This window comes from Caloenas nicobarica, chromosome 20 (assembly GCF_036013445.1).
Source record: "Caloenas nicobarica isolate bCalNic1 chromosome 20, bCalNic1.hap1, whole genome shotgun sequence".
Taxonomy (NCBI): Eukaryota; Metazoa; Chordata; class Aves; order Columbiformes; family Columbidae; genus Caloenas; species Caloenas nicobarica.
Genome location: NC_088264.1, coordinates 7197576 through 7761245, shown reverse-complemented (window position 1 = coordinate 7761245; position 563670 = coordinate 7197576). Strand labels below are relative to the sequence as shown.

General features: G+C 49.1%; 21 protein-coding genes across 39 annotated transcripts in view; 10 read left to right on the top strand and 11 right to left on the bottom strand.

Annotated features, from left to right (window-relative positions):
• Nucleotides 1–64926, bottom strand: part of TEDC1 (tubulin epsilon and delta complex 1) — a 71409-nt gene extending 6483 nt beyond the window's left edge. Inside the window, exons 1-8 of the mRNA XM_065648914.1 lie at nt 64662–64926; nt 62536–63029; nt 61588–61666; nt 55113–55315; nt 41596–41766; nt 35854–35952; nt 15404–15490; nt 12137–12349 (exon numbers count right to left, since the gene is read on the bottom strand). Of these exons, the coding sequence (XP_065504986.1) occupies nt 12137–12349; nt 15404–15490; nt 35854–35952; nt 41596–41766; nt 55113–55315; nt 61588–61666; nt 62536–63029; nt 64662–64926 (1611 nt within the window). The remainder of the gene's footprint in view (nt 1–12136; nt 12350–15403; nt 15491–35853; nt 35953–41595; nt 41767–55112; nt 55316–61587; nt 61667–62535; nt 63030–64661) is intronic.
• Nucleotides 64927–71028: 6102 nt separating this feature from the next.
• On the bottom strand, nt 71029–75032 carry CRIP1 (cysteine rich protein 1). The gene is made up of 5 exons (XM_065649102.1): nt 74940–75032; nt 72083–72177; nt 71907–71964; nt 71729–71776; nt 71029–71374 (listed from the first exon to the last, which is right to left on the bottom strand). The coding sequence occupies exons 1-4, from the start codon at nt 74977–74979 to the stop codon at nt 71736–71738; spliced, it is 234 nt and encodes a 77-aa protein (XP_065505174.1). The 5' UTR covers nt 74980–75032; the 3' UTR covers nt 71029–71374; nt 71729–71735.
• Nucleotides 75033–83849: 8817 nt separating this feature from the next.
• On the bottom strand, nt 83850–98536 carry CRIP2 (cysteine rich protein 2). The gene is made up of 8 exons (XM_065648996.1): nt 98414–98536; nt 88773–88867; nt 86847–86904; nt 86259–86399; nt 86025–86093; nt 85480–85574; nt 85149–85206; nt 83850–85028 (listed from the first exon to the last, which is right to left on the bottom strand). Exons 1-8 carry the CDS (start codon nt 98454–98456, stop codon nt 84961–84963), a joined length of 627 nt encoding a protein of 208 aa, XP_065505068.1. The 5' UTR covers nt 98457–98536; the 3' UTR covers nt 83850–84960.
• Nucleotides 98537–108160: 9624 nt separating this feature from the next.
• MTA1 (metastasis associated 1) lies at nt 108161–188756 on the bottom strand. Of its 4 annotated transcripts, XM_065648987.1 has the most exons (21): nt 188676–188756; nt 170496–170563; nt 167992–168085; nt 160198–160324; nt 159961–160024; nt 154143–154260; nt 152461–152563; nt 149281–149380; nt 147777–147965; nt 146627–146701; nt 140934–140992; nt 133762–133877; nt 132759–132910; nt 130895–131084; nt 130424–130513; nt 128468–128620; nt 127431–127466; nt 121227–121238; nt 116312–116343; nt 113344–113495; nt 108161–109846 (listed from the first exon to the last, which is right to left on the bottom strand). In XM_065648987.1, the coding sequence occupies exons 1-21, from the start codon at nt 188701–188703 to the stop codon at nt 109708–109710; spliced, it is 2097 nt and encodes a 698-aa protein (XP_065505059.1). In that variant the 5' UTR covers nt 188704–188756; the 3' UTR covers nt 108161–109707. The 4 variants fall into 4 exon arrangements, with proteins under 4 accessions (XP_065505059.1, XP_065505060.1, XP_065505061.1 ...); XM_065648988.1 differs by lacking the exon at nt 121227–121238; XM_065648989.1 differs by lacking the exons at nt 116312–116343; nt 121227–121238 and having other exon boundaries at nt 109761–109846.
• Nucleotides 188757–193039: 4283 nt separating this feature from the next.
• PACS2 (phosphofurin acidic cluster sorting protein 2) lies at nt 193040–261984 on the bottom strand. Of its 7 annotated transcripts, none has more exons than XM_065648882.1 (24): nt 261831–261984; nt 237391–237478; nt 234275–234364; nt 230790–230915; nt 228630–228792; nt 227502–227575; nt 226662–226742; nt 224315–224374; nt 222907–223064; nt 222300–222390; nt 221709–221786; nt 220823–220944; nt 219936–220071; nt 219108–219212; nt 217488–217594; nt 216627–216781; nt 214420–214530; nt 212282–212390; nt 205674–205716; nt 202004–202046; nt 201002–201137; nt 199812–200038; nt 198662–198775; nt 193040–197731 (listed from the first exon to the last, which is right to left on the bottom strand). In XM_065648882.1, the coding sequence occupies exons 1-24, from the start codon at nt 261956–261958 to the stop codon at nt 197613–197615; spliced, it is 2664 nt and encodes an 887-aa protein (XP_065504954.1). In that variant the 5' UTR covers nt 261959–261984; the 3' UTR covers nt 193040–197612. The 7 variants fall into 7 exon arrangements, with proteins under 7 accessions (XP_065504954.1, XP_065504950.1, XP_065504948.1 ...); XM_065648878.1 differs by having other exon boundaries at nt 219936–220068; nt 261831–261968; XM_065648876.1 differs by having other exon boundaries at nt 221709–221783; nt 261831–261968.
• Nucleotides 261985–262288: 304 nt separating this feature from the next.
• SEC22B (SEC22 homolog B, vesicle trafficking protein) lies at nt 262289–270288 on the top strand. The gene is made up of 5 exons (XM_065649054.1): nt 262289–262439; nt 262784–262893; nt 267249–267409; nt 267747–267893; nt 268282–270288. Exons 1-5 carry the CDS (start codon nt 262365–262367, stop codon nt 268434–268436), a joined length of 648 nt encoding a protein of 215 aa, XP_065505126.1. The 5' UTR covers nt 262289–262364; the 3' UTR covers nt 268437–270288.
• Nucleotides 270289–277280: 6992 nt separating this feature from the next.
• Nucleotides 277281–363321, top strand: NOTCH2 (notch receptor 2). 4 transcript variants are annotated; one of them, XM_065649147.1, is made up of 33 exons: nt 277281–277382; nt 286446–286527; nt 296774–297033; nt 297669–298004; nt 304767–304889; nt 319358–319591; nt 320411–320566; nt 321694–321882; nt 322975–323088; nt 324265–324378; nt 327537–327770; nt 328247–328357; nt 330028–330220; nt 331744–331889; nt 332417–332536; nt 332645–332797; nt 335585–335813; nt 338238–338439; nt 340999–341152; nt 342146–342330; nt 343187–343319; nt 345098–345343; nt 347277–347389; nt 347918–348447; nt 349223–349570; nt 349815–349957; nt 350799–351009; nt 351637–351733; nt 352209–352377; nt 357334–357635; nt 357986–358133; nt 358627–358724; nt 359628–363321. In XM_065649147.1, the coding sequence occupies exons 1-33, from the start codon at nt 277301–277303 to the stop codon at nt 360966–360968; spliced, it is 7296 nt and encodes a 2431-aa protein (XP_065505219.1). In that variant the 5' UTR covers nt 277281–277300; the 3' UTR covers nt 360969–363321. The 4 variants fall into 4 exon arrangements, with proteins under 4 accessions (XP_065505219.1, XP_065505220.1, XP_065505221.1 ...); XM_065649148.1 differs by lacking the exons at nt 331744–331889; nt 332417–332536; nt 332645–332797; ... (15 more) ...; nt 358627–358724; nt 359628–363321 and adding an exon at nt 329467–329629 and having other exon boundaries at nt 330028–330129; XM_065649149.1 differs by lacking the exons at nt 328247–328357; nt 330028–330220; nt 331744–331889; ... (17 more) ...; nt 358627–358724; nt 359628–363321 and adding an exon at nt 326045–326085 and having other exon boundaries at nt 327537–327764.
• Nucleotides 363322–366743: 3422 nt separating this feature from the next.
• REG4 (regenerating family member 4) lies at nt 366744–367688 on the top strand. The gene is made up of 5 exons (XM_065648910.1): nt 366744–366807; nt 366950–367047; nt 367127–367264; nt 367336–367441; nt 367615–367688. The coding sequence occupies exons 1-5, from the start codon at nt 366744–366746 to the stop codon at nt 367686–367688; spliced, it is 480 nt and encodes a 159-aa protein (XP_065504982.1).
• A 948-nt stretch (nt 367689–368636) lies between these two features.
• On the top strand, nt 368637–372106 carry HMGCS2 (3-hydroxy-3-methylglutaryl-CoA synthase 2). The gene is made up of 9 exons (XM_065649071.1): nt 368637–368773; nt 369016–369455; nt 369731–369856; nt 370160–370324; nt 370396–370564; nt 370650–370820; nt 371398–371504; nt 371596–371721; nt 371803–372106. The coding sequence occupies exons 1-9, from the start codon at nt 368637–368639 to the stop codon at nt 371907–371909; spliced, it is 1548 nt and encodes a 515-aa protein (XP_065505143.1). The 3' UTR covers nt 371910–372106.
• Nucleotides 372107–372677: 571 nt separating this feature from the next.
• PHGDH (phosphoglycerate dehydrogenase) lies at nt 372678–376358 on the bottom strand. Its single transcript, XM_065649151.1, has 12 exons — nt 376098–376358; nt 375686–375837; nt 375441–375506; nt 375306–375360; nt 375126–375224; nt 374890–375022; nt 374654–374802; nt 374288–374440; nt 374045–374177; nt 373626–373753; nt 373234–373462; nt 372678–372963 (listed from the first exon to the last, which is right to left on the bottom strand). Exons 1-12 carry the CDS (start codon nt 376233–376235, stop codon nt 372809–372811), a joined length of 1590 nt encoding a protein of 529 aa, XP_065505223.1. The 5' UTR covers nt 376236–376358; the 3' UTR covers nt 372678–372808.
• Nucleotides 376359–379196: 2838 nt separating this feature from the next.
• On the top strand, nt 379197–383992 carry LOC135996729 (uncharacterized). Its single transcript, XM_065648909.1, has 5 exons — nt 379197–379472; nt 383003–383145; nt 383256–383311; nt 383542–383732; nt 383915–383992. The coding sequence occupies exons 1-5, from the start codon at nt 379197–379199 to the stop codon at nt 383990–383992; spliced, it is 744 nt and encodes a 247-aa protein (XP_065504981.1).
• On the top strand, nt 383993–413188 carry NBPF8 (NBPF member 8). 4 transcript variants are annotated; one of them, XM_065649041.1, is made up of 41 exons: nt 383993–384276; nt 384730–384806; nt 385575–385698; nt 385772–385926; nt 386197–386311; nt 391927–392046; nt 393580–393699; nt 393955–394047; nt 394161–394376; nt 394906–395064; nt 395437–395550; nt 395779–395916; nt 396230–396409; nt 396688–396882; nt 397686–397829; nt 398892–398970; nt 399508–399596; nt 399779–399895; nt 400325–400462; nt 400796–400908; nt 401705–401832; nt 405701–405789; nt 405904–406064; nt 406166–406481; nt 406556–406724; nt 406861–406977; nt 407062–407536; nt 407748–407983; nt 408204–408255; nt 408469–408686; nt 409014–409208; nt 409746–409967; nt 410129–410260; nt 410400–410519; nt 410599–410776; nt 410860–410984; nt 411227–411328; nt 411510–412072; nt 412143–412281; nt 412408–412454; nt 412697–413188. In XM_065649041.1, exons 1-41 carry the CDS (start codon nt 384136–384138, stop codon nt 412727–412729), a joined length of 6444 nt encoding a protein of 2147 aa, XP_065505113.1. In that variant the 5' UTR covers nt 383993–384135; the 3' UTR covers nt 412730–413188. The 4 variants fall into 4 exon arrangements, with proteins under 4 accessions (XP_065505113.1, XP_065505110.1, XP_065505111.1 ...); XM_065649040.1 differs by lacking the exons at nt 383993–384276; nt 384730–384806; nt 385575–385698; nt 385772–385926; nt 386197–386311 and adding an exon at nt 387283–388691 and having other exon boundaries at nt 411510–411685; nt 411935–412072; XM_065649038.1 differs by lacking the exons at nt 383993–384276; nt 384730–384806; nt 385575–385698; nt 385772–385926; nt 386197–386311 and adding an exon at nt 387281–388691.
• Nucleotides 413189–413408: 220 nt separating this feature from the next.
• Nucleotides 413409–421075, bottom strand: PRKAB2 (protein kinase AMP-activated non-catalytic subunit beta 2). Of its 3 annotated transcripts, XM_065649047.1 has the most exons (9): nt 421012–421075; nt 419589–419679; nt 418476–418653; nt 418080–418246; nt 417084–417177; nt 416439–416559; nt 415071–415204; nt 414740–414808; nt 413409–414284 (listed from the first exon to the last, which is right to left on the bottom strand). In XM_065649047.1, the coding sequence occupies exons 3-9, from the start codon at nt 418635–418637 to the stop codon at nt 414207–414209; spliced, it is 825 nt and encodes a 274-aa protein (XP_065505119.1). In that variant the 5' UTR covers nt 418638–418653; nt 419589–419679; nt 421012–421075; the 3' UTR covers nt 413409–414206. The 3 variants fall into 3 exon arrangements, with proteins under 3 accessions (XP_065505119.1, XP_065505118.1, XP_065505120.1); XM_065649046.1 differs by lacking the exon at nt 421012–421075 and having other exon boundaries at nt 419589–419741; XM_065649048.1 differs by lacking the exon at nt 421012–421075 and having other exon boundaries at nt 416445–416559; nt 419589–419741.
• Nucleotides 421076–421870: 795 nt separating this feature from the next.
• Nucleotides 421871–425971, bottom strand: LOC135996801 (flavin-containing monooxygenase 5-like). The gene is made up of 8 exons (XM_065649052.1): nt 425819–425971; nt 424646–424834; nt 424407–424569; nt 423822–423964; nt 423368–423567; nt 422943–423292; nt 422461–422548; nt 421871–422378 (listed from the first exon to the last, which is right to left on the bottom strand). The coding sequence occupies exons 1-8, from the start codon at nt 425951–425953 to the stop codon at nt 422021–422023; spliced, it is 1626 nt and encodes a 541-aa protein (XP_065505124.1). The 5' UTR covers nt 425954–425971; the 3' UTR covers nt 421871–422020.
• A 665-nt stretch (nt 425972–426636) lies between these two features.
• LOC135996796 (flavin-containing monooxygenase 5-like) lies at nt 426637–430862 on the bottom strand. Of its 2 annotated transcripts, none has more exons than XM_065649044.1 (9): nt 430776–430862; nt 430207–430389; nt 429805–429993; nt 429566–429728; nt 429181–429323; nt 428743–428942; nt 428027–428376; nt 427624–427696; nt 426637–427379 (listed from the first exon to the last, which is right to left on the bottom strand). In XM_065649044.1, the coding sequence occupies exons 2-9, from the start codon at nt 430336–430338 to the stop codon at nt 427034–427036; spliced, it is 1596 nt and encodes a 531-aa protein (XP_065505116.1). In that variant the 5' UTR covers nt 430339–430389; nt 430776–430862; the 3' UTR covers nt 426637–427033. The 2 variants fall into 2 exon arrangements, with proteins under 2 accessions (XP_065505116.1, XP_065505114.1); XM_065649042.1 differs by having other exon boundaries at nt 430207–430364; nt 430776–430843.
• A 1933-nt stretch (nt 430863–432795) lies between these two features.
• PLPP6 (phospholipid phosphatase 6) lies at nt 432796–436584 on the bottom strand. Its single transcript, XM_065649050.1, has 3 exons — nt 436465–436584; nt 435943–436361; nt 432796–434345 (listed from the first exon to the last, which is right to left on the bottom strand). Exons 2-3 carry the CDS (start codon nt 436343–436345, stop codon nt 433975–433977), a joined length of 774 nt encoding a protein of 257 aa, XP_065505122.1. The 5' UTR covers nt 436346–436361; nt 436465–436584; the 3' UTR covers nt 432796–433974.
• A 342-nt stretch (nt 436585–436926) lies between these two features.
• FAM78B (family with sequence similarity 78 member B) lies at nt 436927–443658 on the top strand. The gene is made up of 2 exons (XM_065649049.1): nt 436927–437202; nt 439179–443658. The coding sequence occupies exons 1-2, from the start codon at nt 436940–436942 to the stop codon at nt 439699–439701; spliced, it is 786 nt and encodes a 261-aa protein (XP_065505121.1). The 5' UTR covers nt 436927–436939; the 3' UTR covers nt 439702–443658.
• Nucleotides 443659–445751: 2093 nt separating this feature from the next.
• Nucleotides 445752–450100, bottom strand: PRDX6 (peroxiredoxin 6). The gene is made up of 5 exons (XM_065648908.1): nt 450081–450100; nt 449293–449449; nt 447329–447475; nt 446605–446751; nt 445752–445883 (listed from the first exon to the last, which is right to left on the bottom strand). The coding sequence occupies exons 1-5, from the start codon at nt 450098–450100 to the stop codon at nt 445752–445754; spliced, it is 603 nt and encodes a 200-aa protein (XP_065504980.1).
• Nucleotides 450101–450867: 767 nt separating this feature from the next.
• TADA1 (transcriptional adaptor 1) lies at nt 450868–467969 on the top strand. The gene is given in 10 exon segments (XM_065649045.1): nt 450868–450969; nt 450972–451145; nt 451148–451266; nt 451487–451578; nt 453191–453256; nt 458322–458419; nt 463707–463916; nt 464839–464990; nt 466022–466184; nt 467169–467969. Coding segments are annotated over 10 exon segments (1305 nt in total). The 5' UTR covers nt 450868–450891; the 3' UTR covers nt 467322–467969.
• A 22471-nt stretch (nt 467970–490440) lies between these two features.
• Nucleotides 490441–496292, top strand: TNFSF4 (TNF superfamily member 4). The gene is made up of 3 exons (XM_065649161.1): nt 490441–490638; nt 494254–494290; nt 495931–496292. Exons 1-3 carry the CDS (start codon nt 490441–490443, stop codon nt 496290–496292), a joined length of 597 nt encoding a protein of 198 aa, XP_065505233.1.
• A 21686-nt stretch (nt 496293–517978) lies between these two features.
• LOC135996727 (uncharacterized) lies at nt 517979–522462 on the top strand. The gene is made up of 4 exons (XM_065648907.1): nt 517979–518030; nt 518391–518560; nt 520862–520892; nt 522092–522462. Exons 1-4 carry the CDS (start codon nt 517979–517981, stop codon nt 522460–522462), a joined length of 624 nt encoding a protein of 207 aa, XP_065504979.1.
• Nucleotides 522463–563670: the final 41208 nt, after the last annotated feature.

Here is a 563670-nt window from a genome sequence, read left to right as displayed (position 1 = left end):
TGGATGCAATATCCAAGCCACCAAGTCATACTGCCTTTGCTATCAGGGCATAATCACCAAACACTGTTCATAAACTCATCTAGTTTCCCTGAAAACACCAAACAGCATTTGACTTGCAGAATTTTCTAAAGGAAGCTCATTTCCAAGCTTTGTTTCGAAGCTATCATGTCTAAGATGGTCCCCTGTACCTGGGGAGTTGAAAAGGGTGAAGCGAAATATTACACGCTTGGAAATATACGATTAATGATGGGTCAGACGACAGAAATAGAGAAGACGTGCCAAGCCAGCCGGTGCACAGCCCTAGCACGTCACGAGATCCCAAACACGGGCACCAAGAGGCTTCCCCAGGTTGAGGAGCTGCCCAGAGCTCTCAGTCTCCCATCCACACTGAGCAGACCCTCATTCAACAGATGAGCACCAATTAAAAAGATCTATAAGTAAAAAATGAAAGTGGGATAAGCACGGAGGTATTGGCATCGCTCCGAGGCTGCCGGCAAGGATGCCGCACAGAAATCCTGACAGCTGAGCGCTGGAAACCAGGCGCTGCAAATTAAGGCTGGTTTAGGAGCTTTCAGTTTCCAGACTGGACTCCAGATCAGTCCAAGGACTGAACCCTGCAAACACCTGCCTTTAATTAGGACAAGCCTGAATAACACTTTACAAATTATCAGTATTTATACTTTTTGCTGTCTTACAGCTTATATTTAGTGTTTCTTCTACCACCATCCCCTTCCACCCCCTGAGAAAAACCTTGCAGAACTGCAATCCCAGCTGACAGTCTATCTGGGATACAGAAAACAGGATAGAGAAGGATTTGCAGACTTCTTTTCAGAAAGCCCTCCTTGTCAGCACTGAAAAAAACAGCACCCAGTACAAAAGGAAAGAGAGCAAAAGGAAATAATAAGCAAAAGTGTTGATAACATAGAAGAGGGAAGAGCAGAGTCCACTATAAGCATAGCAGAAAGATCTGTAAGTATTAAATAGAAGTGGAATGCAATAAAAATAGTCACAGGGATCCCACAGTTCCCACCCAAAACCTCTTTGTGCTTCTCTACAAGAATCCCCTGGCTGTACAATCCGCTTTGTGCACCTTGCAGCACACAGAGCTGCGCTGAAAACACGCACCGAGGTCTGGCTGCGAAAGAAGACGCCCAAGCAGAGTTCGCCTGGAGCATCATTAGAGACAGCAAGAACTGTCTAAAGGCATAAAAATAAAACCATTTTCATGCATAAGTAGGGTAGGGGCTTTACACTTCTTTAACAATAAACAAACAATAATTTGGCTAGGGGGCCCGTTTCATTTAACAAAAATGTTTGTCCTTTTTTTTTTTTTAACAATCATGGTTAAGTGTACAACAAATGCTTTCCTTCCTCAGCTATAAACAATGACCCATTCAGCCCCAGAGAAGCAGAGAAAGGCACCATTTCAAGGGATGCCATGAATGCGTAAGTGATAGAAAATCAAATCCCGCAGCTCCTGCTTCTGCGAAAAAATACAGAGCAAGGGGGACAGGGCCGTGCAAAGCCTGTGAAGTTCAAACATTTGCTGAACAGTGATTTCCAAGAAAATCAGACCCCCCAACCTTCAGAAAAACATCTAAAGGCATTTCCTGCTTATACAAAAAAAAACCCCAAGTTAAAGCAAAAGCAATATCTGCAATCACCTGTTCTGGAAACACTACAACACTGAGTAAGCAGGTGTTTTACTATAAAAAATTTACCTTACTCTAATTTCAAATTCATGTCTTACAGTAACTTGCCCAAATGTAATTTCAAACCTCTAAGAAACTTACAGAGTTAGTACTGAAGCTCTATAACACTTGTCTCATTGAATCAAGCTTCTTTGCTGCAAGCTTGCAAGGTTTTTAATTTTCTGTAGCAATTCCTACACACTGAAGAGTAACCAGTTAAAACGCCAGAAACCATAATTTTCTATTTTAATAGCTGAACACTTCCCACACTGCCCTGTGTAAATGAGGTTTCTTTCTTCTTGTGAGATCCTTGACTGTACACAAAGAGACTTGATATTCTTCTGAAATAGCCCATTTAATACCAATGCTTATGCACTTACAGATTTAAAGTCATAATAAACTGTTCGATTAGTCTAAACTACTGGAAAGCACAGGGTACAGTACCTCATCTAGTAATTTCTGCAATGTTCTACTACATTTTGGTAAGCTACAGGGTCTCTTATATTTTTGGTTTTTGAAACACAGGCTCCAGCATGTCAAGAAACTCCCCTATCACTGTGTTATCTCAGCATTGAAATACATTTCTGGTTATATATATGCCCCTTTTTCAGTGAGCTCCACCTCACCTACCAGGTCGTCTTATACCATATTTCATCTAAAGTCCTATACCCTCAAAACTCCACTTCTGTCTAAGAACTTGCAAAACATGATCTGGCTATAACTTTGCCTTGGTTAAATGACACTCTTCTCACCTCTCAAAAAGACAGACCAAATAATTCCTTTATCACCCCTCCTGTAATGCTTTCCAACCTTTCAACCATTTCCCAATTGCGATGGTGGTACAGGTGGGGCCAACACATTTCATTAAGCTCTGAATTGTGATCTGTATCTTACCCTTATCTGTCATTTAATGACCAGTAGCAGATAGCAACACGTAGTTGCCAATAACCAAACAACTTTTCCATCACCCAATACCTTGTATTTCATAAGGCCATGAAAGGGAAAGGTTTGCACATATCCAAAACCTGATGCTGTAGGCAGATCAAACTCATTTGAGGTCCATGCATGGGTGTTTCTTACTAAAACCAAACCCCAGCAACAGTAAGAAACTCAAATAATTTCTTTGGGCTTAACAATTTTAACTGCCAAAGCAAAATCTCACCTTAATATAATTACTAATTTCTAACACTCATCTTTGGTTCAGCACGAGGAAAAAATCTCAGGCCTTTGGAATTGGTGGCAAATAAATGAAAGGGGTGATCCCGAAGTAATATTAATGGGGGCATTATTTGTGCCATAAACTATGAAGACATTTTAGAAAGGTGGTAAAGCTGAGCTACAGCAACTGACAGAAGATGTAATTATACAAGCAGCTGCATTCCAAATTTTGCCCAAATTTGCAATTTCCTGCAATTAGAGCGGAATGTATGCCTCTCCATCTTATGCATTTTAAGCAAGACATCCGCTGTTCAAATGCTAGCTCCCAGGCCAACCTATTGTCAGTCCAAAATCAATTAACAGGGAAGCCACACAGAGGACACGTACCTATTTTATCCAGGAGCAGAAGGCCATCTTTTAACCGGGGGAGGAGTCCTCTGAGGAGAAACTAAAAATGCAGTTTTTAATATCAGGAACGCATGCAGCTGCACCCACCCAGAACAGCTACCAGGGCCTGGCAGGGCGCTGCTGCTTTGTGCTCCCTTTTATTATACACTGAATACTGCAAAGCACTTCATCAGCCTCGAGAAGGGCATCCAAACTGCGCTTCAATGGAAAGCTTTAAGATGGTGAGGAAGCACAGTAACAGGAGGTTAAAAGTTAATTAAAGCATTTGAATGAGAGAATTTCATACACAGGAGTGATCTGATCTTGTCTGAATGGGCACCATATTTTTGTTGGTTTGGTTTGGTTGAGGGTTTTCTGCTTTGGTTTTTTTTTTTAAGTTAATCAAATGGATCTGTATTTAGACTCACGTATCTAAGTACCACATTGATAGGAGTCTGAAAAGTCAGTTTAGCTAAAGATAAAGGATACAGGATTAAGGAAACAGGAAAAGAACAACATTAAGATTTTTCAGGGTCTTTACCAGAAAAATGCAAAATATACCTCCAAAAACCAATACGAAACACAAAACCAACAACTGATAAGAGCACTGCCTGTTTGCTGAGCCTACAAATACCCATCGCACAGGCAAAGCAAAAGAGAAATTAATCCTCTTAGGCCCAGAAGCAGCTGAACCATGTGAGCGCTGCGCGGTGAGCCCGAGGACGGGCGGGCAGAGCTGCCGAAAGCAGGGGCTCCGGGGGCCCTGCCACCCGCCGCGCTGCACCCTGCCCCGCCAGCGATGCAGGGAGGCGGCTGCTCCGAGGGCAGCCTGGGGTTGGATCGCCAAAGGAGATCTCGCAGCAACTCGGAACCAGCCAGGGAGAAATCTTAAAATAATAAAAGGTCTTCGAAGAAATCAGCAATTTCTGCATCACCCCTGTTGAGCTCAAGAGGATGCCAGCACAAGAGGAGCAGAGGTGAAGCATCAGCAGAGACACACGACAAGACGGCCAGAATCACTGTGCTCTGGAGCCAGGAGCTCATCTAAACCTCCCCAGCTGCTTCCCGAGGAGATTCCCAAGCCCACCAGCCGCTACAGTCCTGCTGCTCTCGGGAGGGTGGGACAGGTCCAGGCAGCAGCACAAACTGGCAGATTCTTTACAACCCACCACAAGTTCGCCGTGTGGAAGTCCCACACGCCACACAATTCTGAATGCGCACCACGGGGAATAGGAGATACACACCTGTTTCCCTCTCCAAATTATAAATCTTCAGCATTTTACAGTAGTAACAAAAATTCCATTCTAACAGCCTGGCCTCATAGAACACACTTCTTTTTAACTACAGTGTTATCTCTAGACTTCTCAAAATCCTTGAATTCAATTAGAAGACACACAAACTAATGCAGTAATAGGCAAATATATGAAATGAAAAGTAGAGTATGTCACTGTAAGTAATTTAGACACTTGCAAAAAGGCTGCAGCGCTACTTTAAAAAGACCCTGACAACTACAAATTACAAAAGAAGGCAACAGACAAGAATTGCTTCATATAATAAATCGCGCAGTTATTTTTCAATTTGTTCTTCCCAACTTTTATCTTGGGCAGCAGAGACAAACACTGACGACAGAAGATATCATCTCAGATCTAAGTGACTTGGAGAGGCTTGGAGGGACCCACTTTGTTTTAAGCAGAGCTTTGTCGCTGCACAACATGAAAGTAGCCACTTCAGAAACAGAGTGCTGCTGGTGACTTGTACTTCTCTATATTATCCTGCTTTGGGAGAAGAGGCTGTGAAACAAAATACAGCAATGTAGTCCCAGTATATATATGGCCAAAGAAAGGAATGTTTCTATAAACTACACTCAGGAGTTTCTCGCGATAGCTCGCAGTTTGGGTGGTATCAGCTGCAGGTGGACATGAAGCTGCATGAACGGCCACCCTGACTTCTGCAGCACAGGCCGGATCCTACAGCCAACCTGCAAAGGGAAAAATCAAACCGCTCTCTTATGGTTCTGAGAGAGCTGATAAGATGAAGAGTTAAAAGCTCTGAGCTCAGAAGTGTACTAAAGCTTTATTTAGATGCATTTCTGGCTGGGAAGAAGACACGTGACAATATTAAATGACAGATTCACTTTTATGACAGCTCTTCTACAAGCACAAGGGACAAGGACACAGAAACGAGTTGGATATTTTTTTCTCTTATGATCAAGTACCCTCTATTTCAGGACAGACGAGCGAGAGAACAAGGCCAAGGTTTTAAGAAAAAAAGGAAACTTAAACTTAAGCTCTGAATGCAGGAATGCAAACAGGTTTCTTCCCCAAAGCACCTCTGTAAACTCACCTAAAAGCCAAGCAGCGCTGCAAAGTACACAACCATTGTAACTCCTGCTGACAGAGAAGGAACGATCCTGACATCTGCCTGGAGCAGTAAAGCAAGCCAGATAACCTCCTGGAAGTTACTGTCCCCAAAACCCGCTCTGAAAGGTTCAGTAAAACACACTAATAATGTTTCGAGTAGAGCTGCTGTAATATACAGCCACTGGCTGTGGTGTTTAATACAGCCCCTGTCAGCCAGAATTCACGAGGTCCCCAGGACACTGCCCTTGTGCAGGACGACGTTTGGTGCACTGGCTCAGCCTCGACTCCAGAAATGCAGCAACCTGGTGGTCACAGGTACCTCAAATCCCCGTCAGCCCCCAGCTTTTCACATTCAAAAGACAAAGGGGGTGCTGGGACCGGCGATCTGATCCACCTTGCGCATCTGAGCCCTGCAGGCATCCCCAGTCTTCATCCATGTTTTATGGTGTGTTTGAACTCTGAGAACGTAAAGTACTACACTTATTTCTTAAAAATGCACTAAAACATTTACAGTGGCTACAAAACACGTTCACTGGAATGAGTTTTTTTACAGTTTATTGTTAAATAAAGCTCATCTAAAATTTATTGGAATATAATTCTTGAGCTGCATTTACTACATGTTTCATTGCCTTGGTCAGTATCCAACATCTTGGCAAATAATGCAAGTAAAATATTAACAGTGGTTATTGATTATACTTTAACTGATCCTGTCACCTGAGCAAACATTCTGCATTTTGGCAAGGATGGGAAAACAGCATCTTTCGGGAAGCAAGAAGAACTTTCACCCATGCTTACTTCAAACCCCAGAGTTCTGCATAAAAAACAGGAGACAGCACATAAGTTTTTAAATGTTTCTCTCTTCCCTAAGGAGCTGGAGCCTTTTGGAATATATAAGCCCCACGAAAAATGTCAGGCTGGGTAATTTATTTTCAGTTACAGTTTTTGTGTGTGTTTGAAATCGGTTTGCTGATTTAGCAACTGGTACATACAGTCTCTCTGTCTCTCTCACAGTTCAGCACTCATTCAGCAATCTGCACAGCAAGTTACATCTGCAAACCAAGAATAAATACTTATCTTTTCCATCTCTTTGTACGCTGCAAGCTTAACATTGACTATTCAAGTCTGACCAAGCTGCCTGAGTTCTCAGAAGCCAGCAAGATTCTTTCAAAAATCTCCCAGCCCTGCTTATCCGCAGTAACTTTCCACGTGCATGCCAGCCTTAAACCAGGCTACCGAGGGGCTTCAGGTCTAATGCAAATGTTAGATCGTGCTGTTAAGAGGAGAAACCATGCACGTGGCCACGGCTTCTCTCCTCCCTCCAAGAACAGAGAGGACACGCTGTGCTCCAGAACAGCCGCCTGGATCTCCACTGCAGTCTCCACGGGCACGTACAGGGAGCAGGCAGTCTCAGCTCTCCTGCGAGGAGTGGTGATAAATGAGTGACAAATAAACAAGTACAGGAAAACACAAGAGCAAAAAGAGAATACAAACATTAGGATGTTACTTCCTACTGTCTACGGCAGATCCGTGCTTTCTAATAACCTAAAACTACCTGCTAATACCATGGCAATTCCATCAGCATCAAATTTAATCCTACATTTAACCAAATAAGAACTACACATAAAAGCCATTAGCCTTGTCCCTCCTTGCCATCCTCCCGTCCATGTCCTCCTTTGCTCCCTGTGATGGATGTCCCTGCTGATCTCCCAGGGTTTCCTCCCCCTACCCAGGCATCTGGGCCCAGCCAACCATGCGCTACCAAAAGCTGCTCCTGTGGCCTTGCTAGTTCTTCAATTTCTTTTTGCATGAAAAGCTCCACTGACAGCTGCCTGGTACTCCAGATGGAGGTTTGCAAATACCAAGTGGAACACAGAAACGCTCTGGGACTGAGGAAGGGAATGTGCTGACTGAGGAAATCTGCCGGCGCTGAACCATCCCCTACCGCTCCTCCCCTTCCTGCGCCCCAGACAGCCCGGATAATTAACTGCTCGCTACGCTAACATCTTCGTATTAGCAGAAAGCCCAGAGAAATAGAATAAACAGCAGAAACAGCAAAGATGCAAGAAAAAAAAGAGCTTTGGACAAGCCTTCAGAGAGCTCTCCAGCCAGAGCCCAGCTGTCTCTTTGCCCTAAGCCCTGGGTTTAGGGCAGCAGAAACACAAGCTGGTCCTGCGCCGATGGAGGAGGAATGCGGCACACCGGGAGCCAGCCCGAGCCCCCGTGTTGCCCCTCGCATTCGCAAAGTGGAGAAAATAATGAGACGTTGTATTTCCCTCGCTCACGTACATACACTGCACGTGCCTTTATTTTCACGCGGGTTCGTCACATACGCAGCGCAGCCACCCAGCAGTGGTGCGGGCTACCAGAGCACCCGCAGCTCCTCATCCCCTCCTCCAGTGCAGCACAAGTATTACAGAAAAACTTTGGAACTGCACTTGTTTGAGTAGATAAAATGCAACTCAATCTCAGTAAGAAAAAACAACAAAAAAACCCCAAGCAAAACTAGAAGGATGTAGGACTGTGTTTCAGCATCAGTCTCTGGAGTTGCTTCCCTACTTCAAATGGCAAAGTCTTAAATCAAAGTGCATCAAAAACCATTCAGTCTTCTATAAATGTAAGATCCTTGAGAAAAAGCCCTCCTTTTATTAGACTCTCCAAGGTCTCCAGCAGTGTACTGTGATGAGCTGGCGGTGGCAAAAAGTTCCAGTAAATCACAAGACTCTTGGGATGGAGTGAAAGCCTCTCCGCGTTCCAAACCCCACCATCCCCACCTGACGAGTGTCCCAAGGTCAGTGGGACAAAACAAACCATCCCTCTCCCACACAGCCCCTCCCCAATGCACTGGGAATCCAAACCCATCTCTTCCGAAAAGGACTCTAACACGGAGGGAGCACGTTCAAGCTCGGCTTAATGGCTCAAAGTCTTTTTTCCGGTTTGCTTTTAAATGCTGGTGAGCACATGGATCCCAAGAGACAATATCCCAAGTCTCAACAAAAGCTCAGTATGGTGTAAGCATTTATGCGGTTAAAACTGAAACAATCATCGTTTGCAGTCAAAATACTCTGCATTCCAGCCAAATGTTTAAAGCAGGGTGAAATAAAATCCCCCCTCAAACAGAGGAGTAGATAACATGAAATATTCAGAAATGAAAAAGCAAGCAAACAAACAAGTTCTCTTCTGGAATTAGCAGTTTTCATCTTTTACAGTTAAGTTTATTTCCAAGAGGAGAAACGTTTTTAAAGCTTAACCATTTCACTCAACTTTTTCATGATTTACAAATCCCCAAAATGTCACGAAAAGTGACGATTATTTGCCCAGTACTGCATGGAAAAGAACAAAGCTAACAGTAAGAAAGCCCCGTATTCAGGTCACACCTCTGGCATATGCCTCTTCTCCTCCAAGATACTGAACACGGCGCTGCCTAGAGATGGATATCAGTTAAAATGCCATATTAATCAGGGTTTCACAAATCACCCAAATCCCATAGCGACATTCAGATGCCTTCTAGTGAATGTCCCTGAACAGGGAAACGGTTTCACGGTCATTCCAAGCACATAACCAAAGAAAAAGCTGGGTGCACGCAGAAACAAACCAAAGAAAAGAAAGAAAATAAGTTATTTAATTTTGAAAGATTTAAGATCGATAAATTTTAACTACCAGAATCACAGTGCACAAATGATCAAACTTGCAACAAATAGACACATTGCCCCTGAGATCACATCCTGAATAATGAGCTTGTGTTTAGTGGTACGAACCAGACATCCTGGCATCCAGTTTTAGCTGACGTTTTACCACTTCACGTGACGCAGCCTCACGTCGACCTGGGCTGTCCCTGTCCCTCCCAGAGCGGCCCCACGCCGGCGGAGCAGCACGGGCCCCGCAAAGCCATCCAGCCGCCTCCGCTCCGCGTCCTGCGTCCTGCTCCCTGCTCAACGGGGAAAGGCAGCCACGCGGGCAGGTTGCTTGTGCTGAGAACCTTTCCAGGGACTGTGTCAAATGCCATTAGTAAATGCGATCAAGAGATGTCAGTCCAACCTCCCCTGCCCACATGCTCGCTGGTCCCCTTCAAAGAGCTCCCACAGGTTTTACATTCATGATTCCTCTCTGCGCAATCTCAGCTGTCTCTTCCCCAGTGTATCACATTTAACCATGTGCCCTCGATTCTGTTCTTCAGAACAGTTTCTGCTCAGTTGCCTGGCACAGACACCAGGCCTACTGCTAACGACAGACATAATTACTCTGTGGATTACCATGTTTTTCGTGAAGTACAAGGTAGAGGGCACAAGAGCTACGATAAACCGCACTGTCCCTCAGCTGGGCACGCTTGTGAGCGCCACGATAATTTCCAGATGACTCAGTATCACAAGATACAAAGTTAGAGATAATGACCACTTTAGCTACCACTGTATCTTCTCTTTGTTAGACTAAAAAAATAATGTAGAAGGCAAGATTTGATAAGCTTATTTCTCCAGGGAAAAGACTGAAGGGGGCAGAACGAAGCAACCGATAGCGGAGCCTGCATTCAGCAAGCAGCCCGGCGGTGGGGGAGAGAGACTGGCTACGGGCAGAAAGCATCACATAAGCAGAGAACAAAGGAAGGGTTGATATAAAGAGGACTGATGGAGAGTCATCTGACCCCCAGCATTCCAAAAAATGCTCTTGTGTAGCATTACGAAACAATTCTGTTCCAGGGCATGTAGAAGAGGAGGTACTTGCGATAAACCATCCCTTTAACAACACACTTAAGATGCACTCTGTTTGTTACCCACAGTCATAAACTCATATGGCATTCACCGTATCGCAGAAACACTGGAACTTGACCGGCCATCGTTCAAATCCAATCAGTGCATCTATTTCAAAGTACAATGAAGAACTCATCATTTAATCTTTTTGGATTTCATTTCCAAATTTAAGCATAAAAAAATTCAGTGTGATTATTATATAATATTTAAGAGCATATATATTGTTATATATGAGTCAGAGCATATCTTGCTTTAGAAGGCATGCATTGGAAATTTTATTTTTAGAATTCAAGGTCAGAGTTGTTCTGCAACAGTCATGTCTGTTTTGCCATAAAAGCAACGAAATCTGATGACCCTACAGACCTGCCTAGTCCAGTACCCCATCACTGGCAGTGATCCACAGTAAGTGCCTATGAAGACTATAAGAAAAAGGCAAATACATGGAGACACTTCCTCAGAATATTCCTCCAGCCTGCAATGATTTGCACTCCTGCAGCTTCCTAAGTTTGTAATTCATATCTGTATATTTGATAGTCTTTGATGGATTACATCTTCCAAGCATGTGTCCAACAGATTTCGAATCCATATACATTGCTTATATCCACAGTGCCCTGTAGGAAGAAGTTCTGTTCTCTGTGGGAAGCAGCAGCTCCTGGTGCCTGTCCCTATCCAACCGATCCTAATTAGTTCCTTATCCTTACAGTAGCAGAGAGCGATTAGCCCTCCACAGACTTTTTCCATGTCAGACCCTTTTGAACTCTTGGGCAAATACCTCTTGATCTGACAACCTGGCACTTTTCATTTTGTCAGCTGATCTATAATCCTGTCTACCAACATTTCAATCCAAAAAAAAAAAAAAAAAAAGAAAGAAAAAAGGCAGAAAAACCCTTCTCCTGTATTAACAGACACAAAATAGCGACATAGCATTTTTGTTACTGCTCTATCTGCTCCAACTATTTCTTTCACTTTTTTTCCATCCACAGGTTCCACAGATTCTCTGTATCCTTCTTTCCTCTCGATGCCTGGCCAAAATTACTAGTTTTCCACCTGCATCTTCTTCATATCTTATCCTTGTGCCAGCATGTTAATATTCAGATTCACCTTCTACACCTACATTAACAGCTCCTTTATTCATGTCCCACCACCCGCTTCGGGCGCTCCCCAGTGTCTCCCCACCCCTATGTCAGGAATACCGTGTACGCTTCCTTCGTTCCACCTGCTTTCCTCCGCACCCAGCCTCCCACAGCCAGTCTGTTCTTCCACCCAATCTTGTGCTTAGTCCCTTCTCTCACTTCACACATTTCAAACCTTCCTTATTCCTTCCCCCATCAGACGTTTCAAAGACTACTAACTCAGTGAAAGATGACAAGCTCTAGTCTCTCCCACCCTCCTTTCCCTGCAAATACCCATCTTTATTTTTCTTACTAAAACCAGGACAAACCATTACTGATGCTTTCAACCTGCAGCCTCTGTCCCCTCCAGGGGCTGCCATGATTTTCTCCTCTTCTCTTTTCTCCTCTGCAACCCCTCTCCTTTGATGCCTTCCCTTCCAAAAGAACGCTTATTTTGTTTCAGCATGCTGCCTCTCTGGGACAGATGCCTTCTTTGTGTTTGAAAGAGCACCCGGGATGCTGTGGGCATAAACAGACGAGTAACTGTAGATCTGACATCGAGATTGCAGCAAGGGTGACACAGAGCAGCAGCGGGGAGGCCGCCCTAGGATGGGAGGTAGCAAGATAGCTAAAAACATAGCATCTTAAAAGTCGCTAATGATCAAGAATGCCACCCAAAGCCTTACCTTCTCACACCACGCAGCCTTCCGGTGCGTCACAAGCTTCTGCAGTTGGTCACGGAGAGTCATGAGATCTCTGGATAATCTGTCAATGTGCTCGGTCAGACTGCCAGCCCAGGGGCAGCACGAGGTCACCTCTGGCAGCCCACTTCTCTCCACATGAGCATCCTGGGACTCGCACGGATTTCCCTCTTCAGCCATATTATCTAACACAGTTTCCTAAAGGAAAACAATAAAAATTACTTTTCAGCAGTACTCAAGTGGTTTTTCACACACACATCTTCCTGGTAATTTGTAACTAGGAATTGAGTGCTGCCATCTCAGTACACAGTTGCTCCACAATTTCGGAGTTATTTTAAGAGATAACCTCCTCAGTTCACAGTAACATATTTCTAAGTTAACAGCAAACTTATGTTGCTGACCTAGCTTATTTTAGAAAGCATTATATACCGTGAACTACTCTCAACTGCTCTAAAGCATAAAGTAACACTCATGGGACAGCGACCCCCAGTACTGCAGAAGCTCTCGATATGCCTGTTGCCCTCAAACTCTGAGGCTAGATCCACTTCTATAGCTTTTTGTAAGCAAGTGATGACCAGGATGGAGAATGTGCTTACGCTTGTGCCCGGGTAAAGCTCCGTGAGCTGAGGAACCCCAAGACATCCCTGCTCCAGGCTGGTCAAAAGCTCTATCAGCTCTGCTTGACCACAACCACCTCGCTGGTTTTACAAGTGATTCTGCAACTGCCCTCTGAGATAGTAACCATCATTTGAAATACTCAAAAAAATACCAAACAACTTCCGAGCCCTTGAAATGCACGTACCTACGCACCGTGGTGCACGGATTATGTAAAGACACACAGTTTTCAAGCCAGGGCAGCAGAGCATAACTAAAGGACCTAGGCCTCCTCACTCAAGAGTATTAAGCATTTATTTCCATATTGTTATCAAGAAGACAATAGTTAATAATAGGATTCATAACAAGCAAGGTCATAATCTCTTATAAGGACGTAACTTGCATTCAAAATTATCTTTAGAAATTGGAGAAGTGACAGCGGTTGAACAGCACGGCCTACGCACGGGCAAGGAAAAACCAAACGCATAATTACTGGTGCGGCAGCAACGCTGCGGGAAGAGATGTCAGAAAACCAGAAGCCACCAATGTCACACTATTAAAGTCAAGTACCATTTCAGAAAGTACAAACACAAGTCTCTGTGACAGAGGAGTGCTGACTGTAACACTGATATATGGGTGAGGCACCCGATGTTAAACAAAGACAAATGAGAAGGAAAGTCCCATATGAGAGCAGCAACAACCATTAGAAGTTTGAAGGAATGGCCTACAAGGAAACATTAAGAGAACCAATTTTGTTTAGCCTAGAAAGAGGGACTGGGAATGCAGCGACATGCTGGCAGCCTTCACTTGCATGAAACATTGCTATAAAGAGGATGGGAATATTCTCTCCCCCGCCTTCTCTGCAGGCAGGTTAAAACTCTGCCTTAATTCGCATCCAGAGGTTTTTAGGCTCATACAAGAAAAAACTTTGTAAGATAGCTAAGAATGGCACAGGCACCCTACAAAACCTCCTTTCTCTTCGAGCATCAGCATTGCTGACTGGGACAAGGCAGCGCTGGGACCGCCAGCTCATGCTGACCAAAGGCCCAGCTCACGACGCCCCAGACATCTGGGCACCAACGGCCTAACAAAGCGCGTGGAAATGAGACAAAGCTGGCTTGGGCTTGTCTTGGTGCGGTTCTTTGTCTGCTTGTTTCTGGGGGGGGCGTTTGGTTTGACTTGCGTTTTTTGTTTGTTTGGATTTTAGGTTTTTGTTTGTTTGGGGGCTTTGTTTTGGTTTTTGTTTGTTTTGTTTTGGTGTGTGTTTGGTTTGGTTTTGGTTTGTTTTGGTTTGGGGGTTATGATTGTTTTGGTTTCTTTTTTGACTGTTTTGGTTTGGGTTCTTTGGTTTGAGTGTTTTGTTTGAAATTCACTAAATGACAGACTTTTAAGGTAACACGACTGCAGCCACCCCAGATGCCGTAGTTCTGCCATGCGCTGTCATGGAGACCTGGCAGTGGCTATGCAAGAATCACCCGTCCATCAGATCAATACAAAACACAGGTCAACTGGAAAGAGAAAACTTCTGTATCCCCCAAACATATCTCATTCCCATACACCCTACAGCATCTAGGAACAACCACCATCAGCAGCAAAACAAAAGAAAAACATAAAATTGACATCCAGCCTGTTGAACAATTTTAAAAGATATGCTGGTCAGGGTTTTTTGCAAGTATTTATTTAGAACTCCAGGAAACACACACACGAACACTCACAATGTTCCCCACATTGTTGAACATGTCAGAGGTAAATGTTTGGGTGGATATAACTGGAAGCACGACAGCATTTCAGTGTATTTTGCCTGTTTGAAGCCAGGCTTACGCTAGTGTTGATGCTTTCCAAATAACCAGAGGATGGTAGGCACGCAAAGCAAACCCCATGATACAGTCATGCCAATGGGAATGGCTCTGCATTCAAAGTACTCTTCAAGACAGGTGAGGTAATTTTACCCTCCTGTGCCTTGCTTTTAGTGTAGAACAAGGTATATGGGCAATTAACAGTCAGCTCACTGATTCTCAAAATTTTGTAAACTCATACAGCTGATGTGGTGCTCTAAAGAATTATTTTCAGCAACTGCGAGTGGGCAAAAGTTGTAGAGAAAAGTGAGATGGATGGTACCATTTACACTCACTTGAGAAATCGTAAGATGCATAGAGAAAGGCTTATTGATTTTCTCATGATCATTCAACACAGTTCAAGGGGAAATCGGCAGTTTCAACATATTATTTGGCTGGGAAAAATGAAGTTGTTTTCAATATCAGCTGCTTGCAAGTGTAGTTGTACTCAAGTCTGTAATAAAGCTTAGAGGCCCTTTTCTGAAGTCCATTTAATTTTAATAAAATGTATGATTGCTATGCTTAAAAAAGATTAAAGAACTGAAGATCAGACATTTTCATTTGTGTTAACTGTATGAAATTCTGCCACTCTGCCCTGCAATTCCTCAGCTTAGCTGGGCCAGTCTTACTCGAGAAAACAGAGGGATGAAGGAGAACTAAGGAAACAGCCCTCGTTTTACCAAAGGCATTGTGCCTTCTTCTCAAGTGCTGTTGAACAGTTGGTTTGCAGCATTTATTTCTGTGGGAAGGGACCTCTGGAAATGGTCAGCTATTTGTTAGAGTCAAGAAAACTGCACACTTTGAAATTAGTTTGATTCATTACCATCCACTGCCAATAGACTGGTTCCAGTTGCTTCCACTCCAAAAAGGCTTCTAGTTGCATGGTTTCAGACTCCAGAAGCTGTACCAGCTAGAATGAAGGAGACACAAGGAAGAAAATCAGGTAACACTGGTCACTTGTGCACTAAATGAGATGTGTGTGTGGTCTCAATTACAAAAAGAGTGGTGGTGGTGGTACATGAGACAACACTGAGTTATTTTAAAAGAACATTGTAAAATCAGCTGCAGAAACATGATGTGATTTATTCCTCACCCCAAATGTACAAACACTCCCAGCTTTTACATAAATAAACATGAGTTTCCATTATGTTTTGAGGGATCGAAGACCAGCTATCCTGATATATTAAGGCCTAGATGCATGACCATCTTCAAATCTGCTACGCTTCTTGACTACCAAAATAAGCCATGTTTCTCCAAGAGTATTTTTTTTTTAATCTATCCATCCACTCACATTTATCAAGGCTGTAAGGTCTAAACGCCTTCTCTTCCAGGCCATGTACAGTCTTCTCTTAGCTAAAACGTACACAGCTGTCTTTGACCAGGTCTCCTCATATTCAACAGCAATGACCCCAACTGCGATGTACAGGTACCTCCACTCATCCAACGTGTCTCCTTCCCATGCTGCTCCCACTCCTGGAGAAAGCTCAGAACTCCAGTATCTATTCCTCTCTGCTTCCTCCCTCCAAACCTTTCATTCCTTATTCAGATCACTCACACTGAGATGATCTCTGATGCTCTGAAATAGCATGGAAGAAATCCCTTCAAAAATGTTATGTATTTTATAAATTGTCTGATCTGCTGCATGAGGAATCCTCCCTTTACCTGAGAGCACTTGAAGGAGAGAGGTTATGTTCTAGCTATATGAATTATAAATTTTTCATAAATATATATGTAACACACATTTGTGCACACACATATATGGAGAGACAGTAAAACAAAAGGTCTTGGAAAGAATTATAGATGAACAAATTAGGTATAAATCAGGGCTTACCAGCTTTAACAGTTTCAGTACTGGCCATATATTTGAAATGAACGATTTTAACACCAATCTGACACGAAAGGCAACTTTTTAAGATGACACAGCAGCGGTATATGGTCTCAAAGAGAAGGATAAGGACCAGATCAGTACCAGTTAAACCCACTCAATACAGACAACCATCCTCTGCTAGCTTTATTTGATTTAGTTACTTACTACATAACATATAATTTAAGTAACTGCAAAGCCTGAGTTGACTTTGCAATTTTATTCTGCAGATACAACTTGAAGATAAAGAAATCAAAGAAAGGAAGGCATTTTGTGAGAGTAACTGCTGGAAATTATAAGCAGTTTGCTCTAAACCACTGCTGGATCCAAAATACAATTATTACACATTTATTTGCACAACTGACACTTGGCATTATGCTCAATGACTCTGCTAGTTTCAAGCTCAGCTGGTATATGAAAGGTAGAAGAATGAGTTTGCCTCCTTTTTTCTTTTCTCCTTTTTTTATAGGTATATCTACAGCACAAATGGGCTACATTATGCGATCTGAGGCTGACAAAGCCCAAGCAAAATGTTGATTAAATATTCAGGCAAGAGCTAAGTTACTGGATTTTAAAGTAGCTTTATAATGTGGTCATGAGCTGCATGTGATGGCAGTATGAATATGCCTTGTGACAGCTAAAGAGGGCTGAAGGTCGGAATGCGGAGCTTTTCATTTTAGGCCTTCAAAAAAAAAATCCTAGTAAAAACATAGTCATCATTTTCAGTTTTAGTCTCACTAGAAAAGCTCCTGAATGTCAAAAAAAGTCATGTGTCACTTGATTTCACACCACAACTGAAAGGAAATGGTTCTGAAACTTCACCAAACCTGCAGATGATCTATAGGAGTTAACAGACCTTAACATCAAAACTTTCTGAGCAGTCTCTTAAGCTCAAGCCTTGGATTTGGGGTTTTTTGTGTTGCCTTTTTTTTTTTTTTTTTAACTGCTCCATTAGTGATGCAAACTTGAACAGCTCATTTGGAAGCATTCATCTGATTCGCCTACTTAGGGCATGCTCACCTTCCACTAAGGTATTGCCAACCTTGGAAATCTCAGCCCAGCAACTGCACACGCGATTGTTTCAGCCATAAATCAGTAACGGGATGGCGACACCGCTCATCCGAGGAGGACAGTTTTGAGCCTGGCTGGAACGCACCGTGACGGCGTTGGGCAGCCTGCGATACCCACCATTGTAGTTTCTGCCCTGGGGGAGCGCCGGTGCTGTTTGCTCCTGGATGGCCGTATCCTCTGCCATCCTTTGTAGGGGCCTTGCAAGACTCTGATGTTATTGCAGCACAGAGAATAAAGCAGAGCACAATAAAAACTAATGTACTACAAATATCCTTGAGATACCTTAGCAAAAACCATAAAAACAAATAAATGTTCAAGGCAGGGATGAGGACAACAGATTTTATGTCTGCGTGCCATGAATTTGGTGACAAGGACAGTGTCTACATGACGCAGGGCTGACAGGCTTTCAGACATACCTGCACTTGGCAAATGACCAGCTATCTACACCAGCCAACTTCTGTCACCCAATCTCACCCTTTACTCCAGCTGCCCAGAGAGGTGGTGGATGAACCATCCCTGGAGACGTCCCAGGCCAGGCTGGACGGGGCTCTGAGCAGCCTGAGCTGGTGCAGATGTCCCTGCTCATGGCAGGGGGGCACTGGATGAGCTTTGAAGGTCCCCTCCAAACCAAACCGTTCTGCGATTCTGATTTAACTAACTACACATTCTGTGACTTTGAGGTCAACAGCGTACTTTTCCTTAGGTCACTCACCGCAGTCACACCACAGCTGGTATTTCAGCTGTATTTGCAATTGAGGAAACCAAACCCCAAATCGTACCTCTGCATTTTCCCCAAATACACTACCTTTTCTTGTTCATTTAGTACCACCAACAGTTCACAAAGAGATGCTTTTACATGTGATGAGCAGCTCTACTTCTGCTGCTACATAAACCTCCCAAAACGTAAGACAAATTCACAAGCTGCAACTAAAGCTGCCTGCTCATTTTCATTGTCCTAAGGACCCAGATGTTGTCATGCCTCCTAATGAAATTTAAAGACTAATATCTGCAGAATAGCATTAATCTTGTCCCATGAACAAAGCGAAGCAGCAAGTCAAAAATGTGCCTCACATGGACATATGAGGGATGCTTAGGGATAACGTATGAAAACTGGTTTTGCCTCCACACAAAATTAAGACTATGAAATCCATTTCTTTCATTCTTCTGGAGGAAGTTATTGCTCTAAAATACTTACACTGAGAGAAAAAGTAATGACAAATTCAAATTGCTAATCTCTGTGGAGAAGTAATTCCATAATGAATGCTGAGAGCAAACACTTTGCAATAACAGCTTCTCTAAACCGTTGCACCAGTGATGGTTTCTTTACAAACGACTCGCAAGTAACAGCTTTGCTATAGATGCTAAACTGTGCTTAACTGAGCTGTCCTGGAGCAGGCTGCCAGGAAACCTTGGAATGATGCGCAAGAATGCGAACGCTGTAAAGAACAAGCCTCGTGTCCTCTGATGTGTGGCTGTGATCTCCAAAGCCAAACGTCCAGCATCCAGCGCAGCTCACGGACCTCAGCAAGCTTTGGGAACATCAGCTGCAGAAGTCCTAGGTGACAGCACCTTCTGGGTGGTTTCGGATACTCAACAAGAGGCCAAAGTTGAGTCGCCTTTGGTATCCACAAATCTAACTCGCATCAAAATCATTACGTAGACATATTTGCAATTAATTTTTCCGTTGAGATATTAATTTTTTTCATGTTATTTACTAGCATATTGCTAAAATCATTGATGCCTGTAGACCGTTACAGAAATCAATATTTAATAATTTGCAGCATAATGCACCCTTTTCATAGGCTCAGTTCCAGAGGGCTCCCTGCAACAAGTATTTAATCTCTGATGCCCACAGGTCATAATTCAACTACCATATCACTGGCACAAGTATTTTTCATCATAAATTGGTCTACCTAAATATTCAGAAAATCATCCTATTGTTAGACAGACCAAAAAAACCCAGTCTTTCAGCAATAAATTATGTTTCTTGGCTCAGAGTCAAAACGCTGCTGATTTATCACCTATTCACGTACGGCTGTAGACAGAAAACTGCACTGGACTCCAGATCACTGCAAATCTCACTCCAAACACCAACGTCTCCGAAGTACGACTCCAGGCTCAAGACAGGGTTGGCTTAGCATGAAAGCTTATATGGAGAAAGTATCAAGAAACTATTTCGTACGTTTATTTGTTTAATAGGAGATGGCTTTATTTGACTTGAATTCTGGTCATCTGAATACCAGTTCTGAATATCTAACAACTGCAGGAGAGAAGGTAAGTGGACAAGTTCCTTCCAAAAAATGGAAAGAAAGGGGTAAACACTCATGAAAAAGATAACACAATTTACATTACCAGAAGTAAACCATAACTAGGATTAAACCTCTACAGACCTAAACAAGCATCAGACAAAATAAACAAATGACAATACAGCTTCACCTCTGCTACCAATACAAAACTCTCTTAGCAAAAAAACCAAGCAAACCTTGACGAAGGAGAGCCTCTCAGCAGGCAGGCTGATAGGTGTATGAAATTTGGTTTAAAATGGCACATACTGCCCAAATTGCACTTTAGCAGGGCTAAATTTTGAGACTCCTTCACAAAAACAAACCAACCACAGAGAAAATCTTGATTTCATAAACATCTCAGGCTGGAACAAAAGACCCAACGCTGTAGGTGGACACACTCAGCGCTCCACCATTCAGTTCCACATTGTGATTTCTTCAGAAGCAAAGCTGGTTTAAGCCGTTCCCATATACCCCTTGAAGGCTAAAGCAAAAATAAATGGGCCTGAAAACTAGAAAGTCATGCTGGAGTGGTGTGAAGTACAAGCAGCTGAAGAGCACAAACCAACAGAGCAATAAGCAGCCTCTGGCCACAAGGCAAATAAAGATCTACTTGAGCCACTTCTCTGCCTGTGAAATAGCGCTGAGGGTCGCAAGAGAGCAGGAGAAACACCGCAGCCCGAATGTCACAGGGTGGAGAAGCTTTGGGTGGACAACTGCCATTCCAGATGCTTGGAAACATGCATTAACTCCTACACCTAGAACAAGAAATATGATTTTTCCACTTGCCAACATCAGTTTTGTACCACCGCAACTGGAACTTCAGTTGAGCTGTCTCAGTTTCACATTGCTGAGAACAGGGAATCAAACCACTAGTTAAAAACCTCAGTGACAAAGATCATCATTGTAAAACATTATTGCTATTTGTGGAGAGATTTAGAAAACAGCTGTTTAAAATGAAACTGAAAGAAAATGTAATTTAAAGCAAACAAAATGAGGCGTTTGGCACATAAAAATTGTACTACGGCTTTCGCATTGATGAGCAATGAACTGGGATGTAATAACGATGACATTCACTTGCAGAGGAACAGGTCAATGAATGGACCACTTGGCATTCTTCCCTGGGGAAATGGCACATATTAAAAACAGAAAAAAGAGAGCAGGAAAAAGAAGACTGAAGTGCAAGTTTTACACTTGAACAGCCAAGATGAAGATGAATGAGAATAGAAAAGGTACGTTTTCTTGCCCAAAGGTAGCACTGATTTAGAGTACCTAACTTGACATACCTCAAGAGCCAAATTTTCAGGCAGTACTAAGTACCTTCACCCGAATATATGCTCAGTTAAAGCACATCCAGTAGGTACCAAAAATCACAGTTTACTTTAGAGAAATCTCATCCAAACGATTTCAAAGGAGAGCACTAAATTGTACACAGTACTGCCTGACAGCTGTTCATATTGTACTGCCAACCAGAACCTCCATGTAGCTGATGTCAAAAAAAGACCATTATTCATCTGCTTTTATTCAGACTGTTTCTGTACACAGAACAAAGCACTATCCATAGACGGTTTTTTTCTTACCCCCTTTATACTTGCCTATTTTTGTATATTTTCAGACTACAAAAATGCACATATAAATCAACAGGAACAAGCCATTTCTGATTTGCTTTTTAAACTCAGATGAGTTCAGAATCGATGCCACACTTCTGAACAGTTCCAACATCCTGGTTTCTGTGTTTCCACACTGGATGTTACTACACCATGAAAAAGTGTTAGTCGTAGAAGCATTTCCTTTTCCTTTGTGTGTGTGTGTTACGAGTACTAACTTCAGCAGGGGAACTAACCCTTTAGGTTTTACCCTCCCCCTTTAATTATCACATCCATTCTTGCCACCAGCTTATTATATCCACCTACTGTGTCCTTCCCTGACATCCTTAGCCTGCATCTGGCAGCGAACAGACAAAACCAGTATCCTTGTACAAAGCCAAAGAAATGCTTTTTAAAAAAAAAAAAATCAGCCTGTATTGCAAAGACCTACAAAGTCAAGGGGTTGGCTTTTTTCCTTCCTTTGAGCTTTAGTATTTTCTCTTCGAAATACAGGGCTATGTAGCACGGTTGTGCACAAGCGATGTCTCGCCCTCCTGTGGGGGCTTTTCCGTACAGGTTCATCTCTTCTCGACCGAGCTCACCACGGGCTGCCAGCCCCAGAGGCCACAAAGGGCTCCCAAGCCGCCTCTTCCCTCCCCATCTGCTCCCTGCGAGAAGAGGGGCTGGGAGGTTCAAGTTCAGCGCGTTTCCTGTGCGGCCCAGCTCACAGGTCCCTGCCACCTCCCCGTCACCGGCTTCGCCTACCGGGCTGCAAGGACCAGGCGGGGTAAGCAGTGACATCCAGTTCTGCTTCAAGGGACAGCTCGTCAGGGACAGAGCTACAGAGCGTCACCTGCACCCCCGGGCACCAGCGGGTGTTCACCCTCACTAAGGCTGGCTTGTACAGCATCCACCACAACACAAACACAACCTCTAAGCGCTAAAGAAATGTTAATGTTAAATAAAATCTAGCTCTCACCCAAAGACAGAAAAAGAAACACAAAGAACGGCTTCCACCATTGGAGATCCAACAGCACGCAGAATTATCACAGATGTTAATGTTAGTTAAACAACGAATTTAAGAAGTTATTCAATATGCAGCTTAGTCAAAGCGTGCCAACTTGATATGAATAGTTTCTCCCAGTCTAGCTCTTCTTTGACAAGCCATCATAGCCTATCAATGCATGCAGGTATTTTCACACATTTTAAAATACATATTATTGACTAGAGAAACTACTAATTTAAAGGCTGCTACAGTCTCCCTTATGTGAATTCATTTCTCCTGCTAGTCCCTTAACACGGTCCTTTAAATTAAGTGACAAACATATTTAAAAACAACCACAAATCTGAGACCACTTGCAAAGCATGAGTAACAGCTGATTTTATGTATCTATTTCCTTCACTATTAAAAAAAAAAAATCCAAAAATACCTGCCAGTGGAGCCGAGTTAACGTTATGGGCCAATTGCGCACAGAGTTTAATTTTACAAGGCTATTTAAAAAAAGCTTTACCAGTCTCCTCCCAATCTGAGCTGCATTCTCACCTTTAAAAACAGATTTCAGTTCAGTTCAGCTTTCCAGAAACAGTTCAGTTGTGACCAAAGCCATTACAACATATGAATTTAACTGGAGTTTGCTTCCTTAACTAGCATGAGGCTGGAGAATGCAGTGATCCTGTTTTGCTTGACTTTCTGGATGGCTTAAGTGTCTTTTTGATGCAGTGGTAAATGCAGGACTACAGAGGTCCCAGTGAGGGATCACAAGACCATCACAGCTCCAGGGCACTTCAGGATCAGCCTTCATCAACAGCCAGATTTTGGCACCAGCCTGAAGCCCCTTTTCTGTTAGAAGCTGATAACTGGTTTCTCTTTTGGATGAAAACAACAACAGTAATGGCTCCACAAGCAAAGATGCTCTGCACTCTCTAGTGGCTACTGTTAGCTTCGAGGCACAATTCCAAAGACAGGTTATGAGTTTTAAAGCTCCTCACCTTCAGATTGTTTCCTGAGATATAATTTGTTCCTTCAGGGCCCAATGAGCCAATTAAGATGCACAAGGCTGGACCAGCGAGACCCTTTCAGACTCCATCACCAAAGAATGGCAGCAAGTAAGAACTCTCACTCTGAAGGTGAAGAGGCAGCACGACCAGAGTATTTTCACATGAACGTGGAGACAAGACACATCTCGCACCACACAAGCCGCTGCACATCAGCCTCAGCTGACCCAGCTGATAAATGAGAATTTCATCATGCAGCTTACAGACACCAGATATGACGCTGGTACAAACTTTGCCGTAGCAAGAGACAGAGCCTGCCTGGCCTCCCTGCGCAGCCCAAAGCGCCACCCCAGCTGGGGCCGCCTGCTCCATCACTGGCTTTGGTACAGCGCTTCCACCACAAAAAATGATCCAGTGCCAACTGATGACAAAGCACCTCAGCTTTCTCTCTCCAGCTTATTAATTCCAGCTGCATCATCTCAGGTGGAATTATATTATAGTATGTCACTGTCATTGTCACTGTCACAGCATTCAAATCACGTTAAGCGCGGCATAAAACAAGCAAAAGCAGCAGTGAAACTCAGTATCATCCTATCAGTATTTCTGTCACTGGCAATCACAACCAAGTGTTCGTACCAGTCAAGCCACATAGCGCAGTTCCTACTTCAGCGCAGTACCTATCTACTGTGTTCCAGAGATACCTTCCTTGCTTGTGGTGTAGGAGATGAAGATATTGTCGCTACACAGCCCAGCAATTTATAGAGTCTGTGATGAACCACTGCATCGTTTTTCAAGGACCAAGAACTCCACATGCTTGGTCAATAAAATGTACTAAGTAATAACTCATCCCCAAAAAATGGTGATGGCAACTCCAGAACTGCAGCTCTATTAACTCCCTTTTTTTTGTGCGGTAAGTTTAGCTGAAAGCAGTATTAGTGACAAATTGCAGCCTGGGGAAATTTTCAGATCAAGGTAATAATGCCATGAGGTAGAATGATTTGCTTTAGCGTTGCTATATAATGCTGCCAGTTCTTCCAATGGGACACTAATTGCAGCCACAGGCCACCTTGCTTAAAAAATATCTAAAGAAATATTTTAGCACTAAAGCTGTCTGGAGTAATAAAAAAAATGAAGCATCCTTCCCAAGAAGGGGCACTGGTAAAGTGAAATCGGGTACAGTACAGGGTTCAACAACTAAATGATTCACGACGAGCTAGTGCTTGTCAGCTGAAGCGGCTGGTCTTGTGCCAACACCAGCAGCCACCCAGCAGAACCACGGAGGTGGGAAGGGGCCTCTGGAGGTCTCTAATCCAACCTCCTGCTGAAAAGCAAGGTGCTCAGGGCTCTGTCTAGCAAGTGCTGAACACCAACAACTGAGAAACCACTCCTCCAGGATCTGGTTCCAGAGTTTGACCCCCCTCATGGCAATCTTTTCCCCTTATATCTGGCCAGAACTTCTCATGCTCCATCTCACGTCTATCGTCCCTTCTCCTGTCCCAGTGCACCTCTAAGGAGAGCCTGGCGCATGCTCTAGCCCCAGCCACCTCAGTGGCCTTACTGGACTTGCTCCTGTGTGCCACTGTCCTTGTGCTGGGGACCCCAAACCAGACACCTACCACTCAGCCTCGCGAGCGCAGGGCAGGACAGGATCCCCCTTCGCCCCGCCAGCTGTGCTCCTGCTACCACAGCCCGGGACGCAGCCAGCTTTGCTGCCTGGGCACGCGGCTGGCTCCTGGGCGACTTCTTGTCCACCTGGACCCCCAGGCGTTGTGTTTGGTTTGTGGTTTTTTTTTTTTTTTGCAAAGCTGCTTATTAAGCAGTCAGCTCCCAGCCTGTTCCGTTGCAAGGGGTTACTCCGTCCCAGACACAGGTCTTTGCACCAGCCCTTACTGAGCTTCCAGAGGCTCCTCTCGGCTCATTTCCCCAGCCTGTCTCGGTCCCCCTGCACAGCAGCACTGCCCTCCAGCGCCTTCGCTGCGATGCCCAGGTTGGTATTGCCCGCGCGCTGGCTGGTGCTGTGCTCCATCCCAGCATTCGCGCCAGGAATAAGACATTAAACAGTACTGGCCAAAAAGCTGGCCCCAGAGGGATGCCACTAACAATCAGACACCAACTTGAGTTCAGTGTCCCAAACCATTTTTCACCCACATTATCACTCACCCACCCTATCTCTAACCAACTCAGCTATAAGGAGGTAAGGATTTTCCTGGAGTGATACATAAACACCCACACATGCTCTGTCCCTCTGCCCTTCTCAAAGCTCTTTAATTCCATGTCCCTGTCTCTCTCTGGGAAGGGATACCCCACACTGCTTTGGATGGGAACTACCAGCAGGATCTGAGGGGGCTGCAGGGTGGAAAGTGCCTGTCCCAGAGCAGACAGAACCAAATCAGCTGGTAATAGCAGGCAGCAGATGAGCAGAAAACCATCTGACGCCGCAAACAGTTGCAGGGAAGGAGAAACAGAGGAGATTGTTTTGATCATATTCATTCTTTGAGATTTAAAGCAGGTTAGCTCCTGCAGAGGCTCCTTTCTTTCTTTCTACAGCACAAGGAACAGTCACTCCATACATTTCTAGCCTCTTCAGCCTCTGTAAATTAACTCTCCTGTGGGTACCCATTGATCCCTTCTCCTGACACCAACCCCAAACTTCCACCCTGGCCTCCAGCTGCTTCCTGGCTCTGGGTAATCCTCGTCCATCTTCCAGGCAGGATCTGGAATCAAGCCCCACTGCTTCTGGAGCGGGGTAAAAGCTCCAGAAGCAGCACAACAGGGACAGCCAGGGAAGTCAGGAGAGGAATTCCTCACCCAAGATAACTGGTCTGCTGCCTGCCCCAAGAGGAGACCATACAAAGCATCCAGAGGCAAGTCATTTTTATTTAACTTTTTTTTCTGGAGTCATCCCTTCTAAAATTGACTTGAATCTGCCTTAGAAATATCAATGTACGTTATCTTGCACAATGTAAATTGCTCTTGCCCCTACCGTGCCCAGCCTGCCAGAGCCTTTCACTTTTTGAGAAGGATCAGGAACCCAGCTACAAGTAGACACTGTCTAAAAGCAGCTCTGAAGTCATTTGACCTCTGTAATTCTTTCTGATTTTACACGGCTGGCAAGGGTTGCATCTGCTCTGCCTCATTTTTGCAAATGAGTACCCGGTCCACTGTTGTCAACAGGTTTTAATAACTACTACAGCAAACCGTGTTTTATGTGATAAATGTCAGCAAATGAACTGAAAACCAATTGCCTACAGTATTTCAGAAGGAAAATGACATGGCAGCCACCCCCTCCTTCTGTAGAGTGAATCATTAAAAAGAGGCAGAAATAAAATTCTTTGTTTCTGCCACACAGCACAGGGTGGGCAGCACATGCTGTCACTGACAGTTCCTTTGCTTTCTTAGTGCTTATTCTTTCCTTGCGATGAAACATGAGAAGGAAAAAATGATATCTGAATCACTGAGAGGTTTTTTTATTTCATTTTTAAATTGTTTTCACAGTAGCCGCTCTCCTGCTCTACAGGGAATACATAACAACAACCAAATCACCCCATTTGTAGGACAGTATTCGCTGCTGCTGCAGTAATTTTAAGGAGGAGTTCCCATGTACACAGCCAGAAGAAACAAAATACAACAGCTTTTTCCAATTTCAGTAGCCTTCAATGTACCCAGCTTCAAACCAACAGAGCCTTCTCCCAGAAAAACAACAATAAGTAGTAAGTATTCAGGATTTTAAAGGTGGTCTGGGCAGTCCTGCTAAGAGGACCGAAATGCTTTAATGTATTGTGCGAACACCCTCACGCACCAGGAAAACGTGGGTTTCTTTCCCGGTACAGCTCACGCTCTCTGCAGGCTCAAACTCTGCCCATCCCAGGGAAGCAGATTTCACCGTGCACAGCCCCACAGAACAAACACGCTCTGCTCCTGACACTGCACCACCAAAACCCCAAACTAGAGATACCTAGAGAAAAAAAAATAAAGCTTTCAACCAACATAACCCACGAGGGTTTAAAGCCAGCTCCTGCTCCGTCGTTCAGCTTACCCGTACCAGAGGAGGGGCGGGGGCTCGGGCAGGGCTCTCGGCCAGGGGCCCACACCCAGCTCAGAGCAGGCACTGCTGTGCTCCTCACCTTGCTCCTCGCACATCTGTACAGCACAGGCGCTGCATTTCCTTTGAGCCCACAGGCGACCTTCAGACCAAATCCATCCGCACAGCCTCCACTCTTTCTTATTGGAACAACCACCATCAAAAAAATCAAGTGCTCCGGATCACTCAGCTCCCTCGAGCTTTCCTGCGTGAGCCTCCAGGCCTCCTGCATTTAGGTGCTGCAGCCCCATATATAATTCAGTACGTTATCAGATCTGCTCTCCTTTGCAATATTAATATGTCAGCTCCCATGTTAGTTCTCACCAATCTGACTACCATGCATGTAAAATGTCTAAAGTAACTGTGGCTGGAACAAAAACACGAAACATTAAGTAATTTAACAGGCTTTGACTGGCAGTGCTGTTCAGAGCACATGGCAGTAAGTATGTTTCACACTTTTAATGCACAATCCAGCAAGATAACTGCTAAGGTTGGAAACTGAAGCATTCAAAGTTTAAAAGGGCCAGAATTGGAGCTGCCTAAACAACACCAGATTTGACCATCCCATGTGCATAAGGTCTAGAATTATGTGACCAAAATATTTCCCTTCATAATCTGTCTCACCGAGGGCACGGAATGGCTGGTGCTCACTCCACAAGCTATTCCTTTTCCTTTCCAATTGCATATTATTCTACCTGTTCTTCAGAGGGAAGCCATGGACTTATTTGCCATACATCATTCAAATCCCATTCCGAAGACAGAATTTTCATTTTCCACATAAACAAGTTATCTTTCCTAATGACCCACGTGAGATGAGATGATAGTATTATTGTCATTTCACAAATGTGAAATGAAAGCAAAGAGATGAAAGTAAAACGCTTCCATTTTTCTTTTTTGATGCCTTAACTGAGACTTCTGAGACGCGATTTTTAGAGAATTTAAAAATTACTTCATGGATCTATCTACTCAGCACAACTCAACAACTTGTAGAGATGCTTTAGGTCAGCTCCAGTGGAAGAAACCAGGTAGGTGATCCAGGTTGCATTAACACACACCGTTCTAGCAGCTCTGGGAGCCAGGCTAACCCTCCAGCAGAGCAGCGTGCTGCCAGGACCTGCTGCACCGTCGGGGTCACGTCTGCCATTCCCAGATGATGCTGCCTGCTCCACTGCCACCCCTGAGGGGCTCCGAGCAGACGTCCCACCAAGTGCAGGAGCAGCCAGGAACACTCAGCAGTTCCACAGATCAGACCCCTGAGCATCAAATTGGATGCGCAACCCCTCAGCAGCCCAGCACGGGAAGTCTAGTTTAAGTAATTTGCCGCAGGGGACTTAAGAAGGCAAAGGAGCACTGCAGCTCTCCAGGATAAAGCTCCAGCTCCTGAGTTCACTGAGCAAAGAGGCTCCTCGCTGTCCATCCTGCCCCTCTGCTCTGCTCCCAGCCTGCAGCTCCATTCCCTGTGCTCTTCAGCCTTGGAATGGTTTAGTAAAAGCATGTTAAAGACAGCAAGAGAGAAAAATCTGAATACTTTAAAAGGGCAAAGCATTTGCTATTTTTATTCAAAGTGCTGTTGTGAGCATAATTATGCAAATTCAAAAAACTTGTCATAATTGACCTTTTCAAAACATGCGTGTCCATGAGTATAACATACAATTCATTGGTGAACTCTGAAATTTATTAAAGGTCAGCAGTTCTAGAACTTCTCACTTCATTAAAAAAAACTTACTTAAGATGCACTTAGCAGCAATCATCAATGAAAGACAAACTTGCTTCAAAACAGGTAAAATTTTTGATGCATTGAGTTAGAAAAACCTGTACCTTCACAGAAGTTCTGTAACAGGAAAACAATTGTTCTTGCCACAGAATCTATCAGCTTACTTGTTCTGAAAATTCAACAATGCCAGAATCTAAAGATTCTGGTCACCTGAAGCCCTGTAACTAGATTTAGAAAACAGTCAGGAGTCACTACTGATTCAAACCCAAGTTTATTCTGGCACTGTGTAGAGTAAGTCTAAAATCTCATTGAGTTTAGATCCTTTGGAGCTTGGACTGTCTCTTCTGTCCTATTGCTCCAAGAACTGTGTCACAGACCTTCATGTTCCTTTGGGGAAGACTGATCTCCACCTTTGCAATCTCATTGACAGCAACACAGTCTCTCCTCACCTGGAAAACTGGTCCACGCTACAATCTTCCTACAATAAGCTCTCACAGAGCCTGGTGTAACACCGAGCAAAGTTAATCTCCATGAAGAGTTCTGTGGAGTCGAGGCTGGCCAGGGAGGGATTTCAGACAGAACATGCACAGGAAAAAACGAAAACCAAAAAACACCACCAAAACAAAAAATCCCACGTTTTCACAAATACTCACAAGCCCTGATGCAATTAGTCTTTAAGTTTATGCTGTATTGGTTTTAATGCAGGGTCCACTTGAGAAATTTCAATTATTTTTTTCTTTTAAATAAACTGAAACATGATGACAAACAGGCAAAGCAGTCCTTAATTAGAATGGTAGTTACCACATGAAATAACGATGCTGTTCCATGATAGAAATGACAGCACCATGGCTTTTACCAAGGGAATGAAGCAACGAACATAAAAAAAGCTGAGGGCCAGATCAAACAGAATTATTTGCCAGAGCATCACAGAAGATAATGAATCTACAACAGTTTATACCAATGAAGGCAGCTTGCCCTTGAAGCTCAAGGTTATTTTTTCAGAAAAGAACAAATATTTTTTTGTGGAATTTGCATGCAGTACAAGCCTTTGCTTCCTGAATTAATCTTCTCCACAGCAGCATCATGGACTATAGCAGGAATGTGATTTTTTTTTTTTTCCATTGGTACCTATACTCTGAGGAATGTGCTGGTTCAACTGCTTCTTGTACAACAGATGGAAAGGCACCATAAAATATCAGATGGCCCCCTAGCAGACTCTCTGAAATTCAAATAAGGCTACATACCCTTCACCCTGCCATACAAGACCGTAACAGGGTTGATTACAGAAATACTACACACTAACACAGGTCTGTGTCAAATCAGTAAGGTGACACAGTGTCAAGCTTAGCAGCAGGGTTTTAGCTGTTTATTTTCATTTAGCGCCTGCCTGCAGTGTCTGTCACCACCCAGAACGTTACATGAAGTCCCAAACAACCAGCACAAGGACACCATAGCCCGGCACACGGCAGCTGGAATCACCCTGCCATAGTTATTCCATTTTCATCCAAGACAGCCAGCAACTTCAGATCCATTTCTGGAGATAATGCAATACCATGGCAATTATTCAATAATCAGCTCAGTAACTTGTGTTAGATAACAAACTTCGGTTTTGCTGCTCTGCCTCCACGTATGTTCCAGGTGGTGGTATGGACCGAAACAGACCAAAAACTCTCACGTGGTCTTTGTGCACTGGATATAGAGGTCAATCTTACCATTTAACATGCCTGTGCAGGTAAAATACTTCAGCAGAACGGGACTTTATGCAAGAGGTGCATAAGCCCCCACGTGCATGCACACGATGCAAACTGAAGACTCAGATTTCATGCTAGGTAACCAGTAAATGCATGTTGAACGTTTTTTAAAATTCAAAGCCTATCAGTTCCAAATGCTCCCAATCTGAATGTACTTGGTCTGAAAAGAACAGGAGCTCTTTAGTGCTTTGCATGAATTCAAACCATGGGCTATTACTCACAGAGAATAAACCCGTTGTGTCACCCATCTGTAAGAGCCATCTGGGACAGATGTTTTAAATGGGAACTGCCACAAGATTTAGGGTCCAAAAATCAACTTATCTTACAACTTGATAATTTCCCCTTTAAATGTCCCAATAACAAATTATGAAGTCCCATCTGACTGAAGGAAGCAATACACACACTATACATCGGCTTCTTTCCTCAATCCATGAACAGTCCAGAGAGCAGATCCATGCTATGCCCACACCATCCCACCCAACCCCTGCTGCTCGGAGAGCTAAACCTCCCCTGAATTTTTTATGGGCATGGAACTGACCACACATTTCGTATGCGAGGTCAGACAATTTGCTTGCTACCAAGGACCTTAGTTCCCTAAACCAAATAAATCCCCGTTAAAAAGTGTTAATGAACAAGTATAAATATTTTTCACAAAATTCGGAAACAAAATTATTAGCTATTCACACTGAAGTTTTATGAATTTCTTGCATGTCCATCTGGCAGACAGCTGCATTATTTATTTGCTGTCATAGTCAGGAAATTGACCTACTGGCATTTAAAGGTGTCATCTTTACTCATTGCAATTTCAATGACCACTCCAGCACTGCCAGGATTGTACCAATGACCCGACTTCCAACTACAACTTTTAATCTCTGCTAATCACAAAAGCGGCAAGATTGAATTCCACATATAAAGCAGTAGATGAAGACACACAAGAAGCTAAAGGATTAGGCTGCTTTGCTTCAAAGTTCGTTGATCTCTATATGGTAACAATTTGATGAGAAAGTTAAGTTAATGACTCTGAAGTGCAACATAGATTGTTTTAGGCTCAAGGTAAAACATCAGAACTGTTGACACTGCAATGTAGAATTAAGGTAAATGGGCTTCACAGACAAGAACGGGATTATATTACGCTCACGGTGATGAAAAACTACACAATTGTCACAACCACGATCCTCACAGTCACAAGAGGAACGTGACCGCATCCTCAGAGATGGACCGTAGTGCCCTGGAAAGTTTGGGGCAGGCGTTGCGTACCCTCTGCCACATCTTCTGTACGCTTTTGCAACACTCTGCAAGCCAGGGAGCGCTCAAAAAGACGTGACGCAACCTTGGGAAAGGAAGGACATACATGTAGAGGTCAAGAGCTGACATGAGCGCGTGTACTTCAGCTGGCAGTGGAACACCAGCTGAAATAACATCCCCTCCCATCACTGACAGCCCTGGGCGGCACAGGAACCAACCAGAGCCACGACTGCAGCTCACAACCACACACACGTAACCACAGCCAAGCCAAACTGCAGGAAAAGCTGGAGTTTAAATCATGCCTCACCAGAGAAAAACATAATTAAAACTATTACGCTTGGAAAACTTCCAGCGCTATGAATCTGACAAAGACATTTATGATGATAAAAGAATAATAATGTCCAGTAAAATCCCTGTACGTAAAAGCAGTAAAAGAGTTTTATGGTCAGAAATCCAGGCGAAGAACATTTTAAACAAGTTAAACAAGTTAACGTGCAACTTTTCCGTTTCATAAGCTGAAGTTTAACTTCACAGCTCTCTGTATCCTATCACACTCTTACTGTCAGACTAAACATCTCTTATTTTATTAAGAGGTCAGAGCAACTTATCTCATGGGATATTTTTGATGGAAATGAACTCTCAGCTTCAATAAAACCAGCCCAGTGTAATTTCTGTGACGGCTAATTTTTTGACACTTCAATCCACTTTGCATTTCCATCCTTTGAAGGACGCCTAACATGAGGAGAAATTCATAGCGGCATCCACCAACAGGGGTGCAGTACAGTAAGACATAATATTGACATGCTTGCTCTTTTTATTGATCCATGCAGCAGGTTGTTATTTGAGGTAATGTTAACAGAAATGCCACATTACTTAAAGAGAAAAAATTATTTCACAGTTTTTGGAAAACACATTTGGCAGAGTGCTGCCATCTGCACCAATATTTGAAAACCAAGCTATTCAAATATGCATAATTTACTTAAATCTTATCACGATATTTGAAAATTAGAGGCTTTTAATTGTATTTTGCAAAGAAGCATCACTTTGCATATTGAGTATTATATCCGTCTGGAAAACTGACACTGAAACAGCCTTGCCTTTTCAAGCCCATACCACCTTGTTACATTGGGCTCTTCATACATACCCAGCATATGACTTCTGGAAGCTGCTTTTGGAAAACAAGGGTAAGGGGAGACGAAAGCTATAAAGACTGCTCAAATTATGGCAACAAGAATTTTAAGTTCCTCAGAAATACATACACTGAAGTGTTCTGATGATTTCTTGCAATTTTCCCTGTTTATTTTAGGCATAAGAGAGCAGCTCAGAGGAAACTCCTTTTCTTGAATAGGTTTGAGAGCTTCCCAAGGTTAAGAATTCCACAGCTGATTAGGCTGACAAACAATTCCAATTTTGGACCAGTCCAAGCAGCAAGTGACAAAAGAATTTCCAACACACATGCACTGGAGCTTGTTTGTGATTGCACCTGTCAGAGCCCAGAAACTGGAGATGGAACCTCTGGCCACCCACAGTTCATTTGAAGAAAAGATCTTCTGCCCCCTGCCTCTGTCCCTCCCAGTGATCACCCTTGTTTTGAAGGGGTGTCCCTTGTTATATGTATTTGCTGTTTAAGCCGAGGAAAGGTGCAACAAAGACCCCACAGCTTTTAAGTACGGAACATAGCTGCCCACTAAGCCTCCTTGACTACAGCACTTGACCGAACCACGGTGTTTAAAACAAAAAGATTCCTTCCATTTTATCCTGAGCCTCCACTGAACAGCACACCTGAAGCAGACATCCAGAAAAAGGGGTCTGCATGCAAGAAAGCAAGCTCCTGGAACGATTCATTAACAGCACAATCAAAGCCAAATAGGCTTTATTAGAGTATCATTATGCTTTACTGTAAAAGATCAGTGACCTATCCAGAGTAAGACTTTGGAAAAAGGTAGTTGTAAAGTCCTTCTACACAGCTTGGAAGTTTCTAGTACCAGCCCACCAGACCTTTCTGGACATTTGCTAAGCTCTGGAGGACTACAAAGCGTAGGCTTCAGAGGACTGTGCTGCTGTGTGCTCTGAGCTGCTAAGCAAACCATAGGAGGGGGACTGTGAAGCCAAAATGAAAAAGAAATCTCAAGCTGACTCAGCCCTTTGCTCTAGAAAAACAGTAATTTTCTAGGAAAATGTTCGAAACAGCTGAACCATATCAAGAGGCTGGATGTGAACCGTTCATCCAAGGAATGCCCGCTAACGAAAGATTAATGTGCACTTTACTTTAAGGGCTTTGAACATAAGACTATCTCCAATCCTCAAATCTACTTATCTGAATTTCTTTGTGCGCGGTATTCACAATGCCCACTTCTGTTCTTAAGGTAGCAGCAGAAAGAATATCTTCTTTGAGTAAACAGACACGGACAGTCTGCAGAAATTTGCCAAATATTGATTTTGTTAGGGCTGAGCTTAAAGTTTCAATCTTGTTTCAGTTTCACACAGAATGAATTTTTACAAACTGATTTGTAAAACAAATGTATTATATTGTATTAAAACAAGTGAATTGTACTACTTCAAATAATAAACTGAAACATCCATGATAGGAGTATTTGAGAGCACCAGAAATACACACTTAAGGGTAAAACAGCACCCTAAGAAAAATGATGCTGTCCTAGGAGGTCCTGTCTGAACACTTCTCCCAAGTAGCAAGTGATAAGACAAGAGGAAATGGCCTCAAGTTGCACCAGGGGAGGTTCAGATTGGATATTGGGAAAAATTTCTTCACGGAAGGGGTTGTCAGGCATTGGAACAGGCTGCCCAGGGAAGTGGTTGAGTCACCATCCCTGGAGGTGTTTAAAAGATGTGTTGATGAGGTTCTTAGGGACATGGTTTAGTGCCAGAGTTAGGTTATGGTTGTACTCAATCTTGAGGGTCTCTTCCGACCAAAATGATTCTATGATTTCATGATAACACATAAGGCAACACTGTTTTACTGTGAAGATGACTGAGCATGGAGCAGGTGACCCAGAGAAGCTGTGGAGTCTTGGAGATACCCAAAAGCCATCTGGCCATGGTTACGGGCAGCCAGCTCTAGGTGACTGTGCTTGAGCAGGGGGAGTGGACTAGCTGACCTCCAGAGGTCCCTTCCAACCTCAACCACTCTGCGCTTCTAAAATATTTCTCAAAATAAAGCCTCTTACTATCATCCAAAAAGGTTGCCAACTTGTATAGTCTCTGGAACTAATGAATGCTAGCATCAGGTTTGCTTTGGCTTTCCTGGACAGATAAATCAGGTCTCTCCATGTTCTCACTGACGAGCTGCTCAGGCAAGGCCACAGAGAGAAGCTCTGCCTGCCGGCCCCAGGCATGGTTACTGGTAGCACACAACAGCAGTCGGCCAACTGATCTACAATATTTTATTCTACAAGCCCTTCTTCAGTGGCACTTTCATTCAAGTCTCTCTCCGCTCCCTGTCTACCAGTTTGCACAAAAGTTAGCCTAACACCTTTATGTCTATGTTCTATCAAACTGGAAGAAACCATTTGGTGAATACAAGTGAAGAAACTGACAATTCAATATATAAGGCGTTACTTCTGTTGGAAACGAAGTTAAAAAAATGTTAGAAGTAGTGTAGTCTTCTGCTGAACAATGTCTGTGTAAAGCCTACTAAGCATTCAAGAATTACAGGAGAAGCGTTACCTGCTTGTAGTTCTCCGGTTGTCTAACGAGATCTGTTTCTGTGACAGAAAAATGTCCAAGAGTCTGGTCCATATGAGAGCCACTAGTGAATAAATGGATCTGGAACAGATCAAATTAAAAGAGATTTGTCAGTACAAGGACCAGATCATTAACAACATCATTAGCTACCATCTAACAGCTGCATGGATTAGAATGGTGATGAGAACCAGTGATTACAAGTGGTTTTTAGTTTCTTCCTTCAAAGCAGAAAAACACTACGTAGTTACAGTAAGTTCCTTTTTTACTGCTATATATTGTTGGCTTTCACCTTGTCCCAGCTGCACTGGTGATGGTATCATCAATTACTTAACGAAGAAGCCTCCCAAGTTAGACAAGGGAACAATAAAAAGCAATTCCTCCTATTCAGAGCTGATCCCTTTGTTACTGTAATAACTGCAGCTGCCAAACAAGATAGCAGCGCACATTTGTCAGACAATCGCTCATATTTCATTAATATTTCTGCCAGAAGACAGAGAATGTTTCCTGCGTTTCTTCCTTTATTCTAATATGAACTTTATCATACACTTGGGTATTGACAACTATTTTAAAGTTGACAGGCACTGGGTAATTATCAACCCTTCCGTGAAACTTCAGAATATTTTAGCGTTCTTTTCCCAAAACTCACTTCTGGTGACAACCATCTGTCACATGTACAGAGCTATGAGGGTTTAAAAATAAAAGAGCACCTCCCCGCACAATGTTCTTCCTTTCTACTTGCCACTCCTCTCCCTGCTGCATTCTTGCATAACTCCGGCTGCCAAACCTTTGCGCCTCCAGCACCAGGGGTGGATTTCAGCCCCTCTTTTGAAGAGCGTTGCTGCAGCAGCATCACTGGCTAAAACCCAAGATAAATACTCTAAAGGTGTTCACAACAGAGGAATAAGGTGTCCCTCTGCAACCAGACGATATTGGAATAATTCAGTATTTGTAACTGAAATAGAGAAGATGAGAAGGAGGCTTGTTCATAGCTCACACGCACTCGCACAACAGGAAGAAATTCTGCTGCATTAAAGAATGTGCTGTTGAGATCTAACGGCAAATTTGCTTTAGGAAAAAATAAAGGTTTTCAAACCAAATCTCTCAAGACAAAGATATAATTAACCAATGTAGTAATTTACAGAGCAACGTGGTAGATTCTTCATGCCAAGAAGCAGATGTATCCAACAATTGCAGTTTAGCTCACTCATAAATTACTGAAAATGAGGTAATCACCAAGCACCAGTCTCTGTCCTCTGTTATTCAGAGATCAAGACTTTTTTCCGTGTCCTTTTCTCTTTTACTACAACAGATACGTACATATGACCAATCCACTGTAATATGTATTATTTTCTACTGTTTATCTTAGAGGAGGCATAAGAAACCACTCCGTTCATAGGAAATATTTCCCAGTGCTGCTCTGCATTCTTACTGACAGAATATAACTCTTGCTCTTACAGATTCCAAGCGTATTACAACCATTATAGTAATTTTACCATGATCTGATAATGCCAATTATGTTGCACTCTGTTAATGTCATTTTATTCCTACTAACCTATACACACAGTCCACAATCAGAGGTTCACCTTCTTAACAAAATTCACTTCTGAATCCGATCTAACTCTCCTCTATTTCAGGTGTAATTTCTGCCCCAGTCTTTTAGTGGATGGAGGACAGCTGAAAATACCCACACAAAATCCATCAGCTTTGCAGAAACTCCCTTGTTCCTCTACTTCTTTCCACATGCTGATTGCGGCAAAGTGCATGTAACAGACCCAAAAAGCAGTGCCAGTTTCGAAATATACAGGTTCCTAACTGCAAGGCTTCTCATTCACATTTTTTTAAGGCAAAATGGTAATTCAAAGCCTAACTAAAAACAGCTGCTCTCCCCTATGAATTCAAGAGGGATCAAAACCCAGACAGACAGATATTCCTCTGGCACTTGACAGAAAGAGGAAGAAACAGAATAGAAGAAACCAAGAGGCGTGCCTTAAAACGGTAATTTATCCTTGACACTTCCATATATTTGAAGGTATATCAGGTAAATATGTACCACCGGGAATTCCAAGGGAATTATAACGGTATTACTGTATCAGACTTTAAAAGCAGGCCAACCTGTCTATGCTGAGAAGCCGTTATGATGTTATTCAACAGCTCGTAGCCTCAGGCTGCAAAATTCCTCCGCAACAGAGCGGTTAAGATTTCCCCGAGGAAGCCTTCCTCCTAGCGCAGGACACGTGTGTGACTGTGAGCTTCAACACGCCTTCTGGGAGCTGAAGGCACTGCAGAGCAGCTCTTCAGAAGAACCAGCAAAGAGGAACAGCCACTCAGACCACCTAACAAGCAATTCCCAACACACAAATGGCTCCAGGGAGGCTTCCCTCTCCAGTAACCTACGCTGCTTACTGCACAACTTCACACCATCGACCTGAAGTGGCTGTGGGCAGGACAGAGTAGACAGGGGCCCCAGCAATCAGTTTCCTTTATCATTTGTGTACTTGAGAGAAAGAACAACCGTTTATTTTTGTGTGTTTCCCCCTCATATTTCTCTCCTACTGCTCCCTCACCCTTTCTTCAGGCAATACAGTACTATTTTATTAAGACAGGAGTCATTGGTTATAACCTGAAAGTACATGGCCCTGATCACCCAAGCAACTCAGAATTTGTTCACAAAAATCGTAGAAACAGAAAAGAGCTTTGGAGGTCTTTAGTCCTGCCTCCTGCTCTAACAACGACTATCGCCAACATCAGTTTGTGCCTTCATCTATGTGAGCCTTGGAAACCGCCGAGGATGGAGGTTCAGCATCTCTGGTGACCTGCTCCAACGCTGCCCACCATCCCAGAGACGCTTCTACTAATACACCTGAACCTGCCAAGCAATAATCAGTGGCCCCTTCCCCTTTGTTTTCTGGCACTGTGGAGAAGACCATGGATCCATCTTTGTAACTGCCATCCTTGTAACTACCCATTAAACAGCTGAAGGCAGCCACCAGGTGACCCCTCCTTCAGCCTCCTCTCCACCAGAGCAAACAAGCCCAACTCCCTCAACCTCTTCCTGGAGGTCATGCCCACCTTAGCTAGTCCTTGACTATCTTGGGAGCCTCTCGCTGGATCCTCTATGTACAATTCTTACTTCCAGTAGCAATAACCATGCTAAAAAAATACAGAGTAGAAAAGCAGTCATCTCCTGAATAAGAACATATTTTCCAAGTGTGATGTGTTTTTCTCAGAAAGGCCCAAATAGAGAATAGGGTATTTTAGAGCGTGTGAGTCACAGAACGAAATCTGTGGAAGTGCCGCCACTACTTGGCAAAAATTATAGCTCATGATCAGCAGTAAATAAGACTGTTCCACAGTTGAAATACGTAACCTGTTAAGTTATTAAACAGAGCGAGTAAAAGCCATAATTATCATTTTGCAGAGAAAGTCCTCTGTAAATCTGTCAGCATAATTAAAAAACATAACACTCATTAGCCTTTTGCACACTGTGTTTGTGGTTTATATGAGAAAAGGAGCAGCTCATATAGAGGTCATATTGGATCAGCTCAGTCTTCTAACACATAGACTAGTTTGAGAGTTTCAAAATTAATGCAGTAGCACAGACAATTTCTCTATGAAGAGAGTCAGGAAATATCAATTATTGTTTATGCAGCTCTTACATGGTATAAGTATGTTATATTTTGTGTTATATTAATGTGGCACTGTAATGAAGTCCCTTCCAAAGTCACTTCTACCTTTCAATTTTCCTGCTTTTAATTTGGACTAAAATATAAATCAGAGCACTGCACTTTATTACAGCTTTGAACAGAACTCCCACAGTTGCATATATGCATTTGAGTATACATAATATCAGTGTGTGATCACGCACAGAGGAGCTGAGCTCCATTCTATCCTCCTCTGTATACATCCGTGATGGCAGCCCTCTACATACCCTGCAGAACACAGTCTGATCGTCAGAATCATCACCAGCACCGCATATTGCTGGCAGTTTAGTCCAGTGATGACTGCTGGAGAAGGCAGTAATGGCAGCTTTGGGAAACTGGATAAGCAGAGAAATATTCTCTCTCCTGATTATTCTTCCAGACTCTGGAAATCATGGTCCAGAGAACTGCAACATAACTAATTGTCTCTTATATTTGTCTGACTGTAACAGTCCTAACTTTAGCAAACATTTTTCCTCAGATAGCCACAGAGGAAAAAAAAGTCCAAGTTTATTTCGAGGTACAATCCCCACAGGAGGTCATCATCTCTCCGTCAACAAGTTTAGCACGTTGTCCAAGCAGCACATCTCTCCATCATTTCAGTGCCTGATTTGGGCCACTGAGAGTATCTGTTTATACTAGAGGCTCCAGGTTCAACCTGCTCTTAATTCTTCCTTGGTCTCATTAACTGCACGCAGAGGTATTGAAGCTGCCTAATGATTTGTTACTGCCAAGTACTACCTAAATCAGAGCACTGATGATGAGTTATGGGGCTATTTGCTGCACCAACTATAAAAATCAATATATCTTAAACAGAGGTAGCTTATCAAGGTGGAGAAGATGCCAATCATTTCATTTGAGTTTTACATCACTAAGCCACCTCTCCCAATAGCATCTCTGTCTGTAATTTCAGTGCAAAAGCCAATGACTGCACCTGTACTTAAGGTGAATTGCTATGTTCGTTTCCAGATCAGTGGGCAATGAGAAGCAAAAGGTTATTTTGGATGCTGCACCCACAGCACCTGATCTTTCCCTAGGGCTGTCAATCAGACATCTTTCCTAGCAATCAATTCATGTAAAGAACAAAATGTAACCTCATCATAGTTTTCAGCATTGCTCTGTCAGTCACAGGATTAAAACCAAGAAGGCATCTTCATTCAAAACCCCCTTGTTCCAATTCCGACAACTTTCTGATAAATGTTGTTCTTTGAGGAGAAATGTCTCAAAACTGTTCTTAGTCTCAAAAAGGTTTTCTGTGAAGGTTCTGGGTACAATACGAACTGGCTCCATACAAGTTACCTGAAGAGATACGAATGGAGAAAGGGGGCCTAGGGAAAAGATCACTGAATAACTTTTAGGACTATCTTTAGAATCATTCTTTTTAAATTTGTCTCTGCAGTCACCATCACTGTCAACTTCAGGACTGCAGGCTGTTTCCACCCTAAGCAGACATAATGCTCCCAGAGGTCTGTTATTTTCAGACGGTCATATAAACATCATTCATAAATGGGAACAGAACTGGAATCTCAGCAATGCAGAGACCACTATTGATTCCCGATTTAAAAGAAGGTAGATTTTGTGTTCTGCTCAGATGTTCCCTGGTACTTCAGAAAGGGAAACTGCATCTTATTTTGCTGCTATTACTTTCAACATCCATGCTCAATATTTTGAATCCACATTTCAGAAGAACGTATAGTTCTGAATCACTACTTCTTGTCTGTGAGACCAGAATGCTCTATCTTGCCTTTAACAGGCATTTTCTGAGAAAAATGGAGACAGCCTATGTTAGCAGAAGTGACTAATGTGCCAGCCTGCAAGAGAGACTTTTATACAACAATTATAACCTTACAAACACTCACGGTTCTGCCCCACTGGGGAAAGGTGGGGCCATTTATATTTAAAGTAACCCACTCTAATCCACAGAAAATGCAGAAGTAGCAAACAAGAATAATTTGTACATTTAGCACTGGCTGACAAGGCTTTTAAATAATAAACAACGCCATAGTGAGTTAGAAGAATCATTTACCTTGTGCAAAAGTTTGCATTGTTCTTGGTGCTGAGCATGCAAACTCCGCCATTGGAACCTCAGCCTGCCATTTAACCACTGAAGGTAGCGAACATCTACTCTGTCTTCTGGCCCGTATTCAGGTACTATTTCAGTCAGACCTTTCTGGCTGTTAAGCAGATCATCTTCACACTAAAAGCAGAAGAGAAGACCGAAATGTTTTAGGTTAGCTTCAACACCTCCAAATCATTCAGTAGTGAAGAACACACAAGACAAATAAACCAAAGATGAAAAAAATCCCCCAAAAAGGAAGTAAGTTCCAGCTGTAGAGAGAAATTGTAATCTTTTAGGATACAGAACTGGGAACAGCCTAAACAAGTACCAAAGTCTAGAATAAATATCAGCTTCTCAGCTATGACGTGGTGAGCTGTCTCCTCTCCCATCTTTCATTTTCCGTACCCGGGAAGACACAGTGTTCCTGACACAGCAAGCATGTTCTTTGCCCAGATGGGAAAAATCACATTTTGACTAGATTCTAATAAGCCAAAGAACATAAAAAACAAATTTAGCTTCTCCATTGTCATCCTCAAAGTGCTGCAGGCTCTATGTGGTGGCCCTATTTTGTAAATTAATACCTTATATAGGGACAAAGCTGTGGGCCTCTGCTTATCCATCTATTTTCTTTTCTCCATCCAGCATCTCCCTTCTTGCAGGATAGAGGAAAAGAAACAGTCATCCAGCTGACACTGGCCAGGAGCCCACAGAGGCACTCCCAGCTAAAGTTGCACCTTCTGTCTTGCCTTGTTTTGCCTTTCTCAAGATTAATTTGGAAGGACGAAGGGAGAAGCAAAGAGTTTCCTTTCGTTCATCTTGTCTCACTTCCCTTCTGCTGCAGGAAAAAAAAAAAAAAAAAAAATCACACCAAAAACCACACAACAATGACCTTCATCTTCTGGATGAAATTTCTGCTTGGCCAGTGGCATAAAGCAAGCACGACATTTCTGTCCAGCTCTGCCCTGAGGAACATGAAGGGAATTTCGCTTCCTCCAGCCTCTTGCACAAAGACATCATTCACATTTACAACCAGATTTCTCCCTCCGTTTTCAGCTAAGACTCCGGCAGATTGCAAATTAAAAGGGAAGGAAGACATGGGTTATTTTACTTCTGATGCCAGTAACACCACTTAACGTAATGCTGAGCTGCCAACTTCACCCAGTCTATAGAAACTACATACAATAAACACAAGCCATAATTCCAAATTTTTTACTACAGCATATCATAAGAAGTAGAAATAACACAGAACTGTGAAGGCCTCATTATTCAGAATGGGGGGTCACCAGCTAATAAAGTATCTTCCAGTTGTTGGACTCTCAAGACATTTCAAGTAGGCTTTTTAAATTTCCACTTTAAACATGACTGTTTTCAAGAAAACACTTAAGCAGATATTTGGACCCATAGACCATGATGGTATTTAAACACATGTGCGTCCCTGCTTCACAGACTTCCATGTTCAATAAAACCTTATAAAGATTCAGTTGGCAGGCAAAGCTTGAATGTAATTCCAATTTGGATCCTGAACTAAAAATGCAAACTGTAAAACAAAGAGAGTTTAGTCTTCCCTTAAGCTCAGATTTCAGCACAAGTGTATCTATAACTGTGACCATACAACCCCCTAATGCTTGTTTTAACCTAAATATCACCTCAGTTGACAGGGCCTCTAATACAATGAGTGCTCATATTATTTATAAGCACAAAAATGCTGTTCTGGTCACATAACAAAATGTATCAAGATTACAGGTTTTTTCCCTTTGCTCTGTGGTTCAGATAAATGCATGCTATAAATCACAGGGGCACGGGGTTGGTAAAGGGCTTTTCCTTTTAAAGGCACAAATTCATCTTTAAAAAAAAAAAAAAGGACAGTATCTCCTTTATGCCAATTACAATGTCACTCTTTTCTCTTTTTCCTCAGATGCCTTCAGCTCCTTGACCCTAAATCAAAAGGCACTGTGTCCTAGGGCGATACAGTCCTAACCTGCATGGTTCAGATGGTCTTGCCCCTACCAGGAGAGGCTTCTGGACTATGAAACCATACAGATATGATTACCAAGTTGTCCCTAAACATGATGAGCCAAGCAATTGGATATTAGTCACTCCGGCAGAGAAAACACATGTGTAAACAACATTAAAACACTTCACATAAGCAGCCAGAGAGTCGCAAGGCCAAAGACAGATTTGGGATTCCCAGGCTGAAATCTGCATTTTCTATAATGTACAGTGCAACTTCCCTGGTTAGAGGTTTCAGAACGGCACAAATACCGCTCTCCTGGGGGTTCGTTTTCAGGAAGGAATGGCATTAGACTCGACTGCTTTGGCAGTACAGTGACAAACACCACGCAGAGCTAATCTTATTGTAGCAACCTCTCTTATTAATATTAAAATAAGGAAGCCAGCCAATGCATTTTTAACAGGATCTCTCCATTATTTATTTCACAGGCTGCACAAAAAATTTACTTTTGCTACGAAATACTTAGCCTGGCATAAAGTAAACAAGGTAAAAAAAAAAAAGAGGTCTTGCATATTATACCATGACCTCAATTTCTAATCCCATCTTTATAATCTAAGACTATTTACTGTTCTCCCAGTGGGAGGAAAAAAAAAAAAAAAAAAATCACTAAAATACCAGCCCAAGCAAGAGCCTTTGCTTCAAATACCACCGTGAATTTATCTAATCTATGCAGCAATACAGCTACACACCTACATTCACTTCCGAGATACACAAGTGCATATTATTTAGTGAAAGTTATAAAGAGAGAAGCCAAGGCAACTACTCGGTGCTCTCAACGTCCTCCCCGCGCTTGGAATGCTCCCACCAGCTCTGGAAGAGAACATTTCACAGCCACTTACCAGAAAAGCTTTGTGCTTGTAAACTGTTTGCTGAAATTAATGTTTCTCTTTGATTCTGTTTCAGAGAAGGACTCCAGCTACAGGATGCGGGCACAGGCTTGCAGATCAAAAGCCACATGAACATGTATCAATACCCTCAGTGCAGTGACAGAGTCTTTTCCCGTTCCACGGGTGATACCTGAGCTGGTCTTGCCTAACTGGACGATGTGGACCCGTCAGAGCACCTGTGCTTAGCGTCCTCAGGCAGAAGCTATAACAGAGTGAAGCCCCTCAACTCCACTCCCACTGTCACTCGCCCCAAACAAACTCTTCTGTCCTAAAAGCTCCAGGGACTGCTGTTGGGAGACCTTGATATCCATTCATTGGCAAGATTCAGAAAAGCAAGCACAAGCCTGATGAAGGTGACACGCATATATTTACATCACCTCTCTTCAAGTTAAGTCCTGAACTATCATCCTGTCCACTCTTAGAACTTAAACCCAGCTCTCCTGTGGTAAAAACTACAGACAAATAACCAGCTAAGCCCCATAATAAATACACATCATCATGCATCACCATCCCAACTAAGGTAGCTCAAGCTACAAAACCTACCCCAAGCTCATAAATACATCTCTGCTTAGTTAGAGCTAAACTCCATTTATGTCCTAAGAGCATATATTTAAAACTTTTGCAAGGCTGCCTAGAATTCAGTCTCTAACAAACACCACAGGAGTTTTGCCCTAAACATTTAACCCCAGGCTATTTCAAGTCCAATTGTTATGAAAACAAAAGATGCTAGACCACTCTCAAAATGTGTGAATGGACTTGTGCTTAGACAAAGTGCAAAAAAAGCCAACACAGATAACTCAGATTCACAAAACAATGAACTGAAAAAAGCCATCAAATATAAAACTACTTAGAGGAAAAGAATAAGGGGTGGGAAAAACAGAGGGTGTGAAAAAAGACATGGTGATATATTGATTTACATTCCCATTCCATACATCTGAGCAAACAACTTGCATGCAATGTGCTTAGAGAGAAATTAAAGATTAATAAGTTTCAACTTTTATAGCAGAAATAAAGCTTTTCTTTTTGGTTTTAAATACAAAGCAATCCCATGTTATTGGAAATTGGAGAGCAGTTCTGCCAACAGTGGATGGAGATAAATTAAACAAGGACTTCATTATATAAATAGTTTGTCAAAGAACAACACAAGCACCAATGTGTTTGTAGACATGTGAGAAGGGAGTGTTTTTGCACTACTTGCTCCATTTGAGGATTTCAGTGACCTGGTACAGGGCTGATTTGCTCTGTTCATACACTTTGAATTAAACAAACTCCAAAAACTGTTTTAAAACCAAATTCCTTGCAGATTCAGTGAAGATCTTACAATATGCCAGAAACAGTACTGCAAAGAAAACCCTTTGCTGGGCAACTTCATCACACTTGCACACTTTCTGTACTTTCCCAATTCATATAGCTATCTTAACGATTATAAATTCTTAACATAATAAGAGGGCACATCTACTGTGCCCTGTACACACAGTGGAAATGAAGAAGAGGCCCTTGCTGCCTGCACTGCTGTGAAAGCAAGGCAATGGCAGGGCTGGTTCCCCGAGAGATGCTCTTGTGTGACTACAAGCTGCCACCTTTTGGTAAAGGACAGACCCCGGCCACCAGCGGCTCCATCCCCAGCAAGCTGCGGCTTTTCCCGGACACCTTCCAAACCCCTGCAAAGATAAGCTCTCTGCTTCTATATCTGGACAGGCAGCAAACAGCCTGCTGATCTGCCCATGGAGAAGCAGCCCCATGGGGACACAGATAACCCTTTTAACCCGTGGATATATGCATTAAGTCAACTCCCCGACATCAATCCTTCAGCAGAGCAAAATAAAGCCACTGCCAGTTGAAAGCCCCAGTGCACCCTCCCAGACCACTCCTCACTCTCACCTGAGTTAACCTGGGTCCAGACAAACTATTTTCTCTCAGGTACTACTCAAATCTTAAAAACACTTATGCACACAGCCTGTTTTCACCAAGGTGGGAAGAAGCATCCCTAGATCGCTCACTGCAGGACTCGGAAAAGGTAAAGCGATTACATGAATCAAGCCAATAAAGTGCTTCTGCAGCTTTTGCTGAGCACCCGTTCTGAACTGCTCATAATTCAGACAACAGTTTCAATGTGACATAACATATGTTAACCTGTGTAATTACAGGCCTTTAAATGGAGCATAATTTTTTTAAAAGTTAAACACCATATCCAGAAATAATAGTACCAGACATACTTTCCTAATTAATACAGCCATGCAAGGCGGGGAAAATGTGAGAAGGAACACTTTAAAGCAAAAAGGACAGCGCTATTTTTATTAACAGCACGATCAACAACACTAATTGGATTTCCTCCTAGACAAGGTACGATCCAGATTAGACGTATGCATGCAAAGATAGATGGTGTAAGAACCCACTCCCACACGATGCACATACCAATTATATGTCCAGATATTTGCACAGAATATGCTTTCCACAAACATATGTGCTCACAGTGTAGAAGTTATGCTCATAGCATATTCAGCAATTAAAAAAAGTAAAATCCTGTGTTTCTGCAAGGCCTTTTAGCTTTTCAATTTGAATGCCGTTTGTAAAAATTACTACTCACAACAGCACTCCCCAGAGCTCTGCTAGTATCTGATTGGCAAAGAGTGAAAAAGAGAAGGTGCTGAGGGAAGACAGAACATGCAAACACAGCTCCTACCCATTCCTGCCTTGTTCAAACAAGCCTGTCTGGCAATAGCTACAGGCCTGAGGCACTAGAGCAAATCAGTCCCTCACCCCATCCCTCCTCGCTCCTTCAGGAGGTTACTTAAGAGCTCTGCAACAGAGCAAAAGCACTCTGCCTGGAGCAGAGCGCAGCAGCGTTGCCTGCTCTTTGGAGCTGCGAGGCTGGGGGTACCACTTTTAAAACAACATTCAAATCCCAAAGCTCTCTGTACCATGTGTTCAGACAAAACATGGAAACCAAATATACTACAACGAATGTATGGCAGGGTAGATCTTTAACAGAGCACTGCATTTTACAGGGCTCAAGAAATGCTATATAAATAATGCCTTGCATGGCATTTGCTGTGCCTGCAGCCGCCAGCCCTGCTTGCCCACATCCCTTTTGCTTCACTGTGGCAAACTGCTGGATGGGGGGAACCACTGAAGAGAGAGCAATGCAGCATGCTACATCAGCAGCACATCTGGAGCAAGGGGTCACGGGAGAAGAAACAACAACTGCCTTCCTTCCAGGAGAGGAGAGGCAGAGCATAGAATCACAGAATTGTTTTGGTTGGAAAAGACCTTTAAGACCATTGAGTCCAACCATGCCCTCCTTTGCAGGCTCCTTTTATCCTTCTGAGGAAAAAGGGCTTTATTTCAAGAGACCCTCCAATGAGAGTTAAACCCTGATCACTTAAGCTGGGACACCAAAAGCAGAGGATGTGCTTATTTAAATCAAAAGGCCATAGAGCAAAGACAATCAGAAGGTACCGAAGGTACTGGCTGGTCCCTGCCACTGGAGGGCAGGAGAGGCACTAAAACATCTTAAATCAGCTGGTTTCCCCAACAGACAAGGAATGAGCTCCCCACAGAAGATTTCAGCAAAGCAGGGAACACCATCATGACCATGCCGAGCCTTACTACGAGCACGCCAGTCCTCATCCATCTTCCTCTCCAGTCCTCATCTTCCTCTCCAGTCCTCATCCATCATCCTCTCCAGTCCTCATCTTCCGCCCCTCACGTGAATGCTCAGGTGACTCCAGTGCCTGTTGGCAACACCCCACCCCTAACACATCAGCTGCAACCTCAGGTTCAAGAAATTTTGCATTTGCTTGAAATTCAGACATTACTCAGAGAGAGAGCAGAGCCGATAAATTATAAGCCTTTCTGATCATTTCAGACACCTCTTTCAGAGCATTTTACCTTGATATGCTGTCTAAAAAAAACCACCACCTTCTTAAAAGTGTATTCACTGTGTCAGACAAAAAAACACGTTAACTACACAGTGCACCACAGGAAAGCGTTTTTCATTGGTAAAAGGGTTCCATGACAAGTCTAAAGCATGGAATTAAAAAAAAAAAACAAAACCACAAAAAAGCCACGACAAAGCAAACAAAAAAACCCACCATAACAAAAAAACCACCACAGAAGGAACAGCATGTACATACGCACATGCAGAATGACAGGGAGACCATTTCAGCTATCACCTGTAACTTGCACTTTAATACAAAAGAAAAAAAAAAAGTGCATTTCAAGAGTCCAAACTGAAATGTGCTCCAGCTCTTGTATGGCAAAAACATCTTCCTAATTTAATCACTTCTGACCACAAAATACGTTTAAGCCTCCAAGCAATATCAGTAACTAAGGAGATAAAAATTAACACTTTGGGTTCAATACTTATCTATTCAGGAAATGGCTTTAAAAAGTACGAAAGGCAGAAAACCAACACACAAGCGTTTTTCTCCCTTAGTTTCTGGTACAAGCCTTTCCAGGGTGGGTAGCGGTGCATCCAGAGGGCTGCAATAGACCTGCGAGCCGTGCCGGAGCCCAGTGAGCGGCCAGGGGTGGCCCTGGCGCTGCCCCGGCAGAGGCCACGCGGAGCGGGGTGCAGGACACCCCAAAGCCAGCAGGCTGCCCCAAAGCCAGCAGGCTGCCCCAGCAAAAATGGGCAAAAACGCGGTGAGGGAAATTCTGCAGCAGAAACTTTAGGCATCCTGTGCCCTAGGTTTCAGGGACAGCTTCTTCAAAAAAATGTTCCTTAGCAGCTACTGGATATAGCAACAATGGCAGCCAAAAAAGGGCAAAAAGATAAATGGTGGGAGTTACTAGGAAGACAGGAGGACAAAGATAACAGGAGTGTAAGCACAGGGAATAAGGGAGGGAAATCAAAAAATGAAAGCTGACAGATTAATACAGCCCATAAAGATCTGGAAAGTAATTATGCTTCTGAGTCGGTATCGATAGGTTAATAAAATTCCCTTCTGTGGCCCCACTGGAATTGGTAAAGAAGGGAGGAAAAAAAAATTATATTTACTGACAGTAGTGCCAAAGGTTTCCTGGTTTTCTGCTGAGGGGAACATTAAGCTTTGCTGCTACGTTAACACTTTCCTCTAATAACATGGTTTATGGAACAGCAGTTGATGGTCAAGATTTCTATAAGAGCAAGGCATTTCAACAACAAGATTAGACCAAGCATAAGCCTTACACTATATTGGAAATAGCCAAGGAGCCAAACTAGACTGTGACAAACAAAAGATAATCAAACTGCAAACCTAAGAGTCAGAAGGCACGTTTAATTTCATTTTTCCCCACCGGAAGTAACTGGTTCTGAGTTCACTTTGGCATGCTAGAGAGACACGCGTGAATTCCAACTGTAATAGCCATAATAGCTCTATTTGTTGATTACTATAAATTCACAAAAGGGGAAAGGAATCCCATTTCCGTCAGAGGGCGAGAGGCAGGCAAGGGAATTAGTGGAACCAAGAACTAGTGTTTGCACAACACATCCTGGTGATAATGAAGGATATCACATCACTGTCCCCACCTAAAAAACTCAACAGCCTCCACACATAATTAAATTATGGGGAACACATAGATTAATTTCAGCTGTAGAAATAATACCAGTACAGGCAGTATTCCTCCCTGGAAACAGAAGGAATACATGCTCACAGAGTACTGCTATTATCCGCATAAAAACCACCATAGATTTGGAGAAAGCTGTGATGATATCATTAAAATTTAAAAAGCAAGGCAAAAAAAAAAAAATCAAATACTGAATGTGCTAAAAAGGTGGGTTTATATCAAACAATTATTTGCTTCTCAGAGAGAGAGAAGATGAGAACTCCCCAGGTCTACCTTACAGGTTCAGTGAAGGACAGTGTTTCACCTGCCGGTGTTCAGATGTGTTTTGTACTCCAGGATTTTCCTGTGTAAATAGGAATCAATGAACAGCACTTGAGAATAATCTGCCTGTACATGATCACCAAAGCAACAATTCACAGCAGTGCATATTTGAGATAGAAATCCACAAGGGATGTAAAAAGCCTTTGAAGACAATGTCCATCAATTAATCAGCCGGTGCTTTAAGGCAATAACAACAGGCAAGAATTCCCAAGTAGACACTTCCATAAATCGATGTGAACCTCCAACTCAGACTGTACTTAAGTGTTTATAGATCTAATAGAATTAGTGCTTACTTTTTTAAAGAGTTGACCAATGCAAGGTTTGAACTTTCATTTACTGCCTGTGGAATCACCAACCTGCTGACAGATGAGCACAGTAAATTCAGAGAAGGGACTTACACTATAGCAGCCAGGTACTAAAGTTTGTCATGCACCATCGATCCCCTTGTGCCTCTCCGGTTCCTCCTGCACAGCAACACAGGTTCCAGTCTGTTCTTTTAACCACCTTCCCCCTCAGTTTATAAACTTCACACGCTGGAAGCGAGCCGTGGGTGGGAGGCTGGAGAAGGCAGCGGCTCCTGCAGTCCTGCTCCCTGGGACGCCCTGCAGCAGGCACGCAGCACCCTGCCTCGAAGACACACTGCAGCACTGCCCTCCCCAAAAAAGAAAACACGAGCTGGAGTCCACACAAACCAAGGCGCCCTGAAGGATCTTCTTACCTAACACACAAAAGCAGTCAACCCATATAATCATCCTAGGCTACTATAGGCCATACATGTCCTTACCAACAACTACCTCAAGATTATTTTTTTTAATTACATTAGCCACATTAGACCCTACCTCCTACCACCTTAACTCGTTCATCATGCTTTCACCACTCTTTAGTTTATAATTTTAGGAATCGCTTAACTTTTGACTCTGAAGATGTAGGTACATGTAAAACTAAGCTTGCAGAAGCCTTCCCTGGCTCAAGATCTTCAGATTACGAATTCCCTGCAGTGGCTCAGCTCCATGTCCATCATGTGTCATGAATGCCCTTGTCCCTCTATAAATAACCAGCCCAAAATCCTTTACGGCTGATGGAAGTGTTCAATTTGCAGGGGAAGAAAACTGTGTTGCTAAGGAACTGCAAAGAAACAAAGGCCAGAGAGTGGTAATCTGAAATGAAATGAAAGGAATTAATTTAATTGGCCCTTGATACGTTGGGTATTTGGCATATTATCAGCAATGTAGCAGGCTGTAGGCTTTGTTTCAAACTTAGGCTGAAAGAACAGTCAGAACATGATTGCACCCTTAATTTAGGGATTAGCTGCGTTCTCTCTTCTTCATCCAAACCCTGTCCACTTTCGTGGATTTCAGACAAAATTTTAAAAGCAAACCATGCGCATATCAGTTTGAACTACAGCTATGCCTACGGTTCTTGAGAGTCCCTTTTTTTAGATGAAGACAAAGGGTAAGGATTTTCTTCACATTTAGTCTCACTAGTAGACCAACAGATGTGTTTGCCAGAAAGCACTGGCTTTCATGTTTTGCTGATTTTGGCAGAGATCTCAGCAACGCCCAGAACCAAATACTGTTTCACGGATTTTTGTTTTGCAACATTTTCATTTCAGGAAAATATTTTCAACTGTTTATATATTTTTTTTAAAGACTCCATGTGATGGAAGATCTTTCAAGCTCTTTCTCAGCTGAGAATTTCAGTTGTTTTAAAGAGTATTTCCTTTCCTTTTTTTGACATAGATCTTTCTCTAGTGAAGCTTTTTTCTTCTTCCTTTTTCTTTCAATTTACTTAAACAGAAGAGAGTTACAACTGCAGAGACTAAATCCCTGGCATGTTTAGCAAATCACAGAATCACAGAATCACAGAATGTTAGGGATTGGAAGGGACCTCAAAAGATCATCTAGTCCAATCCCCCTGCCAGAGCAGGAAAACTTAGGTGAGGTTACACAGGAAGGCGTCCAGGCGGGTTTTGAATGTCTCCAGAGAAGGAGAATCCACAACCCCCCTGGGCAGCCTGTTCCAGTGCTCTGTCACCCTCACTGAGAAGAAGTTTCTTCTCACATTTAAGTGGAACCTCTTGTGTTCCAGCTTGAACCCATTACCCCTTGTCTTACTGTTGGTTGTCACTGAGAAGAGCCTAGCTCCATCCTCGTGACACCCACCCTTTATATATTTATAAACATTAATGAGGTCACCCCTCAGTCTCCTCTTCTGCAAGCTAAAGAGACCCAGCTCCCTCAGCCTTTCCTCATAAGGGAGATGCTCCACTCCCTTAATCATCTTTGTGGCCCTGCGCTGGACTCTCTCCAGCAGTTCCCTGTCCTTCTTGAACTGAGGGGCCCAGAACTGGACACAATATTCCAGATGAGGTCTCACCAGGGCAGAGTAGAGGGGAAGGAGAACCTCTCTGGACCTACTAACCACCCCCCTTCTAATACACCCCAGGATGCCATTGGCCTTCTTGGCCACAAGGGCACAGTGCTGGCTCATGGTCATCCTGCTGTCCACCAGGACCCCCAGGTCTCTTTCCCCTACACTGCTCTCTAATAGGTCATTCCCCAACCTGTACTGGAACCTGGGGTTGTTCCTGCCCAGATGCAAGACTCTACATTTCCCCTTGTTATATTTCATTAAATTTTTCCCCGCCCAACTCTCTAGCCTGTCCAGATCTCGCTGGATGGCAGCACAGCCTTCTGGCGTGTCAGCCACTCCTCCCAGCTTGGTGTCATCAGCAAACTTGCTGATAGTACACTCAATTCCCTCATCCAAGTCATTGATGAATATATTGAACAGTATTGGTCCCAGCCTTTACAATTTGTTACACATCTTCCAACACTCAGCTTAAGTATCACAAATACCTGGTATTTAATATTCCCAGAGTCAAAATTCTAGTACTTCAATTGTTCAAGCTGTATCTTAACTCACAAGACGTCAGGTATCAAACTGACAACCTCGCCTTCTTTCTTTCTTGCTGTGATTTTAGGAGCTATATTGTTGAACACCGTCTGACTCATGAGTAGACTTTGCCACATGAAAGTATCCCATAAAATAACTATCAAATAACAATAACAAAACTATCACGCTTTCATGCAACAAACAACAGGCTTTCATGAGCGGTTTACAAGGAACTGACTTAGTAACCAAATGAGGTGTGTGTCCCACCTATCTTCTCCTTCTCACCCACCACTACCTCCTTATGCCCTTAACTGCGCTTTTCTAGATCTTAACCTGGTTAGGTCTTACTGGTTGAATTAATTGGGTTTGTAATGCCTAGTTGACAAAGAAAAGACCTCTCCCTGAAAATTCTGTTTGTTTTAACTTTCTTGTGATGTCGAATCACAAAACACACTAGTTATGCTGTAATTACATTTTTTTTTCCCCCCCATGAACATCTGTTTTTATTATCATAGGATCATAACGTAGTTTGGGTTGGAAGGGACCTTCAAAGCTCATCTAGCCCAACCCCCATGCAATAAGCAGGGACATCTTCAGCTAGATCAGGTTGATGAACACCATACAAGAAATGTTGCCATTAATACAATGAGCTTTACCTACACATGCTAACTCCAGCTCCCAGTCTAGAAAATTTTTGTCTAGCCAATTGAAAACAAAATTCCAGACTTGTAAACCTTTCCAAACACTGTTTTGGACAGTTATTGGATAAAAACATTAAACATGTATTCCATGCTTTTTGAGAAACACAGGTAGAGCACGTTAGAACTGCAGTGAAAGGCACAGCAACAAATTTCTCAGTGTGCCTCTGTGTGGCCATCAGAGATAACATTGTATTACCACAGTTCTTTAATGTCTTTTTGGAAAATGCAAAACTTAAGACTTCCAGAGGAAATAACGTAGGTGCTGCCTTATTTCCTGAATTCATGTAACTGCTACAATTCACTCATCACTCTTTTGAAATAAGAATTGAGGAGACACACACACACAAAAAATCTGCTACCACACAAGAAAAGCAACAAAAAGGTAAGAGAAGTTTACAGTACAAAGTTGTTCAGAAGTGTGTTTTTCCTGAAGTCTCAAGGCACCCTTCACATCACGGGAGGGCCCCACCACTCACAGCCTCTTGTGCTCCCTCTTCTGTGCAGCAAACAACTGTAGTGTAGCATGAGTGGTCTGTTTCCTTAAAATACTGTTAATAATGTTACAAAGGTGACTCTTCTCTTTGACTTGTTTTCCATTTGTACAAGTGTTTTCCTTCCAAAGGCACTATCGTAGCGTTCCAGACTCTCACTTTCCTGCTCTGCTGTCCCCAGGAAAGATTCTAGAGCCTACGGTCTAAATGAGCACATATGCATGGCCATAAAGATCACAAGGTCCTAGACATCACGAGATATCAGTAGGAGTGTTTCTGACCTACAATGTCCTCTGCCAAAACATGAGGCGATTCCGCGAGCCTGTCACTTTGAACCAAACAGACCAGTAACTAATGTCTGACCAGATGAACATGACTTGGAACAAACTTAGAACCATCTAGAGAGGCCTCGGCCACACTAACGCATTGTACTGATCAGTTTAAATTCAGCCTATGTTATCTGATGGTTTATTTGCAACAGACAGGATGTAAACATCATCATCTCTCCTGAGGTTCTCACTCTACACTCCTATACAGTAACACACGCACATGATCTTAAATGCAAGGAATGGATTTGAAAAGCAGCATTACCAAACATTACTAGATTGTGGGGTTTTTTTTTGCTCACCGTGCACACAGAGGTTTCATCCCCAGTCTTTACTCTGTTCCGAGCCAAAAGCTGCTCCAAGAGGCTGAGTCTGTGCAGCAGCCAGGAAAACGCCAGCAGCAGCTCCCGACTACCCGCTGAGCCGTCGGACGGGAGCCGATAGAGTTCTGGCCTGCCATAGCCATGGTACCACAGTGCTGACTTCACAAACCTAATCTGGTTATCTGAAAAAAAGAAAATAATTAGGAATAACACACTGCACTACTCAATGCATTTAGCCATTCAGTTCCAGAAACTCCTGCTTCCTCTGAGAGCAAGATTTTTCATCAAGCCTAAGATTAGTGGAAGACAGCGAAGACTAGAGTCTTCATCAATAACCGATAAAGGACAGGAGGAAAGGGTAAAAGCCTTCCTTATGCTGCCCCATTCTGATCTACAGGAACTATTGCCAAGGGAAATGAAGAAATCCAAAACTGAGAGGCCAGTAATGGTTTCTTGGAGACTAACAAAGGCAAAAAAGGTAAATAGCCATCCCCACTATAACAGGACTCCAACTCGCCAGTTCATTTTTTATGAGCCACTAAGAATGCTATGAATTAGTAAACACTCAGAGTCACTTTACTCCTGAATGAAACTGGAATGTAGAGATAGGAGTTTCACAGCCTGCTGCAAATCTCTGGGCACCAGTGAGCAGGCAGAGATAATTCAAGCCACCACACCGCACACAGACTGCATGGACTATTTAATTCTCAGGAATGCTCTGATCTGTATTGCTTCACCCCAGCAAATGTTACCTGACAGCTACAAGACAGGTACAACAGAATTGTAAAATACTGAGGAAAACCGTTCTGACCTGTAATCCTCAGCTCTGTGCTAAGTCAAAACTATAAGAAAGAACATAATAAGGGGGCACAATGATTAGCAATACATACTGGGGAAGAACCAATGGTTGTAAAAGGAAGTCCTGTTCAGAAAGCTACTGGAGTTCTCCAAAGGCAGTAACAAGCAAGTGATTAAGGAAGATTCCACCCATGCAGAACATTCAGATATCGCAGAGGGATTCAACTAGCACAACAAAACTTAGGCACTGCGGTGGGGGGAGAGGGAAGGCCCTTGAATCGATGACAAGCATCTAGCAGACAAGAACCAGAGAGTAGGAACAAATGGTGGTTGCACATGTGGGCTCTGTACTAAACAGCTGCTGTTCAACCAACTCAAAATTACACACAGACAATGTGATAGTGACAGAAAGTTTGGTGCTGATGTGATATTACTCAGTAGTTAAGGAATGTGGGCTGAGAGTTACACAGGCTCGAGAAGAACTGGATTTACAGAACAGGAGTTCGTGGAAGCTTACGAAATACAAAGATACCCACCCTGGTTTGGGAAGTCTGAGATGTAAATTACTGGAGGCTGAAAGAACGCCCCCCGAAAGCATCCTTCTATATTTGCTCTTTCCTTTCCCCTGGGCATTCATTTTAACATCTGCCACAGCTGGAGGGAGCTAGAGGAACCTTCGGCTTGATCCAGCTTAGGCATTCTTACAAAGTAAGGAAGAAAGCTGCTCCCCTCTTCCAGTATAATGCTTCAGTATCTCTGTAAGGTTTCATAAAAACGGTACACACTCACACACAAAAATAACAGGAAGTACAAACCTCACACAATCCAAGATTGTCCCTGCTGTCCTTAATTAACATACCAATTCACCGTGTTACATACTCATTTGACTGCTCCTTGCCACTTGTGGTAAAAACATCCCTTAGCATTGACACACGTCGTCGTCTTTCTTTGTCTGGCATCAACTGCTGAAGCTCAAAAACCACATAATGACCAACTTCAAAACAAAAACCAAGAAAAAAATCCTGATGCTCTCAAAAGGAATTTGTTAATTACAAGAGTCTCTCACAGTGAAGAGTGGCTGATGTAACTTGATTTGCAAAATGCTAAAGGAGTCTTATCCACCAAAAGGAACACAAAACCAAGACACAGGGAGGAGCTACAAGCTGGCCTATGCTACCAACCCCATAGGAGCAGCGCATTGCTACAGCTCTGCTGAGGCTGGAAGGAGCTGGCAGGCATAAAGAGCCATCAAACCCTTTGCACGTTGACGAACCAGAGGAAGGTATATTGTTTGTGCTGTTTGACCAGCTTTAGGATTTCGGGAAACATGAGTGCAGATCCTTAGGGACATGCCTACTTTCAGAGTGCTCCTCAGTCCAAATACACGTATAATAAACTGTTATACACATGACTACACATCCTCAGCAGTAGGGAATACATGATTGGCCATGTGAAAGCTACAAATGGATTCCTGACAAAGACATTAACCATGAGTGAAGAACAAAAAACAAGATCAGGAGTGCGATTAAGCAGGTGACACAATGGTGCAGAGCTACTAATTTTTTGCAGGACTAGTGTTTTGCGTAGCAGAGCTTCTGCAGACATATATGACAGTTGGACAACTGTTTTTAAGTCTAGCTTGTTTCCACATTATAGACACAAAAAGAAAACACAAACACCTAAAACACTTTGTGCCTTTTGCAGAACCTGTGAATGTAAAAACAAGCAGCTTCCCTTCACGATGCCAGGGTGGTAGAAATGCCTATGGTTTGCTGAAAATCTTGCTGCAGAGATGCACTCCAATCACTCATGCACAGAAGGAACACTCAGATATTCGAGATTTTATTTTGATCGCTCTTGAACATTCTCACATGAGCTAGGTTTTCATGTTGCCCTTTCATTTTCTTTGTGCATTTGTCAAGAAAGGAACTGCCATAACAGGTAAAGGTAGAAACACTTCAAAAGGAACGAAGATCCTTTTTCAAAGCAAACAAGCATCACATGCTGCCATCTGCAGTTCAGGGAGCTCCCCAAAAAAATCACATATCAAAGCGAAGGAACAGAGAGCAAGCCAGGTGGTGTTCTCCTTTATCATCATTTCCCTGTTCTGATGTGCCAGTCAGGACCAGATCCACCAAGGCAATTCACCACCTGAATTTCTGTGTTGCTCTGGTGCTTTATCTTCCCTTATTTCCTCTCTCCCTCTACAACACATTGCCCTCACACAAGAGGCTACGACTGGTTTATCAGGCAGGAATTGTGGGTGAACAGTCAAAATACAGATCTTGAACTGGGTCTCAAAGAGCCTTTCCATGACCTTAGAGAGGTCACTTAGTTTTCCTTATCTCTCTGTAGAGATGCTTACAAGGAAACAGTGCTCAAATAAATGGCAGTGGAGGCTATATGAGTCCCCAAAACCAAGATGGATTCCTCCAAAATGTGCAGCCAAGACAGAGAAAATACATCACTCCAATAGCAGGTAACACCATTCACTCAAACACCTTCTCTTTGACAGCATCTTCTTATGGCATTTCATTAGGATTAGGCAATTTATAGAGAAAGACCCACACAGTCCTGCCAACTAATCCCCTTCTGCATGCACATTATTTTTAAAAGTACGTTCAGCAGGTAAGACCAAGCACTGGGTGAACCTCGGGGTTCAGCTCTCTTAAAACTATACTCAAGCTGTGCTCTTCTGCCTTATGAATCCTGCAGAATATTTTCAGTGAATTACAGCATGATGTTCAAATAAGGGTTATGCATTAGCCTGGCAGGCTAGGATGGAAAGGAACTAAATCAAATACAAGAACAGACACAGATACATTATTTCCTGCACTCAGGCAAGAAACACCTGCATAGGTAGTGGTATTATGGGAAACTACTGCTGCAGAAGAACATTTTCTGCTTCATTTGTCAAACAAACAAAAATATATTGCAGCTCCAGCCCCCTTTCCTATGCAATAAAAAACGAATTTAGGCTCCAGAAAAGAAACATTTCCTCCAGCTCTCTAAATACATATTGCACTGCTATCTGGTGGGGCTGTTAGGATGTTAATGAAGTCCATCAGCTCTCAGCCTCTGTGAGGGAAGAGCAGCACAAAACCACTGATCATGACTTCATCAGTAAGGTTATGCCTGGAGAACCATTGCACAGCTCGCTTTGCCTCGTACTCCACTGATGAGAGACACATTGTTCTGACACATCTAAAGGGCTGGAGTGTATTAACAGCTTTGCACCAAAGTTTACAGTAAGTGGTTTTTACTGCGTGAAGAAAAAATTCTTCCGAAATGAGAAACCAAAAGAGCCATTTGCAGAATTTTATAACCACTGACCGGTAGGCTCCAGTGAGGTTTCTGGTTTCTTTTTGCAAGAATGCAATAGTTCCTATATTTTCAAACTTCAAACTCTATGGGTGTTTTTTTATATGTAATTTTTCAAATATTTTGTTTTCTGCTAGCTAGGCAAAAACATATATCAACCATTTAAAAACATGATGCAGAAAGTTTTTCTAAACAAAATCACATACAGCCATAACAAGGGAATGACTAATAGCTGTTCTAGTCAAAGCAAAGTTTAATCTCCTCTAAAATTCAATTATATAACAAAAGCAGATAAAAAATTGACTAACGAAAACCAGTAACTCAAAACAGAAATACATACTGGGGTGAAACTTTGAAAGTCACTTGACAAAAGGTTTTCCCAGATTAAGGAAAAGTTTTCTGGAAAAATCCGTCCTTTTCCATGGGCAAAATCTGTAAAAGTATTCTGTCCTTGCAACACGCTGCTTTCTCCTAAGCACCTCACAACTGCAAATGGCCCAACATCTGGCACGTAGTCCTTGAAATGCAGGTCTCGCTCTACAGAGTAGTGAGAAGAACCACTGTGACCCCAACAACACAGGTAGACTACAGTCCAAAGCTCAGCGTTTTCCTTTGGAAAAGCTTTTAGCCTAAAAAAGAGAAAGGTTGCGATGGCCATTCGAGTATGACGTCTCTTTTCCAGAAAGCTGTTCCTGTACACACAGTAATCCTCACACTGAAGGAGTCTTCACAGCCTTCCTCTGGGATCTGGCAACTGCTGCTCTCCTTGTTTTAGCTACAATAATTAAGAGGCTGTACAAAAACAGCAAAGAAAGGAAAGCCTGGTGCATGGACTAAAGCACTAGACATGGATTGGAGGAATCCATTTCAATTCCTTGTGGTGCTACAGGATCCTGTCCAAACCTGAGAAAGTTATTTAGTCCCTATGCCCAAGGTTTCCACTTTATTTCCATGAAATAAATAACTGAAAGACCATAAGTGCTCCAGACCAGGGACAGAGAAGAGAGGCAGTAAAATATTGATTGTGCTCACAGCAGACAACTCATTGACTTGGCCAAGCAAAGGTAATTAGTGTAATCTGAAAAACTGTACAGCTCTCTGACCAGAGTTTCAGCTTTAATCACTGAGAACAATCAAGTTTCTTGAAAATCAGCTCAGCAGTTCTGGGCAGAAACACACATTCCTGCCTCACGATCTACCAGCAGGGGCTGAGCGTGCTCTCTGTAGAGCCACCAGCCTGCCACATGCACAGGGAAATCCCGTCTCCAAACACTACAAGTAATTAATAAGGGAGCAGCCGGGATTCAATGAGGCTGCACTTGTGCAGGACCACCTCCACAAAGCTGTAGGAGACAGCCAATAAATTGAATTACAATACACAGCAGACTGGGGATAAGCAAAAACAGCCAAATGAAAAATAGCAGTCCTGTGAGTAACACAGAGCCATGCTGATTTCCTGCCCAGCTCCTGGGAAAACTATGCTTGTTTTGCTCCATGTTCCTTGAGAGATTCTGTCCACAATGCTTAGCCTTTTTTAACTCCATTTACAGAGCCATTAGATTCCCAGCTCTTCAGGGGATAAAACAGTGTTGTTTAGGTTTTTTTGCCTTCAAGGGCAAAAGTGGATTTTAAGTGGTTTTGGTCTGAGGAGACCTCTATCCATTTCCTCTGACGCTGAACGGGCTCTAGACAGACATCTTTCAAGAGGGAAGTCTGGGGGGTACTCCTGTACTTGGAATAACATACATTTAAGAAGTGACTTAGTGCTCTGCCACTGTGAGAAGCCAACATGCATCCATCTTCTCTCTGGAACAGTGGCTCTGACCATAGAGATATTCACGGTCCCTCTAAAATATTCACACACACTTTACTTTTTGTTTTGTTTAGAACTTCAATCCAAAACAATGCCTCTGTGGTTCATATGCTATAATTCACAGCCCTGACATAGGACTTGATAGAAAATTAACCACAGAATCATGCATCATAAGCGGAATGGGGAAAGAATCAAAGGAAAAACAAATCTATTTCTGTAACTATCTTTGCAGATGCTGAGAATGTACAAGATCATTGTAGAGATTTACCTGCAGTAAAATGTCAAAGGGAAGCAAGAACCCCTAGCAGACAAAAACATCCCAGTTTCCTGGACAAACCAAGCCAAAGAGGAGCAAACCTGCCTGCACACCTGTGATGCAACAGTAAGTTGGTGGCACAGGTACTCAAAATGGAGCATTCCTGACAGGGAGCAAGAAGCAAAATAAAAAGTGCCACAAAACCAGTCCCAGTACTTCCCTGGGACAGACAGAAACTGCACAGTCTGACAGACTGACCAGGTTACCTATGTCATCAGATTCCGCCCACTTGCCTCCATGGATTTGCTTCAGAAGAGCATAAAGCAACCTCCAGAAATCCAGGCTCTGCAAAAGAAAGAAAGGGATAGTGGGAGATCAGCAAGAAAAATATCTGCCATGTAATTAGTGTTAATTAGCCAATTAGACCCATACCTGAGCATCAGCTGTTCCATGCAAGAGCAAACCTGCGTCCTGCCGACACTGTCAAATCAGGCAGGTTCACATATCAGCTGCCTTATGAATGCCACCTACAGCAAGGTGTGCTCAGAAAGACAAGGGCCAATAATGCTGGCTGTACTGCAAAACTCAGCACTTTTTCTTTGAGGAACACACACACACACAGGAGCGTGGCTTCCAAAACATCCGCTGTGATAGAACCACATATGGCACAACTTGCCTGTAGACCAACAAGCACCTGAAGTATCAAAAACTTGACAAACAAGAGGCAGCACGCAATGGGTTGGATCTGGATATCACTTCTTGGCCGCGCTGACAAACTGAAACACTGATTCTTACAGCTGGAATTTCAGTCAGCATTCATAAAATGCTTAAAATAACTGAGCAAGTGGAGCGCCCTGTGCGTGAGCTGGAAGCCTCACAAGCACCACCCTGTAAAGCCCCGGGCTGGTGTACAGGGCAGCAAACCTCAGGTGACACTACAGAGGTGTCCAATGATGTATGGAGTTTCCAGTTAAAACCACGATAAGACAAATCGCTTCCAAGAGCAGCGAGTGTGCTGAGTCCAGAGCGCGGGGCCCACGCAGAACCCCCACCCGGCCCCACGCCGCTGTCCCTGTCACAGTGTCCCCCCACAGAGATCCCTGCCGGCCCACAGAGGCGTCCCCCGACCGGCTGTCCCGTCCCCGTGCCCCCGGGGCTGCGGAGGAACAGCGGGGGCCGCCGGCAAAGGGTGTCCCGGGGCGGCCCGCGCTCACCGCCTGCGGCCGGTCGAACCTGGCGCGGCGGAGGGTGTCGGGGGCGGGCCGGGCACGGGGCGGCAGGGCCCGGCACAGCGCTCCGACGGCGGCCGGCAGCGCCCGGCCCGGCTGCGGCTGCGGCTGCTGCTCCCGGGGCTGCCGCCGCATAGCGCTCCGCCGCTTCCCGCCGCTTCCCGCCTCTGCCGGCGCGCAGCGGGCGCATGCGCAGAGCGGCGGCGCGGCCCCACGCTTCCGCTGAGCCCGGCCGCTGCAGCGCCCCCTGGCCACTGGGAGGAAGCACTGCAGCGGCGGCTCCTGCGCCGCGTGGGGGCGACACGCGTGTGACACCGCCCGGAGCTGTGACACCAACCGGAGCCGTGACACCAACCGGAGCTGTGACACCGCCCCGAGCCGTGACACCGCCCCGAGCCGTGACACTGCCCCGGGGCTTTCTCTCTGCCTTCTCACGGCCGACTGATCCCCCCGTGATTTCTCGTGCCCGCGGTCCCGCCCTAAGGCGGGGCACCCGCTCCTTGCCCGCCCGGGGCAGTGCCCCGCAGCGCAGGGCACAGCACGCGTGCACGTCACCTCTCGCTGCCCACGCGAGGCAAGGCAGGCTCACCCTGAGCCACAGCCACATCTCCCACCCAGCCAAAAACCTTCAGCGAGCCTTCCCCCACCCTCCCTGCCTGAAAGAATCATCATAAACCCCATTTTGGCTTTTCTACAAATACGGCTCTGCTGCTGTCAGGACAAGAAATCGTTTCTCGGGTGATGGGAGAGCGCAGGGGTTTGGCAGCACGGGATCAGCTCCAATCCTGCTTCCTGCCTTCCCCTCTGTTCAGCAGTGTGTGATGGAGGCAGCTCGGGTCTCCAGGCGCATAAGATCTTAATTGAAGCAATCCCAGGGATTAATCCTTGGGGAGGCAAGAGGGGAGAAACAGTTCTGCCATTTGGGAGACAGCTTGAGTCACTGAGAGAAAAAGTCCACCTCTTGGCTGGGGTTTGCATGGCCGAAACCTGGCCTTGAGACATATTCCCACTGCGGGCAGCACAGAGGGACAACGACCAGTGGACACCAGGGAGACTGGTCCCCTCCGCCAGCACAGCGGGGATCCTCCTGAACCAGGGATGCCTCTGCCTATGCTCAAAACCTCCACTGATGGCTTACTGGCCAACTAACCAGATCATAACCCATTTAATGTGCTATCTATGGATCTAGCATTATGCTTTTCCCTTTTATTTCTAGCATCTGAACACCATGAAACAACATGTGAAATTCCTTCCAGCGACAGAATGGCCTCTTACAGCCAAATGGCTGCTCGCAATGAGGAGAGAAATAATGTTGGTCCAATGAGACTTTCAGCAAAGCCCGCTCGCTAGCGTGAACTGTGTTTGCCCCCTTTCCCTCTGGTTGCTGCCTCTGCTGCCTCCCACCCCGAGCCGAACGCTGCATTGGTGTTCTATGGATCTCGCACAATGCTCTCCCAGTCCCACGGATCCTGGCTCCTGCTCCAGCCAGCCCTGAAAGGACCCCTGGGTGTGAGTTATCCAGGCTTAAGGATTTTTAAAATATCTCCTCTAGCAGCTGTTGTCTCACATCCTCCTTCTTTCCTAATGGCCTGGAAAGCATTTTCCTTATCCCTTGTCCAGCTCCAGCTCAGCAATCTCCATCCACTTCTTCGCTCTCCTTCCTAACAGGTTTGGCACCTCCACACAGTTCCTTGCCTTTGGTTCCCAATGGCCCATAAAGTCCTTTTTCATTGCCCAAAGCCTTATCGGACCTGGATAATCCTCTGCTGTCTTTGGCATCCTTCTCGACGTTCCATACCTTGCTGCTATCGGGTGCTGTCTGGTCCCTCCATGACACATCGCTTGTCTATTTTCCGGTCCCTGCTGCAGTCTCCGGGCAGGAGGACCTTCAGCTGGAGCCAATTTCCTGTGTTTTCGTGACCACTCCATAAACCCTGCTCAGAGACACCCCTGTCCCCACACACATTCCTCTGTCTAGGCCTTTTCTCCCCAGGGCAGCTGCTGAGACAAGGGCTCTCCTGCAGCACCCGGTGCACGCACCAGCAGGTGGTCCTGCCCATCGCCTCCCTCTCTGGCCTCCTATCCCCCAGCCAACACGCCAACCCCCGTACAGCGAGCATCATCCTCCAGCACAGGGGCAGCAGCTGGAACGCAAACCACCCCAGCACACCAGAAGCCCGCCAGCCGCCTCTCCATCCCGCCAGCCAGACCAGCCCCACGGCGTCCCGGAGCCAGGCTGGCTGCCCTCCTGGCCAGCGGCCCCTGGTCCCCGACGCCCCAGCGCGCAGCCCGCGGGTGCGGCTGACACGAGCCGCCTGGCGCTGTGGAGGGCTGGCGCCCGGCCACGGGCAAGTCGGACGCCAGGCAGCACGTCATGGTGCAACAGGGCCCCTGTCCTGGCACACGAGACCCCACTTATCTGCTCTGCTGGCTGTCTGGGTGATTTTCCCAGGGTGGGAGAAGCCGAAGGGAAGGCGATGGTTTCCTGCTGCTGGGCCTTGTGCTGTGCACAGACAAAGGAGGTGACGGTGTGACGGACCCGGCGTGCTGTCCCAGCAGGGGTGGCAGGGCCCCTGCCCTGCTGCATCCCGGCCACCCTCACCTCCCCAGTTCCAAACCCACTGACAGATGCAAACGAGCAATGATTGTCTGACGTCAGCACACCATTCTGATGTCACCGTGTGTATGTGTGAGGTCCCAGGAGACCAGTGGAAGCCTCCAAAAGCTCAGCTTGACCTGCCTGGCTGTTCCTCTCAGCCCACAGCTCTGTGCCGGCACTCAGGCATTTTTGAGAGGAGCCGAGCTGTGGGTTGATAATGCAGTGGGAGCAGCCGTGGGGACCACCATGGGAAGGGAAGCTCCAGCTGGGCTCTGAGCGGCCAGTGATGCTCCTGGGGACAGGCCACCAGGCTTCGCCCTGTCTTGGTTCCCCGGGTTCACGTGACGCTGTGCAGCCGGCCGTTTTTCTCAGGATATGTCGGCCGGGGTGATTTCCTCCCCGGGTGACTCAGCCGGGGCCGAGGGCGCCTGTTTGCACCCGCTCCATGGCAACCCACCGCACAGACAGCCCCGCTGTTTGCGGCCGTTGCCAGCAATGACAGCCGCGTCCCATTGCCTCACACAGATTGTATGCGATAACGGCCACCTCTGCTCGCCCCGGCAGCAGCACGGCTTCCTGATGTCACCTCGGCCCAGCCCTGCCGAGGGGAAGACGTGAGCTCTCCTCCTGGGAAAACATCCCCTTTGGTCTTTTATTTTTATTATTTTTTTAATGCTTTTATCCCCATGAAGGCGCAGGCAGGAGCCAGCCCGCCTCCCAGCCAGGCGCCCGGGCTGTGCATCGGTGCTTCCCACGCGCCGCCGCCAGCGCCGGGCAGCTGGAGCTCCTCTCCTCTCTCCTCACACGAGCAGCAGCTGAGCAGCCATCGGAGCAGAGACCCGCTGCTCTCCTTGCCCATGCAAGGGAGGCTTTGGGTGGCCGTAGCATTTCACACCCCGAGCAGATCAGTCAGGCTGCACGGTTTCCTATTGCAAAGGTTCCCAGCTCCTTCCCAACACCCTCCCGGCCCTGTTATGCATGCACTCTCTCCCCTCCCCGCGACACCGGGTTAATCAAAGCGGGAAAAGTCACACCCTGGCAACAGGGCGAACATCATGATGGCAGGAAGGAGCATCTCCTTGCCAGAGAGCAATGAGCTGCCTCCTGACACCATCCTCACCAGTGGGTGCCAGGGGTGCTGACGTTGCTGGGATGGCCAGCACACATTTAATACGCCAGGTTGCATCACACAACGCTTACAGATCATGAGGTCCTGGAGAAGGACCATAATGGTTACACGAATACTCTAGTGCAGGTTTTCCTCGACACGGCCTGCAGCAGGCCTGTGTGTGGGCTGTAGCTCCGAAGTTCAAGGTCAGCTCCCAGCAGTTGGATGCTTACTGTAGGCGTTGGCGTTTCAGGTCCTCTGATGCACGGTCTGCACTTTCAGCATGGTAACTGACTTGGGAAGGATTAGAAAAAAAGATCTGAGATCTTGCAATTCTCTGTTCTCAGGAGTTTCACCCTTTCGTCTTTACTTACACAGCCAAGTTGACATTCCTCTGCACTGAGGGAAACTCCCTCTGCCCTCTTCATCCCTGAGCCTTTAACCCAAGACTCACTGAACACAGAGACTTCAGTGGGAAGATCTTGTACCTTCCCCCTTGGAAACTCTCCCTGTTTCCTGGAAAAAACACAGGTGGAGTAAAAGCAAAATGCAGCTCTAGCACTGGATGCCAACTTTTCTGCTCAGTCTCCTTGCTGGGGAAAGCCACCCAGGACCTGGCAAAGATCCCCAAGTCTCTTCACGCCCCACTCCTCTCCAACATTGGATCGTCAGCGCTGGGAACAAGGTGATGGTGGAACAGCCCATCCCCTCCTCTCCTTGATCACTGATTAGACCTCAGTCTCCAGTACCATGATTCATGGTCTCAGCTGCTTCTCGTTACACCCCTGACCCTCTCCCTTACTCAGAGCCACTCTGCCTGCAGCATCTTCAGCTGCCGCAGTATTTGTTGGGGATGTTGTTCCCCACCAGGAATGAGGCTTGACTCCCTCTTTGCCACCTCTGCAAAGCTGTTTCCGCTGGTGGGACGGGGGTTCCCCAACCCGCAGCGGTTGCAGAGCTGGGCTGGGAAGTCCCAGCTCGATGCATGATCTTGCAGAGCTCCTGCTGCCCAACAACAGCTGCACAATCCCTCTTGCCATTGCCCAGATAAAAAGACAGGTTTCTGAGGTGTTTGAAGATGTGCAAACATTTTCTTGACCTAAAAGACAGCCGAGCGCTTTGAGCTTAACACAAATCAGCCTTAAAAATATCTGAAGCAGTGTTGAGACACAAAATCACCGCACCAGAGGTGCCACATCAGTGCCTCGTCAGAGCCGGCTGGGGAGGGTCAGTGGCCCTGCCGGCCTGTCAGCAAAGCAGCATTGAACCTGACCCCTCTCCAGCTCCAGATGTGAGCTGCAGCTGGCTGCCACGGCCACGCTGGCAGGACATGGCCCTGTCCCCACGCTGCGGCTGCTGCTTTCGCTAAGGACAGCCCTGCGGAGCGATGCTGAGGGCAGAACTCTGCTGTGAGGCTTCCAGCCTAAGCCGTCCCCCTCGCCAGCTGTGGGCTCAGGGACACATCTGTCCCCTGCTTCGGATTAATGTCTGTCCCATCTGTGCTGGGAGGAAGATGCAGGGCCAGGCAACCCACACCCACCCCTCCTGCCTGCGTTTTGCCTCCACCAGGGGCTGAAGCAACACCCCCACCTCTTACAGATCAGCTGAAGGACCCCTTTCTGTCCCTCTCTCCTTTGTTCTTCTGTACAGAAAGCCGCAGAGCCAGGGTGGGGAACAGCAACAGTTTCGTTTCTGAATCTATCCTGTTTCCTGTCCTTTGCCAAAACCTCTTCTGCTTCCCTATCCAGGGCGTTGGGGCTCACCCGCACCCAGCCCTCAGAGAAACGGGTGATGTTTGTTTTTTTTGTCACAGCAATTAAATGTTTATAGCAACCAAGGCTCAGCAAGCCACAAACTTCACTGATCTCAGACCAAGCTTCCGGAATAATGGCAGAGGAAGCACAGCCTCTTCCTCCAGGGTCAGCAACGGTGGTTTTGGGTCACCAAAGCAGGGCACCTTCAGGCTGGGCATCAGCAGGCTGGAGATCACCCGACATCTTCTGCTGTCCCAGATGGGCACCTGGGGGCTGGGGCTGTGCCCTGACCCCACCTGTGATGGCAGCGACATCCCCGTGGCTGCTGGCTGGTGACCAGGCGGGACATGGGGGGTGCCAGCCACCTCCCCAGGGTCTGCGCTCTGCCTCGAGCGGTGGGAGCAGCTGGTAGGGCACACCGAGCCAGCATCCCTTAGCTGCTCCCCCCACAAAGCCGGGATTTGCCCTGAGCATCCTGCTTTCACCATTACCCCTGTTGCAGGAGCGGCACAGCCGGGGCGTTGCCGCACTGCGAGGGAAGGGATGGTCCCTGCCTGTCCCCAGCTCCCAGGGGGCTCAGGACCAAGAGCACCGCAGGTGAGCGGTGCTGGAAGCCACGCTGCTGCCTGTCTGCGTGGCTCATGCTCCAAGCCACACAGATTTACTGTTCAATGGAGAAAAGATGGTGTCTGCTGACAGCCCACCTCCTCACTGCCGAGCCGCGCTGTGCATCGGAGGAGAGCGCTGGGCTCAGGCGCAGATTTCCTATCCAAATGCAATACAGCTGTTTCTGCTTCCTCTCCAAAGACTGAAGCAAGTTTTAAACAATCAGTTTATCATGTATTTTCTTTGACTAAGGCTCCTTGCGGATGTGACCCACTCCTGAACTGCCCAACCTCACGGCATCAAGGCTGCAGCAGGCAGGGAGCGTGACTTGTACAAGCACAGAACTTGGAGGGGAGGATCCTGACAGCAAGTCCCGGGGCTCAACGCCGTCTCCGTGAGAGTGCCTGTTGTAGGGTGGGCAGAGAAACAGAACAGCCTGAAGGAGCTTTTTGCACTGGGAATTGCACAGACCTTGCACAGTTTCTACATCCCTCCCTGCACCCAGGGCAGGCACAGCCATCTGCATCCACCACTGTACTCTGCAAATCTGTGACAGGGATGGAAGCAAACGGCAGCCACGGGCAGCACACTGCAAACAGCAACACACTGCCTCCTGCCCCAGCTGCGGCCGCCACCCGCAAAAAGGGCTTTCAGCTGAAGGGCTGGGTCACCCCCACCTCTCCCCAAGCAGCACTTGCTTTTCCATATCTCTTACTGGTTCCTTGCTCATCCCTTCTAGCCTGGCCCCTTGCATCTAGAATCAGCAGCTCCTGAAAAGTTTGGGTGCCAAGCCCTGCTGGGAAAGACCAGGACCCCGATTCACAGGTCCCTTTCCCAGCTGGACACACTTATGCAAGCCCAGAGGATGACAAGGCTTGTGTTTGCCATTATTTTTAATGCTGAGGGTAAACCCTATCTCACTGGCATGCTCAAGGCTGCTGAGATTTATCACTAGTTTGCTTTGAACCCAGGTTTACAGAGGAAAGCCGTGTCCCAGTGCCCCAGGCGCCGGCTGGGTGCCAGCCACGGTGCGGAGCAGGACCAAGCCGCGGGTGCTGGCGTCCCTGGGAGGCTGCTGGCAAGGGCAGCGGGGGGAGCGGGAGGGCAAGGGGCCCTACTACACCTGGCTGGCTGTGAAGTGTGGTGGTGGCCAAACAGCAATAGCCAGGGTTTGCCTTTGACGCAGACACCACATTTGTTGTGTTAACCGGGTGGGTGGCGAGGCAGCGCCGCCTGGTCGAGTTTGTCCCACTGAAGTGTGCTTAGTGGGTGCAGAGCCTTTTGGCATCAAGCGTGTGGGAAGTTTTAAGATGCTTATCAGGTCAAGCTGCTTTTGGCACCAAAGATTTTGACATTAGTCATGTACCTGACCCCTGAGGGTTTTGGCCAAGCCCCAAGAAGGCTTGTGTGACAGTAAGACGTGGAGCAGTCTCTAAGGAAACGCACGCAGAAACCACAGACAAAAATATCCAAGAGCGTTGTGAAGTGTATCTGAATATGTAAATGAGGTGCTTCAGGTTAGGGAAAGATATGATTAGGAAACCATTTTAGAAACATCCTACAAGTCAACATCTTCTGCATCTGTCAGTGCTGTTCTTCCAGTGGGACAAAGAGGCTGAAACACGAAAGAGCAGAGCACCTGTGAGCCAGCTCTTGCTTTGTAATACTGCACATTTGCTTTCCGTACTGCGGGAGGCTGGCTCTTCCTCGCCCGTAACCTCCACCTTATTTGGCCTTTTCATACGGCTGCTCAGAGCGAAAGCAGCAAACACCAGGTTTTCCTGATGTGACACCTCCCTGTCCCAGCTGAGGGCTGCAAAGCGCCATCTCAGATCCAGGAGCAAAGACCTCAGTGCTGCCCATGGTTATGGCTTTCCAGCAGGCACTGCCAGGGGCTGAGACACGGCCAGGAGGCTGTTTGGTGCTGGAGAGGCTGTGGGTCAGCAGTCTCAAACCCACGTCCAGCAGCACTGCATGCCTCTGCTTTAATCCCGTCACAGCTGCAGGCAACAAGAGGTGGCTCATGGCGAGAGCCACCGTGCTCTCGGCTTCTGCAAACGCCATGACACAGACCCAGTGAGGCTGTGGGTGAGGTAGGACCTTCCCCCTGAGCCCAGGAAGACCAAGTCCCCAGGTAGGCAGCAGCACAACACCCACCACCCCTTTCCCGTGGGGGTCACCCAGCCCTGGTGCCTGCAGCGCCCCGGGGCTGCTGCTGCCCCGCATGGCTCGGGCAGCCCCTGGGCTGGGCAGCCACGGGCAGGACCTGTGCACAGCAAGAGCAGAAGCACATGGAGCCATCACACGGTGTGTGGCTCGATCCTGAGGCCATCTGGGGTCCTTAAGCAAGTGGACTTCATGAACAAGTCCCACAGCACCCCTCTTACAGAGCACACAGCCGCTACATGGGCGAAGCTTCTCTCAGGCTGGGTTTATTAAAGACTGAGAATACAACTGTGGGCCCAGCCACAAGAACCGGGTGCCAAAAGCAGGGCTGGGTTTTGGCTGGAAGGGTGTGGTCTTTTCTCCAGGCGGCCTCCAGCGATACTGGCCAAATTTCCTATCCGGCAGGGCGTCCCAACGCCCCCACCCCGGCAGCGCTCCATCTGGAGCAGAGCCCCTCTCCACACCAGCCTCAGCCTTGGTTACTTATTGATTTGAACGTGCTAGTCTAGTACAGAGTGAATTAAAAACAAAAATGCATGTCTGTTGCCGTGCGTTGGTGCTGTCTTCAGGCTGTACTGGGAACCGTCAGACCTGGAGAGGGATGGAAGAGAGGGATGGATGAAATCAGGCTGGGCTGGGAGCAGAGATGTCCCAGGGACAGCGGTGCTCCGGGACAGACCCCGTCTTTGCTGACAGGCCACAAAGCGAAAGGCTTTTGTGTCTGCTGCTGGAGCTAAGGGGGTGCTGACGGTCACTGGGGGCTGGTGGAGAGGAGGAGCTGGCACCAGCAGGTTGCTCCCGAGCACCGGTGCGAGGGCTGGGAGTCACGGCCAGCCCCGGGAGATGCCGCGGCTCGCCTGCCTTCCCCGCTTGCTTGAGGAGGGACAGTCCCAGCCAGCCTGGCCAGATGGAGGCAGGAGGGGAACACCGAGGGAAGGCACCAACCTGAGGTTTACTTGAACGTGTGGCTCTCAGCTCCCCCCCGGCCGAATCCTGGAAGAGACAGAGCGGGGTCAGCATTGCTGCGGGGCGGTGAACGCACTGAGGGATGCACAGCACCGAGAAACGGGAGCCCTGAGCCGCTTTCTCCTCCCTCCCACAGCCCTGGCCACAGTGACCCTACCTTTGGGCCCGAACAAAGCGGCATAGCAGGGGTGGTTGCAGTACGGTTTGCCATCGTGCTGCAGGGAAAGAGAAAGCATCAGCCCTGACTGCCCTCCAGCCCCATCCCTGCCCATCCCACCCCTCCTGCAGTCGCTGGCTGCAGGGGACAGGGACCTCCTGGGCAGCAAACCTCACCTCTGCATGGCCTCCAGACGTCAGGGTCTTGTTACACTTCTCGCATCTCAAGCAGGGCCGGTGCCAGTCCTTCCCCAGAGAAGTCACCTTCTCGGCTGCCGTGGAAAGGAGACGGGTTAGTTCAGGCACTGAACAGGTGCAACAAGTCAGTTTCAGCAGGTTGATCTCCTTGCCACCAGCCCTAGGGAGGATGTTTTGGGGCATTTTCTCAAGTCTATTTGTCCAGGACAGAGAGCACCATGTTTCAAATCCAAGTGCTCACTGTGCACACACTTTGCTGAACACATCCAGACACCCAGATCTGAAACAGCAGTGCCGTGCCCAGGGTGAACATCGCTGCATCCTTGCAGACGGACTGACTTCTATCTGTCTTCCAAAGATTTTGGGACCTCCCCCCTTCTAACATCAGCCTGCAAGGGGATGAATTTCTTCCCAGCCAGCTGGAGCCCAAGCGATCACTAGAGTTGGCAGGAGTGAATGGGGGATGCTTGCAGGGGCCGGGGAGGCAAAGCCACCACTGTGCCCTACTAGCACAAACCAGTCCCCTCCAGCCACCAGCACTCTGCCCACCACTCTGATGCTGCATGCACCACGGCAAGCCCGAGCGGGGCTGGAGCTTGGCTGGGGCGCAGGCAGCGGCGGGGGGACAACGTGCTGTTTGCCGGAGCCAGGATGTGTTTACGGAGAGAGCAGGGAACACAAAGTGGCTTTTAATTGCAGCACAGCAGGAGAGGAGGGTATTTTCTGCAGATACGTATGCTCCACATATTAGCAGATGCGCTCCTGGGGACTTATTAAGTGATAAAGCAGAGCTTTCCACAGGAACTCCATCAGAGCCAGGTCCAAGCATTCTCCCCATGCCTGCAAAAGGAGGTCAAGCAATGGGACCGAGCCACTGCTGGCAGCCTGTGCCCCGGGGGACCCTCAGCAGCTTGAAGCACCTCTTCTTTGGAGACCAAATATGCTCACAACAGCTTACGCAAGGAGCCAAGCCGGCGGCTGCAGAGGTGGGAGTGCGGGCAGTGCTCAAATGTCACGAGGCAGCCCTGCTGCCATCCACCAGCGGCACAAAGAGCCTCCTGTGCCCACAGCCCAGCAGGAGCCAGTGTCCTCCCCCTCAGGGGCCCCAGGAGTCCATGCCTGGCCCATGGCGGGGTACTCCCATCATGGGGGCTCTGGAAGGAGCTCAGCCTCCCCACCTCTTGCACAATCATTTGCACCAACACTCGGGCAGGAGCTCTGCCAAGGCTTGCTGCAGCAGGACCCCCCAGCTTTCGGCCATGCAGCTGAGATTGCCCTGGAAATCTGGTGGCAGCCCTGTAGACCCCATCCCCAGTCTCTTGGCATTATCTCCTCCTCACCCCTGCTCTCTACAGACATGATTTGGCCAAAAGCAGCCCAAGGCACACCTGAGCAGGACTGCTAAGCTCTGAGAACCCTGGGGTGTGCTGGAGCTGGGCTTGCTCTGCCTCCACCACCAGTACTCCTTATCTCCAGGGACACAAATCACAAAGCAAGCTTGATCCTCCAGCAGCTTTTGAACCTTCCTTGGCATCAACAGAGACAGTTTTCTAAGAGCAGCCTGATAAGCTCAGGGCCAAACTCCTCCTTGGTCAAACAACACCATCGCACCACCTCCATGGCCTCACCTGCAGGCACAGCAAACCCAGCTCACCCTCACTGGGGTCGAAGCAGATCCACAGGGGAAGGCAATTACTGACACCAGCACCTTGGTAGCTCCTTGTATCAAGACATGGGTAAAAGAGGTGCCCCAGAACCCTCAGTCACAAGAGCCCCAAACCATATTGTGCCAAAACCCCACCTCAAAGCCTTGCTTCAAGTGCTGAGTTCAAGTTTAGGCAAAGCGATGTCCCCCAAGCGAGGGAGCCATGGCCGCCGCACCCCTCCAGGCAGCCCCCACGCCAGCCCCAGCACGTCTCCCCAGGGTGGGCATCACTAACAGGCATGGTTGTTTCACAGAGAGACCAGCCCCCGTGTTTGAGCCTCCAAATTCCTTGGCAAAGCACAGGTAGAAGTTGGGGCACACACACAAGCAGAGCAGAAATAAGGGAGAGAGAGCAGAAGTCAGTGTTGGCACTCAGGTCCCAGATCCCTCAGCTCTAGTGAATTTAAAAGTAAGGAGTGAGTATAAGCTGCTACAGCAAACCCCCAGCTAAACCAGGAAAGTGGGGATGTCTGACAGCCACTACCAGCAGGGCAAGAGGCTCAAACACCGCCAAATATCTATGGGCAGGACAGCAGGACCACGGCACCAGAAGGAGCAAGAACCTGGAACTCCAGGGTCCTGGTTTGGGGTAAGGACACCTGCCTGAAGCCCAGCAGCAGACAGCAGCCAGACAAGGCTTGTGGCTAGCCTGCAACGGTGGCTTAAAAATAACACCCAAGGGTTGCTATCTCGCTTTGCTAAACCACACAGGACAACATGTGGGCAATACACTCACCCAGGAACATGAGTGTGGGTGCAGCGGGCTGCACCAGCGGGGCCTTTGGGCTCCAAATTGGCACAGGGCTGAGCTCCCTCGCCGTGCCATGGTCCCGGCTGTAGGGTGGGGTACCCGCTGCAGCCCACACCCTGCAGCGAGGCACCTCCTTGGGTGCATTCACAGGGTCACCCACCCTAGCAACCCTGGGGACCCACAGCACAGGAGTGTACAACTTTGAGGCACCCCATGAATTCGCATTGCTGGGGTGCACAGGGACCTGTAAGCATCAGGGTGTCTCAGGGACCCAAACGCCAGCGGGGTGCAGCATCGGGGCACCCCAGCATGAGCAGCCTGACAGTCCTGAGGTCCCCGCAGAGTGGGGGCGTCCGGGGGGGGGAGCAGGAAGCCCTTACCGAAGTAGACCTCCTTCTGGCAGCGGGGGCACTTGGGCATGGTCCCGGCTCGGCTCGGGCGCCGCTCGCACCGGTCTGGGATGCTCCGCGCCGGCCCCGCCGGAGTCACTGCCCGGCCGCCCCGCCCCGCCCCGCCCAGATGTGCGGCCCCGCCCGCAGCTGGAGGCACCCACCCGGGGCACAGCCCGGCAGGGGCTCTGCACCCCTTGGCCCCTGCAATCCCTCCACCTGCTCTTCCTCACCCCCGGCACCCCTTTCACCCTTTGCACTCCCATGCCCTTTGCATCCTGCAGCCCTACACCAGTTGCCCCCTTGCACCCTATACCCTTTACACCCCTATACCGCTTGCACCCCACACCCCCTGCACATCCCACAGTCTGCAGCCCAGCCCCCTCTGCACCCCGAGTCGATGCACCCTGGCTCCCTGCCTACACTTGTGCTGCGCGGGTGGCTGAGAACCCCGCTCCAAGTGGGCTGGAGGTGTGATTGGCATTTGTCAATTAACCACATTCCCAGATAAAGATTCATGGGGCACTGACCACCAGGGCTCACCACCTCCAAGTACAAATCTGTTTCGCCCAAGGGAGTGTAAATGTTGACCCTCGGGCAGCATCTCCTGCCCGTGGGGAGGTTTGGGGTACGAGATGGAGCAGGAGGGAGCTATAGGGCTGTAACCCCCCCTCTTGCAGGGCCTCGGGAATGGTGTGGGTGTGGGACATGGCTCCAGTCACCGTGGAGAGACAGCACAGCTGCATCACTGACTGTTGTCATTTTATTAGGAGGGAGGACTTGCTGTTCCTTTGTGCTTGGCTGTGAAGGAAATGAAAACCCTATCCAAAGGTCTGTTTTGTATGAAACAATCCTCCCCAGGGCATGTTGCTGTGCTGCAAAGGTCATGAGGGCTTGTGAAACCCAGCGCCAGGACGCCTAGTGTCTGCCTCCCGAAATGCAGGGCACCCCTTGCCTGCACAAACAGGGCACTGTTGACACTGGAGCCCACCTGTGGGTGCAGGAGGAGAGGCGGCAAGCTGTGCCTGGAGGCAAAGTTCATGGTTCAGCTGGAAATGCTTTATAACGCAGCCTGGCTCCAGCCTCCCTTCCCAGCAGGAGCCCTCGTCTTGCCGATGCTCTCCGCTGCTGCCTGTGGTCCCACGCTCACCCCACTTGCCAGCAGCCCCACCGCGGGCTGGGGAGCCCCTCTAGCATGCTGCTGCCAGGGCACGGCTGGGCTCAGCAGCCCACGCTGGCAGGGGCATCGCTGGGAAACCTGCTCCCCACTAAGGCGTGAGTCATGCTGAGACAGTGTCTTACAGCACGGGTGGAAGGAGGTGTCCTGCAACGGCTGCTGCCTCCACTCTGCATCCTCCCCATCCTTCCCACCCCAAATCACCACAAATATGCAAGCACCATATTTCAGCCATGCCATGTCCTCCTGCACTGAACCGCAGCATCCTTTGAGCACCAGCTGCATTGCCCTGGCCAGAACCTCCTCCTTGCTCAATACTGGGTGCAGCTGGCACCCTGATGAAATACAGGGGACAGGGCATGCCTTCTCTCCTCTCTGGTAGCCCTGCTTCCCCTCGCATGTGCTGCTAGGCTGCTTTGAGGCCGCTGCCCAGCTAGGACAGCCATCTCCAGCTGCGCTCCCTTTTAAGGCAGATTTTGTGCCGGCGGGCAGCTGAAAATTGGCCCCTCACAGGTCTCCTCTGACTGGTCTAGCCCCGGTGGCTGGTCCCCATGGACCGCTCCGCCTGGCTCCTACTGCAGCAGGAACACTCCTGTCCCAGCCAGCGCAGCCCATGCCCCTGCGTGGCACTGCACGCTGGCTGACCCGAAGCCCAGCCACCCCAGCCCCTCGGTTCCCCCCCCGTGCACTTACTGGAAACTGTTCAGACAACAGAGCGGGCACAAAAACGGCAGCAGCTCTCACAAAGCAGGCACCGCTGAGCCGCACACTGCTCTCTGCCAGCCCTGCCCACACGGGGCTTTATGCCTGGCAGCTGCCCCCCCCAGCCCCTGTTTTGGCCCGGTCAGCCCTGCTGCAGGCATGCACCCACCCCGGGCCACCCCAGCCTGCTTCATGAAGGAGTGAGCCCAAGCGTGGTGTCCTCACATGGTGCAATTGTACAGGAATTACAGTGAGCCAGTGCCAGGGAGAAGGATGCTGAGGGTCAGCAGCCCGTTTCTACACCTTGCCAGGGCTGTGCATGCATCCTGCTCATCGCCGCAACCCCGCGCACATCCCGTCGATCGGTGGGCACGCACCGCAGCAGGGCAGCACAGCAAAGCTGTGTATCAGAGGGGCCCTGGCAGGGAGCAAGAAGGGCTGCAGGTGTTCCCGGAGCACAGCAGCACCTCGGGAGCCTGCGGGATGTGACCTCTTACTCGCTTTACAGGGAGCGAGACCATAAACACTCCTAATGCCGCTGTGTGAAACCCATCAGCATGCTGCGGCAGGGCAATAAACTGAGCCCCCGCCAACCTGTGCTCAGGGGAGGTGGCTGGGAACACTGCGGCAGCCCAACATTTGAGGTCACCCCTCCTTCTATTATTCAGGGTCCCCCCAGGAGCCAAAGCCATGCTGCAACCATTGTGAGCCATTTCAGAGCAGCAGTGAGCAGCAGCCAGCTCGTCCCTCTTCAGTAGGACACTGCCCACGGTGCCATGCCCAGGGGCATGGGCAAGGGCAGGTAGCGGGCAAGCTCTGGTGCTGGGCAGAGATGTCTCCAAGGAGCAGCAGAAGAGGAGCAAGGGTGGTGTCTTCAGCGAAGCCAGGTCCCAATCTGAGCACTGCTTCGAAGCCAGGTTTGTAGCCTGCCAGGGAAACAACCCAGCCAACACCACCAGAGAACAGCCTCCTCAGCAAACCACAGAGTTATCTTATCTGGAGACCTTGCTCCAGCTAATTTAACCATTAGAGAAGAGCATGCCTCAGCTGTCTGTGCCCTCTGATAGGAATCTGTGGGTGAGGCTCCATCTCAGAGCATCAGGCGCCAGCCCTCCCTGATGGCATAGCAGCAACCCTCAGAATAACCTGGGCTGTCCCGTTTGTTTGTTTGGGTGGCGTTGTTATGGTCAGGGTCCCCTTGCCAGCCCCTGAGCAAGAGTCAGCAGCAGCTCCCCAGGTCCATCTGCGCCACATTTTGTGCAAGGTCCTTGCAGCCCCCACGGGTTTTCTGAGAGTTTCCTGAGCTCTTTGGGCAGGGTTGGACGGCAAGAGCTCCCAGGCATGCCGGAGCTGTGGGCACGCGCTGCCTGCCCAAATACCTCCTCGAGCAACTTGGTCCCCGGTAATTACCAGAGTAATGACTGGAAAAGTCATGGGCATTTTTGCAGGCAGGGCGGGTAACATAAGCTGATTTGGGTTTGTTTTGCTAACACAGCAAGAAAAAACAGTTATTTCCGCATAGCGAACCAGCACATCTGCCAGGGTGGCAGCTCCCAGCTCGCCTCCTGCCCCCCCTCGCTGGAGCAGGCAGGGGCTCCCACGCTTCCCACTTCACGGACCCCCAAGTGCTCTTGCACAGAGAGGAGCTGATGCATTGCTGAAGGGACAACCCAGGGGCTGGTGGCACCCTGTTCCAAGGGTTAGGACATATCATGGAATCGTTCCCCCAGCCTCACATCCTCCCGAGCTGGGTCCCTGCGGAAAACGTGACTGAGCAAAGCCCCGGGGTGGCAGCAGGGCGCTGGGCTGGGGGCGCACGGGGCAGCGGAGGGCTGGGGGCACGGCCGGTGTTTCCCCAGCGCTCGCACAATGGCGAGTGCTGCAAAATCGCCTTCCCTGGCCATATTTCAGCCCACACTTGCACAAGTCAAGAGCCCGCTCAGCCAAAATGATTTGTTGCAAAATACACCCTACCCCCTCTCAGCACGGGATTCTAATTTGACAAGAAAATTATAGGGTGACGTAAAAAAAAGCCCAGCAGAGGCAGGGGGAGCTGCCAGACACATGATCCCATCAAAAGGCCCATGAGATGCCGGCGCCGTGGCTCTGCCAAGTGGCACAGGGTACCCCATGGCGGGGGGTGGCGCCCCCCCCACCCACTCGCCTTCCATCACCTCCGGATTTGCACATGGCTAATCCCATTACCGGCCGACCGGGAAAACAACAGCATGAAGGCGGCTGTCAGGACAAATTACACCCTAAGGAAAAACTCTGGGGTACGTCTTCATAAAGCTGACAGGCAGCCAACAGCCAGGAGTAATTGGGAACAGGACGGCAGTGGCAAAGGCAGCGTGGGAGCGGGGGGCTGGGGGAAGGGGCTCGGGAAGGGCCCCGGGGGGGTGGTGGCAGGTGATCCCAGCACCCCCGCCAGCACGCTGCCGCTGGTGCTGTAAAGCCCCAGATGGTTCGATCCTGCGAAACACACTCGCTGCCATGCCCAAATCTGTGCTCGCTGCCCTCCCGGACACGGTGCAGAGTCCGTCCCGCCGTGGGCACGGGCAATCACACGGCTGTTTCTAACAGAAACGGTAAAAACATTTCCAGCCGGGGCAAGGCAACAGTCACTCGTCAGGTCAGCTCTCAGCCTCAAGAGCCAGGGCGTGAATGATTATCATGTGGTTAATATTACGCTGTGTGAGCAATAACAAACACAGTAGCCCCAGGGCAGCTTGCGCTGGCGAGGCACTGACGCACGGCACGGGGACACGGTGGGGACAGGGTGAGGGGATGGGGCTGCTTGTGCATGGCCACGCCGGGGATGTGTCTGGGATTTCCAGCCATGGGACAGAAGGGTGCGGTTGCCCTCACCCACCTCTCCAAGTCCCAGCTACATGGAAAATCTCCTCCGATTTCATCCAGGCACCGTTCCCTCAGTATCCCCACGTACAGTCTGGCCAAAGCCTCCACTGCCATCTGCTCTTTTCTGCAAGCTTTCCATGAGCGGCAGCCCAAGGAAACCTCCTGGCTAAATCCTGCCGGGGGAGGGTTTGGTGCATTTTCCTGGCACAGCCCCAGCTGTTTCTGTTGTGGCTATCGAATCCAGCCAGGATCGTGGAGGAAGTAACGCCCGCTGCTTTGGGAAGCCACCCAGCACCCATGAGGCATCTCCTCTGCCTGCCAGGGAGACGCGCATCCCTGCCGGGGGCTGGTGGGGAGGGCGGGCAGCACTCAGGGGATGCTGGCAGGGGACCAGTGCCAGGGGCCACCTCCCCAGCCCTGCCCTGGGACACTTGCCTGGCAGCACCGTTTGCCCTGGGCTGGGTCCAGGCTGTTGACACAACACCTTTTATTCCTGGTTAAAATTTCACTGGGGGTGAGGCAAAGGGGTGCAGGGGTGTTTGCTCTCTCTGCCAGCACACTGCTCAGCGTGGTCACGCTGTGGTGGTGACGCAGGGAGGGGAGCTGCTCCGCTCCACCTTGCCCAAGCAAAACAGAGGGTCAGGAAAGAGCAAGAGAGAGGAGGGCAAGAGGAGGAGCCGCAGGTTTGCATGCCCATTAGCAGCACACACCTCTGTCCCACCAGCACAGGTATTGCCCAACCAGCAAGCCGTGCCAGGGCACTCCAGGAGCCCCCAGGATGGTTCCCTGGCTCCTCACCCCACCTGGAAACCAGCTGGTGATATAAAATCTGCTGCAGGGCCCAGCCTGCATCCTGTGGGGGAAATTCCTCACAGACACCCCCAGGCAGCAACAAGCGGGGAGGTGCTGGGCGATGGAGCCGCACCACTGACTTCAGGGAGCATCGGAGCCAGTTCTTGACCCTCGTAGAAGCAAGCTGTGCTTACTGGGTTGCTTTTAATATCTCTTCTTAAATCACATCTTGCAGCACTTCATCCCTTTTGGCTCCTATTTGTTGACTTCCCAGAAAATGCTTTAAATTTATCTTGCTTGGCTGCCCAGCTGTGCTGCTCCGGCCCCCGTCACGCCGGAGCTGTGCTGTCAGCCGCAGCCGTGCTCCCTGCATTTCGGGAGCCCCTCCACACCGCGGTGGTTGCACCTCCCTTCCCTACACGGACTACCTCAGATGTTATAGCACAGGGCTGCCCTCATTGCTCTTATCCCCACCAAAGTCCCTCCCTGGTGTTTTCCATGTGTGCAGCCTGGTGTGCCCCCCTGGGACCAGTCTGTACGCTCACCGGTCCCTCTTCTGGGTCACTAATGACAGCGCGAGCGATGCAGCCCTATTTCTGGTGTCACAGGCGCCCTCAGCCTTCCGTTGAGAAACACCACAGGGTGACAAGCCTGCTCCTCCCGAAGCTCAGGGATACCCAGGCTGGCACCCGTCACCCAGACCACCCTCACAACAGGTTGACCAGCGGTGCATCGTGGCAGCTGGTGGGGTCCCTGCCCTGTGCCCAGCGATGAGCTGCAAGGCACAGCTCCATGCTGAGCTCTGCTGGCTCCCAGGAAAGCTGGGAGCCACCAAGGGTAATCGCCTGGGACGAGTTCACAGGGCTTGGGGGGTTTCCAAGCAAAGCTGCATCCATTTTGTTCTCTATTTTCCTCCATACCCTAGAGAGCATGTCTGTAATCATAATCACCAGAGCCCTTCAACTTTTTTATCCCACTAGCAAGTCCGAGCTGAAAAAAATAAATAAAATACTCGACATCCCCAGGGGAAAGGATGTTTTCCAAGTAAAGGGGCATTTTCAGCACATGTAGGTCTCCCAAAAATAAATACAAAAATGCACCAAGAATTAGAGGCCAGAGCTGCCTTCCTGAGCAAAGTGCTGCTCTGCTGCAGCAGTGCCCGTGGTGCCCTGGTCCCCACATCAACCCGAGGGTGTCAGGACAGCCCCAACCCCTTGGCACACGCATGGATAACCCCACGTGGGATCCCAGTGCTCTGCTACGTCCTCCAGCTTCCTGCCCTTAACACCCACCTGCTGTAGCTGGGTGTCACCTTCTGCCGTGACAGCTGCCCAGCTCACCCCTGCACTGGGGAGGGGGGCAGTGAAGAGATGTCACTCACCTGGAGCCCGAGCAGCTGGGTTGTTGCCTTTGGGGCAGCAGGGAGCTGTGATGGATGCAGGCTTCCTGGCACCGCCTCATGCAGCAGAGATGAATTTTGTCTATTTTTAATTTCATTGCATTCCCCCAGTAAATCTCCCATGGGGAAAAGAAAACGTAAGCAAAAAAAAGAAAGGAGAAAAAAAAAAGCCAGCCCCAAACTAAAATAAAATGCTCTGTTTGATGGCTGCCTCCTGGGAGCAGGCAGCAGCCAGGATGCTATACCTGCCCTGCCCTATATTGCTTCGCAACCAGAACTAACCCAGGTACCAGCCATCAGGACATGCCCTCCCATCCTACCACCCCAAACTGCCTCCCTCCTCATCTCAAGACCCCTGGCTTAACTATCCCCAGCAGTCCTGCATCAGCGTTCCCCAGCCCGCCCTGGGCCTCAGCTGAGGCCCCGGGTGCGCCCAGGTCCGCAGCAGCGAGCATCCCCCCGGGCTGGTGCCCGCGCTGAGGATGCTGCAGGGCCAGGCGGGTGCTGGGGAGGGTGAACCCTCCTTGAGCCGCAGGCAGGGTGGTGGGGAGGAAAATCAGCCATGCAGTCCACCGGGGAAACTCCCTGCTGTAGGGATTGCTGCAGGCTAGCCAAAAAGGTTGGCATATTAAGCTTGTTAATTAATTACAGTAAATAAATGTTGCAACGAGAGCTGGATTCATGCCAAGGCCTTCACCAGCAGCTGTGCCAGGCCATGAACAGGTGATGGGGACGCCTCATTCAGTACTGTTCCTGCAGCATGGGGCAAACTTGGCAAAATTTGGCAATGAGGGCTTGGCTCTGCTGCCCGTCAGGGAAGTAGTCAGCAGAGCGACACTGCTCTGATTTATGTAGCAGCCTTGGCCCCTAAAGCATCAGAGGGGTCAAGTCTCTATAGAAACCCCACCAAAACACAAACACACACACACACAGCCTGTTCCCCAGCCCAGGAACCACGCTGCCAAGCCCTCTGTGCTTGGGAAAAGTCTGCGTGTCGCTAGGATGACTAGTGGGAGAGGGAAAACCAGCTGCTCCCACACCTGCTGCCCGAGCCCGGGGGATGCCGCTGTGGCTCGGACTCTCCCCACGGGCAGCACCAGCGCTCCTGTTCTGCAGCGCCCGCTGCGCGGTGGTGGAGCAGCTCCAAGGCTGAGGCCGCTATAAGGATGCAAGACGTCACAGGGGCACCGGGTCCCTGTTTTCCCCATCAAACACAGCCAGCAGGGTGCCTGTGTCCCCAGGGGGGCACAGCCAGCAGGCAGCTCAACAGGGCTCTTGCACAAACCTGCTGGAAGGGACAAGTCGGAGCAAGCGCTTCCCAGAGCCTGTGTTTGCCTTGGCAGCCCCAGGTTCTGTGCCTTGCTTTCCAGACACCGAGCTCCTAGGGGGAACAGCTGGCCATCTAAAACCAGGCCTGGCAGCGGGGCTGGTATCTGGCCAGGGACACGGGAATTCCCAGGGGTTGAGGGGGTGGGTCTATGCCCCCCACACTGCGTTCCTGTCTCGCTGCTGGGCTGGGCTTTCCCACCAGCAGCCCTGCTCAGGCGCTGTGGCTACTCAGCAAGCCCAGGCTGGGGGGAACAGTGTCACTTGCTATGTAACATCCCTCTGCTAGTTTTCCAGCCTGCAAAGCCGGGGAACATCCCATCCATCCCATCCCATCCATCCCATCCCATCCATCCATCCCGTCCCATCCATCCCGTCCCAGCTGCAGAGCCAGCACAGCCTCCTACAAGCCCATCCTGCTCTCAACCCAGGCAGCAGCCATGCCTTGTGCTGCACCAAGAGCAGCTCTGGCCTGGGTATCTTGGGCTTGGCTGGGGCTGAGGCTGCTCTGTCTTGCCCCAGGGGGAGCCAGCTGGGGCAGGACAATCGCGGCAGGGTCCCCACCCTGTCCTGGGACCGGAGGGATCCTGTGGAGCACACACAGCTTCTCCTGTCTCGCCACTCAGAGCTGAGCTGCACAACACATCTCTGAAAACCTTTATTGTCAGCAAATAACAAAAGTCAGCCCCGCAGCGGCGCAGGGAGCCCAGAGAGAGCGGGGGTGCTGGCACCCCAGGGCTCACTGCCCCGGCAGGTCCCCTGCACCAACCCCTCCCCAGCCTCCTGGGCAGCAGTGGGGCTGGGCGTGCACAGGGGGGACGGGTGAGACTGGGGGGCACGTGTCATTCTCCAAAGCAAGGGGCACATTTACAACTGCTTATAAATAAACAACAACAATGAGAAACCTCTGGCTCTGGGAAGCAGGCAGGCGTCCCGCTGCAGAGCCGCCAGCCCAATGTGCTCTGTCCTCCGCAGGTGGGGAGCAGCCAACTCCCCCGGGGCTGCAGATGCTGGGTGCCCCCCCAGCACAGGCTCTGCTGCCATGGGGGACCAGGCTGTGGGGGACCACCAACCCAAACCTGCCAGCAGAGCAGGCTGGGCACCTGCCCAGGTGCACGTACAAGGATGTCCTGGGGGTGCAAGGATGGGGATGCAGGGAGGTGCCAGAGCCTGCAACCCCAGCATCAGCTGGGGTCAACCATGAGCCCTGGGGAGAGTGAGAGCCAGGGCATGGAGCCTGGGAAGGGCCAGGAGAAGGGCAGCACTGCCAGATGTGCCAGAGCCCTCAGGGGACCCACAAGTCCCCAGTGGGTGGTGAGGAACAGGGCTGGGTGCCCATTGGGCTCAGCAGCCTGCGCCTTCCGTGTGAGGGGCAGCAGGGAGCACGCTCCCATGGTGGGACTCCTGCCACCACCTTCCCCCTGCTCTCAGCCCTTTGGGTGCCACCCGCTGTCCCCTGCACATGGTGACATCCCCACACTCGCCCCTTTGCCTCCCGTGCTCGGGGGGTTGGTGAGAGGGCCGCAGAGGGCAGAGCACATTGGGAACCACCAGAGACACCTTTTACCTTTGCCTTTAAACACTGAAGCTTATAGTAGAGACTATGATATATAACCCGGGGTGCAGGGCTGTCCTGCCCGGAGTAGGGACAGCAGAGAGAGCACAGCTCCGTGGCCAGCCTGGCGAGGGTCTGCTCCGGCTGTGAGCAGGAGGTTAGTACGGGGGCACAGAGCGGGCGGTGGGCAGGGGGTCACCGTCTAGGGCTGGTTCTTCGCCTCGGGGTCTTTGTCGTAGATGTAGCTTCCCACAGCTCCGGTGTTGACGCCTGCACAGGGGGAGATGCAGGAGGGTGAGCACCCAGGCGGGAAGGTGGCACGCTCCAGGGAGAGGTCCCCTCTGGGCAGTGGCATCAGCATGGATGGGGCTTGTGCCCCCGGGCACTCACCTTTTGGCCCGAAGAGGATCCCATAGCAGGGCTTGTGGCAGTACGGCTGTCCATCGTGCTGTGCAGGAAAGAGAGAGAAGCACGTCACCAGGGGGGCTGGGGAAAGGCCAGTCCCCAGGACACGTCCCCCCAGCTGGGCACCTCTCCTGCTCTGCTCAGCCCCTGCAGACACCCCTGGGCTGCGGGAGCTGCTCCTGCCAGCCCTGTCCTGCTCTCTTGCAAAGGCAGGGGCTGCCCAACCGCTGCGGCATGGCACAGCTCAGCCAGGAGATGCCATGCCAGCATCGCCTACGCGTGCTGCCCACGGCTCTCGGGGCTGGGACATCCTTACCTCGGCGTGGCCCCCCGGGGTCAGCGTCTTGCTGCAGCGCTCGCAGCGTAGGCAGGGACGGTGCCAGTCCTTCCCCAGAGAAGTCACCTTCTCAGCTGGAGTGGGGACAAGGAGAGAAGGTCACACTGGCCTCTCTGCCCACATATCAAGAGAAGCAAGCCCCTGGCTGAAGGAAGAAGCCTGCAGGCCACCAAAACAGCGGGAGCACCCCCTGGCGACATCACCTCTGCCCCTGTGCACCCACCCACCCCTCTGCTGCCTCACAGAAGTTGCCCAAGGACAGCTATTAAGCCCACGCCACCCAGCCGGGAGGTGACAGCAGGGGACGCAATGCAGATGAAGCCTGAGGCTACCCAGCCCCAGCCCAGGAGCTCCTCCAGGAGGACCCATCCCTGCAGGCTGCTCGGGCACGTTACCCTGTGCCCCTAGTCCCACCTTCAAGCTGAACATCCCCCCAGCCTGCCCCAGGGGTCCTGTACAGAGACCAAATGCCACAGGCATGTGCCACCCTGGGACATGCACCCACTGCCCACTTGCCACCTTACCAAAGTAGACTCTCTTGCCACAGCGTGGGCACATGTTGGGCTCCCCGGTGAAGGTGGTGACACTGGAGGCTGGAAGAAGAGTGGGTGGAGGAAGCAGAGGGACATCTCAGCCAGGACACACAGATGCAGAGGACCCCCCGCACACACCCTGCACCCCACACCATCACCAAATGCTCTGGACCAGCTGAACGCCACGGCTGAGGTCCAGGCTGCCCATCCCGCCCTGCCCCGCACCTTTGCTGGGTCCCTTGGGAGGCGCAGCGTTCACCTTCCTCTCCTCCACCTTCACCGGGTGCTCGATGGGTCCCGGAGCGGTTTGCCCCTCGATCTGCGGCTGCTCATAGATGTAGGATCCAGCGCCACCAATGTTCACCCCTGCAGTGGGGCACAGAGAGGCTGTGGTGGCCTGGGAGCGCTCGGGGTCCCCATCCTCCCCCCAGCCCCGCTGAGCCACGGGTCACCGCAAACACCGCTGCGCCTCAGCCCTCGCTTGCTTTCTCCTGACTCAGGCTCTCTCCAGCCACAGCTGGGATGGGAGAGTGACTCCACCTTCTGTCTGAATGTGAATTTCGTTTTTAAATACAAAAAAAAAAAGACAACTGTCAGGATAGACCCATCCCTCCAGCAGATCTCTTCTCCCTTGGCACAAGTGGGGTGGGAGGGTCAGGACTGCAAAGCGCTGGCTTTGATGCTCAGCACATGCCAGCCTGACTCCTGGGGTGCTTTTGGGGCCACAGCTCCCCACCAGCAGGGATGGGGGGACCTGGCCCCTCCTGCAGCCCTGGGCATGGCCGCACAGGCACAGGGGGAGCATGGACGTACCTTTGGGGCCAAAGAGCGTGGCGTAGCAGGGCTTGTGGCAGAAGGGCTTCCCATCGTGCTGGGGAGAGAGGGGAGTGTTAGGATGCTGAGCAGCGACCACGGTTCCCTGGCGATCACTTCCATCCCCACGGGTGTTCAGAGACCACCATGGCAATGCCTACACCCCAAAATGCACCGGCTTGCCGGTCCAGCGGCAGCAGCCCAACCCAACCTGAGCACTCGAGCATTTCACCTGCATCAAACGCTCCAGCTGTTGTGCCCATGCCACACCGCGGGGCTGGAGCCCCAGCACCCTGTGGCACTCCAGCTGAGAGGCACCTCCAAGCCCCAGCTCAGCAATGCGCCACTGGGACCCCATACGCCACCTCTTGGCCCATTAAGCATCCTGTGCACAGTCAGGCTGTTATTAGGCACACAGAGCGCCATGGCTTCCACCAAGCTTCGCCTCCCCCTCGTCCTGGCCCGAGATCAAAGGCCCCACACAGGCACTGGTCCCAGCCCAGCTGCTATCAGCCCTGCTATCGGCCGGGAGTGATTATCGCAGGAAGGCATGAAGCAGGTGATAAGCCCCTGAGCTCCCCACAGCCAGTGGGAACCGAGTCCAAGAGGAAAGAGAGCGCGTCTGTGGCTGGGGCGGGGGGTCAGCAGGGCTCCCACGCATGCCGCCCAGCGTGGAAAACCCATTGGGACCCCATCCTCAGGCACGATCCCACCCCATTGTTCAGCACCTCAGCCTGGCTTCGTGCCCCGTGCTCCTGCCCTCCATCCCCTCTGCCGCGAGGCAAGGATGTCTTGCCCAAGGCGAGCAGGGCGGTAGCTGAGCAGGAGCGATGTCCCCTCTCTCGCCCCCCGAGCCATGCCAAAGGTGAGCGCTGGGGGAGCAAGCAGGCAGCGGGCTGGCAGCAGGCAGCTGCAAAACATCGCTGGGCGTAAGCGTCAGTGTGCTCGCAGCATTACCATGCCAGAGGGGAGGGTAAACATTTAGCCGGTCTCCCCGCGACACCTTTCCAACCCAACCGGACACGTTGGCTTGAAAGATGAGAGAAAAAGCAGGGAAGGGCCAAATCCTGCTGTTGGTGCAATCAGTGGGGGCTTGGCTGCCACTCTCCATGAGGGCAGAACCCAGCCTTATATGGAGAAGCAGCAAATCCCCAGGACTTTACCCGGCCCAAAGCACAGAACAACCCACGCAGCCCCTTCCTCCTCAGCAGGACCAGCCGCACTCCCCCCAGGGGCTGGTGGCAGCCGGTATGGCTGTCCCTGCCACGGCCACCCGCTCCCCAGCTGTGCCGCCTGCTAACGCCGTGTTAAAGAGCTGGTGACACTCTGGCATGACAGGCGCTGCGCAAAGCCCGGGCACCGGGTGTCAACGCTGGGGCATCACACAAGAAAAACACAGCTGCTCCCAGGCCCCAGCACCCCGGCAGAGCCTGAGCGCCGAGCAGCTGCGGAGGAATGGCACTCCCAGGCACCAAAAGCAGCAGTGCCAAGCTAGCATCGCCATAGCAACCCACGCATCCCCAATTTTTAGTGTTTTTAAGCACACTCCAGTGCAGGCTCTTGGCACCCACACACCTCCGAAGCCAGCCTGGTGCACGGAGCTGCCTCAAGTGCTTGCCGGGGCATGCCGCAGGCTGCCCGGGGACCCACGCTGGGGTGGCACAGCCACCACATCGCACGTGGTGCCAGCACCACTCTGTGGCTGCCCGGGACTGTGCACGAGAGCTCTTGAGCACCACGGGTCCCAGCAGCAGCATTTGAAGCCACGGTGTGCACTCCTGGGCTTGTATGCCGCAGGGCCAGCCCATCCGCACAGCATCGGGCACCAGCTCCTGGGACTGCCCTTCCCGGCGTGCCGGATAGACCGCCAGGCCACCCCCGCATGGCAGCACAGCTCCCCCACCCCATCCGCCCCCGAGCTCTCACCTCGGCGTGCCCGCCCGGGGTCAGGGTCTTGTTGCAGCGCTCACACTTCAGGCAGAACTTGTGCCAGTCCTTGCCCAGGGAGGAGACCTTCTCGGCTGCAGGGAACGGAGAGAGAGGTGAGCGACTGCCCAGCACCTGCTAAAGCCCCTGGGGAAGCCAAACTCTGGGCACCATGTGGGGCTGCACTCGAGGGCAACTGCTCATCAGCACACTGTGCAAACCAGCCGCACTGCGGGGACCACTCTGCAGCCTGCAGGGTCCCCAGGGCTGTTCAGGCCACAGACATGGACCCCCCCAGCCTCCAGCCCCCTCAGCACTAGCTCTGCCGTCGCACAGATGCCCTTTCCCACGCACCAGTCCAGCAACGGCAGCGTTTTCTTTCCTACTCCCTGCATCTATTTTTACCCGCCACATTACCCAGAATAACCCTGCTCCCATTCAAATATTTGGTGTTACCATGCCCACCCCACCCGTTCCATCATGCCCCCCCTGCGCACACCCAGCCTCCGGGCTCCTGGGGAGCCTCAGCCGCAGCTCCAGCCCCCGCGCTGCTGCTGGGACACCCGCCTGCCTGCAGCCGGGAGGACGGGACAGCAGACAGCCTCCAGCGTCTCCAAGGGTGAATGTTTGGCCCTGGAAAACACTCGTCTCTTGGGTGTGTGAGTGCCCCCCCTCTGCCCCCAGCCTGGGGGCAGGTGTGACGTGTAGGTGGAGGCGGGCACCATCCCTGCATTGCCCCAGGGTGCCACCAACCTGTGGAGCAACTCGCTGCCGGCACCGAAAACAGTTTCAAAGCATCAGTGGGTGAACTCAGGTAAGGGAAATGCTTTGAGACGGGTTACACGAATGCACCTCCTCCAGCTGGCCCTGAGCTGTACGTCTCCAGGAGCACCCCGGGAGGTAGCACAGGCTGCCGGTCCTCATCCTGCACCCCCGGCATCGTGCTGGCCCCACCGCCGCCCAGCTCCTGGGGGGCCGGGCGCTGCCCTGTGCCCCCTGCCAGTTCCCGTTCACCCTCCCTCTTCCCTGCACATGTGCGGAGACAGCTGGAAAACAGCATGATCCTGCTAAAGCCACTGTAAAACCAAATCAGAAGAGCCAAATTAAATATTTAACAAGCAAATAAAAGTGCAACCGGAGCCTAGCCCTGCTCTACAAGAAGACCTCCTCTGCGACAGTGGGTTTCCCAGGGCTTTTTCCCCCCCAAGGACCTCAGCAAATGTCACCTGTTTGCATCAGGCCAAGATGAGGGTCAAGAGCTCCCTGAGGGCAGGTCCTGGCTGCCAGAGCCACGCTCCTCCCAAGGCAAACAGCTGTGTCCGGGGCACGCCGCAGGGACAAGATTAGCTGAAACGACTGCCATCACCACCCAAAAAATCAGCCCCAGTGCAGAGCCGGGTGGCCAGTGGCAGAGAAGGGCAGCGCAGGGCGGGGAGCTAGAGCCATCGCACCAGGGTGCAGGGGAGATCCCCAATAGCATCCCTGAGTAAGCACATGGAGGATGGGCTCGGGGGACCGGCATCAGCTGGAAGCAGCTCCGAACCCCCCTCCTGATGATGTCACACTCGAGTCCAGGCTGTTGGACCAAACCCCCGGGGCACGCAGCCCCCAGCCCTGCAAGTGCTCCCCAAAAGTGAGGAGGACACAGAGGTCCCACTGCCCTGGGGCTGTTGCAGAAGCCCTGCATCCCTCCAGCCCCCCCGGCAGGAACGGGTGCCTCCCCGGGGTGACCAGGGAGGGAAACGGAGCGTGACAAGCTGCAAGCGGAGCCAGGGGCTCGGGGCCAAAGAGCCGCTCGGCTTTGTCACAGCGGATGCGCAGCCAGGCCAGGCTGCGCTTCGGCTGCGCCACCCCCGGCTCCCCCCACCGCCCCGGCCCAGCGCCGTCGCAGCCCTGGGTACAAAGCAAGGAGGAAGCTCCCGGCGGATGTTTTCCAGAGGCCATTGCAATTACAGCCAGCCACAGCCCACACCAGCTCCTTCCTGTCCCCGTGACATGACATGCCCCCCGCACTGTCCCCCCCTCCATAAGATTTCAAGAAGCTGTAAATCCCTGCTGCTCCCTGATGAACGCACCCCCCCGCCAAGGCCACACAGAGCAAGAGAGACCCCGCCAGCACCTGCAGTGCCTGGCAGGGGACAGGGCAGGAGGGAGGAGGTGGCCGGTGCACCGTCCTGCTCCCAGGGCATGGGGACAGCCCGGGAGCCACGGGGGATGCCCCTTGCCTGCAGGTTGAAATGCCATGCAGAAGTTGGTCAGGCATCCTTTGCGTGTAAACAAGGGCTCCCAGGGGGGCCACGGCTGGGGCCAGCACAGCCAGGATGACTCTCCAGGCTGCATTGTTCGCGTGGAGCAGAGGAAGCAGCTTGGAGCCACCCCAGCCCACGTCCAGCGCAGTGAGTCCCGCCTGTGGCTGCGCTGCCCATAAATCACTGCAAGGGAAAGCACCAGCACCCAGATTTCACATCACCCAGCCACCTCTGCTCCACTGCTGCATCGGCTCCAGGGGACATGTCTCTGGCCACGTCCTCCCAACGCGGCAGACACCCCATGGGCAGCTGCTGGGGGGAGCCCTGCTCCACACCGCCCGACTTGGGGGGACACCCCAGCATCAGCACTGCAAGGGCAGCCAGGAGTGAAGCAGCACTGGGGCTTTGAGCAGCTCTGTCCGGGGAGTGTGGGGTGGCACAGAGCCTCAGAGCAGACTTTGCTCATCCAGACATCACCCCACACCCAGCCACTGCCACCAAACGCCATGCCCTGCCATGCCAGGAAGGGATGGGCCAGCGCCCTCGTCCTCTCAGCATCACACCAAGCACACACACGTCCTGCCCTGCTTGCTGGATCCCACATCCACATGCTCAGCCTGAGGCCAGATGCACCCCTCAAGCCCTCCAAAGCTAAACTGCCTGTGCAGCACACGCCGGGATGGGCAGAGTTAAGGGTACTTGGCTGCAGCAATTTGGCCACTGCCAAATGTGCATGACTCAGGGTTTGTCTGCCCAGGGTTACTTGGTGCATCAATAGTAAACCTCTCCCGGGGTGAAATGCCCCCACGGAGGAGAGGCAGAGGCATGACCAGGTACCTGGCCAGCTGCTGGATGTAGCTGTGGGGTGGATTTGCACTGTGCAGTGGGGGCAGCCCACTCTGATGAGGATCGCCGCTATAGCCAGGGAAAAATCAGAGGCCAGGAGCAGGAAAGCACCCGAGGGGGCTGCTGAGGTGGTTTGCTCCCCACAGTCTGCTCCCCAAGGCTCTGTGGCAGCCCCACCCGAGAGACAACGCGGCTCATCCCTTAATTATCCACCGTGCCCAGGCAAGGCAGCTGGCATGGGCCAGGAGTGGGTGCACCTTCTAGGGGTGGGAAGGGAGCATCCCTCCTCCCAGCCCCAGCGCTAGGGGCACGCCGAGCTGGCTCCAAACCCTCACACAGGTATTTCCATGGCCTGATGTCAGCGCTGCTTCCAGCCGGAGGCTTATTCAGCAAAAGCAACCATAGCTGCAGTTGCGTCTCTGCAAAGGGCTGGGCTGTGCCCCATCCATCCCACCACAGTCCGGGGAGGACACGGGGAAGGGCTGACAAAGCCCAGTCTGGTGATAAAGGTGCCAAATCCCCACAGGGACCCAGCAACAGACAACACTGGAGGAGAGGGATGCTGCCAGACCAACTGCAGATATGCTTCAAAGCAGTCACAGGCACAAAGGAATAAATAAGAGAGACGAGTGCGGGGAAAGGAGCCTGGTAAATGGCTGGAAACAAAGCCGAGATTCCAGGCAGCCAGCAGGCTTGTCTGGTCCCCAGCCCCTTGCAGCATGGCTGGGAGATGAAAAAGGCAGAGGGACAGCCTGAGGATGTCCCACCGGCCATGCAGGGCTCTGCCACCAGCCGTGGTGCCCCGCCAGCCTCTTGGAAGGGTCTGCGCTGCCTCCCCGCATCCCCCACGCCATCCCCCCCTGCCCTCCTCGGGCACGGCCAGGCAGCTCCTCTCCCCTGTCACACAGCCGGTACCGGCAGTTACACCGCGCTGTGATTTTGTGGCCAAGACGTACATATTTAGCTCCGCTGCAGCATGGCGAGGCGAGCCCTCCGGCCCCGAGCCGCTCGCTCGCTGGGCTCTCTCCAAGTGCTCAACAAAGCCAGCTCAGTACCGCCTCGCCAGGGAGCGGAGCCGTCCCCTCCCAAGGGAAAAGAAGGAATACCACAGGCGGGGGGTCCCACTTGCCAGGGCTTCACTTCCAGCCCAACAGAGAGGCAAGGTCTTCCCCAGACCCATGTCCCCACGTAGCCAAGCCCCTTGGGCATGAGTGAGCCCTGTTTGATTTCCAGCCGCAGCCCTAATGCACAGCATGGCTCCCGGCCACCCCGCTGCTCCCCGCTGACAAAACCTCACCTACTGCAGGCACTTTCCTGGCCCTGAGCCTCAAACCTCCCGCTCTGGTTCACAGGACCAGGGCAGCCTCCAGCAAATCCCTCTCCACTTTCCACGGGGCTGCTGTACTTCATCAAGCACCGTCTGCACAGGATGCGCCCCTCCGGCTCCGAGGCCGGGCAGCTCCACCGTGGCTGTGCTGGGAGAGGAGGAGCAGCATTTCTTGCTGGGCACTGGGTTCAGCCAGGGCTGAGCCCAAGAAATCAGCTGCTTTCTTGCTGGAGTGCAGACATCTATGCGAGGTGTTGAGGGCCGGTGGAGAGCCGGGACATGGACAGGCACATGAGAAAAATGGGTAATTGTTGGTCCAGAGCACGTTGTTCCTCCTGCCCGCTGAGATAACATCTCCAGCAGGCAGTGCAGGGAGGATGAGACAGTCTCCTGGCTGGTGTCAGTGAGAGCAGGACTGGGAGAGCTGCTGGAGCAGCCAAACCTGTTTCAGTGTCCCTCCAGCCCCACGGCTCCTCACCTCCCCAGCCCGTGAAGGCACAACCAGTGTGAACAGAGCTGGCAGCAGGAGAGGATGCTCGGGAGCTCCCGGAGGACCAGAGCACCAGCGTTCCCCACCAGCAAGTGCACAGCAGGCTGGCGGGAGAGCTCTCCCACCAGCATGCCAGGACCTGTCCCCACCATCCCCTCCCTGCTTGCTCCAGCGTCTCCCAGCCCACTGGCAGGAGTGATGGGCACAGCCACCCAACCACAGCCAGAAGTGGCACCACGGCACATGCTCCAGGATCCATATGTGATTGCAACATAGCAGCGACAGATTTTCCATTACCTCTCCCTTGGGCGTTCCTCCTCTGCCTTTCCTCGCCTCTGCTTTCCATTCCCATCGCCTCACCTCTCCCCATCCTTGTGCTCCTACCAGGGACAGGGAGGGAGGACGGCAGCACAGGGCGCTCTGCCCAAGACCTGCCTGGGACCTGAGACGTGGGTGCAGAGCTCCACAAACCAGACACCAAACGGAGTCACTCAGGACCAGTCCGGCTCACAGAGAGCTGCCTGCCAGCCCCAAGCCACCGGCACCACAGCCCCGGGAGCAGCACCGGTACCGCAGGCTGGCGGCGACAGGGAGAGCCGGACATCGGGCCAGTCAGCATAAACCCCTGGCACAAGCCCTGCAGATCCCTGTGTCGCACAGCAGCTGAGCCCCAGCTCTCTGCAAGGCAGGGAACTGCCCGCGAATACGCACACGAGATGCCAGCACCACACGGTGCAGGAGCCCCAGCAGCTCCAGCAAAGCATGTACCTCACAGCGCATGAGAGCAAAGGGACCGGCACCTCACAGCGCCTTGTCCCACCCTCCCACAGATAATTTTCTATAGCTCACGCTATTTTCCTGAGGGAAAAGCTAATGCTAATCAGCCCATCCTTCAGCTTCCCGCAGAGGCATGTCCCCCGGCAAGGCCCTGCGCAGGGAGCAGGGAACTGGTGCATCCTTAGTTACTGTTCTGTAAGATCCACGCACGCTCTGAGAGCAGCCCCGAGACAGCGGAGCAGGCACTACCCACGGAGCCCAGCCAGCCTTCACGCTGGCAAGCCTGGGGCCGTGCCGATGCTGACGTGCCGACTGCTATGACGGCTGCACTTGAAGAGCCGCTCCCTTTGCTAGGGATGGCTATAATTGAAATAAAGCTCTCCTGCCCCTCCGCCCGGCCGCTGGCGGGTCACCATCTCCCAACAGCCAGTGCCCAGAGCCAAGGACAGCGGTTACTTATTAATTGCAGAGTGGCTTCTGCAGCTTGAATTTCTGCAGGGCTAACCTGTCGGCACAGTGCTCTGCAGGAACAGCACCCCACACCTTGCTGCACCCCATGTCTCGCTGCACCCCTCTCCTCCAGCACGCCCAGGATGTCAGCCTGACAGCAGCGCCAGGCATGCTCTGAGCACATCGGGCTCGGACCCTCCTTGCTTCCCAGCTGGATTTGTCTGTGTCCTTATTCCCCTCTGGCACTGCACCAGCAAACCATCCCCAGAGAGCAGCTTTTCTGCTCCAGCTGCAGACACAGACAGGACAAGCCCCAGGGCTACCAGGTGGCTCCCATGCGCTTTTAGGATGCCTCTTCCCAAACAAACAGCACAGCAGCCTCCCACCGTCCCTCGGACAGCCCAGCACGTGCAGAGAGCTCCCCGAAAGCTGCCTGCCGAAGGACCCCGCTGCACGTGTGCTTGCCGCATCCCTGGGGCTTTTGCCTGGGCCGCGCTTGGGATGGGAAAACAGGAAACCCCCACTGCTGCGCTCCCCCGCTGTGCACTGAGAAGAGAGCACGGGAGGCGGAAAGGCTTGGCCAGGGCTCCCGGCGACCCTGCAAAACTCATTTAAGGCTAGTGATGCAGAAGGGAGCTGGGGAAACGCGTGGCTGCTTGGCTTCACGCGACTCCGGTCCCTTCCAGCGCTTCCTGCCAGAAGAGATAACCCAACCCCAGCCCGCTGCCACCTGCCCGCACGGGATGGGAACCGGCCCCGGCAGCGCCGCTCCGCCGGTTAAACATTCACTTCTTCCCTCCAGCCTCCCCAAAGCGGGAAAGTTAGCCCCAGCTGCTCCTGGAAACAATGTCACAGACCTCGGCCTGCTTGAAAAAAAAAAAAAAAGCCAGAAAACTATTTTTATATTTCCTTGTGCTTTTTAAAGGAAAAAAGCTCATTCTGTAGCTCAGGAAACACCCACATCCTCCTGACTGCGCAGGGAGGAGCCCGCTGGATTTTTCCAGGGAGCGTGAAGCAACAGGCGGGTTGGAAATGAGTTTTCCATCGGTACCCACGACTGTTGGTGTTGGTCAGCCGCTCCAGCACCGCGCAGGGCCGGGAGCAGGGCGCAGTGGCATTTCCCACACATGACCCACGGCTGCAATCCCAAGCATTCGAGAAGTTATAGTTGCCAGTGTTCATTCAGCACAGGCGAGGAGCGCTCCTGAACAAGCGTGGCTTTATGAATCACCTCCCCGTTCAGCTTCGGGCAGGCTGAGGAATTCACAAGCGTTACCCAGCCCCGGGTGCAGTGCTCCCGTCACCTTCCCACCAAACCACGCGGTCCGTCGGGAGGAAACTCAGGAGCCACGTCCCAGAAAGGCGGCGCAGAGATTGCATCCAGTTTCTATGCGTTAAATAAACGGACCTGGGGTTTATTCTGCCAGCGCCTGGGCGGTTCCTCAAGGAAAAGCTCAAGGCGCCAGCAAGGACATGCTCCAGCCTATCTTAACGCCAAGCAGAGAAGTTTTGGGCTCGCTCCTGCTTTGACTCAGCTCCTGGTCTCTCTTAGGGGCAGTGGTGGCCACAGAGGCACCTGTCTCCTGCCTGCCCACAGGGCAAGGTGTCCCCTGGGGGGACAGGGATGGGGAAGCCAAGGAGCAGCAAAGACCCTGACATGGACCCCTACACCCACAGAAACCCGCCTGGGTGCTGAGAGAGCCGGCACGCAGCTGGGGACATGGGGTACAGCACTCCGCCCCCCCCAGCCCATGACCCTAAGAGACCCACAAGTCCCCCAGCACATGGGGAGGGAGAAAGAGCGTGGGCACGGCTGGGGCTTCCCCTCCCGGCGCAGCCTGGCCTGCTCGGGCAGCGAGGCAGGGGGCCCCAAGCCCAGCCCTGGCCCCCCGGCAGGGCAGGCTCACCCCCAGGGTGAGAGGAGGGACTCTGACCCCGCGCCAGTGCCCAGCTGGCTGGACAGACACGCTATTTTCTGCTTAAAAAGGAAAAGATTCACACAAGGAAAGACATCCAAGGGGCCGAGCCCTTCCCACCCCCACACAAATAGGTTTATTTAAAGGAGGAAGACAGCAAATTCCTATTTCTCTGTGTTTACTTGGAGATGGCCAGAAAGGAATGAAAGCACCAATGCCTCAAACGCCCAGGCACCACCACGACCCTTTGGCATTTCTCCACCAAACAAACATGCTGAGGCAGCAGGGGCTGGACCCTGGAGCATCAGAGGGAGACGGGCAGGGAGGGGTGCAGGCGGCAGCACCGGGACAGCTGGATCCCATCACCAGCAGGTTCCAGGAGGCAGCTCAGGCTGGAGTGCCTGATCCATCCCCAGAGCCCCCGATCTATCCCCAGAGCCCCCCAAGCCTGCAGCGCAGCCCTGAGGATGCCCACCCCGAGGCCGGGGGGTCAGGTCGCTCCCTGGGGTCTCCTGGCTGGGCACCACCATGTAGGGGAGAAGCGGGTTGGGGCAAGCTCCACGGTGAGCGGTGGTGAGGCACCAGCGCTGGGGATCAGCCCTTGCTTTCACCTCCACCCCCGGCATTTTCTGCAACCTGGGTGGCGGTGCTCACCCCGGGATGCCTGACGGGAGGCACCTTAGCCCTCGTTCCCAGAGATCCTGACCAGCCACAACCCCAAGCAGGGATCTCGGAGACCTGCAGGGACTCGCTGGTGCCCAAAGCCGGCCCGGGCATGCTGACATGGACCTCTAAGCCCAGACGCTGCCTTTGAAAAAGTCACATAGAAACCCCAAACCATTCATTAGCTCACCCACTCGGGAACAGCCTGCAGAGGGCTGGGCGAGAGCCGAGATGGGGAGGGATGAACAGCACACCTGGAGCAAGGTTTGCAGGGAATGGGAACAAATTAGCTGAGAGGAGGTTTTGTTCGCACCTACAACCACCTGCTCCTTCACACCAAGAGACCCCCCCACCTCCTGGGAGCCCCCTGCCCACCCTGGGACTGCACATCCCAGCCCAGCACCCATCCACGTTAGACGGGCCAGGCTCCCCTATGACCCAGGCCAGTGGGCACAGGGGGGCCCGGGTGCCCCCCAGCACCAAAACAAGCTGTGGGCACAGACCCTGACCACAGCTCCTCACCCTTTGCTTCACCTCCTCAGGCCAGCGAAAAGGGGAAGGTGCATGGACCCCCCCTGCCACCCACCCCCCTTTTGTCCCCCACCCCAAGGCCAGCCGGCAGCATCCCCCAGCGCAACCCAGGGGTGGGCGTCGTGGGGGGACAGAGCCACTGCGAGAGGGAACGCCGGGGGAGAGGCAGCTGCTGCCGGGCCGGGCTCTGGGCGATGGGTGCACCCCGCTGGGGATGCGCCGGGCTTGGGGCGGCGGAGCCGGGGACACACCCAGGCACCGGGGGACACACCGGGGCTTGGGGAAGGGAGAGCCGGGGGTGAGTGCCGGCTCCGGGGTGGGCGACCGGGGACAGAGCGGGGGAGCCGGGGGTGAGCCGGGGCGCGGGGAGGGGGATGCGGGGATGCGCTCACCGAAATACACGGTCTTTTCGCACTTGGGGCACTTGGATGCCATGGCGGGAGAGGAGAACGGAGGAGAACGGAGCTGAGCCGAGCCGCGCCGAGCCGTGCCGCGCCGTGCGCCCCGCTCCGCCCGGCCCCCGCCCACTGCCCCGCCGCCCGGGGGGAGCGGGGCGGGGCTGCCCGCCGAGCGTCTGCCCGGCTCGGTACGAGCGGCACGGACCGGCTCGGCACGGACCGGCTCGGCGCGGCCCCCGGCGCGGCAGGTGCACGGCGGAGCCCCCGCCCGGGATAAACCTTCTCTGCCCTGTTCCCCATCTCCGAAAGCCCAAAGGATGCGAGTGCTCAGGAATCCCCTTTTCTGGGGAAAAAAAAATTAAAAGGTTGCAGTTAAACAGCAAGACCTGTGTTGTTTTTACCAGCTCTGTGCTCGGTCCCCTCCGGTGCACACCCAGGCAGCAGAGACACCTTGCCTGAACCTGGGTGAGCTGGCACCGACCCACAGGACCAGCAGGTCCCATTGCCATGACCCCCAGCCCCAGAATCCATGCGAGAAATGGAGCAAGCACAGGAGCCATCTTGCCTCCTCTTTTAGGGGCAGGGGAGAACCTAGGGGGATGCTTTCAAACTCTGCGTGCATGCAGAATCATAGTATAGTTTGGGTTGGAAGGCACCTCCAAAGCTCCCCCAGTGCCCCCCCTGCCATGAGCAGGGACATCTGCACCAGCTCAGGTTGCTCAGAGCCCCATCCAGCCTGGCCTGGGACGTCTCCAGGGATGGTTCAGCCACCACCTCCCTGAGCAACCTGGGCCAGTGTTTCACCACTCTCATTGTAAAAAATTCCTTCCTCGTGTCTGGCCTGAATCTCCCTTTCTTTAGTTTAAAACCTTTATCCCTTGTCCTCCTGCAACTGGCCCTGCTAAAAAGTCTGTCCCCATCTTTCTTATAGGCCTGTTTTAAGTACTAAAAGGCTGCAATAAGGTCTCCCCAGAGCCTTCTCTTCTGCAGGCTGAACAACCCCAAATCTCTCAGCCTGTCCTCACAGGAGATGTGTTCCAGCCCTCTGATCATTTTTGTGCCCTGCTCTGGCCCCTCTCCAACAGGTCCACGTCTCTCCTGTGCTGAGGGCTCCAGAGCTGGACGTGGGACTCCAGGTGGGGTCTCACCAGAGCAGAGCACAGGGGCAGAATCACCTCCCTTGACCTGCTTGCCATTCTCCTTTTGATGCAGACCAAGATACAACCGGCCTTCTGTGCTGCAAGCGCACATTACTGGCTCGTGTCCAACCTCTCATCCACCAGTACCCCCAAGTCCTTCTCCGCAGGGCTGCTCTCAATCCCTTCATCCCCCCGCCTGTATTGATACTGGGGGTTGTCCCAAGCCAGATGCAGGACCTTGCACTTGGCCTTGTTGAACCTCATGAGGTTTGCATGGCCTCACTTGTCGAGCTTGTCCAGGTCCCTCTGGGTGCCATCCCGTCCCTCAGCACTGCAGTTAGGCTGGTGGAAGAGACAGGCAGTGCAGCCACAGAGGGTTGCACAGCTGATTGCTGTGGTCCTTCGGGGCCGCAGACTGATGTTTGAGGAAGCCCAGTACCAAACGCTGGTTTGGTGGGACGGTGCCCAGGTGGAGTGGAGGGCACAGGGGCGGGGATGCGCACAGAGGGGCCAGGCGGCAGCCTCCCACCCCGGGGAGTGCCGTGCCTGCGCTGGGTATTCTTAGACACATTTTTTCCGGATGGGGTAACCGAGAAACCCAGATTAAGTAGCCAGGACGACAGGCCTGATACGGGAGACCTTGGCGGGGGGACGAGGGCAAGAGGCCCTGCGGGAGCAGAGATAGTGATGACGGCAGGCAGGCGAGGGGAGGGAGGAGGGCACATCTCCTGGCCACCTTGCCAGCACGGCGCGGCACGCATGGCACGGCACAGCACGGTGTCAGGGGGCAGCGCTGCCCGTCATGGGCACACCATGGCCCCAGGGTGTAGGGTGCTGGTCCAGGAGCCAGCCCCAGCACAGGGGCTTGGACACCCGCCATCCTGCTGCGGGGGAGCAGCCCCAGCACCCCCAGCCCTTCCCCGCCATCACCCGCTCCAGCTGCACAGAGCCCAGCAGCCCCCTGGCTCCCAGCGCCATTTTGCTCTGTTGCCATGGAAACGCTCATGTAAAAAATCCCTCCGGCTGCTGCAGCTGCAGCGAAGGGATGCTCAGGGAGCCACGAAGCAATGCTGAGGCAGGAATGCCAGCCTCACCCCCTCTCACACATGCCCTGCGGTGGGGTGCAGACCCCCTGCCCCAGGGGAAGCCCCTCTGTGCCCCAACAGCCAAATCCCGCACCACAGGGCTGCTGCGGGCGGCAGGTGCGCTGAAGGGGGAATTGAGGGGAGGTGGGGGGGGCAGCAGGAGCCTTGGCTGGGGTGCTCGGGGGGCTGCACCCCTGCCCTGCCAGCTCGGGCTGGGGGCTGGCAACCAGGAGCTCTGCTGCTCCCGAGAGCGAAGCCGCTGCATTATTCATCAGCCGGCAGCCTGGCTCTGCTCCGCCGCCATTGTCAGCTCTTTCCTCCTGTCTCTGCGGCAGCTGGTGCGGCTGCCAAGCGCCTGCCCGGCCCCAGGCGCAGAGACAGTCCTGGGGAGGGAACCCAGGGCTCCGGCATGGGACGGGGTGACCCCAGCCCACGCGTGCATGGGGCCGGACAGGACAGGGATGCTTGAGAGCAGGGCCATACCCCCCGCTGCGTCGGAAGGACCCAGGCGTCCCCGTCACTCTGCACCCAGCTGCTGTCACAACAATGTGGGGCTTTGTGGCCTGCGGGGTCCCCGTGCGGGGGCAGGTGGCGGCGGTGCCACCAGGGCCCCCAGGATGGAGCCACTGCACCCAAGCCCCAGCCGACAGCCACCCCCAGCACCAGCAGCCGCCAGAGCAAGGCAGGAAGTGGGGATTTGTGGAGCTATCGATTTCTGCGGGGCCACCTGCTTCTGCTGGTACAGCCCCACGGGTGCTCATGTGGGTCCTGCTGCAGTAGCCGGTGTGGCTGCTGCCCCGGAGCACCCTATGGCCGCAGACAGGTGCCAGCACAGCACCAGCAGCATCGTCCCCTTGCCCGCAGCATCTCCTCTCCTGCACTGCGAGGGACATCCCAGAACAGGTCTGCTGCCTAAATCCTCCAGATCTGTAAGAAATCTCAGCAGGTGTCCCAGCCCTGGGGCTGGGGAGGTAGGGGAGGAGGAGGATGAGGAAGGCTGCACCCACCGGCCAGCATGTGTGGGGCAGCCATGGGTGAAAGCCCAGGCGCAGCCATGCTGCAGAACCAGCACCCAGCCAGGCTCTCGCCCGCCAAGGGCTTTTCACACATAGAGGCTGAGAGGAATTAAGACAAATCACCTAAAGGTGTGAATCCCTGCCTGCAAATGCGCTAAATCCCAAGCGGATATGCTTGTTCAGGAGCAAAGTGGCTTTAACTGGTCATGTCTTAATCTGCCCTGGCTTAGGCTTGGCATGCTCCCACACCGAGGGCAGGGCTGTCCCGGGCAATGGGGACAGCGGGATGGGTGACTCGGGGGGCGCTGGCTGAGCAAGCGGGGATGGCACGGCTTCTCCGGGGGGCACGCGGGATGAATGCAGTGGCACAGTGGCAGTGAGGGACGTCCCTGACCCTGCTGTGCTGTGTCCCCAAACAGCCACATTAATGCCCAGGCTGGGGACGCATCTGCCATCACACCGAGGCCAGGAGGAGCAGGCTGGGGACTGGCACTGCCAGGCTTTCCTCCACGGAGTGTCTGGCAGCCCAGCATCCCCGTCCTGATAAAGTGAGGACCATGCGGTCAGGACTTGGTAACTCAGCCCCTTCCCGCAGGGATGCCGCACGGAGCAGAGCGGGAGCCGTGTCCCCGCAGCGTCCCCCTTCCCAGGTGGGCCTGAGACCAGAGCAAGATAACAAGGGGGATGTTTTGCTGACCGTGCTGGGCCAGCCCTGGCCATGAAGCAGGGATCGTCTCCATCGGGAACTTTCGAAAGGCATGAGGCTGTTTGGGACCTCATCTTACGGCAGGTCAACCAGAGAGCTTTCCAGGGAGATTAGGGGCAAGTAAGGAATAAATAAGGGATAACTTTCCCCAAGCTGCCTCTCCTTTGGCTCACCTCTCTCCCTCCCCATCCTGACTCCCCTCGGCTCTTTCTTCTTCCTTCTGACGCAAATACCACAAAAACTCACGCGCCCAGATGGAGCCGCTGGGATGGGAAGCTGGGGCTGGAAAGCCTTCTCTCTGCTTGCCTCTGCTTCTACATCTCACATTTTCTGGCACCTAGGATCAGTTGGATTTGTTACAGGGCAAGAAGAGGGGAAAACATCCAATACAAAAGGTTAAGGAAAAAATCTCACTGCTGGCTGGGATCGCCCAGAGGACAGCCGTCTGTGCGTGGCCCACAGACCCTTGGCTGGTGCGCCACGTCTGCCCATGCAGCCAGACCCCTCCATCCCCTGTGTCAGGGTCCACCCAGGGTGACACGCTGGTTTTTCCTGTCCGCCCTGCCCTGAAGCTCTCCTGTCCCCAGCACAGCCTGCGGCCAGGCGCTCACAGTGACAAACGGCAGCACAGCCAGCTGCTGCCACGGGCCGTGGCCATCGGTGGCTGCCGACCACCATCTGCCCCAGCTCTGCCCATGCCTTGCCTTGGTCCTCACTGTTTGGCAGGAGCTCCATGGCAAAATTCATTGGACTCTCATCCATGGCCTGGGAGAAATTCCCAGCCGGTGCTCAGGGGTGTGAAAGAGAAGCTTTTCATTAAACCAGCAAAACATTTATTTTTTTTTTTTCTGCAAAGCCCTCCTGGGTACCTGGTACCTGCCAGCCCAGACCCACCCTCCCGTGTCCCTGCAGCCCCCCAGGACCAGGCGCTGCAGGAAGGTGAACAGGGCAGCACTGCGCCTGCATCGGGGGAACCTGCTCCCCAACACCAGGAGCCCCGGGCTGTCTGGGACAGGCAGGCAGCTACACACAGAGGGGACACAGCCCACACATGCCGAGCACCCAGCTTCGCTGCCAAAGGTGGCCACGGGATAAGCACACAGCTCAGAGAGGGGAGCCCAGGGGCTTAGGAAGGATTAGCAAGAGACGGGAAGATGGAGGACCGAAGCAGTAGCGTGCTGAGGGGCTGGCAGGAGCTGGGTCTCGTCAGGCAGCACATGCCACCGGCCGGGGCTCTGCACGTCACCGCCGGGCCCTGGCGCCCGCTATCTGGAGCTCCAACCCTCCACTTGTCGCTTCTCTCCTTTAAAAGGCATCTGAGCGCTCGCTGTTATCAGGCAGGGCAGATAGCACTGTCACGCCTGAGATAAACAGGTTTACGGACATCCCACTTGTCCTTGCAAGCAGGAATGGATGTCCTCACCGTCCCTGCGACCCCTTCCCAAGGGCCCGTGGCTGCCAGTCCGCCCAGGGCCAGTGAGCATCCCAGCAGGCTGCGCACAGACCCGAGGATGCACGTGCTCGGTGTGGAGCACACGAACCTCCACCGAGCAGGCGTGCTGCCTCCATGAGGTGCCTGAAAAGCAGTGGTCTAACCAAAAAAATGGCAGCAAACCAGCTGGGGAGACATGAGCACTCTCTCAGACCCACAGTGGCCGGGCTGCAGCCAGGAGCAGCCTGGCTGGTGCTGGCAGCTTCCTCCCTGCTTTTCTGGGATAAGGAAAGGGTGTCCCGAGGGATGGGCTGTGCCCGGAGCCAGGCTTTGGTGGCAAAGTTCAGCTCCTGGCTGTGCGAGGCACCACAGGGAGGTTTGTCACTGAGCTCTCCGCGTCCCATGGTCCCTCTCAGACACCCTGTGGCCAGAGGTCCAGCTGGCCAGGGTGCAACACAGTTTTGGGTGCTGGCATCCTGGCAAGACAAGTGCACACAGCAGCTGCCTGGTTTTCATTGTCTGTGCCCCATGTGCACACCACCTCCGGGACACAGCTCTCGGTGAGCTCCTGGGGCAGGGACGGGGCTGGACACACAAAACCCAGCGCCTTGTGGGTGCCGTGACATCCCCACGGCACCATCTTCTTCTTCAGCAGCAGAAGGGGGAAGGCCCACCTCTTAGGACGCACTTGACCCCAGTCCCCACTGGACATGACGGGCATCTTCCCGGGATGCAGGGAAACACGTGTGCAAAGACGCCAAGCCCAGCTCCAGGTCCCCACGCTCCCCTCTCGTGTGTCCTGCTCCGGGGCAGCGGGGAACAAACCTGGAACCGCTCAGATGGAAAATCTCCAAACAAGCACGACCCGGCTGAAACCCTCCGGCGAGGACCTGTAAATCTGCTCGCTGTGCCGCTGCCAGCATCCTGCGGAGCACGGGATCCAGGTGGAGAGTTCCCGTGCAGGCGGGAGGGGAGGAAGCTGTCTGCAGAAAGATGCTGAATTTATGTTACTCACGCTCGCTCCAGGAATGCGGTGAATGAACTCGTAAAACCCAAGGCAGGAATCAAGCGTGCTCCAGCCCTGACCTTGCCTGACTTTCTTCCAGACCGAAGAGAAGATGGGGACAAGCCCCTGGCCCCTCAGCCCATCTGAATTTACCGTGTGCCTTTTCTTGCAACGGCCGCCCCCTCCTGAGAGCCTACAGAGATGAAATATTATCATCCGAGGCCAAGTCTTCCACCAGGTTTCAAAGCTGCCTAAGCAGGGCAAAACCCTTCTGTTCAGCCCCCAGGAAAGCAGAGAGCAGTGGGGACACGGGGGACATGGGACCGCCGCCTCCTCCCGCGGAGAGGGCACTCAAACCACACATGCTCAAGACATGTTCATATCCTGGAGATGGGGATCACAGCAGATCCCATCGCCATTGGCTCTTGTAGGCTCCTCTAGAAAAGTAGTGACTAAAATGCACGTTTTCAGGGGAAACAAACAAATGAACCCCACACAAACCCAAACCAAAATGAAACAATAAAAAAAACCCCAACGAACAAAACCAACAAATAAATGGAGCTGTAGCAAGCCAGCTGGAGTGGGCTGTCATGCCTTGGCTTGCCTTTCTGCAGCGATCTCTCATTTCTCCCCCTTAACACCGCTGCCAATGCTTATTTTAAGTTAAAGGTGCTTTTAAGCCCGTGCTGCCTTGATGGATCAAGAAAACCAGAAGAGATGGAGGGTCCAGTTTCTGTAACTGTATCAAAATCCTTCCTCCTGCTGCCAGTCAAAATCTGCCAGAAGATTTTATTCTGGGTCTTGTCTTGAACCCCCAGGCTCGCACACCTCCCGTGCCACCGCTCAGCCCAGCGGTGCCTGGGCCACCATCCGAGCAGGTTAACCGCCCCTCCTCCTGCGCTCTACCTCCTGCCCCGGCCGTGGGAATCGGCTCCACCATGATGCAAACTGACCATCCGAAAAAGACTCACAGGCTTCCCAAGGTCTGGCTTGTGTAACGCTCACCGAGAGCCAGAGCCCGCAGCAGAGCTGGCATGGGCTCCAAATTTCCATTTCAAAGGAAATTTCAGGGTGTATTTTGCTTCACAGCTCTACAGTAGCATCCTAGTTACAGCCCACCTCCCACAGCAGAAATGCAAGTTTCGTAATTGTTGGGTTAGGTCATGCTTTGCTTTTTTTCCCATTATTTCAAGTCCTGCTGCAGACAGTGTGCTGCCATCACATCACAGCACCAGCGATCACAGGGAGCTGCTACTGACAAGCTAGTAAAATGCAAAATGCAAAGTAAAAAACCAAAACAAACCAAAAACCCAACAAATTCCCAAGTTAATTTAAAAAAAACCCAAAACTGTAACAAAAATATGTTGACTAAAGTATTGTAGGAATGTTTGCGTTTTTTTGTTGTTTTTAAAAGACTTTCCTGACCAGCTCCCTGCCACTTTTGAGCCAGTGAAAGTAGAAGCACCATATCGAGTCTGGAGGCCAGCATGCCCCATCCACACAAGCTCAAAGCTCAGCCTTCTCCCATGTCTGCTCCCGCGTCTGCAAAGAAAAGCAGGTGAAGGAGGGGGATGCCAGGGACGCACGGCTAAGGGAAAAATACCCAAATGCATGTGGCAAAACTTACTCGGGACTGGAGACAGGTGAGGTAGCAATACCTGCTCGGGGCGGGTGAACACTTCCAAAAGCACCGCAGAGCTAACACACTCCAGCGTCTCTCACTGCGACTCCCATCAGAATTTGTCCCCTACAATCTCAAGGGCTCTTTAGGAGGTGAAAGGGACACTGAAAATGGGACGCTGCCCCAGCTGTATGAACCTTTTTTTATTTTTACAAGGCTCTAGAGCCAGAGAGTGAATAATCAAAGGCAATTCCTGCAGCAACAGCACATCAGCATCTGAGTGCGGTTATGGAAGGCAGGTTGGTACAGGAGAGGCTTAGTGACAGCAGCTGACTTAAGAGTGACAGCTCAGGTAGGTCGGTGGTGGGACCCGCCGTTCACTCCGCACTTCCCAAGAGGCGGCATTTTGCTTTGGCTGCTAAGGGTTTCTTCTAACCTCTCCTCCCAAGCTGGTGCGAACATAAACCAGGGAAACGCAAAGGAGTGAGTCTGCTACCGCACACCGAAAGACAGCATCCTGGTGAAAGGACACGCGAGGGATCCTTCAAAGTCAGGGCAGCACAGGATTTTCCCTCTCCTTGCCTGGACGCGTTCCCAGAGCAATCTCTGGAGCTGCTCCAAGAAAGCTTTTAAGCGGCTGGAAACTGCAGGGCTGGCACCCCCAGGTGGTTACTGAGCTCCTGGTGCAGCCTGAACAGTTCCTGGGTCTCAGCAAGAGCTGGATGCAGCGCATCGTCCCCAGCGTGCGGGGACTCCAGCGCTGCCCCCGCGCCCAGGCAGAGCTCGTCCCTCTGCTACAGCTGAGGCAGCAGCTCCAAATCCCACTGCGGAGCGGCCGAGGCCAATTTGGACACAGATTTTTTTCCACGTGATCTCTTCAGATTTCATTTTGCGACAGGAAGGAATCCCTAGGAGACCTTCCCTGTGTTACAAAACCTTCCTGCCGTCAGCAATATTTCCTATGTACATGGGGGTTAGTCCCACAGGTTGATGGAGGAGCAGTAAAACTGCCGGTGGTTTTGCTGCAGTCCTGCGCCGCTGCACGCAGCCTGGAGGGTTTGTGTGTAGTGAGCCTGCTGCCCTTCCTAGGCAGCATGTCCGTCAGGAACGGCTGTCCCCTCCGGCTTTTAAGTTACGGGTAAGAAAAGGTGACCAGCAGTGTAGGATACACTTACAACACCTGCTAAGTTGCATAGCTACTCACAGCACAGAGTAAATCTTACAACTTCCGAGCAGCAAACAAGACCAAACGTTGAGCCTGCTTTGCTTATCCCATTAAGGAGTGAACACACAAGTGCAGAAGTACTGAAATGTCAGCAGGTTCAGCCACTCACCCGCAGGGATTTCACTCTGCCACATGCCAGAGTCGTGTCCCTGCTCAGCAAGACGCAGGAGCCACCATGGACAAAAGGCTCATTCAGAGCCCCGGTGCTGCATCTGCTGCCGCGGTTAAAAGGAGGAGGAGGGAGGGAGTCACAGCCTGAAGCGCTGGAAGTGTCCAAACTGTGTGTGAGGGGAATCAAACTGTGAATGACTCTTGCCCTGCTCAACGTAACGGCACGGGCAGCACGGGGACGTGCCGCAGTTACGCAAACACTTGGTAGCACAACACGCTCCGGGGTGCGAGGGCAGGAGCGCCGCGGAGTAAGTGCCAGCCCGACGGCTCCCCCGGCGCGGTGCGGCTGTTGCAGAAGAGACAAAAAGCAGATGTTTCACAAAAGCTCACTTTCCAGGTTTATTAAGTAAAGTTAACTGAATTGTTTTCATTTTGTGGGGATTCCTTTCCGTCTAACCCGGGAGGGGGGTTAGCAGAGTTGCACAGAATCACGGTTGGACTGTGATAACCCAAATACAACTTTGGCTCATCTCACCGCTGACACATATGGAATGACTTGGGGGTTATTACATGCTGTGTCTGCTTGAGGCAGGTACATGTACAGATCAGCACAAGTTGCAAATGATAGTTTACATCCTTTCAAAACAGAGCAGGGCATTCGGCAAATGCACTGCAATGAGAAGACATATGAAAAAGAAATTATACAGACTTGCAAATACGTAAGAAGTTCAAGAGATGCAAGAAACCTCAAACACAAGAAATGTCAAGGGGGGAAAAAAACACTTAATTTCAGACACAATGTGTTCGAATGAAAACCCAGTTGTAATTTAAATTCCCTTCAAAATGGGAAACATACAGTAACGCAATTAAAGAGAAACCAGGTCTCGTCCTGGGAGAGGTGTGTCCAAAAACACTGATGCTCAAACAGGTTCAGAGTTCTAAGCAAAATGTCCCTGGGCATTGGTGTACTTGACTCTTGGAGCCAGAGCAAAGCAATTCATTACACTTGCTGGACTGCTGGGCCTACTGCTGGGTCTCGGTGGCACAACAGCACGTAGGATTCCAGATGTCAGAGAGAAGGCAGCACGGACACTGCTGGTTACTGGGAGAAACGCCACGGGCCAGATCTCCCCAGCATTGACTAGAGTAAGGACACCTAATCCTGGCAGCCTGGCCTCCACTGCACACAACGTTAGTGTAATGTTCTGCAAGGTTCTTCAGTTCTTAGCTCACTCCTTTCTCAGCCTGAGTTGTTTCTGTCTTGTGCATGAGCACAACCGGCCATGCGAAATGATCCAAAAAACATAAGGGACAGGACCAAAGAAAACTGGCTGAACCTGGGGCTGGCTTTCAGCTCCTGTTTCCAAATATCAGTTAAAGGTTGGAAATTTATCTACAAAAGGAATAATATAAATGAAATAAAAAATGGCACCGTCCACAAAATTTAAAAAAAAGAAAAGAAAAGAAAAGAAAAATCTTACAACACAGCCTCGTAAAAACGGCTTTGCAACAAGAGCTCAGTCACAAAATGAAGGGTTCTAGCTCTTCATACATTGGAAGAGGAAACAAAGCTAAAAAGTACTAGTCCACATTCTCTTAATAAGTTAAACTTACTTTCCCTCCCCCTGTCTACAAAAGGGGTAGAAGCAAAGGGGAAAAGAGGCTACCAAAAATTTAAAAAAAAAAAAAAGAAAAGAAAAGAAAATTAAAAAAAGAAAGGAGAGAGAAGGAGAGAGAGCACGCGCAAGAGAGAGAGCAGTCTGTGGTCAGAGGCTCAGAGCAGGGCTGAGTTCCTTTTAAGGGTCTAAAAGATGCAAAACGGTTCCTCAAAAGTTCCCTCTCTTCAACAGTTAGTTCAATGCTGTAGCCATAGAAACTCAAGTATATATTGGAGGAGAGATTCTTTCAGGCAGATCCACCGTCACCCGGAGAGCCGCTCGGCGTGTGTTAATCCTCGATGATTATGGGTTCGTCGTTCATGGGCTGGCGGAGCTGCACTGCCTGGATGGGCCGGAGGATAATGGGCTTGTAAGGGCGTCTGGCGGCTCGCTTGGCTTCGGAGGAGGAAAGCAGCTTGCGGATCTTCCTGCAGACGGGGGGGAAGAAAGGAACCGGTTACAGAGCCTGGACGCCCAGGCATTGGAGGTTTCTCCGTTTCCCCACGCGAACGCAGGCCTGCACACGCAGAGGCCGCTCACTACGGGGATGGGCTGACACTGTTTATTTTGGCAACGTCTTCCCCGAGGAACTTTTTGTTTTCTGATTTACAAACCCACCAATGAAGAGGAAATTGCATTTTCTGTTCCAGAATCCTCCCCCTGCAGAGCAGAAGGCATTCTGATCCAGTCTCGTAGGACCTGGGTCTACGGCTGTAAATATAACACATAAAACAGTTCTGACAGCCAGTTTCCACACCACTAATTTATTTTGATGCACGCGGACACATCGGTTGGACATGCTGCAGGCAGTTTTGCGGGAATTTACAAAGCCAAGTTACAACCAAACTTCTTCTGGCAGCGTTGGCCACTTCCCCGCCTGTTAATCCACGTGCGGCGCGGCTCCCCGCTGCTCCCGGCCCCACGCGGGGGCGCGCAGCTGCCTCTCCAAAAGAAACCCCTCAGAGCGGCGTTTGGTCTCCCGTGGAGCTGCCGCAAGGCTGAGCTGCCGCTGGGAGCTCCACGACGGCCACCAACCAGGGAACCAGCCCTGGAGCCTTCCCCCCACCACCGGGAACACTAAGGGGGCGCCTCCTCCTCTTAATTCTCCCACACTGCATGTGCCCAACCCAAAAGTGGGTAATCTTCGCATCTTGCATTTGTTAGGAGTCCTGCCTTAACCGTTTAACTTACTGCGAGAGACAGGACACCGCGCTAGAGGAAGGGCAGCCATACGGCTTTACAGTCCACAACTCGACACGCTGACTCCCAGAGATAATTTTTACATTTTTGGTTAGTCAACATTGTTGGGGCCAAATTTTTCATTTTGAAAAAAAAAAAAAAAAAAAAAAAAGAGGGAAGAGACAAGACACATTAATAGAAGAAACTGTTCAAAGTATGCCCTCCTCTCCCCTAAAATTTACCTTCCCACCACCAGCGCTGACAAATCAACAACTTCAGCTGAAGATTTTGAATCAGCTCTGGTGAGATTGGGTCATCTCGTTTGGTTTTTTTTCCCCTCACTGAGCACGACAAGCCTGCTACACAGAGCTCACAGAGACACGTCTTTTGTTCGCTTAGTGTCCCCATTTCTACAGTCTTCTAAAACTGAAAGGGCACAGCGGAGAGAGGAGAGACCGTGGTAGAAAAGCGGTGGTGGGGAGAAAAAAAAAAAAAATCTCAATGTGATGATTTTTCCAAGACTCACTCGGCTGAAGTTGAGCTTCTTGCAATACCCACGTGTGCTCCATTAGACACGGCGCCAGCAGAAACGCGCCTCGAAGCAGTTCTAGATTCTGATCAGGTCACTCGCTGCCTGCGCTTGCATAAATTATAAATGCCAAGTTCCTTACTGTGAGGCTTGAATTCAGAAACTTACTCCTTTCAATCGACCAACTTTTCAAGCTGTTCCCTCAAAGCTATCCAGTTTTCTAGCGCCGTTCTCAACAGTGCCACACAAAAGGGGGAGGAGGGGGAGTGTAAAACTTCAGGCGAACCTACTTTCTGTGACTGAAAACACAGCCTGACCCTCAGCTGGAGGATGATATGCAGATACTGCCGCTAGATTGATTGCCATGGAGCCAACACAAAGCTCAAATTGTTTCAGAGCTCACAAACAAGCCTCACATTCTTGACACTGGAACGCAGCAGATGGTTCAGGGAAAAGTTAGAGGTGAAATGCCCGACAGAAAACCCGTGCCGCTTACAATGCTACATCGCTCAGGCTTCCCCGCTTGTCAGCAGGCTGCCAAACATCGCCTTTCAGCACTCATCAGTCAGCTAAGCAGCAAGGCTGTCAGACAAAGCAGCCTGTTCCTTTTTTTTTTTTTAAATGGAAGAGATAAGGTCTTACCAAGCCGATGTCTATCGCTGTGCTACGATTTCTGCGTTAGAGCTGTGCTGGTTGCTGTGGGAGGGATCTCGCCTGCCTGGGTCAGTGGTTCCGTACGAGCAGACGAGTCTGTGCCCTTACAGTGAGCTGTTCTCACGACCACCGTGGCACTTGATGAATATTCTCACTGTTCCACACAGATCAGAGGGCAGGACCTTGTTGCAGCACTGAGACATGACTACCATGGACCTGCGGTATTTCTTGTGGGCTGGACGGTAAAGATGTCAAGAAGTGTTTTGCAGATGCGGGGTTATGAAGTAAGCCTGAGTACCTAAGGACTGAATTAGTGACTGTATCTATATACCCTGCATCCACAACGGCGCATGAATTTGCCAGAGCTGCACGTCTGTAACAGGATCCCAGTACATCTTTACCAGAGCAAGATGACAACAGGAAGAAGGAAACTGCTTCTCCTGAAAATTAAATTCTTCTCTCACTTTAGTTTCAGTTATAAAAAGGATGTCACTGCTTACTTTCACAGCGTCTTGCAGGAACAGAAAAGGAGAAGGGAAAGACGAGGTAAAGATGTGAGCTGGTGTGAAATGCACAGTTGCAATAAAGGTGTCCATAGGAATAAGTCTGACAAGGAAATTAATTTCATGTTTCTTCTGCGTTCTAACGGGGGGGTTTCCTGCACTGACATCTGATGATCCAATAGATCAACAGTCAGTAACTCAAACATCACCAGTCTCAATTTGTCTGTGTGCTTCTTGATGAGCAAATGAATACTCAAGAGTGGCTCCCTTCCTAGGAGTAACGCAGTACTGGGAACGCCAAACAAAAGCTTTGCTTTAGGGATCAGGCCACACAGCTCCTGTTGCTCTGTCTGCAGCCTGTAAACAGAGTTTCAAGTGAAACTCATGCAAGGAAAGTTTCTTTTACTATTTTTGTCCTGTGGACAGACTAACAAGAAGGACTAGCAGAAGCAGTACCACTGAAGGAGGAAGATGGACACTGCAGGGCTAAATCTCACCGCTGCTGGTGGCAAATATAAACAGTAAAGAAACGAGGCAACTCGGCCCCCGGAAACCCTGTGTGTCCCTTACAGGTTTCAGAACCCAGACACAGGAGGAGACGTTCTGGGAGGTAACACAAGAGACTTGAGGGCAGGAGGGCACTCAGAGGTCTGTGTACAGGAGGTCTGCTCCTCAGCATCAGCCCTGCACCAAGAGGCCTCCACCCTGTCCCTGAGACCCTGCAGTGGGGCCTCCAAAGGCACCTGTGGGTCGGAACCAGGGGGACTCCCTGCCTCAGCCCTCCTCCCCTTATTGCCCATCTCTGCCAGGAACTGCTCTGGAAGAAGAAGAATCTGCTTTCTCTGGAATGCAAGTACACAATCAGGCACATCAGACATGATTAGGTATGTCACAGCTTTTACCCACCTTAGCGCCAGCAGTGGTGCCTGTATACGGTTTGTAGCAACAGATCTGCTGAAGGGATCCTTGTCTAACCACAAAATCAGCGCTGCAGCACCCAACAAGGAACACAAACCAAAAAACCTCCCCTTAAATCCTCTGAAAAGACCAAGATTCCTACCTGGTTTCTTCAGTGGCCATGTAAAAGACATCATCTGGTGCATCAATCCAGTTCATCCTCCTCCTTTTCACTGGAGGCATGGATCCACCACGAATTAATCGGACTTTTGTTGGGTATGATTTCCCATTGAGCAGCAAGTTTCGGCTTGGTCCCTAACATGATATATAAAAAAATACAATTATGGACTGCAACGAACCTGCGGTAGCGTGTGATAAGCACTCAAAGGAAAAGAGAATTAAAGTTTTCATATCAGTTGTTCAGTTTCTGGTAAATACATCCCCTCTTGCTCATGACTGAACACAGAATTCACATAGAAGCAATTGTCCACAAGCAGTAGAAGTCAGGCACCTTCAAAATGCAATAGGACAGCAATACTCCAGCGACAGAACAGATAACAATTGGAAGGCATTAACAATAATCTGGTGCTTGTGTCTGAAAGATGACATCAAGTTTGAAAGACTGAGCAGAAGACTTAGATTTCAGTTACTACCATAAATCTAGAGCAACTCTATTGGTTTCAGGGAAGGAAATGTAGCTACACAGCAAATCACATATAAAAATCAGAATTTACAGTTATTCTGTGGTACCAAACTTACCCATATCCCTTTTTGTTCTAAGAAGGTTAATATTTAATGATATATTAAATACGTTGTTGAAAACAAAAGTAGAACTGCAAAGCTTAGCAGCTTTCATCACAAAATCCTTTTAGCATTTAACACCAGAGATTTCCCATATACAACACATTTGCTCTGCGAATCAACACTGGTCTAATTTTCCAGAGCCAGGGTAGCCCCCTTCCACTCAACTGGAAGAACACGAGCTGTTATTATTAAGAGAGGTGCAGATGCAAGGGAGCAAAGGATTAAGCTTCTCAAATGTAGCCGTCCTTGATCATTTGGAGTCCAGTTCTGCTGCCCCTCTTCCTGCTGATCAGCACACTGAGAAATCCCACTGGAATCAGTAACACTGGACAAGTCAGGAAAGATGCAAAATAAGGGCCCGGAAAATTTCATAGGAATAAATTAAAGCTGGTCAGAAAACGCCCCAGTAGAAATTTAATTGCGGTATTTCAGAGGCCACCCTGCGAGGTCAGCCGCTTCCCCAGACGCACCCGGGGCTGCCCTCCTGCCCCCCAAACGGGGAACCGAGCGGGTACGGGAGGGCTGGCTGGCCTGGGAGATCTGCCCCTAAAGGAAAGGCACGTGAGGTACTCAAGTCCTTTAGGTGTCAGGTTATGGCAACAGCTCAACCAAATTTTAACACCTTGACTTAGAAAGGGAAGACTTCGGTCCAGCAACCAAGAAAAGAGCCCAACGAAACCCTGCGCCTATCTCATTTTCACCTGAAGAGAAAACAAAAAATTATCGATGACTTTTTTTTTTTGACCAGCCTTAATCAACTGTGCTAGCAAGACCTGATTCTTGTAGAAAATCAGCTTTAGAACGAAACAAACAAAATCCCACCTTTTAAAATCCTAATCTATTTAAAGCTGTCATATACAAGTGCAATAACGATTTAATTTCTTCGTTTCCCAGCTCCATGTTACACGAGACAACTTTAGCACCACAGCAGAACACTGAAATACTTCAAGAATTGCTTTTATATTTGAGGTTTATTAAGGAAAAGGGTTCAAATAAAAGGCTTTTCTGTTGTGTTTGGGTTTTTTTACCCCCTCCAGATTTCTCCAAGAAAATCCTTTCATTAGTTCTGTGAAGGATATTCTCTCCACACATGCGGGAGAACAACTCTGGAGAAAGTTCTTGGAAATACCTAAAGGGGCAGCCCTGTGCTTCCAGGTTGCCTTTATCTACGTGCGCAGAACAACCTGTTTCAAATGGTACATCCTGGAATGTGGACCTCGGATTTTCAGTTCGGTAGCACACTTCATCAAGCAACCAGAAATCAAGGCAGTTCAGGGGTTTTACCCTAAAACACCTAAAAAAGTGTTAGGTCATGGCAGATTTCCCCAGGGCACTGAGCTGGTTTATTCAGCAGACACAAACAAGTAGCCAGTCTCCTCAGCGACAGGAAATGAAGCTGAATTCCCAGAGGAATACAATTTACCACTTCACATCGGATGCTCAGGTAACAAACAGACCGGCATGCTGAAGTTACAGCCTACCCTCATGACGCTGCACACCATCCGAGAACATTGTTAGATTTTAAAATGGTTGTGATCACCATTCAGTGACCATCAGTGCTACCTGCTGCTGACTGACGCATTTCAGAGCGATTCTACTGACACTAACACTTTGTGGCAGTTCACCGAGTGAGGCGAGCTCCACTTTATCAACACCGAAAGCTCATTTTGGGGAAAATATGCTTGAAGTTCTCTCCCATAAGCCATGCGCAAGGGGGAAAGCGATGCACAGCCTTTGCGCTGGCCCCTCCACACCAAAGTGAATTTCATGACAAAGCATTTTGCCAGAGACACATCAATCAGACTGGCTATTTGCTTCTGTCCTTTGATAAAACTCAGCGTAATGGATGAAAGGCTAGGAATCATCTGTACTCAAATAAACCATAAAAACAAGCATTCTCATCAGACAACTTGCACACCAACTTCCTAAAAAAATTTTTAAAATAAATGTTTCCAAACAAAGCCTTCCGTTAGTTAAGCCTTCCTCCTTCAGTGAAACACATTCCACCTAGAAACACATCCCAGAACTTTGCTATAAACAGCCACTCAATTTCTGTATGAGCAGAAACAAAACGTTCCATTCAAAACAGAATCTCATTTATATATATATATGCGTATAGACAAATTGATTTGAGGTTTAAATTGTATTTATCCACGTCAATGTTTCACATGCCCCAAAATAATAATTTTTTAAAAACTTTTCAATGAATTGGGAAGCATGACCAGCTGCAAACAGCAAAGATGGAAGTGAACCGCTCGGGGTGTTCTATCTAGCACGGGTTAATAATTCTTCTTTTCCCTGTTTTGGTTAAATGAACATTCTCTTACCATTTGTCTGGTTTGTCCGTGGTTAGGCAGACCTAACAAACAGGAAAGAGAATAGAGCTGGTAAGACCATTGCTTTTCCAAGACAGAAAAAAAAAGTACAAAATCAAAACACACGCAGCTATGATTGCAACTGTGTTGTTTTGCTAAAATAAGAGTTGTCTATCAACCTAACTTCTCCCCTCCTTCACACGTAGCTGAGGAAAGAGCTTCCTTAACAACGCGGTTTGAAGAGCAGAGCCCCCAAGTTAAGAACATGTTCCATTTGCTCAGTCTTTTCTCTGTTTACACACACACCCTTCTTCAAACTGCCTCTAAAGGACATTTCCTCTTTCAGATCTGAGGTTTTCCTCAAGTCTTGGGAAAAATCTGGCGTTCTGTTTGAGTTTTGGAGGAATTTACTGACATAGAGAAGGCGAAAGTGGAAGGTATTATACACTGCCAAGACAGCAACAAATGAAGTCTTTCCTATCACCCTTGGGTCCCCAGGGAGCTCTTCAGCTCAGACGTTAGCTACAAGCTGTTAGCAAGCAGCTTGTATCTGCTGAACCTACCACAAGTAAATACTTGCACAGGCGCAGCTCCATCCGTCACAGAGCACAGCGACCCCAGCTACTGCACAAAGCCCTTCGTAAAGCACCGAGCACAATGGCTTGATTTCACTCGCTATACTACCAATGCTGCCACCGCATACGTACTGAACTGTACATATATGAGCGCCTGCGGGACACGCAAAGGTCTTGGGATAGAAGAGAATGATGTGTGGCTATAAGGCAGCAGGGTACGGCACGGAATGGACTGAGACACCTAATAAACCTTTCTGTTACCACCTTTGAGTTTTCTAAGACGCATGCTCCTGGGAAATACCATTTCATTAGCATCAGTGCACCAACCCATCTTTCTTGGTCCCTTCTGGCTGAGAACCGAAACGTCAGAGCACCAAATCCAGCAGGTACGACAGGACAGGCATCGGGAAACGCTGTTGCTGGCTGCAGAGGTTACCACTCTGAATTCTGCTTTCACATTCCTAGCAAGCTTCCCAGCTTGACTTTCAAAACTTCCCATCGCTACCGAGTTAAGCTGTGACGGAACAGCCAAGTTTTTTAACAAACCCAGAAAAAATGAATTCAGACAGCTCAGGGTCCACATTCAACAAGATTCCTTGAGATTCTCCTTGGTAAAACCAAACACAATGTGCTCCCGGCAGGCGCGTCAGGGAACACATGGCACGGCAATGCATCGGGAGGGAGGAAGGCAGAACGGGGGACATTTTCTGAGCATTAAATATCACGACACCACATTCAAATCAACAATTTGCAGCAAGTGTATTTTCCATTCTGGGCAGATGTATGCTGTTGGCTACTTCAAACATGAAGACACACTTTCAATTTTTGCAGGAGTTTTGTGCCTAAGTATCCACAGAGATGAAGAAACAGCTGCCAGAGAGATTCCCACCGAATCTGTAGAACAGATGTACCAGGCACCAAGCAAGAAGACCAGTAACAGCCTTTGGATGTCGACAAAGGCGATGCAGGCGCCAGATAATCACTCCTCCTTACATGGGAGCAGCAAACGCCTCCAAAGCACAGCTGTGAGCAGCCGCTGGAGCTGGATGGACAAAGAGCTCCTCGGACGCTGGGAAACAGCACAGCCAGCAGGATGCAACCTGGGTCTGTTGGCTCCAGAGCTGAGCGCTAACACTTGTTGTTTTCTTCCCTGTTCCATGGCAGAAAGATAACATTTTCTCCATTCGCAGGAGCTCCGAGAGATGTAAAACAACTGATGTTGGTCCCTGGATTGAAGCCACACATTTCCTTTTAACCACACTCCAGATCAGCTCTTTCCTTGTAAAAAGAACAGACATGATGCCAGAAAAGACCAGGCTACAGGAGCAGCTGATACGCGGCTGCTGCGATGGCTATTGCTGGATGTACAGACAGTACACAGAGCTGTTCCCAAGCACCAGAATCAACCCAGAACATTCCACGGTGAGAAGAGGTGTTGAGACTGATATAAACTGAGCGAGAGCTGAGCAGAACTGGTACCCACTGTGAGCCTCAAGGCTTCAGAGCCCTCAAACAGCAAAGCAGCAGCACTAACAGGGACCCACCTCATCCCTGAGCTGAAGCTTCTGTGATAAAGCTGCCCAAGACAACTTTTTGCTCCAGTAAAATCAGACACAAAACAGAGTTTCAATACAATTTATACTCTTGCTATCACAGTAATAAGGTATCCATTAGCATACTAATCTTAGCTACCTCTGAATTTTGCCTTCAGTCACACTTTGATAACTGGAATTTGAAAGAATAAATATAAAAACAGACACTAAAAGGACTAGCTTCAGTTTGCAATAAGAAGTCACACCAAAAGCATACACAGCTGAAGCGCTGCTATTAAAGGAGAATCTTCTACCCGCAATGGTGATCACAGGGACGCAGAGAGACAGCGTAGCATCTGTGACCCATTGCAGAACAGCCGTCAAGTCAACAGGATGCACTTGTACTGAAAACAACGGATTCTCACCCAAAAGTTTTTGGTGGCTTCTGTACTAGCGATGAGATCTGCGAGACAGGAACCTCTAAGCACTAAACCAGTCCTTGGTCTCTGGGTGAGGAGCGGTACGGACAGGTGACTCCCCACATGAAACTCAGCCCTCCCCAAGGTGCTTGCTCCATTTTGACAGACCAAGGTTTGAGAGACACTTCTCACACACAAGCATCCACAAGCAGGTTAAAAAAAGCAGGGCAGAATATTAATATAAACCAGGAGAAAAATCCAACAGTGTTCTAGCAGCTTCTCTGCAGGTGAAAAAAAACCTGTCTTTATTTTATGGAATGACGTCCAGAGAAGCCACAGGGTAGAAAGTGTGAATATTCCTTTTAATGATATCTAAGGTCCAACTGCTTGGATTCACATAGTTCCACATCAGAAACAACACTAAACTCTTCCAAATAAGGGGAAAAAAAAATTAATCTAAGCAGATCTTCCTCTCTTCTGCAGCCAAAGAAATTGAAATATATTCTGAAAACTCAAGATTAAATGTTGCCTCTTTTTTCCACAGCACTGAAAAATCCCAAAGCCCTACAAAGTCTCCCCCCATTCAGCTCCTCCTGCCAAAGTCACCTCTGTACACTGAAATAAAGAGGAGGTCCCAGAGCATAACATGTAGACACGGTAAACCGAAGGTATATCTGCAGATAAGCACGGATGTCCTGTGCCACAGACAATTCTGCATTGTTACTGAAATGGCAATAAAACACCTAAATCACAGCACAGAGTCTGACACCCTCAAACATGCCCACAGCTTCGTGACAAAGCCCTCAGGGCCGTTCCTCAAGCATAAGCACAACTACTGAGATTTTTGGCTCAAAACCAGACACAGCAGGTTACTGTGCCCTAACGATCCTTTCATTCTTCAAGTATCAAAACTGCAGATGAATATATTTTCACCCTCTAAAAAAAGGCAGGTGGGGCATGACTCTCACAAACAGCAAATTCAAGTCTGTTACTACTGTTACTTTGCAGTTTTGTCCTTTGGGGATGGGGGAATCACCTCTCAGTCATCCAGCCTGCTTCTCTTCCAACAATCTCGTATCATTTGAATCTAATGCTTTTGGATTTGTTGCATTTCAATAGAGAGGATACCCAAACCTCAGTTCCCGATGGGAAGGAAACCTGCAGGTGTGGTGCCAGGGCAGCCCCAGAGCAGACGCAGCAGCTCGTTGCTGATCCAGCCCGGTTCCCCACGAGAGGTCCTCGGCATCTGAACGGCAGCACTCAGAAATCACTCCCACTGCACAAATCCAGCCTGCTTGTTTGCCAACACCACGCAGCTGCCATTTCGAGAAGCAGGAGAGCCCAAACCCTCAGCAGCGCACCCAGCTCCAACGGGAGTGCAGGGATATTTCCATTAAGGTTCTACAGCAAGCACCAAGGAGCTGCAGAACCGGCGCCAAGCATGGCCACTTTTCTACTTGGGTAGAAATCTCCCAGTGCGTTTCCATTCCTGAACACACACACACACACACGCCCCGCCATTGCCTGTTTGTTTACACAGCATTTCATAGTTGGCACAAGAAGTTTGTACAGAGCTGACCCTAGTGCCAAGGAGGAAGAGCAGCCCAGCTTCCAGCCACTGGCTATAACTTGTTATTCAACTGATATTTTCTCAAATTTACTAATGCAAATTTTCAGGATATTCACCAAACACAAAAATAAGGGTCCTTCATCTCATGTTAACACAATTAATCTTTTCTTTCTTTCTTTTTAACCAATGAGGACATTAAGCAGTTAGTCACAGATGGTGGTTTAACTCGTTTACCGAAGAGAAGTATGATGCAGAACATGCAGTAACATTCATGAACATGTCTTCAGTCACAATGAACATAAAGAATTTAGCACACACTTTCACAGCCAGCAAGTTTACTGTACTAAAATATATTGCTTTCAAAAATCCACACACTCTTCACATGCATCTTCCTTTTCCAAAAGTAATCCTCCTCCTGGGATTCCATCCTTCCCAGCAGCAACAAAAACATCAACAGCACCACATTTGTGAGCAAGCTAAAAAAAAAAAAATATAAAAATTCATGCATGAATGAGGCTTGATGAATAAGGATTTCACTTCCAAGTTACTGGTTCACTTGAAGTAGTCTCTGTGTGTTGACATATACACATATACAGCTTTTGCAAGTTTATAAGAATGCTGTAGCACTCCCCTTACACTGCCAAGAGTGAGTTACCACTGTGAGTAGATTGAGTGTCCACCTTCTAATGATCAAAGGCTATATAGAAACTTTCGGGAATGCAAGTACAGCAAGCAGAACAGAGCATAAATTGTACCAAACACCACCTAGACTAACATTTTCTTAAAATTGTGTTGTACATAAAAACAAGTTTTAAATTGCAATTTACTTACCTAAGTAAGTTCCTACCAAGATTGGCAAAGGAAAAGGAGAAAAAAAGATTTAAGGTTAAAAAAGGAAAGATTCACACAGTTCAGAAAACAGCAGCCCAGCCCCATGCAACAAATACAGAAACACAGGCTGGTTTGGTTGTAAATGAAACACAGCAGTGACCACAGTTCTCTGTGGGACAGATAAACCCAAGACAACATTAAACAAACAGTAACTCCAAATGAGAGCTTTAATTCTGCATGAGTAAGTAGTGGCTCGTTACCCACCTCCTTCCACCAAACCCTGCAAATTAACCTCATTGGATTTGGACAGTACTGCCCAAAATGCTCGGTTTAACAGTTCACACTATTTTGCTCCACAGTACCTCACAGATGACGTGTTTGTTCATGCAAAGCTGCACCTTCTGCTAAAAGTACTTTGAGGACACTAAGAATACTTTCTGGGCAGTGACATCCAACTACAATGAGTCGGTAGTGACCCTTGGTGAGAATGGAGAGCCGCAGTCTATCTTGGTGTTGAGTCAGTCAACACAATCCGCTCGCATTCCTAAAACAGCATCATGGTATATTCTGGTCTGGCTGTAACACACTAAGTGGTTAAAAAATAGAGGTAACAAAACAACGCACCTCACTGCTTTAGGATTTGCTGATCCTATGTAAACTAGCTATGTAAACTAGAAACCACCGAGTTACTCACTGTTCTTAGAATTGGGAGTATTACACATCATACAAATATATACACATATGTGTGTGTATAGATATATATACATGTGATATGTATCATACACGTAGATTCTGCTTAATTACAAGTTCAGGCTTTGTACTATCAGGAGTATTTGCAATTCTACCCTTGCATTGTTGTGCATTAATTTCCTCTCATTTTAATTACACGTGCCCCCTATCACTGCCTTGGGACACTCTTAAGCAACATTTGCATCTTACTCCACACCATCCCTCATAAATGAAACGGTTTTCACTAGTCAATCCACAGAGCATGATGCACATCCACTGATATCATTTCCAGATCTTTCTCTGTAACACCAAAAGAAACTCACAGTATCACAGCTAACCTGGAGACAAGTGAAAAAGGTTTCACTTAACATCTGAACACAAAATCCTCAAGTACGACTCTCAAAAATAATCTGTACTTTTGGCATATGATCTAAAGCAAGGAAGTTGCACAGGCACGTGGTTCTTGGGGTCTCCAAAACGCATTTCAAGCAACTTGTCATTCTTCCCAGCTGTGCTGCTGCTGGTAAGAAGCGCCTCCTTTCAGAGGCACTGAACATTTTCTCTCGACACTAGTCAGCATGACACTGGTCCGGACATCAACAGCTAAAGCCAGGACTTTTCCCCAGCACCCCATGCATCACACTATTAATTAAAGGACCAATACTGCCTGTTTACAGTAATTCCTAGATGGGCAGGTTTCCTTTGGTTGGTTATCCTCGATTTCAGAAGGGGAGCCAGGGCCACTGCTGATAAAGGCAGAATTTTAATGAAAATTATGCACACAGGTAAGACCAAATTTTCTGCAAGGTCCAAGTCAGCCAGACAAAACCTTTGAGATAAGTCTGGTCACCTACCTGGCTGACACTAGAGAACTTGCTTATATTCCCACCTCAATAGCTGTTTTTGATCAAGAACAGTATTTCCACTTCCATGCTCATCTCTTGATAATTAAACTAATGCCACGCTAGCCTGACGAATGCTTCCACTTCTCAGAGTTCATTCACGTTTCCCCAAAAGGAGGTGAGAAACAACGAACCAGAACACGTTAAATTAGACTGACATTTCATTTTGTCTTAGAAAGTCCCAGTAGCACAAGCAAGGTATTCCAACGGTTAATTAACCTCACTCAAAAATTTGCCGTTTGTTTCCAGCCAAAGGTTTTCTGCTGTACCTTCTGGCTACTGCAGCTCATTATTCCATTCCCAGCTAGACTAAAAAGCCCTCTATTATTACACTTCTGCTGCTCCTGTCAGCAGAGACAAACATCTACAACTTCCACTTTGATAAAAGCATTTTCCATTATACAGCGTGTTTTCCAGTCCCTTCGCCATTTTCATGGCTCTTCTATTTACCCTCTCCAATTTTCAGCATTTGATCCGCTACCATTTTATCAATACAAGTTTGTCGCTGGGAAAAGCCTTCCCTTTATTTCAGCTACTCATTTGTGTTCTCTCTCTGCCAATTTTAGAGTGCATGTGATGATCCTGAAAAACAAATTTGATTAGATGGTGTAAAAGAGAGAGGGGAAAAAAACCCAAACCTAACAATGCTCACTCACTTCCCCCAGTAGGAATTTGCACAGACAAGTATCACGTAGACCCTGTACTGGGTAGCTGTAAGGAAAAAAGGAAGCAAGGTCCAAAACATAAAACTTCCCCTCTCTCTCTCCAGAGGAAGTTTCATGGCAAATATTGGCATTCAACCTCCAGAACATTAATGAAAAAGCAATAAACTAATACTTTTTTAACATGTCGCTGTATTTGACAACTTATGAGACTCCATGTACTTTTCATGTTTCAAAAATAGGATTCTGCAGCAATTTGTCCCTGCTAATCTAACGCTGAAGGAGAGTTGTGAAGGGCACTGTATGCTAGTGATGCTTCCAGTGTGACTTAAAGAAGACGAAAACAAAACAGATGAAAGGGCTATACCCTTTTTATAAAACATAGTGGAGGGTAGTGAGGAGAGGTGAGATTAAGAATAGTTTCCTCTTCTTGGAATTCAAGCACCAGTGGAAACTCTAGATGCCTGGCCAGACAATTCATATTCAAAGTCTGAAAAAGGTCAGCTCTCTAGGGTTAAGCAGGGATGAGTCAGAAAATGTAAAAATACTTAATTGGAGTTACAGTAGCAAGAGAAAAATGAAATTCTAAAATCTGAAGTTCAGCAATTTCCAACGTTTCCGTAATTAAACTAGCTCTGGCTGCAGCCCACTAACAAGCCTCCTTCCCCTCCTTGATGTCTCACCGCCAAGGTTCCCCTTTTCGCAGCCTTTCCTCAGCTCCCATCACCACCTCTCGTCAGAGAGCTCAGCCTGACCAACCCGCACCCACCCACAGACCAGGCGGTCCTTCCGTCTCCAGTCCCTTCGTCCCCAGTCATCATTTGGGCACATTTAGGAATGAGGTTTCCATTCGTGCAGGAATGTTCGTCAAGGCACTTCACTGATTAACTTTTCTGAGGGCTGAATTCTAACTACTGACCACCTAAATACCAAAGGGTGGCAGAGCCTCAGATGAAAATCTTCCAGCAGTGCTGCCTGAAGAAATACCCAAAAAATTACATGAACAGTTCAATTTTCAGCAAAGTTAAACAGCCTAATTCTAAATGAAGGAAGCAGGTGTCATAGGAATTTAAATGCCTTAGACACCTGTCCATCAATATATACCTATAAACATGCATCTTAATGCTTTACACTAAGCAAACTCATCACATGCAAACCAGCACAGCAACCAGGCACAATTTACAGTATTGGTACTTCTCCCATGAGTTGGGAAGTAATAACCCAACACCAAAAGGCTTTTATCACCAGCAAAGAGGTAGAGCCAACCATAACAGCTGTTCACTGGTTTGTGTCAGGGCCTGTGACACAGTGACCTGTCCAAACCATAAGAATCTTCCAGGTGCCACCAACACAGAACATCAGCAGGAACCACAAAACCCCCTGGATAATTCCCATAACATTGCAGGATGTTAACCATCTCCTTGAAAACTGTTTCAACATAGGTGGACAAGGTGTCTTCCTGCACCTAAATTTGTGCAAAGGATATTTTCAGCCCCTCCACACAGTCGTATCAACACCAGCTTTTCTTTGCAGTACACTCCTACAATGACCTAAGCCAGCCAGTGTGCCACCATGTATCCCCAAGGGGACAAGGAAAACATCAAAACAACAGAAAACCCCCCATATTTTCCCATAGTATCTACAGGAACTATGTAAATGAAGAATCTGACTGGTTATAACAATTCCGTTTTACTCTCATTAATCTTTTTCTTCTAGCTTAGGTCAGTGATAATTTTAAAAAATCAGCCATTCTGGATAGATGGGTTTATTTCAGTCCTTTTACACTAACTCACTGCCTCCTGAATTCTGGTCACAAGGTTTCATTGCTCTTGCTGCCATTCACCCCTTCTCCACAACAGTTCCAGCTTGTGCCCTTCCCCTCCAACCTCCTCCCCCAAACTAGTGATCCCGTGTGACTCCATCCAGAGGCCAGGAGAAGTCAGCACCGTGTTCCCAGTCCGGACACAGCACAGGAGACTGGCATTACCCACGCTCAGAGCCAGCAAAGCTTACCAGCTCACATGCAAAGCAACTGGGGGCCAGTGCTAAGTGGCACCGGCACACAGACTGGCTCCAGGCCAGAAACAGATGCACCAAAATTCCACCATCTGTTTCCCTGTGCCCAGCAGATCCTGACCCAAGCTCTTTAAACCTTGTTTCCTTGCAGGTGGTTCCCTTCCTTCTCTGTGTCGGCAAAGCTTCCAGCAACTCAGGGTCAGAAAATATTCCAGATGTTAAAACTGCAGCGTGACAAGCATTTTCCATTCACAAATAAATCTCAACCAACAAGTTTAAGCTGAACTGCTCATAAGAATATCCAGTTACACTCACTGTCCCAGCAAGGAAACAGATTCTGGGACTAATCCGTTCTCTGTTACCCAGCAGTTATAGGAACAAGTATTACTGTAAGTGTTTCAGTGGCTGGCTGAGAACAGACTGGGAAGATGAACAGCAGGGGCTCGGTGAGAGCCGGTCCCTGCACAACTGTGCACACACACTTCAGAGAAACGCGTGTTCTGAGGAGCCTGAACAGGTACTTCACCAAAGCCTTCCTTCTGCAAACTGCTCCAGCAACACTTATGACTGAAATCCACCTAATCAAATACATCGGCAGGCAGATGTTTTAAAACACTAAACCAAGAATCCTCCGTTTCCAGTAAGTAAATGTACTCAGGTTATCAAATCCAGCGCTCTCCACAGAGAGAGCCTGAGGGAAGGGTCAGTTCTTCTGCCACCTCCCTCCTTTTGGCTACAACATCTCAGAGCATCAGCAGAGTGTCCTATACTGAGTGACTCAGCAGTGCCTGGGCTGACGAGGATGTTTGGCAGGGAGCAGTGGGCATGTCCACAAGCAAGTGGTCACTAGGAGACATGGAAATTCAGTGAGCTACTCCACATCTGCACCCCTCATTACCAGACAAAGCTTCCGAGGAAGCCAAACTGGCCGGGGCAGCAGCGCTCTGCTGTTCTGCCCAAAACACAGAAGTTAAAAAGCACATTGAAAACTCAACAACAAAATATCAAGGTATAAATTCCCAAAGACAGCAAGACAGTAGAACAATCACTGTCCTCATTCTCATTGTTTTCGCCACATGCACTTATATATGCATGCATGCAAATATTGATAACAGTCATCCACTGCCTCAGCCATCAAACAAAAAGCTTAACATCAGGGCATGCAGTGTTGGCCATTTCGTGGTAACATGTACGCTTAAGATTTTTGTTTGCTTGTCTCATTATGACATTTTTATCTCCTAACTACTCAAAATTGGTCTGTTCTATACAATTCGGTTAAGTGACATCATACGTATGTTTCTTGCACTAACACAAACTGAAGCTTCTGGGGTCTATTCAGTAGTCAGAACAGATTACTTTTTAACCTGTTGAAATTTTGCAAACCATTTCTACTGCAAGTAGAGAACACACAATCTCTCACTGGTGAGACTGTCCACTCACAGTGGAAAATATAGAGGCCTGCACATGGGACTCGATGTGAATACTGTCTCCTATTTCTTTTGCTTGATGTGAATTTAAAACAGTTCAGGACACATTAAACTTGGATTTCTTAAAAGTCAAATAGCGACACAACACCTGATTTCGAACCAGCCATCACAGCTTTCAGCAGTTGCACAAAACTGCTAGAAAACTGTTCTGTCAACTTGAGAAATGAGTAACCAATTCGGAAAATAGCACTTCATGTCTTCAGTAGGGTTGTACGACTTGTCATCTGCATGTGAAAAGCCTGGAAAGTGAGCAGCATAACCACAGGTGGAAACGGTTACCCAAGGAACACTTAGACATCAACACAGAAGGTGCACACAGACTCATAAGCCACAAAGCACAGACAAGCCAGCAGATGAAACTAAAAACCACTCTCCTAGCATAAGCTGAGCGCAGCTTCAAGGTCTTACCCCTGCTAGGCATCAACAGGCGCTTCTTCATGTTGCCTGATAGAGCACAAGTGGATAGAAAAGAGAAAAACATCACATCAGCAACCTGAACAGCAGCAGTTTAAAAAGTTCTTAATGTTAAAACACAAACAATAAGATATCAAATGTTTGTAACTGAATTTTAGCTAAGCCACATACAAAGTTAAAATTAAAGATAAAAAATGAGAAAGATTCTCTGTATCTCCCTCCCTGCTCAGAGCCATAATTAAACTAAGTTTCTCTCCCCTATTATGAAGAGCTACCCTCCATGTTCTCACTCCCATTAAGACCATTTGAACACCACCTTTCATCCTCATCTGAGACGAAGACTGCACTTTCTCTTCCCCGACGCTCCCAGGCAAGAGCAACTCTTCCGAACAGAGCCCTGGAGTCCGTGCCAGGAGCACCCTGCGTCTATCTCCCACTTCAAACACCTTCCCCTTGCCTTTTCATCAGGAGGAGATGAAGCCCAAGCTTCACTGCACAGACGTGCTCAGTGACAGGGCCAAGAAAAGCGCATGCTCTGGTTCTGCACAAGGCAGGGGCAGGTTGATGCCACGCCACATCTGGCACATCTGCCTCCCTAAGCTGGGTAGCCGCCTGCCTCTCGCAATGGCACGCAGCTTAAAAAAAGCTGTAAACCTCAAAAGAAAAATAAAACATCACTGGGAAAAGCTATTGAAGTTTTCTCCATGCTACTCATTTAAAAACTGAAGGGTATTTTCTCCCTCACTGTCCCATTTGCAAGGTTGGTCAAGCCAGGCCAAGTTCCACTTGCACGGCAGCTTTATGTGCATGTGCCACCCAGGCAGGACACACCACACGTCACACCCCGGAAAAATGGGACAAATAACTTTCGCAAAAGTAAAAAACTAAAACTCCCCTCCCCAAGAACAAGAAACTTTCAATTTATATAAATATATACAAAGGGCTATAATTTTAAACAATCTCCTTGTATACTGAAAGGACAGAAGAAAAAGCCTATACAGAAAATATACATTTTGCAGAAAAATATTTACCATCCATTCCATTGTGTTGCTCGTAACTTCTTTTTCCCAGGATAGTTGGGGAGCCATTATTAATGACAGGTGTAAACTTAGCAGGAGTCAGGTTGTTGAGAGAACTGGACAAGCTCTTGGCAGGATCTGGTTTCGGAGGACACGGATGAGACTCTGTTGTAAAAACAGCAAGGGGTTCTTTTGTTAGTGAGGGTACTGGAATTATAAATATGAAAATAACCTGCAAACTTCCAAGGTGACCAAGTTTACCTCCCCTTATACACCATCTCAGTCAATAATTTTGACTGGAGATTGCTATTTATAAAAAGCTTTTAAAGTATATTTAGGGATTCACTTCTACTGAAGATGTTTAAATCAATGTCATAATATTATCCTAAAATAAGAGTTGATAACAAAAGCACTTTAGATCTATCTGCAAAACACTATTCTCTGAAAAACTGGGATCATTTTAGGGTGCTCTGTATTAAAAGCCATCTTTGGGCAGTCATGCAACATCCCTAAATGCTGGGGAAATCAGAACTTTTCCAGTTTTTCAAGGTTTGTAAAAATTACAATTTCTAAACTGGCCAAACAAGTGAAGATTCAAAGCACCACCATTAAGAACACAGAGAGTCTGAATTCAAACTTTTGGCCAAGGCGGAGATCAAGCACGGACTGTTCAAGTGAAGACTTTCTGAGAGTTTTCTTTTTTCTCAAAGTTACAAGCAACAGCAAACGGGAGCTTCAAACGAGTTCTACTCTTGCAGCCCCAACAGCCAAGTAACATAAAGCACGCTGACCACAACAGCTCCAAAAATACGTTCTCATCAGCCTCCCTGTCTCGTTCACCCCCTTCTACCAGCTCAACAGTCAAATGGAGACTCTGACACAGCACAACTGAAATGTCAAAATCTATTGCTACCTTCTGTACAACTATTAAAAGCAGGATTTTAGCCAACAGCAAAACTTCTCCCTTTCCTGGCTTTATTTGGTTGCACTACACATATCCAAAGGTTTCTCAATTTGTATTTCTCATTAGTATACAGTAGAAGTACAACACTCAGAGAAGCAGTAAATATTTAATAAACCCTGAGCCTTACAATGTTTAATCAACAAAATTTTTCAAAGAAACATAAAACCAACTCCAGTGCAAAAAGCCAATCAATTTCCTTGTTAATCTGGAAGCCTTCAAGGCACCACTGTCCAAGCCAGCCTTCTGTGGTTAGACCCGCGCTAGACTGCTGTTAACAACCCGAGATGTGTCTTCACAGCATCTCTAGCAACCAGCAACATTAGGGAAAATGATTTTGCATTCATTTGAAGGCAGAGCTGACATATCACGTAGCTGGCACCTTCCAGCACCTCAAACCTGCACGGAAGTCCCGGACAAAGCTACTCAGTAGTCCCCAGAGTTCAGCTGATGAGGCCCAAGTCCTCAAGAAAACTGTACAAATAAAACAAACGCCCCCAAAATAGAAGAAAGTAAATAATAGAAATATATTGCCCTCGTCTAGCTCCAGCACAGAACAGCCAGCAATTGACTGACAAGCTGTGATGCACAGCGCTGTCCTAAACACAGGAGGCTTCTTGGAAGACCCAGCAGTAAGAACTGCCTCCAGACAGCCCAAAAATTGGAACAGCCAACTGACCGATTGTTCCCAAAACATTACCATCTGCTAATGGAGGCACGAACGTAACTTGTCCCCACGTGCATCGGAGGCCACAGCAAACACATCCCTGCCTTCACCTGAAAATGTTTCTGATACAGCTCCGTGAGCCACTAGGTCTGTCAAGTTAAGTAGGAAAAGGAAAAAGGACAAGTTCATAGGAAGGTTTTTATGTTTTGTTTTTTAATACAGAACCAGCATCTAAATCCAGAATGAAATGGAAAAAGAAACAAGAGAATGAGCTAGTAGGGTTTTTTGTTTGGTTGTGGGTTTTTGTGTTTGATGTTGTCTGTTTTTTTTTTTTTAATACCTAAATACCGGAGTACTGCTTCTAAAGGCTTTCGAACCACTTGCTTTAATAGCAATGGGTTTTCTGATGCCTCAGGTAAACGTGCTGTACCTGTAAAACAAAGAAAAATAATTAGAGGCTAAAGACATTTAGGTATTATAGCAAAACTAAATAAATAACTCAAGTGTCCTGAAGGAGCTTTCCAATCAAAACGAATTTTACAGGTTGCAAGCATGTCTTGGCAACAGGACACAAATGCAGAATGCTAAATGTAATAGCAAACATGAATATTTTAAAACAAACCACTCATGAATTTTCAAAGTTATTTGTCTAGCCCACGATCAGTTAGAACTCTGTGCAAGTACGGGTAGATTTTGTGAAACCGCTGGCTACACGCAAGAGGGCATCGCAAGAAGCTGCAACTCAGACTTTACAGGAAAGGAATCTCCAAGGGCTCCTTTGCAAGTCTGTCCCAGCTGCATCGCCACTCACATTCTGCTTTGATTGCTGCGCTGTTAATGGGCAGATAGGGATGTCTCGCAGCGTGCCAAGGGCGCAAGATATCTCGACACAAACGTCTGGCAATTCTTGTCAGTTTTGTTGTATGGAGATAGAAAGCTTGCCGTGTTTTCATAGCAAACTTGGGGCTCCCACTGTTTCGTACTGGCACACCATGAGGACTCTAGAAAGAAAGAAAAATAATTTTGGTTTATAAAGTTTTGGTTTCTAAGTTGTTAGAAAGTGTGGGTTTAAAGAAGAGAAAGAATACCATTTAAAATCACATTCAACTACTGATTCACAGATGTAGGAACAGAAACCATATTACAGATGAAAATATTTTTAGCTCAGCTATTACCCATTTCCCAAATCTTACCCATCAACATCTGGAATTTTCTTCCAAAATATCTCAAAGGATAAAACGAAGGAAAATGTCTTGCCTTCACAAGGAAGTATTTATTTCTGTGCTGCCCCAAGTTTTAAAGTAGGGATCCAAAAGCCAGACCTAAAGAAGTTACCTGATGCTATCACATGATTTAGGGCTTACAGAGCCAAGAGAAAGACCCTCAAACTTTGCATGCTTACAGTTGCTCTGAATACACAATGCAAACTCCCTACGACAAAGCATTTGTAAGAAGGAGAGGAAAATCAGAAAAAAGTTTTATGGCTAAAATAGACATCAGAAACTCACTTCCCAAAGCAAACTTAGAGCATATAATATCATTTTTGTCTCAAAGTTGTAAGAATTTCTGGTTTAATTCTTACTCTGAACTCAATGAATGTACTGACAGAGCTGTCAAATATTCACTGCATGTAATAAAGAATAATACTGAAAGAAATGTATCTACTACAGAGAGTGAAAGCAGTATCTTCTTCATGAAAAGCAACTAAGTCAACTAAGTAGAATTAAAGTAGAATCTTGTGATCTCAAACCTGCCCACTCTTGGAGAGTAGGAGGAAATTTCAGTTCGGGGAGGACAAGGCTTTCCCCTCTCTGGATATTTACATACTTTTTAATTAACAAACAAGAGCAATAAGGCTGATAATACCTAGCAGTTATCTCAGCAATTAGGCAGCTTCGGAGGGCAAAGAGAAGCCTGGAAAGGACAGAGGTTAAACAAAAGAAACAGAACAGAAAGGGAATGATAGCAAAGACTAGGAGGGGAAAGAAATTAATCTAAGACCAAAGTTCAGCGTGCATTATCCTTCTGTTCACGTGAGGCAGCTGCTTATTCCAATCAGCTCAATGTATGATGCTTCCAGACTGAACTTCACCAAATTCAAAAAAATTCTGAGAAGTTTAGTTTAGAAAAAAAAAAGGAGAAAAAGTAAACAGAAGCAGCTCATACGGTGCTTACTCAAACATAGCTAAAATGAAGGAGCATTAATTAAAAGAGATAGGATGAAGTAGAAAAACAAGATAAGGGATCTCTAAAAAGCCACTAGCTATTTGCGGTATCTAAATTTGAATGTGCCTTGGGAAAAGGAACAGGTTTCAGGAAATAATTAATTCCTTTATGGAAAAAAAATTTCCTCTTCCCCCTACAGCAAAAATTATGGAAACCAAATACCAGAAACACATCATTAAGTTATCCCATGTATTTGATGGCTAGTTTGCTAAACAAATTATGTGTTGTTTCTTTCTTCTCAGGGCAGTACTCGGCAACAAAGTAAGTATAGCTGAAGTTAACATGCCAGCTTTTGCAAGACATGAAATACCAAACCCAAGGACAACAATGGAGGCTGAAGGCATTCTCTTTGTAGTTAAATATTTAAGAAGAGGGAACAATTAGCTAGCTATCACAGCACCTAGCTCTCCAGGCAAGAGCGCACAGCAGGCTGCTTTGCAGATACCTACCAAATTATTGCGGTTTGGTCCTGGCCTCTCCCCATCTAACCGTGTTGGCATTTTCAAGCCACCGTATTTCTTCCAGTACGTCCAACAGGATGCACAGAGGCGACACTGCATGTTAGGGGGACCCCAAGAATACCACTGGTAAGACTGTGTGGCTAGAGATAACAAAGGTGGAAATTATATATATCCTTAAACAGGATCACTTTTCAGAGCTTATTCTCTTTAGAAGCATTACAAAATAAAACCACCACAAAAGTAAACCCACACAAAGACAGTGCAAAGCTCTAACAGACCTTAATAAACTAATGATGGCTTCACTGTTATCCCCACTGTTAAAGGTGCTTGTGATTTCAGCAGAACTAATTACACATATGAACCCCTTTAAAAACACGAACAGAAAAAACTGACTAGTAGGATGGGAAATTCTCCTGCCAATGAAACTGAAAGTTCTCATTTTGCAGGACTGCTAAACAACAATTTCTGCAGAGCATGGGAGAGAGAGAGAGAGAGGGAAGACAGTTTTCAGGAACTCCCCACACATAAATTTTAAAACTAAAGAACTTAAGAAATCTGTGACTTGACTTCTCGTACACTCCTACATTCCAGCACCTCTAAAGGCTCCCCATAAAGGAGCACAATCATTAGAACTCAGCATATAATGTCAGGCACCAGACCAAACAGAATGATATCACATAGTTTGAAATCTACTGAAAAATTCAGAAAAAAATTCAAGTTCACACCTTGGTGATTTAAGTCTTTGCTCAGTAGCTACCTGCGATTATGTAGGACGTTTACTAACTCCTCCTTTAGTGCTTCATCATTTCATTTGCAAGTGGAGCATGAGTAACTCAAAAACCCACTTTGCTTACATGCAGCTGTGTCAAATTCTGTCCCCTCAGCCTTTCAAAGACGCCTCTCCCGCCCCTCACCAGCACACAGCTCTGGTGTTTCTGTGTGACACAGCACCCGTGCTCTCTGTACATCTCCCACCCAGCACGTCACTTACTGTAACAGCTCTCACAGGCCCGTCCTGCTGCCGTGTTCTGTGCCTGTACTCCAGTACCATTTACCACTCCTGGTTTGACATTATTTACATTGATCTGGTTGGGGTTTGGCTTGTTACTTAAAACACAAAGCAAAAAGGAGGACAATGATTAATTGAGGCATGCAATTATTTATGTGACTTAAAGATATATGGCCCAAAACATTTGAAGATTTAAATTTCATCCATCGCATGGTTTACAGAACAAGCTGTACTTACCAGCAATCTGACTTCCATGAATAGTCTCCAATAATATTTAAATAACATCAATAATAAAAATAAACATAATATTAATGAGATGTCATCTTCAAGAATCCAGACCCATTTAAAACAATAAATCAGTGAGGCCAGGCAGGTATCTTTCTTACTATCCCAGACATTCTAATCTAGATGACAAAAAGATATTATCTACAGATCTCTCAGTCCTCAACACAAGGGATATTTTACTTAAATCTCCAAAAACAAGGCTGGGGGAAGGAGCCGGAGAGGTAAGCAGAGAAAACACAGAACAAAATCTTTGGATGTGGCATATATACAGAGATTTTCATGAATACAAACCTTCTAAACAAGTCTTAAACTATCGTTAGCACTTCTACTATAAAGCATTTAGGTTTCTACTAAATTTTAAAAGTCTAAAAGCTTAACATTTGCAGAGCAAGAAATCCATTGATGGCTGTCACTAATATATTCTAACAAAACATCTGAATCACCTCAGCTCATCCTTATACTCTTAAAAACATTGACTCAGGGGGAAAAAAAAAAAAAAAGCTATTGGCATGAGCTGAGAATGGAAGGACAAACAAAACCTTGGCACAGAGAGCAGGGTGGAACAGCACAAAATCTCTGCAGAGGAAGAGATGTCCGGGGGAGAAAAGGAGGCACTCAAAATATCCTTGGCAAGGGAGGGCACAATAAGGACAGAGAATTGATATTGCAGTGAGAGGACATCTGAGGAATGGAGGAAGATGGGAGAAGTCATACAAGAAGTTTCAAAGAAGAAAAATATACCAGGAGCTTATAAAACAGGCAAAGATTCTAAGGTGCCGTTAGGAGCTCAGCTCATGGTGGCAAGAAAAAGCAGGCAGCCTTTGGTACCAACTTGTGCCAATTGTGTTTCACCCATATTCTCTCACCTGACAACTGAAGAGAGCGGGCATATTCCTCTTATTTCTAATTAATATACCCATTATTTGGAATCCACTCATTCGAGCAGAAATATCTTAAAATGGGCTTTATAAAATAGCTTTCTGCAAATGCATTTTCTTATATATCAGTTGCACACTGACACAGCCACACTGATTTCAGTGAACCAGGATATTTATTACTTATCACTCCGGCTAGTGCTGCAAAAACAGCATTGTGGGAACGTGGCCAAATGAATTTCTTTCTCATGGGGCATCAGTATTAGGTTTACGTTCTCAGCAATGACCCCTGAGAGCGACGGAGATCAAAGTGACTGAATTCTGAAGACAACTGGCCTTTGCAGCTCCAGAACAAACCCAAACGCTACTGCGGAGCTTACACCGCCCCGAAAGCCAGGTCATCCTTCTCATTTGAACATGTCCCATCGGGCAGCAAGACACAGAACTTGGTTAAAGTGCCATTTCCAGAGACAAAACAGATTCTGCTGTGGATGACCTACAAGGACCACACACACATTGCATAAGGAGGTAAGAGAGTATTTGCCCAGTGTAAGAAAAAAGCTTTGGACAGCATCCCAATGGTGCTCCTCGCTGTGAAGTTCAGGGTTTCTGCAGAAAAGAAAGCTTAGGAGGCAAAGCAGCACAGAAATACTGAAAACAGGTTGTTCCTTCAGTATGCTTAGCAGCCCAAGCACAATCCAAAAGAAGCAGAGAAGAAAAATAACCAGCCTGATTAGGTTTCTTGTCCTTTTGCTTATTAATTTACCCGGCCCTTACAAGGATTAAAGTGTTTTGGGGTGCTTATCAAAATGGCCCAAAGTTCTGACACCGCAGATGGCAGCAGATCTGCGGAAACATTTAACAAAGCGAAGCTGAAAGAGGGGGCATTCATGCTACCCAGCACTTTGCTCTGGGACGTCACTATAGTAACCTACTCCAAAAGAACTCCTGCCAACGATTCACTAGCAAACTCCATGTGCAAACATTACCAAGATGCTGTAAAACAAACAGTCCTCACAGATGCAGAGTTACAAGCAGCATTGCCCAATAGGGGAAAAAAAAAAAACCTGAAGAAAACTAGGCCTCCACTCCAGGTCATGCTGCTTCCCTTTGATACATGGATTTCGAACACAAGTGAAAGGGATGCTGAGAGCTGATCACAAAATTGTCACGCTGTAGTTGTGGCAATAACTTCAGGAGTCTGAACAGCACAATTAATGTGGCTGCAGCAAACAGCAGCAAGTGTGCTGCTGCAAAGCCAAGGTCAGGTTTCACAGGGGCAGTAACACTAAAATTTAGGCAGCTGATGTCTTTTTATCATAGGAGAAGCAAAAAGCTCGTAATTGTTAATGATATGTTAATTAAACTTGTTTGATATCACCAAAGCCTGCTACAGCTTTTAACAAGAGAATTAGATGCATAACTGGATGAATCATTAGGCAATTAATGAAGCTGAAGTGAAAGATGCAAATAAGGTAGTGAGAATACTGATGGCGTGGCAAACTGTCATTTTCAGTTCTTACATTAGGAATGGAAGTCTCTTAAATGGGTTTGAGTTGCAGTGGCGCGGTCAGAGCAGAGCCGCAGGGATCGGGACACGCAGGTTCCCGGGCTGCGTTCTGCAGCAGGTCGGTCTCAGCCATGGGAGTTGAAAGCACACGCGGAAAGGCGGCGCTGGAGAACGGCCAGCACGGGCTGCGGCCCTGCCCCGAAAACCCAACCTGAACACAACCCTGAGCCACACAGAGCACCGAAATCCCCTCACGACATGTCTGACTGGCATTTGACCCACAGCACAGTGATAAAATTTTAGCAGTTAAAAATAACGAGGATGTCACGAGGATGGAGCCAGGCTCTTCTCGGTGACAACCAACAGTAAGACAAGGGGTAACGGGTTCAAGCTGGAACACAAGAGGTTCCACTTAAATTTGAGAAGAAACTTCTTCTCAGTGAGGGTGACGGAACACTGGAACAGGCTGCCCAGGGGGGTTGTGGATTCTCCTTCTCTGGAGACATTCAAAACCCGCCTGGACGCCTTCCTGTGGAACCTCACCTGGGTGTTCCTGCCCTGGCAGGGGGATTGGACTAGATGATCTTTCGAGGTCCCTTCCAATCCCTGGCATTCTGTGATTCTGTGATAACTATCAACTTAACAGTGAATGTTTTCCTGTTATTCAGGAAACCACGGTGGTGCTAGATGCAACAGAACAATTGAGAAATAAAGCCTCAGGAGCAGGAACATTTTTTAATCCTTTGTAAGGAACATTTACGCCATCATCTGCCTCTAGGCACCCAGTTCAGGTGTCTGGATTCCTTACCCAGACACGAGAGGTGAGCTCTCATCACAGCTCTCAGGCTACTGTATATACTCACTTGTAAGAAGAGCTCTAATGCCTGCTAAACAATGCTTTCTGAAGATGAGAAGCTTTCTCCAACAAAATTATGAAGATCGCCACTTTAACTAACACAGCTACAAAAAAACAACCAACCCACAAAAAAACCCCCAAAGCAGCAACAACAAACAAACAACACCAACCAAACAAACCACCCCAAACAGCATTTACACCTTTACGTTTTCCATGCTGCAATGGACCTCTGCACAACTAAACAGAGAAGGAAAAAAGCCTTGTTCCTCAGGCAGAGGGCAACCAAGAAACCGATAAAGGAATTCTCTTCAGCATGTTAGGCAGCTGCCCCTTGCGGTCATCCAAAGCTTCAACTTACTGTTCCAGTTTCCCTGTTAGCTTAAAGAAAGAGGCGGGGTGGAGGGAACAGTATTTCCCCACTTCACAAGTTCATGAGGCAGCATTTGCAGCTTAAAAAGTGCTTTGAGACTGTCAGATAAAGCACTGCACGTAGAATGTATTAATTTACATTTACAGATGTAAATTTAAAATTTACACTTTACAGCAATACATTTTAGAGACTGGGGATTGTACGGAGTACTTCATTCTTCCCTTTATTTTCTTACGCCTTCTGAGATCACTTAGATCAAAGCAAAAGAGAAAAGAGCCACACGTTATGTCTCAGCCTTCACGGTTTGCAGATGTCTTCACCCCAAAAAGCACCAGCTACACGACCAGACTGCTGCCAAAAAGAAGCAAGTAACTAGTACATATGCCTGTAAGATTAGTAAAGCCAGAATGAGACTTCCACGACAGCCTGAAGTGTATGTTTGGGTCCACACTAGAAGGAGAGAGAGACCATGACTACATCTGCAGCAAGAAGAGTCTCCCAGCCCCACGTTCCCGTGGCAGGATGAAGCGTGTAAGAACATGGAATATCTCTGTGCGTCCAGGCTTCTGCTGCTTTATCTAACGCCACTTCCAGCGACAGAGAAATCGCTACAGACATCAACTAAAAGATCTTTTTTTTTTTTTTCAGTATTTCCTGAATGAAGAATTCAACTGATGTTATACTTCTTCCTTTCACCAGGAAAGCACATCAGTGCTTTTGAACCCAAGGGATGAACTACAAACCCACGTGTACAAACACGGGGCTCAGTCACAGCTACAGGCGTCCGTCCCAAACCCAGGGTTCTTCTTGGAAGGAGCACGGAAGTGTTTGTCCAATACCTAGGACATATATGTTTTTCCAATATTTAGGAGGTTGGTTTAAGACTTGATAACCTCACATCAATTACCTCTCCGTGCTTCAGTTACCCGCATTATAAAATTGGGGCACAATCTCGAGTTAAAAAATATCAACTCTAAAGCTTCACATAGAGCTTTTATTTTTCCCTGTGTAATGTGTATGTGACACGAGAAACCACCTTTGAAGACTGCTTGTGTTGTTTTTCATATTATTTTCCTCCCCTCTCCCCAGATTTTCCTAATAACATCACAGGAACAAAGGAGGAAGACAGACAGAAGCAACAACAAAAAATTGTTTTGAGTCTGATCTGCTCCTGGATCGCTTTTCCAAACAATTTTACACCAGTTGTTGTTAGAACAGGTTTCACTCAATCAGCTGATGAGTTTCTGCATAGGTCTTGTGACAGCCTACATCAAGTAATTTATTTTTGAGGTGACAAGTGGATCATTATGGTTCGAGTCCTGAAACAGGAATGGGCTCAGTAACATGATAAGGACAAATCAATAACATTGATATTTAGGTCCCTACACCATGTATTGCTGTTACAAGCCAAGAATATAATCTTCTTCTAGGTCACAAGATAATGTAGGTGCAATGCATTCCCTACGTGACAGACCTTGTACTGAAACGTGAGTAGAAATAATCTAAAAATTTTAGAAATATTTAACCGTTGCCACATTTGGAGGTATTAATAGCAAAAAAGCAGCAGAAGTGTTCATGTGGGATTAAATAAGTCAAGTACACAACTGCTACTTTTCCTGATACACATGAAAAGATAGGAGGAAGGAAAAATAGACACCCATTTTATCAATTAAACGACATGTAAGTTAAACACTTGCAAACACCAATCATGACTGGAAATCAAAGCCAGAGACAAAAATAGCAACCACACAGGTGGAGACAGAAGCCTTTTCCTGAAGCAGAGAGGGAAGTTGCTGATTTGATTATATTCTCCAGATAGCAACAAGAATTATCTTGCTGAGATGCAGTGCTGAGGGATAAGGTACCACTCCAGACAGCCATTATCAAATGAGCACTATAAAACCTCTCAAATACAGAGCCCCACCTACACACATTATCATCCAAGAGCAACAAGACGATCAGGCTTTCCCATCTGCAATATCCCTTTGCATCCGCAGTCTAAACTACATTGGCTTTTGCTTTAAATTGTGAATTCATGTTTAATTTGATGTCGTGTCCCCCTGCAGAGTAACACCATCCACAAAAAGCAATACTGTTGAAAAATTGCATGACAAGAAATCTATTTGGTTTCACTCTAAATATTACACTTAATTTTTATTAAATTCACCTGAGACATGCTGACATATTTAAAAGCAAAAAAGAAATCCAGGATCCCCTATTTTCACAAAAAATAAGGGACAGTCTTGCAATTTAAATATGTACAACTTAGTTTTGCCTGAAGTAACGGAACACACGGTAGAAGTTAATAAATATTTGAAAGGAGACAGCATGGAAGAGTAAAGGAGTTATCTAGGATAATACATATGGGAACGTATCTGGGAGCAAAAGCTGAAAAGAGAAAGGACAGGGAAGATTTCGAGTTCCACACTATAGCAACTCTTGACTGGGTTACGCCGAGGAAATGCAAGAGAAACACATTTTAATAATAATTTATGTATAAAATATTTATACATATTACATACCTATATATATTAATTTTAATATAGTTCTATATATGATTTTTATAGATTTATAAATGATATTAGGAAACAACCACACATTGGTGATCCACTGATGACTAAAATTAATAAAAGCATATATTACTGAGTAGTTAATTAGCTACCCTCTTGTTCGTGACCATTCTGACCTGCTACCAAGTCCCCAACTCCCAGTCCGTATAAAAATAAAAATCAGAAGTAAGAGTCCCTTTGGGATGGGGACATTACACAGGATGAAGGAAACGAGCAGCACGACAGCAGAGCATCCTGACCAGGAAAGCCCCAAAGGAAAAGTCCTCGGCTGCCCATGGAGGAAATACCCTGTGGTCCAGAAGTAGAAGGTCAGCGTGTGGAACCAGTTTTTCTTTTACATGCTCCTAAGCAGCAGCACAGAGTACCGAGAGAGGGGCTGCTTTGCTCTACCAGCTTTGAACTGCTAAGGCTACATCGTGTTTTCTTCCACAGGGCTCCCGGTTGTTTATTAGCATCAGGGTGTTAGCAAGAACTCAGCTAAAATTAAAAGCAATTCAAGCCTATTCAAGCATCAGCAGAAGTTTCCTTATATTTGGAACCTAATTTAATAGTTCTCTGACATGTTTGTTAAACTGTGTCTCTCATTACGTAATTAAAGCAAATACATAATACTGGCAGGCCATGGAAACTGCTACACCAGAATCTCTACAATGAATCAGAAAACAAAACAATGCAAAAGGATACTTACTAGTTGGGTATATACACTTGTTTTAGCTTGCTTTCCGCTTCTGCTGCTTTCAATCGTTTCTTAAAAAAAAAAAAAAAAAGTTAGAACAAAAAGAAAATAAGGACTGTTTTACCTAGGAGTCAAGTAACATACCTGTAAAAACTTCAGCACTTACTAACAAACAATGGAGTTTTCCTTTCACTGAGCAGCTACCACAAAATCCTTTTCCAACAGGAAAATATCTACTGGAAATAATTGTGGGCATCAAATGACTATGTACGCAGCTTTTCAAAAAAGTCAAAGAGATGACAGTCTAGTATTGACAAGGACAAACTTTTCATTCCCATTCATTACAATACAAATACACGCCTTGTTCCTCCGCAACTCGTGGTGGTTTTTTTGTTGTTGGTTCGTTTGTTTGTTTTTCCCTGCAGAGGAAGATCTGACATTCCGGTTTGTGTTTGTTCTCCACGATAAATAATATTCACCAACTGGGCAGTAACAGCTGTAGCAATGCACCTTCCCCATCACATCTCCTCAACAGCTGACCCAATTCAAATAGTTTGAAGGAAGACTTTTTTGTTGATAGTCCTCACTTTTGAAGACTAAGTAACGCAGGAGATTTTCTTTTAAAAAAAGGTCAAGGTTAAAAAGGTCGAGAGCTCAACTCAAGATTGATGCAGAATTAGCCAAAAGATTTTTTTTTATTGTGGCATGTTATCACTTCTGAGTAAACATCAGCCATGGGCAACCTGTACATTTGCACTTTCCAAAGGCGAGCAGCTCTAGGTACACCAGCACTATGTATTAATCCCCCTTTGAGACAAAAAAGAAAGAAACTCCAGGCACATGTGCAAGTCTCAGGGAACAGGTAGCAAAGAAAATCAAGGGGGTAGAAAAGGAAGAAGGTGACCAGACCAAACAGCCAGGCCCTGATTAAAAACATCATTGCCAGGAGATATTAAGGAACATAAGAGAGACGCGTTTAAGGGAAAACACACGCAAGAAGGAGACACGTGTAGAAGTACATGCAATTTGTCTCTTTACGTGGCCCTACTCCAGTAAAACCATCCCTTAACTTCTGTCCACATTTCTGCAGTAAATGGATGGCAGGATCCTTTCAATGGGATGTACGGAGTAAATTTCCCGGCAGACACTGCTGCTTGCTTCTGGTGAGCACAGCTGCGAGCTCACTGGCGACCACAAGAACACAGAGAAAAACAACTAGCATTACCTTTACTAACTCGCCAAGAAGGCCTTTTCTAACTCAAACCTTCACACCATTTAAAAAGCAAACGGGACGCTCTGAAGTTCAAGATTTCTCTTTATCACAAACTAAATTAATTTAGGGCGAACCGCTGGAGGCCTCTGGTCCAGCCCGTGCTCGAAGCTGAGCCCACGCTCTTCAACACCCACGACAGTACAGTGGTCTGCATAAGCCACAACGTTTCCCAGACAAACCAGCAGCAAGGTGATATCCTAGACAAACAGATTAGCTTAACATCCTCTATGCAGCAGCCTCGAGGCACAGCCTAGGAAAATAATTCTAAAGCTGAAGTCAGTATCTTCATAGAAACAAGAAGCAGCACCAGAAGATGTAATAAAATTGAAGAGTGTGTCACTGAGGAACCGGACAAACATTAAAAGCTTTTTTACAGGAACACAACGGACACACATAGAAACAATGAAGTAAAAGCTTCCCGTAAGCATAAAGCTTGCTTTGATCAGAGGGACGGTCTTAAGCAACAGTTTTCCATTTGGCAGCCTGACAGCTCCTCGCCAAAGCTCTGTAGACTCCTAAAGAATTTCCCTCTTCCCTTCTCCTGCAAATAAAAGTCAACATATCTTAGAAATCAGAGAATGAAGTTGTCAGGCAAGAGAAGGAGGACCAAGAACACAAACAGAACTTGTAAAAGTTATCCAGAGACCACAGGTGCATTTTCAGAGAGCTGTATCCAAAAGCTGACTTCTTTCTGCTGGTGTAGACAAGTTTCCCGGATTGCTTCTGTTAAATCTGCTCTTGGACAACAACAGCTACCTGAAAAATGTCCTCCAGAAAACCCAAATGAAGATTTCATGGAGATGGTCCTTAATCCACAGACTTGGAGGAATCAATAATACACATTGTACTGGCAGTCAGTGATGGAATTAAAGAGGTTCTCCCTCTGAATACAAAGCACAAATTCGAAGTTGAGCGTTTTCAAACCACCCTGCTGAAGGTTTTCTACGTAGAAAACCAAAGCATCCAATGACGAGCCTCAAAAAGTGCTGTGGCAATGGTTCTACAACAGCATCAAAAACCCTCCTCTACCTTCCAGAGAGAGGCTACCCCAAAAAATCATCCTTCAACAGAACACACACTCTCAAGTGCATTTCTGGTCGTGAACAGTATTTGCACTGGATGAAAATGCAGGCATACCCTAACATCACATCAACTCTTGAAGACTGGGGAAAGCCACCAAATACCAGTTACTCAATAGATGCCATTTCAGACTTTCCTGAATCAGAAATATATGCTCATGTGAATTGACACAGAAAGTCTGTCTCAAGGAAAGGATGCATTCAAAGGAGACACAGGATACTGAATGTGGAATGTGTCTCCCTCTTTTTCTCCCAGACAACTCTGAAAGAGTGTCTTTGCAAGGAAAACTCTTGGGATCACTTTGGACAGACGTTCAGGAGCCTACATCAGACCGCAAATCCCTTGTTGCCATTGCAGTAGAATTATTCCTTCTGGCAGTTCTGTTCTTATAGGATCGGTCCTCTTGAAATGATTGAACTCCTAATTATGCTAGTAACCTTCAAAAGCATGGTATAGCTGAAGCCAAATACGATTCAAGTGCATGCTCCAAAATTAGTAAATTTGCGCATATCTCAACCACAGCATCCTACTCACAAGACATGGAAGTGCTGTATTAATTAAGCCTTTCGAGTTTAGGTATACCAAGCACAAGTATACCTTATTGTTCCATTCTGAGAAAGGGTCTTCTGTTGAAGTGAACTCAAAATTTAGCTTCCTCAATGGCAAGGAACAGATGGATTCTGCTTCAGGATTAAAACAGTGCTTTCTAGCTCCAAGAAAATCTCAAAGGAAATACAGAAGTATGCAAATGATTCCCAAACAAGTGCTTTTCTTCAAACCAGGCAATTGGCTGATGACAAAAAAACTTTATTACTATGTTGTGTAACTCACAGAAATAGTTTAAATAGACAATTTTATGTTCATTCAGCCAAAGGTTCTTCAAGAATGAGCAAGTTATGAATTTTTTTTTTAAAGACAGTAACATACAACCATGGAATATAATTTAATCATCATCTTAGAAGGAGGGCAAGTGAAAGCGATTCAACCCAGGATACACATTTTTCATATCCTGACTTAGAACATTTTCAGTACCTCATGTACAACAATGCTGTGAGCCCCAGAACCACTTTGTGGTATGAGACTGAGAAAAGAGTCTATGCAGACAAAACACTACGAAGAAACAGATGGAAAAAGTGGCAAGGGATGTGCCCAAAGACTTTGCAGACTTCAAGTAAAATATAAATGTAATACACCATTATTTCAGCTACAACTTCCTTTGCTTTCATTGTGGTTATATATAGATAGCTCTCCCAGGCTTTTTATAAATGTTTAATAGCATTATTTGCTTGTACCAGCTGGGAATTTGAGACGAGGTCTTCAGTTCAGTTTAGACTTAACTGATGCGATATCGCTGTACTGTGATTTCTACCTGGTCGGCTTATACTCAATAGTGTCTCTTAAGTGCAGAGCCTCTAATTGGAAGTTTTCCCTAAATCCCACTCCCCGGTACACTGCTGGGCAGCACGTGTGAGGTACAGTATAACCATGATAGAAAACCCACTGCATAGAAATAGGGCAAAACAGTATGAGAAGCTGTGGATTTGCTGTGTTTTTTAACTGCTGCGAGAACAAAATCTGTCATGCGACTATCCCCTCTGCAATTTTGTCTCTGTAATAAGAAAGCTCAAGAAAGTGGAAAAAGCGAAATAATTTAACCATTTCCTTCCACACTTTCTTCAATTGTTTTGCCTTCCCAGAACACAAGCCTGGAAGCAAACGCCAGGAACACTATTCCCATCTGTCTCCTACAGTATCCAAGAGTGAACACCAAAGAAACTGCTCCCCATCCTTTATTCCCACCACCACCATTGTTACATACCTCAAGATGGGCAGAAACAGAACTTCACAGCTGCAATTGTATTGTGGACTTTCTGAGCAGACTAGACATGCTTTTTGGTTTAATCTTTCCCAAGAATTCCTACTATTGTTTGCTGTTCTGACTGCACAGGGATGACATTTTCATGGAACAGCCCAAGATTCTAGTTCTCACCGACTAATAAAATAACTTCCCTCACCTTTTCTGATACCTACCGTATTGCTAGATGGATTTTTATCACTAAAACAAGTGACATGAGATAAAAGATGCAGGGATGAAGATAAATGGATTCCTCTCAGTGCAAATACTGAGCATAGTACAGGCTGAGTATGCTCAGCTATCGTCTCCTAAAGAGTGGTAACCTGACAGGATAGCAGTACTCACCGTATCGATAGCGCCCACAGCTCAATGGGGAAGGAAAGACCATCACCTCATTTCTCCAGCACCTTTTTTCCCCACCATCCCACTTTTCTACCACCCCATGTCCTTACCAGAAGGAAAAGTTTCAATCAAAGAATGAACTTGAAGAAATATTGGAATGAGGATGCAGTTAATATTTTCAAAGGAGGTAACACAGAATTTATGCAAAAAAAAGAGTTCTCATTTGTACTGAGGATCCCTCTGTAATTTAAACAGCGTTCCGATCAGAAGGAAAATGGTAAAAATCACATTACAGGCCAAGGTGCACATGCCAAATATTGGTCGGTGCCTCAGCCATCTAGTCTTATGCCAGGCCTAATTTCCAATGAAGCAAGTTAAGACAAGACATTTTTATAACTCCACTTTTTCTAAAACTTCAAATAGATGCCTAAATGTAATACTGATGATTATAATGAAAAATCCATTATATATTTCTCCCTTCTTTTAATTAATTTTCCCATTAAATATTATAAGTAGTTTTCAGCAACTGATACCCCGCAACATTTTGCACGCTGCTTGCGTTGTGCTTGCTCTATTTTGGGGACCAAGCAGCCTTCATATTTAAACAAGTAGAGATAAAAATTATTGTAAACACTGGTCAAAGTTGATTCTCAAGTATAACGAGTCTGAGAATTTGAGCCATCAATGCTTCCCAGGCAAACACTTTACTGGCAGTGCTTACACAGGGGAGGCTCCGTGCACGTGCAATCAAAGTCGGGGAGGCAGAGGTGGAGAATTAGCACGGGTGCCTGTTGTACACCAACTGCCCACCCCTCAAAAATAGTTTAACTTCATGCTGACTTCGAACTCTATCTACGGGCAGAAATTAACCGTATTCCCTTCCGTAAACTGCTGAATTCCAAAATAGACATTTGAAAGTCCCAAACAAAGTAGCAGCAAACATTAAAAGAAAGCACGTATGCCAATGCTACATGTTTGTATGGATGGACGGCTGATGAGTTTAGTGATGAGAGATTGTTTGGTCCTTCAGATCGTTAGAGAATCCACCTATTGGAAAGGCTGAACCCCAAGAGGGAGAATAAAGCGACAATGCTTAGTTTCAAAGGCAAGAAAAATCATTTGTTAAAATGAAAGAGGCAATTCTGACTCTCTTACCTGCTGAACGTATCTGTCTGTAGTTTTCCACATATAGTAATACTCTATTATGCTTGTTAAGGACTTCCATGGGAGCTGGGGACGGAAAGGAAAAGCAGCAGTCATCACAGGGACCTGGCACACAGCCTCACTGAGATTCACAGGATTCCTTTGACAGTTTATAGCAGAGTCTTGCAACTACTAAGCCTCCTAACAAAAAAAGACAGTGTTTGAATCTCCTAAGGGCATTAGGTGCACACAGGACCCATGTTAAATTAAATGCCCTGTCAAGAAATAGTGCTTTCACTCTAGAAGTGGAGCAGTAAAGCATTGAAGAGAGGCACAGCGTGGGAGGGAGCTCACTGGCTCCGACCCTCTCTGCCCGGGCAGCAAAGACTGGAGCGAGAGCCACCACTACTGTATCACAGCTCTGATTTGCTTGGCTTCTATGGAGCTGGCCAATTTTTTTTAAAAAAAAGTAATAACTCCTAATAGAATTGCATCCTGGCAGGTCCAGTGTCTGCGTGACAAGCAAAGGGATTTCAAGCAGGACCGCAGAGAGTATTGTGCTGTCTCCAAGTCCCTCTGTCTAACAGATTAGAGCACAGGACAAGCAACACCAAATCTACTTGTTTTGTTCCTGAAGACTCAAACAGCGATACAGAGAATTTTGTCTCTCTCTACAGTGCTCCAGTCAATCTGCAGGCTGAGCACCTAGGGTGGAGCTTTGGCCAAAATACAGGACACTTCCCTTGGATGCCCAAGATTCCTTTTAAAAGCTTTCAAAAGGTCCTTTTTGAACTCGCATTATAAGTGACTAAATTTTCATGTTTCAGAAGGCCCAGTACTTATTCTCCTTCAAACAAAGTAATCTACAGCAGCTAGGCTGTCACAACACTTTCCTAAATCCTCCCTCAGCGATAGCGGAGCAGATGATTTTAAATTAACGTCTCTAAAGGAAAAGCTATCGTCTGTGATTTCAAATTCCGCCTGTACAACAGGCTGTCACCAGTATGAGGTCTGCCTTTCCCCAATTTACAGCAAGACATGCTCCAGTTCAAAGCCCTCTTCTTCAACATGAAGAAAACCAGCACAGTTTAGACAAGCTGCAAACCAGCTCTGTCAGTGCTCAGAGCTGGTCACCATGTGGACCCTCATTTTATGTACTTACAAAATCTTGCTGAATGTCAGTGAAATCTTTTCCATATTTTTCTAGTGCTTCCTCGAAGAGGTTTGCCTCTGAAGCAGACCACTCCTCCATCTCATCTCTGCACAGGACTGGCCCACCTTGTGGCACAAGCGCAGAGATTGCCTTGGAAATGTCATAGACATTTTTGTGCAAAGTGTCCATAGCATGGAACTACATGGTTGTAAAAGAGAAAGACAAATGTAAGGACAAGCACCTAGGGGGAAAAAAACGTTTAACAGTGAAACAGCAAAAACAACAACTCTGCACTGAGATTTGAGGGTGCAGTATTCTATACCTAACACAAAGTCAGTAAAAACTTGTTTCAACCTCAGACTCGCTGTATTTGTCAGTGTGCAAGTCCAAGGTTCACTAGCAACACCGGAATTTGCGGAACATGAGCCCTTGCAGTAGGTACTGTAGGTTCGAGAGCATATTTTCTAACAAACTTAGCCAGGCACTTTGTCAAATAATCCACAAAAAATACATATAAGAAAAATACTTAAGAGGAACAACACACACAGTCTCCTAAAAAAGATTCGAGCCAAGTCATACATCATAGCTGAGTAGGAAAATATAATTACTCCCAGGTGCAATTAGTCCTCAGAAAGCTGAGCTACGATTGTCTGCAATGTGTGATTTACAAGAGCTGAGAACGCTTTGCAAGGGAGGAATTGGTATTAATAAGTGAAAGTTTGGCTTTATTTCCTGATTTCTGTAGTTTCAATCGGTATGTTATTTGCCTTTCATCATACCAGTTTTGTGCATGTGCATAATTAATCTACAGTGTTTTATTGCAGAATTTGTTCTATATATGATTACACATTATTCTAGTTATGAGGTGAGGCTTTGATAACAGTTCTCTGGAGACTTCATAAATTTTATTCAAATTTTCATTAAACTTTCTCTGGCATAGAAGTCCAAGTTTTCCCTTTCCTCTGTCTACTCAGAATCGTTTATTATTATAAAATATTAATGATGTCACCACTCCTCAGGTACTCTAAAATAGAGCTCGTCAAAGAGAAGAACTGGATCAACAGAAATTCCTTATCTGACCACAAGCTTTTCCCCCAAACAACCTTGCCCGAGGACGCCAGAGACAGTCTGGTGTTGGGGAAGTGATGAGGAGTGTCATTCTGGCATTAGAACATTACAGACAGGCAGATAATCATTTGTATTCTTCTCAAGACAGCTACTAAGCCCATGCAAGAGATGGGCTAGTGAAGCATGTCATCAAAACAATTTAATAAAAAAGTTTTTAAAAAAATTATCTCCTAGAATTATCCATGATGGATCATAGGAGGCACAAGACCAAAAAAAAGTTACTTCATATGTAAATCAAGGGTTCCTTTATAAAGACATGATCTGCTTCACAGCAGGCCGCAATTACAATCCATCTGCCCCTCTCTCTTTGCCAGCTGTTATTGCTGAGGTGAGTATTTTGCATCTCTCCAAAACTTAAAGTCCTCTTAAAAAAAAAAAATCTTACCAGCGTGATGTCCCGAGAGGCTGCTGCAGCGCTCATGTGCAAACTCGGCTGCCTGACTGAACTACTGCAATCGAGCGCTCGGGCAAACGTACCAACAGACCTGAAAGAAATGACACAGAGCGTTAACTTTGCAAGCAAAACAAGCGTAAATAGAAACACCCAACCAACACTTGTTGAGATCTGCAGACTCCATTTCTCAGTAACAAGATTACACGGTTTGGCACGAGTTCTGAGCCAGAGACTGTTCTCTTCAGATGTGGTCTGTTATTATGAACGCTTTACTCACAGTTCATACGACCAAAGAGGCTTAGGCAGAGGAAGGTAAACAGTGAAAGCCTCAAGGATCACAACCAGGGAGTTCCCAACTCCTCTCTTATCCCTTATCTCTCAGACTTAACAGACACTGAGTGCAAGTGAGCTTTATGAATGGCAAAAGTCTCTTCCACAACAGCAAGAGCAGCGCTGCGTTGTCCAAAGGCACGGAGACAGATGCCAAGCCCAGGCAGAAAAAAACCCACGCAGTAATGCAAACATTTTTCTAAAAGTTTCAGTAAAATTAAAAACTATCTTTATTTTACAACTTAATATTGTATAATACATATAGATTATATAGCCTGCATAAGACTACAGCAATTCTCAAATACTTCCTAATGCCAGCAATTCCTGCATCTGAGGCCACAATCCCCATGATCCTCACTTTATCCCTAAAGAAATTAGTCAGAGAAACCTTTAACAGGAACATCGGTTGCAGCAATTCCTACTTCCCTCGCTGCTGCTACACCACATGGGTGAAACGCTTGTGCCCCTGCACAGTGAACTGGGGCTGAGCTCCTCTGAGCAACTACCACAACAAAAAAAAGGTGTTTTTTTCTTTTGCTCCACTCAGATCACTTCCCCAAACCAGCTGAGTGCACAGAGAAACGCACTAGTGCCAAGCAGTGCAGGAGGAGGAAAGGTAAATGCTTAAGCAGTAGTTGTCATCAAATATCTGATTTTGGCCAAAATCCAAACCAGCCTCCCTCAGCCGAGTTTCTGTGGCCATTCACACTTCACCCCCTCCCCAGCCTCCCAGTCCTTATCCCCATCCCTGCTCTGCAACTCCCTCATCTCCAGCTTTAGCTGAACTGGTACTTGTGTGTGTGTCACCTAATTACAAACTGGATCACTTTGCTGATTCCCAACCGAAGCAGTCTTTATACTGATCTTTTCAATGATTGCTGTTACGGCACACACCTTCAAGCGGCTGTATCAGCAAACCCAGTGGGCAGCGGAGAAGGGACAGAAAGAATTATTATTAATAAAAACAGCTTCGCCACCAAAAGCCTAAGCAAGGTGGAAAGCCCCGCCACAAACCAGCTCTGCGGCCACTCTAAACCAACCCACACGCGAACCCCCATCTGCCGCCTTCTCGCTTCCCGTGGGGTCTTCCTGACACAACACCAGAGTGCTCTGTGGCCGAGTGGCAATTCGAATCCATCCTGATGAAAACTAACCCAGAAGACAAAGCTCTTAGCTTTTCCGTGGTGTCCTGTACTTCGTTTGGTTAGAGGCAACTGTGAAACCGCAGCCTTGTCAAGAAGGGCCCCTTGAGAAGCAGGAATCCCCTTTGCTGGAAACATCCCAGCTCTCCCCATCACTCCTTCCTCTGTTTATTCGTCATCGCTGGTGGAGATTATCCTCTCCTCACTTTCATCTACTTCTCTACATCCATCTGATCGAGTAGAATGAATCTGTTGCGCATAAATCACTTAGTTCAGCCAGTTCGACTTGACTATTGGCTCAGGTCAAAGGAAACAGCAATATATAGTGTAAGCAGCGCAGCGAAACTTCCAGGAGCTTAAATTTTATGGTGATTCTTTAGCATAGCCAGAACCCTATGAAATTTATGAACCTTAAAAAGGGCTATACAACAAAAAGCACGTGTTTTACCACAGGCAAAAATATATTAATGGATTCTCAGCTGCGAGATTTTTCTTCAATCTGGCCAGCAGTTAAGATTTTTTATTTTAACCAACCTAATTTCACTCTTGTCTCCCTGTTAACAGAGTCTTTCACACCAGCTCTAGTATTGCCTCTCTGGGGAGCATCCCAAGAACTCACCCCACAACGGGCACAGCAATGCACGCTCGGGGAAGCTCAGGAGGAAATTCAAAGCATGATAACTCAAGAGGGAGAAAAAACAAGAACCAGAAGGCTGACAGAACCAGGACCCAGTTCAACAGAGTAGGCAGAACACAGGCAGAACTCACTTTTCCAGGGCTAATTCAGGCAGCCCTGTGAGTCGAGGTCCACGTCTGTCACACTATGGCCAGTGAGCAGAACTCTCAAGACTAGCAAACTAGATAGTACTAGCAGCTTGTAACTTTACACGCTCTGCCCCAACCATATCCAATGATAACTTGCTCCACTGACTAAAAACATCAAAAGGTCCAACTATCCATCTACTCATACCACTTTACCCCACACAGTCCTACGAACTTAGCGAAAATATAGAGAATTTGGAGAGTGTTACCTTTTTTTCTTTTTCTTTATTTTCCAAATTATTCAGTCACCCGTTGCTATGAGAGCCTAAAATTTAGTATAGGCTTCTGTTCATATAAATGCATCCCAATTCAAACGTTATTGAACATTTTCAAAAGCAAAAGTTGATCAATGAAGGTTGCTTTGGGCTTAAATAAAAGCACACATTTCACCATCTCTACAGATTTGCAGGGTTTTACTTTATTGTGCCTACCTATTGGAATCTAGGCACTAGAAAGCATCCATACTCCATCAAAAACACTTTGCCGGACTTCTTACCAAACTATTAATGAATGCTAAAATGTCACTGGGTTTGAAAACGGGAAAAAATTGACAGAGTAATAAACTGTCAATAATTTAGTTCACTAAGCCTTCCACATGCTGGCCAAAGAATTTGAAAAACCTCACCAATTACAGGATAGTTTTTACATGCCATTGGCTTTTCTTTTATAAAAGTGATTTACTGAATGTTGCAAATCTGAGTAGCTGTTCCTCATGCCATGCAACTCCCAGGAAGGCATGTAAAATGTTGATCATTTCAAAATGGAGCAGATGAATCAAGCGACCAAATACTAGTAAAGCAAAAAGAACACAAAAAGTACTCAGAAAAGAAGAGTTATTAAAATTTACTTATTCAAGGAAGAGGTGAAGTGCTCTTACCGTGCTACCACCAAGAACTGGTCTATCTGCTTGTCTACTAGCGGGTTAAAGGCCTCCCAAACTTTTGTTTCAAGTTTTGACTGATCTCTTCCATCATCCTCACCTGGTCGAAAAACAAATTAGAAATATTCGGTATGGCCATTCTAAAATAAACAGACATTCTAGATTCTTTTATCTCACAATAATTTAACAGCTAACCCATCTCAGTTACTCTGCCTAACAAGCCACTGCGAAAATTTCATTCAGTCATTTGTCTGTAACAATCTCAGCTCGACAGACACAGCAGCACAGCTTGTCTGAATTGAGTGATCAGATTGTGAAGAACTGGTTCAAAGGACACATCACGGGAAACAGCGTAGATCCTTCTCCCACCTAGACAAGTCTCTCTTCAGTCCCTCTCCCCAGCTTCTCTCTCTTTTCTCCTTTATCTTGCAGCAGTTCCAGGAAAACAGGCACAGTCCCAGCTGCTCTGAGCAGGCAAAGAGTAGCTGGTTTGACTTGTGTCAGCTGCTTTCTAAGGGGGAAATCAGTGCATCGGACTGCTTTTATTTTCCTGAATACACAAACCGAAATACCCTGGAAAAATACAGGAGCTACTGAAACTTTTTCTTCTTTTTTTCTGCTGCCTTTGAAACATCTGGCGATTATCCTTCTCTGAAGCCCTGTGTTGGCCCACTGAGGGAAGAGAATGCCTTTCAAATTAGTTCATCCTCACTTAGGAGGCTTGCCCAGCTGCTAAATAAATACCAGTTTCATAGACAAATTAAACAAGAGCCCTGACCGATTTGTTTGCCCATTTTAACATGAGGCTAACAGCATCGGCAAAGCTCCTAAGCAAAGCCAGAAGCATCTTATTGCTTTCATATCTCTGCCCATACGGTGTGGAGAAGGTTCTCCCAACATGGGTCAGAACTCCTGCTCTCTTAGGAGAAGCCTACCAACAGACCTCTCGCTGTGCGTTACCTGGGTATTCCCCATCCCTCTCAGTTTTTCCACCCACTTTTGGATCTGTAGGCTAGTGCAAAGACAAATCTAAAGTTAATTACTACTTGGTAACTGGTATCAGTCACTGTTACTGCTCCCTTTGCCTTGGCCCGGAATCCTCATGGTCCTACCGCTCCGTGACACAGTGCGGGCGGGCTGAGGTCTGGCAGCACATTTGGGCACAAAATCCTCCTGCCTGTTCCACAGGTGAGAAGTCCAGGCTGGCAGCCAACGCTTGGGATGGGGAGAGGGCTCCGAGGAAAAGGCACCCAGCAATAACGGGCAAATTGATGACGGGAAACAGCATTTAATTGGCAGTAATTTGGGAGGGGCTCTTATAGCGGAGTGAAGCTTGATTAAAAACACAAAAGCCTTCACAGACGCGATGGGAATTTGTGTTTCCCATGGAAATTCTGAAATCTCTCAATAAAAAGAGCACAAGCCCTGAGAGAGCCAATTAATTCAATTTGTTTCAACAAGTTTTATGATTTGGACAAATGCCCACTTAAGGACTGGTTTGAGACATAACTAATTGCATTCAGTGGGCAACAGCTTCAGTCACCAGCAAACCAGGCCATCGTTGTACACATGGCCCGGCAGTGGAAGCCTCCACCTCCCTCGCCTACGCAGGCCACGCACATAACAGTGGCCACATTTGCCGTGGCCTCTTGACAATTTAAATAAGTTATGAAAATTACCCTCTTTTAGTAAGTCTGTTATATCTGCCTGGTATCTGTTTCCAACTCGAATCTCTCCTTTATCAGCGAGTAGGGTCTTTTGTTGAGGATCATATACTAGTGAATAAAAGAAGAAATCCTAAAAATAAAACGAGACAAAAAAGAAAACTATTATTAGCTTTTACATTCAGCTTTGCACATATACTAGCAAGCTTTTACATTTGACATTTGGTTTTATTACCTATATATATTTTAAAGCTGAGTGAACAAACAATAAACGAACCACCCGTTTTAAAACCCTATGTCAAATGGTGCCACTTTCTCTCCTCAAAAGGAGGACAGCTCTCCTCAAAAGCAGCTGTTCCCTTAACAAACAGTCTTTGAATTCGAAGCGAACAAAGCTCCTCTTGCACAAACAAGGCTCAGAAGGGCCAGGAGGTAATTTTTAGTAATATCAGCTATTTCAGAACACAAAATTGCATTTTCCCCATGTACCAAAACAGCAGTACTAGATGTTAGTGACTTATCCACACAAAAACATTGATACAAACCGAAGTGTAGCTTCAGTGTTACAGCTACATCAACGAAACACCCCACAGAGACATGAAGGCGCAGACAACCTCTGGAGCCTCACGCTGGGCGGCCCAAAGCTGGACACAGCACTGCAGGAGTGGTCCCAGAAGTGATGAGCTGAGGGGATGAATCCTCTCCACCTGCTCCCTACACCCCTGCTAATATAGACCAGGCTGGGTTTGGTTTTCCTGGTCACAGGGATGCGCCGCTGACCACCTTCTTGTGCGCCACCACCTAAGCTTAAATTGCCACGTTTCTTTCCACTCGTTACTGGGAGAGGGGCAGCAGATTGGGCAGCAGCAGTAAATTAGCGGCAGGTGGTAATACATTAGCTTGTTGCTTTTGTTCAAGTAGATGAGAAAAAGGCTAAAATAGCCTCTTGGCTTCTGTTACCTGGGTGTGTAAAATTAAAGCAAGAAGTCATACCAGAATGCGAATGTCCTGCCAGGGTGGAGAAAGAAAACAGCCAAAATTTTAACTACTTAAAACTGCACTGTATAACTAAACTTTCCTGCATGGGTAAGTACTTAGCTATAGCTACTGAGTGACACACCAGACCAAGTGTGCTCCATCAAAGTACAGTGTGGGGCATGGGGCAGGAAGAGAGCCCTGGCAGTACACGAAACAACAGATTTTCTGTAACCTCCATCCACAGCAACACCGTCACCAGGAAAGAGGAGTGTTTCTGAACAGAAACACAGAATGTGCAATGCACCTTTTCACATCTCGGGTTTCTGGCTTATTTTCCCCATATTTCTGTGTCAACAGCAGGCACTCTGTTTAAATACACCTAATTTCATGCTCATCTCATTTTCACTTTCCCTATATTTGTAAGTGCAACAGCACGCAACAAAAATTGAGACAAAACCAGCATCAGTTTCAAGCCCTGTACATCTTCATGAAGAGGTGGCAAAGGAAAAGAGTCTCCCAATCTGTCATACAAAGCTCAAAAAAGGAAGAATCACTGAGAGTTTCCCCAGTAACAAGGCAAAAATTCTGCAGGCTGAGGCTTCAAAGGTGTACACTAGTTCTGTTCCCCCACACTGCACATTACACATATTAATCTAAGACTGATGCCATGGAGGTATGGTCTCCTGTGTTTTCTTTACATGCCTAATGCATCCAGCATCCAAATACAGCATTTAAGAGTGTTAAACATGGTAACTTCTGCTCCAATTTTAACAAAACCCAGCATTTTTCTGGGAAGAGATCAATGGCTATGGAAGGAAGGAAAAGAAGCCAGAAAAGAGCCAAGCAAGCCAGCCAAACCTGCTTTGCTACCTGAGAAAAGCTGCCGCACAGGATGCATGACCTACACAGCACAAGAGGCAAGAAAGGAACTCACACCAATCTCCTCCAGCAGAAAACATCCTGTTTTCCCACTGCGAAAGCATGAACTCCAAGGGCAGGAACGATCTCGTATTAAGCCACCACAACAGGTTAAAGTCATAGCTAACACGTGGCAAAACACTGTTCCAATACCCAGCCAAGTCAGTTGGAAAAGTTGTCTGTGCTTGGGTTTGGGGTCAGGGAATTTGGCTGCATCCTAAATGAATGACATCTCTAACAGAATTGATTCCTACTCCCACAGGCACTAGGGTCAATCTACACCAACCTACCACTGTAAGGGAGCTTCAGAGTATATGAAAACTCATTCATATCATGGCTGTGTAAAGAAATTTGCATCTCTTGCTCCCTGACAAAGACAAAATTCAAGAGACTACAATATTTTGAGAATGTATTGTTGCATAAATAAAACATAGAAAAAGCTTTTGTCTCAAAAGCTTCCACGTTATAAATATAGTGTTTTATTTGTGCCAGCTCCAAAACACCTAACTGTAGGACAAAGTATATGCAGTGCAACTTTAATGCTTTTCAGGCACCTTGCCCAGTAAATATGCAAACCAAACACTGTAGTATAATAACACAGTGGGCCCCAAGGAAGGCCAGTTCTACAGGTGATTTCTTAACACGGTCTTTCTTGACCAGGGAAAATTATTCATCACAGAAGCATTTTCTCCGTTGTATTGGACTGTTAGATGACCTAGTGCTTCTCTTTTGTAGATTATCATGATGCATTTTCTCTACAAAGTAAACCCCATCCTTCTCTACCACTCTCAGGCCACCTTTTTATACTCTGTCTCAGATCAAGCAGGTTCAACAAAAAAATTAAAAGCCTCTGGTCTCTTCTCCCCAACAGAGAAAAATATGGAAGCTTAGGGGCTCGAGTGTGAATAAAAGCTAGACTGTAATCCCCAGAGGCAATGCAATACCTCTACCATCTTTGTACACAGAAACATGAAATTCAGCTCCTGCAAACTGAGCGAGATTTCTGAAAACATAAATAAATGACAATTTAGTGCCAATGCAAACTATGGTCTAAGGAACACAGCAGATCCTCTGAAGCTCATTTTAATTCTTGATTATCACGATGATTTTTCAGAAGGGTTTCACAAGAAGTGATATTCACAATGAAACGACACGGCTCTGCAAAATCCCCCCGTGCTCATTTCAGCTGTCAAAACTCCGTGTGTTGAGCTTGCAGCAGAGAAGAAAAAGAAAGGTTCTCTCTTAATTTCAGATCCCACAAAACACCCAACATGTTTGGAAAAACTAAAATGACCTGCCAGGAGTTAAAATTAAACCATGACTCTCTACTTCTCCAAAGTGTTATACAGACACATGCGCCCAGAGCTTCCCTACCCAAGCCCTAAGCTGCCTGTAGCTACAGCCAAGAGCCAAAGACACCGAGAGACTGCAGAAGGACTGGAAAAAGAAAACAGGCTCAGAGTGAAAGTACAGGACAGAAAGAATTCTTAGTTCATTACAGCTTGCAAACTTACTTTCATGAAGTCAGCTCGGGTGAAGAGGGGCAGTATATTTTAACTATATAGCGTTTTCTTTTCAGGGGGGGTACCAAAAGGTATCAAAATGCCAGACATCTACCCAGCAGGCAAAATTCACACAAGCCTCTGGATATATCCTAGCAGAGCAGTAAAATACATGGTACACACGGAATAGTTTACTGCAGAATAGGGAAATCTAACGCTTTTGCCGTAACTGCCTATGCCCTTCTCCTGATCTCCCTGGAAATTGAGTACCTACAGGAGATTCAGGGTTTCCAATAGCTTTTTTATTTTTCCTCCTACTCCTCACTCCTTCTACAACCCCAATTTTGCAGGCACAGTAAAATAGTCACTGCTGGTCCCACTTCAGCTCCCGCTCTGAACGTAACAGAGCAACCTTCCTGAGGAAGATGATGGAGAGAGGGAGGAAGGAGGAGAACAGAGATAACACAGATGTAATTTTGCTATGCTTGCTATCTCCCTAAAAACTCCTATCTGCACGTTTAACCTCCTTTGAGGGATACAGCCTTGGGCTGAAAAACTACTTTTTGTACTCACAATATACAAGGAATCAAATGACAGAATCCCTAGAACTGCTTGGGCTTTGTTGAAAGAAGCTATGTTAAAGAAAAAAAAAAAATTGAAAGCAAAGAAGAGATTAAGAAAAAATAAAAAAAAAAGAAGAAGAAACAATTCAAAACAATACCATCCAGTGCTATGAAGTCACCAGGCAACAACTATCTCCTTTTCTTAATCTCTGTACCCTCCACCGAAGCACATTTGTGTTCCTGAGCTTTTGGTTTCTTTACCATCTGTCCAAGTCTGTTTGCGCCACAGCAAAATACAGTGCTAAGTGACAGGACACGTTCAGGGATCTCTCTCGTTCTGTGAAATCTCCATGTGCCTGCTCAGTTTTAAAAATAACCCACATCACTCGTCTTGCATTTTGAGTGTTCAAAAGGATGAAAAAGAGAAATCTCTTTCTATTCTTACATCTGCAACTGAGCTGTTACATGATCAGCAAAAGTCAGTTCCCTTCTCTGCCTCAATGTACCTGTAATTTTAGCGATTACAAAAACGTGTTGGGAGCAATCGAGAATGAATGCTATTATACTTAAAAGCTGGGTACTAGAAAATCTAAAATAATTACAGTTTGACTAACTTTTGCTTTCAAATTGGCATATCCTAGGCTGCAAGCTGGTAACACACATTTCTGAACACAACAGCCCTTGTTTGACGCGCTGCCATTTGGCAGCCCTGAGCAGACTCGACATGTTTTTGGTTTCACATTCCAAAGAGAAACCCGACTATTTAATCCTTGTGCTTTGTTTAAAATTCTCTCAAACTAGAGTATCAGATTAAAATTAATCTTACACTTAAGTAAATACTGAAGAAAACTAAAAAAGCATTTAAAAAGAAAGCCTGTGAGACAGACTACAGCACGCTCCTTGCAAAAATGACCTGTTTTCTCCTTGTTTCTTAAGTGCCAGTAATGACCATTACCCTATTTTTTTTAAATTACAATATTTCCTCTCTTGTATAACATTCTAATGTTTTCAAATGCAAACATAACACTTGCAGATGTATTCAAATAATAACATACTGAAATTGTTTGCTAATCTCCTAATTACTCCCCAGATTGTCAAATTCCACAACTGTGTAATCCAGCTGGCAGCCAGAGGTCTAGCCACAATTAAAGGTATATAAATATATTTAAAAGAATTACAACCATAATTTTTAAAATCCCAAAATATCTGAAAAAGCAAACCCCAAGATTTATATTCTAAATACTGATTAGCAGTGCAACAAAATTCCACTTCAGGTGTTCAGTTTGAGGTACATCTAAATAGTTTGTAAAAATTTCTGCAGGACTTGAAAGTTAACTGACGAGTAGTTTATTGAAGGAGCCAAGTGCCTGTGGTGGCATATGAAGACGACAGGTAGACAAGAGTGAACTGAAAAACCAGGGAACTAAGCTCCTCAGAAATCTGAGGCGAGATCAAGTTTAAACCATATTAACATAAATCTGTAAGATTTCAGGATAAAGCAAATATATAGAAATACAGCTTGCTGGCTTGCTCCCTCTTCACATTTACTCCATCTCCCACCCTGTCTCGTCTGGGGTATGAGCCTCCAGTTTTGAGCTTTCAGGCTGCCAGGCTGCTGAGCAAGCGAGGCTCTTTATGGAAGGAGAGGCGGCTTCTGTCACAAGGATATAAACGACAGGTCTGGCCTCCAGATCCACTAAGTCTTATATCAGAATGAAAATGGTATGGGGCCTAAAGCTTCCCACTGTCACTGCCCGTACGCGTAGAAATGAAAGAACCCCCTTATTTTTAGAAGACTTGTGAAAAGCTACCAATCCTAAATTGTGCCAGAATAAACTAGGCAAGCTTGACAATTCACAAAATGGTTCATACCTCCCGTTCCAGATATGATTTAAGCGATTCTGTCTCATTTAACAGAGTAACGCTGCATTTGCCTCTAAAAAAAAGAGAAACACATTTCATGAAAAAACATCTTAAATGCTCATGTGATTCACAAGATGGTATTACTGAAGTTGTACACAGAATTTAATCTTACATTGAAGAATACTTGAATAATATTAATGCCATTAGGTTTTTGAATAAAAAGCAGTGGAAGAAAATAGTCATTACCTAATGTGTGTGGCTGGCAGAGATTCCAGCTGTCGTGAGAGAAACAACTCACGATGGCGTAGCTGATGCTTCTGTTTCTCTGGTAAATCAACCATTTCTGGATTTTCCATCTCTTCTTCCATTTCTCCTAGTTATAAAGAGACAAAATTGATGATCAAGAACAGTACGAGTATTGATTCTGAGACAATCAGGATGAGCTGCTCCAAAACTTTTGCTAAATAATACGCATTATTTAGACAAAGTCTACCTTCATCTGAATCCTCACATTTCAGCCAACTGAACAATCAGATAATTAGTATAGATTCTTTAAATTATGGCTGTGGAGAACTGTATGTATCCACCGCTCGGGTCATAGCGTTCCAGGTACACACAGGTCACACCAACCTGGAAGTCACACAGACCTGGTCCCAACGGCCAAGCTATGAAAGGAGCTGCTCTGGGAGATCATCACCGCACCACAGGATCCACCAGTAAGGACCTGACATGTGATGGGTGAGGCAGCAAAGGCGAAGTCTTTCCATCAGCTATCTTACACTCTGCTCCTCTTTCAGGATATCGGGCTGTCCCGTCCCGACCTCAACAGCTTTTGCAGGAAACGTCCACTGAAAAGGTTATTCATTTAGTGTTAAAACTTCATTCTTTTCACCCCGACCACAGCCAATTGACCACAGCCACAAGATTAACTGGCATGTAACCAAGTGCCTTAGGCCAGTCTTGCAGCCCCCCCTGCCCCACCACACCAGGCGGGTTCGACTGCAATACTGCCGCATTTCAGAAACTTGCTTTATTCTGCAGTCAGGATCCACCACCTCTGGCTTTGAGCTATCCAGTCTCCATCCAACCACTTTTTAAATGAATGCCAAAGTAAATACATGAAACCACATACACACCAATACACAACTGATCTAAAACATCTCTAGGCATTTTCCTTGTAAGAAGCAAAGTATTAGTATGTTTTGTGATTATTAGCAAGCATCCTGTCAATTATGCAAGATTAAGCTGTAGAAGGCAAAATACTCCAAGACAGCTGCAAAGGCTCTCTATGACGAAGGACTGTGAAAGGAAATATCAGACTTTTTCCCTGCCCTAAGAAATTAAGGCAGTTACTGTCTTTTCCAAAACCACAGCAAAAGTTTCCCAGACTGTAGCAGAATGAGCTGTAAAGTCTCATACATGAATAGTAAAACTGTAATTTCACAGCAGCAGTACTCTAAAAGAGCAGACTATGTCTGCAGCTTAATTCAATAGTTGTTGCCAAGAAACATTTCTAGTCAGAAACACATACAGGCACAGTTATGATTTATATACCCTTAAGATTAGTTAACTGTAATCCTTATAGTTATCCCCAAACGAAGCAAACAAAAAGCAGAGATCTGAATTTTATAAAACATTAACACTGCATTTAGTTTTAAATAGGCCACCATTATGTCAAAGAGGGTGACAAAAAATTATATATCCTTCAGGTTCCCCACAATTTATCACTGTTTTACTGTCCTGGAAAAAGACCTGTGGTTTATACGTCCCTCAGATAAGCTGCTCCAGCAAGGAAAGAAAAAAATAGCAGCATAATTAAACCAGACTGCAACATACACTAGGTCTTATACCAGGGCAGCTGCTGAGGATACAGCAGCATGCACTTACATTTTCATATTTTCCTAGAAACTACAGCACCAAATTTACATTTGTGCCACAGTTTCATAGTTCTGCAATCTATTTACTGAAGTGGATTCTGTTTTAGTTGAAAACTAATATTGTGGCTGCTGACCTCCACTATAAATATACCAGCAGCAATCCACAAACAGGTCAGCAAGTTCCAAGCTAGCTTGCCTAAAAACCGAAGGATGTGCGAATGAAGAGACATTCATGGCTACACTTAAAACAGTTTTTGGAGGATGAGAGTAGTGCACTGTGTAACACGGGAAAAACACTATAAGGAGCAACCTAAAATACTTAATATCTTCAGTGTATTTAATAGCCTAGAGCTTTTACAAATGACATTTATTAAAAAATACATTAATCACCACGTGGCAATCAAATCTACAAACAAAATGAAGCCACCCAGCACAACCGAGCTCATGTCAGGAACCACATCCCTTCAGCTAGGCTCATCTTCCAGGCAGCTTTTTATTTATGTGTCTAGCTTTTGTAATAAAATAAGGAAGGTGGGAAGCACATATTTTCTTCTTATGCCAGCTCCACTATGCACAGCCTTTCAAAACAAAAAGGCATAATTTTTTTTTTAAAGACAGACATTTCTACAGGTAACAAACAACTCCCTCGCACCAAGACATAAAATTGTCATCGCTCCTGCAGACAGAGGTAGGAATATTCCAAGAAATAACAAACAAAAAAATCTATACAAACAAGCATCTTCTCTCCCTTTCACAGCCATGATTTAGTACTGGAAAGACCGAACCTGCTCGTTCATTTGGAACCATGGGAAGGAGGAGAGAATACAGGGCTGGACCCAGCACGGGACCCTTTCTGTCTCCCTGAAGTCGTGCAAAAGTGGCTTTGACAAACCCCATAACTAACAGCCGCTCGGCGCAGCCAGCGAAGGCTTAAGACAGGCTCTGAGCGGCAGCAGGGGCTGGCCCGGCCTCGGGTTGCAGGACGAGCCCGTCTGCACGTTGCGCTTCACTGGCCTGTACCTGAAGCACTCAAAGCTCTGAGTGAAGCAGACTTCATCCTCCAGAAGGGTAGCCCCTGAGAAATAAGGACCGTGGTCTTAAAAATATATAAATATATGTATTAAAAATACATAAGAAATCTTTTCAGAAAGACGTGCCCGCATTTTTTGACAGTTCTGCAGAATAAGTGGTGTGGGAATACGGTAGATACAGTATATTGGGACTTCAGTTCCCTCGTAAAGCTTTAATTCAAAATTAATCTCTCCGCTTGATAGATGTGCTCATGCAGATTTAAAACTAAACATTTAGTCTTAATACAAACAGTAATATATCAGCTATGCAGAAGTAGCCAGTGGAATCCTGCAAGGAGTGTATTAGATTAAGTATTATTTGATATTTGATGACAGAATCATTAACAGCACATTAACAAAGCCTGAAGATGACTTATATTGGAAACAAGAGACAGGCAGGTTGGACACAAACAGCAAGACTCATGTGAAAGCTAACATATACGGGGAAAAATAATTAGAAAGAGTAAACTTTGAGTTGGCAGGAGAAACCCAAGAGGCAGTAATTGTAATTTAAAATGACTGGGTGTGTGAGATGCGAAATTAAACATCAATGTTTGCTAGACACGAGAAAGAATAGCAATTTGATATAAATCAGCTGGGCTCTACAGCATCAGAGGAAGAAAGCACCAGCCCTTTCTCTGCATTCTGGGGGTTGTGCAAGTAGCTACATGGCAGAATTCAGAAATGCACACAGGCAAATGAGAGCCAGAAATTAGGTTTAGAGAGCATACCAGGGTGTCCAGCTTGGGAGACAGTCTGTAGTAACAGAGAATTAGTTAGCATGGCATCGCTAACAACAAAATGTAAATTAAAAAGGAAAAAAATGTGGTCAAAACACTAGAAATGCATTCGATACAGTGCTATTGACCTGTGCAACGGTTCCTTCAGGAGTGAAGGAAGCTTGAACTCTGGGTGCTTTCACAGCCCAACTAAGCAGCTCGGAAGGACATTATAGAAGTGTTGCATTTGAAGAAATGACCAACACACCACCACATTTTTTCTCCAGGTCCAGTTTCAAATGGTCTATGTTAAGCCTCACCCTCATTATTTTTCTCTCTACCAAAAAACATATATTGATTCATAGCTACAGAAAATATGGCAAAAGTTTTAACAAACAGAAATCCTTACAACTTGACACTTCAGAAGGAGTTTGCCCTGTTATCAAGACACTACGATCCCTTCCAAAAACTTCTCGTGATCATCTTTTGCAGCCATGGCCACTATTACAGGTCACGCACAGCACAAACAAGCGCTAGTTTGGACACTTAGCTTATCTTTCCTCTCTGTACCACCCCCCGAAGAGAAAAATCACAGTTTCCTCCTCTCAGTAACAACAGAGTCAAGAGTGTCTTTAGCGGATTAATGAATTTGACTCCTCTTAAATCTGTATGTGTGGTGTTGGGAGAAAATGGAGGAGAAGGGGAACAAAACGGAAGAAATAAATATGAATATAAAGAACTCATTTGTGAAGCTATCGTCAAACTGCATTTAGACTCTAAAATTAAAAAAACCCAAACTTAATAGACGCCCTACTTGTTGATGCACCCAGGTCTCATGCAACTCATGGACTGATTGAGTAGCGACACCTCGCCGCTGCAAGACATTTATGTTTAGGAGCTTTGGCACTTAAAAAACGGCGCTGCCATGTGTGCCTGGCAGGCAAAGTGGGCTGCTGCCCGCCCACCTAACCCTGCCAAACCGGCGGCACCAGCTCCTCAGCTCCCCAACCACTACCAACATCGGGATGTTCTTAATGAAGCAGAAACTGTGGTCAGAAGACAGATGACAAGTAACTGGAGGTGGCTTGGGGTGACTGGTTCGAAGGGGAGGCAGGAGGTTGTATTCCTGCTGTTGGAAATATTTACTTAATTATTTAAAAAACTGTACAAGACATTACATAGAAACTATAGAGGGAGAAAATACAACAGTAGCTTGAGGAATAAATTAACTTTCTCACTTCTCTTCCATCCAGTTCTGCCTGCAATCTTGTTTGCATACAATATTCTATCTTAAACCACTACAAAGTCTCTGGGCAAGAACATTAAATATTCTCCCATTGGCAAAGCAGGTTCATTTCAGAAACAGGTGGAGAAATTCCCCAGAATAATTTGCGAGGTGATTAAAGAGGCTTATGAATAAAAAGTGCTACCAACGTATGGAAGCCATTATAAGGCTGAAAGATTTATAGGACAGCCCAGACAAGCTTTATATCATATGATAAAAATAGTAAGACCACAGATCAAACCCAAGAATCAGGTTGCATGCATCAGGTACTAATTTACAGTCACCAACTACAGAATAAGTTGTTTCCAACTCATTTCTCTTTACAAAGAGTTATGAGAAAAGACAACGTCTCAGACTAGTTTGTTTCAGATATCTGATGAATTATACAAGTCAAAGTGTAACCGCTTTTTAAATTTCTTTTTTAAACTTTGCAACATTCATTTCACAATCACATTCTTTCCTTCCTTTATTGGAAAAGAAAAAAAAATATATATACATATACTTTTCTGTTCATGTTCTGGCCCTATCTTCCCATTATTTGGTTCTCTCACTGCACTATCTCAACGGTAGGTCTAAAATAAAGGCATCTTAAAGAGAAGACTGTGTGAATCCAGAAATGTCTGCAGTCAGAAAGCTCCATTAATCAGCTGAACAAAGGCAGTTAAAAGATCAGTGATGCAGATACGTACATCTACTGCAAATGCATCAGAATGAGGCAACAGGAGACTTTATGGAAATGAACTCAGTGACAGTGTTGAGTATCTGTACTAGAATCTTAACATCCAAGAAATTTAATTTCATTGTATCATGCAGATATTATTTTTTTCAGAATAAAGAACTAGCGGCTGTCCAAAAGCTTAATTTCACTCTCCTTCCTTAAGGAGCACAGAAGCCACAAAACAGCACATCTATCTAAATAAATGGAAGTCATTTAGTAGCAATTTTATTCTGCACCAGAAAGAAACATACTGGAAAAAATGGTAGTTACTAATGAAATTTACACTAAGGGACAGCCTCAGTTGTCTCTGGTGGCTCTATTAATAGCGTGCTACAGAAGGATTTTCCTGTCTTTCAAACCCATATCCATATGAACAATGAATTGTTTGTTTGCAGTAGAAAGAAATCTTAAATTTCTTATCACAAAAAGAAATCAGCCTTTGCAGGTTCAGAGAGCATGTAAACGGGTTCAAGTATTCTTCATTTTCAGCCTCAGACATGCATTTCTCTGAATCATTCCTACCTGCTTCCTTTACTAAACCTAGTGAAGTAAGACACAGATGAAGGAATCAATAGTCACGTTGTTTACAGTGAAGCTTCTATTAAGCTTCAGTATTCTCGGATAAAATGGCTACTGCTGCACTGAAGAGATATCAAAAAGCATTGCCTGCTACCACAATTCTGCAATAGAGCCAAATCTCAATGCCACACGACTTCTTTTCCAAGGTATGGTTGCAATGGAGGGACTTACTTGGACTTGAATCTACAACAGAAAATATTCTAATTTATCAATAAGAAGGGGCTGGTTTTGCTGCATGTTTCCCCCAAGGGCAGTACAGCCCTGAGAACACAGCAAGATATTACATTCATTGTTAAAACTGAATATCTGATTTAATCAATCCCCATGCAGTGCAACTACGTATATCCGTATGACATATACATCACAGTATATTCATACGTACACCAAGAAGTACATTAAAAGACAATGACGCTTGGCAGCTAAATTGTAATTTTGACATGCCTAGATCTGATGCTTCTTTTTCATTTATATATGGGCCTACAGGGAAGCCCTGAATTACACGGATTGAAATGGCTTGTCCATGCCTCTTGCTAGATTTTAAGCAAATTTCACTGGCAACTAGAATGGAGTCAAAGAGGCCGGAATCACCCCAGACAAACTGGCAACGACATGTCATATGTTGCACTATTTCTGCCCCAGAGGTGGATTCTCCTGTGAGAGCCAGCGAGTGCACCACGCTCCCCCTTCTCAGTTTGGAATGCACAGCCCCACAGCAGCTTCTCAGCTGGTTTGTATGCTTAAACTCTCTCATTTTTTTTTGCAGTATTTTGCCTTACAGGTTTATATAGGCAAACATCTCATCCACTGACACATAACTGGGTTTTGTATACACTTTTTAGAATTCGAAAACTATTTCTACAATTGAAAGAGAACTGTAACGCTATTTTTGTTTTCAGCAGTAGGCTTCCATCTCTGCTCAGCCAGGTATATCACATGCCTCTAACCGCATTGGCAGAGAAGCACATGCCAACATAAGTTAACACAACATTCTGTAAAATAATAAAAATAAAGAAATTAGTTATGCAACACATACATGCAAAGGAGGACAAAATAAAGTAGTGTGAACAACCCCTTAAATTTTATGATAGTTTAGCTTCATGTTTACTTTTTTAAAATCAGAAGGTACAGCAGTCAAAAAAAGAAAAGTTATAGTTTTCAAGTCTCAGCCTAGATGCTATCTTTTTCCTAACAAAAGGACTTGGAAGTATTCAAAACAATGATAGGATGTCCTAAAATTCAGTGCTTTTAAGATGTATTTACTAAGCATGTTCAGACAAAAGCTATGTCACTACAAAAAATATTACTAACATTGAAATATAAAGACAATTCCTGTTAGCCAAGTTTCAAGTTGGCCATGTTTCAAGTCTGTTTCCTATGATCAGACTATCTGACTTACTCATAAAGACAGTTTGAGGGTTTTTAAATCTTCTAACCAAACCAAATAATTCATGAGAAGTAATATGAGACAGTAGAATACTTTCTCTCAGGATAAAAATTAAGAAATTCACTTTTATGACGCAAGTAAGATGCCTTTATTCAGCCCTAACTGAAAACTTCTGTCCTCTCCTTACCATGATAACCAAACCACACACCAAATGAGGTTTTAAAAGGTTTAAGGGGTGAGAGAGAGAGAAAGAGAAGTTAGCTAAACAACTAATGCAATTTCCTGAAGATGTGTACACGAAAAGGACATTTAAAAATAATAATATTGATACTTGTAACTGCAACAGCAAAGTTCTATCCCAAGTTTGGCAATTTTGTGTAGAAGCAATTTGAACACAAGCAAGCTTACTTGCATGTTTGTCTGCCAGTACAATAAGTGTACTTGATATGTCTCTTCTCCTGTAGAAACAAACCACCTTTGCTTCCACATTTCCATTGGCAGTCTGAAATAGGAAAAACGAAAAGAATTGAGCACAAATCAAGAACTGAACTCTATAACCAAACTAGAAACTTCATACAAATTTGCAATTTTGCACAAGAGCTACATGGCATCACTTTTTCGCACCCTCCAGCTGCACGTTATCCAACACACAAACTCCAGTGCGATCCCTCCAGGGTAGGGAGACAGAGTTCAGCCCTTCCCTCCTAATTGCTTCTGCACAATCACCATCTTCAGCAGTTATAGATGTTTCAAGGGGTGAGAAAAAACATACCCTTGCAGTTAAAAACATATTAACAAGCCACTGTGCTACTTTTCAGGTGATGCCTACATTTAGTAGAATTCAAAAGTATCTTTAAAATCCTTATAAAAATAACTGTGAAATAACAGAACTCAGGTTTAGGCTGTTCTGCAAACTCTGTAGAACAGTAGAAAAGCAAGAAAGAATCCAGCCATTATTACTTTCACCAAAGAAATCACACAGGGTTTTCTTTCCTCACAGCAGTGAGCTAAACAATGACTAAGAAAATCATTCTGAAAGGAGAACCAAGGAAGTTGCACCAGGCAATGAACTCTACGCCAGTGACAACATACAAAAAAAAAAAAAGTCTGAATTTCTGAAAGGTTTGGGATTTTTTTCTTAAAACTCTCAAAATGAGGCAGGAGATGAATCTCTTAAAATGGTATCTGCCTAATTGTGAAACTGGCTTCATACAAACTTTAGGGGAAATACACCTTCTGGTTTGTAACAGTCCAAGACAACCTACTGTCTCTAAAATAATAAACAAATAATACAAATGTAACCTGAAAGAGTTTTACCCTGCCACTGAAGAGTCCTTGGAAACCATAACGATGGCATCCAGTTTAAGAAACCACAAGACTGAGATAAAAATTCCCTCCCCTGAAGTGTCCAAGAAAAGGTAGTGGACCAGCAATTTGTCCGCAAGGAAACAAAATAAAAACTGATATACGTGCTTATTGCTAAGATGTGAATGGAGGAAAAGTTTCATCTTTTATCATATTAGTTTTTCTAACACAAAGCAAATCAGACAATACATACACGTGCAAATACTTCGTCTTGCAGCCTACCAGTTTTTGGTACAGAACCTGCAGAATTTCTATACTTTTCTATTAAATAATTCAGGGCTTTTAAATGTTGAGGAACTACAATACAAATGCAGAAGCCATCTTGTTAAAACGCAGACAGCTACAACGTACAATTATCTATTTCATTTAATTGCTCAGGCTTCATTTACACTCCGTGAACAAAAGGCAAGGTAAGATATACGATTAATTTCAACCTCAAAGATCAATTTCAAAGAGTAGGTCAGAGAAATTACAGCTGGAGCAAGAGTTGCACTAAGATGAAAGATTCAGGCTGAAAGCTATTTTTCCAAAGGGGGCGTGGGGGATCAGGGAAGAACGAAGAGAGACAAGAAGAGGGTGGAAAAAAACACTTTCGAAAACCACTTTCCTAGGAAGTTATGACAAGTCTGCAGCCTGTAGCTGATGGAATACAGCTATCAATACCTCAGGGCTGTGGATCCACCGGGAACATTTCAAGAGCTCTATTGCTTCCTTCATAGAAGAGAGACAGATATCTGCAAAAAACCTCCACTAAAAAGAAGGGGTCACAATGATGTCCTAGTTTTCAGATTCTTTATTTGTCATTAGATCGATAAATTTTCTCTTCCAACTAACTGTTTCAGAAAGATGTGTTTTTCCATCATTGTTGGCTAAAGACCTGGTTTCCGTTAGTTAACTTAAATTCTAATCCAAACTGGCCGTGTCACAATCCTTCTGTATGGGCTGCAATGGACACACGGGTAAACCCGAGAAGGTCTCGTTTAGGACACAGCTAACGGCTTCAGAACAGTCTTCCCTTCTCAACCGGGTAAAATTTCAGCACGGAGGAGGACTTCAGCTGGCTTCCCACATTCAAGCTATCATGCTTCCCTTCTAGATCCAATGAAAGGGGAATTTGGCAGATGAAATTATACACTGCCCCAAACGACAGGCAGCAAAGACCAAGTCGGAGGAAGCGGGTAACTGCTCCAAACCTTCCTGTTGAGCAAGAGCCTCCCCCAAGAAAGACCAAATTACAAAGCTCTCCATCCTCTAAGCAAGCTGCTGTATTTTCTTCTTATTCCATGATCCTGGCACGGAACTGCAGAAATCTGCCCTACAGGTGGGCATAATCACCTTGGGAATGACCTACGGTTGACGCTCTGTTCTCCTTTGGTATGAAATGACAATCTGGCAGGTCTCAAAGCATTCCAGAAAATTATCAGAACAAAAGCATTTTTAAGCTTCTAATTACCACAGAACTGCTAAAGAATTGTTTTGATTTTAATCAAATCAAACAGATCATAAATTCAATCAACTTCCAAGACTTGATGGAAAAAATGGTTTACCTTATTAAGCTCTTCTATTCTTCGTATCAAATATGGGTTACTTGAAGAATTTTCGAAGTAGACATAATCTGACAAAAAGAAAAAAAAATCCTCTTTAAAATACGAACTACTAAAAAACAAATCAAAAGCTCACATGTATACCTGTTAGACACACCATACCAAACTAACTTCTTAGCACAAGCAGTATTTCAAATGTTCCTACTAAATACATGATTTTAAGCGAGGAAATACAAAATCCATGCCAGTATGAGGAACGTATACTAGTGCAACCTGAAGACAATAAGCTCACTTTCAGGGAAAAAAATAAAAACAATGGAGCTCTGCTGTCAACCTGGAAAGCAAAGCATATGATCTTCCTTCTCTCTCTGATCAGATTATTTCCACTTTGATCACACTGTTTTCTTTACTTGCTTCCTCTTCTTTCTCACCAAAACCCAGGCACTTCTCACGGGCAATATGCAATCTTTCCTCTCCGGCTCCAGCCCAGCTCCAGCCCCAGAAGCTCCAGCTTCTACGTAATGCCCATTTTCTTAGAATACAAAGAGTTCCATTGTTTCTTTCTCTCTTATCTTTTCCTCTACTTCCAGGCCTTTTACACCTATATTATCCTAGAATACACTCAAGAAAACTCCTTATAGTAAGCCAAGCATGTCAGTAATGTTCATATTTCCAAGCAGGATAACCATCTTAAGTTACAGGAAGAAAATTAGTTCTTTACCCAAGGCAATGCCTTCAAAAAAAATACGAGAAGCACCAAATAGTGCCATATAAATAATTTGGTATTACTGAACTCCAAGCTTAAAGAGTCCTTTTTACAGATAAGGAAACAGAAGCTCAGGAGTTCTGAATGGACTTGGCCTTTATCTCCCGACACTCCTGAAGCCAAACCCTAAGCCTTAGTGAGGCAAGAAGCAGCCGGAATTCACCTCCCACCCACCCCTGGCTGCTGACCTTGCATGCAGATCTAACAATGATTCCTTCCAAGACTATCCACTAGATTTAAGACCATTTCCTTCCAGATTTCCCAGCCCATTTGTGTTTGGAGCAAAACACCCATAGCCCCCAGGGCAACCTGTAAGGAACACATCAGCATGAGGCTCCACCACTGAATGGGTGATTAGCAGTGCTCACTTTGGGTAAATAAAGACAACTACTGAAGCTGTTAGCCTCAATCTCCCTGAAATGCTTGTTTAAAGGACAGTAGGTAGAGAGTCACCTCCTCCCCAGACCAGAGGAAGACACCCTCTGCTCCTGAAAAGCTGCAGTGTGAGGGTTAAGGATTGTCCCCTTATCTGCAGGGTGGCCAGGCAGACAGCAGAGCACTCCCCTCCTACAGCAGCCCTTCCAAGGCCCAGCGGGACCTGCAGCCCTCACTGACTGCAGACAACACAAGCGCGCCTGTGTCCCTCCAACAGGGCTCAGCCGCCTTCGAACAGCGGCCACGCCACCAGCCAAGAATCCCAGGGTTTACCACCCAAGAGCGGGAGTTTCCCAAGGTCTTGTCTTTCCATTAAAAAACCAAAGTGTCACATGCCATGAGTTGCAAAGACACCTTGACAATCAAGTCTCGGCATAGTCTCGGTTGAAGTGATGAGTGATGCAGTGGCAATGCCAACATTCAAACAGTGCGCATCTTGGGTTACCTAACCGTACATAGTGTCACTAGGACTAATAAAGCATAGAAATACTACACCAAGTTTTTTTAGATTTTTGTGCATTCTGTGCTCCAGACCTCTGGGACTGATCACCAGCTATCTTCACGCATGCTAACACACATCTGAGTGACTCCAAAACTTTCTTCCTGACTGCAAGAGCCGGTTCCTCCTAAATGTCGCTTCCCTACAGGCTTTAGACTGAAGAATGATCTCATCCAAAGAATTCAGATTGGACATCTAGTCTGCGGAAAACCAAAATGGTTTGTAGAAAACCAAATGGTCAAGACACCCAATTAACTAGATCCCAAATTTCCACTCCCAAGCACCACTGTGCAGCACACCAAACGGGAAACAACAGGCTCAACGTTACCATAACCAACTCTACCAGAAGTCACGAAACCAAACAGATATTGGGCAGCTTCAGCAATAACAACTGCTGACCAAAAAGAACAATGACAGGCATTAAGCAATTTTACAGATCAGCAGAGTGCAATCTTTTCTCTCCCAGCAGAACACCGATGCCCTATGAGGGTCCTGCAGTGGAGGACGGGGAAGCCTCGAGGCGCCTCCAAGCTCACCAGCATGCCTGGGGAGCTGAACTGGTCACCTCTCACCTCAGGCAAAAATCTTACATTTGTGAGCACTGTGACTCAAAATTAAAAATTAAAACTAAAGGAAAAGTTAATCTCTGTCTTGAAAATATAACCTTGTCTTTAATTCCAGTTTCAGGTGACCATTACAAATCTTTGTAGTTCACATCATTTTTCTAACAGCTTTTTGTGTGCACATATGTGCACTTATTCTCACAGACACGTTTTCTACCCCAAGTGGACATTAACTCAATTTTTCACGTAACTACAGTTTATTGATTGTAAAACATGGCATGGCTTTAAAGAAAGTTTATCATAGATGAATGGTTTACCAAAGAACAGCTCACAACGGTATCCAACAGTTCTGAATAATAAAACCCCCAAAATGTTGGTTTATTCAGCAGCAGGACCATCTGCAAACCCCACACTCTGCGATCAGTAACTGCGAAAAACCCTCGCACAAAGCAGCCGAGCGCGGGCGCTGGCAGCAAGGCAGAAGCCGGGCTGTCCCACGGGATGCTCCGGGAGCTGAAACGCACCGCGCAGAGGTGCAGGCTCAGACCAGCGCTTGACGACTTCATCGTGTCACCAGTGCACCGCCCAGCACATCTCATCCATGTTTTAGACTAATCCCACAACTATGTTAAGCATCTCACCAGTAGCTATGCAACTAATGGAGGCCTATTTCCCATTACTCAAATTACCTGGAAAAGGGTTTATTCCTCTCTGCAAGTAATGCAAAGCACACACTGCAAATCACATAAAACAGAATGTGAGAAGATCAGAGGGGAGTTATTTGCATTTTTCATAGAGATTTTAAATACTTTAACTAAAATTAAAATGCTATCCTGCACAGAGAAATGCTCGAGTTACTGTTCCACATATACAAGGTAAATTTTCAGTTCAGCGAACTCTCCAGACTGATGCGTTAGCAGGTGTGAGCACTCCTCTTACGCTGTTCCATAAGCAGTAAAAACAGTGACAGCTGGTTTCCTACACCCTGGGTGTAAAGGAGGTACAGCCCCATGCTCCGCTGACCCCTATGCTCCAAAACACCTCCTCGCCCTTGAGCAGCACTTCCCCTTCATCTCCAGCTTCCTCCCACGCCGTGGAACTGCATCCTTCTCATCCTGCCTACCCAACAAATACTATTCCCAGTTTGCTTTCAGGACGGTAGCTACAACTGCACACACACAGAAACCCTCTCCAGGCTCCCAAGAACCCAGGTGTCAATGGGAGACTGTGTGAGCACAGCTGCCAGGGTCTCTGTGCCCTGGGCCGAAAGAGAGGATGGGAAAGAAACAAAATTAACAAACCTCTCAACAACAGGAAGATACGCATCTCAGCTCCTACCCGCAGAACAGGAAGGAAAAAGTACACTAAAACAAAAAATAAGGTCGAGGGACAGAAAAGTAGAGCCTGAGAGCAAGCAAACAAGTTGGACCCTCCAAACACAACAGACTGCCCATCCTCGCTAATTTATCAGCTTTCCTACCTGCACGATGGAAGAGCAGCCTGTCTGCTCTGCACCCCACGAGCACAGCACATCTTACCAACAGCACCCACCACAAACACACCAAGCTCACCCCTCAACACCCAACTGCCTGAACAAGCCTTGGAGACTCAATCCCACAACTTCACGACAGTTTGCAGCTTAAACTCACAATCCCTGGATTAACCAGCCATGCATCCACATCACAATCTTAATTAACAGCATCACTCGTGCACATTGCAAAATTCTCTGTGATGAGGCCAACGCAATGACCGGAGAGTGTGGCAATACCACAAGGCATAAGGACCATCACATATATCACCCCCTTCTGACACAAACTCAAGATTTATTTCTTCCTCTTGCCTATACTGCTGTAGAGTAGGAATACTTGCATATGTAAATCTACCCAAAAGCCTTTCTATCCTATAACATTTTTTTTTCCAGAAGTTGAGAATATACACGACTTTTTGGAAAGCAATGCCATTTTACAGAGGTACTGAACTGCTAGAACACACAGAGACAAACATACCTGCAACAGTACAGCAGCTAAAATGACAGCCTACAGACCACAGAACATGGAAATTTTCCACAAAGGCAGTAAAAGAATTGTTCTCAATCAGCAATAAACATAAAAGCATATGACAGCAAAAAGAAAGTCTGTTAAGACATTATTGAACCATTGTTTCTCCCTCTCCCTCTTCACGTCAGCTGTTGATTAAGTCAACATCCACCCACAGAAAAGAAAATCAGAAGGGGATACTGCAAAAGAAAGCACACGCACTGTCTAGAGGTCATATATTTATAAGATTAGACATGTCTGAGCTACTTAATAACCTTATGAGCTTTTAGGTGATCAAGTTGCGAAAATGCCCAAAAGTATTTTTATCCTTCCCAACTTCCATTTGCCTTTCAAGCCACAAGCGCTTTCTGAGGACTGACCCCGCCGAACGCTCCCTGCTTTACCTCCAGAAACTCCCACACCCCGCATGAGCCTGCGGACGTGCTCGGGACACGAGGGAGGCTGCAGACCTTCCTCCTCACACGCTCGCTGCCACTGCTGGGTACAGCGTGCATTTCCACGCCGGTGATAAAGAATTCACTTCGCAGTTGCAAATTTTTCCCCTGCCCAACCCACAAAGTTGCTGCCCTGAATTAAAGCTGAGCCTCAAGAGATGCATAAACTTATGATGACCTGCTTGCTTTATGACTTATCTTAAAGGAATTACATGTCTCCTCAACTCTGGATTTGCAACTCTATTTTTGGGCCAGTTTCTTTCAGTAAGCTCCAGTTTCTTAACTATTCAGCAGCTTGGTCTTGAAACTGTCAATCACTTTACATTTTGGACAATATAATCCCTCCTGATTTACGTTCTTGTGAAAGAGGAGGCTGGAGAGACCAACGCTGCTTTCAGCCTACAACTCGAGCAAGCTCAGTGTGGCAGAGCCCAGGTCCTATTGCCTTCTGGCTGCTCAAAAACCAGCACTCACAGCAGCTGTCACCTGATGAAATGTTTAGTTACAGAACAGATAAGAGCTTCAAAACAGAAAGCCCTACCAGCACAATATTTTCATTACCAGAAATGCAAAACTAAAACAGTTGTTTCTATTGGTAAAAGAATTACGAGGTCCAATACACCTAGCAGTATACATGACCCAGGTATTTACAATCTGTATCTTTCACAGATCAAAGGTTTTAAAGATACACTGTCAGTACTAGCTCAGTTCATGGCTACCACACACTCGCTGCGCTATGGGCAACACCACTATTACTGCTCAACTCCTTTAAAAAGGAGTGGGAATGTAGCAACCACCCAGGCACACAAGCATCTGAAATACCTATAGCTAATAAGTGAAGGACATGGCAAGAGCAAGCACCACATCCTGCAGAAATCTCCACTCCACACAGTCAACTGCAAACCATCATTACATTTAGTAAGGATAGGTTGAGGTACCCCAGTTATATCAAACTAAGTTTGCTCTTCTGAGCGAAGCGACCAAGTCAAAAGGCTTATGAGGATAAAGATCAAAACAAATAACCCTTGACTGAAGTCTTTAATCAAGATACATGTCTCAAAAGGGACCATGCATGTGAGAAGTGTCCACTGCTAACACAACATGCCTCCAGGATTAGCAGTCTGGTCTCAATAAAAAGGCTTAGCCACAACAAAACAGGCAAAAAATTACATAAGCAACAAGTTTTCACTGCTAAAGCAGAAAGCCTGGTTTTCACCAATGGATCGAGATTAACACACTACTGCACCACTTCCTTACGCCCAAAGCCTGCAGTAAACTTCCTAGGTATAAATTAGCAATGACAGCTCAACTCGGTGCGTGCACGTCCACCCAGAACAGCGACTGCCCTGTCTCTAAACACGTGGTGGAAACAGTCCCAGGTCAGGTAAAACCAGACAAGGCTTCCTTCGGCAAGGAAGGCTGCCACCCTCCAGGGCTACCGGTCACAGGACCCAGCAGGCTCTGGCAGTCAGTCAAATGTTTTAGGTCACCATCAGGTCTACAGACGTCGCAAACTCCATTCAACGAGGGTGGGATGGCTCCATGCAGAAGCAAAGCGACGCACAGCCAAATTCTCCTGATGTGCTTGCAGCTTCTCAGACTGCAGCCAGAAACCACTGTTAAAGGAACTGTTGCAGCCCTACCCTTCCCTTTACGGTTTCCTACTCCAGGCTGGCAGTTCCAGCAGGACTCCTCTGCTGGCTCCCATGGCTTCCCAGGGTCAGGAGGTGCTGAGAGTTGCCTGCACAGGGTGTTACATGAGCGCACTCCCTCCAAAATAACAGTTATGTCTAGTTAATTACGTGCTGAAATTATATGTATAGAAAATCTTGATTTTCAGTGCTGCTTTGTAATTATGTCAAATGTTTGTTTCTCCTACGAGACCAGCCTTACGATGGGAAGTTGCCTTTACCCTCCTGGAGGGTGTGCAGTGTACAAGGGTGTCTTGTACAACCTGAGCCTATAGGGATGTACTGAGAAGACATCATCCTCGACAGTGAAAAGCAAATACATCATTGTAACACCCATGTGCCAAGCACTTTAATGGTGAGCAAGCCTATAGCCTCTCCAGATTCTATCAGCTCATATAATATACTGTAAAACATCTAAAAGAATGGATTTATAGATGTGTGTATACCAGGATATACAGTAGGTTCAGCTCAACTTCCCCTTCCACTCCTTCTCCAAGAAAAACAACACTACCTGAAAGAACCCTAGAGCTGTAGAGTGAAGCCCATTTATGTGCAAGGAAAGGACAACTCGGTTCCATTTAATAAACTAAAGCCTCTATAATGACAATCAAATTCCAAGCATGCATCTACACACATACGCACGCAGAAGCACCGCTCAAGATTGCTTTGTACTAAAGGAAGTTCAGCCTCATGTATTCAAAACGCATGGCGGAAGTCCATGTTCTCAGTTTCATACCAGCTTCTACTCTTATTTTAAATGATAAAACATAGAACAAGATGCCGTTCCAGCCCCCAGCAGTGAGAAGGAAAAATAAAAATGTGGCGAATTCATAAATATGCAAGTGAGAAAACCATGTACTTTTTGTCAAGTCTCCATGAAACAGACACCTGTATGAAAATGGATAGAAGCTTATTTTGTCATACTTTAATATCACACTTTCACACTTAAATTCAGAGACAGCATGCTTGTAATAAATAAGTACTTGATTTTCTGGAGTTTGTTAATTCATCTCTTTTTCTAGTGGCTAAACTTATTTCTAAAGATGGGTTGCCCTGAAGAATGTGATCAAAGCCACGAACGTAAAGTAGCACAGGAACAGCTCCTCACCTTAAAAAATCCCGAACTGTAAAATGCATAAGAAATGAGGATTATCTAAACATTCATATGGTAAACAAAATGTCCACATTACATTTTCTTCCAAATGTGCAGAATTTGTACCTAGAAAGGGACAGCCAAAACAACTTGGCTGTTTTGAGATGAAACCTACACATCAGTTTTTCTGACTTGCCTCCAAAAATCCAGGTTCAATATTCTCCAAACTGTAAACCTAAATTAGGAGCAATTCATGGCAAGGCCCATATAATAGGACTACAGATTATGCACAGACCTATAAAAGAAAGTTGATACAAACTTTCATCAGTGCAACCTCTTCTCATGTAGTAAGAGATACTACAAAACACCCCCCCCCACACACACACAAAATACCTCTGAAGGACCCGTAATGGTTACAAACAAAAACTCAAATATCTACTGCACAGAACTCTACTCAAGCTAAGACACATTCTCTACCTTTTTGGAGGAATAAAAAAAAAATTCTAAGTTAATGACACGCAACTTGCTTGGACAAACTGATAGTTGCTTGATCCAGTTTAAACTCTGAAACATTAAGGGACTTGGAACTTCCCAAAGGCCTTCTGTTCTTTGTTTTCTATCATGTCACAGGGAGGAAGAAAAATTCCTGTCCAGCTACCTCATATAATTTTTTTGCCTAATTCTTAGTGAAACAAGGTTTATGCAACTCCATTATCTATGCATTAGTTCTTCCCTATTAACTCCTGAATCCTTTGATTTAAAACATTTCACAGAGGGACAGAAGTCTCAAAGATAATTAAGTTCCGATCACTGGTCTCCATCTTAAAAACATAGATACTAAAACTACAAGTGAAAGTGAGAAAGGTAAGATAGTCAGCGATATGAAATGGTTCCCATTTCAGAAACAATTAATAGACTTGGTTTTAAAGCAAATCACTGGAGATTCCACAGCAACAATCCAGAGTGCTAAGATCTGAGCTCTGGACGAGGCACAGTTCATACATATGGTACCTTTCCCTGTAAAAGTGCAAAATTACAAAGGAGTGGGAGAAAAAGAAGGGGAAGAGCCACCTCACAGAAGAAAGAACACAAATTGTAGATAAAGTCAAGGTCCTTATTTCTGTTCCTCACAGCACTGTTGGCAGTTTTCAGTTGCAGAAAATCCATGGAAAAAAACCAAAGGACAGCAATCTGCTGGTACCTGTGAGAAAGAGGTTATGGGTGTCAGCTGTACTTCATGGGTCACCCTGCTCAGATGAGAACTATGCCATGGGGAGGCAACTGCTACGAGGGATGTCAGCTTAAAGGTAAGGCAGGGAGACTGTGTACAAACAAGATTTGAAAAGCAAATTTGTGAGAATCCTGGAAATAAAATTAAGCTTATAAAGTACTGCCCTGAGGATAAAGAAGCAATTCTGCTGCTAGAAATCAATTATATGGCAGTACGAGGAAACCCATTTCAATTAATCCACTCCCAATACCCCAGCTATAACTGAGGCACGTTTGCATGTGGCATTGACCCTTTTAGGTTCACTAAGTCAACTCCCTCCAGCTTCCTGCAGGACAGACACTGAATATTTCTAGAGAGGCACATTTTTATTCTCTGCTTTACATAGCATATCTAAGCATGATTCGAAGTCCTCTGGACACAAAGTCGGTTCTGTATTACTTCTTCTGCCACTTCAGTTCCCAGGGATGTAGCTATACAAATATTTTCTGCAGTAGCAAAGCTGTGATCCTACGTAACTCCAGCTGCGCCAGTACAACTCTTTTTCTTTGTGGGGCAATAGCATGAACCAGCTCATGGAAATAGTCCAGGCTTAGAAATGAGAAAAACCTTTCCCCAAAGGTGGGTTGTAGGGGAAGACCAGGATGATCTAATTTACAGAAGAGCCAGCAAAACACTTAAGCAGATGGAGAAACCAGTAGGAAGAGAACTCCTTAAATCATGGCGGGAGGCATTGGAGTATCCTCAAACTGCACCCTAAATCTTGTGCTATAGCAGCCAAGAGAACAGTCTGTTCCATTGCAATTCTCATTGCTAAGGACAGATAAGAAAAACATAATTTTCCAAAAGATAGGTAGTCAGCACAGAAGATGACAAGAAATGAGCTTCATGTTCAAGTATCTCAAGAGCTGCAAAACAAGAACATCTGAAGTACTCGGACACCAGGGTTGGTATCACCCTCAAGAAAGAAACAAAACAACAACAACAAAGTTGTGGGTTTTGGTTTGGGTTGGTTGGTTTGTTTAAGAGCGATGTTTGACTTCAGTTAGTCAACATGATTTAACTGCTTAGGCCATTGTATGACAGTATATTAAGTCCAGGAGGAGGGGTTTCAGTGCCAGATCAAAAACATCATGGCTTCACAATGTAAAACACGGATGAAGTATAAACTCCTGCCATAGTTTTGCAGATGTTTCTTCAAACAAGAGTGCCAGCGAGCTGATTCATCCCCCGCCCCCTCAAACCACCCCCTCAAGTTGTGACAGCTTCTCCATGGATGGGAGGAGGCAGGCACGCACATGGTAAACCTGATTAGGAACTCACCCGGGTTAAAAACCACCTCCCGACCAAACCAATTCCCTGATCTGCTTCACTGCCCAGCCAAGGAACCAACCTGAGGACAGTGACAAGTGTCTGCGAGCAAGCGCTGCTTAAATCGACAACCAAAGCTACCAAAGGAAACATCCACAGAAACTGTCTCACTTGGCTGATTCAAATTTGCTCAGATGTTGACAACTTAACTCTGTAAGGACAAACTCTGTGCTAAATCGGGAATCAGCTGCTCACACCACACTAACTTTGTGCTCAGTCAAGTATCGTCTGTCCTCCTACATCTTGCGTAAAAGCACAAAGCCCACGAATTAAGCCCAGCATATCATGTGTAGTTTAACAGAAACATTACCGTGGGCCACATCTGACACAGATCACAACTGGTGATATGGAAACGCACAGATCCAGAGCTGTGAAATCCCAGGCGCCACAAAGATTAAACAGCTTGTGAGCAACATACGTGGAAAAAAATGGAGTAGTCTAATTTTTTTTCTTTCTCTTACAAACTCACTTTAAAGCTACCAGCTAACTTCTTCGCTTTACTTCATTGATCAATGTCAAGTGAAAATTATCTCAGGAACACGCTTCCTTCCTGAAGAGGATCCAGTCCGAGAGCTGGAAAGGAGAACCTGTACACGCTTCCTTCTGGACCGGGCTCCACAGCCTGAAAGCTTCCCGGGTATTTCATGGGTCTGTCCTCTGAAGGTGATTCCATCTGCATCCTCACTTCCTTCAGCAAGCAGAAACTGAGCTTTAGCTAGGAGTGATACACCACAAACAAATGGATGTTGAATTCCGCACAAGAACATGAAGAAAACCTCACTCTTCCAGACTTCAGCTTTCCCTTATGGCTTAAGGAGATAACAAGTTGAGGAAGCCTTCACGTTTCTCACAAGACGTTACTCACGCTCACATCCCACAGGCAAGGGAGATGTACCAGAGGACAAGTCCCTGCACTGGCAGTAAATGGATCACCCGAGATATGGATCAGGAGCTTTGCCTGAGGGGTTTCCTCTCTTTAGTCAGGCCTCGGTCTCATCCAAACACCAGAGCTTAGAAGTAAACACAAACATTTTTCATGGAGGCCAAGCTGAAATTTCAAGGGGTTTTTTTGGAAGTAAACGAGTAAATCAGAAGAAGTACGCAGGCCGTTCTCTTTACAGTCTGAGTTCCTTGCAAACAGTGGTTTCCATGTGTCTTGAGGCATCAAATCATGTTCAGTCCACTAAGAAACTCCCCAAAAGAAATCAGGAGCAGCAGGAGGGAGAGGACGTGGCATTCTCCCAAGCTTCCAAAAAGAAAACTTTCTTCCTTAAATTCATCTTAGGCTTTACTGTATGTTTAAAGTAAATTGGTGAAATGCATGAAAAAATAAAGGTTGCCAGAAATACTTAAAGCATAAATTACGTCATGTTTGAACATCTAGCACCAACTCTGAGAACTTCGCAACGTATTAACCTCCAGAAACAACTGTATCACATATCCTCCTGGACAGCATGAGAAACTTGCCATCTGCAACGGGAATTAAATTAAATTATTCATCTAAGCACAAGGGTTCAACCCCCTTTGAACTGCACATAACGAAGTTCCTTTTAAGACAAGGTTGTGTCTTTTTTAATGTGAAAAATTCCACGACAGCCTTCCCTACTGAAATGCTTTCTTACGCCTTAAATAATTACAGCAGAAACTCATTAGTTCTTGTTAACAACAGACAGTCCAACAGACCAAATTTGGTTTTACAAGTAAAGAGGAGAGGAGGAATCATACCAGACTTTCAAAACCACTTTGAAGCAGGGCCTCTTTGTACATTAGATCTGCAGCAGTGAGCTCTGAGATACTAAAGATCTAGAACTGTCATATCTTACAAGAGCAGCTTTCCCAACAGTTCCAGTTATCTAAACCTCAGGGGAAACTCAGGCAAAGCAGACAAAGAGCTTGGTCAGTTACCTGTTTGGGGATTTAAAAACAATGATCTTGCAAAGCAATAAGAGACAGTGTAAAAACTCATTACTTGGTGGCAGAAACAACACTGACCTAACAGATTACTTGTTGCCAGAAGATGTGCAAAACTACAAGGAGGCAAGCTCTGACAGTTCACAGTCCCACTTTCAAGCGACCATAAACTGCTCAGGAGTTTATAAACTGAAGTAAAAACAATAAGAGCAACCATCATATTCTCATCTTGTCCTACTGTGGAGAGATTAAGTACCCTTTATTTATTTAAAGTTAGGATGTTTAAACAACAAAAGTTGCTTGAAAAACAACAACTAGATGCAAGTGAAAGGAAAATATGTTACGTCCACCCCAAATCTCACTAGTTAAACAGAGGGAGCTGCTTAAAGAGTTTAGAAGTCCCTTTTCCACAATTTCTTATCAAGTGTCTTTTATCCACCATCAGGCTGGCCTGGCCAAAGAGGCAGCAGGTGAGCACCACCCTGCCAGGGACAAGGAGGGGGGAAAGCCAAACTCCCCCACTTCAGCCAAGGCAAGCTTAGCGCTTTTGCTCCATTTTGCAAGCTGCAGATGGCTTTACAGCTATTACAAACCCACGGAGGGTGTATCAGCACAATTGTTCCATGTCCGACCCCCAAACACACCTGAGCTGGCCCAAAACACACCCTCCACCTCGCGATGTCTCTCAGCTAACGGCTGGTGACTGCTGAAGGAGTCTGATACAGCGGACAGGGGAAGGGAAGGAAGACTGTAAAACACAAGAAGATAAACTCTTGCATAACTGGGAACAATGAAAAGAGGAAGAAACCCACTGCCTGGCTGTTGCTGAAAGGTGATAAGCTAGAAGCTGTCCTATATTTATTAGGTCCAATGACCACAGAAACTTATTAGTAAGTTGCAAGAATAAACTCTTATTTTTGTTATCTTTACTGGTTATTTAATACTTCTCTCCACTAAACACACTCCCAGCTCAAGTTACCTTCAAGCACTCCACCTCGGCTAAAAGGAAAAACAAACAAACCAACAAACAACCAACCCAAACAAACCACAGAAACTCCTCCTGCAACCCAAAATACATACACACTGATAACAAAGCAAGGGGACAGAAAAAGGTTTACGCGCACGTCTGTAGCTAAATTATCTGAATTACATGCTCCAGATCCAGACTCAACATGTTTCTGTGCAAGCTTCCTTCATAGCTCTGTACCTTGGTTCTCCACTGGGAGAAGCACAGAGGATGATTATTGACATCACTGTGATGTCAAGAGGACCCAGGCACCCATCTGGTCGCGGCTCTCGGGCAGCAGCGCAGATGTCAGGAGCTGTACAATGCCAGGAGAGTCGGGATGCCAAAGGGGGGTATGTAACGGGATGGGGGGCAGGTCCCCAGGCAGGCATTAATAACACCCTGAGATGATGTCAGGCTGCCATTCTTAAAAACTTTGGGGATGGCTATGCTGAAACGAGAAGTATGACTGCAGCACAGACAGGCACACCAACACCAGCTCTGATCTCGAGAGCACCACCAAGTAAACACCACCAAGTAAATTGGGGATCTTCAGTTTCCAGCACACTGGCATAAAGCCGCTGGGAAACCTGGGTGCCCATGCCAGGCACTGTGGGCTCACAATTCCACTTACTTTTAATGTGTTAGATGCAGCTAGCATGTATGTCCCTGACTGACCTGTGATTGTATCTCCCAATGCCATTTAAACACACCTTAAATGTACCACAAACCCAAATGCAGTGATAATTTTGTAGCTGAGTATGCTCCCAAACAAGACAGTAAGTCTTAGAAGTTGAGAACGTATAAAAGGCTTTTCATCTAAAAGCATAAACTCAGACTTGTCTCAGTAAAAGTGTTGGCTTCAGTAGTTCTTCCTCCATCCTTCCTCTCCTTTCTTTCCCCATCCCCTTGTTCCCAGCCCTCCCACTGAGCCCATTCAGCTGTTCACACAGGCCCACAGTGAACCAGATCAGGTGGCTGAAGCAGATTAAAAATAATCCAGGAAAAAACAAAGAGTGAGGAGGAGGGAAGGTGGAAAAATTTAAGTTCCTCAAATCGGTGCCAGATGGAAATGCAAAAGTCATTGTTTCACTGCATCAAGGGAATGCCACAGGGGCATAAACCTGCAGTGGGGCTCAATTACCACCACTAAAGAAATACTTGTACTATGGTTAAACTCTCATGGAGAAGGTGGAGACAGAATAGCTTTTGGAAAGTCTCTCGATACCGAGATGACCTGTTCTCTTCCAGGCAGCTGACACAGCACTCTCCTGAAAGCGGAGCCTGGCACTAGCTAGAACAATGAACATCTCTCTCCCACATGCATTTTTTCATCAGAGGCCCCAAATTCCAGCTCAGAGGTCCCAAGCTTCTCAGATCTGGTGTTTATCCAACATTCCCATACGGTCTGCGATCGTGCAGACTGCCAGTCGGCTCTGTGAAGCGGGAGGCCAGCCCACCACACCGCCTTCCAAGCAAAAGCAGCCCACTCTCATGCTGCCATTTCTTTCATGGCTGTGTGGCAGCTGTTAAGAAAATCCTCACTTCTGCTACACTGGAAGCAGGCGACTCCAGGATTTCCCTCTGGACAACGAACAAGATCCCATATTTCATTTTGGAATTTGATACCCTGGCATCTTCCCCACGCACCTAAAAAGTTTCACATCCCCTGTGAACCGTGCTAGCTTATCAGAGTTCCATTTGCGTTGGCAACCAACCGCCCTCTACCAGAAATGTACCAGCAGAAACTTGGCAGGAACTAGGAGAACCAGTTGCTTTCTCTAAGTCATCTTACGAACAGAGTCTTACAACCATCAAGTGCAGCTCCTAGCCCCCTCAGCACGCCCATTCTGCCACACAACACTGAGGAGAAGACTTGTGTGCCACTTTCGGCCCCCACAGTGCAGGCTGCGCAGCTCCTCTGTAAAGGAACTATTGTATGCCAACGTGAACAGAGAGGAAGACACTTTGTGTCCTCTGGCAGAGCTGTCAACCATGTGTTTAAAATCAGCAAACTTTACCAGCAAAGTGCAATCCACCTATTGGTTTCTGAAAACAAAAATTCACAGGCTTTCGTGATCGGGCAAAAAGTTATCACCATCCTTTCTGAGTCAACATATACTTCTAGAAGCGTTATTGATCGATAGCGAACAAGCTGCTTTTGGTAGCTGTTAGGTCTGGAGCTCATACAACACAATTCAGTAACCACAAGAATAATAACAGATTATCTGCTGAAATGTTTGTCTTCTAGTGGGAAGTGTACAAAACAACTATGCACAAATCCCATTCAGGATTTAATCCTGCCCTGGAGTTCACACTCAGCTTCAGTGCACAAAACCATTAACAGGAGATACCAGCACCAGAGATCAGAAACGATTCAATGAGACGAACTCCTCTGGCTCAGGCTGAACAGAGCGCTCATACAGAAACAGCTGCATCCACCCATATGTTGATCTTGGTAATACGTCAAATCAAGACTTCATCCATATGTACCATAATGGAGCACTGTAACCTTGGCTATCAGCCAACTGCCTCGTCCTCTGCCCAGAAAGGTTACGGAGCAAATCCTGGACACCATTTCCAAGCACAGGAAGGACAAGGACATGACTGAGACCCGCCAAAATGGATACACCAAAGGCAAATCACACTTGACTAACCTGACTCCCCTCTGGGATGAAACGACTGGCTCTGTGGCTGAGAGGAGAGGAGGGCTGTTGTACACCTTGACTTCAGTGAAAGGCCGTGCTAGCCCCCCACCCTATCCTTCAAAGTGCTGAGGTGTGGCCTGGTTACCCGCACAATAAAGGTGGGAGGAACCTGGCTGGAACATCAGGCTCAAAGGACTGTGACCAGCAGCTACAGTCTTCACCTGGCTGCTGGTTACTAACGGCATCTCTCCGAGGACCAACACTGGGGCCAGCCCTGCTTAAGAAGTTTTTTAATGACCTGGATAGGGACCAGAGTACACTCTCTAAAAGTTTGGGGATTTGGTAAAAGCGTGCCACGTGCTGGAGGGCAAGGCTGCTTTGCAGAGGGACTTCAACAAGCTAGAAAATGGGTTGACAAGAATCTCAAGGAATCCAACTACAGCTAGAGCAAAGCCCCACACCTGGGGCTGGATAACTCCATGCAGTGGTACAGGGAGTTGGAAACCATCTCTGTAAGAAAGCAGCTGGTAAAACAACAAATCGCCCCGGAGCCAGCAGCGCACCCTCGCAGCAAGGGCAGCCAGCATCGCTGTGCTAGCAGAGCACTGCTGGCAGGGCGAGGGGACAGAGCCTGCTCCTCTGCTAAGGACTTGTGAGAGCCAGAGGGGTGGTGACATACAGGAGCAAGCCCAGCACAGGCCACTGAGCTGGTCAGTGCTGGAGCATCGGACGTGCAAAGAAAGGCAGACAGAGGCAGGGCAGGTCAGCCCAGCAACATGTTACTGCTGTCTACAACTACTGAACGGGAGATGCCAAACAGACAGGGCCAGGCTCTTCTCAGAGATGTGCAGGGATAAGACGAGAGACAAGGGACACCAGCTGGAACACGAGGAAATCCAGCTGGAACACAAGGAAACAAGTATTTGCCATCAGCGTGGACAAACACTGAACAGGGCCCAAAGTAAGGGTGGCATCGCCATCCTTGGGAGACACTCAGAACATGGCTGGACACAGTCCTGAGCACCCTGCTCTAACAGGACAGCTTTAGCTGCACGTCAGCCTAGAGATCTCCACAGGTCCCTCCCACCACCTGTGGGGGTGCACGGTACAGATTTTGTCATACAAAATACTAGAGATCACATTCCACACAAAACTGGCGTCTGTAAGGTTAAATGCCAAACAATTTCCAGGAAACAATTCCCTTCGCAAGTCACACTGGGAACCAAGTTGTAAATTTCCATAACTCATCTTGAACTCCATCTTTCTACTCCCAGCATCTCCAAACAGATGTAACGCTACACATGCACCGCCAGCTTGTAGCAACCCAAAAAACAAAGCTGGGACAGCCAAGGGGCACACCTCATCCCTCTAAAAACAAAGTGCAACCCGAAAAGAAGCATGAATGTGACAAAAGAAGTGCCATTTTTCGTGGCACGAAGTAAGGGTAGGCCAGTAAACTGGAAAGAACAAAAAGTAGTTGTTGATGGAGAGCAGCCAGACAGGATGGCTTGGCCACCTTTGCTGTATTTTTTCCCTTGTTTACTTTACTCCAGTTTTACAGAACTCCACAAGCAATGAGGTATTTTGAAAAGGAGGGGACACCACAGAAACATCTTCCCACACATCCTACAGTCTTGGAGAGAAGGAAGCTCCGCAGAACCGCTTTTATTAAGGAAAATGGCCGAGCACAAATTCATGCCAGACCACCCTTGGTTTATACTCCATGAAACGCAATCCCAAACCCTGTTGCCTCTCCTTTCTCTTCACGTGAGCCAAAACAAAGGACAATCAGACAGGAGTGCAAACCCCAACAGAAGACTGATGGGAAAGCACACAACAAAACAGCAAGAGTGGAAGGGGAGGCCAAGACCTGCGGGATGTGCCTCAGATGAGCCCCCCCAGCCTACCAGCAGCCTCTGCCCATCTTTGTGCTCCTTATCTCAGCAACTCCTCCCTGTTCCCCACCCCGACAACCTCGCCTGACCCCCATCTGAGCAGCCGCCCGCCATCCGCCCCCCCGGCGCCCATCCCGGCGCTGCTTCCCCAGGGGCTCCGGGCTCACCCCCCTCCCCCTGCCCGGATCTGCCCCGTCGCCCGCACCCTCCAGCCCCACAAGCCCCTTCTCCCCCTCGTACCCAGGCCGGGCCGCACCCCCGCCCCGCCCGGCCCCGCACACGGGCTCCCGCCACGGCCCTTCACCCCGTGTAACCCCACGCCCGGCCTCCGCTCGCCCCGCAGCTCCCCAGGCCCCCGCCCCGGCCCCCGGCCAGCCCTCCGGAGCGCCCCCGGGCCCCGCACCCCGGCCCCCTCCCTCCCGGGCCGCCCCCCGGCCCTCAACCCGCCTCAGGCGCGGCCTGAACCCCGGCCCCGCCGCCCCGCCCCGGGCCTGCCCCGCCGCCGCGGCCCGCCGGGGCCCCGCTCGCACGGGCAGGGAGCGAGGGGAGGGCGGCGCGGCGGGGCCGGGGCCCCGGGGGCCCTTACCTCCGACCCGGTACATGTTGGCGGCCATGCCCGGGACGGGGCCGGGTGCGGGCCGCTCCCGCCGCCGCCTCCAGGTGCCGGATCCGCTGGAAAATGGAGGCTGGAGCGGCCGGGCGGGGGCGGGGAGCGGGGAATTAAAGGGGCCGCGCCGGCTGCCGCCCGGCCGGCAGGGAGCGAGGCGGAGGGCGGGGCGGCGGCGGCCCGGGCGGAGAGGGGCCCGGCGGCGGCGGGAGGGAGGGAGGGGAAGGAGCCGGCCTCGCCGCCCAGCCCGCAGCGTGAGGGCGGCGCTCGGCGGCCCGGGCCCGGCGGGCGGGAGCGGGCCCGGCGGCGGCAGCGGCGCCGCTCGCACGCAGCGCCCGTCCCCGCACACGCCGCCCGTCCCCGCGCGGCTCGGCGGGCTCCACACGGGCTCGGCCCCCGCAGCCGCCTGTCCCGGCGCGGGCAGCGCTCCGCAGACACACGCGTCTGCCCGGCCGCACGTACAGCCCGGCACACGGGCTGGGGCAGCACCTGCGCTTGCACGCATCTGCCTGGGTGCACATCCGCCTGGGCACACCGCTGTCCTCACACACACATCTGCCTGGGCACACCGCTCTCCTAACACACATCTGCCTGGGCACAAAACTGTCCTCACACACACATCTGCCTGGGCACACCGCTGTCCTCACAGCTGTCTGCACAACGCTGTCCTCACACACACGTGTGCACACCGCTCTCCTAACACACATCTGCCTGTGCACACCGCTGTCATCACACACACATCTGCCTGTGCACACCGCTGTCATCACACACACATCTGCCTGTGCACGAAACTGGCCTCACACATCTGCCTTGGCACACCGCTGTCCTCACACATCTGCCTTGGCACAAAACTGTCCTCACACACACATCTGCCTGTGCACACTGCTGTCCTCACGCACACACCCTCATGTGCACACATCTGCCTGTGCACACTGCTGTCCTCACACACACATCTGCCTGCACTTGAACACAGCCTTCCTCACACACACAGCCCTGTACTCACAGCCCTTGTCTAACACACATCTGCCTGTGCACTAGTCCTGCTTATGCACACTCACCTATATACACAGCTCTGCACGCAGACACACCTGTACTCGCACACAGCGCGTGTGCTCGCAGCCCTCGTTTCGCACACATCTGCCTGTACAGCAGCCCTCACACACACACGCCGCCTGTATTCATAGAATAGGATCATCAAATCATTTCGGTTGGAAGAAACCCTCAGGATCATCGAGTCCAACCATAACCCAACTCTAGCACTAAACTATGTCCCTAAGAACCTCGTCTGAACACCTTTTAAACCCCTCCAGAGATGGTGACTCCACCACCGCCCTGGGCAGCCTGTTCCAGTGCCTGACAACCCTTTCTGGGAAGAATTTTTTCCTAATAATCCATCAAACCTCCCCTGGTGCAACTTGAGGCCATTTCCTCTTGTCCTACCACTTGTTGCTTGGGAGAAGAGACCAACCCCCTCCATGCTACAGCCTCCTTTCAGGCAGTAGTAGACAGCGATAAGATCTCCCCTCAGCTCCTGTTCCCCAGGCTGAACAGCCCCAGCTCCCAGTTCACGCACAGTCTCCGTGTAACGACAGCGCCTGTCCTCACGCACACCCGCAGCCCGCTCACACCATGCAACACCCCTGCTCACGCTTGTACCTGCCTCCGTACACTGCCTGGTCTCCCTGTGCACCTCTCCATCCCTTCACACACACGTGGGCGTCCTGTGCCCTACGCACACCTGCCCACACACCCCTGCCTCTCCCACACGGTCTCTCCGGGGTCCCTGCGGTGGCGCGGGGCTGCCTGGCCCGGCCCCTCCGCCTGTGTCGCCTGCTTCCCCCAAAAGATACGGCCATGCGGCCATGCTGGGGCTTTCTCTCCAGGTATCAGCCCTAAAGGTGAAATGCAGATGACCACCTTACCTTTCCCTGACCTGCTAACCTGGGGGTGTCACCGTCCCTTCTTCACCCATGCGCAGCTCCTCTCCAGGCATCTACTCATGCAGCAGTTACAGGGTTGTTGAACAGTCGCTGGCTCCGGGTTGCTCTGCAAACCTTGCACGTTACCACTGCCATTTCCTCTCCTGTGGGAAGTGACAGGCTGACACCAAAAAATACCTCAAAAAACCATTAGTCTTTGGCACATAACACCTTCACAGCAGGTCCCACAGCGAGGGCTGACCAAGTACAGCAGAGCAGGTGACCAGCCATCCCCCCAGGAATACTTTTCCATGTGCATGGCCAAGGCCAGATGGTGAACCCCAAAGAGCTACACCTCCACGTACAGCCAGACCCGGGGTTCCGCTGGCCTCTTGGGCACAGCAAGACATCCACACTCACTTCTTGGCTCCAGCACAGAGCTGGAGCATCACCTGCTGTTATCTGAGCTGGATGTCAACCCAGGAACCCTCCTGACAGCCAAAAGATATGTGTTATTTAACTCTTTGCTGGAGTAAGTCATTGACAGCACGAATGATCATACCCCTTAGCAGGGCTGGGCACTGCCTGTGCTCTCAACCCTGGTTGTTAATCAGGTCCTGAAACAGCTACACAAGACTGCCCAAAACCTTGACATCTGCCAAAATACAGCTATTTGAAAAAGAACAGGGCTTTGGTTAAAATTTGCTTTCCATGTTAGGAAAAACCCCTGAATCTCTGACAGTCCTTGGATCCCAGTAGGGCACAGGCCTCTGCTTTCATGTTTCTAATGTGTGCAAGGAACACGGCTGAGCGAGGAAAGCACTTCTGGGGCTGAAAATCAGTCAGCCAGAAAAGTTCAATGTGCCTGGGGTGGAGGGCAGCGCCGCGGTATTTCCTCCTTTTGGAGCCGTTGGGGACACCGCAGGACATGAGGGCTGGCTCTCCCCAGGCTGCTTCTGCAACCGTTCTGCAGACCAGAAAGTAATTCAGTAGGATGCAGAAAAATTACCCAGAACAAATATTTACAAATCACATCATGGGGCAGTCAGTAGATGCATATGAAGCGGACAGTCACATGGCATTGACTGCTCTTCCAGACGCTAAATTGTGTTTTAAATGATAGCAACAAAACCATGTCGGAACTCCCTTGCTGTTCCTCTTCCTGGTTAAGCAACAAGCTGTGGTCAGTGCCGGGGCGCTGGGCAGGGGGAGGGAGATGGCAAGGGCTGCTGCAGCCTAAGGAGGAGTGGGCTCTTGCAACGCCCCAGCTCCTACCACCAAACCCCACTCCCATGGGTGCCACCAACCTTCCAGAAGGCTTTTGGTGCATCCCAACAGGGCATCGCTTGCATTTGATGCCTCTCACACGGCAGCGCGGCTGCATCTCCGCTGAGAAAGGCCAAGACCTGCAGAAGGACGATATCGGTGCTTTGAGAGTCCAGTCCGAGGTTGCCTTGCAGACATCGGCTTGTCCCAGCACGCGTGGGCGAGGGAAGCTCTCTGGGCCCATTGCATGTGAGCTGGCACAGCCCAGGCCATCCTTGCTCCACCCAGCTGTTTTCCTTCTCCTCCCTTCCAGAACACAGAGGAGCATGCCCATGGCCCCATTGGCTTAGCATGGAGAGCTCACACATGTTCCCCAGTGATGTGGGGGGCACCCACTCCCCCCGCCAGCTCCCGAAGCCTTCCCACCGCCCCAGGCACCTCCGCTTGCACCCTCCTTCCCGTGCTGCGAGCAGCTGCTCTGCAGGCTCTGAAAGGTGAAGCTCAGGCTCTGCCTCTTTCACGCAGCTGTGCCCTCGGTGCAGGTTTAGAGCTGAACCTGGGCAAAAAATACACAGCCCTGAACCACGTCTCCTCTACCCGGTGCTGTCTCTGCACTCAAGTCCCAAATTTGCCCAGTCCTGAGCTACGTACCTTCCTCCTGCCTGGAGTTATCCAAGCCCTGCTCGGTGCCACCTGGGTGGGAGTTGCGTCCCCTCCTCCAGCCATAAACACCTGCAAGCCTGGCCCGGCCATGCGGAGGAGCTGGGACATCCATCAAGACCCATGTGCTTGGGGAGCAGCCTGGCCCACTGTGGGGAGCTCCCTGCACCCCCAGCTCCCTCAGCAGCCACCCCTCGTGCCCCCACCCTCGTCCGGGGGAGCACAGGCTGCTGCTGGTCCCTGCTTGCTGCGAGGGGATGAGGACCAGGTGCGAGAGAGGGCTGTCAGATCCAGGACAGCTGCTGGAGGTGAGCAGGTCCCTCTGGGAGAGGAGACACAGGCAGCAGGGTTGTGAAATCCACAGGAGAGCTCAGTGCTGGAGAGGAGCTGCAGATCCCCCCATGCCAGAAAGCCATGCTGCTTGCTGTCTCTTATCGGAGACAACTGCCCTGGTCATGGCAGAGAGCCCTTGCTGAGAGACAACTCAAGGGACGGGTGTGTGCTTTCATGTCCAGTTTTATTAGTGTTGCATTAGTACCATAAAATAGTTGACGAGGTCGAGCACGTTGCAGTTTGTTCCAAAAAAAGGCTATTTACATTTAATCTGTCTTCATAAAAAACAAAAACAACCACTCTAGAACCCGAACAATACAACAATGAAACAGATGGACAAGCTGGGAATCTACACAGTGGTAACGTCCCCTCGTGTGCCACGGTCTGGACCAGGCTGGTGGCACGCAGCCCTGGTACCCACGCTCACAAGGCGCTTTCCCATCGCCACGGCGCGTACACAACCAGGCAGGCAATGCTCTGACAACCCTCCGGCCAAGGTGCAAAGCAGCAGCTGGCTGGATGTGGCCCCATACTGGTGCTCGTCCTTAAGGAAACCTGCTGCTCTCCAAGTTGGCATGTCCCCTTCTCCCCCAGTCTGTGCCAAAGCAGCCAAGAGACCCTGCAGGAGCCAGCCCTGCCAGGAGCATCTCCCATGAGAACCATCCTGAACAGGCTCCAGGAAACCTCTGGGAGATGCTGCTGCTTGTTCATGGTGTTCTCCCTGCCAGGTAAGTCCAGAGGGAATGTTGCACTAAATGCCACCACACAGCTACCTGCCAAGACTGAGACCCCACCAATGAAGGTGACAGAGGCACTGTATCCCACCAGGCTTCAGGAGAGCCCCAGGGCCCCCAGCTCTTTACCGCTGCACAGCGGGACTGCCCTAATCCCAGCCTTCCCAATCCCTCGGCACACAGGCCAGCAGGAGAACGTCGCCAGCTCTGCTGCCTCTCATCAGGATTTTATTCTCCAGCTGGGAGGTGCGATGCCCTTGCCCCGCGCCCCGGCACTCCAGTGCCCCGCGCTGCTGGGGAGAAACATGATGGGGCCGTTTGCTGTGATCACAGGTTCAGCACAAGGCGTTGTGGTTCTTGGCCAAGTTTGATGATGGAAAACAAATTGGCGCGTCTCCTTCAGCCCCAGAAACCTCCCAGCCACCTACCCCTGCCCTCTCTGCAGGATAAAGCCACCAGCGTGTGCTAATTAAAGCAGCAAAACACAGCCAAGGAGTCAGTAGGTCTCCCCAAACTCATGTGTAATTAAGGAGGACTCCGCAGTTACTGCCGAGATGTAACCGGTAACAATCAAACCGATGGAAACGGCCACCCCAAGAGCCCACAAAGTCCCCAGCGCCACAGGAGGGACAGCAGCTGATCCAACACAGGCAGTGCCAAGGCCAAGCCTTTGTCTCTGGGAAACTCAACCCAGAGGACCAGGAATCACTCAAGGTGCAACACAACGCCACAAAAACCTTCCATCTTTCACATGCTTGCCGGCATTGCTAAACTAGGTGAGCGCCGCAGAGCCCAGCACGGCAGCGAGCCCTGCCCTGGGTGAGGCGGGGGCCCTTTGCCCAAGAGCAGCTGGAAGAGAAAGCGGCTGCTTTGAGAAGCCACAGCCAGGGGAGCAGGAGAGATGGGCCCTGCGGGGAGCAAGGGCCGAGCTCCGGGACACAAAGGGACAGGGAGGCTGGGGTTTACCGTAGAGATAGAAACTGCTTCTCCTCCCAGAGACACAAACAGCTGCAAAGTGGCTCCACGCGACACAACAGAAACAGAGGCACAAACACCCTGACCGGAGCACCACCACCAAACCCACACGCCAGCCCTGCCTCCGACGCTGGGGAACGCCACGTTTTCCACCCCGGGCACAGAGCTGCCCGCGGGCAGGCCCTGCCTGCCGCTGCTGGGCTCCAGGAGGACACAGCCAAGAAGCCGAGATGTGTCCTCGCACAGGAGAGACATCTCAGAGCAAAGGCAGCTTTCCACAGGAGAGAAACCCTGCAGAGACACAAGCCCTCAGGCGTACAGAGAGTTTCCCGGTGAATTTGCTTGTATAAAGGTAGAACAAAACACAAACCAACATGATACGCGACGAGCAGAAGTGTTTCTCTCTCTCACATACACACACACGTACATATACACAGTAGAGCAGGGCAACACACATTGGACAGGCAGGACCCTGGAAATCCTGTCCTAGCTACCATTTGTTTCCTTACAGTAGGTTGAAATACAAAGAGGAGCACAGTGATGGTTCCTCCCTCGCCCCCCCAGTAAACAAAGTTATTGCAGTGGGTCAGTGCACCCCACCAAGAGCTGCCCAGGCTGCGTGCGGCTCCTGACGCTGGAACCCAGCCCAACCACCCTTGTCACACCAGCATGAGACTCAGGAAAGAAATCACACACTGACTAATTTCCTTTAAAAAGCCTTTTTTTTTTTTATGCAACAGCCTGAACAAAGAAAAAGAAGTGATGTGCTTATACACCATCTCCCACACTACCGCTGCTAGGCAACGCTATACAGTCCCAGAGCATCAGCTCAGGTCAACCGAAAATGCACGAACTGATGGACACAACGACATGCAAACCAGAGCCGAGCTTCTGCCACAGCCAAGAGCCGGCAGACGGGGCTGCGGGAAGGAACAGAGCATTGCAACCAGGCAATATGGCCTGCCCAGCAGTGTCACCGGGCACGGGACCACGTCCTCCCCGCCGCGTGGTGCAAAGGGAATACCCAGCCCCTGGCCAAGTAGGTTGCACTTGTGCTGGGAAAGGGTTTCATGGAACCATTCAGTGAAGCAGCCCGTGCTGTGAGCTGTGGCAGGCACTGGATCCAGCAGAGACCACGCTCTCACCTAATAACCCCTCGCTCCACATCAGCAGGACAAGGTCTAACAGAGCACACCATCGCTGCCCTGCCCAAAACAACCCAGGCGGTCCCCGCACACACCAGCCAAGGGAAAGCGGGTTCCCCAGTCCTTTAAAAACCCAAGGGTAAGGGATCAGGGGGGGAAAAAAAAAAATTTAAAAGCATCATTACTGCCCTCAGAAAGTGCCTTCTGGAAATGCTCGTGGCCTGCCCTGGCCTGCCCACAAGGGTGGGACCCAAAAGGACATCATCAGAAACTTCAGCGCCTCACCCTGACATGCCAGGGATGTCTGTTCTTACACACAGTGAGCACACTCGGCTCCCCAAGCCCCGTCCAGCGCCTGCTCCCAGTCCCTCCCAGGCACGTCGGGAAGCCTGCAGAGCAAGAGGCCACATCTGCAGCACCCAGAGCTGCCAGACCTGCGGCTTGTCACGCTGCCTCCTTGCAAGAGCACCCCCTTGTCCTGGCACCCCAAGCACCCCTGGCAGCACTAAGGTGTACAAAGCAAGCACAATCACAGCCGGAGCCAAGCCAACAGTGCGATATGCCCAAAAAATCACTCCTCAGAAAGCAGAAGGTAAGGACTCCCATGGGAGGCTGCCTACCCCCAGCACCCTTCGGTTTTGTTCCAGTCTCTCGGTCCCTACGAGGAGAGGTCCTGGGTGCTCAAGGGCAGGGCGACAACCCGCTCCTGCAGCCCGGGGAGGTGGAGGAGGGAGGTGGCAGCAGGTTGGGGAGCACAGCGCGGTCAGGGCACGACAAAGGCAGCAGATAAAGCAGCCCACGCTCCCTCTCGTGTGAGGTTTGACAGATGGACAGGAAGGCAGCTGGACACGCAGAGCGCCTGGCTGGCTCCCAGTTCAGCCACTACAGTGATGTATCGCTTCACAGACAACGGCTCATCTTCCTGGGTTTGTGGGTTTTTTTTTTTTGGCAACTTAATTTTTTTTTTCCTCTTATTTTTTGTTTTTATTTTATTTTTTTAGAAAGCATTAAAAAAAAATCTGCAGCTATTAAAAAAATCCTTTCCCTTTAGAGGCTGGATGAGGTTTTATTGACAGGTAAATAACTGGTGTGAGTACGTGAATAGCAGCGACCCCACTGACGCGGCGTCCCTCAGCAGCGCGGCCAGCTGCAGGGACATTGTGACTGGCTCGGTTTGGTCATTGTCACAGACCCGGGACACTGGAGTTTCCTTACACATGGAGTTTCCCCAATTCCTGTTCCTGCGCAACCCTCCTCAGGCATCGCTTCAGCACAAACACCTGCCCCTGGCAGACTCCACGCTTCAAGGGGGATCTCCTCTCCAGACCGCCCTACCTATACAAGCTGTTTGTTTTTCAAACCAGACAGTTGAACTCCCTCCACACTCGCTCATCTCTTGTCCTTTGGCAGCAGGAAGAACGACTGGCCATCTTTTTTTCATAGATATACAGACGGAGGGGGCCGAACACACCGTAACACATGTGATCTTCCACAAAATCTCTTCAAGCTGATCCACGGCTCCCTCAGCCCACTCACACCACTGAGGTCTCGGGTTAATAAGCAGCGCAGTTATTCAGCTATCTGCTCGTAGGTGGGAGGTGTTCTTGGGCAGGCTGCCTGCTCCTGCCAACTCCCCCACGACTTCATGTTGTCAGGACATCTATATTTAAGACTGGGTTTTTTTTGCCTTTGTTTAAAGGGGTTTCCTTCCCTTGTAGTGAACTTAAGAGTTAATAGAAAAAAGTAATTCAAAAGTAATCCAAGCACATCTGTAATTAATTCTGCAGGAGAGGGCAGAGCGATGCGAGTCAGAGTTGGCACGCAGTTCCTGGCTCCTGGTGTGCAGTCCCCGGGACGGACGGAAGGTCCCTCCGCTGAGCATGGCTAGAAGTTAGATTTGGAGTGTCCAAATATGCAGATGGGAAAGTGCTTGACATGAGAGGACCACTGTGCTGCCAGCTGAAAGAACTTGACGTCGTTCCACTCCACCCCATCGATCAGGACTGCAGGGGAAGGTAAAAAGCGAGAAGAGTTAGGAAATACTGAGCGGAAGAGGCCAACCTGGACCAGCTTTGCCAGAAGCCTCCCAGCAGTGGGCAGAGGGAGGCCTGGCCATGCTCCGTGCTCAGAATGCTCTGCCTCCCCTCCTCACCGCTGTACAGGGCTGCACATGCCGGGGGAAAGGCTCCAGAGCAAACCAGGATTAGGGAGAACAGCACAGGCTGTTGCTCTGGCATCGCTCACTGACACTGGAGCTCCCCAGACCGCTGATTTCAGCACCACCTGATCCGATATCTCAAATTTCCTAAACACATCCATTTTCTTTTTTGGGCAAATGCACTCTTTCAGAGACGGACATCAGCCTCTCCTCACTGGCACTCTTAACCAGGAGACCCACATCTCCTGAAGAGGTGATGCACTTCTGTGACCACTCCGTGGATTGAGGCGACCTAAGCGGATCCCTCTGCTGTTCCCAGCGGTGGGGCTTATCAGCTGAATAGGCTACAGGGATATTTTTGATACTGGACACACAGCTCCACTGACAGCTGCTGTAGGTCTGTCTGCACGATGCAGGTATGTGTCTTTGTGCCAGAGCCCTGCCTAGAGCAGCAGCCACAGTCTCATTGCTCCCCACCACCACTCACACCAGATGTGCAGGAGAAACAGAGAATGACAGGGAGGGGAGCGAGCCTGGCCCAGCCCTTGTCCTCATCCAGGGTACTGATTCAGAGGAGCTCCCAGGTAAGGGAGGATCTTCCCATATCCCACACCTATTAAAACATTCCTCAGTGCTGGACACGTCCCCAGAAACTCCCCCATTACGTTGACTCCGGGGCACGGGGCAGGACACCAGCTCGGCCCTTTGACTGGAGGGCAGCACCAGCAGCTGAGCCTCACCCCAGAGCCCGACAGGATGCAAGCACTGCACTTACCCCGCAGCATGTTCTGCTGATGTTTCGCTGTGCAAATCAACCTGCTGATTCCCTCAATACACTGGCTCTTTGACTCAACCTCCTTGTCTTTTGTTTTCTTGGGCAAAAACATCACTGGAAGGAAATCAAAGCAGCACACAGTGAATCTCTGCCACTCACAGGAGCTGCAGAAAGACTTGTTTGGGTTTTTGCATTTAAACATTCATGCCTGGAAACTCTGATTTTAACTCCTAGTCATCCCTGTTTGGCAGGAGTTTGACCATGTCAGTGCTCAGCACCATCACCTGTACACATGGACAGCTTAGCCATAGAGTTTCTCTACATGAGTTTAAGAGAAGATTAAAAAGGAAAAAGTTAATATTGACCTTTGCACTGACAGCATTTCTCTTTTAGCTCCTTTTGTCCCACAAAGGACCCTGTGCAAGAATGTAAGAGCTCCTGTAGAAGAGCTGACACGGCTGCAGCCCTGCTCTGCGTGACAACACCTCTGCTATGTTCAAGCACATCCAGCAATGGCTTGGCAGGTCTGACTGGTGCATTTGTCCAGCTGTGACAGTGGTATTTTAACATGAGGGCACCGTGTCAAATCCAGCAAAATGTCTCTGCGAGGGCTGCTGCCACATGCAGCAAACACGATGGGATGCACGCACGTCCTGCCTCTGTCTGCACGTCTGTCGTGTTGCAGGGGAGAGGCCAGAGCACAGAACTGTACAGGCTGCAGGGTCTGTCCTGACTCTGGTTGTCAGGGCACAAGCTGCCTCTTACTGAATCCGACACCCCAAAGCAGCACCAGCAGGCTCACTGGGAAGACAGGGCAGCTGCCCAGAGCAGTGTACCCCCCGGTTTCCTGCACAGCCACCCACAAACACCCTTGCTCTGTCCCCACCTTTGTTCTGTCATGCTATACCATCTCGCTGTTCAGCTGTAAGGGTGAACACATCCCCTTTTTACAGCACAAAGAGGAACCACCCTTTCAAACACCAACACCTTATGCAGTCACTTATCTATAGATAGACTAGTATTTTGGGGATAAAAACATGACCAAGGTGCTGTAATGCAGGACTGACAAGTCAGGCAGCCCTGCAGTGGCAGAACAGGAAGAACGGCGTTGCATTCTTGGCCTTTGCAACAGCGAATGCATCCACCTTACCTTTCTTGTTCTTCTCTTTTGTCACGACAGTCATGGACATCGTTGGAGTGGTGGCAATCTCACCGCTCGCAGGTAACCTGCTGACCTGGAGGGACCGGAAAGTGCATTTCAGTGTGTTTTTGGTAGTGGAAGGGTCCTTCTTCTCCGGGTCTCTCTTTCTGTCCATGGGTGGAGCTGCAATCCAGTAATCCACCTGCAGGCCCATCAACTCCGCACCGAGGTTCTGGCTGGAAAACAAGAGGAGAAGGTAATTTCTGCACAGCACTCCACAGAAATTCACCCCATCTGTGTTTTTTCAGAGCGGCTGCTGTTCCTGACCAGATGGTCAGAGGACAAGTGCCTGGCTCTTCAGGAAAACAGGCAGCAACATTTTGTAGTGAGACCCAATAATCACAAAAGCACAAGTCATCACTGAGTGACGCAGCCTGGGTCACGTTCCACGGTGGCACCAGCTTGGCAGCACAGAACTGCAATGCACCGAGACAGGACCCTGCAATGCAGCGGGCACTGGGCAATCCACCCCACGGCCCTGCTGCACGTGGGGGAATTCCCCTGCTGAGAAAACGCTCTGCCAGGCCTGTGATGTTTGCTAAACAAGGGCAGATTTCAGGACATGCTCTGCTGTTGAAAACTCCTGTGCATCATGTGGTAACAGACGTGCACCACCAAAACATGCTGTCAGCCTTTCCTGAGCCAGAAAAGGGAAGATGAGCAGCCTGGGAAGTTCCATCCCTCGCCTGCTCCCACCTTTCAACAGCCAGCCCCGAGCAGAGCAGGGGTTTATCACTCAGACCTGTGGCTGGCAGCCTCTTCTTCCTACACAATGACAGAGTGCTGAATAGTATACAACTACGAGGCAAAAAAGTAACTTATCTACCAGTCTGTGTGCCCTGTTTGAGAAATGACAATTGTTAAGGAACAAGAATCTGTGTGGAAGAAGTGCAGCCTTCCCTCGGGGTGCAAGATCCTCTCTAGCCTGTCCAGCTCCTTGTCGGCCAGCAAAGACCCAGTCACTCCAGAGGTGACAGAGGTGAAGCGGAAAGGTGACAACTTCAGGTGTTTGCTAGGGAGGGAGAAAGCAGAGCTATGGGTTTTCCTGTAGAAGAGTTTTCCTCTCTCAAGTACACGTCAGATAAAAGATAAAAGATAAAAGAGCCAAGGGAGCTGTAAGGAGACAAAACATGCTTTACCTTGAGGATGAGAAGCTGCCTGTGACAGATGGCGAGGAAGGTGGTGTGGGGGAGGCTTCTTTCACAGCAGGAGACGCAGAAGGTGGGGTAGAAGACAGGACACTGGAGCTGGAGGGAGCTGCATCATCAGAGTCACCTTGCGAAAAGAAGTCAAACTGTTTGTCTGGGTTCGTCCTGTAGCCCAGCACACGCACACTGGGGTAAGTCAAGGCATCGTTCCCTTCAGGCTGGCCCTTTAGGAGGGTGGGAGACCCCTGGCATCAAGGAGTGACCCACAGAAGGGCTGCCCCCGCACACAAACCTGTGTGTAACACAGGGCCCTGGAATCTGGGTTTAATAGTGAAGCAATATAAGAAAAAAAACCAAAAGATGAGGAAAAAAAAAATTATTCCTGACTAGTAGTGTGTATGAAGGAGGAAAAAACAAGTTCACATTGATAAAATAGCACTACCCCATGTCCATGTCTGTAGACAGGCAGTATCGTGTAAATCAGCTTTGCGCTCCCTCATTAAAAAGAGTCTCAATTTATTGTCAGATTGACAAACTGGTTGCCTATCCTGGCATTCCCAGTGTTAGGCACATGTTTGAGATTGATTTTAATCAGGCAGTTGAGCTCAGTCTAGGGAGACAGGCATGAACTTCCGATTAATTGCCTCCCCAGTTTGGAGCAGGAACCTCAAACAACCACGGCAGTGAATCCACCCCGCTGAGAACACACATACAAAACACGGGTGTTTGCACATGAGTGGAGCTTGCCTGGACAAAGGTGAGGGAATTTTAGCTGGCCTGAAGCTCCTTGTCAAGTAAGAAGAAGAAAAGTAGTCTCTTTCAAGAGAGAGGCCTCTTGCTCTGGGAGTCAAAGCAATGGAAATGGGAGCTAATAAAATCCAATTCCACCTTACAAAACTCTAAGGCATCAGCATGGCACAAGTTTGTTCAGCCTGTAAAGTCAGGCTCCCACCACCTGTACGATACAGAAAGCACATGCAAGATGCTCATTACCTGACGTTGCAGAAGATTGTTCCACTATTCCAACCTTCACCACCTAGAGGAGGCAAAACAGAAGAGCTTGATGAAACAGGAGTCCCCTGAACTTTGGGAACCCCCAAACTAAGCTCATCCCTACAGCTCTCTTGGCACTGTCCCTGCAGTCAGAGTAGCGTTAAAGTATGTTAACAAGTGGAGTCTTCTAAGAGCCAGGCCAGTTCCAGTGGTGTCCAGCCAAGCGGTACGAGCTCACAAAAGCCAGCACAGACCCTACGGAGCTGCTACAGACCTGCGCAGCTCGGAATAGCCCATCACCAGCCCCACACCACGGCAACTACCCTGCCTGCCTGTGGGAACCGGGCAGGGATGAGGAAGGAGCATAAATATCCCTTTAGTATTGCTTTGGTACACCTGCTAATTACAGACATACTGCATTCACTGCACAATTGCAGCATAGTTGGGGTTTGTTAGGAAACCACAAGAGCAACAAAGTTTCTGACCAGAGTTTCCTGGTCTCCAAGCAAGGGATGTGTCCAGCAAAGAATATAAAGCTCCTAGCAAAGCCTCTGCGCACAGATACACCACCGCATGGACGGGTCAGAATGATCCAAATCACACTATAAAAAGAATACAAACATGTTCCAATATGGCCAACCACCAGGTAGTACATTCAGGTTAATGAAAAAAGCCACTCGCAGTAATTTGTGGAAAAGAGCATACTACAAACACAAGCTCCAAAGAACACGCCACACCTAGAAAGATAAAATGACCCTTTGTGATATAAAAGCAGGGACCTTCTGTAGCAATAATCTGCTCCAGTGCACAGGGATCATTACTCTCAACACTGCAGAGACCCTTCTTAAGGTCCTTAAGAAACTTGTATCCAGGGCTAATGTCTACCCTATACAAATGTTGACAAATGAGAAAGAGCTGCAAAGGGATCTCCAGTCAATAAAATCTGCTTTAGGATGAGAAATTGTGTGACATGGTCTATTCAGTTTGAAAACAGAAGATCGTTATGTGATCTAGACATGATCACGTCTGAACTTCTCTAGGGAACACATTTCTGTGCTATGGGATCAAGAGAAAAGACCTAATAATTAGAAGCACAAAACTTTGCACAGTTTGGAGTGGGAGGGGTGTATGCTCAACAGCAGAGCTTAGAGTTGCCAGGCTCTGGTGGATTCTCTGCTAGCTCCAGTCTTGGAAAAGCCGTCGTGAGCTCGGCCGCGTGCGCAGAAGCTTCCTGAGGGGATGCCGGTTTGGGAGAGGGTGGCTGCAGCTCCGTTTGGCCAGTCTCCGTCCAAAGGGTAACAAGTCAGGCCCTGGCATCCAGCAGCCATATGTGCTGCACGCGTTAAACACCAAGAGGATGTTTCACAGACCGTAACTGGCTGTGAGCAAGAGGATGGGAGGCAGAGCAGCTTGGGGAAGAACAAGCACTACAGAAACCTGCCTACAGCCACCTTGATCTGCAAGCCAGGCAGGACATCTCCTCTGGCCTTTTCCCCCTTGCTGGCTGACTGAAGACGCTCGAGTTCAGACACATGGGAGGCAGACAAGGTTAAACGCTTTCCCTTCCCTCCGCTCAGGGAGGCGCTGGGGCCTCTGCGCAGGAATGCTGTGGCAGCCAGGCTCCTTTTCCTTCGGGAAGGAGGTGGATCTTGTTAGCAGCCCTGGCAGCCGGCTGTCAGCACAAGGCAGGCACACCAGCACGCAGCCCCACCACCCGAGCAGCTCTCGGCTCCCACCACTTCAGAGCCCGGCTGAGCAGCACAGCGCTGCTCCGCTCGCTGCTGGCTCAGACTGCGCAACCCGGCTGCAGGACACCAGGTTTTGTACCCTAAAAGCCAACTGACTCCAGTCAACATCAGGAATCGCAAACCCAAACGTTGCTGGCTCCCTCTCTTCCTTGGCCAACAGCTCCAAGCAGGCTGCAGCTGAGGGAAGGGGCTTTGGTGCTCATGTTCAGCCTCAGAATTTACAACACACCTGCAACTGGCCTTTCAGAGGCTCTTCAGATGTGTCTCATGGGGAATCATTGTCTGGAACACTTCAGAAGCGAGAATGAGCAGCACTGATTTGACCCTCACCACCAGCTGACATGGGAAGTCAGCCTGCTCTTTCAAGGCAAGTATTTTTGTGTTTTGGCAGCATTATGTACACAGACCTGTTCATTCTTCCCACTTTCAGACAATCAAATCCAGACTGGAATTGTCTAATGTCAGGGCAACAATCTTTTTAGAGCAACTGGACAAACACTCTGAGCCCCACTTGCTTGCGCACAGCACTGAATTAAACCAGCCCCGAAGAAAAGCTCTGCAGAGCCCAACAGCTGCAGTGAGACAAGTCCAGGAGCTTCCAAAGCCCTTCTGGGCTTTTCACGTTATTGGGAAAGGTGAAACAGCTGCTTCATAACAACAGTTCTTCACCAGCAATCGCAGTTCGTGGGAGGGACAACATGACAGAAAAGCTCATCAGCAGGGACAAATAGGAAAGACGTGTCTCTCTGCTTTTGCAGAGGACATCTTTCCTTTGACAAACAAAAGCAGATTGTCTTCTCAGGAACACTGCAGAGAGAGACGCTGACTTCGAAGAGACAGCAGAGTGAAAGCAGGGTCAGCCTGAGGGCAAGAGAGGCTGAAGTTTTTAAACACCTTGGGATTTCAGATTAGCGCTGGCACACTGACAGGGATACAAACGGGAACACACACCAGTCAGCTTAACACAGAAGGCAGAACCAGACAGCCGGCATGTAAGAAAGAGAAGCTACAGGAGAGCAGGCAAAAACTGTGAAGAGGACATCCCGTAGCTGAAGAGCAGGCAGGGGATGATCTCCTTTTGGACCAGGTCAATGACTTTATACCTAAAGCTTAATGAATTGAGGAGCGTGATCAAATAAGGGGAGGGAAACTAGAAAAGGTACACAGTGCACAAACTACACTGACAGAACCACAAACACACCTCTGCCTAGATACTCTAGACTTGGCCACCTGAGCTGGGAACATTTCAAGATAAGGACAGGAAGAAAAGCCAGGGACTACCATCCAAATACATATTCACATCATCAAATGTACTAAATAACTACTGCCCCAGACTCAAACTTAACAGTGGTATAAATGATCTCCCTGGTGGGATGTACTCTCTACTTCCCTGCAGTGCACAGGATATTAAGAGGACTGGAGACCATTTATTACAAGCACACAGAAGACTGACACTGGAACAGCAAATTTGGCCAAATCAATCACCTAGGGCAATGCCAGGCATAGCAACCCTGAGATCAGGTTTCCGGGAACACACCACCTTCCTCCACATGTGGTCCAGCAACAATTCCTCACCAACTAGGTGCTTTGGGCCGCAGCAAAGACAGGCTGTGGATCAGAGCACCTCAGCGTCACACTTTCCTCTCTGTAGGGAGTGAATGAGGCAACAGCAAGGCTATGGTGCTTGCTTCAGTGCTGGCGGGAACGCAGCACAGTGCTGCCCGGAAAGTAAAATACACTCTGTAGTTTGTTGAGGCATCTTAGAGGTTTGCTTATGTACCAGGCAGTTGCATCCAACCATTAAATGCTTGTGTTGACACTCTACCTTAGAGCACCCAATGCTCCTCTTCTACCCCAGAAACCACGTAAGTTTGGGTTAATACTTGTGGACATATTCTAGCTGTAACTGCGATAACACTCACCCCAACAAAGGGAATGAACTTCTGCGAAGATTCTTCATCAGGGCTAAAGGCAAAGAGAAAAGAGTTGTTAGCGGCTTGCTTCCACACCGGACACAATACTCACTCTCTACGTTGCATTCAAGCATGCAGCAGGGACGGACAGTATGCAAGCGCCAGTCCAACGTCTCCTCAAGGCCCCCTGCCAGCACGCTAAGAATCTGCAGGGGTGGGGAAGAGCACACAGCTGCCGCACATCTCTTGGGGAAAGGGCTCTTCCTCCCTCCCGCACGCTTGGCAGAGAAACATGCTTTAATGGCATGGCAGTCATTACAGACACACGAACCTCCTACTGCGAGGAAATGGATCTGTGCCACCACAACACGGAGAACTGTGCGTTACTTACTAGTACCTGAAGCGCTCCGCACGCGTGGCCTCCGCGCGTCCCACCTTGGGAGTCATGTGCCATACCTTGCACATTCCAGCACCACTAAAGCGGTTCGCCTGCCGCGGGGTTACAAGCCGTGACACGTGGTTATTTGTGGAGCACCAGCAAGTACGTACACACACACGGACACGCACACAGATACGTGTTCCCTGCCCGGGGAGCCTGCAGTCCTTTGGACAGGCACACTGGAGAGGTGGGCACCAGAGCACAGCGGGTAGGACCAGGACGCCAACTCGAGAACGGCAAACAGTTAAACCAAACCAAATGCACGCCATGTCCCAGAAACAGCTGAACACAACACTGTACACATTTCGAAAGCAGGAAGGCATCAGCCCCTGCTGCTCTGGCCCTGCCCAGGATTCAGAAGCCAGAGGCTGGGCAAGGGCCAGGAACCAAGGCCAGAGGCAAACCCAGCAGGAATTAGGGAGAGAAGCAACAAAGACGAGAGGGGGAAGAGCCGAGTGAGGAGGAAGGCAGGCTGGGGGGGCCTGCAGAGCCCTGCTCCCTTCGAGGGGACGACAGAGATAAAGATGGACCCACAGCGCAAGGAGAGGACTGCAGGAACGCGACCACACGTTCAGAGGAATTACAGCTCAACGGTGGAAGTGACCGCACGGGCAAGACACACAACGTTCCTCAGTGGCCAAGCACAAGAAACAGGTAGGAAGCAGACGAACACCGAGACTTTTCATGTTTCTCTTTTTGTGCATCCCTCAGCGCCCAGAGCACTGCAACCTTCGGAGAAAAACCATCCAGCATGGCCTTCATCCAGAAGTGCTGGGTGCAGCACAAATACTTCCGGAAAACAGTTTTTTCTGTGCCATTTCCAGCACAGATCAGATCAGAAATGCACTAAATGCACAAAGGTTGCCAACCACTGTGATTAGCATGGGCTGGACAGGTTCCTCTAAGCCCTATGGAAAGAATGACACAGAACTGCAGCTGCCACAACTCAGCCAGAGCTCCCTCTTGGTTCAGAGCAGAGTGCACTTCTGCAAATAGCCTCTCGTTTTGGCTCAGCTCTATTTATTCATCTCTAAAGCAAAGCCAGGGGCTTTGCTCCCTTCCTGCCTCACAACCCCAGGCACTGCACCTTCATTCTTCCCTCAAAGCAAAGAGCAAAAAATCCCAGATGTGTGTTGGAAGCCAGAGAGGTCATATCCAAACACGGCTGCAGGCCCCCAGCAAAAAAGTCTCCTATTAACGTGACATTTCCAGCTCCAGTTTTGCAAAGGGAAATGAGAAATCCAGAGAGCTGTTGGGAGAAGCATAGAACAGAGGCTCAGCTTTCTTGTCATTTCTTCAACTGCATGGGCTGAGAATCAGGCAGAAGCAAGTCCCGGTGACCACGTGAGGGAAGGACAATAGTCACCTCGTTGTCTTTCAGCTACTGGATGGCTTTGCTCCAAGCTCTCAAAAAACAAACCATGCCCAATTTCAGCAGGAAAGTCATTCTTGTTCCCCTTGGGAGCTCAGATTCCCACTGAGGAGAGCTCAGGGGCAATTCTGAAATAAATCATTTGCTTCAGTCACCATTTATCACAGCTCACAATGGCGCGCAGACTGTTCCTGAAGCAATCCAGCTGGATGTCAGCGTGCTAGTCCAGTGCTGTCACACGTCCTCTTGGGAACCCTGGTCTTGCACATGTGCCTCTGAAAATGCAGCTTGTCAGAACAGCTGCTCTTCATGTGGATGAAAGGAAAGATGATACGATCGTGCTTTTTCTCCACTTCCTCTTTCATGCTCTTTCCCGATTCTTGTCCTTTAGGATCCCAAAATATTAATCCAGAAAGAACCCTTTCACCTTGGTTACGGCCTCTTCTATTCCTCCTACCACAGCCCTGTAATCAAAATATCCCCATCCTGGAAAGGCAGCTGCTCCGTACTACCTGGGCGGCACGGATTCCTAGGCTGCAGAGGTTTTACCCCCACAGCAATGTCCAAGGTATTGGTTATATCCATAGGACTTCTGAAGGCCCTGGTATTCTCAGCTATAATTTAAAGCCAGACCTGACCCTGGTTTGTGACTTTTAAGAGTGTTATTGACACTTCACTCCTGCAGTCCTGGGTGGGAGAGAGAAGGGGAGCGGGTTCATCTTTGTTATGAAGCATCTGTTCTTCCCACTGGGCAACTGTAGCTGTCTGCTGGCGAACGCTGTCCCTGTTCCACCAAGTCTCCAGCGGTCAAAACAAACAAAGAGACAAAGCAGCTCCAAGTCCCCAAGACACATCAGAAGAGTTGCCTCTCTGCTCCCCACAGAACTCCCATCCAGCACCCTCCATGGGCACACTCCACAGCACAGCCAGCATGTCTCAAGGCTCAACTCCTCTCTGCTGTGCTGCTCTGCCAGGCAAGGGGCACAAGGCAACTCCTGTCGCGTTCCGAGCAGCTGCCCGAGGAGGTTGATGCAGCAACCAGCCAGACGACATGAGCACGGTCGAGTCAGAGGAGGCACCGGGTCCATCTTCACCAGCTGTGTTCATGTTCAGCATCCGCTGCAGGGTGTGTTTTAGAAGCAGCACTCGGGGAAACGACCTGGACTCTGCCTAGACACTGCCCTCCAGAGCCTCAGAGCCAGGCAGCAGGCACAAAACAGCGCTGCCCCTGCTTCCTATTCCCTCCAACCCAAGGCACTCATGCTCCAGGGAGCAAGAGGTGGGCAAGTGCTCTACAACACAAGAGTGAAGAGCCTTTGGTAAATGTGTAACAAGGCAGAAAATGACCCAGCCCTCACCCTGACACACAAGTGATGCTTTTATTTCCAACAGTCAAGCTGCTTCCCAGACCCGTGCAAGGGCTACCCAGAAGCCACATGGCAAGAGCTGTGCTGGACACTGAATTACAGTGGGTGACAGCAGCCCAGGTTCACAGAACTGATCAGCAATCCAGCTACACTGGGAATGGGTGTCTGTCAAGTCTCAGATCTCAAATACTGCAGGGCTTCATTCAAGAAAGCAACGCAGAGATACCAACATCGATGATACACCCTCCTGGCAAAAGGCCCACCTCTGCCACCATGGTCTCAGCTCCCCAGGTGTTGCCTGGACTGCAGTGGTTTTTGACAATTCACCAACCACTAATTCTCCCAGTGCTCACAAAGTCAGTCACCCAGTGTAACGCGGAGGAGCTGAAATGTCAATTCATTTCCTTCCTGAACCCCCTCCTCATCGCCAACCCCGTTGATTTCAGGTAAGGTCAGCAGATGCTCCAACATGGGACAAAGCTTTCGCACCGTTGCAGCCCGTCACAGGCAGTACATGCGCCAACCTTGCGGCATGACAAACAGAACGAGGGGACAGGAAGGAGAGCGGAGGTAAGTCAAAATAGGGATAGCTGGCAATGAAGTCATAAAGCAGCTCATCACATACAGCTACATCCTAGAGACTGGCTTGGCTTTCCTTGGACCACTGGGGCTTGTTTAACAGAGCAAATGCAAAGGTGCTGGGAGACTTGTCTCACAATGAATTTGTAGGTAGCGCTGCTGTTTCTACATGGACCGCTGCCTTGAAAGCTGGTCTTGGAGAACGCATTCACCTCTGGCTTTGAGGGAGAGGGAGCTGCAGTAACTTCGTGAACTGACAACAAAATAATGATGTCCAATAATCATACCATTTGAAGCAGGGAACCCTGCAGAGCAGGGGGGCCTTGGAGGCAGCTCACGGAGCACAACTCCACTGCTAGCATACATCTCTCTCTTCTTTCTCAAGCTCAGAAAAGTCTCAAACGTTTGGGATAGCCTGCTGGTAAGAGGCTAGTCCTCAATTTTGTGATTACAGGGAGAAGATTGGCTGGTCTGCACTTGGGCACTGCAGAGCTGAACCCCAGCCCAAGCCACTGAGTGCCACCTACAGCACTCCAGCTCCAACAGATGGGAACTGAAGAGCCTTTGCTCAGCCCTGATCCTTTTGGAGCTACGCTATATCCCCAAATGGCTAGGAAGGGAAAAAAACCCACCCCTATCTTTTGTGTTTTACTGCTCAGAGCTCCTCTTACTAACCCCTTAATTCCCATTCAGTCTACATCCTGGGAACCCGTATGTGTGGTCCAAAGGCAGAGCCTCATAGTCAACAATGCGTTCTGCCAGCAGATGCCATAGTTTCAAAGCAGCGAGTAGAATTTAACCTAAAGCACAAACTGTGCACCCCAGACCTGCAGGAACTGTTAAACAAGGCACAAAAGACCAGTTCATGGGGAAAGAGGGGAAACGGGAGAGGGAACCTAAAAGGAATGGATACCTTAAGGTAAAATCAAAATGAAAGCTCTTTTTCCTTTTGAGAAAGCAACCAAAGAAAAAGATAAATACGTTATCATACTTACAAAGTGATGCATTCACTTAGGTAGTGGTAATGGAAACAATTTCTGTGTTGTTTTTCACAATAGCCTCCCTAAGTTGCTGCTAACGACAGAGAGCTGCATTTCTAGAGAAAGCCACATGGGGACATAACTGCCCGTTATTCCACGGGAGAGCTTGTTCCTCTAACTCTCTCCCCGGTTTGCTCATGGAGTGCTCAGCTGAAAGTAGAAGTTATTTTAAAGTGGACACAGAGATACTAAGAGTCTGCAGGCTCTGCCATGAGTCTGAATAAAAGTTTCAGCAATCTCTCTTCCAAGTGACCTTCTGCAGGGTTTCGGCCTGATGGAAACCATCCACAGCTTGAGGTATGGCACCGCCAAGTCCAGAGGGTCTCCAATCCAAGTGGATCAGCCCAGCTTGGTAAGCGGTCACGCACACTGCCGGGGGGGCCAAGGGCGTGTGCTGAAGTACATCTCAGATGTGTTTCAAGAAAATACCAAATTGATCTTTCTGGGCACATTAGAAACTCAACATGATTCAATATGTGTTAATGACAAAAATGAACCTGTAACAGAATGGGGAAGGCAGCAGAGACCAGCGCAGAACCCAGCAACTGAAGGGCGTGGAGAAAGGGCAAGGCAGCTGGGTTCACGCTGCACTAGGGGAGTCTGAACGCCCTGTTGGTAACTAAGGTAAGTCTTCACGCCAAAAACAAAATAAAAGATTGAAGCTAAGAGCTTTGTGTACCCTGTCGCTCTCCAAACTTCACCTTGATCCGGTTAACATTACAGAAGTTCATAAATAGAATGAAGAGTACACTCCTTTTAGTGGCCTAGTCAGTCTGGAAATACTTTCCCTAGGAGAGCATGAAGAATGGGCTAAATTCTACTGAATCATTTCTGCAAAATAATGTAGAGCAGGCACCAGAATGAAAAAACAATATACAATGAGCATTTCCAAAATGAGCAAAAAAAAGGTCTTTTCCAATCAAAATGATTCAGTGATCCTATGAAAAAAGTGACTCTACCGACACCTTTAATCCCTCTCAGTTCTTGCACAAAGAAGGCATCAATAAGGGATGTTAATGGACCAAAAATGAAAGATCAGATGTAACATGGGCTGGGTAGTAATTAACAACTAACATCACCCATGCCTTATAGGGGATTGCTAGTCCCTAACAGCGAAAAATCACATGAGCTGAGTGTTTGTCCTGCTCTCAGAAATTACTGGGATGCGAGTTGGAGTCGATTATTCTCCTCTGTGCTTCAGAAACAACAGATCTCTACCCTTCAGTGACAGTTACTCTTCCTCCTGGACCACAGCCACATGAGGCTGTACATACTTCTAAATCTTGTTTTCAGATCCCAGTTCTCCCTCCTACAGGCTGCTTATCCCTTAAGAGAAGCTGAAATAAAACCTGGTGAATGTCAGCCCTCCCCAGCAGGAGCCCTGGTAGCCTGCAACTGCCAGTCAACAAGGATTTTGTCTCTCTTGAGAACAGCTCTGCTGTTTACACTCTAAAAGGAAAGGGCTTCAGTTCTCTCAACACCCGTGCAAAAAAAAGCCAGGTCTCATGGAAGATATTCTGGGGGAAAATGCTGCAGACCTAAGGTCTCTGTGCTAAGAGATCTCCAGAACCTAAGCAGATACAAGCTGTGCATTCCCCATCCTGCATAGCTGCCACTTCCCCAAGCCTTTCAGATCTTCAATGACATTACTGCACTTAAAGGAATCACACTGCTGTAGATTCAGCACACACATCACTGGGTGCAGCTACCGTAAGGCTCCCAAGGTGTTCATCACTTGAGTGATCTTAAGACTGATGAGAAAAGCACTTTGCTTTCAACCTGATGCTCCCTCAGGAAAGTCAGTGTTACAGTGACATTACCTTTTCTGCTTGTATGTCAGCATCGCTTCAGCAATGGGCAACTGGTGTGCACAGTTTGCCCCTGCTATATACTGCGTTATCCGGGACACAACATCAGGTGTTTCTGAAACTGCAACAGAGGAGAGAAAACAATTTAAGTGACATCTCAGACCATCACCAGCACTGTCCCTCATTTGCTCAGCCAAGCAGCTGGTGGTTCCCAGCCAGCTGCTTCTGAACTGCATCTGCCAAAGGCAGCTCTGCAGCCCACCCCAGAGCACGGTAAAGCTGCCTCACCAAATCCAAACACCCTACAAGAGCTCCGAGGTGAACACGTTTGGAAGGCGCACTAGATAGACGTCCGTACCCAGCATGATTGACTGAAGCGTTATGGCTCTTTCCTATTTGTTAAAGTGCTTTTCTTTGAAAATGTGTACCTACCCAGAGTCAACTTGAGGCTTTTGTGCACCTTTCCTGGAGGTATCTGCAGAAGAAAGGGCCCAGCCAACTCCTCCAGGGCCTGGCCAGCTGCTCTGCTCACACCAGCGTTTGAGGTACCTGATCTCTTAGCGAATTCACGGCCTTGCTGAGTTAACCGGAAAGCCCGAGAGCCACACAAGGGTTGGAAGAGCACAAAGATCACGCTTGTAGCAGCAAGAATGCTTCGGATCTGTGAATTGCGTTTGATTCAAGTTGACAAGACAACATTTCCTAAATGCCTTCCATATTTCTTTGGTTTCAAGCAAGGAGCCTCAACTGTGAGATCAGGGGAATCTTCACCAGGCACTTCCATACCTTAATGGACATTTTAACCCAGATTCTTTGTATTTGAACAGTGAACTGTGAAAAGCTATGATTCTTTGCCAGGTCTTATGCCTTCACCAGAGAATCTACAAGGTCTGGACTGCACAAAACCAGGCTGCATTTTCCTCATAGCATGCAGGCAAATAAATAAGGGCTGCAGCATACAACCAACTAAAGAACAGATATGGATCTCAAGCTGGATTTCTATAGCTAATGAAGTATTCCTAACCCAGATGAAAAAAAATCAAGTTTGTATTGACATTTGTCTACATTTTCAAGTGCAGCAAGGAATTAAAAGAAATCAGTTCCAGACATCTGTTCTTCCACAAGCTTAGAGTCAAGGAAAAGCGTAGGTCGGGTGGCACATGAGGAGATCTGCAGTCCAGCCTCCTGCTCCAAGCAGGATGAGCTTCACCTTCAGACAGGCTGCCCAGGGTCTTGTCCAGCCAAGTTCCCATCTGCCGGAAAAAGCTCTGAACAGTCACCAGTGAAGAGGCCTCTCTCTTCTCCTCTCATGGCTAGAGGACTTCCAGGAACATCCTTGCAGCCTCGAGCACTCTGCAATTCCAACATGAAAACCACCACCTCTCCAACCTCACGGCACTCCAAAAACTCCAAAGCTTTTTCCTTCTAGTGACATTTCTCTGCGATATGCTGCCACGAGAACATCGCTCCTCAGTCAAGTCTCAAGCCTTCATATAGCCCTTAACATCAGATGCAAATCCTCCTCTTTCCTGTTTCTTTCCATTCTCGAAGGAACGGATGGAAAAACTGTAATCGTTAATATTTTAAGCAAATCAGTACTTTAACATACAGTAAGGCTTTATCCTGGCCCAGAACATACTCTGATCGGAAGAGGAATTTGTTGATCTGACCTAGGTCAGCTCCCACGTTATTAACACTGGCGAAGAACACAATTATTTTTTAATGAAAGAGATCCTGCCAGCAGGTTTCAGAAATGTCAAGGTCATTCTCATGCACGACTAACAGAAGTTAATCCTCCCAGAGTTTCCAGTTTTCCAAATCTTCTAGGCTGGACAGTTTTCTGAAGGGCCAAACAAAGCAATGTACTGAACTTGGTAGCGAGACCTCCACACCAAAGAACAAAGCCGAGAGCCAGGTAAAACCAGCGAGACTCAGAGGCCGCGAGTGCCTCTGGGAGCCAACAACTGTTTGCAAACCACCATGTGGAGGACATACAAAGGTCAGCATCTGAAAAGGGAACGTGCTGGAGTGAGGAGAAAAGAGGAACAAAAACATTTGTCTGCTTCCTCTTGTATTTGCTTGACCTTTGCTAAAATTACTCATTCAAGCCTTTTATCCCACACAGGCCAGACACAGACACATGGTCTTACCAGTGGTCTGTGCTTCAAGTTTGTTGAACAGATCTCTCCAGGCTAGATCTTGGAAGAAGTTGTTGTATCTATAATCTACAGACCCCAGATACTTGGCCACTGGATGAGAGCCTAAGAAAGAAAGGAAAACATGGCAGTTGTTCTTCCCAGCACTGAACACAAGTATGTTTTTATCTCTAAGGGATTAAATTCCAAAATCAAAACTACACTAGACACCCCAGAAATAAATTTCTTCAATTATAACCAAGTAATTTAGTCCAGCTTATCTCTACAAGAGCATGCAAATCGACTTCCCAGCAGGGAGACTGCTTCAACACCACTAATATCTTTCAGTGACACCTCCCTCTTCCCCTCTGCACCAAATTAAATTCTAAAAGGCCAAAGAAAACAGGACTGGGAAACTGCTGAGGAAATAAATGATTTGGAAGACGCAGAGGCCCCAGGGTTCTCCATCTCAGTCTCAGCTTTGCAAGCGGCTTTCGCAGCAGCTCCCCTGCCCGCAGGCTGCACCGCAGCCAGCTCACCCCTGCCCAGAGACAGACCCTTTCCTCCAAACACCATTCGCACACCACGGCTGTTCGGCGATACTGAGAAGAGGCAATTGTCCCCAACCAGGAAAAAACGCCCAGGGAGGCTTGTTTAGTCAGTGGAGAAGGGCTGTAAGTTCAATTGATAGGCTGTAATTAAAGACAGAAGGCAGAGTCCAGGGATTACAGGGCATATGCATCAGGTCCCTGCTTGCGCTAGTTAAGCCTGATGGCTCCTCTATGGGCACGGAAAGACCTCCTTGCAGAAAGTTTGTGTGTCCAGCCTCCAGCCCTGGATGGAGATCTGACTTCATACTTGTATTGAGCAGGAGAGCGAAGGCATTTTGGTCTCCTGGCCTCAGAAGAAGAGTTTTCTGTCCTGCAGTCTTCAACGATTTGAAAATATTCTCTTTTAAAGTGAAATACAAGATTTAGCATGTTTTGGGGTTGTTTTTTTAATCTTATAACTTTCTTTGATAATTAAAAAACACACCACAGAACAAAGCACTTTGACAGCGGAACTGCTTCAGAACTGTGAGGACCGAAGTCCTCAGTCACACAGACTCTCATTCAGAGGACATTTAACCTTGCAGAATTTTTTTTGTTTATTGTTGGTTTTGTTTTACTTCCTAAAGGGCTCACTCTCCTCTTCCTGCCGGCCGCTTCGGAAACTTAATGCCTTCCTGACAGAAGGATCCAGCTCTCTTCCTCTGCCTTTTTCATTTGACTTCTGCAAATCCCACCACTCGACAGCCTAACCCCACTGCTCACGGCGCCAGGCTGCAGCTTCTGACTGCTGCAGCAACTGCCATCAGCTGGTCCCAAACCTAGAAGACTGGAATACACTGAGAAAAAGTACTTTGAGTCTTCTGTTGCCTACATCCCCTAAGAGCCCTGTTCCCACAAGTCTCAGACTGGCCGAGCTTCTGGCACCACCACTGGCATTGCCCAGATGCCCCTGCCCACAAGAACCAGTGACCGCTTGGCTTCCCAGGCCTCCTCGCTACGACATTCCTCACATTTCCGACTACAACAAGACCCCGATGTTATCAGGCCACTCAACCTCCCCCAGCACAGTGATCCAAGCTGGGTACCTTCCCAGCCAGGCGGGCTTGTTGAGCTGCTGGAAGGGCAGAGATAAAGTGCTGGAAAACTGAGTGAAAAACCCAAGGAGAATAGCACATAAAGGAAAGGTCAAAAGATACATGTGATTTAAATAATTTAAAGTCTCAGCAGTTTCAGAGCCTTTAAAAAAATTTTCACACACACGCCCACCCCCATTAATATTTTCTGTGTTGGCCTCAGGGAGGCAACAACGGTTATCGCTTTGGGAAACATGGTGCCCAATGAATTTCATATTTCAGCCAGGGAAAGGGCTTGCAGAACATTATTCTATGCATTCATTGTACCACGACAAAAAGATACGTAAGAACCGCCCTGTATGTGGATGAAGTACTCGACCCCTTGCTTCAGACAAAATGTTTACCAGCAGACTTTGCTATCAGGCACCTAAAGATGAAATTCACTCACACGAGAGCAGCACCACAAGCACGACACAATGACATTTGCCTCATTTCACAGCCATACCCCAGGCGAAGCTTCCAGGAGGGCTTCTGCCGGGGGAACACATCACATTTAACCCGTTCATCTTTCTGTGAAGAAAAATTGCTCCTTATTTACCTAGAGGGATGATCAAAAATCTCATGTAGCCAAGCCAGTCTGGGGTTTTGTGAGACAGCTGCTCTACAAAGAGCCTCAATACAGCACTGAGGTAATTCTGGGCTCCGGCCACGGCAATTTTAATTGGGTTTGGAGGCTGTGAATTGCAGTTACAGCTAGACAGAAAAAGAGGAAACATATTCACAATTGTGCTTCCAACCAGTTATTGCAGAACAAGTAAAAAAACCCAGTGTTTAATAACAGCCATAGCACAAGAGACCTTGGTGAATACACAAGACAATATCACAATGATTATCAGCAGCTTAAAACATTTATTAATAAAAGTGTTAACGTTGTTCAGTAACTTTCTTAATTGGTCTCCTTGCTCCTCCTTTCACACATTTTGATTATCTAAAGGGCTAGACTCAACTATCTAGGTTAGGATGTACTTATTGCAACTAACTGCTGTGTCAGAGAACATACTCAGGTATCCACAGCCCGCAGTAGGTATCTAGGGAATGCCTTGAGGAATTAATCTAGGAATTACGTAGGAGAGGGGAGCAAGAACTATTTAAAAACCTACCTATTAGCTTTGCATGTTTTACTGCTTATTAGATCTCACCTACGAGGCAGCCTCCAAAGCACAACCTTTTAAAACCACCAGTGTTGACTGAAGGAGACTTATATCCCCACATGCAGCAGAACAATAACTTTGCAGGGTTGGCATGTGCTGAAGAGCCACATGACTGACTTCAGGAGAGTAGACTGGGGAGAAGCATCGGAAGGGAGAAGCATCTCTCAGCTGCTGGATGGAAAACTCCCTGGACACTGCAGCACAGGAGCTGAGACCAGACAAGCAACACAAGCAAGGTGAGAACTTACTATCTCTGTATCCTGGAGACAATAGTGCTGAAAGCTGCCTGAATATCAGCTGAGGAACATGTGCAGACCACTGGCAAGGTATGCTTTTGCAAGACATCTGATAGGTACTGAGGAGAAGAGAGAACAGAACATTTTATAGTCCTTTTTTGGTATAGTTTGCCACAAGAAGAAAATCTGCCTCCCCCAGCCTCCTAGGTATTCTCACACCCAAGCATGGGCATTCTCCCCGTGCCCAATTTTTAAGTGATACAGCTATTTCCCAAATACCTCATCCTTGTGTACCACCCAAAGGAGAGCTCTTCCTCTAGGAAAATGGAAACATCGCACCTTCTTGACAAACACCAACGCTATATCCAAAACATGGCAAGACAGCTCTAGAACAGCGGGGGCTTTATGGCCATAGCGAGCAGGGCAGCAGCAGAAGGCCACTGGGTAAGAGCACATGCTGTCTACTCATCTGCTTCTGGAACTGCAGTTACATCTCATATTTCAAAAGGACTTAAACAAATGCAATGTTCCACCTACCCTCAAGCACTAGAAAAGGGAAGGGTGCTACCAGCACACGTGCTCCTCATGAGGGACTGTTTCCCCTCCATGCAGCTAATGGGAAACAAGTGAACACGCACCTTGGGTATGCATGGACATAATATTGATGAGACGCTGCAATTATCTCACGCTCTCAGGTTCTGCACTGCTACTCTATACACCCCAGCCAACACTATCTTCGTGTCCTCCGACACTGCAGGCACAAGGTGTTAAAACTACTGGAAGACAACCTGCAATGCTTTCTGTCCACCTCTAGAAGGCATTTCTTTGTCTTCCAAGTATAGAGAAACTGGAACCACTACTCAGTTGGTATTTTTCCTCTCTCAGACAATGAGACCCTAGTTCTTCCAGAAGCACAAAGCCAAACCAGACAACATAACTCCACAAGCCTGGCGTAAGTTCTACTGGTCACAACCAGCCAGCGTGTTTACTGGTTATCTTACACATGTATTTTATTGCTTTCTCAGACTAGGGTTCTGAAAGGAACAACATTTGTCCCAAACTCATAACAAACTCACCCATGTTGCCAGCATAAGCAGGCACTGCTCAGGGTTCTCCTTAACACAACTATCACTCAATTCAGAAAAGATGAGGTGACATACCTGTGGACAGGAATCATAAGTGTGCATGCAAGGCAACAGAGCTGACCTGAAATATTTTCTCCTGTGTTCACCACCTGTGCCTAGAAATCTGAGCCTAAACCACAGGTCAGTCCTCCCTGCTTCCTTTGTCCCAGTCTACCACAGCTGAGAGGCAGGCTCTTGAGTGCAAGGGTCTAGCCATTCCCAGAGTGCTGCTAACCAAAAGGAATGGCATTTCCTAGAAGAGAAAAAAACCTCTGCGGAAAGACTCAGGTGGCAAAAGACTGACAAGATCCACAGCATCGCCTGGTCAAACGAACTCCAATCTGTAGGCACTGAACACTCAGTATGCTGCCAGCCCCCACGCACCACCACTGCTCTTCCAACCAAGCAGCAGAACCTACTTGGTTAGTGGTAGAGCTCAAGGCCTGTCCATTTCTGAGGAGGAACAGTGAAGGAGAACTGTGCTTCAGGTAACGTCTCCTGCCTTTACCTGGCCTTGCCAGTCAGAAGTATTGACAAGAATAATGTTTTCTGGCAGCTGATCATCGGAAACCAGGATGTGATTTAGTTGGTCATACACTGTTTTCCTGGGGATCTGGAAATAAAGACACAGAGAACAGTAGGAGATGTCAGCTCTAATCATTAAGCCATCAGCTCCAGCTCTTGCAGTTCATGAGAGGTGGTTGTGCGTGGCTGGCCAGTGCTTGGTCACACTGTCACCAAAGGCACACAGGCAGCCCTGCCAGCTGCTGGGACGGACACCCATCAGCTTCTTCAACACTGCACTATTCTGCAGGCTCCTCCGTTAGCCACCTTGGTTTTGTTAGCCATTACTCCTTCTGCCATGCACTTTTACTTATATCACTTCATATCAGCTAACAATAACCCAAGGAATTTTGGATTCATAAAAGCCAGGAACAGTCTCCTTCAAGGAGGGAATTAAGTGAGCCCTGCAGCTAACAAAAGCATGGCACGCATGCTCTGCACGTGTCAGCGCCCTTTTGCAATCCCTAGCAATTTGCCTTATTTCAAAGGAGTAACTTCCTCAACACACCTGTGTTCATTTCTAATAATGACAATCCCTTCCAGTGTTTTCAGTTTATGGCAGGCTGACAAAGCAACAAGCTGGCAAAACCCAGCAGACTGGATGGAAGATAAAGCATCAGCCAAGATGTAAATTCCCTCCTTCCTGAAGCTGCAGGGCCCAGTTTCTTTCCAGCAGGGACAACAATTGGACCAGAAGGAAAGGGACCACAGGAGACAGTTGGAGAAGAGGAAAAACTACAAGTGGCTGCAGAGACAGGAACCTTTTTCACACCTGTAAGTGGTGCCGGGTGTCTGGAGAGCGTTCGTTGTCCAGACTGTTCGCTCTCTCGTTCTGTGGCCTCACTGGCTGCCTCTCCTTCAGAGACGTGCTCCTTCCCCGACGTCCCGTCTGCTTCCCTTCAGACCTGCTGGAGAGACGTGCTTGCGTTCCAGAGCTGGCTCATATCTGAGTGACATACCCCTCCCAAATCCCAGATCACCCAGTCTGACAACAATGTGAGTGGAGGCATTGGGGAATTGTGTACATAGATCTGAGACAGAGACCTGCTAATTCTGCTTTTGATAGTGCAGGGCACATGGTTCAGCTACGGAACATGTTCCCAGGAGTCCCAGGCAGATTTCCACAGCCCATGCTGAGACCCACACCACCACCCTGCTACTGCTACACCAGCGTAATAGGGTCCAGCCATGCAAACTGCAGTCACACACGCAAAAGCAGCACAGGAACACCTCTTGGAAAGAACATCTATTTGCTTGCAAATGACCAGAGAACTATATGGTGGGGTTGCTGAAGCCCACATTCACTACCCTATTTGGGAAGGTTTAACAGGACGTAGTTTAGACTTGACAACCACCTTTAAGGCATCAGACTTTGACTTTGCAACGGTATCTTCAAGCAAGCAGCTCCAAGGTTTTATAAAAACTTCCTTGGACATGCAGTGGTTACAACACAGGAGACAGGAGCAATCTTAGAGCAGTGCTGCCCTCCAGGATTCTGAGCATTCATTTATCAAGTACTCAAGACCCATCACTTCAATGCCTGAACACAAGGAAGGTCTCCTTGCAGTCTGCGGCTTAAGGCCACTCTGAACAAATGCTAGCAAGCTGTGACTTCCCGAGCAGCCCTGCAGCAGGTGCAGGGCCGTGTCACCACCCTACCTGGTGGATGGGATAATGAGGGACTCTGTCTTCGTGATCTTCCCACTGGGTGGGAGCTTCTCAACAAACACATCTGGCGTGGGAAGTTCAGCTTCCTGGACATCAGCTTGCTGGTTAGACTCCTGCAAAAACACAGGGAGCAGAGTCATCGGGAACAAACCCTCCCCTCTGTCTCACCACAAGGGCTGGCAGGAGGCACCAGGCTCAGCTCTGTCTGGAGCACACCCTTCCAGACATGCCCCTCTCTGCCATAAAGGAGAAGCCATAAGGGCTCTCTGGAGCTACCAGTATCCAGCTCTGCCCTGCAAGGGAGCTGGAGGTAGGAAAGGTGCTCAGATACACCACTGGGAATAGGCGCCCCCCCAGCTCAAAGCCAGGGACATGCCTCTTCATGCAACGCAGATTAATTCAGCTCACCCAAATGAACTAGCAGAGAGAGAAAGACATGGGAGAAATGTTACAAACTGCATGTCCCCAGTAGAGCAACCTGAGCTTTGGGATTTTTTACCCCATGACCAGCTTGATTTCTGCCAATTCAGCTTGAAGAAATACTCCTTATAAAATGGAACAGCCCTGAAAAATACTTTTCAGGACGATATACATGCTCAGTAGCTCACTTTGGGCCAGCCTTCCACAAACCAAGAGAAATGCTGTTTAAACAGGTCACATAAAGCATTTCAGTTTCAAAAGGTTGAAAGACAAGAACCTCCAACAACTAAGGTCAGGAGGAGAACTCAGCATTATTTTCATCACTGCAGCTAATGTTACCTACGTAAGTTGTGTTGCTTGTGCAATAGTAAGGATGGACAGACATGCTACAGACTGCAGTCCACGGCTGACACCAAAAGTGACAGGAGGAATGTTAACAAGTGCATTTTCAACTTACATAACAGACAGTGTCAGAAATACTGTCCCCTGCATGTTTGGTTCCAAGACTTTTTGTCTTTTCAGGCACTTCTACCTGCTTGAGAGGAGAAAAATCATTAGGAGATACAGTACCAGCATGGTTTTCAGCCACACTCTCTGAATCAGGTGTTTCAAAAGACACACTTCGCTGTTTATACATTGCACAGCCCTCCAGGATGACCAGGAGTGCTTCTTGGCCACACCAGGACTGAACACATTAGTGTGGGCTGTGGCAAAGCAGTAGCTGATGCACAACAAACAGCAGAGGCAAGGAAGTGCCCTGGAATAGGACTGATATTCTATATGCCTGGTACGCTATTCATACCATTAGCGAGTATTCAGTACATAACGTGAAGATGTCCCCTTGAGTTAATACAATACTTGCTTTAAAATAAAATAAAAAACCCCACCACCCCCCAAAACAACATGTTTTCTTAGCAATAAATTCATATCTCTGCATCAAAGCCTTTGGAGGAGGTCAGAGAAGGTGCTTTAATTTACAAATGCAAACAGACCGTGCAGGTCTGCTATATTACCTGCAGATAGACAAGCTTCTTGAAATACGACTTACAGGACTGGATGGCTCTCTCTGGCTCCTGATGCTGTGGATGCTACCAATTTCTGTCTGAGAGCTGGAGTGTGACAGTCCTTCAAAATAAGGTCTGAATAAGGAAAGCAAACCCAGTTGCTTATTATCAAAAACACCAGAGAAAGCCCACCACATTCACAACAAAGCAACGTGACTGTTCCCAGGGTGTCTTACTGCTCCCCAATGGTTCCGCTAGAATTTATAGGCTACTTTTGAAAGCATGGGGGAGGTGTCCAGGACAGCAAGAGAAGCTGGAAAGTCGAGAGACCCCTGTCTAGCCCTGACATTAACTGATCAACATCCATCTAATAGATCCAACGGGTCACCCATCACACAGACCATATTATAAAGCTCTTACTTGGAACGCCTGCACGTTCTGACACTACACACCAAACAGCAACTTCAGTTTCCATAAAATCCAGGGCACGTGAGTCCAGCGTTTTCCCGTGGCAGAAGAGAACCCACATTGACCCCACACAAGCAATGGTGTCCTCACTATCCCAAGCACCAGGTGCAAAGTTTCACATTCATCTGCACTGACACTGTGCATGGTCTCTCTCTGGCCCAGCATCAGCCACCCCACACTTACTTTAACTTTGGCTTCGGAGTGCTCAAGACACTGTCATCATCCTCCATTTCTGGCCCGCTGTCACTGGGATTCTCTATATCGAGCGTGTCATACAAAAGGTCCAAGTCCTCCTCCACCTCTGGAACGTGCTCTGCCGGGTCCTGCTCTGAATCCAGGACCTACACACAGGACAAAAGCGGCGATCGCTGACTCTGCCAGGAGCCAGACCAAGCCCACACCACCTGAGCTCCACCAAGGATGGCAGCACACCAGCCGTGAGTAAGATTCTGTTCCTAGTGCAAGGATACGACATCCAACAGAAACATTAAGTATATGAGAAGTGCTTAGGGCTTGGGTCAAGCTTGTCAGTGTCTGGTTAGGCAGGAGTTACCTATTGGACTAAGCGTCCACAAACAAGCTATTAACCAGAGATTATGTCCGTTATTCAACCCCATCCTATAAACAAAGCTCCCTAACGCAGCCCCAGTTTTCTTAGAAAAAGCACAGAAATGCAGTACTCCCAGTGTAACCTGTCTCGGGTTTTACTGAAAAAGTTGCCATGACAGCTCCCGATTCGATACCAAAGCAGTTAGAAATTACAAAAAAGTCCACAGGAGGCACCTGAAACCCCAACAAAGATCAGATGCCAGCCAAAGAGAACAGATATCTCACACAAAACTTGCACAGGTTGCTTTGCAGATACACCAGAGTGAACAGGCAGCTGTGCACAGTTCAGGGCTTGCTTTTTGAACGGCAGCTCAGCTGGCTGAGACCTCAGCTGTGGGTGCTGACTCTGCTGAGCTAACTTGGGAAGAACAGCAAAGCTAACAGGACTGTTTGGAAGCGTAAGGGAGCACGAGGAGTTACTCTTTCCCACAAGCCACAAAATGAGCACACGGCCACACAGCCAATTGAGATTTAACTGTTTTTTATATTAGATACTTAACATTACACAGGTTTCTTGGGTCCTGGATCTCTTTCCTTTTCAGCTCTGACCAGACAGCTGACTCTCCTGTGGACCTGTGTTCCCTATCCAAGTTTTTAATGTCTTGCCTGGCTGTTCTAGTAAGATGATCAAATAGGCTGCGATTTAACTTCACAAGCAATATACACCATAGACTGCTTGCCTTTGAAAGGGTCAAAGATCATTTCAAAGCAGTCTGCAAAACTAATGAGTATATACGTGGTTTCCAAAATCTGCTTTTGGTAAAACTTGATGTATAAAATGTCTGATGACATTTTCAAGTTGGCCCTCAAGCCTCTGTGCAAGGCCAGGGCAGAAGGAGAGGTCACATCCACTGCAGACTTGAAAACAAAAGGAAGGGAACTGGAGGAAGGAAACAGGAGAGAGTTCCTGAAGACTAAAGCAAGATGCACCAAGCAGAGGGCAACACACAAGACAAGAAGGTTTACAGAATGAATTACTTACCTCATCAGACACTTTAAACCTCTTCAGCAGTGCCACAACCTTCTGTTTGAAGTTTTGTTGCTGCAAGTCAAAGACACTTTCACATGAGTAAAGTGTTAAGTGAACTGTTTTCTCCCAGCCTGCAAGAAGCCCAAACACATCTGACACTGGTGCTCTAGTTGCTGCCTCAATCAAACAGCTCCTGGCACCACAAACTAAGCCTCTGCTGTTCTTATGCCAAAATCAGCTTTTCCACACCTATGATACTTTCATTCCTGCATTACAACCACCTAGGTCCCACTCCAGCAAGCATTATTAATCTTCTGGCCCTGACGGATGGCACACCATTCTTGGTTGGACACACAGGGCATAACAAAGCATTTTACCTGCCAGACCGCCTCCTGTACCTATTTGATATATTTCTGGCAAACATTTGACAGTCAGCTTTTCTGATTCTTAACAAGGGTGAGTCAACACAAGCATCTACCCACTGACCCAAAGTACAAACGTGTTTTCTACCAAATAAAGCACTGATTTTTCCAGGAGCTTGCAGTTTATCCTGCCAGGTCCATTTATTTGACGAGCAGCACAGCTGAAAAAGTTGTGGGGCTTGTCCTCAACACTTGCCTATCAGAAAAATGCATTCTGAGTCTGACACCCCCAAATCCTGGACACAGCAGGCACTGAGTCTAAAACAACACAAGCCAAACTGGGGCAAGGAAACACCAAGGGAGTGCAGCAAAGAGCTCCCTCTCTCTTTCAGGACCAAAAAGCTGAGATTTGCCATGAGCTGCCCAGCCCTTCTCCGTCCATCACTGTGCAACCTGATACGTATTATACATTCGGAAGAAAAGGAAGAAGAGGCCAGGTGTGAGTGCTGGTACAGAGCATTTGAGGTGGCATCCCTGCATCGGGAGGAAAGGAAGGAAAAACTAGCTGGCACCAGGCCACTCTTACGTGAAGAAATTTGCTCTTTTCTGGCTCTCCTGTATCTCACATGAGCTCTTCTTGAAAGTCAAACTGCCTGCTCCCACTTGGCCTCAGACACTTCACACCGCCCCATGCCTCCAAACCTAACCCTTTACCTCCGAACTCAGATCCTGCGAGCTGCAACCACCTTCTAGACCGCTGAAATGTGGGTGAAATAAATTCACCAGGCCTCAAACAAGACTCTCCAAAGACTGCCCTGTTTCTGTCCCCAATGCACTTGTGAGGCTGAGATGCTCCCGCAATAGTCAGAGCTGTCCTCTGGCTCAGGATGCCAAGCAGAACCATCCATCACGCAGACTCCCTTGGACCAGCACGGCAGTCTGTGGAGGGAGGACACACAGCACGTGGTAGCTAAGGTGACATAGCAATAGCTGTTTGCTGGCATTACTGGCTTGACAGGTGGCAGACAGGAGGCCTGGTTTGGAGCTGGGCTGATGTTAACTCAACTGGCAGCATCGAACCCAGTTTTGCACAAACCCCACATGTTGCAGGTTCAGTATCAGTTCAGAGGTTGGGGCTAGAAAGATGTTGTTATGAGGAAGTTATTTGCTTAATTGAGTGGTGTATTTTGTCCTGCCTGGTCACTGACTCTTGAAAATAATACTAAGGACACCAAGGACATGAACTAGCGTGCTCCTGATCTCACAGGATCTTTTTAGTGGCAGATTCATGTCAAAGTAGGATTTATTTCAGACCTTATCAAAACATGGATTTCAGAAACAGCCTCACAGGAGGTACAATGATCTCCAAACTTACTCTTAATTCCAAAAAGAAACTTAGTCTGTCCTGGTGATTCCAAGTTATTGTCATCACAGACGTGCATGAACACTTGCATGTGCAGAAAGCTGCATTATGGCACAGTCAAGCACAAGTCACTGCTCCACACTGAAGTGCAGCTTTGCAGGCATATACGTGCTTGCTGCCAGAGGGTGGATGCCAGAGGCATGCAACTTACAAAGCTTTCCATATCCAGCTATTTCTTTTGCCTCAGCACCACATGCATCATCTCAGGTTTACCTGTCAAGCTCCAGCCCCTGACTGAGCTACTTCATTTTAAAACTTTCCCACTGGACTCTCCCATGCAGAGCAAAAACAGAAGAGCTTCCCTTCACTTAAAGCTACTTCCAGGATTTACGTGAGCATGGATGCTGCAGTGGCTTCTTCACAGGGGGGGAATTTCATACACTTAGATGAGAGCACATGCACACACCTCAGACAGCCCTGCTCCCTGAGCTGGCTGCTTTTGCTAACTCTTCACATGCTGTGACCGTGCCCCCAAGCTCTCTGCTGGGCCAGCACATCTGGTGCTGCTGCTCCCATAAGCCACATGCATGCTCGCCAAACCCCATCTGTGTTAGTAAAACTAATTTCCACCGACCCTGGTTATGGACGTCGTTCTTACTATCGATCTCCGCTGCTTCTTGGGCTTCCCCAGCTCGTACTCATCATCATCCAAATCCTGAACAGAAAGAGGATTCCTGTGTTACCTTTGTGATTTGGGGACACATGAGCATTTAAGTGCTAAAAGCATTCCCTCTATGAAGATGAACCTGCCACTCTGTCTTTCAGGCTTTCAGCATTTGTCTTAATTGCAGTTATGATGTTTGATGGCAGAGGGAAAAGGAAGTGAACCAGGTCTGCAGACAGCCAGGAGTAACAGCTTGGAGAGGCGAAACAGCCCTAGTTCTACACTCAAGGAACAAGGATAGCCACAGACCCACATTTCAACGGGTTCCTCTCTCAATACCATCTAAGAGGTGCAAGGTAAATAAGAACCAAACTCAAAAGCATCTCACATCTACCCAGGGCATTCTCTACAAGGACCTATTTTGCAGAAGGTATTAAAGAGTAAAGATTGACTCAGACCCCATTGGCCCTTTAATTACAGCTGGGGATCTAGCTGGGCTCTTTGAATCCAATCAGCATTACAGAAGCAATCAACTGATGCTTTGACCATTAAGCAGAGAAACACACAAAGATGCTAATGTTTCAGTGTTTAAAGGGAGTTCAAATCTAAACACGTGAAGAGATAAATCACAGCATGGTGGAAAAAATGGGTTACTAGCTGCAGTGGCAGAAGGCCCGCACAAACACTTGGTGACAGTCTTGCACTGTCATGGTTTAGCTAAAGAAATAGGCTTTTAGTTTCAATCACGACCTGAGAGTGTAGACGCTCTACTGAAGCTCTTGCAGGGAGAAGCCATGCCCTAAACAGTACCTGGCCCTGTACGGCATCATCACTGGCCTCCTGCTCAGAAGAGAAGCTCTCGTACTCTTCCTCGGAATAGTTGTCTGAAAGGGAAGGAAAGAGGGGAGAGATCCTGTGAAACTCCTTTAAGGTGAGGGGACAGTCATCTCAGGAGCAGAAACCACCAACTAGCAGTCACAAAGCAAGAAAGGAGGCACACGAGGAGATGCCTGCCAGTTTATCTTCTATCTGTGCTAGAACCAGTGAGATGAGAAATGCCTGGAGGTAAGGAACAAGGAAAAACCACCTAATAGGAAGGAAGGACCAGCACACAGATAAGGCTCCTTGAAACACCACCCTTTTTGCCCTGGCAGGAACCACTTGGTAGACAGCAGCAAGTAAAGAGGTTTCTGCACATGGGAAATTACTTTTCCCCTTAACATGGGCATAACTGGCTTAAATGAGCAAAGTAAGACATGCCAGGAGAGTCTAAATCCTTTATTGAAATGACACTTGGGTGAGCTGCCCGGCCTTAGGCAACACCACACAAGCACCTGTGTGCACTACCATCAACAGCCACTCTTATAGCAGTGGGCAGAAGGCTCGTACCATATAAAAAGGTTGTCAGGAGTAGAAAACAAATGACTTCCCTATATATTGCATAAAACCATGGATTTATACTCATTAAACTAGGCCACAGTCCACAGCAAAACAGGTTGCAGGCTTGCAGGTCTCATCTAAGTTAATGGTATTTATTGCAGAATACCCAAAAGAAAAATAAGTTGGAAAAATAGCTTAAATGTGAACCTCCTGAATACACGACTGTTAGCCAGGTGAGAAGCTCCAGGTTCTCAACACACCCACAGTAATGCTGGCAGAGCATTGGCGAGAACACAGCTAGCCCTTGCTGGATGGCTCAGGCCTGGTGTGAGACACAGGAGCAGCTTTGACAATTCAATCCCTCACTCCTGTCACACTCCCTGCTTACACAGCAACAGGTTTGCAAAGTTGGTTTTCTTTGCATTAATCAGTTATAGACACAGCGACTTGTGAAAACCAGTTTTCATTTGTCCCAGGAAGCATCTAAGCCCAGGTGGGGTTTAATTCCAGCTAGTTCAGGAAGACACTGGTCCTCAGAGCAGGTGGTTCTACTCTTACCTGTAGACTTGATTTTCTGGCTGGGCTGCATAGTGCTGTCGTCATGGTCAATTGGCTGACTTGACAAGGAGAAGATCCAGATTTCTGCTACCTTCACTGCAGCCTCTTTGATGTTGCTGAAAAGGCTCAGAACCTGCCCACCTTCTGTTGGGTGCTGCATGACCTGAGATGGAAATTAAGCAGTACCAATCTGCACATAAATGCATTTAAACTTGCATAATTTGCATACTACAAGAGTTATTTATGTTAATAGAGTTACTCTACATTTCCAGGTACAAAAGCAAGCCAACACGCTGCAACTGCAGGAGCCACTCGCAGGCAACACACTATGTTGGTAGAGATTTTATTTGACTACTAGTAGGAGTGATGGAGGGAAAGAAAAAGCCTTCTGAGCTTGACAGATAAGCTTATCCTTGAAGCACAATACCCAGCTATCTCATTACTACGTATTTGTTTCCACAGCACAGTACTGATTTCAATTATCAAGTTACCAACCTTATGAACGTCTAATTAAGGAACTTAAGCAGATGAGTCAGTAAAGGCAAAAATTCTTGGAGAGGTACAGCTGCAAAGTGCTTCCTAAAGCAAAAAACGCTGGTCCAGAGAGCTGGCATCTGAATCTCACAGGAGGTGGCCAGCCCAGGATGATGAAGCAGTGGGTCATGAAAAACAAGACAATGGTGGAGACAGAAGGACATCTCCATGTGAGCTTCTCCGTTGTCACTCACAGGGCTCTGCCCAGAACCTCAGACTTACTTTCTCTTGCCCTGTGGGAGTTAGAAAGCACTCCCCACACCTGCACCTCAGCTTTCTAACGCACACCAGGCTGCTCTGTCAGCTCCTCACGAGGCTTTAAAAAGACTTGAGTTGATGAGGAACATATGGCCTCCCTGCTCTGAAACAGCTCAGGCTCACCACTTTGTTTCAGCAGCTAAGAGAACTTTTTTTTTTTTTAATTTTAAGGAATATGTCAGTGCTATTTAGGGGTCACTATACTATAAACTGCAAAAGGTGTGGGGGGGCTTGTAAAATTTGTTTTCCTGAAGTCTTCCATTTCAGAAATATTCCAGATGAGCTGGAGAGCAACTATTTCCTAGCACAGCGAATCTTTGAAAAATGTTTGACTTTCTAACCTCAGTCAGCTGACATTACAAAAAGACAAAAGACAAACCACACACAGCAGCAAATGCCCAACACTTAAAAGTTCACTGATTGGTCTAATTAATGGGCCCACATGTTTTCAGCCTTTCAGCAGTATTTAATTTCTAGTTCCTAAACAAATCAAACACACTACAGGAAGAATGTTAGCTACGCCACCACAAATCAGAATTTGGCCAGTTCAAATGGGGAGTTCACCATTTACTGCATGTCTAAGGGAAGCTGAACTTGCATACAAGGAGTGATCTTTATAAGGACTTATTTAATACAGTAATAACTCACAACAGCATAATACTAGCTTATTTTGGCTGGAAGTGATTTGTTGACAGAATGCAGTTTGATGAAAAATACTGGTATTAAGCTGAACTTGCTACTGCTACTCTAAATTCTCAGAAACAGAAACCACAGAGATTAAACAGGGCATGAAATAATGAAGCATGGAGCTAAGCCACTCAGAAAGCCTTAGTGAATAATTTAGCCATACTTGATTCTGGCATTAATTTTCAGATGTAAATCTGAAAATTTTATCATTTACCTCTCATGAATAGAATTCCACATAAATTACCAACAGTCATGAAATAAGAATTGCAAAGCGTGTGTCATGCAAAATGAGAGAAACTATTTGATCCTGAACTCTTACACAGTGGCACAGAGAAGGACAGTAAACCTTGATTTAACTTTAATATTTCACAGGGTTGGAAGGCTTGCACGAGTGACTGTCTTGTTATGCACTCTAAAAAAACCACACAACAACAAAACCCTCACAAGTTAATAAGCTAGCCTTGTGAAAGCTTTAGCTCTCAAGATACTATCCAGAAAATGTCCAATATTTTTACTCAGTAGTAAAATCTGTTTAAAATATTGCCCTGTGGATCCTGACTACAGTTAAGACAGCCATATAAAATCCCACCAGGCTCTTCTCAGTGAGGAAAGTGACAACACTGGGTTTAAAGAGGACAGAACGCCCACCTTTGCAAACAGATCACGTCAAATGCTGCTCACCTCAGCCATGTTGATGGACCCCACGGCCAGAGTCTTGTAGCCTAAAATGGTTCGGTTCTTGTACCGCTTCCGCCGCTGCAGCATGATCTGAAGCTTGTTGCCTTCTCTCTTCAAGAAGTGAGGGTACTGCAGTTGGAAACACAATGGAAAAGTTTATTATGTCTCTTGACATTAGTTACCTGCTTCACAAATAAACTCAGTTCCTAGGGATTAACCTCAGGGCTTTTAGAAGACCCTACAGCCGACGCGGTGGACAACACTTCATTATCCCAAGGAACCAGTCATCAATAGCTCAGCTCCGGGCTTTTGTTTCCCCCCACTGAAAACACACCCCAGGGGCACCGAGGAGCTGTTCAGTTTAGGAAAGGCTGAGCCCAAGCCCGGTTCCAGAGGCGTGAGCAGCCTCCAGGAGACGCTTCCCCCACCAGCCCAGAACTGCAGCCCCCGAGGTGCTGCCCGGGAGCACAAACAGCGAGCAGGGACAGCCAGGGACCCCTGCACACATTTCAGAGCCTGTTGGACCCTAAAAGGCAAGTGAAGAGAGGCACAGCTATGAAGAGGCCACGGGTTTGCTGATGCCTCTTCTGCTGAAGCACAGAGACCTACGTGGTCACACGATGATGCTCTGCAGGACAACTCTGTCTCCTTCAGGTACACGGCTCTTGCAAGTGTCGCTGTTTTCAAGCATTAGCACACTCACATTTCTGTTGCTCAAAGGGGTTTTATTTTAAGTAATTAACTCAAGAAAAACCCTGTCCTACTGCCAGGCTACATTTCAAAGACAAACCCTTCCAAGATATATTCCATACAAGAAAATACGTATGTTTATGTATCTCCCAAACAACTGCCCAACAGAGCAGCTGTGAAGTCAAGCAGAGACTATTACAGGAAGAGCAGGGCTAAGCCTGCTGCCTCAGCTTGTCCCGCTCGTGTGCGCAGAGCTCTAGTGCAGGCAGGTCCTGCCTTCTGCCGGGACAGTGGCCGGAGCGCTGACAGTCCCCGGGGCCCAGCTCACTGGCTGTGGGAGGAAGCAGCCACGCAATGGAAGAGCAGTCTTCAAGAAAAGATACAGCAGCCTCATCCTGAGGAGAGAGGTGAATGGGACACAGGCTCCAAATACACAAAATACAGAGCACTAAGTAACCTGCAGACAGGAGAACCTAATCGCAGGGATCTCAAACAGGACATTCCCAAGTGAAGGATGCCTCTCTCACAGGCAAGACCTACATTTCCCCTCCGGCCCCCTTGTGATATTATGAAAATAACTTCCTGATGATCAAAACACTTGATGAATACAAATGCTGAGTGCCACCAGAAACCCCGAGATATTAATTTGCAGTCCAGAGCAAGCCTGACTGCTACACAGAGAGCTGGGAGCAGTGGCCACACAAACAAGCAGAATACTAATTAACTGATTGCTCTGCAAGGGCAGGATTTACTGTGCAATGTGCAAGGAAGAGGCCCTGAAAGAGAGAGGAACAACAGCCCCTGTTACTAAAAGACAACCTCAAAACACACCTGCATCCAGACACAAATGAACCCCATGACTTTACAGACATGCAACATCCCTAAACAAGGACAGAAGAAAGTTATTAGGGGGAAGAGGTAAGAGGGGCTTAAAAAGCCAGAGGCACCCTTTGCATTCAAATCTACCATCTCCCTGCCCCTGGGAGGTGACAGGGTGACATGGAGATACTGGCTGCTACAAGACACTGAGACCTTCTTGTGCTGTGACATCCACATGCTTCTCCTTTGTGGCCTATCGCCACTCTCAAATATATCCCAGGCACTAAATTCAGACTATATCTGGCTTTGCTGCATTTGTTAGCTAGATGTAGCTTCCAGTTATTGTCCAATTAAGAAACAATAAAAGTTGTCATAAAAACCCTGCTGTGCTATTTTGGGAAGGCTTCCCGGGTCCTACTGCATCCAAGACCACCAGTCCTTCCTGCAGTCAGAGACCAGCAGCACACCTCTGCATTAACCTTGCTCATCTCTTCCGAAGGCTCAGTGTCACAGACATTTTTCTCCCTTACTCTGGCTCAGTTCCCAGACCCTTCAGGGGAAACAGAGTTTGAGGCAATGCTCTGTGCCCTGCTGCAGCATTGCTCCAAGTCCCAGGAAAAAAAAAATTCCCAGTTAATTTCAGAAAGATTTGCAGAAATAGTTGCTCCTTGCTGACACAGGACTGGCAGAGGGAGATCTGGCTCATCTTACAGCTCTGCTCCCAACTATGGGAAAGCTACAGCCCCAGGACCCAAGCATATGTATTCCTGGCACATGGCTTTGTTATTTCTGTTCACGAAAGAGATGCAATGCTGCAGTTAACCCAGTCTGTGGGCTGCATCAGGACAGGATCAGAAGCATCAGCCATCTGTGTAGCTGACTGGGCAGCTGCAGCGTTATCATCCACCTGCAATGAAATCTTACCTGCCTCAAGTCTGCCCAGGTCTCAGAGTAACAACCAGTCTGTTTCACATCATCACTTCAGCCTTTCTCCTTACCAGATCAAGCTCTTGACTTCAAGATCTAACCAACAGTACCCAAGACATAGATAAACCAGGTAAGAATGCTCCTGAGTGTCCATCTGGCTCTGCTCTATGCAGACAGGGTCCTCCCTCTTGCTTGCAGGAGGTCAGCCTTTATTTATGTTATTTCCCTGCTCAGGAGGCAGCAGCAGGGCAGCATGCTTTGAGGAAAAGAGGAACAAACGAAACACATTTTCTCCAATTTCCAGCTAATTCCTATGACTCTAGAGCCAGGAGTAACTGTCTGCGTACTGCTCCAGCTTCCCCAAATGGTGCATCCCTCAGTAACTCCAAATCAGAGATTCACCTGTCCCACTCCTTCCATCAGCCTGCTAATCCATGCCACCCCCCCTGGCTGCCTCTCTCCGGTGCCCATTGATAAGGAAGGCAACAAAAGGCAAACAGGATCCATCCTGCTCTGGTTCCCGTCACAGCCAGGACAGACTGCAAAATCCTCCTATTCCTGGGCTCCAGGCACAGGACGCAGGAGGAAGGTCCCGCAAGACTGCAAATCAGCACCCTGCTCCAGGCCCTCAGCGCTCAGAGGCCATTCGGACAAACTTGTGTTGTTGCATTGAGGATGTGGAAATTGTGGCAAGCGTCTAACTTGCCACTTCCTCCCAGAGAAGTCAGGATTAGAGATCCACCTTCCATGATGCAGGGTTAGCCCCAATAATAATTCTAAGGGTTTATGTGGCAGCTTTCCTAGTGGGCTTCCACCTCCTGAGATCCTGAAAGCATCTGGGCCATTTTTGCTCGAATTCCCTACAGCTGACTGTCCAGAGACAAGCAGAAGAACTCAGACAACTCTTCGGAAATGGCTGGAACTGCCTTAAGAACAAGCACCTCTGGCAGCGCTAGAAGGGTCTTCACCTTGGACCCACAAAACACTTCTGCTCACTGCAAAGCGGCGAGTCCAGCAAGCACGCACGCCTGAAGGCCACATTCCCACCTTACCTGCAGCGAGAAGGTCAGCGCAAGCTCCGTCTCCACATGTCCACTCGGGGGCAACACAATCTCATGGGAGCGCAGGATGCGCTTGGAGCCCTGCACAGAAACAAAGTCCAAGGGGTGAATTCCCCAGAAGCCAGCCCTTGCATCCCACCCCAGGCCTATCTGCTGGAAACCAGGAAACATGGCCAAGGACTACTGCAGAGAAAGCGAACGAATGGGTCTGACCTTGCACTTCTGTGAAATATTAATGAGATGAAAGGGAGGCATTTGGCTAATAAAGATTTGGGCATATTTACTGTCCCTAACTGCAACAAAGCAGCTTTTGTTCTGCCAAACCCCACACTCAAAAGCTGAGTCAACCCCCACCCCTCAAGTTCAAGTCTTGTATTTTCATCACTTCAGCCAATAGGTACAAGGCTCATCATCTCCTGGGTTCAGAGGCTGCAGCGTCATGTTTGTATCTCCGGCGTTAGCCATGATGGACTGGTCTTGTCTTTTTGTGCACACACCCCTCCCTGGGCAAAGTGGAGATTTTAACTTGTTTAAACAATTGCATGTAGTTGGGGTCATAAAAGAAAAAAAATACACTAAGCATCGCAGTGGAGTCTGCAGACCTGACAGTGCTACAGGGCAACTCCAAATCAACACTGTGTTTGGGCTGCTGTTCACTAACTGAATTACTGGGCTATTTACTCTGCGAGTATTTAATTTCAGGGGATGCTTCAGGGAAAACTAGCAGGAAAGAACAGACTGCTGCCTAGCAAATCTCTGCACTGTTCAAACACAGTGGCAAGTTTCAGAGGTCCCTGGCTCAACGTTCTGCTGAGGTTGCAGATCTGGCTTTGTCCAGACGGGCTGATCTCCCAGCAGCACAGAACTGTAGTTCTCAAAAAAAGCAGCACCTGGGAAATCACAGACAGATTGGGGGGGCAGAGATTTGGATAAACACCTCCCAGCTACATCCAAAGGAAGATCTGGCCTGCTCATATCAGCCTCAAATAGCATCCTGAGATGACAAAGCAGCAGAGGCTTGCTTACATCCCCAAACACATCGCTCCAGCAGCCAGAGCAAACACTGTCATTTGCAGCGGTGCCTCAGCTCTTCTGTGGAACCGCCGAGGTACCTGAGCTCCAGCAGGTCAGCAAGCAGACAGACAGACAGCAGAACAGGGTGAGAAACCCAAGGGCTTCCCCCAGGAACAGCAGCACATGCGCGCACAGCACAGCTCGCCTCACCGCTGGCAACGGCAGCATCTGTTCCGTTGGTGCAAAGCTCCTAATAGCAGCAGTCTTGATTTACTTGTTACGCAACTCGAAATCTAATGACAGACCAAATATAGCTGCTTTTAAAAGACCTCAGCAGATAAACAGAGCAACAACTTGGGAAATAAAGTTGACAACTCTTTGAACATCACTGTTGAGGAGGCTGCAAGGAGTGATGGGAAACGCAGGAAAGATGCTCTCATTAGGTCTGAATTCAGTCATCCCCTCTGGAAGGGCTCCAGGGCCTGACACCTCTCTCTTGCAATTCCCCACACAAAGGCACTGAGTCATTTGACAGGGATCATACATTTGATGATCCAGTATCACCAGCTTCAAACAATAGCCATGTCAGGAACCTAAGTACTGGCAAATAAAGTGTCCCTGAAAGGGCTTGTCAGCATCGTCATCATAACCTGTAAAAGGACTTTTAATAACAGGGCTTCAAACCTGCCTGTGTCTGAGACAGCTGTAGTGCTACTGACCCACCGTTAAACAGCACATCACAACAAAATATGGGCGCTGATCCAGCATGAGGGACACCGAGGTGAAGCTCTCTTTGGGACAGTGGTAATTCCAGCCTCTGTCACCTCTAGGTCAACTGTACAGACAGATCAAGGGCAAAATAAGGACAGCCCAGGGATGCGACCTGCAGCCTATGACATGGCAGACGAGGATCCCAAACAGCGCAAGTCCTTCTGCCTTCCAGCTCTTCAGGGATCTGCCCTGGCATAGACAGGACTGCAGAACAGCTCAGGTTCCAACATCTGAATTACTGTAGCAAGGTAGATCACAACATGTACCCAAAATAGACAAGAAAGTCCCGCGTGTTAAAACCCCCTTCTGAGATTCCTATAAATCCAGGTGTCTGAAATGATTCTCTGCCTTTCTGCTCCCTGCTGTGCGTGCATGAACCCCCTCCAACATAGAGGGACACATTTTAACCTCGGCTGGACTGCTCATGGAGAGGAGAGATGCCAGTTAAATCTTCAGCTGCATGTTTTTGCACCATAGAGCCTTCATGATTTCACCTCCCAAGCCAGATTTTGTGTGCTTTGACACAATCAGCTCTCTGCAGGAGTTTGCCTCATTCTTTATTTGAAAAAGCTGCTTTTCAGCACGGTTAATGGTATTTTTCTACTCATAGGTCTGCCAGGTTTCTACTCATTAAGTACTTCAGCATTAGCGGCGGTGGGATCATGTGAGCTGAACTGATGCTGTGACGCACTGTGGAACTGAGTCCCCTTCTGTCCTCGCCTGCCTCCAGGCAGTGTGACCTACATCTAGGCACCTCATTAAATGGCACAACCTACGCTGTAAAGTGGGTTATTTACCTAGGATGGCAGCTGTATTTTATGGAAACAAATGAAAAACATACAGGCACCCTACAAATCCACTGACAAGCACCCAACTGCGAAATGACTTGGACTCAATAGCGGAGCTGCTCATCAGCAGAGGGAAGCCCAGACTTCAGACCCCTCAAACCAGGACCAAGTTACCAAGGTGTTCAGCCCCAAAGTGAGCTGAAAGCATGTTAGATGGAGAACCAGGCTTGGATTTAGTGACAGCTCAGGGAGAAGACGTGACAGCATATGATCTGTAAAGAGCATTTTTACATGCAGCTAAGCTCATGCTGAGCCCTCCGCAAAAAATAGTCTTTGCTTACAACAGTGAAATGCAGTAGGAACATGGGGGAAGGATCCTAAGAGACTCTCCACACATCCAGAATGCCCTGATGTGCTTGGGAAGAAGCCTGTGGGCGCCATGGACCCTCACGTGAAGGCAAAGCTCAGTTTAGGCATCTGTCAGTGTTTTAAGCCAAACGACACATTTCATCCTTAAAACTGAGCAGCAATTACCTGCATTTTGACCGCAATGACCCCAGAAATAAGCTCCTTATCCAATTCCTTTAAGACTACCAGTTTCTTTAATGTCAAGCTGCATAACCTGCAAACAAGAACAGAAGAGAAACAGTTACAATCGTGCCTGAAAAAAGAAAAGCTCTGAACAGCAGCAGTATCCCAGTCTGAGGGTGAACAGGCTCCAGACACAAGCCACACACTGATACAGACATAAAGACAGCAGAAATACGTGAGGTTTCCCTGGCTTTTCAGACTGAGTTTCTCCAGCCTTTCACAAATACTAGGAAGTGGGCAGGAGGGACATTTCTGTTTGATACAGACCCCCGGCCAGACGAGAGCATCTCACAGCACAGACTTCCACTGGCCACAGCCTGGGAACTCTTGCTCTGAGTCAGACCAAGAGCTTTAGGGTCAGAGGAATTGAATTCCAGCAATGTAAAAGCACTGGGTCAGTCTAATTTTAAACTTGTCTACGGAGCTTTCCTAGATTGTTGGCTTTTGCAGTTTCAGGCTCTTGGCTTGCAAAGATCTCACTCCCACCTCTGGTCAACCCACACATTCTCCTCCTCACCCCCAAACAAAAGTGCCAGCGAGTGGCTCAGGCATCTCTAATGGGAAAGGGAAAAAAAAGAAAGAAAGGAGAGGACTGAAGCGGTGCCCTCTGGCCCCGGCGTTCACATGCCACACATACGCAAGTAAATCACATTCTTTACCCAGGCAATGCTACATTGTTCTGGTTAAAGCTGTTTACACTTCTGCCTTCCAGTTCGGGGAGCTTGGCAGGGGGTGAGGTTTGGACTAGGTGCAGTTAAGGCTCTGAGGTGATGGGACCACAGTATTGGCACTGTCACAATTTCACAGAAGTTACCACCAGCTGGTGTAATTAAGAAGGCAGGCCTAGAAACAAACTTCAGGGAAAGATAAACCTGAAGCAAAGACAGCTCAGCTTGAGGAAAGCAGAGGCCAGAGGAAGCGGTAGATGGGAAAGGAAGAGCTGCCACTGGATTTTCGTGCCTGCCCAGGCAGCAGCAGCCCAAGCGCCACCGACTGCAGCCTGCACTTGACCTACAGGACTCCACACTGGGGCCACAACAAGTCTCCGCTGCAAGAGCGACTGCACCTCCACCATGTTCTCCACCACACTGGGAAGCTGAAACACTGCTTTGCTGCAATGCCTGGAGGTGGACACGATCAGCCTGGGTGCAGAACTGCAGGAGAGGTGTGGGTAAAGGCTCTTCCCAACAGGAGCAGTCGCAGATGTTGAAGCAACTGCTGCCTCATCTCGAAATGCTTCTGGCTCTGCCTGAGCTCTGCCCTCTCACACAGGGGTAGGACCAGTCTTAAGTCTTACAGTCTTTACTCAAAGCAGCTCTCCAAACCCGCCCTCGCCAGCCCCTTCTCCACCCCAGCGCATGTTCTCTGCCCTCCCTGCTCATTCGCCAAGCACTGGTTCCTGCCATCGGCCCCCTGAAAACCAAGGGAAAGAGAACCAAAGGCTCTCTCCTTTGCCACTTGTTTTCTTTGTAATGCTGTAGCTGGAGGACAATTGTGCTGGGCTTGCCAAAACCCACAGATCCCGGGCCGGTCAGGTGCTGAGAGCAGAGGTAGGACAACACACTGGCATTGTCTCGGCTGACACGCAGGGAACAAAGGGCTTTTCTCTCCAGCCCCAGCTCGAGGATGAAAAAGGTACGGGAAGAAACAATGGTGTTCTCAGCACACACAGCCAAGCACAAGGAGGGCGTTCTGTTCTCTGCCGGGCATTCCTTCAATTCATCATTTATGAGCTTTGATCAAGCCCTGTGGAGCACTTGCTGCTAGGAAAAAAAAAATTAAAAAAATTAAAAGCCTCCCTTACAGTGATCAGAAAAACAAAAGCTGTTAAAGACACAGGACACATCTGCTTTCTTTATCCCCCATTGCTGGGCTGCTGGTACTAAAAGGCACTTCACACAAGAAACAATGAAATGTTTATAATGTCCATCAGAGGGGGGAAATAAAAATCAGACATTCTAAATCCCACCAAATCACTCTTACCCTCAACATGCTTATTGTTCCAGGTCTCCAGTCTAAGTTTGCAGCTTAGAAATCAAAGCAACCTTCAGAATAGGTGGCAGAAAGGGGCCATACCTTACTCAAATAATCATGAAAATGCATATTCCAAGTGTGTCACTGCATGCAGAGCCAGGTGTCACCTCTGCCACCAGCACAAGGACCCTGAACCGCTCACAGCCACAGGTACCGCAAGGATTTTTCTGCCATAACCGCCTCTGATAACAGCGGCACCTCCTTCCATGCACTTATCTTTTGCCAACATTTTGCTGTACTCTGTCAAGTCTCAGAGATCAGGAAGGCGACTGGTCTCAAAACATTTCTATCAATGAGCCTGTGAAGATTAAACATTGGTAGGAAAAACAGGAGAGAGACAGGTGGACCTGGAAAGATCTGAAAAAAAGAACAATGCTATATTTGGAAGTTTCTAATATGTACATATGCAATCTCTGCGAACACAGGGAAAATAACCTAGCACACACACACAAGGGGAACTGAGGAAGCCTCAAGCCTGGAACCAAGTCTGAAGTATTTTGAGTGGTTTATAAAAAGCTTGGGACTGCAATAAGCAGGTGCAGACAAACCCTTTCTTTACAAGTTTGCTTCAGCAGTGACCTATGGTTGCTCATTGGGAGTTAAGTTAGCGCAAGCACTAAGTTAGCTGAAACAGCATTAAATAAGGGCAACAGAAATCTGAGAGGCAAGATTTCCAGTCTTTTTTGAAGGTTCACAGTGGATCCCCCTGCTAGGAGCCCGCCAGGTCCCCCACGGCAGCACGCGGTGCCCGCTGAGCAGCTGCGTCCCTGCGGTCACACACGTCCCCCCCCGCGAGGAGGCACGAGGCACTTGCCTGACCCCATCCTCAGGTTAAATCATGAGACGGCCTAATGCGTTCCACAAGAAAACAACTCGTCATCTTTTTACATCGCTGCTGCAAGAACGCAGTTTTAAAGAGGAAAGCTGGACCTGACCCAACGGTTTCGACTCGCCCTGCTAGCGCGAGTTGCGCTCAGTAACTTCATCATGAGCTCCGTGCTCAGGGAGGCAGCTATCTGCAAAGAACATAACATTTTGGTAAACCAAGACCCAGCAAACATGCCCAGAACAATCAAATAGAGTGTCGCATTCTTTACTCACTAGATGTTTTGGTTTTGCAGCCCTCTGAGTAGGAAGATCAGGAAAATAAACCCCCTCTAAGAAAGAGCCTGCCTCACTCAATTAAATGTCTGGTTCTCCACAGGGAGCACAGTAATTGCACTGAGGCCTCGCTCATGCAGAGACAGTCGAATCAACAGGAAGGAAAAATTAAAAATTAAAGACCCGTATTTTAATTAAGCCCCATAGAAGTCAAGAATAATAACAGATGCATCCACAGCTATAGGGGACTTGGAGTGCAAGACAGGAGCTGGGGCAGGAAGACTCCAGCTCGCTACACAGACACCCTTTGTCCAGGTTGAAACCTGTGAAGATGTTCCTAGAGAAAGCGTTTCATGCTGGGAGAGCTCTCCTTGGAGGTTGTAAACCTCGATCGGCCAATGGCTATAAGGAAGGAATTGGTTTCCATCTGGTCACTGGACGGTTTCACCTTCCCCAAGTTATTTCGGCATTTCAGGACAGCAAGCAGCCTCCTACCCCGATGCTTTCGACCGCAAGTGTTTTTGCTCCGAGCTGGCGCTTTACACTCAAGTCAGTCCCAAAATAAACTGCAAGCCACTTGACGGAGAAGTGGAGGGAGACACTCGCCTACACCCACGCTCGCGCAGACAACCCGAGCGGTTCTGCACGTAACCGGAGGGGCGGCTGCGCAGGAGCGGCTGGAGCCAGGAGCCCTGCACGGCGTTTTTCAGAGACAGCTGCTGGAGTACGGCACGAACACACACAGCGCACCTCCAACCAACCGCACGAGCAGTTCCTTACGCCTGCTTTGCACGTGCCCAGGAGGAAAAGGACAACACATGGGCCTCCGGGCAAGGGTAGCGGTGGTGGAAGCCACAGGATGAGTGCTTCTTCGCTTTCCAAAGCTTACGAGCCAGTCCCTCAAAATTGTCTGTAATCAGTCCCACTCCCAGGTAAACTCCAAGGCAAGAAGAAATTAAACGAGGAGGCAGAGGTCAAGCACCCCAATTTCTGTCTATGCCAGAAACATAACCAGAGTAACTTGCAAAGAAACACAATAGTCCTGTATTAGCCTTTGCTTGCTTCTTCATTCACACCACCAAGCTAAACGGCAACCTTCAGCCAGCTGTTCTGGCTACAGATCCATCCAAGTAAGCTTTAAGAAGCCAGGAAACAATTGCAGATAATGTATTTTTATTGTTCTTATTCTCAAGGATCTTGAAATCCTCTTCCCAGCATTAATACAGAGAATTAAGCTGTTAAGATTCTAGAGACCAAGATCCATAGAAATGCTGTAGCAAGCAGGTCCTGTTCACACAGGCAAGAGGATGGCAGCTTATTTTATGCAACAGGCTTTACCCAGGACCTCACAAGGACGCACACACAGCCAGGCACTATCCTCTTACAGCCAAAATACTGGCCCGCTCACTTAAAATATGTTACAAATATACCTGCTCCAAACTAAGCATGCAAAAGGGGTGAGGAATGTCTGCATTTTGCAGACCTGTATAACTTTTAAAAGATTCTAGAATTCTGCATGGGCAGATCTGTTATTTGAGGAGCAGCATGAAGTCAACAGGACCCAAGGATTAAAGTATATTTGAGCTTAGATACTCCAGTCCAACATATCAGTTGGACAACGCTGAGAGATGCCTTCCTTCAGTGGGACAAGACATTGCTGGCTGGCTCTAGGGGACTCACCCAAGGCACAGAGGGATCAGGATCCCTGCAAGCCAAACAGCTCTGGCTCACAAAATAGAGTTTACATATTCCATTGACACTTTGACTCTTAGCGCCTCAGTAGTCTGGAAAGAAAAACGGCACTACTGAGACAGCAATGCTAATGAAACCCGCAGGGTTAAAGCTAAATCTCCACAGCTCCGCATACTCTTCAGGTAGCCAAGCAGAGCTTCTTGTGCAAGCTGGCAGTTGTGTCACACCACGTTCTGGATACCTGGCCGAGACCTGATGTATTCCAGGTCACGCCGCAGGAAATCAGCGCGTCTGTCACCAGCTGCTCGCCTCCAGGTACGTGGTCTGAACTGCGCTACCCAGAAACAGCAGGTTTCTCTCCCTTCAAGATGTCATTTGGGCGAGAGCAGAAGCAGCTCTTCACACATCTTTTTATCTCAGTCGAAATCTCAGTTCTTGCAACACTGCTATGCATTTGGCTTCTCACTCTTCATTTTGACGGTTTCAAAGCCCATTACAGACAGACTCAAAGGGGAAAAAACACAGAGCAGAGATTAGGTGTGTTTCTCAGGCAGGCAATGGAGTGCAAAGGAGCTAAACAAACTGAGCTATGCCTTCACACCACGCTGCCAGAAAAGCGAAGCACAGGCACAAGACCGGTTAAATACACCTCTACTGGCTTACCTCTTTCAAACCCAGCATCCAGAATGCCAGGACTGCGCTCGGCAGCGAGGAGCTGGCACACGTCGGAGCGGGGCAGATTCAGAGGAAGGTCCTGTACCAGCCAGGCAGGCTGTTTCAGTATTCAGGGGTTTCTTTCTGATAGTAGAAAGCACAGGTGTCCAAGCACTCTTGCACTCGACTGCTTTCAAAAACCTGGGTGCTATTCTGCTTTTCGTTCCCGCTGCCGAATAGCCCACAGTGAGCGCTCGCTGCCGTGCTACGGTGACACAGCAGTGCCAGTCACAGCACATACGGTCCCTAAGACCTGCAAATCCCCAGAGGCCACGACTCAGCCTGAAATATCTTGATCTTTTCCCTTTGTCTGTACATCAGCCATTAAAGGCCCCCCATCAAGAGGAAAAAAATCTACCTTGACTTTAGGCCCATGTCAGAAGAGACTGTAATGAAGAGCTCAGTTCTGCTTGGGTTACCCATCACTGTGATCTCTTCTTCATGAGAAATCAGGTCTAGGAAGCCTCCAGCTAAGAAAGCAGGCAAGGAAAAACAGATGGCTTCTTGGTGTACCCAAATCCAAGTTTGCTCTCAGGGCATGAACAATTTGCTGTCTCTCTACCTTATTTCTCTCCACTCTGAATAGCTTCCACAACACCTGATGCAGAGGCGAGCTGGACAGCCTGTCACTCCTGAGACCAGACAGGCTCACACCATGGGGCACATCAAATTACTTTTTGCTCAGCCATCCCCAAATGCTGCCCCATTCACGAGCACCAGTCGGACACATCGCCGTCCCAGCCAAAGCCAAGATCCCGATGGCATGTAATTCTTAAGACTTGGTGCTTTGCTGAAAGATAACCACCTTACACCACTCTGAATAAATAGACTTCATGAAAACTGTTGTAGGAGGGTTGTTTTTTTTAAAAAACAGTTTTGGTTTTGGAGATGGGTTTTTAAAATTTATTTCATAAGCTTGCTTTTCCCTTCCTGACCCATCAGGACCCAAAGCAGCAAAGCCAGGATAGGTGACTTATGCCAAACAGAGTGTTGATTCCATAACCTTGATCCAAACCAGTTGCATCAAGTGTCAGATGAACATGGTTTTGTTTGCAAAGTTTGCAACACGGCCTGAAGCAACCAAGATGGGAGAACAACATAGGGATAATTTAGAGCCCAAATGGCTGTTTGCTTTTTCACTGAGAACTCAAAATGTCCTATAAGGATAGAGGCAGAGCAAAGAGCAGCGAAAAACATTTGTGAACTTGGATGGTACGTTTGGTATCAGCCAGCACAGCAATCAAATATGCAAAGCATTTCGCCGGCAGGCTTGCTTTCAGACTAGAAGAACACTTCACAGATCCCAATGCTGTTCTCATTGCAGCAAGTCTGTTGAAGCTGGCCAATCCAGCCTTCTTGCAGTTCAGCATGAGCAGCCAGACACCCCAACACCTTGCAGAGCCAACAATCTACACTCTTCCTTTACTTGCCCCATGTTTAATGCCAGCTCCTTCCTTCCCTGACTCCAAAGATGAATAGGATGATGGCCAAAGAAATATCAGAATTCATTACCTGAATTAGAAACTTTTTTTTCCCCCGCACAATTCTCTTAATGCCTCAAACACAAGAGAATCATTTAGCACCCCAAAATACAATTTCTTCCAGCATGCAGAGCTTCTAAAAATACAGCACTAGCAACCTGAACTACGGGGAAGGAGCCGCAGAGGGAAAGCTGTAACTCCCAACCCAATGTCTTCACCAGCAGGTTGGAGGGAAGGTTGGGAGAACCACCAGCTCCACGAAGAGCAGTTTCTGCAGCCGTAGCAAACATCCCACGTCAGGCCGGCAGCACCTCAGCTGTTCGCTCCGGCAGCACCAGGGCACACAAGCACCGAGCCCCTCTGAACCCCACAGCACCAGCACATCTGCACACCAGTGCTTCGAACAGGGGGCTGCAACGCTGATTTGCCCCCTGGCCACAGCTCAAAGGATGTTTCCAAGTCAAACACATTAAAATATTTACAAAAGGAAGATTATTCTTTCCCAGCAGCATTTTATTTAGATTTGAATGGTGCCAGTTTTAACCAGGCAACAATACACAGCTGACAATGCAGCCTCCATCAGCGCTAAATATAATTCACAAAGAACTCCGGATCCTGCCACTAAAGCTGGGGAACACTATTCAGCATTAAACACATTGGAAACGCTGGTTAACATCCCTCAAGCTGCAACAAAAACATCAAGGGTGAAGCAGCTGAAATGTACTATCCCTTGCAAATTTGTCTCCCAGAAAGGTAGGGGCAAACTGAGAGGAGTTTTGCAATATGAACAGCGGTCAAAAAAGGTCTGAAAATGCAAAAGCATTCAGTACTCCTTGCAAGGAAAGAAACGCTTCCTGATGCCCTTGGTTGAAGCTGCATTGAGCTCCAGCACCTGCCCCTTGCATTTCTTCCATCAAATATTCTGGGCAGCACCTGCTCATTTGCACAGTGTCTGCTGGAGCGCTCAGAAGAGCACAGGTAGGCTGGGAAGGAAATCACCAAAGAGCAGGACTAAGGGAGCTGGTGAGGCTGTAAAAACCAAATAGTTCGCCATATTACCTAGGTTTATGGAAGAATGAGACCAGCTGAAGCAAAACTCCGGCCTGGGGGACAGGCAGGAGGGAGGACATGCATTTCCAGGCCTTGCAGGGGGGCTGCAAACAGCTCAGGTTTGCAGAGCTCCTGGTCCCCTCCCAACGAGGGCAGCTTCCTCTTGTGAAACTCCCAGTCTCCAAGTGATCTCAAAATGTCTCTCAACAACACTCAAAAAATGTCTTCCCCCCACCGCAATCTTTCCCTTCGCATCTAAATATACTCTGTGTGCTCTACTTTAAAGAGCCTCTGCTGAAAAAAAAAAAAGCACTTGTTTGGAAATAACTCAGTGCAAGGTTTTCTATTTGTTTTCTTTTCTGTAAAAACCCCTTGTGACTGAGATTTCACCGTACTTCTCATGGAAAAGGGAGAAAACCTGGCAACTTACCCTCTTTTCTGAAAGCTTGCATCACATTTATCAGGGAAAAAAGGAACAAAAATTTTCACGAAAGGAGTTCAGAAGAACCACCAGTGCCAAACACTTGCAGTGGCATGCAGAACGCAGGGATTAACTCCAGAGAAACACTCGCATTTGCCTAATATCCTAAACCTCTTCAGCAGCTGTCATAAGTTGAGCTGGCAAGCAGAGATTCACTATTATTTAGATACTGCATTTCTTCAGCATCATTGCTGGTGATGTTTCATTCCTGAAAGCAATAAGGGAGCAGCAAAGCAAATCTGAACTTGTTAGTTCAATTTGTTGAGAGTATTTATTAAAATGTAAGAGTGACCTGGGTCAACGAGCAAAGGGTAAGCTGTTATAGACACAAGGTGCTCTGAGATGCTGGTCTTCACTGCTCAGAACTTGTTCCAGACCCCCATAAGATTTTTAATGCTGAATATAAGCAATAAAACAGTAATTTGTAAAAATCATAATTCATTCAGTCCCCACCACCTTTCATCAGACCTGCGCGTTCCCGCTCAACCCAGATTTATCAAGATAAACTGTGGATGCTCTACAGAAGCAGCAGATGGAGGTAGATGAGGCATGAACAAGTGGAGGCTGGGTGCAGGTGTTAAGGCTCGCTGCTGGGAGGGATCACCGAGGAGCATTCAGACAGCGTTACTCCATTTGTGAACAGGACCACACCGTGAGAGCACTCCTGGAGAACCAACTCTACACCTAGGTTAAACGTTCCACATCTGGCAGAGTGAGCTGAGATTTAAAAGGATGATGCAAGAAATTCTCTGTTGGGGTACCCATAAAACACTAAACCTGCTCCTCTGTGCCCATCTGTTACAGGGCAATACAAATCCACCATCCCTCATGCTCTCTTCCTTTGCAGCCTGGGTACTTACACCGAAACCATGAGGAGAGGGGCCATCCCTACCTTTTCACATCTTACAAACAGTAGAATCACGCCTCCCATTTTAAGATTTCACATGCAATTTGCAAGAAGTCTCCCAAGCCACGGTTTGGCATGATGGTCAGCACTGCGGCAGTCAAATCCACATCTCTGAAAAAACTGTGTTTCCCTACAGAGACAGAGAACAAGAAAAGTGGTTTTGGGGCTGCCATGATTCTGGTGAGCGTGAGCCCTCCCACAGGCCAGCGTAGATTTGCCACTACTCCCCAGCTGTTTATTTTGAGCCTTCATTTCCACCCCTGTGAAGCAAAGGTCAGCTCACCAGCTCTCAGCAAGCACCTCAAAAACCACTGAGGGAACAGAGGAGCCAAGGAGAGCACACGCTGCAACTGCTGCACTAAAAGACTTTCGTATGTTACGTACGTGAGAATTCAGACCACGCATAAATGTTCATATAATTCCAAATTACTAAGTCATTTCTCCGTTTTCATGCCTGGATCAGCAAGAGCACTGCAGAGACGGATGGGCCCCCGTGAGCGATGCTCAGCAGGGTCCTCCGCTTGCAGGTACCATCTCAAACACAGGCTCGGAGCAGGTCGTCTTGGAGGGCTGGTGGAGAGTGGGAATTCATGCACAGGAGAAAAGCCCAAAGTTACTCATGCAATAGCTTGGAAAATCTGGTGATAATTTTGGAACCAAGATAACCCAGGAGACTGTCAGCAGGAGGAGCAGCAGCAGTCTGCTGGCAGAAGACAGAAAACAGAGACAAAAGCTAGAGAAAGAGCCTGAATTCCCTGTTCAAGAGACAGAAACTGTGGGAGACAAGATGAACCGTTGAATTTCCAGAGATCAGAGAATTGTTCACGCTAAACTACACCAAATTTTGCCTTTAAACCTGTAATGCCCTGGATGTCAATAAATCTATTTCAACTTACCTATAAAGAGATGTTGTCTCTTGGTGCGGCTGTGATTCAGTCAGCCTCACACCAAACCCAGGCAGCCCCGGGCCACTGTGACTGCGACAGAACATGGAATGTCTGCAGCTTCCAGCTGCTGGGCTTTGTTATGCACCACAAAAAGCACGACATCACAAAAGAATCAAGCCTGATGGATCCAAAGGGGAAAGAGTTGCAAAATTTCTCCACGTAGAAGAGAGCTGCAGCATGCAAGACTGGATATTCCTGATGCTTCAAATATCAAAAGAACTTTTGTCTAATGTGTCCTTTATTGTACTTCAGCTGCCATATGATTTCTGCAATACCATGCAAGGAAAGCAAAAGAAAACTCAACTATGCACCCTTTTCTCAGGGACACATCTAACATATTCCCCCCCACCACGGATCCACCCTGCTCCAGACACTTCCTATCTGCACGTAAAAGAGGCGAGTGGTCAAAACATTCTCAGAGCTTGAAAAAAATCAGAGTTCAAGTGTTTCCAACAAAATCCTTTTTGTTACCACATTCTGATCACCTGGCTACTAGAACTGCAAACCTGTTCAGAGAGATGCCTTAACAATGAAGTATCATTTAAAAATGCATTTGCAGCTGTGCATATTTCACTTCAGTCGCACGATTGTGAATTATACCTCAGCATGTCCTTGTAGAAAAGAGGTGGGTTGTCAGGGGGATGGGAAGGGGGAGAGAAAAGAAAGGAATTTCTACCAAACAAAAGAGCTCCAAGAAACTGATATGACTTTGCTGGAAGCTATTCCCAGCCCACTCAACATTTTTTATTGTATACTGACATACCAGAATCCCAACAAGGGGCATTTTTCCCAGCTAAAACATGAACCATCAGCAAATCTCACCACCACCAGCGAGAAATACAACAACCTAGTGGAAGCAAAGCAGAGTGAAAGCATCTTACAGTTGTCCTGAACTGCGAGCTGCTGGTGGTGGCAGCCTGACACAAACACATGCCCAGCATCCAGCGTTCTGCCAGTCAGAGCTAAGCAGAAAGGTCAGGCTAAACCTACTCACAACCCAGCTGTGGACCAGAGCCTATTCTCGAGCACCTGGCTGCCACAGTTTGTTGGGGTTTTTTTTTTAAATCCAGATATCCTCTTGAATTCCAGCACTGCACAGAGGTGGAAACACCAGGAACCTGGCTACTCGGACCTGAAGAAGAGCAATGCTGCAGAGCAAACGTACGCATCCGAACCCAGACGAGGCAGATGCCTCTTCAAAACGCGGTCCCGTCAGCATCTGCGCGGGGCATGGAGAGGAGCTGAGTGCTTTGCACGGCAAGGGACCGGCGCTGGGAAGCTGGGCTGAGCGCAGCTGCAGCAGGAACAGACTGAGCCGCTCGGCACTGCCAGGCTGCGGGTACCTTCAGGTCATGATCCTGGAACAAGGAAACAATTGAATGAACAGCAAAACCTTATTATAAACTTTTTTTAAAGACACCCAGCAGGACATGCCGTTTAAGCATCAGAAAAACAGGAGCGTGCCGACCAAAGGCTGAACTGAGAAAAATCCACCTCTGAAATCTCCTCTCCCTGGAAAAAACTCAACCCACTGGGTTGAACTAAGCACTGGCCATGCTTCTGATCCTCAAGCACATCCCCATGGGCCAAGGGTAAAGAATCACCAGAGTTTTGTCCCAGTGAGCAGCTTCATGATACATGTTGGGAGGAAAAAATCCTCTGATCTGCTTTGGTATCTGCAAGCAGCTGCCTCAGATCCTCTCTGGGACTGAGCATGAGAAGGCAAAGCTTATCCAAGTACCTGAAGACACTCAGAGTCTATTTGTGAAGCAAGGACGAAAGCCTACACTAATGGTTTTCAACTCTATTAAGCAAAATAAAGCTGAATCCTGGCAGAAAGAATATACAGATCCCGCCAGCCTGAAAGAGAAATCGGAGCACCCTAAATTCTGGCACGCTCTCAGATGCGGCGTAAGGAATAGGTAGAAGAGCAAATAAAAGGGAGTTCAGCCCCTAGCAAGCCACTAGCAACATGAAATATATATGATCCAGTTCCTGCAGTTCTCAGCTTTCCTTGCAAATCCTTCATTTTAAGGCAGTGGGTGCAACTTGATCGAGAAAGCAGCATATCATCTTTCTACCCGTTAGAAAGCATGCAGGTATATTTTCATGAAAGGGGACATTTTGGAATGAACCTTTTGACACTGAAAACTGCCCGTCCACAAGGACAAGACCACAGAGGAAGGCTGCAGGACAGCCCCGAGAAACTCAGAGCAGACCCCACAAACTGTAAATCAGCAGGTGCCTGGAAAGAGAGCAGCATTAGAAGTCCTAGAGATTTATGTTAAATTATGCTCTATCAATGCCTTTCTTTTAAGAAAGAAGCTCTTCCTGCTGTAGCTAGTTTATTTAGTCTGAATAGAAGTTTATACACTGGAGAAGGATTGCATACAGGATGGGCAACTCCTCAGTCAACTAAAATCGACTGTTTAAAAACCTCTACAAAATATACCCAGTAACATGGACCGTGGCAGAGAGGGCACAGTCGCTCCCCCAAGCAGCTGTCAGGGTTGTTCAGTGGAGCTGCTCCAGCCTTCACATGGGCTATAAGATGACCTAGGAAGATCTTTTTCAGCCACGTTTTCTTATTTTCATAATTTCTCCCCACCCCAAGAGGTCATGCGAATGAAAACACCGATTTAACTAATGCCAGATGAGACACAAGTTAAGCCATATGAATTACCTTCATCTCTTGTAGAAACATGGAAATGCATAGTCACTGGCTGGATATTTTGTACATAAACAAACATTTTAGGTTGTTTATATTTTAAAGAAATTAAGCCCACATGGTTTTGACCAATGAATCCATTACCACACGGCACATTTACGAAAAAAGAAGCCTAATTTTGAAGCTATGCCAGGAGGTTGCAGACGCCAATCTCACCCCCAGCAGCCCTAAATAACACTTAGCAAATGTGCTCATCAACCCACAGTCACAGATTTACTTATTATTTGCACTCAGTGTTAAATACACAAAACTATTTTCTGCAGAACTCTAGGTCATTTAATTTGCCTTCCATGAGCCCCAGCACACCAAAGAAAACAGCGCTGAAACATCCGAGCTCATTTTGCTACTGAACCGGATCAGTACAGCAATGGGCAGTTTCCACACCAAACCATGTGCCAGAACATCCACAGGACGCTTATGCAAGATCTACAGGGAAACTTCACGTGTACAGGTAGGAACAGCACTGTGAAACTTACAGATGCAGCTCTGCAAGTCACACTCTTACTATAAAGCCATTAGCAATCAAAGAACCAGAGCACGGATGCCACGTTCTGAATGGAGCCAGTTGTATTTGTAGGTGTCCCATTAGAAACCGGGAGCACATGTTCGAATTTGCATAAGAATCAGTGTGAAAGATTCGGTTACATCCCCAACAATCTCCAACAGCTCTGGTTACACTGTCAATTATTCAAGTTAGTGCCTGTCTGACAATCTCCTCGCAAAGAGCCTAGCTCCCAAAACTTGCTTCCCACCAGAGATCTTCCCGTGGAGCCTCAAAGAAGTAAAGACCACCCCAACCATCCCTTCCCCTTGACCCACTCGGTAGCTCTGACAACAGCAGCCCCGAGCTGGAGAACACACACAAGGCTTTGGACCACCCAGGGTTTCTAAAACACAGGCTGCTAAACGAGAGGCTGGACTTCTCCTCCCGCAGTTATTACAAGTCATTTCACCAGCCTAAAGAGAAGCTCTGCTAAATTAGAAATGTGGTGCATACACCGGGAGCAACGCAGAACCACTTGTTGCAACGCAGAACCACTTGTTGCAACGCAGAACCACTTGTTGCTTCCACTTGCTGACTTTCCAGCAGCAGCACCAGATTAAACGGGTTACCTGCTCCGTCCTCACCCCCCACGCTCTGCCTGCACAGCCATTCAGACCATCACGCAGCAAGGCAGAGCAGAGAATGGATCCGACTGCAACACAACCCACCTCTACCCCCCCAAACCCTGCCCTCCTCCCCTTTACCATGCGAACTCTCAAACACCTGCACAAGGCAGGAGGTGCTGTCAAGCTGCAGCCCAAGCGGGCAGGTCACAGAGAGCCACCAGACACGTCAGCCTCTGAGGAGCCGGTAAAAGCTCACTACAACATCACCTGCGGAGTGTCGGGGCAGCACGCACAGCTCCACAAATCTTGGAGAAAGGGCTCTTCAGCAAGAGAGCTATCGGCGCTTTGCAGTAAAAGGCAGAGGACTGGTAAATGCTTAGTGTCGAACCCCCACAACTACTCACTGCACAGATGGAATGGCGGAAAGGTTGGGACCCCAATGCCGGCTTGCCACAGTTGAGAAAAGAGTATTATGATTGCTCTGGTGAGAATGGTGATGCCCCTGTCCCCGTTACAAACCACCGAGTTTAGGCAGCTCTGAAATCAGGACACAAGCAACGAGGTGAAATAAATATTCTGCAGGCGCATCTGATGAGCTGGGAAGTTTGCAGGATTGTCTTGAGATTAGACCGCATGTTACAGACACTCATTTTCAGAACAGCCCCTCCAGAGGCAGTCGGATCTATCTCGGGCACAGCCTCCAGCTGAAGCGTGCGCTCCCTGAAGAAACTCAAGACGGAGTGACCTCAAACGATCCTGCTATATTTGTAAAAACGTGTGTGAGGAGATGTCCTCCAACAGCGCCATGACTTTCATGGGCTTATGAAAGGCAGAATATGTCTTGTCAAGCTTCCAGCCTGAACAGGGTTAAGAGTTACACTGACAGACCTTAAAAGACACGAGAAAGGAATCGGCCTCTTCAGTGTAGAAAACAGGACCACTCTTTTTAAAAGAAAGACCTAAATCCACAATCCAAGAGCCCGATGCATCCAAAGAGGAGCCATACTTCCAAGCAGGTCCAACAGAACCTCACGACATATTCACAGATCAACACTTCAAGGTGGTACAAAGCTCCCCAGACTCTCACTACTTCGGTTTCAGGACGCACCGCAAGAATGCCAGGTGGGCAGCCAGCTCTCTGCAGTAGAAAGAAGGCTGTGCTCCTCCACAGCTGCCAGGACAGCTACGGAACCCAGTGGTGCACCGGCTGGAAGAAGTTCTGTACTACACAAAGAGGAAGGCTGGCTGGGAACAGCCTCAGACATCCTAATCGTGAAACTGCACCCCACACAAATCAATGGAAGACCACACTGCTGTGTGAAAGGGCAGCCTTGTCCACCTTGCTGTGTGTTCCTGCTTCTGATCTAAGCCACCTGCTACGTTTTTCCCTGCATTAGGATGAAGCAGGTGGGCTGAGCGCTGTAAATTGTCATTCCAGAAGAAGGAGCAGTTTTGTGCAGGTTCCTCTCATGGTACACCCTGGCAGGCAACCGGAAAGGGAATTGCACTTGCATAAAGACCCTACAAGAGCTGTTTCATGACAAGTCACTGCAAAGCTGTGATCTCACCGCTTGAATGAGAGCGCTCAACACACCAACGTGCTCCAAAGGCGCGGGCGCCATCAGCTCCACGCGAAGGACGTGCCCCAGCCTCGGCGGCCGGTCCCTCCAGCCGGCAGCTGCCGTGCGCTCCTGCAGAGCCTGAGCCTCGCTGGGCACAGGAGCGTGTCGCCAGCTTGCACAGCAGCAGATGCGGCACGGCGCAGCTGGGGCCCTTCAGAGCCCTCCCCACCGCAACGTGCTGCAGCGGGAGCCAGGACGCGCCAGGGATCGCTCACGATGGACGCGGCGATGTGATCCTTGTGGGCCTTTGCCTGGTTCTGGGGTGTATCTGCATTAACCACGTTCCCCAGGCAGAGACTGTCCTCTCAGCAGAAAGGGGATACAGACTTATACGGACTATATATAGATAAGGCTTCCTAAGAATCTCTCGATGGGGGTTACTCTCTGCTCTATATCTAGATCTGGCCTAGTGCCTGTTGGGAAGCACATACCAGAGAAGTGTATGTGCACACTGCAGCTCATTTTGGCCATTAATGAGAGCCCTGCACTAGAAACCCTTGAAACACAGGCCAGAACTACATTATGAGCTCCACGGTCTTTCCATGTCTCCATTTGTAGCCCTCCATGTGTTTCACTGCAGAGGTGAAGATTCCTTTATAAATCTCTTTCCTGCACATAACGTTTACTTCCCAGCAGCAAGGAGTTTTTCCAAGCCCTCACACTGCAGTGGCTTTGTAGAAAAATAAAGAGTAGGGAAGGACTTTTGAACAGTCAAGCTTAACAGATCAAAGGGATCTGACGGAAGGAGACAGTGTCTTTCTTCAGAAGATTTTTAACAGCAAAATAGAGTACTTTGCTGAGTGGTAAAATCATGTTTCCCTTCACTCTGCACACCGGCACACACTTGATCAGTCTTTACAGCCTCACACCTCCAAACCTCTGTCTCTCCCCAGCCCTGGCAACACACACTGGATCACCAGGGGGTTTTGTTTGTTTCTTTTTAGAACAAAATAAACCACTTCACCGAGGCCCAAGACGACAGGTAAGCTCGTGCAGGTTTTGTTTAAACAACTGTGTTCTCTCTTCCCTACTCCCTTCCACTCACCTCCAACAAGCTCCAGAGCACCCAACTGCCCAAAAAGATGAACGACCAGTAGAGGGGAGTTGTTTTGTTTTCAGACCAAACTAGAGCTGCAGGAGGAGGGAAATCCCACACATCTTGGAGCACGAGGGAAAAGGTGGCTAAACTACTATTTCCTAGCAACAGCAAAGCTATTACATTTCTTTACTTCACTTTAATACAGTTTGGACCAGGCACTGCAGGAAACAGGGCGAGTTGATCAAAATCTCCCAGTGTCCCAGTGCTGTTCCCAGCCTAAATGACACACGCCATCCTTGGGGGCATTTCCCAGCACGTTCAAACATCTACAAGACCAACAGTTAACTCTCCAAACCAGCACAGAGGCTATGGATGGGGAACACAATGCACACAACAAAGCTGATAATTTATGCTAGTCTGCCTGCCCACAGGAGAACAAATCCTATTTTCCTTGATAACTCTTCTGAAATAAGATCCGAGCAACCATGCAGATTTCAAACTCTTTTGAAATAATCTGTAAACCAAACACTCTTACTTTCAGTGCAAAAACTCCCAAGAACAGCCACCCTGCAGTTCAGGCACTGATTGCCACGAAGCGCACAGCCTCCGGGGCTGCTCCCAAAACACGGGTGCTGCAAAGGTGCAGCAGACACCATGCAGCACCCTGAGCCAGGCAAGCAGCAGCACACGTTCTGCCTTGCAGACCCCAGCTCCAGTTATATGCACAAGAGCCTCCACCAAGCAAACTTCACAGCACACAGGCTGCTCTGATTTTTATTTTTGCTGCACCCTTCAAAAATTAGATTGCTTTCCCACTGTAGCTGGGAAGGTTCAACACCAGCATGTGAGCTCCTGACCAAAACCAGTCATTGCCCTGCAAGAAAGTGCACTTGAAGCCAGACTGGCCTGCAGACTCGCGGCTGTTAGATGGGAAGGAACAAGCAAGGCCACCTCAGAAGCGAGGCACAGCTTGTGACAAGTGACACAGTCACGCAAAGTGTTGCAGGAAAGGCTGAAGTGGTTTTAGAGGAGGAAACTGCTTCCAGGCACCAGCACAGGAGAGCCCACACATCTACTTTTCCAAACACAGGGAGCACATCTCCTCCTTTCCCCAGACTTGGGCTAACCAGGCAGATCTGCAGACCCTCTACCGCCGTTGCACCGACACAAGGAGAGGGTCCACCTGTGTGGTTTTTGAGGAAACCCTTCTCCAGGGCTGCTGCCTGCTCCGTGCCGATCAGAGCTCTCCAGGCTATTAATTGTTTTAAACAAATGAGTGATTAACAAGGATCCACTCTCTCCTTGTGAAGCTGGCTGCATGCCCTGCAAGCCTTCGCAGCACTGTACAGTACTATAATCCAATTAAACCTCACCATGAGAGAAGCTTCACACTATCACATTCAATTAGGCGGTTAAGCTTCTTATCATCTGCACATTAGGATCCATTCGGACTAAAACTCTCTTTTTTGAGGGGTGGCATTCTTTGACCAAGAAAGGACACACAGATGTCATCTCTGGAGCCACAGGAGAACCATATAGCTTAGGAAATGTGTATTGTCAGCTCACAGGGACATAGAAACACGGGAAAAACAAAATACAGTGACCAGTTCCTGCCCACCCACAGTTTCATGCTCTCCGAGGCCCCCCAGTCCCCGATTTCCCAGGAAATGGGATATTTCTGAAGGAGCACGGTGGGCCCAGAAGAATTTCACTCTCTTTAGTAAGTCAATGGAAAAGCGAAGGCTAATGGAGGACCTGGCAATACAGAGTTGTTTGGCAGCCGGCCACCAATTCCATAGGAAATACCCTCCCTAGAAGGTCACCATAACGGTGGCAAAATTTGGCCCAAAAGAATTAGAAAAAGTTGCCAAGATGTGACGCAAATCAAGGCGGTGAGCAGGCCAGCTTCCTGCGCGAGCCCAAAACACGAAGTGCTCTTGGAAAAAGAAAGATTAAGGGTTGCAAGGAACATAATGGCCTCTTGTAACAGCTGAGTAGTTGTTTTTCTTTTCTTGGCAGAAAAGAGGGATGTTTTGTTGCTGGTTGATTAATCTATTATGCAAATCATTTCATAGCTAATTTGATACACCCACGAGCTTGCCACAGAAATCATCCGCAGGCTCAGAGCTGATGAAAGGTGGGAGTATCAACACTCAACAGTGCTTTTATTTCCTGGAGAAGCAGCTGCAGGGTCACCTCCTGCCACGCAGGGCTGCAGGAGCAGGGGCCAGACCTGCTGGGGAACACACGGGGAAGGTCCCTGGAGCACCTTCACTTGGTGGAAGGCAAGGAAAGACGCCCTTCGAAAGAGCAGCCCTTTCCTTCCACTCCCAGTGCCCTTCTGCACTGGGTTTGTGCAAAGCATCCAGACAAAAACCACGCACAGCCCCATCCAGAGACCTTTGTCTAGCAGCCTTGAGATTTTAAGACATTTTCAGAACTGTTCTCGACGCGCACAAGCTTCACCTGACATCAGCCGAGATGACTAAAAATAAGTTTAACTGGAAGTTTGACTTCAACAAACCACTCAGCCTCTGGACAGAATTTTTCTTCCACTGAACACAAGAGTCCAAATCACATTCAGTACTGCCATACACAGTGACAAACTTGGTAACTGCTGTGATAGGATTTACAAGGGAAGCACTAAGGGATCACTTAATCTTGCCTGAAGTAATGTTATTTTGGTCTTGTTATCTTCCATAAAGATTCAGGAGGAGAAATCAGATCTCCTGGCTCTAAGAATAAGGGGGTTGGCTCTGCCCAGTGCACTTTAGCCCAGGCATTTCATCTCCATTACTCAGCTGTGGATGCTTTTCCTCATGCATCTCAAATATTCAACATTGCTTTAGCGATTTTTTTTAAAGCCTATCCTGTGCGCTCATTTGTATTCAGTTTCCTTCAGTGGTAAAATGTTAGGCATTCTGTGCTATTCAAACAAAGTCAAAACAAAGCCTGCAAATAAGCACTTCTGAAGCATACCTAGTCATCTGAGTAATTAGACATTTTCCTAGTTCCAAATGTACCAAAAATCTACCATCAGCTCCCAATGCACGTGCCAGCAGTTATCTGAACAAGCAAGAGTTCTCTCCTAAACACTAGCATACCAATAGATCAGGAGGTTAAGATACATTTAACTTAACATTTCTCCCTACCTGAATTAATCAGCATTTTTAATTATGTAGGATCACCTGATCATAATCATTACTCTAGCAAGCTGTCCACCTTTCTCTGCCAATACAGCACGTAATTGCCATTGCTCAAGCCAGGCCAGAGCACACCTTCACTAGCCAAGCAGAGCTCCCGTTTCCAGCGTGGGCACGCATCGTCGTATCAAGAGGGAAAGCCTCTCCCCTCCTTTCTGAGTGGATTAACACTATGCAGGGGTGCAAACACACAGCTTGCTGGAGTGGCTCCATGCCTCAGCAGTCCTCACTGCGTCTCTCCTGGTCACACATGCTGCTGTCATCTTCACATGCTCGCAGATCCATCTGCAAACCACTGCAACTCATTAACCTACAGAAAACCAACAGAGAAAGATCAGAAGCTGGGAGCTGGCACAGGGAGAGGAGCACGTAGCCTGGAACATGAGCAAACTGTTAGGATCCACTCAGCTGCTGTGAATCCACAACCTCACCCCAATCAGTTTCCATTGCCCCGGGGATGTCCGCACCAGGGCTGGTGTGAAAGTCCTTGTGTTCTGAGGACATCCCACAGCTCGCTGAGCAGTAACATCCCTGCATCGGCAACCTCCTGTTCCAGTCCAGGGGATGTATGTGGGTTCCCTTCATGTTTCCTCAGCCAGCAGACAAGCTACAGGGGCAAGCTGGCATGTGAAATGCTAAGGCAGCACCATCTTTCCTCAGGTCTGCTCCACAGCTAGCTTTGTATCTCCAAGGGACACCAGGTCACATCTGCTGCACGTGCAGTTTGGTCTCAATACGCTCCACAGTTCAAAACATTTTCAAGTATGTGACAATTAAGGCAGCAGCCTAAACCAAAATTCTGAACGGAACCACCAACCGTCACCTTCTCTTGCTCCAGCATACCCCCTTCCAGCAAAGCCTTCCCCCCAGGACCACTCTTCCTCCAGACAGCCTCCCCACGCTGCTGTCTCCTCATGGGGCTTCTTCAGGACAGGATGGCGTTGCATCCTGCCATTCACACCCACAGCTTCATCAGAAGACTGGAAAGGAAAAAACCACAAAAACAAAACCAACCACCTTCCCCCAAGTAATTCTTACTTTTCAGTGCGAGGAAACAGAGGGAAAAGTTTTTATTCTCTCGCAGTCAAGCAGCAAGAAGATCACTCTCAGTTTTTACAGGTGGTAGGTAGAACTTTACATAACATAACCTCCCACAAAGGAAAATACTTCAATGGACAGAAGAAACAAACAGCAGAAAAAGGTAGGCATATCTCCCTTCTGGTATGTAGCAGTTACGCCCCGATAGTGAAACAGTTTGAGTCACGTTTCTGGGATGACTAAAAAAGTACTTGCATTTCAGAAGCACTACGATAGGTCAAAACCCCCAGGAGCTGCATGTGCTGGAGAAAGAATTAAGAAAATAATTTCTTTGAATGGCAGAAGAGAAAGGGAGATGACTCTAAGTGCAAAACTTCACCTAACCTTGTGTTTCCCTCAAACCACACAATTGCAGAACAACACTATGACTCTTCACTATTATTCTTCCTTAAGTTTTGAGACAGCCTTTTCCTACAAGGGACCTCCATGGACACACTAAGGCAGCCTTCCAGATTTTACTAACACCCTCTGAAGCTGAATGGGTTTTCAGTAAATCACTTGCCAAAGAAGAGTTCGTTGAAGAGCAGCATTTAGTCCCAGGTCCCAGCTCTCAGGCACCATCTGGGAAGCACACACCACATCCCCAGTTCCACAGTGCCTGACCACACACCAAGGCCCACTCTCCTCCACATCCTCCTTTCATGTCCCCACAGATGTCTTCTCAAACAACAATCTCACTTTAAATATTGTTTCCCCTGCAAAACAGATTTCATCCCAGTCTCTCTCGCTTTAACACAAAGAATCTTAAATGCTGTTGCACCACAGGAAAAATCATTACAGTATGAATCCAAAATACAGAGGCAACAGTATAACTTGAAGGTTTTCAAACTCCTGCCTTCTCTGACAGAGGTTTGCTGCAAAGCCTGTAATGAAATGCAAAGCATGGACCCGACGTAGTACCACAAGACACGATGTTCAATGATTAGGAACAGCAGAATTGAGTGACCAGGCTCTGCAGCCCAGCTGCTGCTCCAGAATTCCCCGCGTGCCCGGCAGCGCAGCACACACCTCACCGCGCCATCGCTCCAACAGCGCTGCAGCAGCTGCCACCGCGGCTGCTCGACTCACTTCAGATTAGCAAATCACACTTTGGCACCCACAGCTACAACTGCAGACCTGCCACGCGTTGCGCCCCGTACGCAGCCCTCGCACGCCTGCCCGCCCACGTGGGGCTGCACAAAGACCTGGGCAGCAGGTGCAGCAGCTGCATGTCCGCGTACCCCCTCGGGCTTGAGAAGAAAAGGGTGCCCAGGAACAGCAAGCAAAGGTGATGGCAACAACGGGGCTGAAACCAGAGGGACCCACTGCTACCCACAAACTCCCTCACACAAAAGCTGTGTTCCTAGAGGGTGCCAGTTGCCCCAGTCCTCTCACGGCTGCCACAGGCCATGCATTCTGAGCACTTCCACCAGCCCATGCTTCACAGCTTGACTCCAAAATTTCTCCCTCAAGCCCCAGCTCTGCCCCACCTGCCCAGACACCCACAGACCCTTCGCCTCACCCAGATTCCTCCAGGCACCTGGACCAGCTGCCTGCAATCTGCTGCCCAACACAGTTAGAACACCCAGGACCCACCCTAAACACCAAGTCCTGTGCAGATGCATCGCCGTGCTCTGTCACACCAAGGCAGGGCCAGTGTCCTTGCACCGCATTTTCTGGTCATCTACAGATTTGCAAACAAGCAGCTATGTTGTGAGCTTGTTTTCAGATCTGCAAGTATCAGCATAAATGATAATGCAGAACTAAAAGTCCTTGACAGCGACAGACATTTGTTTTTTTATTTAACAGGGACTGTTATGAGGTTGGATGAGATAGAAATCCAACTGCCTTCCTGTAGTCAAGGGTGCAATGGAGAGAACAGTTTTCAAAACAGCATTACAAGAGGGCCTCCAGGGTCAAAGCAAACAGCACTGGAATCCAGCACAAAAATCAAAAGTGCACCAACTGCTCCTCCAGCTCCTCCCAACTCCTCCTGCAGCAAAGGGACTCCTTGAAGAGGGGCACATTCCCCTGGGTGCTATTCCCCTTCCAAGGCCTCTCATTGCAGAGAAGAAAGGCTAAACAAGACACAAGTGGAGAAAGTTGCTGCCCAACAGACACCCCAAGGTGCTGCCAGCAGAGATAAGCTGTAATAAACCAAGATCGTCTGCAATTGCAGGACCTGGGTTTTCTTCTACCCCATGCTATCTTCTGGCCCATCATGTCAGAGCACTTCGACTGTGGGTAGTGTTTAAGCTAAGATAGTTACTAGCCCCACAAGACAGGGGCATAGCCATCGAGTCCAATCTGCTATCTGGATAGTGCAGAAGACAGAGGGATTTGGGGGTTTTGTAAAGCTTGCAAAGCTCTGCATTCCTGCGAGGTCAGCCCGATGACTCTGTTCCCTTTTTACACCCTTGCGTCCTCATTAAAAAAAAAAAAAAAAAAAAAGAGGATCTCGTCAAAGATTCATCTTCGGTGTGTTTAAATCCTCAAAGGCGTTCTGCTAAAGCCAAACTTAAAAAGCACAAATTTTACAAGAACAAAAAAGGATCCCTCCAATGCAGGCTAAAAGAAGCAGAGGCAGGGATGCTAGTGTGTGTTCGCGAGCACACACCAGAGGCGGGGAAAGGTTCGAGACTGGGAGCGGGGGAGAACGGAGAGACAAACTGACCAGGAGAAACTGCCGCCCACCCCGAGGCCGGTGATGTGGGGCATTCAGCGAGCAAAGGACACCCCACGCGGGACGGTGGGGAACGGGGAGCACAACCCGCTGTAAGAAGGAGCAGGACACCCCAAATCCTGGCATCAACACAGAGCCCATGCCAAGTTTTTGGGGAGCACAGGGTCACCCCTTCACAGACCTGGTGCAGAGGGCAGCACCCACTCCCTTTTTAGGGTTGCAGGGCGCCCTCACACGGTGCGTGCACCCCCCACCCAGCCCACCTGCAGGGGTAGTGGGAGCCCTGCCCATCACTGCGGGAAGTGACGGGGGGACACCCCAAAATGGGGGAAAGGGGCCCTAAAATTGAAGGAAGGACCGCAAAGCTAAGGGGAAAGGGAGGTGAAGAAGCAGCCCCTGGGGCTCGGCGGCTGGGGTCAGGCCTCCCAGCCCGGGGACCCGCGGGGACCCGAGCCCAACCGCCAGGCCCCGGGGGGCTGCCCCCGCTGGAGGGGACGGGGCCGCCCGCCGTTACCTGGGCACGCAGCTCGGGCTGGAACCGTCGATCTCCCAAGTGGCGAAGAGGTTCATGGGCACGGGGCGCCCCAGGGCCCCGGCACCGCCCGGGAAGCTCAGGCGGCTCCGCTCCGCCGCCGCCGCCATGGCTGCCGGCCTGGCGCGCGCCCACCGGGCCGCCGCCGCCCCGGCGGGGGGTCACGTGTGACGGGGCGGGGCTAAATCGGCGTGCGGGGCGGAGCCCGGGGATAGGGCGGGGATACAGCTTGAGGGGTGCGGTTTGATTGTGGGCGGTGCTATAGTGCGGGGGGCGTGGTCATGGCGGGGGGCGTGGCCAGGAGTGGCCCGCAGCCGCGCCCCTTCCTGCTGCTCTTTCCCCTGCTGCTCCGGCCCTTCAGTGATGGGCCGTGTTGCCGCCCGGGCGGTTTATTGCCTCGCGGCCGGAAGCGCCCGTGCTGCTGGCGGCGGTTGGGCCGGATGTTGCGGCGGCAGCTTCCGGCCAGCTCCGTGGCAGGGGCGGGCGGCGGCTGACGGGCCGCAGCGCAGCGCGGAGATGGTGCTGCTCACCATGATCGCCCGTGTGGCGGACGGGCTGCCGCTCGCCGCCTCCATGCAGGAGGACGAGCAGGTGGGGCCGCGGGCGGGCGGGGGGCGCGCAGGCGGGGGGTCCGGCCCAGCGTGTCCGTGGGGGGCGGCCCAGCCGGACCCTCGCACCCCCTCCTCGCAAACCCTCTCCGCGCAAGTCCCCGCCCCACAAACTCCCTCCTCACAGGCCAGGCGGCTCTTACACAAGCCCTTCTCGCCTGGTGGTGGCGGATGTGGAGCCGGCTCTGCGCAGCTCCTCCTCCTCGGCCTGAGCCCCGGCTCCCCGGGGCCCCCCCGCCTGGCCGGCCCCCCCGAGCCCCCCTGCCTGCCCCTGGGGGGTGTTTGTCCGGCAGCAGCCGCCCCCAACAGCCTGTCCTCCCTTCTCAGTCAGGCCGCGATCTGCAGCAGTACCAGAGCCAAGCGAAGCAGCTGTTCCGCAAGCTGAACGAGCAGTCCCCCACCAGGTGCACGCTGGAGGCAGGAGCCATGGCTTTCCAGTGAGTATCTGGAGGCGCAATGGGGTAACGGGCCGTGGAAATGAGTGAAGGCGCTTTTGGGTCGGGGTGAGGATTGGTTAGAAATTGGGCTGCCTGAGAGAGGGGGAGTTATTCGGCTGTCAGCCCTGCTGCGGATGTGTAACAGCTGCTTGAAGGGGAGAGCGTGTGAGTTGTTACTTCTTGGCACTGGTGCCTGGCACTTCTTTTCCAGCCAGGTTCATAGTTCTGCTTTTGCTGAAGACAATGTACATTCTTTTCCCTTTAAGGTTTTCCTGTTTGTTTGCGCCCTCTAAGAAACCGTCGGTGCATCTTCTGTGCCTCCTGTGTTTTGTCTTTTTTAAAAAGAGATGTCCTTAGTAAAAACACTCTGGCAGTACCACTGTGAGCTCCTCTGGCACAAGATTTTCCTCTCTCTATATCCCGTGAGCATGTACTTTTTCGTGCATTAGCTTCATGTATTATAAGCACATAGAACATCTCTCATTTTCTTTTTATTTTATTATTTCCTCAATACTTGACAAACTGTTTTCTCTCATCTTGTAGATTCAGTCTTATTGTTGCCAAATATGTTGGGTATGTTTAACTCGCTTCCTAAACTATTTGGAAACTTTCAACTTAAAAGCACTTTTAGCTTTTTCCAGTAGTGCACTAACAAGGGAACTTGAATATAAAATAATGAAAACTCGCAGAGGGTGCAGTTTAGACACCCTAACTCCCTAACCAATAGCAAGGGAACTGGAAAGGCAAGTCAAGGGAGGATAAACTGACAGTCAGTGAAAGGCTGGAGTGTAAGCTTATGTTTGAGAAAACTAAATGCTTCTTTACATGACATGTGATTTCCTAGCAGAATAATGCCTGAGAATTGAATCAAGCCTAAGATCTTGTCAAGAGTCAGGATTATGCTATTGGCAGAAATAACTATGTTAGAGGTCTCTGAGATCAGCTGCCACGTGAGATCACCGAGGCAGAGTTGTGCAGTTTTGCCAGTGATGTGCCAAGTTTTCGCAGGCTTGGCCGTACTGCTGCGCTGCCAGCAGTGGGGTCCCAGCCCTTGTGACTGGCTGTGTGTTTCTGGCTGGGTGAGTGGGAGATGGCCTTGGATGCAGGGCAAGGTTTGCTTAAGGTCTCTCCTAAAACAAGAGCCCTTTAGCAAATCTCCTGCCCAGTCCTTTTCTTCAGAGATTCAGTGAAAAGCAAAGACATGAACAGGATTTTTTTGGAAGGGCTGTCTTTGGCAAAAGCCATGACGTTTTGAGGGCAACTTTTCTTGTGGTTGGCTTATATATCATAACAGTGGCGAGACGTTTTAATCTTTTTTTTTTCTCTTGGCTTCTGGTTGCTTTTGATAGGGAGGTATAGTGGTCATAGGACGGCTCTGATTAAAGTAGTCTGGCCATCCCTATCTCCTGTTGAGTTTGGGTGTTGGTGCTAGAGTTATCTGCAAAGTGGTGCTCTGCATCATCTTCTTTCTGGAGGTTAAAACTTTATCGAATTTTAGATCTCTGGTTTTGAAAGTTTCTGTGGCACTACAGTGAGGTAACTGTGCTGGCAGTGAAGCCTTGGGTTAGCGTCTGTGTAGATTCTTGTAAATCCCTTCTTATGTTGCCCTCACAGCACAAGCAGAGTGGTGTCTGGGGCGCTTGTGCCACTTGCAGGGCCCAGGAGATTGAAGCCTCTTAACGGTGGCTGTAGTGTCACTGGTTCTGGCAAGGTGAGAGGACTCGGGCAGGCTCATGTTTTGACAGCTGTCTTGGAGAAACAGGCAGGTTACCTGATGGACAGATAGGGTGAGGAAGGAGCATTTCTCCTTCTGTGTTGAGTTAGTCCCTAGACAAGTTCCACAGGAATTGACAGCTGCTCCTGCACAGCACTCAAGTGCTGCCTCTGCCTCTTTTAAGGTGGGACATGGAGGCAGGACCTATATAAAAAGAACACTTTCAGATTAGAAAAGTCCTGTGATAACAGTACAGGATGAGGAGGCAATGGGAGAGTTTGAGATTTAGTCTAAAATAATGCTGACTGATGGCCGTGCTGTTTGTTAACGCAGCACATCTGTTTTTTCTGCCACATCGGAGCTCTGACTGCTGAGGGCAGCACAAACCAGGACGGAGCATTTTGTGGTGTGAGAGTTACGATCACAGCTAAGGGTATTGCTGAACTTGCTGAGGTGGTGGTCAACATTTTTAGCTTGATCGATTCAGAGATGAGTCTGGTCTTGCTGAAGTGTGAAGCTTAAACTGCGACTGCTGAAGTGATTTCTGTCAAATGTGATGTTTAGACTTAACGTTATGTCACCCTTTCAGCGACAGCACTCGATGCACGTGGCTGTGCAGGTACAGAAGCACCGATGGAGCCTGCGGTGCTCGCAGTGAGTGACTGACCTTTGGCTGGTGAACGGCTGAAGTGGCTGTTACCTGTAATGTTGAAAACAACCCTTGGCCTTTGCCAATGTTACTGGGATAAAGCTCTGCTCTCTCAAAATGATCCAAGATAATTATAAGAAACCTGCTGGCTACACTCAGTGTGTGGAAATCTGGACTGCAGAAGTTAGCAGTGGCAAATGGCAATGTCTGGTCTGCCCCTCGTGTGCTGCCAAGCAGACAGCGCGGAGTGTAAAACTGAGGAGCCCCTCTGTGCAGGAACTCGGCGCTGGTGTTGAACTGAGGCTGACAAAATCGTCTCTATCTGGGACAGAATGAGGTGTGCTTGCTCTCATTGGTGCTGACAGATCAGCTTTAAATCCAACACGTCTAATGTCACATCAGGGGAAAAGCAGGTGGGAAATACAGCTGGAGAGCTCCAGGCAGGACCAGCTAGCCCGAGCAGAGATGACAGAGCTGTACTGATGGGGATGCTCCTTGGGCTGCTCTCATCTTGAGTGCGCTGCTCTGGCTCTTGGGGAATACTGCCAGAATTCCTCTCTGACATGAGTTTTGCTTATTTCAAAATACTTTTTCAAGTATTGCTGATCATGGCAGTGGCTAAATCGAGCTATGGGTGATGATTTGCAGAAGCTCCAAGCTGTCAAGCGGGTCTCCAAGGATAAGGGAAGAACAGAGGCATGATGTACTGCTGTAGGATTAGTCTTACACACTGATGCAGTCCAAACTGAGGGACTTAGAAAAGAATAAAAGCATGAGCTTCTGGGGATGCACTCGTGGAATGGATTGTAGTAACTGGAGTTTCTTGCTTCTGGTTGGGGTGGATCAGTTGTTATTTGAAGGCTGGCGGGATTTGCACACAGGCCATATAGAGGCAGGAGAAATGGATACTCCAGAGCCCAGAAAATAAGTTGAGGCTGGTTAATTTGAAGGACTTAGACCTTTTGAGGTATCTGGAAAAACAGTGTGAAGGGAAAGTCGTTTTGTAAGCCTGATGCGGCTATTAACAAAATTTTAAGCTACTTATTTAACTACAGTGCCCTTGAGACTGGGTCGATTCTTTAATGCACTGTTAATCTTTATGCTAACTAGACTGCTACATAATGGCATTATGCAGAAAGTCAAAGGGAAGCAACATAAAAGCAGCATTTAAATTCCACCCTGAATAATATAGATAAACATTCAAAAATGTATGCAGGGCTATCTGCTGTCTCCACTCCCTTAGTTTCGGTGGAAATATTGTTGCTTTTGTTTTCCTATTGGCCAAATGAGGAGGAAAATGTAGTTCGGAAAGTGCAGCAAGAGGCAGTTGAAGTGAAGCCTAAATAAGCTCAAGATTGGTTCCGTCTTATTCCTTATTTCAGTAGGCTTTTTAGCTGAGTTACAATGAAAGGCCCCTGTTCTCAGTGCTGACAAGGGCACTGGAGCTCACACTGGAACAAGGTCAGCACTAAGCCTCTGTGAGCAAACACAAATTAGATGCAATGGGGATGAGGTGGTGGGAGGGGGGAGAAGAGGGACCTCTCTCTGCCTTCAGCCACGGAACAAACCAAACAGCATTGTACAGCAAGAGCAGCTCCTGTTTCAACATAAGTTTTGGAACTCCTGACATGGCAGCTAAAGAGCTGGTAGTGCAATCATACTTACCCATGGCAAATTCCAAAATTATAACTCTTTTGTTGCTGGTATTTTGTTAAACTAATGATGTTCACAGGCCAATCTTTGTTCCAGTGAAGTCAAAGTTCAGGGCTGTTGGCACAAGGTATAGGATCTGAGGCTACAAGAACATTTATTTTAGGTAAAGAAAACTAAGCCATTACTTTGTAGAAAGGTTTATACCTCAATCAGACATGGCAAACTGGAACTCCCTGTACCCAGTTCTCATTGCCTCCTAGGAATAAAGGTATGCAGAGTGGTGTTTGATAGGATAGGTGCAAAATTGATTAATCAATGCTCTGTCTGCTGTTCTTCTAGTTACATCATTGAGAAAGGAGTGTGTTATCTGGTCCTCTGTGAAGCTGCATTCCCCAAGAAACTGGCCTTTGCATATCTGGAAGACTTACATTCGGAATTTGATGAGCAGCATGGCAAGAAGGTGCCAACGGTCTCCAGGCCCTATTCCTTCATTGAATTTGGTGAGGTCCTTCTCCTTGTGCCTAGTTAGGAAACTTCTTGCTGGGGAGGGAGTGGCAACCACAGGATCCTCTCCGGCTTTGCCTATGGAGTTGACAGTTCAGCCTCTTCTTGGCACTAGAGAAATGGGTGTTTCGAGTAGGAGAATAGAGCAAGAGAAGTGGTAAAGAAATGGTAAATGTCCTTCGATTCTTATTTCCTGCTTTAAGTCTCTTGGCCTTGCTCCAGTGAATATTTACGTGCAGCCTGCTGGCTGTCTCAGCAGTGCTCCCACTCCTTCATCAGTCTGGCTGCTCTGTGTGAGGTGAGATTCCCTCTGATTGCCCCGACTCGTTCCAGATACCTACATCCAGAAAACCAAGAAGCTCTACATTGACAGCCGGGCAAGGAGGAACTTGGGCTCCATCAACACAGAGCTGCAAGACGTGCAGAGGATTATGGTGGCCAACATTGAGGAAGTCTTACAGCGAGGAGAAGCACTTTCAGGTACAGGGAACGGCTGATATTTGGCATACGGTTCCTTGTCCCCTCAGTCAGCCGGGTGGGTAGAACATACCAGAGGGAAAGGCTTATGAATCCCTGAGCCTCCTGAGAAAAACAATGGACTTGGTGGTGTTTGAGTTGCATCGGTTGCATCCTGAGGCACCTGGCAGGTAGTGGTGCTTTTGGGTGAGACCAGTGTCTCGCCAGCTTGGGTGGCTCTCACCCCAGCAAGACAAGCACTAGAGCACTGCAGATAGAGACAGGGTGTGCTGCCGTGTGAAACTGCTGCGCTCTCAGCTGCTCCGGAAAGACTTGCACAGTTAATGTAACATTTGCAGAACATCTGGCTGGGTTAACCTTAATTAACTTCTCTCCCCTTTCCCTTTAACAGCTCTTGATTCCAAGGCCAACAACTTGTCCAGTTTGTCCAAGAAGTACCGTCAGGACGCGAAGTACCTGAACATGCGTTCTACTTACGCCAAACTTGCGGCCGTAGCTGTGTTTTTTATCATGTTGATCGTCTATGTGAGATTCTGGTGGCTGTGAGCCGGCTGCCATCGTGCAAGAGGGAAAGCCGGTAGCCTGGCAGGTGTACGTGTGCAGGACACTGTTCACGGGGGATGTGCATTAGAATCCACACAGGATCATCACCTTCACAGGAGTGTCCTGAAATTGTTAGGTGGCACCTGACTACTACACCTCTTAGTGAAGCCTAACAATAGGTGTAAAGGCTTGTTGACTACAGGCTTTTCCTCTGAGGCAGTTTGCACTAGGGAGCTGCAGAGTTTGGCCTCCCATGGTTCTGCCCCCCTCCCGGGGCACGCTCTGGGAACAGTCAATCAGGGCGGTTTAGCATAATCACGTTGTATGTCCTCCTGTTGAGTAGCTCTAGTGGGAACTGGACTCTAATGAACATTCCTTGTCTTGGCAACATTTGCTTTTTTAGAATCTGGGTCTGCAGTTATTTTTCTTTTTATTTGTTTTTTAAAGACAAGACACCCCTGTTTGAAGGCAAATACTGCACTGTACATATAATAGCTTTCACCTCTGTCAGAAGAGCTATTGTTGAGTTTTCTGTGTCTGACATCTTGGCTCATTACACTTTAAACTGCTTTAGGAAGAAATGGTTGTCAAATTATGCCTTAAAATACATTCTGTCTAGTACTAGGAGGGGTAATGAAAGGTTTCTGTGTTACTGATTCCTACAAAATTAAACTACAGGTTTGTAAGTGTCCACTTTCCTGACAGTTGTGTATGACAGTATGTTTCCATATGAAGAGGATGTGTAATTCAAGCGCTGTGGGAGTGGGCGCAGTGCAAACTATGTCACCACTCTCTATTTTTCCCTTCTGTCTGCAGATTCACTACATTATTTCCTTCCTTTTTGTAATTATGCTTTCCTTCCAAAAGTGTCAAAACTGCCAGCATTTCATCTCTGGGAGGCTTGTTTTCTTTCTCCCTCTTTCCCTCACCCAAAACAACCAAAAAACCAAAACTCTGAATGTTGTTGTGAAGAAAAGGCAGTGTTTCCTTAAAGAACACTTTACATGAAGGATTCAACAGGATAACTGTAAAATGGTGAAATCCTTTGGAAACACCACCTTTTTTTCCCATGGTCACCCTCTCCCTACCTCACTTGGGAAGTTGAAACTGTAGGTGAAGAAAAACTCATTATGGGGCAATAGTATACAGCTTCTTATTTCTCATGGGCCAATCTTTATATTTCCAGTGTAATGTGATGGTTTTATTTTTAATTTTTTTTTTCTTTTTTTTTTTTTGGTCCACCTGTGCTAAGAATAACATTTTACCAGTCAGCTTTTGTTTTTATTTAAAAAAAGAGAAAAAAGAAACCCCACAGCTCAGGCACTCTTCTGCACTCAAGTGTCTGCCACTCGGGAAGAAGCAGGCAGTGTCACAGGGGGAAGTTTCAGGACTCTCCAGTACCTTTTACAAGCACATAATCTTGTGTAGTTCTGGAAGTATAAGCTGTGACCTGGAAGTGTTTTCTGCTCCTGGGTAAGGAACGGGGAGCTGTTGTCCTGCTGGGAATGCTCTCCAGCTCCGTACCGCGTTGGACTGGCAGGGAAGCCGTTCGCACTGGTCCACCAACAAACGTAGTAAATCTGATCTGCTACATCGTCTAAAATCATCTGTTTCTGCATGATGCCTCCAGGTGTTACTTCGTAGATTGCTTTATTATTATTTTTAATCCTTTCAAGTGGTGTCCCTAACAGGTGAATGTCCCGGTGATGTAGGTCTATGTGATGTAGGTGCTGAAAATTGAGCAGACACCGACCGTATGTGGATTGTCATGATTGAGGGGAGTGACATTTCTGCAGTGAAGTGCAGCTTGGTGAGCAGTTGCCTCCTGCAGCCCCAGCATCAGCAGTCAAATAAACGCTTCTGAAAAATCTGTGCAGCATGGAGTTTTTTTGTCTTGTTTCTGTGATTGCGGAGGATACTTGCTTTCTTTCCAGGAATGCAAGAGGGTGAAGGCCCCATAGCTGAAGCCACCTGGGATAAGGGCTCCTTTCTGGAGGCAGAACGAGTTGAAAAACATGATCTTGGCCATTTTCTGGCAGAGAGGCTGTACTTTGGTTATAGCAGGGGTCTCCTTCCCTTCTGGCATGTGTCTGCGGGCTGGTTGTGGGCAGGCATCCCCTTGGCACAGGCAGAGCCACCTGGGCAGACTTTTATAGGGACAGTTTTGTGGAGATGCTGTTCATGTGGGGCACGAGAAGCAGAATAAACTGGGTGTGGGGTTTGTGTGCCAGCATTAACAGAACATGGAGCTGTGGAAGCCGCTTGCCTAAAGAGGTGGGTAAGGAATGCTCCCGTGGGCCAGCACGAGGCTCCAGGGGTGTGGGTGACATGGTGGGTGGTCGCTGCTCACTCGTGGGTCACAGTGCTGCACAAGGGGTGCTGGCCCTGCAGCCGCTGCCTGCAGATGGCAGTGCCTGCCCGGAGCTGGTGCATGGCACAGAGCTGTGCCCGCTGCTGAGGAGGCCAAGGGCGCTCCTCCTGAGGGCACCCCCACCTCCTTGCACTGCTCTGGCCTCCCCAAAGACCTGCAGCCCAACTCGGCCGGGGCTGTGTCCCCATGAACCCAGGGATCTGCGTGGAAAGGCTCCCAGATCGTGCCACACAAGGCTGTCCCACCTGCCTCATCCTGTCATGCAGCTGCAGTGCTGCCTCTGAGCTGGACGGCGATGCTGCCCAGAGCTACCTCCTACCCAACACCCATCCCTTTTCTGCTCCTGACAGGATGGGGCCAAACCCTTTTCAGCAGTGCCCAACGACAGGATGAGGGGCAACGGGCACAGACTGAAGCACAGCAGGTTCCATTTGAATATGAGGAAAACCTTCTTTACTCTGTGAGTGGCAGAGCCCTGGAACAGGCTGCCCAGAGAGGCTGAGAAGTCTCCTTCTCTGGAGACATTCAAAACATGCCTGGACGTGATCCTGTGCAATCTATTGTAGGTGAACCTGCTTTAGCAGGTGGGTTGGACTAGATGATCTCCAGAGGTCCCTTCCAACCCCAACCATCCTCTGATTCCTGAGCTGCTGCTGTGCCTCCAGAGGTTCGGGAGCAGCCTCTGCCAGCTGGGCTCCCCCACCGAGCATCCCCCTGGTTCCTGTGCCTGGTCCCTTCAACCTGGCAGAGGCCGAGAGCTTCTGTCCCACACCAAATGTGTGCAGAGCAAAGGGGACCTGGTAGCACCACAGAGTCCTGGCACCTCTGCAGCACCTGAGCTCCCTGTCCCGGAGGGTGTGAGGGACAGAGCCAGGCTCTCCCTGGCCCCACAGCACCCCATTGCTGCTGGGAAGCCCTTGGTTTGGGGTACAGGCAGAGAGCAGCAGGGTGCAAAGGAAAAGGGGATGGGAGCTGCTTTGCTCATCGTGTGAGCACGAAGGTGACAATCCTCATCACAAGTGTGATCTTTCAGAAAAGCTGTTGGTGGTGGCTGCACTTGCGGCTGCCACTGCTCAGCTCGGGTCTGGGGACCCCTGGGTGTCCCTGTGTCCACAGGGCTGGGGGTGCTGTTGGGGATGGTGACTGCTGGAGGGACCGTGCATGGCTGTGCCCACCCTGGCCCATCACAAGGCTGCGCTGGGTGGCTTGCACTGCCGGGCATGCTGGTGCTGGATCATGGGTTTTTTTTCCTTGAACATCTGAAAAGCGAAGCAGCGAGAGCAGACAGGCAGAGCTGGTTCCTGGACGCTGCCAAACCTGCCATGGGTGGGGCACGGCGCTGTGGGGAGGAAGAGAGCGGCAGGACAGCAAGGGCTGGCAATGTGCTCTGGCCGGGGTGTCAACAATAAACCCAGTCCCACCTGGCAGGGGACATGGCGATGCTCCGTACTGTCACTGCTCTGGGGAGCAGCTGCTCGGGCACCACAGGGTTTTGGTTTCTATGTTTACTTGGGCGCCAGCTGCTTCCCTTGCTTTGAACCAGCTCCTCTGACTCACAAACCTCTCTTTTGGGCAGATTTTGAGAAAAACTCACTTTGAGCATATTTCTCTCTAGGGCCCTGGGAAAGTTTGACCCTGGGTGGTTTCTGGCAGCTGCTTTGCCACGAGTGAACACCCCAGTGGTGCAGAGGGCCGCGCCAGCATCCCTGCAGCAGGGCGAGTGCCTGCCCGGGGAACCCGATGCCAGATAACTGCCTGGGCAGCAATGGCCAGGGCGGCAGGGCTTGGGGTTCAGCCTCCGAGCACTCTCGTCCTTGTCCTTCTCCCCTCGGGGGCTGCCGTGGGGCCATGGCAGCTCTGTCTCTCTGGGGGGCTCTCAGTCCCTCTGGCTCCAGGGAAGGATGCTCCGCAGAGCCGGGCTGGGGGGCTCAGAAGGTCACTCCCCACCGCTTGTGTTTTGGTCTGCCGCATCGCTGCCAAGGTGACCTTCTGGGAAGGACGATGTTGATTTTCTGCTGCCCAAAAACGAAGGCTTTTCAGGTGGCGGGGACAGCCCTCTTGCACAGGCCTGAGTCAGCACTGCGGCCCGTCCCAGCGCACCCCTGAATCATCCCATCACCGCCATCCAGGTGACACAGCTGGGCTGGTCCCCAGCCCCAAGAACTCATCAAGCCCCAGGGCAGGACGCGAGGCACCTCCCTGGCCCCTGGCAGCCTCCTCTCTCCATTCATCCCCCAAACCTGAGCCCTTTGGGGGTCCCTGGGGGTCCGGCTGCTCCTGAGCCCCCACAGCCAGCACTGGGAGAGGTGGGGAACAACCTCCCCTCTGTGGATGCTCTGCCCATGCTTCCTGCACAGCCCCCGACCAAGCTGCCCAGGCATGTCCCCAGCTCTGCTTCCTCTGGGACAGCTGTGCCACCTCCCCACCAGCCGGCTCCCTTCTCCCTGGCTTGGGCACTGTTTGGGTCCCCTGTGGTTGCAGGGGTCCCCCAGGCTGTGCCAGGGGCTGTGCCTGCAGCACTGAGCCCCGCAGCACCCCACACGGCTGCTCCTGGCTGGCTGCACTCACAACCCGAGCTCACAAACCCACTGGAGGGGACAAAACAGAAGTTGGGGAGTCCTCACTCCCCGTGCACACCCCAGCAGGGCTGCCAGACCCCCGCCACGGGGCCTTCTCGGGGCCGAGGGCCGTAGGGAGCGCCCAGAGTGACTTTGAATCACGGCTCAGAAAAACCCCTGTGACTGAGCCCCAGCACTCTGCAGAGAGAAGATAAACCTGTTTCCTCTGTCGTTGCCTTTTTAAAAGTTTTCCTCCCCCCAGCCTCCCACCAGTAGCACCCTGGCCCTGCGGGTGCCCCCCAGGTGCCCCCAGCCGCCCCGGCGCGCTCTGCTCCCCGGGCACGCCGCCCGCGCTCGCTGGAAATGGGGCTCCCCGGCCACGTCGTGGCACAGCACCCGGAGTGGAAAGTGCCACCGCCAGGGCCCCCAAAATGGCAACAGACACAGGATTTGCATAGAGAAGCAGAACTAAATGTGCTTGCCGGAGTCATGGTGACCCCAGCTCCTCGCACCAGGACCTGCACGGGGACCTGCGTGGGTCCCTGCGGTGCTGGGGTTTGCACAGCCTGGGCTGCGTGTGGCTCCTGGGGACCTTGCCTGGAGCTGCACGTCCCCCATCCACGGTCATCGGCCTGTGGCAGCTGTGGTGGCATCTTGTCCTCGGGCTCTGCCTGTGGAGATGAGGGGACCAACGAGGAGAGAAGGGGCCCGGTTGGTCTCCAGCTCAGTGTGGACATGGGGCCAGCTGTGTCTGGAGCCGGGAGGGATGCAGCAGCACAGCTGGGGACTGGGGCTGTGTCTGGGACGAAACTTGTTTTGATTTTTCTTGCCCCTACCTGCATGGGAACCACAGGCAATGGGGGCCGTGGCCAGCACACAGCGAGAGGTGCCTGGAGGGGTGGTTTGCATGGGCCGTGCGTGCACTGGGAGGGGAGCAGAGCAGGGTGTTTGCCTGCTGCAAATCACCGCCTTAGCTGCTCAGTGGCTGCTGACTGAGGGGAGAGAGCTGCAGGCTCCCATCTGTACAGCCCGTCTTGGGTAGAGACCCAAAAAAAGGCAACGGAAGGATGGATCTGAGCGGCGCTGCTGTGCCAGCCGAGGGCAGGGGCCGCTGCGTGGTGCCACAGGGGCTCAGCCGATTGATGAGCGCTCGCTGGCGTTCCTGTCCTATCGCCCTTTGCTTGTGCCTGTTGTCTCACACTGGAGTCTCTGTGGGAAGGGGCACCCGTGCTGGTGTAAGGCGCTGGGTGCTCCACCACCGTCATTACAGCACCGGCTGCTGCCTGGAGGGTGACACAAACCCGTGAGTCCTCGCTCCATCGTGTCCCCAGAGCCAGGAGCATTTCGAGAGCCTCACGGCCACACCATACACCAGACCAACTTGGGTAGAAGCCGCGTGGCTCCGTCTGCGACAGAAATTCTCCAGGGGTTGCTGAGAGCACGGGCAGCAGCGGGGAGGGCAGAGGGTCTGAATTCCCCGGGCGATTAAGCCAGGGAGCAGAGGCAGCTCGGGGCACCCGGCGCATTCCTGCACAGCCTGACGCAGGAATGCCTTTGCACTTCTCTGTCGCTTTTTAAGACGAGACTAGCTGGCAGGTAAGGTAATCACGGCGAAAACCAAGTCATGCAAATGTTAAGGGTTAGCAGACGAGCCACAGGAAAAGCTATTTTCCATGCAAGCACAAGGCTGCCAGCCCAGATGATACAGTTTCAAGCCTCTCTGTTTTTCTCAAACCTTTTAGCGGCTGACATCTTGTAACTATGAAACACCCTCAACTTCCATTTTAATGGGGTTCCAGCTCTCCTGTTCACAAAAGAGAAAGCTGGGATATACAACTCAAGCATGTCCGAAGGACTCCAGACCAGGGGCAGGTAAAAATGAGGCAACATTTGAGGGTGTAAAATGCGGAGATGTGAGGCAGGCGTTAGGGTGTGGGCGGAGCTGAGGTTTGAATGCCTGAACCGCCAGCAATGTCACTGAAAGGTTATTGCAAGAAAACACAATTTATTCTGAAAAAAAAACGGTGCAAAACTGGTGATATTGGCAGTTCGTCCAAGACAAGAGACAGAGGAGAAGCACCACACTGCTCCCTGAGTGTGTACAAACACCCAAAAAGCACCCCGGACTGTTTAAACCCATGTTTCCTTCGGCGGGGAGAGCTGGGCAGGGCACAGCAGACCCCCCCGGGCACCTCTGCCTGTCAGAGCCGCCCGACTGCGGAGGGATGAGCCCCCTGGGACACGGGGAGCTGCCGTCCCTGTGGGTGTCCTCCCTGAGCGGAGCGAGTGCCGACGGGGTCAGGACACCCTCACCCCCTCCCGCAGCCAGCCACGGAGATCAGCCGCTTGCCGTCACCCAGCAGGACCCTGCTGACCTGGGGGACCTGCACCCGACACCGCCAGTGATGGCTCATGAGGCTGGTTTTGAAGCAAAGGGGCAGGAAAGCTGTAGAACGCTGGGGATGGAGAGCAGTCTGCACGTGCTGGCGTCAAAATGAGTGTTCTGTGGAGCAGGCAACCCAAATCACTGTGGAGTGGGACTCCTAACTTGGAGCTGCAAAGAGAGCTTGATCTCCCTGCCTTTGTCAGCCAAAGCGCCAGGATTTCCCTAATTGCCAGGGCCATTTAACGAGCGATGCTGTGGATATGGAGTCTGTTCAGCTCTCCTAATCCCTCAGCTGGCATTGCTTGCAGTGCTGGAGCATGTCCAGCCCTCTGCCAGGCACCAGCACCCTGCCCAGCACCCTGCCCAGCACCCTGCCCAGCACCCTGCCTGCCTCCCCTCACCACCCCCGCGAGCTGGGTTTTGGCTCCCGCACCCGGGTGAGATGCTCCATAAGCAAAGTGGGGCAAGGCATGGAAGAAACTGGCTGGAAACTATGGAAAACCTTGCCAGAGCCCGCCAGTTCCAGCGCTGGCTGCTGGTCACCTCTGGGTGGGAAACTGGGTGGGAGTGCCATGGGGAACTGGCATCTGTGCAGGCTGGTGAGGGATTTGTCACCCAGGTTGCATTGGCATACCTGGAAAAATCATCGCAGTGGTGGGGCAGTGACCATCCAGCTCCATGCTTGGGAGGAGCTCCAGGATCTGGGGAATTACAGGGGGAAAACAGTGAGGTTTATTCATTGCCCCTGCTCTCTCCCCCAACCCCGGCACAATCCCCCCTTCACGGGCCAGGCTGCCGTGTCAGCACCGCGCACAAAGGGCTCTCAGTCTGCGGGGAGCTGGAGCCAGGGCAGAAGGATTTTTAACACTTTAAATGTTGGCTGAGGGCCGGGAGGGACCTTGAGGTTGAATTCACCTGCTGCCCTCCCAAGACCTCACCCATGGGAACCCGAGTTTCCTCCCGGGCTTTTGCAGCACGAGCAGCCATGGGGCTGAGCCGTGGGGCGCTGAGCTCACACACCTGCTCGGGATGCTCCCCTTCCCACCGGGGGACCCTGCAGTGGCCGATGCTGGTCGGGGTTTCCCCTGCCGCGGGTGCCCTCGGGCAAGGCTCCATCCCCCTGCCCGGCCGCTGCCTGCACCCCGCGCCTGAGCAACGAGCGCGGCAGCGCCTCGGCCAGCGCGGCACAGCGAGCACCCACCGTCCTCCCCGCGGGCACCTGCCGCCGCTGCCACCGCTGCACCGGGACACGACGACCACGTGCTGCCGCCCTTGCCCTCCCTCCCGGGGGCCACCCGCCGCCGAGCCCCCCCGCCCCGCTCCCCAGCCCCCCCGCCCCGCTCCCCCCGCCCCGCTGCCCAGCCCGGGCGGCGCCCCCTGGCGGCGGTCGGTGCGCGCAGGGCGGGGCGTGGCGGCCGGCGTGGCGGAGGAAGCGGGGGCGGCGCGGCCGTGTCCCTCCGCGCGGGGCGGCCCGACCGGCGCCATGGGCGGCGGAGCGGATCCCTCCGCGCCTGGTCGCGCCGTGCCAGTGGCGGCGGGAGCGGCCGTGGCCATGGCCCGCGGAGCGGGGCCAGCGCTCGCCGCCCTCCTGGGCCTGGTGCTGGCCGTGCTCAGCCGCGCCGAGCCCGCGGCCGGTGAGTGACCGGGGGGCGGCGGCGAGGGGCTGTGGGGGTGCGCGGAGCCGCCCCTGGCGGGGCGTCGCGGGGGGGAATCGAACCTCGGGGCGGCCGGGGAAGGGGGCACGGTGGGGGCTGCGGGCCCCGCGGGGGGCTGCCCTTCCGCGGGGGTTTACGCTCACGGAGAGCTGAGATGGAGGTCGTCCTTTGCTGGCGGTGCGTGGCAGTGAGATGTGTGCTATTGCAAAAATGCCTTGAGTGCTTGAGGGTTTTGTTTTCCTTTTTAATTTCAAAATGCGGGGGGAAGGCGGTTTGCCCCCTTCTGTCGCTTGAAATACCTATGCATCGTGTTCATTGTAGCCTCTTTGTTGAGGACATATCTACACGCACGGAAAGAATTTCTCCGTATCCTCCTCCTTCAATTGTTAATCAGTTCAGGCGTCATGAAGCCATGTGTGCACATCTGAGGAAACTGCTGGTTTTCGTCACTCTTGCCTGTTGGCATTTGCAATATGTTTTACAGCTGCTCTGAAGGACGCGGTCCACGGCCTTAACTCTTGGGTTCTGATGGATTTCGTGCCTTTCCCAGCAGCAGCCGTGCTCCTGCGGTAAAGCCTGTGCAGCCCTGCAGCACGTTAAAGCTATCAGGGACCAGCAGTCGTTGGTTACGTGTGTGACTTCTCATTCTTTCTTCATTTTTGCTCCCGAGAGGTCGGATTGCTCTTCAGGTGACTTCTGAAGAGCGCAGCAATGGCAGAAGGTGGTCGTGGAAGTTGTTTAGTGTGCGACCAAGTGAGCTGCTGATAATTTCCGTGATTTTGTTCTTTGGTACATGTTAGGGAATAGACTGTCTCAGTTTATTAGGAGTGGAAACTGGTGTCTGCACGGTTTTGGCCATTACTGCTGTCTTGGATACAGGTTAATCAATCTGTTCCAACTTTGAAATTGACCTTATTTGTTTCCTGGGAGGAATGTTGTGATTTTTTTGTTTGTTTGGTGTGTTCGGGGGTTTTTTTTATTTGTTTGTTTTTTCTCCAGTAACCATCTCTGAAACCTGACTTGCTTAGTTCTACTAATATGCCGCAAGAAGACGATTGGAGTATATAACAAAAAAGGCTATTTCCTGACTGTGTTTTGGCCAGCTTTGCCCAAAAGGGGCTGGAAAAGCAAAGGGTCTTTCAAGTGTAGGTTTCTTATAAATCCAGAAATAAGTTTTCTTGGTAGGGTAGAGGCGTGGCGCATAGTAGGACTGTTATTTCTGGAAATGGCTTATGCAGTCCTGTAAGACGGCAAAATACCATTTTTGCGAAGATAAAATGTCGCGTCCACCTAGTTAAACTGTGCCTTTGTACCAGCAGCTTATCAGCTCGTCGCTGGCCCTACCAGTTCCTTCTCCAACAGGGCCTGAGAGAAGAAGTACCTGTGGTATCACTGGTTGTCGCTTGCCTGGCTATGGATACCAGGCTGGCCGAGGTCCTCCCATGCCGCGGAGGCGTTTGGCACTGTGGGTGAAATCTCTTCCCAGTGCTAAAGAAAGGCTGGTTCTCAGAGGTGACAGATCTAGACTGAAAATGATTCCTGTTGTTCAGGAGGTGTTGACCTGCATCTGGTTCTCGGGAGTGGGAGCTGTGGCTTGAATTAATGGGAAAGGGAAAGATGAAGTCACCGAAAGGGTATTTTCAGGTGCATATTCATCTGTCTTGATGCTGTTGTGCAAGAGAGGGCAGGTATCTGATGTCAGCCCTCTTGGTCAATAAATAGGAGGCTCCTGGATGCACTAAGCGCTATGGTTTGGACTACTCGGCTCTGCCCCATCATGCAAGCCCAACGGTGTATTAGAGCAACTTGCTTTTCCAGTTGAGCCATTTTTTAGTTTTGCAAAAGGCTGCGGTTGAAGCTGCAGTAAGCCGGGGTGGGGCAGCAACACCTGCGCTTTGGGGAGGAGACTCTCCTGAGAATTGCCGTGAACGATTCGCTCCTCTTCTCACCAGGCGAAAACAGGAATCCTCACTAATGAAGCCCACCCTAATTACCTGCTGTCTTTGTTAACACTTGGGTTTTGCTGAGCCCGGTTTCACCAGGTTGCTGTTGAGTATCAGCCCGTATTTCTAACAGGTTGCAATATGTTTTAATCTAGAGCAGCGCAGAGGTAGCATGTTGATGTGGACTGCAGTTTGAGATCTTTAGTCTTGAAACTTTTGAGGACTTTAGGTAATGCTGATGATGCCGGTCTGCTTGATACGGATTTGCTTACGGAAGACAAAGTTTTACTTGATCTTTTAAATGTGTTACCGCCTATCAAATTTGTTCTTATCAAAGATGCTGATTTAGACTTTCAAAAGGGAGTGTGATGAGAATCTGGCTAACTCGCATCGCTTCCTTCAGGGCATGACTTAGATTAGAAATACATGAAGATCTTCTCGCTGACGTTCTCAGGACTGGAATCCCTGGGAAAAGAGGGCTCGCGCCTCTGGTGGCATTTGGCATTTGAATGTCCTAAAATGGGTGGGTTGCTTTTTTTTTTTTTTTTTTGGCAGCTTCCACAGCTACTTCCCTCTCGCCTCCCTTACTCTAGATGTCTGGCTGCTGTTGCAATAAGTTGGTGTTTCTCCTCAACGTGCTCTGGTCCTGGGCAGCTTCTCCCATTTCCAAAGCCGGTGTCTGTGTTGTGAGAGGGGACGAGGGGTTGGGACCCGGGACAGGGAGCAGGTGGGGAATCCGGGAATCATAGAACCATTTCGGTTGGAAGAGACCCTCAGGATCATCGAGCCAAATAATAACCTAACTCTAGCACTAAACCATGTCCCCAACAACCTCGTCTAAATGCCTTTTAAACACCTCCACCTGCTGAATAGCGAAGCCAAACAGGCACAATTTGTAACTTCAGGTGTAACAAAGTTTCATTTACATTTATACTTTTGGCTAATGAAGGCAAAGCCGAGGAATGATACAGTGATGATTAACTCTCCTTTGGGACATCTTAGGGAAACGTCATCCGTGTTGGGGGGGAAAAAGAACTTCCCCAAGCATCTGTGTTAAAACATCCTTTTATAGTTATAATCTTTGTTTCTATGAATTCACCCCGAAATCATCTTGCCAACATAAGGGCTGTCAGTGCCCGTCTAGAAGAAACAGTGCTTATATCATCATAAACACGGTCATCTGAGAGGGGCAGAAATAATCGTTCTGTTTAGAAAATAGTCTGTTCCTAGGGCACATGTCCTTTTTTTAGGCTGCTACGAGGATGAAAAAAGAGCTTTGTGTCTCAAAATGATACGTGCGTCTGCTGTTTGCTCGGTGCAGCAAGCCTTCATCTCGTTTTCCCGACGTGGCCCTGGCCGGCTGTGGAAGCGCTGCTGCTCCGCGCAAGCATCAGGGTGGCATTTCTGCACAGGCAAAAAACGCTCAGTGTTCAAAATAATAAAGATTTAGTGCTGGAGAATGACGGAAGGCTTTGGAGAAGAGGCGAGCATGGCTCCTGGCTGCCAGATTGCCATGGAAACACCAATACCTCCTCAGCTCTTTAATTGCCTTCTCTACATTTTTTTGTTGAAAACTTTTTTTTTTAACAATGCTTTATGTTGCTGTTCTGGACTTTTAGGCATTTTGGCTTTGTTTGGAAAACTGAAAATAGGGGAAGGCAGGGAACAGGAGCTGTGCAAGGAAATGGAGGATATGGTGACTGACAGACTTTCGAACTGAATTACGAGTTCGTCCTGAATTCAGTATGTATTATAACTTGTAGTTCTTTGCCAGGAACAGCGTCACATGAACTGTAGCTGCATCTGATTAAAAATAACAGTCCTCCTGCAGGTTCTTAGGCCTAAGACCCTGAGGACAGAAAAACTTCAGCTCTGTCTGTGAATTTGCACAATGGTTCCCAGCTCTGGTTTTGCCAGTTCCTGGACATTTGGAGGAGAGACGATGGCAGGACATGCAGTTCTGTGTGTCTGAGAACTTAATGTGCTTGGATTTGCTGTTTGCACTCCTGAGTTCAAAAAAACGTGATGAACTTCTAGAGCAAAACTTCTACTTACTGGCTTGTTCTTCTAAAATCCACTTAATTTTTTTTTTTTTTCAACTCTTTATGTACTTTTCTCATGAAGCCTGGAGAAGCTAGAGGTGAAATCCAGTTTAGATATTGGGGTTTTCTCTCCCAAAAGGTACAGGACGCTGGCTGCGTGCCTTTACACTCCTCTGAGCTTTGCTCAGCTTCTCAGTTGATGAGTCCTGCGTTATGCAGCTGATTTCAGGGTTTTGTGCATAAGAACACTGGAGATCTCTTAATCTGATTAAGGCATTTTTACTTGACTGGTGACTTCTGTGCCTTACAGACAAGATTTGACCTTAACTACCACCGTCTGTCTGTGATGTGCAAGCTGTTCTGTTCATTTAAATCCCCCAAATACTAACATTTTATAACATTTTTCTCTCTTCCCTCAGTGTGGCTGCTATGGGGTGTCTGTTCTTAAGAAGAAAAAAAAAGTTATTTTCATATTTTCAGCTAGCACTTATTTACTAGTTGGTTCTTCCTTGGTACATAATATCACTGTAACTGTAACCTCTTGAGGTTAGTGAACAGTGTAATTAGTTATCACTCCTTTATGGTTTTCTTCCAAAATTTGGTTGTCTTTGAGTATTTTATGGACAGAAAGAGGAGAGAGACCCAGGTGACATCTTCCCAAGGAGAAAACGGTATCACCAGCTCAGCTGTGTTCTCTGCCTGAATATTTCTCTCCCCTTATTTGAAGTAAAACCTTTGGTCAGAGCCTTCACCTTCTCAGATGCAGGATAATCAATGACAGAGCTACAGAAAACCAGCTTTATAGCATCTCTTCCTCACAGCATTAATTGTTTTGGTATTTTGCATTTTTATTTCTGCTTGACTTTTCCTCAGCTTGTGGCTGAGGAGTTTCTTGGCTTTGCTTTCCTTTCAGTATTTCCAACAAAGCCCTTTCCGATATTCTCTGGTTATGGCTCTGTTTCCCTATAACAGCCTTTGCTCCTAAAAGCCGAACTCTGACACAACTTCCGATCTTAATCCTTCACTGTTTCTTTTAATTTTCTAGCCTGGAAAGTGTCTGAATTTATAGTGGACACATGAAGTATAGAAACCAAATCATCTTGGCATCCTGAAGATCAATGGGGCAGAAACACATATTTTTTTTTTTTTTTTTCTTCCTAGACCTGCTTTAAATGTCTCTTTAGCCAAAACAATTAAACCTGGGTGAAATTGTACTCCAGTTAAGTGTGAGCTTTGGTGGATTCAGGTGTTGAGAATCACAGCACTTCCTACAGCGTTTCTGTGAGTGACACTTTCTGCTTGTGCTCATTTTACGGCATCGGCTACCTGTTTTTTCCCCTCTGGCCTTGGAAAATAGTCCTGGTAGGCTAGTTAAAATGTCAGGTTAGAATTTGTCTAAATGTAGATATGTGCAAGGGTTTGTATGTACTCCAGGCTGGCTGGCATAGCTAATAACGTCCATCTCAGGTGCACTTAGAGCTTTTGTCTGAGAAGTCTTTCCAACTCTGCTACGTTGCATGCAAGGAATTGAGCACTTCTTCCCCAAAGTGGTGGCCTGCCCACCTCACGAGAAGCCAGTCTTTCGATAATCGTGGGCTGTCTTCCAAATATTTCTGCAATATGCCCAAAAGGACCGATTTAAAAAGCCACGAGGCGGTTCAATAAGCGAAAGAGCCGTGGGATTTCCCCGTGCAGACCTGCGGGCGCACCGGGGCGAATCCTCCACCGCACGGGAGCGCGAGGGCTCGGAGCGTCGCCGCTTGGTCTGGGCTAACCCGGCTTCTGATAGCATGGGTGGTTTTGGCAAGCTGGGGCAAGTCTAGAAAACCAACAAATAAATTCAGCGTTGCTGTTAAACGTGGAAGAAAGCTGTCGAAAGCAGCCTGTTAGACTCAAAGCCTTGACAGCAGGCTGGTGCTATCTATATCTGGCTTCTAGAAAAGTGGCTTTATCTTTTTCGAGACAAGGCTGTCTTCTCTCACGCTGTACACAACGAAGTATTTCCAGTTAATGTGATGGATGTAGCAAAACATACTTGTTCTGCTGGCTGAGACGGAGGGTGAAGTTTCTGGTACTGTTAACGCTTGAGCACAGCGTGGTAGAGGAGCAGAAAAGTAGCTTTTGAAGTAAGTCATGGTGAAATACCTTGGTTTTTGCATGCATTGCGAAATTGTTAAAGATATCGTAAAATACAGGAAGACAGTGCTTTGTGCACAGAAATGCTGATTTTACTGTGAGAACTGTAGTCTTCAATTTCCCTTGTGATTTCTTTTTTTCAAAGAGAAGTGGTTGTGTTACTTTTTACTCATTTTAATATAGAATATGGTTACATTTGCATTTACTTCAGCTTTAGTTGCATTTCAGTGTATTTATATCAGCCTATTTTAGTCTTAAGCTGAAAAAGTAGCAGAGAGTCTTTTTGCTTTTATTTTCTTAGCTTTTTCTACTTCTAGCTTACTATATACAAAATATATATTTAGCTGCCTGCGTTGCCCCGTTCGCTATGTGTCTCTGTTAAAGAATTCTAAGGACTAGTGGTAGTTTAATGACCTGCTAAACAGCAGCTCAAGGCAGAAATAATTTGTCAAAAACCGGCAGAAAATTAATCATTACTTTGCTAAAGCTGCTCTGCTGTGTCTGCATTTGGCCTAGCAAGCTAAACGGGAGTCACTGATTCGGATCCTCGCTGTGACCCCGAAAGCCGTCACCCCCTGGTTCCCCTCCGTGCGGAGGTGCCGGGAGGTGGTTTTGGCCAAGTGCTGGTTAAGCTTTTACTTATGTGGGTTACAAAATCAACCGGCTGCTCCGTTCTCGCCGGGGACGCGGGTACTCGAAGAGATTACAAAACTGCGTTTGAAAGCATGTGCACAAAAGAAATAATCCGCTGAGTATTTGCTTCGCTGGCTTGATTGGTGTGAAAAGAATAAAAACTCAAGGTGGTGAGATGAGAATAGAGAGTCTGCTTCCCCTCCCGGTTCTCTGAAACGTGGTGAGGCTCATTTTCAACCTCCCTCCGTTTCCCTGGAGTAGCAGGGGTGGTAAGAGAAGTCCGAAGAACAACAGGTCCCTTTGCAGTTTCTCTTGAATGCAGCGTAACTGAACTACGCTAACCGGGGCTAATCTTTGCCGTGAAAACAAGCTGCCGTGGTGTTAGACAGGAGCAGATGAAGTTTGGAGCCGAAGCCTTGTGGATGTTGCCGTTAAATGGGATAAAAATTGTCGGACAGGTGCAAATCAGTGTAAGTGGTTTTGGCCGCTGTGGGGGGGAATGCCATGCGAAATCCGTGTTAATATTTCTGTCGCTTAGTAACCCTGACCTCAGGGGTTATCTGAAAGGGGCTCAGAGTGGAATTTTGTTTCCTGAGAGCTCTGCACAAGCAGCGATGTCCAAGTGCCCCTTTTTCAGAAATCAAGTTAACAGAAACAAGCATACTCATACTTTGGGAAATACTGATAATTTTCCTGGGCGACTGGGTTTAATTTAACTGTATTCTCTATAGGGACTGCAAGTGTGAAACGCCCCTATCGTACCTCATAGTGCGTGTGACCCGTCCATGTGCTCCAGGGTTATTGAGAAATAACACTTGAAGCCCTGGATAGCAGTAACTGGAGTCTGTTCCAAGTCGTCTAATTGCTGGACTGAATTTGGGCTGGTTGCAGGGGTTGCTCAGTGGGACTGATGCATTAACTCTTCTGTTTCTGAGCTCCATGCCTTAGTCACCAACATACAAACTTTGGTGGTGGTTTGGACCAGTTTTCCTTTGCTGAATTTGTATTGAAAACTTAATATCTGTTGAGGAAAGGAAAACCATTCTTAAAAAAAAAAAAAACAAACCAAAAAGGCAACTTGCCCTATGGCAGCTGGTGCACAAGTGGGCAGTTCAGGTTGTTGGATGTTATTGATGCTTCCAGGTGCCTCAGCTAAGAGTGGTTAAATGCTTTCCCAAATGCAGTGAGGTTGTTGAAATAGTACGGAAAGGGACGGAACTCTGTGTGTTTGGGGGCCAGGAGACATAACTGGAGGCTGGGAAGAGCTTGTGACTTCTTGGGCAAGTTCAAGACAGGTTCTTCTGGATCCGAGAGCTTCATCCACTGATCTGGTGTTAATCAAATGGCCGGCTGTGCTCTAGGTGGGCTGGCTCAGTTTTTGTGGCTCTAGAGTGCCTTCTGCTTCTGCAGGGTTTCCGTAGTTCTTGCCCTTCTGGTCACTTCAGAAATAGCCACGACATGTGGCTTCAGGGCCCTGGGAGGAGGCGAGCGCTTGCCAGAGCTGGAGCTGATGTGTTGCTGTCAGCAGAACAGGCCTCGCTAGAGCTTTCGGTAGGCTTGGATAGAAATTGTCCCACCCTGAACTGTATCACACCTACTGCCTTTTTTTTAAAACGTAATATGGAAAATGTCAAGTATGTCCTCCTTAGAAATACTGAAGTCTTTGCTGAAAGTCTTTCAGGTCTCTGGTGTTCTCACTTGCTCCCACATGCAATCCTGGCTGAAATCAGAGTGCTGCAGTAGTGAAGATGTTGCAGCAAATCCTGGGTTGCTTGAAACGGGCAGCAGGTGAGCTCAGGAGGGACAGGTGCCCCTGTTTCATTGCCAAGTGATCCTAGAGACAGTAGAAAAGAAGGAAAGAATTTGAGACAAAATATTGCAAAAGAAGGCTTGGGAGCAGTTGTCTCTTATTTTAGAGAATATCAGTCCAGAATTTTGATCAGAAAGTAGTAATTGGTGACACTTAACCCAAAACACACAAGTGCTGACACGAATATCTTTGTAGCTTACTGAAATTACTGCATGCTTTGCTTTGAAAATCCGCCTAAAAGAAATTCTGGAAACACTTTAGTTGCCTGATGGAAAAAAAATCTGTATTTGATTCTTTTTTCTGTCTGGCTTTTTTGATGCTGCCAGAGATGAACTTAAACTATGTGATGGTGTCTTTTGTTTTTGTTCCAGTCATATAAAATTTTCTAAGATTTTTTTTTTTCATTCCCCAAAATATGCTAATGAAGCTCTGACTTGACATGTATGGCCGCTGATTTGACTGTTTTCTTTTCTTTCAGCTTTGCAGTGTATGGATGATTCCAAGCCATGTGTTAATGAGGGAAAGTGCATTCCCTATCAAAATGGTACAGGATATTGCAAGTAAGTGGGTTTAATTTCTAATAATTTTAATTACTGGTCGTCTTTCATTCAGGGTGCTAGCCAGGAAGGAACTGTGAATTGTTAAGATTTTCTTATCATGTGCATTCAGCATAACGGTTTTAGCACAGTTGGTGTTTCTTGATAATGTCTTGGTTCTTATGTGCTAACTTTTTGTAGTGTAAGAAATCTGGAATTTTTGCTCAGATTTTTGGGTTCAGATCATGTCAGTTTGATTTCTTTGCATTAGGTTAGGAAGACAGGCCAAAGCAATCCTAATGTTGAACTATGTACCTTCTTTCCAGACCCACGAGTAAAGTTGGAACTTGCTCTCCATCTTATAGCTTTCCTTACTTTATAGAGCTTCAGCCCCAATTTGATTATTTTTATGAGGTTTTTCAGAACTACTCTGCACTCTGAAGTGTGCCGGTTTCCTTCTACAGGCTGCAGAGCAAGTGATATGTGGGAGTTGCAAAAACAAACTAACAAATAAACCCCAAACAAACACCCACACTTGTCTTTATTGTGTAATTGATTTCGGTAAATGTTGACACCCATCTTCAATGGTGCCTTCACTTTGCTACTGCGTGGAAAGCTGAGCAGCAGGAGCTTTGGAGTGTGTAGTGTCTGGAGAAGGATATCACATCGATTTAAATGCAGTTCATCCTTCAAACTGCAGTACTTAGAATTTTTTTTTTTTTTTTAATGTGGTGATATTTTGCCAAAAGATAAATCTTCCTTGTTTGGCAGGATTATTTTACTGTGTCTGCAGTAAATAGCTTGTTTTCTAAACCATATTTAATTCATCAGTGCAAGCTGTGCCATTTTCTAGTATGCTAAATCCTTCTTAATGCCAACATTCTTTGAACATTAGTGAAATTTGTCTCATTGCTTTAGCTTGCCTAACACACAGCTCTGCTCTTCACCCTTTTCTACACATCTGTCTTCCCTAGCCACAACCTTTAGTTCTTTCTATTAATGTGGTACATAAAACTCAATGTACTTAAATTGCACCTGTGGCACACGAAGGGGAAATCATAATCTAATTTGAGGTTCTTCTCAGTTTCAAATCAATACCTGATGTGCAGAAAGGTCGTAGAAAGGCAAATATGTAACCTGTTGTTCCCTGTTATTTTTTTTTTCCCCAAAATTTTTAACTATTACTGCTTCCTCTTCCTAGTCTTTTCCTTTCCGTAGCTTTATATTGCTGTCAACAGAAACGAGCTGCCCTTCTGAAAAGAAAGTTGGAACTTTTCCTGCTTTTTCACCTGTATTTTAAGACCGAAACAAGAAATTGAGTGACATTAGTAGGTCATATGACACATGCTTAAGAACGTTAGTCTGGAGTCAAACTATGTGGGTCATGGTGAAGGCAATAAACCATACCGGTACTGATGTTGGTGCTGCTTTTACCTTCCTAAGGACGTTTTCTCCAACTTGCATGTACCTCTTAGCTGTGTCTTAGACTAAAAAAAAAAAAAAAAGTTAATCTGATTAACTTCCGTTCAGTATTTGTAGTGCAGTCCGGATCTTGACACATTTACCTATCACAGTGGCAGCTTTGACCACTGTTATATTTTTTTTTAGCGCACAGAGTTATTTATAATGTTGCTGCCTGCCTTTTTGTGCGAAGTCTTCTTGCAGGTTTTAAGCCAGCCCCTCCTTCAGGCAACAGCTCAGTCCCTTTGCAGGTGCCAGAGTAATTGGAAAGGCTACTAGAGGCCTGTAAACAGTTATTAGTGTGTGTCTGTTTTCTAGTTCAGGCTCAAGAACTCTTCATTTCAGAAAGGAAGGAAAAAATAGCAAAAGCCCCAAAACTCAGTTGTGGAGACTCTACCTTCAGCAGGCTGATTCTTAGCATCCTGTTTTGGTCTTAACCTTTTTTTTTTTCTTTCCTGCACTATGAGGAACTCTGAATAGGGGAACTTTCTGTCTGGTGTAGTAACCTAAATGGCTTTCTGAATTTTTGATGGCTTTAAGAGTAGAAATGTTTTGTTCAGGAAACAGAACATTTTCCTAAAGCAAGTGGCTTGATTTCTAGCTCTGTAGGATCACTCACTGATTACCTAAATCTCCACCCCTTCCACTTTTTTCAAGTTTTCTGCAGTACTTCCTCTGCTGAGCAATAAGCTTTTGTAACAGGCGCTCTTCCTCTTTCTGTACCTCCTCTTGGCCAAGTTGTTTGTTCTAGTGTGTGGTCAGTCCGTCTAGTTGATCTTGCTGCTTGTAAGAAACAAGACAACAGCTGAGGGAGAACCTGCATCAGAGATAATCATATGTGATGAATAAGACATGAGTAATGTGAGCACCGATAAGCAAAACATCTAGTTATTTGGCAAAGCAGCAAGTGGCAACTTAGTGCTGAAACAGCTTTCTTTGTCAGAAAATCCTGTAGTGTCTACTCCATTAAAACAGAAAGCTAGTTTTCTGGTAAGAAGCCTTTATTCTGGTGCATCTGACTTCTGTTATGGGAACAGCGATTGTGACCCTTGTAAGGAAATGGGAGTTGGATCTTTATCAGATTGCTCTTGCGAGCACCCTCTGAGTAGCTGCCTTCCCCTGGTGATGCCGCTGGCCCATGGCTGTCTTTCTGTGACACTGTTTGATAGAATTACTGACGTCCTTTGACCTTGATTTTGTATTTAGAAAATTACACATTTCAGTGTTTGCATCTTCCAAGCTCAGAATTTTTGTTTGGCACATCTTTCCACACCTGTTCTGTGGCTGGCATGGCGAGGATGCAGACCTTGTTCCAAGGAATATGGGCATGTCTGCAGTAGCAGTACGAAAGGGGCTGTCATTCCCACCTTGCTGGGTCCCACTTTGACAAAAGGCAGTTTCAGTTTGGCGTTGGCTTTGTGTTGCACTGTGGTGGGATGGTTTTTTGTTATTGTGGGTTTTTTTCCTCCCCACCTCAAAGCATAGAATCATAGAATAGTTAGAGTTAGAAGGGCCTTTTAGAGGTCATCTAGTCCAGTCTCCTGCAATGAGCAGGGACATCGTCAACTAGACCAGGTTGCTCATTCGAGGCTGGGCTGGACAGGGCTCTGTTCCCAGGGGTGGGGCATCTACCACCTCTCTGGGGCAACCTGTTTCACCACCCTCATTGTAAAAAAAAAATAAAATTAAAAACCAAACAAACACACCCCAAAAAACCCCCAAAACCACCATAACAAACCACAACCAAAAAACCTTATCCTAATTTCTAGCCTGACTCTCCCCTTTCTAGGCAGTCTTTTGTACATTGAGGTGTTGAGCATGAAGGAGCCCTCTTGCATACCCTCCTATCCAGCTCAGAAGCACGACAACAGTTGCTTGTTGCTTAATGCTAATTGTGATCATCGCAGGAAAACCCTTTCTCATCTCCCTGCTGCTAAATGACTGGGAAAGTAGTAGTAGGAAGAGTCTAAGGGGTAATACTGCCAACCAGCACTATTTCTGCAGCTGCAGGCAGGCTGGGAAGGTGTGGGTGCAGGGAGTGGTTCCAAGGACAAGCAGAGCAGAGATTTTTTTGGCAGCGCTGCTCCGGCGTTTTCTGAGCGTGAGAGCCTGCTGTGCTGCAGGTGCATGCAGGACCGGGCGGTCCCGCTGCGCTTGGCGTGGGGCAGCGCCCCGAAGCAGAGAGTCTCTTAACCGGGTTCCCCGTCTTTGGCAGCCGTGGTGTCTCCCAGCTTCCCCTGCCGTGCCCCGGTGAGGGGGAGCAGAAGCAAGACCGTGCCAGGGAGAGAAGCACAAGTGAGAAGGGAGGTTGGGGTAGGGGTGCCCCAAGGTTTAGGGAGGAGGAAGGGCTTTGCTGCTTCTCGTGCTTTGTAGGTTTTTAAGACTGGATTTTTTTGAGCTTAGGGCGGTTGTACGTTGCGTGCCTAGAAGGGATATTGGTACCGCTGTATGAACCAAAGTACTGCTTTAACTCTAGTGTTTTTTGTTGTGTCCTGATGATAAAAAAACAAGCGCAGTTGCAACCATGGCTTGTTTGCTGTATGTAGTCGAAAGGGGAGGCTGCTGAAGCTGGCCTGTTCCAAAAGGAGTCTCCTTCAACACATCCTTTCGTGCCCACGGCTCTCAGGATCTGTGCAGCTTTGTGTGCTCCTGTGCCTCTTCAGTAAGTGGCATTATTCTCACTGTGCGCAGAAGTTTGTGCACACTTTGGGGTTGCATGATACAGTTTTTGCTTCTGATCTGTAGGGTGGCAATAGGAAGACCTCAAAGCACGCTGAATTCAAAGCGCCAACAGCCAGGCAGGAAGGGGTCCTAGTCCAGTTCTCACCCTCAGTGACTCCAGCCCCCTTGCCAGGTTTTTGACATACCTTTCTTTCCAGCTGGATCTTCGTAAATGAATTTTAACTCTGACTTAAGAGGATTTCTGGGGCTGAAGGCAAGGTCTTAGACTGCAGAACTGCTCTCAAGACTGAAGCAGATCTCAGGATCTGTCTCGAGAGGCTAATCGCTCCTAGACCAGTGAATGGGGAATACCCATAGGAGGCCTTGTAGCAGGATGAGGTCGGAGAGTTTTCCAGAAAAGGCTAAATGCAAAAGTTGAAAAGTTGTCCCTTTCTGAGAATGGGCTGCCCTTTCCCATTTCCTTCTGTCTCCTTTCAGAAGTTGAAGAAGACCCTTGAGACCAGGGCAGAGGAAAAAGGAGACAGCACACACACTTTTAGCTTCAAGCTGGGAACAGAGTAGTGATTTGAGTCAATCAGTTTTCTGTTGTGGTTTACCTATGCAGACCAAAAGCTGTTCAGAGCTCCGATGGTCAGAAAATGCTGAACTAAACCTTGCCCATTCAGACTTTGGTTGCCGTTACTCCTTGGTGTAGAGTGGAGTAGTAATCTGCGGGCTAGAAGCAAGAGCTGTGTACTGCTTTAAACGCGGAGCGGAGAGGCCGTCCCATCCCATAGTTTGCATTCAAAGTATGATGCATAAATGGGAGCCTTGAGACATGGGAAGGAGCGTTTGTAAAGCTAACCAGAGAATCCTGTTCTCCCTCCTGAGAGGAGGTGTAGGTGTGGGAGTCAGAACTCGGGAGCCAGAGGCAAGTCTGGTTAAAATCTGTAGCAAAATAGCCGAGACCCTTCTCACGTTAGTCATTGGACTGCGTTTTTTGTTTTTTTCACCCCCACCCCCTGTTGAAGCATCTTCCAATCGAAGCGAAGGGAGTGTTGGGTTGGGAGGGGGAGAAGCAAGACTACGAGGAAATTCTTCCCTGCGCGCTTTAAATTAAAACCATCTGCTTCCTTCTGTGCATCTCCAGATGATATCACTGCGCCTGAATTGGAAACTCCCATGAAAATCAAACATCTGGAAGACTGGTTAAAACAGTCTATAAGGTGCATTTGAAGAGACTGACCTATGAATGTGCCTGAGCAAATATAGTATGGCAGATGAGGTTTTTCCAGTGCACCAGACATATTTTCCGAAAGGCTTTTGAAAGCGAGAGTATTGGGAGGTAACTTCAATGTAGTGTTGTGGCAGAAGAGCCAAAAATGCAGCTTTTGTGAGTCCTCTGCTTTCGCTTTGTAGCGTTAGGTTGTTGGAGGGAGTGCAGCTCTGTGGAGTTATGAATACTTCAGATTTGGATAAATACCTTCATTTTGTTTTTACCTCCCTTGTTTAGCTCCATGAGAGCCTGAGCTAAGGCAAATGCAGGCTGGAGCTGAAAAGCAGCAGAAAAAAAAAAAATGGGCTGAGCTCTGACTAAAGTATTTGTGCTGGAAAGTAGCCCAGAGAGAGTAAAGGAGAAGCTTTAATTAGAAGCAGCTGCATAGCTGATGCAGCCCACAGGACATTTTCCCATTTCAAACTCTCTAGCTTTCAGAAATCATGATTCGAATTAAGTTGTATGTGAAATTTGTTCTTAAAAGATTAAATTCCTGTTGAAGTACGTTAAGCGACCTCATGTGCTTCCAGAAAGTGCCAGAACAAACTTCATCTTTCTGTTGCTGAGAATTAGATGGAAAACTGAGGAGAAACAGTGGCTTTTATTTGGGAAAGATTTGGTTTCCTGTTCTGAGCATGTCACTTGGAGCTGACACAAGCTGCTACAATTTTAAGCTGCTCTGTAGACAAGTGGCTTTTTTTGTTGTTCTTCCGAAGAGAACTTGAAAGACTCGGTTGGGATGAGAGCAGGGCAGGGGTGGTGGGAAGCTGGAGTTGCTGTTGAGGATAATCATATCCTTTAAAGAAGTCTGGACCCAGACCCTGCTTTTTCAGCGTTTGCCTCTATTTTTAGAGGATGTGGTGCCCAACATGAATCAAGGGCAAATATTTGCCGTTTTGTCTACACCAACGCTTAGAACTAAATGACCAGTATTTGTGCCTAGAAATGTTGATGACAGGAGACTTGGTTGAAAATCTGGACTGTAGGGGTTTTGTTTTTCTTTAACGTTCAAAGAGATGGTTGCACCGAATTGCTGGAGGGGAAACTTGCATAACTGTGTGACCAAGCGCTTCTCCAGGAGGACAGAATGGTGGGTACAAGGGCCACGTATACCTGACCTACTGACTTTCCACACGCAGGCACGTTCCCTCTGGCGTGTTCTGTAAGGCTTTGTCCTTCCAAATGATAAAGAGCTGAAGTTAAAAGAGCTTTTGCTGTTCCCTGCTGAAGTGCTCCCCCATGTTTTTCTGATTTAGCCTCAGAAGATACTGGAACAAGCCTGGTCTTGGAGCGCTCTTCAACTTTGTACCAGAACACTTGTGTGCAAAACGCTGGGCTGTTTGTGGGTGATGGTTGCGAGTGTCGTCTTAGAGCACAGGTCTCAGCTTTCCTTTTAAAGCATACCAGCAATATTCTTCATCGGTGTTTAAGTTCCCTGCTACCTGGGAGCAACAGTTAAATCCACCTTGTACCATCCCCGGGTGTTGGGGGGGTGGGAGAGAAGGTGTTATTTTGGCGTTTTATTTGCTTGTGGACAAAATATGAGATGTTCCTCTGGATTTTCTAGTTTGTTTTACAGCCTTTCAATGAAAAAAGCACTTTAGGAGTTACGCTTTAGAAGTGTTTTGGTTTACTTTCTGTTTGTTGGAGGGCCTCTGGTTTGCCTGATGAGATGCCTAGGCGGGGTTTTGTGAAGCTGTGGTTTGTTTTGTCGCTCTTTCATGATGAAGGGGACACTAAGTGCACGGCCTGTGCCTGCTGCTGCTGGTCTGAGGAGCTTGGTGTCCGCTGACGCTGAAGATGGCCGAGCAGCCAACCCCAAATCGCTGCCGGTGCTGAAACCGGAAGAAATCCCTGTAACGAAATCTTGTAAGCCTTCTGGGACTGAAGTTCAGTTTGACTTTACGCATTTATCAGCTGCGTGTAGGTGACCAGAAACACGATTTAGCTGCAGTTGCCCAGGTGGTCTGAGCTCAGAGCTCGCCAGGGCATGGTGTGCAGGCCTGAATGCCGTGGGAGTCGAGCCGTCCCGCAGCTGCTGGCACAGCCAGCCTCGCCGGGTGCCAGATTTCTGTGATCCAGCTCCTACAAAGCCCTGCCGTAGCCTGCTGGCGTTTGGACCGATTTCCAGCCCGTATCGAGGAAGGGTTTGGGATGCTGAAGGAAGTCCGTAGAGCTGCGGTGGTTCAGGCCCAGCAAGGCTGCCTCTCGAGTGATGCGGCAGCAGCTCACGCTGACCGGGAGCCTCCAGCTGTTGTCCTGAGGATGGCACAAGAGGCAGGGGATATTCTGCACATGGTGTTGTCCCAGGGTTCGCTTTCTGTGACTTTATTAATCCTGCCTTGCCCTGCAAAAACTCTTCTTTCATGTCTGTTCTTGGGTATGAAGTTGAAAGTATTAAGGTATGGGGAAAGGAGCCTAATTTGGGTGTGGGGAATGGTAAATTATGATTATGCACATCTATTATGTGACTTTCCTGCTTTAGACATATGTTAATAAATTTTAACATGAGAAAAAACAGTTGTGGTCATCTAGTAATGACCCCTTGCGTAACCCGCATAATAACCCCTGTGAATAGCTGTGTTTGAACTAGCGTGCGTACTCTTTCTGAAGCGGCCAGTCCTAGTGTTCTTTTAAACAAGCATGAGTGATGGAGAAATTCCACTGCAACCTTAAATGCGTTGTTCCAGTTGTTTCTTTCTGCTGCTGAGAGACTGTGTGTCAGTCTGTGTTTGAAGATGAAGATACTACCCTTTATCTAGGTTGAATTTATCTAGCTTGAACTTTTAACTACTCAGTTCTCTTATCCCTGTACCTTCTAGATAGGGAATTATTGTTAAATCCGAGTTTGTGGGTACTTGGAGATTTTCATTAACTGTCTGCTTCCCTTTTCCCTTCGATAAACAGACTGAGCCCCCTGAGCTTTTCATTGTGTCAAGAATTTTTGATCAATCAATACCGTTGGCTTCTTTGCATTAATTCCGGCTCTTCCTTCTAGAAGAGCAGACACCAGAACCGATGTAAGGTTTGTGCCATGCAAGTATCAGGTGTAGCATCATCTCATTTACTCTTACCTGATATTTTCTGTTTGTACATCTGAAGGGTTCCTGGCCAAACTGTCAGGCTGGGGATTCACGTTCATCCGACTGTTGGGAACCCCCAGAAGAGTGAGTTTGTCTTTCCCAGATCAGTCTCCTGGCTTGGGAAAGATGCTGGATGTGTTTGGTTTCTAGATGTATGGCTTTGCAGTACTGAACTGCGCTTTGCGTGCTGACTGCCTGGTTAAGGAGCTCGTGTTACTGCTCTGTATCGAGAACTTTTCTTCTCTTACCTGCATGTTGGACCAGCATTAATGTTTTCCCATTGTTATTCATTGATAGAAGTGTTGAATAACATAGGAACAAAGGCAGATCCCTTTAGTATTCTGTTGAAAACACAACTTCATGACCATTCTTTGATTTTTAAACTGAATTTTAAGGTCTGTCCACTTAGGGGTGGTTTCTGTGTGGTTGTGGGTTTTGTTGGTTGGTTGTTTCTTGTTCGGTTGGTTTTAATTTTTTTTCCCCAATCTACCATATACTTTTAAGTGCATAAGGAAAAGGCAGTTTCTTTACTGTTACACAAAGTCTCTAGTTATCCCTCAGACGAAAATGTATTTCTTGCAGTTGAAATCTCCTCCCTTTGGATGTAACTCATGGGTTTAATAATTGCACTTACCCTGCTCTGGAACAAACTGTATCTAATGTTCACCTCTGAATTTTCTGCAGTGAAATACATGTTTTCTCAGGCTGTGTGTGTCTTGCGCCAGTTACCAGTTAAAGCATGCAGCTGTGCGCTGGAGGAAAAAAGCTGCAAGTGGACAGCCCTGTTCTGTATGTTAGGCGTTCTTTTTATCCAGCCATATACCCTTGCAGCTTTCTGTTACCCAAAAGAAGCAAATGGAACTGTGGGTGACATAAAGGTGGGGTTTGCAGTCTTGCTTGCCTTGTATCGCTGGAAGTTTAAATGGAAAATTTGTAGTACAAAGGCCAGCTAAAAGATGGATTACAGCTGACAAGTTTAGTCGGACTGTATTGACATAAGTTTGGGTTAGAGAGAAATAACTGCAATTATTCTGCGATCGCAGACCTTTGTATAAAATATTACCCTAGCTGTAGATAGTGTGTGTGTACTCACTTTTCTGTGGGAGACAGAGGCACCGTGACCTTGTCGTTAGTGCACTAGCCAGGGGCGTGGGAGACCCGGCTGCAGCGCTCGCCTTGCCAGCTGAGCGCAGACTTCGGCCGCCCGCGGTCCCAGAGGCACGTATCGACGTGGGGATAACAGTAGATTCCCGTCTCACGGGAGTGGTGTGGAGAAAGATCTGCTACAGATCTCCAGGCCGTCAAACGCGGCGTTCGTGCAAGGTTTTTAAATGTTCTGGAACAGGGGTAATACCCAGTGTTAATGCCGATTACTGCAACTGCTTGGTTTTTCTTCAAAAATACTGTGCTTATTAGGATGAGAGTTGGTGCAAGGAATTAATTTTTACTCTAAAGTTCTTAACATTCAGAGTTTTACTGAAGTTTTGAAGAGAAGTGCAAGATTAAGTTCCCGCATTTGCTGTAACTCTGATTGTATGCACTATTTATTTGTTTATTTTGTAACGAGAAATGTCACAATTTGAACTGAACTTTCCTGTGGTCTCATTTGGGACAGTCCCAGAAGAAGCCCTTTTACATCTATGACGTTAGCGTTGCGGTCTGTTAGTGTTACCATTAATCATGGCAATTTCCAAGACTTTTGGTGGTCGTGGGACTTAATTCCTGGTGTCTTCCCAGGGCAGCAAGGCTTCAGGTGAACATGCCGCAAGTAATTTCTTCTCTGTTGCAGGTGTCGAGAAGGCTTTCTCGGAGACTACTGTCAGTACAGAAACCCCTGCGAGAGCAATACCTGCAAGAACGGGGGAACTTGTGAAACTACGTCTCTGATAGGAAAGGCCACCTGCAAATGTGCCGCGGGGTTCACGGGAGAGGATTGTCAATACTCGGAGTCGCACCGCTGCTACGTGTCCCAGCCCTGCCTGCACGGGGGAACTTGTCATCCCCACGGCCAGGAGACGTACGAGTGTGTCTGTCCTCCAGGTTACACAGGTGAGGTCCTGCCTTGGTACCTCCAGACTCCATCCTTTGTGAATTACTTCATCCTGGAATGTTTTGGGGCAGTTGTAATGCGCTTTCAAATTTACTAGCTCTGGCACAGGAAATGAGAGGAAATCTAAGTGACTTCATGACCAAAAAAAGCGAAGGAGGGTAGGGAATCAGACTCCCTACCCTTTACACGTAAGCAGAAAGACATTTGGATCTTGTGGGGAAAACCGAGTGGAGAAGCTACTCTGGAATGGCTGTTACACTTTGAATGCAGAGTCTACCTTCTACAAAATTGGAGTAAATTGGGCCAGCAAAATCTTTCTATGGGAAAACTATAACTGAGTGCCTGAGGGGAAGCATGGAAAATCACCACTTTCATTCTTGAAGGGGATGTAGAAGAAGAGTGACTGTCAGTGCGTAGTATGGTTTCAGGTCAAGGGTTATTTTTATCAATCACAACATTCTATATCTTGGTGCTACCCCGTAAATAAAACAACTTCACACTGTAACCACAAACTGATTTTTGTTTAAAATATAATACTGTAAAATGCACTTCCTTTTGAGGTGGCATGGAGGAAATACTATTTTCCATAGAAATGACTTTTTATTAACGGACTGCTCTGTCTTGAATCCTACAGGAAAGGAGTGCCAGTGGATTGATGCCTGTACATCCCAACCTTGTGCCAATGGAAGCACATGCACTGTGTCTGGAAACAAGTTCTTCTGCATCTGTCTGTCTGGCTACACTGGCCAGAAGTGTGAGATAGACGTGAATGAATGTGCCACACCAGGCCTTTGCCAGCATGGTGGGACCTGTGTCAATTTGCCCGGCTCGTACCGATGCCAGTGCAAGCTGGGCTATACGGGGCACCGCTGTGAGAGCGTGTATGTGCCGTGCTCCCCATCGCCCTGCATGAACGGAGGAACTTGTCATCAAACGAGTGACTTCACCTTTGAGTGCAACTGTCTGCCAGGTAAATGGTGCTGCTTCAAAGTCCTTGGGTTTGTAGCCTTGTCACTGCATTTCTGTCTGTGCGCTTCTGAAAGCTTCTTTTGGAGTCTGTGTGATATTCATGTAATCTAAGGTTGAAGGGAAAAATCTCAGCAAGGCAGAAAGCTCTGCTAGAATGTTAATTTCCAAGTGTCAGGATTTTGTAACACAGAAGGGAAGAAAAAGGAGGAAGGCTAGAAATGACAGATTTCTTTGGAACCCAGTTAGAAGCAGAGAATCAAACAGGTAAGAACTATGCGGCAGATTCAAGGAGATGAGGGTGGTATCTCCCAATGCCCATTTGGAATGTGAAATTCCATGAACAGAAACCTCTACAAATACATAGTTTTGAGTCAGTAAGTGCCACAGTTAACTTCAGTGCTTGAATAAAGATGAACATGTGTCTTTCTCCTTCTCAGTCTTTACTCCTAAAGCATCTTAGGTCCTGCTCCCTTCCTTTTTTTCCTCCAGTTCTCCCAAATCTTACAAGATATCACTTCCAACTCACCACCCCCTTTTTGTCCTGTAATACCTCCAGATAAATAATGCTTGCTTATTTTCTGACGCTATTAGCTGCCCTGCATTCCTCCACAGCAGGGTGATGTGCTCGCTCAGGATCATGAGCTGTATTGGCTTTGTTTCAAGCAGGGCTTCAATCACCAAGGCATCTGTCTCCACCAAAGGATCATGTGTCACCTGGTTGGGACCCTGGTGGTCTCAACCTGTCCTGTTCTTCCCCATCCAGTTGTCAGACTGGCCACAGGGTAGTACTGGTTGTCTTTGCATATTGGATTGGTTGGTTTTTTTTTTTTTTTAGGCTGATATTTTTTTACTGAGTAATTCAATCCATGGGAAACCAATTGTTTGGAAATGCTTTTGACTAGACTTCCTACTTCAGTGTATTGCAGTTTGGCACATGAACACTTGGTGTGTGGTAATATAGAAAAGTAAACTCTCTTCCCTTAAGCATTTCTCTATTATTTATGTGAAAGATGTAGCTGCCATATACTATTTAGGATGAATGTAGAGTGACTGCATTCTCGTGAGGATCATCTGGACTCACAGGTATGTGCAGAAAGAGCATTTAGAACTTAACTTGTGAAAAATACTCTCTTTTTGGAGACCTTTGTCTCGCGGTGTTGGCTCAAATGATCTTAAATGTATGTTGCCAACCTTAGCTAGTGCCTGCACGACAACTTTCTGGGCTGTCTGAGCAAGCATGTGACTTTGAGGAATTTAGGAAAGTCGATCTTAAAATAGAAGGATGTATCATCTTTATTTTTGTGTGAAAGCAACCATTTCTAACTATGCCTGAAGAAACAGTACTTGAACATACAGGGTCCTTGAAAATGCTGTAACTTAACTAACAGTTGTTCTGAGGGAATTTATTGCTTTTCTGCTTTGCATGTTTTTTTTAAATTGAATTGTAAGCTAAGTATCTCTGGATTAACTGGCTTGATCAGAAATTCAGAGTTTTCCTAATGTCAGATCTGTTTAGCCAGTTCAAGTAGCTTAACATCTCGTGCAGAAGCAGCGTGGTGGGGGGAAGAGGAGAGGAAGGTGAAGTTTGAAGGACTTGATTCTATAAAGCTGATAAGACAGTTTGCTTTCGTGATTCTCTTACAGGGGCACGAGACTGGGTAGGAGTACATTTTCCCTTAGACAAGCGTGTGGGCTGGCTAAACTACGGTCAGGAAATGAAAATGAGATTACTATAGTGACAGTTACACACCCACACTACTCACACACGTTTTGGATTATTAGCTGCTTTTTTGGACTTGTTACACAATGGGTATAGTGGGAGTGAGTTAATGCGGCTTTGAGAACCTTAACTTCTGTATTTCCTGTATTTGTTTAAGTTGGCCATGTTGTTTCGGTAGCTTCGTTTTTAAAACTAGTCATTTGAAAAACAGCAAAAAAAAATAAAGGTTGGAGAGGCCAAAATGCTTAGATTCAGCTCTTTGCTAAAGGCAAGGCACCCAGCCATTTCTTCTTTACAGTCGAGCATGCAGCTTGAAATTTCTAAGCGTTAGAACATGTTCTGTCTGGAAGGGTCAACGGAGAGAAGAGAAACGGTCTGATACGCCCGGGGAAGATGTGAACAAGGCCAACTCATCTGGAAGAGAGAGCCAAGAGCATGGGCTAGAAATTCCTCTTTAGACTCCTGCTCTGAACTGGAGCAATGCCGCTGATATGTGACTATAAATGGAATTGCTCTGGCCCTGCTGAATGGCCTTAAGATGTTACCATAGCTCCGTCTTAGGTCCATAGAGGCAAGCGGCAGTTACATCTTGAACGGCTGCAATGGGTTTTGGTATGGTTTTGCATCTTGTGACCTGAGATACTGCTTTGCTGCTTGGGCATAATCAGTTTCTTCAATTTAAGCATAATTAGGTTACTCCTGGACTGACCCCAAAATAAGTTCTTGTTTCCTGTAGATGTTTTTTTCTTTGCTTTTGAGTGAAATTCATTTTGTGTAAATATAGATACATGAGAATGAGAGCTTGAAAACATGGAAAAAGTCTTACAGCCTGGGAGTTAAACGTCACAGCAGCTTTTTCTACAGCAGAGCGAGTACTGTTTATCCACAGTGTAGTCAAGCTGCTATTTTAAATTCTCAAGTTCCCATTTCACTTGTGGCTTTACACAAACAAATCTTGCGTTAGGTAGTTCGTGAAGTCATGTATTAGAAGAGATCAGCATTTGACGGCACATGGAGGTGAAGAGTTATATATACTGTCAGTATGACATCTGTATAAAAGGTAATTTATTTTCTGTCCATCTAGCATAATCATTTTTCCTCTAGGCTTTGATTTAGATAAAAAGATTGTAGACAAGTGAGCCTGTTAGGTCAATCATAGGTAGTTGTAGTAGAAAGGAAATACTTCTGTGAAAGAGACTTAACCTGAAGCATTAGGAACTCCTTTAAATATAAGAATGAGCTTGTAGTTATAAATATTTGACAAAAAAGGAGTTCATTTGGCAACTAACCTTTAATGGAATGTTAAACAAGTCAATAGAGGAAGTTCTCAGCTGGGAAAGTGATTATTCATTGTTATCCATCAAAATAATTACCCATTAACTAAGATAAGGACCCCAGGGAATTCTGAGGGCTTGTTCAGGAAGCGATCTGTCAGGCTGGAGCTGCAGCGCTTCCTGGGAAGGGGAAGTCACCGCGCGCCGGTTCGGAGCGTCGCGTCGCGCTGCCCCGCGCCCTGAGCATCCCCGGGGGGGTCGGGGGGCACCCTGAGCCTCCCGCGGCGGGCGGACCCCGCTCGCTGGGGCGCGGGCACGAGCTGGTTCCCGCGGGGCGGCAGGTTCGGCGCAGCAGCGGTCGTGGGGTACGGGCGGCGTGCGTGCCTCCGCTCCGGCCGAGCTGGCTGTCTCACGTGGCGCAGCCCGCCTCACGGGTATCCGCGTTTATCTCAAGAAGCTGAATTGTTGGGGTTGCACGCAGGAACTGCTGTCGGGCACCTGGTACGCAGAAACTTCTGTGTTGAAATGATGCAGGTCGGTTTCAGCACTCTGTTTCAAGATCCCCCATTTCTAGTCAGCAGACTCGAAATACGGCGACAGCTTGACGTTTTCAGGTGTGATTTCCTGCCTCCTTAAATAATTGGTCCTCCAGAAAATCTGAGGTGTCGTTTATAGGTTGAGCTAAGGGTAAGAAGGGGAGGTTTGGGTTGGACATGAGGAAAAGGTTCTTCACCCAGAGGTGCTGGACGCTGGAGCAGGCTCCCGAGGGAGGTGTCACAGCCCCAACCTGACAGTGCTCAAGAAGAGACTGGACAACGTCCTCAGACACACGGGGTGAGCCGTGGGGTTGTCATATGCAGGGACAGGAATTGAACTCGACGATCCTTGTAGGTCCCTTTCAACTCAGGACATTCTATGATTCTAAGGGTTAAGATCTGGAGAGAATTGGATGTAGCACTCTGGAAGAGGCTGGAGATTTCAGATGACATAAGAGTGAAGTTATCTATTAATACTTGTATCCCTCTGTGTGCTAGAGGAGGAACAACATGCTGTTAGCAGTGGGAACGCTTTTCCCCTTGAGGTTCTCATTCCTTAGTTTGCTGTGCTTGGAGATAACGGAGCAAAAGTCAGGATATGTATTGCAAACTGTTCTCTTGGAGGGAAGAAAGCAAAGGACAACATGTGAGTCCCAGCACAGGGGGGAACAGGAAACTGTGTCAGGTGTCCAGATACATCAGAACAGTGAACTCTTTGGCTTTTGGGAAAATATTCAGGTTATGTAACTGCAAAATCAGATCCTGGGACCCAGTTTCAGGCAGACTAGTGTCTTGGAGTAGCTTCGTGCTTGTCATGCTCAAATGTAGTTGTATGGGCCCAACCAACCGTGACCCTAAAGGGCTGGTTTTACAAATGAAAGCTAAACTTCACTAGGGCAGTTTTATTTACAAATTAAGCAGATCACAATATTATGCTGTGAGTTTGACTTGAAGAGGACACAAAAATCATGCCTTTACAGCTTTTAGGTGTTCTGAAACTATGCCAAAGTTGTTCTTCAGAGTAAGACAAATTTAAAGGGAATTTGGGAGTTGGGAAGTTACTAAAAAGGAAACTTGTGTTTTCTTCAGCTGTTCACTCAAAATAGTGTAGTCCTCACCATTTCAACCTTTCCTGATTTTCTTTCCCTTGGAGACGCCTTTAGACTGAGCACACTTGGCTGTGTTTCATTTCTCTTGAACCTTTTACTACTTTTTTTTTTTTTTGGAAGCTGTTTTTTGTTTCTGTTCTACTGACACTAGTGATATCGTCCAGCTTTTAGTGTGGGATTAATGATTTTCTACATTTGCATGAGACGCTTGAGGACCAGCTCTTAGATGGCAATATAGCTGATTAAAATGTGAAAATGCACAATGGTTTGGTGACAATGGTTTAGTATCGGGGTGACTTCCATGCTTTATTGTTACTCAAAATCATTGAGCCACTTTAAATTTGTGTCCAGTACAGTGAGTTAGTTTTAAACACGTGCCTACTGTCAGGAATGTGTTTACTAGAAAGTAGGATAGGTCTTCACATTGTCCAAGCTGAAAGGACAGGAACATAAACCTTTTGAGTTTGTGTTTCTGGGTGCATTTCCGTGCTGATCACGTTGCTGGCCTGAGGGCAATCTGTGGTCAGGGGGATGATTCTCCTCAAGCTGAAGAGCAAGCGGACAGGACACCCCTGTGTTTTACAGCTGAGCCTTTGCTCATGTGTGGTAGCTTTATCCAGGTTTAATTATAGTGATCTGATACTAATTGTATTCCGTGGTAGTTGTTCCTCAGCACCTTTTGCCAGGAAGGCATCGCTGTGATGATTAGGATTTAGACTCGCCACGGTGTCTTTCCTCTTCATTTTCACCTTCCCTACTGCCATGAAATTTGCAGGGTTGTGGGTGAAGGTGGAAGGGCTTTGAAGGGAAAGGGTAATAGTGCAGGTAGGTGGGGTTTTTTATGTTGAGTGTGTTCTTCCTTGATGATGGATGCCAATGCACTTGATATAGAGCTTGGCAACAGCATTCCTCTTCACTTCTGGCTCTAACCTGTAGTATTGGAGAAGCTCAAGAGGTGGGAATGCATACGAATCATCTCTGGTCTCTTGAGAATGGTGGTAGCCTGGAGAAGCTGCTTCAGAGCTTTACAGTCTCAGTCTCATCTGCCACACAGCATGAGCTGTGTCGGACCAGATGTTGCTTAGAGAGTCTGTGTGACTTGACACAGATGTTATGGAAGTGTCTGGAACAGGGCATCAAAAGTAGAGGGGTTAAAGCATAATTCTGGATGAGAGGACTGTGTCATGTTAATATGGCATTCCAAAGCAGTGAAGAGGCAGAGCTGGTGTTTTAAATTAACGCGTGTGTTCTGGAATCATTTACTTCATCCGCATTAGCATGCATCCACTTGTGCTTTGATAAATAGCTCTCTCATCCAGCAGAAATGGCAGGTTTATTTAATGAAGCATGAAGTAAATCAGCAGGGGAAATTGAGGGGAAGATGGATTATTGATGACTCCCTTCCCTGATGTCTTCACTTCTCCTTATTTGAAAGGAGAGGGAGATCTAGCAAGGATATTTTGCCAGTGTGGCGGTGTTCATTTGAGCCTTGATTTTTCATTGAGGAAGGGTGTCTGGTTTCTTGTGCTTTTCAACCAGGGCTCCATGTATAAGCATCACTTGGGTGGTAGCTGCTCTGATTGACTTGTCTAACACTTAAGAGGGCCCAACTGAGAATTTGGAAGCTCATTTTCAAAGCATGGAAGATCTTTCTTTGACATGGCCAAGGCATATGAACTATGCTGAGGGATTCATGAAGGGAACGCCAGGCACTTTTTTGCCATGGGAAAAACTTGTCCTGGGTGGTGGTCTGACTGCTGCTTGATGGACAGTGTGGAGTTTACCTCATAGTAAACTGAATCTCTTGGTCTTCACTTCGTTTGCTTTCAATGGCAGTGCTCATTAGTCACTTAAAGAAGAAATACCCTTGTCTTTTTGGTGGTGAAAAACGTATTTGACCATCTACCTGTGGTAGCAGTTTTCTAACTGTGTAATCTGACCTGCTTGCTATCAGCAAAGGCATTCAATGAAGTCTCTGGTCAGTGTGCTGTGTTGAGGTTCATCAAGATTAGGTTGACAGGGCAAGTCTTTAAGAAATAAGGAAGGGAGGAAGCGGAATGAAGGGTGAATTCTCTTCAAAAGAGGCTGGAAGCCCATTTCGGTATGTGTTTCTGCTTTGTCCAGGTTTCGAGGGAACAGTCTGTGGACACAACGTTGATGACTGCCCAAATCACAACTGCCAGAATGGAGGTATCTGCGTGGATGGCGTGAACACGTACAATTGCCGTTGCCCACCACAGTGGACAGGTACGTACTACGCAAAACATTCCTGTATGGGCTGGGCACACTTTATGGGAATGAAATGTCGGACTTCTGGCCTTCACCCAGTGTGCAACTGGAGTTGCGTACAACTGAACGCCGCTCACATCTGTGACTCGTTCTGCAGTCTGGGGGGCAGATGTCAGTAGAGCCCTTAAAAGAAAATTGATTTCATCAAAGCCACCGCAATGGAGGGCGATTTCCCATTGCACCAGGCAGCATTACAGACTTATGTGCACATGGGTTTGGCAGATGGGTACCAAGATTCTTGAGCTGCAATGCAGTGTGACTGACAGAGCTGTGTTTCTGCTTGCATGGATTACTTTGTAAGAGGATACGTGTTTTTACAAAAGTACAAAGCGTGGCTTTGCTATTGCAGGTGTGTGCATTAGCAGCGCTTTGCTGATATATCTTGGGAGTACTTTTAACCTGGGATAATGATCTCCATGTAGATAATAGTAATGCTGCTGAAAAACAGGGCAAATCTGAAAGAAGACATAAGTGCGAGAAAGGGAGGGGAGAGAAAAGCAGTGTATGTATGGGAAGCTTATGTTTTGCTACTATTATTTTCCTGCTATGACTGATTTTTATCTGGAGTTCTCCGACTAGCAAAGCTACTTTTGCTTCATAAATGAGTCTGCTTTGCTCCGAGTCTGTAGGGGGGGAAAAAGTGTGAATTTCAAGAAAGTATCATGCATGATGTAAGGAAGCAGCTTACAGGAAATTCAGTGTCATCTTTAGTCACAAAATGTCTCCATACCTCAAAAATAAACAAATAACCTCTGGTTTGGGGGTTGTTTTTTTGAGTCACACGAGTCATTCTTAGCTGGCACACTTTTTCATATGAGTTTAGTTTTGCCCTTCTTTCAAAATCATAGATGAGAAAATCAGCACTAAAACAGGAAGACTGAGGTGTGGACTCAGTTTCGTGGTTTTGCTTTCATAAAGTAAACTGGGATACTTGTTTTGGAACTAGGCTTGAACTTGCTTCTCAGCTTCTGAAGAACCCTTAGCACATTTTTCTTCTGTATCTAGAAAATATTGTGTTTGAAGCCAGAACATCTGTAGTGATTGGCAGTTCAGACAAATTTACAGTGAGGAGTTTGACTACTAGAGACCAGAGGTTTCATGTTGTTCTAGCTTTTTTTTTCCTTCAGAGAGCATCATTCTCATTATAAACCCAACCCGTTGTCATTAACTGCAAAGGAGGCTGCCAGTTAAGAACCCTCATTAAATTGAAAAAAATTATATATTCCTAAATGAGGTTAAAACCACATAAGAGTGAAATGCACCACTGCTTGCATAGCTCTTTGAAACTTGGTGTAAATAGGAGAAAATGAGTTCTCCCCTTAATAAGCAAGTGCACTTTCTTTTATGCTGCTTCTGTCTGTATGTCTGCAAAGCCCACAGAAAGTGAAACCTGCAAAGGAAAACATTAAGACAGCTTGGGTGTGGAGCCAGCAACCCTTCACTGACCCCTAAAATCTTGCTCCACACAACAGGAGTTATAAACCTTTTTATGGCTTCTAGCATGTCAGTAGTAAATTAATCTCAGTCTTATTCCTGAAGGAAAACAAAGGATATGATGGATCGTGTGTACAGTGTGAGTATATAATCTACAAGGGACTATTTTGCTTTGTAGAGGCATGATAAATTTAGCTTGGTTTACAGGATTTGGGTGGCTGGCTGCTGTCATTAGGGATGACTTCTGCAACTCTCCTGGAAGAGACTTGGGTGGAAATAGGCTGTGATTCTCTTGGTTTTGTGGTAGATTGTCTCTCTGATTAACTGCTGAAGTTCTTTGCAATGCAGTGCTGCTGGTTCCCTCTCTGAACCTCTTACGGGCTCTGACTGGCATTAGGAAGAACCATTAGATGCATGTTGTGGCCTAGTCTTGAGTCATCTTTCTTCAGTGAAACCTGGAAAGAGAGAGAGGAACTCCCCAAGCGTCATGTTCCCATGGCTTTCTAGAGCAATTTAATGGAATGGGATTTCTGAGAATTCCCTTTGTTTATGGTGAAGTTACGGTTATCAGTACAGCAGTGGTTTTAGATGGTGGATTCTCAAGGCCATTGACTTTCTAGACTTCAAGACCCAGGTCAGTTTGGAACTAAAGCTGGTCTCACCATTTAGGAAACAGCAGCTCGGCTGCTCGAACAATGAACAATAGAGCCTTTGGGGAACTGAACTATCTTGTTTAAAATGAACCAGGCCAGTTTCACTGTTGAAACTAAAACACGAGTAACTTCAGAAGTGTCTACGCACATTCATACTGCCAGATGTTTGACAAACTGTCTTGCAGGTCACCCAAATGCCTCTTGTTCTCAGGTGGTCCTGCAGCTCAGCCCAGCAGTGACCCTGCGCCCTCGTCTCAGTCGCGTTTTCTGAAAAACTTGTTTCTCTGAAGGGACTTCAGTCCCTTTCCTGTATCTTCAATTGGAGACCAGGAAGGTGCAAGATACCAGTACACAGATGGATGACTGCTAGAATAGTTTGGAGATGTGACTTTTTTTTCAAGATTAAACTGCAGCTGATGCTGACAGGAGTAAACTACGATAAAAATGAGTTACTCGGCAATAAGGAAATGTTGTATAAGTACAAGTCCATCCTTTACATAAACAAGGTTTATAACATTGTAAATCATCTCTAAGGTAAGTGAAAAGGGGAGAGCTGAGCAAACAACTCTTGCAGAGTCTGTCCTGCTAAGTGCTTATAGCCACCATGACGAACTGTGAGAGCGAACGCTCCAGGAAATCCAAAGCTTCCAGTGAGACCTTGAGGTTAGAGGACATTGTGTTCAGCTTAGGAAAAAAAGAGCCCAAACGTGCACATTTGAGTAAACATCAGTCAAAAGTGAATGAATGTTGAATTTTATAAAAGTACTTTAACAGTGCAGATGTGCTGTCTTTATAACTGTTTTCTGCAGTCTCTTCTTGCTCATACTTATTTGTCAAGTGATCTTGGAGAAGTTAAAATTGGTCTAGATGCAGTTTTAGTCTCTATTAAAACTTTGTGCTGTGGATGATGATCTGGCATGTTTGTTAATAGGTTTGTGCTTCCTGGCGTAGAGAAAACAGTCCCATTCCTTTCTAGAAAAATCGAGCAGCTGTACTGCACCCAAGGAAGAATAGTTTTGTGTAAAGTAATATTGAAGCATTCTTTACTGAAAGAGAATCCGTCCTAATTCCTTTTGGTAATCATCTGCCTCTTGTAATTCCCTAACAGGTGGCAGCCTGGACTACATAACTATGCATTTTTTTAAAAATATTTTTTTCTGCTTGTTACTGGAATCTAGCTTTTGAGAAACTGTTTGCTTTCAGTCTTAATTTCCTACTCCTCAAACAGAGCTCACCGCTCCTTTTCTGTTGAAGTATGTGCCTTCTCTTTCTCATTTTGGTGTGTGTGGTTTTTTTGTTGGTGTGTGGTGGGGTTTTTTGGTTTTTTTTTTTTTTTTCTGGAAAGATAAAATCTTGCCTTTCAGAAACAATGATGAGAAATTCCTGCTGTCACTTATGTTTTTGTCACCTTCAAAGTTTTCATATGGTTATAGTGATTCTCAACCTCCTAAATTTGTAACTGGCAAGACACTCTTGGATGTGTTTCGGTGAAACTGCCCAAGATCTTTCCTGTTGCTGAATGTTAACTGGTTGGTTGGTTGGTTGTTTAAGGATGACTTTATGTTGTCCCAGGCAAAATCCTTTGTCAGAACCAGTGTTTGTTTGCGTCCTTTCAAAGCACCATGTTGCAGATATGTAATGAAGCTCGCTTTTTTTTCTTGGAAATAGATCGGCATGCTTTTGTGACAGACTGAATTCTAATCCCCTGTGCATGGCAGCCCAGAGAATTTGGTGTGTTTCAAGTGTGTTTTGAGTCAAAATTAGCCAAAAATCCTGACTAATGTCTGTGTCATGTGAAGACTCTGCTTTATGCTGCTGTTCTGCAGCAGTTAAACCAGCCCGATGGGCTCGCTGTGGTCAGGAGGAGGTGTCTTTGCCTTCTGTCCCAGCCACCCTTCCCTGAGCTCGCTCTGGTATTCATTGGATTGTGCCACTTTAACTCACTAATCCAGGAAAAAATCCTGTCCAGCTGCTTTTTTTTTTTTTTTTTTCTTTCCCCCTGTCTGGGATCAGGAATTAAAATTCCCAGGGCAGTCTCATGGGTGAGTGGATGCAGAGGCACTGGTGGCTGTAAACTGGCCTGGAAGGTTAGGATGTCCTTCCACAGGACCTGGTGAAGTGAGCTGAGAATGTAAAGCCTTATCAGTCGTTCCAGAGTACAATTTATATAAAGAACCAAGGCTTTGTTTAAAATGCACCTGTTTACTTTGTTGATCTAACCTACGCAGCTTTGTGTCAACAAAGATGACTTGAGAATTCGGGTACTAAAGTGGTTAACAGTATAAAATGCTGTAAATGCTTTTGTTTTTCTTGGCTGAGGAGGACTCTGTGGAAAGTTTGCAGTGTTTCACAGGATCATATGAGTCTGTATTTGGTCCAGACCACCTTTTGGGAATGGTGCACGGCAGAGATTAAGATATGCATCCTAAGACCCTTGCATAGTTTGCTCCTGAACTGCTGCATCAGGAGTTGGGGGGTGAGTTTCTGGGGGATTTTTTGGGGGGGACACTATGTCCACGCTAAAATAGGTTTTGGAAGACCTATAGTGTAGTGCTTCAGCTGCAGGCTTGGCCTCCTTGCCTCCTTTCATTATTTCTACCCCTGTGGCTGGGAAGCTGAGACTCCCCTGGCAGTTGTATTTATTTAGGCTCTGTTTCCCCCTGAAAAGGGGGCTCCAGCGAACTCTATATTTTAAAATCTAGGAGACTTTTGTCTCAAGGGAAGCACAGTGTCCTAACAGCTGACTCCACCAAATAACTCCAGCATTGGGAACCAGCTTAAGAAGCAAATGTTTGTCTTGAGCAGAAAAGCTCTTCAGGCAGCAGGGCTGTGCTGCTTAATTAAAATAGCTGTTAGCTTGGTCATATGCTCTTAAACACTAGCACAAGGGTTACTTTTCTGCAGAGTTTAGACAGGAATTTTCAAAGAGGGGGCATTAAGGGTTTGATTCCTATTTAATTAGAGTAATATTTGCTCCCTACCTTGGTTTTCTTTGAGAATCTCAGCCTTAAACTCTAGGCAGATGTGACTTTGCTAAGAAGGGAGGATAAATATCAAAAGCTATCGTTTAACATTTTTATGTAAGACCGTATCCTCTGGTATTTTGTTTTTTAAAACTTTTTTTTTTTGCCAAGTACCATTTCCCTCGACTTCTGTATCACAAAGTATACAGTAACAAGTCCTTTTAACTTAGTGGTCAGAAGATACTGCTTTGCGAGAATACTTAGAGGCTTGAAATGTGGAGGAACTAACTCTGATACTAGATTCCAACCCGATCTGTTCTGTGATGGCTCATAAATCTTGAATGTGCCAGCCTCGTAAATGGTGGAATATACATCCTCGCTACTCTCTGTAGTGTATTGATTATTTACCTGCCAGAGAGCGCTGTCGGGGTTGCGGTCTTTTCCGCTTCTGGTTGGCAGGTGCGTGTGCAACGTGCAAACAGCAATTCCTCACCTTTGTGTGAACACAGGGAGGCTGTATCAGACTCCTGCCAGAAGTGCCGGCATCTCTCCCAGCAACGGCAGACTTTCTGGTGCCTTTCCAAACGTTATTAAAAAGCATAGTAGCGCCTTTGGTACCGGCTGAGATCCGTCTACACCAAACTTGGCAGGCTGGCTGGTGATTAGCCGTCACTACGGTAGTATCTCCAAGAGACAGCTCCCTGAAAGGGGCCAAGAGGGATTATGAGTCTTTTTCTTCCTTCATGTTCGAACTGGCAGATACAAAGGGAGCAGGGAGCATGTGGCAGCCTCCGGAGCTGGCAGCTCCCAGTTGGAGCGTACAAATGATTTGAAGCATTGGACATAAACTTTGTCCTGGATGTTGTTTGCTCCTCTGGTGGTACTTGATTCCAGCGTTGTGCAGAGCAGATTGATTTCGGAGGCATTAAAAGTTACACCGTTAGTACCTTATCCAGTACGGATTCTGGAACACCTACCACAGCCTCGCATTTGTTTCATGGTTCTTTCCATTTCCAAAAGCAAGCCTTGCTTAGGTGGCAGCTCTGATAAAACACCTGAGGTGTTAACAGCAGAACTGAACCGATGGCAGAATGACAGCATCTGATTTAGACAGCACTGCTGCCTCTTCCCTTGCACCTTTGCTGACTTTCCAGGCCAGGAATACTCTTTGCAATCAAATATGCCACATAATCCCTAATGGACCTTTAAGTTTTCAGTACATCTTGTCTGTGTTTGGCAGTAAAAAAAAAAAAGCCAGACCTTCTGGGGAGTGAGGATGAGTTGGTGGATGTGAGCCGTGAGACCAGGCTAACGGGTAGCAGTTGTTTTATCTGCAGCTGACTTGTTTCTGGAAGCTTCTATCTCTTGCCTTGTGCCTACAACGAGGTGATTTGTCTTTGGATAATTACTACAGATGACATGCTGAGATAGCTGGAGTATATGAAGCTTTTATTGTAAAGTTTGGCTCAAACTGTTACCTTTTTTTTCCCTTGTAGATGCTTTCACTTGTTAGGTATTTCCCGGACTCACTGAATTTTCCAGAGGAGGTAAAGAAAGAGGCAAAATGGAGAGCAGCTCGGGGATATGTATTTCCTTTTGGTTACTTCTCTGTGCTGCTGCTGTCCCCAGTCACTTCTCCTGCCACTGCCATATTAAACCAGTCTGTCATTAGCGCATCACTAGTAATTTTTAATTGATTTTGTTCTGTTCATTTGTATTGCTGCTCTGAAGAGCCCTGTCAGGACTGCCCTCCCTACCCAGTAGTCTGTGGGGAGTGATTTAGGGCAGTATTTAATGGATCAGGGTGTGCATAAGTCTCTTAAAGCCCAGAGTTTTGTATTTGTGGGTTGTAAAATCCCTTGTAAAAGCCCATTAGTTCCACTACATGCTTCCCAGTGAGGTTATGAAATGAAACTCTTTTCTCCACCATATCAGCCTCAAATAAACACAGATGTTTACTTGCTACAATGATAGATTCATCTTCAATTGTTCAGGTTCTATATTAAGCTCTTAAACTTTGTGATACCTTTAGTAGCATTTGACATTGCCCAAGATACAGTGGATATATTAAAAACAAAACCAAAACCCCAACACCTGAGGTTTGGGAATGGCTGCTACTGCTTTGCTGCTCTGTAGTTCTGTATTTCAAATGGGAGAAAGATGCTGTGAGATCCCAGGGAAGGAGCACATTTTTGAAGGCTGCGGTGCCTCTCACTACTTCTGAAAATTCCTACAGGGGAAAAATATTTGGTTTTTTTCAGGGGAAACTGCCACAATACTTAATCAGAGAGAACCTTTACTAAACACACGTGCGACTGGGGGTGTGTTTTGTGCAGGTGAACAGTGCAGTCCTTTGAATTCCCGTGCGGGGCTGAAGGCAGCAGTCGTATTGGTCGTGTTGCCCGCAGGGAGCTGTCGAGGTGGCTTCGTTGGAGGGTCTGGAATTTGGATGTCGTCTGGACATCACACTGGAGATACTTTTCAGTATTACCACCCATTCATTGCTCCGGATGTTCATGCCTCTATAAAGGTGTCGCCTTGTTCAGAGAAGTTTGCAGTTCTTTGCTTTGAGATATCTTGCATCAGTAGAGCAAATTATATAAATGATCAAATATTTTCTTTGCCATGTGCTGTATCTTCACTGCAATAACTGTCGTATTATTATTTTTTTATCATCTGTCTTTCTCCCATTGTGGGTAACAATTGTTTTGTAAGCCTCTTACAAAATTCTTCTCTCCTTGGTCTGTCGGGCTCTGAACTCTGCCCCTCTTTCAGTGTCTTTATTCAGAGGTGGCGGCTTCCGTGCTGCAAAATGTATTCCAGACTGAGGCTGTGCCGCTGCTATTACACAACAACTGGTTGCATTAGTTATTCTTCCTTGTAGTCAAATGTCTTGTCATTGATGTTTATTTTGTTGATTAAAGCTTTGATTGGGCCAAGGACTTCACTGAACTCTTCCAGGGAAGCTGAAATATTTTCTCAAATAGTGCCTACCCGAAACCTTCTGCAACAAGTGTGTTTGCCTTTGTATTTTACTTGGCGTCTGTGCATCAAGCCTTGTCTGCTGTTGCACTGCCCAGCAAACTTGTGTGGTTGAATCTGTCTGAAATTCCCTGACTTCCTCTTGGCTAATATAAATATTATTTTGTTAAAGATATCACTGCCTACCGTTCAGCTTCTTCCAGACCATTAGTTAAATGCTCCAATGCCTGTATATATCCGTTAATTTTAACTCATTTTTTTCAAGGAGTATGGATAACTCTGTGGGTTAAAGATTAACTGAATGTTTTTACAAATATACAGTTCAACAACATGGCAGCTGCAGTGTTTTTCGTAGACATCATTTTGCTAGAAGGCCTGATGAAAGCGTGGTGCACTCGGGTGGTTGGAGAGGGGAAGGACGCGCGTGGTCCCTTGCAGCGTGGCACTGCTAACCGCCTGCCGCCATTAGGTTTAGTCATTTATTCAAATACTGCTGCTTATCTCTTGGCCCGTTCTTGAGTCTTGATAAGGCGCTGTTCACCTTCTCACTTAGTAGTCCTTTGAAACTTGGAGAAAAAAAATGTAAACAGTTCTAATGAGCCGTGCTTTCCTGAGCTGCGCTGATCGTGTTCAAAAACAGTACAATAATCTCTGAAATACTTTGTGAATTAAGTTACGCTTTCAGAGGTTCTGTCTAGATCTGGTTTATAGCTTGCCAGAGAGCCCTTTCAAGAGCCCTAGCGCGCTGTTCCCCGTGTGCTGGAGCGCCAGCCCGAGATAAGTGGCAAACGTCTGGTGGGGCGCTGAGATGATGGCTTGAACCCTGGTGCTCCTCTTCCAGTCAATCTCTTAGGACCTTGAGGACCAGGTTGTGGTTCTCACTGGATTATCTTTCCCTTCAAGTATTACTAAACTTGATTTCCAGTTCAGTCTGAGTACAGTGCTAGGGTGGTTGTGATTTTGAGAGAAATGGACGTTTCTGTCTCCTCCCAGCTCAGTGTTCAAGGAACTGGGGTTTTTTGGGTGGTGTGGTTTGGGTTTGGTTTGGTGTTTTTGTTGTTTGTTTGTTTGTTTGTTTTAAACATACAGGAAGGTATTTCCATCCTTTGTCCTACCAAATGTTTTTAGTGCTTAGACCGCATGTGAGATCTTCTCTCGGGAGCTCTGGCGCTCCAGCTGTGCCTGAGCAGACTTTCCTGCCGGAGAGCTGTTCAGAGGCCAAGAAAACTTTCTCCTTTATGGAAAAGTGTCTCCGCCAAAGCTGAAGACCTCTGAGTGAACTGACTGAAGGTCCTGCCTGCAGCTGTAGGATCAGTGCAGTTTCCCGTCCTGGAACTGGGGTTTATGCAAAGCCTGTGTGGTTTGGTAGGATCAGCTTTTGGAGGCACCTGGTGCTGCTTCCCAGGGTGACAGTTTTGGTTTCTGATTTGCTCAAGCTAATGCTCTGCTCTTTCAGCGTAGGATAGCAGGTAAAATGAGTGCGATCTGCCTTACCTTTGTGAATCAGACTTTATTCTTTTAATATAAAGAGCTTTAAAAAAGGAGCTGGCTATTTCTCGTCGGTGAAATCTGGTACAATTCCTGTGTCTGCCTAAAGAGAAGCTGCCAGAGTTCCTGCCCAGTTCCTGCTGGTCTGAACATGGGAGCAATCAAAGCAGCGAACGTGTCTGTCTTGCTCCAAATGGCTTTTCTGAGGGGGGATATGCAGGAAGTAACTTAGTTTCATAGTGGGCAAAAAGCTCTAAGAGTTGAAGGCTGTTCCCTTTCTCTGCTTCTAGTTTTCAATTTTGAAATACCACGTGGTCTGGCTGTTTACTTTGCACAAGGTCACTCGGAACCTGAGTTGGCATTTTGCTTGATTTCCCAGGCTCTGTAAATATCGAGGTCAGGTTAGGCTTTTATTAGCTGCTTGGAGTAATTTGTGTTTCCTGTCTTGTTGTCTTTCATATGTATGTTTCTACATTTCCATTGAAATATTGTGCAGTTAGTGTATTTGCTCTGGCCTTCACTAGTTCACCCCGTATTTACTATGTTTCCTTTGAGAAATGTCATTGAAACTAGCAAGAGCAGGGGAAAACAAATACCTACAGAAACTTCCAGCTAAATGAATTAGCGTTTAGCCGAAGTGGTGGTGGGATTCAGAAGCACTAGGGTTATGAAGATGTGTATTGCACTGTACAATTCATAATGGAGTTTGCTCTTGGAAGCTGAATTTCAGTTCTGTGAATGAAAGGCTTGATTCTTCCTAAAACTCTTAACAAGCAGAAAACAGGCTTACCGAGTACATGGCTACAAAAAACGTACTTGGTTGAGTTATAATTAAGCCAAAGCAGCATCTCATAAGTAAACCGTTTCAGAGATCTTTTGTCTCATTTGATTTAAATCTACCTAGCTAACCTGGCAGAGAGAAGTCTCGTGCAGAATATTCGTTGAGAAGTTTTAGAATTAATTCCTGGTTTATGTCCGACACTGAAAGTTCTGCCTCTGCCATAAAACAGGTTGCTCAGAAAGCTCCCAGGGCAGACACTACATTGAAGACCTGGGTCAGTAACAATGGAAGCGTCAAATCTTTTCTTTGCAGCACTTGCCTAAAATATTCATCTGTTTCTCTCGCTTGCATGAGGAGTTGAAGTGTGTACTGAGGGCATAGCGGCGCTTTTGGGGACAATGAGAGGTGCTGGCTGTCTTGCAGTCCCACCGAGAATTAAGTGGTGATGCTGATTTGAGGGAGGGCAATATTGAAAGACATTTACAAATGTGTGTGCTCGTTTCTGGGGTGGGGGGAAACCAACCGAAGTAAACACCGAACAAACAGCAGCAACAAAAAACCAAAACAAACAAGAGAAACAAGCCCAAACCATAAATGTGCATTGAGGAATTAGAATATTGACAATTAATCCCATGTTGTTAACACCTAAAGATTCAAAACTCCCATATATAAGCAACCATAGGTTATCTAAAAGAGTCGAAACTCCACCTTGAAAACTTTTATTTGTTTTATTTGAAGACTTCAAGCTACAGAATGCATTTCCAAGCCACTCAAGCCCCACTTCAGCAATAAGGGCTCAAGCATTTTCAGTGGCCTTGAAATTGCCTTGTGTTCTTGCCGGTTCACCAGCTCCAGTTAAGAAATGCAAGCGCCTTGGACTTCAATCTGGGATCTGTAGTATTTTAAAACATAGTTCCAAAATATTTCAAAAACTTTTACACTTCTATTGCGTGAGGGTGATGGGACTGAGTGCTTATGGATGTAGTTAGATTGATACGCTCTACTTATGTTGCTTTTGAGTCATGTTTCTGCCCAGAAGTTGAGTCTGGATTTCAATTTTTGCAATAAGGAGTAAGTTATTTTGTTTTTCTATTAAGTAGTAAAATACAGTAGTTATATTGCTTATTTACAGCCCTCATATTGAGTTGAATTTCCTTTGTTTCAAAAAACCCCTGCATTAAGATGGAGGTGTGTTTTATTTCTCTTAAACACAAATATGACTGTGGTCTCATAACTGCAAAAGGAGCATTAGAAATCTGAAAAGCTAAGTGAGGATGAAATTTAAGGAGCTTAAACATGCTATGTTCTTGAAATACAGTTGAGTTGCTCAAGGAAGTTTAATTTCTGCTCTCTTCTCCTCTCATGGAGACATTGATATACCTTTTAAAAGTCTGTTCTAGTTTAGGGCTGCACAAATATGGAATAGCCTAGGAGACAGGCTTATTGCAAGCACATCAGTGATGTCACTTGGTACTGTCTTTTCTAGAAGTGGAGAATAAGTGCTAGGAAAAATAAATATTGGGAAAAAAAAATCCTAAAGTGTTGATATTACTAGTGACACTTGAAATGGGAAGTTAAAAACAAATCCAGAGACTTTATGCGAGGGACTAGTTTGCCTATCTTTGCTAAAAAAAAAAAAAAAAAAAAAAAGAAAGAAATAAAAATAAAAAGCCCAAACCACAAACACACAGAAACATTCCCCACCATCCTCCAAAAAACCCCCCACAAAACGCTACACCTCAGGAGTTCTATTCAGCCGGTCACAAGGAAAGTGATTTGGAGAGAGGTGTGATAGTGCGGAGTGGTGCGGCAGCTTCGTGCTGAAAACTGCTCGGGCTTTAGTGATACCGAGTTTAAAGTGCCTGCAGCCGATGGGAGCGTGTAAACGCGGCAGGAACGGTTCTGCGGCACGACTGCGCTACGGAGCAGCGTTTGTCAGCGAGGATGGTCTTTGATCCGGGTTGGGCCTCCTCCAAGAAAAGGAGGAAAATCACTTTTATAATAAGCAAAGTCTATTTTTAAAAATTATTTTGTTTAAAGGAAGTCTGTGAGTTGCTGGATTAGTGTGACTGCTAGGAACCAGTCTGAGATAACTGGCTCTTTTCAGTTTGGTTACTGATAAGCTAATATCGAAAGCTAATGAACAAATGACTTCTATTATGACAAACGCATGAGTTTGTTTTTTCATAATGTAGAGCGCTATGTTTTGCAGATAACAATATGAAGTGTTAGATTTCCCCCCAACTGTTTTACTGAGTAAACTGGGAAGTGAGGATTAATTCTGAAAATTCTATGATGATGATTATTATTGTTAAACTTTTGTTATGTTTTTTCAAGTGATAAAATCCTTGTTTCGAAGTAGTCCTGCTGGAGGAAGGAACACATGCACAGAACAAAGTCAGTTGTCTGACTTATTAAAAATAACTTTGTTTATTTGCCACTAAGGGGAAAAAATCCAGAGCTCTCAGGACAAAAGGCTAAGATTTATTTGAATACTTTGAAAACAAAAGGAATTGTGGTCTGGATATAGTAGATGGAGATGGTTAAGACTGAACATTTATTGCGAACAATAAATATTTCAATTCTGTATGTTGAAGGAATGTGTGCACTTGTATCGTGATTGCTGGGCCATGAATAAACTATGTGACTGTTAAGCAACATCTAATAAATATTCTTAAATTGGCAAACCTGAGTAAACTGAAGCCCAGGCAGATTGGCAGGGAAGATCCATGGCCTGCTCTTGAATTTCTTATGCTTGGAATATGGGGGGAATTCCAGGCAAATGTGTGAGGCTGGTGCAGGAGCTGGAGATGACAAATGGGACGATCTTGGTAGTATTAAGAGCAACACAGTTACTTAAGGGTCTTGACCCAAATGATGGAAAGCTGCTGCAAACCATGGAGGGAGGTGATGGTGGGAGCTGGAGGGGGGAAAAAGAAAGCTCAAATCAAACAAAATCTAATCGTGATCTCTGATGAAGGGCAGTCTTTCGGTGCTACGTGCATCAACATTTTAGCAAGGGTGTTGAAAACAAGTTATAAGGAAGTTAGAAAGAAAAAAGCAAAAAACCAACAACTTTTGGTGCTAGAGAGCTCTTAATATAACAGAAAGAGGATAAATAGTTCATCAGAAAGAAGTTTGTGGACTGTGCCCGGTACTCCGTGACTGCACGTGTGCACCATACGTGGGTATATGCAAGCCTGGGAGAAACTAGCTGGTGCTTTGCTATTAGGTTTTATCTGCTCAAGAAACTCAAAATAAGAATGAATGACTTGAAATTTAAGCTAAACAGTTTCAGCTTAAAAGTAAACTCTACAACTTTAATGGGGAAGATGAATAAGCATTGAAACAAAATATTGATGCAAGTGGTAGGTTCTACAGATCTTGGTGTCAAAACAAGATGGATTTTGGGTAAATAAATATTTTAGAAAATGTGAATTGCAGAGCTTCCTATAGAGGTGACTGTGAAATTCAGTATCCCATGAAACTGATTTTGTACTTAGTGGTCCAGTAGTCCTTTTCCTTCAAACTCCCTGAAACAGTTTACACTTCTTTCTTCCGCTATCTCCAGTCATTAAAGCCTCTAATGAGTATTTGGTTTGTCTCTAAAAAACCTAACAATCAAAGAAACGCTATTTGTGGTTGTCTGCAGAAATACCTGGGGGTAGGAAAATGAATATTTTAGGTAGAAGAGAGTCTCAAGAGTTCTGTTCTTCCTCATCAAGCAATATTCAGTGCATGATTGAATACGAAAGAATTAAGCTCTACTGACAAGACTGACTTTGCTGGTGGCATTTTGACACTGCTTTGACTGAGATTTTCTTGTGAGGCCATCTTCTCTCTTAGTCCCCTCACTCTTGCTGCGTCTCACATCCTTGCAGGCGTATCTTCATACATCTCACACCATACCCGTCCAAAGTTATCTGCAATTCAGCTCATACTTGCGCTCACGTATGGACACTAGTTGTCTTTTGCCTAATTTGACAAGGGTGGTGTTGCAAGTTCTCAGGCTTGAATGTTTTAGAAATAAGCGGCAATCAAGTTGGACTACGGCGTTTCCCTTGTCTACGCAAGAACCTTCTTGTGTCTGAACTTTTATTAAACTTGTTCCTTTCTGTGCATCAGGCCAGTTTTGCACTGAAGATGTTGACGAATGTCAGCTCCAGCCCAACGCGTGTCAGAATGGAGGGACCTGCACCAACCACAACGGCGGCTACGCCTGTGTCTGTGTCAATGGTTGGAGCGGGGACGACTGCAGCAAGAACATCGATGATTGCTTCACTGCCTCCTGTGCTAACGGATCTACTTGCATTGATCGAGTGGCTTCTTTTTCATGCATTTGTCCAGAAGGAAAGGCAGGTAAGGGCAGAAAACTTGCATAGGTCTGGCACTTAATAGAAGATACTTCCCAAAGTTGATGCATTTACTCGAAGTGGTGTTTATTTTAGGCTTTGTGACCAAACCAGGAAGGACAAAAGGAAACGTGTGCTGTCCATAAGCAAAGACCTTTTAAACCTCTGTAGCTTGGGACAAAGAAACATTCGTATTAGGCTGGAAGACAAACTTATTACAGTTTAGATTACAAGGAAAGCAGACGTTTTTCTAGCACTTAGTGGGATCTGTATTTGTCTGAGAAGTTATGCATGAGGGTGACTTACTCTGTGCCACTTATGATAATTGTACTTACAATTCCAGAAGGTAAAATTAGGTTTTTTTATTTTTTGGTGGATGAAGATGCCCTTAGTGGTATAGTGGAAAATTTGCTGTTGTAGGATAGGTAAAAACATGAAGGTCTCTGAAGTACCACCTGAAATACAGGTAATTAGCATATCTGAACTAAGTGAGCTTCATGTGTTTTCGGCTGTCAGAAAAATCATCATGCTGGTTAGAAAGAGTCAGTTAACGTCTGCAAGGAGGAGATTTTGGTAATGGTGAGCTGTTGTACTGCTCCAGAAGTGTCGGAGACACCTCTGAAGTCACAAGATCTGTATCTCAATACGATGTTTTATAAGCATGTGTTGAAACCTCTGTGGTAGTCTATAGGCAGAAGTCTGTTGCTCAAGCTTCTGGCTGTGGGAGTCTCTGGTTGAAGTATCAAGAGAAAAGATTTGATTGTGTAACATACAGTCTGACCGCTATCTCTCATTCTTTTGAATAAACACTCGGATGCTTCTCTAGGTCTTCTGTGCCACTTGGATGATGCCTGTGTTAGCAATCCGTGCCAGAAAGGTGCTCTGTGTGATACCAACCCTGTGAATGGACACTACATCTGCACCTGTCCTCAAGGCCATAAGGGAGCAGACTGCACTGAGGATGTGGACGAGTGTGCAATGGGTGAGTTTCTATTTGATGTTTGCAAGTATGTAAACAGGGAGTTAGGTTATTTGCTTTATGAACTAACAGAGGGGCAAGAATATACATTTTGTCATAGCTTCTCAACAGAAGTGCGACTCCTTTCCTGCTCTGTCCCTTCCATTTCAATGTCTTTAGATGAGTTTTAAGTCTTGTGTGTGACTCAAGGCAAAGTGCTGAGTTGGAATAGCTGCCCATGTTTGAACTGTTAGCCTCTGCAATACGAAAAGCAGCAAGATGCTGAACCATTCCCCACTGTGCAAGAGGGCTTTTTTAGGATTGTGCAAGGAGCTCGCACAAACGGATTCAATAGTTAAGCTGATGGGTAGAACTACATGTACAACAAAGGTGTCGCAGTTTGTGTGGGAACTGCTGCAGTTCCTGCCTTGGTAGCAATATCTCAAGGCTGTTTGACAGCCAGAATACGGCTGGATCTTTCGAGCACCTTCTGAGATGGGTGATCGTGTGGGCCTTTAAAGCTGTAGTTCTCCGATATCACGCTGTTGTGTTGTTTTAAGGATTAGCTGGACTCTCACCGACTCACCGTATTGTGAGTGCTAGTTCATGTTTCTAGAGTGTGATGCGTGAAGGTGATACCTGACCAGCACTCATAGAAGTATTGGAAAGAATCACATTTTTGAATTTAATTCCTCAGTCTGTGTTGAACAAGAGTGCCGTTCCTTTCTGAAAACACGTGAAGGACTAGTTTGGTTGTTTTGTAGCTGTGGTGGCACCTTGTCAGCCTCAAGGGTGAAGTAAATGTAAAAGATAATCTAGAGAAAAGACCTTGAAAGCATCATTAAGTCTCTAATTCCTGCTGTTGGATACTCTCTTCTTAAGAGCTGTCATTAGTAACGGGGACCAGAGTTGCTCCTTTGGTCCATTGCTAATTACAGCGATCTTTCTTTTTGCCTCTGACAGGCAAGTAACTGCCACATGTTATCTTCAATCATGGTAGCCTTTCCCCAGGAGGACGAACAGTCTTTCCGCAGTTGTTACTTGCCAGAAAGGCATAACCACTGGAAAAGACCATGACTAATAAAGAATTCTGTGGCTTTCCTGCTCCGAGGAGAGGTTTTGAGACACACATGCGTTTATTTTTCTTGCAGCAAACAGCAATCCATGTGAACATGCTGGGAAATGTGTAAACACCGAAGGCTCTTTCCACTGTGAGTGCTTGAAGGGCTACACAGGACCTCGCTGTGAAATGGATATCAATGAGTGCCATTCCAATCCGTGCCAAAACGATGCCACCTGCCTGGATAAAATTGGAGGATTCACGTGTCTCTGTATGCCAGGTGAGGGGAGCTGCTGATGAAGACAGGGTTTCCAGGAGAGCAAAAATTCAGAGCACAGGGAAGGCTGCCGGCTCCGCTGGGGTGGAACTCAAAATTGTACGGGGTGAGGCTGAATGAAATGGTGAGAGAGAGCTTGTGGTGGCAGCACCGGCCAGGAGGGCTTGGCACTTGTGTGGGGCAGGGAGAAAGCAATTAGAGGACTGAGAACAAAACCAATCTCTACATCAGCAAAGGAGGTTCACATACTGAGTTGGAGTACATGTGAACGTATTTGTTACTATACCTGGTAAAGTGTATGTGCAGAAACTGACATTTGCGAAAGCAAAGCAGGTGCAAACTTTTTCACTTTTTTTTTTTTAAAGAGTGACTGCGTTTTGAGATAGTTATATGATGATTCTGGATAATAGTGTGGGGTTTGGGTTTTTTTTCTCTCTGCTTAAAATACCCTAAATGATGTAAGCTCCCATTGGCCTGAGGAAATAACTGTAAAAAAAAAAGTTACTTGATCGAAATCGTGCTTGTAGAATTCACATGTCCAGCATGCCAATGACCTATGTAGTTCTGCTATTTTGCTTTCTGATAGAAAGCGGTTAAAAAAAAGAGTGCAAGGTGCCAGTTGCTCAGTCTTACAAGGTATAATGAAAGAATTGTGACCCCTGCAGGTGATCAGCTGATACCATGACAACTAGAATCTGTTTTGAAAGCTGGAACTCTAGTCCCAAGTATTTCACCCTTCTTAATGTTTTTCTTTTACTCTGTCAGTAGCTAAAAAGCCTTGAGCTAAAATTATCTGCTGTTTCTTTACCTTTTACCTTATATTGGTGCATACCCAAATATATTGATATCTTCCCAAGTGTTAAAATGTAATGTGAATTCAGCACGAACTTCTCCCGTTACTGCTGATCAAGTGATCATGTTCAGCAACTGTGAAGGATACTCCTCCCACGTCCCTTTATAACCTCTGGTGTATATTCTTACCTTGTAGGTTCTGTCCAAACTGCAAACTTGCAATGAAACTAAGGCAGTTAGACTTTCAAGGGCACTTTCTAAGGCCTTCAGTCACCTCTTTTTTCTTTTTTTTTTTTTCAATAGGTTTTAAAGGTGTTCACTGTGAAGAAGATATTGATGAGTGTCTAAGTAACCCCTGTGTGAACAATGGAGAGTGTCTTGATAAAGTCAACCGTTTCCTCTGTGTCTGTCCTCCTGGTAAGTACTTATTTCTGGAAGCTTTTTCTGATTGACCTTACCAAGAACTGCATGGATAACCAGTGAGAGATTGCAAGAGGTGTGTTTCTTGGGAATTTTTGTTGTCTTAATGCAGCATCTGTTTGAGTGAGTTGCAACCACTGGTAATAAGAATAGAGGTGTATTGGTTGCAATAATATTGTGTCTATAGCTTGGTAAGTGTTGAGAAACATACAGTTGGGTATCTCCCCTTAAAGGGTAATTGGCATCAAGAACTACTGTTATTGTGGATATCATAGTGAGATACCAACAAGTAACTCTAAATACATTTTTAAAGTTGGACCCTCTGCATGCTTTTCGTATTTCTCTGAGGTTTTTAGGCAGAAGCTATTTTTGCACCAGTATAGTTTATGTTGCTTGCATGATGGGCAAGGTGGATTGGGTCCCTACTTTAGAAGAGAAGGACAAATGCTGGGCTGAGAGGTCAGTGTAAACATGAGTTGTTTTCCTGATGGCTGACAAAAAGTTTTGAGATCAGAATATACTCGACAAAAAGCTTGCTCTGCATCCCTTATTGACTAATGATGTCCTGGCTCCTCCTTTGGTTCCTTCCTCCGAGAAACATTCCTGGAGTTTTTTTACTTTTCTCTTGAAGTGCCTTAGGGTCTGCATCATCTGACATAAGCCGCTGAGAGTTTAACTATTTCAAGGAGTGTGCCGAAAGCTACAATGCTGTATTGTACCACATTCCACAGTGCTGTAGTCAGTCTAGTCTGAAGGCTCTAGTGATGTACGCATTGTTCCGTTTTAAGTTACTTATTGTGGTTACTTGATAGTTCTTATTGGTAGCCTGTCGGTTTTATAGCCAGGCATACTGTCCAGTGGTGAACACCACGTGTGCTCCGTGTGCTTTATTTTGTTGGACTTGGCCATCTCAGTTTTCCAGCTGAGGCTCCTTTGACCTGAAGGACAGAAACTCTGCTTTGGCTGGTGGTTTGGATGAGGAGCCAATCCACTAAGGTGTGGCATGTTTGTGTGTGCTTAGTGATGAAATTGAGTTTAGATTTACCGCGAAATTGAGTTTAGATTTACCGCGCTTACATTTGGGTGTTGTTAAGGATTTGCTAATAAATAATTCCTGATAGTGCAGCTGCTTCAGAATTACTTCTGGATTTTCACCTGGTTTCTGCCTTTCAGGATTCAGTGGTGCCGTGTGCCAGATTGATATAGACGACTGCTCCAGCACGCCGTGTCTCAATGGAGCCAAATGCATCGACCATCCCAATGGCTACGAGTGCCAGTGCGCCACAGGTTAGTCTCGTGTTCAGAGCTCCCGGGCTGGAGATCGCGTGTAACCTAAATACATAAAGGGGTGGTCAAAGATATGCCAACGTTCTTTCTCTATCTGAAATACTGCTCGTTTGTTGCGAAGCTTTGTCTGCTCCTTTGCAGCAGAGAATAGCGTTTAAGTACGGAACGCCTTTTGCTTGGGACAGCAAGTTCACAGCTGATGGGAGTTCTGGCCTCCCCTGTCAGCCCCGTCTCTTGCTTCCCAGAACGTGACAACTTCTTCTGTATTGACTATGGAATCAACAAGTGGAAAAACAGCAGTGTGAAGCCTTTTATCTGTGGCTTAGTTTTCTTTCTTCCAAGTCGGATTATATAGTATACAGTTGAAGAGTAAGAGATGGACAGAGCAGTTCTGCTGTGTATTCTGATTTCTGTTGCGTCAGGCTATATTATGTCGAAAGTAGAAGATTGAAACGGAGTAAAAGTCGTGTACACTGGAAGAAATACCACACACTAGCTGCCTGCCAGAACATAGTTAAAATGATTTGTCAAGTGTCATACAGAAGTTTTGACAGAGCTGGTGATGAAACTGAGGTGGTTTTTTTGAATGCACTGAATTCCTTTACTGCTTGGTTAATTACACATTCAGAAGTGTCAGGTTTAATTATAGGATTTTCTTATCTTCAGCCCTCTAGGAGTGATGTAGATATATTTTTGCATCTGGTCAAATAAGAGGGTATAGGCAGTTCCCACTCTGATTCTCAGTAAGGAATGACTTCTGGTTGCTTTCAGTTAATGGTGCCTGACGCATTGCTCGTGATGCCGGTTCAAACTGACCAAACGTGGAATACATTGGCTTTAGCTCTTCCATTAGGAAAGAGGCTGAACAATTCCTGGAGCTACCTTTGTCCTAGAAATGTGCTGTTAGGTTGGCTAGACTTATGTGCAAGTGTTCTCATTTTGAATCATTCCAATAATCGAATTGTTAAGGCAAATTCAACTTAACTAATTTCTTGTGCATGGTGGAGAATATAACAGAGATTAGCTTAAAAATTCCTCCCCAGCCTTTTCACACACACTCTCTCCCTCTTCCCCAGAGTGCCTGAAACTCTCTTAGAAGGTCTTTCTGAAGCTGGTGCATGATCTGGTTGCTTGTATTCACTGAGAGTGCAGAGCTTATCGGGTCTGGGAGGGTTTTGGGTCACAGAGTGGAAGACAACGTGGAGACCTGCACCATGAAAAGCATGTTCTGAATCTGGGTACTAAACTGCTGGAACCAGCTCAGTACAGAAATCCCAGGTTTCCCAGATGAGGAAAGACTACTGCTTCCATGAAGGAACATGATGTATAGAGCGTTTTCAAGGAGAAGGCTAAAAGCAACCAAATATGTGTCACTGAAGCAGCAGCTCTTAGTAAAATCCTTGGTTAGTACTTTGGCTGAAAATGGGAGAAAGGCTCTGTACCAGGGCTTTTTTCTGTCCTGAGGGATTATGTTCTATATTCAAGTGTTTCTTTTCTAGTCTAACTCTTGTCTGCAAAGATGGAAATCATATCTCAGTAAGGTATGTTCACTTAAGAGATCAAGAAATATATCTGATCTTTAAGTGGTTCAGTTGAGCTACAATAAGAGGCAAGGTAATGATTTTTTTAACTAATGTATGCTAAGTATTATATTTAATATTGACAGCCTTCTATAAGACTGAAATGTGGAATTCATCATTGGGGCAGGTCAGTTACTGGAAAATAATGTTTGAGTATGTTCTTGCTCTATTAATCTTGTGTTATGAGTGATATGTGTTCCCTGAATGGTAATCGCCAGCTGCCAAAGTGATTGAAAACTGCAAAATGTTTGGCCAAATGCTGTACAGATAGCTCTATTTACTGCTTGCTTTTTGTCTTTTCTTTCCCTTCTGGCATTATTCCACTTCTCCTTCCCAGTGGTAGATCATGGCTTTTCTTTTCTTGAGTTGTCTTAGGCCTTTCCTCCTTTCTTTGCCCTTATCCTTTGTGGTTTTTTCTTTTTGCCACTGTTCGTCCTCTTATCGGTTTGTTTCTCTTCCTCTCCTAACATCTTTTTATATCCATGTCTCTAACTAGCTTCCCTTCCCTCTCCCCACCTGCTTCCACACCCATTCATCCATGCATACGTTCGCAGAACTTGGAAATGTTAGCCGTCACCTGGTATGTTTGACCAGAGAAATAACCACAAACCTGTATGAAAAATGGGGAGCCTCTTATCCACTTAAAATACTCAGGTGAGAATCACTCTTCAGCTGTTGAAATTCCCTGCAGCTTGGTTTGTATCAGCCTCCGTTGGTGTTTGAAATTTGAAGTTCTACCTTCCTAATCTCCAGCTGCTGGTGGGCAGTGTGAGCTGTTGCTCTGAAACATCATCTCTGAAAACCATTTATTTAAAATTGTCCCTGCTCCATATAGCTCTGGTCCATCACAGAAAACAGGGCTCTTGAGGGAATTGTTTGCCGCTCTTAGCTTCCTGAACTGTTGTTTTAGCCCTTTTGGTGAATAGATTCTGTCCTTCTCTGTTGCTCAGGATGTTTCCCAGCTGAAGCAGAATGAAACGGGCCAAATTGCTGCTTGTTTCATTGCTCCTAACTGAAGAGGTTGCATGCAGTCTTCCATAAATATGCAGTTGGTGCTTGCTTGGAGTTACTGAACAGTTTCCTGATGAGAGGGGCAAGAGACTTTTTAGTAAGCAGAGCTGCAGAAGCTTTGACATGAGCCAAGGGAGTTCCCTTGGGAAGGTTTCTGCAGCATCTTTGCAGTAATTTCTCATATGAAAAAAGTCAACCCCCCTGGTATTGTGTAGAGGAAATAATGACAGGAGAGTGCCTTCAGATAGTTTATACTGATGGGAGTACATATTTCTCATGGAGATTTACATGTTTCCTCTCATTGCTGCTGTTCGGAATAAACTGAAGGTAACTGCTTCCAATGCCAGGATCCTCTATGCAAGATGTTGTTCTGTAACGCCGTGAGCAGTGGAAGAGTCTTGTTTTCCAGGGCTGGAAAATGGGAGGCAGCTGAGATGCCCAGTTACTCTTTGCGCTGTCTGCTGCTTTGCTGATTCTTAACATGATTCTTTCTGTGTTTGCATTATATTTATTGCAGCATTGTACCGGTTAACCTCTTAATTACTTCTGTTCATCGTTTTCCCTTAGGTTTTACTGGCCTCCTGTGTGAGGAGAATATCAACAACTGTGATCCTGATCCTTGCCACCACGGGGAATGTCAAGATGGAATCGATTCGTATACGTGTATATGCAATCCTGGCTACATGGGTGCCATATGCAGTGAGCAGATAGACGAATGCCACAGCAATCCTTGCCTCCATCAGGGACGCTGCATTGATTTGGTGAACGGCTACCAATGCAACTGCTTGCTGGGCACTTCAGGTATGTGCAGCACCAAGCAGAATGATTGGACTCTAACAGAATACAAGCATTTTAATGTTTCTCATGTGTGGTAAATTTGCATACAGAGATAATCTTTTCCTTGCTGAATTTTCCTGTGTTTGTGTGGATTGCCGAACTCCTGCTGGTGCTGTAACTGGCCTTGGAAGAATTTACCTCCTCTTAACTCCCAAAATTCAAGCATGCAGGAAAGAGGAGGAAAAAAAAAAAGGCATGGTGTTCAAAATGTTTTTTTGTTCAGTACAAGTTCAGGGTCATATTTAATCAACATCCAGTGACTCAGGTGGCATTTTGTGGTGTTGCAGTGCTTCTGCATCATCACCCGTTTAAGTTGCCTCAATGCACTTGTAACTTCGAAGCAGGTGGGATTCTTAATTTGGGTATTACTGGGAAGTAGTTTTGTCATCTTCTTTGTTAAATTTGCACCCACTGTTCTTCTAACTTTTTTATTTTTGCAGGAGTGAACTGTGAAAATAATTTTGATGACTGTGCAAGTAACCCGTGCATTCACGGGGACTGTATTGATGGCATTAATCGCTACAATTGTGCTTGCAAACCTGGATTTACAGGTAAAGTCAGCTACCCAATAGCTTTGAGTTGTTTTGAAGATAGTTATCCGGCCAGCTAAGGAAGCTGTTCTTTGCATACTGACTGCAAAGGAATTCAGTTCCTCAGTAAATCCTTCTAATCTTTGAATCTCAGCGTCTTACATTACAGCAAGTTCTACCAAGCAGAAAAATGGCTTAATCTGTGCTGTGAAATGCTGTTCTTGTTAGGTAATTATGTCCAATTCATGGGTCTTGGTTTTATAACAAATAAACCCACGTGACTTCAGTTTATTATTTACAGCTTTTTCCAGGGACAGAGATATTGTGGACAATATAGAGAGTTATTTGATTAGGCAGTACCTTGGGTTTTGACCATGAACAGTATTTCTCTTTCTGTGAAAGCAAAGCATTAACTCAGTGTTCTAATGAGCTGCTCTCCACACTCAAGCCTCCAACCAAATACCTGCTTTTTTCAGTACTTCTATTTCATAGTGTGGTCTGACTTATCAAATACAGTTAAAGTAGGGCTGAGAAAAGCAGCTTTTAGGCACTTTTGGATCCATGCTTAGAACTGTAGGTCCACATCAGGACTATTTCTGATGACTAAAGCACATCTCAACACTATTTATAATAGACTTCATATGTTTTGAGCCATGTAGGGTAATGTGCTCATAAAATAATTGTCGTAAGGCAGTTGGTACTGTTTATAACAGTTTTCTCATCACGTTCGTTACTGTTTATTACTGAAAGATTCTAATTAGAATTGATCTGAAATGTATTAGAAATAGCACTAAGAGGCTTCATGTGTCTTGTGTTTTTTTTCTTGGCATCTTTTTAAACTTCTGATGCTCCTTCCTTCCTTTGGCTCTGCCATGGGGGCACCCTTTAGCCCCCAGAACAAGAGGGGGCATAATCCTCATCACTCTTGCCTTTCAGTATTCTTTGTTGCTGGCACACTATATTTGTTATCCTACTGGACTTCTTACTGTTACGCTGTTAAAATAATTCAGTAATACAATGAATCGTCATATGCCAGTATTTAAAGAGCTTGCTTGCATGGAGTCTCATTACTCTGTCCTTTCCTTATGTTAAAAATACTTTCAACTTACTGCAACGTTCACTTTGTTTAGCTTTCCAGCCTCACAAGATCTTATGGTCACTACTTCAAGGATCTTGCAGTCGTAATCAGAGGCAGGCAAAACAGGAAACGGTGTTTTTAGAGTCCCTTTTGCGCAATAAACCACAAGAACTGTATTTACTGCAGACAGTATGGCACTATTGGTTGTTCAAAGGGTAGGTACTTTCAAAGCAGAAGATCAGGGCTATGACAAGTGGAGCTCAAGAGGTTTGTTCCAAGCATGATACAGTTGAGTGGTTTTGGTTTTTGCCTTCCTAATGAATATTAACCAGTGATTTTTGGTGGAATTCTGTTGAGATTCTTGACCGGTTTGTAAATACTTTTTGAGTGGAAGTGCTGTTTTCCAGGCACAGAAAAGTGCTGCATCTTTCAAAAATGCTTCTCTTGACTTCAGTTAAAGCATGGAGGCATGCAAGAGCTGTCACACTGAATTGGCTTTGCTGAGTTGTGGCTCAATGTATGTTCTTGCAGACATGCAAAGCAAATGTTCTTATAAGAAATACTACATAATACGTTGTGTGGGTGTTTGTTTTTGCTTTTTATATTTTTCTAGGCCCGCGTTGTAATGTGGACATTGACGAATGCACATCCAACCCCTGTCATAACGGCGGGACGTGTATAAATGAAGTCAATGGCTTTCGGTGTGTGTGTCCTGAAGGTTACCATCATCCTCGCTGTCAGTCACAGGCAGATGGCTGTCTTAGTAATCCCTGCGTACATGGCAACTGCACACACATTGCTAGTGGGTAAGTACTTATCGTCACACTAAACTTACCTGCTGTCGTCTATACCTTTTTTTTTTGGCTTTACCCAAAATTTCATCTTGACTTGAGGTTTCTGATTTTTCTCCAATTTCTCAGATTAGGATCCAGACTTATCTGCTGCCGTGACCTAATCACAGTAAGGTGTAGACCTTTAGTCACCAGCTGCAGTCTGTGCTGTTTCAACATAGGTTTTTCCGTCCTGCGTTGTATTCTTTGCTGTCTTTGCATGGGCCTGTAGCGCAAGGTGGATTGTCACCGTGTAAAGGGAGCATTTGGCAATTCAAGTGAATAGAGAGAATACAATTAAAATAAAGAAATGGTTCCAAATTGAATCTTTGGGCAGCAGCACATACTTATTTCATCAGACTCTCAAACGCTGAGCGTGGAGATTGGCTGTATTGGCTAGTGCTGTTCTTACTACCCAAATACTCTGTATTAAGGAACAGGCAACTTTTGACACTCAGACTTTGTCAGCTTGGGCCACATTGTTGCATGCCTGAGAGAAAAAAGGAAAGCTCTTTCTGGCTGTTTTGGTGGCAGCAGTTGCTTCTGAATCATCCCATCCAGGAAGGCCAAATACTGATTTCAGGAGCCCTGAGTCAGAGCTCTGTTTGGTAGCGGTAAGTCTGGGAGCGTGGGGCCCGTGGAGTCAGCAGGTTTGGGAAGGTAGGGCTTGTGTTTGTGGGGCTTCCCAGCTGTACGTGGAGCGGCGGTGCCTCCAGATGTGTGCTGTGTCCTGGGAAGGGTTGTCAGTACTTGGGCAAAGAAGTGATTTACAGCTGCGGGCAGCTCTGTGGGGCAGGATTCAGCGTTTCCCTGGGGCTGACTTTGCTGCTTAATTCAGCCTCCATGTAAGCTTGGGAAACAAATGTTTTGGTTCATCTTGTCTGTCATCTGTCACCTGCATTCGTGTTTGTGCCCATGTGCACCTTACGCTCAGGGCCAGATAAAATCGGTCTTGTTTGCATGGCAGGGAAGGAGGTCAGTGTGTGTCGTGTGGCCCGAGCCCAGGCTGATTCACGCAGCCCTCGGTTCTACGTCACCGGGGGGGAGTGCTGCTCTGCTTCACATTTTGAAACACGATGGAGAAGATTGCTCCTGCTCCCAGCCAGCTGTTTGCATTTGTAACCACTACTTCGTATTAAATCAGTCTAGTTATCTTTGGAACCTATTGTTCCCCTCCACTGTTTTTTAATCTCTTTTTTTTTTTTTTTTCTGTCTTTGTTTAAATGTGTTGAAATGGTCTTATCAAAGCAGAAACATATTGCTGGTTGACTGAGCGCTTTGTGAAAACTGTAACGGAGGCAAGTGTGGTTTTAAGGGAGGGTTTATTTTCAGTATTTTCAGAACTATATAGCTGGGGTAAGCAATCTATTGTAAATGTAACTTAGGGCTCTCCTGAAGAGAGGTCTTCTAGTTTTCTCTCCACAACTAATCTGCAGGAGAAACTGGTAGAGGAGTTATTTCAGAGTGCTCTAAAATTACTGCTGTTTTTGCTTTTAAAGGTACAAGTGTGTCTGTGACCCAGGCTGGATAGGAGATTACTGTTCCACAGAAGAGAATGAATGTAAATCAAACCCGTGCCAGAACGGAGGAACTTGTGAGGATCTGTTGAATGGATATAGATGTACCTGTAGGAAAGGATTCAAAGGTGAAAATTCAGAGAGAAGTTTTTCTTCTCTTTTTCCTTTCCACTTCATCGCAGCCTTATTGCCATTTTAATCTTTTTGTTAAACTTCATGGAAATAGGAATCAAGAGGGGAGATGCCATGCTTGTATGAAGTTAGATTACAGTCACTTCATGTACTTCATGATACAGTAGCAGAATACTTAGTAAGACCATATCTAAGCCTTGTTTGGACTCACTAAGAAATGTCCTGGTGGCAGCTCAGCTTAATTTTCTTCGTAAGAAAGTTAGACTGAGATATATAAATGCACTGTGCATTGAAGGGATGTTGAACTTGGAGTTACTATGGCTGCTGTCAGCTTGTACCCGCTGAGCCCGTGAGGAGTGCTCTGATCTCCTTTTCCTTCTGCTGAGATTTTTCAAATATGGAGATGCTGTCCGCTGCAGTGTAGGATAATCACGCAAGTTACAATCTGTTTATTTGTTCTTCCAAGAAGCACCAAGCTCTTAGCAGCATACTGTCCTGGTCTTTTTCCCTTTCTGCTCTCTAGGTGTGAACTGCCAGGTAGTGGTTGCTCCTTGTTCACCTGATCCTTGTGAGAACTCGGGAATTTGCCAAGAATCTCCTGACTCTGAAGGCTACACGTGCCAGTGTGCCCCTGGCTGGGAAGGTAAGGTGGATGGGGAACGTACTGTGCTTTAGCGCTGAGCAGTGTTGGCATCGAGCCTTGGGACCGTTGCCTTACGAGGGGTCTTATTTCTGGACTCTCCATTTTCAGGGGAGAGATGTACAGTGGATATCGATGAATGTCTCTCAAAACCCTGCAAAAATCATGCCCTGTGCCATAATATTCATGGCAGTTACCTGTGTGAATGTCGGCCAGGCTTCACTGGAGGAGACTGTGACAGCAACATCGATGACTGCCTTTCAAGTGAGTATCAGCAGATTGTTCTGTGTTTTCCAGTTTTTCCTAGAAATGTTTTGCTCTACTACTGATGACTGCTGTTTAACAGATACTGAAAATTCTTTTATAATATCTTACAAAAACAAAACAACTGAACCTCGGCATTGTAAGATTTGCATGTTTGAGGCAGTCACAATCAATCGCATTCAGCGGTTAAAGACGGACCACAGTGTTCAAACTGATAGCACGAGTTGTTCCCAGATTCTTGCTTGAAAAGGTCCGTAGAGTTTCCACACTTTAATAGGGAGCACTGCTAAATGAAAAACTATATTTGCCTGAAATTTTAATACACCAAGTTGAAGTAGCGCTGCAGGGCTTACCTGTATTTCAACATTAAGCTTGACTGAGGTGTGGTGGGAATCTGGGGTGTAGTAGTCTTTCCTGAAATGTCTCTGCCTGACATTAATGTTCTGGAAGGAGGGGGTCCTGTTGCTGTTCCAGTTAATCCGTACTTGAAAGCAAATTAAGCAGCAGGAGGCTCTCTTCCAGAATAGGTATCAGTGGCAGGAGGATAGCCGGTGCACTGCTGAGTACTCAAATTGTTTAAATTACAAGAAAACAAACCTTAATTTCCTGCCTTTGACACTGCTGTTTACAAGGGAAACCAAATACAAAGTAGTTTTTTTTTCTTGCTGGCCATATTTTGTATCACCATCAGATAAAATCAGAGTCTCCTGAGAAGTGTCATGTGTGTTAAAAATTTACCTATTACTATTCGAAAAGTGTTTTATCAAACCTCAGAGGAGTTCACAACGGTGTAATTTATTTTTTTAATTCTGTCTCTTTATTAGAATAGCTTAAAAAAACCCCAAAGCCTTAAAGACTTCAGGTATTAATTTAGAGAGTTGTGTTTTGCATTGGAAAAAAATTAAATTTGTGACTGCTGTAGAGAAGGATCCAAACAAGTCTGTTAGCAGAAGTTACCATGGGAGACCCCAGAGCAGCACTGCTGAAAGAACTTCTAAGGCATCTGCTCAGCCTGAGCTTTTCATTGCCTCTTTCTGGGCAAACAGGTACCGTACAAAAAATGTCACGTTGGTGCATTGACCCAGAGCTTTGCGTGCTGAAGCCAACAAAATTATTGCCTGTCCTGTTAGTTTTCATGTGGGTGTCTGAAGAGAAAAACATTTTTAAAGTGTTCATCTCTTGAACAGCTGGGAAACCTCTCTGTTCCGAAGTGTTCTGAGAGCTGTGGGGTGCATCCCGCCTTGTCTGCTAGGCAGCACACCCATGAGGTTGAAGAAGAATTTCAAATTACTGCTACAGCTGATTTCATTTAGCATAACAAAAACCTTCCATGGCTTGAGCCAAATGTCTTTAATCTATGAAGCAAACAAACCCTCCAATGACAAGAACTTATTGAAAAGTTGATACTCGAGTCTCCTTCTTCTGTCAGTAAATGTGCGGCACATAAAATTAATGCGCAGCTTTTGGCTTCGATCATAAATGGCTGGCTGCCATAGACACAACATTTTATAGCTGCCAGGGGTCTCACTTTGAATGTGCTTTTTCTCTGCACTAGTCAGATGACCTTTAAATGGATGCAGGTGTGTCTCCTATAACACAATTTTTTATCTTGTGAGCATATTTTTCAGTCGATAAATGAGCTTTAATCACCTTTCATATCTGTTTTCTTAGTTTACCAGTGAATAGAATGATCTTGTACTTACTTTGAACTGCAAATTTTTTATGGAGTCTATTTACATTTTAAAATTTGTATTTTAGTGGTACTTAAAGATTGTCATAGATCAAAAATACTTGCTCTGTAAGCTTTTTTTTCATCCCCCTTCCTGTCTCCCCTTTTCCTCCCCATTCCCAGTTCCCCTCCCTGCCTTCATATACATTGGCACTTGGTCTAGGGGATGCAGAGTAAAAAGGGAAACCGGCTTCAGAGGCAGCGTCTGACAGAGGAATGTGGGTCTTAAATCCAGAAGTGGAAGGAGCAAAGCAGGAGGAAAGGACTGAATGGCAGAGCTCTGTCAGGCAGATTGCTGCTTGTGAAAGTAGAGGGAATACAGTAGTAGGGGTGGCTCAGACCAAAAAATGGTAAAACACAAGTAGCAAGACCATGGTAGGGATTTAAAAAAAAAAAAAAAAAAAAAATCAAAACCCAAGCAGTCAAGAAATGCAGAAGTGAGACAAAGCCAAGTTTGTGTGTGAATGTGTGAGCTTTTCTGCCAGCCTTCCCCAGTCAGCCTTTGATACTGGGGGAAAAATGCTAAGTGCTCATTAACTCATAAGTGCTCGTATGTGTATATATATGTATACTAATTTACACATACGTATGTGATTTGACTAGACTACTTTCATGCTTAAAATGAAGCACACAAGTTCTTTTGTGTGTTGAGCAGTGTCTGGGAAAAGAATGGTCCGAGTTCTCTTATGAGCCAGGCTTGATAAGGAAGAAGAAACGGTTGCTGTGCTGCTTCTATTGTCTTTCTCAGTAGGCATTTATTAAAAAAGCAGAGTTTGAATTTTAAACCAAGAGACTTTGGGCCTGGTTTTATTGGTTTTGGCTGAACAAATCCCAGCAGAGAAACCTTTAGGCCCCGAAGCTTGGTCTCGATCTGCATCTTCTTGTGAATTTGTTATTGATGCTTTGCATCTATTTATCCCATAAAGTGGCTCAGAAAAACTTGTCAGTAGTCCGTCACACTGGGCCGCACGGTACTTTTTTTTCCCCAAAGCTACTCCTCTAGGCCTGGCCTTTGACTATTTCCCATTTTAACGCTTACTGTAATGCTTCTGTCTCAGACCCCTGCCAAAACGGAGCTTCATGTGTGGACGGGATAAACTCCTTCTCGTGCATCTGCCTGCCTGGATTCCACGGAGATAAATGTCAAACAGACACCAACGAGTGTCTGAGTGACCCGTGCAGGAATGGCGGCACCTGCACCCACTACGTCAACAGCTACACCTGCAAGTGCCAGCCTGGCTTTGAGGGAACCAACTGCGAGAACAACATCGACGAGTGCACCGAGAGGTGAGAGCGTCGCCGCCGCCCCGAGGGGCCGCACGCGGCGGCTCGAAGCCGGCCCTGCGCAGCAGCGGTTTGTAACGATGAGGAGCTGTTTGCCTGCCGGTTATCACCGAGACACGCTTGTGATTCGTGCGTGGAAAACTGGCGTGCCCTGTGCAGGACACCAGCTGAAGGGCAGCTGTCTGCCAAAGCTGGTCTTCTAGGTAGAAGCTTAGTTCCATTACAGGAGGAATATGAGAGCGTTCAACAAATGTTAAGGCAGGAACAGATGCTTATTAAAACATGAATAATTTATATTTTTATAAGACCGTTATCATATGAGGAGGGGAAGTAACTGGTTATGAACAGTTACTGTGGTGAGAAACACAAAAGCTGCAAAAATAGAAGCAATGCAACTCTCAGAAAGGCAGGAAAATTAAATTAACCCTAAGTTGAGTTATCGACTACAAATAATGTGAAGAAACAACCGGGAGGAACACTAAATCCACAAATTCTGTACTGGAAAGGTTTAATCGTCGGAGATCTTTTTAATGCTCGCAGATTGGATGGGATTTAGCAGTGCTGATGTAAAACCTGAGGTCTTTCTAAGGGGGAGGTGTGGAACAGAGTTAAAATGCACAACAGCTGGTCCTTGTATAATTGGTTCGCTTGGTAGTTTTAGAAGCTCGCTGAGAGTTAACCCTGTGTATCCATCGTCTGCCTGCATATTTATTTTACGCTTAGTTAGAACTGATGTAAGTAACCTCAGACACTCAAATGGAAGCAATTTCTAATAAGGCCTGCAATGGTTAAAAAAAAGTTAAATTTAAACTGTATGTTCCAGTCTAGTCACCAGACACGAAGGTGGCTAAAGGTAAAGCTCTTAGTAGAATCATTTCAGTTGGAAATGCAAGATACTATGATTTTCTGCACAGAAAGAAAAGATCTTTTATAAAATTGCATTTGTGGGGGAGGAAGTATTTTAACATCTTTTGCCTAAGAACAGGATTTTGTCACTGGGGAGGGTGTGTTTAATTTGCACAACGGTTGTTTAATCGAGTGAAGGAGGTTGGGTGTTTTAGCAGAATGGCCTGGTTCTTCCTTGAGGTTCATCCTGGTTTAGTTTTCCTTATCGGCCAGCACAGAAACCAGTCTTGCAGGTACGAGTGAAGGAGGTAGCAATTTTCAACGCTCTGCCAAGCTAAACCAGTCACACCTTCTCAACCAAAATTTACTGAGCTGTACTTAAGAGTGCTGTGGTGGTTGGCTAATTTGAATTTGGTTCAAATAAGTCTTCCGTGTCTTGTGTGAGAAGCCGCCTATGAGAGAGTGGCGTCTTCTTTTGGAGATGGGTGCCTGACTCCAGTGAAACACGCCCAGTATCGACGGTTCCACTGTCTCCTCTTCCTCCTTTTGCCTTGAATGTAAACAGCAGTTTCTGCTCCCCGTGGAACAGAATTGAGCCCACAAGGCAGAGGAATGTCTCTGATAAATATGTTTATGTTGACATCTCTACTGTAATCACAATCAGAATTTAGATACTTGAAACTTGCGCTGGAGGTTCAAGATGAGTCAGTGGCTTCTCCCGTGGAAGTTCCCTTTGACAGTGCACAAAACAGATAACAGGCATGAATTTGGTTTGTGTACTTTATCAAACTGATTATCTTGAGCCTGATCTAGGGCTATTTTCAGAGGAGCAGGAGTTTCCTGGCAGGCGTTCCTTTAGCAGGAAAAAGGAGTCAACCTGGCATGCAGCATTACTGCTCCTGACTTTCCCAGTCGCTTGTCCGTAGGACGCCTAATCTGGCAGAATTTCTTATGATCAGAAGGCTGGGGGGAGAGGGATAATTCCTTTGATCTGATTTCTGCCAGGGCTTGTATGAATAGTTTTACAAATCAAGGACGTAAGGTTCTCATGAGAAGAGGGGGAAGGAATTTAGCAATCCCAATACTTTCACATAATTTCAATGAAGAACATGCTTATGTTTTGCATGTTATACAAACTTTTTCCTTGAGAAAACATACCTGTGGCTCCTTTGAAGCTTAAAAAAAAGGCAAATTGTTTTGTTTCTCATAATTTATAGTACAATTGTAATTTGTAATAAAATTTGTTTAAAATTTATCTGTTTGAGAAAGACACATGCCTACCTGGAACAGTGCTGTTTGTGGTCACGTTGAAGCTGAGAAGATTTCGTTAAATAAGTTACCTCCGTCACTAATGACTCATTGAAACCCTGCTTTACTTTCTTTGTCTGCCAGGGTAAAAGACAGTGAGCTGGAGTCTCCTGGAACAGCTGTTATCTGATTTATGCCGCTTTAGCAGGAAGTCACCAGTGGTCAGAAGATCCCGTAACCTGCTTTTCTCTCATTTCAGCAATGTTGACGTGCTGTTTTGACTGGGAGCTGATTGCATTTTGCCTCAGCTCAGCATTGTTCTCCCTCTCGCAGCTCCTGTTTCAATGGAGGCACTTGTGTGGATGGGATCAACTCCTTCACCTGCCAGTGTCCGCTGGGCTTTACGGGACCCTTCTGCCTCACGGAAATTAATGAGTGCGATTCCCACCCGTGCTTGAACAAAGGCTCTTGCGTGGACAGCCTGGGCACATACCGATGTCTGTGTCCTTTGGGTTATACTGGGAAGAACTGCCAGGTGGGTGACGCTCTCTTGCCCTGTTGTTTAAACTTTCCAGCAGCAGAAGCGATGGGGTTAAACGTGAGGTACCAGATGTGGCAGAGCTCTTGTTCCTTCGGTTCTGGGAAGAGGTGCTTGGCCCCTTCGTCCTGGGAAAAATGAGTGCAGCGCCTCGCTCTAACAGAGCAGGTGCCTCCGTTCAAAACTCTGGAAATCGGAACTGTCAGTTTGCAAGGAGGAGAAGAATGCCTGGTTATTTATGAGGACAGGTGCCATCAGAACTTTCTAGATTCGTTTTCTTCTAAAATGAAAAACAGCTGTTAGCTTTGAAAATGGCTGCATTTCACTTGAAGCATTAAATTGTCCTGGTTGAAGGCAGAGTCCTGTATTTTAAAAAATGCTAAACAAACACGAAAGAAAAAGCAGAATATCAGTCTGATTAGCAGGACCTTGATTTAATGTTTTGGTGGGGCGCTGTTTGTTTGTTTTTACAGGGACGTGTAGTTACTCCAGGTTGATTGTAGATTTATTTTTTTTCCCTAAGAAGCCAGAAAATGTTTTGAGGCAGTAACTGATGTGATTGTCCTGTTCACAATCTCAATAGAAAGCCCCAGCCCTACCGAACTTAAATCCAGGCAGTTTACAGTTTTCCACAGTTGAGCACAGGAGCTGCAAACCCGTACTGTAAATGCCTGACTAGTACCTGCTAAAAACTTTAAACTTGACATATCACAGTGGAAACAGAATGCTGATTTAACTTTTCCAATAAAAGATTTATCTTTTTATGCTTATCAAAACAGCAAAAAAGATTTGAGACTATTTCTAGGTTTGGAACAGTGAACACTATTGGCTTGTTTCATAAGCAGTCTGAGTGCTGCCATTTAAAACAAACAAAAAAAATCTGTGAATTTCTTAACCTACTGGAAAGCACTAAAATTTTGTAAGAATTTTGCAACTGTCTTTTGTGCCAATGTGTCTTTGTAAAGCAGTGGGTGTTAGAAGCAGCATTTTTGTGGCAGTGGGGGAGATGCTTTTCCAGAAGTACGTTGCTAGACAATAAATTGTCAGGTCTGCTTCTAGGTATTGCTACTGGAGGAAGTGAATGCAAAGTAATGAGGTGATATAAAAGAGCGACTCCTCTGCTGCCCTAATTATGCATTCTGGGCACACCACTTAAACCTCATTGGGAGAATTAGCATTGAGTGTGATCATAAAGTACTGTGAAGTTCAGTAGTTCCTCCTCTGTTCGGTTTGCTTTGTTTTTACTTGAGAAAAAGATTAATGTCCCTGTCCCCAGAGTAAATGTTGTGGATGCTCAGAAAGTCTGCTTTATGTTTGGAGAAAGCTGATGATAATGTGTTACTCATTTTATACAAGGAATTGGAAATTTCTAAATTTATAAGTACTATTCAAAGCTGTATTGGAGAGATTATAGATTACAGCTACACTGTAGTTCTTGTCTTAGTGGTAAACTGGCTTGACCTAATTAGCAAAGCTAAATAAGCAGCACAAAATCAGACAATGATTCATAAGTTATAGAATTTGCATGTAAAACAGCTACTCGTTACAAATGCAGAAGCAAGAGGCTTGATGTTTTTCTTCTTCACACTCAACTACATGTGATAAAACTTAATTCCAAGTTTCTTTTTGGTTGCTTGGGAAAGCACGGATTTTTCTACTTCAGTCTTTGTGAGGAGACAGTTTGCATCTGAAAAGCAGAACTTTCCAGAATTGAAATTGCATTTTACAGCCAAAATTCAGTACTACTTGCTTTTAAAACCTCATCCTTCCCTCAAGTCAGCTTGAAATCAATCAAATAGCTATATTACTTTGAAGATTAAGTGCTTAAAAAGGAAATGATGGTTAGTGCCTGGTTTATTAGGTCAGAGTTATTTTGAGTCCTCACTCCACTCTCATATGATGATTTACTACGTTTTAGTCTCTTTTGTTTGGAAACTGTTTATATAATGAATCAAGAAAAGCAGTGTACTTTGGCCCATCTTCCGTTCATAGAAGAATTGTGGGGTTTCAGTTGAATCTCAGGAGACGGGAAAAACTCAGAGACCACACTAGAGCAAATGGGGCCGAAAGCAGGTATGGTGAGCTGATGACAAAAAGCAAAAATCAAAATGCAGAACACGTCTGTCGTCCTCAAAAAGCTGTGAAGAGAAGGCGAGTTTGGGAGAAGGGCACCTGTTACTGTTGGTAGCTGGAAGCCTTTTAATGTGGAACTAGAAGCCTAGTCTGAGATAAAAACTGAATTTTCTTAAACCCAGCCAGCCAAAGATCCCTCTGCATAGCAAGGTGTCGGGATCAGCTTACTCTTGAAACGATGTTGCTGTTGGGAGTTTATTTCTCTGTATATTTGCACTTTTCTGGGTATATGAGCTTGAGACCGTCAGAGAAGCAATTGGGTTAGACTTGGGAAGTGCTGTCCCTTTCTTTCCAGCGCCACATGGAACCAGTTTTGCAGAGCTTCCTTTCTTTGCTTCTTGAACTTGCACTCTGGGTGGCATTTCCTGCTGTGCTTGCCATATACCATGTTGTGGGTTTGGATTTGTTTTGTTTTCTCTCCAGGCACTTATGGATCTGTGCAGCAAGTCTCCCTGTAAGAATAAAGGCACATGTGTCCAGACTGGAGCCCAGACTCGATGCGTCTGTCCCCCTGGCTGGACTGGTGCTTACTGCGATGTGCCCAATGTCTCGTGTCAAGTGGCAGCTTCACAAAGGGGTAAATCAGCATCCTCTGTGATTTAACTGAAAACATTTTCTTGTGCATCATTCGTTTGCACCTCGTTTCCCAATACACCTGTGAACGCAGCATGCATTGGCGATCCCAGAGAGCTTCATCTCTAAGTGGTCAGTCATGATCACTTTTAAGCTAAAAAAATCTCTCTGCAAGGTTGTATTTGGGGGAGACAAGGCTTTCTTGATTCCCCCTGACATAAGAAGCTAGCTTCTACCATAAAAACATTAGAAACAGGAATTAAATATTTTATGAAGTCTCAGAGTTTCAGTAACGCTGTTTTTCAAGGACTACCTCTTTGAAAAATACTTCAGCTGTTTATGCCTTTCTGCTAAATGCCAGGCAGACCAGGTTTAAGACATGCTGTCCTTGTACAAGAAAGGCATTTTCTAACTCATGCTCTTTGTAAGTGTTCTCGCAGAGAGTAGTGTGCTCTTCAGCTATATAGGTAATACCATGGCCCCCCCAAGTAGTAATTTCCTGCTTCAGATGATGCACATCTAGAAGATGTGCGTTTTAAGTGAATTTCTTCCTGGAAGATGGCTTGTAGCCCAGGCCGATGGGCAGTGTCGTGCCACTTTCAGTCCAGGAAATCCAAACAAGCAGATTCAGCATCAAAGGAGAGAAGGGTGTCAAGCTCCCATACCTTTTGGAGACATGCTGGGTACAAACATTGAACCTTTGTACCGTGACGGCTGTACTTCAGATGCGTATTCACCAGCCGGGGGTAAAATAATAGAGCGATACAAGTATGTTGTGCCAGTGCTGATGCTGATGATCCAAAGGGGATGGGGCGGTGACTTTATTTGGAAGCCAGTTGTGGTTCTGACCCACTGTAACGTAAAGACTAACTCTTCGATTTTGGAGTTTCAACCTTTCATTTCGTTGGGTCTAGCCATATTCATTCCTGGCTGAGCTACCGACGCTGGCGGCAAGTACATTTTACGTGTGTGCTCACTTTATTTAACTCCATCTCAGGAGTCTCAGTGGACCAGTTGTGCCAGCACTCCGGTCATTGCTTCAACGTTGGGAAGACGCACCACTGCCAGTGCCAGGTGGGCTACACGGGCAGCTACTGCGAGGTGCAGCTGGACGAGTGCGACTCCAGCCCCTGCCAGAACGGCGCGACCTGCCGGGACCACCTGGGCGGATACCAGTGCGAGGTAACGCGTGTGGGAAGAGTAGGAAGACGCCTAAACGTTTAGGACGTTGTAGTGCAAAGGAATCGGAATAAATCAGAAACATGTGCAAGTGGTGCAATGGCTTCAAAGAAGGGGGTGAAAGCAACCTGCACTTGGGAGGGATTTTTGATTTAGCTGTGGCAGCAGCAGTGCTCCTGAGGGGCTTTTTAAAACTGAATTAGAAGTGTGATCGTAAGGAGGTGTGGTTGATGGGCATTTGAACTCTCTGCCTTTTTGGAGACAGTTCTTATGTTGAAAGTTTGTTGTTGTTGTTTTTTTTTCTCGAGGTGTGGTTTTTATTAAAATATGTGTAGAATACATTAGAGGAATGTTGTATTCTGCCTGTTGGATGGGCAAAATATCCCTTGCTTCTCAGGGTGAGAGATGCCTTCCACTGCTCTGTGTTTGCTACAGCTGATGCAGGGAGCAGCGCAAACCATGAGGTTATGGCATATCATCCATTCTAAGCTTTTCAGAATGGTAGAACACCTTGGAAGCTCACGCCCAGAAGGAAAGGATGAGTTTTACGTATACCTTAAGTCAAAACTACGAAGCTGGTCTCAGTGCTAAAGGGTGTTGGGATCTGATGGCTGTATTTTGCAGGAATAAAGTCACTCGAATTCAAACGTGCAGTGTGCTGTTGAGTAGTCACACGCTCAAGTTGAGGGCTTAAGCTGGCTGGTTGAGCAGCCCTTGAAATCACTTGCGGTTGTGTGGCTACAAAGGCAGTCACGAGCTGTCCCTTCGAGGGTTGGTTTTGTCTGGGTTAGCCTTCCTCAGATGTCTACCAATGTATCTGTTAGAAGAAGATTATTCACACTTATTTTTATATTGGCAGTGTGTGCCTGGATACCAGGGTGTCAACTGCGAGTATGAAGTGGACGAATGCCAGTTCCAGCCCTGCCAGAATGGAGGAACATGCATAGACCTCGTCAATCATTTCAAGTGCTCCTGTCCGCCAGGAACTCGGGGTATGAAGCTCAGCAATTAAGTGGATGTTACAAGAGTGAATTTTCCTTTGTTACTACTGGTTTCATGACGCAGAGTCTAACGGGAATGCGTTATTTTCTTTTTAAGAATGTTCCCAAAGTGCCCTGAATCCCTTGAGATACATATTTTCTCTTTAAAAATAAATACTGCTTTTTTTGCTTTTTTTCTTTTAAAGGAATAGGTCAAGACAGTGTCATTTGGGAATGTATGATCCATCTTTGGGAATGGAGATGGACTAGATTACCATTAAGGTCTTTCCCAACCATGTCGGTTTTCTTATAGTAAATCCAGGGTTTCTTTTTAGTTAAGATGCTATGAAATATACAGAAAACTTGCTTAGTTCTTGCATAAATTCCAGGGTCCTTTACTTGTTTAAATTTTGGCCCTGCATTGTCCTCTATCCTGGAATTTTGTGTGGAAAAGAAGTTCAGTGCCTCTAGGCTAGCTTAAACTATTTCAGCAAATTTGAGCTCTTTTATTAAATGCATTTAAAAAAAACCCCAAAAGTCTACAGTTACATAATGGTGGTTTTCAGTAAGTGTGATTCCACAGCCTGTCTAATGTCATGTTTCTTGAAACCTAACCTTCCATTTCCCTGTTATACCTCACCTGAGGTCCCTGACTTCTACTTTTGAAAATATTCAGGATTGCACATTTTAACCCATCAGGGAATGCTTTCTCACTTTTTTTCTTAAGTTTATTTCTCAATTCAGTTAAAGATTTTATATTCCTCTGAACTTTCTTTCTGAAGTGTGTCATCTCAATGTAGGCAAAATCTCCAGATGTGTGTCAGATAGAACTAAATTCTTGGTTGATAAAGTAAATTTAAGTAAAATTATAAAATAATATATTTGCTCCTGCCTGTACGTATTACCAGTTCATTCACTTTAGTGTGGTTGTCGGCACATGTCCGTAGTCTGGATTAGTGTTTGTAAATCATTGTGTTAGCAATTCTTCATGTACTGTTCTTAATTTGGCCCTCCAATTTAAAAAAAAAAAAAAAAAGTTGCTTCTTATGTCTATACATCAAAGTGTGTATTTATGTACCAATTTCAGCATTGCCAGAATTTCTGTGTTGAACTAAAGCACCCATCCTCCTTTGAGAGGTACTGAATGTATTGCTTGTAATTCTTCGGTCTTTATTTGTTGAGATGAATTAATTTTTGGCTAAGGCAATTTTTTTTTTATCATCTCTTGAAAGCGAACCCTGCAAGGAGAGGGGAGAAACCGCCATCCCGAACCAGCGTTAGGAGTTTAGTGTAGGTCCCCAGAAGTCACTCTGCAGGAATGGCACGCTGGCCAGGAATCTGGGGTTTATCACAGCTGCTTTCCTGTTGGTTTGTTGTTGCGTGTTTTAACGATGTCGCCACAGATGCTCTTTGCCAAGTTAAATGAATGGTGGGAAGCTCAGAGCCTTGCAGGGGCAGCGCAGGGCTCTCTGGCGATGTTCAGGGCTAAACTGAGTGCATCTTTTTTGGTTCGGTTTTGGTTTTTGTGTTTTTCATTATGCCCTTAAATTAAGTCAAGCGTGAAAGCTGCTAAATACCAGTCTGACCTACCATTGAGAACAGCCTGGGTCTAAACCACATGCTCCCCAGGTCTGATGCGAGGCTGGCTGGCTGCGTGGGGTGTGGACTGCATTAAACTGGGACCTTTACCTGCTTATATGTGGGACATGGTCTTAAAACTTGATGGGCAGTGTAGGAAATGAGGCCATGACGCCGTATCCTCAAACTGTTGCTTTTCACTGTCTCGACAGGCCGTTTCTGCGAGGAGAACGTCGACGACTGTGTGTCGGAGTCGGGAGTGCCGCGCTGCTTTAACGGGGGGCAGTGCATCGACCAGATCGGGGGCTACAGCTGCCTTTGTCTGCCAGGCTTTGCAGGCGAGCGATGCGAGGGAGATATCAACGAATGCCTCTCTAATCCTTGTAACCCTCGTGGAAGTCTGGACTGTGTTCAGCTGATAAATGATTATACGTGCATCTGTCGTAGTGCTTTTACTGGTGAGTAGTTGTAAACATGCTTCCAATTTCAGAGTAGGATCTTGAAAAATGGTCGTTCTTTCCCTTTCTGGCAGTAATGCTGTCTAGTCGCTTCCCTTTACGATATCTGATTGTTTCCCTACACCATGTCTCAGTTTTTTAAACCAATCTTTTAAACCTTCTGAGAAATTTGGCTTCCAGAGCTGTCTCAAAGGAATCTCCTGAGGCACTCACTTGCCAGGTTTTTTTTTTCTGTGATACTTTTCTGTCCTTCATGATCTCACATTTCTAATACTGGAAGTGTAACCGTTCACATGTCAGTCTCCCCATGGCTTTTCCTTTTGCAGAGCAGCATATGAATTTTCTCTATAAATCAGTGTCCTTTTCTACTCCTCGCTCCCATTCTTCCTTACATTGGTGATGTGTTCAGGATGGAATACTGTATGCATAGGCAGTCTATACATTCCTAGCTTAGTGATGTGATCCTTCCACAGTCCAACTTCGAATCACAACTTTGCAAGAATTTCACGCTGCAAACTTGTGTCTCACTCTCTCTAGATCTCTCCTTTGTTAGCATTGCTGCTATTCTGCTTTCTGCCTCCCACGGGGCATAAGTTTCAGCTAATAGTCTCCAGATGTGTCTTAACTTTCAGCTTTACAGTTTCAATGTCAGTTTAACTTCTTATGTATTCAGTTTTCCTCTGTTAAAACCTTTTGCTTTCCTTGCTTACCAGTGACATTCTCTGCATGCTTTACCCGTAGTTTTTGCCTTTTTTTTTTTTCTTAAGACTTAAACTTAGTGGAAAATCGCAGCATCCTTATGATTGTCAGATGCAAAGAAATCACAGACACGTATCTTAAGTATTCACGTAGCAGTTTTTGAATGCATTACCTAGACTGACAAAAGAAGTTCCTAAAAGGACGACATATGAGAGAAGAAGAGCCGGGCTAGCTCGTGGGACACTGGTGCAGGTCATCAGTTTATACTTAAGCCCGTCTGCTAAGCTTGTTTTTATGAATTACATCTCATGTTGCTTTTGGCTCTCATGGAAGGGTTGTTGGAACTTGCGGTGTGGGGAGTGCAGACCTGCTGCACCCTCGGAGGAGCAGGGAGAGCTGCTGTGTCCCAGACGTGAAATCTGTCTGGAAATGTTAGGCGCAGAGGTGGAGCGTGCTTCTTCCTCTAGCTGTTTGTCTTCTGTGCGTTCCACATTGACCCTTCTGCCTGGGAGGGGACGGGGTAGCTTTGCTGTGGTTTGTGACTGAGAGGGTGCCAGAACTCCATGAGCCATCCTGCCCTGTCTGCCAGCACTCGGTCTTGGCTGCACATATGCAGAGACTTCTATTCATGTTTCCTAGGGGGTCCAAGTCATGCTTAGGTCATCCTCATCTTTTTAAAGCCTGGTGTCAGAGTTTGACTCTGGGAGCTGCTGTGAATGCCACTTAGTGCAGTAAGACCTCGCTGTCTAGCTGATCAGTCCGCTCGCTTATCCTGTTCACTCGTGTTGCATCGAGTCCTGAGGGTTGTTCATTCATGGTCAGTGTGTGATTTGCCTTTGGACTCATTGACCATCTCCCAAAAAGTAAAGAAGTCTTAGGAACCCACAAATCAATGTGGTGTAGCACCTTCAACCTCTGTGCCTGGATGACTTGTGGGGATGGTGACAGAGGCAAATTCTGTCTTCGTGCTGGGTTGCAGATATTCTTGAGGAAGCGGACAAGGTGAACTCTCTCTACATACCCTCTGTGGATTCTAGGGTTGTGCCTCCCTCTACAGCTCCTTAGGCAGCTACTTGGTGTGTGTGATCTGAGGATGTGTGCCCTACCTCTGCTGAGGGGATGGGCTCGTTGGAGGGTTTGGCTGGTTGGCTGTTTGTTGGAGCGTTGGCTTTTAGATGTGCGCACACACGTTCACGTTTCTCTGCTCTCTTCTCCCCGTGTGTCTACATCTCAGGTCGTCACTGTGAGAGTGTAATAGACGTGTGTCCCCAGAAGCCGTGTCAGAACGGAGGTACCTGTGCTGTCGCCAGCAATATGCCGGACGGGTTCATCTGCCAGTGTCCTGCGGTAAGCACCGTATCCTCAACCCGAACCGCCTGCCTCAGCTGTAGAGTTCTCTGGTACAGTCTCATTAGTTTCACCGCTCCACTGTAGGCGAAGGTTGTCTTTTCTGTACTACTTGTAAAGTTGCGTCCTTGGACACTCTTTACTCACATCCTTTCGTTTGTCCACTCAGCTGGGAAACCCAGGGCTTCCAGGTGCCCTCGGAGAGTGATGCTGCCTATTGTTACCCCAAACAATTCTGCTCTTGAGGCAGGATAGTTGGCTTTTCTGTCTTAAACCTAGCATTAAATTTCAACAGTTTCTTGCTGTCATGTGTTCTCTGTGCTTACTGCAGGATTCCCCTTGTTCACGGCTCTAGTTCCATTTCAAAATGTAACAGAGCCTTGTAAGTTCCTAGTTCCAGAAAATCATGTCTCCTGCAATGAGGCTAGAGAGAGGAGAAAGGTTTCGCACATGACACCTTGCTTCCAGCCCTCAGAACATTGAAGAATAAGTTTGAGCCTGGTTGTTTTGCTTTTTTTTTTTCTGTAGGGTTATTCTGGAGCAAAATGTGAGTTCAGCAGCCACAGTACTTGTGGACAAGTGAAATGCAAGAAGGGGGAGAAGTGCATCCAGACATCTTCTGGTCCACGGTGCTATTGCCCCAAGCAGTCTGTGGGAGAGGAGTGCCAGACAAACCTGGGTTGTGCCAGTGGCCCCTGCCAGAACGGTGGCAGCTGCCACCCTCATCCTCAGCCTCCTTACTATTACTGCCAGTGCCCTGCTCACACCCAAGGCAGCCAGTGTGAACAGCCTGTAACGTTCAGCCCAGAGCCTCGAGGATGTTTGGATTCCCATTGTGCGGAAAGAGCAAGAGATCACCATTGCGATGAAGACTGTAACACCCATGCCTGCCAGTGGGATGGAGGCGACTGCTCCCTGACGGGGGAAGATCCTTGGGCCAACTGCTCCTCGTCGTTGCGCTGCTGGATGCTTTTCAATGGACAGTGTGATGAGTTCTGCAACACCCCCGAGTGCCTGTTTGACAACTTTGAATGTCAGCAAAACAGCAAGACGTGCAAGTAAGGCTCGATCCTGAGAACAGTTTCTCTGTGTCACTAATATCTCCTGCTAGCACTTTTGGTAGCTGGTATGCTTCGTGCCCGCTGCTCCCTTCTCTGCCGCTGTTTCCATTGCTGGTCCTTGTTCATACTGAAAGTTTGGCACCGAGGAGTTTCTGCTACTTTGTGTGCTTTTCGCCTATTGTTGGGAAGAAGTTCTGGAATTTGTATGCTATGAGCTAAGTTGATAGCCTGAGCAGTGGTAACGTGTTAATGTGTTTGGATGTGCCCTGCTTTCTATGGAAGTGTAAATAGGAGGCATTTCACCTTGTACTGGATTTTAACAGTACTACCTCCTATCCTGAATTTTACTGCATACCAGCAATACCTCTGTTTTTATCCCAGCTGTATTTGCTACCTCTGAATGTGTTTTCCAGATTGTCATGGCACTTTTCAGTTATTCATGATAAATGCAACAGCTTTGCTGTGATGATTTTCCCTTGTTGAGGCAGGGGGTGTTGTAGCTTTATCTTAGTTAACAGAATGAGCAGTTCTCTTCTGCTGGTACCAGAATTGAACCATGTGTTCTTGGGGTGTTCTGTGCTTCCTGCTTTCACTCTGCCACATTGCAAGCTTATCCTGGGCTTGTATTTCTTCTCCTTATATCCTGAATATGAGTGTCATTTTATTTCAAACAATTATGAAGCCTGCAAGGTCTTGGCCCCTGGACTGCAGTTGTATTGTACAGAATGCGTATGTCCTATACCCTGCCTATAACCCCTTTTTGCTGTTCTAGGTATGACAAGTATTGTGCAGATCACTATGCAGACGGCCGCTGTGACCAGGGCTGTAACAGTGAGGAGTGTGGCTGGGACGGTCTGGACTGCGCAGGTGACAAAGCTGAGAAGTTGGCAGAAGGGACCCTAATCATCGTGGTCTTGATGCCCCCCGAAGAGCTGCTGGAGGATGTCCGCAGCTTCTTGCGCACTTTGGGAACCATCCTGCACACCAATCTGAGAATCAAGCTGGACTCTCAGGGGAACCCCATGGTGTTCCCGTACTATGGGGAGAGATCGGCAGCACGGAGCCGGCGATCGCTTGTGGTCATTCGCAAGCGCAGAGAACTAGGGCAAGAGGTCATTGGGTAAGTGGATGCCTTCGTGTTCCTCTGGCCTTGTTATCCTGGTAGCTCTTGCTTGTAGGTGTCTGGGGCATTCTGGACCTTCTAGAGCTGTAGTCTGTTTTTTTATGGGGAAATGTAGAGCTATTGCAATGGCCAAATTCAGCGCTGGGGTGGAAAGATTCACTTAAAAGGCTGCAGCTTCACCTAGTGCTTTGGCAAAAGTTTCTGTTGCTGAATTCTGTGCCCTCTTACTGTGTCTCTGCAGCACCAGGGTGTTCCTGGAGATTGACAACCGTCAGTGTGCGGAGGATTTGGAGCAATGCTTTCAGAACACAGAAGCTGCTGCGGCTCTCTTAGCTGCTCAGGCCATCAAGGGCATGTTGCCCTACCCATTCGTGTCTGTCCAAAGTAAGTAATTGCAGAGGGGAAACTGCATGTGAAGAAGGGCAGTCATCGAACTTGGGCTTTGCAAAATTCGTGCTCAGATTATTGGGCATCATCTGAACATGTCTCACAGTTCAGCGTGGTTTCTGGGAGGTGGCTTCTTCATGTCTGTAAGTGCAATATGCTTATTCTGCTCTGAGGGGATATCTGGTTAGTAAGGCAGGGCATTTAAGTTTGGAACCTAGATGTTTTAATACCCATAGAAACAGTGATCTGTCGTGTGCTCCAGCAGCGTGTCACACGCTGCAGTGATCTTGTCTGCACTAAAAACCATTCTTGGTCTCTAAGCTATGAATTCAATGATACAGGTGCCATTAGAGAGAAAGCATGGGGGGTATTCCTCACTCTGCCAGTGTTTTCTCTTCTGGCAATACATAATTCCTTTTTCTACTCCCCGTCCCTCAAACTGAGGCTTGGCTGCAATCTTGTAGTAGATTGGTGATATCACTATTCCTAGTTGGATTGTGCTTGTATAATTATGTAGATCTGCTCTCTCTGCACTGATTCAGGGTGGCTGTCTTCAGCTAGCAGGGCTCTTGAGGAAAGAGCAAGATCTTGTTCAGCGGTCATATGCTCTAAAAATATTTTGAGAAACAAGATCAAGGGAAGCCAGAAAGACGGGATGTATTCTGAAACAGTTGCAGCAGAGCCTAAACTTCCTCAAGCCTTTGCTCTAAACGCATCGCAGTGTAGAGACGATGCACTCACTGTGGGGAAGACTCTGAGTGCAAAAATAAAGTATGTAGATGGAAGATCATAATCTCCACTTTGCTAATCTCATTGTATTTTAACTGGAATTTTTTAGGTGAGCCCTTGTTACCACCGAAGACCCAGTTACTTTACCTACTTGCTGTGGCAGCTTTGATCATCCTCTTAATCCTTCTCCTGGGTGTGATGATGGCAAAGCGCAAGCGCAAACATGGTTCGCTGTGGCTCCCAGAGGGCTTTATTCTGCGCAGGGATCCTAGTAATCATAAGCGCAGAGAGCCGGTTGGGGAAGATGCTGTTGGACTCAAGTAAGTTTGCATTTAGGCCGCTGACAGTGTGTTTATTAGTGTGCTAGAGGACTTTGAGAACATGGTGTATAAATCTTTCATCAAAGGCACTTAACTCCATAGAGAAGGTTGGCTTTTAAGCCAGAACTTCTTAGGCTATTTCTCTAAATTTTAATACATCTGTTTTGCACAGAAGAACTTTAATTAACTGTAAGTGATAAAATGCTAGTAGAGAATCTGATCTCCTGGTCATGTTTGGTTTTCTGACACACTGCTAAGTTCAGTCGTTGGGTACTGTTTGCATAATTTCCTCCTGGAATAGATGAGACATTTTTAGGTTGATAGGTGACAAGAAACTTTTAATACATCTAGCTCAATGTGTTAAAGACATGACTCAGAAATAATGGAAAGTTTCAAAAGAAGAGTCCCATTTGTGCAGTTTTTGATTTCCACTGAATTAACCAAGTTTACAGTTGTAAATGCATTTAATGCCACTGCTGCGGGCCTGCGATTTCTAATTTCTTGGTCTCTACATTTGCAAGCTGCCAAACATGCAAGCATCCCATCCGTGATCTCTGCAGGCTAGTGTAAGTAGCAGCAGTAGCACCTGGTCAACCTGCAAAGTAACTTGTTCTCCTTGTTTGTTAGAAATCTGTCAGTCCAGATACCAGAAGGTAACCTGGCAGACTCTGGACCAACGGAACACTGGGCAGGTGATGGTGGACCTCAGCCAAAGAGAGCAAAGGTAAGGAGCTCCAAGCCTTGACTATCGCCTGAGACTGCTAGTGAGGAAAACAGCTGCATTAACTTCCAGAGTAATGCCCCTTGCTCAAAACCTCCCTTTGCTTAGGGATTTGTAATATGTAATTGATGATACCTGAGGAGCAAATCCTCAGGTTAACGCTGCCACCATGAGCCAGTAGAGAAACCAGGTAACTTGTGTTCCAGTGTTCTCTCCCTACTCAGACCCTGCTGCCTCGAAGCGAAGAGGTTGACGGTGGTGTAATATCTTGCAGTTCAGGCCTGATAACATATGGTGGGAGTGTGAAAGCTGAGAATGTCAAGCAGAGGTAAATGGAGACCATCGTTAGCCCAAAACAAAGCACAAACAAAACACAGAAGTGAATAAACTCAACAAAACTAAGAAAACCCCAAGAAATTTCAGTGTCTTTGGCCACTTGACAAGCATTTTGAAGCAACTACTTCTTTCCTGTGCTCAGGCTGAGGACCAGGCCTTGCTCCCAGAAGGTGACGAGCAGATCGACCAGCGCCAGTGGACGCAGCAGCACTTGGAGGCAGCAGACGTCTGTGGGAGCACGTCACTAGCCCTTACACCGCCGCAGGCAGACCAAGAAGTGGATGTTCTGGATGTCAATGTCAGAGGGCCAGGTCAGTACTCAGCGTGTCCTTGTCTTCTGCCAGCCAGCCACCCAGCTCTGCAACGGCCGGGACTGCTAACATCTAAAAATCATGTGGAGTATACAGGAACACCAGCAGCATTTTTATGGTACTAGAGGGAAGCTCATGTGTGCTCCAGGAAAGAAAGCTGGAGAGATTGGATTATGGTCTGTAGCACGTGGAATATCGTGTAACCAGGAGAAAAAGAGTTCATTTAGTAAGCACCTGTAGGAACTAGAGCTATAGGATCTCCTTTATAACAATTTGTGCCTAAAAGATATTGTCAAAATGCCATTGCGGCAGAAATTTGGAATGCATAGTTGTGCTGGAAATAACCCCCGGCTTCTCTAGCTGGCCCACTGCGGAGATTTATACCAGGCTTTGCTAAGGACCAACTTAACAGACACCTTGAGTATAAACCCTGCTATCTGGGGTGGAAGCAAGGGTGGCCTTTTCCTGAATAAGATGACTTCTGGCAGACAGTCCACCCTTGTTAGCGCTGTGAGAGACATCTGTGCTGGAACAGAGCAGCAATGCAGCAAGCTTGTTGATGATTTTTTTTTTTTTAATTCACTGATTTGTATCAGCTTACAGTGATCAACTTACTGAATTCATAACACAACTGTGAACTTTGAAGGAGACTTCTTTAACACACATGCAGGCTTGCTCTCTTTCAGTCTCAAATGACTGGATGCAGTAAGAATGCTCTGCTGCATTTTATAAGTGTAGAACTAAGGCTGTGTAACCTGGTAAGGGACTGGGTAGGTCATCTGGTAATAACTCATTCCTGTCTTCTGAGAGGAGAGAGTTGGCCAAGAACTTCATCCTGGTCAGAAGAGCTACAAGCATGGCTCTTGTTCATATGCAGAGAGTGATTCTGATGATACTGCTGTCATTGCTTTTTATTGGCTTTTGTGGGAATATTTCCGTGCAATTTAATGATGACTTGGACCCATTCTCTCAGTTCCTTTCTATTGTCTTTTCTGCTCATTGATCCGTTAGCTCTCCTAAATGCAAAGCACAGGGAAAGAGGGATTTCTGTGTAATAAGTGTGAGAACATAAACCATCAGTTTCTGCCAAATTTAAGCTTTTCTTTATTTCCCCTATTGAAGCTTCTAGTTGTGTGGCAGGGTAAAAGCTTTCCAAGTGCAGGCTGTAACATTCTTAAGACTTCGGGCTGCTTATTTTCACGTTCACTCAAAGCTTTGTCCAACAATAGCAATGGAATAATAGTAACGTGGAGGTTGCTTTCCCGCCATTCAGATGTGACTGTGAAGCTTGCGGCGAGCTGCTATCAGCTATATCCCCCTCTGTGGCATCAGAAGCAAGCAGCCGAGTTACCGTCAGGGGGAGAAATGGTTTAAAAACTCTGAGAAGTGTTGGAGTAATGGGTTAGTAAGGAGGGCAAGGATTCCTCACAGGTGATGCAGCTATGCGGCTGCCCTATGCAGGCAGGGGGAAGAAACAGGCACTTCTGAGAGGCAGTTCATCTGTGTCTCCAGCAGAAGTCTCCTGAAGAGTAGATGGCTCACACTCCGGTAATGCTTGGCTGCCCCTAGTTACAAAGGGTGTTTGGGCTGGAGCCATCTGAAGCTGAGTTAAATCCTGGCCAAAGGTCCGGGCGGCAGGTAGAACAGTAGAGAACTTTTCTGGAGAGAGGAGAGGCAAGTCGAAACGCCTCGGTGCACCACGGGTTGTTCCCTCTCTTCATCCAGCACCTTCTGCAGTCTCTCAAGTTTAGGGGGATCCGAGAGGTCCAGTCTCCTGCAGAAGAATCACCTACAGACTTTGCTGGTGGGTTCTCTACCTCCCAGCTTTCGGTATATTGTTGCTGTGTAAGAGTCTTTCAGCTGTATCTATCTGTTGGACTTCTGCCTTTACCATCTTGCTCCAAGTTTTACATTTACTCAGGGTCTGTCTTCTTGAAAGAAAAGTTTTTTAAAAATTCTGCTATCACCTTCGTCTCCCCATGCTGTTCTTTCTCTGTGTCCCCCAGAGTGGTGAGGACATTCTTTTCACTGGAGTTACTGTGAGCGTGTGACCAGGGTAATGCAATTAAAGGCATAACTGGTAACACCACCTATAATTAAAACTGATTAACTGTCCCTATTATATGCCCCTCTTTTTCAGTTACTAAAACTTCAGTGGTTCAGACTGGAATTTTCCATGCTGTGTGTCTGCCTCCAGCTGGATCCTTTTGGGTTCTTTTCCAACTATTTTAGAGAACAAGCTGGAAGGAGGCAAAAAGACATTGTGTCCACGGCTTTTCTCTAGTAGTCCATCAAGCACTTCATTGTGACCATCTAGCTGGATGTGCTTTTTGCTAGCCTCATAAAACTACCAGTGTGTGGCCAACTTAAAAAGCTTTGAAAAGAGCTGCACGTACCTGAGAGACTTTTCGGGAGGGTGTCAGCTAATTTTTTGAAGGATTTAGAGTATACTATCACTGTGACCCTGTAGAGCAGCTGGGTATCATCTGTCCAGGACTGCAGTGATTGAGCAAGGAAGACCTTTCCTACGAGTGGTTTTCCCAGGGTTCTGGTGCTGGAGGAAAGGAAAGCTCCTTTCTGTGCTCTGTCTCTCTGTTCTTTGTGTCGGGGCAGTACGGAGGAGACCACAGCCTGACTTGAATACTGAGAAGCATTCATTTGGGACAAGGAAGCAGAGCCAGCAGTGGGAGGGAGAAGCACAAAAGGGAGGCATAGCCTTGGACAAGCAGGCAAGAGGGTCTATAGACAGGACTGGGTCTTGGAACTGAACCATACGTCAACAACTCGCCGCCGTCCAACAGATCCTGAGAAAGTAGCTCGGTGAAAGGCTGCGTGTCCTGCGGTTGTGAGCCACTAGGAGGGGTGGGCACGCTGCTGCTGCCAGCCTGGAGCCGCAGCCGCCACCGCTGCGCCTGCTCCGCACCTGGCCCTGCTGCACAGTCATCCATTTCTAGGAAGTTTTGGGGCTGCCCTAAAATAGAGAGAGACAGGAAAGCCTGCTGATCAGACGTTGGGGAATGGGAGCAGGGTGTTAAAGCCCTGTATATTACTTTCAACAGGAGACAGTCACCTTCTTTATCTGCTCAGAATCCGAATTCTGCTGTATTGCCCTCTGCAGGCTCGCACACTGGTTCATTCAGTGCAGATAGAGCACTGTAGATTTGAGTTGTGCGGGCAGTGAATCATAGAACAGTTTGGGTTGGAAGGGACCTCCAAAGCTCCCCCAGTGCCCCCCCCGCCATGAGCAGGGACATCTGCACCAGCTCAGGTTGCTCAGAGCCCCGTCCAGCCTGGCCTGGGATGTCTCCAGGGATGGTTCAGCCACCACCTCTCTGGCCAACCTGGGCCAGGCTCTCACCACCCTCAGTGTAAAAAATTTCTTCCACATGTCTAGCCTCAATCTCCCCTCCTTTAGCTTAAAAACATCACCCCTTGTCCTATCACAACAGGCCCTGCTAAAAAAAATCTGTCCCCATCTCTCTTATAGTCCACTTTTAAGTACTGAAAAGCCGCAATAAGGTCTCCCCGGAGCCTTCTCCAGGGAAGCTGCTGTCTGTAGGGTCCAGGAAGTTCCCCTGCTTGTCCGTGGAATAAATCAAACAGTTGCTGAAAGATTTGTCTTGTGTTCCAGTTAGTGAGTCGTGCCTGAGAAGCAGAATTTGTATTCACCCTTGCAGAGCTCCAGTCAAGCGCTTAGCACAGAGTGTTTCACTCCTGCTGCGTTCTCAGCCCCTCTTACTTTCCGGGTGCCTGCAACGTGTGGGGGTAAAGCAGTAAAATCAGTAAGCAAGCATTAGTGTCTGCCGTTGGAGTCTTTGGGTTTAGGTAATTGAATATGCCGTGAAGTTCAGAGTGTGCTGAAACTGAAGCACTAGGCTGTTGATACATTGCTGAAAATAGGCGGATGTTTCATTAACAAGGGTAAAAAATCAGGGTGAGGCAGTCTACCTGGACCACCCTCTCTGATCAGCAGAGGGAGGGAGATTCTTCCAAGGGATCCAAGTTAAATTAGAGGTCTGGAGAAGCCTTTCTTCTTCCAGTGTCAATGGAAGGATCCCTGTTGGATGAATGGTCCTAGCCTCCATTTAGCCTTTGTGGATGTCCCATCACTGGAGACTTGTGGAGAGACATGAGCCCGGTGTCTTCCAAAGCACTCAAACTGTGGGGAGACTTCCCGGAACGTGTAGCTATGGGCAGTCGGTGCTGTGATGGTGCGTGGGGAGGGTGCTACTGGTACACCAGTGAGTGATACTGGGTTAGATCCTGTTCTGTGCTCCCTTCCTACGTGGTGTCCTGCTGTGGAAGTACAGTGTGTGCTTGATCACTCTGCTCAGAACTCCGGTCGTGCCTGTTATTAAAAGCAATATGAGGTTGGCTCGGGCATTCATCCAGGGGCAGTTTTCATCTTCGGGTGCTTGACTGTCACAGCTTCATGGGCCTTTATTAAAGACTTTTTGTAATAGATACAAAGGCTGTTGTCTGCATTTCTCTTCAGGTTACTGTCTGCAAAATGCCACCAGTAATCACTGTCTTATTGTCCAGTAATTTTTCTGTCGGTTGTTTGTTTTCTCCAGGTATATGATTAGAACATCCACATGAATAGTTAGTAATCTGAAGCCTTTGGTTTTTATAGCTCTTGCTTCTCTCTAGGAGCTTAGCTAGCCTTTACATTTTGCGGAAGTTTTCCACTTTAGCAGTAAATGTTTTTTGTTTTGGAATGATCTTATTTATTTGAGAAGTATCTAAGTTCTGTTGAGGTTGCAGAAAGTATTAAAGTTCTACTTGGGAAGGAAACAACTCACTGACTCTGGACTTCATGATAAGAGACGATGTTTGAGTTAGTGGCTGGAGGGGTTGTCTCTGGCTGTGGGTGCTCAAGGGGAGAGGATGGTGTGAGGGTTTCCTTTCCTTTGCTGTCACCGTCAGGTTGCTACGATAACATCTCTTCCGTTGCAGATGGATGTACTCCGCTTATGTTGGCATCTCTGCGTGTGGGCAGCTCCGACATCAGCGAGGATGATGAGGATGCAGAAGACTCCTCAGCAAATATAATAACAGATTTGATCTACCAAGGTGCCAACCTGCAGGCCCAAACAGACCGTACTGGGGAGATGGCACTGCACTTAGCAGCCCGTTATTCAAGAGCAGATGCTGCGAAACGTTTGCTGGATGCTGGTGCGGATGCTAATGCACGGGACAACATGGGACGGACTCCCCTGCATGCAGCTGTAGCTGCTGATGCCCAGGGTGTCTTCCAGGTACAGCAACTGAAAAACCCCTTTTAGAGCAGTTGTGCTGTGTAATTAAATGATCCCATCCAAGCTGCACTCTGTTCACTCACAGCCTTGCTCTCATGCTTTCCACAGTGTGGTGACCAGGTGAAACTGTATTTTACATCCAGTTTCTTCAGGTATTCATAGTATGAAGAACTCAGCATGCATAAATCATCTGACGTGTATTTATTTGGTCTGTTTGCCTCTGTCACCTGTTATCTGTGTCTTTGCGTTTCAGTGCTCAGGCTGCTTTTTCATTACAAAGTTTCTCTTGAGTTTCTGCCAAATCCTCAGTTTTGCCCCGTAGCAAAAACTTGTCTTCCCCTCTTGTCCAGATCCTGATCCGTAACAGAGTGACAGACTTGGATGCTCGGATGAACGATGGAACAACCCCATTAATTCTGGCTGCACGACTGGCTGTGGAAGGAATGGTGGCCGAGCTAATTAATTGCCAGGCAGATGTGAACGCCGTAGATGACCACGGTAATGTGAACGCAACGTACTGGGCTGGGCAAACTTTTGTCATGGTGCAAGCAAGAAGGAGTGGGCTTCTGCTGTCCTGGAGTGTGGTCTGCTCATGAATTCTGTAGCTAAATCAGACCCTGAAGCTCTTCTAGCAGTGATAGACTGCAGGCTGCTGCACAGTGGCTCGGTTAGACTGTCCTGGAAGAGAAGCAGAAGAAATATGGGGTTGGATATACTGGGATTTTCTGGACTGCAGATATGACTCTGTGGATAGTAAAAAAAAAAAAAATAAATAAAAAAAAATCCCACAGCAAGTGCAGAAAGTCCCATTGCAACCTGGTAACATAGGGGTATGTCACAGATTTCCGAAGCGTAAACATGACTTTCAGACATGTTCACATGCTGTGAGCTGTACTTCAGTTGCTTTCTTCCCTCAGTGTACACTGTCCATCTTGGTGCTTTAGAAAATAACTCCTCGGTTTGTTGCTGAAGTTTTGGGGTTTCCCTGCAGGTAAATCTGCTCTTCACTGGGCTGCTGCTGTCAACAACGTGGAAGCAACACTAGTGCTGCTAAAAAATGGAGCCAACAGAGACATGCAGGATAACAAGGTACCGTTTGGGTGTGCTCAGCATGGCTGTGCTTTCTAACACAAGGGATCTCCTTGCTGTTGGAACTGGGCTAAGTTCAGGTTTTCTAAACTGGGTGCTCAGTGCAGGTCTTCCAAACCCAGACCGTGACTGGAATTCCCCCCAAGTGCTGGATGTCTTGTAGTGCCGGACGTCCCGTAGGATTTGTGATGTGGGAGAGCAGTTCTCTTTCTTGTGTGGCCAAGTCCTGGGCATCAGTGCTGCCCTGCAATGTGCAATCAGTTCTGTGTGAGAGCACCGGGGTGAAGTGCTGCTGGTGTCAAGCAGCTGGATTCTGGTTAGCAGGGAGCCGGATGTGGTGGCACACCAGTAGTCACGTCGTGTCACCTTTCCAGGGATCTCAATGCAGGGTGTCTATGGGGGAGAAGCTGGTCTGTTTGAGAGACAGTCTGTAGTGTGCAGACCTCCTATAGCTTCACTGTTAGTTTTTGCTGTGGCTTGGTCCTTGATTTCTTTCACCTGATTAGTTGTTTTGGGTTTTTTTTAATTATTATGTGTTGCTCAGTGGATTTTAGAGCTACCAACTTAGCTGCAGTTCTTCACTAGGCTGTTTGAGTCCTTTGTACCTTTCCCTGACAGGGGACAATGGGAGAAAGGCACCAGGTGTTTTCACAGTTCGTCCACGGACCCGTGGCAGAACTGTGCGCTTCTTGGTGCACACAGTTTAGCCTGTGTGCTCCACTGCCATGCATGAAATCATCTCCTGCAATCTGCCTTTTTCAATGAGCATCTCCCCGGGTGGGTTGTTCTGGGAGGCAATTAAGGTGTCAGTGCATTAGATGATGTTTCCAGTTGTTGCCGCACCATTAAGGGAGCGTTAGCTGTAAGTGAAGCCACTAAAATACCTCTTCTCTGTGTTTTCAGGAGGAGACGCCGCTCTTCCTTGCTGCTCGGGAAGGCAGTTTCGAAGCAGCAAAAATCTTGCTGGACCATTTTGCCAATCGAGACATCACGGACCACATGGACCGCCTGCCCCGAGATGTGGCCCAGGACCGCATGCACCACGACATAGTGCAGCTTCTCAACGAGTACAACGTGGCGCACAGCCCCGCCGGGCACCCCGGCGCCATGCTGAACTCTGCCCTCTCCCCAGTCATCTGTGGCCCAAATAGGTCCTTCCTCAATCTGAAGCACGCTTCGTTAAGCAAGAAGTCACGAAAACCGAATGCCAAAGGCATCATGCCCACGAACCTCACCAAAGATGCGAAGAGGAGAAGGAAGAAGTCCCTCAGTGAGAGCAAAGGGCAGTTTTCAGAGAGCTCAGTCACCCTGTCACCAGTTGATTCCCTAGAATCACCCCATGCTTTTGCATCTGAACCAACGTCGTCTCCTGTGATGCCGTCGCCGGGGGTGTTGCACTCATCGCCCAGCTCGCTGCTGACCGCTCCGTCGGTGCAGGCTGCACACACGATGTCCTTCTCCAACCTCCACGAGATGCAGCCCTTAGGACGTGGATCCAGCACCGTGCTCCCGTCCGTCAGCCAGCTGCTTTCGCAGCACAGAACCACCCCTCCGAACAGCGGGCTCGGCAGGCTCCGGCCAGCCAACGTCTCCACCGAGTGGATGAACCGTATGGAGGTGAACGACTCCCAGTACGAGATGTTTGGCATGGTGCCGCAGGTGATGCATTCTCACCCCAGCGTTTCTCAGCAGAGCGGTTTGGTTCAAGCAGATACGAAGCACATGGGGGTGTCCAGGGAGTCTCTGCCCCCCATCATGACTTTCCAGCTGGTTCCCAAGGGTGGCATAAACCAGCCAGCACTGCCGCAGCAGGCCCAGTCCAACTGTGCTCAGAACATGGCTGCTCCTCTTGGCTCCATGTACCAGATCCCGGATTTAGCTCAGCTGCCCAGCGCCTCCTTCTCCATGGCTGCCATCCCTCAGCAGGACGGGCAGGTGGCTCAGACGGTGCTCCCAGCCTACCACCAGTTCCAGAGCTCCATGGGCAAGTACCCCACGCCTCCGTCACAGCACAGCTGCTACTCCTCGGCCACAGAACGGACTCCTAGCCACAACCGGCACTTACAAGGGGAGCACCCGTACCTGACGCCGTCGCCCGAATCTCCAGACCAGTGGTCAAGCTCTTCCCCACACTCTGCCTCTGACTGGTCTGATGTGGCAACCAGTCCCGGTAACAACCAGCGCGGGCCGGCGGCCGCTCACATGACAGAGCAGCAGCGCAACAACATGCAGGTGTACGCCTGAAGGCTGGCCAAGGCGAAGCCCGATTAAAGCGGACTCCAGAACTCATGAAGGTCTTCCAGGATGGAAATGAAGAACCATTTTAGTATCCAAGAGTCTTAATGAGCCCAGGCTGTTCTTTCCTTGGAGGAACTGTGGTCGCTGTAGGCTTGTATGCTTTTATGCTAAACAGAGAACTGTAGAAGCTGGTGATGGAGAAGACCAGCTGGGTCACCTCTAACCAACTCCCGTGCACCTTGGTGTGATTGCTCTCTGCACTGGATTCTCCAGTCTGCTTTTAAATATATTCCACCATTTCTTTGGGGAGACAGCTCTTCAGCTTAATGCATCTCATGGTCATTTCTCCAGAAGTTTAGCCAAAACCAGCTTTGTATCCTTATTTTGTTACTTCTTTTGTTACTCACATAACCTCTCTCTGAAGCACCTTCTACTAGTTCTCCTCGAGTTCAAGTTGTCTTGACACAGCTCAGAGCTGCCCCGCGTTCCTGGACCCCTCCTTCCCGCGGCTGCTCCTGCTCAGCAAGCGAGCTGGAGCTCCCAAAACACCTGCAGGTCAAGGGACACCTTCTGTCACGCAGCTTCACCCTTCCCTCTTCACGAGCTTTTGTCTTGTACAGACCCACTAGCGCCCCTTAGAGTTCTCACTGCCTGCCCCCCAGGTATTATGAGGTTATATATACGTATACTCTTAGGTTTTTTGTTTATTTGTTTGTTTTCTTACTGAAAACGCTGGTCTGACCTGGTCTTTCCCCTGTGGTGGCCTGTAGGCACATCTCTCCCGTGTTGTATGTCTTCCCCAAGACACACTTGACCATTTTGACACACTACCCTCCCCGTGCCCCCGGCCTACCAGGTGTGTCTGTGACCGCCTTCACGGGCTCCCATGCCAGAAGAGATGTCCTGCAGCTGACACAGGCCTGTTGGGAAATTCTTGGGCTGAGCACGAGTGTTTCGAAACTTGGTATTAACAACACAAGCTCCCAGCGTTCTTGCACAGTACTCCCCTCCCCTCCATCCAAGGGTGGCTGTGTCTCCTGTCCTCCAGGTACCATATGCTGCCTCTTTATGGTATTATCAAGTGTTGAGGGTGTCGTTTTGTGTTTGCAGTGCGTGTCTTCCTGCGTCAGGAACGGCGTCCAGCCCTTTGAAAGTGGCCCTTTCTCTCCAGCCCTGGGGCAGGGCTGCCTCGGCTTCCCCTCCCCGTCTGCAGCACTGACTCCCCAGCAGGCTTCCAGCAGCAGCGTGCCTGAAGCCAGGAGCTGGGCTTAAGCAGCAGACCGAATAGCTCAGAAACTGTTGCCTAATGCAGTTTGGTTAACAGTTTCGGGGCTGTCCTCTGCTCCCAGCTCCAGCCTGTATTGAGGTTTCCCAGCCGAGGTGCCCCACGCGCTCTGCGGGATGGTAGTGCCATTTGTACTGCAGCTCCCCCGACATTTTGGGGGTTACGGAAGCCAGCTGTCGCAGACCTTGAACAAACAGCCGTTCTTTCTGCTTTGTCTGTGAGAGTAATGCTTCCCTGAAGGGCTCTGAACCAGTCAGCAGCCGAAGTGAACATTTCTAGGGATGGTTTGCTCCTACCTCTTCAGGGGAACCCTGCAGACGCGCGTTCCAAAGACATCGGGGCTGTCGACTGCCGCCAAAGGACAGAGGAGGCTGCTCCCCTCCGAGCAGCGGCCACTCAGCATCCTACCATGTACAGTATTTTCTCTGATGTTTCTTTCTATTCTAATCAAGAGTAAAAAGCTTTTTCTTTCGATTCAACTCAATGGTACATGAAGGCAGGGCCTCAGGAGGAGCTGGTTCCCGGGGCCATCGTTTTGGGCTGAAATTTTTAATTCTGAAGTTAACTGCTTTTTAGGACGCACGCAGTGTTCCCCGGCACGCTCGCCGCAGCGTGTCCTGTGAAGTTTTGCTGCAACCGACTTGGATCTCCAGGCCAGAGCCCACAAGCTCCTGGAGGTCTGTCCAGGTACAAGTTTCACTGCAAATAATGAAGTGTTGCTACATCGATGCTAAAGAAACAAAGGGCTTTTCCTCATTAGCCCCAGATAACCAAGTGCCTTTTTATATATGTGGCTACCTTTTACAAGATGAGTGCTTCTGCGGAATGAAGCCAGTTTTGGCCTGGCGTGTTAATATGATGGCCCTCTGCCTTTTTTTTAACTACTTGTAAAGATAATATCTCCTTAAGGTGGTATTTTATCTCGTAAGTTGTAGAGTAACCATTCACACAGCAGCATTTTCCTATATTAATAATGGAAAATATTTGCTTATTTTTACATTTTTTATAAAAGTCTTTTATGAAAATAGTTTCTGCAAAATGTATAAGCAATTTTTATCCCCAGAATAAAGTGTATGTGCCCAATGTCTGCATGCTGTTGTTTTCTTTCGCCTTCCTGGCTGCTGCGGCATAACCGCTGGAGTATAAGGACAAGATTAGAAGCGGATCACTGCTGTTCGACAGCTGTTCAGAGCCCTGGAAAGGGGGGACTCCTTGGGGCCTCTGCAGTCTGGGTCAGGAGGGAGCTTTTTGGGGATCAAGGTGCTCTTTTGCTGGGGCTCGGCAGCACAGGAACCCCACCGCTTAGCTCCGTGCGAGGGAGCTGTGCCTGGGAGCTGGCAGCAGCCTTGCTCGGGTATAACAGGAGGTTTCTGCGTCTCTTGGTGAGCTGAGGAGGGCAGAAACCAGCAGCCAGGTATACTGGGTGGGACTGGGATGGAGCCTTTTTGAGATGCTTTGAGTAAGAGCTCTTGCATGCCCGGGACTCTGGGAGTCAGGGCTTTCTGGTCGTTTTTAGAAAGGTCATGGGCAAGCATGGCTCAGGCCATGGTTCATGGGGATGCGGTTTCGCTCGCTGTTTCAGGTCCCCCTTGCTTCCCCAGACTGCTCCTGTTCCTGCAGCGGGAGGACCCTCATCCCTGGCACTGAAGCTGCCCCGGCTTTGGCTTGACAGGCAGCTGATGCATGAAGATGTGTGGTTCTCCAGCCTCTAAAACAGGGAATCATGGCTCCTCCGTGCTGTGTTTTCAGACTTGGAAAGGTTGACTTGAACGATTAGAGAACAAATGGCTGCGCTCCTGTATTTTGAACAGGGAGGTGCCACCAAAGCCGTGGGCTCTGCCGGCGCTCACCCAGCCAGTTTCCAGCTCTCACTGCGGACTCGGATGGGGCCAGTAGCTGAATTACAACTCCTCACAGGGATAAAGCTGCTGGGGATGTTTTACGAGTTTAATATTCAAAGAGCGCAGCTCTTTTATCTTCTAGTAGAGCCAGTTCGGCAAGCACGAACTGCAGGGAGGCTTTCATCTATTGTCTCCCACAGGTCGCACATCTGTGCCAAAGTTCAGCGAGTTCTGCTGTGTCTGGCACAGCCGTGTTGAGTTTGCTGGTGCTCAGGCTGAGACTTGAAACTGCATCTCCTCCTTCCACTGCCCGGGATGATGAGGGGCTTGTGAAAACTTGTGTTGCATCTAAATAAGCCAAATTGAACCAGCCAGGCAGGTAGGAGTAATGGAGCAGCCTCAGGCTCCTTTGGGGAATGTTTTAATGGTTTTTCATAAAACAAGGGTGGAGTCCTGTCTTCTGGTGGGGGGTTGCTGAGTTTCAGGAGTGTCCCCCAATAGTCCGCGGCTGATGTCTGTAAGGTTGTTTCTTTCAGGAGAACTGATAGCAGGCAGCAGCTGTGTTCAGGCACAAGGAAGATTTACCCTTTTGATCCCGGTGGGTGCCTGGCAAGCCAGCCGAGCCTTGAGAAGTCTTGGGGTGCAGGAGCAGCTGTATCCTGGCTGTGTAGGCGAAGAAGACAGATCTGATCGTCCTCCCTCCCCGGGGCAAAAGGCAGACCTGCCTCTGCATGCTGCTGTGGAGCTGCTCCCTGTGGGTGCAGCAGCGCTCGCTGGATCTGTGTTTGGGTAAATGCTGCCACAAAGCAGCTGTGGGAGATCTCTGGGGGCCATGGCTTGAGCCTGACATCCAGAAGGAAGCGCTTTGGCCAGCTGCAAGTCCTCCATGCTGGGGGAAACAGGGTTCAGCTCTGGAGCTGGATCCTCCATGGGTAGCTCCTGCCTCCTCCACGGGTATTCGAGAGGTCCGGGGCAGGAGATTTCAAAGCGACGTTCTGGAGCAGCATGGTTGCAACAGTGGGGTAGATGATACTCAGCCACGTTCCACTGGTGTCCAGAGGACACCGCAGGGTGAAGAGCAAGGGCTGTGCCGGGGATGGCTGTACCCAACCATGCCAAAGAGCTCAGGCTGTTGGGGCCGGGGCAGCCCCTGCTGTGGCTTCCCGCCAGCAGCAGCCCCCCCGGGGCCAGGGCTGGGGGTACCCCACATGGGGCAGGGGCGGCGGGGGGCAGCTGCTGCAGGGCCTGCCCCTTCCTCCTGGAGAGACACAGACTGACGAAGCCCTGCGTCACCGCTGGGCATGGAGACCGGGCACCTGCACCGCTATCTGATGGCAGCCCCGGACGCAGGCTGTTCCCATGTCCCCGTGTCCTGCATCCTGCTGACAAACATGCCTGGCAGTTCAAACAAGGGCGGTGTGTGGGTGACGCACAGCCAGGCAGGGTGTGGGGCCTCGCTAGATGCCATCCTTTGGCCAGGGACATGAGTAATGCCAGCGGGTGATACCTGTGGCCTGGCACTCGCCGCAGGGATGCTCCAGTCGGGACCAGGGCAGCTCCCCCCAGGGCTCATCCCTACCAGCCCTCCCCAGGCCGGCCGGGGCTGGGCCAGCAGGAGCCTGTGCCCGGTGCCAGGCTGCTCTCTGCCATAAGGTTCTCCCTGTGCTTGCATTAGTAATTAATGCTAATTGCAAGGGGTTTATTGACCAACTAGGAGAGGTTCTTCCTGTCTTTTTTTGAAAAAATATTGAACGCAAACAGATTGGAGATCTGGGCAGTTTGCCAGCAAAGGAGGGGGGAATGGAGGGAATAATCAGTAATATTTTTATAGCGGGGAGCACATGAGCTGGGCAAACACTGATGCTGGAGAGCACTGCGCTATAAAGGGCAGCTCCTTTCCCAGGAGCTCAGCAGAAGCCATTATTCCTCCCCATCTCCGGACAGCAGGTGAGGAAGGGGGGACCTTCACGGGACAGCTGAGGCCCCAGGATGCTCTGAGGTGGCTTGTGGGCAAGCTGGATCCCTTGCTGGATGGGGCAGCCTGCAACAATGCAATTTGCAGCCCCATGTTGACTTTTGTCACTGCCACTTTGAGGGGAAGATGAGCTGAGTCTGCAAATCATCCCTGGTGCCCAGGGATTAGGCCAGATAAAGGGGAACTGTGCTGATGTGGCTGATTCGCCTGGGTCTGGCAGGGCTATGAGTTTGGGGGTGAAAATGATGCTGTGCACGTTGTTCCTGCAGCCCCACGGAGCCTGGCTCTGCCTGTGCCATTGCTGCTACTGCCCAATGCCAGGGCAGGGTGGGGGGCACCCGCTCGTGCCCATGGCAGCTGGCGCTCTCCCCATGTCCCCACAGAGCAGCTCGGCTGGGCCAGGCTGGCGCTGGTGGGGCTGGGAGACCCCAGTGTGGGCTGGGGACCCTAAGCTGTGCCTGGTGATGCAGTGAGGGCCTGGGGTGGTGACCTGTGCTGGGGTGGGAGAGGGAGGCATGGACCCTGGGGCTGACATCTGCTCCAGCTGGCTGAAAGCGGCTGGATTCGGTCCATAGCAGAGTGGGTTTGTGCCCTCCGGATGCAGGCAGCACACCTTGTCCCCAGGGGACTCAGTGTGACCCCCCAGGCCCTTGCAGGAGACACATCCAGGAGCGAGGAGGATGGTGGCAGCAGCCAGACTTGCTCTCCTGCTGCTGGGCTGTGCGGGGCTGCTGCAGCCGGCCGGTGAGTGCCACAACTCAGGGGGCAATTGCTGCCCCAACGGGGCTGGGAGGCAGCCATGCTCCTCTCCAGCCAGTGATGCTGGCTGCTCCCATCCTTTCCCATGGCTGTCCCCCCATGCCTCTCCCCGTCTGTCCCTCTGCAGGTGCCAGGGCCATAGGCTACTGCCCCGAGGGCTGGTCCTACCTCAAGCTCAGCTGCTTCAGGTACTTCCGTCAGCTCCTTAGCTGGGACGAGGCCGAGGTAAGCCTGCTGGGGTACACACGTGGCTGGGGACCCCCACGTCCCAGGGGTGCCCTGGCACCGAGCGCTCTCCCTGCAGAGGCAGTGCCAAGCCAGCCACGCCGATGCCCGCCTGGTCTGGGTGGACGGGCCCTGGGAGGCAGCCACTCTGCGGAAGGTCATCTCCTACTACCAGCGCACCCAGCCCGTCTGGCTCGGCCTCCACTACAAGCCGGAGGTGAGAATGGGGGGTGGCAGAGGGCTGGGGGGGCACGGGGCCATGGGTCTGACCCCCCTCTTCCTGCACAGAGCCAGTCCTGGCGGTGGGTGAGTGGAGACAGGTACAGTGCCACTAGTGGGCTGGCTGGGAACAGTGCCCGCGGGGGGAACTGCGGGATGCTGACACACAGCAGCGGTGAGTGCCCGGACCCTGCGTCCGCCTCCAGCCCTTGGCCTGGCATCCTCCCCACTCCTCTTCCTCCTCCTCCTCCTCTGGGGCTGGTCCCCCATGGGGAGCTGCAGCGGACAGAGCTGGTGCCTCTGTCCTCGCTGTGGCCCCCGCTGACCCCGAGCCTGTCTCTGCAACAGGCTTCACCCTGTGGTCCAGTGCCAACTGCACCCAGCAGCATCACTACATCTGCAAGTTCACCCCGTCCATCTGAGCACAGGCCGGTGGGGGGCTTCAGGGAGGACCCCACTCTGGCAATGCTCCTTCCTTGGCACCTCTGCTCCTCTCTCCCCAGCTCCTAAAAATACATCTATAAAAAAGTGAAGCATGCCAGTGCTGTGTGAGTTTTGTGCTGGTGCAAAGTCCCGGTATGGTCCACCCGTGTGGATGGGATGTCCCTGGCGTACAGGTGGGGACAGGAGTGACCCCAGGGTACAGGCAGGGAGGAGAGCTGGGGCACAGATGGAGATGGGATGGGAGCTGTCACGGGTGTGCAGGTGTGGGGATGGGTGGCCCCCCAGGTGCAAATGGCTCCCCAGGAGTCCAGGGGCTGTGATGCTGCCCCATGGTCATGTTGACAGCAGCACTGGGACCAAAGGTCCCTTCTTGTGTCACCACGGTGTTGCCACAGGCATCACGTGGCTGTTTGCTCTTTTGAGGATGGCTCTGCCCCCACTCAGCTCAGGGGCTTTCCCACCCCTGAAGCCACAGAATGTGATGCAGGTGATGGCGCCCTGCGTGGCACAGATGGTGCTGGTACCAAATCCCAGCTGCCCTCTGCTCCCTCCCCGGGACTACAGGGGCAGTCAGGGAAGCCACACAGCACCTTGTGGTGACCGCAGCCATGCTGGCCAGCCACGGGCGCTGGAGCTGCCACCTCCCCACAGCACAGGGAGCCAGGGCTGCAGGAGACCCCATCCTGCTGCTCAGCTCTGGCCGAGCATGTCCCCAGGCTTTGGGGTGCAAGGCAAAGACATCTTGCAAGTCACCCCCTCCAAAGCCAGCACTTGCTCTGATGTCCCTGTCGTGTTGGCTGGCGCTTGGTGACCTTTGAGCGCTGGGGTCCGGCATGCTGATAAGGGCTGTGCTGTGCCGCCTCCGCAGTTTATAAAAGCACCAAGTGAGGCCCATCTCTCTGTCTGTCCCACCGTCCATCCCCTCCATGCGTGCAGTGGACGGGGCAAAGATGCTGCGCTTGTTCAGCCGTGCTGCACGCTGCTGGGGGGTGAGGTGGGCACCATCGGGGCCGGAGCGGGTGCCACAGGGGGCCCAGCTCCCCACGGACACGCAGAGGGCATGGTGAGCACCCATGCGGATCGGGTGGGGCAGAGCCATAACCGGGAGAGGGGGTCAGGGAGCTGGCAGTGCTCTTAAACCTTGCTGGGGAAGGGGATGCTCTCCCTCCTTGCCCCAGGGAACCAGCAGGGATTTGGGGTGCTCACGGCCTGGGGGTGCTTGCTGGTGGCATCTCCCTAGGGCCACCACCTGTCCCAAAGTCTTGGGGTCGCTGCAGGACTATCACCTCTCCCCCTGCCCCACAGCTTCTCCAGCACTGCTAGGATGGCCACCTGGCCCAAGGAAGTGGGCATCTTGGCGCTGGAGGTGTACTTCCCTGCCCAGTATGTGGAGCAGGAGGAGCTGGAGCGGTATGACGGTGTGGAGGCCGGCAAGTACACGCGGGGCTTGGGCCAGCAGCAGATGGGCTTCTGTGCCGCCCATGAGGACATCAACTCCCTATGCCTGACGGTGGTGCAGAGGCTGGTGGAGCGCCGGCGCCTCCCCTGGAAATCCATCGGCCGCCTGGAGGTGGGCACCGAGACCGTCATCGACAAGTCCAAGGCCGTCAAGACCGTCCTCATGCAGCTCTTCCATGACTCGGGCAACACCGATGTGGAGGGCGTTGACACCACCAACGCCTGCTATGGGGGCACGGCCTCACTCTTCAACGCGGCCTCCTGGGTGGAGTCCAGTGCCTGGGACGGTGGGTGCGGGCAGGGACCGTGCCGTGGGGATGGGGCGGCTGGACATGAGGTGGGTGCTGTGGGATAGAGGAAGGAGGCAGAAGGTAACCTGAAACACAAAGATGCTCTGGCAAGACACAAAGGGAGATGTTGCTCCTCCAGGCTCTCCGTCACCCCCATTTCTCACTTGCCTCTGCTGTCACACCCAGCGGCGTGGAGATGGGGATGTGCGAAGGTTGCAGGATGGAGGCTCCCACTCACCGATGGCCCCGTTGGCCCCCCTGTCCTTCCCCAGGTCGCTACGCCGTGGTGGTGTGCGGGGACATCGCTGTCTATGCCACGGGGAATGCGCGGCCCACAGGAGGTGCCGGTGCTGTCGCCATGCTGGTGGGACCCAACGCCCCGCTGGTGCTGGAGAGAGGTCGGTGCTGTGAGACCCTGGGGGTGACGAGCTGATGGGTGCCATCCCTGGGGGCTGTATGTCCACGTCTCAGCCCCAGATGGAGCTGCTTAGCTCTGGCAGCACTGGCTCTGCCAGCCCCAGCGGCTGCCTGGTGCTGGGTACCCCAGGATGCTGGCTGGTCACATCTCTGTGGACACCTCAGAGTGACCCAGAGAGGCTGGTGGGTCCGGAGCCGGCATGCCAGGCAACACCCGTGGGTGGTCACCATCCCGCTGGGACCCCCGGTGCTCTCCAACAGCTGGCTGTCCCCTGTGTCCCCAGGCCTGCGGGGAACCCACATGGAGCATGCCTACGACTTCTACAAGCCAGACCTGGCCTCCGAGTACCCGGTGGTGGACGGGCAGCTCTCCATCCAGTGCTACCTGCGGGCGCTGGACCGCTGCTACGCCGTGTACCGCCGCAAAGCAGAGAGCCAGTGGCAGCAGGGTAAGTGGTGGCACCCCCAGGGTGCCCGTGCCATGCTGCCGGGTGCTGACAGCCCGTATCTTGCCTTCCAGCTGGCACCAAGCGGACCTTCACCCTCGAAGACTTCAAGTTCATCATCTTCCACACGCCCTTTTGCAAGCTGGTGCAGAAGTCAGTGGGGCGGTTGCTGCTGAATGACTTCTTGGCCGCTCCCAGCCCTGACACAGCCACTGGCCTCTACAAGGGGCTGCAGACCTTCCGGTGGGTCCCTGTGCCATGTCCCCTGTCCCCCAGCCTAGCTGGGGATGTGCCTGTGCAGGGTTTGAGCCGTTCTCATTCTGGGCAGCGACGTGAAGCTGGAGGACACCTACACCAGCAAGGAGGTGGAGAAGGCATTCCAGGCAGCCAGCCAGGAGATCTTCAACCAGAAGACCAAGCCCTCCCTGCTGCTCTCCTCCCGCAATGGCAACATGTACACGCCGTCCATGTACGGCTGCCTGGCCTCGCTCCTGGCACAGTGAGTGCCCCGAGAAGCTGGCTCAGGGTCGGGGGAGAAGTTTGGTTTGGGGAGGGCAGTCCCTGGCCTGGGTTACTCGGGGGACAGGCACCAGCGCTCATCCCCCTCCGCCACAGCAGAGACCCGATGTTTTCATTGCATGTAACCCCTGGCATGTTCACCTCCCACCCCACGCTGTCTCCCAACCAGCCTTTTCATCCCAGTCCGCTGGAGCTAGGCCAGCACATAAAGCCCTTCTGTCAGCGCTGGGAGGATGAAAACCCCCTTGTCATGCCTGGGAGGATGGCTGTCCCCTGCCACCGGCAGCGGCAAAGGAGCCATGGGAACAGCCAGGCACGGGGGGGGACAAAAAAAGCCTCATCCCGCTGCCCCTCCTTGGGCAGCACTGATGCTCCCCAGCCCTGAGCCCCCACTGCTGACATCCCCTTGCTCTGGGGCCATGAGCTGCCGTTTCATCTGGCCCCAAATCCCAGGACCCCCCTGCCTGTGAAGAGGGCAGGAGGCAGCCCCCTATGCTGCCCGCACAGCCCCACCTCCCCCCCCAGTCCCCTCTAACCCCCCTAACCGCTCACCACAGGTGCCCGGTGCGGGACCTGGCCGGATCCCGGATCGGCGCCTTCTCCTACGGCTCCGGGCTGGCCGCCAGCATGTTCTCCCTCCGCGTCTCGCAGGATGCATCCCCGGGTGAGCCCCATGGGACAGCGGGGCTGGGAGGAGAGGGTGGCATGGGGCTGCCCTGGGGCTGACGTCTCACCCGCGGGGTCCCCGTCGCCAGACTCACCCCTGGACAAGCTGGTCTCCAGCCTGGCTGACCTGCCAGCTCGCCTGGATGCCCGCAAGCGTGTGGCCCCGCAGGAGTTCGCTGAGATCATGAAGCAGCGAGAGGAGACACATCATTTGCGTGAGTGGGGTTGAGGAGGTGTGACATCCCCCCTGCTGGCTCCCCACGGCCCCCCTGAGCATCACCACCCTCTCCCCACAGCCAACCACGCTCCCCAGGGCTCCCCGGAGGATCTCTTCCCCGGCACCTGGTACCTGACGCGGGTGGATGACAAGTACCGCCGGGAATACGCCAGGAAGCCCATCTAGGGGGAACCGGAGCAGTGAGCCCTGGAGAGGTGGATGCCTTCCTCCCCACCAGCAACCCTGCTCACCCCCAAATCTAGGACCGGCCTCTGCAGGAAACCTGGGATGGCTGGGAAGCAGCTGGCAGCACTGGGCCCTGGAGCTGGTGGAGATGATGGCATCTTCTGCAAACACCCGGGCAGCACAGTGGAATAAACACTCGGGTGAGAGGCGCAGCTCCTGGTCAGCAATGATCCCCTTCCACCCCAGGGCCCTTCCCTCAGCCACTGTGGGGCTGGATCGCGATCCCTTACAGCGTTTATCCCGTGGGCACCTGACACAGCCACCTGCCCCATTGGATGCATGCCCGAGTACCTCACATTTCCCCAGGGCTGGAGTGTACCCTGATATTTTGGGGGAGCCAAGTAAACCGCAGCTCCCCCATCTCCTGTTTGGGGGTGGTAAGATGCCATTTTCTCCGTGGCGCCAGCAAATTGAAACATCCCCATGGGAAAACCTGGGGGGAGGGGAGAAGGGGGCAGATGGCGCGGGGGCTCACGGGAGGGCTCAGCCCCCCTTGAAGCACTGCCTGCCCTCTGGGCCATGCCCTGGCATGGGACAGTGGCCAGATGGGACCTTGGTGGGGCCACAGCAGCTGTGGAGACCTTTGCACCCTTGAGCAAACAGCAGCGGGGCTGAGGCAGGGGGGGCAGGAGGGGCAGAGCCTGCAGGAGCTTTGGGGTCAGGGACAAGGGACTGCACAGAAAAGGCATCACACACTCTCTCCTCCTGGACCCTTTATTGAGCACGGGGCCACCCCAAGCCCAGTGTGGGGGGCTGGCGGTTGCCAGGTGTGATGCTCCCACCACTGAGGTGGTCTAGGTGCTGTGGCTGTGGGGAGGGTCCTTGCCAATGGTCGGGGGCTACAGGTGGAGCTGGAAGACCTCCGTGATGTGTGGCTTCAGCCCACCAAGGTCAGACAGGGGGGCCGAGAGTCCCACGATGTTCCACTGCTCCCCCTCCACCATGCCAGAGCTGTGGTAGGACTGGAGCTGGATCCCCATCTTCCTCAGCAGTCCTGGAGAGGAGGAGAGGGGTTGGGGGGTGCCCACTGCCCTGGCACCCAGCAGGTAGCAGGGCTCTGCCCATCCCAACGCCCCTCAAAAGGTCCACAATGACGTTTCTCTCCCCCACTCTAAGTCCTTTGCTCCAATTCCTCAAGCCCCTCATCCCTGTCTCTCCCTGCAACACCTGCCCCCTCCCTGCTGCAGCTCGGGCTCAGCTCCAGGGCAGATGTGGGGTCCCCCCTGGCTGTCCCCCCTACTCGGGGGCGATGCAGGGAGCTCACCGGTGAGCACGGGCAGCGCGCTGGGCTCGGACGCATTAGCTCTGTAGATGAGGACAGGGCCAGACAGTGGGGCTGGCTGCTTGAAGGTGGCCCCATTGAGCTCCTGCAGCACTGGGGTGCTGCCCTGCACTGTCCCCGTTGCCTGGTGCAGGGTGCCTTGCAGGGACACCTGCAGCAAGCCAGCAGTGCTATCGGGCTTGGGGGCCACTTCGCTGTGGGTAGTCGTGACCTGTCGGAGAGATGTGGCCGCTCACCACCTGGGTCCTGCACGTGGCAGGGAGCGGGGAAGTGATGTCCTCAGGGGCCGCCTAGCCCAAGAGGTGCATTAGCAGTCCCACAAGGCAACCCCAGGTGTGCCAGGCTGACGTGTGGAGCCCCGGGTATCCACGCACCTTCAGCCCAGCCTCCTGGGCCAGCAGCAGGGCGTTCACCAAGGTCACCTCCTTCTGTGACCCGCCAGCCAGCATGCCCGCAGCCACGGCGGGTGTCAGGTAGCTGCCGGACTCCCGCAGGGGTGTCCCTGTGGGGCAGGGAGGAGGCAGGGGGTGGATGGGCCAGCAGCAGAGAGGTCAACCCCAAGCTGGAGTAGCCAGGCTGGGGCTGATCCTTCCACCCATCCATCCCTACTCCCATTCATGCACCCATCCATCCACCCACTTGCACCCCCAAGCCCCCATCCTCCCACCCATTCCTTCACTGGTCACCCTTCCGTTCCATCTGTCCAGCTCAGTGTGACCCCGCATGCCCTGCTGTGCTGCCCACCCATTGGGGTACCTGCACCCAAACACGGGGTGCAGCCTGCCCGGCTCACCTAGGGTGCAGACCTGCACACTGCCCTGCACTTCCTTGCCCACTGTGCACAGCACCGTGCCCAGGGCCCTGGCCAGGGCAATCCAGGGCTTGGTCTGGGGCACGAAAGCCTTGCTGAGTGCCTGCCCATTGACCTGTGAGAAAGAGTGAGGTGAGCAATGGGATCCTGCCAGCAAGCACAGAGGGTGGTTTACAGATGGGGAAACTGAGGCACAGAGGTCAGATGCCCAGTGAGGGGACTCACTATGCCAGCCAGCCCCTTCCCCAGGGCCATGTCCACGATCTGCGTGGCGATCTCCTTGCCGCAGCGGCTCTGTGCCTCATGCGTGCTGGCTCCCAGGTGTGGGCAGCAGATGACGTTGGGGTGGTTCACCAGGTCACGGTCCTTCGGGGGCTCCTGCCAACACAGCCCCCGTCTGACGTCAGTCCCCAACACCCACCTCGGAGCCCAGGGAGGGCATTTACACCCTCTTTCCTTGCAAGGAGGGGTGCTGGGGAGGGCTTTTCTCAGCTCCGTGCGGTTTGCCAGGCTGCCCTGGACTGGCTTGGGCAGAGTTAAGGTGATGCCAAGCCAAAGCCAAGCTCAGGAGGTCCCTACGACCCCGCTCACCTGGGTGAAGACATCAAGGGCAGCCCCGCCACACTGTCCTGACCGCAGCGCCCGCAGCAGCGCACCCTCGTCCACAATGCCGCCGCGGGCACAGTTCACCACCTGCACGCCGCGACGACACTTGGCGAAGGTGCTGTCATTCAGGAGCCCTGCAGAGTGAGGGACAGAGTGCTGTGAGCATGGGGGAGCTGTCCCACCTCCCCAGAAACTCCCCTGTGCTGGTGCCCGCCCCCTACCCGTGGTGGAGGGCAGCAGCGGTGTGTGCACTGTGATGAAGTCGCAGCGGGGCCAGATCTGCTCCAGTGGCAGCTGCTCCACGCCGAAGGCAGCTGAGGCTTCAGGGCTGATGATGGGGTCGTATCCTATGGTCTGAGGAAGCGTGGGTGCTCACTCTTGCGGCCTGGCACGGTGCTCGCAGCAGGGCTAGGGGGGTCCATGTTCCCCATCGCTCCTCCCTGCCCCAGCTCCTTACCTTCATGCCAAAAGCCTGCATGCGGGTGGCCACCTCCCTGCCGATGCGCCCCAGCCCCAGCACACCCAGTGTCTTCCCGTTCAGCTCCATGCCCATGTACTAGGGTGTAAAGTGAAGAGTGAGTAAATGCACCCTGCATGGGCACCCATTGCCCTGTCCTGCCCAGGGTGCTGCTCCTACCTTCTTACGGTCCCACTTGCCCTCCTTCATGGAGGCATCTGCCTGCGGGATCTGCCTGAAAGGGGAGGCTGCGGTCAGCAAGGGGCAGGGGGCTGCGGGGCGCATGTCTGTCACCCTGTCCTGCCCCATGCTCACCTGGCTAAGCACAGAATCATCCCGCAGGTGAGCTCGGCAGCACTGAGGCTGTTCCCAGTGGGTGTGCTGAGGATGGAGAGTGGTGTCACTGATGCGTCACCCCCAGGCTGATGGGGGTCTGCGCCTCATGAGAACAGAGACCCCCAGGGTGGCGCCTAGGGGTGCTGTGGGTGGGGAGAGCACCTTGCAGAAGCCTCCCCTGTCTGCCCAGGAGCACAGGGATGTCCCCATGCTCCTGCTCTTACTTCATGACCAGGACACCCTTCCTGGTGGCCGCGTCCACGTCAACATTGTCCACACCGGTGCCCGCTCTGCCCACCACCTGCAGCCTCTCCGCCGCCTCCAGCACGTCGGCCGTGACTTTGGTGGCCGAGCGGACGATGAGCCCATCGCAGTCCTGGAGGGGGTCAGACACGGTGAGTGTGACCGGGACCAGGGCCGGGTGCCGGGCTGGCGGCCCGGGATGGTCCTGGGGGGTGGCGGGGTGGGGACAGCCGCTGCTGGGGGCTGGGATCTGCCGTGTGAACCGGCCAGGCTCTTGCATCAGACGGGAGGCGGGGACCGGTCCCGCTGCCCGAGGGGGGTCCGCTGCCAGCCGGGACAGCCGGCCCCCGGCTGCGCCCACCCCCGCACCCACCCACCCACTCGTGGGCTCACCCGGATCTCCCGCAGCAGCTCCTCCTTGCTCAGGCCGGGCTTCTCCAGCACCCGGAGGCCGCCGGCCTGCAGGATCTCCCGGCAGCAGGGGTCCAGGCTGTCGCTGATCAGCACCTTCTGCAGCTTCCCCAGCGCCATGGCGGGGGCCGGGACGGGACACCGGCTCTCTCCGCACGCCCCCGGGAGGCTGCCGCCGCCCTCCCGCCGCACTAAAAGGGCAGCGAGTGGGGCACGTTTTTCGGGCTCATTGGGTCCTGCCTCCGTAATCCCACCTCCTTGCCCTCCCCGCCCCAGCCCGCCCGGATTCCCCCCCGCCCCCGGAGGGAGGGAGGAGGAGGAGGGGAGTGGGGCCGGGGCTGTGCCGGCCCCCCCTGCAGCCCCAGAGAAAGGGGATGCTCCAGCAGGACCCCGCTGCCCCCCGGCCGGGGAGCCACGAAGCCAGGGAGAGCGGGGGGCGGCGTGTCCCCACTCCGCGCACTGCAGCCGTGCCTCAGTTTCCCTGCCCCGCTTATCACAGCACTGCGAGGCAGAAGGGGAACGGCGGTGGCAGCCGTGGTGGTGCAGATGGCTCCCCACAACGCTGGGGGTGCTGCGAGCAAGGGGGAAAACCCGGCCCTCAAGCCTGGCCACAACCCCCAAGCTCACCCAGGAATGGGGGTTCCCCGGGCCCCACAGCCCAGAGGCGAGGCCATGCCGTGCCCCCTGCCCACCCCCGGCATCACACCCGCCGTTGAGCAATGCCCCTGATAAGGGGCTGGGGACACAGGGCCAGCCCTGGCCACCGGCTCCCAATGACGTGGGGTGCATGGGAGCTGCCCAGCAAACGCCCTCCGTGGGACAAGAGCCACGTGGCTGTGTCCGGTGACCTCGTGGGGGAAAGTGCTGGCCCTTGAGAGGGGATGGCGTGGGGACCTGATGGGGCTGGGCACAGCCTGGCATGAGGGATGGGGGATGTCCCCTTGCTCATGGGGACAAAACCTCACAGAGCAGCTGGATCAGACAGACCCCGGGTCCTGCCCAGTGATGAGCCAGGATCTGGCACTTCCTTGCCCACCAGTTTCCATGCACTTTGAGTGTCCAGCAGGGACACGATACTCGCAAGTCAGGTCCTTATGGGACTGAGCTCTTCCTCAGGCTCCGTGTGCCCCAAGGAGCAGAGCTGGACCAAACTGCCCTGTGTGAGAGCTGGAGTGTCTCCAGAGGCTGTTAAACCCAGCAGAGCCCAAGTGATGGACCAGCACTGCTGAGGTGAGAGAGCCCAGCGTTACATACACCCCGGCACTGCGTACACCCTGATGCTGTGTACACCCTGGCACTACCTGTACCCCTGTGCTATGTGCACTGCAGCCACAGCCAGGGAACAACCGTGACGCCAGAGTGGGGAAAGTCCAGGGCAGCCGACACAGGGCAAGAGATGCGGTCAAGGGCAGTGGCCGGTGAAATCTGCAGCAGGGTCCTGAAATGGCCCCTCGGTGAGGCTGTGTGACCTGAGGGCCAGGACAGGACCCTCTCCAAAGCCTCGTGCATGGTGCGGGCTAGGGACACCCACGCTGTGGAAGGTGCCATGACTGGGACATGGCCCCACACCCCCACGGGCCCCTGGCACAGCCCCATCACCAGCCCTGGCCTCTGTTAACAATTAAGACCTTGCTAAAGGCACCGGGCATCTCGGTGCCCTGCTCCCCATACCAGCAACATCTGGGTTTTCCCAATGCCTCTGTACATCTCTGCGGCACCTCTCCCATACCTGTGGCCTCCTTTGAGCGGAGGCCACACGTGGCCAAGGCACCACTGCCGTAGCATCATATTTGCCAGCATTTCCTGGCCGGCTGGTGCCCTCTCCTGGGGACAGGCACCAGAGGCACAGCCTCACTGCACCCCAGCACACCACAGCCCTTGCTGGGGGCCTGCTGGGACATGGCAGGTGCTGGTGGGGTGGTGGTGCCAGCAGGCACGTCCCCCAGCTCCTATCCCTCTAAAGGAGCCAACTGGAGAGACTTATATCTGGTTGCTGCCTGTGTCCCAAGGAAGGGTTCCTCGGGCTGGTAGGGACCCCAAAGATGGCAGGCAGGACCAGTGGGATGGATGTTCAGGGGACATGGGGTGTGGTGGTCAATGAACCACCAGGATGGAATCCGGGGGTTATGGGGACATGGCATCCCCCTGCTGACCCCTTTAGCATCAGGGTTCTGGATGGGCTCTGCTTGATAGCAGGTCAGGGGGGCCTCAGGCAACAGATGGCTTGGGGCTGTGGGTGCAAGATGGAGGAAAGTGGGGCCAGGCAATGTGGGAGCGATGAGAGGGGTCCCTGCAGAGGGGATGGGACTTGCGGGGAGGGCAGGGGCAGCACTGGGACTGGGGTATCAAATAAGGAAAGGAATGAGGGAGGTCAAAGGGGACTGGGGCTATTTGGGTTGGGATGGGGAGTGGCAAAGTAGGAGCAAGGGCGTGGAAGATTGGGGGTGTTAGGTTGGGACGGTGGGCGTTCAAGGGAGGTTGGGGTGATGGTGGGGTCAAGGGATATTGAGGGTGATGGTGGCGTCCCAGTGGAGGACTGGGAATCATGGATGATTAGAGAAAAAGTGAAGGTGTTGTGGGGCTGGATGGGTACTCAGGTGCTCATGAGGCTGACAAGGAGTATTGGGCATGTCCAGTTGGGATGGAAGCTTCTAAGGAAGACTAGAGTGGTAGGGGACAACAAGGAGGACTGGGGATAACTGAGGTGTTAGGATAGATGGTTGGGGGTGCCATGGGGGATCTTAGCTTATTTGGGGCCTTTTGGGGTGACTGCGAAAGGGGGGAAGGACTGGGGGCTCAGAGAGGAACCAGAGCTTGTCCCTGGAAGACTGAAGAGTGGAGAAGGATTTGGGCTCAGCTCAGATGGGCTGGCAGGAATGGAAGGTTGGGGCAGGAGGTGACTGTGTCAGCAGGGGCAGGCTGGCTGCTGGGGGGGGGCGCTGAGGAGATGAAGAGGGGGACGAAGAGGAGGGGGGTGGAGGGAGGGATAGGGAAGAGGATGGAGGGAGGGAACGGAGAAGGAAGAATGCAGGGTTAGAGTGAGGGATGGAAGGAGGGGAGGAAGGATGGAGTGCGGCAGGGATGGATAGAGGATGGAGACAGGGAGGAGGAGAACGAGAAGGAGGAGGAGGAGGAGAAGGAGGAGGAGGCGCGGATGAAGCGGCGGGCGGAGCCGGCCGGTGCCGCAGAGCCGCCTCCCCGGCGCACGCTGGGGCGGCCCGGCAGCGCCTGCGGAGACCCGCCGGTGCCCGGCCCGGTGCCGCCCGGTGCCGCCCGGTGCCGCCGGTGCCCGGCCCGGTGCAGCCCGGCGCGGTGCGGCGGTGCCCGGCGGGGCGGGATGCGAGCCCCGCGGCGGAGGTGAGGAGCGTGTCCGTGCGTGCGTGTGTCATCCGCGGGTGCGTGTGTCCGTGGGTGATGCGGGTCGGGATGTCCGTGTGCCCCGGGCATGCGTGGGGGCTGCGTGTGCCCGGGACGCCCGTGGGGGCTGCGGGTGCCCACGCTGGGCTCTGGTGATGCCGCGGCAGGTCGAGGCCCGGATACCAACCGGCATCGCTGTGGCGGGGATGCGGCCGGGATGCGGCCGGGATGCGGGTGTGCTCTCTCGGGGCCGCGTGGGGCCGGACGGTGCCTGCCCAAACCCCATCCCCCTTGGGCCGTGGGTGTCCCCTGCCTCGGGCTGGTGCTGCCAGCGGGGTTGTGAGACACCTTGCTTCCAGGCTGTGGCTCACTGGGCCCTGCGTGGAGCAAGCCCAGGATCCAGGGAATGGGTTTGTGGGAGCTGCCAGTGTGTGGGGAGGGAATGGGGCCCCTCGTCCAGCATCGGTGTTTGCTGCCCTGTGCCATGAGGACCCGGGGGTGCCAGGGCAGCATCTGCTGTGCCAAGTGAGGGGGTAGGGGGTATAGGGTCCTGCGGGGCTGGGCTGGCACATGCACCAGCACTGGGGTCTCCTCGTGGCTCCTGGCAAGTGGGGTTTGCTGGGAGGCACTGGGCCAAGGTTGTCCCTGGGGGAAGGGCTGTGGTTTGGGGTGCCAGCACGGGGAGCTTGGCTTGCTCCACCTCCCCAGCCCCGTATTCATCCTGCCTGCTCTTCCCCTGGCTTTGCCCATCCCCAGTTCCAGCCTGAGCCACTGGCCAAACCGTTTGTCCCGGGAGCTGTGCCGGCTGCCATGACTGCAGTGCAGCGTCGGGAGCCGTCTTTTGCCAGGAGTGTGGTTAACACTGGCCCCCAGCTCCCCCCGTCCTGCTGCACTCAATGGAGACCTTGTTGCCATGCTGTGTTCACGGGTAGTTGGTGGGCAGCCATGCTGTGTGCCGTGCACACACCCAGGCGCGCAGGCAGCCGCCACGGTCATTGCCGGCTGCCCCCCCTCCATGCCCCCATGGTGGCACTCAACCCCTGCTGAAACATTTGTGCCGACGAGTCAGTGGGGGGCCAGGTTGTGCCACACTCAGCATCCCAGCCCTGAGCTGCTGTGCTCGTCCTGGCCTTGCCTGGCCTCTACCACGGCCCCTCTGCCAGCCCAGGGACAGTTGCTGTCACCCAGAGTGGCTGTGGCTGAGCACGGGGCTGGGGGCTGCCGTCCATCCCTCTGTCTGCCCCTCTGTCCATCTGGGAGGTGATCCAGCAGCAGGAGGAGGTGAGTCGTCAGCTTGGTGCACTGAGCCGTGCCAGGCGGTTTGGGGATGCTCTCCTGTGGGGCAGTGGTCACCCTCGTGCAGCCCATGTGCCGTGGCTGTGGCAGCCACCCCTGTGCTCTCCCCTTGCCCTGGCAGCACCCCAAGTGCCAGTGCCAGCAAGCAGCCATGGTGGCCCTGGTGTGATGCTGTGGAGATGCTGTGAGTCAGTGGGTGCTCTGAGTCAGGGCCGTGTGGCACCCCTCGTGCCAGGGCTCGAAGGCACGTGGGGTGGGAAGTGCTGCCTGGTGGGCTGAGGGGCCCTGGGGCTGTGTCCCCACTCCGGTTCTGCACTGCGCCGGAGGCTCTGCTTTGTGCACTGGGGTGGTACGGCCAGCATGAAAGGGCTCTTGTCCTTCTGCAGCACCGTGATGGCCTCTCCTTCACAGCAAACAAATTCCCAGTGTTGGGCACATGGATGGGGAAGAGGGGGGAGCCCCCGTCCAGCCCCAGCTGGTCATGGCCGTGGCAGAGCCCGGGGCTCCTGCCAGCCCAGTGTCCCCGTGGCTCAGCACAGGGCTCCCAGTCCCAGTGTTGGGGGTGCTGGCCAGGCAACTGGGCTACAGGAAAGTGGGTGCTCTGCTTGGTCACCCCAGAGCCCATGGCCAGCCACAGCGCCAGGCTGGCCCTGCCTTGGGGTGGCCCTGAGGAGCACCCATGCAGAGGTTGGTCACCCTCCTGTCTGGGTATCCCTCCTCCAGGAGTTGCATCTCCTTGGGTGTTGTGCCTCTTTCCATATTGCATTTCCTCAGGTGTTGTGTGCCTGAGTGTCGCATCATGTCTTCATGGGTTTTGTGCCTCTGGGTATCGCACCTCCTTGGGTATCAGGCATTCGGCTGTTGTGCCTCCTTGGGTACTGTGTCTCTAGGTTTTGTGCATCTGAGTGTCATGCCTCCTTGGATATCGTGTCACTGGCTATTGTACCTTTCTGGGTATTTTGTATCCTGGGATATTGTGCTTTGGAATACCTCTGGGTACTGTGATTCCTTGAGTATTGTGCATCCTTGTGCATCTTGAATCTGCATATTGTCTCCTCGGATGTTTTTCCTCTGGATATTGCACCTCTAGGTACTGTGCTTCCTGGGTGTTGTGCCTCCTGAGTGTCATGCCTCCAGAGATCATGCCTCTTTGGATATTGTGCCTCTGGGTATTGGGTCTCCTTGAGTGTCATGCCTTTGGTTATTGTACTTTTGGGTGTTGTGCTTCTGTGGATGTCATGCCTGTGGGTACTGCACCTCTGGATGCTGTGCCTCCATGTACTGTGCTCCTGGGCACTGCGCCTCTGGGTATCACGCTGGTTATGGTGCCAGGCAGGGCACAGGGCCATGCCGGGCCAATGCTGTCGTGTTTAAAGCCATCATGCCTCAGTTTCCCCTTGTGGCATGTTGCTGGTGCAGGGGCTGTGACACCCTGCAGCTGCATCCCCCTACTCCCTCCCAGGCTGGCAGTGCTCTGTCCCTTGCCTGTGAGGTGCCAGTGTGGTGTGCCCAGCCCCAGCGCCCCCACCACGGCCTGTGCTGCAGGGAGCTGCTGGCCCTGCATGGCCACCGGGGCTCAGCATCATGCACGTGGGCAGGGCACTGTGCCCGTCATGGCACTGTGCGTGTGTGCCCATTGCCCTGCTTGTGGGACTCCACCAAAAAGCTGTGATGTAGGGATTAGAAAATAAATATTCTGCTTTTTTTTTAAAAAAAAAAAAAAAAAAAAAGAAGGAAAAAAAAGGGTTTGGTTGGTTGGTTGGTTTTTTTTATTTGTGGGTTGTGTTTTTTCCTCTTTTAAATAATGAAATGATTCACACTTCTCTGCTGAAAATAAACCCCGTTGCAGCTGCGGTGGGGAGCTGGTGAGCTGTGATAGCAGGGAGGCACGGGGCCCCTCGGAGAGCAGCTGGGGTCAGCCCTGCCTTAGGCAGCCCCTGCTCACTGCCAGCACCCAGACCCTCTCCCTGGCGCTGTGGGGGGGTGCTCTGGGGGCTCAGGTGGCCCTGCCAGCACTGCTAATGGGGCTAAAGTGCTCCTAAGGGGGAACCGCCATCTGCATGGCCCCCAGGGCCTCGTGTCTTTGCACTTAAGCAGATGCCTCCCGGCTGCGGGAACACACACATGCACCCCTACGTATGCATGGAGAGCTGTGTGCCCCTGTGCATGCGTGGACGGGGTGCACCCACCCCTCCATGCACCCCCACATTTTCACAGGGGATTTCCTTGTCTAGAGTGTGCCCTGGACTCCAGTCAGGATTTTGCGTGACCATTTGACATTGGGAGCTCACGCCGCCACCTCCCACCAAGTGCTGTGCCAGCTGCTTGTGACCCCCCAGGCTGGGGGAGACGCAGCAGCCACCGTGCAGAGGCTTCAGTAAAATCCCCCATTGCCCTCCCTGGCCACTCTGACATATGGGTACGTGGGGGGCCCTGAGGGCTGGCCCCCTGATACCGTGCATGACAGCCACGTGCTCCTCTCTGCAGGGACCCCTGCAGCGGTGAGGTGCCGGCCGTGCTCCCCAGAGCCAGCTGCATGGAGGGTAAGACACCCTGAGAGCCCCTGTACCCCGCGCACCCCAGTTCCGTGCTTGCAGAGGGTGATGCAGTGATGCTCAGCAGCCCGGCGCAGTGCATTACCCCAGGGGATGGCCAGGGGCTCGCTGGGCCCCCAGGCGTCCCTGTGTCCCTCCTGGTGACATCTCTGGGGCAGGTGTTGTGCAGAGCAGCCGCTTAGCTCATCTGACTTCTGCTTGCTCTCGCTCCCTCCCAGCTTCCCAAGACGAGCCGTGGGGTGAGGGTGAGGAGGACGCCATGCTGGCTGAGCCGGGGGGGTCCCATGGCCCCCCGGGTGCTCAGCTCCAGCCTGGTCCGGAGCAGGACCCTTTGGTGCAGACGTGTCTCCTCCGGGACCTGGAGATGGGTCCCCTTGCCCAGACGCAGACTCTGCGTGACTTCGAGCAGGTGAGACCATGGGGTGCCAAGAGCCCCCAGGGTTCGCCCAGCAGCGCTGGGTGCTTGCAGGATACGTGCCGGAGTGGGGTGTGGAGGGCAGGAGGGGGACACGGGGCAGGTGGGGGTGGGACGGGGAGAGGGGGCTCAGCCCCCCCAGCACCGCGCTCCCCCTCGCCGCCCTCCTGGCTGAGGCGCGCGGGGGCCGCCGGGGCTCAGGTTTCACCGCCCGCCTGTCCCCGCCGTCCCTGCTCCGGCCGTTCCTCAAATAGCTCCGAGAGCTGGAAAAAAAAAAAAGGAAAGAGGCCGCAGCGGGGCTGGAGGCGAGAGCTGCGGGCAGGCAGGGACCCTGTGCCGTGTCTCCGGCGGCGCCATGTGAGGGGTGCCGGGATGACCCCCCCATGGAGCGCCGGCCATGGCTAACGGGTACCGCACGCTCTCCCAGCACCTCAACGACCTCAAGAAGGAGAATTTCAGCCTCAAGCTGCGCATCTACTTTCTGGAGGAGCGCGTCCAGCAGAAGGGCGAGGGCAGCCGGGATGATGTCTACCGGCGGGTGAGCGCCCGTGGGGGACGGCTGCCCGATGCGGGTGTCCTTCTCGATGCCCCCGCTTTGCCGGTTGGAGATGGGGCTGGCGGAGTGCAGTTGGTGGGGATGCTGGGGAGTGCACTGGGCTCGGCACTGGGGCTTGGGAGCCGCTATCCGGGAGTTTGCCCCTTGCTGCCTTTGACTGGAGTGGGGAGAGAATTGGGGATGGTATTCCCAGCCCGGTGGGGTGGCCAGGGTGGGTGTCAGTGCCAGTCTGGGTGCAGACGGAGCGAGTACACCCCGTCCTAGCACCAGCGGGCTAAAATACCACCTGTGCCACTCAGTGCCAGGAGCACCTGAAGCCATACTGTGGGGTGGTGGACCCACATGTCACCTCTGATGCATTCCTGTGGGCAGTGGCGCTGGGGGGGGTCCATGAAAGCGTGGGGATGTCCTACCCACCTGCCTCCCACCCTGCAGAACATTGAGCTGAAGGTGGAGGTGGAGAGCCTGAAGCGGGAGCTGCAGGAGAAGCAACAAGCCCTGGACAACACATGGTGAGTGGAGTCAGCCGAGCCCTGGGGCAGACACAGCACCGGCTGCACTGCTGGTGTGGGCATGGGGGACAGAGGGTGTCTGCCTGCACCCTGCCTGCAGCAGGCAGCGGAGGGGGTTGCACTGGGGCTGGTGGGGTTTGCAATGGGGCTGGGCACCTGCGGGGCTCCTCTTACAGCTCCCGTACCAGCCAAAAGTAAAGAGCAGCACCTGTTTGGTGGAGGAGGGCAGCGCCGTGCCCATGGCGCAGGCGTCCCTCAGTGGGCACTGCTGGACGGGAGGCCAGGGGCATGGTGGTCGGGGAGCCCCTGCTTTCGGGACCATGCGGGACTACATTGGTGGTTCAGAGCCTGAGCGTGACCTGGTGCTGCCGGCGGAGCCATGTCCTCATGGCAGCGGTGCTGGGAGGTGACAGTGTGCCCAGCCCAGGGTCCTGTAGAAACGGTACCCACGGAATGGAGGATCTGGGCTGGGGGCACCTGGTGGGGGGGATGGCTTACCTGGCCCAGCTAGTTTAGGGTGGGAGCTTTTGCAACGGGAGGCCATGCTGTGCCACACATTGCCACACCACACCCTGCCAAGCCATGCCATGCTGTGCTATGCCATGTCATGCCATGCTTTGTCATGTCATGTGCCATGCCATAGCTGTGCCATGCAGTGCAGTGCCATGCCATGTGAGATGCCAAGCCATACCATGCTGTGCCACACTGTGCTGTGCCATGCCATGACATCCTGTACCATGCCATGCCGTGCCATGCTGTGCCTGGCAGGGTGGCTGCGGAGAACCAGACGACACGCAGCCAGGCAGCGCTCCGGCAGCAGTATGAGGAGCGGCAGCGGGAGTCAGAGCACGTCTACGAGCTCCTGGAGAACAAGATCCAGCTCCTGCAGGAGGTGAGCCCGGGAGCAGTGGGGGTCAGGGGGATCCAGGGGCTTGTGCCTGGGGGCTCACCCCACTGTCACACAGGAGGCCAGGCTGGCACGGAGCGAGGCCGAGCAGGCCACGGCGCTGGCCAGAGCCGAGGCAGAGCGGTGCCGGGAGCTGGCAGGGAAGCTGAGGGAAGCTGCGAGGACGAAGGAGGAGGACAGGAGCAATGACAGCTGCAGCGCCATGGCCCAGAGGTGGGTGCCATCCCCTCCGTGCTGCCAGCCTGTGCCTGGTGCTGGTCCTTTGGGACTACCAAAGGGATGGTGCTGTGCAGGGCCAGGGGGCTGTGAGCATCTAGGGGGTGGAGGGGTCATCCCAAGGGGTGAGAGCAGGGCTGTGGGAAGAGAGGAACAGTCCTGAGGGTGCTCTGATTTGGCCCGGAGATCACACCCACCAGCTGTCCCCGGTGCCATCCCGTTGTCATCCCCATGCCTGAGCATCCCCTGCACTTCTCTCCCTCTCAGGATCGAAGAGCTGACCCAGGAGTTGGCTGCCAGCAACCAGCTTGTGGAAACGCTGTCAGCCGAGAAGCACAACCTACAGCAGCTCCTGGAGGAGCCCCCAGCCGTGGGGGGGCAGGTGGGTGGGCAAGCGCGGGGGGAACCCCAGCCCAGCACCCCAGGGAGGAGCACACCGCACCCCCCAGGGCTCGGCTGTCAGTTGTCACCGCTGTCCCTTTCTGGGGCTGTGGCCAGGGCTCTGCCACGTCCAGCCCAGCAGCGTGAGTGTTTGCACAGCTGTGCTGCCATGCTGGGGGGGCCGAGGGGGGCGGGAGGTCCTGGTGTGCTGTGTCTGGGGAGAGGCCACCAGCCTGCACAGTCCTCCTGCGGGTGTCAGTGCCGCCTGCGCACGTCTGCCATTTAAATCCCAGGCCTTAAAATACCCCCGGCAGCCCGGCGCGGTGCCAGGCGAGATTTGGGGGCTGCAAGGTATCAGAGCAGCATGTTCCTGGCAGCCGCGCGGCGCTGGCTGTGCTGCGTCTGGGTGGCACAGCGCTGTCCCCAGCAGCCGTGGGCCATCAGTGTGGGGGCAATGCAGTGTGCGCTCACTGGGTGACACGGGACACTGTGCAGCTACTGGTGCGTGGGTGCTGGTGGCCTTGCGCTGCGGGGACATGTCCCCTCGGCACTGCCCGCGGGTGCTGGCATTGGGACTGTGACCTGGCATTGGGCTAAACACCGGCATAGCAGATGAGCACCAGTGGGGAGCACTGCGATCAGGGCTGAGCCCACGGCACTGGCCCCGAACCGCCGCTGTCACCGCTCCTGTCGCTGTCACCGCGCCAGCCCCACGCGTGCCGGGGCGGGCAGGGCAGCCGCTGCGCATGCGCGGCTTCCGGGCGCAGCGACTACAAATCCCGGCAGGCGCCGCGGCCGCCGCGCACGCGTGGGGCCGGTGCCCTCCGCCATCTTGAAATCCGAGCCAGACGCCGGGCGCCGCCGTGGCAGCAGCATCCGCGGCGCGGGGAGGCGCGGGGCCGGGGCCGCCCGGCGTGAGGGGCAGCCCCGGGTGAGGGGGCAGCCTCGGGGATGGCGGGGGAGCGGTGAGGAGAGAGAGCGGGGCAGCCCTGGCGTGGCTGTGAGGGAGATGCCGTAGGGTGGGATGTTCCCGTAGTCCGGGAGTCCCAGCGCGTCACCCTCCTGAAAGGAGCGGATCGTTGGGGTGAGGAGTGCCGGTGGGCACAGGGCCTGAGGGAGCCGTGCCGCAGATGTGCTGAGGGACCCGTGCCCCATATGTGCTGAGGGAACGGCCGGGGCCTCAGGAAGGTCTCAGGGGCCCCCAGCAGCAGGTTTGGGCTCTGGGCGGGAGGATGAAGGAGACGTGCCGGATCTGCGCCCGGGAGCTGTGCGGCAACCAGCGGCGATGGATCTTCCACACGGCGGCCAAGCTGAACCTCCAGGTGCTGCTGTCCCACGTCCTGGGCAGGGAGCTGTGCCGGGACGGCAGGTCCGAGTTTGCGTGCAGCAAGTGCGCCTTCATGCTGGACCGCATCTACAGGTTCGACACCGTCATTGCGCGCATCGAAGCCCTCTCCATCGAGCGCCTGCAGAAACTGCTGCTGGAGAAAGACCGCCTCAAGTTCTGCATTGCAAGCATGTACCGCAGGAACAACGAAGATTCTGGTGCGGACGACAGAGCTGGGGATGGGGCTGTGGACCTTTCTAACCTGCCCGACGTACGGTACGCTGCCCTCCTTCAGGAGGACTTTGCTTATTCTGGATATGAATACTGGACGGACCAAGATGAGCACGGCTTGGAGCCGCACAGCTGCCACACTTCCGAGGGAGCGAGTAACCGTCCGCGGCGCTGCCGGGGCTGTGCCGCGCTGCGGGTGGCTGATGCAGACTATGAAGCAATTTGCAAAGTGCCGCGGAAGGTGGCCAGAAGCATCTCCTGCGGGCTGTCCAGCCGGTGGTCGGCCAGCATGGGCAACGAGGAGTCATCCGTGTGCGACGTGGCAGAGTCCGCCAGCGCCAGAGGGCCTGTGGATGGGGAGAGCATGGAGGAAGGCACGCCGGCCTCCTCCATTGAGTCCCTGGACACGACCGTGGAGGCGAGCTCTTCACAGCAGAAGGATGAAGATGCAGATAAGGGGGTGAAAGGGAATGGAAAATGTGATGATTTCTCAGATGACCGCATGACCCCCAACTCCTCACTGAGTGGGAACAGGCTGGAGCTGGCCCTCAGCTTGATCAAGGCTCTGGACTACAAGCCCCTCCAGAGCCCCCGCGGCAGCAGGCTGCCCATTCCGGTGAAGTCCAGCCTGCCCCCTCCCAAGCTTGGCCGTGACTTGGCAGATGGCAGCGCTTCTGCTGGCTTAGCGTGTGCCAGCTCTGCCTTCCTGAATACAGACAGAAAATCCTTTTCCAGAGCTCCTCTGGGCCTTTCCTTGGAGATTTCTGAACTGCAGGAGCTGTGGGATGACCTCTGTGAGGATTATATGCCACTGCGAGTACAGGTAGAGGTCATTGTGCTGCCGTTCGATTGAGCAGCGTCCCTGTGGCCCGATGCTGGGCACACTAGGGATTCTTCTCTGCTGAGATAATACAGATAGCCACGTGTCGCTGAACCCGGGGCTAAGAATAGGCAGCTCGATCCTTTTTAGGTGTGCTACCTCTGTCTGTCCTCTGTTTCTTCCTTGTGTTCTGGGAAATTAACCTCACGCCCCTCCTGCAGCTCTCCCCATCAGTGCAGCCTGCGAGATGGGTGTAAGCTCTTCCTGTGCTTTGTCTTTTTTCTGCTGAGAAAACACCACTGTCACTTTGGCTTTCTCTTTAAGAAGTCAGTGTGACTTCTACCCACAACCAAAGGGAATGTTTTTAAGCTTCTGGGCATGTGTTTTCCAGCAAATGTATTTTCTTTGTGCCTGGGTAATGGGGACACCCAGCCTCTGCAGATCAGGCCTCCAACCTGCTCAACCTGCAGATCCGCCCAGGGATCTGTGGCATGTGCCCTGAGGAAAAGGTGTTTTCTTGACAGGTGGATTTGTGCCAGAGGGTGACTTTAGGGTTGGTATTCTAGATAATTGGTTTATTTTCTGATCCTTTGAAAAGATTCATCAATTAATGGCAGGTGTTGCTGAGAGGCAGCGAAAGCTCCTGCCTTCACAGGACTGCATGGTGCTGCTCTCTGCCTTGACGGTAGTCCTTGGGTACCTCCCAGTTGCCTCTGTTTTGCTGGCTTTAATGAAATCTTCATTAGCATGCAGTCAAAAAGCTGAACTTGTAACTCCTTTACTGCTTTCCTTGATGAATAGATGGCTTCAGTCAGCTTCAATTCAACAATATCCATGTCAGCCTAATTGCATTCCCATTAGCAGCCTTAGTGTTGTCTAATGCTCTCGGTAGCCTGGGGGATTAGAAAAATGCTTGTTTATTCCTATAGCAACTATGGCTGTGCGGAATTACCCTTCCCATTCAGCCAGCCCTGCTTGCTGTCCATCTGCTTGGGTGTTTCCCGGAGCTGTGTGTTTTACCCCTAAAAGCCTGCTCAAGAGGTGGTGCTAGGGAGGGCTGTGGAAGAAAACTGATTTTTATCTGGCGCACAAAGGCTTTGCGCTGGCAGCCAGCACTGGAGATGCGAAGTGGGGCATTGCTGCTCCTGTAGTCTGTGTTGCTTGCTACTAATTTTCACTGCTAGGGATATATTTACGGCCTAAAAATAGCCTTTCTCTTAACAGAATGTGGCACAATCAACGTGGCACGTTTACGGCTTGGCTTTGTCACATGTTGCCATCCTCCTCTTGGAGCTGCTTTAGAGGAGTTTCTCCATCCTCAGCCTCTGCCATCTGACTGTTCCTGCCAGGAATTCATCTTGCAGGATTTTTTTTTTCTGCCTGTTTCTTGGCTGTGGCAGCAGCACTTGTGGTCTCTGGTGCAGGATCTGGCAGAAGGGAGAGAGCGCTTAATCCTTTGGGTGGCTTTAACAGCAAAAATGAGTAGTTGAGTGCAGCTGGTAAACTAGATGGTTCTTGTATAAATTATTTTTCTTTCTCTTTGTATGAGCAACACTCTTTCTAAAAGTGAGGTACTGCTGTCTGGAGATTCATGTGCATAAACGCCTTTCTGGTAGAATAAAAGGGATATATAGGATCACAGTTCCCTGATTGCTTTTGGAAAACTGCAGTCCTTTAAATTTATTGCTGTAAGCTACGATGACCAAGAGATCTGCTGTCAGGGCACATGATCTCGTAGGCACTATCTTGGGTGTTCTCTTGAACCAACTATTCTTCCCCTTCATCACCGCAGCCCCAGGAAAGTGCCACCAAACCCAGCCTTTGTCAGACCTGCAGCTGCCTGCAGTGCTGGGCTGGCAGCAAAAGAAGCGCTGCCCGACCGCCAGTCGGTCTTTTACCCCCTGTTCTGGGCAGATGTGAGCTTGGCGTGCTTAGATAATGCCGTGATTGTTATGCTTTTTTTTTTTTTTTAAATAAGTGTTCTGTCTAGGTTAGTGTGTGCTGACATTGCTGGGGCCGCACTGAGGAGCGGTTGTCAGCAGAACGCTGATGTAGGAGAAACCACCGGGGAGCCGTGCTCCTGACATGGCTGCGGCGAAGCACGAGGGAGGCAGCCTGGGCTGGGGACTTTGGACTCTGGAGCTGGCTCTGCCTTTTCTCTACCTGCTTGTAGCAGGCTTTCTGCTTATTTTTCTGTAGAATGTGCAAATCGTGAGGAAAGGTGTGTTTTCATTTTTTTTCCTCTCTCTATTTTCTTTTCACCAGCCTTATTTCAAAGTAGCTGCTGTGTGGCATATTCCAGCAGCTCTCTCTGTCTGATACAAAGCCTTCTGGCTGGGCAAATTTGGAATTACTTGCTGTGACTGTTTAATTTTTCACTAAAATCCTAACAAAACATCAGGCTAAAGGGAAGCTTCTTTATGGAAGCTTCTGTATGCAAGAGGCCTGGGAGAGCTCCCCTGCGTGTCTTTCTCAGAAACAGCATTTCTGTGACTGCTGTGGATGACAATTTGGTCTGACAGGGCTAATCAGAATCGGCTGTTGTTCTCCATGCACGGTGCTGCCTGGAGCTGGTGCTCTGTGCATGCTCTGAAAAGCTCTGGGATGTTCTTGTAGCCTCTGCCCTGCCACCCTGCACTGGCCAGGGCTCTCAGTGAAGGCAGACACAGGTACAATCGATCTCGTATCGCTGATCATGTTCAGGAATAACGAGTCCTGTGAGGGCTGGGTTGGGTGGCTGGTTTGAATGGTGCTCTCAGGAGTTAACTTGCTAGGCGGGAGATAGCACAAGAGCAAGAAGGGATGACAAGGGATTAGTGTGTGCTCAGCCAGCAGTGTCTGGCAGGCAGCGCGTCGGAAAATAGGCTGGTTGCATCCTTGATAAATGGCTATGTGTCATAAAAAAAAAAATCTCAGCTGTGGCACTGATTTTGCTACGGCTTGTGGAGGAGCTGCAGAGAATCACACATGGTGTGGGCGCTGGAGCATGGGAGCTGTGAAGGAAAGCCCAGGGAATCACAAGTGGAGGGGTTCAGAGTGGAGGGTGACTGCCAGGTCATGGCAAGGGGGTAGCTGGTAGGAAGGGTTGAAGGCTGTGGGCTTGATTAAGACAGAGAAGCTCAATGTGGCATATTTAAGCCCATACTGGAAGGTCTCTGAGGACTGACAGCTGAATAGAAAAAGCCAGTGCAAGACTTAAGCCATTTCTGTCCTTTTTTGTTTGTTTGTTTCTTTTCAGAATTTGCAGGATGAACATCAGCAACTGGCTCCAGGTGACCCTGCAGCGGGAGAGCACATGTCCGATCTGTGTGCTGCAGAGCTGCAGGGCAAAATCCAGCAATTTGAAGCTGACAACAAGGTATTTCTTCATGAACAACAAATTCAGTGCCTAGCAAGTCTGATGGAGTTAGAATCAGAGGGTGCCTCCGAGCCTTGCCAGAGGCAGGTGTCTGCACCTCTGTTCCAGCAAGGGTGTGCAGCTGACATGATTCTCGGGGCTGTTGTCTTTTGGATTTGTGTGGCCGAACCTGGTGCAGGAGAGAAGGGTACCTGCCTTTTGAGACAGCTGCCTTCTTTTTTGTGAACAGTAAGGGAGATCAATGGAGAGGGGTCCTGTTTTCAGTTTGATTTAAAGGCTTTCATAGGAAAGAAACATGCAGCTGAGTTGTCTTGAGGCAGATCAAATTTAACACATGATGTTCTTAGTTATGCTCTTGAACTCCAAGGTAGATTATACCCACTGGGAAAACAGAGGGATTAAATAGGAAGAAACATTGGGATGGAATCTTTATTTAAATCTGGGGACAGCTGTAAGCTGTTGGAACTGCCTGGACCACAAAGTTTGACAGGGAAATAAAAAGGCCAAAGGCCCAGTAAATGCAGCTGGAAGTGTTTGAACAGTTTAGGGGGAGTGTCTCTCAGAGAAGAGATAACAGGACAGGTGTGTAAACTAATGAGCAACAAGAGGAAATCATGTGGCAGCACCAACTCCTTAAGAAACTGAGGCTTGAGTAAGTTCTGAGGAAGGTGTGTATCATCCGAGTCTAAGAATGCCAACAGGCAGCATGTTTAGAAATGGTAACAAGCCATTGCTTAAATGCACAATGTGCACTGCATCGTGAACATTATGGTGAAAGCGGAGAACTGTCCTAAAACTGTCTGAGGTGGTAGCCTCTTAAGGGCAAAAAAGTTTCAGGCAAAAATTCCTCAGGTTGTAAACCCTTTGCTTTGCAGCTGTGCTGTTGGCATGCTGGCACTAGGTAGACTCTTTCGTGGTGAAGCCAGAACTTGAGGCTAAATAAGCCACTTATCTGATCAAATGTAGAATTACCCAGACCGGTGGTTGCTGCAAGAGTGTCTGGGTGGTCAAAGGAGACAGTGAGAGAAGGGGCTGGAAGCTGCAGTGCTGTGGAGGACCTCAGAAGCAAAGGGGACGATTTTTAGAATGTGTGGCTTCTCCATGTTGATTTCTTTTTTTCAGATCTCTTGGGAGGTTTTTGGGCTGAAGCAGTCCCTTTCCTCTTAAGGGAACAGAGACAAATGATAAAAGCTGGGAAGGCTGCTGGGCGGTCTGAGCAAAACTCTCTTGGAGTGTGTGGGAGGCAGTATGATATGTGAACCCAAGTCTGGAACCTCCGCCCTGCACGTGGGGGCTGTGCTGGAGAGACCAGCAGCACTGAAACAGTCCTGTGGAGGGACTGAAGGTTTTAGGTTTACTCACCAGTCTCCACCCAGCTCAAATAGCATTTATAGACTCTAGAGGGAGGCACGTTTATCTTGATGTGGTGAACACCTGGGCTGTATGGACTTGAGTAAGGATTGGAAGGAATCCTGAGGGTGTTTATATAAAGCATTAGGCAGAATTAAAAAAACGACATATTTCTGTCTTCAGTTGTTACAGGAAAAGCTGAATGATTTGAATTTTGAATTAAAATCTGGCCAAGAAAAATTGCAGAGGCAAGATCGTGCAATCCAGAGTCTGAACGAAGCCCTGAAGAGCAAAGAGAGTAAGGTAATAGTTTTGGGTGGACTGGATAGTGTTCACCAAAAGAGGAAAGTGTGCTAGCCCTGTAGGTGGTGACTGAAGAACGCATGAAAAGGAATGCTTAAGCCATTGCTAGCCATCCTGCATCTCATTAAGTTATTTGTTGTGAAGCTCTTACTTTCGTGTGATGCTGACATGTGTCATAATCCAGGCTGGAGGCTTGGGATGGGTGGGTTTGTGCTTGGTTGGCAGTGACTGGGCTTGGTGTCCTTTGACTTGTAGACAGAAGAGCTGTACCATATCATTGAAGGGCAGAATGAGACAATAGCCAAGCTGCAGGACATGTTACACAGGAGCCATCTGGGACAGCTGCAGGTACGTCCCTGGAAAGCTTCAAATACATTGGGTTTGGTTTTGCAGGGATCCTGGTTCTTAAGTCTCTCTCATGATGTGAATCTTTGAGTTTCTCTGCTTCTCACTCTTGTTAGATGTCAGAGAGCCCACTCTCATCCCAGGAGCAGCAGATGTCACTGCTGGATCTTCAGAACACACTTTTCTGCACCAAACTGGAGGTGCGGAAGCTGAAAAGGGCTCAGCGCCAGAAAGAGCATCAACTGGCTGAAGCCAGGAGAACAACCCAGCTCTTAGAGACCATGGCACGTGAGGAAGAGCAGCAGAAAGAGGCAACCTGGAAACACAACCAGGTATGACAAACACTTAGCCTGGAAGTCTCTGGGTTTGCATGACCAATGTAGTCAGTACTCTGCTCTCATTCATAATTTCTGCCTACACCAGTCTGGGCACGCTTGGCTAACACATGTTGCAGAGAGAATTCTACAGCCTCCTTAGCTTCATATCTGAGGATTTAGAATCAGCAAAGACACTTGATAGTGGGTATGTTGTCACTTGTGTGTTTTTGGCTGGTGCAAATGTCCCATCTCTTTTTGTGGAGTTACAAAGTTAATGCCCACTGCTGCACAGGTTGGCTGTAATTGACTGTAAAGCTCTGCCCGTTGCCAGAGCAAGGGCTTTAGATGGATGGATACCCTGGGAAATGAAATAAATCCAAACTTCATCACTGTGGAAGTGTGTTTTGAGATGTGAAAGCTGTAGTATTGCAGAGCATTTTTGGCTGTTCCCACAGCCCTTGTTGCTCTTGGCTTCTTCAGGTTGGCCTGCTGTTTACAGGTCTGTTGAGGACTGACTGCCAAGGTATGTGCTTTTCCATTGCAGGAGCTGCGTGCTGTGGTACAGCAGCTGCAGGCAGAGCTGCAGGACAAGGCTCAGCAGCTCCAGACTGCGGAGTGGGAGAAATGCCGGGAGCTGCAGGCCCAGGAGCAGAGAGTTCAGCGTTTGAGTCAGAATCTGGCTCGCAAGGACCAGCTTCTGCAGGTGAGATGCAGAAAGATTCAAGTGAGTGTAACTAGCCAGGGCCACTGCTCCTCCTTTGGTGTTTGGTGATGCAAAAGTCAGTCTGTAGAATTCGCGCTCGCCCTTCAAAGAAGGGAAGAGATGCTTCTGGGCTCCCAAGATGAGAAAGAATACCTCAGAATACTCAAAAAGTACCTCAGCCCCCAGCAACACCTGGTGAGCCCTGGCAGGTGCTGCTCAACCAGCCTCAGGTGCTGGGACTCTATCACCCTTTAATGCAAGGGTAGAGCAAGTGTAGGGTGGAGGTAGTTAGCCTTGATTCTTCTGTGCTGCTTTCTAGGGGGGTTTCTGGGCTGACAGTTCTACTGGGGAGTGTGTGTGTCTGACCTCTAGGAATCGAGGGAGCTTCTGCAATGCCAGCAAAGCTTGGACAAGAGCCCTGCAGCCGTCAATGCCATGTTGGAGAAACTGCAGCAGCGAGTCAGCGACAGGGATGCTGCTCTGGAGGTGAGCGAGCACAGTCTGTTGGTGATGTCTCAGTTTTCCCTGAGGCTTGGCCTTTGGGCTGCTATCAGTGGTGTGGCCCTGGAAGTGACAATGTCTTCTACATGCTCTTCATGGCTCAGCCTTCCAGAGGAGTCCTCTGAAAGGGAGAGCTCAGGTGCCCCACACAGCGAGTGGTGGGCTGCAGAGCCCTGCTACTCTATTCTGAGTGATCACCCTCTCTAACCCTAGCGAGCAGTGGATGAGAAGTTCTGTGCCCTGGAGAAGAAGGAACAAGAGCTGCAACAGCTCCATCTCTCAATGAGAGAGCATGGAAGTGACCTGGAGAGACTGCGCAACGTCCTGTCCAGCAATGAGGCCACCATTCATGTGAGTGCTTGTACCTGGGCGTGCGGAGTCCAGCCTGGCTGTGGTGTGGAGCTGGACAGGCCTTCTTGTGAATGCTCTGGTTGTTGCTGGGCAGAGCAGCTGCAGGTTGCTGGCCTTCCTCTGGCCCTGTGTGCGGGGCAGGTTCCTGGGTCACTCGTGTTTCTGGGCTGGGTGTAGAGGTGAGCATGGTGTCAGGAGAGGACGGGGTGAATCTATATGACCCCACTAGCAGGAGAGACTGGTGTTACCAGTTTTGCTTAATTCAGGATAAAACCTTTGTCGTTGGTTGAGCTGCTTTTCTTGTGGTCCCCAGAGCCTGGAGAGCCTCCTGAAAGCCAAAACCCTGGAACTAGAGCAGGTCTCAGCAACCTGCCAAAACCTCCGCTGGCTCAAGGAGGAGATGGAGGCCAAATCCTGTAGCAGGCAGAAGGAGCAGGAGGGGATCATCCAGCAGCTGCAGACCTGCCTGCATGACAGGAACAAGGAGGTGGAGGTAAGGCCTTAGCTTGGCTTCCTGAGCCTTCAGCTGGTTTGTCTGCAGAGAGAGTGGTCTCAAACCAGAGCCTGCTGGCTCCCTGCCTCTGAGGAGGGCACTTGAACCTGTGCCCAGTGCTTTGGGAGCTGGCAGCTTTTGGCACCTGTAAACGCTTGTGTTTGCTGAGACACCATTCTCTTGGCTACACCCAGACTGAAGAGCTCTTTGTCCTTGAGCAGCTTGCAGTTTGATGGTAGCAATGTCTCTCCATCTCTCCCTTCCTTCGCCTTCTTCAGGAGCTTACAGCGACCCTGCTGTGCAAGCTGGGCCCAGGGCAGAGCGAGGTAGCAGAGGAGCTGTGCTTGCGTCTCCAGCACAAGGAGAAGATGCTGCAGGATCTCCTCAGTGACAGGAATCGTCAGACCATGGAGCACGATGCTGAAATCCGGGAGCTGCTGCAGGCCATGAGCACCAAGGAGCAGCAGAGCCGAGTGAGTTGTGTACAGTGCTGCAGTGGGGAGGCAGGAGTGAGTGGCTCTGCCTTGTGTTAAGCAAATAGAAACTGGTCCTAGGTTGGTCTTGGCCCATCACGTGGGAGCAGTTATGAATAAGCAGCTCTTGAAGCAGTGTTCAAGTGTCAGGTCTCTGCCATTCAGTGATCTGGGCAGGGTTTGTGTATGTTATGTGGAAGGAGGTGCAGGTCTTCCTACGTATTTGAGCTCCTGGGCTTGGGGCAGCAGAGGGGCCATGGGACAGTCACTGCTTCATGTGTTACCAGATCAAAAAGGAAGACTCTGAGCTGATTCTTGTCCAGTGCAGAAACCTGAGGAAGCTCTGCTCATTGCCTCTTAACTTACATGTTAGTCAAACTAGTGCATGGTTCTGGGCATGTAAATGCCACTTAAAGAGCCACAGTTCCCACTCTTGCACACTGGGTGCAGTTCAGTGTTATCCAAGATACTTTGCATTGAGTTGCATTTCATAAAAAGGGGGCTAAAAGGCCAAGCGCTGTCTCCTCCTCTTTGTCATCTGCAGTTCTCCCTTCCTGAATGGGGTGTGAGAAGCTGCGGAGCTTCTTCCTCTGTAGGCAGAGGCCAAGCCTTGCTGCAGCTCTCTGGGAGCTCTCTGTGAGTGGCCAAGAGTAGTAGCTCCCAGGCTCATTTGCAGATCATTTCCAGTCTTGAGTGTCAGATAAATACTGAGATGGTTTCCTTTAGTCTCTAAGGAAGGTGAGGGACAGGGATCCTAGCCCTGATCACAGCCCTGATGATCCTTATTTTTTCTGCTCAATCAGGCAGCTGCTGAGAAGATGGCACACGCTCTGGCTGAAAGGAGCTGTGAGTTACAACTCCTGCGTGAGCATATGTTGGGAAAGGAGCCTGTTGGGACCCAGTCAGCTGGTGTCAGGCTGTTGAAGCGGGACAAACAGCCCATACAAGTAAGAACTGTGCACCGTGTTTCTCTGCCTGTGGCCTTGGGGCTCCAGAGAGAGCTGATGGTGACAGGAGGAAATGGGAGAGAGGGGAGCACCACAGAGAATGACAGAAATGAAAGTGGGATTAGGGAAGAGACTTCCTATAGGAGGAAGAGAAGAAACTGAGGAGCAGAAATGCTGCCTGGATGTTCTGATCTTGATTCCACCAGCTTTTGTCACTTGGTGTCTCGTTTCATTTTGATCAGGCAGTATTTGAGTCCTTTAGGGCACGTGAGAGTATGAAAGAAATCCACCCTCTTACCTCCCAGCATTGACCCAGTCCTTCCTTGGGCTGGGCTGTCTTGCTGTATTGTAATCCCCTCCCTGACATTGTCACATTCTGGAGGGGACAAGAGAGGCTAATTTTAGGTCCCACTAATGCTTGGCAGAGCCTGCTGGCTGTTTGCTGTCTCTTCCACAATTGGAGTTGATATTTTTAAAGCAGCTTTGCTAAAAACCCCTTTGAGGCTGAACACAACTCCAAGGCCACATATGCCATGCTCCTACTTGAGCAGCTGTTAATGTTTTGTTGGTGAGCTGACATGTTGAACATTTTTAAGCAGCTGTAAACAGGTTGCTTGTTTCTATTCCCAGGATCATAGTGAACTCGAGAGACTTCCAGGGACGTGTATTATGGGCCAAGCTCTGTGTTTTCCTTCCCACACTGTCCCTGTGGGCTACATCTTTTGGTGAAGATGTAGGTCTTAGTAGAGTCTCAGCTGAAAGCTAGGTTTGCTGCAGTTAAGTGAAACCTGTTTAATCCTTACTATGAAGAAACTCACTGCCAGCAAACTCCTAGCGCCACATAAAACAAGGCCAGAGCCCTGTTGCCCACACATACAGCTTCTAGGTTGGGTGCCATTCACTTGTCCCCACTACCCAGCTAGATCCCCTTCATTGATTTCTCACATTTCAGAGGCATCAACAAAGCATCCAGCGGCTTTGCTGCAATCCTGGAACTCTGGGGAAGCTGTGAGAGCTACATTCCCCATAAAGGTGCCAAACTGGAGGCTTTTGTGCTTTCAGGAAATACTGCAAAGGGATTGTGGAGCTACAGCCATTGCCGGACCCCGCCAGGGGGACAGCAGCTGCAGGACAGAAGGAGGTGAGTGTGGTGACAGCTTCTTTCAAGGTCCCCAAACACGACCAGGGTTTTTTGCTGTGTAGGAAACATGGTTACATGGAACTCTGAGAGGGTAAAGAGCTTTGAGCAAGAGTGAGTATTTTGAAATAAAGCTGTGCCTCCTGTTTGGGTTGTGGTTTGGGGATGGGAGTGTGGGGAAGAGAAATGCTGGTGTTGTCTATGAGGTGAGGTGCTTCCACTGAAGAGCTGATGCTGTCCAGTGGAGGGGTTTTGACTTTATGGTTGAGGCTGGGTTGAGACAAGTGCATCTGGTTTGGGTTTTGCCTTGGGGCCAGCACACCTGAACTTTGCTGGGGTGGGACAGCAGGCCTGGCGTGTTGCTGTTGCTTTGGGCTGCTGTTCAAGAATTAAGCAGGGAAGAAGAGCATTTACTGAGAGGCAGTGTGATGGAGAGCAGCACAAGCATTGTGGACCTATCTTGACAAAGAAGGATTCTGTCGTACTCTGGAGTCAGAGCTGACACACGGTAACCCTGCAGTAACCAAGCTGTCTTTGCAGTTATGATGTCAGCAGCAGAACTGGAGAAGGATCTTGTTAGTGCCAAAGAGGAGCTGGAACTCATAGCAAAGAAGGAAAGGGAAAGCAGGGTAAGCTTGTTGATGGAGCCTGTGCTGATCTCCCTTGCTTACAGGAGACCATTGGCTGCCCCTCGCTGGAGGTTTTGGACCCCCTTATCGTGACAGTACCTCCAGTGAGGGAAATGGGGCAGCAGCTTGCGGTGAGGTTTTGGCTTTCTGAAGTCTTTCACAAACTTCTGTTCCCTCCCTAGAGGGAGCTCACTGCTCTCCAGTCTGTTGTGGCCACGCAGGAGGAAGAACTGCAGGTGCAGGCCTCGGATATTGAGTCCTTGACCAGGACCATCCAGATCAAAGAGGACCTCATCAAGGTGAGATAATGCCCTGTGTTGGGTCAGTTCCACCTAGGAACTGAGAAGTCTCTTCTTTCCCCACATTCTCAGAGTAACGTGGTTGGCTGTCCATGGATGGTATCATTGCTGGTTTGCCTGCAGCCCTCTGTGTAACTTTGGCCAGAAGGTCCCAAACCCCCAGAGTGGTGTTGTTTGTATTTTTGCTCCTTGTGTACCAAACACCCCCTTCAAGTCCTTTAAAGAGAATGCATTATGTCCCTTCTCGGTTCTTGCTCCAGGCTGTTGTCTGTGCCTAATGCACTCTGGATGCTTTGGCATTTCTTAGGAGACTTGGGTCTTTCCAAACACTGGAAACTTGGCAGTTGCATTCCAAGGAGGATTACAAAGGTCCAGCTGTCCTTGTTACTGATCCCTTCTTCACTGATCCCTCCTGCTCTTGGTTTTCAGGATCTGCAGATGCAGCTGGTGGATCCTGAAGAAATTCCAGCCATGGAAAGGCTGACACAAGAAGTGCTGGTGCTTCGGGAGAAAGTGGCCATAGCAGAGTCACGAGGACAAGAGGCTACTGGAAACAGAAAGCAGCAGGTAGTGTGCTGTGTGGGGCAAGCTTGGATGTATTTAATTTCCACTGGTGCTTGGTTATGAGGCTTTGTTTTTAGCCTTTGTGTGTGCTGAGATGTGCTTGTTCTTGGAATCTGGCTGCATGTAATAGGGGGAACACAGAGGAGAGGATTGGTTCCCTTTAGCACTTGTCTCAAGGGCAGTGTCTTTTTAGGAGTCCAGGGGTGATGCTGGTCAACTTGATCGCTTGGACACAAGGAAGGGAGGGGAAGCCCCTGTTTCTCTGGGGCAACCAGATGTCTCCTTTTATTTCTATCTCTCTTTAAGTGTTGGATCTTGTCTTTTCTCTCCAACCAGTTGTTACTGATGCTGGAAGGGCTGGTGGCTGAAAGGAATCGGTTAAATGAGGCTCTCCAGGCAGAGAGGCAGCTATACGGCAGCCTGGTAAAGTTTCACACATACCCAGACAGGTAAGCGATGCTGCCTTGCCTCTGTGCTGCCCTGCTCCACTGCTGGGGCAAGCATGGGTGGTCTGGTGGCTCAATCCCTGAAGCACTGATTGTTCTGCAAGTCTGAGAGCCCTCAGTGGGAAAGAGGGAGTCTAGGCAAAGAATCAGACAAAAATGTGGCTTTGGGAGTCCAATGGGAGCTTTGGGAGTACAAGTTTTAGGCTGCCTTCGTCCCTTGAAGAGGCTGTAGTGGCCAGTTTTAAATGCTGTGTGAACTCCCCCCATTGCCACCTCTTGTTCAGTCACTGGGGTTGCCATCTCTGTTCCCTGGCTTATCCTTTCCTGGCTCAGCTTCCCACCCACACTTGGCCACCTTTCAGAGGCTGCTGTCAAATTCCCAGCCAACTGTTGGGTTGATAAAGATCAATCTAGGTGCTTATCCAGGCGGTTGTCCCGCAGCAGCGCAGAGTGGCCTGCGTCTTTGTCCTCTGTACTAATCCCCTGCCCTTCATGGGGCTGCAGCCTCTGGGATATTTGAGCTACCTGATAGCAAGAGAGCACATAAATGGAGTGCCTGGGTAAGTGCTGAAGAACAGCTGTGACTAGGAGTTCCCTACCATGGGCTGGAGCCTTTTTTGGAGATGGCCGTGCTCTTGGGGAGGTTTAGAGGTGAGGCAGGAGGTGGCTGAGCTGCCTGGGGAGCACGCAGGGAGTGCGTCCCTGGAGTAAATGGCAGTCCTGGATGGAGAAGCCAATTAGTGTGTGCTTGCTGCAGCCTGTCTAACCCTTTTCCCTCTTGTGTGGCACATCTGCTTAGCGCTGCGAGAGACCACACTCTGCAGGTGGAGCTGGAAGGGGTCCAGGAGCTCCGGGGACAGCTGGAAGAAGCTCTTGGAAGAAGCTTGGAGCGTTTGAGCAGGCTGGAGACTCAGGGCGCCATAGGAGGTGGGGAACAGGAGCGTGTGAGAGTCCTACCCCAGCATGCCTTCTGAGCACTGGCGCTCTCCTGCCCGCCACGGAAACGGTTCACTAACCGAGTGCGCCTGTCTCACTGACTCTGGGAGGGTTGCTTTGGTACTTGGTAATGGTACAATAGAACTGGTGCGGGCTTTTTTTTGTTTGTTTGTTTTGTTTTATTTTTGTGCTGCTTTGGAAATGGCGACCAGTGCAATCCACCTGTGTCTCTTGTGTTATGTTCCTGTCTGACCCACCCTGGTGGCCACTGATGTATTTGCACATTCAAATCATTCCATTTTAGTTGATTTCCCTCCATCTCCCTTCTCCCACCCCCATGGGCCAAATAAAGATTCCCTTTCTCTGAAGGAAACACCAGATGTTCTCCATCTCCCAAGTGCATGAGTGTGAGTTTTTGTATTCCCTTCCCGTTTTTCTTACCCAGTGACATCCCCCTTTTGGGTTGATGGTGGCTGGCCCAAAAGGAGAAGGAGCGTATGGAAAAGTGGGTTCCAGAGCCAGAGAACTTCAGAAGGGCTGCAAGACCTGGTGGCACTTGCCTGGGGCTCTTACACAAGTCTGAGTGTAGAACCAGTAATTGATTTCATGCTTAAAAAAATCCTACTCCAGTATTGATGATTTTTACTGACTTTTTTTCTTCCTAATTTTAAGTTATCTCAGCCTGGCTTGCGATTGCCTTCAAGGGAGAGCTTCCTCCTCTTTTTTTGACAGATAATGTGGACTGAGACCTGTTCCTGCTCCCAGGGTCTGGGTCTGCTCCCTTGTATGTGCACATCTTGCTTACAGGCTCCACACACCCCTTGGCCAATGGGCAGGGCCCTATTTGTGCTCTGCTGGGGACAGTTTCACTTGCCCCCACTGCATACCTTTTCTAGGGCATCTTTCACCTCCTCAGGGAGTGGTGGGGCTGACACGAGAGCTGAAAAACAATAGCAACAGCTTTCTGATGACCAGCGCTTCCCATGCGCAGCAGGGCATGGATCAGCTGTCTTGTACTTGATTGCTTCCCAAGGTGAAAGGAGCAAATATTATATCTCTGGGCTTCTGCTTGCTGGGAAGCTGAACTAGGAGCAGGTGGAGCAGAAGAACTCCATCCATCTCCCTGGGCTGCACCACCTGGACCTGCGACTGCTGTGCTGTACATCTTGTGATTGCTTCACATGGCACCAGCTATCCCATGCCTTGCACCCATGCTGAGGTCTTCTCTTCCCTGCCTCAGGCGGGGACAGAGGCAGCACAGCTCTCGCTTCGCATGCAGCAGGTCAGCGCTGCTCCTCGGGGTCCGCACTGAGCCGCATGGTGAGTTCTGCAGTTCTCATGTGGCCTGAAGGGACCCAGCTGGTGGCTGCTGAGCAGCTCTGGTACTCAGTTAACTTTTCCTTTCTTGTGTTTCATCTCATTCCTTTCCTCTCGCTGTGTAGCACCATCTTCTCTTTCTCCTTCTGCCTCTCACTTTGTAGGAGCCTTTGCATCCCTGTCCTTATCTTTCCACCTTCCCTCCTCCATCCTGGCTCTGATGCCCAGCTGGCTCCCTCATCCCTCAGGTACCATGGAGCCCAGTACCCAGCACGGGCTCATTGGTGTGGCATGAGGGAAGTCTTGGCTGGTGCTCCAGCAGCTCCCATCTCTTCTGGTGTGTGTGTTTTGCTGCAAATCTGTCCCTGTCCCTGCTCACATCACTTCCGTGAAGTGTCCTAGAGCGGAATGTTATTGGAGGCTGAGGCGTCCCAGCTTCTCTGCTCTGTTCTTTAGGGTCTCCTTTCATCCCTGATACTCTGGGCTGTGTACTCCTCTGCCCCGCAGGAGGACTGGCCTGAGCATCCCATACCTCAGAGCACCCTCTCTCAAACTGCGCCATGCTTTGTGCTGTCTCTCCTTCCTCTCTTAATTTCTCTGGAGACTTTGCTTCCCTTCTTCCCAGCCGTGTGAAGACTTCCAGTGCGGCCAATTCACCTAGGTATCCTGTGCCTGGAGGCCACATGCAGTTTTCAAGCCATGCAACTAATTCTCTTTGCCTTCAGGCTAGGTGTTAAAGACAGAAGAGTTTGTGAAAAATAATGCTGGGGTTGCATCCCTTGTCTCCTTTGCTGGTAACAGAGAGCTGAGCAAGCCCCTGTCCCTTTGAATTTGCACCCTGGTGTTGTCCCGCTGCGATGGAGGGTTCAAGCACTTGACGAAGAGCAGCCTGGGCACAGTTTGCCCTATGTGCACACTTCTCCGCTCCCCCAGCACCAGCTTCCTCTTCTTCCCTGTGTTTCGTTTTTACTTTGAGATTTGTGCTCCCTTTTGCTGCACTGGGAGCTGTGTGGAGTTGTGGGCGATGGTGAGAAGTGGGGTGCTGTGTCCTGGCACATGTGGTGGTTCTCCCATGTCCCCAGAGCAGCTGTGCTGGCTGGGAGTCACCTTGCCCTGGTGTTTCAGCCACAGTGACCCAGCTTGAAAGCCCCCCAGCAAAACCTGTAGCCGAGGGTCTGCATCCCCTCACCCTTCGGGGCCATGCAGCCACTGAGCTGTAGCCCTGGGTGGTTTGTCACCTGGCAGGTTATGTCCCTGGGGTCTCACAGGGCTGTGCTTTGGCTATGCTGAATGCCACCCACGGGAGCTGCTTCTTCCCAGGGGTGCTGCTACCACTTCCAGCTGTCTCTAAGAACAGCGCTTCTCCATGACGCCTGTCCTTGCTCCCTGGGGCACAGCAGCTTCAGTGAACAGGCCCCACCACACAGGGTGATGGCTGCCCAGACATGTCCCTGAATTTTTGCAATCTCCTGGCTGTTGCTTGTCACAAGCAGATCTCTTGAGTGTGCCACCATCCATGTGTACTGCCTGCCCTGCTGTGAGGTGTGCTCCTGGCTGCTCCCTCCAATCTCCCTCCCAGGACCTGTATGCTTCCCTGCTGGTTTCTCCTTCACCAGCAATGTTTGGCTTCTCTTCTGCTGCCAGGATTTCTCTGTGTTCCCCTGCTCTGTGTTCAGCCTTGCCTGGGAGCTCTAGACCTGATGGTGCTGGGTTTTGCCACAGGAAAAGCAGCTGCATCTCCTGTGGGACACAGGCAGCTGCCAAACCTGGCCCTGCACAGCCGCAGGGGCTGGTCTTGGGCCATGTCTGAGCTGCTCTTTCCCTGGGGAGAAGGGGGATTGGGGTACACCCATGTCCCAGCACACACAGCCTGAGCCTATCAGGGCAGGCAGGGCCCTGCAGCTGGGTGGGAGACAGGCTGCCCAGACAAGGGGTGCAAGCCCTCACCACAGACTGTGCACCAAGGGGCAGGAGCAGAGCTGTGTGCAAGTAGAAAAGCACATCCCCAGCTCAGATCTGTGGGGCAGGGTGGGCCCCAGGCCCCATGTACTGTGGTAGCGGACACAAGCCTCTCTCAGCCCTGCTGCAGCTCAGCAAGGCCAGTGCGGTGCTTGCAAAGAGCCCAGTGCCATGCATGGCAGCAGGGCTTGGGTGGTGTGGGCGGGGTGGCTGTTGGCATCCTCCCTGAGTTGCCCCTGTCCGGGCAGGCTGTCATTTGGGGTGCACCCCTGCCAGGTCAGGCAGTGTCAGTGAGGCTCCCTCCCCAAGATGTGGGTGCCATTGCTGGGGTGTCATCCCTGGGGCTGTGGGCAGCTGGGACTCTCCCCTCCCTTGGTGCAGGGCCAGCACAGGGTGCTGGGTTGGAGCTTCAACACACAGAGAGGGTGTCAGGGCACAGGGACAGCAGGGAGACCTCAGTCCTGCTGGGACTACCCCTGCACCAGGCACAGGCAAGAGCAAGCGTCTCCTGGGAGGAGAAAACAGAGGTAGTGCCACTATTGCCACTGCTCTGAGCTCTTCGTTGCGCTATGCTGTCCCCTAGGTCAGGCCACAGGGACAAATGCTGATGATGCCAGCACTATCTTCACTGACAGCACTGAGGAGACAGCCCACGATGCAGAGACCTGCCATGTGAGTTGGGGCAGCATGACACTGGGAACAAGGGTGGTGGAGTTGTGCACTGTGCCTCTGCCTCTGCCCAGCCTCTGGAAATGTCCCCATCACCCTCTGCCTTTGTCCCTCTAGAGAAGCCACCGGGCCTCTAAGGAAGTTGGGGGCACTGAAAGGGACCCCACGGGGAGCGTGGCACCCTCCGTGCCAGAGCGGGAGCTGCGGGCAGAAGAGGAGCTGCGGGAGCTGAAGGCACAGCTGGAGGAAGCCGGCTTCTCCTCTGTCTCCCACATCAGGCAAGAGTCCTGGGACGCTGGAGCTGGTGGGCGGCAGTGGCTTGAGGGGACACCCCTCATCCCGGCTGCTGCCTGCCCGTCACAGTGCCTCGTGCCCCCAGGAAGGTGATGCTGAGCCTGTGCCTGGAGAACGCGGAGCTGAAGGAGCGGATGGGTGAAGCCACATCACTGCTGGAGAGCGGGGAGCAGGAGGAGGCTGGGCTGGGCAGCTCCCCAGTCCCTGAGCCCCGCAGGCTGCAGCGAAAGAGCCGGAGCAGCCTTGGGGACCACCCGGCTGGTGGCGGTGGGGATGGCCAGGGGATGTCAGCAGAGAGGGGAGCTGTGCCCACCAAACGCCCAGCGCTGGAGGTGCAATCCCAAGATGATGTGCCCAAGAGACCCTGCCCTGGTGCCCTGGCTGGAGAGGACGGGAGTCACGTAAGTGCTCTGGGCACAGGGGAGCGGGGTGGGGATGGAGGTGGGGAGCTCACAGCCTGTGTCCCCTCCGGCAGGCAGAGGGCATGGTCCCCGGCGGGGACTGGCCGGGGCTGGGCACGGAGCTGCGCTCTCAGGTGGCGCAGGGCCAAAGGCAGTGCCAGGAGCTGCAGGACAAACTTGCCGCCTCGGAGGCCACAGTGCGGGCGCAAGCTGAGCAGCTGGAGAAGTACCACGTCCTGCTCCGTGAGTTAAAACCCCCAGTGGGATGGGGGGAGGCCTGTTCTGAGCCTGGCGTGCCCTGTGCACAGTGCTGTATGTGGGGTAGGGAAGGAGAATCCTGCCTGGAGGGGGACCCTGAACTGACAGGGCTGTCCGGCAGGTGAACCCCACGCCCAGCAGCTCAGCAAGCAAGTGCAGGTGGACTTCCAGGACCTGGGCTATGAGACATGTGGGCGAAGTGAGACAGAAGCTGACCGGGACGAGACCACCAGCCCCGGTAAGGAGAGCTGGGACTCCAGGGGTCCCTGTGCCTTGCCCACTCAGCGTGGAGAAGTGACACCGTGCCCTGTCCCCTCTACAGAGTGCGAGGAGCCAGATGTATTCAGCGAGCCCAGCCTGGGCGAGGAGCTGGGGTCTCCGTGCCAGCCAGGAATGCCCGGGGCAGGCAAGGCTGCTCGGAAAGCCGTGGCCTCGGCAGATGTAGGGGTCCTACATCAGCACATCCAGGACCTGAAGGTGCAGCTGCTCAATGCCAACAAGGTGATCCAGAGCCTGCAGCGCCGTGCCCGCTCCGTCTCCGTCACCAGCGGCTACACCTCGGGCGCCGAGCGGTCCCTGCCAGGTCCCACGGCCCTGGTGTCCCCAGCTTACAGCCTCACTGACGAGGACGAGGGCTGGCAGTCGGATGGCCACAGCACCCTCTGCCCGCCTGCCCTGCGGGCACACCGTGACCTGCAGCACCTGGTGCACCGTGTTGCTCTCCTCGAGGCGCAGCTGCCCACAACCAAGCCCGGAGGGGTTTTGCCCAAGGAGCTGCAATCTGCCACCTGGCCAGGGTATGACGGCGGAGATCAGGGCCACACGGGAGGCTATGGGGGAGCCTCCAGGGGCTGCCTAAGGTGGTGGCTTCTTTTTGAGCGCTTTACCTGCACCTGGGTTCCTGGGGCATTTGCACAGCAGATTCCCCATGGTACCCCATCCCTGCCGTGCTCTCTGGCAGGGGTCTGGTGGCCCTGTTGACCCCCGGCTCACCAATCCCCCCTTTAGGAAGTACGACTCGCTGATCCAAGCGCAGGCTCGGGAGCTGTCGCACCTGCGGCAGACGCTGCGGGAGGGCCGTGGGGTGAGCCGCAGCCTGGCCCAGCATCTGCGCGATGCCCTGCGGTCCTTCGAGGAGCTTCTCCGCGGCACTGACATCGACTACTACCTGGGCCAGGGCTTTCGGGAGCAGCTGTCCCAGGGCAGGCAGCTGGCTGAGAGGCTCAGCGACAAGCTGGGCACTAGTAAGTACCTTTGAGGATCACTGGGGCCGGGCATTGTGGGGCACAGCGGGCTGGGAGGGGATAGTTGGATGCGTGCTGTGGAAGGCTGGGGCTATTTGCACACTTTATGCTGTGTGGGCTATCTACTCCGAACTGGGGTCTCCTGCCGCAGCTTTCTCTGGGGATGGGGAGCTTGGGGCACAGGGACGCTGACTGGTTGTTCTCTGGCTTGGTTTTTCAGGAGATCGACAAGATCGGGAAGATAAAACCAGCCATGAACTCCTGGCACTGAGGTACCTGTACCAGGGAGGGCTTGGGGGAGCTACTCTGTATGCGCACCCCGGGAGCTATCACTGCTTTTAGGGTGAGGGTGCAGGCAGCCTCACAGCACGGGTGGGATGCAGCATGTGGGGTGTCGTGCCAGAACACGCACGGCACAGCAGGGAAGGGCTGTGGGATGGGGGTCACCCTGTCCTGCCAGCTCCTGTGACGGGCCACCTCCACAGGCTCAGCCGAGAGCTCCAGGAGAAGGAAAAGGTGATCAAAAGTCTGGAGGCGAAGCTGCAGGAGCGCTGCGAGTCCCCAGGCAGCAGCCGCTCGCCCTCCGAGTCGTCCCGCTCTGCCACCAGCACCTCCTTTGTGTCCGAGGGGCTGGAGCCCTGCTCTGATGGGGACATGGCCAGCGAGTGCAGCCAGTGCCACCAGGAGCCCGCCCGACTCGCAGGTACCGCAGCGTGCCTGGGGGCCACAGCTGTGGGCTGGGGACCTGCGGCCGCTCTGTAGCGTGTGGGTGCCTGCAGCAGTAGGTGCCCACCAGAGCACTGTGCTGCAGCACCAGCCTGGGTGGGTGAACACACAGCACCTGGGGCTGCAGGGCAGCATCTCAGGAAGCTCTGCAGTGGTGCCACAGCCTTGCAAGGCTGGGACAACCCAGCCTGCAGCACCTCTGGACACAGTGACCCAGCTTCTTGGGGTGTGCCAGGGCCCCTGGAGAGGAGGGGCTGAGCCAGAGCTGTGCTAACATCTCTGTCCATCTCTCTCCTGTCTTTAGGCCTTCAATTTGATTCCTTGTCCAAACCCATTAGCGCTCCCCTTCCTGCGCTGGCCCCTGGGCTCGGTCCCTTCCTGCCTGCCGGGCCACCCCCTCCCACCAGCGCCCCGCTCCTGGGCTGCTGCGGGACCCCGCTCTGCTCCCTGGCCGAGGCGCAGCAGGAGCTGCAGGTGCTCCGGAGGCAGCTGGGAGAAAGTGAGCGTGGCATGGGCTTGGTCCTGCATGCTCCGTGTGCCGCGCCGCATGGTATCCTGCGCTCTCTGACCTGCCTGTCCTGCCCTGCCCCTTCTCCTGCTCCCCAGGGCCACTGCTTTGAGGTTGGGTCCCATCACTCTGGCTGAGGGACAATGGGGACATGTGGTTCTCATGTAGAGAGGACCTGGCAGGTGGGGTGGACACAGCCTGAGGTAGTGCTAGACCTTGGTGTGGGCACTTGCAAGTCCTAGGGCCTCTGGGAAAGGGCTGGTTTGGTTAGCTGTTGTGTAGGAGTGGAGCTGAGACCCTCCAACTCATGTCATGTAATCAGCAAGCCCTGCAAGAGCCTCTGCGCTTCAGGAGGAATGGGTTTGACTGGGGCAGGCGGTCAGTGATGTGGGATCACCTGGGGGGGACATCGGGCTGCACTGTTGGACAGAGGGAGAAGAGGGCTAAAAGCACATGGCAGGGGTGTGTTACCCTCGTTCTTCCTCCTCGCTCATTGCCCTTCTCCTCACCGCTTTGCCCCGTGTGCAGATGTGACGCTGCCTGCAGCTCCAGCAAAGCCCACAGCCCAACTCGGTCCCTTTGGAGAGGGCAGCAAAGCCCCAGCATCGCTCTGCTGTCATGGTGTGCTGCAGAGCTCGGCTGGGCCCCCTGGGGCCACCGAGACCCGCACCCTCTGGGACATACCCCCTCCTGGCCAGCCGCTTTACGGGGCCCTGCCATTGGGGTACCCCTCCAGCCAAAAGCTAACAGGTAAGGTCCATGCTGCAGAGCATGGGGGTATCCTGGCTGGGTGTGGGAGAACAGGGAGGAGACCCGGCTGTGGGTCACGGCTCTAGTATGGGGCAGAATGGTGGGGATGGTACGAGGCAGGTGGCAGAGCCGACATGTCCCCACATCCCTGGCTGCGGCAGGGGCAGACCTGCTGGAAGAGCACTTGGTGGAGATCCGCAGCCTGCGTCAGCGGCTTGAAGAGTCCATCTGCACCAACGACCGGCTCCGGGAGCAGCTCGAACGCCGCCTGGCTTCTGCCGGCAAGGCCAGCGGTACAGCATTGCACTGGGGCTGCTGGGGAGGGCTCGGGGAGGGTCCAGGCTTTGCACGCTCCACTGCACAGAGGGGACACTCACCCCGTGCACGGTGGGGTGTTGGGAGAGAGACTCAGCACCAGTCCCCCCTCTGCAGGATTGCCGAGTGACATCTACGCCCAGGGGCTGGAGCCAGGGCTGCAGCTGAGCGTGGAGAACCAGGCTCTGTGCGAGGAGAACCGGACCCTGCGTCTCCAGCGAGACCACCTCTCCCAAGGTAGGGCCAGACCACCAGCGTCCCGGCTCCGAGTCCCAGAGGGCTCTGGTGGTGACACCTCCATGCTCTCCATCCCCAGAGCTGTCGCGGGTGCAGGAGGCGCTCCTGGCCGCCTGCTCTCGGGCGCGGGAGGCTGAAGCAGAGCTGGGTCAGAGGTGTGGGGAGCAGCAGAGGCTGGCGGAGGAGCTTGCTGAGCGCCAAGAGACCATCCGGCAGCTCCGGGACGAGCGGCGCTCTCTGCAGGAGGACAATAACAGGTAAGGTTTAGGGTGTTGTGGCTTGGGGCTCACAGGGCTGGGTGGCACGGCTGGCCCCAGACTCATGTTTCACTCCTCTGCAGGCTGCAGCACACGGTGACACTCCTGCAGCAGCAGAGTGAGGAGCATCATGTGCTCCTGCAGACCCTGCGTGCAGAGCTGCGTGTCTATGAGAGCCTCCCTGGTCCCTCCGCTGAGACCCGTGCAGGTACAGGACGTGCCACCAGCCCCCTCAGATGCCACCACCAACCCCAGCTCTTCTGCCCAGCTCCTAGTCCAAGGGTGCCTGGCCCCTCTGCAACCCCTGGGATCCCAAACACCTCTCCCTGTCGTGGCAGCAGGAGGGACATGGTGGCCCTGCAGGCAGTAAGCAGGGGGGGAAAGGTCCCCCAGCTGTGCCAGGCATGGAACCAGGGCCACTCCCAGGGGCTCAGACACTTCTTGTTCCAGGCTGCTTCCCATCTCCTCCGGTGCGGGATGTTGGCACGAGCTCAGCAGCTCCCCACTTCTCCCCACTGCCCTCTGACACATCGGTGGCCCAGCGGATGGATGGTGGGTACCAGAGCCTGACCTCACATGTGCCTCAGGGCTGCTGAGTCCTGACAAACTCATGGCACCACCTTTGCTGAGCAGGGATGGAGAGCCCAGGGCAGAGCCAAGCCCCTGGGATGGGACAGGGAGGGCTGCAGGGGGAGCAGACAGTGGTCCTCACCCAGTCCTCCTTGTTCTACAGAGCCTTGTGGGGTAGACCCACCGATGAGGAAGAGCGAGGGACCGACAGGGACTCACGTCATCGGCCACCTGGACACCTACCGGGCCCTGGAGCAGCATGTTCTGGAGGGGAAGGTGCTGGCCCGCGAGCTGATGTGTCTGATGCGCCCGGCGCTCTACCTGCTCCCGGGAAAGGAGGTAATGCATGGGCAGGACAGGGCTGATGGCAGCTGGGGGACGGACCCTGCTCTGTGGACCCTGCACAAAGGGGCTCCTGAGCCCACCAGCAGCCCCGAGCCCTTCAGGGCTGGTACATGGCAGGGAGTGCCCACTCCCAGGGCTGTTCCCAGCACTGCCCTGCTGTGTTGGGCTGGGCACGGTGGGTCCTTGGTTGCAGCGGGATGTGGGTGCCCCAGCGGCACCTGCTCCCGCACCCCTCTCTCGCAGGCATTGGGGTGTGCAGGCACGGGGCACCTCTGGGGCAGCGCCAGCGCCCTGCACCGCGTCCTGGAGGAGTGCGCGTCCCTCCTCGCGGCGTTCTGGAGCACCCCACTGCCCGGCAGCCCTGCACAGCACCGGGGCAAGGTAAGCGCCGGGCTGGGGGCTGGTGGGGCTGGATGCTCGCTCGCTGCTCATCATGCCAGTCCTGTCCCAGGAGCAGGCGCTACAGGGTGAGATTGCGGCACTGCGGGCCCAGCTCTCCGAGAGGGAAGATGCTCTGCAGAGCACGGCTGAGCGGCTGCGCAGCACAGCCCAGCTGAAGGACAGCATGGAGCAGTTCATTGTGAGCCAGCGTACGTGGCCTGGGTGGCACCATCCTGCTGCGGGGTGGCACGGCCAAGCCGGCCTGGTCCCCACATGCCTGGAGTGGCCCCGCAGCACAGGGACCTCACCAACCCCCATCTCTCTCTCCTTTGCAGTGACCAGGACTCACAACGTGCTGCGCAAGGCCAGGACAAACCTGGAGGTGAGTTTGCCCTGGCAGCCAGGGCGGGATAGGAGCGAGTGCCCCTGCCCTGGTGAGCCCCAACGCCCTGGGGATGGGCAGAGTGGTGGCTGATGAGGGGTGCTGAAGGGCTACCTGGGTGCAGTGCGGCAAGGAGACACACACAAGGACCCAGCTTCCTTGGCTGTCCCCACTCTGTGTCCCTGGGACCCAGCAGCCCCCGGTGCAGCTCCCCATCACTGCCATGTCTGCTCTCTCACCAGGTGAAGGCCCAGCAGGCTCTGCCCGTTGTGTGAGCCCCAGGCAGGGCAGGGAGCGATGCCCCCGGCAGCAGAACAGCCCACTGGCTGCCAAGCCATGCCATTCCGGAGGGTTGGAGCGGAGCCTGTCCCTGCTACCACTAAGGGCTGGGGTGGGCAGTGGTCTGGAGTGCCCAGTACTGCACAGTGAGTGGGTTTGGGCTCACGTGGTGGTTGTGTGCCTCCACCTGCCTTTGCTTGGCCTGTGCTTCAGTGCTTGCCCCGCTTCTGCCCTCTGCACTGAGCACCTCTTGCTCCGGGACTTGGTTCCGCTTGTAACCCTGCTGTGTACCCAACCCTGCTCGCGGATGTATGTATATGTATATAGAGAGAGGTATTGGAGCTGCGTTTCAGGGGCTCCTTGGGCATGTCAGGGCCCCAGTGCAGGAGGAAGATGTAAGAAATGCCATGTTCTGCTCAGTGGCTGGAGAGTCCCCAATAAACGTTTCCTTTGGATTGTGGTGTTTCTGGCACACCTGTCTCTGCAGCCGTGCACCCCGTGTCCCCAAGCCACCTCCAGCACAGGGTGCCACAGACACCAGCTGGTCCCATGGGGGTGGCCCCGAGCCCCACCCCAGGACCCCAAGGGCAGCTCTGTGCCCCACCAGCTGCTGCCTTCCCTCCCTCCCCTCGCTGCTCTGGAGCCCCCCACCAACACCAGGCCAGCAGCACCGAGAACAATAAATACTGTAATAAATAGAGAAAACCCTGTGGCGGGGCGCTGCTCCGGCAGCAGGCGGTGGAGCCGGGGTCCTGGGGTACCTGCCCTGCTCTGCTCTCCCCAGGCCCCCTAGAGCAGGGGTGTGCGCAGGTGTCCCTCTGGCTGTGACAAAGTCAGCCCTGCCCTGCAGAAGCACTCGGTGTTGGGAACGGGGCGTTCAGTCCTTGATGGTGCTGTCCCGGCGGCAGGTAAGTGCGGCTGTGTCTGGCTGTACCAGCTCTCCTGCTGGCTCGACGCTGAACCTGGCAGAGGGCTGCAGCTGCAGCCAGAGCCCTCCTCAAAGCTGGGGAGCACAAGGAGGGGGACAGCCCCACCCTCAGGACTTGGGGCAGGCTGGGGTGGTCTTGGAGGCTCATCACCAGGACAGCACAGCAACCTTCAGCAGGTAGGACACGTTCCTGGGCTGGGCGCAGGTGCAGGACTGCCTCGGGGCCCTTGCAGGCTGGAGAAGACAGGCAGGGTGAAGCCCTGTTCTGGTGAAGGCCATTCTGGTGAGCAGCAAAGTGGCCCCAGAGACTTGCAGAAGCCAAGGGGAGCTGTAGGTGGGTGGAAACCAAGGGTTAAATCAAGCCACACCAGTAGGGTGGGACAGTGTCACAGGCCCCAGTGGCCCTAGGCTCATTGCTGGGGCCTGTGTCCCTGCCAGGTTCGAGGCTGGAGCCAGCGGCCAGTTGTCCCACAGTCCCGTGGCCCAATGTGTGCAGACAAAGCGGCGTTACGTGTCCTGCGTGGGGGGGTGGGCGAGGCCCCAGCTCAAATGGGCTTGTACAGCAGCGTGGTGACGTACTTCTTCTTGTAGCGGTGCGTGGCGCTGAGCACCATGACGCCGTCCTGCGAGAGGCACAGCGTCAGCGGTTGGGATAGGAGCAACCCCAAGGCACCCGTTGGGAAGAGGGCTCTGTGGGCTCAGGGAGCAGCCTCAGCCCCCACTCCACTGTCCTGAGCCTCCCAGCCAGCGAGACACGTCCAACACTCACAATGGGGAGCCAGGGCAGAGCGAGGGAAGGGGCTGGTGTGCAGCTGGGGAGCCCAGGGCTGACCCAGCTCCACCACACTGTGGGGAGGCAGCTACAGGGAACTGGGAGCTGCAAGGAGCCCTCAGCCCACATCCCTGTGTGTGCCACACTTCATTGGGCAGCCAAGCTGTCCTTGCGTGGGTGATCCTGTCCCTGTACCACTGTCTCCAGCCCACACTGTCCGGGTTCTGCTCCTTGCAGGTGCTGCAGGCTCCCGGGAGCCACAGTAGCCCCTTCCCTCCCCAAGCAGCCTCAGGGACCTGCCCTTACCTTGATGGAGAGCGCGTAGAGGTGATTGAGCATGACGTGGTTGGGTTCGGGCAGCAGTGCTGGGTCACACTAGGAGAACAGGAGTGTCACAGGGGAACAGCAGAGCCCTGACCTCCCAGCCCCAGCCATCTACCACCTCAGGCAATCTGAGTTGCTGGTGCCTCTGGCTGTTCTGAACAGGAACAGAGCAAGGGGCCAAACCAGCGTGGTTAAGGGGAAAAGTGATGCTTTTCCCAGGAAATGCCAAGGGGAAGCCAGGCTCCCAGCATACAAGACTTCCCTTCCAACCCCAGTGTGGCTTTTCACGTGCAGGCAGTGTGCTGGTACCCACCGAGATGTTGGTGTCCTTGTTGAGGATGACCTGGAGAAGGTGAGGTGGGAGGATGGGCGGCGATTTGAAGCGCTCCTCGGGCCGGTATACGTACATCTCTTGGCCATAAGGACCAGGTGGTGAACTTGATAAGTCTGAAGAGAAGAGACAGGAAGAGACATTAAATGGCTAAAGCAGGACTGGTGAGCAAAGAGCAGGTCCCAAGACACTGAGAAGGACCCAGAAGGTTCTTACAGGCACAAACATCTTGTATGAGCCATGGCCATGTATCCTGTAGCAACAGCTCAGACTTTTCACAGCAGAAGCAGCAGCCAGGCGAGCCCTGGGCACTTCCAAGCAGGACTGCAAGCTGGTACATGCACTGACACAACACAAGCACCCTGTGGGATCCAGCGCAAGACCCCTGCATGCTGCTCTCAGCACAGCTGGGTCACTCCCCCTGTAGCAAGCAGCCGGCTTGCCCCAGAGCTGTGCCCTTTGCAGCAGTGGCACAGCAAGAAGCACGCCTGCGTGCTCGTGGTGCTGCAGAACTGCCTGACCAGGAGGTCCCAGGAAGGGTAGATGGGAAGTCCAGACCGAGCAGCTGCTCAGCCCACATGAAGGATCACAGGAACTTGTGGCCACTGGAAGCTGGACTGGCTGAACCTCCCAGACACATCTGACCTGATTGCTTTGGAACAGCCAGCACCTGGAAGGGCTCTACCTCGCTGGAGCTCCTGCTGCTTGCTGGCTTCTTTCCAGTGAAGTCTCTCCTGCCCAGGCTGGGTGAGGACATGGAGCTGAGGCTGTATCTGAGACGGGATTTACACCAGGGACAGCGGGTTGTGCTCGGAGCACCCTGGACTAAAAAACGACTGAGCTGCCTGCCAGCATTACACACCAAGCCAGCGCTGCTGGTGTCCGCGTGGTAACCTAACCTGCTGCTGTAACACAAGTGGAGAGGGAGGTTTCTGATGTGCTAGCACCAGTACAAATTACCTTGGCATGAAAACGAAGAGTGGCTGCTCAAAATAACCCGGATCCTGCTCTTGCCTAGCTTGTACCCCAGATCGGATGACTTGCTCACAGTTGAGCAGACAGAAAGGGGTGATGTTCCTGCCATTCACCAGTCTGAAATGGCTGCCTCAGCCACGCACAGGCACTGACCCTGTGCTGGGACGGTGCCAGCACAGAACAAGTTACACCAGCATAACCCCTCTATGGAGACCAGGCCTCAGCTGTGGGCTGCTGAGGATGCGCTGCCAAACTCTTCCTGGATGCAGGCCCATACCTCTGCTCAGGGGGTCTGCTCATCCCCAGAGCAGCAAGTGTCAGAGGAGAGGAGGTGGAAAATAGCACATGCAAAGCTGTAATGCCACAAAAACTCACCCCGACCTGAGGTTTCTGAGCTCTCCAGGGAATCCACCTTCAAAGCATCGAACACCTCAAAGTCAGACTTCTTGACGTGAATCAGGTTGTTAATCGTCCCCATCTGGCTGGTGACCACAGGCTGGAGAAATGAGGTAAGAGTCTTTCTATGTTCATCTCCAATCACAGCACACACCATGCTGCTTAGATTCTTCCAGCCCAAGCTGACTTTGCTGCGCTCAGAGCACAGGTGACCAAGTGTCTAGCTCTGCTCTGTGCTTGCAGATCTCTGCTGTTTACCCTGAGGGGATTTCCCTTTACTCCCAGACTCCTACATCACCTCCTATACCCATCCTCCATGTGATTCAGTTTGGAGGAGAACCTGCAAGTGAGTTCTGACCCCAAGGCCCATCTTCCCATGTAGCCAATTCTGAATGGACCTTAAAGGCCTCCTGGTGTTTCCCTGCCCATCGGTACCTTCCTGACACTCCCTCAGACAGCATGTCTAAGCCCAAAGGAACAAGCCTTTGAAAGGACTTGTGGGATGGAGGTGCCCCTTTCCTTTTGGCAGGTACCCTCCACCCCTCCTGTTCCCCCTCTGCTGCAGTCACATCGTGTCTAGTCCCCTGAAGACAAGATCTGCAGGGATAAAGCTTTGAGCATTACCTCAGATGGGTCATGAACCCACTGGCCATCCACAAAAAATTTGTACTGGTGCTCTCCTTCTGGGAGGTCCAGGATAGCGACAAAATCGTTGTGGCTGTGCAGAGAGAACAGACGTGCAACAGCATCACCCTGTTGATGCTCTGGATGCTGCTTTTCCACGGGGTCCAAGAAAACAGCATTTTTTCACGCGCTGCCCAGCCCCTTTACCCCAACACCTTCATGCAGGGTTAAGCTCACTCATCCTCAGTGATCTGAGGCACAGATACAACAGGCGCCAGCGCTCAGAGTGCAAGCGTGGCTCAGACCCCTGGGACGGAAGCTGCAAGGAGCGCAGGAGGCAGCCCAGCTCGCTGACCTGCCCTGCTGTCCAGGGAAAATCAGTGTGGCAGACACCCTGTGCAAAACATGCTGGAGAGGAGACATGGGCAACATATCTAACCCTGCTCTGGCACTGCAGGACGGGGGCAGCAAGTGTAGCAGCTCTGTTAAGCTTGCAATTGAGATAAACCCATTCCAGATGATTTGCTGGGATTATGCCCAGAGTCCTACTTACTGTTTTCATGGAAGTCACAGATGTATTGCAGAACACTGAGAACATCATTAGGGCAGGGAGACATTTGAGGGACAAATAAACAACCCCCGCTGGCAACAAAACAACTAGGCATGGGGTGAGACCACAGCCAAGGGAAGAGCTGACAGCTTCCAGGGGATGGCCACATATCTGGGCAGGCCTCTGCTGCCAGGACTAGGTGCTGTGTGACATCCACCTGGGCAAGCAAAGTGGCCCATCCTGTCCTGTCCCTCCATTTCACAACTTCCCACCACCATGCAGCACCACCCAGGGAAGAAGCTGACTACACGTTTGTGCTCAGACCCTCCAGCTTTGGTGAACTGAGGAAAGCCATGTAAGCAAAGGGAACAACAACCAGCAAGGAGAAGAGAAAACGTTCCCTGCAATGGAGTAGAGAACACAGAGTGACCTGAGGGACTGGCTACCTCTTGATGAGCGGAATCTTGGTGCTCCAGTTGTTGAAAGATCCGGAGATGAAGACCTCTTTCCCTCCATCAGCCCAGCGGATGACAGTGGGACGAGCCTGTTGGGACGGTTTCACCGACTCCTCCAGATCTGGCTGCCACGACACAAACTCCTTGTCCCCAGGAATCTGAGCAAAGGAAACCAGAGCCTGACTGAGACACAGAGACAACCGGGACCACGTTTACTTCCTTCTGGCCTCTGCCAGCCCAGCTGCACATCCCAGACAAGGGTATCTCGAGCTCCTCCAGCCTCCCAGCTCTGCCCAGACCCCTCACACGCTGGGACCACAGCCCCATGCAGCCGGTGAGCTGAAGCCCTGCCAGGGCAGGATAGAGAAGGCAGCTGCCAGCCCCTACCTTGGAGTCGTGAGAGCTGAAAACACTGGGGTCGTCGGTGCTGCCCACCATGATCTTGTGCGGGTGCTCCTTGGCGGGGTGGGCGGCACCGGAGCCATCCCCGCGGTGAGATTTGGAGCCATGGCGCTCCCCAGACACTCGCTCACTGGTGGTGTTCCCCATGACAGCTCAGCAGACCCTGCGAGAGAAAGAGGACGGCAGTGTGGCCATGCCCGTGGGCTCTGGCAGCAAGGAGAGGAGCAAAGGCGCTGCTTCCCAATGCTCTTTGCCAGGGGAGACTGACAGCAATCCTAAAAAAGGCCCAAACTTCAACCCCACTGCCAAGTTTGGGAGCTGAAGGGGAATTTAACAAACAAGACAGCTTGACCTAATTATAGCCACATCCTTATGAACCATCACTCCAGTTAAGCTGGTAATTGTTATAAAACTGATACCAGTTACGCTGCGTCCCACACAAGCCCCCAGCAGCCAGCACAGTAAAGGGGGTGAAGGTAAAAACAAAGACAACCTCTGCCGGCAAATCAATTGCTTGGTGTTAACAGAGCCTCTTTCACAGTCCAACAGTCAGGCTCCACAGACAAATCCCCTACAACCAGCAAGAAAACAGCCGGGGAGTGAAAGCAACAGCTGTTTAGCAGCTCCCAACAAGTCTCCAAGATCTCACTGGCAGAAGATCGGAGCCTCACACCCGGCAAAGGCGACAGGGAGCATTTAAAGTGTCTGAGTGGAATCGCCCAAGCTGGAGCTTGGCCAAGGTGTGGGGCTAATGCCACGGCGTCTGCAAAAGGCTCAGCTCTCGGCGGCGTTCACTCAGCATTCAGAAGGCAAGCCACCGTGTCAGCACAGTGCAGCGAGGAGGTGGGATTGTTGTGACCACCCCGAGTGCTCCGGTGCCTGTCCAGCTGTCTGGAGACACACGGGGAGGGAAGGGCAACCCCAGCCGCCTCAGTGCCGCTCTGCAGCTGGAGGTCGGCCCTCAGCCCCCAGCTCACCCAGCTCAGACAAGGCAAAGCAGAAGATTTGGCCATACAGCGCCAAGCCATGAAGAACTACACGCCTCTCGGGACAAACAACAAAGCCACTGCAAGCTACACAGGACTCTTCAAGCTTTACCCAGTTTCCAGCAGCTGAGATGGATCCGGGATTCTTGCTCCCTTCCTGGGCTTATTTTGCAGCGTTCAGCTTACTGTGCTGACCATGGGCTCTGCAGGGAAAGGCAAGAGGGCAGCCAGCTTTGCTTCATGCACTTAGTTGTTGACATTTGGACATTTATTTGTTTAGAAGATCAAGTTATACGAAGGGGGCAGGGCAAGGCTGCCAGCCAAAGCCAGGCTTTAGACCATTATGGAGCAATTACAAAAGTATTTCTTAAATCCTGAGGGCTAAAAGCTCAAGTGGGCAGCTAAGCTGTCCCTCCAGCCCCTCTCAGTGAGGATCAAGCGCACCTGCAGATCCAGGTCAGATGAGCACGCTGCTTTCTCTGGCATCTTCCCCCTCTGCCCTGGAGGAGGCTCAGCCTCACAAAACCCGACCCTGCGCCACCAGACCTGCTGCTGAGGAGCTTCTTCCCCAGTGTCTCCACTAAGGCTCCCTTACTTGTCATCTATGGGGAAGAAGGTAGGGAAGGCTGAACGTCCTCTTGTAGCAAGGCAGACCTGAGAGACAGGTGCAGGTCCTAACCGATGTGAAAACTTCTCTTTCGCCTCTCTAAAAGGAATCCAGTCCCTCTGGCTGTCCCTTACAGTCAGCCCTTGCAGCACAGCATGCTCTGATGGCGTGGCACAAGTACACCCCGGGTGCTGATGGAAACGCTGCTCACGCCAAAGCCTGAGCAAAACCCGCAGCGTCTCAGCGCTCCCGCTGCAGACCCTGCGAAGGGGGTTCCTGCTGGGCCATCCCGAGGTCCCTTCATTTCAGCTCTCAACCCTCTCCCCACTTTGCTTCTGAAAATGAAATTCACCAGCTCCCCCCAAAATGCCCCTCCCGCTCCACCAGCGGCCCGTGCAGCCTGACAGGCTCTATTTTGGAGAGATGGGGTCTCTGCTCAGCGCCCTGCTCGGCTGACACCGCCCGGCACCGGTGTCACCCGCGGCGCCCCGACCCGCCCGGGCTCCCCCGCCTCCCTCTCTCGGGGATGTGTAAGGTTAAGGGGATGAGCTGGGGAACCAGGCGGAGGACACCCGCCCTCGCGTGGGCTGGGACAAGGGCTGCGCGCGGCGGGGCGGCCACAGCGCCCGCGGCCCCCCGGCCGGGCCACGGCCCCGGCCCCGGCCCCGAGGAGAAGCGGGAAGGCGCAGGGCCCTCCCGCGGGGCTCTGAGCCGCCTGCTGGGGTCAACCGCAAATGCGGCGGCCAGGCCCCCGCCACCCACCGCAGTGTGACCCGCGGGGACGCTGCCACCCGCGGGGGCGCACAGCCAAGCCTCGCGCACCGCCTCCCGCGGCAGCGCCCGGCCAGGCGCCAGCCCCCTAACCCGCCCGCGGCCCGGCCGGCCGTGACACGCCGCTGTCACCCCCCGGCCCCGACCGCCGCCCCACCTGGCCGCCGCCGCCCCGCTCTCCGCCTCCGTCCAAAATGGCGACACCCCCCCCGCCGCCACCGCCAGCCTCTGCGGGGCGCTCTGGCCCGCCCCCGCCCGCTGCTCTATGGCCGCGCCCCCCGCAGCCCCGCTTCCTCGCTGCCGGGCAGCCGCCATGTTTTTTAAGGGCAGCTCCGCCCATTGTTGTGAAGGGCGGCCGGCCTGGCGCTCGGACGAGGCGGCTGGGCGCCGCGTGGCTTCAGCCGCGCCGCAGCCGGCGGGCGGCCATGTCGGTTGAGGGCAGGGCTGGGGCCCGGGGGTGGCTGCGGGGCTGGGCAGGATGGCTGTGGGGTGGCACTGGGTGGGCCGTGGGGTGCGAGCGGCCAGGGCGCTGCTAGTGGCTGGCAGGACGGACGCCCCAGGACGGACACCAGAAACTAAAACAGCCGGTGCAGTGGGTTCCCTGGTTGCCATGCACGGGAACAAACTTTATTGCTCCCTTCCCCAGGTGGCCTGGCCGGGCCGGTTCCTGGTTTCCCCGCCGCCTAACCCGCGGGCAGAGCTTGTGGAGTTGCTGGGCCGGGGTTTAGGGAAGGCGAGGGATTCCCTGTCCTCGGAGCAGCCCCTGACAAGACCTGGTGTGGCCCCAGCACCGCAGGAAGGTGAAACAGAGCAGGCTGGCTGGCATTTGTTGCACTGAGGGTGGTGAGAGCCTGGCCCAGGTTGGCCAGAGAGGCGGTGGATGAACCATCCCTGGAGACATCCCAGGCCAGGCTGGACGGGGCTCTGAGCAACCTGAGCTGGTGCAGATGTCCCTGCTCATGGCAGGGGGGGCATTGGGGGAGCTTTGGAGGTCCCTTCCAACCCAAACCGTTCTGTGATTCTATGGTAAGCTGTGTCTTCAAGAAACTAACTCCCTCTGTGCTTCCTGACACAGCGGCAGACCTAGCAAGACATGACAGAAACACCCGAGCCCAAAGGAAAGGAAGACGATTGCCAGGATGACCCACTGTCTCCTTCAATTTAGGTTAAGGAGAGAGCCAGACATAGACAAGTGTGGCCACAATCAGACCCACGCTGAAGATGACCTTGAAGATGTGTGGCATGGTGCCGGAGCGGGCAGGACGGCCCCCAGCTCTGGGTTGCAGGGGCTTGATGACGCGCTGGTGCTGGGTGAGGATGGCCTCCCTGGCACCGGCCCACCGGCCCGGGCCCCGCAGGCGGAACTGGTACGGTGTGCAGGGCCCAAAGGCCACCTCCAGCGCCAGCTTGGGGTCGGTGAGGAAGAGGGCGAGCAGGTTGGGCTTGACGCCCACCTGGCAGGCGAGCTCGTCCATGTAGGGGATGTAATCCACCTGGATGGTGTGCCGCTGGCTCCTCACGTACCTGCGGGCAGGGAGGGCAGGGGGCTCGGCACACGAATACAGGGGGAACGATGGCAGGGGCAATGCCCGCACGGGGTCCTTACCGCTTGGCCATTTTCTCCTTGTTTTGTGTGACATCAGCCAGCATGTCGCCAGGTGGTGGCAGGTCCTGCAGCCCTGGGGAGAAGGAGGCTGTGGCTGGAGGGAGGGCTGTGCTCCCGCCATGCTATGGCGAGCTCCGCAGCTCAGCCTGCCTTCTGCTCGCACACGAAAGCCTTTGCATCTTCAGGGGTGTGCCGTCACGGCAGGAGCAAAGCAGGAGTCACAGGCAAAGAAAGTAATGGCAGGAGAAGGAGAAGGTGGGTTGCAGGCAGCAGGACCTGTTAGTGGCCTCCCCAAGAGCAGATAAGCACGAGGCTCATTGCAAAATGCAACACTGGGTTTTGTCCCTATGACTAAGTAAAAGGACAGCAAAGGTAAGTGGAAGGAGATGCTGTGCGAGGGAATGCAGCCAGTTGAACAAGTCAGCCTTGCTGCAGCCAAGGGAGCCTGGCCACCCTGCATCTCCCCACCCTGCTTCACTTACCCTTGAAGACACGGGTGGCCCAGCGACACTGGAGCTCGGAGATGGGCATGATGGCACCCTGGGGCTGGATGAAGCCGATGAAAGCCAGTGTTGGCTTCTCCAAGTCGGGAGGGAACATGAATTTGTAGAGGGGGATCTGGTTCTCCACCACCTTCACGCAGCCCTCCAGGAAGGGGAAGGAGAAGCTGTATCCAGTGGCAAAGACCACAGCATCTATATCTTCCCTGGTGCCATCCTCAAAGATGGCAGATATCTCTGTGAACTCCTGGATGTTTGGCTTCACTAGCACCCTGCCCGAAATGATGCGGTTGGGCAGGTCATCGTTGATGGTCAGATGCTGCTCAAAGATCCTGGAAGGCACAGACAGATGTTGTGTGGCGCCCAGGCACTGGGGCAGGTCCCCAGGGTGCTGCCGGGGCACTCACCGGTGCTGGGGCTGGAGGCCGTAGAGCGCATGGTCGAAGCGGGCATTGAGCTTCCTCTCCAGGAAAAGGCTGCTGACGTCGTGAGGCACCAGGCTGCGGAGGAGCTGTATGGAGCGCCTGATGTAGGAGAAGTCAAAGGGGTACCCGCCATCTGCCAGCCGGTGCAGCACCCAGGTCCCGCGCTTGGTGCTGAGGAAGACCTGGGAGGAAGGAGAGGGGAGGTGGTGGCGTGGCAGCATCCTTGGGACTGGGCTGGGCTCCCGCGGTGCTCCTTGGACAAGGATGCCAGCACAGCTGCTGGGACTGCAACAGCCACTCGCATCGAGAGGGGATGGGGTGCTTGGGGCTGGGTGCTGCTGGAGGGAGGGGAGCCCATGGGATGGTGGGGAGTTGCTCAGTGCCCTCCGGGGTCTGAATAATAATCCCCCGAGCTCTGGGGGCTCTCCCAGCACACCTGCTCTGCTGTGTGGCTCAGCTCCACTGCGATGTCAACACCTGAATTCCCTGCGCCGACCACGACCACCCGCTTCCCCGAAAAGGACTGCGGGCTCTTGTAGTCTCGGCTGTGCAGGTACCAGCCCTCAAACTTTTCCAGCCCTGGAAGAGAGAGGGAAGCCATACTGGGCAGGGACGTGGGACAGGGGATGACCGTCCCCCTGGTTAGACCGGTTGTGTGTTTTGGGAACAGGCTTGGAACAATGTGACCAGTGGGAGCGATGCAGCCCTGGGATGGTGCATGGAGAGGTACAGGAATCTCCAGCCTGGGAGATGCTCAATGTGGCCCTGAGCATCCTGCTGGCGTGCTTCTGGAGGGAGAAGTGAGCTGACAGCGCTGGCACCTGCCAGCAGGGTGCTGACAGCAGGGCAAAAGCCACCATGGGCAGACCACCAACATGGGTGGGATAGCAGCATGAACATGCAGTCCCACATGGTGCATTAACCTGTGGAGGCATTTTTGGCAGTAGCCGCAGCGGGTGGGGGCTAAGCTGGAGAGGAGGGTGATCCCGAGGGAGCAGGTGAGTGGCCTGTGGGGCTGTACCTGGGAAGGAGCTCAGCGGGAGATGTGCCTCGCAGTGGTGCCCGGTGCACACCAGCACGGCGTCGAAGACGGCAGCATCCTGCTTCCCCTCGCTCTCCGTCACCACCTCCCACTGGCCCGTGGTGGCAAAGTCGGGGCGCTTGGACACGCGGCACACGCTGGTCTGGGCACGGGGACAGCGGGCGTCAGGCACCCTGCGCCCCCCGGCCCCACCGCTTCCCAGTCCCCCCGTCACTCACCCTGAAGCGGACGTGGCGGAGCAGGTGGAAGTGCTGGGCGTACATGCGGAAATACTCCATGATCTTGGAGTTGTGCATGTAGTTGGGGAAGTCCTCGGGGATGGGGAAGTCGCTGAAGCACATCATTTCCTTGGAGGTGTTGATGATGACGGAGCGGTAGATGCTGGCGCGGCCCTCCTCGGGGTGCTCCTGCGGGAGCGGGGCATGGCTCGGCGCTGGCACGGGGACCCCAGGGCTGCCTGCCCTGCCTGGCGCCTCGCCCTGCCTGTGGTGACAGCGGGGGTCTTGTGCCTCAGTTTCCCAGCTCCCTGGCCCTGCTGGGGTGGTGCATTCCCAAAGCTGTGATGCCATTGCCCTGGCTGACTCATCAGGTCTCTCCGGCTGCTGAGCCAGCTCGGGCACTTCCAGCTGAGTGACCACTCCTGCTCGCCGGCTCTCTGCCACAGCAGCCGGGTGCTGCTGCCCTGGTTCTGCTTCACCAGCCCTAATTCTGACCCACAGTGGGCAGAACCAGTGACTCTAACCGAGCCATCCCAAACCCCACGCTGGCAAGGTGTGGTGTGTGTCCCCCTGGGCTCTCCCACCCACGTATCAGGGCATGGTGGGAAGGCTTGTCTTCTTGTCGGTGGGTCTCTGGGAGGAAAAGTCAGCAGCTTCATTAGGTGGGGCAGAAACAAGCTCCAGGACTTTCCCCAAGGCAGGGAAAGCCAAGGCAGCACTGGGTGCTTCTGTGTGGGCAAGCAGCACAGAAGCAGAGAGGAGCAACCATGACTTCCAGGGAAAGGCTGGTCAGGATGGGGACCAGGACAGCCATTGGGGTCAGATGGGACCGGGATGGGTAGGAAAGGGCTGGAGGGGACCAGGAGCAAAGCAGCAGGGAAGGGATGCATGAGGAATGGGAAGGGGCAGGCTGAGCTGGGGGAGCAAGTCCTTCGGGAGGGTCCTTCCTGCTGCTGGTGGGAAGGAGATGGGTCCCATGTGTCTGGCACACCATCTGGAACCATGGAGACCTCCAGCTGCTGCAGCTGTTTTTCTTTCCTCTGGTTTTCCTTGGAAACCTGCCTGCCACACGGATGCAAAACAGGGGAGCGGCACTTCGTTAGCTGCCAACGACCCACCCCAGTCCCGTCCATGCTGCTGACGCACGGCAGGCTGGCACAGCACGGGGCTTACCTCAAAGCGCCAGAGCCCTCCGATGTCCCCGCTCCTCTCGAAGCAGGTGGGTACCAGCCCCTCATCCAGGCAGCATTTCAGGGCACAGAGGCCAGAGGCACCAGCCCCGATGATGGCTACTCTCCGGGCAGCCATGTCCCGCAGAGAGGTGGTGGCAGGGTTGCTGGAAAAGCCTTGGCCAAGGGTAACACACGCTCGGCGGGGTGCAGAGCCTGGTGGGTCACACCAGGGGGACGTGCGGTGCTGCTCGGTCAGGGATGGCTGTCTTTGTGCTTCCTGTGGGTGACCGACCTCAGCTGGGCTGTCACAAGATTGTTTCTTCCAGACGTGATATACAGGTTCCCCTTGCCGCCGTGCCACACCTCCCGCCTGCGCCTGCCCTCCCCAAGGGGCTCTTTAGGTTCCTGGGCACGGCGGCTGAGATGTGGCCACACTCAAGGTTGTGGTGTGGGAAACAAAACTGGGGGGATGCTTGGGGCATTGGTGGCCAGCAGCTGTGCCAGCACCAGCGTGTGGTGGCCCGGACCCCTTGTCACCACTCCAGGTCCTCAATCCCCGTCAGCCATCCTCCGGAGGGGCTGCGTAAGGTGGCACTGAGCTGTGCTGCTGTGAGCACCTGGGCAAGGCTGGTTTGCTGTGGATACATGTATGTGTGTGCATGTCTGTGCATGCAAGTCTGCATGCAGCCCGCACTGCTGCGGAGCTGGAGCTGTGCCACCGGCACGAGCCCAACCTCAAACCTGTGTGCATCCCCCTGGCATGCAGCAAGACGGGGTTGGTTCAGTAACGGGACAGACACCTGGCTTGGTTTAACACACTTTTATCCAGTTAGCAAGTCTGCTGTGCCCCTGCTACTTAGCTGTGGTGTGAGTGTAGCCAGCGGTGGCTCAGACGTGTTACAGGTGACAGGAAAGCCAGTGTGTCCCCGCTGGGTTGAAAGGGACTGGCTTCTACCCTGCGCAAGAGCAGGTTTCCTTGTCCATCCCTGGTGGCAGCTCCCTGTGCAGGAGGTGCAGAGTGGGAGCCAGGGTGTTATTTTGGCAGCTGGGGAGGCTCTGCGCACCCTGAGCTTGTGGTGCGGCTGTGGCAGGGCTGTGCCGGGCAGGAGGAGGGTTCCTGCCAGCGCTGGGGTGCACGGGCTGTCGCAGGGCGAGGGGTGGCCAGTCAGCTTCCCCGGCACATCATAAAGCCTCCCTTCCCACACTTGCAGGGCACCTACAAGTAAGCAAAAATGATGGCGAGCACGGCCACGGCCCCAACCAGCTTGAAGATGACGGGCACAGCCAGGGGTGATGCTTGTTCCTCCACGCGCCGCGTCTGCAGGGGTTTGATGATGCGCTGGTGCTGGGTGAGGATGGCCTCCCTGGCACCGGCCCATCGGCCCGGGCCCCGCAGGCGGAACTGGTACGGTGTGCAGGGCCCAAAGGCCACCTCCAGCGCCAGCTTGGGGTCGGTGAGGAAGAGGGTGAGCAGGTTGGGCTTGACGCCCACCTGGCAGGCGAGCTCGTCCATGTAGGGGATGTAATCCACCTGGATGGTGTGCCGCTGGCTCCTCACGTACCTGCGGGCAGGGAGGGCAGGTGGGTGCTGGCAGCAGAGCCGGCAGATGCCCCATGCACCGGCAAGGCAGTACGGGATGGACCGCCATGGGGAAGGACAGTGGGGTGGGAGTGGTGCAGTTGAGCGCATCCCTGCTGTCTGTGGGCATGACCAAATGCGCCAGGACGCAGCCACAGGACAGGACAGGTGCCCACAAACAGCCATGTCCAAACCAGCCCCTTCCCTCTTCCCGAGAGGGGTCTTACTGCTTTGCCATCGCGTCCCTCTTCTGCCTGATGTCAGCCTCCATGTCCTGCCGTGGGGGCAGCGTGTTCAGCCCTAGGGAGGATGAGCCACAGTGTGGGGGTGCTGCACCCCGCTGGCAGCATTACAGTGCTACCCTTGCCTGGGTGCTGTGCCCCTGCTGGCACCGTTATGATGAGCGATGGGGGCACGTGAAGCGCATCCAGGCTCCTCGGGATGGGAGAGAACAGCCTGTGAGGCTCAGGGTATGAGTGTCCCTGCGCTGCTCGGGCAAAAGCCCAGCTCACCTGCAACCAGGATGGCACAGGTGACTGCTCCCTCCCAAACACGCCTGGGCAGCATCTGCCCCGGCTCCAGGGGTGCAGGCTCAGGCTGCAGCCACAGGGGGAGGTTTGCCTCGCTTACCCTTGAAGACACGGGTGGCCCAGCGACACTGGAGCTCGGAGATGGGCATGATGGCACCCAGGGGCTGGATGAAGCCGATGAAAGCCAGTGTCGGCTTCTCCAGGTCGGGAGGGAACATGAATTTGTAGAGGGGGATCTGGTTCTCCACCACCTTCACGCAGCCCTCCAGGAAGGGGAAGGAGAAGCTGTATCCCGTGGCGAAGACCACGGTGTCGATGTCTTCCTTGGTGCCATCCTCAAAGATGGCAGACGTCTCTGTGAACTCTTGGATGTTTGGCTTCACCAGCACCCTGCCCGAAATGATGCGGTTGGGCAGGTCATCGTTGATGGTCGGGTGCTGCTCAAAGATCCTGCAAGGCAGAAGGAGCCATCAGGGTGCTGGGGTGGGGTGTCTCTGCTATGTGTCCTGCTCCGGCCACTGCTCCCTGTTCTGAGGATGCTCATCCCTAGGGATGCTCAGCCCCGAGGATGCTCATCACCAATGCGGCTGGTTCCCCAGGGGTGCTCAGCAGCTGCTACTGCGCCGGTGCCACCAAGAGTCCCCAGAAGGGGCAGTGGTGGCTCCCTGGAGCATTGCCTTGGCACACCACAGCTATTAACTGGGTTTCCAGGGCTGGTGCCCAGCCTGGGCACAGGGAGCATGGAAGTGGTCGAGCAGGGCTGGACACGGGGGCACCAGGGTGTCCGTCCTGGGCAGGGGGAGCTTTTGCTGGCACCTGTGTTTTGGCTTCACGCCATAGTGTGAGTGGTTGAATCTTGCGTTCAGCTGATTCTCTGCGAACTTGCTTGCCACGGACAGGCCCAGCAGCTGCTTCAGGACCATATTGAGTCGGGTGAGGAAGATGACGTCCATGGGGTAGCCCCGATCTCCAACACGGTTGAAGATCCATGCACCTCGGCGGGTGCTAAGGAAGACCTGAGTGAGGAAGGAAGCATCACCTCCTGAAGGTGGTGATGGTCCTGGCGGGCTGCCCAGGGGGGACATGTCCTCGCCCTGGGATCGCTCCTCTTCACGGGTGCTGGCACTGCCAAATGCAGCAAGTGCCAGGACAGAGTGGTGGCCATGATACTGCTTTGGTCCTGGTGTCCTGGTGGAGCCGGTAGCGTGCCACGGGGTCTGCCCTTCCCACCGGCACTCTGCTCCCGCTGCTCACCTGCTTGGCCATTTGGCTGATTTCCACGGCCAGGTCTGAGCCTGAATTCCCAATCCCAATCACAACGACCCTCTTGTCTGTAAAATCTTGGGCATCTTTGTAGTCTCGGCTGTGGAGGTAACGGCCCTTGAACTTCTTGATGCCTGTGGGTGGGGAGAAGGGATGCTTGGCTTCCTGGTGCCAGGCTGGAGGGTCACTGCCACAAAAATTGAAGCGGGGACCCTCTTTGACCTCGCCAGACCCCTCCTGGGGAGCTTGGAAGTGCTCCCAAAGTCAAAGCAAAGCAGGGAAAAACTGAGGCCGGGAGAAAGAGGATTAGGGAGAACAGGGTTTCCATGGCTGAGCTTTCTGGGGTCTGTCCTTGCACAAGGGTGTGGGGCTGTACCTGGGAAGGAGCTCAGCGGGAGATGTGCCTCGCAGTGGTGCCCGGTGCACACCAGCACGGCGTCGAAGACGGCAGCATCCTGCTTCCCCTCGCTCTCCGTCACCACCTCCCACTGGCCCGTGGTGGCAAAGTCGGGGCGCTTGGACACGCGGCACACGCTGGTCTTGGCACGGGGACAGCGGGCGTCAGGCACCCTGCGCCCCCCGGCCCCGCCGCTCCCCAGTCCCCCTGTCACTCACCCTGAAGCGGACGTGGCGGAGCAGATGGAAGTGCTGGGCGTACATGCGGAAATACTCCATGATCTTGGAGTTGTGCATGTAGTTGGGGAAGTCCTCGGGGATGGGGAAGTCGCTGAAGCACATCATTTCCTTGGAGGTGTTGATGATGACGGAGCGGTAGATGCTGGCGCGGCCCTCCTCGGGGTGCTCCTGCGGGAGCGGGGCATGGCTCGGCGCTGGCACGGGGGCAGCCATGGGGAGGGATGGCTGGCGCTGCTGCGGCGCCCCTTTGTGTGGAGCCCCTGCCCTCAGCCTCCCCCCAGGACCCCGCCATGGCCGTGTGCCACCCTGCTGGCCACCCCCGCTGATCCCTGGCTGCCACGCTGCTGACCCCCAGCAGGACGTGTGGCTTGCAGGGATTACCTCAAACCTCCAGAGCCCTCCGATGTCCCCGGTCCTCTCGAAGCAGACGGGCTCCAGCCCCTCTTGCAGGCAGGCTTTGATGGCGCACAGCCCGCTGCTGCCTGCTCCGATGATGGCCACCCTCTTCGCCATGCTGCCCTCCACCGCTGCGTCTCTGCCTGGGGACAGTGTCGGAGAGTGGGGCTGAGGGGGGAAGTGTGCCAAATTTTGGCCCTGTGCACCAAGGAGGTCCCAAAGCTGAGAGACAGCCCCCAAAAAGTCTGGGGCTGCAAGGCAACTGGTTTTCTTCCCCCAGCAGACTTGTGCTGGGGTTTTGCACCACCACAGTGTTGCCTCGGGGAGAAACGCTACTGAGTGCCAGGAGCCTCGAAATCTCCCAGCCCACGCCAATTCCCAGCAATGGAGCTGTGCCAGGGTGCTGTGCCTTGCCTTGGGGACCGACGGCTCCCTCCCGCGTGGGTGACAGCCCCTCCACCTGCCCTTTGCCCTCTCCCTTCACCGGGGAGGTGTCCGTCGTGCCACCCCGGTGCCCGCGGCATGCTGGCAGCCCGCGTGGAGCCCGCACTGACCTGCAGCCACGGCCAGCAGCGGGCAGGGAGCTGCGTGAGGGTCTCTTCCGCGTTGCCCTGACCTGTGACGCCGATGGCAGGCTGGCTTTATGGTGTAAGGCGGCCATGAGCAGGGCCTCCCACCCCGTCACTCCTCCCCCAGGGCTGGAGAAAGGAAGCCAGCACTGCTGGCTCCTGGCTGGCTTTTCCAGCAGCAGCTCTCGCCGCAGCCTGCGACAGCGTAAGGAGCCATCCCAGGCACCTCAGCTGAAACCTCTGTATGGGGACACAGGGTTGCAGGAAAGGCAGACACGCAGCCGGTCTCCATGGCACGCATACTGGGTAGAGAGACACTGCCCTGAACTGTTATCGCTGGGATTATCAGAATCAGTCCAACCCTGTTCACGCTCGTACTCGGGGGCACATGCGGCACCGACTGCTCCGGTGGCTTCACCCATGTCCCCGTGCCCCTGGGCTGGGCATGTCAGCACAGCGTCCCCATAGCTACGGCTTGCTTGTGGGACGCCAGGGCCAGGAGCACCGTGTTGCCGGTTTGTTGCTGGTGCTGGGGTGGTGGGACCGGTTCGGAAAAGGCTCTCCCCGGCAGTGGGAAGCACAGACGGGGTGGCTTGGGAGCACGCCGCTGGCTGCCGGCATGGCCAAGTTTTGCAGCCAAAATGGTTTTAACCTTCTAAAACTCAGGGTAGGTTTGCAGTAATTGTAATAAAGCTCTTTCTATCCCTCACTGTTGGCAAGGGCTCATCTCTGCTCAGGGAAGAAGCACCAAGCTGCCAATTCAGACTCCATGCCTGTCTGTCAAAAAGCATCTAAAGCATCTCTTACCAGACAGGAGGATCAGCACAGGGACGGCAAGGAGGCAGCACTGGCAGCGCTGCCCTCCTTGCTCTGCTCTTAGCTGGCTTCTGGGTCTTCTGCAAGCTCTGCAGGGACTGCCGGAGGGTGACAGATACAGGGGACTTCTCCCAGCCCTCAGCCCCACCTCCGTGCTGCGAAACCTCTGTGCAGGGTGCCTTCTAATTTGCCCTCCTCCCTTGGCAGCTACAAGAAGCTGCACGGCTCTGGACTTTGCCCCGACTGTGCTTGGGCTCATGGCTCTGCTAAATCGTGCCATCAGGCACAGGGGATGGGGGATTGCCTCAGGGTCAAGCCATGGCATTTTGGTCTACGCCAGCTTGTTAATATCTATGGGAAAGCCACAGTCCTCTGTGCCCAGCAAGCGCCCAGGACGGACAGCACAGTGGGCAGTGAGCACAGACATGTCTGCTCTGGGCTTTTGCAGCGGCCAGAGGTGCCGTGGGACAAACCGAGCAGAAAGCAGCCATCTCCTCTTTCCTATCGGCAGGCTGGCATCTGTGCTTGAAGGAGTAGTGACAAGTGACAAGCACAAGATGAGACCAAAGGTCTTGCTTGTGGATGGTCCTGCAAGTGAAGTGGGAGCAATTTTTGGCACGCACACGCAAGAACAAGCTGCCAATGCAGCGAGTTGCTGCTGTACTCCTCCGTGGCCTGGAGATGAACACCCCAATGTCTATAAGAACCGTTTGGACAAAAAGCACCCCATGTTTGGGAAAAAGTAGAGCTAAGATGTTTTGGCACTGCACAACAAGCCCTGGTCACCCCAAAGCCTGATCCCAGGGGAGCGTGCTGCCTGTCCCTAATCCCACAGACAGCACAGAGCTCAGCTCTGCCTCAGGGCAGGGGGGCTGGCAGGGGCAGCCAGACCGGCCCAGCCAGCTGCCAGGCATGCAGTGCAACCCAGGGGATTTATTTTTGGTCGCTGGAGCGTAAACCCACAGCTTCACTGTGCCGGTAGGTCAGGGCTCAGCTCTGGGGGCACCTTGTCATGTCAAGTGCTTTCATTTCAGCCCCTGTGTAACTGATGGTGGGTGACAGACTGAGACAGGTGCTTGCACCAGCGGCACTCAGGCTGCTCCTGCACACCTCACCCAGAGGAACAGCACACTTAAACACTGCCTGGTTTTAATATAATTTAATTCGAGCTTACCACTGAGTGCACTAATAGACCCTCATGGCCTCACCTGCACCCAATAACCCCCACCCACACGCTGAGAGCACTTTTAAAACTCAGCCCAGAGCTCTCACTCTCTGTCTGTTGTGTCTCCTGATGTGGATTCTGTGCTTTTTCTGGCTCAGTCTCAGCCACATCTCATTACAGAGGCTCATCACGTTCCTCTCCTGTGCCAAGGACTAGCAGTCTTCTCGGAAATAAATAGGCTGCCAGGACCAACAGTGCCAGGGTAGGGGAGCCAGCCTGCTCAGAGCACAGGGAGCCATGGTGTTGGCTGGCAGAGCCAGCTCTTCCTTCTGGAGGTGGTGCAGGTAAGGCTCAGCTCCTGGGTGGGGTGTATTGCCAGCCAGGGCCATAGGGAAGGAGCTTGCTCCTCAGTATTCTCTCAGCAGCGTTGGTGATGTGCTGACAAACAGGAATTGCTGTGAGCACACTGTACCCCTGGGAGACTGAAAATCCTGTGGAGGGAGACAAGGAGCTGTGAGTCTCTACCCCAGGGATTCAGGAGCAGGCTGCTGCTGAGAGCTGCTTCCCCACTTCCCCACTCTCTTGGAGATGCCATGAATGGTTTAAACCCTCCATTGCAGCATCCTTTCCCCATGGCACCAGGAGCCAGATGCTTGTGTCCTTGTTGCTTGACATCTGGCCTCAGTGCAGTGCTTAAATCAAGGGCAATAGGGAAGAGATGCACTGCTTCAGAACACAGAGCTCTTTAAAAACCTGAGGACAGATGCCAGTGAGTCCCCTTTATGGAGCAGGCTGTGCAGGGCATGCTCACAACAGCAACACAATCAGTGTATTTACAGCATTACAGACACACAGGCAATCACAGACTAATCTCTGCAAAGCCACAGCTACCACATACATCATGGGCTAACGCAAAGGTGTGCCGATTCACAGTATCAGCAGTGAGCTGCCGGGTTAATGTGCTGAGCCCTCCCTGGGCTCTGCAGGGACTGTTTTTTTAATGGGAGAACAGTCAAAGCATTGGGAGGACAAGACAGCACCAAATGTCTTAAGTGTGGGCCCAGGAGCCTGCAGCATCATCAGTGTTGAAGTCTTGGCTGGATAGATGTGGTCTAGGATGCAAGTTTGAGTCCCAGTATCCCCTCCTTGTGCACGCTTAGAAAAATCAGGTGCATGCCCCATCCTTCGGGAGGGACCCAGCCATCAATGGCTCCAGAGCGCAAAGAGGGCGGGCGCGCTGAGCGGGGACAGCCAGCAGTATTCCACCACGCCGTACAGTGCGTAGCCCAGCAGCAAACCGAAGAGCACGTCTGTCACGTTGTGTCTGCCCAGCATCACCCTTGAGATGCCGACGATGAGAGCCCAGAGCACCACGAGGACCCTCAGCGGGACGGCGAGCACCAGGTGGTGCAGAACGAAGCGGCAGACCAGGGCGGCTCTGGTGGCGTGGCCCGATGGAAAGGAGTACTTGTCCACTGAGATGGTGACAAACATGTCCATCTTGTTGTGGGTGGGCCGCCGCCGCTTGACGAGCCCTTTCACCACCGCCACCAGCACGAGATCCAGCAGCAGTGCTACGAGACAGTAACAGTGAATGAGCAAGGTGGGTTGGTTGGTTGGTTTGTTTGTTTGTGGGGTTTTGTTTGTTTGTTTGTTTTCCTCCACGGAAAACAAGGCAAGAATCAAAGCAGAGCCATTAGCTAAGAAAAAAGTACTTGGCTACCAAAAGCTGCTAAGAGAAGGCACGATTTCTCATGGCTACAGTGCCCGGGTAGGGAGAGCATAGCATTCATCCAGCGCGTGGCCTTCTGTGGCACAAGCATATCTTCAGTCTCCACTCCTGCTGCACGCAGCCCTCGTGCAGCGTCACACACACTGCCTGCTGCAGCCAGCAACAGGACTTGGCCCAGCTTGCACCCAAGGTAATTTCCTTCTGTGTAAAATCTGATCTCACCATGGCTCAGGGCTCAATTTGACCCTTAATCTGAAGTTAATAGAGGGGTTAATACTCCCCACAATGCCTGACAACCTGTGCTGACTCAGTGTTGCTTTGCCTACCCTCATGGCTGGGAGTCAAACCGACCCTGGTCAATGATCAACCCACTTCAACCACTCGGCCATGGCTCAGGGTGAGGGACCCTGAGCTTGTGGTGCTGCCAGGGCTCCTGCGCTCTGGCTTCTCCCTGCTGCTGGGGGGATTCATGCCAGAAAGTTAACCACGCTTTGCTTTTCAAGGGCTGAATAAAGGATGATTTAAATAGTGGTGGCTTGCCGACAGAGAGCTAAAGGCTGTTGCAGTAGCAGAGGAGGAGCACCTGTGAGAAGTGTCCAGCCAGTATTTGGCAAGGGCAGCTTCTCAGGTAGGGCAGAGGCTGCTTTCTCCATCCCCCTTAGTTTGGCTACTGTAGTGCTTGCAGCCAGGGCTGCTGCTTCCGAGGAAATCTTGTGAGAGACTTCTGCATGTGCTAAGGCTTGTTTATGGACACCACAACTTTCAGTCACTTCAGTTCATTCCCTTTGGTTAATCATTTATGAACAAATATTTTTTTTTTTGTCCACATGTAACCCTAGTTCAATTGCTTTTTCTCTTTTTACATGTGGTTGGGAGATTCAGCCTGGACATCACGGAACACTCTCCTTCCCCACATGGGTGCTGCAGCCCGGGGACAGGGCCCCAGACAGGGGGGTGGCTCTGGCCCAGCGCGTTGAAGGTAGCACAGGACTGTGGTGCTGGGACAGACCTCCTCAGAGCAGAGGCTATGTTGGAGGCCTCCAGGTCCCTTCCCACAGATCTGCTGTGAGATTGTAATTTAGCCATGCGCTGTTAGATTAAAAAAAGATGCACAAAACCACAGGTTTCCCACCGGGCAAATTTCAGTTCAAATGATAAGTGTGAGATACCAATTATGTGCAACTTAATGAAGGAGTAAGAACTAGGCTGTCAGCAGTTTCACAGCGTGTGGTGGGAGCTGTGACAGATGAGCCACACCCACACCGCCAGGCCCTCCAGATGCAGGGTTACTCACTCTGGTGCCAGGCGCACCAGAAGGACCCGTACCAGTTACTCAAAACCCCCGGCTCCCTCGGGGCTGCAGGAGGTTTACTCAGCCCTGCCCCATCCTCCCCCCTCGGCTCCGTCTGCAGAGCCCTTTGCTGAGCCCCCAGCCTCACCGAAGAGCAGGTTGAGCAGCACCTCCCTGGTTGCCGAGCTGTCGCTCTGGCAGAGCCCGTAGAAGGTGCCGAGCAGCCAGGGGATGCCGTGCCCCGAAACCTCGACGACCTTCATGAGGGGCCGTGCGCTGCCCCAGGCCGAGCCCTCTCCGGCACAGACGCCCAGGCGCTTGGAGGCCCAGAGGTCGATGGCGAGCAGGGAGCTGAGGGCGATGCCCAGGAAGGAGGGGTTCAGCTTCATGCAGTCCTCCTCGGGCAGCGGGGCTGCTGCCGAGCTACCGGGCTCCTTGCGGCGGGCCGGGCTGTCCGGGGCGCCGGGGCCGCGCTGGCTCACCAGGGACAGGAACTCCAGGCGGCCGCTGCTGCCGGCGCGTCGCTCGCGGCTGCTCCGGGGGCTCGGCATGGCGGGAGGGGGTGGCCTGGGAGAGGGGAGGGCCGGTCACCGGCTGCCAGCCCTGCTCTGCCACCGGGACCCGGGCGAGCCGCCCCGGAGCACGCATTTCCCGCCGCCCCGCACCCTACCTGGCGCTCCCGCACCGCCGGAGCCCAGCTCCCCCCTGCCGGTGTGGCCCCGGGACCCCGCCAAGGGCACCCCTGGGTGCTCGCCGGTACGAGGCGGCCCCGGCGCGGCGCCGCTTCCTCTTCCGCCGCCCGCCCTGACGCACCCGGTTGCCATGGAGCCGGGACGCCCCGGGGCGGGGCTGCGGCGCCCCCTGGCGGCGGGGAGGTTCCCCGCACCCTCCCTCCCCGCCTGGCCCCGGGGCGGGGACCCGCGCGCGCCCCGCCTCCCGCCCGCGCACGTGCCCGCCCCGGCCGGCGTACGGCAGCCGGCGAGGGCCGCAAGAGGGGCGGTGGCGGCGGCGCGTTCGCCCTGCCGGCGCCGGTGCGGGCGCCGGTGCGCGGGCGGCGATGCGCGGCGGGCGGGCGGCGAGGGGACGGGTCGCCCCCCCGGCCCCGCGGCTCGGCGGCGGCGGGTGACGGCGGCTCGGCGGCGGCGATGGGGTGCCTGCAGAGCGTGGCCTGCAAGGCGCGGGTGCGCCGGGAGCAGATCGTGGTGTCGGACGTGTCGGCCACCATCGAGCCGGCGGCCACCGCCATCGAGGAGAGCTCGCCGGTGGTGCTGCGGTACCGCACCCCGTACTTCCGCGCCTCGGCCCGCGTCCTCATGCCGCCCATCGCCCGGCGGCACACCTGGGTGGTGGGCTGGATCCAGGCCTGCAACCACATGGAGTTCTACAACACCTACAGCGACCTCGGCGTGTGAGCACCGGCACCGGGGCGGGGGGACGGGGCGCGGCACCGGGGCGGGAGCGCGGGCACCGGGCTGGGTACGGCACGGGCACCCCCTGCGGGAGCCCGCCCGGCTCGGTGCTCCCGGGCGCTGCACCCCATGGCACTCTGTGCTGCACCCCATGGCACTCTCTGCTGCACCCCCATCCTGTGTCTGCACCCCATGGCACTTTGTACTGCACCCCCGGCACCTCATGCTGCACCCCCACCCCGTGTCTGCACCCCATGGCACTCTGTGCTGCACCCCCATCCTGTGTCTGCACCCCATGGCACTCTGTGCTGCACCCCCGGCACCTCATGCTGCACCTCCACCTCTTGTCTGCACCCCATGGCACTCTGTGCTGCACCCCCGGCACCTCATACTGCACCCCAACCCTGTGTCTGCACCCCATGGCACTTTGTACTGCACCCCCGGCACCTCATGCTGCACCCCATGGCACTCTGTGCTGCACCCCCGGCACCTCATGCTGCACCCCCACCCCGTGTCTGCACCCCATGGCACTCTGTGCTGCACCCCCGGCACATCATACTGCACCCCAACCCTGTGTCTGCACCCCATGGCACTTTGTACTGCACCCCCGGCACCTCATGCTGCACCCCATGGCACTCTGTGCTGCACCCCCGGCACCTCAGGCTGCACCCCCACCCCGTGTCTGCACCCCATGGCACTCTGTGCTGCACCCCCACCCCGTGTCTGCACCCCATGGCACTTTGTACTGCACCCCTGGCACCGGGCGCTGCACCCCAACGCTGTGTCTGCACCCCCAGGCGTCCCCTGCACCCGCAGCACCGTCCCTGTCCCTTTCAGACCCGCGCTCTGCTCATCCTGCCCCAGCCGGGTGGCCCCAAGGGCTCTCCAGCTGCCGCCCCCCCTCAAGCAGCGTTTCTGCTGGAGCTGGGCTGCCAGCGCAGGCAGTGCAGGAGGATTTGTCCCCTTGGCTCAGGGTGGAAGGGGGGATGCTTTGCAGCACTCAGCAGAAATGGCTGCTGAAAAGTTACTTTTCCCAAGACCGAGTGTGCGGGTGACTCGGGGGGACGCTGAGGGGTGAAGCTGTTGGCTCTGTCACTGTGTATTCTGTCGTTTGGAAGGGGTTCTTTAGCTCACCGGCGGGTTCCCGCTGCCAGTGCCTGGGGTTGCCGGTGGAGCACTGGATCCTCGTGCCACCTGCCTGCATCCTTGTGTCATGGCAGATCCATTTGCACGTGGCACTGGAGCGCTTGGGGATGTTGCAGCAAGCAGAGATTGTCACTTGTTGGGAGGGTGGCAGCTGCATGTCCCCTGGCACACGCGGGCAGCTCCGGAGCCCAGATGCTTTTGAAGCCAGAGCTCGGGCTCGGTGGGAGGTTTCACTGAAGCTCCCAGCTCGTAATTGCCACGTGGCGATTGTCTCCCCTGCCGTAGCCGCGTGGTGTTGCTAACGTGGTCGGCAGCCAAGATTTAGGCTGGAATTTCCCCCCCCAGCCATATTGCAGGGATTTCATCGCAGCAGCGGCAGGCGTAATTGTGGTATTTAATTATTGTACGTTCCTCTGGGCAGGTGCCTGTATTTAGAGGCATAAAAATCACAGAGGGGTCACAAGGGGTCTGTGACGGGCTCGGCCAGTGCCGTGGCCGCGGTGCTGCAGCTGACAGATGGGGAAGGCTGTTCTCCTCTGGCACAGGAGCTGATTCAGGAGAGGGTGACCCTAGAGACTCAGCGATGAGTTTTGGCCCAGTTGGTTTGATTGCAGGTTAATTAAAATAGTGTTGTGCTGGCAGAGCAAAGGCTTCAGCTGGCCGTGAGGGCCTCGGTGAAGGAATCGAAGCTGAATTTGTTCTTAAAGGAGGTCCTTGAGAACTTGCTGCAGGCGGGGAGAGGGTCCCTGTGCTGCTTGCCCACCCACCTTGCTGGCTGCGGTCGCTGCCGTTTCCCTGCTAACCTGGCCTTTCTCTGCCCATTCACTAGGTCAAGCTGGGAGCTGCCCGACCTGCGAGAAGGAAGAGTAAAAGCCATCAGTGATTCGGATGGCGTGAGCTACCCCTGGTACGGAAACACCACAGAAACTGTCACCCTGGTCGGGCCTACTAACAAGATCTCCAGGTTCTCAGTGAGCATGAACGACAATTTCTACCCCAGCGTGACGTGGGCAGTCCCCGTGAGCAACAGTAACGTGCCGCTGCTGACCAGGATTAAAAGGGACCAGAGCTTTACCACGTGGCTGGTGGCCATGAACACCACCACCAAGGAAAAGATCATCTTGCAGACTATAAAGTGGAGGATGCGAGTGGACATTGAGGTTGATCCCATGCAGCTGCTGGGGCAGCGGGCACGGCTGGTGGGAAGGACTCAGCAGGAACAGCCCCGGATCCTCAGCAGGATGGAGCCCATCCCACCCAACGCACTAGTGAAACCCAACGCCAACGATGCCCAAGTCCTCATGTGGAGACCCAAGCGAGGCCAGCCGATAGTCGTCATACCTCCCAAGTAGAGCAGCGCCGATGTGCGCACGTGAGGACCCGGGTGCTGCCAGCCTGCTGCACGTCAACGGGGTTTCTGAGCCAAAGCAGACCTCGTGGGTTCTCCTGCCTTCGTAGCTGTGCTTGGAAACGTGGCTTCTCAGTCAGAAGGAGAGCCTGGCCGACGCAGAAGAGGGATCACTGAGCGGGAGGATTTCCCAGGAAGCAGAATCGAGTACTTCTAGGGGCCTGTGGCTGGCAAAGAGGCTGTCTGAGCTATATGACTCATCTTTCATTGCAGGGCGATGCAAGGAGCATGATGAGTATGATCAGCCCGTGCCTGTGGCGAATGCTGCCTTCCACCCCGCTGGAGGCAGACGCGGAGACCGTGCCTGCCAGACGCAGGGGGCTCCTGCGGTGACCCTTCCCGCTGGGGCACGGGTGTCCCCGCGGTGTCTATACCTATGCATTTCAGATTGATCATCCACCCCTCGCCCTGCTCGCTGGGACAGGGTGGGAGGGCTCGGGAGCGGAGCAGGGGCTGGTGGTGCCAGGGCACTGATCCAGAGCCCGGCATGAGCTGTTGTTGCTGCCCAGGAGGGGTTTTCCACAGCTGAGGGGATGCGGGATGTTTTGCATGCGTCTGGGTGTGTTTGGAGTAGTTGTGAGTGTAGGAGATGCTGTAGCTCTTTTCCGTCTTGGAGTGAGATCTAAGGGCAGCTTAGATGTCCTTTCGTTTTAAGGTGCACTAAATTTTGCAGTTCCTCAACCTTCCCCCCACCCAAATCCCACTGGCCCTTCTCTTACGAAAGCAAAACTGATTCTCAGCTGAATGAGGAGCCCATTCACCCAGCCCAGGGTGAGTGAGTGCTCGCTGACCATGGGGTACCCAAACCGGCTTGGAGGTACCCTGGGACTCGCACGCTGCCACTGCAGACCCAAGTCCCTTGCAAGAAGTTGGGTGCTTGCTCAGTTCCGACGCAAATGCTGGCTCAGACCCTCCTCCTCCTCAGCCACCCACAGAGCAGGGCGGCTGCTGGCAGGGAGGCCGGTGGAGGGGACAACACGCCTTACGGTAACTCCCCAGGCTCTGCAGGGGTGGGGGCTGCTCGCCATGGGGCGCAGGCAGGGGGGTGGGCAGAGGCTGCGCGGGGCAGACCTGGGTTTGCCTGGGAAGGAGAAGGCGAACGCGCTGCCTGTGCCTGCCTCCTGCTGCTGTCGGTTCTTGGGGGATAACGAGGGGTTTTATTTGCCTTTCTCCTCACCCCTTGCTGCCTGGATCACTGGCATCGTCTGGTCTGCAGGGCAGTGCTGGTGCTGTGGGCTGCTACCCGCAATTCCCAACATTTTGCCCTCAGGATGCAGCAGAGGCGAAAGCCAATGCCCCGGGTGCCGCAGATGGGCAGGCGGTTACAGCTTTTGCTGCTTTCTCCTCCCCATCGACCATTCCAGTGCCAGCTCTGTGCCTCCTCCAGCTCGCAGCCCAGCCTTCGTGCCCCGGGAGGTGTGCGCTGCCCTGGGGATGCGGGTGATTCCCTCTTGGAGGGTCCCACCTCCTGTCCAGCTGCCAGGAGAGCCTGTGGAGGGTCGCTGTGTTCGGCACTTCCATGCAAAGCCTTTCCTGTGGTGGTAGCAGTTGGGACGCCCAGCCTGGAGCTGCTTTGCTCCCCGCAGTGTGCGGACACATCCCCACGGCATCGCTCCTCAGCACGACCGAGCTCCTGCAAAGCTTCAGCCACGGCTTGTGCTTTTCCAGGGCAAGATGTGCACCCCAGTCCCTGCTGGTGAAGGGGCTTCCCAGGCATCTTAGACCAAAAATCCCTGTGAAATTCCCGTGATACTTATTATTCACAGTCGTGTTTGCTGCTGATTCGATTCTTTCTTTATTTTTCCCTTGGGAGCGTTGCATTTTGACGCCTCGACGCACACTCTCCGGTGCCGGTGGTCCTGCTCGGCCTCGCGGTGGGCTGGGAACCTGCTGCTTTTGGTGCCTACGTCTGGGTTTCACTGGGGGCTACGGCCTTGCGGTGGGAAAGGTTTGGAGGTAGAAGGGGCTCTGAGCTTTGTTTTGCTGTGTTTTCTGGAGGAAAACTTCTACTGGGAGCTTCCTGGCGTGGGAAGATGATCCACTTTTGTGAGATTCTGTCTGTGGTTTTGTCCTGGTATGGGACTGATGACAGCTTTTGCCGTCACTGTTGTTTTGTTTCTCAAAAAGTGTGCGTGGCGAGAAACTTTAAATACAATTTTCCTTGACATTTGGGGGAGGAGGGTTAAGTACCTTTTGGTTTGAAATAAGGCAGGTATATACTTTTGACCCAGTGGGACAAAAATGTCTCTGGCAGCATCAGAGATAAAGAACCAGAAGAAAGGGTTCCCAGCAAACAGCCCCAGGATGGGCTCCCGGCTGGGAGGGGATGCTGCACCCAGAGAGGCTGCTCGGCCAGCTCCCCAAAACCCGCGGGAAGGGCCGGGGCTGTGCTCAGGGCTGCGTGCTGGCTGTGCAGCCCGGGAAGCTGCTGCAGCCCCGGCCGGGAGAGCGGGGATGCTGGGGTGGGGATGCTGTTGAATTTGTTGCCATCTTTTGGGATGTGCTGGCCAGCTGGAGCCTCGACACATCGTCTCCTGCGACACTGAGACAGCAGCAGCCGCCGTTTCTGGCCACGTGTGTCTGCGGTGTCCGCAGGGAGGTGCTCGGTGCTGCCTGGTGCTGGTGTCAGGCTGGGTGCCGGCTGTAGCCGTGTGCCCGCGCTCCAGGGCGGCCCCAGCTGCGGGCAGGCGCTGAGCCCCGGGGCCATGCCTGGGTTTGCCTCTCCAGGCTTGTGCCCGCTCCTCTCCAGCAGCTGGATTTGATGCATTTAACTCGGTTCGATGCATGGCTTGTCTTTGTGGGCATTTCCCCATTTAAAAGAAAAAAAAAAAAAAAGTTGGTAAAAATTGTTTGCAAAAAAAAAAAAAATTTGCAAACAATGTTTGCAAAACTTTGCAGGCATTTTGTGTGTTTGCAAAAGGTGCGTGGTCACGCTCGGATGGAGGTGCTGGGCGAGCATCTCCCTGAGCTCGGTAATGCTGGGCGGTGGAACCGGGTGCGAGGCTTGTGATACGGAGAGGAGGGAGGTGGTGGGTGGGAGCTCCCACCTGTGGGTCCAGGTTCAGCTCAGGCCCGCAGCTCTACTGATGTGTGCCCCGAGGGGGAGCCCTTCCCCATGCCCCCCCCCTTTTTTACCAACACTCCATTGCCTCAGGGAGGGGCAGATCACAGAAATGTCCACCCATGTGCTCGCCCAGCGCCCTGAGCCGCGGGTGCCCCTTCCCCTCCGTCCTCGGGTCATCTATTTATTTATTATTTATTTATTTAAGGTTTATTTATTTATTGGTATTTATTGATGGCTGGAAGTCAGGGGGTCATTTCTGCTGCATGGCAGGGGCAGCTGGGTCTACCCCCACCCAGCCCCTTGCGTTTCGGGGTGCTGCTGTGTGTTTGGGAGCATCGCTGGGGAGGGATCCTTGTGGTACCCATGCTCCCGTCCCCTTTTGGAGCCGGGGAGGGGAGAAAGGAGGGGAATCATGTTGGTGCCTGCGGGGAGGACACCCCGTGCCCGTCCCCTTTCCGCAGAAGCTCAAAGCCTCTGTGCCCCCTCCCCAGGCGCTGTGCTCCCTCCGGTGCCCATCCGTATTTATTGACCCGTCCTCCTGGCGTTTCTCCGTTCGGCTCCTGCTGGATTTGCTGTTGCCAATTCCCAGGGATGGTGAGAAGAGCCAGGACATGTGGGTGTTGCTATGGAGAAAAGACCAAACCAGGTATTCTGCTGCCGCGTGGCGAAAATTGGAAGGAGGAGAAGAGGAAAGCTGGTTTTGCAGAGTGCCTTAAACACAAAATGACTTTATGGAGTAGGGGGGCTTGGACTTCTGTCTCTGGATGTTATTACCAACTTGAACAAAATGTTGCATTTCACTTCTCTGGGATTAAAAGAAAACCACTCGAGCTGTACTGGAACAAAACACTGTGTTTGGTTGAGTCCTTCTGTCTGTCTGGCTTGTGTCTCCAGGGCCACGGTGGTGCAGGGAAGCAGGAATTTGTGGGCTCTTGGCTGTCAGCCCCTGCCTTGGCTCGGCAGTGGGACCAGCAGCTGCCTTTAAGCCCTTAGGTCTGGTGACAGGACTCATTTCCCCCTTGTCCCCACTTGCAGGTGGCTTCTCCGGTGTCCCGGCGAGGTTGTGCTCGCCCCGCAGTGCCCCATCCCTGGGGGTGCTCAGAGCAGCCTGTTTGCACAAAGCTGGCCATGGGGGTCTGTCCTCAGGCTTCCAGAAAATCGGGCACTTGGTCGGAAAGCTCTGTCGGGGGGGGCAGACAGTCCTTTTTCTCTTGGGAAACCATATCAAGGCAAGGGCTGTGTACCGAGGGAAGGGTGAGAAACCCAGGAGCTCGCACAGCCCAGCCATGGGGAACTAGAGGAGCTGCCAAGCTTGATAAGGCTGAAGAAACTACACAGAAAAGAGATGTTTCCCCTTTGAAATTGCAGACCTCCCTCCCACTTCTTGCAGAGTGAAAGAGGGGGAACAGAAGTCAACCCAGAGACCAGGGTTTTTCTTCTTATAGTCAAAAATAATACATGGGAATAATGCAGAATTTCATAGCAAAGGTTCATTTAAAAGTCACATGGGGAAACAATACCAATATTCACTGTATAGTTCCTGGAGGCAATTAAATATTAATATAAACCTTTTTTTTTTTTTTTTTTTGGTAATGAAAGAAGGAGCTCTCTGAAATGCAGCTGTGCTTGGGGAAGGATGCGCTCAGCAAGGTGGCCTGGCTGGTGAAGGAGGACAGCGATGGGCGCTGGGAGCAGCCAGCGGCTCGGGACATTGCCCAAGGACAGACGGACAGGTGCTGCCCCAGGATCAGGCCCTGCAGGCTGCTCATTGCATCCAGCTTACCGTGAGCATCAGCCCTCCTAGATCCCACATGCTGTGGGGGACATTTGTGCTCTGAGAGAGCCAATTTCTTTTACAGCTGCTCATTTTGTGTGTTGCTGATTGTGCCTGGCGCTGAGAGATAGTGGCAGACAGCCTCTGAGCTGTTTGGTGAGCAGGTTTTTTTCCTAGCATTATATTAAAACATCGCTCCTCTCTTGACAGATACGTGAGGTGTAGCTGTGGGAGAGCAGGGAGGAGTTTGCATGGCTTGGATTGTGTCTGCTCCTGGCGTGGACAGCAGGGTAGGACCCCCCACCCCATAGCTAACAGTGTGTTCCCTGAGCTGACATCTCCTTCCCCCCACCGAGGCTCTGCCGCGAAGCAGGAGCAGTACAGCTGCCCTGGGCCCCGCTGCCTTGTCTGAAACAATGTGCCCTGAGACAACCTGCACTTCCAAAGTGCCTTATTTACAGAGCAAAACCAAGGGCAGTCTCTACCACTGGCACCCACCCATGAGCATGGGCACACGTCCCAGCGGCACGGCCTAGGGAGCAAAGTAAATCATGCTGGGGACACCAGCAAAGGCAGACGAGGGCTACTGCAGGTTGTACTGAAGATCAGTTTATTTGCTGTATTCCCTCCTCCATAAAACCCCAAAACAACTTCCAGCAAGAGATGAGAAAGCAGTAAGAAGTGAGACATTGGGCTCTGCAGCTCCTCCCCTACGCACGGGACCAGACGAAGGTGTTAATGTGTTAGCAACGGCTGCTCCGACAGGCATGCAGCAATGTGGAGCCCCCAAAACTCTGACGGGAGGCGTGTGAGCCCAGCAGGACACCCCTCAGGGCCTGGCTGCTGACACCACGCTTCTCACCATGCCTCCGGGAAAAGCTCGGCCAGTACCGAAACAAGAGAAACTCCACAGCACGAGGCCCGGAGCCCCCACTGCTCTGCTAACCTCTTCTTTGCGGGGCTGATTGAAGGCAAGAAAACACCCCAGGTTTTAGTTTTGAGGGGATAGGGGTGACGGGGAGGACTGGTTTAGTATTGCAGTGCACCATCAGTGAGTGTAACAGTATGAGGCTGCTGATCGCACAGTGTCGGAGGCAGGAGCTGGGCACAGGGAAGGCTCCTGACGCCGAACGACCTGCAGCTCGGCAGGGCAGGCTCACTCTGGCTGTGGGGTGTAACGCAGGTACTTCTTGCCCGACGGCAGGTCCTTCGCAAAGACTCCTTTGGGAAAAAGCTTCTTGGCTTCCTCGTCAGGTAAGGTGGGCACGACCATGACACTCTCACCAGGCTGGGGAGAAAATGGGAACCATAAGAACAACAGAGGAGCTGGCAGGCTTGGATGCAGATGGCACATCTCTGCTGGCAGGTGACACTGCCTCCCTGTCACCACTCAGCCTCAGTGCCCCAGGCAGGTACCCTGCAGCTCTGCTTAGAGCTGGTAGTTAAGACAGAGCAGGAGCTACAACAGGAGGAATGGGTGATGGAGAGAGTTCTGGGGAGTTTTAAATAATGCTACTGAACAGGGATGGCCACAACTAAGCAACTTCAGCTGGTGGTTTTCCACGAGGGCAGGACTCGGCTGTGTGTGTGCTGGGCAAAGCTGGGCTGTGCCCGTACTGGCCCTTGTGGCCCAAAGGCAGCGGAGCAGCAAGCCGTCCCAGGGTGGGGTGCCACACACTTGCTGCTTTGCTGGCTGCGAGTGGGGTTTGGCACGCTGACACCTGGTAATGCCCTTTCTTAACAGACAACAAGGGCAGGACCTGCCTTGGCCCAGAGCACAAGTACTGATAGCCAGAAGGGCCAAGTCCAGCAGCTGCTGGCGCCAGGGGCCGAGGGGAGGGAGGTTCCTATGGCTGACTCCAGACTGCAACAGCCATAGGGCCTAGGCTGGGATCTAACTCAGACCTCAGCAGCTTTCCCCACTCTCTGGGTCCCCCTCCAAGGGAGGCTGGTTGACATTTCAATGCATGTTTTCAGCACCTGCCTGTGAGATTTGCTCCTCTCCTCACCTTCCAGTCCACAGGGGTAGCAACCTTCTTGTATGCTGTCAGCTGCAGGGAGTCCACCACTCTCAGGATCTCATCAAAGTTTCTCCCAGTGGTGGCTGGGTACAGGATGGAGAGTTTCAGCTTCTTATCTGGGCCAAAAATGAACACCTGAGCACAGGGAGACAGGGTCAGGGCTGGGCGGAAGATGTTTGTCGACCTGCTCAGCCCTGCTGCTCCTCCCTCTCCTGGGAGGTGGCCTCCTTGGTTGCAGCTGTTGGGACACGGGAGATGCCATGGTGGGGATCTCTGAGAGCAACAAGAAGGCACAGGTAACATGGTATTTGCTCTGGGAGCTCCTGTTTCTAATGACTGCTTGTTTTGCTACTTGAAATGTTTCCTCCCCTTGACCTGAGCCCTTCTAATGCAAGCACAGGAGGGGAAAGAGAAGGTCCAGCAGCTCAAGCACTTTTGTCCTCTCTGTGTTAGGACACGCAGAACCAGCATGAGCTAGTGGAAAAAGCAAGATGGAGCTACACCAGCAGGCCAGCACTGACAGTCTCTTCCTGCAGTACAACCCATGGATCTAGCCCAAGGAAGTCAACCCCGCTCCTGAAGATGGTCAGATCTATCCAGGTAAGCTGTCTCCATCTTCAAGCCCAGCCCCACAGACACAGGGCAGGAGAGCAGGCGATACCTGCTGCTGAGAAGTCTGCTGAGCAGGCGTGCTCCATGGCCAGGTACTCACCACACGAGCCGTCAGGGGTATCCCATCCTTGTCCCGCTCGTCTGGGTCCAGCATGCCCAGCTTGACAGCGAGCTCCCGGTTGGCATCAGCAATGATGGGGAAGGGGAGTTCCTCCTTGGGTTGTTCTCCGTTGTATGCATTGATGTCCTGCAGAGACAAAACCATAGGCATGCTCAGGCTCCCTGTTGTGGGTACCACCCCAGGAGACCTCCACACAGGCTTTACGTGTGTGGAGCAAACTCCTGCAGTGAGGCCATGCAGAAACACGTTCAGCAGCTGCTCTGCAGGAGCTTGTGACTTGCTTGGTCCCAAGGTCCCAGGCTGGGACAGCACAGCCAGGGGCTCATGGCCTTCCATGAAGTTTCTGTGCTTGCAGAAACCAGGTGACAAACCAGAAACCTGTGTGCCAGGCCAGGCTCTGCCTTGTTCTCAAAGGCGAGTTGTTAGACTGTCTATGCTCACACTCTTGCTCACCTCTGGAACTGCCCATGGACCAGCTGCTTCACCCAGGTAGTGGGTATGGAGAAAGAGGGAGGTCCTGCCTCCGCTGGTGACACAGGGAGATTTACCCACCTGTCCCTGAGAACAGAGGTGTTCCTCCTCCAACCTGAGCAAGTCACTCCTAGATTACTTAACTAAAGGCTCTTGAAAACAGTGTGAAAGTCTAAATGCAGGTGCTGGGACACCGCATGCTCCTTTCCCACAGCTGGGACAGAAAACCATCCCCTTCCCCAGCTGTGCAGACTCCCCCTTGGGACCATGGTTTATGAGGCTGCTCCCTGTGCTAGTCCAAACTTGACCTGCTTCACAGGGAAAACGTATTTTGAGCGTCTCTGAATCTGGTCTGGACTTGGCCAGGGCATTCAAGCTATCCTTGTGGTTTGTGGTACCACCCATGCAGGTCACACTGAGCCACAGCGGGGCTGGGAGGAACCTGCTCAAGGCAGCACAAGCAGAGCTCATTAACTGGTGTGGGATTTGTACACTGTTTTTCCCAGGCTTGGTGGGACATTGGACATGTACCACTCAGGTGCGAAGGTCAATTTAAGAAATAAGGCAATTAGGTAATTTCTAAAGCCAGTCAGACATGAAACAATATTTGTGTGTGGAAATTTCTCACCTTTACTACCTCTTATCAAATGCATCGCCCCTGGAAAACGTGTGAGAACATTCCCCATTTTAAGAGCAAAGAAAGAGGCAGCTAATTCACTCAGGGATTTCTATACTCTGGCTTTAACCGTCTGAAATGCTTGTCTTACACCCCTACCCACAGCGAGCCCTGCAGTCATACTCCCTGGCAGCAAACCATTGCTGAGGTTGCATTTGGAGTTTTTCATTAGTTCCTTTGATGTTCCTTCAGCAAGATATTTCATTCCCATTTTTTTTTTTTACACTCCCTCATGATGGTTTTATATTTAACATGCTCCTATTTGTGGTTTTATGTTGAACATGCCCCTGTTTGTTCTCTGGTTTCTTTTCCCTGCCTGGGCATGAATTGCACCCTTTGAAGCCAACCTGTTCACTTCTGACGCCTCCCTCCCTGTTTTATTTCTTTTTATTATTTCTTTGAATGTTTATTTTATTTTCCTGTTTTATTACAGAACTTTGTGAGGGTCTGTGGACAGACTGCCTTCCTCTGAGCTTTTGGCACCACTTTCACATATGTTTTACCTTTCAGATATTGGTGGGGGAGCAGTAATGCTGTCTTCCTCGTTTCAAAGCATCAGTGCATAGAGCACCCTGGACTTCCTGGAGCGCTCCTTGAAGTTGGAGCAGACCTCCTGTTCCTGCTCTGCATTTTAGCACCTCCTGTCCTACACGCTTAGAGATCCACGTATCTTGCAACATGACCCTCGGCAGATACGCAGTTCCAAGCCTGTGCTCTGTCCTGTCTGGGCTCTTCCTCTGGCCTTCAGAGCCCGGCAGCAGCTCAAGCTCCCCTTGCACCTCCCCACGCCCCATACCTTGCTCCAGGCGAGGTGGTCTTGGACGCTGTCGATGGAAAGGGCGATCATCTTCACGTTGCGCTTGCTGAACTCGGGCGCCAGCTTCACTGCCCGGCCAAGCTCAGTGGTGCAGACGGGCGTGAAGTCCCTCGGGTGGGAGAAGAGGATGCCCCATCTGAGAGATGAGAACAGGAGATGGTGTTAGGGCCAGACGTCATTCCAGTTTGTACTGTGGATTAAAAGCTGTATGAATAGCACTGCACAGAGACTAGTATGGGAACAGCTCATCTCTCTGCCAAATGGAAATCCTGTCCCGGGAACTCTTCCTTCCTTGTTGCTACAAGCCTTCAGGAGACGAGCCCTGTTCATTGTGCTCTGAGAACCTCCTTGCGCTTTGCTTCCCCTCCAGGATCCCCAGGGAACGCTGGCATAGCCCACCCTTCCTGATGTGGAGCTGGACACCACGTGAGGAAGTTTGGGGGAGCCACGTGTACACTCTGTACCCCAGAGACCACGTGTGTGAGGGCACGTAGACGCTGACCTGCTGGCCATGTTACTGCAGAGATCATTACTGATTTACGAGGCTATTCACCGTCCTGCATGCCTCATCGATCACTGTGAGGAGAAACACCCATGTCTATCACACTGCCGCTTAGAAGAATGGTATAGGAGCAAACCTTAACCCAACCACTGCTGTGAGCTGCTGAACGTACTTCATGACAAAAATAAGAATTAATCAACTAACGGGGGAGGCCAGAAGTTAACATCACATTATGGCTACAGTTACACCAGTACTGCCACCTCACTTTTGCCCACTGTTTCCCATCCGTGGATTCTGCAGTCTTTCGAGCAGGAAAACACAAGTCACCTCACTTTACAGCTAAGGCAAGGGGTGCACAGAGAAAGCACTTAAAATTCCCTGCCAGGGGCTCGTCGCTGGTGCTGGTGCTACAAGTGTCTTTATACCATAACCACGCTGCTACTGGAATTAAAAGGCAGCAAGTAAAATGGAAAAGCAAAGCTGCCGCGGGGGCGATCGGGCTGGAACAGCCAGTTTTAAGAATTCCCGCAGCTCCTGTTCCCGCTGGGAGGGTTCCTGTGACCCCGTCTGCCCGATCTCACAAGAACCGGAGTCAGACGCCGGTTCGAGCCGGCAGCGCGTCCCGGCGGGTGGTGCCGCCGCCGGGCACGGGGCTCACACGGGACCGGAGCCCTTCGCGCGGCTCCGTTACGCGGCTCCGTTACGCGGCTCCGCACGCCCGGGCTCGCACAGCACGTACGTGACAGACGAGCCGTTCTCCGGCACTCGCCTGGGCTAAGCGCGGCTCAGCCAAGCCCGGCTTTGCCCTTCCCGGGCTCTGCCGTTTTCGGAGCGGCCGTTCCCGCTCGCCGTGCAGCCCGGACGGGGACGGTGGGGAGCGGCGGCTCTGCCCGCTCCGCGGGGCCAGAATGCGCATCGGCTCGGCCCGCCGGCGGGGGGGACAACCGGGGGGCGACCCTTCCCCGCTAGGCCCACCCCCTGCCCCGATCCCTCCGGGGGTGCGGAGCTGCTCCCGGCCCCGCTGCTCCCCGTCCCCTCCCGGTGCTCACGAGTCTCCCAGGAAGTCGTGGAAGCGGATGCGGCCCTGCGTGGTCTCCGCCTCGAAGTTGGGCGCCTCGTCGCCCAGCAGCAGGCCCGGCATGGCTGCCGCCGCGGCCCCGCTGCGCTGCGCTCGCTGCCGCCGCCTCTGCGCCTGCGCGGGGACACCGGCGCGGCGGGGCCGCCCGGCCGGGCACGTGACGGACGAGCACGTGACAGGCGGGCGCCGCCGCGCTTTACGGCCGCTGTGGCGCTTAGCGACGCTTTGCGGCGTGGCGGGGAGAGAGAGGGAGAGAGAGGGGGAGGCGGGCGGCCCCGCCGCTGCGCCGCTCTCCGGTGATGGCGACGTACGTGAGCGAGCTGGAGGCGGCCAAGAAGAGCCTGAGCGAGGCGCTGGGCGAGAACGTGAAGCAGTGAGTGTGGCGGTGGGGTGAGGCCAGGCCGCGGGGGGGCTGTGGGGCCGGGCCTGGGCGCTGCGGGGCCCGCTCGCCTTCCCGCGGCCTGCAGAGGGCCGCCCGTTTGTACCGTGTCTGTGTGGAAGCCGCGATGCCGGCCCGGCCCCGGGCCCCTTTGCTGGGGGTTTAGGAACAACGCGTTTCGAATGGTGTCTGCACCTTGCCCGCTCTCCCCTAGGTACTGGGCCAACCTGAAGCTCTGGTTCAAGCAAAAGATCAGTAAGGAGGAGTTTGATCTGGAGGCACGAAGGCTTCTCACGCAAGACAATGGTAAAGAGCCACCTTGTGTTTGTTTTCTTGCCGTCTCTAATGCTGCGTTGCCCCAGCCAGGCCGGGGGGAGCTCCTCCTGCTGCGTGTTGCTTCCTGAACAGGGAAGTTGCTGTGAGGGAGATAAGAATGGCCAGGGCTGTGATAGCAATGGAGTTAAAAAGGTGGGATGTGCCCTGGCTTGTAGGGGAAAATCCCTTTGTGGCCCCAGCACTTACAGGCAATTTGGCCTTGTGTAAATATGGTTTAAAAAAAAAAGTAAAATAAGTTGTCCCAGCAACCAAAAACCACTTTGCTACATCACCATAGAGACCCAGTCCTTTCTGTACTGTGCTCTCCCTTTGTTTGGGACTGAACTGATGTTGTTGCTGAAGTGGAGGCAGGAAACCCCTGAATACACTGAGGTGATTTTGCAGCAGGGAAATCCCCCTCCTGGCCTTTGGGGGTGGCAGATCAGAGAGCTGAAGGGTGAGCTTCCTTGTGATCACTGCAGGGAGTTTGTCAGTGCTCGGGTTCACAGAATCACAGAATGTTAGAGATTGGAAGGGACCTCAAAAGATCATCTAGTCCAATCCCCCTGCCAGAGCAGGAACACCCAGATGAGGCTACACAGGAAGGCATCCAGGCGGGTTTTGAATGTCTCCAGAGAAAGAGACTCCACAACCCCCCTGGGCAGCCTGGTTCAGTGTTCTGTTACCCTCACTGAGAAGAAGTTTCTTCTCAAATTTAAGTGGAACCTCTTGTGTTCCAGTTTGAACCCATTACCCCTTGTCTTACCATTGGTTGTCACTGAGAAGAACCTGGCTGCATCATCTTGACACTCACCCTTTCTATATTTATAAACCTTAATGAGGTCACCCCTCAGTCTCCTGTTCTCCAAACTAAAGAGCCCCAGTTCCCTCAGCCTTTCCTCACATGGGAGATGTTCCACTCCGTCATCTTTGTTGCCCTGCGCTGGACTCTCTCCAGCAGTTCCCTGTCCTTCTGGAACTGAGGGGCCCAGAACTGGACACAATATTCCAGATGTGGTCTCACCAGGGCAGAGTAGAGGGGCAGGAGAACCTCTCTCGACCTAGGGCAAAGAGGATCCTGCACCCCTCTGACTCTGCTTATGAGGTTCGTCTTCGCCCTTTCTAATATGTAATTACTGTGTGTTTCAGTAACCCTTCTGCAAGGCAGCTGCATTTTATCTAGAAGTGATTTGACTTAAATTCACCTTTCTGAGGCTGGTTCTTAATGTTTTTTTCTAGCACAGCCAGAACCCTGCTACTAGAGGGCTGTGTAGCAGGAGGGACAGCTGATCCTCTCGCTGCCTGAACACACCAGACACTTCAAGTTGTGTGCCATAGGATTTGTGTGTGTGGCCCACTGAGGATGACCCAACCTAATTCTGTGCCATGTGTTGTATCTTTTTTGTTAGGATGGTAGCAGCAGGTCCTGGGCCCAGTAGAAGAAAACTCTCAAAAAAAAATGAAATGGAAAGTTATGCCTGTGTAGCCAAGCATGCAGGGAAAACAGAGCTGTGGAAGGGTGTAGTGAGCTACTTCAAGATTGCTTGGGGGGGATGCCTCTGGGCACTGGCGTGTTGCTAATGAACTGTCTGTCTTTACGCAGTCCACTCACACAACGATTTCCTGCTGGCTATTCTGACCCGATGCCAGATCTTGGTTTCTGCACCAGGTGAGTCCCGAGAAGCTTCATTAAAAACAACTGGGTAGCAAAGCTTTGCCATGTGTGTGTTTGGATTTTGTACAAAGCACTCCAGTTTTCTGAGCTTTAATATTTGTGTCCTTTGTGCTACTCAGGCAAAAGGGTAGGAAAGCAGCAATCCAGCTGACTTCAGCAGAGATGCTTCTATGAATAAGCTGCGTGTGCTTGATTAGAGGCTGAGGCTGAATTGCTGTGTTTGATAAGTGGGTTTGATTTCTGGATTGGGTATTTGCTGTGAGCAGGAATGTAAAGGGAGATGCTGCTTTGTCTTTGATCTGCTTTGCTTATGCTTACTCTCTCTTATGAGCTTGGTAATGCTCTTTGTTCTTCTTTGCTGGGGATATAATTTTGGGGAGCTGGATTTTCCTGACTGATCTTGAAACTGAGTATGTGTCTGATAAAAAAATGCTTACTGTGAATTGCTTAGAGTGAGTCGTGGTTGAGCTATGGCCAATTAACCCACGCTTCTGCAGATAGTTAATGTTTTAACTTTGTAAGCATCTAGAATGGCTGCAGTCAGGGTTGCAAGATGTGTTTTGTTTGGTCCTGAAAAGAACTCTGAATCCAGAGATCTAATAGGGAGGACAATTGAACTGCAGTTTAAGATATGAAACTGCTGTGTAGTAAGGGAGGGAAAATTATTATAGCTCTGATGGGCTGAGACATGAGAGGTAAGGTTTTTCGTGTTGAGAGAATACCTGATGTAGCTAGAGGAAGGAAAAAAAATGCAAAAAAGAGCTCCTGAAGAACCCTTCTTTGTAGTGTTTCAGCAGATCGGTGATGGCACGTAATGGGGTGCCAGCTGGTCACCCCCAGTGCTTTCAGGCAGGCTTCTGTTGGCTGTGTCCACAGAGGTGCATAAGCCAGCTTGAAAAAATATCAGTTTAATCATGCATCTGTTCTGAAAGACACAGTTTAGCGCTCTGAAGTTAACAGTACATACTGCTAGTCCCTTCTAGAGTCTCTGTTTTGCTCTCCTCAGATCAGTACAGGGTCTCCTGAGGATTTTGGAGCTAATCTGTACTGACACACATCTTTATGGGCCGCTGACTGGTAGATCTATTATACGTTTTACTTGCCAGTCTGCTGTGTGTTTATGTGCAAACGCAGGGAAGTGGAATACTCCCCCTAGATGTCAGTCTGACATCTGCTAGTTTTTTGTTGTCTTCTTCCTTTTCTATTCTTTTTTTCCCCCCATGTAAGAACAGAAAGCAAACAAGCTTTTGTCTCCAGTACCGTTTTTTGGGTAGAAGGTGTTTTCTTCATGATTTATGGAAAGAAGTAATTTTAAGGAAGTGTGCTTGATGCACTTCGCACACCATTGCAAGAGTAATTGAGGTGTATACTTTCCACCTTTACGTGAGACAGACAAGGGGGGAAGAACCGCCTTCGAAATGCCAGTTTGTGTTTTATAAAAATGGTGCGGTCAGTGTTACAAGTGTACTTGGTGTCATGGAATTTGGAATAGGAAACCTTGGGGAAGGTATTTTTAAGGCTTTCCATTCCACTTCCCATCTGCTTAGGCTGTTGGTCACACAAACTTCAAACCCAGTTCAACAGCCTATGTGGGACGGGATATTTAGGACCTGTGGAGAGGGAGGAAGGTTCGTACCTATTCTGATGTGATGAATGACCCGTTGCTTTAATTCCTGCTGAGCTCCTGCTGAGGGCACAGCAGGATCCTAAGCAGTCCTAAATCTGACTTCTCTGCCCGTTTTAACAATGGGTGATGTTGTTCCTTCTGGTAGATGTATCTGTAAAGGTACCCCTAAATATTCCAGCGGCACCCAGCTGTAATAGCTGAGAAGCTGTGAAAGTGCCTGAAGAGAGGATCTTCCCAGAAACATGCTGTGTGAAATACTAGAGAGCTTTAATGGTGATTCTAGGTTGGCTATACCTGCCTGAGTGGTGTGGCATACTTCCCGTTACAAGAAAATTGTTTCTTTTAGTATTCTCTTTTTATTAATATTTTCAGAAGTGCTTTTCTGAATTTTTATGTCTGGGGTGTTTCTTCCCCCTAAAAATTCCATCAAGAGGAACTCCCATTTAAAGCCTTTCTTAACCTTGCATGGACTTGCTCACTGAGCCTATCTTGTTTGTTGGAGGATTGCAAGCAATCAAGCTAGTGAGGGTTCTTGGGTTAATACATAGCTCATTTGAACTGTTACCTCCCTCCTTAGCTAAATGCTACCAATAAAGCTGAGACAATTGCAAGCACTTGAGTTAGTGATGTAAGGATTTAATTTATTTACTAGTAGTCTGGAGCCAACTAAGAGATGGTTCAGCAAATTCGAACTCTTGCTGGGATAGCAGGAGAATTTTATTATATCAGACTTGCCCAAGGACTTTGCTTGAAGGGCTGCTGACTGTGAGATGGGCTCAAGTTGCTCCTGTTGCACTTCTCTCCTGAGAGCTGGGAAGGGGAAAAAAAAGGAAGAAAATGAGAGTGTGAGTTGTTGACAGAGGAGGGTCATCACAATGTATTTGACTAAACCCTTATCCCTGTAAGAAGATAAGAAAAATGCTGAAGATCAAATAAACAAGAGTGGGAAAAGACATATTTCCTGAGCCTGGCTGCTTTTTTCTGACGTGACTTTATCTTTGTCCTTTCCTGCTGTGTGGTGCTGGGGCAGCACATCAGGAAAACCTGACACGCGCTGTCTGGACTGGCTGGTGTCCTCTTAGAAAAACATTCTTATCTGTCACTCATCTCTGAAGGCATATCAGCAGCCATTGCTGTGGCTTGTTAACATCTAATCCTCTTGCTAGCGAGATTAAATAAAAATTGTTAACATCTCCGAAGTGTTACACCCGAGCCAACTCAGCCTCATTATTTGTGGCCAGGAAGGCAAGTACTAGTTTTCTTAGAATACTAGAGGGAAATTTTGCTTTCTTCATCTAGTGCAGGTCAGGCTTGGTAATATGAAAACCTGGAAAAGGAGCCAAAAAAATTCTGCTCTGGGCTCATTAAAATGGGGAATAGGAGATAGTATCTCACGTCGGTCATGTTCGAAGTGAAGTCTGGGTAAGTTTCTGTTAAATGAGCAGGCTGAGGTTCAATTAAGTCGCATCTTTCATGGTCTACTGTCAAAGCCTAAAAAATTAGTTGCCATTTAGTTTAAAAGTTACTGTGTTGTTTATTTTTAAAACAAAGCATTTTTTAAATTCATACTCTGCTGTAACCTATTCATCTGTAATACATTGTCAGATAAAAGGATGGTGTTTGCTTTTTTCATCTCCATCTGTTACACGTTCTCTCTCTGCCTCCTGGTCACTTGGTCAGCTGAGGGTACTTTAGTAAGTGAGGCTGTGAAGGAGCCATATGAGATTTGTGACAAGGAAGAAGGGCCTGGGGTGGGGTGACATTATGAGCTAGAGAGATGTGCTTTTATTGGAAGCTTTGAAATGGGCCAGGTAGTTTCTGCGTCTGTCCTTAACACCCCTAGTCCCCCCCTTCCTTGAAGGGGTCTGACCCACTGTGGAGCAGAAGAGGAGGAAAAAAGGACTCATTTGTGAAGAGCAAAACATCTTGTGAGAGAAGTAGCATTATTTTGATAGATCTTAACATGTAAGTCTTGAGACTTTGATGAAGGACAAGAGTGGTCCTTGAGACAATTGTCCACGGGGCTTTTCACCCCACTAATAGGATGTAGCTAAACTTTCTAGTAAACTTTTTATAGGGAGAATACACCATCTCTCTGTGTAGGTTGTGGGGTTTTTTTCTAGCCCCTTCTTAGCAGCTGACCGTTCAAAAACTTCACCTGGGTCCTCTGGTTTAGTCTGATCCCTAAAGTCATGTTTTAGAAGTTTGTTGGTTTATTTGGTGTGTGTGGTGTTTTTGTTTGTTTGTTAGTTTTTCATGGCAGAGGATGCTGTACTCGTGCTCCAACCACAAGTGTGGGGAGCTCCACATAGCCAAGGACTTGCAACCAGCCTCATTCCTTACAAACAGGGCTGTAGTATAACTGTGTTTATGAATTCCTGATTACGGCAAATTAAACACAGTTGCAGAGCTGGAGGTAAGCATGCAGGCTGGTGTGCAGAGCAGAGTTGTCCCCGCTCCCCGGGGGTGGCAGGGACCCAGCACAGGCATGCTCTGCTCTGGAGGAAAACGGATGCTCAGTGGCTGTGCAACACCAAGGGAGGAGGATACCGGTGACACAAAGTGGAGGCTGCCTCTGTACCCACAAGAGGGCTGTCCAGCCTTGGGCTTGGGCTTCTTGTGCACTGTCAGCAAGCACACGTGCACCTAGTGTGATGTGTTCTTAAGCCCCAGTGAGGGAATTGTGCACAGACCCTGTAAACCCATCAGTGGGAAATCTGTTCTTGCCCAGAGCTGTGTGATTGTCAGGGTGGGGTTTGGCCCGATGTAAGTGTAGCTGTCTGAGCAGCTTCCTCAAGGCAAGGTGGCCAAACTTATTTATTTATTGGTACTACACAGTAAATTTTTTTTTTTTTTTTGTTCTGGTTAGTCACAAGCTCACTGCTTATGTTGGTGTTGTCCTGCTCCTGGTCTCAGCAGCCTTTGCAGTTCTTCCTCCCTCTCCTTTCCCCTCAGTGTAACAAGAACAATCAGTTGTTATGTTTAACAGGGGTCTAAGACAAAGCTTGCTAAAGCCCATGGGGAGCTGTAAAGGCAGCTGTCATGAGTCAGGCTGCTTGATCCTGCTGGTTAGTGTCTGACCTGATCCAGGTGAATTCCCCTCTGGTCAAGCACCTTTCCTATTCCTGATGGAGCAAAGGGCTTGTTCCTTCCTTCTGGATTTTCTTGGGGGCTGTGCTCACCTCTCACCTTCCACCATGGGTTTTGTGTGGTGTACAGACAGAAATTTCTACTGGTCATGGGTGAGTTGGGCTGACAGGGGTTGGCAGGGAAGGGCTGCCAAAAGCATTCTCCCCTGGGCCATAGCTCTTGGTTTTGGGGTAAGGCTTACCTGGGGGCCAAAGGCTAAGGGTTTTCCTGTGTGGACGGTCTCATCCTGACCCTAAAAAAGCAACACCTATCAAGTGTGGTTTTTTTCTTTTCAATTTGTAGAAGGTGCTGGGTCTCTGCCGTGGCCAGGTGGCTCTGCAACTAAACCTGGAAAACCCAAAGGAAAGAAAAAGATTTCTTCGGTTCGACAAAAGTTTGATGTAAGTGTCCACAGTTAAATGGTTGTGGCTCTCTGACATCTCTGCGTGGGGGTGGAAGAGCTCTGCACAGCATGTGGTTTTTGTTACCACCAGGGGTGATGGAAGTCCAACACGTGGAATGACGTGTCATATTTGTTTTGAGTTCTGGATTGGGGCAGGAGCTGGGGGTTAGTATTAGGTTGGTGCAAAAGGAATTGCGGTCTTTGCATTGTTGAAATTTGTCATTTGATATTGGAATACATTCTTAGATGTGGTTATGTTATACATCATTTTACTGTGCTTTTCTCAATTTGTTTTTCGGCTAATGATTTATTACTTGCTATTTATTTTAGACTATGGAAATTATGTTAGACTAAAAGCAAATTTGAGCAATTTTCTTATTAGAGTTCAAAATGGGTTGTAAAGCAGCGGAGACGACTCGCAACATGAACAAGACGTTTGGCCCAGGAACTGCTACTGAACCTACAGTGCAGTGGTTCAAGAAGTTTCGCAAAGGCGACCAGAGCCTTGAAGACGAGGAGCGTAGCAGTCGGCCATTAGAAGGTGACAGTGACCAATGGAGAGCAATCATTGAAGCTGATCCTCTCACAACTACATGAGAAGTCACCAAAGAACTTGACGTCTGCTGTTCTATGGTCGTTTGGCATTTGAAGCAAATTGGAACGGTGAAGAAGCTCAAGAAGTGGGTGCCTCATGAGCTGATTGAAAATAAAGAAAAATCATAGTTTTGAAGTGTCATCTTATTCTACACAACAAAAACCATTTCTTGATCGGATTGTGATGTATGACGAAAAGTGGATTTTATACAACAACCAGTGACTGGACCGAGAAGAACCTCCAAAGCACTTCCCAAAGCCAAACTTGCACCAAAAAAAAGGTTACGATTGCTGTTTGGTGGTCTGCTGCTGGTGTGACCCACTCCAGCTTTCTGAATCCCAGAGAAACTGTTACACATGAGAAGGATGCTCAGCAACTCAATGAGATGCACCAAAAACTGCAACACCTGCAGCTGGCATCAGTCAGCAGAAAGGGCCCAATTCTTCTCCACAACGTCTGACCACATGTCGCACAACCAACGCTTCAAAAGTGGAACGAATTGGGCTACGAAGTTTTGCCTCATCCACATTCACCTGACGTCTCTCCAACTGACTTCCACTTCTTCAAGCATCTCAACAGCTTTTTGCAGGGAAAGCACTTCCACAACCAGCAGGATGCAGAAAATGCTTTGCAAGTGTTCATTGAATCCCAAAGCACGGATTTTTATGCTACAGGAATAAACAAACTTATTTCTCATTGGCAAAAATGCGTTGATTGTAATGGTTCCTATTTTGATTAATAAAGATGTTTTTGAGGCTAGTTATAATGATGTAAAATTCATGGTCCAAAACCACAATTCCTTTTGCACCAGCCTAATAATAGCTGCTGTGTTTTTCATGGAAGCCTCTGGGGAGGAGGGGCTACAGTGTGTCCTGGCCTTGTTAGGTGCCAGAGAATCCGTGGAAGAACACTGAAATTCAGAATTGTAAAAGCTTATATTCCAGAGACACCTAACTTTAGCTCTATGGGCACTGCAATATTGCAAAGTCTTTGAAGTTTTCTGGGACTAATCTCTGTAAGCTTGATGAGTAATTTCCAGCCTTTCTTGATAGTCTGTGTCTAAGATTTAGTGCAAAATGGGTGTGATGACTTGTTCAAACATATTTGGGAATGGAGCTTTTGTTTGGGGACCAAGTTATTAATTATTTCACTTGGCTTTTGTTTGTAAGGCTTGTAATGTGAAAAAGGGTATTAATCTCTTGAGATTCATGAGATGAGTTGAGACCTACATCTAATGATGATGGAGCACAGCTTCCAGACAGAAGGTTAGTGATGGGTGTCAGTGCATGTTTTGAAATGAGTATGCAACCCAGATGGAATAGCTCTGCTCAGAAAAGAAGGATGTCTTTTCAAATAATATTTTTGTTATTGGAGTAGTTGACATCCTGCTTTATCCTTGGGAGAAGACATCCCCTGTAATTATGGGCTGGAAAAAGGCTGTGCAGCTACATGCATATATGATAGATTTGTATAAGGAATTGGACTCTGATCGTTGTGGGTCCCTTCTGACTTAGGACATTCTATGGTTCTATAATAATGCTCTGACAGGTCTTTCATAGTCTCATTCAGCTTCCACATTCTCTGTTATATCTTGTTCACACACTTGCTTTATTCTTGAAGCAAAAGTGATTTACTATTTGTGTGGGCAGTCAGGCAGAATTCTGTGATTATATGATCCACTGTGTGGAACTCTACAATCCAAAGTGCTAGAAGCAAGATGTTCCTTGGGTAGAATGTTTTGAGAGAGTCGTTTCAGAATGGGTACATGGCAGAGAACAGCACAAGATCCAGTTAATTTTGCAGTGAACGCTCTGTGCAGTTACCTGGTTCTGTCTCACGGCTGTTCTATGGTTGTCTCTGCTGCCACTGGTGGCAGGGGGGCTGGTGTGAAAGAGGATTGGATGGGACACTCTTCCATGGTGGGGGTTTGATAAGACGATTCAAACTGAAGTACCAGTTTGTTGAAAGGGACAGTGTTTGTCTCTTACTGAGCCAGATTTATCAGGTGTCTGAGCACATCGTGATCTGGCTCAGTTCTCTGACAAGGCAGAAAACCAACCAAGCAAAACAGACCCTAAACCCTGAGTTTTTCTTGCTCATTTATTCAGCTGGCTCAGCATTCCGTGAGGCTGGATGAGTGCCAAACCCAGCGCAAGGAGAGAAGGGGCAGCCATGTGGCTGGAGATAGATGATAAAGGTGGGGTGTGAAACTCCCCGCTCTGACACTGCGGGAAGCTGGCTCGGCTCAGCCAAAGAGCATACCACACTTCTGAGGGTTATAATGTGTGTGTGCTCCAGTGATGAGCGTTTCAAAGGGATGTGAGTCCAGCTGAAGGCTCGTTGTGTTTAGAAACCGCTGAAATATTTTGCAGTGTTCACAGCTGCAACCTGAATTCTGATGGCAGTCTGTTTTTTTTTGTTTTAAAACCACACCATAGGTTAAGGAAGCTTCTTTTCCCTAGGTTTCCTGCAGCAGAGACTCAGGCATAGATTCCAGAAATTCTTCTAAAATATTTTATTTGCAAGGTACAGCATATAGAGCAGCTCAAACTGGGTGCCTCCTGAAGAGGGACCCTCAGTGGAAAAAACTGGACAATTATAGCCCCCCCCAATGGAAGGCCTCACCCCTTGTGTGCCACTCCAGGGCAATTACAAAATTAGAGCCTGGAGTCCCTCGGTTCTCCATTTTTGTCAGGCGGGCTGTTGATTTAAGTTCTGACCTTCAGTTGCTGTTTTTACCCACAGCTGGAGAAAATAAGTTCTTTGGTAACAGCCAAAACATTCTTCTGTTAGACACTGTTCTGTTCCTTTACTTACCTCTGAGGATGCAGCTCCCCTTCTGGCTTGAAGACTGTGGCCTTTTTTACTTAACAAAGCAAGAAGCTCAAAGGTTTATAGCTTGCAGATGTTATGCTAAGAAAACTTACTGATGCTAAGCAAATTCTATATAAGCAGTCTCTAAGCAAGTTCTACAAGAGCAGTATACCTGATAATTCGGTAAGCTAAGGCAGTCTGGTCCCTAACAGTCCTCCCTTTGTTTTTGTTAAGCATCCCTGCTCATGTGTGAAGGAGGGTAACATTTCAGTAGCAAGTGGAGGCGAGCTGGAGAAGCAAGTCATGATGTACTGGAAGTCTTGGAATTTGGTTTGCTTGGATACCCTTACATTACACCACATTTCTAGTGTGCGTTTTCACATATGTTCCTGGATTGCTTGGTATTAAGTACTGTATGAAGTGTATATTGTGGTTAATGGGTTTGTCCATTACTTGTGGAATTCCTGAGTAGTGTGAACTTGAAATGCCTTGATATTTCCTGATGTTTCCCTCTCTGGTCAGAATAACAGCTGTGAATGACCACAGGCTCATTCCAGTTGGCTTCTGCTCTCCCAAACCACATTCCTCTTAAGAGTTAGTTACTTTTTGAAGGGTTTTTTTTCCAGGCATACAGGCATGTAGCTTTCCTGTAATGAAAGCGTAAATCTTCAGAATTACCGGGAGGGAAACCTGCTTTCACATCACTAGTGGGTGGATTGCTTTTTCACTCTGACTTAAATGCCACACTGTCCTTTGAATAAAGCAGCCCCCCCTTCCTCTCCTGAAACCAAGATGTGAGAAATCTACTTTGCTGTATATTCATTGTTTATATGTGAGGTATGTGTTTGTCTTGATGCCCTATAGAACCTGGTGGCAATCTTCATTCTAGAGCCACCAGATTTGTGGCTTGGAGAGCCGAGGGACAGGAGTTGTGGGAGCATTTGATGAGCCAGGGCCAGGTTGATCCTTTGTGGGTTGGGGCTGGGCCAAGGACATGTCTGGGCCAAAGGATCGATCATTCCCATCTGCTTTCCCCCCCACTCCTTTACCTGGGGACTGAGACTGCCCGGGAGCCACCACAAGCGCTTAGAGCTTGAGACATGAGCAGATCAAGGGAGTTGTGCTGAATACATGTGGCCGGGGAAATGGGGGGTGCCACCTTCTGGTATGAAGTTTCTGTGATGTTTTGACTTTCCTAAATAACTGAGTTAGTTCTGAAAAATAGCCCTAATCCATCTTGGAATCAGTGGGTCCTCAGTAACACAGCTCTGCTTAGAGTATTGAAAGTACATGGCAAGACTAGAGTATGAAATTCAGAACTGGAATTTGGCTAAGTTGTTGTGTTTAAAGCTTTAAAGTAAGAATCACATAAGCTTAGGATCGTGGGTTTTAATCTTGATGGAAACTGTACGGTAAGTAAACCACTTCTGTATAAGAAATGACAAAATATAAAATCATAATTGGTCTGGGTAGTATGAACAGGGATAAAAGGGACAATGATCACGTTTGGGACTTACAGGAGAATCAAATTAATCCAGCAGGTGGGAAGTACAGAGAAACCAGAGGAGGTGATTTCATGTGGTTTGTTGTGACACTCTAGAATTTCTTGCTGCGGGATGCTGTGCATACCCAAAGTTCAGGTGGTTCTGGGTGCTGCTGGACAAGTTCATGGGCTGTTTAATAACAGGACACCAACACAGGCTCAGGTTGGGGATTGGGAGAGTATCCTGGGGAGGAATATCGCTCTGCTTGTCCTACTGTGATAAAGTTTTTATAGCTTTTTGCTTTCAGACTGGAAAGGGATGTTTGGCTAGATGAACCAAAGGGTCTGACTGAGCATTTATCCTCTTACGCTCTAACGTTGTGTTCACAACAGCACCGGTTCCAGCCTCAAAATCCGCTCTCTGGAGCCCAGCAGTTTGTAGCAAAGGATCCCCAGGAGGATGACGACTTGAAGCTGTGTTCTCATACCATGATGCTTCCCACACGGGGCCAGTTGGAAGGAAGGATGATCGTAACCGCCTATGAGCACGGGCTGGACAATGTGACAGAGGAGGCAGTGACTGCAGTTGTTTATGCTGTGGAGGTGAGACTGCGCTGGGCAGCAGTGGTTTTCCCATTGCACCACCAGCAAAAGCCTCTCTGTGCGTGATGTAAAGTCTAGGATTTCTGCCTGTGAGTGTTAATTTTGAAGTACTTGTATATGAAGAACTCTAGGCATGCTTAAGTAGCTGTTTGGGAAAATGCTGTTCCTGTCACTTAAAAGCAGGCATAGAATGGGAGCTCCAGTTTAAACAGTTCCATAAAAAAGTAATCTATTATAGTTGCAAGTACCTGGCATGGAAGTGACAGAATCGGGTGATACCTTCAGGTGAAGTTCCTGCTGTCACTGGTTTTGGCCATCAGTGGTGCATTACCTGACATATCCCAGGAATGATACAGCCGTTGCTTGGAGTGTTGATTTGTGGATGGATTCCTGGAGTCAGGAGGCCAACCTGAGTTCCTCATCTGGGAGTGAGGCCAAATGAAGCAGTTGTCTGCTTGTTTTTTCCAGATAGTTGTTTCTCCGGCACTTTCCAGGCAACTGAACAGATCTGAAAAAGAGCGAGTGGTTTTTCACTGTAGTTTTAGGGCCAGTATTTCAGTACAAGTGTAACATGTAGTGCCAATTGTGAAATCTCTTTTTATCAGAGAGATCAGGGGTTGGGAGTTTCCTACCGTTTAAGAAACTTGTTTGACATTTGAAGCAGCACATCACATATTATTAAAGTACAGTTCAGGGGCTAATGCACACAGTGCTCGCACAGTGCCATGTTCTTTTTATCCAATTGTATCAGATATTGAAAATATATTGTAACTTGTCCAGATCTTGGTTCCCTTGTGTCTTGAGGTCCTTGTGGTCGTGGCAGTACTATGTCTGTCTGGCCAGTTGGTGAGGCACTTCTCATAGCTGTGGCTTGGTAGGGTGCATAAATCAGCTTGTCTAATAAGATTGTTTCTCATTGCAGAACCATCTTAAAGATATTCTGACATCTGTGATATCCAGGCGGAAAGCTTATCGTCTGAGAGATGGCCATTTCAAGTACGCCTTCGGCAGCAACGTTAACCCTCAGCCGTATCTGAAGAACAGTGTTGTTGCTTACAACAATTTAATTGAGTGGTAAGGAGCTCTCAGCACATTGGGACAAGCAAACTGCATTTGAAATTGGCAGAGTTACTCCATGGTTCAGTTTCTCTTTTTATGTAGTACAATCTGTTAATAATAATGTTTAGCTTTCACACACTAAGAAATTGCCAGTACAGAGGCCTGTATGGTTAATCAGGGAGATGATCTTTCAAGGTCCCTTCCAATCCCTAACATTCTGTGATTCTGTGAGAGTGTGGGGATTTTCAGCAGTGGAGTTTAGGACAGTGTCAGGTCTCTTTTCCTTGCCTGTGCTTGTCCATCGACTTATGAAGGTGACCCCTGGCCCTCTGAATATCCATAGTAATTATTGCTTTTTGGAAGCTGTAGTGAGTGACACGGGAATTCTGTTGCTCTTGGAGAAGCTGCCCCTGGGTGGCAGAGCTCTGCCCTCGTGGGGGCACCGCTGTTGTGCCATGGGAGTGGAATGTCGCTGAGGACGTGCAGGACGCTGCCACTCTGTCATTTCCTGCATCCAGATGTATTTATGGCTCCTTGGCACGCCTTTCCAGTTAGCAGAGCTTCAAGGTTGTCTTGTTTTCCAAAGTCTCAATGTCAAAACAGCTTGTGCTATGTGTCTGTCAGTCGTGTGTGTCTGTGGCAGCCTCTAGCAGCTGAGAGGAGGTTGTGGGTGTTTTAAGATTTGATTATAGCACTACAAATGCAATTCAATCCAAACAGCTCTGCCTAAAGGCCAATGCCTTTCAATTTAATGTTGTGGGTACCTTAATTTTTATGCTGGGTAGAAACTATTGGCTGTAAATAACAAAAGTTGCCCAGTTGAGATCAGTTCAGCAGGTTTGAAACATGCTGAGGGTCACTTTGCACTATTTTTATTAGTGGAATTTAAAAAATATTTTAATTGCAACTGAAATAATTTTATGTACATAAAGGTTAAGAAAACTGATACAGAAAAACAAACCCTGGGGCCAAGCCCCTGCTGTGTGGCTTCCAAAGCTGGTGGTGTTTTCTTGATGGGACGGTTTTGCTGCCTGCTCTGTCCACAGCCCTCCGACCTGTGCGACACCTTCTGCGGGTCAGAGCCTCGCTCCCCAGCCCCTGCCCGACGACGCTGAGCAGCAGGCAGCTCTGCTCCTGGCGTGCTCTGGGGACACCTTACCAGCGTCCCTCCCGCCAGTGAACATGTACGACCTTTTTGAGGCGTTACAGGTAAGCTGTTACGCCGCCATGTCACAGGCAGTGCTCTCATGGGTACCAACTACCAGTCTTGGATTTCGTTTGCATGCATGGAGGAGGATTTGATTTCTCCTCCTACAATCTGTTTCCCTCTTTCCCTCTCAAATTTGGCATTCTTTGGTTTTGACTTGTTCCCACTATTAGGTAATGGTTAACATACAGCCAGCTCCTAGTTAAATACCTGTTCTGCTCCCCTTGGTTAGACAGTTAATGAAGAAATCTCTGTCTCTTCTTATAGCTGTGTAAGAAGGGTGAACACTTCCTCTGTAGCAAGACTGCAGTGATAGTATCAGAATTGAGCTAGACTGAGATTTTGACAGGGATGCAGCAAAATTACTTGCCTGGCATGTCGCTTCTTACTCCTCATGTTCCACCTGGGTACTTAAAGGAATACCTGGTCCTGGCATGGAGGCTGCTGCGGTGGGTTGGCCCCAGCCCTGGGGAGGTGTCTGAGGTAGGCTGGAGGAATATGCCTGTGGTTCCCTCCCTCTCGGGCAGCTCTGGGGACATTCAGACTACTTTGAATGTCTAAAATCATCTGTGAGAAGTTTCCCCTTAATCTCTGCTATTGTGAACAGGCCTTGGGATTTTGTCTCAAGGCTGTGGAGGTAAACCACTCATTTTAAGAGCTGTAATCAAGCATTTTCTTGTGTTTAATCGGACGGAATTGTTGTTTGTAAGTTTTTTTTATGAGACATTGTTGTTTGTCAACGCAAGAGCAAAATGACGATTTCCTTACTGTGCCATTCCCTTAGAAAACAGCGTAACGGGCGGTTGGTCTGTGCTGGCAGCATGGCAGTTCCGCAGGCTGCAGCTCTGCTCGTGTGTGACAGCCTGCGTGCCTGCTCGGCAGGGCTGGCACTCTGCTCATCGTGTAGCAGAGGGAGGTTCTTCCATGGGTCATATGGGGAAATGTGCATGAAAGCATGAAACTGGTTTTCTAACGTGTATCTCCAGGTGCACAAAGAAGTTATTCCTGCGCATACTGTCTACGCTCTAAACATTGAGAGAATTGTCATGAAACTCTGGCACCCAAACCACGAGGAGCTGCAGCAGGATCAAATCCATCGCCAGCGCCTGGCAGCAAAAGAGGGACTTCTGCTCTGCTAGAGCTGGGCAGCCGTGCCAGGCCTCAGGTGGCCACGGTGCTGCTCCTTGGACTTGACATTCAGATGCTTCTTACAAACCTGTGTCAGCATTTCAAGGATAATGCAACTTATGAGTCAACTTTTCCTATGGAAACATGACTGAGTTGCAGTACGCTTTCTCTGCTTCCCCAGAGCCATGTGCCATGGAGTGCTTGCAGCAATCCCATGGAATTGGAAAGGAGAAACATGAGATTTGTTTGCAAAGACTGGTTTTTTTTAGGAAAAATAAATGTGAGGGTGGAAAGAGTTGGTTTTAAATAAGGTGTATTTGTGTTTTGTGAGCATGGGGAATCTGCCTCCTTGCCCTCCCATCTCAGGTAGTTTCCCTTCTAAGCTGTCTCCAAGGGCCTTGTCCAAGTTTTGCAGTTGGAGGAGTCTTTTTCCATTCATTTAACTGGAAACAGAGAGGGCTCTTGTAAAGATGAGCAATTTTCTAAGCTGACAATGTTCCTCTTTTACAAGGGGAACTTCTGATTAGAAAGTGTGAGAAAATAAGGCAAAAACCGGAAAAGTACTTTTTAGCCTGTCTTTTGAATTGTTTTGCATTACAAAACATGAAGGTGTGCACTGTCATAGGAATCTCTCACCAGTTACCAAAGTATGCAATAAAATCAGGGTTGTGATTAACATTTCCCTATCAGCCTAGTCCTTGACTCACCTGTCTTGTAGTATTTGTGATCAGATGTTCTAGGACATGTTGGACATACAAGAGGTGACCTCTGTCCCTGTCAGTACAGCTGATGATTTAGCCATTCCATCAGGCAGCTTGAATGTCCCTGAGGTGGGACAACAGCTCCTGAATACCAATTCACTGTCTTAGTGTTGCAGACCCCTTGGATTTGCAGCATGAACAAGACATCTTGTGTTATTTCATCATAAAAATACGCAGCCCCACCTCTCCCTGAGGGAAGTGGTGCAGATCACTGTGTAAAAGGGGAAATTCCACCTGCTGTGATTCAGGTACTCTGCTTTTTTCCCCGAGTCAGCTGTGTGCTCCTCAGATGCTGATGGGAGGAGGCTTATTATAGCATGCAAATTCTATTAAAATATCTTAATTACTATATTGTCAGGTTTTAACCACACCTATGGAGGTACTGCTGAAGGGCGACGTGGCTTATTGTGCCTCCAGACAGCAGAATTGAAACGGCTTCCTCAAGGGAAATGTGGAAGGGAAAGCTCATGGTTCCCCTCCTTTCTAGTCTTCCTCTGTTTGGGAAGTATTTGGATAGGAGAGCTGTTGTCTTTCCCCTTTCCTGTGCTGTTTCCTGCTCGCGTGCACCCCAAGGTGCAGGTCCCCAGTGTTTCCTCCCAGTTATCTTTTTTTATAGCTGCTTTTCCTGACCCCCATGACTGTTCATGTTGGGCCAGCGTTGTAGCAAGGGGCTGTGGAGCTGCCTCTGTTGCTGGCTCCCCTGCATCCCCCTGCGGGATGTGCTGCGGGGTTAGGCACAGCCAGAGGCAGCGCCCATGCAGGAACCAGCAGCTCTCATCCTGAGAAGAGCATTTTAGGATTATGAAGAATCTGGGAAAGGCAACAGCAGCAAACTGCAGCAGGGCCTGGCAGGATGCAAGCAGGTGTGTGCTTGGTGGGTCATCTCTGTTGAGGTGTGGTAGTGTGTGGTTTAGAGGGGAGTGAGAGAGGAGGTGGATGATTTCTTTAGGTTCCTTACCCTCAACTGCCATTTTTTCTGTATTTAAGCAGACATAGCTGTTCAGAGGAGCCTTAGCTTAAAAGTTGACATGGGTGGCTTTTACATGGCAGGTTTTAAAAGCAACATTGAACCTGAGTAACTGTGTGTGGTGAGATCACCAAGTCACCCAAGGTACGGTCTCTGGTGTGTGGGAGGGGGATTTCCCAGATAATTGTTATGTTTCTGGTGTAAAATGAAAGCATTAAGTTTGTTTGCTAGAAACTTTGGGGCAGCTCTGATGATTTCGGATCTGAAGAAAGCACGCAGCCTCCAACAGCATCACAACTGAGTTCTGAAACAAAATACAAAGTCTGGCACGAGAAATTCCACTCTCCTCTATTTGCATGTGCTGGGGGGAGGCTCTGCAGACAAAGCCTCATGTTCTGAAGAGCTGAGTCATCTATTCCACAGCGAAAACAGTGGGTTATTCAGGACATCTGCTAGACAACAAAGGCTTGAATAAGGAAATCCCGTCAGCCCCATTTCACAGATCGGAAAACTGAAAGGGACATGTTCTCAATGCACTTTCCCACAAAGCGTGAGGTCTTGTGAGAAGTGGTGCTTCATGGATTTCTGGGGTAATTTAGCTGAAGGGGTATCTGGAGGCTGCTTGTCTGTCCCTCCTGAAAGAAGGGCTGTGTTCAAAGTTGGAGCAGGTTGTCCACCTTCAGCAATGGGACCAGTGAAGTGCTGGTGTTTCCTATTTCAGCCTGTGACCATGCCAATAGTGAAGGTTTTCCTTGCATCTCATCAGAATTTCTCATGCACCTGTGCCTTTCTGCTTTTCCTGTGTGTGTCTTTGTGGCTCCCCATCAGAGAGCAGCAGGTAACAGCGAGATCTCCCTTTTGCCTTCTGTCCAAGCTGAACAAAGGGGAGGAATGAGATGTCTGTCATCCCCAATAGTAGGAAGTGCACCATGTGTTCTAATCCAGTAGGAACTGAGCAATGTGCTGGAAGTTGCTCCCAAGGCTGGTGACCAGGACAGATGTTTCCCGTTGCTGAAGCCTGGAGCACAGCACTTACTATCACTTGCCTTTCCCTTAGCTCGTACATCCACTCCCAGCCTTCCCACTCTCTCCTGCAGCCAAGGTGAAATATTTTTGGTGGTTGCCCCAGTTTTTTCCTTCTTAGCAGAAAATTTCTCTGTTGTAGAAAGTTGGGATTGATGCAAAGAGTGACTCCTCTGGGGGCCAGAAACTGTGCCAGATTGTTTATCAATAGAGAAAAATTTAGACTAAAATGCAGATTGTTTATCAATAGAGAAAAATTTAGACTAGTGATTTTACTTCCTTTCTCCTACTTGGCCACTAGGAAACCTCTGGCAAAGAGAGGAAAATGAGGAAATGCATCTAAGAAGAAACCGTTCACACTGTGTTTGTGTCCTTAACCATGAGTGCCCAAGAGCCCCAAACTGGGGTTGCAGAAATGCTCAGCTGTCCAGCCATGTGAAAACAATGCCAAGAAAGGAGACCTTGTTTTGTGCTCTGGGGGTGGAAGGAGGCCTGTGACCTCTTGCTCCCCAGCCTGGTATCGTGAAAGAAGAAAGTCTCCACAGAAGAGGGGCTGCCCCCTGGTTCTGAGAAGGCAGCTGCAGAGAGGAGTGGAGGGTCTGTTCCCTGTCAGGCACTTGCGGGTGATGATGGATGTGTCTTGCTGGCCTGAAATGACGTGCGGAAGGTTTGCAGCGGTGCTGTAGCAGCAGCACAACACCAGCAAGCTCCCCTCCCAGCGACAGGCACAGCTCCTGCTGCTAGAGGAGCTTCAGCAGCAAAACTGCAGCAGGCTCCTAGGGGGAAATAATTTCTCAGAGCCAAAAGGTTTGCTGGTGGTGTTGCCTTTCTTCACCGGTGTGGTCTTGGTTGGCAGGAGAAGAAAAAGAATTCATAGAATAGAATAGTTGGGGTTGGAAGCAACCTTTAAAGGTCAGCTAGTCTCACCCTATTTGAGGAAAACAAACTGCACACATCTGTGCAGCAGTACAGGGAGTCTGTAATCACAGAGATATTGACTTACATTGATCTGCATCTCCAAACATCCCATTCTCCCCAAATTCTGCTGCTTCATTAAAAGTCTACAAACCTGTATAAAGCAGCAATCCCACTGTGAAGAGCAATTCATCGAGTAAAGCCTATTACACAACAGAACAGCACCTCTTGGAAGTTTCACGGTTCAAGAGAGACAAAGCAATACAACAAATCAAACTGAATTCATGGCTCTAAGTTTCAAGCCAGTTAGCAGAATAAGATTCTTTTCAGGCATTTCTTTACTGGGGTTACCGTTACTTTTTATCTTCTGAAGCAAAGCTTGTGATCTGTATCAAAGCAGGACAGTATTACCTTTCATTGATTTTTATGCACTTTATGAACTTCCTTCTGCTACTTTATTTCGCCTTTCTGGAAATAAACCAAATTCACCAGCCTCATCGAAGTTACTGCAGGAAAAAACCTTTTGTGTCACCTGGCACAGGCTGGGGAGCTGGTGTCAGGGAAGTGCACCCTTCGTGTCCCTGAGGTCAGTATTTGCAAACCTAGGGGCAAGCACAGCTCCTGTGCTCCAGCTACCACAGGCTGAAGGATCCAGCGTGGGCTTGGCACCCCTTGGGCTTGTTTCTACAGCAGCATTCAGAGTTAATGAAGTGTACAGAGCCAGGGTGTCTGCCTTCCCCAGGTGTACACAGACCTTAGTTCACACAGAGACCAGGGTACTTCGGCTGCCTCCAGGACTTTGTGTCTTCTGCAGAGTCCTGTTAAGTGTCCTGGGCATCCCCAATGCAGCCACAGCTGCAGGTGGGGTTGTGCAGCAGTGGCAGGAACGCGGTGCCAATTTCTTCTGGGTCAAGCACAGGCTGCTGGCTGCCACTGAGCTGCTGCTGTATCTTGTCTCCAGCCCTGAGTTTGATTATGGTCCAAGGTCTTGCTTAGATGATTAATATTTCTTTTTCTAGATCACGAAAGGTGGAGGCAGAGTAGAGTTATAACTGGACAGAAAAACTCGTGTAAGAATAATTTTTCACCAAGAGGTGCATCCAAGTGAAGTTTTTTGCAGCATTTGTTTTATTTCTTGCCAGGAAATGAGTTTGCGTCTCTGGATAACATCTGGCAGATGGGCATCTAATGATTGCAGACTATCCTCAGCCTGCAAGCAGAGCTTTCCCCCCCTAGCCCTTCCCCTCGCCCATGGGGGCAGCTGCTGGGATGCTGTGTCCAGGAGCAGGGCTGGATGCCCGGCTGGGAGGGTGCGGAGCAGCCTGCGCTGCTCTACCTGCATCTGGTGCCTGGGTCACCCTCAGGGGAATTTTCCCTGAAAAGAGCTCCTTTGGAAAGACGGCATCAGCGGAGCGGCCGCCTCGCCAGGGCTGTGGTGGTTATCATTAAAAAAAGCATCGTTTCCATTTGAATTTCTGAAACCAGTTTCTCATCGGTGGGTTTTGTTAAGTCTTTGTTAAATTTACAAGCTTCTGCAATCAGATATCTGCTTCTGTGCGATGGCAGCCACTTCTGAAATGCCACTTCGATAAGAAGAAAGAGGAGGAGCTGGCGTTGCTTCCGTCTCACAGGAAGGGCTCTGGCCTTGCCAAGGAGCAGCCCAGAACCTCGTTAACCTCTTCTAAGGTTTTTAGACTTTGTTTCAGTGTACAGAGGCAGCACTGCTGAGTCCTGGCAGCGATGCATGTGGGCAAAGGCTCTTTCCTCTTTTCTGTCCTTACTCCTCGCTCCACATGCACAGCTGGCCGCTCTCTCATATTCCAGGAGGTGGTTTGGCCACAAGTAATTACAGCGAAGCCTCCCTTCGGTCTTTCCCTTTCAGCAGGGGCTGGACTGCAACTGTGCAGACACTGCAGTCTGGTTTTATTTGTATCGCAGAAGTAGATGCTCCAGATGGGGTTTGGCAGAGCTGCCAGCAGCTGCTTGTCTGTGTGCTGTAGGAGGTTGGCACAAAGCCCTTCTGTGAACTGTAGGCTTGATTTTTCAGATATTAATATTTTGTTATTAGACTATGTGAAATGCTGATGGTAGCAGATACTGTGTGTTGCTCTAGGGAAAAGCAAAGATTTCAGACGTTTTTCCACTGAAACTTTCATTTCTCACTAAAATGCTATTTTCCCACCAGAAAAAAATCACAAGGCAGCTCTGCCTGCTTTATTTTTGCCTCTGCCCCAAAATATTCACCAGAAGATCGTTCCAAGTTGCCAAGTCTGGGTTTTAAGTCTACAATAAATAGAGTTAACGAATAGCTCCATAATAAATGGCTTCAGAATAATTCTTATCCACCAGCTTCCCCTCTGTCCTCATCCACTCTCTGCTGTGCTCCTAAAGATAGGAAAAGGAGGAACAGAGGAGCGCGGCTGTCCCTTGGCTTTGCTCCCACCTGCTGGGGTGCTCGGTCCAGGTGCAGCCCTGCTGTTTTGCCGATGGCTTGTGCCAGAGGGTCGGTGCTGCAGGGACGTCAGCAGGGTTTCTCCTTTCTTATCTTTTGGAGCTTCATCTGTATGAATCCCTCTTGCCCTGCGAAATGTCTGGGCTGGACTCCTTAGCTTTCCCTGGAGCAGGCAGCTCTGCTGCCTTTTCCTGGAGCTGCCCAGTGAAAGGGCTTGATTTAGGTATTTTTTTCAGAGATCCCTCAGCCAGCCTCATGCAAGGGGTGCAGGATCTGCTGGCCAGTGTCAGAGGGACGTGTGATTTTGCGGGCTCCACCTCCCCTTGCCCGACTTGGACAGTGATGGGAGTGATTTGCATTATTTGAGTCTTCAGGACACTCACAGTTGGAAGGAAGAAAAAACAACAACAACAAAACAACAACAACAAAATGATGATGCCATTAAAACTAAACCTTTGCATCTGCGGCCAAACCAGAAATAAATAAAGCAAAAAAAAAAAAAAAAAAGGCTGAAGAACATTGTTAATACAGAGCAGCCCCAGCCAGATCACACCTTTAAATACCAGTAAGCAGCCAGGGGGGCTGGCTTGCACCTGACAGCATCTGCAGTGACGCTGAGGGACAAGCAACCAGTCTGGGGGCTGTTTGGGGCCCATTGAGGTCAGGTCTGTCTCGCTCGCCCCAGAGAGGTTTCGGCATCGCTGGCATCAGCCCCCTTGCTCTCATGTGCTGTGGCCACCCCAGCAGCCCCTCGGCCAGCGGCTGCTTCTTCACCCCGTGTGCTGCCAAGTCTGAGCAGCCCCAGCCCACCTCACCATCACGCTGGGTGAGCTCCGAGAGGCGCCTTTTGCCGGGTCACTGCTTATGATGGCACAGGGGCTGCCAGGGGCTGGCACCAACCATGCAGCACACAGGGACATGCCCCATCTTGCAGAAATGACACGAAGGTGTGAGCTGAGGAAGGAAAAGCCTCTCCGGTGCCTAAAGAGGTGTAAGCACCCTTCTGGCTCGTGGCATGGTCCCCCCAACGCCCTCGCTGGCAGTGATGGGTGGGTGGCACTGGGTCCCCCAGGTGCTAGACTGTGGCTGGCTCAGCTGGCCATGGTGGGGACAAAAAGGGAGCAGGGACGGGCCTGCAGACACCCAGACTGCCTGGGTGGCGGTGGTTGTGTTCACCAGAGAGTGGCATGGTCTCACCTGTCCTCCTGGGGTAAACAGGAGCTCCAGGCACCACAGCTTCACGTGTGACATCAAAGCAGCTGAGGTAAGTGCATGATGCAAATGAGCAATACCTCAGAGCTGGTGCTTAACCGCAGCTGTGCTTCTGCCTGTGCTGTGGGAATAAGCTGACGGTTCCCTTTTCTGAAGCTGCTCGTGTGAGCACAGAGGTGCTCATAATCTGCCCCAGGGCTCTGGCCCCACTATCGGGCAGGGGGTGCCGGGCCAGGCACGGAGCCAGCACCGTGGAATCGTGTCCTCCACGGTCCTGAGGCATCGCTGGGGAACAGGAGAGGAGCAGGCGGAGCACAGCTGCCATGGGCATCTCCACTGGCATTGCAGCAAGGGCACACTGTGCTCCTAATACTTCTGCTCGCCAGGGCACTTAATGGCTATTGCTACTACTAAAAGGGAATATAAAAAAAATAAAAGCATCGGCCTGACTGTTCAAATACTAGAGTGTCCAGGTGGTGAAGGAGCAGCTACTGCTCGCTTGCTGCCTGGTCCCATTTCTGTTGCTGTAATTGTTTATTGCTCTGGTTTTAAACTTGGAGGAAGCCCAAAGACCATTAGTCACGGCTTCTGCTCTCTGGACTTTTGATGGTTTATTCATTCATGTTTTCTGAAAATGGCAACCACAGGGAGAAAAAGTAGTCCCCAGCCAGAGGCTGAGCTGAAGCAGCTGGGATGACCCTGACCATCACAGGTTTTTGTAAGAACGGAATTTTCAATTCCTGCAGAAATGCGTCCTCAGTCTCATTCTCCGCTCTTTGCAAGGCCAATGCCAGTGCCACGGGGCCAGGCTCGCCCCGCGGCCGGGCAGTGAGGGCACCACGTGCCTCTCTGGCTGTACGCCCCAAGCCCTGGGGCGCAAGCATGCCCCGGCCACGAGTCCGTGTTTCCTGTCGGCGTCACAGGCAAGAGGAGCTGTAGCTGCTTTTCAAACCGAAACCAGGGAGGGAGAGAAGCACTAAGGATTTATTTTAAAGAGCAGAGCATGGAGACACCTCTGGGGCATGCCTGAGGCACTGCTGCTCCCTCCGGCCAGGGTAATGATGCTGCCTGCCTTGTGCTGCCTGCTACAGCGGGGCAGGAGCACGCTGCTCCTTGGCTTGTTTAAAGTCTGGAGCAATCTAGTGTTACAGAGGGGCTGGTTGAGCAGGAAGCACTGCACCTGCTGGCAGCCATGCAGGAAAAGGCTGTGACCAGTCTCCATGCCTCTTGGGGGGCTCAGGGGGAGCTGCCAGGCTGGGGAGCAGTTCCAAAAGCGCATTTTGTTGCGCTGCCCAGCTGGGAGATGGGGCTCAGCCTGTCCCTCTGGAGCGGGTGTGTTGCCAGAGCCGTGGGTGCCAGGGAAGCCGCAGGGAGCCCAAGCCAAGCACAATCCACGGCTGGGTGCAACGGGAGAGGGAGGGAGCTCCACGCAGCTGTCACCCCGTCACCTTCACTGAACAGCTGGGGAAATACTGGGCTCTACAGGCTGAGCATGACCGCCGAGGAGCAGCCAGCTGCATGCTGAGACCGCATTACCTCTCCTCCCAGCCCCTGGGGATGTCAGCGTACAGCTGGGAGCCAGGGCCACTGTCCCTTCTCCATTGCACAGGGCTTGCCAGGTGGACACTGTGGGACCCATTGCTTACGCTGTGCAAGCAAATGGCCATGGTGCTGTGGGCCAGGAGTGGGATCAGCCTGTGATACACTTCTGTGGGAGGCTCTGTGTCTCCATGCACTGCTTTGGGTCTTTCAGAACCCCCCTGGCACCTCGGCTAATCCGTGATGGCTGCCTGGGGGCAGCTGAGGACAAGTGGGGAGATGGGGAGGGCAGAAGCTGCCGCCACGGCTCGCTCCGTCAGGGGAACTCCTCGGCAGTTTAGCCACGTCTTTGGGCCATCCTTATCTGTGGTTTTCTGCTCACTTCAGAAATGAGTTTTCTATTTAAAGCACATCATCTAAAGTCTAATTCTTTCCTGGGATCAGAAGGCAGAAGTGTGCTCTTCAAGCACAAAGGCTGATGTGTGTCCTTAGCATGCGCTGGTCCCCACCAGCCCCCAAATAAGAGCTCGCCTGGGGGGGGATCTGGGGTCTCACTCAGCACAAGGATGCTGCTTTTCCCCCTGTTGCGGGCCAGACCCAGTGAATTATGTCTGTGAAAAAAACCAGAGGACTCAGTGGTGTCTGGGTAAACGAGATGTCGATCTTTGCGTGCTTCTTCCTGTAGTGTTTTTGCGAGTGCTTCGGTTCAGACTCATCTCAGTGAGTCAGAGAACCGCGGAGCTGAGGAGACCCATCGCTGCAGCCCCCAGCCAGCCCAGCTGAGGCCACAGCCAGCCCCCGACAGGTGCCTGCGCAGCCCCCGGGCAGCCACATGCGGTGGGAGATGCTCCTCCAAAGCCCGGTGAAGCCATGACGCAAATACCAGAGAGATAAGGTGGGGATTCCTGCTGGCCCACTCTCACACCCTGTCTCCGGAGCGCGAGGTTAAGTGCGCAGGACCTCGCTGCATCTGCGTGCGGGTGGAGAGCTGGAAGTGACGGCGGGGATGCCCGGGGCGAAATGGGCTGAAAAGGGGATGCTATGGGCAGCCGAAAGCTGCTCTGAGCACCCTGCAGCCAGCTGGGGGCCGGAGCCCTGCTCTGGCACAGCTCCGGGCAGCGCACTGCAGAGGAAGGGGGACGATGGAGGGAACAGCTCTAGCCCGTGTCCTCATGGGGCAGCCTGACAGCACTGCCCGCCCTGAGCCACACGCTGCGCACCAAAGCTGATGTGCTTGCAAATTTTTTTTTTTTTTTTTTTTAAACCCAAACATATAAAGGCTTTTGACGGATCATTTTCTTGACTCCCACAGACAGCTCCAAGATAAAATGTACATTATGGTGAGGAGAATCTTGTCAAACAGGAAAAGGAACCCACATAAAAGCCTGATGAGAAACACGATTTTGGCACAACAGTACTGCACGGTCCTAAGCCCCTCGCTGCTGTTAGGACTTTGCACCATATGCAAATAGTCACTGCTGATACGGGAACATGACGCTGCTCCAGCAACACGGGGCCTGTGTGGGAAGGGGTATTTACCGGGGGTTGCACCCGGACCGCTTTCACTGACCTCTGAGTATGGTCCACAGCAGCCCTCGCCAAACAGATGTGTGACAGAGCAGTTGTTGTTCCACTGCCGCCTCTCCATGTGCTTATTTTCTGTGGTTTATCCTCTCTTGGACAGCTTGCACACTGTAAATGACAATGCGAGTGTCAGTGAAACTTGAGATCCATAACTCAAAGGAATTAATGTTGCAGAAAAAGGAAAGCTAAGAAACTCGTTTCCCTTGGAGTTGGCGCCAGCTGGGCCATGTGGCCTAACACCATGTGATGGTGTTCATAAACACCAAAGATTAGTGAAAAGCTGCTGTCTTAGGGGCTTAAATCGTTTCTCACTGCAGATATCTGCTCTAAGTGAGCTGGCTTGCTCAACTTGAGGGATCCCGTGCCAAGACGACAGGGACCAGCCAGCACCCACTAGTTCTAGGGTGTTCGCCTCAGGGGAGCAACTCTGCCCCGGGCTTGGGACACCGGGCCTAGGGGCTCCCAGGCTCCTACTACATGTCTAAGTCACTAATTTCAGCAAGGAGGTATGGGGAGCTCTGCACAGGAGTGTTCATTTAGCTGCTGGAGTTGGCTGAAGACCGCCAGAGCTCCTGCCCTGCCTCTGGGGCAGCCCCACAACCGCCGGTCCCCGTTTCAGCAGCACAGGCTGCTGAAGGCGAACCAGCTGTCTCCATTTTGGAGGCTGGAGCAGCCCCTCCGCCTCCGCTCTCTCGTTCTGGGGCTCGCCATGCCAAGGCCGGGGCTCTCCCTGGTTGCCAGGGGCGTTTTTGCACCCAAGTGTGGCCCTTGGACAGGATCGTGGCGGGGCTGGAGGTGGTGGTGGGTTCCCGGGAGGCAGTGGCGCTGATCGCAGACACACGATCCACCTGAAAATTTCCAGCTGACTCGAGCACTTTCGGTTTTTCCATCCTATATTGTGCACAAGTCATAGCAGTATTGATGATATCGCTGGGTGGAGAGACATGACTGCGCCTGATGCCAGCACTACGCAGATGACTCCACCACGTTATCAGCTGAACTTCTCTGGGAATTTTTTTTTCTTTTTTTTTTCAACCACCAAATACCAGAAGGCTTTTTTCCAGCAAAAAATGCTGATTTCTTTGCAGTTAAAACTGCAACGAACCCATATCAAACAAATGCTGGAAAGCAAAGTGGATCAAAATGCAACTCTTCAAATGCTCCTGGTTAAGTGTCATGGGGACAGTGGCTTTAAAAAGTCCCCCCTTCACTCCAGTGTCACCGCAGGAGAGGGGGCCCACCAGGCAGGGCTAGAGCATGACAACCTTGAGACAAATGTGGGTGCCACATAAAGACACAGGGGCTTTATTTTCCAGTACTAACCAGCATCTCTACCCGGATCTACACTGATTTTGCAGATGGTAATGGTGCAACTGATGACTCATAACTGCAAATATTATTTATCCATTAGCAGAATTATAGTGCTAAGCCTGCCAGGAATAGCACAATCACAGAGAAATTAGCAGATGAAGTAGAAAGATGACTGTGGAAAACTTTGCCTGAAAGATGGGAAAGCTGGTATGAAACCTGGCAACGCACTGCACACACCATTTGAGATCTGACGGTACCTCACAGCAGGATCCCTTACGGGAGTTACATTTATACAGTCCTAAAATTACATTCAGCCCTTTGAAGGCTGATGTGGCTCCTGGCGAAAATGAGTTTGGCACCCCTGTCTTACGGGCACCTCTGTGCTCCCCCATCAAAGCAGGATGGGGCAGCAGTCTGCAGGCAGCGGTCCACTCTCCCCTCTGCCCCAGCCTGCCAAACTTCACTCCCATTGGGGCTCATGCAGGTTTCGATGCCCGCAAGGAGCTGCCGAGGGTATGTGCAAGAGCAGACCTAAGTTTGGACACATTTCCCATAGCTTCCATCTTCAAATCAGGGCTGGAAAATGTCCCAACTTGATGAAAGTCTGTGGCATTAAGAGAAACCCCCGCTTGCACCACGGCTGCCTCCTTGCTCGCTTGCTGCCTGCCTTCGGTTGACCTAGTTGAGTCACGGGGAGACGTTGAGCGAGAGACATCCTGAGCTGTGGTTGGCACTGACGCTGCCCTGGGGAGAAAAAGGTGCTTCTCCCGAGGGTCATTCCCTGCCCCACGCCGGCAAAGGGACCAGGGGCAAGAGGCGAGCACCCCAAGGCAGGGCTGGTGGAAAGGGCTGGCCCTCGCACCCATGTCATGCCAGCCTGGCCCTCTTCCCGATACTGCCATCCAAAGGGAAAAGCTGATTTCTCTTGCTCTGGCCAGAGTGAGCTGGTGGCTCGCTCCCAGCCGATGCATGGGAGAGATAGCACGAGCCGAAGGCACAGGTTGGGTAGTGGGGAAAGCAGCTGGGCTCTGGGTAAGCCCCTGTGGGGACCTGGCTGGGTGCTAAACGCCCATTCACACATGCCAAGCATGTTCAGACCATGTTCAGTGCTTGCAAGTGCTCAAGTTTCAAAGGAAGTACATCCACCGTTCCTTAGCGTGTCTTATCGGATCGTTGCCCCTCCATGGGACCCATCCTGGGCGGTCCCGGGGAGCCCTGTGGGGACAGGTTGTGAATCTGACCCTCCTCCTGCAGCTGCCAAACCGGCAGTGCTGCCACCAGCTGTGGCCCTCTCTGCATCCCCAGGAAGGCTGGGACGCAGAAGCCTTTCCTGGGAAAAAAAATAGAGATGTATTATTCTTGGTACTAAAGGTTGCTCAGAATCAGAGCAGAAAGGCAGAAGCAGGCTTTTTTTTTTTTTTTTTTTTTTTTCAGGTTTGTGTGTGTGTGCAAACCTTTTTTTCGTAGGGAAAGAGATCAAAAAGAAAAAAAAAACCTCCCCACATGGGAGAGCTGAACTTGCATTTGGCATGTCATGGGCTGTGAAAGAGCACGAAGAGCTGTACCTGCAGAGGCTGGAGCAGGTTCAGCTCGTTACCCGTCAGGGGAGCATCCCTGGGACAGCTGAGGCCTCTCCAGCTATAAAAGGAGCAGGGCTGGGGCTGGGGCTCTCTCTGCCCAGGGGTTTGCCCAAAGTGGAGCTGAGACAGCCAGGCTTTGCCTGGCCTCTTGAGGTGCTGTGGGTGGGGTGCGGGTGAACCCCAGCAGCTGTGCCCTGACGCTGCCACGAGCTCCCACAAGGGCTGGTGGACCTGGCCACCGCAGCTCCCTCCCTGGCCAGGGCAGACACCGTGAGAGGAGAAGTGCTGTAAAAAACAAGGTAATCTGGGCCCTTGGAGGGAGCTGAGCATGTTGGCAGGGAAAGGCAGGAAGGTGTGCTGGGGAGATTTAGGTTGGACATGAGGAAAAGGTTCATCCCCCAGAGGGTGCTGGGCACTGGAACAGGCTCCCCAGGGAGGTGTCACAGCCCCAACCTGACAGTGCTCAAGAAGAGACCGAACAACACTCTTGGACACATGGTGTGAGCTGTGGGGTTGTCATATGCAGGGACAGGAACTGGACTCGATGATCCTTGTGGGTCCCTTCCAGCTGAGGACGTTCTAAGATTCTATGAAAAGTAGTCTCAGAAGAATAAACTTTCCTTCTTGCTCAGATCCGAGTTACCTGTTGCATCTGTACTGAAGATGCAGCAGAAAAAAAATCAGTCCTTTAAAGTTCTAGCAAAGAATCCCTAAACACTGGATGAGGAAGAGATGATTTAACGAGAAAAAGATGTCACCTAATCCCTGAGTTATAACTTACTGTTTTTGTAGTCTTGCAGTGAAAATATTTAACAGCTGTTAATGTCAGCAGGGGAGCCTGTCCAGAGGGTTGTAGCTATCTGAAAGAAAATTTAAAGCAATAAATGTTCCAAGTATCTGTTTAATATGTGAGTTCTGGGGCACTGGGGAGGAGACGACACTGCTGGGGGGGCGGGTGGTCATACACCCCCGGGTTACTGTGTATGCTTTGGTGAGAAACTGGGAAACTCTCCCTGTCTGCCCAGCAAAGAAGGCGATTGCCCAAAGGTGCGTGGGGCTCGTTACGGGATGCTGGCATGAGCCTTCTGAGACTGCACAGGACTTTCTGTGGGATGTCTCAGGGAAGGGGCAAATGGGGGAAAGGGAGGGATCAAGGCAGTTTGGGGAGGAACCAGCGTGGGAAAATAAAGGGGAAAAGGGGACAAAAGGGAATGCTTGGATTTGTCTGGCTGTGCCCTGTGCCCGATTGCTGCAGCATGTCCTGTCTGCTTATTGAACCCTCTTTAGCTGTTTTCCTGGTGAGGGTCTCTGCTCGCTGGGCAGGGGTGTGGATGGAGGCTGGTGTGCCGCTGACAGCGCGGCACCGTGGGGCGCAGCAGCTGGAGAGACCGGGGTGTAGGAGGTACATTGGGGTGTGTGATCACTAGCAAACAGAAAGCCAGGCCAGCTGGAAACTCGGATAAAAGGCTCAGGAGTCAGGAGGATAGACCGGCGAGACTGTGTGTCTAAAACGAGCAGCTGGAGGAATCTGTATTGTGTGTATGTATGTATATATTTTCTGCTATTGGGCTTTCATCATGATAAGTCAGAGAGGGGAACAGGATGAGCCCATTGGTGCTGTTTGTGTGACAACTCTGCATTTTTTGCTGGTGCTGATCTGCATGTCTGACTCTGTATATATATACACATACTGTGTGTATATGTCTATATGTACTGTGTGCACGTACACTTGGCCTTGCTGCTGGCTGGAACCAGGGAATCAGAGCTGCGGCAGCCTCACCTCTATCAGGCTGCCAGATTGGGCAAACCCCGACACAAACCAACCTCAGCAGGACTCTGCTATGAACCCACACCTGCCTGCACAGAAGTGTCCCCTTCCAAGCCCCCTCCAGGGTGGCTGGGGAGTGCGGGGTGCTGGCTGCAGGCAAAGGAGCCCCAAACATGCCCCTAAAGCCCAGCCGTGTCCATGTCTTTGTGGGGGAGATCAGGCAGGGTGCTTGTATTTCACTGGAGGACTAGTGAAAGTGGCCAGCGAAGGAGAAAACAAACACAGGTCAACTGCAAATGTCGGTGGTGAGGGGCAGACTGCTCTCCCCACCCGGGTTTTGTCCTGCTGCGCCCCTTGCACATGTGCCTGCGTCCCTCGGGGCTGGCTGCGTGGGAAGGGCAGGAGCCAGAGCCCCTGGGGGCTCCGCCTGTGCCCACAGCCTTCGTGCTGTCCCCCGCTTTCAAGCCTGCCGGAGCACGAGTGCTGCTGTGTAATACAGAGAAAACCTCCAGCCGGGGTTAGTCATCTGGGGCTCCCGATACTGCCTGGCAGCCCCCTGAGCTGGGGATGCGGAGCGGCTGGACGCACTCATCTGTAGAGCCCCTGCGCGTACCGAAATACCCGGCCACGCGATGGCTGCGGGCGCTGCCGTCCGCAGCGCCCAGGGGTGGCTCCTGCGAGAACACGTGGCCTCCTGTCTGCTACGGTACGCAGCCCCTGGGGAGTGGGGCCTGGCCGCTTGTTTTATAGTTGTAGGAGAATTATAATACAGCAGCTGGGAAATATTTCCTGCCCTGCTGTGTTATTGGCTTATGCTGTGAGGATGGTGCCATCAGCGTTAGATGAGGCTGAAACCTGGGGGCACCCTGGGAGAAGGGGCCAAGGACCACTTGCTTTTTGGAGATACGGACCTTTTCTCATCTCACCCAAAAGTAAAAGTTTAAACCCATGGAAACCTTGTTGTAGTAAGACCTTTTCAGTCATTCATTCAAGCTGCATCTAGACAACTCGTTCTTTGGAAATAAAAGGAATAAAGAATAAAAAGAGAAAACTAAGAGCAGATTCTTTCTGTCTTCCACGTTAAAGCAGAGATTGGTACCAGGTCCCAGCAAGCGAGCTCCTGTGGGTCTGGAGAAGGAAACAGTGATGCTGTGGGGAAAATCTCTGTTGGGACTTGGGGGTGACCAGGGTGAGCATCAGGAGAGTTTCCAAAGGATTCAGATGGACATTTCCTAATATAGAAACTGTTAAGCTGGATGCAAGTGCTGTATTGGGTGCTTCTTACAGTGAATAAAGATGATTTAATCGCTGAAGTGGTCAGGGCTTAAGGAGTAGTGACCACAATCTGACTATAGTCAGTTATGAGCAAACAGAGGGCAGCTCTAACCAGTAATACAGCTACTAGATGCTTCAAAAGGGGCTAATATAAATTAGGGGAAATTATGAGCAACACTGACCAGGTGGAAAAAACAATAACTAAATGACTGTGAATGGAAAGTTAAAGAGCTCTTTAGGAAGTGTTAAGTTTAGCTTTAAGAAGTGTTTAGTGAAGGAAACAATTTAGCCAGAAGTTAAAGACAGCTGTTAAAAATGTGAAAACAAGAAAGGGAAAGGGTTCGTATTGTCCATGAGGTGCTATAAAGCATCATGCTGGTCAATGTATTTGTGTTGACACCAGATCTTAATTCAGTCTCTGGCGTTCCATAACTAATCTTTGCTGATGAAGCTGATGGTAAAGTGGTATTGCATCCTCATTAGAAAAGGATGAGCCTGTTATCCCAATAAAACACCTGCAAAGGGATGAAGTGACCCATCAAGTAGGAAATGGTACTGCATGCAGGTCTTTCTCACTGGGTTTGGCTGGGGCAGGACTGATGTCTAACCCTTCTCCATCTCCTTAATACAACAGTTTGAAGTAAATGTAAGGCCATCACCACTGTTTAAAAAGCACAAGTCGCCCCAAGATAGAGGGACACATGGTAGAGGCTGGGATTTGCAGACAGCTGTTGCAATCTCCAGCCTGTCTCTGTCCTGGAAAAGTCACCAGCTCTGGATCCTCCCTCTCCTTACTGCAATCTCTGCTTGCCCACCACCCATCTGCCCATGCTTCACTCTAGCTATTTAAGGGAGCTGGTACAATAATAAGAGGTTGTACCTGCAAATCTTCCCCCAAATCCCGCTCACAATTCCTATTATCATGTTGAAAAGAAGTGAACAGGTTAGAGACCTGCAGGAAGAAGCAAGAGGTGCAATAAACCCCTATTTTCAGGAGGGATGACTTTGGGAGCATTTTTGCTGGCCAAAAAACTCTCATGGGGGTGATGAGGGGAAGCAGACGGGTTGATGATGACAGTGCCAGATAGGCAAGGGAAACCACTTCCCTTAACCCAGAGCAGAGCTGCGTGAGGAGCATCGCCAGCTTCATGTTCCCTCCTGGGGGTTTCTAACACTGCAGGAATGACTGGGAATGAAACTGGCTGAGACTAGGGGGTCTGAGAGACCATCTGTCACTGTAGAATGATTTCATTTTTTCCTTAGATTGTTGTTTACCGGAAGAATGGCAAAAGATGCATCTGATTTTCTCTCATGATATCTTATGGTATGATAGTAGGGTATGGTGGGATTTCTGACTGAAGCAGCTACTGAGGAAAAGGAAGGGAGATCGGTATCAATAAGTTCACCTTGACCTTTTAAAACTGCCACAGTGAATGCTTAACCCCTGCCCACTCAGCTGACGCTGTGGTAAATGAAGTCCACTCCGAGGAACAAAACGCACAGTCCACAGGGGCTCACTGGAAAAAGATAACGCTCAGGGCAAAGATCGCCGCCAGCAACGGAAAAATCTCCCATCGCGTCAAAAAGGGGGCTGCAGCTGACATTTGGAAACCTAACAGCTCTGGTGTGAAATGCGGTGGCTGCCAGCTGCGGGAACGCTGACTTGGGCTTGCTGGGAGGTCTGCCCTGCTGCCCACTGGGGCTGTGCTGAACGCCACGATGCTGCTGATAAAACCCGCCACTAACACACAGCCCTTCCCTGGTCATGTGCATGCCTACAGATGCCACGTGTCCTGTCCTGGAGCGCTGGGCACACTGCAGTCCATAAGAACCAAGAAAAGTCACCAGCACTGTCAGATGGGCAGGTCCAATCCTGCCTGGATTCGCCATGCCCAGCGCAGCTGGAGCTTAGCATTGAGTCCTCTTGGAAAAAAGCCTTCTCTTGGCCCAAGGACTGTGACAACCAGGGAAAAGGACTCTGCACACAGCAGTGAGGAACCAGCAGCCACTGTATCTAGCTCAGAAAAATCCCTGCACAGCACTCTGGGATGAGCTACAGAGGGATTTACCCCAGTGCCGATGCTCCTCTTTTGGGATGTCCCCACAAAATCCTGGCTCCACATAAATGTCAATATTTTTATTTGTCATTTCACAGCATATTCACAATTTCCTTCTCTATTTTACACTGCGAAAAGTAGCCTAAAACAAACTCCTTCCTACTGGCTCAGTGCCTCTGCTGGCAGAAATTCTTGACGTGCACATGAGCCAAAGAGCAGGAAAAAAACCACATGGAAGTGAAATCAAGAGTGAGAGATAGATTACGTGGTTCTGAGACACTGAAGGATGAGTCCACACATCTGTTAGACAGAACTCCTTGATTTTGAAAAATAATTCTGGTTTAGTAATAAAATACTTTACTTCTGAAGTGGACAGAAACATTAAATGGCAATAGCTGAGGCATATGCTGACCAGCAGGACATGGATTAAAATCTTGCCTTTGTGACACTTTGCTTTTTTCCCCCTCCTATATAACTGCAAGGCTTCCTTTGCTAGTTCCCATTGTTTACTAAACCAAACCATGCGACCCGTTATTCTCAAGGCAAAGACAGCCCTGGTGGAAACCAAGTAACCACGTATTTCTTGACTGCAGCAATGAGAGCAACAGCACTGCTTTCTTAATAATTTATTCCAAGTGGAAGCCAAACTTTTAAATTACAGGCAAAGACCACAGGGAAGAACTGAGAGGCCAGATCAGACCCGTGAGCACGTCCCCATTCCTGCTTGGCTTGCCAGAGGATCCCCAAGGTGAAGGGCACATTGCACAAGGGCAGGTCCCGAAAGGCCAAGGTTTGTCCGTGCATTTTGACAACAAATCATCAACCAGCTCTGCTTCTGCTGGGCAGCAGTTTCGTACAGACCATGTTTCATTAATATCATGAAAAAGAGCATCAAAGCTATTACTGAAGACACAGCGAATACCCACAGCTGCTCCTCTACCCAAGAGGCTGCTTTGCCCCACAGGACAACATCAGGTTTTCATTCTTGGAAACCCACACTGGTTGCTGTTAATTTCCTTTTTCTTTCTAGATGTTTACAAACAGTTCAGTGGTTGTTCCACTGTTTTTCTGAGATGTTTAACTCTCCAATTCCTCCTTTTGAGGGAGTATGGGCACTTTCACAGGAAATGGGAACTAAATCGAGGAGGGTACCAGCAAGGGCTGCCAGGCCTCGGGCAACGGCCCTCGCCCTGTGACTTGAATACCTGGGGTGCTCTGCATGGTCCAGGGGCTGTGGTCTGCAGTCAGGATGCTCTTTGCCCCATCCTGCTGGCTAGAAACCAGAAAAAAAAAAATCCAGCAAGACACACTGCCAACTAAGTCCGGTTTCCTCCAGTCCTTGCTGGAATAATGTTGCTGCATGTGCCACTTAGGGGCATTTCGTTGGAAAACTATTGAGGTGACCAAGTAACCAGAGGCTGCTGCAGAGTGCCAACAGGGTCACAGAGCCCCAAAGCCGCCTCAGCCTGCCTGCTCGCCCCCGTCACCATGATGACTGTAAAGGGCTGAGTAAAACCCCAAGAGAATCCAGCTTTATGGTTCCTGTGGAAGAGGGACCAAAATAATTTGGGTTAACACAGCAAGTTTTGGCAGCCTGCGATGCGTCAGGGTGCCGGAGGGCAGGAAGGTTTCACCTAGGAAGGAGAGCAGGGGCTCTGATAGCACATGTCTAAAGCCACCCAGTCTGCATGCACTTGGGTTTTTTCATATGCAAGGCAGGAGAACGAGCTGAAGTAAATTAAAACTGCGAAAGACAGTCTGTGCATAGGTGTTATGATGCCTCTGAATGAGCTGTCCTCTTTCCTGTTTCGGACACAATGCCAGATACATTACTTGAAATGTAGCTTTCGATCCTCAGTGCTACCGGTATTGTTAACCCAGGCTGAGCAACACTTGCACTGGGGGTGTACAGAAATGACGAGGCAATTTCAGAAATACATATGAACAACCTCCACCCACATTTTTTTTTTAGAGTTTTAGAAACAAAACCAGTGCAAGATTCGGAGTCTGGAAGGAGATGGGTGAGAGCTTGTGTCTGGTTCAAAGACACATCCTCAAAATGTGAGAATTACAGGATCACACGAGTTTGGAACATTTCAGCTCAGCATCCTGGCATTTTTGTAGAAACTAAACAGCAAACAGCAAAACCGGGTTTCCTTTCCTGGAGAGAGCAGGGAGGGAGCGTCGAGGGCATAACAGCCCAGGCTGCCTGCGCTCGACGGAGCTGCCCTGAGACACGGCAATGCCCGCTCTTCCAGGAAAGCAGCTGTGCCGTGACGACTGCATTCTCTCATTCTGTGATTCCCCACCGACACCCTGACGAGTTCGCTGGTAGGCTGTGGAAGACCTGCAGCCGGCTGCCTCTGCAGACGCTCGCTGCTGGCTCTCACTACAGGTAGGAAGGCAGGTATGGGGCAGCCCTGGCCCCGCAGCCCTGCTCCGTGCCCGCCTGCTTCGGCTGCAGCTCCAGCCGTGGGGCTGCAGGCTACGGGGGTCTGGGGACACACTGCCCGAGACATCCCCATGGCAGGGACCGCTGGGCGTGAGGAGGCACTTGCTCAGGCGTTGCACAGCCCTCCCCTCCCCGAGCCCGTTCTGCCTGTCCTGCTGGATCGGGACAGCCAGCGCTGCCATCCGTTGGCACTGCAGGAGGCTGAGACCCCCACCCACGGGGGAAGAACCCACAGCTGGATTTGTTCCCCACCAGAAAGCTGCTCTGAAGCCACATTTGAGATTTCTTCATCTCCAGGGTCTCTGTGAGCTCACCCCTACCACCAAGCCTCCTACGGATGGACACCAGGGCCACAAGTAGCGTGAATGTTTTTCTGGGGACCTTTTAAGCAAGCACCTAGACATGGCAGGACCTTGAAGATCCACAGAACCAAACAATCTCCTTCTCCACGTCCCCCCAGCCTCAGCAGGCCACTGCAGCACCCCGAGGTATCACTTGGCTACTCTGCAGGGTTTGGACAAGCCAAGCCTGGTCACGGCCGATGCTGGGCTTGGTGCAGGGCCAGCCAGGCTCTCAGGGGTGGTGTGACTGCCAGGTGTCAAAGTCCTGCCTCCAAACTCATGCTCTAAACCAGAGGGAACCCCCTGGAGGCAGCACAAACTCTCCTTGTCGCAGCTCCAGTCATATTTCTGGATGAGGACAGAGGATTATGGGGTTACTCCCGGGACCTCTTATTGGGCTGGCGCTCAGCTGGGGGCTCCAGGAGACCCCAGTGAGCGGCCACCAGCGAAAGCAGAACGAGAATTTCCATGTACTCAAGAGTGAATAGGAAATGTGAAAGCTGAACTTTCTTCAGTAATTTTCCATGACTTTGAGTTTGCTCTCGAAATAAACACCAGAGTGTATTCCTGATTCAATCCACCAGCTACCAGCAACTCGAGGCTATTTTTCAAGAACAAGGGTAGTGAGGGTGGGGTGTCTTCGCGGCAGGCTGCTTACCCAGCTGCCGTACTGCCCGCTTCGTTTGGTTTATGTTTATAGGAAATATCCTTGCCTTGATGGAAAAACACATGAAAGAACATTACTCGTGCAGAATCTGTGTTTGTCATGACATGTGACAGGTTGAGAGAGCACATTTTGGGGAAGGGAAACTTTCTGACAACTCATCCCTGAAAGACAGACGATAACACTCCCAATGGGTTCAATCCTCACTGGGAGGAGGCAGCACCTGACTTCAGTCATGACATGCTAATTTGCAACAGAAAAAACTTCTGGCTAAAAGAGCAGCAGAAAGAGCAGTGCTGGACTGCCCCCCAAAACAATACAAAGCCTGTCACCCAAAATAAGCACAGGAGACGGTCCCTGCTGCAGACAACTGACATTTAGCAGCTCCGTGCATCACTAGCAAATGTCACAAGGAGCCCAAGCGAAGGGGACGTGCTGGTGTCTCAAGGGACAGGAGGGAAGCCTGGGTGCCCGGGGATGCTCCTGCGAGTGCACTCCCTGGACTGCAGGTTTCAACGGGTGCAAAAAGGGATGTACCCTGAGCAGTTCTGCATTTTCTCCCTCCTAGCCTTCATGCAGCATCCCATGGCTTTAAAGCCAGAAGACAAAGATAAAGAGAAATGGCAAATGCGTATTTTCTCTCTAGTTCTTTTTGCTGTCCACCTGTCCCACATCCCTTCCTAATTGCTTCTTTACAGAAGAGACATTTCAGGAGCATTGTATGCTGCTAACAAGGGAGGGAGCCAGCCCTGTAAACCCAGTTAACACCCCACAAGAGGCTGAACAGAAAGATGAGAACTTTTTCTGACAAAAGACTGAGTGAAGACAAGCACTGTCCACCCAGCTCTTAGCTATTGTTGGAAACATCACATATCAAGACTTCCACAGCTGAAGGTATGAAAGACATAAACACATATACTTTCAAAGGCCCTTACTCAAAACTGAACTGGGATGCAATAAATCAGCCCCCACATTCACACACACACACAAAGAAAAAAAAAAAAGAAAAGAAAAGACAGAAAGAAAGAAAGAAAGAAGGGAAGGAAGGGGAAATTCAGATTAGTCACAAAGAAGTTCCCCCGCCTGCTTCTCTGTGTGCATAAAGCAGCCTCCTGAAGACACTTTCTTCACCTCTGCTCCTGGGACAGGAGCTCATCTGTCCCCTGCTCCTCCAGGCTCCTGCTGTGCTCCTGGCCCTGTCCCCAGCAGCTGCTGGCAGCGTGGCTGAGATGGAAGGACAGCCAGACATAGAGCCCAGAAATCAAGACCAGAAGGATTGCAAAAGTGAACCTGCAGAGGACGAGTGGAAGAGCTGGCAAAGAGGACAGGTTAGGAACACGCTGCACCTTGTGTCCGCGACTGCTCAGTGGATATTACTGCTTGCCTGCTTGATTTACCTTGGTATAGATTCTCTGCAACCCTCAAAGGTAAGAGCCCATGTTCAACCCATTGTTTGCTGGTCTGTAAAGTTTTGTATGGGCTGCTTTTTTTTTTTTTTTTTTTTTAGAAAAGTAAAAAGCATTTACGCTTATCCCTATTCGAACCACAAGTTTTTAATCCTTTCCTTAGTGCTTATCATTATTTTTTTTGACATTTCACATATTGGCAGGCTGGTGGATTATCAACAACTTTTCACTGCGTCACTTATGCACTAGCTACTTCTCCTCCCACATCTTCTCCAGGAGCTATGTAACACTTTAAAGCTTGTTGTGCTTCATTTTACCAGAGAGTTCATTCTTTCCTCCCACTTAGACTTGTCAGAGAAGCAAGCATGTAACCATGCAAGGCAGGGATGGCCTCATGCCGGGTCCTCTGCTGTTCAATGAAAACCCTCGTGCTCTGCACAAGTTTCACTGACTTGAGTCTCACAGTGGTTATTAAACTGCAGAATGATGATCCTGAAAGATGCTGAAAGATAACACTTTTCATTCCGTTCAGTGCTCTTCTCCTTCCACTACTTTGGGAGAGAGAAGTTGCACTGGAAGCCAATGGAGAAGGGCGAGCTATCGCACTGCTCGAGACACAGAAACCTCACTCTGGTTGTGACTCCTCATCCCTCAGCATCTCTCTCTTCTGTAAATATGTTAATTCAAATCCTCCTCCTCCAGAGGATTTGCCTGTGAGCCTTGCAAACCCAAGAGAGCAGCAGCTGAGGAGGGGACGCAGTACATGCCCGGAGTTTCCCTTCCTCAAGAGAAACAACAGAAACAGGGTGATCGAGGAGCAGCGACTGCAGCAGAGGAAAAGTCCAGGCCCTGGGAGTTACCAGAGGACCTGTTCAGTTTTAAACACTTGCTAACTGCAGGCTCGGAGCCGGTTTCTATTATTTTAAGCTGATAACCATGGTGTCCTGTTTTGACTGCACCACGGTGTGCAGGAGCGATCTCGCAGGCAGTACATAGGGGGATTTCATCACACCGGAATTACAGAGCTCAGTAGGATAGCCATGAACTGGCCAATAAATGTTTACAGAAGAGGCAGCATTACTCATCTGACTTTTGGGACAGTTTAGGGAGATGGACTTCATGGAAGTCAGCAGCATCAGACAACGGGCTGGGAGTCCTGGTCCGTGGGAGCAACCAAGAGGCTGTCCCTGATCTTGGGAAGTCTCCTTCTGCTCCCCAAGGCTGCAGAGCACCACGCTAACTTTAACAGCAAGACCCGTTCCTATGTTTTTTCATAGCAAGACCATATTTGATTACTTTCCATAGGCCTGACAACTCCTAAAAAAAACCAAACCAAAAAACCCCACCCTGTACTGTTCTGTGAAAGAACAGCACAAATGACATGGCACATACTCAGGAAAGTCTGCAGCCCGGATCATTCTTAACAAAGCAGGACAGTGACCTGGTTCCTGTCATGGTGCTGCCTGGAGAACAAGCCTCAGTTGTGATTTCCAGCTGAGCAACAGTTGGGAAAAAAAAAAAAAGAAAGAAGTAGTGATAGCCTGTTTTCACACCTGCAAGACTTGTGAGTCCCCATTTCTGCTGGAATTATCTCCTCTCGCCACAGCAGCTGAGGTCCGGCCATGGGCAGGCCACTCACACGCGTGATCAGGGTGTGAAACCACCCCGACGGCAAATGCACGGGAGGTAAAAACCTTGAGCAGCTGTTGGGAATTCAAAGGCTTCTAATGATCTGCTGCAGGACGATTTTGTCTGAACAAGGCAGGATAAAGTGCAGGAGGAGTAACCTCGCAGAGATTTAATGTAGATAAGGAAGACATGGCCATAATCCTAATATCACCTGGTGTGGAGAAGGTACAACCCACTTCCAGTGCACAGTTGCCTGCAATTTGTGTGACACAGGGAGTCATGCACATGATCACAACGGTCCTCTCCACCCTCAGCCCTTCTGGCATCCTTTCCCACATACCATAAGAAGGCAGAACAGAGAAAGAGGGGTGACTAACTTTGTTACTAGCTCCCGAATGCCCTTCCAGTCCGACAGTACGTTCTGTCCTCAGCAGAATTTACCAGTGGATAATTGCAAAGTGCTCTGAGATCGCACAATAACTGGCAGAGATATGTAAAATATGTGCTTTCGTGGAAACAGGGCTCGTATTCTTACAATTACTACAAGTTTATCATCCAACCTGTGTTTAGTACCCCCTGTCCAGCAGTGGCCAGATTGGACAGATTGCGGTGGATGTTGTTTGACCTCAGAAGCTCAGCAGTCCTGTGCTTAGCTGTGGTCTTGTTGGGAAACTACCTGGAAATCCCAGCTGCCTGAGCCAAAGAGTGAAACGCTTGAGCACCTAGGTGCCTAGAAAAAGAGTAAGTGTAAGACTCAAGCTGCCGAGGAAATGGATAGGATCGGTAATGTCAGCAGAGATAGTTCCACCAGAGCCAGCGTGCAATAAAAGCTTGAATTTGGTAGTCAGATCCAGCGTTGCCTGTGGAGCAAGCAGCAGAGCATCAGCTGTGGCAGCACTAGAGGGTGCCATTCCCAAGACCAGCACCCACTTCACACGCCGGCACAGACTGCACAGGGCAGCCCAGCTCCAAACTCCTTCCCCGCCACTTGTCTTTACCAGGGCACAGCACTGAAACTGCACATTTGCATGTCTGTACTCACTCTCTACCCTGTTCCAACACTTTCCCTGTGCTCAGAGGGAAGGGGCTGCTCTGCTCCTGTAACACATGTAATACATGAAAGTCAGCCCAACACACATCTCACCAGACCTCCTTCTCCCTTAGGAAAGCCATGGCATAGGTAAAGAGAAGAACACAGAGCAGCGAGGCTAACCTTTCACTCTTTAATCGGGCAAAATACTGAAGACTTGTGGTTGTGAAGAGACTGCAGATTTGGGCCTCCTGTGGTTAAGATGAGAGATGGGTTTGAGATGCAAAGTTCAGATTTAAAAATCTAATAGAGAAGCTTGGTGTTTCACATATCTGATCAGTAAGATACGCACTTCTGTATTTGCATTCACTTTTTCTGTTGTACTCATAAAATGCAAATTCATTTTAAACTTGTCTTAATGCAATTCTAAGGAACCCACCGAGAGACACGCAACCAGTAACAGCCTGACGCAAAGCGCAGGCAACCATAAAACCAGACCCACCTCTCAGTGCCTGTGGGAGGGGGTGAGACAGCAGGGGCACGGCTGGGTCCCAGCTCTGCAAAGAGACATCCCTGGCTTGAAGTCAGAGTCGAGGGGATCACGCAGAACAGGCTTTGCACCCGAGGTTCTTCCTTACCGCTCGCTCTGACTCGATCACGTTCACTGGGATGTTTTTCTAAACAGGACCAACACTACCTGGTGCGCTCTGGAGGGCTCTGCACCAGGCTGAAAATCAGACTGGCTAGGAACCGCTCTAACATCGTGTTTTATACTAATGATAATAACGATATAAAAACCAGTAAAGAGCACAGCTGGCCAGCTGAGCCCGTGCGAGCTGAGGCTGCCCGCCGCGCTGTCGGAGCCGCAGAGCCCTCCCGGCGGCGAAATGAAAGCGACAGCGGCAGCAGCGAGGGGCCCGCAAGGTGCGTTAACGAGGATTTCTCTTCTTTTTTTTTTTTTTTTTTTTTTTCCCCAGAGCGACAAAATCCCGTGGACTCACATCCGATACACAGGTGGGTGGGCGTCGGGGCTGGGGGGCGGGGGGGGGCACCGCGGGAGGGCTCCCGGGGCCCCGCAGCGCAACCCCCGGTCCGTCGGCCGGCGCCGGTAACCCCGGCGCGCTGCCCCGCCGCCTTCCCCCGGCAGCCGGGGGGGCTCCCGGCTTCTCCGCAGCGCTGCCCCGCTCACGGAACGGCTCCCGGCTCCCCACAGCGTTTCCCGCGGCGGTTCCTGGGGCAGCGGTACCCCCGGAGGGCTCCCGGCTCCGACCCGCACCGACCCGCGGTCCCCGGGGACCGCCGTGGCAGCCGGGGGCTCCTAAAATGCCGGAGTCTGTTAAGCGCTTCGCATCACCGCAATGGCTATTTCTGCTGGGGGAGAACGGTGCCGGGAGAGCTGTCTGGGGGGAGAGGGGCCAAATCTGACCCACTGCTGCGAGGTGCAAAACCAAACAAAAAGGGTTTTCCCACAGCAGAAGAACCCAAAAATCTGGGTGGATTTCTGCAGTTCTTACCCAGCTACTAAAACAAACTTTCACTCTGCAAAAGAACGAGAAAGTACTTCGGGGAGTTTACTGAGAACACACAGCATGCTCTTGGGGTATTTCTGAAACAAGTCAATGATTTCCTGATTTATGAAAAATGTAAATGATTTCCTGGGGAAGAGTGAGCGAGCGTACACGCGGCAGCAGAAATAGCAGTGCTCTGTGTGCCGACTTCATTGCATGTTTGTCAGATGCATACCTCAACGTTAGAAGCAGATACTAAGATTTTTAAATATTACAAAAATACTGTTGACAGTTTTACTTGCAGTTAGTATTGTCAGGTAGCAAGGAGTTTAACCTAATAGAAACCCCTGTTTCTAGAGAAAAAGCTTGAGAAATTTGGGCTCAGCCCAGAGGGGCTGTGTTGTCTGCCAGGAGATCTTCTGGTGATATCCCAGGGGTTTTCAGCTGGTGTGCCCAAATCCCAGGAGAATAGCAGGGAAACATTTCCAGCATAGCTGTAGGAACTGTTACTGCTTGTTCCAAGAGAGAACCTTTCATGCTAAGTTGTGGTTTAATTTCTCCTGACTTCTCTGTATTCATGGGTTTCTTCTGTTTCTGTTTCTACACTGCTCTTCTATCCTGTATGCATGTCTTGTCCTTCATGCCTGTCTTCTGTAAAAAAAGACCCCAAATCCAAAGGCAAGGACTTAGGCTACCAGCATCTCCAGAGAAAGCACTTTTTCTCCTCCTTCCAGCTTTGATCACTTTTTTCTCTTCTTATTTACTGTCTTTATTTTCTGTTCTTTTTAGGAACCTGTACTTCCTAAACTCACAGGGATGCTTTACTTATATGTCTGTATTTTAAATAAGACATACATATAGTAAATAAGTAGCACGTAAGTAGAAACTTGAAGCAATAATTCATATAAACCGGAGTTTTAGTCCAAAAGGCACAGCTTGCTCAGAAACAGGAGCCTGGAAATTTCCAGTGTAGATTATGCCTGTCTAGAGTGGATGGCATTCTAGTTCCAATCTGCCCTATTCCCTAGTTCACTCTCTTCCTTTCCTATATTTTTCCACCTTTCCTGCAGTCAGTCCACATAAAACAACTCATTTCCATTAAGACATTTGTCATCACGCGATCATCTTTGCTTTCTTACACTCTAGGCAAAAGCATCAAAGGAGTAGCCGTGAATCTCACTGCTGAAGTAGGCTCTATTCAGATCAGAAACGGTTCTATCGTGATCCCCTGTGACGGCCTCTACATACTGTCCTTGAAGGGCAATATCCATTTCCCTGACCTGGATGAGGAGGACTCGCTCAAGCTGACATTGTGGAAGACAGACAAGGCGACCAGCGAGGCTCTCTGGGAGCCCGCTGTCCAGGACAGCGGCACCGCGGTACATCTCACCACAGTGCTCTACTTGTTTATTCAAGACAACATCACCCTGTGCACCAGCTCCAACGCCACCATTGAGGATTTGTCGTTCAGCCTTGTGTTAATAGGTCCCTTCACTTGCCCACTGTAGGAGATGACGTATGAAATGTAAGATGTAAAGCACAGCCTTTCCTACCCATCCATTTGCCTGTGGGAGGCTTGTTCTCACAGGCTGCACTTGTACAGTCAGACTGCTCTAGCCTCCCTCCTCGGGGCTGGGGAAAGCCTCTGCTGGAACGCAGATAAATCACAGGGCAAACAGGCTTTATATAGCGCGTGTTGTGTTCAGCTCTTTGAAGCTCTGCACAGCTGTTTTGCTACCTAGGATGGATCTTTCTAACACTGGAAAAAATGGATGCATGGAGCCCTTGGGGAGAACAGAAATAAAAGCCAAAGAATGTCACCTAAGCTTAGCTAATATTCAGAGAAACCCTGGGTTTCTCTTTTTACTTGGCAGTATCTTTATATAGTACAAATGCGCTGTATATTTGCTAAAATAAAAGTCTGGTAAATCGGGAAGATACCTCAAGTGTCTTGAAGCCATTTAGAAAAGGACGAGAGATCCACTCGACAGCCCTTTGCCCAGCAAGGCAGGAGACATGGAAGAGGTGGCAAGGGACTTCCTTTGCAGTGATCCTGATAAATGCTCTCTGAGAGGTAAAGGCCACAAAAGGAAGGTGGTATTTTGAAGTGAGCTAATAGGACTGCACCGGATGGCAGAAAGACCAGCCCTGCAGCAACTATGAGGTTTTTAGGAGCAGCTTTTAAGAGCAGAGGCCCGCTGGCTTTTTCCAGCTGTCTGCAGAGTACTCCTGAGCTGAGTGAATACCTGGTGGGACATTTACATCTTGACACCAGCTCTTGGAGTTAGGTTGAAGGACAATCTCCTTCAAGCACATACACACAAACTGGCTTGACCCAAAAATTATCCAGGCGCATTAAAATTTGGAAAAACATGAAGACTCTGCATTTGGTGGGTTCTCCCTAATGAACCAGGTGAAACGTGCAGGTCTGCGCATCCTTTCCCCTGGGAGGATTCAGATGGTTCCCATGACCCGTTCCCAAGTAGACCTCGTCATACAGGTATGCGCCACAGAGGGGTGCACAGGCACGACCTCCTGCACCTCTGCACCCAAGCACACCCCACCTGGCTCCTGCTGCAGTCAGAAACAGACTGCTCCAGCAATCCTTGGCTGCGCATCCCTCTCCTCCCTACAGCTTGTGGCTACTGAGGACAAGTCCTGCCCTGCCCGTGCTGCAGGCAGCATGTGACCTGAGCACAGCCAGAGACTGATGTATTTTTGTATTTTTTGAAGTCGGGCAGATTTCAAGGGCAAGTTGACTACCTGGCTGCAAAGAACACCAGCAACATATCAGCATCTCACTGCTGGCTGTACACTCCAAAGTTTTGTTTTTTGTTTTTTTTTTTTTAAGTATTTATGTATTTATACTAGACACATAAGAATGTTACTTCAGATTTCTTAGAAACACCGGGAAGGGTTCAGACTTCGGGTTGTCAGCACTGAGCTCCTCTTTGCGGATGCTCCCAACGCCCCGGAGTGTTCCTGCTACACGGGAACTACTGTGCGGCCACCTGCCTCGGCTCCCCAGCCGACCCGCTCCTGGCTGAGCACTCCTGAAGGCAGCTAAGGAAATCTTCCAGGCCTTGGTGAGCTTTTCCACGTGCTTTACGCTGCTGGTGACAGGTTTATTTATGGCCTTCCCTACCCAGGGCCAGGCCACAGCCCCGCTTCTGTGGCTGAAGCAGTTACTCACACAGTGCCGAGAAGAAGTTTTGTCTCATCTCAGGACTGAGAAGCTCTGGACTGACTTGCAGGATGCTCCTCCTCAGCTGCAAGGGGCATTTTTAGCTCTTACCTCTGGCTGCTCTACCCGTCACCAAGACCAAAGGCAGCTGCACTCTGAGCCCAAGCTGGGGATTGTCATGCTCCCCAGCTGAAGTGAGAATGTGTTTCCCTTCCCAAAAGCTAATAAAACTTTCCTTTGTAACCTGTGGGCTTGCAGTGTCCCTTGGGAGGTGGGGAGCTGGTGACTTATACATTCCCCGTGTTTGAGCAGACATTTTCACTGGTATGAAAAGTATATGAAATTTTCACACCCTTTTTATTTTATTTTATTTTTTTTCCCTACAGCTTTGTTTCAGTTTCAGCTCTCCCCAAGGGTATGCAGGGCTGGTGCTTCGCACCGCGGGCTAACAGAGACAGGGCAGGCTGTGGCAGTGGGGTGGACAGGAGTGCACAGGACAGCAAGAAAGATTAAGCCTAAACACAAATGGATTTGTACCTCAGAAGGGTGCACTCTTTTTTCTTGTTTCACACACCGATTCCTTTGCACTTTCAGGATGAACTAGACTGACCTACATATATACATGTACACGCACTGTCTTGAAATAAAGATTGAAACAATTAAATTCCTGAGATTAATTACTTGAGGGATTGAATATCCTCCTATACCATCAGCTTCTGTTTGTATCTGGCAACCCCTTCCTCCACAACATAAAAATTCTCTTTGATATGATATTAGTTTTTGTTATTGGGGTTGTTACGGCCTTGTAGGAGCTTGTAGATGGTGCTGAAATCACATCTTACCACTCTGTCCAACCAGGTCAGTGCGCTGAGGTTTTAGGTCACTTCTTGAAGCTCAGAGCAGCTGGAGGTGTTGAAGTACAAGGCTGAACTAGGCAGTTTCTGGAGTTAGGGATTCCTAAGTCTGGCGGGACAGCGTGTTCCCCTTCCCGTGCTTACCACCACTGAAACGGCACCGCGTGGTCTGTCCCTCACAGGGCTTTCCATGAGACCCATTTCTCAGAATATAGTCATCAAGCGAGGGTTACTGATTCCTCCACAGCTTTAAAGTGATCTCCACCACTGCTGTGCCTTGTGTTTAACACACGCTTCTACATAAACTGCAGAGGTGGCCACCATGTTTTCCTTCCCTTCTCTCTCCTCTTTCTTACCTCCCCACTCACGTAAAGCAAGGGACAGGGTGACAAATGTAATGCAAGAGTCACGGTCGCCCCTGGGGTGCCCCACAGCACCCATCAGAGCCGTGGGGCTCTTGTGCTCCAGCTGGGAAGAAACTACCAAAGGCAGTGCTGAGCAGAGTGGGATGGGGGCTCCTTCCCTTTACACTGGTACAAGAACAAATGTTGGGAAATATCTAATTTACACTCCATTCACATCCCCTCAAAAGTCATCCCCTTTTCTCCCACAAATGGTTAGCAGTAATAGTGGGTAATGAGACTGTGGTTTTTAGACACCACTTATATTTTATCAGTTGGCATGAGTCACAGCTATTGCCTGTCTGCTTCACCAGTGGGAGAGAATAAGAAAACCAGTGTGTGCTTGGCAAAGTCCAATCGATCCCACTGCTATAAAGCTAGCACTGTTCAGCTCAGACAGCAGAAAGGACAGGAATTTAGTTTCCTTATTCAAGTATCGAATTGGGAAAGTGTGATATGAAATCAAGCAGCGTCCTGCAGCAACTGCTTGGGAAGGTTTGATGGCTTAGGCTTTCCTCAGCAACACCCCTAACTTCAGCCAGCAGAGCTGTTCTGTGAGCTAACAGTTGGTTACTGTTTTCCAAGGGATCCGGACCAGCCCCAGGGATGCTTGCTGCCAGCTATGTGGTAGTCCACCAAGTAAAGCAAATTGAGTAACATTTACTGAGGACTGGGAGAAGGGGAGTTGGTACCAGGCCAGAAAGGGGCAGTTGCAAGAAAGCCGCAGAAAGATTTATCATGTGCCATTTGCAGCCTTGTATGCCCTAAGGGCAGGGAGGATCTGAGAGGGCAGGGAGGACTGGAGAGCTTATTTGCTCGGTTCTGATGAGGAAGGCTGTAAAGGGTAGCAACCTGGGCAAGCAGAGCAGAGGCTGAAGGCATGTCTCCTCATTAAGGTGCCAAGAAGTGAGCTCACTTGCTGGCAGCTGCTCCGCATCCCCGGGGCAAAACACAGTCTGGAGTCACCGCACGTGCTGTGCTGGCCCGGCTCCCTGTGCGCACCGCACCGCACCGCGAGGCTGGAGCCCGAGGATGAGAAAACCCCGAGGCCAAGGCGGGAGGGGGCAGTGGGACGGCTGACCGGGGGAGCTGAATGCGGGGAAGGACACCCGGCAGAAAGCCCAGGGAAGCACTGGGAAGAAGAGCTCGGGAGAGATGCAATGGTAGTAGCAGGTCCCTGGATTGTGCTTAGGACTTTGGGACCACGGGGTAGGACAGACGGAAGACAGGACTAAAGGAGTGTTTCTTCTGTGTGCCCACGCTCTGTGAACTGGACCTCTGCAAACACCTAAATACTAAATACTAAAAACACTGCCTACCCAAACACCCGCTTCCTCCTCTTGATGCAAAGCCGTGCACGATTACCTTTTAAATATGACAGCTGGCACCAACCCCTCTGTAGCGTTGCTCGCCTCTTAATGAGGCAAGGTTGTCCCAACGGGAGTACAAGCCGGAGCTGCTCACAAGCACAAACACGCTCCCGTTCCTGGGCTTGCACTTTCTCCGGCCTCTGCGGTTTGCTAACAACAGGACAAGGTTTGGGGCAAGACAAAACTTGATGTGGGCACAAATGTAACTTTCTTAATAATTGCTTTCATTCTTTGCTTTAAGGCAAAATTCATACCTATTTACTGGCAATCCAGAGATCTGTTGTTTTTTTTTTTTTTTTTTAATAAAGAAAAAAATTGGTATTGAAACACTTCGGGGATAACAAACATTTATCTCAGCGTAGGATCTCATTCATAAAGTATACAGCAATCTTACAATCTCATCACCAAGTAGATCCCTGAGACAAGATATCACTGGTGTTATCGAGTTTAAAGGACTCACTTTCCTTTGTCTTGTTTTGTTAATTAAAGGTTTCAATTACTGCTAATGTCTGCTTATTTGGCTTACTCTTACCAGCACAGAAAGTTAGCAGGATGCACACATTCAGTGGGGACAAACAGATGAGATTTGATTTCAGGCTTTTTTGGAGGTTATGTGCAGCATTTTGAAATTGGTTATCTGCTTCTCCCTTCATCACTTCCCTGAAGACCCAAAGTACATTAACGCAACAAGAAACTTCTTTAATATTTCATATGTTCCACTCTTGACAGTGTGAAGGACTAATTCTGGTGGCTGCTGACTAGCTCTGAAAAGCCTCCAGGCTAAATTATACGTTGTCTCCAGCAAGATCCACCATTTACAAGAAAATATTTGCTCCAACTTGCACGAGAAAAATCTCACTGCATCCCAGTTGGCCGCAATAACTTGAGTCATCTCCCAGGCACACCTCGAGTTACATTTGATTTTTTTAATAAGAAGTGTCCTTTCTAGAAGCTGTCACGGGTGCAGCCAGAGACCTCAGCTGCCCCATACCAAGAAGCAGCCAGGACTCTCTTCCTTGCTGTTCTGGGTACGGTCACATACACCCATGCCTCTTGCCTGGGTTTGTGAGTATAATAGCAAGAAAAGTAAGAGCAGGTGGAGAGAGAGAGAGCTCTCCAGTGACCCTTCAGACTTGCCCAGGTATCTGCAGGCAGTTTGGGCCAGACAAGCTGTGGCCATCAGCAAAGACTGCGCTGCCGGAGGGGATGGTCTGAGCCGAACACCAGAGTCACTGGTCTCGAGAAGCACGCCATAAATACTCCGAGATTTCAGATCAGTGAAACACTGCTGCATAAAGAAAGCTCTGTCAGAACCAGAGAAGAGACTGAATCAGTAACTAGAACCTGAGCTTAGTGGAAACAACTTCTTCTGCATAATTAACGTCGGCCATGCTTCATATTGTAAACACAACTGATCGAAGGAGCAGAGATAGACAAAATCACCCCAAAACAGCGCAGGTGCAGAGGCAGGCAAAGCGCATGTACAGCAACGGCAGGCAGCACAGCTGTGCAGCTAAAACCTGAGGGGCTGTGCCCTGGAAGGCTGGGGGACGGACACCCCATCAGTGCTCAGGGTCCTGCAGGCCAGGAGCGGGTCTTGACTGATCAGCATCCTGAGGCTAATTCGCACGGTGTCAGGAGCGACCGTGTTACAAGTTACTACACATTGTACCCAGAGGCTGTAAAATCACAGTTTAAAATAAGAATTATTTCGATTAAAAACCAAGTTAGATTAGTCAGAGTATATAGTCATAAGTCAGATAGTCATAAGGAAAGAACACAGTTCTCTCTTAGGTAATGAAAGACACCTAGAAAAGAACCTGTTGATGTGCACAAGCACATTGATTAACGTGCTTTGCTCAGCAGTGGTGCATATCAGAAATCTCACTTCTTGTGTACCTTTTCCTTGGGCCTAAAAGCATTCTATAATCCCACCTGAGGGAAACACTTTCTGGCTTTCTAATCCTGTCGCAGAGCTCTGAATGAGTGGCTTTGCCTACACCAGCTCTCTCCTCGAGAGACCAGGGCTATCTGGTCACCGGGTGTTAAGGATGCTGCGATGGCATGTGAGAGCAACATGGATTTCTTCTTTACACTGTTTTGTAGCCTCTGTCCCAGACTGAGCACAGTGAGTCAGACTTCGGGGTCTGAAACTTTGTTTTTCTCCTCCTGACCATGTTAATCAACGGCATGAGTATGTTAAAATACTTCAAATGCCCATACATTCAGTATAATTCTTGCAATACTTTCATACTTGCATTTTCTCCAAACCCAGGAAATTGCAACAACTAATTAAGACTGATAAAGCAGGGACTGCGGTTACAGATATTGTGTCATGCATATTTGAGCACTTTCGGTAGTTAAGATCATCCACCTCAGCTTAGCTATTTCTAAGTTTGGTTTGCAATACTTGCACACCCTGCTTCATCCTCAAACATGCACATAGATATGCCGAGGTATATCGTCTGTTCCTCACAGCTCCTGTAATACCAACTCCAGCAAATAGCAAGGCATACGAATTCAGGAATGTGGTGGGAAAGTGAACCGCAAGCCAAGTCTCCCAGTTTTGTTTGAAATGGACCTGAATTGCCACGGTGGTTTTCCACAGCTCGAAATGCCAGACTGGCCACTCCGGGCTTGCGGGAAACGCTCTGACACTGTTCAGACGATGGAGAGTTTCGCTTGCTTCTGCTCCGCTTGCAGCCAGCCAACTGACGAATGCAACAAGAGGTAGCACAAAAAGCCAATGTGCCGAAGTCACCCGCGGACAGGCGGGTAAGGCAGGTGCCCATGAACCGTACAGCTCAGACAGCAGCCACGGCCACTTCATAAATGCGCTGCCTGCAGCCCTCGGCTGGAGTCAGGTCTCCAGCGCTAACTAACCTGCTAACGACAGAGCGGTGCTTGAGACAGGCATGTAGAGCTTTAAAAGCCCCTATTAGCACCACTGCTCCTGAGCAGCACGTTGGGAGAGCCATGGTGGTCCACGGGGCACTCGTTGTGTTTTGAGACAGCTTTTGTTCTGTCCCTGCCAGCCCCACATGGCCTCAGCGGGAAACGTCCCCTCCCACTGAGCACAGATGTCCCCACAAAGCATGATTCTGCCCGCCAAAGTGACTTCCTAAACTACTCACTGCTTTGCTATGTATGCAGGATGGGATACGCCTCTGCTAAGTGATCAGTCGTATGTTGTTAACGTAACCACCCACCATGGCAGGATGTGTTGGACTTCTGCCTAACTTGGGTTCTCCCAGCACCGCTGGTGACCGTGGAGCCCAGGCTCTTCTCCATGCCCACCTTGGGCACTCGCTGCCCCAAACATGAGGCCCCTGGCCCCAAGAGGGCAACCTTGCTCCCCATCTCTGAGAGGCAGGTGCCCACGGAGCCGAGCAGAGGGCAATCCAGGCTGCCTTGCTCCCACACCTCCTCCTCCAGGAGGCTGGAGAGGGTCCTACTGATTTGGGAGGCCGGTCATCTCCAACCAGCAGGACATAGGATACTGCAGGCAAAGCCATGCTGAAGCCTTCCTGTTGCCACCTGGTATGCCATTGTAGCCCTAAGCCAAGAGACGTGAGTAAGGAGAGGTTAGGATTGGAGTTCCGGTCTCTGTTCCTGGACCTGGTTTTGGTGCTTGTGCAAAAAAGAACCTAAAGCAAAATTCATCAAGGATGTAGGACAACATCACTAGCTGAATTCTGGTCTCTCCCTGATTTTTCAAGCATTCTCGGGGATGGAGGTTTAGGTGATTTCCTGCCTACATCCGCATTGCCACAGAACTTGAACAGCATGAGATGAGAAGAAACAGGCATTTTCTGAGAACAGGCACACTGAGTCATGTCAGGATGAGAAAATTAACTACTCAGGGAGCTTTGGGCTGAATAGAGAGGCTCCTAACTACAATACATCCCAATGAGCTTGGGCAGTTGTGGGGGAAAAAGATGCATGACATGTCCCTACACTTATAAGGACTGGATATTGCCTGATGTGCTGGCAGGTGGTGGAAACATGGTGAGTGGGAGCTCATATGCATGGGGGAAACCTCTGGATCTTTGTAAGAAAAATAAGCCCCTACTTTGATGCAGAGGTGGGGTTTCCAAGGAAATGCATCACAGCAGGAACAAGTGGGCATGTTGCAGCCCTGCCAGGCTGCCCTGTCATCACAAGACCTTCCTCACATCATTTTCCTGGAGTGCCATGAAGTCAGAACATTTGCAAACAAAAATACTCCCCCTTTCCAGCTGCCCACTCCTCCACTCCTTGCCCTCGCCTCGGAAGAGCACTGAGCCACATGAGATCATCATGCCAGGTGTTGAGTGGGCAGCTGGGATCTGTCAGCAACCTGCCCACTTCTGCGAGCTCATAAATGACATCTCCCTTAAACAAGACGAGCAGAAAAATAAGTTTCTGTCCTTTTGCCAGGGGAGACTGGTGGGAGGAGGAGGCTAATAATTAAACAGGGATGCAACAGGTGCCAACTGGTAATGCCAGATCATCAGTTTCTGGGCTGGGCAGAAAACCTTGCTATGGCTAGAAAACTGACTGAAGTCTTATTTTTTTTTTCTGGCTGAGTCTCGATCAACTTTTCTGTTCTGAAAGTAAACAGAGAAGGCAGATAAGTAAATAGGGAGGGTCAGCTTTCACTTTCAACTCTCTATGCACCCACCAGTGGGGTGTGAAATATCAGGTAAGCTGCACTTCAACCACTGGCTGTATTCCCTCGTGTGCTGTGCTTCGAGGAATTGCCTTGTTTTCCCAGCTCTTTACTGAAATGAACTCACTCATGCCTGTATCATGGTAAGGGCATGCAGAAGCCAAGCATGGGCTGCTGTGAGTGCTGTCACTGGGAAGAAGGGTGGTTAACTTAAAAGTTTGACACAACGCATAAGTTCTATACCCTTCTCTCCCACCAACAAAACACAGCAAGCTAAAACCTGTCAAATAAAAGCCTGCAGGAAAGTACCTGTGCCTTTCCTGGGGGCAAACTTCGGGAGAAAGCTGTTACTGCTACTGCCCACCCACCCATGCTGGAGCTCGGCATTGCCAACACCCCAAAATGCCAGGTTTCAGATGGCAGAGTCCTGCACAGCAGCTTCCAGGACACCTGGGCAACAAGCAATTCAAATGTTTAAATCCCTGCTGGGGTCCTGCCACACTGAGCTGGGACAATAAGGGTGAATACAGCAGCAGATCGAGAGAGGCAATGGAGGAGGTGAGGAGGAGAGGGGCCTGGGACTGGGGAAGTGGAGGGAGATGAGTGGCGGCTCTTGACGCGGTCTCTCAGCCATCACACCTTTGAAAGGTCCACTCACGGGTTAGATTTTTGGAAAAGGTTCACGACTGTTTTTAATCTGAGAAAACATACTTGATTTGGGTGAAAAATCCCTTAAATTTCTGCCAAAATGACCAACATCTCTCCTCCAAATGCAATTCGGTAATTCAATAAAATCCATTGAGAGGTTGGACTGAATTGTGTTAACACAATTTGGATTCAGATTAGAGCAGGCACATTCCCACAGGCAGCAACTTTCTATTAATGCCTTTCAAGATTAAATGTTTCCATGTTTCATGTCAAAATAAGGCTTCATTTCCAAACTAACAGCGGTTGTTTCAAAGCCAAACAAATAAATATTGTAACAGCAAAACAAAACATTTCATACGGGAATGACTGAACCTCTGATCTTTTTGTCTGCAAGGAGGAGCAGGGGAAGATGTTTCTCCTTCTTGACCTTTACAAATTTTCAGTGAATTATTAAACCAGACATTCACACAGTTCCTGGGAACCTTCCGCTACGTTTTCAAACAGGCTACAAGATCTGTCCGGGATATGTCCCAGCCATTGGGAGGCACAGACCTGGCAAGCTTCACTGTGATAACGCATGAAGGAGTTGGAGGGCTGGATTTTTTCCTTGCTTCTGGTCTGGGCCGAGGATGTTTTCTTAAACCTTGCTGGAGAGAGCTGTAGCAGAAGCTCAGCTCTGGGAAGGCAAAAAGCAAACGAGCGGAGGTGGTGGGCAGCAACCCAGCTGGGAGGCGAGGCTGCGGCGTGTCGGATGGCAGAACCAGCCCGTGCTTGGCCATCGATCCGCAGCCTCTCAGCAAGCCCAGCATGAAAGGAGAAGGGGCTGTCTTGGGTGCACAACAGGGATCCCCGGCCTGCTTTTCCTCATGGCATTTCCACCCTCCTCACCTTCCTCTGAACACAGCTCAGAAACCATCTGCTAAATAAGCATGAGGAGGAAACTCCTGCAGAGGAGCTTTTGACACAGAGCCATGGGGTTTCTAGCAGCACACTGGGTTTGCAAACTGCCAAGTAGGAACGGCTCCCAGCAGGAGAGGCTGCTGCTGGTCCCAGCCCATCAGTCAAGCCAGCGGGCGGCAGGTCATGGTGTCTCGGACGCGAGCCACACGTCTGTGCATCCTGTCCCCAGGGGGCAGAGGCAGGTCCAGGGACGGGCGCCTGCTCAAGCCTGCGGTCCCCTTGGAGCGTGTTTGTGGATGCATGGGCCACAGCACAGCGTGGCTGCTGTTGCAGCAGGCATTTACAATTTGGCTTGCTCACCACAAACTGCACAGGAGATGCTTTCTGCTTTTCTGAGTGGCGCGAAGCTACAAACTCCAGGAAACACCCTGCGCTGGGATATCCCCAGAAGTGGCATAGGGGTTTGGTAACTCCTTTCTCCAAACATTTTTCTCCACCACAGCCCTGCCTCCATCCTGGGATCATGGGTGGTCAGAGGAGAAAGGGGACACCCTGAGCTGCACTATTCTGGGAAGACCAAAGAGAGCCCTGCAGCTGCAGGACCTGGCATGGAGCCTCAGAGCCACCAGCGTCCGCAGGGTGAGCTGGGAGCAAAGCTTGCTGCTCTTTACAAAGCAAGTCAGGTAGAGCTGAGCATCTCATTAAACGGACAGATAGCAGCTTTAAACAGAAAAGAAGGATTTCTAGTGTTTTTTTCAAACAATAGGTAAATAACCTGTGGAAGTCGTTGCCATGAGAGGAAGCTAAAAGGTTGGAGAGGCTCAGAAAGCAGCAGATTCACACAAGAGAAATCCCACACAAACTACTGAACACAAAGAAACAGAATACACCGTGGTCCCAACATGTAGGGCAGGATACCACTCTGGAAGGGCCTCTGAGCCCGCTCAGCTTGTCCACTGTTACACAAGGTTTAATGTAAAGGGAAATACTTCAGAAAATGGGTCTGCAGAGCTGAGTACCAAAAGCACAGCACTGCCAGTCTGGGTTGCCTCCCCTGTGTGCCCTGCTGTGGTGTACCAGGGCTGGCTGCCCGTCAGAGGAAGAAATCCCCTCTTGGAAAGCGCATGTGATCGAGGGCAGGGAGTTGTGCAAGGCATGGCACAAGAGGCTGCTCGCACAGCCCCAACTCCATCATTTCCTAGTGCTGACTTTGCTGGTAAGGCGGTGGTTCTTCCACTGCACTGAGGAAATAAAATCATTGCTTGACGATGCAATGCAAAGGAAGTCAGGAGGGGGGAACTTTAAAAACCAGACATGCACAAGGCTATGAGAATACAATTAGCGCAGCCACCCTTGAGCAAGGCTGTGGGGAGCAGGGAGGGATGAGGGCAGGCATGGGCAGTGCAGGGACTGGGGGGCTTTACCCTGCAGATGCTTCTGCCCGGCGGGGAGTGCTGGGGAAGGCAGGAGCTGCCTCTCACGCCGGGCCATTTTTCCAGCACGACTCGCACTGTGTAGCATGCTGCCCTTGCTGAGCTAACAGCACAGCACTACCAGGGTTTTCAGAGATCAATGTCTTGGCAGGCTGGCCCAGAAGGAACAAACACATGGCTCCAAGCTGGGTGACGTGCAACAGCACAGCCACAGTTTCATTTTACCAGTGAGGGCAGAAGTAGAGAGAGGCAAGCTGCCAGATGCTGACGCAACACGAGATGCTGATTTGTAAGGCTTTCTGAAGGATGAGAAGAAGGAGAATTTCAGTGTCTGGGGGCGGGTGATGCAAGCCTCCCAGCCCTGGATGGGGGAAGAACCACACCAATGTTTCACAGCTTTCAGGAGGATTTCTTCTTTCACATCAATGAGCTGGGATTTCTGCCAGATGAGTAAACAAACACCACTTTCTTAAAGCAAATCGGAAAGAAAGTGAAATTGCTGAATGAGATAACGACTGCTCTTTTTCCTCCACTCCTCTCGCTCGGCTCCTTGCTACAACGTGCTCTGGGTACACCAGTGTGCCCAGGGACTGCCTCCCACACTCCACAGTATGCCCAAGGGCTCCGTGATTTCAGATGAAAACCAAATCCCATCCTTCTCTACACAACCCCCCCCACTGCTAGAAGGGACAGGAGCCTCTGGATTTTGTGCTTACGAGCCAAGTTCTGCTGTTACACAGAGAGCATGTGAAAGAAAGGGAAAAAAAAAAAAAGAAGAAGAAGAAGAAAAAAAGATGGGACAAGTCTGTAACTGAAGTAACTCCATTTAAACCAATAACCTGACCACTCTGCTGACAGAAATCCCCACAGCTCCAGTAATGAATATGGGCCAAGCTGATATCATAGAATGGTTTTAGTTGGAAGGGACATTTAAAGGCCACCGAGCCCAGCCCGCTGTCATGGGCAGGGACATCTGCACCAGCTCAGGCTGCTCAGAGCCCCGTCCAGCCTGGCCTGGGATGTCTCCAGGGATGGTTCAGCCACCACCTCTCTGGCCAACCTGGGCCAGGCTCTCACCACCCTCAGTGTAAAAAAATTCTTCCTTATATCTAGTCTCAATCTCCTCTCTTTTAGTTTGAAACTGTTATCGCTTGTCCTATCGCTACAGTCTGTACTAAAAAGTCTGTCCCCATCCTTCTTAGATGAGGGGGCAGAGCATCTCCCTGGGGCATGTGATGCTTACAGTTGAAGGAGAAAACAAGCACTAGCTTTCTGTGGCAGCTTCACTGAGACTTAGAAAACTCACTCACCCATCTGTCTGCAAAAGAATTGAGTCAAACAGATTTCGCAAGGCCGGTGCAGAACCACTGTGATTTTCTAACTAAACCAGGATCACTGGTACTGAGTGAGGACAGTGCAAACATGAGACCAACCACTTCTCTATTTGGCCTCTTTAGAAGACCTTGTACCATAATTAGAACTTTTTCACCCTGTTCCATTCACACTGTTTCTGCTAAAGCTCACAATCTCACGCTATAGTTCCTCAGCTGCTGCAGCATGAGGAAGCAGAGTGAGGTTGCGCTGCCTTTTCCAACCCAAGCGACAACGACGGAGGAATCAGGAAGGACTCTGTAGCCTTCTGGACTAGACAAATCACCATTTTACTACATTGTTTGAGACGCACAAGTATCTCCCTATCTGGAGTCCCCTGCTTGTGTTTTGGTTTGAGTGCAGGAGCTGGGCAAGCATAATGAGTGGGCTCTGTGATGGACACTCTCAATCCCCTCAAAAAGTAGCATTTACAACACGAGACTCAAACTGTTATCCCTGCAGTGCCCCTCAAGGAGCACTGACAGCTTAGATGGCCCCGACACCCTTAGCTCTGGGCAAGCACTTCCAAGGGCCTGGAGCAGGTCTCCCTATGAGCGTCATCCCAATCTTGGACCTGCATCCCCAGCCCAAAAAGCAACTCTCATCTCTAACCACTGGCACGTGCTGAGAACACAAGGATAATTAATATTGCTCTATGGTTTCTCTGTGTTTTACTCTTTTTCATTTAGGCTGATGAAGACACTCAAGCATTGTCACAATATAGTAGCATCCAAACCACATGGCGTTGCCACTGCCTTTGTGCTGCTTCCTTTGCTGAGATTTCTTCCTGTTATGGTTTCTGATAACTTGGAAATTGTCCGTGTTAACAGTTAGTTTTTACAGACGTTACCACTGAAAGAAAGAGGAGAGTTAATTAGAGAACAAGGAAAAGAAAGTGGCTAAATGTAACTCCTCCATCAAATTGTGTCTGGTACACATCTTCACAGGAAAGAACTGGGACAGAGGGGGCATAAAAGAAGGCAATTGCTTTTCATTCTTCCTACTGAATGGAAACTGGTCAGAGTTACAGGCTCCTCCTCTTCCTCAAACACATCTTTTATCTTGCTGCTAGGGGATATTTGAGGACACTCTCCAGCTCCAAGTTAGCACATCCCTCTTGCCAAGGGTTGCTGAGGGCAAAATAAGTATTGGGGGAAGGAGACGGCTCCTAGGGAAAGCTGGCACAATTTCATGGTCTCAGCCTAGGACGGACCCACCTAAGCCCCCTCATATTTGGATCTATGGCCAAGTCCCTTCAAAAGCTCCCATTTTGGCCCCTGCGCAGCTGTTGTCGCTGCTGCGCTCAGCCTGAAGCCGAGCAGGGAGCACCAGACTAAAGCTGGCAGGGGAAGAAAGATGACAGCCAAGCGCTGTCATTCTGGAGAAAGGCTGTACAGATTAGAGCCTGCTGGTAAAAGCATCACAGCTGGAGTGCATCCAGTCTGTCACAAGACACAACACGTAATTTCATCACGCAACAGGAAAAATGTTGTTCTAAACTCAGGGAAAAAACCAATTCTGGAGAAGACGCTATAGCCAAGATTGTCTAGCGTTCCTCAGATTGCTCTTATTTTACTTCTTTAGATTTTTCAAGGATATCAGAAGTAAGTCTAATTTTCAGATAAGTTTCCAAGTTGTCAATCACTAACTCTTAACCACACTATTCAAAACCATGCACAGAGCAGCCAAGAACCATACAAGGAAGCCCAAGAAGCCTCTTGCACAGAAATCTTACTGTGTACCCGTGTACAGTGTGATTCTGGAGTAATTCACATGATACCACAGGAGTCCAGAACTTTTTGAAAAATTTTCTTGAATAAATACTGGTGAAATCCCCAGGTTCTAAAATGCTTACTCATTCCTGAAATATTTCAGCTCCAGAGCAGCCAAGCAAAGCTTGCTGCTTTTCAGCTCAGGACCAGCAAGCGTGTTTGGCACCTCACCTCAGCTCGCAGCTAGCATCTGCAAGGATCATGAGAAGCACTTCTGGAAACCTCTTCTCCGTGTGAGAAGAGAGTCGGCTTCCAGCATTTAGGCCACGTTTATGAGTGCTGTGAGGGGAGCAAACCGAAGGAGCAAGTAGGAAATCCAGAAACCTGCTAGGACGCCTGATTGGTTTAAGCCTAGAGGGAAACCGGTAAGGATGCTTGAGACGAGACAGGCTCCTCTCAAGCATCTCTCCCTTTTACCTTTAGCAGGGAAGAAAAATAAACCCTCATGTCTGTGGTCGTGAAGGAGTCTCAGCAATGAATGGAGATGATTCTGCAGAGATCCTGGCCAAGTGGCTCTGAGAGGGGTGACCCGGGCGGACAGACCTAGTCTTCCCACCAGTCATCACACTAGTGGTCGTGATCTGGTATCCTATGGAAAGGAGATGCAGGGCTGCTGTTCTCGCAGTTTGCTTTGGGTGACCCCACAGTAACGCAGGGACCCTACATACTCCTGCTATTTTGAGGAGTAAAGCCCACAGCAGCATGGAGGAGGCAGAGCCTGCACCTCTGCCGCTTCTCCAGAACAAATTACTGAAGCAAGCCTTTCTCCGTGGTTTTGTTGCATGCTCACTTCTACCTAGAAGAGTAATCACAGCAGCCTGGACACACTGCCCAAGGTGAGCGTGTGACCTGGGAAAACGTATGCTGCGTAATGCTTTGGGAGAAGCAGGAGGAACTGACTGAGTACGAACAGCCCCTAAGGACGCAAAATGATGGTGTGTGTCAGAGGGAACCTCAGGACACCAGCACAAGTGCTGACAACCAGCAAATGCTGTGTTCACAGAAACTGTCACTCCAATCTGCCTACACATGTAATAGAGAACATGGAATTTCCCACCACCTGGTGAAATCTCTGCAGGGAAACACCATGGTATGGGACAACCTACGCCTCAAACAAGTTCATTGTGGTAGCTCTGTCAGTGGCACAAGAGGAGAGTGATTACCTTCAGTGGAGCACAATTGGCAGATGTGGCTTTTATGAAGCTAAAATGCTCACAAATGGAAAATACAAAATGGAAAAACATTTGTGAGGGAAAGCAGAGGCAAGTTGGCACAAGGAAGGGAAGAGGAGGGTAGAGGACACATCACCTGTGGTGTTAACATATGACAACACCATCCCACATGGCTGCAGGTTGAAGGAGACCAAGAGGAATCGAACATTTAACTCTGAGATGACGGTGCAGAGATGGAAAGTGAAGGAGGCTACTGGGAGAGATAGTGAGTGCAGGAGCAGATGGGTGAGCCCAGAAGTGTGGCCCTGTTTTGCGGGCTGCCTGCCTGACACTCATACCTGGTACCAGTAAAAAGCAATAATATGGAGAGAGAAAACACAGAGGCTAGGTAAGGTACGTGAAGCTGGGAGACCTGCAGCAGCTTGTTCCCAGTTACAAGTAAATGCAGTTTGTCAAAGGCCAGCACAATATTCTCCTCTCTCCCTTCTCCGCCATGTGCATGTGCTGTGCCTTGCAAATTTTGTGATATATTCAGCTGCCAGCAGGCAGAAGGCAGGCTAGGCCGGGCATGCCATGCCCACCTTGCTCGTGTTGTAGCAGGGAGACACTTTGCTGGATGCAAAAAGGCAGCACACACCACTGTCCCCTTGCCTTGTGTTCTAAAGAGCTTATCGCAAACACAGGATGACTTTGCCATTTGGCAGTCAACACACAACCCGAACCAACAGCCAGGCTCTGCCTTAGCCATTCTCACAGCTCAGCAAGGAGGTGACAAAACCCTGAGCCAGCCCTGCTGCTGATGGGACGGCGCCTCCAGCCCTGAACATGCCTCTGTGGGAAGACGCAGGAACACTGCTGCTATCACGCATGAGAAAGAAACGTTCTTTGGTCTCAGATCCAAAGCTCTGAACGGGAATAAGGAATTTTGAAAAAAATCAAACCCAGAAATGTGTTGTGCAATAGAATATTTCGCACACAAATGATCCATCCACAGCAGTAGGTCCCCTGGAGTTATCAGAGCCTGCTGTGGGTGTCAGGTGGGAATTGGACTCAGCTGCTTTTCCCACTCCTCCCAGTCCCTCCTCTCTCAGACAAGAGCACGCTGCCCATTCTCCTCCTCCTTCCAGGAGCTGCCGGCCTTAGGCTCCAGTCACTGGTCACAACATCAACTACACAGAGGAAAACTTTCCATCAAAGGTCTCATACGTTATGCTTCACCCACCCCTGAGATCAGTTGCTATTCAGATCACACTGCTCGCCCACCCGGCAGCCAGAGGCCAAATGAAATGCTGTGGATAGCAACTGAAGGCAGACAACGCACAAGACACAATAACACTGAGGGTGCATTGCAGAGGGAAAATCAGAGGTAGGAACGTCACAAATTGGGCACAGCCCGTAGCCCTCAGGCATCTCTCCACCTCCCGTGCCTGGGCTCCCCCAGGGAGCTGGAGGAATCTCCCCCCGCGCCGCGGGCAGCGGCGCCACGTGGGCATCGCGGCCCTTCTCGCAGGGCTCGGCCCCGCCGCCAATCTCTGCTGCTTGCCTGACAGCGTAAAGCAAAATCAGAAGAAGCTCCCAAACACCTGGGAGACGGCTGCACCCCAGGGAGAGACCACAAGGAGTATTTTAGGAGGGAGAGTTTGCCAGGCTGAGAATTTGTCTGTTGTACGCAGGGAAAGAACTGCACCTTGCAAAAGTCCTCCTCCACGGCTCCTAGTGCGCGCGCACAGCACAGCCTAATCAAAGCAAGATATTTTCACTGTCGGGCACGGAAACGAGCACTTCTAGCAACGTTTAAGCCTTAAAGCAAACTGAAACCTGATTCAGAGAGAGGCCTTACGCGTTCGCAGCAGCTGCTCAACATCGAGAGATTTCGCTGCAGCTTGCCCAGATTTTAGCAGAGTACTTTTGGCAGGGAGAGCACGTTTGCCGGGACCAGAAGACAACACACACAGAGCCACACAGGCGCTTCGGCCGCTTCAGGGGGAGCTGCACCGCAGCTGCCTGTGCCGGCCGCCAGGACAGGGTGCCGGTGCGGACCGATCGCTTCCCTCGCACCTCCTACCAGGGCTCCTGCTGGGACACGCACCGCCCTGGTCCCAGCTCTGTGCCCACCCCAGAGCCTGCAGCCCTGAAGTGTGGGACTGACCGGTGCCCACGGGCTGCCCGGCCAAGGCATCTTGCCGTGGTTCATTTTCCCAATGGCAGCCAATTTTTCCAGCTTTGCCCACTGATTTTGTTGCCCTCCCCAAAACAATTAGTTCGAGGGAAACAAGGACAGCAGTAATGCCTGCGCGCTTCATGCAACAGATGGAACTGAAATTCAGGATCTCTCAAATGAATCAATATTTCTTTATCTCTACTCTTGCAGACCGGGGTTGAAACTCCACTAGGGCTTTTCTGTGCTTCTTAAGCCTCTCTCATATCCCTGGAAAGCTGTGGCTACTGAAAACACGCCAGTTTTCCCACAAACACACATAAAGAAAGGCTGAGCCACAAAGTAAAGATGGGGCAGCCTTTGTTGTCGGTGAAAACAAGCTGGTCATGACTTGAAAAACTTACCCCAGGGTTAAAGCAAACTTTGTGGTTATACTGGGTGGTGCTAATATTTGATGATGAAATCACGCAGGATTCTGTGATGGCTGAGGCTTTGAAAAGCAGCTCCCCAGGGACAGGCTGCGAAGAACTGTTGGGTGTCTGAGTGAGAAGAGCTGGGACAAACATGCTATCGAAGGTTGTCACAGGCAGTCACGGAGGCAAACAGAAAACTCCCACCTGAATACGTGGGTGGTAAGTCTGCGAGTCCCGATCTGTGCCTGAGCAATGAAATTACCTCAAGTCCCCCAGGCCAGGCTCAGTCAGAGGCAATGAGGTTAGGACCATATTGCAGTTGAGCACACGAATTTCCCATTCTGCTTTAATCATCTCAGCAGATATTTCACATTTTAAAATTGGCTGACAGTCAAATGCCTGCACCCATGAAGTCCAACAGAATGGAAATTCAAGGCTAAAAATGAACTTTGTGTATTTTAAGCTGGGACACTGCTAGCTGGAGGTCTGTCTAACACTTGTCCTTTAAAGAAACCAGGGAAGGGAAGCAAGGGAGAAAAGGCAGGTAAGAATCACAGCCTGCTCCTTTGTACAAAGCATGGCTGCTTCTAGGCTGGATTTGTTTCCATCCCTTTCTAACAGGCTATTAGGAGAGAAAGGAAAGGAAGGACAAGACCAGCATACAGTGATCACCCCGTCAATAAACAGATTCATTGCAAAATCATATTCTGAGATCTGAGGCTACTTTTGACAAATGCCAAGAAACGTGGAAGAAAATTAGGCCAAACGTGGCAGCAATCGCATCCTCTGGTCTGGTGGGCTTAGTCTGAGCTTGTTTTTTCCAACTGGACATAATAAGCTTAAACACCGTCCTAATAAAAACTGCTGGGATCTGTAAGGGAAATACAGTTGAGGTGCAGCCATAAATATTCTTTCAAATAAAAAGAAAGCCTTAATTTCAACAGTGCGTTTACTGCGTCCTGCCAGGGCTCCCCCGGGCCTGCACAGGGCTGGTGGGATCGCTGTGCTCCCAGCCCACTGTCCCAGATTGCGGCAGCAATCATAACTTGTTCGAACAAAAAAAAAAAGGGAGAAAAAAAGGTTCTTTTGCAGGTTAAAGAAAAAGAAAAAATTTGCTGAAATGGCTGTTGGTAGGTCTTTTCTTCTTGTGATTTTTTTTTTTTTTAGACCTTTTGCTGCCTCTGCCCTACATGGGATGTCACAGAAGTCTCATTTGCATGCTTTAAAATGAAGATTGCTTAGGTCTTTTTTTGTGGTTGAAGCCAGAAGTTTAACAGCAGCGAGCTTAGTGTCTGAGGCTGCAGGGTCAGAGCCACAGGCCAATGCTGGTTTGGGGTCAAAACAGGGCTTCTAAACCAGCTTGTGGAGCACCTGGGGAGAAGCAGGCGCTCTGACCATCAACAGTCCCTGTTTGCAGCCGAGGGTCTGTATTTGTTTTACGGGCGTTGCTGTATTTCAGGGTGACTGACTGCAGGGTTGGGTCCAGCTCAGACAAACAACTGGATCATTAGAGGCTCTTGCACACACAGCTTTAATAAACCAATTATTTCAGGGAGAAAGGAAAGGGGCTGGTGCAGGGACAGCCCTTGTCTCTTCTCTGGTGTCAGTCCAGGGCAGGGTGCAGAGGAAGGTGGACATCATAGAGGTTAACAGGTCTCCCCACGCAGGCCAAGTCCTTGATTACCTTTTTTTTTTTTAGGGAGGAGTTGGTGGACAATACCCTGCCTCCTCAACCTTAGTCATGTGGAGTCACTACCAAGGCAGGCAGAAAACCTATACGGGCTTGTGGGGGGCACAGGAAAGTCACATTGAGGTTGTCTGAGGCTTTTCTTTCCCACAGCTTGCCCTGAACCTGCCCCAAAGCGTACCCTGAGGGGTAACCAACCCTGCTGGGGCCAACACAAGCAGCTTTCCCTCTGTCTCGCCCTGAATTAAATGCGTGCTGAGGACCCGCTGTACCACTAAGTGAGAATTTGAAAGATGAAGTGGGGTATTAACACAACAGTTCAGGTTTTTTAGTTTTGTTCTCGTGCCCCTTCCAAATTTCTGTTTCCATTCCACCCCTCTGCAACACACAGGGGTTTCACTTTGGTTCTGTGCAGCTGGAAGAGCCCAGGCTTCTCCCACAGGTTCGGAAGAGGAGAAGGAAGAGCAGGAGCAAGACTAAAGTGTATAAAGGACATTTTCCATGCACTATATCCCCAGCAAGGGAGTGCAGCAGAGCTGGCAGAGATCTCTATGTGGCATCTTTGTGTGTCAGAATTTCTTTTTTAAATAAACACCAATGAAGAGCACTTTTTCATATTGAAAGAAAATTCAAAAGAATGTGCAGAATTTCAAAATAGAAACTACTTCCAAGGTTAACAGTTAAACTTATATTTCTTTCAGGTGTTTTTTTGGCTTTCCTTTGTTTTTTACTTCTCCCATCTTTCTGATTTTTTTTATTTTTTTGTCTCCCACACACAACTTCTAACTCACAATTTTGTTCCTACAATAAGGAATTCAAAAGGAGGTTAGAAAAAAAATCAAAATGGCAAAAAAAAAAAAAAAAATAATCTTAGGAAGTCTTTGAAAATCAAACAGCTCATTTCAAACTGCAAACTGAAAGCCATATACAAAATCCCAACTCTTTTCCTACTCTCCTTCCTCCTCCAGAAATGACATCGGTGTGGAAGTCAGGCTGGTGGTTGATGCAACTGTTCCCATCTGCTGATAAGGCTACGCTAAGGCTACACTAGTGGCTCCATGGCAGGGATCGCTTGCGGACGTATTTTTGTGTGTGGTTTCACTTTTACTGCGTGAATCATGCCCTCGGGGAGCAGCAAAAATGCCATTCCAGCATCTGTGCTCAGATCTGTGCTGTCAAAATGAGAAACAGATTGAATCCGGTTGACAGCTTCTCAGCCATAAAAATCACTGGTACCTCTGGAGACAAACAGATTGCCTGCAGCCATGGGAAGGTTCCTGTGCTTGGCACCTCATCCCGAGTTTGCAAGCTTTTCAGAGCCCTAGCAGCCTGTTGCCACAGTTTCATTTTGGTCACTCCGGGCCAGGAGCCAAATGAAAGTTCTCTGCCTCGGTTTCATGAGGAAATGCTAACGCATTGCCTCTTAGCCCGGGCTAGTGGTGAAACACACGGTGGCTCCTCCTCTTGGCTTTATTAGCATGGGGAAACCTCCAGCATAGAGTCGTGTCCATGCTCTGCTGTGGCAATAAGGACCTCGGGAGCTCTGGCAGTGCCTTTCTCAGCCGTGGTCCTGTTTGCATCCTCACCTCTAGCTATCTCAAGGATAAGCATCGTGGAAGCACCAGAGTTGATGATGGATGGAAATATTCCACAGAAAAGGAAATTCCCATGTTGTCAACTGGCTTTTTATACTTCAATATTTGCTTTGATTATGATTCCAGCTCTGGTTTCTGTAGTCTTCTGTTTACTCCATCATAAGCAGGTAAGAACAAAGCAAAATTCCTAACTCTGGCATATACAACACACGTATTACTCCTGATGATTAACACTGCTGTGTTGATGCTATCAACTAACTGCAACCTAGTCATTCTTTCTCGTTTGGAGACAGCAATCACTTTTACTTTCCAGGATTTCAGCTGGTAACATTTCCATCAGTTCCTTGGGTAAATGTTCGCAGTATTTTGCTTTAATTTCCATAAGATTTAAAAAAAAAAAAAAAAAAACCACCCCAGTTTTTATTTATCTTGTTTCCTTTCCTACACCAATGATGTATGCTGTCCTTATATAAGATCAACTGATGATGCTCTGTAAGGACAGGAGAGGCTGAGGAGTCCTGGTATTTCACCAGGCATGAAGCCTTTTCACTCTTGATTTTACCAAGCGCTAATACAATATAATCTAGCCCAAACAGCGGTTACTGAGTCAAGTTGTCTTCTGTGTTTCATTAGCTGATTTCAATGGGCTTTTTCTGTTTGTATCTATATGTACAGTAATGAACAGAAATACAGGGGTGGGCCAAGTGACCCGTTTTTTGAAAACTAAGTTGTCACTTTCTAGTCTCCAAACTGTGAATCAGTCTCCTGGAGGATCCAAGTGCCAGTTTGGGGCACTGGTTTACATATCCTGCTGTGATGTAGCTCCCTCCAGTTTCATTCTGGGGGGAAAGAGGACAATGAAAAAGTCCCCTTCTGTTAAGAGGCAGGATGGCTTTTTTCCATGGTCTGCCACCTTCTTGTGGCTTAATGATACCAGGAACCCCTCTGAGAACTGATCCTACAATGCACTGATTTTTTTTTTTAAACATGAAAACTGTTATATTCCCTCAAGAGAGGAGCCTGTTCTGCACCTTACAGCACTATCCATTTAGCAGATAATAGGAAAAAAAGATTAATTTGCGTTGGTATGTTTAGCTCTGCTCCCACAGCCTTTCTCATCTATTTGGGAGCAGCTGCATCCCTCTGACAGCACACGGATACAGACAGCATTTCACACGTGTTTGTTCTTCCCCCTCTTTTTTTTCACGTTGCAGAAAGTTACTTTACTATGTGAAAGAACTGCCTTTAGTGCTGTTGAGTCATATTAATTGAAGAAAGCAGGACTGGGTAACGAAAGCGTTTCCCTGCAAGGGAGCTGAGAACCTCCCCAGCACTCGGGACAGCAACTTCCTAAGTAACGGATGAGGTTGTACCTCAATAGCGCTTTTCAGCATCTCAGAGCTTGCAACCATTAAGATGCAAGACAGAATTGAGTCCCTGTGTCTGCAAGTTGATCCCAAGTCTGCTTTTTATGGGCTCTGGCCAGAGAGAGAACATAGCTGTGTAGGAAGGGCATGACCTCCATAAGCAAACACTGAGCATGAGTCACAGGAACAGACTAAAATCTCTTCCCACTGACGGTTTGTCACCTAAGCACCTACGGAGCTGCCTCCTTCCCCTGGCTGGAAGGACACTGGAAAGCAGCTCTGACTGCTGGATCAGAAATCACCACGCCTGCCACCCCAAGCTAAGCACAGTGTAGTGGCTAAAGAGAAGTAGGCTTAAAAGTCAGAAACTGTCCTCCCTGTTCTGCTTACCAGGTGTGACCTTGAGGGCATCCCTTCAGCCCTCCGTGTTTCCTTCTTCCTCCTTGCACAGGGGCTACAAACCCCAAGAGCGACTCTAAAGAAGAGGTGGCAGGTGGCTGCTGCCAGCTGCCGTTGCTGCTCTCAGAGCACAAAGTGTCACAGAAAAGCATCAAGCGCCAGCATGGCAGTGCACGGCTGCTACACAGCTCTGCCGCGCACTGAATCGGTGCGAAATGAGTTCAAACTATGACGCACAGAGGGAAAGGTTCACAATTTCAATGAGGGTGAATTAGCGCAACACTGTGCAGCTCCCCATGTGTATGCACTGGTTTTAAATCAAGTCCTTGTCCACAAAAACCTCACATGTGACAGTCCACAGGAGCTAAATCCGGGGATGAAATGAAAGTCCTGTCACCCAAAAGGAGCATAGACATCCTTCTAGGCACTGCTGGTAGTTGTCTTGTTTATTTTGTGAAAATACCCCCAAAATTGATACGAAAAATGCTGGTCTATTCCAAACATTTCAAGCTTTGCTGGAAAACAACTGCTTCATAACAAATCATTGCTTGTGTTTGTTTGTAATTACACATAAAAAGGTTATTTCCCTTCCTAGGAGAATGCTTTTGTGCACTTGTAATGACAATGCTCCTCTGTTGAGTTCACTGATAGATGGAAAAATTGCAGTAAAAAACACTAACCAAGTCCTGCTTCTTTCCACAGGCACCGGCGCTGTGCTGGGCACATGGATATCGTAAGTATGGAGATTCTAGACCCGCTTTCTGGTTTTGTCAGGCTTGTGCTGTGACAAAGATGACTGTCTCACAGCCCTCATTCCTGTTTACAACTGCCCCAAGGACAGGTGTAAGTTCTGACCACAGAAATGCGGAGCCCGTAGGACACTGTGGCCACGACAAACAGATCTCCCCAGCCCTGCGCCCAGCGCGGTCAGCCAGCAACCAGTTCTCTGCCGGAATCAGCCACGTGCAGCTCTCTGAAAATGGCCAGTAAAATCAGCATCGCAAGTGCCAGATTTATTGCTGCCAAGTGTTGGGCATCAGTTCCCTAACCTCAACATAAGGCAGTCCAACAGTAATGCCCCATATACCAGCTCAGACACACCGAGAGATTTAATTAAACTCATGCATAAAACTTGAGCTAATGGCTGTTGAGTGGGCGAGACCCGAAGCAGCCAGGAGCCCCCAGGCAGACGCAGTGGCTGAAGGTTCCAACCAGCGCTGTGGCCGGAGCTGGGTGTCCCTGTTACATGGCGTTGGATCCATCCTGCATCGAGACCTCACCGCATTACGTACTGCGGACACACATGCCCTCACGGCAGGCACAGTCTGACAGTGCTGGGCTGTCTCCTTACCCAGTTTGTCCGTGTGCAGCAAGGGGTATGACACAGCTGCCACCCTTCGTTAGCTTTAATGCTGACGCCATGTGTTTGTCCAGCACAGAGAGAGGGGCAAATCTGGGAAGATCCTGCAGGCTCAGCTCTTGTGAAAGACTACATCCCACAGCAGCCAGTGAGCAGAGGATTACTGTAATCACCCTCATCATCCTCAGATCGGGCTGAAGTTCTGCCCATGATTTTTTTCTTATTAGAGGTGAGCTCAAACTCAACCCTCAGCCTTGAAGGTTCCCTGTCTCCAGGGTGTTTTCTGCAGCTAACCTGTCCTGGTGGGGAGCCCCTCCAAGCCACCCATGGCCCTGGGGGTCCTTCACAACCTCTCCTGGCAGATTAAGACCCCTTCCTAGCACTTCTGAGGAGTTAGTAAACTCAAAAAGATCAATAATAATAACCACAACAATAATAATTAAAAAGTCAGGAAGGGAGTGGGCAGTGAGATGCATTGACAGGAAACAGTAACAAAACATGCTAATGTACAGAACAAAGTTGTCCTTAAACATAATTAATCACTGTACCCATTTTGTTTGTGTTTTCCTCAGTAAAAAAGTCCTCTACAGAAAATTCCATGGGTGTCATGAGCTGGGAGTGGAGCTTAGAGCACTGCGACGGATTTGTACAGGACCGTGACCAGTACCTCATAATCGAGCAGAGCGGCAACTACTTCATCTACGCTCAGGTCAACCGCGTAAAAGTTATGGAAGAGCCTTTTACCGTAGAGCTGTGCAAAGAGCCAAACAACACCCTCAACAAGGTTACAGGACCAAAGGAGGGAAATGAAACCAGAACAATAAATTTTGGGAGACCTTTTTTCCTGCAAAAGGGAGATAAGCTGTACTGTCAGGTAAATACCCGTCATCTTGATGTTATTCAGGCAGGGAATCAGACTTATTGGGGCCTGTATAAATTATAGCAGGATTCTGCTCTGAGTCAGCTCCTCCCTTATTCCCTCCAGGAAACCTTAGGTCATGGATGAAGAGTCTGCAATTTCTTGTTGTATGAAATTCAACTTGCTGGAGTACATGGGATAGTAGGCTGGTATCCTGCAGTGACAGAGTAAGGTGTAAAACAAAGAGAACAGCAAACTTTGCTAATAACGGATGGCACCTGATTGTCACGAGGTACGAGAGAAAGATGCTTCTGGGAGGAAAAGTTCTTGATGCATTATGGGGTTGACTCTGAGATCCTGGAAAAACAAGTCACTATATTCAGTCTGTTCTGAGCTGGGGAGGAGCTCTGCTCGGCAGAGGGCTGCATTTCAGAGCTGAGTACACGTCAGTGCCTCAGGACCCTTCTAACAAACGGTGCTATGTGAAGCTAAAGTATTCTATATCCTTCCAGCAAAACCTGCCTGTGAAGTGACATGTCTAGAGGACAAGAATTAAATAGTTCAGAAACAGTCTGTGACAGAAGGAAAGCTTCTCAGCCCCATCCACAGCCTTGCCATGAGCAAGGGAAACACCACTTCCCTGGGGAAGCTCCATCTTCATGGGTAGTTCAGAGCACAAGGACTTTTCCAGTCAAGCACAAGCCGTGCAGCACCTCTGTGAGTTCGTGTCAGCTCCCTCCCTGGTCCCGACACGCACACCGCAGTGACCCTGCGGATCCAGCCAACGCAGCTCCTTTGCATCCAGCTGCCATAAAGGTTATGTCACTGCTGGCTGAGTAGCACAGAAACACAATTAAAGCTGCTGCATGTAAGTAGAGATTGCAGAGAAGAGATAATGATAAAAAAGGAATAGATAACAATAGAAAGATGCATAGGAGGAGGGTGAGCACGGAATGGAGAGCGGAGGATGGAGGGTTGGAGCACCGTTCCCAGCAGTTTTTGCTATGCTGCGTAGTGGGTGTTGCAAGCAGGGCAGGGCAGACAAAGTCCTGACATGAAATGGGGAAGGGCTGAGCATCCTTCTCTACCACCTCCCCTGCGGTCCAGGCAGCGCATCGGTGTCCAGCACAAAGCACAAGCCGTGCCAGTACAGCAGCAGGGAGGAGGCAAACATGAGCTAGCAGGGGAGCAGCACACCCGTCACCTGCTTGGGGAACCAGCAGGTACCGAGGCGCTGCTCACTTCGAGGCCTTGCCTATCTGCTGTGCTTCCTGGGATGAGCAGCAAATCACCTGCGGGTCACAAGAAGGTCTCAAGACCTCAGCAAAGTGCTCTTGGAAAAGCAGGCTGCTGTGGCTGCATGACAGCCCAGCTGCCCCCTGGCATGGTTCATTCTCCCTTGCCTGAGCAGGCTCTCCCAGGGGCTCTGTGCTTTGCTTTCCTCCCACCCAGACCTTCACAGGTGAAAACTCCTCGACTGTTCCTCAGAGCATGTCACAGCCTTGTGGATGGATTTTCATGGGAAAGCAAAGCAACTGAGAAGCTGGCTGGTAATAAACAGTGATTTGGGGTGTGTTGGGGCAGTTAGGGGTGCTACTTGCTCTAATAATTTTATATTCTATGTATTGTAACTCTGATGAACCAAGACACAACTTTTTGCAGAGATGTCTGCAGTCTTGTGTTTTGTTTCATACAAGCTGTTACCAATTAAAATATTACTCCTGTTTTTACTTTGCTTTGTTGATTTCCCTTAGTTTAAAATAAAAACAATCTTACAAACCACAAGTGTATCTCACTTCTTCAATAAGGACCGAGAAGATAACTGACTGACACATTTCTCTACCCTTCATCTGCTTTCACTGAACTGCTGCTTCTGCTCCAAGAGCTTGGCAGCCTCAGCACAGAGTAAGATCAGTTGGAGCTGCGCAGTCCTGGGGCGGTGCTGAACTCGACCCTCTTCCCAGCACGCAGGGGAGCTGCATGTGGCCCAGCCCCACAGGGACGGAGAGAAGGGGGATGTCTGCACCCAGGGCAACCCGCACACCAAAGCACATTGAGCCTTGATGCAGGCAGGCAAAGCAACAGGCCCTGGAGGCGTTTAAAAGACACGTAAATGAGGTTCTTAGGGACATGGTTTAGTGCCAGTGTCGGGTTAATATTTGGACTCGATCTTGAGGGTCTCTTTCAACTAAAATGATTCTATGATAACGCTTCGGCATTTGGCAGGAGCTGCTATGTCAAGACACGCACGCTGCCACCCTCCCCGGTTACTTTCTGAGACACAAAACAAGCCCCAAAGGGTCCACTGGGGTTGAAGGACTCCTTGTTCTACATATCAGAGCAGCAAAACCCCAGACCCTGTAACACCCTGGCCTGAAGATCTGGCTCCAAGACCCAGGCACCCAAAGCAGGGATGAAAGTTAAGACAGATGCAGAAATGCCACTGCAGTGAAACTGCCTGGAGGTGCCCTTGCTCCATGGGAGGTTTTCAACATGCCCACCAGAACGTCACTCAGAGCAGAGACGATGGATGGTCACAGCAGTACTTGCCATGGCTTATGCGAGCTGTTGCGCCTCCCATCCCTGCCCTGCACTTAAGCAACAAATAGGAACACCCGTTTCTCCGAGTCTGGCTTTGCCCACGACATGCCTATAAGGCTCTTAACACAACAGTACTCACATTAGATGGGGCCGGCCTCATGAATGTCAAGAAATAATAAGAGCACTCCAGACATTCCACCCCAACCTGTCACTGACCAAGCCATTCGGATTCCTTGAAAATTTAAATGTGTCTCCTTGCCTTGCCCCTGGCATCTGGGAACGCATAGCAGACCTAAAAGACAAGGTTCTCCAAATGCCTCAGGCTGGAAATCCTGCCCCTCTGAAAATTGATATGCAGAATCAATGCAGTGTCAAAAAGTCATTTACATTAAAAAAACCCTTCTTTTTTTTATATTTTGAAATTATCTCTTGCCTCTTAGTGTTTTCACTGAGACATGGGGTTATGAAAAAGTGGTATATTTCTCTGTGGCATGATGTCTTTTTAATGAGATGTGTTTTCTAATCTACTGCAAGTATGATTTAAAGGAGAGTGAATGCATCATGAGATTGACTGTATAAACAGCTAGTCACGTGCCTTCAACTAGCAAAAAAATGATTTTGTTTTTGTTTTATGGGACTCAGGGAGTTTCTGCTTTCCCAGAAGCTCAGTACACTTGCACAGCCCTCTGGGATCAGAGACACAAACGGCCCTTGAAGCGCAGAGGTCAGTGTCTTCAGAAGTTAGCCAAAACGTGGTCCTACAAGAATAAAAATAATTACTTGAATACAAATCACCCCAAAACCACAATAAATTCAGAAGCTTTTCTGTTCAACAAACAGCCACAAGCCACGTATCACACCACACCTCGTACACTACGCTCTCCACAGTCAGAAGTCACATATCTTTTGTTCTAGCATGATCTGATAATTTAATTCAAACTTTCAGGCAAAAAGTGCCTCAAAGCACATCAAAACCAGTGCGGCCTTTTCTCTAAGTAGGAACAGACACACATTGTTTGGAACAGCACCATTACAGAGGCTTCGCAGCCTGCTCTGGAAGTCACTACTGAGCCTGGCCAGTCAATGGAGTAGCCAGAAGACCCTGGGGCAAAGCAGCTCCAGTTTTGACCTGCCCAAAGACACAGTGGTTTCTGCCTAAGCTGCTGATGTGTTGAGAGGTTCCAATGTCCAGAGCCGTCATCGGCTCTCTGAGGTGAATTATACAACGTGCCACAGTAGTGCCTGAAAACCTGCCCCAGCACAGCTGCCACACGCTCCCTGCTCATGCTGATTAATAAATGTACTGTACATTAAGAGCTTTTCCGTCTCTGTTTTTGCCATGCAAAACCCTGCTCTGAAGATTAAATACGCATTGCACGGTAAATCTGTGTGTGCCTCAAAAACAAGTTAAACTTTCTGATTGGTGAAATGAGTGGATGATGCTGTCCTCTTCACAAGCAGGGAGCCTCATCATGACGGAAAGGTAAATGAGTAAATAACAACCTTTAATTCGGGTTGCTTGAAGCAAGCTACCTAAACACCTGATTTTTCAGAGTAGCTTCTATTGTACAAGCAGAACTGTCATTAATTTTGGTTGTAACTTCCAGTGCTCAAGACTTCTGCAGGTCAGTCCAATGAGGTCATGCAGCTTAGAACATTGGAGCTAAGCAAGCTGACTTGGATCCTGGTAGGAGGATGGCTACCTAAGCAGGGTGCTTTAAAAAGCCTTTCCTCTGGAAAACACGACCTCTGCTTTCTGGGCAAGAATGAGCTGTACTGATGGAAATTTTCCAGGGAAAAAATTTTGTCTGGCACAAAAATCCTGAGCTGGGAATTTCAGTTCTAAAGATGAGTGCATGGGAAGTGGAAAACTGCTGAACACAGTCCACCGAGAGAACCAGGAGACATGCCTACAGAGTGACAACTGCTTTTACAGTTATATTTCCCATAAATCCTTAGTGAGAAAGGCTCTTGTGGCAGTGTTACCCCTCTAGTTTCTCAGCTAGGTGGAGATTTAATGGTGCAGCCCGAAAGGCCTTAGGCACCAGGCTTTTGGTGACCAGTCACACCCCAGCTGAGTGAGGTGCAGCACTCCACTTTCCTGCTTTCTTCTTGCAAGTTAGGGAAGGGTTTGCATCATGTGCAGCCTCTCCACCTCACAAGCCCCACCGTGTGAGGTGGCACTAGCGGGTGCTTTGGGAGGAATCACCCTCCAACCACATCCAGGTTTCTGTGTGCTCTGGTACCTCCTGATTTCAGGGGTTGACTGTGCTGGGCACTTCACTTCCATATAAGCACAAGACATCCCATGTCGCCCTGGATTTTAGCCTAATAAGCAAAATACATCTTAGAGGGGAAGGAAGTATTACCGGCACGTTAGAGATCGGGAAGAAAGGCACTGCAAGAAGATATGATTTCATTAGGGTCATCAGGAGTCTAGACAAGCAGAGATGGGACTTGATCATGGGACTCAGGGGAAGGTCTTAACCCAACATCCTCACCATGAACAGTAAAAGCAGTGGTAAGAGCACTCAGGAAATAAACCAGAAAATGCCATATCTGGATTCAATTATCAATTTCTTTTTTCCTCTTTTGAAGAAAACAATGTAATACATTTACAACATCTCAGAAGAGGTGAAATAAAAAAATAAAAAAATAAAAAAAAAAGGAGCTTCCAAATGCTAGAAGTGTGATTGTGGTGCAGAGCACAGTGGTGTTAGCAGGCTGGCCAGCACAGCGCTCTCCCACTGCTTCCGCTGGCCTCGCTGGACACCTGCTCGTGCCATGGATCCCTGGGCTTTGGCAAGCTGGGAAGCAGAAACCCATTTCTGCTTCAGGTCTTCCAAAACAGGATTTTGTATTGAACGGCTCCCCCAGCATAAATTGGGCAAACCTCACCTTTCATCTCATCTGAGATGGAAGAACACAACAGCATTTTTTTTTTCTTTGAAATACAATATTAATCTGTGAAAATCAAATTCTGATTTCACACCAGCCCTGCACAGAAAGACCCCATAGCACGACAGCTCCCGGTGCCTGCAGAGCAGTCGCTGGGTGCTGCTAGCATAGGCTTTATGCACAACACAGCAAACACGCTTTCTTTTGGACCTTTTGGCAAACAGCACAAGGGCTCAGCCCCAGAGCGGTGTTGGAGAAACTGCCTCACGGCACGGCGGTGCTGCTGCAGAGGACATTCGCTGATACGGGCCAGGACCCTGCCTACCCGCCCGGCAAACCTCTGAAGAAGTAGGAAGGATTTGGAAGCAAACATCTTCATCTCTGCAAAGTAAACAATTCACAGAAGAGCCGCTGAAGGGAAGTCACAGGGGTATGACTCACTTCTGATATAAAAATCACAAAGTATTTTGTTATGCAATGGCTTGGAGGTGAGAGCTGGGCACTGTTTCATCCTGCAATCCCAAACTCACTTCTTGCCATCACAGGGAATACCTTCCTCCAGCTCCACCCTTGTAAGTTCCCTGGCACGCATCTTACTGGAATTTTTCAGGTCATCTCAAGTCCTGCAAACATTTCCAACCCGAAATAAGGTTTGGCTGGTTGATGCCCTCCCTCTCCTCTATGTACAAGGCTTTTGCTCCCAGTGCTCCTTTCCTTCCCTCATCTTAACTGTCCTGCAATGCAGCTCACTGCCACCTCTCCTCAAACAGTGCCACAAAACTTTCAACAGGAGCCTTGCCAGTGGCTTTCCCACAGCACCAGATACTAGAAATGCAGGCTTCAGTTAAAGAGTTTGGAGGAAAAGTGCAAAAAAAAAATAAAAAGAAACGGAAGGTATCAATGGAAACTGAGCATTTTGCTTCATTTAATCTTCAGATTTTATAGCCGGCTTCACAATATTTTAGGTCTCAGTCAAAATTTTTCAATATTTGAGACTAGCAATAGTGGAAGATCAAGTAAACCATATTAAAAAAAATACTAACAATCTGAGTTGTATGGAAACCATTATGGCATTGTCAACGAACCGCAGTTTACGAAGTGTTGCATGCTGTGGACCGCATTATGAGATTTAACTTAGAAAAACCTATACAAACTTTTGAGATGCATGGAAGAAGTGTTGCATGACATAGTAGGGAGGAATACAATAGCAAGTTCCAATTCTGGGCATTTTTGTGCTGATCTCAGCAGCCCATGAACTTATAAAGAAGGTCTTGGGGTTTTTTTTCACAACTGGCATTTGTCTCAAATTCCTTCAAATGAGTCAAAACTGTACAGCTGGAGCTGAGCACTGGGAAAAAGGTTTCAAGCTGTAGATCTAAAGTTGATCCCTGAACTGGCATCTCATAGCCAAGATAATGAATACCACTGGCTTTTGATGACCATCGGGTTCATTGTAAACTTTAAAATTTACAATGAACCTTCAGTTTAAAGGCAAAATTTATCTCCAACATCAAGAGTACCCAATATACCTTCCCATAGGAAAGGGGGGGAATCCTAGACTTTTCTGTTACATACGGCAAGTCTACACCCATGTGTGCTGGAAAGACTTCAGATGACCTGCAATCACTCTGCTTCAGCCCTGCTGCTCACGATTATATTTATATTATCCCATACTTACATCTCCTTTGTATTCATATATAAATGTGTCCTATCTGCCTTAACGATGACTCAATCCCGTGCCACGGAGCTGCTCTGTGCTATCATCCCCCTTTGTCCCAGAGCCACTGGAAGAACTTTTCAGTTTGCTGATGAACACACCAGAGGCAGATCCAGAGAAGGCTTCACACATCTGTTATCTGCCGTGAGCTACTGTAACTGCTAATGAATGCTGCTTCGCCAGCACCCGCGTTCTTCTGCAGCCCCACGTGCTGTCCAGTGTTTCCACCTCTTGGGTTTGGACTGTTTGCAGGTCTGCACTATTAGCTGCGTTTAAGGAGGTCTCTTTCTAAAACAACCATATTTGTGCTCTTTCTGTTTAGCTCTAAATACAACACGATAACTCATGCACAAAGTAAAGACCCAGTCTTAGAGTCTGTCTTCTGCTAAACTCCTGATTTTCAGGCACCTAAAATTAGACTAAATTTTAAGTAAAAATGTTTAACTTCCCCACCACCCCTCGCCAGACCTACAACCTAATACCACACCAAACAAACCCACCCCTGCCCTTGCTTCTCTTCAATTTTCAGAAGAGCTGATCTCGCACCATCAGGTGGATGTCTGTGATCACGACCCCTGAGAAATCAGGCTCAAAGCATCTCAGACATCCAGAAAAATAGGAGGCTCAAAAAAACAAACCCACAAGCCCTTGATAGCATGTTTAGACATTGAGGTTCCTCGTTCAGCATCGCTCTCTTGGCAAGCAGGTCGTGGTGTGGAGGTCCAGGCAGCGAGTTACCCACACAAGTAACCAGTCCTGCCTATACACTGCATCACGCGAGCACGGCTGCTGCAGTACTGCAGTCCCACGTAACCAATGGAGGACTTTTAAGAGAAAGCTGTTATCCCAATTTTATAGGAAGCAAGGAAGGCCCAGCAGGGCATAAAGTGATTTGCCTAAGGTTACAAAGTGGTTTTGCTATGTGTTTTTCTGACTCGCAGATTGGTACTGGGAAAGAGAAAAGCTCCGTGTAGCCACCAGTGACCAATAGCAGCTACTTAAGCTTCGTCCCATCACTTTTCCCACACCTTTCTGCTAAGCAGATACTGTGGCACACACTGGCTCCCACATCAAACACAAAGCCACATGATTTGTTTAGCTTTTCTGCTATTACCTGCTGTGGTCGCTTCTCTGGTACTCAGCAGCCCTTACCCACCCAGCAGGCTCTAGCAGTACTTATAAAAGGACACAATTGTTCCACAGATTTTTTTGACCAGCCTTGTATTGTACAAGTAACCTATGAGAGTCCAAGAACCTGTCAATTTTCCTCACTTGACCAAGGTTTTTAAAGAATGCCCTGTGGCTGCTAACACCACCCTTTGCCTGGCTGTTGAGTTTCCTTCATCTCCTCCTTGGCTCTGGATGGGTGATACACGCTGGCTCTCCAATATGGGGTGTAAACCCATTCTTCCTAGAAAGGCTAACTCTCTTACTGCACCTTTTATCACTCTTTTCCCAACAAGTTTCCTCATTCTTATGTAGTTTCCCTTTTTGAAGCTGACTGCATTTGTGAACCTGGCAGGTTTTTTCCTTTGTCTTTGGTGGCTCCTGCAGGGATGTCAAGAGCGCAATGCAATCTCTGGTACAGAACAATTACAGCTTTGGGGACCATGCCTGATACACAGGGAGAAAGGAAGAGACTCCACTGCCTCTTGCAGACTTTCTTGCTAGCTCTTCCAGGAAGCCACCACTAATTGCATTTCAAAATTTCTTATGTACATCATGTCTTGATGTGACACTTGCACAATCTGTGGGTGTGAGAAAAAGGCGGAGGAGGTGGAAGTCTCCCGTTAGTGCTGCATTTCCTGCCCTGGCAGCCTCTGTGACCTCCCCTGGGATATCACAGGCGATATGGTTATCCTGGTGGGCACTTAGTGACACAGATCCTAGACTGTACTTTTGGTATCAGAAACTAAAATTTTAATTCATGGGATTCTGTGGTACTGCTGAAATTGCTAGCTCGTTCACCTGGTTTGACTCTAAATTGACTTCTATATGTACTTTAAAGAAATATGAAATACATATTCTTTATTATATAATATACGTATATCTACCTCACTTCTTCCTCAGCAGATCTCTCTCCGTCTCTCCTCTCTACTTTTTGTCATAGTGTTAACAGAAATACCACTGTCTTTTGTCTGTCAAGTTTCTGATATGCATAGTATGACCACAGCTAGCCTCAAAATGGTTGCACCACTGTTTTGATTTTCTTTTTGGCACCTCATTTAAACAGAATTCGGTTCGTTCTGTCTGTTTTTCTTTCCCTCTTTGACTGTTGTCACCCTCCACCCTTTCCTCATGGACACAGAACTTCCGTGGCTTCATCAGTAGTGGCTGCATCACTTGTGTGCTTTGCTCCCTGGGAATTTTTCCCTGCTCTTTTGTTTGAAAGCCTCACTGATGACACCTTTCCGGATTTGAAGCGGCAGCTGCCTGGTACAATTTTAGTTTAAATGGAGCTTGACCTTTTGACACAGGCTTTCTCTAGTCCAAAAATACCCCCATGATCTCTCGTCAAGCAGAATCCTTCCTCCTCAAACCATTTGCTCTGCTAGATGTCCAAATTTCCCCTCCCTTCTTCTCTGTACCAGCCCTACAGGGATTATTTCAAAGAATGCTGCCACAGATGAAGAAACTTGAAAAAAATAAATCCACTGATAATTCTTTACACTAGAACAAGCTAGTTTAATGATTTAATGTTCATTTTCCTCAATAAACAAAGACAACAGCAACTGGAAACAACCAAGCATGAATGTACTACTCAAACACACAATGGCTGTGACACAAACACAATACGGCAGCCCCAAAAGGGATAACTTTTGGTGCATGATTGCCAATGAAAACAGGGACCAGATTTTTGATCCCTCCAGGTTCTCATCCAGAGTGGAAAGGCTGTGCAAGCCAGGAAGAGTCACTCCGGTTGGCGGGTTTTTTGCTCGCAGCCCACCATTTGCATGAAACTTAGCGCAGGTATCCTTCCAGTTGACTATGTTTCATTTGCATCCAAGTTCTTGTTCCGAGAAGAGATTTACTGCTTAGGGCACACAGAAAAATAAGCAACTTCAGCAAGATACCCTGTGTGGATCCCCTTTCAGATCCTGTTGAAATCAGACTCGTTACGTTCCTCCTTTCACTATCATATGGCTTCTCTGAAACTGCACATGAGAATCAGTGACCACCAAAACTTGGCTTATGAAAGTCTATGACAAAAATAGATAATAGCATCAAAACAACTTACCAAGTGACAGTGAGACACACAAACAGGACTGAAAGAGAAAAACTTACTGTACTTCAAACAGCGAAAGCTTTCTATGTTTAAAACTCAGATCTTAGGTTTATTCAGCATAAAAATGTGTCAAATACTTCACACTCTGCAATGCAATGACTACAACTATGATTGCAGGACAGCACATAAAAGGCATGGAATAAAAATAACTATGAACAAAACTGAAGCTTGTTGGAAAGCACATTGTACTTTTAAGCCTTTTCAGACCATTTGTTTGGTTTGGTTTTAATTTAAAAAGGCTGTCGGCTCTGAAACAACATCGAGCGGACATGAACAAATTCACTGTTCCACCTTGCCTTTTATTGCTCAAATCTGCCAAATACAAATCATCGATTTTAAAGTTTAAATGTACTCAGATAAGATTTTAATTAATTATAGGCAGGGGGGATTTGAAATAGTGGCAATGCATTATCCTAAATTTTCATTTTGGCTAGTAATAAAGGTACTGCAAGGGGATGTGGCAGATCCCGATGAAACAATAACGGTTTTATCCATCCCTACCACTGAGATTCCCACGGGCCAAGAGCTGCTTTCTGAATCAGCAAGAAACTTGCCCCAGCAGAAGCTCAGAGCTTTCTTCCCAGTACTGCTGGCCACAGATAGAGAATACTTGACTAGGGAACATCAGCTAGATGGTGTGAAAAATCCTCTTTCTAGCTGGCAACACAACTCTTTTCAAGACAGAAGATTTACATTAAAAAACAAAACAAAACAAAACAAACAAACTCCAGTACTTTTAACATGTAGGACCATGTCCTCACCAAACAGTCTCAGCAGATTTTGATAACTTATACAGGCTGACACACCTGCTTCATTTAGAAACTTTCAGGTGAACGTAGGGAAATGTCCTTCCCTGCTGTTGCAGGTTGCTGAAGGATATGCCGGTCGTGTCTCTACACCTGGTTGCAGACATTTCTATTTCTGCCCCATTTCCAGCCCAGCACCATCCTGGGCCTTCCTTGCAAGGCAGAGTCAACGGTGTTGGTCAGCTGGAGACCTGCACGGACCAAATGTGTGACACTCATACAGTCACAGAATCATTTAGGTTGGAAGAGACCCACACAGGCATGCCCTCAGTGACCTAGCCAGCAAAGCTGATGTGTCTGGGAACCAGACTCATTTCTCTTTCATCGTCATCATAGCTTCTTCAAGCTCTCTCACACCTGCCTATTGCTGGAGTCCTCTCGGGTTTCCAGCTTGCTTTGCTCATTGGGACCATCTGATGCTGGAACGGAAACCAGTAAGCATTACTGCACGTGATCCAGGTACCCTTGGGTGGGAGGAAGAGATGCAGGGATAGAGAGCAGCAGGAATAGCTTGTAGGAAAGAACAGGTAGCAGACTTGGGCATATCCTCAGGGTGGGAATAGGGAAGAGACTTTTTTCCCGCATTAGAGAAGGGAAAGCTTAGGCAGTTGTGACAGGCTTTGTAAGACCTTCCTAAGGGTACTCAGCTCATTCATACGCCAGGCTTTAGAAAAAGTGTTTAAAAAGTGCACATGTTTTGGAGTGGTTAGTAATCTTACAGCTGCAGCGTATTATTCACAAAGATCCCAGAAACACTTGTGTGGCTCAAAGCTGTAACAAAGCAGCCCACATTTGGACTTTTTCATTGCTTAAGGGAGCCTAAACTTAATGTCTTCTTGGTGGAGGCACTAAGGTAGGCCTTACAGGGTCCTCATGGCAGCAGGCGGGCTTCAGGGGTGGCTTCTGTGAGAAGAGATCAGCTGTTGGACAGAGCCGGGTCCAGCCAGCTCCAAAATGGACGCGCCACTGGCCAAAGCTGAGCCCATCAGTGATGCTGGTGGTGTCTCTGTGATAACATATTTAAGAAAGGGTAAAAAATGCTACACAGCAGCTGTGTGAGAGAGAAGAATGTGAGAGAAAGAGCCCTGAAGACACCCAGGTGAGCGAATACAGAGGGGAAGAGGTGCTCCAGGCACCAGAGGAGAGATTCCCCTGCAGCCCATGGTGAGGCCCATGGTGAGGCCCATGGTGAGGCCCATGGTGACGCCCATGGTGAGGCCCACGGTGAGGCCCACGGTGAGGCCCACGGTGAGGCCCACGGTGAGGCAGGTTGTCCGCCTGCAGCCCACGGAGGACAACACGCCAAAGCAGGTGGACGTGCCCTGAAGGCAGCTGCAGCCCACGGAGAGCCCGTGGCAGAGCAGGGTCGTGGCACAGCCTGCAGCCCATGGAGGAGAGCCCACGAAGGAGCAGGTTTTCTGGCAGGAGCTGTGTCGTGCTCCCATGCTGGAGCAGTCTGTTCCTGAAGGACTATGCCCTGTGGAAAGGACCCGTGCTGGAGCAGTTCTTGAAGAGCTGCGGCCCATGGGAAGGCCCCACGTTGGAGAAGTTAGAGAAGCAGCCCATGCTGGAGAAGGAGAACAGCATCGGGAGGAAAGAATGGCAGACAAAGTGTTATGAACTGACCACAACCACCATTCCCCTTTTGGGCAGGACATAGAAGAGTCAGGAGTCGAGTTGAGCCTGAGAAAAAGGGGAGCAGGAGGAAGGTTTTTAATATTTTGTTGTTATTTCTCACTATCTACTTGGTTATTAACTGACAATAAATCAAATTAATCTTCCCCAGGTCAAATCCATTTTGTGTGTGACAGTAACTGGCAAGTGATCTCCCTGTCCTTGACCCACAATCTCTTTCATCTTATTTTCTCCCCTTGTCATGCTGAGGAGGGGGACAGAGAGCAGAGCAGGGCAGGGCGAGCGCCCAGCAGACGCACAAGGTTAATCAACCAGCGTCAGTAAAATACGCACAAATCCTTATTAGGAACAGCAATATTTTTCCTCATCTGAATGAGATAATTCAAGTCACATGGAAATCACGCTCTCTCCATCTTTACTTTCCTTTCTGTGTCTATGAGAGACTTCTCTTATACTTCAGGGTATGGAAAGGTCACATCCAACGGGGATGAGACAATGAAGAAATAGATCTTTAAAACTTCTAGCAACGTCTCAGTAGAAGCCTAGGGAAGGGTTGGAATTTTCTGTGTCTGTTCATGCCTCTCTGCACTGTTGCACAATAGCCCTGCGCAATTTGTTATGATATTTAATCCGTGCCAACTATTTCACATACTGCAATAAGGCCATTAGTCATAGAAAGGCATATAGAAATAAACTTCATAAGTACTCACAATAATTCGATACTACTCTTAATCATCTGCTTAAATAAATGAGGCTGAGGACTCCTTCTTGAAATATTGATTTTCCCTTGAGTCTGTATTCAATGGGTTAAGCAAGTTTGCGCATTTGGGCCAACATTCTGAGTACAAACTAAAAATCTCCAGGATAGTGACAAAGTTCCTCAGAAGATATTTTTGTTTTAAAACCATGTAAAACAAGTCATTTTCATAGGGATTCATAAACCAATATCAAAGTAGGAATGCACAGTACATTTCAGCATTGCTTCTGATGCTCTTTCTCAGCAAACAGGTAGTAAGAAAGGGAAAATAAGGAATCCTTCAAATGGAAAGACTGCATGTGATGAAGCCATGAGCTGAATGTGCTTCTCCTATGCAGTTGTGTTACACCTTTAACAGTCCTCCTTTTCCACCATTTCCAGATGAGGAGTTTCCAAGAAACAGCAGTCACTTCCACTATTAGCCAAAAGAGTGGCCTTGTACTTCGTGTTACTGAAGTTTGTTGTGAGTCACCACCTAAGAGATGTTTAGAAACAACAAAAAACCATGTTTCCTATTTGCTCAGCAATAGAAGGAAATTTATCAGGTGAAACTCCCTGTTGGTGGTTGGAAGAAGGCTACACTCACACCGCAGTTACTGCCAGTCTCAGAGAAAAAAATGCCTTTTTCTTCTGAAATGTGGCCATCCTCTAAGCCAGAAGTGCATGAGTGAGGCAAGACCGCTGGGCACCAGAGCATCCGATATCAGCAAAAGAGCCAGCACACTTCACGCAGTCTCTTGACTCCAGTCGTCACCCATATTTGACACTTAGAGAAAGCCAAAAAGCCCAGATGTGAAATTCAGCTAGCACCAGGCAGAAAACAAAAACTCTCTGACCTCAGTAGATGACAAGCAGAATCCCAATGCAGTAACAGAATATTAAATATTACCAAGGATTAACAGCTATTAAATGCTCTCCATCCCTTTCTTACTATGACTAAGACTACAGATAATCCAAGGGTTTGTACGATTAATATTTCCACCTCTTATTCTAAGATTACCCTCGGGTTCTCTCCTCTCTATATAGATGTAAACCCACAGGTCATGCAGAATGCTGTTCGGAATGGTTACAAAACTATTGGCAATTTTCAACTTAATCTACTCATAATTAATTAGTTTTGGACTCAGAATTTACCTTAAACTGATGTAGTCTCCATTTTTATATATTTATAGAAAAACTTGGCATATTCTGTAAATCTACTCTCCACTAGGATAAACAACAAACTCCATTCCTTTTTTTCATAGGGATGAATGTCTGAAGGCTGACTGAGCCATCCTAGGAATCCTTTTGCTTCTCTCCAGTTTATTTATTCTATTTTAAACATCAGGGATCAAAACTGTACCAAATACTTTAAATGGGGTCTTGTAAACAGCTTCTACAATTACACTAATGCTTCTTTGCTATGAATTTAAAGTCCGATACCTCACACAGCCTCTTAAAAGGCTTTCTTGCAGCTGAGTCACACTGGCAATCCATCCTTCTCTCTCCTACTCCACCCTCCCTGCAGAAAAGCTTCCCAGGGTATTGCAAAAGTTCTTGCTACTTTTCTCTTAAAAAGCAACATCGCACTTCATGCTACTGCTTTCAATCTTCACTTCAGAAGACCATCTAGTTATCTTCCTGTAAGAAAAAACAATTCTCTACAGTAATTATATTAATCACAACTGCGTCATCTGCAAACCTCATGGCCAAATATCTGTATAACTGAGGCATATATTAAATAGGGTCCATCCTAGCTTCAATAATCCTGGCACCTCTCTTAAGCTCAGTCTGTCTTTTATCTTGTATTTTCCAGTTGTGAATAAGCAGCTCTGATTTGTATCTCAGTGCATCCAGGAGAAACAATGAGGTTCACATTCTCCAGTCCAGAGGCATATCTGGATGCGAAAATAAGCTAGGGTTAGGACTGCATAGATTCCTTGCTGAATCTAATCTCTCTCTTAAATCAGGACTCATCTTTACCCTCTTCTTTGTGTTTTTCTTGAATTTGTGATTCCTCCCTAAAATTATTCTAAAATCAGTGATTAAAAGGAAGCATATAACAACAAAGAAACTAGATAATTTTGCAGCCCTAGCATTTTTAGCAAGCGTGATGATAAACCACAAAGCAGTCACTTCTACTGATGAAACACTTTTCTCTCCTTACATTGCTGAGGTTGGTACAGCACTAGCACCAAACAACTGCCACAGGCTCCTGCTGTGAACAATTTATGTTTGAACAATATATGTCTGAACAATTAGACTGTACTATGTCAAAAACTACCTCCCATGCACAGGCTACATGACACAGCCACTCTGCACCTTGGCAAACAACAAATCCCTTTTCCAAGAAAAGCAGCTGCTTGTCTTTAATGCCTCAACACATCATATCGGCCTCCAGCCACAATGCTGCCACTACAAGTTAGAAACGTACCTGGCACCTACTTTTTATTTACAAATACGGGAAGTTAACTGCATATTTTTTTTTCGCTTGTATCCTAGATCTCGGCAGAGAGCATCAAAGACCTTAGGCTGGTCAGCCCAGGCTCTGTGTGGCTGCGATATACAGAGTCCTGCGCACAGCCCTCCGTGGGCGTCGCAGTCCAGGGCCCATTGCAGCCCCCTTAACGAGGCGAGGGAAACGAGCACTTCAATGGCAGTCCAATGCAGATGGTGTCTGCTAGCACGTCCTGTCATATTTTCATAACTGATGGGACTCTCCAGAGTGTGAGTATTAGAAATGCACAAAAATGCTGCACAGCCACAGTTTTGAGGTCACGAAACCCATATGAGCACAGTATTGGAAATACCTCTGTTCTGGGAAAGAAAACCCAGGATGTTTACTCCTGTCTTGAAGGCTAATGCAAAAAGGGAATGTGAAAAACAGTAACCCTTTTTTGGGAAGGAAAATCTTGGGTGGGAATAGCTAGGTCACGTCCATGGCATTCCAATTATTTCCACACAAAGTGAAGAATTTTGGCAGCAGTTTCAGAGAGAAAAAAAAATCATGCAGGAAGCCAATAGTTTTGAGACTCTCTCATTCTGACTTTGGGAATTAGGTAGGTTGATGAAGGAAACTTCATGAACTACCCCTCCCAAGTTAGCTCTTTCACAAAGAAGATCAGAGAGACACCACAAGGCCCTGAGATCTTTCCACACCATGAAGAGCAAGATCTCTGCCCTACTTCCTTCAATCAATCTTGCTGATTTTGCACACCTCACAACAGACCTGTGGTCCACCACAGCCCTTTGGAAGGACGTATGTCCTCTCTGATGACAGCCTCAGCCTGTCCATGTGGCTGTTGCTCATCTTTGACAGTTCCCTAGTCCATACTAGCTGTGTACCCATCAAGACTCAGATCTGTACAGCATTTATGTTTACTTCGCACCTGTACTGCATCTCACACAGAGTCCCAACCTTATACAGGACATCCTGGCAGCACTGTAGCTTGAATGCTACTGGCAAAATCTTCCTATATAATACCTGTTTTGTTCAGTCTTGGCCAGACAGTGAGGCCCAGCAATGAGGTTGAAATCTGGAGTGCTTTCAGAGAAGAAGGACTAGAGTGTCAGGGTACACCAGACTCCAACAGCTCAGATCTAGAATGATTTTTCCATCTGCTGTATTGCCCATCACTTTCACTGCACCTCTTCCTTGGACTGCAGCTGCTGCCTGACTTCCCTGGCTTCTCTTACCCCCTTCCAGATATTCACACTTGCCATTTCACTTGTCTCCTGCTTTCCATTCGTTCTGATCCCCACCTAACATTTTGCAAAGCCCTATGGAAACCATCAACTCATTCTCGTACTCCTGCCTCCCTCTTTTCAAAGGGCATCTCCAGATTCACTGAGCTAACCACAGATAAATGCTGCCATTCGAGCCAGGATGGTGAAAGAAAAACTGAGCACATGGATGCAGGTAGCACAGAGGAGCTAGAAATAGCCGTATCCCTTTGGACATTTAGAGTCCTTCTCTAGCAAGTGATGTCCCTAATGCCAGCACAGCTGTGCTTTGTCACTCCAGGCTGCAGTCACAGCATTGATGAGGGAGAAAAAGACCCTTGTTCCCTGGGAATTCTGTGCATCAATTCAATACTACAGGTTTCTGCTATTATTCAGGTCTGGGAAACCTCTCAGGACAAAGGGAGACTTGAGTCGGTAAGTTTACCTAGTGTTGTGGTTTAACCCCAGATAGCAATCAAACCCATGACAGCTGTGGGAGAGAATTGAAAGGGAATCTAGTGGACTGAAATTTTAAAAAAGTTTAATAAACTGACAAAATAATACTAATACACTACTAATAATATATAAAACATAAATCTCAATAAAATACTCAATGCAATTCCTCCCAGACTCCATCTGCACCAAACAGCCAGTCCCAGTAAGAGAGCACTCTGGTCCCAAACAGCCGATCCCGGTGAGAGACCAAAATGGCCAGAGGCCAACTGCGAAACAGCAGAACAGCAAAAGGTCCAACTAACAGAACTCCTGAATGAAGTGGAACCTGAACGGGTCTAAAGAGCCAGAAAACTCAACTCCCATTATATACGAAGGGTGACGTGCTAATTGTATGGAACATTTTAATTGATCGGCCTGGCTATCAGTCAAGGTCTGTGCCATCTATGTCTCCCTTCCTAGCTGCCTCACACCTGAAGAAAAAAAGCCCAGAAATATTTTTGTTCCCCCAGACAATGGCTAAGATATCTGTAAGTTCTTACATTCTCTTAATTGTGACTCAAAACCACTGGAAAATCACTTGAAGAAAACAACTCTATACTGAGGTACTACCTTATTATTCTCAAACTAAATCCAAACAATGACTGTGCTATGAAAAAGAAAAAATTCTAACTGCGTGAAGAAAATTGACTTGATTTCAGTCAAACCAACACACCCAGAGAAGTTATTCGGGATGACATCACCAATCACATGCCCAAGGCCTGACATTCTCACAACGCGCCAGGGAAATCCCTTGGCAGAGGACTGGGAAAACACCAAGACAACTTTTTCTATCGTCTGATTCCCTTCTATTCATCTGAGTGACGGCTCCCACCGTCTGCTTTTGTAACGTTCAGTGCCAGACACAGCTACACTCCCAGAGGCAGGAGGAATGTACTTCTCAGATGGGAGACTAAATATGGCTCTCCTCAGCTTAAGCAACTCGAGGATGTGAAGCAATTTTGCACCAATTAAAGGAAGACAATGAAAAGAAATAAAGCATCCAAGCACTAGGAATGTAGAATATAAATACTCTACTAGCTGTAGTAAGATGATCTTGGCAGGTAGCAGACACCTGACGCTTGGCACCTTCAGTTTGGCTCAGTCTTTGTGACTGAAGTTCTAAATACCAGTCCTCTTCACCCATGGATTTGAATCAAGACGGTGTGACTGCTAACCACCAGCCATCTTTGGCAGCAGACTCTTTTTGAACCCAGAGGGGATGAATGGACAGACAGAAAGAAGGGTTAAGCGGAGCAGCCCCATCTCCTCATTTCCCACGCCTGGTATTTGCGACTCAAAAGCCCCAGGACAAATCTTAGCTGTCCTGTTTAGACAGCACAAGTAGATGTTTGGCTCTTTTCAAGTTTAGGGTAGGACTGGTATCCCTGGGGACATTGCCCCCATTCCCCTTTGTTTCTGCCCAGGGTTGTACGCAGAGAGCGTGATCCAGCCTCCAAGTATGGCAGCGTAGAGCTGCTGCCAGGCTCGGTTTAACAGCCAAGCCACAAATATGAAGAAGTGGCAGAACACACAAGAGTGTTTCCCACTTGTCACTGCCAGATCTCCTTATCAACCAAGAATAGGAATGCCTGCGCTGGAAAGTGGACATCTGGAGAACCACAGACATGGGATGAACCACCCACATGTACTCTGATATAGTTTTGCCACCAACAGAAAAAACTATCTCCACTCTGATTTCAACAATTTTCTACCATCACTTCTCTCATGAGACAAAAGCCAATTGGACATATTCATTCTCTAAGGACTGCTATTTAATAGAGGACCATCTGCTGCAATTCAGACCTGCACTGTGAGCTGGTTCCAGCAGCAATCCTGGAGCGAGGCTGCTGGTACTTGTTCCACCTGCCGCCACCAAAGAAAACAGCAAATCATTGTGTTAAACCGCATGCCACCTTCATACATGGCTGTCAGTAGTGGCCTTCACAAGGGAAATGAGATGGCATTCAAGTGATGACTTCCGTGATTCACAGGCAATAACACAAAAACATTTAAGGTAGGATTAGTCTCCTCTACCATTTGGTACCTGACAGCTGCTCAGTCTAACTGATCATCTATGTTCTCACTAAACAATGGGGAGAGATAAGTATGCAAAGAAAATTGTTTATCTCTGAAACCCATTCATCTAGTTTAGGGTGAGAGAAAGAATCCTCTGGAGATGACTTATTTTCTTCATGGCCTAGTCAAGGGGTCACTGCATGGAACTGGGACAATTTGCAATCAGTTTCTTACAAATTACTGGGCCCTTTGGTGACAATCATGACATTTATGTGCTTCAGAGTATCTTGTTAAATCCTGGAACAAATTATTAGAGAAGGTGAAGACTGGTCCATCTGGTACTTTTGCATCCGAGACTTGCATACTCGACAAATACTCGATTAGTATAAGCATAAAGTGTGGGTTTGTAACAATGCCTTTTAATACCAAAAGACTCTGCTTTTCATAACTAGCCACCTCTCTGGCCAGGCAATATTTTGTCACACAGAGTGTTTCAAAATCCCCACTCCAGCTGCTGCGGACTAAACAGCTGATTATACTAAAAGTCGCAAGTCTCATTCAGATCCATCTTTTAAATACAATTCTGAAAGCCAGAGACAAAGACCAGGGTACATTGGTCTTAACATTAACTGCAAAGAACAATGTAAGAACTTTACTAAGGCTTATGGATGGATTCCGGCACAGACACTTCCTATTTGCCACCCTCCTTTCTGCAGTCACTGCAAAAAGTTACGAGATACATCAAACCCAGAAACAAATTGAAAACAGAAACTGAGACACTAAGTATGTAGAAACTCAAAGATGGCCTATTACATAATTATTGTTACTGGCACAGGAGAAACTGAAACAGATTATTTCTATGTATGTGTCAAATAGGAGAAGCTTCAGAGCACTCCTTCATACACAGACAACTGATACCAGAAGGAAATTTAAGCAGGATAAGTTGGCAGCAGAAGGTACTTCGCAATAGTATGGGTAGGCATCAGGATATGAAAGAGGATGCCTGATTTTAACATGAATGTGTTGCAACTCATTCTGAACCAATACAATGACACTGAGAAAAACGAAGGGCTCTTGTCCAGTGCTGGAAATCAGATTTGTGCTCTGTGGCTTACCCCTACACAGTAACACTTGACTTAGCAATCCTCACAGTGCTGTGCAGCTCTGCCTCTTCTTCTTGCAGTGCTACGTGTGGGGAAACCCGCTGCTTTGCCTCAAGTCCCATTCAGCCTTCCCTATGGCAGAGGTTCTGCCTGTCTGAACGCTGCTGCAACAAGCGCAAGGCAAACAGCCTTCATCTCCCAATGGGCTCAGATCTGCCTGCAGCTATGGAGCATCCCCCCAAGCCCCCTCCAAAAGAAGTCAGGAGGAAGGATTCATAATGAGTTGGATGCTGTTGACTAGAAAGTGATGATGTTATTAAAAAGATCGAAGACATGAGTGTGCTGTCAGCAGCAGGATTGTTATTAAAACAGACAGACCTCAAACAAGGCAACCAGAACAACCAATTAATAGCAGGACTTAGAGCGTGAATAAAGTGGGACTGCTTACATAGGAAAAGAGGTGGCCAAGAGAGACGACGAGAGAAAGCAGACTGGGAACCTGTGTTATCCTCTCTTACAAGCAGAATGAGAGATGTATAAAAATAAAATTTTTTTTAAAAAATAAATAAAAAGAAAAAAAAAGATGGCACATGCAAAACTAGTAAAAGGAAATGCTCCATCACACAGTGCAGAATTGAGCACGGAGCCCTTGACCTCAGAAGTGCCACGTAAAGGGCCAGGTGTGGGGAGAGTGGTGCATTTGATCTCAGGAGTGTGCTGGGAGGGCTCTGTGTCATGCCCATCCCCTGTCCTCCCCCCAGAACTAATACCCCTTTTCTCCTGGCTGATTTGGTCCTATCTGGATAATAGTTCCTTCAGGATAAATGTCCCTCCAGGACAGCTTCCCTCCCCAGCACCCACACTCCTCCACCCAAGGCCCCTCTCCTGCTCTTATCCTAAAGAGCATTTGGGATTGGGAACCCTCAAAGAGACAGTTCAAAAGACAGGAAGCAAGGTCAAAAAGCTGTGTTGAAAGCTTCCTGCCTCCTCTCATACTGCAGAGTTTCTTCCCATTCTATACTCGTCATCCATGAGGAGGAAGACTGAAAAGCCAAAAAATGCCAACGCACCCACAGACACTCAGTACTGACCCCTCAAGCACTGCTCAGCTGTCTGTCTGGAAAGCATTGCAGGCACAAGAGCAGCAAGACAGGAAACCTCCCCCATTCATTTCATTGCCAAATCGCAAGTTTGAAGCCAGAAAATAATTCTTTTTTCCCAGATGTCAGAAGACCCTTTGAGAATAGCAGAGCAGTATATATTATCTGGAAAATAAAAATTCTTCTGTAAATAAAAACAGGAAAAAATGACACACACTCTTAGCTTCTTTAGCTGAGCACACTAGTAGGTAGTTTGCTAATACTTTTGATATCTGAACCACTTTGGCCATATGTCTGTAAAGAACAGGCCTTCCTCAGAAGTATTTCCAAACAGCTTAGTGCTTTACTCTCTTAGTGGCTGTGTCTATACATCATGTTTGTGACCTCCAAAACACACCTCAACCACATGCCATTCACACACAAGGGTCTATCTTGCTTAAAACACCAGGGCAGAATTTGAACACTGATCTTCTGGGAAAACTGGATCCATATTCAGGATTATAGTCCTTATCATGGTGTGGCAAATACAGCCTCACCTATACTATTAAAACCCTGAAAATTACCAAGTGCTTTATTCTTGAAGTTGAGATGCATTGGCTGCATTGTGGTTATGTGTGATAATTTGTTCAAAGATCAGTTACCAAGCTCAGCTTGCAATCAGATAAAGACAGTGATGGGCAAGCCTCCAAATTTATTCCTTGTTTAACAACTGGAGCATTACCCAACTCATGACATGGAACCGTTAAGCATTTGATGAGCGGAAGTCTGAGATTATTTGTTAAATGGTGTAAGTGTTAAGAAGAGCAATACTGACAGCAAGTCATTCAAGACTGCTCAGGAGCCACGGTAATTCATGGCCATACTTGTGGTCTGTGTTGCAGCTTTGGTTGCAGGAGCTGGTAACGGTTAGATGTAAAGATGACAGTGGGCCTTTCCCTCTGCCTTTCAGACTTTTCTTTTGGCACTGCTGCCAAAGCCCTTGAGGAATTCTGAACTCACAGACACACACACAGGGGCTTTTGTGCTCATTTCATCATGCAGCCTATGTACACAAGCAGCACCACACACAGTCTCATGTGTACTGCAAATAAATTATTTTATTTTAAAAGAGGCTGAGCACCTATCTCTGGTGTCTCAGAACACCTTGGTTCCAGGTCACTGCTAGCTTGCATTGTGGCAGTGCCGCTTCCCATGCGTAACACGTTTTTGTCACCTCTTTCCTTTCCACACTCTTGGTTTTTACACGATGAAATATTTGACTGCAATACAATTTGACTGCAATACAAAGAAAAGCAGGATAGACTACCAAAGGTCACGCTAGCTATTTTGACATTCTCACATTCATACCAGGACCTTTTATTGCTGCCTCCTGCACCACTTCACTGCTTGATTTCTTTGGAAACTGTCCAACACAAGTACAGTCTATGAGTGCATCAACTTAGCCCAGCATTGGAGGAGATGGATTCTGTTGGCACGGTGTCTGTTTTCTGTGCTGAAATAGCAAGAAAAGTTGAAACAAAGAAAATGACACCATGCTGTTTCACATAGGCATGTATCACTTAGATACAAGAACATGAAGAACACAGCAGGGTTTGTGACAAAGGAGACATTCTTGCATAAGAGAAGCCAAGCAACTCACAACTTCCTCGTGACATGAAATCAGTGCAGGAACAGCACTCTGCCTTTGACAGAGTGAAAGGGATGAGACTGCAGCTGCATTCTTATGAGCAATACTTGTTACTGAGAACACCTGCCCTGTACATGAGTCACGGCAGTTTCAACAGCCCGGCTCTCCTGTGAGCGCCCTGGATCCTGCTGCTGTGCCTAATGCGCCGCCAGCTCCTGCTGCGCTTGCCCAGGAAAGCTCTGACGGGAGATTCAGCAGCTGCCGTGGATGACTGATGACAGTGCCTCCCTATCCTTTCCATTAAAAGATATCCCTTGGGTCCAATTTGAATGTTCCTCCACTACGACAGCTAGTGACTTTTTGCCCTCTCCACCACGGATGTGGAGAACAATTTCTCTTCCTTCCTGCATGTCCTTATTTGGACACTGTTGTGACCCTACTGAGCCTTCTGTTCTTATGTGGAATAGACCCAGTTAATCTGACCTATGAAAGCATGTATTTAAGAACCCCCCTGGAAGAATGAGCAAGTTCCTATTCCACTTCAGAAACAAAAGTTGTCAAGCTGAGTTCCTAGGGCACAGTCTTTACTTCCAGTGACAACATCAGCTGTGATAGCTCAGGCTCTGGATCTTAGAATGAAACTAGTAGCCAAGAAGGTCTTACCCTAAAATTAAACATTTCTTTGATCCGAAGTTAAAGACAAACTAAACATGGAAATCAGGACTCATTCCTCCCTGCAGGGTCTGCATTAGGCAGATGTAAAGGAAGTATGTTGTTGACATATCCAAAATCAGCCATTAGAAGTAAATAATTTATGCTTCCTGCAACTGTTTCTGGGTCCTGAATCAGTAACACCACTCAGGGGAAATGTAGGTGGACTGCCACAGTTCAAATAAAGCAGCTGCTCAGGAGGCAGCCGTAAGCAGAGAGAGGTCACAGAGAGATCGGACAATGCTGTCATGACATTGCTTGTGTATCCCAAGGCTGCACAGCACTTCACTTCCAGACCCACAGACACACCAGCTCTTCCACATCAATACGCTGCCCCTCTGCTGTGCATTTTATCCTACTTGCCTCTTTGTGATTTTCTTTTTTTTTTTTTTTTTTTCCTTAGAAACTGGCAGCATTCAGAGTCCCAGGCAACTCCTTGCCCCTTGGTTCTGTAAACAGTAAAACTGTTTGGGTGCAAAGGAGAAATTACACGACAAACCCACAGCCCAGACATGAATGGAGACGGACTCACTTCAGACACACAGTCCCAGCACTTGGCTGCCAAAGAGGAACGTGTTTCTGCTGAGACACAGACAGATCCTCATAATCTGGTTGGCTTTGGATCCATTTTTGCTTTAATTGCAAAAGCGTACATTCCTGTAAACTATGTGGCTTCTCAGCCAAATTCAAACGGGGCACTCCAGGGACAGGCTGAAACCCCTGATCGGCGCAGGAGCTGCAGAGGGATCAATCGGCTCAGCAAGGAATGCTCCCGGCAGCTCTGAACAGGAGGTGAACCAAGCAGCTGCAGCTAGTGTGAATAAGTCTGGCAAACTGACAACTAACTGGAAACAGCATTTAAACATTAAGTTTTTGCACTTCACATCATTCCCCAGTAAAAGAGGAAAGACCAGGAAAGAGCATAGTAATTGCCAATCACCTACTAATACTGGGAATTTGTGTGTGTTTCAGGAATAGGAAAAACTCTTCAACTTATTTGTCAGCTGTAAAGACTTTAAGTGTTTGTGAATGCTCGAGATACACACACCCACACCAAAAACTTAGTTTGAGATTCCATTGTGGATAGTTCCAAAAAGACACCGTCAAAAAACCCCAAAACATCAATGGCCGAAGTTTAAAAATGTCTGTGTTTTCCCACACATTTTCAGATAGTTTAAAGATAGATTGTTGTTCTAACTTCAACAAGTGAAATGTGTACTCCTCACGTTACAGATAAACGAAATTCAGGGTGAAGGGTGAGATGATAAAGTTTGCTCAAATATTCACAATAGTGAAATCTGAAGGTGACTGTGAAGAGTCACGGAAGGCTCTTGTGGTCCAGGGTAAGTGAACAGTAAACCAGCAGATGAATTTCAAAATCAGTAAGTGCTATCTAATACAACTTGGGAAGAAAACATGTCAACACACACATATGTTAATAGTTACTAAATTGATTGGGAAGGAGAACTCAATGTTCTTGTCCAGGGCACTGAAGACACAAAGCACTCATGAGACATGGCAGAGCATTAGGGATTATTTTAGGGAAGATACACTAGAATTAGAAAGGCAAACAGAGGGGCAAGGTGAAAAAGCAAAGACTTAGAAGCTGAGATTAGGTAAAGGAGGATTTTTCAGTTTGGAAAACTTTACTACAGGAGGAGCAGGCAGCAGACAGACATACAGCTGTAAGTGAAAAGAAGATAAAAACCCAGAGATTATTTATTTCTCATTGCACAAAATCTAGGGGCAACCGATGACATTTTCAGGCAGCAGATTTATAAGAAACAAAAATAAATGTTTTGCCTTATTGCATACTACTACACCGACTGTGGAAGCTCCGATGGAGGACTACAAAGGCCAAAAATACAAGCAGCTTTGAAAAAGCGTTGGACAACAAAATGCAGTCTTCCAAAATCTGTAAACATTAAGCCCATAAACATGACACAACCACTGTAAATCAGAGATTCCTGGAAGTAAAACAGTGCATATGCTGCTCTCTTCTGAAAGCATTCTCCATCAGCTGTTCTCAGGGCTAGAATCAGGGGCCAGGTAGGATTGGCTTTGACACTCACAGAAGAGCCCTATTCCTCAACATTGTACATTTTCCTGGTTTTCTGCATTTAGTACATACATTTGCCCTTTCCCGTATTAAGGGCAGTACTACACTCAGCTTGAATTTTCACTTCCCTATGGCTCCATTACGGCAAGCAAAACTATCTGCCTCCTAGAGAAGGGAGGTGTCCCTTATACACACACAGACGCAAACCTGTTCTCCTGAAAACAGCTGCTTTCAGTACAGAACACTTTTGAGAGTTTTTGAAAGATCCAGCTGATATCTGAACACCAATTTTCTTTGCCCCTGCTGGAGAGTTAACACCATCTGGTATCTTACCTGGGAGGAGAGCGTGGACTGTTGAGTGTTCAGCAGGCTGTATTTCAGAAAGGCCAACAGGTCTGAAAGAGAGAAAACAAGGAGAGATGGAAGAGTAAGTACAAGAGACCACAGAAAAACACAGCAGGAGCTCTTGAGAAGCTCAGTGTATTGTGTGTGCTGCCAACTCAGCTGTCTGCAGAGAGGTTAATACCAGGAGCTGAACAGTCACGAGAACACGGCACCAAAAAGCTAATTTTCTGTGAATAAAGCCAAAATATTTTTCACCTCAAGCAGCAGTTCAGCCTGGAAATATCTGCCCAAGCAACAGAAACTTGGGGGAAACTTCAACAACCGAGAAGCTGGGCTAACAACTCATGCCTTGCTGCCCGCTTCGCAGGGGCTGGGTTGTTCCGCAGGCTACCTCAATTTCAACAGGCACACTGGGAGCTTCCAAAGGCAAGACTTTGTGTCTTGGCTACTCCTGACGTCTAAGGAGCCCAAAACATTTGACAGGCCTTCGTTATTTGTGTTCTCTTCACAACATGGAGATGTTTCTGGTTTGGAGACAGAGGGATTAATATGAGTTGTTCAATGACAGAAGGAATCCTTCAAAGTAAGGTGGACCACCTCACTCCAGCAGCGCAGGTCCCAGGGGCTGCTGTGACACTGATGCACAAGCAAACTGGGGTTTGCAGCTGCAGAGGTTTGGGCAAAATCTCAAACCGCAGAGCGAAGTTTCTTATGTGTGGGAGGAAGATGCCAGAAAACTGTAGGTGTGTAAAGCACGTGAGTGAAATACTAGAAATCTCACCTAGGTCTTCCCTTTATAATAGGGGGTATCACATTCCCACTGCCAGGTCTATGAGCAGGTTAAGCTTTGTTTATGCAAGTGCAGACCTGTCTGACTTTAGGACAGGCTGTAAAGAGCAGTGGGAGGGGGCAGAATTCAAATGGCTCATTTTGTGTACGCTGCCTCTTGTTGCCCCAGGAGAACAGGGCCAGTCTCCTCCTTTTCCAATTCACTCTGTCCACCACATTAATTTATTTGATTACATTCACCCACTGAGGATAAACAGACGAGCAGGGGAAGCAGAAGTGTCCCTTCCACAGACAATCCTGAAATCAAATTGGCATAACCACGCGCCAATTCCTAAACACCAAATCTCCATAACACCTACCGGCAAAGCTAAAACACAACAGAATTTTTTCTATTACTAGGGCGCGAGATATGCAGTTCCTTAACACAGCTCCAATACAAATATTCAGAATTTACAGTATAAAATACAGAACAAGTCTCAGATTTATTTTTAGGACTCCCTAGGCATCTAGAGTTTCTGTCTCAGAACCAGTGAAACATAGGATTGAAACCAGAGTTACACAGGAACTTAGAAGCCCTGCATAGTAGTTTTATGACAGCTAAGACATATTTCATCGTACTGGCCTCTACCAAAACAGAGAGTGGGTGAAATCCCTTCTCTGAAAGGAAATCAATGGAAGTTTTGGCATTGACTTGAACAGGGTCTGGACTTCAGCCCTTACGATTAGAGGCACAGAGAAAGATGCAGAAAAGCAGGCAAGTTGCAGATGACGTTCAGAAGGTGATGCGTTAGTTGTAGTGGTTTAGCACTGTACTGAGAATTTAAAATTTTTATTTTGTTTTGCTTTGTTTTCTTTAAAGGAGAAAATATGTGTTCCTTGTTGTGTTTATGTTTGGATAGGACATAATGGCAAGGTAATTTTCACACAGGAACTGAAGTTTCCACAAAATCAAATAATCAAATGCCACTCCCTGCCCCCCCCCCCCCTTTTTTTTTAATTTTAATTTTCTGTGAAGAAAATTATGAAGCAAAGTTTTGGTCAGGTCACTCATTTCTAACTGAATATTCCACTTTCCTGAACTGTAATGCAACTGCTTCATTTCAAGGCAATATCAGATAATGCAGAGCTACACTTCCCTCACAGGCTGGAACAAGTTGCTCGTACTAGGCTCTTTGGAGGACTGTATGTCTTCGTAATGTTAAATGCATTTCTGAGTGAACCGAGCTCTGTATAATGCCGCAGGAGCCAAAATGACTCTGTACTCATTTTGGCTCCTGCAGCATTATTCACAGCTTGGAGATCAGTCCCCCAAGACAGACTGTCTCAAAGGTTAAAATGCCAGCAGCACGCTCAGAAGCTGTAAGACTCATGAACTAATACGCTCTTGGAAAAATTGTACTTAATAGTGAACTAGGAGGAAACACACAAGCCTGTAACACAGCTTTTTAAACCAAACTATTTTGATCTGGGAAAATGTCAAAAATATATCAACGTTTTAAAATGCACTTTTCCCTGACACATTACAGTCTAACGATAAAATTTCCAAGTTTCGTCTTGATTTGGAAATTCAGAATTTTGCTCAGCTTATTCTGTGATTTTGCAAGTCATTGTGATGGGCAGCCAGACTCTAAACAAGAAATGCATGGCCTCTTCAAACCCGCCTAAACATCTCTGACCTGTCTCTTGGGAAAAGAATGACAAATCTATCCTGGGGTTAACATATTCACTAATTCAAGGCAATCAACTGATTTTGGTTTTTAATAGAAGCATTTCTGGGATGTATTTATTCCGGTTACAGAAAAAAATGAAATGCTTTCCTGTCTAGACAGTAGTGCTGTGCCTAAGAGTAGCGTAGCTACTTGTGATGGCTCAGAAGCAGACATAACGTTCTGCACTGCCAATTCACCTGACTGTGCAACTCTTCTGAGAAATCTCGGGCAGCTTTTTCCAAATAGGACACAGTCTTGCAGCCTTATTTGGACTAAAATCTACAGGATTGCTGGGCTGCATTGTTAAAGACTGTCAATACTTTTTTATTTTCTTCCTTCACAAAAATAATGGTGCCTTTAAAGCAAACACTCACCTGCCAGCGGCTTTGCGCTGGACAGAGGCATAATCTAAGACTAAAGGGAAAGAGGAATAGCAGAGGTGCCCATCTTCTCTGTGACAACTTGGTGGCTAGACCACCTGCTGACAAAGTGACAGATCAGATCTCTAAATGTGCCTGAGCCTGAAGAATCAGTGGTACTTTTTTTGAAAAATCAGAGGTACTTTTACGTGATTGCAGATGTTGTGATTCTAACCTTACAACTGTGAATTCAAACCACGCTAATTAGCGCAAGCTGAGAACATGGCTTATCCATCTCAGGACATACAACTGGCTAAAGCAACACCTGCATTTACAGTAAAACCAAATGTTAAAACCAACAGGCCTGCCAGATTGCCCCACTCAAGTGAATGAGGATGCTGCAAACACAGAGCTGAAACAGGAGGATACAAGTGCCTGTGATTTGGTTTCTTGGCAAGAGACGGGCACACTGGGGAGCAGACACAGGCAATCCATCTCCTCCTGGGGAAACGGCAAAGCTCTCGGTTCTAAGCCCAGAGAAGCCCCCTCAGTCCCGGTGCTCAAGAGATAAGAGGAATGTGTGATAAGAGAAGAGCCAGTAGGTGATATCAGTCATAAGTTATTTTCCTTAGTCCCTCACTACTTCCAGCTGAGTGGAAATACCACTGGAAATAGTCTCCTTTCAAAACAAAAACCTCGAGTCAGAAGAATTAAATGATTTCAATCTAGTTAAAACCTTTCGGATGTGACGGGCAACAGTTGAATCAAAGGATATCCTGCACCTGCAGTCATTAGGAAGATTAACCACAATCACAGTGACTGAGACCTTCCAGGCTATCCCCAGAACTTCCTGTGCAAATTGGAAGACAAAGTCTCTTTCCCCACAACACCCATGTCATTTTCCAGGGTGGTGGTGTTCAAGATGAGGCTGAACACAGGAGCTAAGTAACAAGCTGTGATGAAAGAAGACGTGTCCTCCCAACACCACCACTCTTCGAGAACCAGGAGGCAGTGGGTGGCGAAGTCCTAGATCACCTTGGAAAGGACAACAACTCAACTAGGGTACAAGACAGGTAGAGAAAAATGAAATACCTTCTGGTGTCCCCAAAATTACTTCCAACCAAAGACAGAATTACCCAGCTGGGACACGGACCCTGCAGCCACACTAGTTACCACTGGGAGCTCCTGCTCCTGCCACAGGAGCACAAGGTGACACGGCTCACTGCACCTGCTTGCTCCACAAAACCAGACTGGTAGGAAGCAAGGCCAGCCTGAGAAGGGAGTTTGAGCCTATCCTCGATGTTTTGGGATGCTGCGCTTCACAGAGAGTTCTCAAAACATGTCAATACAGTCTTTTTTTGACTTCCACACAAACCAATAAGAAGGTGAAACAGGTTTCAATCCTCGTTCTGCCTTACCCCTACTGAAAAACCTCAGTTGAGTCAGAATGAGTCACTGTGCCTCTGCCCGCTCATATGTTAAGGAAAAGAAAAAAAGAACAAAAAGAACAGATATTATTGTGTTCTCTGTATAGATTAAGTATAGTGCAATAGTTTCAGGTTCTGAGGAAACAAAATAAAAAGCATTGACTAGCAGTAGACCCTGAACGTTGGAATAAGAATGAGGCTGGAATAAGACCACAGAGGGGAAGAGCAGGTTATACAACCCAACAGGGATCCTTCTGCCAACGCTGGCCTGACTGCTGGGCTCCAGCTCTATTTTGGAGACAGTCTGTAACCCACACACAGGACAGACTGACGATACTCCTAAAGAAACTCTTCTGCCCAAGAAAACAATCTCAAATCATTACCACACAGTAGCAGCCCTAAAGAACAAAAAGTGATGTGGTCTTAACTGTCCTCTATCCCTGACAAGATGAGCAGCAGTAATTTCAGGTAGCAAGAGCTGGATTTAATTGACCGGACCATAGCAGAAATGGACAACATCAGAATGAGCTCTACAAGATAAGCAGAATTAACTGAATAGTCTGTTTTCTACCACTGTCTATAAGACTGGTGGTTGGCAGAAATAGATAAAGTTAGGACCCAGAAAGTAATTCATCAAGAAAGATCATAATTATAAACCACGGCTGACCAGAGCAACCAGAAAATATAATTTAAACATCTGCAACATTTGAGAAGAAAACTGAAGAGGGAGAAAATACAAGGTCCTAAACACCAAACACCTGCCATGGATAACAGAAATGCTAAGGAGAGGATGACCTAAGACCTCTAGGGATGATAGGCAGGGAATTTCAGCAAAACATGAACAAAATACTACATTAAGTGGAGTAGGAACGGGTACAAGACTGTAAAGTTTATTTCTAACGTGGTTTTGCTGAACAGGTAGATAAGAATCTGTGTTACCAACTCTAGTGAGCTGATCACAAATTTTACTATGTCTGAAATAAATACATATTTTAAGTCCCAGCTGCAAGAGTCAGAGATCCCTTTGAAATCCCTTTGCTTTGGACTCCATACAATGGTATTTAAATATGATTTTGCCCATACATTTCTATTCACACCCTATAGAAAACTTAAACCACAGACTTTGTTCCTAAATGTTGAAGAAAGCAAAGAGCTGCTAATATACTTCTCTTGGGCCTGGGTTAGAGCAGCTTTACTACTTCAGAGAAGGAAAGGACTGTAGACAGAGACTTGCACAGAAAAACTTCCTGGACAAAGACAGCAAAGAAAAACAAGGACCCTAACAGCAATATAGTTTCTCGTGGGAAACTTGAGAAAAGAGAAAGACAGATGAGAGAAGGTGGGACAGAGGGTGGACAAGCTAACAGGAACCAGCCTGCAGTTTGTCTGGAAACACTTAGAAAATGAAACAATCAGAAAAAACAAACAAGCAGCACGAGATCCTAAACAATGTGTTAAACCCAACACAGAAGCCTCATTGACCATGCAAGATCAAACACACAAGGGTGGAAAGGATGAAGACAGCGCCATGTTCCCTCACAGAGACAGGGGTCCTTATGCACAAGAAAGGACAGCTTCTTTGGACACGTCCCTTGATCAGAGCAAGGACACTCATCAAGGATGTGGCTTGGGCATGCTCTGAGAGCCTGTAGCACCAGCCTGTTCTTCTCTGTTCTCCTATGACTTCCAGAGTTCACCATTGGAGGAATTGCACCCACACCAGTAGGAAGGGGTAGCACCGAGGAAGCGATAGATGAAAGTGGAGTCTTGTCCTTGTCAGACAGTTTGGGGACAAGAGCTTCACTCAGCACTTCATGGGTTAAGCCCCACACAGCCTGCACAAGGAAACCGTTCTGCTTCTGCTGCAGACAACTGAAAACTTGCTCGTACTGTCTTGGAGGGATGAATCATGCGGAGAGAAACTCTGGCAAGCAACATGAGAAAGGAGCACCACAGAGTTCCCAATACAAGCAAGCAAGACTCTGGCAAATAAGAGAGGACATGGCCTTACAGGCTGTCTAGCAAGAGACACCTAACTTCTCAGGTATGCCATGAATGCTCTGAGTTTGCATAGCTTTTTATGTTCAACGCACCAGGCAGCCATCAGGGCAACGAAAGCATTTCTGTTTTACCTGCTTAGTACATTGCTCCTCGCTATGCAGTCCTGCCTCTGGAGCACGAGCCTGGTGCCATGACCCAGCACTATTGGCTTCAGGTGGGAGCAAACAGCTTCCACAAGAGCTGAAAAGGAATCTGTGGCCCAAAAGGCACTATGGTCTCCTCAAAATGAGAAGTGAGGGAGTGGAGCTAGACCAGGCATTGAAGAGAATGTAGCCCATACTGAGTGTGTGTGCTGGGGAACCCACTTCCCACAAGGCCAGGGAAAGGGCAGAACAGACTTACAAAGCCGCCACTATCACAATGGCTAAACCAGAGTTCAGCTTTACTGGAAAGGCTTCTGAGAAGAAGCCCTAGAGGTTCCTAACCCCAGAGAAAAGGAGACATGAGACACTCTTCCCAGACACTGTGCCTGGCTCAGGGACAAATGGCCCGGGGAAGTATAACTACACAAAAAATAAGAAATAAATGTTGTCTGGCTAAGCTTCCCAGCAAAATCACCATCTGTCATTTCTTCCGACATTAGCTCAGATCTCAGGAAGGCAAAACCCTGGATATTTCCAGGCACCTAGAGGGAACTGAGGAGCATGTTCTCTCCGTGTTGCACATGGATAGCTCACAGCCTCTCACATAGCAGCAGCAGAACTGAGTATGGTATTCCCAACACAACTGTGCCTCACAATGCAGAAAGCTTCCCAAGCTGCCTCTCAGGTCTAGATTATTAAGTGAGCCTAAAATCATGCTTCTTACTCACTTAGCTTTCTGAAATATTAATGCATATTAGTATATCGCTATTCATCTCAGAAAAAAAACCTCCGAGACTGTTAATGTCCTAGTAAGGAGCACTTGCCATTTCCATTAAGAATTAGGGTCTTTGGGGATTCTTTGGGTTTTCTTTGTAAAGCTTCAGAATACATTAAAAAACTTCCACGATACAAACCTGCTATCTCTCTGCTTTTACCAGCAGAAGCATCCAGAAGCTGCGTGCCTGCTCGCAGTGCAGAATGCATGTCCCAGTCACACTCACTCATTTCCACACAACTGTGACGCATCTGGGGCGTGCTTGTTCCCAAAGACACATGACGCATTCAAAATATTGTTCCTCAATACCTGCTTTACGTTGAGTAGTCAATTTCCAAATAAATGGTTTTATCATTCACATAGGCCCTTGGTAGCTGATGAAATAATTAAATGCTGACCATGGCTTTCACCTGAATTTCTGTTGGTCTTAAAGAGGGACTCTGTTAAATGAAATCAGCAACCTATGAAAACGCAGGCATGGTAAAACTGCCCTCTAGTGGGAAAGCCCCAATCACATCTGCAGCCAATGTACGGAGGGAGGATTTGGGGGGTCCATGGCACACCTCTGAGCCCCAGGGGCTGCTGGATCAGACAGCAGGTTCATCCCACTACACTGTTCCTGCACCTGGCTTGGCTGAGGCTGCATCCTGCTGCATTCCCAGCACGGCCACACCAGTGTCACCAGATGCAACTCCACTTCGGCTTTTTCAGCCAGATCCTTCCTATACTGCCATTCACTGGGGCCTGCTGAGGACATCCACTGTCAGCTGGCACCACCTGTCAGCTGGGGAAAAAAAAGACTTAATGGGAGCAAACTGAAAAAAGATGGGTAAATATCACTGGCAGGCAACTTAGCATTATTCAAAAACCTGTCATTCGCATGATGCTCGCACTTGGCCAGCATCAGAGCTCAATGTACAGCAACAGTGAAAGCTGAAGCCCTAGAGACCAAGAAGTCTTCCCAGTTCCCCATCCACAGAGGTGCCGTCTCGCTGTACCGAAGAGCCAAGTACACCCACAAGCCCCACTCTTGTGCCACATGCACTAGGCAGTCCAGCACCCTAAAGATCTTCAGGGTGCTGCCCCTTTTTGCCGCACAGTGGGGTAGGGCTTGATCTAAGGATGGAGATGTGTGCCCAGCATCTCCGTTACTAGAGGAATGATGTGACAGCTAGGCTTCAGGAGGTCTATAAGAAGGAGAAAACAATGCTCCTTATCAAAAGAAAATTAAATCCGGATAACTGTCTCGACGGTGAAAACTTATTACAGAAAGGCTGTAAACAGGAATAGAGAAATTACAGCACAGGAACTGATTGTGCAATGGCTATTACATCAGCCTCCTACTTCCAAATGTACCTTACCCATCTTTAATTTTCAAGGCAGAAATACTGAATTTTGGGGTGACTATGTACTGTTTTTCCGAGGATACAACCTTTTTTCTGCCCAGAAATGCTGTCTGGCAGGCCAGATTCATGACATATGCTCAAATCAACTCCCCTCCACCCCTGAAGGCGCAGACCCAGGGGTTCACACACTTTCCAGCTGTATCCAACTCACTCCTCCTACTTCATACCCAGATGTGAGGGCCAGACACATGGAGAAACACGGTGGTCCTCTTTAGTCCACAGAAGAGATGTGCTCAGATTATACCTGGCTTTTCATTAAGAAAACCTCACACTCAAGGCATTTGCCATGGTTTTGTCCTCCAGGAAACTCAGTAATTAGCTCCAGTGACCTCACTGCTCTAACCTTCTCAGGCTCCCCAGCTGCGCTTTTAGCCAAGTGAGTCCAGACATGAACCAGCTGGTCTCTCTCCCAACAGTCCCACCCAGCCTTTCCTACAGCCACAGACAAAGCTGTTAGAGCTGCCATAGAATTGCAGCCCTTGTTTTCACCAGTCATACCATCTCCTTGCAGGGCTCGTTGCCTGTCTCTTTCCAAAAAAAGTTTGTTATTTTTAGCACTGATTACTCAGTGTAGTCAGGACCCTCGTATCTCTCCACCTTACTGAAATAAGGAAAGCTTTAATACCTCACCGCCCTTTACATTCGTGTTTACTTTCTCTACAACAAGAGACAGCTCTCCTTGCACTCTCTCTTGCCACAGATTTAGAGATGCGACACACGGCTTCCCCGAAAGTGCTGCCTTGTCCCCACGGAGAAAGGCTCAATCACTGCACTCTCACACATGGTACAAAACAAGCCGTACCGTGCTCTCACGGCCACATCTCACAGCTGCACCTTGCAACTGCTATTGTATTCATACCCACTCCCTGTGCTTGCAGCACAGCCACACTGTGACATGCAAGCTCGTCGCAGGGGCCCAGGGTAGGAAGACGGAGACTTTGAGCCCTTGCAGTAGGGTCTGTCAAACATGCTCTACACAAGGTCATTCACATCCCTTCAGCAACCTCTCTTGTCCAATGCTATTCAATTAACCCTATTCCAACAAAACCACATCCAGCCAAAGTAGAGACAAAAGAAGGGATGAAATAGGTGCAGGTTCTAAAATTGGGTTTCACTGGTATAATGCGAGATTGCAGCATCGGTTCCTCCTCCCTTGTGCAGGGATGCATGCAGAAATTGGAGATATTCTTGGCAACATGAGTCAGCCCAGTAATGTTCCTGCTGCCATTAGATGCTGTATTTAAACTCTGACCTCACATTTAAATGTAACCACTACAACAACGTGACACCATCCACTCTGGTGGTGCGGCAAAATGAGCTCAGACCACCAGGGCTCCATGTGCCTTGGTCCTTCAGACATCCCCAAGAGACCTCTCTCCCTGGCCCAGAGCACCGACAGGGCAGCATTTGCTGATCTTTCACCCCTGGATGATGACCCTGCTTATTATTTCCACCCCAGAGGATCTGAAGGCTTTGGCCGAGAGACCACACAGATTCACAGGCTTTCTGACAGAATTTGATTCCTGAGCAGGACCATCTCCTACCCACGCTTTGTTTATAGAGCATTAGGCCAGGTGAATAAAGGCCCACCACAACTCTTTCCCATAAGCAAGATGTGGATCTGTAATGCCATCCTGAACAGCATTCCTCCCTTCCTACAAAAGCCTGGGACCAGCACAGATGATTCTGCTAAAAGGCTTGCACATATAAGCTCCCATCTTAAACTAAAACAGCCACTGAAGGAAAGCACCTACAGAAAGACTAGTTTCATACTGACTGAACCTTGCAGTTGAATTCGGTATTCTGCAAGCTGATTCAAGACTTTCTGCTTGCCTTTTTTTTCCCTCCAAGTTTATAAAAATTTGCTCTCCTCTACTTTCAGAAACATACCTGCAGGTTGTGCCAGTATGGTAGGGCATGGGCTGTTAGCATTAATCTTAGAACAGAAAATGCTTAACTCACTGACTTGGACAATTTTTCATTGTTTGACTTTGGAGTTTCAGCTCTATCACTTCAGTATGCCACCATAGTAAGAAATATTTACCAAGTGGAACCAGTTGAACACATATTTTTAAATTGTTAGGTTTACTTTTTCAAGATGGGATTGTTCTGTACTACACATCCTGTGGTTTCCTTTGATCCTGATGACACTGAGAGCCCTTTTGGGAGAAACCTAGAACTCACCTCAAAATAATTCAAAACCTGATATGGCCATACTACACATGACAATTCAAGCGTTGAGATCCAAAGGCATTTTGCCTCAGGCTGTAGAAACGGCCAGTTTCACAGGGTTATATTGCAAAGTCAACAGCCTTTTCTTATTTGAGCATTGATTTTTCCCATGCATGTAAAACAACTGTTCTTCAATGACACCAGAGGAGATCCCTAAGGTCTCTGCAAGTACTTCCCTGCCTACCTTGCGCTCCTAAGAGTAGCTTCTGCTCTCCAGTACTGTAACATGCAGAAGTTCTACAAAGGGAAAAAACTTGCATAACAGAAGATGTGCAAACTAAAGCCTCAACTTTTTCCTCAGCTCAGACTTTAGTCCCCTACTACCAACTTCGAAATTACACTGACAACCAAGAAGGAAGAGCTGAAGTTTAAACTTTGTCCCAGACTTTGTCTCCACATTTGTGATTTTACAATAAAGTTTGGATTAAGATATTTCAAGTTTTACTCTTATATACATTTAAAATTTAATTTCAGAAATATTTGCCTGATCCACAGGGGAACAGTATGCTTTGAAAGACAAAGATTTCACAATAGTGTCCTTTCTCCAACAATGAAGACAGAGATATTATTTCTTATTAGAGAGTTTTGCTTTGCCAAGGTGATAGCTGTTTGTCTCGAACTATGACCTAGAAGCATTCAATCCAGTTAACACATCTCAACTGAAATGCATACTTAGTTACTAAATAAACCAGAGTAAACTTATTTACTGCACTGATTTGAAGAGAGGAGGTGTTACCAGCAGTTCTTCCCTCAGCAGATACCCCGCGTGAGCTCCCATCCACCCCGCCAAGCCCACTGTCCCCCTCCAACACGTCTGCACAGGAGAGGGAGCGGAGAGGAAGCACCAAGTCCTCACGAGGGTTCACCAAAACCCTTCTGGACCCAAAGGCAGCAGCTGTTTTTCCCCCTTCCCCAAATGCAGCGTGTGCCAAGGGACCTAGGGCAACATAGACACCCAGGGGATGTAACCAAATGAGTGATGGAGTAGAAGAAAATAGAAAACACAGACTTCATTATGACTCCAGCACCAACTCGGCTCTAAGTCATCTTGAAACTGTCCTATACCACAGTGGGAAACTCCTCCACGTTGGCAGAGCGGCTTGGTCTACTCTATCGGAGCAAGGTACTGTATTCTTTACATATTAGTGTTCACTGGTTTGGGGATCACCACTGCACATCAAGCTTGCCTTTATTGCTTCGCTTCTCCCTGTAATATCTACATGTGGCAGGGCATAAATACCACGATGGGGAAGACTGTGTGTGGGGAACAGCCAGTACCAGTAAGACTCAGATACACAAAAGCAAACATCGTCCTCTCTCTGAAAGCTGTATCTGAAGAGAGGGCAGGGAAGACTGGAGGAGCAGCTACCAAATGGACTGGAAATCCCCTCAAGTGAGGTCCAGGAGTGGGACAGCATATAGTGAAAACACACCGATAGGACAGAGGCCTGCTTTAAAAGGGAGAGTCCTTTGTCTTCCCTGGGATTTTAATCACATCGTGTGGCTGGGCAGAAAGGATGACTTTAAGCAACAGCAGAATGTAGTTACAAACCCACTTTTATTCAGAACCTGAGAGTTGCAAGTCAGCCTCCTATTGCTGCTTTTCCTGCTGGCTCCCTTGAATGCCCACACCAAAGCAAGGAGCTCCCCTCCCCAGCTCTCTGAGCCCTGTCCCCGGAGCAGAGAAATGTGACGGATGAGGGCATTTCTTTCACCTTTCCTTTTAGCAAAAGGGCAGAAGCAACAAGAAGTGCTGCTACCAGCAGTAAGGCACTGATTGATCAGACGATTCCACGTCACCGATGCCAATCGATAGGAAGAGGCAGCAGCAGGTCAGACGCAGCAAGGTATCAGCACAAAACCAGCAAGCAGAGACACCAGCACTTAACCATCCACACAAACGACAGCAAACGCATACACTGGCCAGGCAAGGAGCAGGATAAGTAGGAGGATGCAATAAGTGGGAGTAAAAAAGCAGAAGTCGAGCTAAGCATGTCGTTCAGAGAACCGCTACACAGTAGTAATTTGTGTCAAGCAAAAGTGTGGTTTCAGCCAGGGCATGTAAACTCTGAAACTGCAGGAACAAGGGAGGTGAAGAGAATATCATTTTGCTCTCCCCATTAAGTGTCTCTTTTGTAAAAGGTCTGCAAGAGCAATGGAGGGTTTTTTCATGGTCTTGGAGTTGGTTTCAAAAATAAGTATTTGCTCATTTGGAGTAGTTCTGCAAACCTCAGGAGGTCTTGCAGTCTGACTAAGGGATGTACAACTCTCAGGTGGATAGTTTCACTAGTTCGCAGAACTGGGACAGGTCCTGAGAGGGAGAAAATAGGTTCAGTAACGGGAGTTTCCAAGGTTAGGGGGATTTTTTTCTTCTTCTTCTTCTTCTTTCTGAGAATCCACACGAGGAGAAAGAGCTGTGGCAAGGATGGGAGGACTCCCTTACCTAAACCTTACTAACCGCTTGTGACGGCATGCAATTAACTCGCCAGCAGAGGTGTAGCTGTCCCTTAAAGCAGCCTGCTCAAAGCATTCCCTGTCTGTCAAGGAAGAGGAAGGAAGATGAACCATTTATCGTCTGACACAGGAAAAGCAGAGTGATGCATCCCTATCCGCTCCTGCCACATACCCCGACAGCCAGATCCCCCCTCATCCTCCCAGCCACCTTCCAAAAGTAAGGACACCCCAGATGGGAAAGCTCGGTAGCGCCAGTAACCATGAAATCTTGCCCGAAACCTGAAGCTACAATGATATTCTGCTTTGGAGTCACGTGGGTGTGTGAGAGCTGTCAGATTCATCAGAAATGAAACAATGACCGCTCTGCAGGTCACAAAAATGAATGTTGTTATTTAGGGGAGGGAGGGATTTGTTATAAAACAGCTTGTACCAATTTGGATTACATGTCACCAGCCAACAGTCCGTGCAGCTTTAAGATGCAGCAGTTACACATCCACCTTCAAAATGGACCATCTGTTGGTGCAAACACCACTGCCTCTCAATCCCTCTGGAAGGGACACGTCAATTTTTCTGGGATTTCCCTTGGAACTACCCTTGGCTGCTAGAAATATTGTCAGCAGCATTTCCAAAAGTCATTAGTGCATTTGAATATTTCACTTTCCCCTTTTCTCTGCTGGAGACACCACAGTGAAGCTGATTTCCTAAAGGTACGCCACTCGGCAGCGTTTGGAAATGAACTCCCTTTCAAGTGTTCTCACTTGGGCACCCCTTGTCAGACGTGTAAAAAGCCATTGCCCTATCACAGCCATAAAGATTAGGTAATAATACAGATGCAGGGAAAACCAACCACGAGTAGGACAGTCCTAAACACTCACTAAATTGAAAGAGAATTTTTGCACATTTGCAGTTAAGCACAGACAAAAGTGTTTTGCTGAACTGGTGCATTATGGCCCAATGCAATAAGGAATATGCTCAAAAGTAATCATTATAATGTCCTAGTCTTCTACTCTGCTTAACATAGCCAGAGAATTTTACCAAGTGTTCCCTGTATTTACACTTTCCACACAGGAATTCCTCCTCCTATTTGCTATTGATTCAACCTATCTGAATTTTAATTCACTAAATGATACCAGCGTTAAGAAGAGAAAATCCCTACATTCTTCTCATCCATCTGCAGGATAAAAAAATACATGGAAGAA

Bases quoted from the DNA above. Each gene is read 5' to 3' on its own strand.
- NBPF8 (XM_065649038.1), top strand. From the start codon at position 387,543: ATGAAGGAGACGTGCCGGATCTGCGCCCGGGAGCTGTGCGGCAACCAG. The intron at 394,048-394,160 runs GTACGTCCCTGG...CACTCTTGTTAG, and splicing joins GCCATCTGGGACAGCTGCAG to ATGTCAGAGAGCCCACTCTC. The intron at 408,687-409,013 runs GTACCGCAGCGT...TCCTGTCTTTAG, and splicing joins GGAGCCCGCCCGACTCGCAG to GCCTTCAATTTGATTCCTTG.
- SEC22B (XM_065649054.1), top strand. From the start codon at position 262,365: ATGGTGCTGCTCACCATGATCGCCCGTGTGGCGGACGGGCTGCCGCTC. The intron at 262,894-267,248 runs GTGAGTATCTGG...CTGTTCTTCTAG, and splicing joins GCAGGAGCCATGGCTTTCCA to TTACATCATTGAGAAAGGAG. The intron at 267,894-268,281 runs GTACAGGGAACG...TCCCTTTAACAG, and splicing joins GCGAGGAGAAGCACTTTCAG to CTCTTGATTCCAAGGCCAAC.
- MTA1 (XM_065648987.1), bottom strand. From the start codon at position 188,703: ATGGCCGCCAACATGTACCGGGTCGGAG. The intron at 132,911-133,761 runs GTAAGTGACGTG...TGTTATCTCTAG, and splicing joins GGCCTGTGAGAGCTGTTACA to CCACACAGTCTTACCAGTGG. The intron at 127,467-128,467 runs GTAAATATTTTT...GTGCTCTATCAG, and splicing joins GCAACACAATGGAATGGATG to GCAACATGAAGAAGCGCCTG.
- LOC135996729 (XM_065648909.1), top strand. From the start codon at position 379,197: ATGGATAGAGGATGGAGACAGGGAGGAGGAGAACGAGAAGGAGGAGGA. The intron at 383,146-383,255 runs GTAAAATCCCCC...TCCTCTCTGCAG, and splicing joins GCCACCGTGCAGAGGCTTCA to GGACCCCTGCAGCGGTGAGG. The intron at 383,733-383,914 runs GTGAGACCATGG...CTCCTGGCTGAG, and splicing joins CTCTGCGTGACTTCGAGCAG to GCGCGCGGGGGCCGCCGGGG.
- PHGDH (XM_065649151.1), bottom strand. From the start codon at position 376,235: ATGGCGCTGGGGAAGCTGCAGAAGGTGCTGATCAGCGACAGCCTGGAC. The intron at 374,441-374,653 runs GTGAGCGGGGTC...CTGTGTTGGCAG, and splicing joins CCCTTGATGTCTTCACCCAG to GAGCCCCCGAAGGACCGTGA. The intron at 373,754-374,044 runs GTGAGCCGGGCA...CCTGCCCCACAG, and splicing joins TGTGCAGGTCTGCACCCTAG to GGACACCCCTGCGGGAGTCC.
- LOC135996801 (XM_065649052.1), bottom strand. From the start codon at position 425,953: ATGGCTGCCCGGAGAGTAGCCATCATCGGGGCTGGTGCCTCTGGCCTC. The intron at 423,293-423,367 runs GTGAGTGCCCCG...TGTGCCTTCCAG, and splicing joins GGCCTCCAGCCCCAGCACCG to GATCTTTGAGCAGCATCTGA. The intron at 422,549-422,942 runs GTAAGTGAAGCA...CTCCAGCCACAG, and splicing joins GGCCACCCGTGTCTTCAAGG to CCTCCTTCTCCCCAGGGCTG.
- PRKAB2 (XM_065649047.1), bottom strand. From the start codon at position 418,637: ATGGGGAACACCACCAGTGAGCGAGTGTCTGGGGAGCGCCATGGCTCC. The intron at 417,178-418,079 runs GTAGCCAGTCCC...CTCTCTGCACAG, and splicing joins AAGATTCCGCTCATCAAGAG to CCACAACGATTTTGTCGCTA. The intron at 415,205-416,438 runs GTGAGTTTTTGT...TCTTCTCTTCAG, and splicing joins CTCAGAAACCTCAGGTCGGG to ACTTATCAAGTTCACCACCT.
- LOC135996796 (XM_065649044.1), bottom strand. From the start codon at position 430,338: ATGGCGAAGAGGGTGGCCATCATCGGAGCAGGCAGCAGCGGGCTGTGC. The intron at 429,729-429,804 runs GTGAGTGACAGG...CCCCGTGCCAAG, and splicing joins TCCGCCACGTCCGCTTCAGG to ACCAGCGTGTGCCGCGTGTC. The intron at 428,377-428,742 runs GTGCCAGCAAAA...TCTGCCTTGCAG, and splicing joins GGCGTGAAGCCAAAACACAG to GATCTTTGAGCAGCACCCGA.
- NOTCH2 (XM_065649147.1), top strand. From the start codon at position 277,301: ATGGCCCGCGGAGCGGGGCCAGCGCTCGCCGCCCTCCTGGGCCTGGTG. The intron at 328,358-330,027 runs GTAAAGTCAGCT...ATATTTTTCTAG, and splicing joins TTGCAAACCTGGATTTACAG to GCCCGCGTTGTAATGTGGAC. The intron at 342,331-343,186 runs GTAACGCGTGTG...TTATATTGGCAG, and splicing joins TGGGCGGATACCAGTGCGAG to TGTGTGCCTGGATACCAGGG.
- CRIP1 (XM_065649102.1), bottom strand. From the start codon at position 74,979: ATGCCCAAGTGCCCCCGCTGCCAGAAGGAGGTCTACTTCG. The intron at 71,965-72,082 runs GTGAGGTTTGCT...CTTTCCCTGCAG, and splicing joins CGTCTGGAGGCCATGCAGAG to CACGATGGCAAACCGTACTG. The intron at 71,777-71,906 runs GTAGGGTCACTG...TGTCTCTTCCAG, and splicing joins CGCTTTGTTCGGGCCCAAAG to GATTCGGCCGGGGGGGAGCT.
- PACS2 (XM_065648882.1), bottom strand. From the start codon at position 261,958: ATGGCGGCGGCGGCGGAGCGGAGCCGCCTGAGCTTCCCGGGCGGTGCC. The intron at 227,576-228,629 runs GTAAGAGTAGAA...CTTCCCTTTCAG, and splicing joins CCAGAAAATCAAGTCTACAG to ACAACTATTCCGAGGAAGAG. The intron at 217,595-219,107 runs GTAAAGGCAGGA...TCTTCTCCTCAG, and splicing joins CTTCTGACTGGCAAGGCCAG to TACCTATCAGATGTCTTGCA.
- HMGCS2 (XM_065649071.1), top strand. From the start codon at position 368,637: ATGCGTGCAGTGGACGGGGCAAAGATGCTGCGCTTGTTCAGCCGTGCT. The intron at 369,857-370,159 runs GTCGGTGCTGTG...CTGTGTCCCCAG, and splicing joins CCCGCTGGTGCTGGAGAGAG to GCCTGCGGGGAACCCACATG. The intron at 371,722-371,802 runs GTGAGTGGGGTT...CTCTCCCCACAG, and splicing joins AGAGGAGACACATCATTTGC to CCAACCACGCTCCCCAGGGC.
- PRDX6 (XM_065648908.1), bottom strand. From the start codon at position 450,100: ATGGGAAACAGTGGGCAAAA. The intron at 446,752-447,328 runs GTGAGTACCTGG...CCCTGTGCTCAG, and splicing joins TACCCCTGACGGCTCGTGTG to GTGTTCATTTTTGGCCCAGA. The intron at 445,884-446,604 runs GTGAGGAGAGGA...TTTTCTCCCCAG, and splicing joins CTACCCCTGTGGACTGGAAG to CCTGGTGAGAGTGTCATGGT.
- PLPP6 (XM_065649050.1), bottom strand. From the start codon at position 436,345: ATGCCGAGCCCCCGGAGCAGCCGCGAGCGACGCGCCGGCAGCAGCGGC. The intron at 434,346-435,942 runs GTGAGGCTGGGG...ACTGTCTCGTAG, and splicing joins GCTGCTCAACCTGCTCTTCG to CACTGCTGCTGGATCTCGTG.
- LOC135996727 (XM_065648907.1), top strand. From the start codon at position 517,979: ATGAGAAACAGATTGAATCCGGTTGACAGCTTCTCAGCCATAAAAATC. The intron at 518,561-520,861 runs GTAAGAACAAAG...TTCTTTCCACAG, and splicing joins GTTTACTCCATCATAAGCAG to GCACCGGCGCTGTGCTGGGC. The intron at 520,893-522,091 runs GTAAGTATGGAG...TGTTTTCCTCAG, and splicing joins GTGCTGGGCACATGGATATC to TAAAAAAGTCCTCTACAGAA.
- REG4 (XM_065648910.1), top strand. From the start codon at position 366,744: ATGGTGGCAGCAGCCAGACTTGCTCTCCTGCTGCTGGGCTGTGCGGGG. The intron at 366,808-366,949 runs GTGAGTGCCACA...GTCCCTCTGCAG, and splicing joins GGGGCTGCTGCAGCCGGCCG to GTGCCAGGGCCATAGGCTAC. The intron at 367,442-367,614 runs GTGAGTGCCCGG...TCTCTGCAACAG, and splicing joins GATGCTGACACACAGCAGCG to GCTTCACCCTGTGGTCCAGT.
- FAM78B (XM_065649049.1), top strand. From the start codon at position 436,940: ATGGGGTGCCTGCAGAGCGTGGCCTGCAAGGCGCGGGTGCGCCGGGAG. The intron at 437,203-439,178 runs GTGAGCACCGGC...CCCATTCACTAG, and splicing joins ACCTACAGCGACCTCGGCGT to GTCAAGCTGGGAGCTGCCCG.
- TNFSF4 (XM_065649161.1), top strand. From the start codon at position 490,441: ATGGAAGGACAGCCAGACATAGAGCCCAGAAATCAAGACCAGAAGGAT. The intron at 490,639-494,253 runs GTAAGAGCCCAT...TTTTTTCCCCAG, and splicing joins ATTCTCTGCAACCCTCAAAG to AGCGACAAAATCCCGTGGAC. The intron at 494,291-495,930 runs GTGGGTGGGCGT...CTTACACTCTAG, and splicing joins GACTCACATCCGATACACAG to GCAAAAGCATCAAAGGAGTA.
- CRIP2 (XM_065648996.1), bottom strand. From the start codon at position 98,456: ATGGCATCCAAGTGCCCCAAGTGCGAAAAGACCGTGTATTTCG. The intron at 86,905-88,772 runs GTGAGAGCTCGG...CTCTCTCCCCAG, and splicing joins CCCCGGGCGGGCACGCCGAG to CACGATGGGAAGCCCTTCTG. The intron at 86,400-86,846 runs GTACGTCCATGC...GCCCCACTGCAG, and splicing joins CACGCTCTTTGGCCCCAAAG to GGGTGAACATTGGTGGCGCT.